The sequence below is a fragment of the Ciona robusta genome, chromosome 5 (assembly GCF_009617815.1).
Source record: "Ciona robusta chromosome 5, ASM961781v2".
Taxonomy (NCBI): domain Eukaryota; kingdom Metazoa; phylum Chordata; class Ascidiacea; order Phlebobranchia; family Cionidae; genus Ciona; species Ciona robusta.
In genome coordinates this window covers 755,765-1,203,209 of record NC_143239.1, presented here as the reverse complement: position 1 = coordinate 1,203,209, position 447,445 = coordinate 755,765, and the positions used below count along the sequence as shown (strand labels likewise).

Genomic DNA, 447,445 nt, shown 5'->3' with positions numbered 1-447,445 from the left:
ATAGTTCCTCCTTTACAAGGCCGTGTATATCTAGGTCCTAAGACATCACATACACCGGGGCGACAGTCAGTTCTGTTTTGTTTGCAACAGTGCTCATATAACGTTGGAGTCCGTGTTGCTCCTCGCTCGCTCCCCTGCTCTGGAAGGATTAGGTGTGTTTGGCGTCGACCTTTGTAAGTTAGGTGTGGAAGCGGAGAGTGGAAGACTCACTACTGATGAACGGATGGAACCAAAACCCGAATCACTTTCGCTAAAGAAAAGTATTTTAGATTATATATAGTAGGGTGGGGAAGATGGGACACATCTTCATTCTATTTGCTCGTCCCATTTGAGAAAGGTTTGTACAATCTTATCCTTACGACTCCCATAGACCGTTGTTAAATGTATAAAACACGGTCAGGATATTTAGATAATATGTGCCAAAGGTGTCCCATGTTCCCCAACCTACTAGCCTACTATATATAAACAAAAGAATGAACATAATTGTTTTAGAAGAAGTGTTTAAATAGAGAAAATGTGTTTAAATATAGAAAATTAAAGGCAGAATACGAAACATGGTTTTATTGACTTTTATCGTTCCATTTAGTAGTAAACAAAGAATATTTACAAAATAATAACCATATTTTTCCCACGACTCTAAAAGACTGTTGTTAATTGTTAAAAACACTATCAGAAAATATGGATTTGGTTCTAATGGTATTCCGTCTTACCCCACATAACTATATATCCATTTTTCTGAGCGCACGTATATTCTTTGAAGTGGTAAATTTACAAAAAGGTTTTAATAAATGAACATAGCTTACTCGGCTGTAACAAGGGTTATGGTCGGCCTTTCTTTGGTAGATTTTCCGTGTTTCTTCCGCGACATTTTGTTTCTGAAGGACTGTAAGTAACAAAAAGATAAAGTAAAACTTTGTATCAATTTGCTTACGATGATCACTAATTTATTCGGTGTCGTGACACAGGAAGCGTTCTTATCGCAACTAAATATATTGGACTCGATATTATAGGTTGGGTTGTGGATGGGCGTGACCTTGGGAAAGGTACTTATCGGCCATCGCACCATTCCAGGCTAGTTGGTTGCTCAAATTGTCGGTAAAGGCGACGATCCACAGGCCAATAAGCTGTATTTAGAGCGGGCACAGGGTGCGTATAAAATAGGAAATCGGGATTATACCGACTACTGTTGTTGCCCTCCAAGAGAAAAGATGTTATTTATTTGTTTGTCTGCTGAAAAGGCTTACAAAAGATGATTTCATGCAATAAAATTTAAATACGAACCCCAGACCGTCCTGGTCGATTTGGTTCATCAAGTTTTGAAACGTCTTCAGACGATCTGCTCATTAGCGCTCCTACAGACGTTAAGCCGCCACTAATAGCGCTGCTTAAGCGATTAGTTTTCCGAGAATCTGTTTCGTGAGGTCGCAAACCAGCAGCGAACCCTGCAGTAAAAGGTGGTATTGTAGAATGGGGGAAGATGAGACAGCTTTGGCACATAATATCCGAATATCCTGTTCGTGTTTTAAATAATTAACAACGGTATATGAGATTTTTGAGCATATAGTTTTACAATTCTTTGTATGTTCCTTGTTTACTACCACATAGGGCGAGAAAATAGAGTTAAAAGGTGTCCCAACTTCCCCCATCCTACTATACAACATGAACATGGAAGACAAACGTATTCTTTGACGTTTGCTTGAGCTATGCAAATTAGTAATTAACTGAAATCTGCCGCAGTACAACCAAAGACCTTTTTATCATAGTATTCTTTGGTACAACTTGCAAAACGCGGAGTTGCGAAGTGCTTAATAACACTCCAACCAAATTAAATATTAACATAGGATAATATAGGCTTATTAGTCTCGCCTGATCCGATTTTCAAAACTCATTCATCTTACTTATTAGGCTACCATTTAAACGAGTCATAAAATACCCAGTAAGCATATACAGTACGATGCGGGAAGATGGGACACTTTTAACTCTATTTTCTCATCCCATTTAGTAGTAACAAAGAACATTCAAAGAAATATGAAACTATGTCCTCATGACTCTCATAGGCCATTGTTAATTGTTCAAAACACGATCAGAATATCTGGGTATTATGTGCTAAATGTGTCCCGTTTTCCCCCACCCTACTATACAACACACAACTGTAAGTGAACCACTTTATTTATAAGCTAACCTTTCACGATCATTTGTTCAGATCCAAACAGCAACTCTGTAAAACAGAAACGAGCATTAAGTTAAATCTAAATAAAACACGTTGTTTTATCACGGTATAAAATACAGCATAAATTACCGTAATCCCCGTAGGCCTACTGAATTTAAACACATTTTCGCTGGATGTGGAATTGCTGGAGCAATGTTGGTTAGATTATTATTTTTGTGGTTAGTAAAGTGGCACAACCTTTCACCAAAATGCCAAAACTAAAACGCAGGCTACAAAAAAAAATAACATGGTCTTACCGCAGCGGGAATCAAACCCGTAATCTCAGCTGTTAGTTTGGCTTCACATGCAAACCTCCGAACATGCCGGCGACGAATCACTTTGATTCATAAAGAAGTGGGTACATACGGAGCAGTAGGCAGGGCAGAGCACACCAGAAAATGAAAAGCGCAAAATTTAGGCGTTGCCCGCACGATTGAAAATGACAAACCAAACATAAATAACTGCAACATGAACTGTTTTGATTGAATGCGGTGAAAACAAAGTGAATGCAAAAACATGTTGTACGTGACACTGAATATGTGCATTTGGTATGATACAAAAGGACAAAAAGAAAAACTATTTATAGACAAGAAAACACTAGCGTACCAACACATTATATCTCAGTTACTCTGTGATTCACACTGTGCATTGTAGAATGGCTATGAAAAAAACAAAGTACATGCTACGGTAACAATGCATCGTGCTCATGTTAATGCATGATGGTGATGTCATCAGTTATGACGTCTTATCTTACACTGATATAGTAAAAAATAAAACACTATACAAACAGTAATTATATGCAGCAAATAAAAAAGAATTTTTGCAAAATTAAAAGTTATGTTAGTGAGCCACCATGTTAAGATATTTGCAACAAAAATATCTTTTGATTGGAGCGCTATTGTCAGCCGCATTAAAGCAACCATTAATGCATAATCATAGGGTGAGAAAATTATAATATAGTTAGCAATTATAAGTGTTAGTTTTTAGGACCAGCAGGCTTCCACATCTTAGTATGATTTATGTAAGCTTTATTGGTGGGAAGAGGAACCACTTCCCCACTATTCCCATTATCGTGGCCGTTTTTACCGTGATCGTTTTTATCGTGCCCGTTTTTAGATTTTCTCATAGACGTTTTCCGTTTTCCCATACCAAAACTTGTTAAAACTGAATTTTTGCGCGAGAGTTTTGTCCCCTTGTGCGCCCCATTACCCGCGGACTCTTTTCTCTCGGTTGAGATGGGAGCGGGGGCATGGGTTCAAGGCAATCTGCCTCCTCACCCCTATCTGGCTCTTTCCACGCAATATCCTTTTGTGATAGCATATCCTGTGTGGCGTGTGACACAGTATGGCCATGACATGTGCCAGCAAATATGTGGCGCTTCCACCGAGCCACACCACCAGCACTTAACACAGCACGCGATGATACCACACCATGCTTAGATACATGTTGTGGGGTGGATAGAGGAGGCTTACTTTGAAGGGGGAGGGACATATCTAGCTTGAGGTAGTGTATGGGAAGTCGACCGCTGAAGTCTCTCATCTTTGGATTTGCATCTGAAGGAGAAAAATTTAAATAATATAGTATTGAATATTGATAAAAATAGAAATAAATAAGTTACTTTGGTAAGTTATGGACCGGGACATTTCAGTTAATTCATTTGCTGACTATAACAAGACTTGCTTAACCTATACTGCAGTTTCACAGAAAATCAACCTAATTTTGTTGTAAAGGGAATATTGCACACTTTTTATTACGTTATTTTTTCTGGTAAATACAATTTGCTTTACATTGTACCCACAGAAGGGGCATTAGTGTATTATATGATATGAAAACACAACTAATAAGGTATTTGATAGAGTAGTTTAATGTTTATCAATATAAACAATAAATCAAACCATGTTGAAGAAGTGAAATGATAATATCTTCGTGTCCATTCATGGCAGCCAGATGTAGTGGTGTATAACCCTGTAATGTGGAATATCTACTTTACACTATAAGCAAAATAAAGCAGTGTTTTCATTTTCATGCAGTGATGATTTGGTTATGGGATTGATTTATATTTGTAGTCATTTTTACCATAATAAATTATTAAAAATGAACTGCAGCTATTGGTACCAGGCATAATGCAATGCTTGAAATTTGCTTTTTTGCTTAAGACAGCAACTTTTTTAACCTGATAAAGTTTTACGGCCCACAACACTGGAGAAATAAAGTTAACTTTTTTATCAGAAGAGCAATTTTCAAGTATTAACAATGTGGCACAATTGCATTAAAAATAAACTTTAAAAACAGTATAACCACTTAAGTAGAATATCTTAAACATTTTAACCATAATGCAAATATTGTTTTTTAAAGCAAACCCGACTTACCCCGTTCTTTTCCATTTAACATGAAAGAAAAAGACAAAGTTAGTAATTTGAACATATTTTACAAAGCATGATATGTAGCAGAATGATGAAAGATGGGACACCTTTAGCAGATAATATCCAAATATTGTGATCGTGTTTTAAACAATTACCAATGTGAAGTCGTGATGATACAGTTTATAATTGTTCAAATGTTCTTTGTTTGCTACCAAAGAAAACAGAATGAAAATGTGTCTCATCTTCCCCCACCCTACTATATAACAAAAGTTTTTTTAATTATATGACTTACCGATTTAACGTTAACCTCAACTTTAAGATCAAGCAGCATATGCAGCATGTCCTTATTTCCCTTCTTGGCTGCCCAATGTAATGCAGTCTGTAAAATAAAGCAAGTATTAATAATAGGTAGCGATGCAACAACAGTTGCTATAAACATGGGTGTTCTGTTTCACACACCTCCACCCGTTGGCAAGGAATTGCCTATGTTATTGGGAATTTTTTGTATGGTTGACAATTTTGAAAAAAAGACAACCTATTAGGAACCACTGGGTTGGCGCAATAAAAGTAAATAAAATTTAAAGGAATAAAAACAATGAAAGTATTTCGCCAAAAGATATATACACGTTCACAATGGTGGATTTTATTTACTTAAATTTTGAAAGTTGTGTACACTAAAGAGTATGCGAGAAAGATGAAAAATAAATAAATAAAAACTTACATACTGTTGTCCCAACAAGATGCACACATTAGAGAAAACATGGAAAAAAGATAATAATTAATATTTAAAATTTAGACACAGAGCAAAATAACTTACGCCCTGTAGATGTTGATCGTGGAGAGATGAGAGAAGACATGGAAAAACAAGTAAATGCAAATAAATGGCTAATTAATTTTATACTTTCATTACCAATAATGGATTGGGTGTTGAAATTTAAAATTATACAAATATTTGGTAAATTATTGGATTTTGATTGAAAGTTTTAATAAGATGTTCTATATTATAATGGGGTCTAAACATAATAAATAACATTAAACTATAAAAAGTTAAGCACAATTATTACAGTTACAAATAAAGAAATGTCGTCCTTAGCCCAAAAGTTACCACATGTTTACTTACCGAGATGAAATCCTGCAAAACAGAAAAAAAATTGTTGTTGGAATTAGTACAGTAACACATTAAGTGAAACAAAATATGGTCTAAAATAAATAGAATATGGAAGTTTAGTATCTTAACCTTTCAAAACTGCCAGACTGGTAAAAACATCAAAAATTCTGTTATAGACCAGTAAATATCAAAGGCAAGATTAATTACGCAAGTGTGTAAAAAAGTTAAATTATGATGATAAAATTGAAATATTGTTTTTAATTCATTCATTACCTCTTGGTACACTGCTACAATATACAGGACAACATATAATTATGTCTACATAAGCAAACAGAGAAACAACTATGAAAAGGGCACCGGCACTGGTTTGATGATCATTAATTAAATAATCACTGGTTTAGTGAATTCTTATACCATGGGTTTAAACAATATGTAATTCTTGGGCGAAATATATCTATAAAATGAAAAGTTGTATGAATACAACATGGAAAAAGCTACTATGCAGAGCAAGCCTTGTAGCAAGGATTTTCAATTTTAAAAACCCTATTACAACAATTTAATCTATTTGCCAAACTTTGCATAACTCAAGTTTAATTGAATCATCAAGTATCATCAAATCCACAGCTTAATGAGCTTACCTTTTTTTCCAGCAATGTAGAATCATTGTCCAACAATTTCCTCATTTCCACCATATCTCCTTGACATGATTTTAACATCCACGCTTTTTCATTCGCGCTTAACTGGGAGGTGAATGTGGTTTAGGAAACATTCCTAGCTATCATCACAGCGTGCCTGCTATTCTGACGTGGCTTAGAACGTCACAGGCAACAGTGAAAGGCAAAAGCTATGTTTAGCACATCGAAGAATCATATTAGGTCACGGCAAAAAATGCATTGTGTTTTAATTTTAAGATTAAATGTTATACTTTAATTCTTAGAATCACATTACATTGATTACAATAAACACCTTTTTCTTTGAATTAAAGCACAAAAAAAACAAGCAAAAAAATGAAAACAAACAAAACAATGACAGTGCCATTTAATATATCAAATCTGTTTCAAAACTCAAACTTTAACAATGCACTTACAGATACAGAGACTGGATATCTGTCATATTCATCATCTTGCTCATTTTCACCCTGTATTAAAATATATCTATAAACGATGATATAAATAATTAGAACAATATATGAATGATTTTGTGTGTTTTATTTTCCCAAGTTTAAAATTCGAATATGGAAACTTGAAAAGCAAAAAAGAATTCCATATCTTATACATATATCATAACTATAAGTACAATTTATATACAAAGTAACTAATGTTATCATACGGAAAATGCAAAAAATGCTTGTACATCGTATTGCCTCAGTACACAAGATTTGATATTTGTGAAACAGACAGATACATGTACAGTGTATGTTGCATCTAAACCCACCCGACTGTCCATGGATTTCTCCGACACAGACGTTGTGTCTTCTCCATTTTTTGGTTTGCTCTGGAAATTCTGTCGGGCTCTTTCTACTGAACCCGTGTAACTCGTCTGCAATTAAATAGGAAATGAATTAACAAAATATAATTTTACTAGATACACACATTTCTATACCATATTTTATAAATCAATTAGTAATTACACGTCAATTTTAATTTGTCATTTTGATTGGCGCTACAACATAAAATAAAATTTTATTGGTTACATTTATTCCAAAAAAGGTAAATTTTTGTGCTGGTGCATAACATTCAACGTTTATAACATACCATTTACAAAAACACCATTTAATTTGATAATAAATTATGATATATACCCAACAGTGTCGGACACAAGTAAAGTTAAAAGCATTAGCAAAATGTAAAGACATCTATAGTCTTGCTGTTACAACTGGTTTTATTATAGGAATTGTTTTGGTATTTAATGGAGAGCTAAGTAAACACAGCCCCATCCCTCCACTTCAGACATTCTTTGTGAGTTTTAACTTTGTTTTTACCAAAACTGAATTCAGAACTTGATCGTAAAATCAACAACATTGAAGAAAACAACAAAATGGTCGCTTAAGGATTAAAAAAATCCTGATTTTTTTGCATTGAAGTAATGGAAAGTTACAAACCACACATGGGATATAAATCCTATTTTGTTTTCTAAAGCAAGTATTAAGATCATATTTCAAACAGGAAATAATTACGAAAGAACATCTGCTGTAACTTGGGTATAATTGATACTTTGGTGCATTGCTTTATATACAGATCATTATGCATGCTGTGTAAACCACCAAATGTGTAAAGACATGAAAGAAACTTTTAATAAAAATCCTTTATCCTACCATATTGTACTACATTCCATGCATAATGAGTTATAGCAGGTTTTATTCTCCGGAACATAAGATTAGTAGAAAAAGTAAAACAGTTATTCATAAATATAATCCGGCAGCTTTTACTTACTGAGCGTATTTGACTGCGAGGTCGCAAGAGCAATCTCTCGTCAGAGGAAAGTCTCATACGAGCACTGTTGCTCCTCATACGAACCCCTAACTCCACCCCCAACCCATTTCTATGAGCAGAGGGGTGTTCTACAACTAGGCTGTCCATTCTATTACATCTGGTCACAGGTAACTAGCAATTGGTGTGAGTGGCCTTCAGGCAAGTCATATAACTACACTGTCAAGTTGATTTCAGTATCATATCTGTACATAAAGCATGGTGTGTTTATAGAATAGTACAACTCATGTTACTAGCTGAGAATATACCTCCATCCACTCTTTCCACTTCAATTAACTTGAAAAATGCAAAAAAAAACATGCGTACAAGAACACGCATGACATTTAAAATACATTTAAAAAATGTCATGGCACAAATAAACTCAAAACACAAACACCACTAAAACATAACCAATCAAGTAAAACTTTTGGTCTAGAACTCGCATTAAAATTTCTATTCTAACCCACTCTGAAACGCATGTAACCGTGTCTGTAACACAGAACGCACGGGCGGAATTACCCTCCCACATGACTGCCAAGCCTACACAGCTGATCCATAAAAACAGTGACGAATAACTAGCAAGGCAGCGGTGCTTGCCTGACTACCACTTGAGTCAAGTGCAATAACGAAGCACTTTTAAGATCAAATTACAGACTTGCAAAAGGACGAATGCCTCTGGCAGCTTTTTCTGTTGCTGGCTTGTTTTGATTTCAGCATCAAGCGTGGGTATGGCAGAATAATCTGTTTAATCCTGTCATTTAATCCATACGAGAGAAAAAATTACCCAAAAATCATAGCTAAATCGATGATAATTTTATTAAAACTCCTGTGTAACATTCTAAATGAAGCTAAAGTAAGGTTCGACTGAATGATGCAATGTAGATATTATTTTATAATTTAGACAGAATATTTACATGAAAAAAGAATAGCGGCAGTTTCCCTATTGGCAGTAGCTTACGAAATAAAAACAATTCAAACTAATAAATCTCAGTTTTACTACATTTTCATTAACAACAGAAAGTAGCCAGTTAAAAGTAATTCATTACAATAATTAAACCTCGTAAACAAACAGTGCAACCTATCAACAAACAAAACCACACAAATGATAGTAAGACATTCTAACCACAAACCTCGCTAAAATAAACTAAGCATTCCAAAGGGGCACGCGTAGACATACATGGTTAAATTGACAACAATGACTCAAATAAACCAGGCTTTGTCACCTTGTCAGCATACAAAATTTTGATCATATTGCCAATATCAAAATTTGATAAATTTATACCAAGGAAAGAGAAGAGAATTTATCTTGTTCAAATTTACACATATGGCTATTGTTTACTTAGGATTTAAAATTAACGATTTTTAATAAATTTTCGGATTTTTGAAAATCTATCATACATTAATTACAAAAAATAAAATAAAAGCGACCTTGTTTTATCTACTCAGAACAAAAGAATAAATAGCTAAAAACAACATTTAATACAATTTACAAAACTGTCAAATTCACTTTCTGAGTTGACTCTGTATGGTTATTCTAATACCCTAAACAAGCTGCAGTCTAACATACCTCTAAGGCAGAACAACAGTTAAGCAGCAATGAAGCAACATGAATATTCACCAAATGAAAGGTCATGCTTTTATTGGTATGCCCTATAATGCTAAGTAACCGTTCCTGGTAGAAATCAAGTCGCGACTACACAGAACATAATGACATTAGGTTGGCAGGAAACAAGTGTTTCATTTCGCAAATTGTATCACGATTAATTATAAACTGCCAAACTGAGCTAACTGCTGCACATGATCAGTATGTGATGCAAACTTTTAGCAGTAAGCAGTACACATATTAACACAACATTTGATATTAAACTGGAAGTGATACTTAATAAAGCAGGCTTAAGGCAGATGAGATAATAATGTCAATCTTAATACAGTATCTACGCACAGCTGTTGCTCTAACTGTCAACCAGCGCTGACAAACGTTTATACGTTAGGTGAATTGCGTCTCTCCAGTTCTATGAAATAAACGCAAAAAACGGAGAGGTTTTATTAAAAAATACAAACACACGCTTTCTCTGGATTGTGACAACATGACTGACTGGATTTAAATCATTTGAAAATAACTGCACTAAAAACTAAACTGTATTGACTACTGCGACTGTTTAGCGTAGTACCACACAGGGTTTTAGCATTGCAATTTATAGCACTCCTACAGATTATATTAAAAGAATACAAATAGTGACTCATTGTGATTAAGAACAATGCTATTCACCATTTCCGAATCTATATTATGCCTAATTAAGATGGCAGCTCTGTGTACAAGAGTATGATGAATCACATCTAATTCAGTCCGTGGTGTGCAATAGTACAGCGTAGACAGCGTTAGATGAAAAAGTGCGAGATTGCTTGATTAGTTTACGATGTTTACAGCTTTTACTATCAATGTACTTAACCTAACATTGTCAATCATTAAATTATCTTTGTAGATAGGTTCAGGTGTGGGTGAATGTAATTGTGGTGAAGAAACAGTGTAGAAGGTAGAAAAAGTGTCAGAATGCAAAATATATGGGCAAGTAACAGCCATTGCTATGTTTCATTTTATATGAAAATCAGAACACAGCAATTTAAGTGACTCAGTGAAAGATTTTGTGCACTTATGAAACAGGTTGAACCTTGAGGAATATTTAGAATACCCTGTTATTCCTGTTATAAGTTTACTCAAGAAGCTGAGTTTATAGAGAATATTATATTTTATACTAGAAATTGCAGAAAAATTAGGTATGATATTGCACACTTTTGCACAATGTATATAACATTTTCCATGCAGGATGAATTGCCTAACCAGGTTTGGCTGTAGGTTGGCTACCCATGATCTAACACCTCATGATACAAAACTAACATATATGTGTAATAAGAAATAGTTGTACCTGCATAACACTTGCTGGTCTTGCACGACTTATCCTTCCTTGTTCACCAGAGTTTTGTAAAGCTGCTTTCACCCTTTCAATTGAATTTGGAGCACGCTGGAAACAAAGTTAGTTCACTTATTCTGGTGAGTTTACTAAAGAAGTTTATCATTGTTCCCAAATTAACAAACTCAATCCGTAGTATAGCTAAAAACATTTAAAAATTTACATGATACGCATTCCGGTGTCTACGAAACTTTTTGCCCTACAGTCTAAAACAAGATTAGGTTAAATTAATAGCGAAGCTTTGGCCACATTATTTCTAAAACTGAATATTATATTTGAAAATTACATTCATTGTCTCAAATACACCATAAAAAACATTTTACTCTGATGGTCGCGACCTGAATAGGAAATCAAAATACATTGCCATAAATCCCATAATAAACATATTGCCCCAAAAGGTGTTTCATAAATTATACAATTACACGACATACTATAATGTTATTTTTAAGTTAGTTAAATAACACATAGTTTTAAGAAAATAGAAGTAAATGTACACCAGAAACAGAAAATTATATTGTAGTCTAAATTTAGAACTAACTTAAAATCAATTTAAACCGGTAAGGAAAATAATTTAAGAAATATAAATGTATGAATATGATATACATACTACATAATATATCAAACAAATTATCTTTACGTGTTCCAAGCTTGGAGATGGTGGAACATTTTCCTTGCGTTCTTTTTTCTTTCTTCGAGGAGCGTTGGGCACAGCAAACTCACTGTCACCGGGGGGAGCTACAGAGACTGCTGAAGGCTTTACATTGGTATCTAAAAAATAAATATTTAAAGTTAGGAAACTATTACCAGTACCACTAATACCAAACTTACTATTTAAACAGACTTAATGCTACATCTTAGTTGATTTGGTAAACACACATTGTAAATTTAAAAAAAAAATATGGTTTAAAAATTATGGTAAATGACTGCTCCAAAATTATAATTTTTTCTATATGCAAAGTTCGTAGAACAAGAATTTGAAAATAACGCTAACAAAATCTCCCTATTTTTTTGTTGCAAAAGAACAGTTTCTTAAAAACATACAAAAAAATGGTGTAATAAACATAGAAATATTCAACTTCAAAGTTGTAAACAACAACACCAAGCTTACCCAAAGTATCCGCACTTTTATGCTTCTTCATATCAACAGGGTTTTCCACTTTTCCTTCTTCTTTATGCTTATGTTTTTCCTTATGTGGCGATCCATGATGAGAATCAACTGACGACTTTTTCTCCCTGGACTTGCGGCTTGAAGTACTTCCCTCACGGGGGATTAAACCGGTGCTCTTATGGTGTTCAGGCGTGGATCTGTTTGATTTGTGGTGTTTGTGTCTTGGGGAGTCGTGTGCTTTTTGTGGCGAACCATCAGCAAATGGTACGTCTTGTGTTGGATTGTAACTGTTGTTAAGATCACCTGAAAATAATTGTTTCATGAAAATTTAAACCCCCTTTATACGAAAGGTATATTACGTTTATGTTAATAAGCCTATTCTTTAAATTGAGTTCTTTAGTTGTTAAACATAATAGCTATAATTTGTTAGCAACCGATTGGCCTCTGTTTTATAAATAGCATCTGTTGATGATTTAAAATACTTTTACATCACGCTGTTAATTTAATATTATTATATATTAAAATTTATATATATTTATATATATATGTTTTTTACTGTACTTGTCTTAAAGAAACAAAACACCAGAATAAAAAGATGTAAACATTTTATTAAACAATAAGCAAAAATTTATGAAGCTAAAACTTTGGCATGTAGTAATACAACTCTATATTTAAAGGAAGTTTAAGAAACTCGGTATTCACCTTTTTCAGGAGATTCTGGATTATGATGAGCCTTTGAACCAGATTTCCATGCAATCTCTGGGGTTTTCTGTTGCCTAGCAACCTCAGATGAGTGTTGCTTAGCAACCCCTGCATCTTTTGCCTTGACAACTTCAGCAGCTGGCGCTGCTGGTTGCTTGGCAGCCTCAGGTGGGGGAACATTTGCATCACTCGCGACGGAGGACCTTGATGAGGAAGACGGAGATCGATATTTCTTCTTTAACTGAACGTATTTCTCTCCCTGGTGAGTTGAATACATAAAACAGATTAATCTAAATTTGATTGGTAAAGAATTGTTTAAAACACAAAGTAAGTGGCAATAATAGTATTATACAAGTTTTTTTCAGTTGCTACTGCTCAAATTATGGATGATTAAAAAATGCATTGCATTAATCTCCCTAAATTACATTATAATATTACTTGTCCCAAACCAAAAAATAAAATTATTCAGGTAAAGTTTTTAAACAAGACTATATATATATTTTACAAAATCTAGATCTTGTTATCATTGTCACACCACTCATACTGTTATACATACATGTACTTTTCAAACAAATAGTTCACATACATTTTCAGTTTTCACCACGGCTACTGTATTCACACATTCCTTGAATTGCTGACGAGCTGCATCTATAATATTAACATTATTAAATATTGTAACGTATATTCAAACTGATACAAAATAACAAACAACTTTTAACAATCCGGAATACAATTTAAATAAAAGGACATTTTCCTTCATTAATCAACATTGAAAAGTTTTGTGTGTTGGCGAATGTTAATGAAGTTTAAGAACCATGGTGAAACACACCGGATGAAAAAGTAATAGTAGCTGTGTAGAAAAAATATTATTTATGGAGATTTTGTCACGTTTATTTAGGCTTACTGTGACAGTAATAATACTCAATCACCTGTGTGCAAATATTATGTCTACAAACAACTGAAATTGTTCCACTTACACAACAAAACATAACTTTGTGTCCAGGATTTATACATTCTTTTTAAATGTATACTTAAAAAGAAATGAACCTGGCACTAAAGTCTAAAGACTGCTAGCTAATATTCCTTGTGGACCATGTTGTGGTAATCAAACCATTGATACATTAACCATAACAATATAATAACACAATACTGAGCAAAATACAAACTTCACCAACCTCTAGTTGCAGGATCATTTAAAAGCTTCTTAAAGTTTGACACAAGTGTGATGTTTTTTACTTTCCCACCATGAGATGTAATAAACTCACACACTGACTCCACACTTATCTCAGTCATAATGATGTCGCAACAAAATCCTCTAACAAAAGCTTGTGGTGGCCAAGACTGCAGTTAATACAACTTTGCAGGCTTTTAGGTTTTGTTTCACAGAAGTCAAAATTTAACACACAGAGGTTGTGCCAATATATAATTACTATAGGCCTATACCAAACTTCTGCTTGTACATAAATTGAGACACAAGCGAGATATATTACAGAATAATAGAATAGCTTATATACAGAGTGGTAATGAAAATACTAAACCCGAACTGAATTGCATTGCTCAATCTAGAATATAGATATTTTAAAGTCATACCAATTTAGACTGATATTAGAAAAAATGTACATGTGTTAAAAGACTGCTGTAAAGGCATTAAAACATAAACTATGGTATTTTATATTAATTTACCTCACAAATAAACTTGGTGCAAATTTCCAAAAGTTATTAATTTTGGGAGTAACCAAACAACGACGGGGATTTTTTATCAGCTGACATGACGTAATAAAGTTCAAAACGGATGAGACCTACTACACACCATGTAAAATTGCAAAACGTACACGCCTCGCGTTAATAGGTTTAAAATGTATATTTTACGTATTTAAAATACAAATCTACATCACCGAAAACTTTAGCAGAGTGTCCTACCGCTGTTGTACTTAGCCAGAAGTGCCACGCATTTTGCGGGAAAACCTTTAAACTTTTAATATTTGTATTGAATGAATGAATGTAACTTACTTCATCTTCGCGTGGCCGGAACACGACAGTCGTTACCACACGGGTTTATCACCTCGTGCTAGCTTACGAGTTACCATGTATGTTACTTTGTCATTATACCCGTTTTTAATACGTTTATTGGAACTAAGTTAAAAGTGGTGCAACAGCAGCAATACAGTTACAACCAAATGAAAAAATAAATATTTTCCAAATGTCATTTCGTTTTTAATCATTAATTCAGCCAAGGTTGGACGAAACCATCTGTCCAGCTTAGATGTGCATTGTCGTCTGTGTTTTGGTTGATTGCAGGTGGAGCACTTAAGCTGTACTTAGCAAGACGCTCGAGCAGTTCACTAACGACCTGTTAAAATTAAAATAAAGACAAATTTAGGACGAGAATATATTTAGTCCTTGGCATGCCACAGTTTGAATCTTAGCCTACAAAACATTCATTCATAATTGTTATATTTGTTAACATACGTACAGTCGGATGTTCGTTTGAAATTTCATTCTCTTCAAGGGGATCGACGCTCAGATCAAAAAGCTGTATATTTTTTGACCCTCTCGTACCGCTTTTGGTGAAAATATCTTTCGATTCTGGCGGAGCGTACCAATCGCCGTGCCCTGCAACATTGTTGTATTACCCGTTGTGAATCTCGCTACAAAAATCAAATGATGACCCGCGATTTGGTTGCGACAGGAGTTTAGAAAAATTAAATTATGGCTTTTAGAATGTATTTATTGCTGTACTGACGTGAATCAATTATTAAACCCTTCTGCTGTTTACACTTTAAAAAATCAATTTCTACCTGGATTTCCTGTAATGAGTTTCCATTTTCTTACACAGATGGCGGCTTTTACGTTGATGTTGAATCCAGATCTCATGTCTGGAATTTCCGAGGTACGATTCATGGGATCGATCGTATGAACGATTTCGGTTCTTTGTGAACCCCTCTCACCCCTGTATAAATATATAAAAGCAGTAACACAATGGTTTGCTGTATTTGTAGAAACAAGTATAAAACAAATAAAGTTTTGCGTTTAGGCTATATATTACCGTAATGCACCCCATTGGTTCAACCCGTACAACTTATTTCTTGAGTTCCCAGATACATAAGGGCAATCAGCTGCAGCCATTATAGTAGGGTACCAATCTGTTACATGAATCAGTTCACGGTTTACGCGCTGTGCAGGGGACAGATCGCCCAAAATTTTTCCATGTACGAAGCCCACGGCTTTCACCCCACCTTCGTATAAAGTGTTTTTCGTGCCACGGTACGGCCAGTTGTTACCACCGTGTTTGACTTCGCCTCCGTTATCTGCGGTTGGGAAACAATTATCTCACGTACAACCTCTGAATTAACCTTGCAACAAAAACGTCTCATACCGTTGTTTCGGCGGAAAACCTAAACCTCTTTAAAGGCTGTAGGCTATTAACCTGATGAAGGCTACTTAAATAGGACGTTTTAAACACCAGGTAAAAAAGAGCATAGGTCTTATGAACGGGCACGTACCATTATAAAAAGATTAATCACCATCACATTATACTATTTACCAGACAAAAAGAGAGCAAAGCTCTAATGAACGGCCACGTACCGTTATAAAACGATTGATAAAGAGTATCTATAAAAATGCATCGCAAAACTGCAAACCGCGCGTTGTATTATAAACGTTTCGAGAAACTATACCTGTAGAAAATATCAACAGCGTATCCTCCCACATTCCAGCGTCTTTTAAATAGTTTGTAACATTTCGCACAGTTTCATCCAACACTGACACCATGCTAAGATATTTCATTCTGAAATGCAAGTACATGGTTATCTTATATACCATAGTGTGTTGTATAGAGCTGTGCGTTGGACGCTTTTTAATTTAAAATCAACAACAAGGGCGAAAAACTAAGTAAAATAATAACCCAATATATTTTTCTTGTATATGTCGATCAAAGAAAGATGTGCCTTGAAGGTAGGCCACCAAGTTGTCTATAAGTAAGCTTTTAAGCTTTTTGTTAGATATCTCTTCTATACCCCACGAATGTAAACCCAATATTCGATTTCACCTGTCATCGTCTTCTATATCCTTAAATGGTTCGTAGTAATGACTTGGTGCACCAAGAGGCGTGTGGGGAGTTTGTAGCGGCAAGTACAGAAACAAAGGCTGAAAATCGTAAAGGATGAAAGATGATGGCAGTAGGCTTAAATTATACGAAACTTTAACTTAATGGGCATTTTACACTTAGATCTAAATATGTTTATTTACAAGTTAAGAAAGAAAAAACATTTAGTTATATCCTTCTACTATTGCTGCGTATATGTATTCTTGAACAAGAAACGCAATTGCTTTAACCGAGTGCTCACTTAGTGGCCGTGTATATATGTTATCAGCAAATATATTGAAAACATCCCTCAATCGTATGAAACAAAACATCCGTGTGATGACGAATTATCTCGTTACGCACAGGATAAATAAGATACATCCATTCAAGTTATAATACCTTATAGAATACTTAAGCCAGTGGCGATTGGCTTACAAATCAAGAAATCACGTGTTCAGACATTTAACTTAGACATATATTACTTTAGATTGGTCGTGATGCTGAATAACGTATCTTGCCCTGGAAGCGTACACATGCGCGCTGTATTGCCCCCATGTCTCGTTGGTTGGTCCAGTGGTAGAATCGGTGAAGTCGACTCCCCCTATGTTGGAGTGTCGAGCCATGGGCAACCACTTTGACCAGTAGTTCTCGGAGCCAGCGAGAAAACCTAGTACAAGTATAGTTGTTTGTTTATTCGATAAAAGATCCTCCAAACCATGAGTAACATACTAGTAAACAGAATGATATTGTTTTTCGATCCCTGTTGATTTAAATACCAAAAATGCAAAGTATAAACTTTGACAATGATACACCTCGTGCCCGATGGATAACACATTATATATATAGTTATGCATCGGGCATAATAAAAGCTATAACAATGCGCGTCTATAAAAGCATACATTACGTTTAAATTCGATGTTCCGTATCTATACAAAATATTATTTCGTCGCTTTAAACAGGATGTTCATACATGAGTAAGCATGATTTAAAGCATGTAAGCATGATTTAAAGCACATACTGTTTGTTTATTTAAAAGCAGGATATGTTTTCATGACGCATACAAAGAGAATTGGGGTAAAACATATGGGTGTATATATATATATATAGTGGGGTGGGGGAAGATGGGACACCTTTTCATTCTATTTTCTCATCACATTTGGTAGTAAACAAAGAACATTTAAAGAATTATTAAACAGTATGCTAATGACTCCTAAAGACCGTTGTTAATTGTTTAAAACACGATTAGGATATTTGGATATTACGTGCTAAAGGTGTCCCATCTTCCCCCACTCTACTATACATCTACGCTTTTCGTGTTTGTGTACATATTGCGTTCAAAGGGGCATATATACCAATCAAACATGGTTAGACATGCTCAAAACGGTTTATTCAAAACCTACCATAAAATCCATGAAACCCTCGGTTCCATGGGGCGTATTTAGAAGATGAGAATCCCAAATGCCATTTCCCTATCATCTGTGTGTTGTAACCACAGTTGGACAACTGTTCTGGTAATAAGACATTATCTAACGGAAGACCCTCGATTTGTGTCGTGTGGATGATACCATGTGCTAAACCAATGTCGATCTGTTAGAAGTAACATGAATTACTGCTGTGGGGTGAGACAGGATATCTTTGTAGCACCTAAAATGCATTTTTATACGTCTGAAGCTTTGAATTATGTTTTATTCTGGCAGTACTGATTGGCTCTTTGTTTTATTGGCATACTAATTAATTTGCGACTAAATTCGGTATATATAGTTCTATGGGGAAAGATGGGACACCTTTAACGCATAATATCCAATATCCTGATCGAATTTTAAGGAATTAACAACAGTCAACGAAAGTCGTAAAGATACGGTTTTATAATTCTTTGAATGTTCTTTTTTTGCTGCCAATTGGGTGAGAAAATAGAATGGAAAATATCCCCTTTTCTCCACCCTACTGTATAAGGTTGCTAAACACAACATATTTGCTGGAGAATACTAAACTAAGAATAAAGAACTAAAACCAAACCCGATCTTACTCTGTTTCTCCCAGTCATTAAGGCTCCCCTGGTCGGCGAACAAACAGAATGAGTATAATAGTTTTCTAATCGAACGCCGTTTTCTGTAATATAAATTAAAATCCTAATAAAAACATTTAAACACATGTACGGTATGCGCGGGGTAGGATGTACAATGTTTTATCTCTTTTTTTTCTGCTCCACATTTGATAGTAAATAAAAGGTGTCCACATAATTATAATACTATATTCCAACGACTCCAAAAAAGCGTTGTTAGTTGTTCAAATTATGTTCAGGATATATCTTTCCCCACAGCACTATAGCGAATACACGGGGTTGGTATATATAGACACAAAGTACTAAATAAACGACCTATGGTTTAAACTTAAACCGTTTAAATAACCTGCTAATGAGTCCAGGAACGGTGTTTTCGCAGCAGACCCGTGGTTTTGCCCCCAGTAACCGACATCATTATATCCGAGATCATCAGCTAAAATAAGAACTACATGCGGTTTCTTGGTTGCTTCTGCTACAGTACCGACTACACAAATCAGTAGGAATGACGAAATTGTAGATTTGGTTGTTCTAAAAGTCATTCTAATTGATTGTGAAAACCTACTTCGTACTCTAATAAGGCTAAATGCTGTATACTGAAACTGTAGTATGTTGTCTTTTTATATTAGAGAATAACATTTAACATAAAAACAGTCTAATTACCCATGTTCTTAAGCAAACTGGTGTACAACATTAAATAAATGACCTGTCACTTTACTGGATAATAACGAAAGCAACAGTATGCACACGTATCAAAAATAGTATAGTACATTGGGGGAAAATGGGACATCTTTCATTTTGTTTTCTGGTCCCATTTGGTAATAAACAAAAAACACTCACAGTATTATAAAATCGTATCCTCACGACTCCCATAAAACGTTGTTAATAGATTAAAACACAATCAGGATATTTGAATATTTTATGCGCTAAAGTTGTCCCAAATTCCCCCATCTACTACATATACTATATGTTAAAAACCACTGATCTAACTCTAACAGTAACTACGTTGTTATAGCATCATTCTATCGGCAACACAAGCCACATATGACCTACATTACAACGATGCAAATTTTCAACGAAAAAAGTAGTTTCAAAGTGTTACAAATAATAGATTCGCTACCCGCAAACGCAACCAGTCTGTTGATAAACAGTCAAATTTGCTCGGAGCGGAAAACAGAAGCAGTGCGTGTTGTGCTACTTTATTCTCTACATTTCAATGAAGTGTGGTTACAAATGGTAATGGCAAAGTTATAGTACTGTGAATATAAGATGATGTTCGCAATCAAAGCCAAAGTATTTTGTATATTTTGATGGGATAACTATTAGCAGTACAGAAAAAAAGGATTTGAGGTGTAGGGCTGTTAAAATGAATATACTTAATGAAATTCAGCACTTTCGAATCTTAAAGGCACAACATTAAATTCTTTCCAACAGTGGAGAAACATTAGTCCAATAAAACAAAAACAACATTTTAGATTTATGTATAAGCCAACATGATCTACGCAATAAACACACACAAAAATGATTACACACGCTACTTTTCAGCTTGACCGCACCTAAAATGTTCTATGTACACCCGTTGCCCTTCTTTCCCGGTCTAAGAGATAGCAGCGACAGCCAGAGGCACACCACGGTTCGGTTCATATGGACTCTTTCTCTCCACCATGGTAATACAATCCAGGATTGGGCAAACACTAAGACACAATGTACATCCAGTACAGGTGTCTTGCACCATCGGCAAATGAGTGACTGGGTCAAATGTAATGGCCTGGTAGCCGGAATCATTGCAAGCCATGTAGCATTTACCTGAAGCAAAATAAATATTAGCAATGCGGTACAATGTGCGTTTTATATTTATTTAAACTTGTATAGATCACCAGAAACTATACTCTGATTATGGCAGCCACGAAAAGTCAATTTCAACTAAATGAATGGTGGGGTGGGGGGAATGGGACACTTTTTTATCCCACTTGGTAGTAAACAAGGAACATTCAAAGAAATTTTAAAACCGTATACCCACGACTCCCATAAACCATTGTTTATTGTTTAAAACACAATCAGGATATTTAGTATGTGCTAAAGGTGTCCGTACCCCCCCCCCTCCCCCCACCCTACTATGTTATGCTTTCCTCAACACCACTGACTGTTGTGTAACTTGTGTTACTGAATGATATCCCAGCGTCGCAAAGAACTTACCACAATTAATACACATCTCTGGGTCGATGAGTGCTTGTACTTGTTGTTTATTATCAAGGTCGCCGTAGGTTCCTATTTGAGGCAATGCAGCACCAACTACGTCACGAACCTGAGAAAATGATCCAAATAAATACACAAATACGTAAAACTAATATGTTTACAATATAATGTAAAATTCCACACATTAGATGTTCGTGTTTTTAAATCTACATAAAAGCTGTACTTGTCTTTATAATTACAGCGGCGCTGTATGTTGTGTTTATATGGGTTTACTGCCAGAAGTATACCTCAATGTGCATTATAAATTTCAAGTTAACGAATAGCGACGAACGAGTGATTGACTGGTGTTATGCCGCTGTGGACGTGAGAAAGGGAACATAATACAAATAATGGGCTTCCGCTTTTCAGCCTACAATACCCAGCAATAATCACACGTATTATTGCCAACGATTGAAGGCCGTGAGAAAACATCGCAATGCGGCCAAATGACGTCATTGCTCTACCAGGCTTTGACGAACTGTCGAAACGAACGTTGGGTTTCAATGTATGAGACGCGCATCAAGTAAGTTTAGCACATTCGAAGCATTTTTATCAACAGACATACACCTAAAAACGCACATGACCAGAAAAATTAATAATTTTTATGAAATATTGTAATTTGAAACTGTAAATCTGTTTTCTAATTGTTTTTTTTAGCAATGAATCCCCGGAAATATTAAATTGTTAACATCTTCATGTAGCGGCCTACCGTGGGAATGGGTTTCGTAGGAACATAGATTGGCCTTTGTTTTGGTGGTGCAGCATCTTCAGCTACCAGGTTGGTTTCAATCTTAATCTTGGCAGCTATGGCAGCTCTTTCATTGCGGTATGGACCAAAGTTGGGAAGGTCCTGTAAAAAAACGTTCGGTAATTTGGTTTGCTGTTTACGGTTGATGTTCGCCTTTTCTTTTGTTTAAGGGACAGTTAAAAAGTACTTACTAGAAGCTTATTATTTGTAGGTTATGATACAGTGTATATATAGATTGTGTTGCACTAGCATGTTTGTTCATGTAGTTTGTAAAAGTTTTAAAATGATTTTAAATATTAAAACATTCAGTTTAAAATCGGTTATCCAAAACCAAAGCTGTCAGTTTTTCCTGTAAGCGCATCGTCAAATAATAGGCATTTTCAAGAAGGTATTGGTAGTGTAGTGGGATGGTGAACATTATATCTTACTTTTCCAATAACGTCGGCCAGCTTAATGACGCTTTTGCCAAGTTGGTGGCTTGGTGTTGGTTGACTTTGACCGTCCCAGTTTTTCACTTCGTTCAATGAACGCATGTAGAGAAGTGTCTTCAATCCGCTCAGATAATCATCAATCAGTGTGAAATCTTGGTTCTGAACCGCACTGCAAACCTAGTTGGAAAAATATGCAGCTCTTAAATCACTAGCAGTAACGATATAACATTAAAGCATAAACGCATGCTATAACTGGGCCTGTGTAATATAAAACTACTTTTAATTCCTGTAACATATATGCTACTAAGTGACAATACGGCCGACACTTGGAATTATAGGAAAGGTTATTTGGGCAAGGTTAAACATCTCATTCTGCTCACACCACACGCATCACTGAAAACCTTACCGTCACCAGATATATTAGCGTATATTGTATTGAAATATTTTTAGTAGGTGCACACGCTTTACATATTCATATAGGCTACCATGGAATCTATGTTTTGGTTTTATAAGAAGGTACCCCTAAAACCTCTTAACCACAATACGAGTTTTCAAATTAAAGAACCGTCCTCTCAAAATACACAAATAAACCCAAAATTGTTATATACCTGTAAGACTGACGCCCCTGCATGCAGATACTGTAAGCCAGCTTCCGCAGAATCAATTCCACCAGTTGCTAAGACAGGGAACCCAGGAAATGCTCTTGATATGGCAGAAACTGCTTTCAAAGCAATTGGTCGTATCGCATTACCTACAAACATTAGTACAAAATTGTCGGTATTGCAACAGCTCTAACAAAATGGTCGGCCTATACCGATTTTTTTGGCGAAAAACACAGTACAGTACATTAATAGTTCACAAAAGATTCTGAATTACCGGCCATTTTATCTTTTTGTTGAAAACAACCAGCATTGGGGCGTAATGTGACGGTCAAGTTCACGTTAAGTGAGTTGCATCAAGTTTATTATTGTTGTCGTGCTGTATCAATACTTCCGCATGTACCAAGTACAGCGTTTATATGGACTATTTACCATTGAAGGAATGCGTACAATACACACCGTTAAGCTTGAGCGCGCAAGAAGTTAAGCCTAAATCAAATGTTTGGGTTCGTTACGAAGCTTAACCGCTTCAGTTCCACAGCCGTACCAGGGATAAGCAAACTTTTGCGGCTTCCAGTACAAAGAACTCACCAGACACTCCACCGTATGTTGTTCTGTGTTGCTTTCCAATGGCGGGCCAAGCGGTGGAGTCTCCTCGCAAACCCATCAACCCAGACACTGTGTTCGTAGCAGTAACTCCGTCAGCACCACCTGTGATACAGAACGGTCGTATAACATAAAGTTTTGTATATCCACACTACCCATGCAAACTTATAAAGTAAAGGCAACCAGACTCGGTAACGTACAGGAGGTACAGTTTATAGTTTCCGTATTTTGTGAAACAGAATAGATGACATCATTAGTACATAGAATCATTGGCAGTGATGTTGTTCGATAGTCGACTGGTTTACAAAACACTAATCATTATTTCACAACCTTAAAACCAAACATATCACAATTAAACCATAAATCAAACAATTACTGAAAGATACGTTACACTGCCAAACTGTAAAACCTTTGGCATCGGTTACCCTCGTATATCTTTGCTAGTTCTTTTTACTGCAGTTAAGGACCAAAAACACGAATAAATAGATACAAAAACGTAATCCAAAGCGTTAATTGATCTTACCATCTTTAGCAGCCTCTGCGATGGTTACAATATTAGTAACATTCGGTGTCAACTTTGCAAAGAAAGGTATTTTGACAGCAGCACGAACCCACTTGCAAATCTCGACCACCAACTTAGGGTCTTGACCGCATGCGAGGCCCATGCCCCTTTCACCCATGCCATGAGGACAAGACAGGTTTAATTCAAGAGCATCTGCGCCTGCATCCTGTTGTTTAACGTGATATTATCGAGTTTAGTTAACTCATTTTACAACTGTTATTTCGTTATAACTTGTAAGTATGCTTTGTTTTCGAAAAAAGTAGTGTGGGGGAAGATGGAACACCTATTAATTTTATCTCGTCCCATTTAGTAGTAAACAAAGAATTATAAAACCGTATCCTCATGACTCCTATAGACAGATGTTAATTGTTTAAAACACGATCAGAATATTTGGATAGTATGTGCTGAAGGTGTTCCAGTTTCCCCCACCCTATACTATATATAAATTCAAAAATGCGTTCTTTGATGTAATGATGGAAGTAAAAAAGTGGGATGTTTATAACCATTACACTTGGTGTAATAAAGTTTTATACTTAGGTTTTGTACTTGTGGACGATCCAACGTTAAACTCGATAAACCATTGATCAGAGAGGTGGTTTTATTTTCACAACTTACAAAAAGGCGCCAAATATATTGGAAAAGCGGTTTCGATTTGGAAACAAAAGAGTTTTTTAAATCCCACTGATTAAAAGTAGTTGACTGATTGTTTCATTTATTGCATAGTTTCTTACACCACCTCCCACAGTAGCTTCATTTTTCTACTGATTAAAAACAGCAGTATTGATATTCACTATATATAGTACCTCTGACATTTTTGCGAGCTCCGTCCAGTCATTTCTGTTGAAGGCGCACATTATGCTGGCAATCACTATCTAAAATGGCGGTAGGTTAAAATATATTTACTTGTTACAAGGTTCTTAATAGGTGTCATGTATTAGTTTGTTTATTTATTCATAATTCACACCATCCTTTGTAAGTCTAGTACTCTCTATATAAAAGTTAGTACTTTAGACTATACTCGTATAAGATTTAAATAATAAAACATGTAGCTATAGTTTAGTTTAATAATCCGTCATGTTAACACACAACAAAATGCGAGGCCGCGATTAAACAAAACTGACATAAGTTATACACCGCGTAAAGCGTACAACGAAAATGTCAGATATTCGAAAACAAAGTCGTAAAACTTTATTGGCTGTTTTGGAACTATTTCGTGGAGTGTGCGTACGATGATCTTGCCTTTATTTTACAGCATTCAGTCAATACAACGCAGCACTTGAAGCTGTAAAGATGCAGGCGGATCCGCGCACGCCATATATAAAGCAGGCTTTCCTGTTTAAATACGACCCTGGATTCGAACTCGGTATTATCTAGTGTGTTTGACACAAAACACAATTTTCAGAGCGGAGTTAGACTGGTGATAGCGCCCGGTAGCGGCAAGCCTTTGTTCATCAGCATACATGAAGCAATGGTGAGAAACATGTTGCTGTTGGGCAAAGACTTTTCGCGTAAAACGAGCAGAAGAATTGTATACTCCGCTTCAATTTACTAGAATAGAGACCGAGTTGGGCGTATACCCTTTGAGTTTACATAATATATGCACAAAGGTGCAGCTCTAAACATACGGTATTAAAGGTTAACCGCAGCTTTTGCTTTCTTGTGCTTCTTAATCTAGCCCACCCAAACTTCACCTTTTCTGGGAAGTCCCGCTTCAATTCAGTGACGCTCCTACACCAGTATGTGCATGTCTTCTCACTGATAAGTTCGATGTTTAGAAATGATCCTTGTCCGGGACCAAACATGTGTCCGGATGTTGTGCCTCTTACTATCCTGGGTGACACGTTTGTAACTATATCCTGGAACGAAAAAGATGTCGGATTACATTCTGTGCGAAAAGATAATCTTTTTTTAGTAACATACATAGTGGTTTTAGGCGCTTTTCGTAATAATATTAATAATTAAGCATTCGGTCACTGAATGTGGCGCGTTAAATACAGTGCTTCATGCGCTGAATTAACCTTTACTTTGTAAACGCAGCAAACGTTCGACGAGTCAAGTTTAGCCACATCAGATATTCGTAAGTTTAATTTATTAATAAATTAGATTTGTTTTCTCAGTCGATACTCTCCGGTATCCAGCAGACAATATTTAACAACCATAACTTATGTTTTATTCTGTGTGGAAACGCTGCCATTAAATGCTTTACTGCCATGCAGGTGTTTGTAGGCGGAATCACATAGGTTTTCAACGCGTAGGTAAACCAATGGCAGTGAAAAATTGATTTTTAACCCAGACGACAGTGTTGATGTATGAGACATCGTGAACAGCTTAGACATGCTCACACTGCGGTTGTCAAATGTATTGATTTCTAATCACTGACTTTATTGCAGGCTTACAGAAAGATTACTGATTGAGTAATATGTTCGCAGAAGTCCTGTACGTATAGATCGACTATTTTCGTATATGTGACAACGATCTTGTTTCATATACCGAGCTTTTAAACGTTTTAAAAAATCTATCGCACTATGAACTTTCATGCGACTACATGTTGTTGGCGACCACACGTTGAGCAACACTGTTCAGAATCACAAGCATTTCGAGATTATGATGAGCTTAACCGGCCAAATGCCTTATCTGATTTATGATAGTGAAAACGACCACCATGAATAAAGGCGGTTTACTGTCGATTCAATTACGGCCAAGTTCAAATGCTTGTGGATTATACTTTCAACCACGAGGTCGTGACTTGTGTTGAACTCAACATACCTTCTGCAGGGAGTAAGTCTTGGTAAGTGCGAATCCCCAACCCGCTTCGAACGCGCGCCGTATCATCGCAGAAGTAGTGGTCGGTGGGGCACTGGCAAGCCCAAACGGGTTCGGGAACTTAAGACCGCAGACCTCTATGCTGACGTCGACCGCGTCAATCGGTGTGAAAAATTTTGGCAATGCAGGCTCGTGTGGCAAGGTAAGACCTCCGAGACTCTAGACAATAACAAATATATTTAAAGCTTCTGTTGTATTGATTACACATGAGAATACTTCAAGTTTCATATACATTCCACAGCTGAAGCTCAAGCTATTAAATTCTAGTCATTAAATGAAGTTTTAAACATTGATTACCTTTTCTTATAGGGGTGGTCCATGAATCCTTACAAGTGTCAACACGTGTATAACACATAACTCTTTTAGAGTATTACAATAACCTCACCTGAAGATAACGGTGCACGAACCACGACGCAGTTTTTCCATCGTTCACAGATTCGACAGTAGTGTTGGCCACCCCGGCTACGTCGCCCCCGAAAAACACCCAGGGTTCACTCGAGCCCCCGGTCGATGGGTCAACCTCGGGGAATCCCCACTTGTTGAACTTGACCGGTGACAAGGCAGACTTGACTGTGGAGAGATAAAGTCGCATTGAGCATAAACTGATTTGACCAAGACCTCCATTTTGTTTAGGGAAATAAAATCACTTTTTACACACAGACGCTCTAATTTTAACCAGAATATAGAAACACAATCGTCAGAGGTATCTGGACATAAAATATACAAAATGTAAGTTTCCTCAGCAAAAATAAACTACTTCGTTTCGACTTTGTCTATCTCGTCTATTCTCTCGTTTTCAAACATCAAGGCATTCTATTAGAACCCTGACAAAATACTTCATTAATATTTCACTGGGGTATGACACCTTGGCTGGCAAACTATAACTTGTCGTAAGGTACAGAGCGCCAAAACAGCTAATCTGTTATAAAGGCATGGGTCCAATTTCTCACGGAGAACTCACTGAAAGAGCGCATACGGTACCAGACACACTGTCTGAAACGATAGGTCTGCACACCGCCGAGTTTCAATAGACTGGGACAAAAGAAATAAGAAAACCGCCAAACTATTGATAGGATTTGCTGCTTCGAATTATACGCGGGTTGCGTAAACGGAAATTAGTTTCAAGGTTATACCTGCCTACGCAGTCTTTTGAATAAAATATGACAACATTTCATAATTGCTGTTTGGACAACTCATACACCGTCATGCGTTTCGGTAATTATAATTAGAGCACTCATTAACGATTCGTACAGTCATTTGGACCATTATCGGGCGTCGCGAGCGTAATTTTGAGCCCTGCTGTTTACGACGTTCGTGGAGCGATCGCGTGATAATGACGTCACACGCTACACATGTGGCTTTGACATAGCGAGAGTGAGAGGGGGTGAGAGGAGAGTGGGAGAAAGAGCAAGAGGAAAGGATTACTCACAAGTTGGCTTGGGGGTCAAATGGGGTCTTAAAACAACTCACTACGTATAATTCTAGAAGCTTCTGTGGTTTGTATATCCATACACCGAACACAGGTCGCATAATTGTGGCGGAGATGGGTATTTCCAGCGAAATATGTCACGCTCAGCCAACAAAACCTCTCGAGGAAACAGAAAAGCGAAATCAAATTATGAAAGTCAGGCTGTGATTCGTGGCTCCTGGCCCACGCAATCCCCATAACAACCATTACGTAATCAAATGGCTTGTGGATAATCAGTCTCACTTTTTGGATACGTTTTAAAACCCCCCAAAACACGATTTTTTTATGAATAAGAAACGATTTAAGGCGTCGTAAGGTTTATAGTAAATGGCGCGGTGTCGAGGACAATACAACCGGTATCTTTTAAGGTTACTTGATACTTTCAAAGGTGGAACAAGACTCTTTGGGTTAAAGTACATAATCTAAGCTTGCCGGTTGTACCATTGAAGCGGAATTTTAAAATGTTACGTTACTGACAACAAGCAATCAGTGGTCGTTTTGGGACAATGCGCGTAGTTAAGCACTGTTTAAATTAGCATATGTGACAGATCGACCGTGACAAGCCTCTAACAATCAGCTTGAAGCTTGCTGTGTTTGCTTATCCGAACGAGTAACGCCAAAATGCCGGAGCGATGTCGTCACACTTGTTTTCGCGGAGTAGAACGAAAAATAAACTACGTTAGCTGACCATTACGCTGGACATGTCTTGTGCCTATATATTATAGTTGGCTCGCTGCCAGCGATAAACGCGAGTTTCATGGATAAATCACATGCTATAGCTATAACTGATCTAAAAACATCTTTACTTACGCCACTATTTTAAAATATCTCTATTTAAAAACTACAGTAGTGGCCATTACGAACTAATGCCTAATTTTAGCCAGCCACTCCTGCCAGTAAACAAGCGAGTTACAGATAATCGGCCATGACCGTACCCGTTAAAGAATAGCGAGGCGCTTAAATTGGCTAGCATCACAATCTCGATCGTGTAGGCGAGGTTTTTATTTCAGGTAACAAGGTCTATTGTTTGACTGTCAAAGCAAGTTCAACCTGGTTCATATACATCCCAACACACAGGCAATCGACTCGACCGACTAAGCCCTATCTGCATGCATACTAAGGATCGATAAATGGCATTGAGCCGACCGTAGTGGCTCGGGTCACCCAGGGACAAGCGGTAATGAATAAGTAATATACGACTAGTACAATGTTTTCGCGGACTGCGACTGGGAAACGAGCAGGTGGTTTTTTAACAAGTCAAGCTTTGAGCGGTTTAAAAAACTCGTACTTTTAAAAAAACGTTTTGGGTTTCATTTTGTCGTACAAACATAAAACGATATCCTTCAAATTAATTCTAACTTGTATTTTCTCTGTTTATACTTAATACCTGTTTTACACTGTCCTCACGAATTCAGTATTCTGCATAAAATAACAAACTATTTCATTACATAGCTAACTCTACGCAATAACCTGTTTTAATGTTGGTACTGAACTGCTGTTCTGTCGACGGTAAAGCACTGACGAAAACCCTGTGAAAAATCGTTCGTACGTGAAGTGGCTCTGCGTCATTTGACGTCATCGACGAATGAAAAAGGGAAGCGACCTTGCCCGGATCAGTATAGGCTGCGGATTACTGGAGTGGATTTGAGCTGGCAGGTCGTCACAGCAGCCGCAGGTCAATGTGACAGAGGTACGGCTGGCACAGTAAACCGATCTGCTCGAACCGCATGCCCCACTATACGGTTACATAACAATAGAGTTATGACGTGTTACATAAGTCCCGGATCGCTACTGCGCACACCCTGGCCTACAGTGCGACCATCAACAGCGGTAAAAGTTGATACAATAACGGCAGTATTCGTTACGTCACGGCTAAATTTGAGGCTAACGCATTGCGCTTTGAAACAGAGACCCTTTCAATGGATCCTGGGGCTCTACTGCAGCGCGCGACAGTACAAATTGTGCCGTAAATACCAAACCAGGCCATGCACTATAATCGAGTATACATGGTTCTCGCATTACAATTATAGGATGTACTTTACGCTACCTCTTTTAACTTACCGACCCATTTTTATCGTGTACACCAAAGTATGTTTAAAATAGGCAACCACACAGCTAATTTGAGTCGAAATTAAACGATTTCAATAAAAAATACCTTTTTCGTCGGACAAAGTAGAACCAAACGCCGAAATGACGTAATCAGCTTTGAGACGAACGATTTGTTCCTTGTCCTCCGTCCAACTTCCGTCCTCCTCTTGCTCAGTGCGACAGAACCTCATCCCAGTTATCCTGCCTCCTGCTCCAACCTCCACTTCCAATGGGGAGTGGAAAGGCATAAGTTCGCATTTTTCCTCCCGAGCAAGGTCCATCTAAAAACAAGAGCACGTTAAAGTTTTCAATTTTAAAAATTCGAAATATATAATTTAGATAGCAAATACATATTTAATACAATTAAACATACGAGTTATACATGTTTCTGAAAACCAGACAATAATGAATTTTGATCAAACGATAGTTTCAAACCTAAAATCATTGTCGGTGCATATTTATAATTTCCACTTCAAAGTCGTATCAGGTCAATTATTATTTTTAATACAGCTCTTTAACGCGTGATTAGACAATGTTCACGTATCTATAGCATGTGAATTAACCCCAGTTACGTGAAAACATCGTTTCGGTTCCGCTGACGCGAGATTTTTTGTCTGGTTTATAGTATATACCGTTAAAAGCATTCGCTGGAACTGCTAATGGTTTTGGCCTTGTATACATCGGGAAATAAGTACAATTCTCCCGTTCGTATAAAGCCACGCAGAACAATTCAAGTTAAACGCAACCGCCAAGTCACGTTTTCTATTTTCAATAAACGAAGCTTGTACTGTATACCAGACATGACTTATGTCTACGACAATATAACTTAAAACCTATTATAGTCGGCCTATATTAATTATCTGAAACATTTAAAACTATAAGCGAATACGTTTACAAACTCAAGGCAAAATATTTAATATATTTAAGTTAATATTCACCATGTAACCATATAACTCACCGTAAAGCGGGGTTACAGAACCAGCCAATAAACATATTGCCACTAAACTAATATCTCGAAAACACTTTACTGTTATACAAAAACTTATACAGGACTACCACGCTAGTTGGTACCGTGGTCGCCGTTTCGTAGCTGATTAAACCGCTTCGGTCGCCCCGGCTTATAACCGCGCTGGTAGCGGAAAACGGAGCTGGCATAAGCGCAAAGTTCGCTCGTGGAAACGTCCGATCTTCGCCCTCGGCCGCTCCGCATAGACCGGTCATATATGTGACTGACAATACATATCATCTTTGCTGTTAAACGCTGTCTGTGTTTCTGGTAAATTTCCTGCGGCGGCCAATTCGAGCAATGGGAAATTATCTTTTCACGCATCCCACGGCGGTTATTTGGACAAAACGGACGCAAATAATTATGTACAGCATGTGTTGTCTATCCAAGGCATTACAGAGCTTATATACATCTCCTGCTGTCGCATGGAAAAACTACAAAGACAAAACAGGGAGGATATAATGTGCTATATGTATGGCTTAATTCGACATTGAAGTGTTTTATCATTTCGTTGTTTTACCACAGCAGGCGTTTGAACGCTCATATAGCAAATTGGTTAAATGCAGCTGGCAGCTATACCGATTACACAAACCTAAACGATTCTTTTGTTATTCATTTCATACGGGACTTCGGTCGCGCATATTTGTTCGATTGAGCTTCGCTGTGATGAATTGAAAATCAACAAATCCGTTTTTAATGCTTAGTTTAACTTTGGTCTCGCCGGTCCGGATGTAATGCATAGAAAATATAAAGGCAACTGAACAATCAGACTGTATAAGGCAATTTGAGCTTCGGCCAATTCCGCTGAACAAAGTCGAAGCTCATATATTGCACAAACACTAAAGTTCACAAAATCTACCAATTGTGTTTAAAAATTACGATTTAAACATTTTATGCACGAACTACAACGCGACGGATTAAATGAATGGCGTTTATACTTACCATCACGTGGCGGGACATCGACATTGGTTATAAGTAAACATGACTGTCTTTTTTCATATATCTTGCATCTTCCTGCGAGTTACCATGTATGCCACTTTCTGGGTGTTTTTTTATGTATATGGCTGACATTTTTGGGGGTATATTACCAAATAGACTGTTGGATATATATGACCTTTGAGCTTTCGTTGCTGTATCTTTTATTTGGAGCGCTCGGGTTTCGGGTTTATTATCTTAATACGTGTGTGTTAAAAGGTCCCTAAACAACACATTGCTATAATCTTGCCCTATTTTTTTAAGCGAAATTTTTAATCTTCAGCCCAAAGAGAAAGCCAACCGCGCAAAACATTACAGCTCAGGTCGAGTACATAACATCCCCTGCTCGCCCCAAAGTAAATATATGGTACCTACCTCTTCCGGTACTGCTCTCACGTGGTTAAAGCCTTTTCGGAAAACGACAAACACTCTCTTAGCACCACATCTTAGTGCTGAAGTAGCACAGTCGAACGCCGTGTCACCTGCGCCCAATACGATCACTTTGGCGTTTCTCATGTTGGGCAGAGTGCTTGTGGAACAGTTGCACATTCCTACGAAATAATATTATATAGTAGGGTGGGGGAAGATGGGACACCTTATGCACATAATATCCAAATATCCTAATCGTGTTTTAAACAGTTAACAACGGTCTATGGGAGTCGTGAGGATACGACGTTTATACCGTTGTTAATTGATTAAAAAACGATTAGGATTTCTGGATATTATGTGCTAAAGGTGTCCCGTCTTTCCCACCCCACTATACTTTGAAGCAGAAGTTATTAAACTACACCCGTCACATTAGATCCACTTTACAAAACGTACAAACCCACAATATAAATGTTTGTGATTAACATTTATTAGTTGTGAGATGTCCTCCAGTTTAAGAACCCTTGGCACTTAATGAATAGGCCGCATAATATACAGTTTAACCACAATAATCCATGCATTTAGAGAACACGCATTCAGCCCGAAAGTTAGACATTTATGAAACTATTAAAAGCACACTGACTTTGTTTTGAGGAAAATTCTTTTTCGAAAAACCATGCAGCAAGAAAACCTATGCGTATTCTTTTCGATAGTGAAGACCACAAGCTTCGATATATACACACCTGGTTTCGATGCTCTCGCAACAAGTGGTAAGAAACCCTTAGACGTGTAAAATCCCTGGTCTTGAGTCAATTCTTTAAAGGCAGGAATCCGCTTTGGTTCTGGATTCCCAATTCCGACGAAAACTGCGGCGAAACCGTCTTTTTTTAACGATTCCAAATCCATTCCATCGTCCCCCAATCCCTTGCCCAGCTTAACCTGTATATAATGCGGTTTGTGGTTAATATTAGTCTGGTAATAAAGAGGTTGTGGTCATTTGTGAGAAAGTATCATATCGATTATTCAATGTATTTCCAATAATAGATTAATAATTGGTAAATAACGATTCGTATAAATTGGGGAGCCATTTAATTAGAAAGAAACTGTTTTAAGTAATTTGTGTAAGCTTGGCGCTGTGAGAACTAATCTTCAAGGTAATATTTATGGTTGTTTTTTAAAGACCAGAGCTTCCAGAAGTGAAGGATAATTCAGCCTGTACAAAATTTGCTTTTCTACAATCTGATTTAAAATGTTTTGCAACAAAAACCTGAAATATTTAGTGAGGTTCCGTATTTCGCTGTAATTCGAGTGAAATGATGCGCTTCACATAATACAAACTACTTGGTAAATCTTATTGACCATATGCCTATACTTGCTCTATCGAATTTAAAATATGCCAGCAATGCTCCAAATAATAATAGTTATAACAGTAAAAAGTAATTTGCCAAACTAGGTATGCATATAGTACTATGGGGTAAGATGGGATACCGTCAGCAACCAAATCCCATATTTCCCGAACGTGTTTTTAACGTCGTGGAGTGAGTCGTGCAGCTACAGCTAATTTTATCAATATTTTTGTTTACTACCAAATGGGACGAAAAAAAACATAAAACCATGTCCCATATTTCCCGAACCTACCATATTTGAAGCTACGTCAGTATGTCCTCACCTTAACGCCAAGATCTTGCATAAGCTGAACCTCGAAGTGAACAACATCGTACGGAAGCCGAAACTGGGGGATTTCCGAAGTGCTGTCAACAGCATTGTGTAATTTACATTATGTTGTTTTGGTTAAGTTTCTATACAAAATATAACAGTGGTTGAAAGTTATATACAGCATCTCTCTATAGTCATTAGTTGGTATACCTGTCAAATACCGAAGAAAAAATAGCGTCTTGACAAATTAGGATAAAAAATTAAAATATAGTATAGGATGAGGGGGAGACGGGACACTTTTATAGCACATAATATCCAAATATCGTGTTTTAAACAATTAACAACGGTTAATGGTCCTTTGTTTACCACTAAATGGGACGAGAAAATAGAGTGAAAAGGTGTCCCATCTTCCCCACCCTACTGTCTGATTGGCTGTCAAAGCGATACATCCTTGTCAATTGCTTGTACGGAACAAAATGCTCTTTCCCCAATATAAAATATATAATACCTGGTCACTGAAGGTACTGTGGAAAATGAACACGTTCAGCTGTATAAAATAGCTCTCCTTACACTTGCACAGACACAAAACATTTTAAGACAAAAGTATGGGGACTGATTTCTTTCTATTTTTCTCGCGCATTCCTCTCTTAAAGACGTCAAGAAAAAAGCTGTTATTTTCACCAAACACCAATGTAGTGATTCATCAGGGAATTTCAAACTTACTGGTTAGATGAGTCACGTGTTTCGCTATATATGAAGTGTTTTCAGATGTCACACAAAGACAGGAATATTATTACATTGACGTTATTTTTTTAAACAACTTTTATACGCCCACGCGAAGTTTTGAACAAACCGCAATGTAAAATGCACAGAAAGAACAAATGGCATGAGATCAAATAGAGATACGAGTATGACTAAGCAACACGTGGCCAGGTCGTTTTATCATTCTTTAACGGAAGCGACCTTCCTTTGGCAAAGTATGGAGAAACGGTTTGCTGTGACGGCTATTCTCGTGACTAACTCAAGTCAAGCGTATCCGGAAACGCAATGTTTGAAATTCTTGCACCAGGCTATAATCCGCAACAATTTCATGACCGGTAAAACCTTAGACAAGAGGATTACGCGAGACATGGCCGGTGTTTAAAGAGCGAAGGGTGTTTTTAAGCTGAAATTCTTTTGCCAGATCCTACTCCAGGATTTGGCGACGTGTATTGGATGTTAACGGAAGGGCGCCAAGTTTTAAGTGACGAACGTGAGCTATCGAAGCTGAGATTGTCCTAACTGTGTGCTTAGCAAAACCACTCGGTAAACAAGCTTCGACAATACCCGGGGTCAAATGGATTCTAGCAGTCGGCGTGATCCATCAACATACGTTTCGGTAGGCAAGTCATTCATTTCCACACCTTGGCGTGTCGATTACCCTCGGAGATCAAACGGCAAGATGAAAATTCCTGCGGATTGCGCCGACCGTAGGTTAACACTCACAGCTTAACACTATATAGCTTCTTAATAAAGTTTGTCGTCATGCTATTTGCCTTGTGGTAATTTCTAAAATGCAAGACGTGTAGGGCCATACAATGCGAGACGTACAATGTGCAAAATACCACACTGTTTTTAAAATAAAACGAATAGAATACTAAGAATCTTCTCGACACTCAGATTTAGTGAAAACTACGAACGATATGACGTCATAAACTCATAATGAAACCAATGATGGCGTCTTCAGTGTTACTTCCATAAATACAACAATACAACTTTCACATAACGTGGGTTGGGGTAAATTAGGGCATATTTTTTAAAAATAGTAGCACACGATGATTATTTAGTAGAGTGGGGGAGATGGGACACCTTTCTTTCTATTTTCTCATCCCAAAAGACTTCCATAGACCGTTGCTGATTGTTTAAAACACGATGAGGATGTTCATATAATATGTGCTAAAGGTATCCCGTCTTCCCTGACCCTACTATGTATGTAATTTTATAACCGTATTTTCACGACTGTAAAATAGTGTTGATTAATGTAAAATTTAAGTAATAATGGATGTTATGCCGTGCTAAAGATATCCATTTGACTACCCCACAGTACTTTATAACTCAAACACCACTAACGGTTTTTGTAGGCATCGAAATTTAAACTATTTGGTTTCTAGGCATAAAAATACAAAACAAATCAACAAGATTGTAAACATATCATCTGTTTTGTTCGCACTTTACGAGAGTTTGTTCAGCAGATTTATAATATTCGCAATAAAGTATAACGCGTGCGCTCTTAAACCCAACACACACACCACACACCTTACGATTGAGCTCACCGCCTTTGAAATTACCTTTTTTCTAATGCGAAATTACGAACTAAGCAATCAGAACTTGAAGCTGTAGTCTTAAATTTTTACCTGTACTAGAAATGTCTTCCTAAACTCGATTTTACTGGTTTTTCTAAAACACGGAAGGACCAAGTAGTCTATCTGTGGCCTATACTCTATTGTTAAGCAAGAACAAAGACAAAAACATTTGTTTCTGAGCAACAATACAACATGCTTCTATAGAAACTTATGACGATGGTTTAGCTACATGGAAATATGGAGAATTTACAAAACCATATTTTCACATGAGCAAGTACTGAACCAAAGTTAATCTTCCCGCGACAGATATCTCCTTTGACGATATTTTCTTGGAACCGTGGACCAGGGTCACAATAACATCGTTACGTAGTGAGCGAGGAGAGCAGGGTTCGAAAATAGTTAAAATATGCGCAGATGTCTCACGGTGTCTGCGAGACAATCTCTTTCCTCGGATCAGCTCGTTATCTTTACTTATAGCAATTTTAGGATCTAAGTAATGTTTGCTCGCCCATTCCGTAAGTAAAGTACATTCTGATCGCTAGCCAAGGTTTACATGACACACGTACGTCATTCCCTTCGCTTCGCCCGGGCAACACAAGGCAAGCCGCAAATCAGACGATACGTCTGGACCGCGCCACTTCACCATGTCTGTCGATTCCCACACACCTCTGTGAACAGAGGCCCGCGTTCTATTCACTCGCTGTTCCTAAACTACCAAGTCTAGTATGTAAATCAATAAATCTTCCTTACATGCTCAAGTGCTAAGTCATTCACAAATAACCGTACAACGTTCAAGGGCCCTTCGCCGCACATCACTAAATGTGATGGAGCATCCTATGTTTAAAACACCATATATATACACCAGTTGTATGCGGTTTCGGGAATTAGCAGTTCCTGAAAATTACGGCACGAATGCGACTGATTCTCGCGGTTGCTTGTTCAAGAGATTACGATTAGCAGGAAGGGTTAGAATGTCGACCACTAACGGAATTACGTGATACACTTGGTATTGGTAGCAGGCGCCTTTTAAATACCACACGCCCGTTTGTAATTTCTTGTGGAACCAGTACAGTAGTATACTATGGATTACGCATTAATAACGTCTTGCGGGTAACAATGGGTTACTACATAGGTAAGCATATGGCATGGAATTTCTATAAAATATTTCAAACAACAACAACACCTGAGATGTTTATGGGAAGAAATGGAAATCCTGTTTTCGCAAATTAGATCAAGACCATTTGTTTAGGCGGAAAAATGTTATGAACAAAAACAAACGCACTACTATGTGTGTAAACAGAACTAACTGGAATCTTTAATCTAAGTTTAAGTTTAATATCGTCGCTAAGTAGAATTCATAGGGATTCAAATTACCGCGAAAAGAGTACATAGATTCATATAAAACTGTTCGGTGAAAATTGCTAAGTTAAATAACATTGTCCGAGATCTATGGAAACTATCTTATTTTTTTCTGCAACCACTAAACAAAAAATCTGGTTTACAAGACAGTGTAAACATGTATACGAAAAAACTATCTTTCGAAAAGTAACATACCTCAGCCCACCAACGTAATCCTTCTTTTCAAAGATAGTCAGATCATTGTAACCAAGCCTTGCCAGGAAAGTAGCGCAACTGATGCTGGCAGGACCGCAACCGAACAAAGCGATCTTGGAGCGATATGTAGAAGGAAGGTCCTCCAATGCTCCCATGCTTGGGTCTCGTATTTGGGGAATACCCATATTTTTAAAGACCTGCGAGATAATAGTGTTGCAGTTTATGGATGTTTACGAAACAATAACAAAATATAGAAGTAAATGGATTGACATCACTTATTTCGGTACAATCTAACGTTTATACTCTTCAAAACTGTAAATAAAATGAAATTAGACGTATCTGGAACGCATTATTTTAATACAGCAAAAATAGTTTTTCGGCGAAAAATAGTTTTTGACAATTCTTGCTTGAACCTATATACCCCAGCGTTAGTTTCTATTTTATATTGTGAACTCGGGGGCTATACGGTCATACAATTCTGTAAATGTTCTTTGTTTACTATCAAATGGGACGAGAAAAGAGAATAAAAACACGTCCCATTTTACCCCATTCTATTATATATTCGTTGTTATTTCGGGCTCTGATAAACGAACCCAAACTATACAGCAGCATAACGAATAATCATAGCAATTGCAAATATGGCAGTTGTACCACGAACCGTTCTGGTTGATTCGAAACGCAAAGATCGAGACAGGAAGTTCTTCCGCGGGAGAAAATGTCACCTTACGTCGGAAGAATATATTTCTGTCCCGGGCAAGTGAAACGGAATTTTAAACAAAGGTTTGGACGAGTCGTTTCATGGCGACGCGCGAATAAACCGCACCAGACGGGGGTAGGGACGTGACGGAACGACAAGCCTATTTAAGGTTGCAAAAGGGGATATGAAATGCCTTTAACTGTGGGCTAACTACAGAGACATTGAAATAGTCGTTATAATACATACCACCATGGTTGGACTGTTAAAAGGATTACAGACTATTTTGGAACGCTTAGGTCAAGGTCCACAGCGGTGAAATACGGCTAACGATTCTCGCAGATACAGCGGCTGTTTGAACTTGTTTGACACACGTGAAATGACGGAGCCATCAGTAAATGTTATTTCACCAACAAGAGGTTTGATGCAGCCGCTGTATTTTATCAGTGAAATCAGTGCTTTATTGGCAATGGAAGATCAGATGAAGAGGTTCGTTTGATATGATTAAACTATATGGTAGGGCGGGGAAAGATGCGACAACTTTTTATTCTCTACTTTTCTCAAACAGCAAACAATTAATTGTTTAAAACATGATTAGATTATTTGGATAGTATGTGCTAAAGATGTTCCGTCTTCCCCTATCCTACTATACCATTTGCTAGAAACAATATACGAATTGGCTATAATTAACTCGTAAAACCTGTTTTTCTTGGCAGAAATGTGAAATGCCATTCGGATAATTCTGTTTACAATTGAACAGCTGTAACCCAATAGCAAATATATATATTTTAATGCAGAATCAAGTCTGCATCGTTCACAAATAGTTCAAAGTTACGTATACACAGATCACGATTATATCAGTTTATCACAAAGCTGTAAGGTTTTCTAAAGTAGGCCTTGGTTGCCTATGGTAATTTAGCTTTGCTCTGCGGTGACACCTAACGAGATATTGTAAAGAGACAAACCAACGCACACTAGCGACAAAGGGTAGAGTTAGTGACTATATTAAACTGAATGGTGAACCATAAAAAACAAACGCACAACATATATTGCATTGATACAAGCATCGTTTTATGCACATTAGTACTTTTGAACATTCTAGACCCAGTTATAACTTTTATTTAAACATACCAGGCTCGAAAACCAATACATGTCGAAAATGTTTGCATTCACAGTCTCTGTAATGTTTAGTAGTATAAATAGAAATGTCTGATATGTGTGTAAAGTAATTAACCTGCAAATTTCAACACAAACTTCTCATGTACCCTCACAGCAATTACAAATATCACAGCAGCAATGAAACCAAGACAAACAGTCGCATTTCGTTTTGTTCTAACTTAACTAAAGGAGCTTGAGTGCTTATCTAAAATAACAAGCCGTGTATAATGTAATTGTAGATGAATGTATACGTGGTACGTTATTAGAGCTCATATGTGGGTGTAATACGTCGATCAATATAAAGTATTTAATTGGGTTTTCAGTTTAAAAACTATAAACAAAACAAATCAAATCGACCTTATTTTTTCGATAAAGACTTTTTACGTCATTGTGAAGCGGTTCTAATTCTTAATTCATTCTCTTACTATCTCCTGGCTATTTTTTTGTATAAAAAAGTATTTTTGTAATAACACGGTTCACGGAGAAGTTAATTTTGAGCGAACAACGTTTATTCCCAAAGAAGTCAAATTTAATCATTTAGTCTTTTAACCCATAGAAGCATTCAAATAAGTGTTTAGGCTTACAAAATAGCGCTTCACATTTTAACCTTTGCAGCACATACAGCTTAAGCAAAGTCAATACAAAATATCCTGAAGGGACGCTTAACAATAATCACTGTTTCTCACCAACCTCGGTTGCAAATTGCTGCAATCCACCAATATTAATAGGTCCCTCTTCTGTCCCGTACAAGTTGCAGCCACCTACACACAAGTCGCTGGTGGGACACACCATACCACAAGTTAAACCAAGGGGGTTGTCCGACAGAATAGCTTTCGCTGACCCGTAGAAGTTCTGGGAAATACAAAATAAAGACATTAAGTGCTACTACATACAATGCAAACAAAATCAGGTCCCATTGTAACGATGTAATAAAAATATATGCATTTCTATTTGGTAAACAACTAGTATCAATATAGTACCTTATTCTAGTAGAAGGGGTTTTGTCCTAGAATAAGTAATAAATCAACTTCCTAATCACGAAACATATAGTAGGGTGGGGGGCACACGGGGAACCTTTAGCAGGTAATATCCTGGTCGTGTATTAAACAAATACCATTGATCTATAAGAGTCGTGAGGATACGGTTTTATGTTGTTTGAATGTTCTTTATTTACTACCAAATGGGACGGAAAGTATACTGAAAAGGTGTTCCATCTTCCCCACTTACTATATTACAGTTCGAAGATGGGTTGATTTGCAAAACAGATTATGTGTACGAAAATTATGAAATAAATATCTTTATATGAATATGACTCTTCTTACATGAGTTAGAAACAAACATACGAAGGCGCTTACAAAATTACACAAAAATAAACAATCCATTTTGTATCGTTTTTTTTGTAAAACATAATTATGAAGCATAATGCATATAAACCAACCTTATTCGCAATGCTAGTTATAAACGATTTAATATCGAGCTGAGTGGGACAACTCTTCTGACAAGGAGCATCGGCGCATTTTAAACACCTGTGTGTAATGGTGAAAATCAATGTTTTAATGCTGGTTTAATATAATTCTTTATGCAATTAATACAATTGCAAAACGTTTATACGCTTGCATTTGGTCATTGAATGCATGTGATTTAAAACGTTTTAACTTTAGACACATACGTTAGGGTGTACACATTTAAAGGAGAAAAGGAGACTTTCTTTAAAATAATGCAAATGTGTTTCCAATAAAGGCGCAGTATACATACTCTATAAAAATAAAGAGTAAATAATTTTATGTAGTTTAACCTGGCAGCTTCTCTAAGAGCACCACGCTCGCTAAGAGTCGTGTGCTTGATGTCATCAAAGTTTTTCTCGAGCGGCTTGCATGACTGCAAAAAGTAAACACATGTGAAATGCGTTACATATAAGTACGCATGTCAAACTTTCGAAGAAGTTTGGCAGAATTTCTACAGAATGTGTCGGTGTTAAATAAATGAGATGACGTCATATAATCAAGCTGAGACATAAAGTGCTGACGAAGCTTTATTTGTCATGCTGTATTAAGGTGTTATTATGTTTTAATGACGCCATACACGAATCTTTACGATGTAGCGTTGAAATAATCACAAATTTAATGTGTTTTGCAACTACAGTATAGTATTTGTGGTCACATAATTATGTGAAGCTACAACACCTTAGGCAAAATTTTGAAGATGCTGGCAAAGGCCACGCGGGTCATGTATTAAACCCTTCGCAACATTATGTTCATTTAACATAGGCGGAACTCACCGAACAATCCTTGTCCGCATTTCGCTTCCAGTGCTTTTTATTCTTCTTGGTTACGGCTGTTGAGATAAGATTGGCATGAGGTTTGATCCTCGGATTCAGAGAGAGAATATTCTGAAAAAAGGAAATATTAGAATATATACCAATACACTATCCTTACTTGAGTTACACACTCATTAAATGATGCCTAATTGTGAGCGTAGAGTAATTCCCTTCAGCTCAGCTTGTGGTGTTTATGTTTTGATAGTTTAACATAACGTTTATAAATCGTGAGAATTGGTACTTTTTAATTTGACATTTTTTTAGTTTTATTACATTTTTCTAACATAGTTGTGTTCCGATGCAACTTCCCATTTTCAACAAACAAACAAATTTAAAGGGCATTGTTTCTTTATTTCATCGACGCGTTCACACCAATTTAAATATTCAATATCCTTTAAACGTTTTCAGTAAACAGCGAAGTGGAATGTATTTTATTGGAAATGCCTTACTAATTCCTCACGAGTCGTAAGCGCGAAAATACGTGTTATTTCAACGCCTCGTCATTTTAACCAATCGTATTCACAGACAAAGCATCTGTTATCTATATGTGGATTTATAGTAACTCGATGACGACATTCGTTCCACTCTGTCGGTTCGCGTCAAAAACCAATTAAGCAAACGACACGCGTTAATATAAAGTTCCAGAAAAACATTTTAGATTAACCAACGGGAATTCATCGAACACGTGTCCAAATTATTCAATTAAACCCGCGAGTAATTATGGACAACAAAACCTCTAGCCTGGGCGCCAGAGTTAATGATTCACCAAGGTGGTTGAATCCCTGGGCAAGTTCTGTAGAGTCTCGAACTAAGTCAACATCGTATCACTCAAACCATATGACAAAAATCTTACCGTGCGATGTTTTGTTTCTATGCTCACCCTTTAGATATATATGTTTAAATATTACCCTTAACTGTAGAATAATTTCTATAAGGCACATACCTCGATGTCCGGAAGGTCTTTGCTGAGGTCATGTAGAGGCATGGTTTATGCTGATCAAATATTCCACTGTTTACACAGATTATATATAAAGAACACCTAAAAGCAAGAAGAATAAGCAACCTAACAATAGTATAAAATCTGTAACACGCAGTAGTGAAAGACTTCCGCAACTGACGAGCATAACAAAGCGTTACAGACTTTAATGAAGTCCGCGTGCCCCATTGCACGCGTGGAGACGCAACCCTCTTGTTTGGCGACGAACGGTTTACGCGAAGTCACGTTTCCTTCCTTCTGACGTCATATGATGAATCATCATACGCTTGACTATTCATGCGTAGTCACCATGGAGACGTAGCTTGACGAAGGTACGCATCGTCGTCGAATATGAGTTTACAAGGAGCTTATGCGCTATATGGGCACAAAATATTCTAATTTAGCAGAAATGATTTGCACATCATTTGTATTCTATTTGTTTGTATAAAGGACGTTTTAAAGAAAAATGCTGCTACTAAAAACTGTAGGTATAACATTTTTAGATTATATCCAATGTATACATTTCTAGGTTGAGCGTTTTGTGGCTGATTTATAATGATATTGGATAGCTAGTGTTGCCTACACACTGATGCATTAGGTGCCTAAAGTATACGGCACCTGCGTACTTTTGTTTTTGAATTATACATTATACCAATAAATGCCATGGCAACCAAGTTATTCGAAGGATCACCATTTGGAACACAAACAGCAAGGTATAATTTCAATAAAACCACTACATTAGTTCCATATTGTATACACTTATGGGTGCTAGTGAAGAATCTTTCCCCACCTTATTTGCTAACCACTAACTCCTAGAACCACAAACTCCTAACCCCTATAAACCACCAACTATAACCATCAACACCTAACCCCCTAACCACCAACCACTAATACTTTCCACCAGCCTATTCTGCTATGTACCGGAAGATTCCTTACTAGTGCCCACTTATGAATATATTGTTTAAATTTATAAAACTATGTTAGTATAGATACTTCTGTACTGTTACTTAAAAAGTGTTTTGATTACTAAATTAAGCAATCATTAAGAAGTTCATTATTTTTATGAAGCAAAGATTTCATATTAAATGGTTATAGTTTTAAACATTTCAACTATTTTTAATGAAATATGTACAGTTGTTAGATGCAACTAGCAAAGAAGTTATAGTAGTTTCCTTTATTTGCTAAACTATGTTTCCTAATGCAGGTAAAGGAATGTAATCACTATTTTTTGTCAATTACAAACACATTACATACGCTTACATCTAAATCTTTTGTTTAAATTAAATCCTCCCTTTAATAGTATCGTATTACAATTAAATATGCCAGCATGCTTTCTTTGAATTTAAATTCACAAACTATGCTGGACACAATGAGATGTATAATGTTGCTTGAAACAGTAGAACATAAACGTTTGTTTTGTTTCATGTTTTTTTTCCTAGAAAACAATGCAGTGACATAGTATTATCCAATTTGTTGAGTCTTTTGTTTATTCATGGACCGTTGAAATAAATAGTTTAAATATTAAAAAATTGAATTAGCTTAAAATACGGATATATGGTTCAGTTATGTTTTTAGGAAAGTCTTATAATTTAGTTTATACACTACTACTAGCATTTGCTTTTTAAGACATATTATGCATATTTTCTTATTTGTGAATCAACCTTTTAAAAATGTGTCTAATTTAATTATGTCTTCTTTTAATCTAATATAGCCTAGTCATTCTAATTTATTTCTTGTGCAGATTTGATGTATCAGGTGTTCATCCACAGAGCAAAGTGCCTGGAACTTTCACTCAAGTTCCCTATTGTAAAAAATCTACCGATGAACTGAAGAGAAAGTAAGATAAATAAGACTGTGTTTATTGCATGAAGTATGACTGTAATTCCAATTTAGCAATTACAGATCAGTGTAATATTGCAGTATCCTGACAGCTGGCATGGCTACATAATTAGCCTAGAAATTAGCTGACAGATGCATTTGCATATGAAAACCTGGATAATATTACATGGAGTCTACATTTTTTGCAGGTCTAACTAATTTTATTTTTATGATAACACCAAACAAACTTTTAATTTTTAACTCAATTTAAAAGAAATAATATGATGAATATTTAATTAGACTTGCTCCTGGGACTTACTATGTGGATGTTGGAGGTTTCAATGAACAAGCTGTTGGAGAGCGAGCAGATGGTCCTGGATGGAAGAGATCATATGAGACGATGAGGATGGCTCAGATTCCTCATCTTCTGTATAGGTGACGACTGATAGGTTTTAGGTGTCCTGAATGGTCTGGCCTACATCCCAGATTTCCTTAATATAGTAAAAAGGTCTGTGTAAAAAATATTGGATTTGTATTTTTGTAAAACGTATGTGTGACTGACACTAATGGGTTGTCCAACCATACAAAAAAAGCACAAAACAAAATCAGACAATACAAAATACGTAATAATTGGTAAGCGGCAATAGGTGTATGATACAGAACACACATGTGTTATAACGAGTTACCGACTGTAACTGACCATGGGATAAATAATTGTCATCTCATTCAAATATGAGAATAGCCTAAGAGACAATTTATGTTCCCACAGGGAGCAATGGATGAAGAAAAAGGAGCAAAAAAGAAAGTTAGGACCTGGTAAATATAATGTGAATAAGTTGGACTTCATTGATGCTTTGGAGAAGAAACCTTCGAGCACGAGGGGCATCTGCTCGACCAGGGATCAGAGGTTTAGGAAGAAATTTTCTGTGAGTTTTATTTTTATATTATGTTTAACTTTGTGGGAACTAATTAGATAGCATAGGCTGTGCTGTGTACTTTGCACTATATGTGTTTGTTACATCGGTTTTATGTTGGAGTTATATTTATAATTGAAATTTAACAGCAAACTAGTGTTGTATGTACAGACATCTTACAATATATGATAAGTGAAAAACAAATTACATGTCATTGTTTTAACCCAGTGGTTATTAATGGGTTCTTGAAATAACAACAATAATCCATATAGTTACATATGTGGTAACTTGTAAGTACACACGGATTGTATAAAAAAATGTGTTATTAGCAAATTTAGTTGCCCTGCCATGCATAGATAAATAACTGTCAATCATTTAACTTGCTTATAAAGAAAAGTGTACAGAATATAAACTTACGCAGACTGACTTGCCTGGACCTGGAACTTATGGAAAGGGTGGTGTGCCAGCTGCTTTAAAAGAAGAGAGACAAGCTCAATCTGCTAGTATTGTAGGAATGCTTGATGCTGGTAAAATATTGTAAATTATATCCAGGAATGTTGTATTAGAAGTAATTACCAATTGGCAGGTATATTATTTAACTCATTTAATATATCAGCTCGGAATAATTTTTTCAAAAAATTCTAAATTGTTTTTATGTATATATAAACTGTAATTTTAAACAGCAATAGTAAATAAATGTATGGCTTACTTAGCTCTTAGCTGTAGCATATTTTTCACTCTAAGGTTTTTATGTTATTGATGAATGTATGTAATGAATGAATGTATGTAACTTACTTTATCCTCGCGTGGCTGGAAAACGACAGTCGTTATAACACGGGTTTAACACCTCGTGCCAGCTTACGAGTTACCAAGTATGTTACTTTGTGGGTGATTATTTTTTTTGGATTTTTTTTTTTTTCATTTTTATGTATGGCTGATAATTTGGACAACCCATTAGTGGCCACTGGGTTGGAGCAATTGCCGTTAAGTGTCTTGCCCAAGGACACATACGCCCACAATGGTAGCAGCGACGAGCCTTGAACCCATTACCTCTGGGTTAGAGGCAGGCGCGCTAATCACTATGCCACGGCGCCGGACAATGATATCTTTAATACTTTTACTAAAGTTTAATACTCATAGTAACAACATACAGTTTATAATAATTAAAATATGTACAGGTTCCTCCACCCCACGTTCACTTCCAATCGTTGGATGTGAGCTTGCTCCTGGAAGATATGAGAAGGCGAGCTTCACTGAACAGATTCTTAGTAAGGTTGTAAGCAAGAGAGGACCTTATGATTTGTTCACTGGGGAGAGAACCAAAGCTAAGAACACCGGACATTACGCTGTTGCTGTGAGATAAATAGAATATTGAATTTTGTTTATATATTGGTGTTTAATTATTGGTTATCATTGTTTAATATTTAGATAAGAAGCCAACTCTTCTTGGTATGTAGACTGTACAAGTCACTTACTAATTTATAATTTGTTTATGGATAAGTGAGCACAATGAGAACGATGACGAAAAGTTTTATGAGCGACATTAAACCATCTGATATACTTTGCCAATTGCTTTTACAGTTATATTGCTTTTACAGAAAGTAAGTGATTTGGGACCTGGTGAATACAATCTTTCTTCATTTCTGGATACTTGGACAAATGAACATAAAAAGAAACATGGGCAGTTTGGAAAGGTATTCTGACATTACAAAGATAAAACATGGGTTCCCATAAAAATCCAATAAAGCATTTCCTAAAAAAATACTTTGTGCACAAATGTTGTTACCCTAATGATCCAACCTAAATAGGCCATTGAAATGTCAATACAAACTTGAAAAAAAAAGCTTTATAAAATGATAAGCAGCAATTCTTTTATTAATGCATGCTTTCTAATGCCAACCTGTTGTATTTTCCTTACAAGGTCCAGCAATATCCTGGTCAACCCTCAGAGCGAGTCTACTGCTGCACATTGTCCCAATGCCCACGTCGGCCCAGCAGTCCTGCTCCAAACAGTTACTCTGCTGGTGCAGTGAGAAGCAAACAAAGAGACTTGCCTCCTTTTCTTTCTTCTGCTGAAAGATTCGACAAAAGAGCAAATCGTTTCTTTACAGGGAACATGGTATTATATACATGAAGTGTACCAAATAAGATTTTTTAATAAGAAGTATTGCACCTTGAAGATTACAGTTTCCTTAATTGTTATGCTTATTTGGTTTGGTTTATTTAGAACCATATGACACAAAATCGTTACTTCAATGCTATTCAAGAAAAGCAAATTTATGGTATAAAAATATGCTTTTATATAAAGTTGCTTTTGAACAATTGCTGTTAAGTGTCTTGCCCAAGACCACTAGGTTAAACTACAAACATAAAAACAGCTTGATTTGCAGCTGTCTTGTATCAAATTCTAATATCCAAGCATGTCCTTTAGCGTACAGTAAATATGAATCTATGTTAAAGAAGTTGGTACATAGTGTCACCTTTAACCTTTAATTGTGTTTTCAAACTTGTAGAATCCAGTTGGAGCCGGTCGTTATGACGACCAACGTTGGAGTGAGGCTCAACATAGATATGGAAGTGCTCATGTCTTTAATTCAACTCAACCAAGATTCTATTCAAGAGAAAGAGATTTTTATATGAAGTTAGTTGATTTTAAACAATGTGTTGATTAGTATATATTTTTAGTGTTCATATGAGGTATACCCATAACTCAAAACCTTCACATTATTGATTTTTAGAGTATATTTATAGGGGTGGCTTACACATATAAAAATTTATTACTAAATAGAATTAATACTTAACTATAATTAAAAATATTGAGGATTTGAAGTCTTAAGTTTTCAACCAGATATAAAATGTTTAAATTTTTTAAAAATATTAAACTTTGTATTTAAAGAGAACGTGTTCGTGCCAAAGATGTTCGAATTTCTGATCGTGTCTTCCTTGTACATCCGGATGAAGTCCGGAGGAATAAGAGCGCTCCTACATCCTCTTAACAATGCCACTGCCTGTGATGTCACAAGCCACATTGTTCACGTCACTGTTGTGTTTCTGAGATTATATCTTAAAATTCCTTGTGCACTTTTTCGTCTGTTTGCAATCTCATTAATTATTCGTGTTAGCCATAATATTTGTAATATGACAATCTTCCATATGTGTTACTGTCTATCCTTTTTTACCAGATATTTTTCTTCTGTGGCGTTACTGATAAATAAATTGAGATTCTAGGAATACTTTGAATATTTAACCAAAACTAATGTTTATTAGTAGAAACTTATACTCTTTCCTATAAGATTTCAATGGTATTACAAACTAGTAATAGATAAATACAGTCTGTCGCATGGGTAATGTTACCTTAACCTAAATTTCCAATCTTTATAACGAGCTCTTAACAGCACCGCTTTTGAAACCCTGTTTAATCATAGCTATAAAACAGTTTGATGTTTTGTACTTTAGAAATCTTATACATTCCACCCTGCTCTATAAGGCTAACCAAATTTGGGATGAAAAAAAGATCGGAGACTATTTGTAATCATCACTTACAAAGGTGCACCTCTCCTCGTGCATTGTTTTTTTTCTTGTTCAACAGTTGCACATTACCCAATCCTGCCAAGAATATCTTGTTGAGCTTGCCTTTATTTATAAGTTATATAGTTACGTACATTTGTTGATCATCGTGTTGTCTTGAAAGCAAAGCAAAAAGTGGAACATGGCTTACCAAACTATATTCAATGACAGTGGTGAGAGACTGACCTTTGTTTTATGGAAAGAAATATAGAAATGTATGAAGCAGACATAAGTGTCTTCTTGAATTTGGGTAGATAGATGAATCACATAAATAGAGACAAAAAAATAAAAAAATAATTGAAAATTTTAAATACCAGTAATTCTGAAAACCATTTTATTGACCTGTGCACACAGTAGAAAAAGGAACGGATATAACGAAATTGCAACAAAAATGAATTTTTGGAATATTTGAATTATTTTGTACATGTACTCTCCATGGCAGTGTTGACGCTTTAAACATGAGAGTCTGTTAAAAATATTTTATATGCTAAAATCAACCAGAAGTATACCAAATTTTTGACTTGAGCTGCTCAGCGCAACGTAACATTAAAACTATTAAATAACTCGGAAGTACAGAACACACACAAGTGTACCACTAGTGCGACCCCTTGAACGGGGTGAATTTATCGCTCTTCTAGAATACTGTAATAACACTGATGCTTAAGGCATTTGTCGCAAGAAATTGTCGAACTCCTGGTCGTAATCATCTTCTGCACAACCAGCGTCAAACTGGTCACCAGCCGACCAGGCAGCGTACGGTGCCACATTGTCATCAGCAGGGTTAAAAGAATACTGGTAAAAATGGAACGTTTATACTAAATTAACAAAATATATAAATGAAAGAATCATATATATTTTGTTTAAAAAAACGCTTTTTCTTTGATTTTGATGGTCTTTGTTGTAGAAATTTGTTGGGATAAATAAACTTTTATATATATATATATATATAAATATATATTAAATGCTTACCAAATAGTTCTGTTAGCAAGCATCATAATGCATGCTAAAGAAAAATGTCTATATTTTTAGAATAGATGTACGTACAGCACATCAAAGTTACAAATGCTAATGTATTTCTAATTTCACATTATCATACCTTACAGCTTATCATATACAAACCTATTTAGACCACACAGTTAAATTAACAATATTTACATTATATGATATGATAAGTTGTTTACATTATATGATAAGTTATACTACATAATACTCTGGTTTAAAGCTACCGTTTATTTAAATTATAAAATGAATTTAGGAAAATTATACAATGAGTTGTTGCACTTCATTAAAAATTATAAAAAAATGTAGTTTAAAACCATGTCAGCTTACGTCTTCATACAAGTATTGGTCATACACATCTGGTTCAAATGCTTGTAATTGGTGATGGGCAAGATGCTGCTGGTAGAATTCCGGATCAGCAGCATCTGCTGTTGTGTATTCAACTCCTTGTGGTGTGAAGAAGACTGGCTCATTCTGATATAAGTATATCGGTTAATTATATGGCCAGAAAATTTTGTTAATGGGTTTGGTAGTATTTGACAACATGTTTAAGATTCATTTTTGTTTTATTTATTTTTGTTTTTTTTTTCAGAAAGGACCAAATACCAGGAACTTAATTGTTGTTTAAACATCACATGTCACTGAAGGGTAACCTGGTGCAAAATGTACAAACAGCTTATTAACCTTATTTAATCTAATGTTTACATGAACTCAAGTCAATCATGTTAATAATTGATGTTTTGTTTGCTGTTCAACTGTCATAAGTATTGCTAAATCTTGCCAGGAACTACGAAAAGTACATAGAGTATTAAACCTTTACATATGGATATAATAACTAGTGTGTCTTGATGTATTTAAATTCGATAGAGTTTATTTTATACACACCTTTGACACCTAAATTATTAAAAAGAACCGGCATTTATCCAATGCACAACAGTTGGACAGAGTTTATGTTATTTAAATGTGACTTGTGGAATCTGATAGCTTAGACAACTTAAAACCAATTTCACAACAAGTCTCATATATTCCAATATCATTTTTGAAAACACTGACTAGTATTTAAAAAAATATTGAAATACTAAAGAAAACAAACTAAAACTGACCAGTATATAATTTTGGACAACTTAAAACCGATTTCAAGTCCCATATACAATTATCCTTTATGAAGAAACTGACCAGTATTAAAAAAATATTGAAATACTAAAGAAAACAAACTAAAACTGACCAGTATATAATTTGGATCCTGTCCAGGGGGTGTGGGGTAAAACAGCTGACCAGTTTGTGGTTCATCTTGTGGCTTATGGGGCTCGTCGGCTGGTGCACGGCCCCAGTTTTGCTCTCTTAGTTTAAGAAGTCCCTTGAGCAAGTTTTTACTCAAGTTGTTAAGTTTAGATGATGCATCATTGGATAAGCTTGTTAGTTGGTCCAATATGTTAGCAAGTTTTGTTGTAGAATCTTTGCCATCATTTTGCAAAGCATCTTCCAAAGAAATGATGGTCAACTGTAAAGTAAAATAGAAAAATTTATGTTTAATACTATAACAACCAGTATTTCTCATTTCGGTGTTTCAGACTATATGTTATATTTTCTTACTCCAGTTTATTGTAAAAGTGAAATCATGTTATGTATGCTGATGTTGTGAAACTTGGTTTCAGAAAGTTGACAATGCGATGCTATAAATTGAAGCTTACATTTATTACCACAAAACAAGGCTGAGAAACACTATGCTATTTAAAAGACATACATTCCAAAATATAACGACTAAGTATACCTTCAGCACACGCACTGCACATTGTATACAATCATCATTATCTGGATGTTTGATTAACTTTTCCACCACACCAAGAATGGCTCGACCTAAAACTGAAAATCGAACCATGGTACCATCTTGTTCAGCCATCGTGAGACTTAAGAAGAGTTCAGCAGTGTACTGGGTGAAACCTAAGGCCCTGTAATATGGTGGCAAACTTCAATCACAGAGACACCTACACTTTTAAACAAGACATTAAAACAATCTAAGACCCCTTACCTGGTCAGTTCTTCTTTCGTCCCATCAAGAGCCTTAGCCATACTCTCAAATTCTTTTTGTGCCTTCTTTAGCAGAGTTGTCCTGAAGCCAGGCAAACCCCCTGTGGAGCGAGACAGAATATCACAGAGTTGTCCACCAAGATATCGGAAGTTTTGCTCCAAGACACACTGTGGTAAAGAGCAGAAATAAAAACATAATGCTTAAACTATGTTTCTGTGAACTGACAAATAACTGAGTAGGTATAAGACAATTTGTAAAAATAATATGTTTATCAGTTGCAGAAAATATGATATCTAATATCTATTGTATTGTTTTCATTTAATATTACTAGTTCTTAATGTTTGTATTTATTTGAATATATAATCATGCTTCCTTAAGCTTAAGTATTAATTTAAATTCACTGATAAATCATTTAATGGAACACGGCTTCACAAAGCAGCTCATTGAAAACATTCTATATTGAAATATAAAGCTTTCACTAGAAAGTAGTAACAATAAATCATCTTTTAACTCTGTTGTGTTGCATGTAGGGATGCACATTACAGAATTTCGAATCCATGAGCTTCGAATCCTTTTGTATTCGAATCTAATTACGGGATTCGGTATTCTGTTTAATGACGTCATCACACGTCACCTCATATACTATATTAACAATTTTTGAAACTTACATCTTTTCATAGCTTGCTATACGTTTCATGACGCAAAAACTACCCACTGGTACAATTTTTGATCATTTTACAGCTTGTGATCCAACAAGCCTGCTATAATAGAGTCAATAAGCTGACTTTTGTGGGTAAAAATATTTTTTCCTATAAATATAAAAAGATTCGAAATTGTAGATTCGGAATTCTAGATTCGAAATAAGGTATTCTAGGATATCCTAGAATACCTAATTATTCTGTAATGTGCATCCCTAGTTTAACTCTGTTGTGTTGCATATAGATCAAGAAATGTAGCATTATTTACCATGAAAGTTCAGAAAACCCAAATACATAAAAATTAACCAATTAAAATATTTCTGAGGCAAATTCTCCCTTACAGCTTCATATATCAGATCCACAATTTTCTCAATGGAACTTTGGTTCAAATTAAATGCATTAAGCTTTGGAACAAGATCTTTAGGAACAGCTTCATCAAAGCTCGCTGGGTTGCAAGCAAGCTCATAGACACAGTCATTTACAAGTTTTAACGCAGCTTCTTCGTTTTCTTCTGGAATTTAAATTGGTACAACATATTTCGGGGCGCTAGTATAATGTACTGATGCTTCGGCAACCACAAATATTATGTTTTTAAAGAACTTATTTTAATTTTCTGGTAATTTTATTAACACCCAAGCATACACCTTAAAGCCTAGTACATGGCAGACATAATATTTGATTTTAATAAAATGTTTGAATTAATGTGCAAGAATATCAGTTTTCTAAACACTTTTTACCTTTTGGGGACAAGATATATTGATTTTAACAAATTTCCCATTTTTGACCGACTGTCACATTTTGCTCTCTAGCGACACAAGTGTTTGTGGCAGCCAAAAACAGATGGTCTTTTGATTTTTGTGATGATCAAATTTTAAATGACGTCATCAGAAATCTTGTATTTATGTGTAACTAAGGTTTTTAGGTAAAAAAATACATAAAGAATTTAGTGCCCTAGGGTCTAGTTTAAACAAAATGGTATTAGTATTACGTATAGATATTTGTAATACAATGTCTGCAAACAAGACCAGGTTTTGAGGTTAATACTTAAGGTGGTGGTTTAAAAACTTAGTCTTAATCAGGGATTACTTGAACATGAAACTTACCAGAAGATTTCTGGGAGAGTTGTGTAGGTTGGCCTCTCTGTAGTTTGATCTGTTTACAAACGTAAATGCCACATTTTAATACCAAATATATTGTTTATAACAAGTATAAAACTATTTAGTGTGCAAAATATGTTTCTAACTATAAACTAATGTACGTTGTTTCCCTTTTCATGTCTAAAATTTTCATCTTATCTATTGCAAACATTACCATAGCCTTTTTTGTCTATTCTATTTATGTCTTACTTTATGGAATTGGAAAATAGGACCTAATGTTAATAATAACACTCAAAGAAATCTCAAACCTTTTGTCTGACCATTTTCAACACCTCAGCTTCACTAGTGAAGCCTAATTCTTCAAGAGAATGTAAACCCAGCATTGGAAAGAACATTGTACCGTGTTTATTTGCCTGAAACCTTTGGTGCAAACTATCCATGCATGGATAGCGATATACAATGGGTTTTCTTTCACTAAGAGAGGCTTCAAAATCATGAGGACAATCATCTTCACTGTCAAACTTATTTGATTTTCCTTGCACTATACAGGATTTTGACAACATATCTTTTTTATTTGGACAGACTGCCTCATCATGAACCTCATTCCTTAACAATGGCCAACTCTCTCTTCTTGAGTTTATACCAGGAGCAGGACCATTTAATGGATTCCACAACACATCTCTCTTATATACTCCACTCCTATCTTCAACCACTGAGCTACATTCTGTAGATTCTGTTTGACTAGCTGTGTCATAACTCCTGTTAAGCAGTGGGAGACTTGGTGAGTATCTAGACTCGACTTTACTTGGCTTTAAGTAAGCACGTTCTGTGTCTGGACTGATCTGGAGATCAAGTTTAGGAATCTCCGCTGGTCGTTCTCCTCGGTTATGTTTGTTATTTGGGGTAGAAGTGACCAATAACTGCACACCAGTGTAATCTCGCCTCTGTGTTTTAATTACTGTTAGCAAATTATAGCAATAGTATGATAGAATGGAGGCAGTCTAATCAATCGTTAAATATAGATACAAAAATGAACAAACTCTGCCTTAAACCCCAGGTCTTTGGACATTGCTTGTCTTAGTACTTAACCCATCAGGAGTGAAATATGACCAATAAAATAATTGAGATTTTGGTTTGCCCTTATATATATAACTAAAAAGTATAATATTGGGTAGTCGTCTAGTCGATTTAATAAATAAAATGAACTGAGGATAAAAAAAGTTAATCTAACATGAGTTCCACCTTATTACGTATTGCCAAAAAGAAAATGTTTAAAAAGAATCAAACTTACTAAAAAAAAAAATCTCTATATATATAGCATCTAAAAACTTGACTTATAAAATAGATGGGGGCCTATACACTTAAAGCAATACTTTGTTTTGTTAATATTACAATAAAAAGTCTTGATACACTTACTGAAGGAGAAGGGATAAATTCTTTTGCCTCAGCTGAAAGTGCGGATACTAAAGGTGGAAGATTTACAAACTCAGTTTCTTCTTTCTTTTGAGCATCACCTTTTGGTAAAACAAAGTTAAATTGAAATTATTGTTGGTGTATTTTTTTTATCAATGTATATATTTTATTTCATTAGTTAGTTAGTTTTATTCCATTAGTTAGTACTTTTTCTAATGTAACTTTATTTATTACCTATTGTCTGTGTAATTTCCACATATAAAAGAATTTTATTCGTTTAATAGTTTTTTTAATCATACCTTTTCTTGTTAAATTCGCTAAATAAGGTAAATGGAGATAAACTGTTCCATTGAAAAATTACGACAGTAAATTGTCACATGTGGTAAAAGTAGCATCTTAATAAACGTAAGTTTGGTAGCGATTTCGTTACTGCTGATGCAGTGATAATAAATTACAACATTAAGTAAAACATTAAACTCCAGTCTTATGGTTAAAAACATATTTATTATATATAGTAGGGTGGGGGAAGATGGGACACCTTTAATACATAATATCCAAATAGCCTAATCGTGTTTTAAAGAATTAACAACGGTCTGTGGAAGTCGTGAGGATACGGTTTTATAATTCATTGAATGGTCTTTGTTTACTACCAAATGGAAAGAGAAAACTAAACGAAAAGGTGTCCGATCTTCCCCCACCCTACTATGAATATATTTACATTTAATTGGTAAAGGCCACTGAAAAATTAAATTTGTAAGTCCATGAACAACAAACACATTATACCTCCATAGCTTGTAGGTTCATTTGATAAGAGACCAAGTTGCTTTTCCCTGCACTGCTGCAAACTTTCCACAGTTTCAAATGGCTTTGCTGCATCTAACAGGTCTGTTGGAAAATGCAAGGTACAAGAATTAAAATGCAAACTCAAAAAATATCATGAAGAATATGAACAAGAAATGCTTTGAAAGGCATCAAACAACAAATTTGCCACCAACTTTAATCATGGTGAAGAGGGAAACACTAAAGTCCAGCAAGTAGCATAATTACTAGTTTAGAGGGAGTTTAAAGTAGACAATAAAGGTTTTAATATTACTATTACCAGGATTGTAAAAATACCCCTTTTTCAGTGATAATGTCACCGTCCGGATTGTCGAAAATCGTCCGGATTTTTTTAGTAGAAATAAATCCTATTTATATTAAAACCAACTTTCTTACGTTCGGCCGACAATATACTCTTTGGTTTCTTTGTTCTGTAATTATTGACGACATAAACGTGCGCTCTATTTTAACCGCATCGGTTACATTGCGAGAACACGGCGAATAGCTAAAATAACGAAACGGTTCGTGCAAACATTAAAAAAATGCATTTTCCTAACACCTACTATACTAATTTTGTCACAAATCATGTCTACGTCACTTGTCACACCTACTATACTAATTTTGTCACAAATCGTGTGTACGTCACTTGTCACGAGAATAAACTCACAACGATTGCTTCGTTTGTTAGGTGTAGAATGTATGCTACCGCATGCGTCTTACTTTATTTCCTACGCCCGCGCAGAGCGTAAAAATGTGACGCTCATACACGATGTTTCGATCTCGTGGTTCGTTGGGCAGTGGGCATTCCTTCCGATTGTTACGTAATGAAACGTCATATTTAATAGTTATGTTGCAATAAGACGTGTGACGTAACAATTAAGCGCAAAATGTCAAATTGCAGCACGGCAATGTTTGTTACTCGAGCGACTTCGTTAGCTGATTATTACGAACACGCGACAAACATAAAACATTAGATCGCAGCTTTAACAACGGTTTCTATCGCACAGGCGCCCGCACTAGACTGTGGTGTCGTGGTGGTAGTCAGTAATACGCTTTATAACAAGATTTGGTAGCTTGGGTGACAGACGCACGTAAAACATATTACGTCCGGATTTTCAATAAAATTAAACGATCACCGTCCGGATTTACAACTTTTACAATCCTGACTATTACAAGAAACACACTGAAGAAAAAATATCAAATAGCCTATACACATATATTAGTTAATCACTACAAAAATATGTTAACAAACATAAATAATATATATATAAATAATTTAAACTAAACATATAGTAATATATAGGCTACCTTTTTCTATCAAGGCTAAACCAGCTTTTGAAATAATATTTGGTTTTCTTTGTAATTCTTCTTTGACAGCTTTGGCATCGGCTGCTTTTTGCTTAAGCCGTTCCACAATGGCTTCTAAAAATAAACAAGTAGGCCCATGTATAATATATATAACTTTATTTTATAGAATAAACCATGAAGCATGTTCTACGCCCCTTCCATAAATCATTATATTTAAACAGTAATTGTACGATTAGTAAAAAATATGTGCAAATATGATAGCTGATAGTACCATACCACTATTAGTGCACAACTGACCTGGTCTTTCTTCATCTTCCTCTGCTTGATTTAAAGGATTTTGAAACGATTCCCAACTTTGGCCAACTGTAAATTGTGATCGCTGTTGTTGATACTGGACATCAGTTGCTGTTGGTGTGCTGTATGATAGATTAGATTGACTATATGTGTTATAAGTTGTTTGCGCTGGACTTCGCCAGTTACGCGAATCAGATGGTCTAGCTGGTTGGATTTCACTTTGGTATGAGGATATGTTAGGCAATGGTGGCATAGCTGGCTGTGATTGTTGCTGGTATCGTTGAGTTGGCTGCTGTTGGGAGGAGTAGTAGTACATGCTAGTGTCAGGTGATGACCTTGAAGGTTGTGAACCCAATGACAAGTTACTGGCTTGGTTAGCCAACTGATTCGAATACTGCTGACTGTCATAGCTGTTGTTGTAATTATGAGCGGGCTGTGAAGGTTGGGTCCAACTGTTGCTTGCAGCTGGTTGGTAATTGCTTGAAGATGAGCTGGATGACTTGTTGATCTCAGAAGGATCCCATGTCCCAATTTTCAAGCTTTCAGTGCCGGTGTCATTACCATAATTGTTGCCCATGTTGTTTCCATATGAATTGCTGGTGTTGTTGTCACGATAATTACTCCCCCATGGTAATCCACTTGTTAAGCGATCCGCCATATTGATTGTTTGATACAAAACAGTCAATACAATAGAAGGAACACAAAGAATATATTCTTTTATAAACCGTTATGTCGCTATATATATATCAGGTATCAATTGAGTTGTCTAAAAACACCACACGTTTAAAATTCCAGTATGCAAGTAAATATTAAAAGTTATTTAATTTGTTTCACGCATTTAACCAATTATGCATAAAACTTTAATAGAATTTGTAATGGAAGGTAATGCTAGATTTTAAACAATTAAAATGCTTTGTTTTAAAAGTTGGGCATTTGGTCCAAACCTAACATGTGCAAAAATGCGTGAAATATAGCAACAAAACAACAGTTGTTAAAACACGCTTACAGTTAAAAACATATTTACATTTAGTTGGAAGATGCATGTTTATGGTTTGCGAATCTTACTTCTGCCTAGATTCGTTGCCATATTAAGACTGCAAGCCTTCGATTTTATTCTTTTGCATTATATCACATAAAAAGGTTCAAAATGTGAGCTTGTATGATATTGTATAAGAATAAGATGTAACATATTGCACCCTCACATGTATAATAAATTGTTAACAAGGCAGGCGTATTACAGTGACAAAACATGTTTCCGAGCACATTCAAAGTTTATTTTCAACATCAACATTCGACTTTTTGCAAAAACTATAAAGTGGTTATCAGTAAGGTCTAGAGAACAACTTGCGACCAAAATGTTTCTTGGTCAGCACAAAGGATTACCCGGGGTGTGGTGTAGTTTTCGACAAAGTTACATTAGTAGCAACTGTATGAGGAGGCACTAGTTGTATAGATGGGGACGACATGATATACTGACTATTGGTACTGCGCTACGCACCCATACATACAAGTAATTGCATTCATTCATTCATACCATTAAAAATATAATAATACGGCACAGCACATTTTAAAGGAGTCCACAACCTGGACGGGTAACACTAAAAGAGGGAAAAGGGAAATTTTTTTTTACTAAGCAGCATTTCCCTGTTTTCCCTCTTTTCCTTTCCCCCTCTTTTAGAAATGCAAGTTTTTCCTTTTCCCCTCTTTTAGTGTCGATTTCCCTCTTTTCCCTCTTTTAGTGTTACCCCAACTGGACGGTTGTCATCGCGCTAACACTTCTTCTATAGTGGTAACGACACTGCAATTATAATATCACAAGGAACAAACGAACACAAAAACAATTTAGAACCGTTTTAGAATCTTTTTCTGACCACAAACAAACAAACAAACAAACCACCAACAATACAAAATAACAAAAACGTGAAATATTAAAGAGGATAGGAGATAGGTTTATAGTTGGTTAAGTTAAAAACATCAATCTTCCAATCTTGAATCAAGTGTTACGAAAGACATGGTGTTACAAATACAGTTAAAGGGTTTCTGATTTCCTTAAAATATCAAGAAATTCTATTAAGAACTTTATATTTTGAAAATAAAAAGAACTTGACATCTAACGTATGTAACGGTATACCTGAAATACTTTCATACTACAAAGGAGAAAATGGCCGTAAGTCCTGCTCACCATTTGTTAAAGTTTCGACATGGGTGCATGTTAACCGTCAAATGTTTTCGTTTTCCTTGTGTTAAACATTTAACAACCACTATCTTCCGAACAAGTAATTCAAAATCTAAGAATTTAAAAAAACAAGCAAGCGAGCTTTTGGAATACAGCCAGGAAGAAAATGTAAAATCCATTGCGGCTGAACATTTTTCCCTCTTTACAAATTTTATAACTAGTGAAGAGGAAACGTCTTTAATCACCGAAATTGACACGAAATGGAGACGTTTGAAGTATCAAAAGGGACACTGGGACAACGTGAGTACCAACACCTTGTTGAAATTACGATAAAACTATAGACAGTACCGAAACCTGTTTTAAACATAGTAACAACCTTTTGTGTTTGTGATTTACTTAGTTTCCAATATTTTTAGGCAATCCAAGACTACAGAGAACTCGAGATCAGAGATTGGAGGACACATAATGCTTCCATAATACAAAGAATACAAGAGGTTGCTTTTGATGATGGAGATGTCAAAAACAACTTGATTCACGTGTTGGATTTATCACCAATAGGTTTTATAAACCCACATGTAGATTCCACAAGGGTATGAATACCATTTTATAAAACAATTACATTATTGGTAAAAACAGAAGCTGCCTAATAGTCAAATGAATTAATATTAATATTCTACCTACAGGTCCAAATAAATAAAAGACGAAAACACACACATTTCATATCCAAAATATCTATCATTTTTCAAATTGAATATTTCACTTTTGATTGTATTTATTTCAGTTCTGTGGTCGAGTTATCGCCGGTTTGAGCCTTCTTTCTTCATGTGTGATGAAGTACACTCATAAAGGTGATGCCAGTATTTGGTTCCAGGCCTTACTGCCCCCCAAATCTCTTTATATAATGAAGGACAGGTCAGTTTGCTACCAATACAAGTTTCTTTGTTTTTTACTTATTATGAGTTTAAACTGGAGTTACATGTGTTAATGTTGAATAAATTCATCAGCTTTTAAACTGTGTGTATGGTGTTATGATGCAGTAGTTATATGGCTGTTCTATAGTGGTACCATTGTGGTTGTGTGTCTTAAGGCAAAATACTGAACCATCGTTGCTTTAGCTTCAGTGCGGTGGTCACTAATTCAGTGTTTAAATTGTCGGCATTTTTAAAGAAATTCACTCCAATAAACAATTACCCACAAAGGTAAACAAATGGTAGCTCAAAAGCAAACAAGAGCTGTATAAAATAGGGCACCTGGAAGTTAAAAGTTCTAACAACTGTGGTTGCCCCGTTACGCAAGGATAATAAAGCAACATTCGTTTAACTCTTTTCAATACCACAAATTAAAACCAAACAAAAAATAATTACTTTTCTGACAGTTTTTCGTATAGTTTTTAAAAATAACATATCCAAACTTAACAACCTAAATTTTCATGCATCGATAACTGGTCTGTCATTGTCAATTTTTTCTTGCAGTTAAAATGCGATATAAATTTTTTTACAAAAACTTTTAACAATCCGCAATTTTAATAATTTTTAGAGTTAGATATGAATTTGAACATGAAATTTTAAAGAATGAAGACTCAATGTTCAAAGGAGAAAAAGTCACAAAATCAAGACGCGTGTCATTGCTATGCAGAAGCAAACCACACATAGAACATGATGATAAACCTGGACATCTTTTTAAACCTATAACTTTGTTCGAAAATACATAATAGATGTAATTTGTCATTTATATATTACTTTAATGCATATAATGCAATATACAGCCAGCCTTTAAATAAAAACACAACTTCAAGTTGAAATGAACAAAAATGTCACTAGTAGGTTTTTTAAGGTACCATTTGTAATACAAATTGTTGTTACGATTATGTCATTTTTAATAAAAAAAATGTTTGCACCAAAAAGATTCTAACATTGATTAAAAGAAAAGTTGCAGTGCTTTGTTTCATTTATACTTGTTCTGTTCTATTTTCTATCAAGGATTTAAAATAAGATGCTAAAAAATTAATCAAACGTACTTGGTAATAATCACTTGCAGTGTTTCTAAAATAGCATCTTCAAGATGTTAATGTTCAGAGGCATATCCTTTCAATAAAATAAGAATAGGTAGGCTATATTTTATTGTACCATCAGGACTTTTTTAACATCCGATTAAAGTGTAGTTTGATAAGGATGTGAAATTTTGGTAATTGATGGTTTTCATGGTTCCAATTCGATGCAATATATTTCTAAGTCTTGTTAAAGATTCTTTGCCATCGTCCTGTAGAGCTTCCTCCAAGGGTATGATGGTCAACTACAAAAACACTTACATGTAATACGCTACTTTGTACTTCAATGGTTATACATTCTTTTTTATTTGTTACAAATTTCTTGTCTACAAGACATTTCAAAACACTAAAACTGAAACAAATACATAATTTGGTGTATATGTGAATTTTCTCAATATAAATTTACACACACGAACACACCACACCTTTATTCTGCTCTGGTACATTTAAGCATTCGTATTGAAGCTAAAGACCTACTAGCTGCTGGTTTGTTTTTGTCCTTGGCCGAAACATTTTACTCTTATTGATCCCATCCAGTGGTTACTAAAGATTCTTTAAATTGTCAGCTATACCAATGAAAAGAATTACCCACAAAGTTACACACATCATAACTAATAAGTAGATGCGAGAAACACACCTGTGGTTTTACAACTTTTAATGTTGGACGAATGTTTATACCCCAAGATAAATAAGTGTTATTAATTCATACATTGGAACCAACCTCTAACACACTTGCTGCACACTGTATGCAATCACTATTGCCTGAATATTTGATTAATTGCTCAACCACACCAAGAATGGCTCGACCCAAAACTGAAAATCGAACCAAGTTCCCGTCAGAATCTACCATGTTTAGGTTCAGAAAGAGTATTGCCATAAACTGGCTGAAATTCAAGGCCCTACAATAAAAGTTATTAAATAAAAATGTTCCTAATAGTTTAATGTATTTTTATTATGTTTCAGTTTTGGTCGTAATTTTACAATTTCTATTTTTACTCATGTGAGAAAGTTTTGATATCACAAACACTTGCCTGGTGATTTCTTTTTTTGTTCCGTTAAGAGCTTTATTTAATTTCCCAAATTCTTTCTGTGCCTTATTCAGAAATATGCTCCGGAAACCAAGCAAACCTCCTGTAGAATGAGAAAGAACACCACAGAGTTGCCCCAGAGAATAATGAGAATTAGGTTCCGAGACACACTGTAGATTTAGGAAATTTTCATTATAAAAATCCAGGGAGAAATTATCAACACACGTGTGTTTATGCTATTTTACGAATTAGTTAGGTCTAAAACATACTCAGTAATAACTTACACCTTCAAAGATAAGGTCAACAATTAGCTCTATAGAGCTTGGGCCCAATTGAAAGGATTTTAGTATTGAAACAATATCTGTTAGGACAGCTTCTTCAAAGCTAACTTGGTTGCAAACCATCTCATACATGCAGTCATTTATGACTTTCAGGGCAGACTCTTCTTTATTCCCTATAAATATTGGATGTTAGAATTTCTAAAACACATTACTCAATTTAACTCATTGTCCTTGCAGTGATGGGCAACAACAGTCATTATAACCTAAGTGTTTTGTTACCTGCGTCTCGCTGAAAACATAAAACATTGGGACCCATTTTTGCTACTTTAGCGGAATTACCTGTTTCAATGAATTCAGTAAAGTATTTAAACTCCTTTTGATTAGGTCGACCATTTAATTGACTTGCATTGTCGTCATGTCTGACATTATCAGATGCAGGGAACTTGAAGTTGATTGGATCTACGCTGCTACCTTCAATGTTCCTGTATGAGGTGGTAACAGTAGGGTACAGTTAATTGTATATCTCCGAGTCAAGTTTACTTTTTCCTTCCCCCAGAATTTCTTCACCTAAAGAACTTACCTATATATGTTGGCATGGTACCTCAAGTAAATCCCAAGTTTTTCTATATCCATTCGGTTTCGAATGTATAGAGCCATACATAGAGCCATACAACAGAAGTAAATCAAACACAAACATTTGAGAATTTTCTATTAGCATTTGCAAAGAGCAAACAAATGTGCAGCAATGAACAAACAAACGTTAGTTAATACCCAACATTATCTAGTTAATATTAAAGTAGGTTTAAATGAAACGAGCCGCACATTATTTTTAACTTGTGCCCTTAACATGTACAAAATTTTAACAGTTTTGAAGTCGTGTCTAAAAACTTTAGAATAGCAATAAAGGTATCACCTTCTTTATCCAAATAGATCCTATAACAACAAAAGCCCTTGGAAATTAGGCAAATGGCTTGAACAATAAAAATTCAATTTACGCTACTAATCTGTTCAGAATTAAGTGACAAGTTGTCAAACTCTTTGTTTATTGCACGATTGCATCCTATGCAGTCAGTGTATGTCCTATGTTAAACATAAAACTCTAGTCCATGCACCAATCAGAAAGTAAACATGTAGCCAGTAAAGGCAACTGCAGATTTTTAGTTTTCTCAATTAAAGAGCTTGGAAAGCAACTACCAAGGCAAGAAAGGCTCAGGAAAATTGCAAATCAAGTAATGTGGATGTTATTTGACACTTTGACCATAAAGTATAATGCAAGTGTTGAGAAATACATTGGAGCATACTGAGTATGAAATACCCTGTGGAACATGAACTAGTAACAAAAAAGGAACACTGTTAACCTAAACACATTCAGCTGGTTTAGTTGGGATACCATACACTGTATAGCAAAAGTGAGACCAAGTAACTAAGCAGTTACAAGAGAAGAAAAAAATCTGCTTTTTTGCAGCTTGAAAATTTGAGAATTAAAAATTTGCGTTGGAAAAAAGCAAGCTCCATAAACAGTTGTTGATAAAACTCCACTTAAACTTACAAACTGCATTTCAAGAGATTGAAACCAATGTTAAATTTAACTAATATTTAGAGCTATAATATACTCTCGTCGGGATTGAGTATAGTAATCCCATCGTCGGAGTCCGACATTTTAGCATAATCGTTCTTTTTATTAGTTCGTGCTGTGCGGTGTTTTGAAGAACAACCACTCACAGAGACAAGCGCATTCCCCTCATTTAGCTGTGAGTCACTGTCTTTGGTTGACACTTGGCGGTATGGATTTTGGATATTTCTTGGAATGAAGAAGGCAATTAACATTGCCATTATCACAGTGAAGGCTCCAAAGAGAAATGGAGGTCCTGGCAAAATTGTCTGCAGAAAAAGTTTTCATGTGTATTTAAGGTCTACACTAAAAAATTACACTAAAAAATTTACCAAACAAAATTTTGTAAAAATAGGTCTAAGGTTTGGTCTGAAATAAAAAAAAAATGTGAATAAATCTAGGGCTCTTCAAGCATTTAATTGTAATTCCACTCTACATTAAAATGCCTGTTTAACTCAAATGTGAAAAAAGAAAATTATTCAGTTAACTCCTTAGGGACGAGTAATGCAAATATGCATTTTGAAACAGGTGTTCACAAAAATGTTCATAGGTTAACTTATAGTTGGTAAAAGTTCTTCCAGTTGGTTTTGTTCGAAAGAGGAAGGAATTATCTACCAATATAACGTTTGAAAAAGGCATCATAGCATTTAAAAGTTTTTACCAAACTTGATTTAAAAACCCTAAAGTATTTTTTAAGAAGATGGTTTATATTCTGCCCAAAAAATCAAGGTTTTAACGTCATTTGTCCAATAAAAGCGATTTTTTTTATCTCTATGTTGCTCTGGGGCTTCCCCGTCTAAGTTACCGGTTAAAAATGTGGTTTTGCGTAAAAACAGCTATGTCAGCTGTTTCTACAAGTTTTTTTGGTATTATGAAACAATTTTTACATAAAATATGTTTTTGCGTGTATTATCTAACTTTATTTTGCTTCTACATGTTGTTTCTACCTTTAAATTCATAATAAAACGTTTTTGGCAAGTTTTGTTAGGATTTTAGTGAAAATGAACTTTCAAAAAATGGCGTCATCAGGTTATAAGTGACGTAATTGATCCCTTTGACATCACCAACTCAAACAATCATTTTAGTTGGGTAGTAAACAAACCAGGAATCAACTTTGCAATAGATTCATTATGTAATTTTTACCTAAAAACCCTAATTACACATAAATACAAGATTTCTGATGATGTCATTCAAAATTTGATGACGTCATCAAAAAAATCAAAATACAATCTTGTAGCAATTTTTCCAAAGAACAAAAGTCTAATTGGTCATTTTTCGCCAGCACAAACACCTGTGTCGCTAGAGAGCAATATGTGACAGTCGGTCGAAAATGGAAAATTTGTAAAAATATATCTCGTCCCCAAAGGGTTAAAATGATAAATAAACAAAATTATGCCCCCATTCCCTGAAACTCACAAGGTACATAATGATACTGAATAAAGCCTAAAGCATAAAACTATATAAGATTACAAATTTACACTTTTCTAAATAATCTTTATATAAATAAAATGTTATAGTTAAACATATGTACTGCCATTTTTATGAATGAAAAAAATAGTGTGGCGTGAAAAGAAAAAAGAAGATAAAATAATGTTTTACGAAAGCAAAGCAACCCGTTGCAGGACATGTGGGATCTACTTTATGAAACCAACAGACAAACAAAGAATTAAATAATATTCACATGCACCAAGTATAAATTACAGATTTCCCAAACCCATACAAATTACAAGTAAGAACACACACACCTTCACCGCTTTAAATAAATTTAAACTCAAGATTGGCACATGGCAAAGAAACTATAAGCCCATTAATAACACCTGCATACCAGTAGTTTGGCAGTTCCAGGACAAATTTGATTTTTAATCTAAATATAAAGGAATGTAAATCATGAAAGAGTAGAATAAAGTAAATGCGACGTTAACAAACTGCTCAACATACACAAAGAAATCCTTCGTGCACTGCTCTCATAGCAACAAAAACTCACCTCTGGGTTTGTAGGAAGAGGAAGACCAATTTCCGAATTGTTTCCTACAATCAGGTCCTGGTCCTCCGCTGATTGGCTTGGACCAGGATCAAGTTGGACATGAAATATGTGGAAGGCGAGACCAAACATGGCTGGTCCTAAACCATTGCATAGTCCACGAATACCGGTAACCATACCTTGCACAACACCTAGGGTGAATGGATTTTTAAAAATGATTCGTAACATGTTGTTTTATTGTAGGACAGTGGTTCTTAACCCTGTGATTCGATGGTCGATATTCTGGATCGGAAGTTTTAACTTTTTTTTCTCTAAATGTTGGGATTATAGATGTTTGAAAACATGAGCGGAAAAAATTAAAATTCATTTTAAATATGCTTGTAAAAGGTAAATTCATAATAACTGTTTTATGGGTTGAGTCTTTTAACATTTAAGTAAATCTAGGATCTATCTCAACCAAAATCACCTATAAAATTATCTCGAACCAACACACTATGATACCCAATAAATAACTCATTCATCAATTATAAATGAACCTACCTAAGACTACGTTCTGTTTGTGACTGGTACATACATTAACATGACATGTGATATTTATGGCTGGGCACACAATCGCAGCACAGCATGTGGACAACCATTAACACAGAAAAAAAAAGTATGACGTACTCACGTACGAGGCCATATTAGTTGCAAAATGATTTTAAATAACTTCATACTACAGTAGTGGGAATTGTGCGTATCGGAGAATATCTGTTTCAATTCCCACACATTTCTGTTACATATTTTTGTATGGTTTGTAATGTAATGTATAAGAGGTTCTACTACTACATTGTATAGGAGACATCCTGTAAGTCCGAACAAAACATTTTACCTTGTTGTTCACTACTGGATATAGTGGATACAAGTGAACTGAGTGAGGGATAGTTTATACTGGACAAAGCAGCCAAACATCCTGCTAACCACATCATCCTGTATTATAATAATAAGGTGAGGATTAGTTAGCTATCATGGCTCTTTACAGGAAGGAAGTTATTAGAGCCAAATAGAACTAGCCATCTTACCCAGAAGAAATATGCATAGAAGTACTAGTGCAATGTATCAAATGTAGATTTGGGGTTTTATTAGTTTTGTATGAGTTAAGCTGTTTCATTTTAAATATGAACATATTTCTGAGTTTAAATATTAAGATGTGAAAGGATGTCAGCCCTGATGTCTTTTAAAATTATAAATAAAGTTGTGATGATGTGCATGGGACCAATATTTTTAGCACATAAAGACATATAATACTATGTAAAATATGTTCATTGTTAACAATACAGCTTTTGCATTAAAGTTCACAAATTAAATAGTAAACAACACCTTTGTACCAACACTTGGGAAATAGTAATGAAAGTATCACAAAAAAACCTTCTTACCATTCAACTTTGCCAAATGCATAACATATTAATTGCCCAATTTGGAACGAGAGACCCATTATGATGGTGTTTCTGTTTCCAACAGTCTGAAACAGCAGTGTAAGGATAGCAGTCTGTGTGACTATGGATAATACACCAACTACTGCTATGTATGAAGCCACCTTCTCATCACTGAAGCCAATAACCTGAAAAATTGTTGGTGTAATTAAGTATTCCCAGTTATTTCAACTTTTATTTTTTATTCAGTTCCAGTTAAAACATTACTAGGTTCTGAAGTCCGCTGCTTCATGCATAGTATTTTGTGGTTAATGTAAAACATCAGTGGTTGGATTCAATCTATGGTTAGGCCATAGTTAAACCACCCACCATACAAAATTGAAAATACTACAGGTACGGAAGTTAATGTAAAACTCTAACAAATCCTCGCACAATGTGGAAAAGTTTTCCCACAAATACCTAATGTAAATTCTCACTTACAAATATGCCTTAAAGACCACTTTCATGCAGTGAGGAGAGTATTCAAGAACATGTCAGACCTTAGACTATATACGGCTAAAATCATTCCTATCTTTATTTTGTTAAGGAAGTTTAAGCTGTATAAACTGTTGAATGAATGTCACTTACTTTACCCTCGCGTGACAGAAAAACGACACATATCACAAGAGTTTAACACCTCGTGCCAGATTACGAGTTACCATGTATGTTACTTTGCAGGTGTTTTTTTTTGGGAGGGGGGATTTTTTTCATCTTTCTTACGTATGGCTTATAATTTGGACAACTCATTAGTGACCACAATTGCCGTTAAGTGTCTTGCCAAAGGACACATTCGCCCACAATGGTAGCAGCGTCGAACCTTGAACCCATTACCTTTGGGCTACAGGCAGGCGTGCTAACCACCATGCTACGGCGCCGGACCTGTTATACCCCATTGTACACTTACATGTCTCAGGTAGAGAACTATACATGAGTACTGTCCAGCTTCAGGAAGATAGGATAGAAAGACAGCTGTGCATGCCAACAGCAGGGTCTTGTCTTGGCCAATATTTTTTAATGCCTGCAGAGTTTAAATACACATTATTAAGTATTAAAATAATATTACAATTTAAAAAACAGAAGGTTTTAAAGGACAGCAAAAGAATCTAATTTTCTAAGGCCGGTAGTAGTTTTTAATTGTCAGGTTTTTATTTTGAAAATACACACGTACACCCCTCAGCCTTGCTGTTAAATTTATTAACATATGTTTTTCCCGCTTGTGTTTTGATTTTGTAATAAAAAAAATATATATCATTTTTATAGTTCCAACATAATATGTTTTACTTAATAGATTTTACACAAATGTTTTGAAAAGTGTTATATTCAACTAACGAACTTCAGAAGGTAGAGAAGTTATGTTGGTTTTACAATGCCTATGGCTACTACTGACAATAGCATTAACTGAATGATGCAATATTTACAGTGGCAGGTTTAGTTTTTGTGTTTGTTATCACATAAAAAGTTTTGTCAGTAAGGACAATCATTCAAAGCAAATCATAACAGGAACTGAAGTGAGTTGCACACAAGGGTATAACTGCTTTATACTTTAGTTTATGCTATGTAGAACTTTACTAATGGTGTTGTAAAACTAACAATGGCAATTTAACCTGGAAAAATAGCTGCAGTTGAGAGTACCGCAGGTATTCTTTAAAATTTAGTTTAAAAGTAAACAAGTGTGGGGCATTGGGGCAAGGGTAATTAACAAGAGGGATCACTCACCCCAAATGGATCAACTTGCTCCCACGAAACCTGAGACTCCCAAGATTTTGGCCGCAGTTTCTCTGGGAAGGATTCAGGTACAGCAACGAGGATGAAACACACATCGAAAGCTGCAATGGCAGTGGCTAATGCTACCACAGCTGCCTCACCATATGCTCTGCTAAGGTATGTTCCAATAGCTGGACTTGTGACAAGACTTGCTGCGAAAGTGGCCGATACCTGTACAAACATAAAAGGTTGCTTGTAGATAAGTTATTAGCACCACTGATAAACAAAATTAAACCAACCAACTGTTTTGGGGGTTTAGTAGTCACAGGGTATTTACACTTTAACAGATCACAAAACATAGATCATTTTTTAAATAACAGCAGCGTTAACATTTGTATGTTTGTAACTTTGATAGACAGAGCAAGATACTATTTTCGTTCTTCGATTATTTATGCAAAAGTATGATAGTTGGTATAAAATAACATGTTAAAGATAATACAGAGAAGGAAAGAAACATTAGTTAATGGCAGAATGTAATGGTATCTACTCATTCATTTAAGTTGGGATGATTGTATGGTAAATGACAACTGACAAATCATTAGAATTATATTGAAACAATTTAAATTTCCCTTTTCCTACTACACAAGTAAATGGAACTAGTGTCTGGTTTTATATTTAAACAATACAACTCACTAGTCCGTACGCTGTACTTCTATTCACTTCTTCAGTGATATCAGCTACATAGGCAAACACAATGGAGAAGGTAACAGCAAACATGCCTGATAATGAAGTCATTGCGAAAAACCACCTGAAAAGCATAACATTGGTGTTTCTATTGGATTTTGTCTGAGGGTATAAATGCATCAATCTTAATTTTTAGATGTAATTTGCTTAAGATGTTTGTTTCATGTTTGGGGCGAAAAAAAATGACAAAAACTATAAAGTTAAAACGAGAATTTCTTGGTAATTGGAACATTAATAAAACACCTAGACAGCTGCTATGACTTGTGGTTGGGATAAATTTCCAATTTTAGAGCATGTGGTTATTGATTAACTCAAGATGAGTTGGCACGGGGGAATTGTGTGTTGAAGTGTCAACATTAACTATGTGTTAAATATTGGTGCCAGCCTTATCCAGTTGACCTGTGTGAATCTGTTGAACATAATGTTCCACAACTTGTAGGGAGATAATGATACACACTATAGGCCACAGGTAAGTTTAAATTAAATTCACAAGCCAAATAAACACATTAGTATTGGGCCTATGGGGATATAACAATGGCATATGTCATAAGTTTTCCTTTGTAAACTATCCAACAATGAATATCAAATAAAGCATATATATAAATTAATATATAGGCTATATAATGTATATAGCCTACTGTATGTTACTACAATGTAAAATTTATCATTTTAAACTGAGAGGATATTCTATATATAGGTCAGGTCCTATGGAGAGGCTGAGTTTGCCCACTGTCCCACTTTTAGCAAAATACATGCAGTAGGCCCATACACCCTTTCATGACACAGCTGCTGAAACGCAATTTTAAAACATAGACTATGTCCTGCTAGACAAATTTTACAACATTTTCAGTTATAGCAACAAGCACAGTTACACTAACCAGCTTAAAGCTTACCATGGTGAAAGTTGCATGAGGGGTATTGGAGCACATGTGAAGAACACAGTAAGTAGGAGGAATGACTTGCGACCCCATACATCTGATAACGCACCAAGTAAAGGGGCACTCAGGAACGACAAGATACCCTGAATAAAAGGGGAATTTAAATATTGTTAAAGCATAATTTATATTCATTAATCAGTACTGGACACCCAGGTCTCGAGCAGGATTGTTCCCCCATTAAAAATATTCTTTCTAAGCACAATTGGTTTGGGTAAACTATAAAAATGTGAATGTTGTGATGAAAATTTCATTTGCATCCTTGTTATAGCGGGATTTATTCAAAGCTGCCACTGATTTGGCTGTGCATACTGGAGGTAATTAAGAATTAAATTAATTACATTATTCGCATCATCACAATATCTAAAACTACAAGAACTATCTCTCATTTTTCTTATTTCTGTTTGTTCATGCAAGCTTTAAACAATGATGGAAAATATACATCCTGTAATTGAACCATTTCCCATGAAACTAAACTAGGTTATTTATCTTGTACATTTTATTTGTGTAGAAGTAAAAAAAAATTCTGTGAAATTAAAAACACCACCAACAAACAAACCTTTATTCCTTGAATTAATCCATTTATTAACAGAGTGTGGTGCTCAAACGTGTCTCGCAACAGCTGTAATGTAACTAATTTAGTTTTGGAAATAGATAACCAACGCTATATTAAAAAAGTAGACTGGTGTTAATTACTATGTAATTTATGTTGTTAATTACTATATTATGATTATTGGTGGAAGTGAGTGGTCATAACACTGTCACGACCAGTGATCACTTAGAATAGATTATACAAATTGACTCATTTCATGTTACCATAATAAGTGTTAACTGATTTATTGTGCCGATGTAAAGTTGGCAATACTAATAGTAAGATTTTTGTAGTAAACTAGTGTGCTGCAAAACTGTTTTTGTCAACATCATAATTTAAAATAACGTTAACATTACTATACTATTACTGTTGTTCAGGATTGTAAAAATACCCCTTTTTCAGTGATAATGTCACCGTCCGGATCGTCGAAAAACGTCCGGAATTTTTTAGTAGAAATAAATATTATTTATATTAAGATCAACTTTCTTACGTTCGGCCAACAATATACTCTTTGGTTTCTTAGTTCAGTATTTATTGACGACATAAACGTGCGCTCTATTTTAACCGCATCGTTTACATTGCGAGAACACGGCGAATAGCTAAAATGACGAAACGGTTCGTGCAAACATTAAAAAAAATGTATTTTCCTAACACCTACTATACTAATTTTGTCACAAATCATGTCACATGGAACCTCTATGTGGTGAATTTAAATGATATTACATTTATTAAAACGACGTATCTAAATCGGTAGAAACAAATGAAAAGTTTTACGCACGTTCATCGTGGATTAAAAATGTAACGATGATTATGTCATAATACCTTTGATAAACTATTAAAATTTTAGATAACAATTGTGGTTTATGTGCTTCTATATTTCTTATAATTGTTTTAATCCCGATATAATTTTAAGCATAGTTTAACCTTTAATAAATGCAGGTAAATTGCGTTTATGTGAATTTTAATTGGTGCAAATATAAGAGCGAGGAGCGACGCTATCAGTAAGTTGGAACCAACGCAAATTGTAATATGATATTACAAAGTATCTTCCCGGCCGAGCTTGGACGTGGTTCGTTGGGCAGTGGGCATTCCTCCCGATTGTTACGTAATGAAACGTCATAGTTAATAGTTATGTTGCAATAAGACATGTGACGTAACAATTAAGCGCAAAATGTCAAATTGCAGCACGGCAATGTTTATTACTCGAGCGACTTCGTTAGCTGATTATTACGAACACGCGACGAACATAAAACATTAGATCGCAGCTTTAACAACGGTTTCTATCGCACAGGCGCCCGCACTAGACTGTGGTGTCGTGGTGATAGTCAGTAATACGCTTTATAACAAGATTTGGTAGCTTGGGTGACAGACGCACATAAAAAACATATTACATCCGGATTTTCAATAAAATTAAACGATCACCGTCCGGATTTACAACTTTTACAACCCTGCTGTTGTTTAAATAAATTTGCTAAATACACCATTGTGTAATAGAGAGGTACCAATCTATTGCATCGCTAAATAAGATTCCTAGCTATTGGACAATAAATTATTGATGATAGCAGATTAGCAGTAAGCTATAATATGTAATGCAAAAGCAGTTAGAATTTTGATATGTTTTTACAGTGTGTCAAAATTCAAACAAACATAATCCCTGATATACTAACAGATGCCTAATTTAACATAGGAACTTGGTTATTCCTAGATCATATAGCGGTGTTTATACAGTGGGACAAGAGAATATGGTCTCCTTTCCAATAACAAAATATTGACTTAAAAATACTCAACGACATAAGCACAAGTAGTGATATGATTTGGTTTTAAACTTTCAAACAATACTTTTAAATGTTTTCTTTGCTAAGCTTAAATGTACACAACTCACATCAATCATAGGAGTGGTTAACAGGCCCCATGCAAAGAATTCAAGGAAAATAACAATCACTGCATGATAAACACTTGGCTTTCCAATGCCTGGCACCTGCAACAGTTAATTGATGATAAGAAGACAAAATAGAATCGATTTAAACATGGTAAACTAGCATAAACCTGTGTTTCTACAAGTAATACATTAATGACAAAGGCAAGCAAATAAGCATGGTTAAAAAGCACACCTCCACAGTAGTATAATTTTTTTTCACTTAAAACTTTCAAACTAATCCTACAATCCAAATAATTCAGTTTAATTCAACTTACTGGGTCCTGCATCCTATACTTCGAAGAGCCTTTCTTCGTCATACACGAGGTTTTGTGCAATTCGAAAAAGAGAAAAAAATTCGTTCAAGCTATCTTGTCCTTCCAGGTTGATTCTTTGCCAAATCGCAAAATAAAATAGAAGCTGTACCTCTGTACGAGCTGTATATCCGGCACACACTGGTACCCACTGTGTTTTACAGAAATTTACACTTAAATTTTTATATGTTGTAGTTAACTGGTAGTTATCTAGGAACAATAAACTTATATAATTATATAAGTATTCGTATTACTAAACATAATGTGCGATACGTCATTTTTTTAAATACACAGAAACGCATAGAAACTTTGGGGTAAGCCATCGATTCATCGTAATAGAAAAATACAGCTTAATCCACAATATCTTACTGCTTTAGACAAAAGCTTGTTTTTCACAAACGGGATAAACAAAAACAGGTCTTCTGTAAAAGCTACTAACGAACATACAACAAACACCACCACAACTACTAAATACCTGTTTAATCATGCGTGGAGTGACGCGGTTTGACCTGGAGTAACCCCGGTAGAAGTATAAACTGCATAAACATCAAAAAACTTAGGGGTGTATATTGTATACTGTCGGTTATATTATACACAAACAAGATTAGATTGTAATTTTCCTAGCATGGTAATCCTGCAGCGCCATGGCTGATAGGTTAGGGTGCTTGCAATGTTTTAAAAATCATACTAGATTCGATGCTGCTTTTCCATCGTAGGCGTGTGACAGAGTAACTTGGGCAGTGACGTAATGGTCAATTCGCAAACAATGAGTTGTGAAATTTAAAGACATGCAGATTAAAAAGACAAAAAAATATCATCTACAACTTTACATACGTTATACCTCGCGAGCGTACCCGTGTTGTTTAAAATCGGTTTTGTTATAACGACAGTGGATGCTTCACCAGGCAAGGTTGAATGCAACGCAACTTGCTTATAAAACGATAGATTTTACAACATGTCTGATAATTTACTCGACTTCGACGAGCCTTGAATCCATTACCCCTGGTTCTGGGTTATTCGCATGCGCGCTAAGCAACTGTGCCACGGCGCCGGAGGTTAAATTGTGATTTACTTGGGATACAAAGAACTACAGTACCATCACTTCAGTATACTATGGTACAACAATACTATACCGCTCTATTAACTGTATTTTCCCGTTTTTGCTAAGTCTTAGGACCTCAAACTTGCAAGCCGCACTTTCGTATATTTTTTTTTCACAGCTGCAACATGTTTCAGACATGATCGAGAGATTACGACGTTCTGTTAGGGCTTGATTTATGCAACTTTACTACGGTTACTGCAAACTGTGTCAAATAAAGCATACTAACTTCTGGTTTAAAGGCAATCGAATACATTAACAATACTAAACAAGTTCGGTGATGCATTATTATCTTCGTTCTACCGCAAACAATAATAATGTGGTGTCTTAGCGAGCAAATCAGAACTGCAAAACGGTATCGACAGAGCGGAGTTTCGTAAGGTGTCTTCTACAAACAAGCGAATGATGCATGTTATAATGTGGCCATAATATAATGTGTCAGAAGTTTGGTAGGTTTTAAAATTTAGATTACAAAAGCGTTGAAGTGAGACACAAATTAGTCATACTGAATGTTTCAAAACTTTTTATAAGAAAAAATGCAAAATGACAAATAGCCTAATGGAACTTTCCAAGATTGTTCAAAATCGTTTCACCAGCGGTCTGGAACTGCGGTAACACTGCAAGCAGCGCTAAAATACTAAAATACTGGAGACCGAAAGGGTGGGTAACGATGTACGCAAACCTTACAGTACACAGTTGGTTTTACGACCTAAGCTGAAGTAAAAACTTAACAAAAAAGGAAAACGAAAAAAATAACACTTTCAGTGTAAAATCGAATTACAGCGGAAAGTAGAAACAAGTTGGTTTTAAATAACAGTAAGTGCCTCATGCGACTTCTAATACGCCTGCTGCTACTAGCTGTCGTGAAAGCCAGAGCAAACCTTCCTCGAGCCCAGCACCCGAGGACGCATCGCAAGGTATGGCACGCCATGATCTACCGCAGCACAACTTGTGTAAATTTAACCTAGCAGCAACCTCATCACAGCTTGCAGCTCCTGGAAGGTCCTGTACGAAGTTACCAATGTTATAATCTATTACCTTGAATTGCATGAGTCGTAGTTTAAAAAACAATGCAAGACCTATGAAGTTAAGTATACAGACGACACACTAACGGGCAAACGCCTCATTGGTTAATGCTTAACTTGAAGTAAGCTCATTGGCTATAAAGATCACATGATATATAGTTGGGTGGGAGAAGATGGGACGCGTTCAGTACATAATATGTAAATATCCTGATCATGTATTAAACAATTAACAGCGATCAATGGAAGTCGACAGAATGCAGTTTTATATTTCTTAGAATCGTCTTTGTTTACTATCAAACGGGACGAGAAAACAGAATGAAAAGTTGTCCCATCTTCCCCCACCCTACTATAAGTTTTGACACGAAACGTTATACCGTGTAAGGGTAAATAAAGACCGTTAATTTCTGCACATTTAAAGTTTGGTACAACCATAACTTTGTCATAAATAAATTGAATACTAACTTGTTTGTTTGCCAACACCAGCAGTGCCGCTTCACGTAAGTCTTTCTCACTCATCAGCTTCGCTAGCTCAGTGTGGGCTTCCTCAAACCGCTGGGTGTCGCATGAGTCAACCACGAAAAGCACGGCTGCAGGCGAACAAAAATGGTAAATATATCGAAAATTGCAGACAACGAAGTAAATAGCCGAAAGATTTACCAATTTAAAGTGAGTTTGAGTGCCATAAAACATGCTTGGTTATATATATATTAAATGAGTTACCTAAAAATATAAATATCTGATGTGACAAATATCTTACCTTGTGTGTTGAGATAGTAATGCTTCCACAGTGGTCTTAGTTTATGCTTACCGCCTACGTCCCACACAGTAAAACGTAGATTCCTGTAGTCGACCGTCTCCACGTTAAACCCTATTTTGAATCACAAGAAGTTTTATTACGTCACACACAGCGGAAATAACGTCACAGCATGGACAAAATTTGCTGCAAAAATTGTCGATAAGGGCATAAGACCAACGCGTTAAAAATAACAAAACTGTATTTAACCAAGAGGTCCAGTCGCCTAATCTAGCACAAACCACAAAAGACGAAACGATAAAATAATGAGAGCTTACCTATAGTGGGGATTGGCTGCATAAATTCGTCTTGTTTAAGTTTAAACAGCAGCGTGGTTTTCCCGGCACCATCAAGTCCCAAAGTCACTATTCTAATCTCCAGTTTACGACCGATGTGAATTCGATTATCCTGTCGATATAAAAGATATAAGAAACGGTGGTGGATTTTATTGAATTGTTTGGCGGATAAACTGATTGTGATATTTTAGTCTTTTTGGTTGTACAGTATTTACTTTTAAACATACATTGTGTATTATCAATATGATAGTAGGATGGGGGAAGATGGGACACCTTTTCATACTATTTTCTCGTCCCGCATGATAGTAAATAAAAAACATTCAAAGAAATATAAAACCGTATATCCTCACGACTCTAAAAGACCGTTACTATTTGATTAAAACATGGTCAGGATGTTTGGATATTATGTGCTAAAGGTGTCCCATCTTTCCCCACACCACTATATCATTCATATAGTTTTGCCACTTCTGATGATACACAGACGAAAACGTCAACAATTTTAAACTGCTTGAAGTATTGTGTAGATTAGGCAGATGGGGAACAGCGCGAAAATAAATGTAGGCGCATCAATTATTTAGGTTGAACTACCCCCCCCCCCCCCACACACACACCTTCGTAAACGTTACAGGTATAGAAGGATCTAGTGTCTCTGAAGCTGCGACAGTTTGTTCAGTGAATTGTCGTTGTTGTTGGTCCAGCATGTGATCCAGCGCATCAACCTCGGAACGGGAGGCGAGTATGCTGCAATCGTCCTACAAGTACGAGTGATATTTTATATCATCATTAGGGCTGTGGAAAAGTTAGTTAACGGTTAACCGAACCTATTCGGTTAACCGCTAACGGAAAGTTCAAGTCGTTAACCGAACTATGACGTCATAGGGCATTTAGTATTTTAACATCGGTCTTATTTACACAAAAGGCGCGTGTTCGCATTCGTTGATTGGTTCTTCGCGATAAAACAGAGTGCGCAGGGACGCTGTTGCTTTGATCGCGACCTACAACGGCGATTACGTCGTCAATCTTGATTGTTAATACCGCAGGGTAACTAGTTTTGCAACATTATATTGGCATAATACACAACTGAAATGTTTCCCTCAGCCAAGCAGCCTGTTAAAAGCAGGCATTCACACATGGATTCATTGCAACATAATAGCGATTGTTTGACCTGGCAATTGATTACGACCGGTTAAACAAAAAATGGGAAAATTCACAGCCCTAATGATCTTGCATACTGCGCAGTCAAAAGTATAAAAAAACGCCCATTACTTACACCCATTGTATATAAACAACAATGAAGTGCAAAAGCCAAACCATTTAGCTTATTTTGATGGTAAATGGTCTACATTTCCATTGGTTCTTGAAAATTCCTTCTTAATTAATCTGGCGATCAGACCTCCCAAGGTGTGTTTTCTACTTATAGTACACCCGTGGCCGTGGAACTAACATTACAGTGACTTTTCCCCACAGAGTACCAACCTGGTGCGACACATTGTTGCAATGGGAAAGCGCTGTAGAAATTTGTGAGCGCAGAGCTGTTGCATCGTCGTGGAGGCGTCGAAGTGCCGTGATGCGGTTGCGGACGTGTGTGTCCAATGTTGAGATGGCGACTTCTTCCTGAGAGGCAAGAGACTCCCGGAGACGACAGAAATAATCTCGAACACAGGTTCGTGCGCTCTCAGCACTTCCAGAATACTGAGATACAATATTTTTAGGCCCCGACTTGGGAGACTAAACTTTGTTATTTCGTGAATCGTTGTCCATATCTTATAAGATTTAAGACATTGTAAAGTAGCTGCATACGGTTCATCAAATAAACAAATTATACAGACATTTGAAGCAATTTGAGTTAACAATAACTACAAAATATCATCTATACTTTGCCGGCGTTGTTACGCATTCTAGAAACGCAATTCAGTAGGCACTTTAGATCTCAATCAAACCCATTACAAATTTGGCATAAGATTAAATTCCAATACTTCACCGGTTTTAAGGCACATGTGCGCGGTTCTGCTTTGTTATCCAAAGCTACTTCAACAAGAATGTGCGGCACAACCAAAAGTAATAAAAAAAACGTTACCTGTTGTCTTTCCACCACACCACTCTGGCTTGTAGAAAGCCTTGTTCCTCCCTCAATTCGATCCAAGGCAGCCTGGCTTCGCATAATATGCTCCACAACCTGTGCCAGAAAAGCGCTTGCTCGCTCAGATGCTTCGGCTGCCGTTGACCTCGCAGATCGTGCAACAACTTCGATAAGATTATGCTAAAAATAAACGACATCAGTTGTAGGTGTTTGGATTAGGGTGTGTAGTATAGTTATACCAACAATACCATATACTATCTAATCTATAATATTGTGGAAGTTTTGTACGAGTTCAGCTTACCTGGTGGCCTTTATGTTTCCCGTGTTCTTTGCAAAGATAACACATCGCGGGACTATATTGGCAGCCTTCTTCCAAGCAAGCGAATTCCAACGCATGTGTCTGGTGCAGTGGACACATGGCAGGTTGCTGGGGTTTATCTTCAAGACTAATCCGCCTTGAACAAATGATCGATTATGTAAAACGTGTCGCAGGTAATGCAGTTCTACGTTCAATAAATATATATTGTTAAACGTCCAGCAACAGCTGACGTTTCCTTGTGGCCTCTGTTACTAGTAAAGTTACCGGAACTGTTTACGTATTTACCATTTGCAGCTGCAATCATTTGCTAAGCTTTACATAAATCTCTGCGTTCGTATTTAATTAAACATACAACATACTATTAATTTTACATTGGCGTGGCTCGCGTCTGGTAGACAGCACAAACAAACGTCTTTAGTTGACATAACATGAATTATTAAAATGAAGATCAAGAACATTGCACAAGCAATGTGACCCTATGTCCCCACTTCCTATGGATTATGTGAGATTTATGGTTTAACCGTGACTTTGGCTGCAGGAAACCAAGCAAAGTGCCCTTCTAGGAATCTGCATGGTTTATTCTAAAATACAATTCCCTGAATTTGACCACAGACATACTTCTATTTATTAAACATACAAGGTTTCTTAAATAGTGTAAAGGTTTTAAACACTTCACATGATTAAACAGTTTATGTAACATCCAGTCTGGTATTGAGGCAAAGTGGTTATAACCTCTAGCACGGGATTTACGTGTTTAAGGCTTGTTGCTGCGTTGCTGCAACCAGTTTTGACCTATGTGTCATTGGGCAAGACACTTATCAGGCGCAGAAAAAACAAAACAAGTTACATGTGTGTGAAATAGATCAACTGTGTTATAACAACGATTTCCCACCACGCAAGGAAAATAACATTTAATTGATAATTCTACAAACATATTGATTAAATAGTCGCAGCTCGCCACACACACCTGTGCTTTGAAAGTGTTTTGGTAGAATGTGTTGAAGTAGAACATGCATTACACAGGTTTGTGCAGCAGACTAAACAATACAAGGTGGCTGCATGTTTCTCATCTTCATCACAGCACACAATCTGTGTGTTCATGTTTAATTGATTAGTAAAGTTATTAGGATTCTAGCCCGGAGGGATTCTCAATTGGGTCTAAATTTACTTACAAACAGGAATATTTTAGTATTAGTAAGCTTAAAAATTACTATTGACTCCATTGACAGCTTAACTTTGCGTTTGAAAAACCATATGGATATATATAGTAGGGTAGGGGAAGATGGGACACCATTTCATTGTATTGTTCGTCCTTATTGATAGTAAACAAAGAACACTAAAAGCACTATAAAACTTTATCACATTATGCGCTAAAGTTGTACCATCTTCTCCCACCCTACTATATATTTAAGCTTTTCTTCACTGGATTTTAGACAATTATAGTCAAATTTGTTACACTTTACATTGGATGATAAATTTAGTTTTAAAAGCTGTTAGATGGTAAATGTTTAAGCAAAATTAGGGTGTGCACTTATTATAGCTTATCCAACACTAACATATCAGCATAGTGTTTGTAATAGCACACAGGCAAGTACATTAAAACAAAAAGGATAGCCTATAAGTCCCAACCCTAATTTACGCCTATAGCTGCATTTGTGCCAAACAATCCTAAACTCATTAGGTGCATATATACAGAGCATTGTGCTAATTTGTTTACAATACTGGCGTACTAAGGTTTTTAAAGTTTTATTCAAAAAATTCTTACTTAATAAAAAAAAAGCTAACAGAAAATACACAGTAGCAAGGTACTTTGATGTGAAACAGGAATCTAAAAGATTTTGAAATGTGACAAATTCTCTGTATTAGTTAAAATATAAGTGAATTTTGATATGTGATTATAAGTTATAACTCACTTTTTTATCTTCATTATCTCTTGATTCAACCTTGCTATTAGAAGGAGTATCGCTTTTTGATAAATTGATTCTGGTCCCACCAAGTTGAAGTTTTTCCATTAACTCAATGAGTGCAAAGTTTTTCTTAAGTCCCCAAACTCCACCACTTCCAACATCAGTGATTTGTCTATCCATTGGACACACCAGTGTGTGAGCCTATGTAAATGTGCGGACACTGTTAGATATTTCAACAAAAACAGCAGGAGAAAACTTCTAAATATCAAGGTGTAGGAATGAAAACAAATATTTTCACTACTTTGGGTTTTAATAATTCATGTATTCTTAAATGCCTTATTGAAAAAAACGTTTTCCATAGAGGAGAACAACCACTTCTTACCACCTACCCTGTTAGCTATTTCCAAATAATGATTGTGGCAGTGGTTAAGTAATGCATAAACACATTCTGCTGGTTATGATTGAACAGTTAACAGTGAAGATAAAAGTGATGGACTCAAGACAATATTGTTTGCGCTATACAGATGTGTTGGTTAGATTCCAACAATTACAAAGGAATGAACCTTTCATCACACTGTCACTCAACCTACATATGAATATAAATTACTAATTAATCAGCACCTCAACTGTGTGACATTTTATAATTGAACTGCTTTTTAATATTGATGTTTACCCTCCTGTACACTGTCTACGACCTACGTATTATTGCTCAGTAGTAAAAGGTATGTAACAAATACATACTTAAAATAATGAATAATAATGGTTTTTAGATTAATTAAGGCAATACTGTTTGTTTGGCAATGTGAACAGTGAACACTATAAAGCAGTGACCAAAGCAGGAAATTTATTCTTTGGAAGCAAAGACTAAGTTATGCTTCTCTCATGCATGTCACTGTAGCACAATACATATTTGGTCTATTGTTGCCATTTCATCTACTGCCATGACAAGAAGAAAATACTGTTTGTTTGCGGTGTTAATTGCAGCTGACTATACTGGTTAATCTTCCTTCACATACCTGTACAGGTAACCTTGTAAGGCAATCATGACAGAATGAATGACCACACAGCAATAATCTTGGAACTTTCTCCCCAGACAAGGAAAACTGTTCTCCACAAACACCACATTCTAACACCTGCAAAACAAGTGGTTAAGTTACTTTGCTTTTATCTGATATGTTTTTAAGTTGCGAATACTCACGCTTGTGGCCCAATTGTCAGTGGATCGTTGGCGTTTTCTTGGCATAAGTTCAAGAAGGTTAGACGAACTGGTGCTCATTGTCATACAAACCAATATCAACTGTTAACTCAATACTGTGACATAAATATTCAACTAAGACATTAAGATTGTACTCGACTTCTATCTGCAATAAACGGTTGCATATACAGATTTAAACTATATAGTCATAGCAAGCAACTACCAGTATGTGGTGAATGGTGATATCATACTAACAAATCACTATGGTACGTACGTAACAGCTGTGTTATGAAGTGTAGCTGTCCAGGCGATAACCCGTTGGACAACGTTGTTGATATGCAGCGAAGCATATCGGTAAGAAAAAGGCAATTAAGGCAAGAAGAAGGAGTGCACTCAGTGCAGGGAAAAGGGACCCCTTTAAAACATAAAGTACCGCATGTACCGCTTGTACAACGTGTACCGCTTGTACCGCTTGTACAGCATGTACAGCATGTACCGCTTGTACCGCATGTACCGCATGTACCCGCTTGTACAGCATGTACCGCATGTACCCGCTTGTAAACAGCATGTACCCGCTTGTACCCGCTTGTACAGCATGGACCGCATGTACCCGCTTGTACAGCATGTACCGCTTGTACCGCATGTACCGCATGTACCCGCTTGTACAGCATGTACCGCATGTACCCGCTTGTACCGCATGTATCCGCTTGTACAGCTTGTACCGCATGTACCGCATGTACAGCATGTACCGCTTGTACCGCATGTACCCGCTTGTACCGCATGTACCCGCTTGTACCGCATGTACCGCTTGTACCGCATGTACCCGCATGTACAGCATGTACCGCTTGTACCGCATGTACCCGCTTGTACCGCATGTACCCGCTTGTACCGCATGTACCGCTTGTACAGCATGTACCGCATGTACCCGCTTGTACCGCATGTACCCGCTTGTACCGCATGTACCCGCTTGTACAGCATGTACCGCATGTACCCGCTTGTACAGCATGTACCGCTTGTACCGCATGTACCCGCTTGTACCGCATGTACCCGCTTGTACCGCATGTACCGCTTGTACCGCATGTACCCGCATGTACAGCATGTACCCGCTTGTACCGCATGTACCCGCTTGTACCGCATGTACCCGCTTGTACCGCATGTACCGCTTGTAGCCTACCCGCTTGTACCGCATGTACCCGCTTGTAAACAGCATGTACCCGCTTGTACCGCATGTACCGCTTGTAGCCTACCCGCTTGTACCGCATGTACCCGCTTGTACCGCATGTACCGCATGTACCCGCTTGTAAACAGCATGTACCCGCTTGTAAACAGCATGTACCGCATGCAGAGTCGTAGAAACACCTATGGCTCTGCCCGCATGTACCCGCAAAATCCCGCAGTACGTCATGCTGTGAATGTACTCCCGCGTGTACCCGCAGGTGTGGGGACAAGGGCATATCCGCAAATACATTTTACTTCCTAGGTTGATATAGATTGTTATTGTTAGTGCTTACTCGATTTTCACCAAGAACAAGAAACAAAACAGCATCAACTATCTAAATAAGTACGTTTTATAAATGTGTAGCCGTAAAGTCTGATGTTACAACATATTACATTGTTTGGTTAAAATAGCTGACTTTATTCGCACTAAATACACGTATTAAACATGTAAGAGTTACTTCATAGGCCTACAATATACTTTATTTGAAAAGTATGCTGATGGTGTTGCATTCATACATGATGATTAGTAGCCTTTCTTATCAAAATTTCTATAAGCAACTATTTAACAATTTTTATTTTGTAAAAGGAACGAAAATGGGACGCAAACCAAAGTGGCCATGTGGCAAATGTGACATTGCAGCTAAAAACAACACAATATATTGTGAAAACTGTAAACAATGGTTTCACTCAAAATGCGAAAATATGAGCACACAGAGTTTGTTGGAATGGCAAGATATGGAGGCAGAGTATATTTGTATCACATGTAGAACAGACAACCAGGGTGGCTACAATTTCCTGCTGGCTGCAAATCGTCTTCATGAAGTCAGTTATTGCAGTAGTTTGTGTTTAAAATAAATTTATAGCCTATAGACTAAGTACATGACTATATAGCAAAGATTTCTAGGCATTTATGACAGAAAAATTTAGTGTAAAAAATATTAATATCCAAAAAAAGAAATAACAAGATAATAATTTTTAGGTGGCAGATAAAGATAGAGAAGACATTAACATAGTTGCTAAAAGAGAAAGGCTGATGCTACAACAATTTCCTTTAACACAACCACAGGAGGTTAAAGAAAATAGCAGTATTGATTCATATGCAACTACCTTGCTGAGAGAAAATGGGCATTCTGACAAATTAGCCATAGCAGTGACAGGAAATGGAAACTGCCTTTTTAACACAGCATCAGTTTTTTTATGTGGGGATGAAAGATTAGCGATTGAAATAAAAGTAAGATGTGCATTAGAGCTGATAGAAAATGAACAAACATACATACATCACCCTGTTGCGAAAAAATGCTCCATTGCTTCACCAGATTATTGGGATTCATGCAGAGATTGCTTTAAAAGGGGCGGCTGGTCATCCATGTGGACCATGTTGGCACTGAGCAAGGTTCTAAATATCAATATAGAAAGTATTTATCCAAAATGCAATGGCCCATTGGATAAAGTTCCAGAAATATTTAATACCTCAATTTTCAATGAGAATGATGTTGGTGTCTCTCCAATGACTATCATGTGGACACGAATAGGAGAGCAGGGTTCCACATGGACACCAAACCATTTTGTTCTGGTAAAGTCAATATCCCACAACAACACATGTGAAACAGATAGCGCACAGGTTGAAAGCATGTGCATAGAAAGTGACTCCAACAACTTTAAAGAGCAACCTGACACACAAGTTGTACGGAGTTGGGAGTAGATGATGAACCTACATTTTCAACACCGTTAGTAGTTACAGAGCAACCTGATACAAGTTGTCTGGGGTTGGAAGTAGATGATGAACCTACATTTTCAACACCGTTAGTAGTTACAGAGCAACCTGACACAAGTTGTCTGGGGTTGGAAGTAGATGATGAACCTACATTTTCAACACCGTTAGTAGTTACAGAGCAACCTGACACAAGTTGTCCGGAGTTGGAAGTAGATGATGAACCTACATTTTCAACACCGATAGTAGATTATCACAAAGAACAGCAAAACACCAACCAAATCGCTAAAGAAGCACACCAGCTACCAAACAGAGATTTCCTTCCTGCTAAATGTGTGATTCTAAAGTTGAAATCCCAACCATCTGAACGCATACAGGTACTGGATGCAGTACCACCTGGAAACAAAGAAGACGTTTTTTTTTATATAGACAATACATTAAATAGATTAAAGAAAGAATATGGGCAGCTACGACAATTTAGGTTCCAGGATGACTGCGGAGCTTGGGCAAGGAGCACATACTTTCACACGTATTACTTGGACAAATCTGGGCAATTGGTATATTGGTACAATGGTAAATTTTGCAGAAGAGTGAAGTGCAGTGGAGTTTTAACATATAATCCACTAGATCCTCAACCAACCAATGTAGTCAAATTGTGTACCCACTACAGTAAAAATAAAATAAATACAACCTTAAGCCGAAAAATATGCTGGATAGAAAATGAAACAGTTGCAATATTTCAATACAAGGGAAAACTTGAAAAGCATGGAAGCCACGGCAATAGCAAAACAAACTTGCAATCATACATACGAACTAGCTCAAAAACAATGAAAAGAATGGCAGATTTAATTAAATTTATTCCCCCAAAAAAGGCATACATCCAATTGCTCAAAGAATCAACATTAGATGACATGACTACCGCACCAAAAAATATTCAACAAATTTATAATCTAAAACATAATGAAAAGAAAAACCATGGTATGGATAAAGCATCATCTACAAATGTAGCAGACAACTATCTTCAAATTATTAACATGGTTTCAACGCATCCATTTGTGCAAGCGGTGACTCATACCAAAAAAAATCCATTCACGTCAATTTTGTACAACAAAAATCAAATTCAGGACATTCAACGTTTTTGTGGTAATGGAAAAACAGTTTTAGGAATAGATAAAACGTACAACTTAGGCAATATATTTGCAACAGTTACAGTATTTAAAAATCTAAGTATAATACGTTACGATTCGAAAGACCATCCAATATTTTTTGGCCCAATATTTCTTCACCTTCACTCAGATCAAAGTGTTTATTCCATATTCTTTCAACATATTCGTAACGAGTTGGGAAAAACACTCAATTTAATGTTTGGTAGCGATGATGAAAAGGCAATCCATCAATCTTTTCAAGCTGCTTTTCCACAAGCAATGCACATTCTGTGCAACAATCATCTGAAACAAAATTTGAAAGACTATTTGATAAATAAAGTTGGTCTAAACTTAGCACAAAGAAAGAGTTTAATTAAATTGACTTTTGCTACTCTTGAAGCAAAGGATGAAGTGGAATTTCATCACAAGCAAGATGAAGCAATCTCATTCTGTAGAGAGCATGCAATAGATGCCTTATCATATTTACAAAACCGAATACTACACAATTTGCAACACAAAGTATGGCCTTACAAAATAAGAACTGGCAAAATTTGGACCAACAACAATTGCGAATCAGCCAATTTTATGTTAAAAGTTAGCACAGATTGGAAAAAAAAAACTTGGCAAGTTTAGTCACAATTATAGATGACCTAGTTTCAGCTGCCTATATAGATGTAAAAAGATCCTTTGTAGGCACAGGAATGTATATTCTACTGCCAGAATATGCAAATTTCAAAATGGACATAATGAATTGGACAAACCTTACACAGATGGAAAAAGAAAAGCATTTTGAAAAATTTCAAAAATTCATTCCTAAAAGTAAAACGCTGTTCGCAACATCCTGTGATAGAACATTTATTTCCAAAGTTCCTCCAAAACAAGCTGGTAAAAAACCAGGCCAAAAGAAACAACGTAAACCTCATTAAACCAGTGACTTTGTAAAAACAAAAACTTTACCAACTGTACCTTTTTCGTTTGTTGTTCCTCACTTCATTTTTTTCATTACAAAAACATTCAGTGAACTGTATGTTTTATAAGAAGCATGCACTCATAGCACTTTGATCTCACTTTTCATTGGATCTTTATAAAAACAAATTTGAAAACACAGATAATTACACTTTACACACACTCATCAAAAGTTGATTACCACATAAACATAGCTGTCCAAAAATCCTTCAGGTTATTGTTATGCTGTTTACAACCGGGTACATGCGGGTACATGCTGTTTACAAGCGGGTACATGCGGAACAAGCGGTACAAGCGGGTACATGCGGTACATGCTGTACAAGCGGGTACATGCGGTACATGCTGTACAAGCGGGTACATGCGGTACAAGCGGGTACATGCGGTACATGCTGTACAAGCGGGTACATGCGGTACATGCTGTACAAGCGGGTACATGCGGTACATGCTGTACAAGCGGGTACATGCGGTACATGCGGTACATGCGGTACATGCGGTACATGCGGTACATGCGGTACATGCGGTACATGCGGTACATGCGGTACATGCTGTACAAGCGGTACAAGCGGTACATGCTGTACAAGCGGTACATGCGGTACTTTATGTTTTAAAGGGGTCCGGGAAAAGAGCCTATTAATTCCAGATTACGTAAATTTGGGCATTTAACAAAGGTAATTTATACTGTATTGTGGATTTAGCTTTTATTTGCCGCTTGTACAAATAGTTTTTACCTGTAGCATGTTATTAACGATTATCCAGCGCCGTAGCACAGTTGGTCAGCGCGCCTGCCTCGAACCCAGAGGTAATTCGTTCAAGGCTCGTCGTTGCTACCATTGTGGGCGTATGCCTTGGGCAAGACACTTAACGGTAATTTCTCCAACCCAGTGGTCACAAATGGGTTGTCCCTCCAACCCAGTTGTTTGTCCAAATTATCTGCAACGCATAAAAAAAATCCACAAAAAAATAATTACCCACGAAGTAACATACATGGTAACTCGTAAGCAAGCACGAGGTGTATAAACATCTGTGTTTTAACGACTGTCGTTTTCCGGCCATGCGAAGATAAAGTTACATTCATTCATTGTCATTTTGCTGCTAGTTTGTATCTCCAGGCTGTTTTGGTTATTCTAACCTTCTACGATATCCAAAGAGTAAAACAAATTCATTTTACAAAACAATTTTGCAGTCCTTTTATATTTTTAAAATACAAAAACACAAAAGATTTGCGTTTGGTTGAAAAAAAAGGAGATATTACTTAGGGTTACATAAGCATGGCAGCATATGTGCAGTCTTACTTTAGCAAGAAGTAGATATGTGGTTCATGGAAACAATGAAACACATAGTATGTCGATAATTTTGCAAATCATGGTAAAATATCTTGATTGGCACAGAAACATAAAAATAAGTCTTGTCACGTAAGAGGCATTTTGCTTCCTTCAATACTTATTCCAACCGCTCTTTGCATCTTACTGTGCTTGCGACGGTCTGCAAAAGATTTCAAATGCTTCTCGAGTCTGTCATCTTTTTTACCCTGCTTGCCCTTGGATCGTCGGTGAAACCGTTGACTGTCTTCATCTTCCATTAAATCTACTTTCCATTTAGGTCGAATGACATAGTCCTTGTGTGAAGGAGCAGGCACTCTTGCCCGCATCACAAACCCTCGTTCACCAGGACGAAGTTGCTCAGCTTCTCCAGCACCTTCTTCTTCACCTTCCCTTCTCTCATTTTGACCAGCACTCAATCGCCGGCGCTTTGCTTGCGGCATATGCTCTAAATCTCTTTGTTCACGATCTGATAAAATAAATTAGGTCAAAGCATTGTAGTCTGATTCGGTTTTACAACTTGTAAGAAAAAAATTAGAAATACTTTTTTTTGACTGGGGCACTAACAGACAACGTAAACAAATATAACTTGGAAAATTGTACATATTAACTATTCATAAACGTAATACGCAATATTTACTAATTTTTCGTATTCCTTTTTATAAAAAATTAATAAAGAGCAGCAAAACTTGGTATGAAAAAAATGTTTCATTTATCGGAAAAAGATACATACCTCCTCTGGACATACTCTTAAAGTTGTCATTTAAACCAAAGATAGGACGTGACCACTTGTTAATTAATCTTCCTGCAGATTCGCGATTTTTTCTTGTCTCTCGTGGATGTTTAAAGAGTCGCATCACTGACTTTCCAATACCACTTGTTTTTAAGGTTTCCTGAAAGACATCAAATATATTTTATAACAAGTTCAACACATTTATTTTAAATATGAAACTGACCAGAAGTGCTGTTTAGAGCTGTTACAATTACAAATAATGTATAATTTTTGCTGGCACAATACTATAACCCAATAGTACCTACAACATCCATTCAAGTTGTATACAAGATAGAAGATACATATTGCCGCGTACTCGCGTTAATGATGCTGAATTTTTTTATCTTGTAGCTTGGCTGAATCTTACAAATTAGATGCAAGCAGGAATACCCAGTTAAGCGAATACTAATGTTACTTCAATTACTGCGTTTTTACAGGCGAATAAAATGACGTTTACAGTTCTTCTTCAAAACAAGAAAAGGTGCAATAATAACAACATAGATCCCAACAATGATTAAGACAACTGCAGCTGACAGCGTGATTGTGTCTTGGATTAAATTAGGGCACGTGATACATATATAATATCATTAAATATACAACCACTTACCGAACTTACACCTGGCAACTCATGAAGAATTTTCAGAAGTTCGGTTCGAATGCTAAGGTGAGGTAAGCTGCGGTCGGGTAGCAATGAGAGCCAGTCATCAACAGCCGCTATCATTCCCATGTCAACAAAAGATTCCTTCAAATCCTGAAAAGAAGAAAAGGTTAAAACATTACCCAAACTATGATAAACATTCTAAAAATGATCATTATTGCACGAAAATAGTCTTAGAGCCCTAAAAAGGTTGTGACAGAAAGGAACATAACTTACAACTGTACTTACTGAATTCAAAAGTAGAATTGAGTGTTATAAATAAAGCTCAATACCTGTTTTTTCAAGTGTCGTATCACAGTAGGCAACATCTTGAGTTTATTTAGAGCAGGTTTCCTATGTTTATTGGCTTCTCTATCTGCTTCTGCAGCTTCTCTCATCTTTGTAAGCATTGCATTAATGATATCATCGGCATCAGATATAAAGGTCCCACCATCCTTTTTACGACGTCCTTTCCTATAAACAAAATGATTTTAAGAATAGGTTGTAGTTACCTTCTTTATTCAATCAAGGTGCACCAAACAGTTTTGCTAATAAAACACTATCTACTCTGCTGTATTCACGTTTATTGGCAATAAACTTAAATATGAACATTTCAATTGCTTTTGTAATTAAATATATTCCACTATTCTAGGCTATTAGTTGAGAACATTTATAACCCATAGCTCATTTGGTTTCTTTAGTTTCTCTAATGATCTAATAAAATACACATATCACTAGCATATGAGTGCAGCAATTAGTTGCTATATACATATGTTTGCATCAGGATTAGATTCATTTCCTTTCTTCTAAAACCACTCACAACACAGAGTGTTCATGCCATTACCTTTCATTTTTCTTTCGTTCCAACATAAGGTCAAAGTCATATACGATTCCTCCTTCTTTCCGAACATCTTTGACACCTTCATCGGAATCATAATCACCTTCTGTACCTTCAGGTGTCTGCTGCTTACTTGCTTCTAGAAGAATATTCGAGCCTTGATTAAACACATGCTGTAATCATGTAATGTACCTCAGACTTTTAGTTATCACTTTTACCACACAGTATTCTAAATTGTAAATGGGTGAGTTTCTCTAAGAAAGCATGCCAGGAGATCTGGAAACTAGGCAAAAGTTTGCCAGTTAGCAACAAAATAATCCAAAAAAGGATATGTGGTTTTGTAGTAGTATGTAGTATACATGGAAATCTAATAAGAATCAATTTCACCAGTATAGGGTTTATATACCAAGTTTAAATAATCATTAAGTACAATAACAGCATGGTTGCCAAACGCTGACATGCAGCACTAGTATCTTGCCGTTATAGGACATCACAAAACCCTTTAATGCCCTTTATTACCTCCAGCTGGAGTTGGTTCAATGTCATCATCAGAATCTGAGCTGATTGCTCCGACAGCGCTCTTGCTTCTCTCATCTTTCTTCTTCACTTCCTCCACTCCGAAGCCAGTGAACTCCTCATCTTCATCATCACTCTTCCCGAAAATATCATTGATCAGATCTCCCTCTGCAAGAGGAAATACAGATATTGTAAAGTAATTTTCCTATATAACAGTACAAAAACACAAGCATTGTTTAAAAGGCACAGAACTGAATATAATCAAATGTCCAAATTATTTCACAAAATTAAGCAAAAAACAGTGAAGGGTCATTCTACAAAAAATAATTCTTATGTAGCGTAGGCCATGCATTTGTGCCATTCTAAAATTGTGTATTTATGTTATAACTTATACAATCACATTGTCCAAACTTACCATTTTCAGCAGCATCATCATCGCTATCCGAGTCGAACATTTTCGCAATCTGTGCTTGATTAACTGCAAAATAATACACCAGATTATAAACACATTACATAGTAAATACTTCTTTAAAAAAAAATATTTGTAATATACATTTCATATACATTTTTAAGTAACAAAAATGAAATTACCTGATTCATCTTGAGTTGCTTTAACTTGGGAGTTGCTTTCTTCAAAATCGGAACCTGATAATAATGAGTGAAAGTGTAATGCTATTTAAACAGGATGCTTTAGTCATTATCTAAATTCTAAATTACTTTTATCAGCATTGTAGCAATGGAATACCAATTCAGCAAGTAACAACTATTGAAACACACTGCTGAAGAAAAGCAAAATATAATTTCCGGAAGAATTTACAATATCAATTATCAACTGTATGAGCTGTATAAAGCATGCACAAACAAAATAACCAGGGTCCAGGTGACCAGGTATGCAATAATAACGTCAATTATGAATTGGTTTAAGCACAAATTATAGACCAAAATTGGTCGGGGTGTTTTACATACTAGGCCTACAACATTTCTTCCATCCTAAACAAGTTATGCTTAAAGTTATAGATAATCTCACCTCTTTCGTCATCATCTGACACATGGCTAAGTTTCACTCCATCACTTGCCGTGTCCTCTTGATCTTCATCACTATCACTTACATGCTCTGCAACATTTTCATCAACTTCATCCTCTTGCATCCCCTCCTCCACCTCCACTGCAGCTTCATACTCATTCTCATCTGCTCCAACCTCAGCAACAACATCCTCAGCAACATCTTCTGCATCAACTTGATCCACGTACCTGTACGTTAACAAGCAAGACATTATTTAATGTATATAACCATAGGCGTAAAGTTTTACTAAAAGTTAGGGTTGCAAAAACCAGAAAAAAAAGGAAGTCTTTGCAACCCTATGTTTTCGGTTTGCAACCGTTTAAATATGTGCTTTTTAAATGCTCATACAAACGTAAACGTATTCAGAAATACTTAGGGATGAGACAAATTAAAATATTGACATATTTTAACGAACGTAAACAAAGTTTGTTCGCAGTAATAATGACGTCTTCGTTTGGTCGAACGTAATTCCTTACGCATTATTAGTATGGAGAAAATCAAAGGGTTGCCAGGCAACCCTGCAACCCCGTAACTTTACACCAGTGTATATAACACTGCCACAGACAATGTAGGTTCTCTTCCTTGCATAGTCCATTATCAAAGCTAACTTATAATGTTAACCAATTCTAGATAGTAATTATTCTTTATTTAAACACAATCTAATAATTTACTCTTTGAGGCCAATGACCTTTTATAAAATCGAAGTGACCACACACAACAATAAAAACATTTTTGATGAAGATGATCTACTAAATGCATAATCATATCAATTCAACAAAAATTTAAACATTCGTTTAACCAGGATCATCACATTAGCAGCATAGCAACTTTCTTGACCGAATATTTAAAACCTTAATCCAATCAAACTGCATAGCACATCTAACATTAAGATTTAAATAAAATAATGAGGTATTTACATGTCATTTGTTGATGTAGGAACCTGATCAAATTCTGCATCATTCATTTCTTTCAGTTTTTCTTCAGCTTGTTCTTCGAAAGCTGCATCTTCCGTAACTTCGTTCCCAGCATCTAGATATCAATTTAAAATGAGCTTAAACAACTTTAAAAGCAAGTATTGGTGAAGTGTTCATTTTAACTACAAAAAATGTTTTGTTTTTTTTATTCCAACATTCTTAAAAATTTCTTTTTAAACTTACCATTAGTTGCCTCTTCATTGAAAGACACATTTTCGAAACCTTCCTCTCTAACCTCTGCAGAGCTATCATGGACTCCACCATCCTCATAAGATTCTACTTCTTCACCTTCTTCCTCAAGAACCTCCTCACCAATCACATCATGCTCTTCATTTATCACTTCCTCCTGTTGCTCACTAGGATCACCCTCCTCATGAACAAACTCTTGAACATTTTCCTCCAAGTGCTCCTCTCCCTCAACTTCTTCTTCCAAAATATCTTCCTCACCAGCGGGAAAAGCAACTTCTTCGCCTTCATCCCCCACCTCTTTCTCCACTTCACCAACTTCAACCGAATCATAGGAAACATTTTGCTCTCCTTCCATCAGTTCACCGCTGATGTTTCCTTCTTCTTGTTCATCATCACCATTTTCTTCTTCACCAACAACCTGCTCCAGTTGACCATACTCTGCATTCTGTTCAATTCCCAAACCTTGTTCCTGATCCTCATCTTCCTCGCCTCCATCCTCCACAGTTTCTTCAATTTGAGCAAACCCATTGTCTGTTTCGACATTTTCCGAGCTATTTAAATTGTGTTCCACATACTGCTCATCATTCTGTCCTTCCTCTAAAAAGCTTCCATCACCTTCCCCCTCTTCTAAATATCCAGATTGTGGAGAATGAGGTTCATTATTATCAACTGGATCCATATTTTTATGTTTGTGACTTGCAAAATTATATTTTCAATTTCAATTCTAATATCACAAACAATAAATAGATCTGAATAAATACAAACTATTGGTTAAAACAAATCCGGATTAGAATAAAAATAAGGTACTATTTCTTTACAGCAAACCATTGATTAACTAATTACCACCAGGATTTCGGTACATTTTGTGGTCCACTGTGTTGTGTCTCAGTGGTTTAGACGCCTGCATTGAAAACCAAAGTGTCCCCGGTTCGATGCTCAACGGTGGTACTAACACTGAGCAAGACACTTAACGAACTTTGCTCCAACCCAGCGGTCATTAATGGGTTAAACAAATTATAACCAAAAACAAAAATTATACACAAAGTTGAAAAGTGTGGTAACTCGTAAGCACGAGAGAATAAAAACGATGCAGTGGGGATGAAAACAGAGATCAGAGAAGTCGCGTGCTGAACTTAATAGTCACCACCAAGGTGATCCTAGAAAAATACAGATATTATAGTAAAAAGAAAATGACAAAATATTATACATAAATATTCGTGTAGAAACGTTGGCACTAGTGAAGAATCCTTGGTACCGTACATTACAGATTAGGCTGGTGGAAAGTGTTAGAGGTTAGTAGTGGTTGTTACTGTATTAGTTAGGGATTAGTGGTTATACTAGTTAGCAGCTTGGGGTTAGACGTTGTCGTTGTATAGGTTATAGTAGTTACGTTTAGCGGTCAGAAAACTTAGAGGTAAGAATCTTTACTAGCAACAAAGGCTATCTATAACGATAAAATGTTTTGACTTCTACTTCTTTCCACCCTTTTTTTTTATTTTACAAGGCTTTACAACTAAAACCACTGCGCACACTTTGGGAAATTCACAATGGAAAAATCTTCTATCTCTGTTCAATAAAGCGTAACGTTAACCTTTACATAGAAATCTGACTTAATTTTACCAGAGTATTTCTATGGTTCTAATTTTTACCACATAAACACATTTTCTATTTTATAGATTTATTGTTCAGGTAATACGCTTTGCTCCACTTTCATCTATATATCTAATATAAACATTGGTTTTACAAAGCGATAATTGGGACCAACAAAAAGGACTAGACTTGTAACTAGGTAAATTTCTTTGCTTATTCTTTTTTTTCCTTTTATGCATTCGATTTAAAGTGATTGATCCTAAATCTCTTTGTTGGATCTAAAATATTTAGAACCAGTCATTTGTTTTTAAAGCATTTAATTTCCACGCGCGATGTTCGTATTCGGATATGTACACGGCACTGTATAGTTCACGTAGGCTAAGCTGAATATGCGTTTAGTTCAAAACAAAGATCAAAAACAACTGAAGCGAGAGTAAAATAAACAGGGACAAATTGTCGCAAAGCTGCCGAAAGTAAAATTACACACGGTGTGCAGTCTCGAACAGAGGTTGAATAAAAAATAAAAAAATCAGCCATCAACTTATTTGCTTGCATGCAAGAGTGGCTCGATTTTCGGAACAAAAAAGGTAACAGTGGTGTAAAACCGCACTGAAATAGCAGTGTCTGTATTGAGTTCAAGCAGTATCCAGCTTAACTTTGAATGACAGTTGGTGTGCCTGAATTTACAAGACGCATGAGTCCTTCAGTAGCACTCTTTACTGCACTGTCGTTCAGATTTGGACTACAGTAGATTTCCATTGATTCATCGCTTTCACAATCAGTATTGGCAGCAAGTTTTCGGATGGGTCGCAAAACAGGAGAGAGCGACTGCTCCATTCGGAAGTCGATCGGCTCCGGACGGCAGCCAACCGGAGAGTTAGAAGTGAAAGCAGAATCGTTAGAAGAAGAGGTGCTGGACGTGCGCCGATGAAAAGAAATGTGGCTGGAGTGGCCAGATGATGAGCATGGACTCGTTTGGCTAGAAATGATAGACGATGAAGAATATAATCCTTCATCCTTAGAGGTATCACCGTATGACATTTCTTCCGCATCATCTTCGTAAAATGAGGAGTTCTCGGAATACATGCGCGTTTTCTCACTGTGGAAGGTAAAGATAGGGTTAAAATTCGATTGCCGAGCTGTATATGCCGTTCATATGCAAGAGCTTAAACTTACTGAGTAGCATTTTTTTCGTGGTGCTTGAGATGACGGTCTAAATTTGCCTGCTGACTGAACTCTCTTCCGCAAAAGTGGCATTCAAATGGTCTCTCCTAGGAAAATTAAGTTAAAAGCATGATTAGAGGATTGAAGTAATACACACTTGTACTATTAATAGGAATATATAATGGGGCGGGGGACGATGGGACACCTTTAGCACGTAACACTCGATTATCCTGGTCGTGTTTTAAACAATTAACAGCTGTCTATAGAAGTTGTGAAAATAAGGTTATATATTTCTTAAAATATTCTTTATTTACGACTGAACGGGACGAGAAAATAGAGAAAGGTGTCCCATCTTCCCCCACCTTACTATTACGTTTATTGTAAAAAAAACAGCAGCCTGTTTAAAGGACTTCTTTTTATCCTCATGAATTTTACTTTTAAGGGGACAAAAATATTTTAATAATGAATCAACTGAAGATAAATCATGTAACAAAAATAAATTTGATATAAAAGTATTGGAACCTACCTTATTATGAATGTTTCGTACATGACGTTGCAAGTTTGAAGATATGGAAAAGCTTCGGTCGCAGTATTGACAGGTGTACGGTTGCTCTCCGGTGTGCGTTCTCTCGTGTCGGATGAGGTTTGCACTTCGGGGAAAGTTTTTGAAGCAAAATTTGCAAGTATAGCGTTCCCGTGCAAACCCAAAGCATTGTTGATAGTAAGGAGTTATAGCGTTTGGTTGGAACTGGTATTTATGAGCAGCGGTATCTGTGAAACAGGTTGACTCTCTTAATGGGCGAGGTGCCCATGACGACTCTCTTGTTGGAAGAGAAAAGCCGGAGTACATTGTCGGTAGGTACGCTGGTACGCTTGTAGCTGTGGCAAATTGAGACGGGTTGAAGTTGCCGAACTTTGAAATCGATGAAGAGGACCCAAAGTGTTTTCCAGCCTCGTACAGAAAACTGAGGGATTGCTTCCACTTGTTGAGGTTTTCCACGCTTTGTTGATTTGTGTTGTTGGTGGTTTGATCGTTGTTTTTCTTCACGGTGGATGACATGCTCAGGTCAAGTGGTTGTTCTGGAGTAACTCGAGGTTGTTCAAGGGGAATGTCAAAACTAAAAGGTTTCGAGTAAGACTTGGAGAAGTTGGCAACTGAAAATGTGCTGTGGCGCTTCTCCTGGCTACTGGACAGCAGATAAGCTGCAGCTACAGCGGCGGCTGCGGGGTTCGGTTTTACCGCAGGGAAATTTGTCGGCGAGAAGCTGTCGAATGATGGTAAACGTTTTGGTGCGTTTGGAGATGGGGAGAGCAGTGGGTTCCAAATTTTCTCTTTTGGTCGGTCGATCGGCGATGTTGGAGAAGGTAGTTGATTGGTTGATCTCTTGAGACTTTCACAAGAATCAAACTGGACAGCGGCATGTCTGGATGTTGCGCTGAAGTTAGGGAGAGCATAAGAACGTAAGAATCGTGTAGAATTTGCCTTTAACACAATTGGGAACGTTGTTGTGCGTTGTGTGGTTGCCTCGATGGTGGAATCAACATTGGGCTTATTGCATTGAACTTGTGCGTCCGCAAAACCCCTTTTCGAGCGAACGAATGGTTCGCCGTTTTTTTCCGCATGGCAGAAGTAAGAATTTTTTCGGGTTTGGTTCATCCGCATTTCAGACCCAAGACCACGTGTGCTGGACTCTGCTGCCATGGCGTATAAGCGGCGAAGTCGTTCGGACCATTCGGCTTCGACAGCTTTCGAAATTTGACCTTTTGTTGTATCGTTCCATTCGCAAGCACGAGACTCTGTTGGTAAAATTAATTTTATTTGCATTTTTCCAAAAAAAAGAGTTTGCAACCATTATGCAAAACTATATTATTAATCTTAGTAAAGGTAATATAAAAATTTGAATTTTATTACATTTAAAAGGGTTTAGTTAGATTTCAGACTGAAAAATAGGTTGGCAAATAGAGTTTACATACCAACACTTTGTGGAGAAGATTGTCGACTTGAATTTGATTCAGTTTTGGGTGACGCTGCCATAGAAGCACCATTCCCAACTTTTGTGGGATTTCTATTGAAAAAATAAGACAAGTTATAAAATGTTCAGTCACGACAAAGGTAAAACAGAGTTATAACTATTAATAAAAAAAAGAGTTTTATATAATGCTTACTTGGTCGTGCTGCCGTTGGCCGTTCCAGTACAGAATCGCCGGTGTTTCGTTAGTGAGCTGATGTTCGGAAATAGGGAGTCGCAGTTTTGGCATCGCATATGAGCACGACAGTTCGCCTGCATGCGCTTATGTCGACAGAGATTGCTAAACTGTAAAGCAAATTAACATTTTCAAGGTAAATTTAGGATATTACTAAATTGAATAGACTTATGTTTATGTAAGTGTATTTTCTTAGCAAAAACTTACCTGTGTGTAGGATTTGTGGCACACTTCACACGTGAAAGGCTTCACACTACTATGTATATGCTGATGCTGTTTGAGTCCAGAAGATGTAGCGAACGTCTTCCCGCATTCTGGACATGGATGCGCTCTTGCGCCCACGTGTTGCTGGCGGATATGGCGTTGAAGGTTGCTAGGGTCGGCAAAACAACGGTCGCAGTTTTCGCAAAGATATCTAAAGAAAAATTATGTAAATTTACGGCTTAGGTATAAAATTTCAAACAAATTGTTTCAATAAAACTTTATACCTAAATTATAAACACGTATTATAGTTATCTCGGTATTATAGATATAAAGTATTATTCCGTACAAATGTGTTTTAAAGGAGCCGAGTATAGCTTTAAATACAGAAAAAAAACACTCTGTTAATCTTATTGTAGATAAAAAGAACTGCCTCTCATTTGTTCGGACATACTTACTTTTTTTCTCCTTTGCTTGACAATACCAGGCGTCCAGCAAATCCAGTTTTGGTGGGTGATGTCTTAATATTTCGCATATCATGTTCGTCTTTAGTTGCGAAGTTTAAACGTGGTAACCTTTCAGCTACTTGGTTTGCGAATCGACGAGCAAGTTCCCGATGGTCAGCAGCGGACATTCCTGTTTAAGTCAAAATTTGTTGCAATGTTGGTATAAAAGTCCTTTGGACAATGTCAGCGTTAACTCTAAGAATTTAAAAAGTGATCCAATTTAACCAATGCGCTACATATTTCAACAACAACTGACAGCACCATTAGTCACTTTTTTCAAATAGACTGTTTTTTAGATTTGCTGTAGCATTTATATTCTATCGGTTACGCCATATTTCAATTATCTCTAATATTGCATATAGTGGGGTGACAAACTTTTTACATCACTAACCTTCGACGTATGACCGGGGATCTTGTGTTTTTCCAGTTTGAAACGTTTTGTAATTCGTACACAATGTTTCGTTGTCGTTGGATGATGACTAAAAAATAAAATGATATTGTTGTAATTAAAGATCGTGTTGTATAAGAATGCGGTTGGGGTGAGAAGGGACAACTTTTTATTCTTTTTTCCTGTCTCATTCGTTAGTAAACAAAGAATATTTACAGAATTTTTAAACGTATAGCTCTGCGATTATGAAAGCGTTGTTAATTGTTTAAAAAGTGTTCAGAAAATAGGAGATTTGGGAGCTAACGGTATACGATCTTACCCTACAGTATCATATATTGTATATATTACCCTCTTATGAAAAGTGTATAGAATAGGTGTTAATATATTACAGGTGGTATATAATACAGGGTGGGGGAAAACGAGACACATTAAGCACATCTTATTTAAATATCCTAATCGTATTTTAAACAGTTAACAACGGTCTATAGGTGCCGTGATGATACGATTTTATAATTCTTTAAATGTTCTTCGTTTTTTTTTTACTAAATAGGACAAGAAAATGAAATGAAAAGGTGTTCCACCTTTCTCCACCTTACTAATACTCCAGGTGGTGTATAATATATATGTATATATAAACGCAACAGGTGGTGCTGATATAGTTAAAATGTCTACACCTAGTATTACGTGCGTTTTCTCACAGCAGCGGGGCTGTAGCAGTATATAGGTGTCATCATTTATAGATTTTTTAATAATAAAAATTTCGATTGCCTTAGCATACCAGTGGTACATGATTAATGACCGTGGTTGTTTCACATGGACAAGCTTTGTAATATGGTGGTAAGTATACTTACAGGTAATCCGCTGAAATATCTGTTTTTCGGGGGTGACCAACTTGGACAATATGGCGCGTATCGTCTTGCTGCTCGGAAATAATTTCCCCACGACGTTGGTTGGGCAGTGGGTCGAGAATCGAGTAATGAGCTACTCGTTCTGTTATCACGTTCATACGATGCGGCCTAAAAAAGGATTTCTGTTAATCTTGCATGCACATTCAGTTCTTTTATATTTTCGCGAAAGCCATGAAAAGGGATCAGAGTCTAGTCGCGACGTGCTTGCGTGACGCTGCTCCCATGATCACCAGAGCCGCAGTAAATTATCGTCTCGTTTTATCAGTTAACTATATTGACATAATTGTTTGCACTTGACGGGGAACAACGATTGCGTTTCGTTATCTAGCACGGCTGTGGCGAGGGTTCGCGGCAGTGTACTGACTCCCGGCACCTCGATGGCTTAATTGCGGTGAAGGGCACAGACGGAGTTTGCAAATGAGAGTTCATTATGCACAGACATCGGGACAACAAGCTCGTGTCGTATCAACGATTACGAGAATTTCACTGCAATCTGCGTAAACACGGCCTAATCTCCCATACAGCTGCGACGCTGGAAATTATTAACAGAAGTAATATATATTATCGACAGACGCGACGTCTGTATATTATTACAAGGCTAATATCAGTGTTTTGCACATGGCACTGCATTGTGATCTATTAAAACCAAGGCCAGTGACTTGCCAACAGTCGCTTCCCGGTGAAACGGCATTTAGTAAATCGTAAACGCGATAAAAACACGAAAGTGACCGATTTGGAACAAACAGAGGAAGTTCGGTTTACTTTCGAAGTGTGCAAGTGTGGCCGAGACATGCAAACATTTGGCGGTCGCCGGCTGTCAAGCTTAGGCCGCCACGTCTTTCACTGATTGCAAGTGCAACGGTGTTTGCCATGCAGCGCCGATTTGGCTATGTGGTTCATTGTCGTTCAAGTTTATCCTTTACCACCTTGGCTGTACAGCAGGTGTGTTATTAGGTTATAATGGTTGTTAAGCGTATATACGAGGAAACTTTACTCTCCCCAATTACCTCCAAATTCAAAGCTGAAATTACTAATAAGGCCGACATATCAAAGAGACCCAAAACATGCGAATATTTAGATTCCCAATCACTGTAAATCAACCAGAAATGCAACAATGTTGACAAGTTCTTACATAACTATACGTCAAGCACACGAAGCACCCATCGCTTTTGTTCATCACAATCAATTGGCGAGAAATTTCGCTTACAAAGTACCGCTTTGGGTACCGCGCGTGGCAACTGATGGGCGATAATTTTGTTTTAACTTATTGTTCTCAAAACATGTTTATTTTCGTGGGCCGCGCGAGGTTGACGATCACTTCCGTTAGCGGGTAAGGCGTATACACATTCAATAACCCCGACAACTTTGCGCACCTGGAATGTTGGTATATGGGTGAAAGTTCGGAGTGTGGACATTGAAAAACTATTAAGCAACCTCTCCAAGAAATCTGAAAAGCGTTTAACTATACTTGAATACGCAGGTCTAATATTAGGAACGCTGCGGTTTTATTCTGCCATAAAAGGCATAATTTTTGTTCTAGCGCATACGATAAAAAATGCAAACAAATATTGATATGCCAATATGCCATAGCAACAATATATTACGCTTGTGTTGGTATTTTAAACTATGTTGATTGTTGCATTAAACGTAAACGACCAACCGTAACGAAAACGAAAATCGTTTGATTTACATTTTGCATTATAAAAAAAGTCAACATTAAAATCAACAACTGATTCTTGTTCTTTAAGTTAGTTGAATACAGTGCTACATGTTACGTATAGACTGCACAGATATACATGTATTTAAAATCATCGATATGCAACAGTAGTTAAAAAAACTGACAAACTTTTGCTTACCTGGACAGTAGGGGCGCGTAAATCAAGATCAGCCATAAGAACCATACTAACTCAACTGATAGCTTCAAATGCTTGTCTTCTGAGACAGGAATAGCATGTACCAATCTGTTGAGCACGAGGCAAGAATAAAAATTAACGCCAACGAAACCGAAGAAATGCCCCTTTACCAATCGCAATAAAAAAAGGCGAACCAGCGTTTTTTTGCTCTCACTCCTTCGCTCGCTTCCTCTCTTCCTTTCTCTTTCAGATTACTCTCACGCCGCGCTCACTTATTTTCATTTTTCGTGTGGAATGCAGGCTGTGGAAAAGTTTACCTTTACAAATTACTGACACACCAAACCGAAATGGTATTTTTACACACATTGCTGGTATTTATTTTACAGTAAATACGTAAACCTTTGTTAACCGACTACAATATGTTTGTCGAACGCCAATATTGCAACAGTTCCAAATTATACATTCAAAATCCAAACAAACAATTTAGCCTATTAATTTCCGAATATTACATGATCCTGACAAACTTGTGTTTACATCTAATTTGGTATGTCGAGGCTTTAATTGAAAATTATTTGGAGTCGTGCGAACTTCAAACAAAGACTTTTGGTCAATACAAACTAATACTGAACAAAACAAACAATAACATCAACAGTGAGGATTGCAGTGAAATGCATTACTATAATTCCTTGACTATCTGTACCTGTGTTTACTGAATTGAATGCTCGTCTGAAGTCTACATATACGATATTTATGTCGAGTCCGTATAACTTGCGCATTAAAAATGACTTTTGCCTTTTCTATTTCACACTACTATAATTATTAGGTTTTCTATACGACCTTGACGAAGGAGCAGACTCCATGAGCATAAAAGGCTCATAACGAAAATTCAGTTAATATATATATGCTTGAAGAAAAATTTTAGTGAGAAATTTCGTTATAATATTTTTGTGTATTGTCTAAAAAAATTATAAATACTTACTTTTTACTAATATTATGTGGGATTATACATGGATGATATAATGTTCCAAAATTGAACAGCCGAGAGCCCACTCAAATGCAAGCAAAAGCTGCTGGTTACGCCCACGTAGCAATGCCCAAAGATGTCGTTTTTTTGTGTGTTTTTAGTGGGTGAGGGGTGGAAAAACAAGGCATGCAGCTTGCATTAATCAACAGAAAACTTTGGGAGATTACTTTTCCGTTTGTTAACCGCGGGACTGTGTCGTTTTAGCTGTTCATGTTACATTGATACTTAAGCCGGGTCCAAAACAGGAGGCGCAGGAGCAATATGGGAAGAGCGGTTTGCACCGGCTCGATTGCACACATTGCAGCACTTATTTGACTCTGTGATCGACATACAACCTTATGTGATATTTTGGCATGGATAGGGCACTCTGCAAATGCCTAAATCGGTCGCCTTGCAAAAGCAACGTAAGTCGGATACGTGGAAGTCGCAGCGCTTGGCTTGGGAAGCTGAGAACAGCCAAATTGATCCCGAAACTTAGCGACAGGTGGCCGATCCATGCTTAAGGAGATGGATGACACGATCAGGAGGTGGTCTATCAACGGGGGGAGATGGGGTATGTGTAGTGCGGTTTTACGCTGATGACCTGAATATGCGACCGTTATTGCAAAGCGGCGTAGACTCTGACGCAAATTCGAAACCGACATCACGTTTGGGTGATTTGTGTCGCTTTATTTGGCCAAGGGATTAAACTGTTCCGAGAGACAAAGATTATGATACGACCCGCGTCATGTGCTGTATATGGTGATATATAGTGCGAATATCCTGATTGTCGAATTTGTTAATAAATGTAAGTAGCAAGCGGCTCTGTACTTAATCGCCTCGTTACAATAGAATAACAGAAAATTCGTTTGTCGAGTTTCCTGGAGCGTAAAAGGGCATAGTAGCATTTGACCAATTTATCAAAACTATAGTTTGCATTTCATGCTCCAATGCAAAATAGCACCACAGGTCAAATAGTAAAATAGTTTTGTGTCGTGTATTTTTTCTCACTGTCACAGGGATACACAAAACTAAAAAATCATGACTTTTTAAAATCGCGAGCATCCAATACATATAATGTATTACCACCACTCCATACTTTCCTATTAATTTATCGCATCATTTTAAATAATACCCGATGCCTGGTTTAAATAGGCTTTAAGGTGTTTTCATAACTTTTGATTCGGCTAATGGCGCTTTTCGGCTAATCCGACATGACCAATATGTTCAAGTACATTTAATCCGTTCGCCAACTCAATCTGCGTGATCCTAACCGTGCAGTTTTACTTGCACCGAACAAACACAACGCAGATTTAATCGTGGAATGGCCTGGTCAAATGGGCTGCCGTGTCGAGGTGGCGACCTTCTACCGGATTAAGCAAGTACATTATGTCAATATTGCTAATCGAGAGCCAGATACGGAAAACCGATAACAAAATCTGGGAATGGGAAAGTTAAAGAACATGTACCAGTGTTAAAAGACTTTGCGCTCCGAATTTACCGTGGTTCCACAGCATATACTAACTATGTAGGTAATATTAAATAGGCTTTTAAATTATGGTATAGGAGAAATACACACACGCAGAATTCGCTTCAAATCATAAAGATAAACTAGATGGCCCCTAAAATATGTAGTGAAAAAGTCCGTAAGGTGCAATAGGTTTAAAACAGCACGTAAGGCGCGTGAGCGTATTTTAAAGATCAGCCACTGATGCAAACTCTTGGGAAAATATGCTACATAAGAAAACGAAAATCCATATCGGGCAGATAGTAACATGTTCTATTTATTTAATGAGCTGGTCTTGGACAAAAGGCCTGTGTCGAGCGACGAAATAACGCTGTTAATATCAAAGTCCTGAGGGGATACGTTAAAGCCTCTGATAAGCTTTGGATGTTCAGTACAGAAGTGCTGGACTTGGTAAGCGAGCAACTGGGCGTCTGTAACGGACAGTGCGTCGTCGAAAACTGGGCCAGACATTAGAACAATACCTGGGGTTGGTGATAAATGTAAAATTACACAAGTTAGATATTTTGCATTAGGGATTGGGTAAAGTTATATTAGAATGAAAAACAAAGCAAAAAGGAAACTTACCTTTTTCTGACTCCAGTTCAGTAAAATGGTTGAGTGTAAGTTGGCTGGGAGCATTTTCTTTGTGTCGTTGATAATTGATAAGTGATGTGAAGTATATGTCGTTGTTGGAAAACTGACCAACAAATATCTCGTACCCATCTTTGCGTGGAAGGGGGAAAACAAACTGACGCAAAATTGTGTTTCATTGGTAATTGGTAAAAATCAATTAAAACTCAGTTAAAGAACAAAAAGTGAGAATTTGGTAGACCACTTTAGCAACATATGTTATTATTAATTAATCAGTTCCATAAAAAAGATTAATAAAATAATTGTTACGGTGAAACAAATATAAAACATGCTACAAAACAATATTAAAAAACATTATTTTTCAATACTTTCTCCATAAGTTAATTCCCCACAACTATTATCTCACCACAGGATATTTCTCAAGTATGGTTCTTATAATGCAGTATGATTGGGAAGATATCACAGCGCACACAGCATCTTTATTGGCATATCTATCCACCCACAATTTCTGGATATCTTCTGCCTTTAACTTCATTACCATTTCCAATTTTAAAATATCATCCAGTGTTTTAGTCTGAATAAAAACAAAATCTTTGTAATTGAATCTTTGGAAAACTATAAAAATTACAGTTAATTACCCAAAAAAATTTAATTAACACTGGGAAAGGTGGAATATGGTAAGACAAAATGGGATAATGGTCATACAACAACAAATGCCAAACAGGTGTATAATAATTTGTTTTAAGAGTTAACAGGTGATTTGTAAAATAGGTTATTTACCTTTTTAGTCACAGGCAATTTTTTTTCGGTTGATTTTTGGCTTGTTTTGTTCTCGGTTTCCACTTTACCTTCTTCCTAAAAAATATTTTAAGAAGTTAGATTAAGTGAAAGTAATGGTGTATGGTAATAAGAGGTTTGCGTTTATTGCACAATGATAAACAATTACAGTCCGACAGAGATATAAAAAATAAAGAAACGCCAAAATGCCTCACTAATAAATGAATAAATAGAGTCTTTTAAAGATATGTCATTAGATAATCAGACAAAAATGTTTAAATTCTTTACAAAACAATAAACACCAACAAAATTACATACTCTTTTCGACTGTTTTAATGCTTTCAGTTGGTCCAATCTTTTTCGGTATTCTTCAGGATTGGACCTATCCAAAATACTAGTTAATAGAAGTTAAACGACATACTCAAATATAACTTCCCGATACCGCTTACTTTTGTAGGTGTTGTATTTTGTCTGCATACTTTTTAAAGAATGGATTTTCGGTGAGGTCTACTACATCGTTTTGAGACGAAGCTATAGATCGTGTGCAGTTTAGGGCGAAAGGTCTATTTGCAACACCTGGTCTGTTTGTTAATATAGTAATAATAAATATGACTTGAAGTTTTCTTTGTATTATAGTAAAGTGGCAGTATGTTTATTCTAGTTCATTTTTGTTACTGACTTTTAATTATTCATTAAATACACCCACCTTGATGTTCCTAACAGTATTGGGAACAGACGAACATATCTGTGCGTCATGTTGTCAATTACAGAGTTTGACCCTTGTAACTTTTGTAGGAACGATTTGCTACAATTTCCTTTGCTCATTCAGTCAAGCACAGAAGTGACATTTCTACCGAGAAAATGACATGAGTTATAACAAATATAAACAACTGTTTTATTATTAATTAGCCTAAAACAAACTTTTGTGCAAAATATCTACAAAACGAAGTATAAAGCCGACCACACATTGTATAAATATACAATACAAACGGTCCGCTGATATTTATGAATCAGCAAAAAGTATTCAACCGTTACGTCAAAAACATGACTAGGCTAAGTATATCCTACATATTTATGGGGAACAGCAATACATGAAAAAAGATGTACAACACTTGTTTAGTGGTTAATATGACATTACTGTATGCCGTGCATGAAATTAGATTATGTATTACGTACTAAAAGTGTTATTTCGTTCACCTGTGTTTTTAGTAGTTATCGCTACCAAGTTACCATGTCAATACAGCCGTGAGTTTACATTTAATAACCAAGATTAGGGAGATTATACAAGAGAATGAACAGTTAGTATAGGGAGAGGGTGTTGTGTTTGTTTTCACAGATTAATCTGTTTTAATCTCTTTTCAGTGACTCTGATTCCTTTGGATTAAATTAATAACCCGCTTTTGGAAGAGAAACAACTAAAACGGCGCTTGCCTGTTTTAAGTTCGACCTAACATCACGACATATTCTTGTAATAACTGGCAAAGTGTGGCAAATAACTTATCGTCTCTTAGCTGGTGTTTCATTAGTTTGGTAACTGTCACATACGGAGATTGCAAATTGCTGTTTTCCTCTTCATTTCGTCCCTGCAACTTACGTCAGTCAAACACAGGAGACGCATGGAGCGGCAAGCACACATACACATTGCACAACAGACTTAGGACAGAGTCTGGGGATTACGCAACATCGTGAGACAGTTGTGTAGAAAAACATCAGGATCACGCTATAGGCAAGCAGCTTTCTGTACAACTTTACGTTCCAAACTGCGGCGGCGCAAAAGCGTGCTCACTGTTAACGTATTCTCCAGTAATTTTTATATTTTATATATACTTAAACAAATAATATTTACAAAATTAACTACTATAATTCACGAATCGAAAAACTATTTTCATGGTATCCCATCTTACCCCAAAGTACTATAAATTTGTCACAAAAATATTTTGACGTGTTGTATACTCAATCAAAAAAATCATGGCCTTTAGTATGCCATTAAATAACATACAGCTATTGTGACAAAGGCAGTTTTTTATAAAATAAAGGCTATTAACCAATTAAAATGATTATGATTTTAGTTTTTTAAAATATGCGTATATAACCTATATACTAAACACCTCAAAACTAGGGCTTGGAATTAGGCTAGCAGAGTTTGTATGTGTGCAGCCACCACAGTGTTACCTCACATATATTTTGATTTTAAACTGAATAATAATTTTTTTATCGTGTATACTACAGCTATATATGACACAGTCTACTGCATTGCAATTTATTCGGTAAGTTTGTAAAACAACACGCACAATCAAGGTAGGAAAAACAACAGGACAACACGCTAACAAGCATTGATAGTACTCCAATCTCTACAGGTATGAATGCTAAATGTCACAGAGTTTAGGAACATTGAATGCGTTTACGCTAAAGTACGATGGGGTACTAAGCAGACCATGAGCTTATGCCAGCATTATTCGTAGGGTGACGTGTTTACTGACGAGCGATCTTCGGAAATTCTGCGGGCTTCGGGTTGTCGATGTCTCGCAGAAATTTCATCAAAAAACCTCTGTGGTTCTTGACGATTTTTTGCAATATTAACCAACGCGTCAGACGCACTCATGGTCTCGCCCTCCTTTTCTGGCTTTGTGTAAGTCATCTCAGGTTCATTGTCGCTTTGGTTGGATTGGTACGCCGACCAATATGTAGGACTCCGCTCACTGTTTCTTTGTGAATCTGTCGCATCGGGTGCGTCAAGACACGCGGTATCTGCACGAGGTGAAAATACGTCATCAGTGTTACCAGAAGCGAATCCAGCATTCGACCTTCCATCGCCTGGGAAGGAATCTGAAAACCACAATATTATTGTTATTTCGTGGTCGCAATGTAACAGCAATAAATTTTGATAAAATATCTCCTATTAAATCTACTAAACGTTTGTGCAGTTTTCATATACATAATAAACGTGGGGAAAGATGGGTCACCTTTTCATTCCATTTTTTTGATCCCATTTGTTAGTAAACAAAGAAAATTTAAAGAATTATATAGCCATGTCCTTACGACTCCAACAGACCGTTGTTTATTGTTTATAACACACGATCAGGATATTTAAATATGACGTGCTAAAGATGTCCTATCTTACCCCAAAGTACCATACTAAAATATTTTCCAAGCATTGGAAAAATACTGTTCCATAATTTCATATACGACGTATATGGTACCTGAACTTAAGCCGTGGTTATTCTTAGCCTCGTTGTACGAAGGCGAAGGTACATAGCAGTCATCAGATGTTTCGTCTTCTTGTTGAAGGGAAGTTTTTCCAGAGAAAATATCATCCGAGTTTCTGCAAACAGTACAGACATTTATAAATTACTGTTTACTAGAAGCAGCACAATCGAATATTGTCATCATATAATATCAGTCTCAACTGTGTATGATTATATTTGAGCATTTAAACCAACCGATTAAGAGTTCTTACCTGGAACGCTTGTCGTCGTGTTTTCTCAAATGCCTCTCTAAGTTGGTTTGTTGCCCAAATGCTCTCCCGCAAAGATTGCATGTGTAAGGTCGTTCCTGATAAAAAATAGAAGTATTCTTTAAGCTATTGCGCCACGTGAATGGTGTGTTACAGTTGGCTATATTAAGTATATATTTCAATTTAAAAACCGCGACCAAAAACGCTGTAAATAGTTCGTTCAAATCATTTGAACCAAATGTTCAAAATATATATAGTAGGATGGGGGAAAATGGGACACCTTTAGCACATAATATCCAAATATCCTGATCGTGTTTTAAACAATTAACAACGGTCTATGGGAGTCGTCAGGATATGGTTTTATAATTATTTTAATTTTCTTTGTTTACTACTAAATGGGACGAGAAAATAGAATGAAAAGGTGTCCCATCTTCCCCCACCTACTGTACGATATGCTACTTAAAAGGTGTCATGTTTACCTTGTTATGAATGTTGCGGACATGTCTTTGTAGGTTGGAGGAAATGGAAAAACTTCGATCACAGTATTTACATCGGTAAGGTTGCTCTCCGGTGTGTGTCCGCACGTGGCGAGTGAGGTTCGCACTACGAGGGAAGATTTTGCCACAAAACTTGCAGGTATACCTTTCTTTCCCAATGCGTGCGGACGGTGCTCGCAGGTACCGGTTTGGACCGGAATAAAGCGGATGGCTGTTGTGACGTAGATTGATAGAGGTTGGGCGCGAAGTTGGAAAAGGAGCGAACTTTCGTCGGAAAGAGGTATCGTCCATACTTGATTGGGCATGTTCACGAAAAGAATGCTGGGTGCCGCCATGTTGGAACGGATGCTTCTTGTTCAAGTTGAGCATACTGTTTCTTATGAAAGAATGGCTGCTATTGTTGTTTGAGTTCTGATACTGTGGGCTATGTTGCTGTTGTTGTTCTGCATATGCTTTCAACGGGTGTTCCATATGGGAATCATTGGGGCGACCCCCCGTTTGAAGAGGTGCAGACTGCCTTGACAAATGCTGAAACATTGCCTCGTATAAAATCGGCTTTGCTGACTGCGGTGGCATGTGTAGTGGATGTAGCGTCGGTTGGTTGCCTGCAGCTCGCACAAGATCGGGTCGCCACCGGTTCAAGAAGTTGACGCACGATAATGCCTTTTCCGTCATTTGCCAATTCGGTTCCCCAGTTCTTGGAAAATTGAACATGCCGTTTGGAGCAAAGGGGAAACCTTTGGGAGGTTCGAAAATTCGAGACGAGATAGGGAAATGGGAACTGTTCTCTTGGCCGAGTTTATCGTCCGATTCTTTGGACTGCACTGGAGTCAAACTCTTCCGCATTGTTAGGTCGAGTGGGGTAGTGTCCTTGTTTCGCCTTGTATCGTTTTTAAAATCTGCTGATGGCTTTGAACTGCCCATTGTATGAGACGGAGAATTTTCAGCTGATGTGTTGATAGGAGATTCAGGTTCAGTTGCTGATCTGTGACGTTGTAGGTAGGCCGTGGCTGCTGCTAAAGCCAGAGAGTAAGGGTAGAGTGGATTACAATTCAAGTAAGGCTGATAGGCAGCAGGATAGAATGGACGCTTGTTAATAGGCAGTGGTGATTTTGTTGGGCTAGGGGTAGGTAGTGGAGTTGGGATATTTTTCTGTTCTCCTGACTGTTCTCTTCGATTGTCACTGTTTGTACTACCACTGCTTGAATGAGGCGAGAGTATTGGATGCCAGATGCCTGCGCGTTTGCTTCGTGGAGGTTCCTGATCATCTATCTTCTGATCCGGAGGAGATGCAACATTTCTATGAAAGTTGAAGCTTCTTTCATCTGAGAGATCCTTGGAGCCGGAGTTACGCGGAAGATTAAAATGAGGACTCTCTCTAGGGGACAAATCATCGCTTTGGTGATGTGGAAAAGAAAATTCGGAGCGGTGACTGGCAGCCAATTTATGGGAATTCCTCTCGCTTGGCACAAATATTGGATACTGCTTTCTCTGCTTTGGTAACAAATGGCTGTTGAGATCAACCTGGATTGCAATGTTGTTTACCCCGTGTGAGATTGGTATCGGCAGCGATGGAAGGCCGATAAAGTTAGAGGCATTGGTGCGCAAAGCGTATGGAAAGTGGACGCCAGCACGCGTGGGTAGGTTGTCTACATTGTCAGTGTTTGGGTTACAGCATTGAATCTGCGCATGCGCCATGCTAGGTTTTCCCATTTTCATTTCATTGCTTCCGCTAGTAGGTGCTGGTGAGTCAAACCCGCGTGAGTCGAACGCAAGAGGTTTTTGAAGCCGTGAAGGGTGGTGGGGCAACATTGATGCCATTAGGGAATTTCCCAACGGTGTACCTGATGCAAATGGGTATGGGTGTAGTGGGTACATGGTACGAACTTGCTCAGCAGTGGGGTTCCAAATACCAGGACGAAGTCCTTCGACCCCGAAAGGATTGGAAAGCAGGGAAGGGTTTGCTGCTCCAAGCCCTAAAATAGTAGAAAATCAAAATGACATATTAATATGATCGTTTAATACATTGTTTTTTGTATTCATTTAATAATAAACTTGCTGCGGTCCAACAAGCCATGATATAATTTATATAAATATATAATTTATTTTTTTATAAGATATAATTTATGCTAAAATCCATCTATTATAAATGCAATATTAATTACCTGCTAGTGAATTGTAACGAACCATCTTCTCATAGTGAGATGTCCCGGCACCCCCACAGTCTTGGAGTCGATTTCTATTTTCATTATTGGCCGTCATGGCTTGTTGGACCGCAGCCGAGCACATATTTATGTTGGCACTGTAAAGTAAGAACGATTCCATGAACTGGGTGTGGGCACAGACGAAAATAGTTTAAAATATCCTGCCATTTTGGGTCACGCAATAACTTGCCATTTAAACTACATATTAAAAATATTTGTGTATTTTTTTGCTAGCTAGCAACTTTTATTTATATACAAATGGTATCTCGAGTATATTTTGATATCCAATATAAAAAAAATGGCTAAATGTTAGTTTTGTGTTACAAAACGAATGAAATGGTGTTTATACACATTTGAATTTTGTGTCACCTTTATGAGAATATTAAATTATTAAAAAAAATAATAATAAGATAACAATTTTTTTCCAAATAATTGAGTTTCATTAAACTTACCTCCCACGATAAAGGGCTTTACTTTCACAAAATCTACGATGTTTGTTCAATGAACTTGAATTTGGAAACAACTGGCTGCAGCTTCTACATTTGATCTGTGTTCTACAATCGGCCCTCATGCGCTTGTGTCGGCATAGGTTACTAAACTATAAAGAAATATACAGAATATTAGGATTTTACAGAAGGCTTTTCATTTCTTATGAGTTTTAGCTGCTGTTGTAACCAGACATAATATACTAAACGTCAAAATGTGTATATAGGAAATAAACTATATTGTATGGTAAGAATAAAGCTGTATGTTGATTTAGCTGTTGTGTTTAATTTTTCACCTTTTGGAATGATATTACACAAATTGTGTTGCTTTTTATTTTTTAACTGAGGAGAACTTCACAAGGAATACTGCAAATAAAGTCAAGTACTTGGTAGCCTATTGTATTTCTCAGCAAAAACTTACCTGTGTGTAGGATTTGTGGCACACTTCACACGTGAAAGGCTTCACACTACTATGTATATGCTGATGCTGTTTGAGTCCAGAAGATGTAGCGAACGTCTTCCCGCATTCTGGACATGGATGCGCTCTTGCGCCCACGTGTTGCTGCCGGATATGACGTTGAAGGTTGCTAGGGTCGGTGAAAGACTTCTCGCAGTGCTCACAGTTGAAACTAAGATAAATATAAAATTAAATTAAAACCAACATTAAATCGATTGGGTAAAATGGATGAGCAAATATATTTTAGAATTAAAGTAGTTTAGGCTTTACTAGCACCAAAATCCTTACTGTTTTTCCTCATGCGCACTCGCTTCTTCGTTACTTGAACTCCCATGCTCGCTGTCGAAGCCATTTTCACGGTTGCTCGTGCTAGATACCTCAGCGTTTGTTCTTGAGAAGAAATTATGGTTCTTGTCCAAGAACTGCGAATCGTCCTCTTTCCTGGCGTTGAGCCAAGGTAAAACTGCGAACCAAAACAAATATTATGGTTTGTTTCGCGCGGACGGTGTTAGGAATCTCCCTTTACAAAACATCCTTTTCAGCGGTCATGGAGATTTCCGTTTAACTTACCTTCGCGCATATTGCTACCGCGGTTCATGGCCGTGGATAACGCGTTGGGGAACATGCCGCCCGGGAAGCATTGGTTCTGCTCTATTTCGTCAGTCCCCGTTGTTCCGCTTCCGTGGAAGGCTTCGTCTTCTTCAAATGGCGAATCAGAGCTACTACGCCTACTGTCTGGTCGCTGAAACAAAGTAATATAGGTTTACATACAAGTTAGCTAAAGAACCGCATACACAAGCAGCAAAAAATGAAAAAAAATGACAAAACAGTAGACATATCACGCTTGTCTATGTTGTATGAAAACAATAACTTACGTCGTTTGTGTTGTTGCTTCTTCTAAAGGCTAAAGGGCTGATACGAGATGAAACATCTTCTCTACTGTTGTCTTCTTTATCCTCAGAAACTGAATCTAAAATAAAAAAACTATGTGTAAAAAATGGCGTCTGATAAAATCCAGCAACTTACTAAAAAAAACAAAGTCAAATGTATAGATTTTAAATTTTAAACGTTTAAATGCCAGCCAGGGCTTTTTAATGCGGATAACAAACATGTACAGCAGACGATTATCTGTGCTTTTGATACTTTTTTTTGACTTTTAAAAGGGTCGCCCGTCACGGTCACTTAAACGACGAATAACCTTCAAGTTCAGACACAATTAAGCTCAGAATACATTACCTTGAATTGTGAAATGGTCAACCGGACTGTGAACCATGCTCTTTGCTGGCGGTACCTTCATGAAAACAAAGTTTCAGTATTCCGCAGTACGCAATGCAGATAGTTAAGCTTTAGCAGATTTTGATTGGTGACATTTTTTCTTATTTTTAGTAAAATTCTACATTTATATACACTTAAACATGTTGTAAACTAATTTTCAAGTTTCTTACGTCGCCTGAGTTCTTGGGGTAAGGTGAATAACGTTTTGTGGACCGGGGTTCGACCCACGAACCCCCAGCTGACGATTTTCCTTCCGCCAGCATTAGTGACTGTTGGTCCAACGATGCGAATCTCTGAAACAAAGCAGTTGTTAAACTTAATGCAAAGTTCATTGGACGCTTGGGAAAAATATACTGATGTATCGGTAACAAAAAAACTATAGTTGATGTGGCAGTGTAATCCCTCAGTAATATAAATGTGTATTTTAACAATAATAAAAAAAATCAATTGCGTTTATCTCAAATAAAAAAAATCAGGCCGTCATTTAAACTGTTGTTAGAATTTATTTATCGGAAAAAGTTCGGCGTAATTTATAAGTATTTCCGGACGAAGCGCATCAGTTTTCAGAACGGTTACAAGAATTTTTAAACAGTGTGTATATAATCGTGAGAATTTAACATGACAGACTTCACTTACTACACGAATATTAGAATGTTAAGTGCCATTTTCGAAACGTGAAATGTTAGTTTATTAAGCGCGAGTTTTGATGGTATGTTTATGCGGTATACATTTTCAAATTTGTATAAGAACAGAGAAATTCTTTAAACCATTAATTGGCCCGTGTAGTTAATGTGATTATAGCGGTTAAAAAAAAGCATGTTAAGCCTAATGTCTTAGTTGGATGCGTTATTTTCAAACCAAGGATGCCAGGCGCACGTCCTGGGAAAATTTTAGTTACTATGCGCGACATTTTATTACTTGTGGTTAGAAGTTACCACAATATCGTGACCCATGCCATCAATTGTACGTTCGATCATCGCTATAGATACCCCGGGTATAAATGCATGGCGACCAGGAATCGAAGCGACGGGCATTCGATGCCAGTCAACCCTGTCGGCCATTTTGTCTATTAAAGAACAGCGCGGGCGGCGTTGCGATAGAATGAGAAGGTGAGAGAGTTTGGTTGCTACCGAGGCCATCCGCTGCTGACGTAATACAAAAGGTTCCCACACCAATTAGTCGATGAGCGATCCAAGTTATCACGAAGTAGTTATACACTTGGACTATAAAGTAAAGATTACGCATTGTGGAATTTCCCATGTTATTAGCGTAATACAACACCTATAACGCCGTTTGCGATTATTGTTGCAAATTTTATGTTATTGCAAATATACTAGCAAAATTCTAAAGTCATTCTACCCATAGAAAACCATTACGAAACTTTGTACGTTCAATTATACAATGAGATGCATCAGGTACGATACTGGTATACAGAACGAGCGGATATATTAAAGCATGCCTGTTTATTGTTGGCGCTATTCAATGCGACCTCGCTGTCGGAAACGCAGATGCAGCATAAGGCGGTCAACTGACAGCCAAATCAAAGGCCTTTGGTCACTTTTGAAAGGGTACGTTTTATAAAGTGTAAAAACCATCCCAGTAAATAAGAGGCGCTTGGTACCGTTTCCATATGGTTTGAAATATGACGCCTTTAAAATTAGAGTTCCCTTTACGCAGTCGAGCTAATTACGGCAAACGGGAAAGTTTGATCAACAAAAATATCCCGGTTTCTTGTTAAACATATAAAGTGAACATATAATTAGCAACATACGGTGGTTGTTAAGTATTAACATTACGCTAATGTCATCTTATAGAATTCTAAAATATAAACCCCCAAAATGGTCGCATTACCAAAAAGTTTTCGACCAAACATAGCAGACATAGCAGACAAGGAAAGTTTAAGTACATGTGTATCACGCAACATAGCTTTGTCATAAGTTTAAAATACGTTTTATTCGTTTATATTTAGAACATTAAAAAGTTTCAAACACAAACATTGCGTTCCAATTGCTTGTTCGATCTATTTTATTTAAACAGTTAGGTGTATTGGCAAAGCAAGTGCATTCTAAACTTTAAAAATAAGTTACATAAGTGTTGTTTACGTTTATACTCTTCGTTATACCAAATTAAAAATGAAACACGATTCTAGTTCAAATCAAAAAGCCTAATCTGCATATTTATTTTAAACCACACGCATCCTCGTTTAAATACATAGGAAACTTTGACTCACCTCTTGTCTTGAATTAAGCTTGAAGTCTTGATTCGATCCCACACAGGTTAACGCCGGCATTGGGACGGTGTTCGGGCCGCCAGGACTTGTCGTTCTGCAAGCGCGACACGGTCAACAGCAGTTTAGGCGTCAATGAATACACAATACGCGCAACCTTTGTATCGTAGTGAATAAAATAGTGACTGAATGTTGCGCTCTCTGATGCTTTTACCCACACAGCGAAAAAAGGGCGTTGGAATGAAAGAGGAGCGTTTTTCCCAACCTCGGCGGTTCTCTCTCGCCCTGGAATCGGCGACGTTGCGTATTGGCTTTATAGAAGCCATTGACGTATCAAAAAGTGGAAAACGCGACAGTAACAAAGGCATTGAAACAATGTACGCTGTTTACGTATATGTTCCAACCTGGTCTCAAATTCGTATGTAATACGTTCCCTCCTCACCGTAAATGCAACGGCGGAATGACGCAGTCCACTAATTTTAGAGCAATTTGTCAACAGTGCGCGACATTGTAAACATTATCTGGTGGTCGTACACGCTATCGAAATCGCCAGCAAATCGTAAAGTGTTTTCCAATTCAGGCTGTCGGCGCTTGCCTATCTGCGGGCGGGAATAGCGCGTTGTCCGTCACTACCTAGTTAGGGTGGGTCGGTGTCTCGACCGCTGGCACAGATAGCTCGGTAAAAACGATGAACTGCGAGTTTGTGGATATCTACTTCAGCAGATCCCCGTGACGGCTCTGGAGACGCGAGATTTGAGATTTATCAAGATTGAGCTCGATCGCTCTGTTATTGGATTGTTGAAACTAAGCAGAAGCGGCTGCTGTGGCAGGCAGACAATACACCGCATTCTGACGCCTTAGCGTCGGGTACTCGACGCTCCCAGCACTCGCAAGTTTAAACGGCATAGGTACACAGCCGGGGTGCGCGACGCTTCTTAAACAGATAACCTTGCCCTAGTGTCATGGGGTCGTCTGCACTGTGTACGGCAACTCAATCATCGGTTTGAGACATTGGCTTTTTGCGGGTACACAAAATGTATCTCTGTAACGAGAAGTCTACGATTTAACATTAAAATAAGGCACTCCAATAACTATTTATAGATTTCTCGTCACAACGAATGCTACAAGCAAACTTTTGCCCTGAAATGCGATCGGTATCGGTCATTTCCTACTCGTGATGCGTTATTTCGGTTCGCTCGACCCGGTGTTTCGACGCTTTTACGAAGCAGAACGGTTTCTGCTTCGTTACAATTGCGAATTGTACAAAAGTGTGCGGTATCGTCGCAACTTTTCGAGGGCCTTTGCAAATAATGCGCATTTATGTCAGCTATAAGCTCATCATTTTGGCCGTCACGGTGAATTGACGTCGAACTTGCAACTTTTGATTCGCGCATTCTTGTACGCGGTGCCTGCAAAGTATGTTGGTTGTAACATTGCACGATGTTTGGAAATGCGTGACCACAGGGAAGGGTTGAAGCCACAAAAACTCGTCGATTTCAGTCGCTGTGGTTACCAGTTGTCTGCCTTGGCGACCTTACAATTTCACCCGCGCTACTGAGATATGATTAGGCGCAGTGCCAAGTTTTATTTTTCGGACGCTGTCGCCGACTCGAGGACGGCACGTCTGACCCCGTGTCGTTCGTTGCTTGTGGGTAATGGAGTACATGGTAGCTCGCTGGCTCAAAGCCAGGTCGGCGCATCTTGAAAGGATATGGCTTAGGCACGAGAGCGGTGTTGTTGTGGAGGCGCTTCTAACGGAAAGTGTCAGTTCCGTACAGGGTGGTTTATATCAAGCTGTCTCCTTGTGGCATGCGCAGCCTTTGAGTTTCACCGGCAACTGGTTCTTCTATACAAACCAAGGTTACCACCGTTTGTTGTGGTATTATTTTTGCGTTGGAAAACACCCAGGGCGCTTTTGAGTGCCAACAATTGATCAGGGAAAGCACAGTTTACGAAAGTGGCATTTAATTGACCGTATGCTGGTTTGGAAGACGTGAAATGAGAACCGTCCCTTTCGCGCATTCAGTAACCTTGTCAAATATTTGAGAGTGGGGACACACGAGAAGACGGATTGTCGACCTATAAAGCGACCCGACCCTACAGTATTTGCGGGCACCTGACCGGGTAAATGAAGTTGTAACGATTCGTTCATGCTTCGTGCTCATTCCCGGGTCGCACCACTGTTGTAACAACTGCGATCTATCACGTCTCGCTTCTATTGTGCGATGCGCTTAGCGTCCCTTCCGTATCGGATGGATCATCTCTGCTTTAGAATCACAACCACCCTCTGACACCTGTTTCTATTGACGCCGAAGTGATATCTTTTCGAGTTTCAGTTGGGATGGTATATTTGGGAGAAAACGGCCGTTAGAAAATAGTTTTTTTATTTGAATTCCTCTGCCCAAGTTGATACAGGCAGCGTTGTGATGTAACTACGATTCCCGATAAGTTTTCGGCTTGTTACAAACTTAGCCGGGTAAACAGTCGTTATCGGCCAACATTGGATTAAGTCCGGGTCACTCGCCACTTGAGATATCATTATCTGATCACTTTTACCGTCCGTGAACAATCTGAACTCGTTACTTTTGCGCCGGTGAACTTTCAGTGAGCCCAACTGCAAATAGAGACGTGGCGACCGACGGGCAAAGGAAAAGACCATAAAACGACACATTCGGAAACGCGACGAGAAAGTGGCTGTTAGTCGCGGTGGCAAGTCGCGCTGACCTGAAGAGGCGAGTAATACAATCTTCAGCGACACTCGAGGACTCGCTTGTTTGTTCTGGGATGCGATTTCCCATCGGATGTACCGGTTATCATTCGCTACCGTGGGCGATCGGTCCGGTAGATTTTGCCAGGCCGCTACAAGATGCGTTTTCCCGACCAAGGCGGCGGGAACAAAGAAACGGTAAGAAAACATAGCACGGACGAGTGTGTCCTTCCATTTTCCCTGAAACGCTTATTAATCTCAGGATCCGGAACAGGAAAAACAATTGGACTGCCTGTCGCTGGACGTTCGTTGGAGTTGGACTCCTGGGGGAGTTGTACCGTGTACGAAACGTTCTTGGCGAGCGTGAGAATACTGGGATTAAATCAACAACATTTACGAGCATTGAGATGAGATAAGGGGATGCTCGGCCGTGAATTGAACCCAGTCCCGGCCGTAGTAATCAAAGAAAAATAAACAGACACCTCGGTAAGCGAGTTGTCACTTAACAAGCAAAGGGAGTGCGAACAAGTCAGGGCTTGTTGTGTTTTGTTATTTTTGCGCGCTGGAAAAGTCATAAAACGTACACGGCCCGTAAAACACAAGGAGGCGCGCGGAAGGAGCTGTTTAATCTTTATCGAGACATTCCGGTACATTATCGAATTTTTCAAGCACCGCTTGTCTGTTGTATCCGTCCCAGGTGCACGTCTTCGATTCATGTGAAAGAAAAACCTTAATACCTCAAAACGGGTCTGGTTTAACAATAAATCTTAAACGATTCCCGATTTCTGGTCACTGTTGTTCGATGGTAATTAAAATGTATCTGCGAGAACACAATCTTTAGTAAATTGTCGAAAATGGCTGGATAGCGTTAAACACCGGACATACAGTTATTAATTGTTGAAAAACAAACACTTCACCGGCTGTCGCTTGGCAATCTTATAGTTAGTTAAACCAGTCTCACCCCGCACGCTGTTTCGCTTTAACGGATTTCATAAATTGCAACACAAATAACAGTAGAGCAGATATTTCAAATACATGCTTACTTTTAATTACCATTAAGTGTTCTGCCGGTTAAGAAGCGTGTGTTATAGCCAAGATATTGCGTACATCGTAAACGGGTCATAATAATTCATTAGATTGCTAAGCGCTGTTGTGATGTTTCGGAAAGGTGTAATTTAAGCGAGAAATGTTTGAACAGCTTCAAGGAAGCTTCTTTATTACAATATTGGCAGAAGCATCACGTACCAACACCCTGTGATGTGCGTGCCTTGTCTAATGCTTTCAAGATTAAGTGTTAAAATGGGAAACATAATTGAACTGCGAAGGATATGGGTAACCCCTTGCAACGATTTAAGATTTAATATAAAACTTGTGTGTAATATAAAATTATACATACTTATGGTCAGTGCAAAATTAGAACGACATATTAAAATCTAGACAAAAACTTAAGTATTTTGCTGGTATCGGTTCTTAAATGCTTATAGCTTTGCTCATGCTTTTTACGTTGCTATAATCACGCGGAATTAGGTTAAACGGTGCGACGGGCGAGCATACAAAACTCGGGGGTGATTACAAGAATCGCGTGGGAGTTGCGTGTTACGAATCGAAACAGCGTTGCCCGAAAATCGCGTCTCAACCTTGTAATCGAATGGATTAGTTGTTCATTGATTACAAAGGCCTATATGCTGATAGTTTTTCCTTGTACACAACGATGACCACAGAATGTCAGATTATGACGGGTTAGGATTAGGCTTACTTTATACTGTTCTATACAGTCTTCGAGTCGCAAATTTTAGAGCTTATTTTATATCGACGTATTAATTCCATATATTCATTACACGTCGAACTTTCCTATATACGGCAACCAAGCACTGCACCACGGCAGGTTCTGCCATAGCATATGAAAGTTGATTTGGGTATTTCCTGTCTTTTTAAACGTGGGGAAACAAAAAGCTATTATATGACGTATTTAGTCGAAATGATTCCTCAGGTATGTTCATGTAACCATGCCCTTAACCATGCCTATCCATCATACATAAATAGCTGGTTAAAGAATCGCATTGCAGGTGAACGGTCGCGTTCGAATAATGAGCATATATAGTCTGGTTGTATAGAAATGGCAGGTGGTGACGCAGTGTTATGCAAGTATGTATATTTATATGTCAGCAGTGATGAAATCGTCAGCTTTCATATCCTGGTTATAAATATATATAGAAAGGCACCTGCCGTGGTGCGGAGGAAGAAGTGTATAGGAAAGCGGGAAAGGGTCATGCTTCCTGTGGTTGAGATGGCATGACGCTTGCGTAACTACAGTAAAAACACAACTTTCCCTTGCGGTTCCGATTGGGAAACATTCGATTGTGTGCCGCGTTGTGGCAGGCCCTGATTCTCGGAAAGGAGGATGTCAACTCGACTACCTTGATTGGCTTAACTGTACGCAATATACCTCGGAAGGAAAGTGGTGTTTTTGCAATATTTAAGCAATTCTTAATTCATTTTTATGACACCATACATTTTACAACTCGCAAGAAAATATTACGACATAACGAAACAGAAAAACATGTTGATTTCCTATAGGACGAATGGTAAATATTTTCGAAAGTTTGCCTCTGCTTAAGCGACGTAAAAACTTTACTTAGTCGCGAGAAAAAAACGACGTAAGAATGCAGTTTAAGGTCAGTTGTCATGCAGCGGGTTGTTTTTAGTGTTTGATTGAAATTCTAAACATAATCCATTGCGTTAAGGAGACATCGTTCGGAGATGGAATATTTCCGTAACGAAATTGCTTCCATTTATTTGTTAAGGCTGAAGTTAAGGCCAGGAGATGGTAACACAACGCTCTTACAACCGTCGTTTTTTACATAGCGCCAAAACACGTCATGATTTGTCACGTGGTCGGTTTAAAACAACCAATCAAATGTTCTGGTGCACATTTGGAACTTGCAAAGCACGACGAGAGTTACGCTGCGTATAACAAGTACGCCGTCGCTGCAAGCAACAAAGTCCATGCAATAAGCCATTGAGGTCTTGGCCATTATAACAGTACAAGTCAAGCACTTTACACATCGTTCTATATACAATAACAAAGAAAGTGCATATTTTAGTTGATACAATTGATCGAAACTGATGGTACTAATAAAACAAATCTAAAATGAGATTAAAAAATGTGTTAACAATTATATACAATCTGGTATTGTGTTAATTTCGGGAGATAAAAAATTGCAGACTAAAATCATTATCCGTATTACAATACAATATAGTAGGTTGGGGTAAGATGGGACATGCTTTTTATTTACTTGTCTCGGCCCATTTAAAGTAGTAAACAAAGAATATTTAAGGAATTTTTTAACTGTAGCCCCACCACTCTAAAGGAGTGGTTTCAGGTGTTTAAAACACGATCAAGAAATATGGGATTTAGGTGATAAAGGTATCCCACATGACCCCACAGTATGAAATATATGCGGCGCACACATGTACTCTAAGTTATTGCGTAATCTTCTCTTCGCGCTATGCCCTTGCCATGCTGGTGCACTCTCGTCTGTATACCCAGCATGCAGCCTCCTGTCGCTATTACGCCGACTTGACGCTAATCTGGCAATTTGGGTATATTTGTGTTCAGCGCAGATTAGCTGCGATCAGCGCCCGTCCGTAAATCGCAAAGGCATAAGTTGATATTGATATCGGTTGATATAATGGCCGAGGGAGGCGAGATGCAACACGGGTGTTTTATAAACAAAGAACTAACAAGTGCAACGCTTGTTGCTGGCCTGTTTCACGGCCGCAATGAGACTAAATAGGATAAAGAAGCGAGAGCGTGTTGGGAAAATAATGAAGTTATTCTGTACGCCCCAATTAGCTGATGTACATTTACACTGGCGATAATCCAGTATGCATTAGTTTAGATTTGCACAAAGAAAGTCAGTTAATTCAGTACATCTCTTAGCACCCATTAAACAAACACTCATATGACCAGTATAACACGGTGACTATTGTACCGTTCGTATAGAGAAACAAATAATCACATAATCCATATATCCCTACGTGTAGGCGTGCAGTAAAACAGACAGTAAACAGCATTTTCATTTTCACAATTCTGTTTTAGGAATTTTGTATACTGGCATTCCGCTGTCGCTGATACCAGCGCGTCTTGTTTTGAGAATTATTATCGCCATCTCTGCTTGTTGATGCGCCGGGCACACAGTTCTCAAAACAAGACGGGCAGACGAGGAGCGATTTCTGGAACCTGGAAAACGGAGATAGGTCGTCGCAATTTTCCATGACGTCACGTAGTCAGCGGTCACAAGCGCGGGCGTTTTTTTACGGATTCCAACACGGTATTCAATAATTAATCAATCACTGCTTTTCAATAAAGAATATGCACCTGGATACGCCATATCGTGCAGAGAATATAGAGCGCAGTTGGTCGTAGTTGGCAATTAAGGTCTCTAACACCTGAGGCATTGATTTCATATTTTTAATTCACACGTAACGAGAAATACTAACCTCGTTATAAAATAATAGGTCGTATATGCTTTTTTTTATAAAGTTATTGTGTTTCTAACTTAAACGTACTTCCGCGCGTCGCGGGTATAGCTTTTTAATCGCTCGATATGAACACAACATTAATGAGATTATTATCGAGCACTCGGCGAGCGGTCAATATCTAAAATCAGGCCAGAATACTTTTAAGCTCGTTCGCGTGATCGAACTGAAGCCTATTTCAATTTACGATTACACTCTCGGCTAATTGGTCGCGCACAAAATGGCCGCGGACTAATATGCGATCGGGGGAATTAGGCAGGTCGGTATTTGGATTGTAAGAACGAGACTTATCAAGAACAAAGCTAAGCAGGAGTTTATTTCTCGTTTTGCAGTAAATATGCATTCAAAGCTCTTGGGCGCCGTGCGTGGTGGATTTGCAAAGTGTTTTTGTGCGAACACGGCTTGACTAATTATTGACTCGAGAGCGAAGGGATGAGCCCAAATAGAAACAAGTAAACAGACGAAGCAATGTTTGGATTCGTCTCTCTATTTCAACCTGTTAGGACCTTGAGTGGGGACAGGTTACAAAATACTCTTAGAGCGCGGGTACAATGGCCCCGTCCCATGCAAACACTCCGGTGTTTCCGGGTCGTTCGTTTCGAGAGGCATTGCCGACTAATTGAGTGGGATTCCAGCAGAGACAATCGTCGAGGGCGAGAAAGTGGTCGCCCGTGTATTAGGGCAAAAATTAGTCCCGTGTCCTTTCGCAAAGAAAAACTTTAGAGACACTGGTCGAGTGGTTTACGTGCGGAGGGATGAGCCTCTTGTTAAGAATCGCCAAACTAGCAAAGCCCACCAAATGTTCCCACCCCCACTGCCACTTCATCGTAAAGGAGTGCACGGGAAGAGAAAGCCACCAATTAAGAGCCACCATCTGGAACCAAGCCAAGCCTGTTGCTGTGCAGATGTCCGGATGGCTAGCACGAGTGTCTTACGACATCTTTCTGCGGCTCTTCGGCCGCTCGAGGGCCGCGAAACAGCTCGACGGCGGCCAAGCGAAGGAAGTCGTTTGGACTTGACACTGAGGCTGATTAAACAGTTCGCTTAATTACTTTACGTTGCAGTTTCTTAGCGCCGCCTCTCGAAGCTCGTCGGCGGCGACCGCAGCTACCGGCGAACTCGTACTTGAAACTTCGGGTGGTGGCAGCCCCATCAATTTCAAACGACGGACGCCTTTTACGAATCCGAAAGTGTATCGGTCTGAACAGGTAACAGCACGCCTGCGCATAACGCCCGCGGAAAGATCATCGACTTGCTGTCGAGTGGCTGCTAGTCAAGTGTGTATCGCATTGCTCTCAAGCCAAGTTTGATTGAGTGGCGTTTGACTGGAAATATCTTCATGGCGAAATCATTTGTTCAAAAGCAAAGATCGCATGATACACAGTTAGAGATTAATATCATTGTAAACACTTAGACGGTGAAGTGCTAATTGAAACTTCGTGTCCGTGCTGTTTGTTACGAAAGGCAACCTTCTGCCGAGCGAACGGCAAGCACGTTTCGTAGTTTGCCAACGGTAGCTCAAACCAGCATAGGGTAAACGACGTACATCCAAACACACACTCGAGGCGGGACGTGACGACCGTGATACTTGCTGTGGATTTGGTAATGTTTACGCGTCGACTGACACTCGGCAAGATAAGGCAGCAAACATTCGACCAACCGTAAGGTAAAGCGATTGCACTTGATTATTGAGATACAGGACCCAGGCACGTTTCAGCGGCACTTTTGTCACTGATAAGGGATGTGTATGGGTAAGTGCGCCCAAAACACAACCACGGGATCTTTTATGCCATATTGTCAGTGTATATATACGAGATCCGGTCCTGTCACTAACCAACCGCAAGTTTATAAATAGAAAGAAACGCCAGCATCATTTACACTGAAGGCATTAGCTAGTTATCTATTGGGAGAAGCGAAGGCACAAACTTCCCACGAACGGTGGCGCGGCTGCGGTCGCAACATTTTGTTGGCCATAGCGGTTCGCATCGGTCACAGCAATCAATCGAAGCTACTTCGAGAAACAAAACGCGGCCTAGCGACCGGTCGTCCTGTGGGATCGCTCGCATCGTGACGTCAAAGGCAAGCAATGACAGGCTCAGGAACCAGCTCGGATCGTGCATTCCCACATCCAAATACGTCACAGACACTACTTCCGGCTGAGCTCACGTGCGACCGCCTTAATTTTGGGTTCACCCACGGACGATTGGTTGGGATCCACGCTGTGGACCCTGTTGAAATAAACCGACCCACGGACGAACCCGATTACGAAACGTTCCATAACCTTTTAGGAGTTAAAAATAAAGTCATGTAGCTCGACCGACCCCAAGAGGTTCTATAAAGACCAACACTGGCTTATCCAATTATAGAATTTTTGCCAAAAGTAAAGATTTTGTAATAAAATACCTGGTTGGGCGGAACAACCCAAATAGGTATTTTATAAATAGTGAACATGTGTTACATGGTTGTTCGATTTGATCGTGTTTAATTAACCAAATGAACGTTAATTGGAAAAGAATTCTAAGCGGTTGGGGTATCGATTTGGCAAATACTGCTGTGAAATCTGCCAAGCGAGCCAACGCTGTTTAAATAAGTTTAATTCAGCGAACAAGCGAAGTATCTTCCGCTTCGAGGTCGTTATATATAGAAGAAAGCCTTCATAATGTGCTGGATTGAGGAGGAGGCGAGCGGCGTGACGTGATAACGTCACACACCTTGCGTTTGCACGCGAGCTCGTAACATTCCCACGGCTGAAAACGGCCGATGATGCCAAAGGCAAGCCTGTAGCGAGCTGGCGCCGGAAAATGATTGAGATTAAAACGTCACCAGTTCTGACACTGAGATTTCTCTTCGCTTTTTGGGCTTAAGGCCCGAAGCGACCGCGGGGAACGATAGGATGCCATTCTCCAGTGCGTCTTCGCTGTTCGCGGTTTGCAGGACAGTGGGTCAGGCCAATCGCGGAAGTCTTTCCGCGTCCACCTCGCGCGCACTGACGTACGGGAAGTCGATTAGGCAGCGCGCGCGGCTCTCGGCCGCGGAAACGGTTCGAATCCGTCCTGGCGCTCGAGCAAAGGGGAGAAGCAATGGCTTCGGCAATTGGAAGTGATATGAGTCAAAAACTGACTCGCGGACATCGTCATTAAGTTGCAGATGGTACGAATGTCTCTGGAGCGGCTTACGCATCCTGAAAACTGGCAATTCGAACCTGGCGACCCCGACAACAAAGCTCAATCGAAACCAAAATAGGGAAAAAACAATTCTGTCAAACAGCTTTTAACATTTCATGCAAAAGTGATAAAAGTTATTGGAACGAATTACAATGGTTAGTCGTATCAAGCAATCTAAAACCCACGAATAGTGCTCAAAATATACTATGTATAGTTGGCACCCACATCAAAGGTGTGACGACACGAAACGATAGTAATCTGAATCAACAGCAGTTTAAATGTGGTCCAGGACACCTGAATACGGTGTTTGTCTTTGGGGCTAACTCCCACTTATACAATGTTGCCGATGCCCTAACCCCCAACCGCAGTGACGTGTGTTTTGGCTTGGCAAATACTTGGTTATTATTTCTCATTGATCGTTTGGCAAATCAAGGGAACAGTTCGTCAAAACCTTAAACCGCAACAAACGACTCCCTACACTGTGTCCACGGAGAAGAAGCACTTTTTCACGCCATGCAATCGTTTTATGTTTTTGTCTGCGAATTTCCAAAGATGGCATGAAATTCGTTAGGCAAGATTCGGGGTAACCTGGGCAAGGCTTTTTTAATATGGTTTGGTTATTACGTGTGGTCATATGGGAACAAATATACGTAATATTATTCATGATATATTGCGTCAATAAGTCCTTAACATAAACGCGTCTTGGGACTTTAAATCAGTACAATCACTTGAATGCGACAAATTAAAAAAAAAATCATCGTAAGTGTTCAGATACGACGACAAAGTATTCTTTACGATTTTTGTTAATTAAATCAAATATATGTTAATTGTTATAACAGGTGCGTGTCCATGGTCTAGAACCGAAGCGTGTACGCCTGTAATTTATGACCGAAGGAAAGCATGCGGTATTTTCACACTGTTTCACGCAACCGCCTGTGTCACTTACTGGACGAAGGAACCAGTTAACGTGTACCCTGCGGACCGCCCTAACTAATGTGTAATTAAAGATTAGCCAGTGGAACGTTCACGTTTGGAATCCCGTTGCGTTACCTTCAGGTGCTACTAGATCAAAGCGGCTCAATGAATAAGTCATTAATCAATCTTCAGTTATATATTTGTGCCCGATACCCACGTTAGCCGATGCCCATGAAGACCCTTAGTACGCGTGCTGCTTATTCTGTGGCGGAAACAAAGCGAGAAAATTGGACGAGGAACCTTTTGATGTGCCAATGTCAAACGACCAACCATTTAGTCGTCGTGCCGATAATTAAAAACAATTTACCGAAAGCGTAGCACACGTGTGACGCAGGCCTACGTAGACTTACTAATTACTTAATTGGGTGAAATAAAAATAATTTATATTTTCGGTGTAAGTTGGCTTTGTTCCTATATATGGCTGATATTTATTGCAAAACTAAATCACTTTAGTGCGAATAGTGCCTATTTGTTAATTTGTATTAATTTAATGTATCTTATGGAAATATAAATTATAGGTCTTGTACCTTACATTAAATGTTTCTTGGTATTTATTAGCAAAACGCTGCGCCCAAAAAGTCAAGTGGTGTAGATGGTAGTGTAAGAAATTTGCATTCTCTTTGTTAAACGTTACCAGCATGTCGGTTAGACGGTTCTCGTAAATTTCCGGAGATCGCAAAAACGATATAGTTTGTTAGCTGATGGGTGGTTGTAATAATCTGTAACGTGTTGTTTGTTCTCGCCCCTTGCAGAGCGCAAAGCGCGGATCCTTATCACGCCATGTTTGCCCAACAGCTCAACTCGCCAAGTCCACAGTTTGCCAGTCATCGTTGGGATACTGGCTTGTAATAAACTACCGCTCCCGAGCGCGTGCGATTATCCACGAGCAACCGTTAACGAGCGAACCTGGGGTGCGGGTAGTCGCTCTGCTGATTGCATAAGGAAAAGTCACGCTTAGCAGATTGCTTAATCGTCGTCAGCGACTAAAAAAGACACCAGACACAATATGGATGAACTTGGTTCAGTAAAGGTGACGTATAACGAACATTGTCCACAGTAGGCTCGGTCGTCTACAAACAGAAGCTGTGCACACAGATATCGTTTGGCTTGTAGCTTGCCGAGTAAAGACAACTCCTGTTGGGCCGATAATGAGTCGCGGTGTCACGGAGCAGGAGCGAATGTGTACAGAGACAGGGCCACGCCGCTTACTTGACACTTTGCCGCATAACAATGCACTTCGGTGGAGACTTGGTTTTCGAGCGGAGGAAAAACTTCAACAAGTCACGTCCGAGTTGTCCACGTAGCCAGGCAGGCCTTTACAATTCCGCGAAAAGTCCTTAATCATGACCCTCGCGCTGAGAATCCGTGTTGACAAGTCTCGGTCGGTCGGAGGCCGCTTTGTTATTGCAGTAAATTGACAACCGTTTGCCGTGCTATAAGAAATCAACAGCGGGTCGCACCCGGCTGAGCAAACTGGCAGACAAAGAATGGTCGGGAAGAAGAAGTTATATTTAAAATGTAACTATGGCCCAGTAGGTGCGAGGAAACTAATTAAATTTGACACACGACCACATGGAATGGTTGAGACCTGCCGCAGTAAAATTGAAAAAAAAAACGATTTATTTTAATGTGTCAATGTATTAATTAAGTTTCTTCAAAATAAACATTTAACTATAGATAAAAAGGAAAAAAATCACATTGCGAAAATGTTTCACCGATAAAGCATTTTTTTCTTTTTTTTAAGACTTTAAAGACGCCACACTTTACCCAAAGTAAACAGATTAATATAAAGCCTTGTATCAATTAGTCTGTAAAACAACCGTTAGTTTTGAATCAACTTCAGGCTGTTTCCGCTGAAACCGGTTTTACCCGGACTTTTAGGTTGATTGGTGCGCAGCCGCACAGACGCAATGTCTGCAAACTTACGCAAACACTTCACGATATAATGCCACTTTTTTGGCAAGCACGAAAATCCTTCCACCGAAGTGCAGCGACTGCCCTTCAGCGCCATTTTAACCTTTCTGTTTGATTGCTGATTTAAGAGCTGCTTGTGTGGGGAATTACATCTTGGTGTGATATATAAAGCATATATGTGGCGTATTAGGGTGGGGTGGGAGAAGACACCTTTAACGCATAATATTAAAATATCCTTATCGTGTTTTAAACAATCAACGGTCTATAGGAGTCGCGACGAAACGGATTTTTATTTCTTTGAATATTCTTTATTTATTACCAAATGGGTCAAGAAGATAAAGTAAAAAGGCATCCAAACTTTTCCCATCCTATACTTTATATATACCGAACGCAAAATTCGCGAAAAACCTTTAATTACATAAATCTGCACAAGATTTAGCATTTCGTGTATGAGTATAGGTTTATGTCTAGGAGATTAAAAGTAATCTTTTTACACATAGCTGATGTATAAGTTGGTGTGGAACTGCAAAGTTTCGAATCAAAGACGTCTAAGGAGAGGCGTTTCCATAAATAGTCTGACAACATACCATGCATGTACGGTTTTAATTCGAGTTTACAAGTTTGCATTCAGTTTGATCACCGAATCAAAGTCAACATTGATTGCAATAATGACATGAGTCACCTCGTTAATTAGTTGTTTACGAGGATTCGTTATCTGAACACGCAGCATTACGACACTTTAAGTGAGTATAAAGTATCGTACCAAATATAGGACTGTGGTTTTAAACGTTAAAAACAAGTATCAACTAAATATACTCTACAGTTCGTGGAAGTAGGGACTTAACGTCGATTATAACTTATATAGGTAAACATGACCATGGTTTAATAGAGTGGTTTACGAGGGATGCGTGCATGGAGCTGGGTGGGAGACTTTGCCTGCACGATAGTGGTGTCGTAAAACAGTTAAAACAAGCGGAACAGCGGAAGAAGCGCATGATAGTAGCTCGAACTTCGACCGGTTGTTGTTTGTGTCGACGACAGTACCGATGTTGCCGGAGATGACAGTGCAAACATTACTACACCGGTAATGTGGCAGCAGAGACAGAACAAACTTGGCAGGTACTGTTTACCGCAGGTCATGGCCGTGCCACCCAGTAAATTTGCTTTTCGTTCAGCGTTATCCTCTTCTCGGTAATAAAACGCGAAGTGATGCAACCCGGTGTTTGGTCAGGCATCCTCGACACAGTTTGTTTGTCAAGTGCACATTTTCTGCTCGTTTCTTATCAAATGTATAAATGTTTACCGGCTGGATTACATTGCTCGCTACTATACCCTGTACCTATATACGGGTCAACATTTTTGAAAGCGTTCACTACTTTGAGGTAAACTACCACCGTATATTAAAACGTAAACGTAGAATAAAATGGTATACCTCATATCCAAACGATAAAATGTCACATTGTAAAATGCTGACAACCGATATAATATAGGTCAAACGCTTTAGGAGCTTAAGTTTTTAAACACAATTAAGAATAAACACTCTACACAATTACAGAATAACAATTTATACAATCAAGAACACTGCGGCGCTTAACTTACAAAACACAAAAGGCTTCGGTAACTTGACGAAACAGTGTCCATGAGATGAACAGGTCAATTCAGTTCAAAACAACGAACAATTCAAAGATGGGTGTCTTCCTTTTTATTGTCGAAGATGGTAAACAAGGCATAGAGTTCGAATGATAGGTGGAAAGGACATGGCCGCGAAGCGTACAGTGTCTAGCCGCCAAAATAGGAATTGCTCAATTAGCGGCATTCATCCTTCTGTGTTTGAAATCGCGAGGCTAATGAGCGACGTAACCTATCCTTTTGGGGGAACGGTCGCAGTGACGTAATCTACTGAGTGAACAGCCGAGCTTACACGAGAAAGCAACATAATAAGAACAAAGAAATCACGTTCACCTCGCCCGCTCGTGTTGTGAAGACGCTATGTGGAATTCAGATGATTATCTGTATTGGGTAACCTGTCAATTGTGTACAGACAGTTCAAGCTGGGCTGCTCATCCATCATGTTTTGTTACCAGCGGCCGTGACAGCTCAAGATGATACCCAGCCGTATATAATCCAATTGTCCAAGCACGTCCGTAACGCGTTTTTTTAAGAACAAGCCGATTTTGTTCACCTATACCACCGACACAATGCAAAAACAAGGAAAGCGATATATCTACCATCGACGAATGTACGGAAATACTCGAATCCACGAATTCCGCGTTCACACAGTTCCGAAAATAGATAACGTTCTTATAACATAAGGCCTTAAAAACATGACTCTGTCTGTGTTCGACAACTGACACCAAGATCAAACCGCTTTGATCCGGTTACAACCGCATCTTGTACCCATCACTCCTTGACCCTAGAACGTGTAGTTTGTAAACAGCGTAAGGGAGATGGTACATTAGACGACGGTAATGCGATTTCGACTTTTGATTTTGGCGCCGAAGCAAACGCGGATGAACCGAGAGAAAGATACAACTGTCACCAATCCCTCTTTACCTGTTTACATAATACGACGTGATATAAAATGGTATTCCTTTGGGTGTCGTTTAGCGGCGACAAAGTAAATGCGGAATGCTTTGGTGCAAAGTAAAACCTATCGCAGTGTAGAAACAAGGTAATGGCTTTTGTGGCGCAGCGGTCAGGTCGGGTTTACCCGTGAGCAGGACCGTGACTGCAACAAAAACAGCCGGCGAAGACGTACACTGTCTAGTCTGTTGGGGGCCTTACAGGACCCGCAAAGCGTAAACCACACGTTGGCAAGTGAAAGAAGGGCAAGGTTAAAACGCACTTGGCATTTACTTTCTAGAGAGTGGATTCCAATGCTCCGTTAATTGGACACACTGTCCAGGCTACCACATATTGTGTTAGGCGTAGTGATAAAGATAAACGTTACGGGGTAAACAGGCATGATATAAAAGAATGAAAAAAAGTACAAATAAAATTAACGTTATGAAATACCTTTTTATTCCAAAGTCTCCGCCTTTTAACGATTCAAGATGTGCAGGTTCTGCTGGCCACGCAATCGACGAATAACTGCCACCAAGAAAGTAACAGGAATTTCCAGCGGCGTCTATTCTCAGATTAGGCAAACAAGTTAATTATCGGCATGTGCGTGGAACGTAACGAATTCTTGCGCCGCAACAATCACCCCAACACCACGACCTAGGTCTATGTCTGGCAATCCACACTTAGCGAAGAAATGGTTTGTTTACATCCCAGCCTTCGCTTTGTTTAGCGAGCTAATTTTACAAAGGAACTGTTTCTTGTTCCGTATTCCGCTTGTCTCAGGGCCAATTTCCGCCGAGCACTCCACTTAGGAAAAGTTTCAAAGTTTTGTTCTAATGGACTTGAACTTGATGACGGATATTTAGTTGGTATAGGGTAACTTCGATAGTTTGTTGTACAAGAAAGCAAAGTGTAGCTTGCACCGTCACGACGTTTGGTGTATTTTGCTTTATTCCATAGTTTTTTACTTCTAACATATAGTACTGTGGGGTAAGATGGGATAGCACCTATATTTAAAAATTGATTTTTTTCAATTAATAACAGCATATGTAATTCTATAAATATTCTTTGTTTACTACCAAATAAGACGAGTAAAGAGGATGAAAATATCGCCCATTTTTCCCCACCCTACTATATACAAAACGTAGTGGCTTGCTAATCGAAAGGCTCGATCGTAATATCTTTTACAAAAGTTACACATACCAAATTTGCAATGAGTAGTATTTAGCAAGACACCTAAAACAAGATTCGTGATCGGTTTTAAAACACCGATCAAACGGGCGTTAACTGTGTTAACAGATTTTACCGCACCACTATATTCACGCTGTCAACTATATGATAGTGGGAAGTCCCTTTATAAGTAATTGACGGTGCATTAGCGCCACCTCGCGTATGTAAAATCAAGGTTTAAAATATACGAGCGTTAGTTTGCCTTTTGTTAAAAAAAATGACCCAAAATGAATTCAAAAAATGACCCAAAAACAGCGTAACGTAAAAATGTACTTGTAATGTACCAAGCATGGTGATGGCAACGATTGTTGAACATTGGCCCGGGTTATTCACCTATATATGCTGATATGTTTCAAATTTTGATATTTTCTCTCTTTATGTTAATAATTTATACAAGAATCACAAAATATTTGAGACATTTGCAGGCTTTTAAAACCTTAATTCTACTGTTTAAAACGCTATTGTACGTGAATAACTCTTTCGTAATTGCGGTGATTAAATTATAGTAAATCATAATTTTCGTAATAACTTCAAAATTTCGCTCATTGATCATTTGATGTTTTTTAATCATTTGATGAAAATTTATTTTCTGTCCCATAAACTGTCATCATCCCACAAGGATTTCGATTCAGGCGAATGTCTTATCTTAGAGTGGCTTTTTCCTGTGAAACACAAATGAGCGAATGAATTATTTTTCAACCGGTAAAGAAATACTTGCATATATAACAAATACAACAACATATCAAACTAAGCGTTCAAAGCTCCGAGTAACATCTTTTTAACCCAATTAGGATAATCCGCCAAATAATGCAGATTCAATTTAATTGAACAGTTTTCTGATACGGTGAAGATAATGCAGAATATGCAACTTACCCACACCAGTTTCAAGGCATAGACTTTTTCGTTTTAAAAGTTTCCTAGGTGGTGGTTTTCTTGGAGATTTTTTCGGCGATGCAAAGAATATTTCATCCAATGTTGTTACGTTGCTTCTCGTCTCAACAATGCTAGTGGGTGGTGCCACGTCATGCGTGACGGTGGTAGTTTCGTCATGGTTAGTTGGTTTTACCACTGAAACGAAATCCACTTCATTGATTTCGTCACAATCGGTTGTGGTGTCGCTATCTCCAACCACTGGGTGTCGTGGCGGAGAAGCTTGTTTGTCGCTGCTATCGTTGTCTGTTAAGATTAGAATTGAGATACAGGTCTCCTATTTAAAATTCTTAAACTTGTTGTATAGTAGATCGGGGGGAGATGAGACACCTTCATTTCATTATCCTGTCCCATTTCGTAGTAAACACAGAACATTCGAAAAATTTTAAAACCTTATCCTCACGACTCCAGTACATCGTTGTTAATTGTTTAAAAAACGATCAGGATATTTGTTTATTAAGTGCCAAAAGTGTTCCGTCTTTCCTCATCCTACTATAGTGGGTTAGGGGAAGATAGGACTCATACAGCATATAATATACAAATATCCTGATCGTGTTTAAAAAAAACTAACAACGTTCTACGGGAGTTGCAGGGATACGGTTTTATATATCTTTGAATATTCTTTGTTTGAAATGTGAAAATAGTATGAAGGAGTGTCCCATCTTTCCCCACCCCACTATATAATTTGTATAAACAAATTGCAATTTTGTATTATATACGTCGTTTGCTTTACCACGCATTTAAATTTAAAGACTATTTTTTGTAATTTTTCTGCATACATGCTCTTCTGATTGCAATGTGGGCGTTCTAACAAATGTCCCGAAGTCCAGTTAGTTTTTCGATAAGGTTGCAACGATATAACATTATGCAATGAATCAAGGGTTGAAGTATATATGAGAAATGCAAAAAATATTTAGGTAGTTTATAAACAGTATAACGTGTAACATAAAATAGCATGAAGTAAATTTACCTTCAATATCTGGCGTATCCAGCAGGTATGAACCAGATTTCCGTTTCATGCTACTTATTTTTAAAGTCGATGAAGTAGAAAGTGGCGAAATTTCTTTTTCGTTGGATTTCGATGCAGATGATTTCGATTTGCGCTTGGGTCGCAAGGAGTAAACAGACACAACAGAATCCTCCCTTTCTAGAGGAGGAGGCGAGTCGTCATCAATAAAAAAGTCTTCTTTTTGCTTAGCAGTGCGCCTTGCAGCCTTTTTTCTACGACTTACAGGAATTTTGACCAATTTCTTTCGTTCCTTCACTCGCGAGTTGTCCATATCATCGTCAGCAATGTTTTTCTTAACATTCATATTATCGGGAAAACCAGTGTTTTGATTCGAAGAATTGACATTTAATGGTTGATCTTTCGACACAAGACGATTCCAGATTTGAAGTGCAGTCTCAAAGTCATCGCTTTCGTCGCTAAGACTATTTTGCTCCATAATTCTTGCTTCTGCTAGAACATCCGCCATCTTGGAAGAATTTTACACCTGAAAAAAAAAGAAAACGCTTTAAATAGATTACAGTTTCAGATTACAAGCAGAATCGACTAAGTAGGGCTAAAATAGAAGGAAAAATGAACATCTGCGTTTTCGCATGGCACGAATACTATAAGCATCGTGCTCATATTGTACGAACCTCGTCTACAAACAAACTCAATTGGAGAAGTTTTCAGCAACGTTTATTTTTAAGCTATGCAGGTTTACAGAGATTGTGTTGTTAGTGGCGAACGCATTATACTGCACGGTTGGGTAATTGACGTGGATTACTCACACAACATTATACGTATTGGTAACCGGAGAAATAAGTAACATAATGGATTATTAAATCGACGTTAAAAAAGTCAAATTGGCACAAGATGTTCAATCATCTCCCAAGAGAGGTTGCTCGTCCTCCCCTCCTCCTACATCATCCTCATCCATCTGTGGAGCATCATCAGCGTAGTCTTGACCATCATCTTTATCTAGAGGACAGTAGTCGCCATCCGCGACGTCCTCGTCGGAAGAGTGACTGATGTGAGATATATCCTCCCGGGAAACAGCGCCTCCAAAGTCTCCGAGTGAGGTCTCTTTCACAGCAGCATGGATCACGTTGTCGGCGTTAGGCTGGGGATCTGCGACTGCCTGGGGCACCTGAGCTGGTACTGGTGCTGGATCCGGCAACTGCGCAGTCGGGGGTGGATTCACTACGGCCGGGGTAAACTGCTGGGTCGGCGGGGGCTGAGCAATATTTTCGGGCGGTGGCTGAGCGATTTTCTCGGGCGGTGGTGCGGTGGGGTCAACTGCTACAAAACCTGTTTCATTCACTGTAGCGACACCAGTAGGTTTAGTCGGAGCAGGTGTCGGTTGATCGGCCACGTTCTGAAAGGCGTCTTGCTTTAACTCGACGGGTGGTTGCTTTACAATCTTGGTTTTTCCACCTCGGTTCATCAACATGGCGGTCATGGGAAGGGAAGGTCCGGTAGCGGCGGTTGGTTCCTTCGACTTTTTACTTGAAGATTTCTTCTCAGTTCCATTTTTCTCCTTTGGTGGTTGAACTGCAAGAACGAAACGAAATAATTATACTTGAAACGTTTTCTTTGATATTAAGAAAGTGTTTTTTAAATAAAAAATGTTGCGCTATTTTTTATTTTTTTTAATTACGTTTCCTTAAAAACACTGTCAACCAAAGCTTGCTATAGTTTTTAAAATATCCATGTATTTATAGCGCAAAATATCGGTTTCATTAATCATAACAGTACAGGTCGCATAACCGTCACGGCGAATAATTAGGTGGACAACCACTAATTGCAGTGAAAATCATGTATCATGGTCGCACATTCATAATTCAACCGTGGGCTGTATAATTGAGCCTTACCTTGCTTTCGCTTGAAGCCAAAGCTCTTAAGCTTCATGGCAGCATCACTGACCAGGTCGTTTATTTGTTGGCCTTCCTCAGCCAACCGAAGCTCTTTGTTAACGAACTTATGCAAGGGACTGTATATTGCTTTACCACGCTTGCTTCGTGTCACCTAAAACAATGGGTTAAAATATGATGTAAGTTGGCATAACCTTTATTGGTCAATTTATATATTGTACGAGAACAAAAATACAGGATCTATCGACAAAATCAGACAACGGTTATAAACACAATTTGAAGTTAAGATAAATCACATACAAGTATGTACAATGAGTCATCAAATGCAAGTTTGTTTGGACAAGCTGTCAATTACTAAGACAAATAGATCTAATTAAAGTGAGATTATAAAATTTTACATTTTGGAGAAAATATGAAGGGAACAAATAAACTAAATGCTCGAAATAAAGTATTTACAAAACACAGTTGTGCGACTTACCTTATCATTAATGACGGCGATCTGGTCCCATTCTAGCTTGGATCTTGGTTTAGAGAAGTAACCATCCACTATTCGTTTTGCTTGTTCGGCTGCTTTCTTATCCAATTCGTCCTCGAACTGCTGTATTTCACTCTGACGATATCTGTTAAACGAGTGATAGGTCAGTTGTTAAATGTGTCATCATGTACTGTAGTAGGGTGGGGAAAGATGGGACACATTTTCATTCAATTTTCTCAACCAATTTAGGACTAAACAAAGAACATTCAATAACTTATAAAACTGTATCCTTACGACTCTCATAGACCGGTGGTAATTATTTAAAACACGATCAGGTTATTTATATTGTGTGCTAGGTGTCCCGTCTTTCCCCACACTACAAGATATGAAAACTTGTACCACGTTATATTAAACTAATACTAAATGGAATAAATATAAATCTATTTAGAAAAGAATGGCCCAAGCGGTAATAAGTTCTCATTGTTTTACTCTACTACAAGATCTCTATATGAAAAGGAATAGGGAATAAATTTGTACATAAACCAATGATCGCTGACGAATGTAAGAGGAATACGTGTGCAGTTAGGGCGCTTAAAACTAGAGACAAAAAGCTTGAATGTGTATTGAAATTAAATATTTAAAAGCGCAAGAAATACAGTAAGGACGTATGTTCCCATTTCGCAATTTAAACTGACATACTAACCTATCAATGTAATTACTCTGCTCGTACGAATACTTGGACCGACAGCGAAATATCAACACCAGGACAATACCGATACTCATTCCAAAGCAAACGTAAAACCAACCGATGGTGTGGCTTTCTGCTCGTAGATTCCGTGCAATGATTTCTGCCTCTGAACCATCGAACTTGATTGGGTTGGGGCTGTGTGATGTGATGTATTAAGATTAGTTTTACAAATTCACACAATCAATGGTAGGTAGGGGTAGAATAATCTATGTTTTCACTCATTTTTAAACGTATCATTTGGCAGTAAAGAAAGAATATCCGAACAGTTGTATAACCGCATCTAACTGTGATCAAATAAGTTTTGTATCTGTTTGTTCTGTCGGCATCTTAAGGTAAGGTCCAGCATTGCATGTGCAGAAAAACATTCAGTGTTCGTGACTATCTCACACAATATGTAAAACACAATCCTTGTTCCAAATTTAATAATATATCGTTGTTTTTTTAATTAGATTCGCAGCGTGTTAGGGGAGACATTATAATATCGATGATTGACTATATAAAATCGGCTGGGTTCAATTTCACATCACTCAGTAAAATGTTAGGGATGTTGGCTTGGGGCTGCGTATATACGAAACACTTAGATAGAACAAGACTAAGATATCAGGGATTAAAACTCACCCACACAATATGAGCCGCTAAACTGTTCTTGCGTGGGCGTCACGTTTAGATCGCCCGGGTTTAAAATATTATTGACATATGCTTTGGTAGCCAAAAACATAATTTAAGGCCAGTTTAATTAATAGGCTTAAGTACTTTTAAGCAACCTAAACTCTCTTCTTTCCTTTATTTTTGTGTTAGATAATAAAATCTTGCTTCTGCCATAATTTCCAGGACTCTTGGCGTGCCTCGCAATGGGAGCCATCTATATAGAATATAAATAAATACACAGATGATGGTTAACTCACTTGAACATGCATGGTCGTGGTAGGCTGTCATTTGAAGCTTTCAGATGATGACGTGCTCTTGCTTGGTAGTCTTCCGGGTTCGGCCACCTTGCGCATGCGTAGTAGTCGCCCTAAGGCGGTAATATTAACTTGAGATATTTCTTAAAGATTTAAAATGCACTCTATATACGAAACGCTGGTTTATTTTAGATTGCAGAGATAATTCTGCCGTTTATAATGCACTCGACTGCCAAGAAGTTAAAAGGATTATTTACGCATTCCACGAATATTACAACACAGTAATTTCTATTGAGTAGATAGAGCTGAGCTTGTAACCGATACTATAATAATGGATTATATATTTTGAACACCAAAAGTTTTAGAGTAAACACTACAACAAAAATCAGGATTTTTTGATAAATTATCGACTTAAAAAAACTTTTAGGTGAGTTTATTTTTGGTAAGAGATTACACGACGACAAAAAATGGTTTATAATAATTTGCTATTTCGACTCTACAAAGCCTTCTACTTTCATGTTTTTACATATTTTTATTTACATTACTGATATACTGGTGTTGTACCTTTAGAAACGCAAGTATAAGCCACGTAGCAGGAGCTATAAAAGCCTTGACGAATATCTGGAAGAATATGAAAAGAAAATGGAAAATACGTTTCCCTCCTTTCCCCACTCCATTGGTTCGGTTGCACAAGCCTGTGGATTGGTTAATACGTCAGAAATAAATCGCACAACACACTGTTAAAAAATATATTTAGTTCTGTTTTGTAAAAGTAATTTGCTCCTCGTTTTTGAATTATATGAGATAAATAATTACAATACGTCTTGCCTTGTGGTTTTAAACTGACTTGGCTACTGCATAAGATCCAATCACAGTTTTACATAACCGCATTTAAAATGGACATACGACTCAATAGTAACAGTGAAGAACCGTAAACAGTGTGAGGACAGCCACCGTTGTATAAACAAACGTTTTGGGTGTAAACTTTAAAGCCCACATCGTAAAAAATTAGAAATCTCATTTCAAACATAGAGAAGCGTGTTTCATGCTACGCAGCGACATAATAAGAATATAGCGATGCAACAACTTGTTGATGGAAGTCTATTTTGTAATGTCTCGAACTAGGGGTTGGATAGCATTCTAAGCTACAGAATGACATGTAAACGATGCATAACTCGTATATCCTTTAACGATATACCTTTTTAGGTAGTCTCTACGTATTGAAAATGTGCACGGTCTAATGGTTTAGCAAATAAAGCGATGGTAGCTGCACTGTGGCGCGCAAATTCGCTTTGAAAGTTATTGGAGCGAGCAACAGTACCCTGATATTATTGGATATAGTTGAATCACCAGTTATACACTTACCTGTGGTGAGTCGCCAAGTACGACGGTTTACTAGAAAGCCTGCGAGGAGCAACACAAAGGCAGGACCCCATATAAACACAGAGCCGTAAATCTGTGTGAAAGCAGGATATCAACTTACTTTTATAGTACGCTACGTTTGAACCGACCTCGGTCTAGTTCTATACTGGCTTAAGTATTTTAATGAACTTTTGTGTCTTTATTTAGTGGGTAATAAACTTCAGAACGGTGAAAACAAAAATCTATTTCTATAAGCAAACTCTACCGTAATTATAAATTTTAGGTATACGGTTTAATAATGTGGCAGTCCAAACTTACTGTACAAACTAAACTTTGCAATAAATTCAGCGAATATAATTTAAAGCAAATATTTTAAACTTACCTTATTAGCTGGGTAGTCGCATGGGCAGTAGAAAAATATGAACTTGGCAATTTCTTCAGTGGCAATTGTTACACCAACTATCCCAAAGTTTTGTATTGAACCTTTGTTGTTGCCCACTGTCTTGCCTGCAGGGAAGAGTTGGTTACTTGGTTATTCACAACCACAAATGACATCTAAACGTCTTATCTGTGAGGATGATTACTGTACTTTGTCAAAAAGAAATATGGGGGTGAGAAATAGTGTTACAAGTTATTAATAATTACCGAAACCAATAATAACTTGTTAATTTAACTAAAATGTAGAAAATACAAAGATTAAGAACGCAGCGTTCGTCTGGTAACTAAAATTGATTATAAATTGTTCTGTTTTTCGACCAAACGCATCGCAAATTCCAGTGGTTTTGTGCAATGACTGTGAAATGTTAAAGTGGGTTTTGGTTTGCCATGCAGTTAACGATAAATCTGGCAGTGTACGCCCACGTAAATACATCTTGTCCGCCCGCTGGTGCGATTCACAGAGACTCGTATTGCCACGTCAAATTTAGAAAGGCGGAGCTTACCAAAGGCGGCGAAGATGGTCGCCATCTTTGCTCGAAGCTTGAAGCCAAAAACAACACAGTGGCTTTCCCGCTTCACCAAAACTTACGTTTTCCTGTAATACAAATTAATTTTAGGTTCGTAAGGTTGTGATTTAAATTGTACGACTGACTATATCTGTGTGCAAACCAATGTAAACTAAAACGTCGCACATAAAGATTCTGAATCCAAAACTTAACCTAAGTTTACTTTGAAATTGTACCTTGCTTTGTTGCTTATTTACCTTTATCCTATTAAACAATACACGCATTCCGATGCTGAACTGAGTTCTAGTAAAGTTTAAAGCTACAACTGAAAGTTAACCACTTATCTGAACTATACAACAAATATATTTATCCCAAGATATTTTCATAAGTATAAACACTATTAGGTTTTCTAATATATTCTAATCTTCGTTTGCTGCTAGTCACCAAAGTTCTTACGGTTTACACACACGCGAATGATACGCATAGAAGACTGTAAACACCTAATTCTATTCAATATTTCGGCAGTCAACAGTTTTCAAAAGCGGGAACAAACACGACTGGGGGGCGATGAGACGGATACGTAAACTTCTTTCCATGGCGGTATCGTATGTGTGAGAAAGTGGCCAACGAATTCTACTTTAGGATAACCTCGGGGCAGAACTGTTGTCGTTTTAAAAGTAGCGGTTTGAAATTCCAATAGTCTTGCTAAATAATCACCTTCGTGTTCGACTTTGCCCGTTTACTCAAAGCATAACCTGACAAGCTTTCTAAACGTCTCGCACTTTGAGAGCGATTCTAACTGTCTTGTCCGAACAATAAGAGAAGGTAACTCACCTGTGAAGTGTATTCGTTGAGGCGCGACCGGCCGTGGTGGAAGCCATGGCATTTGCTCCACACAGTACAGTACAAAGTGTGCGTCTCCTGTTTTTGAATCGGTGTGTTTTTTCATTAATTCAGAAAGACACTTGATAGTAGATACCATTCGTCGCTTCTTCACGGGCACAGTAATTGTTGAATATTGCAAATATTTAAACTGTTAGCATTGGCCGTATCCCCCGTATGTATAGCTTAAACTTTGTTGCACACTATTTTTGGCTGAGCTCGTAACTCCGTAGCTACACTTTCATGGCAATTCATTATCCACCCAGACACCAGAATGTGCACTTGTTATTATAAGACTATGCCGTGTGTATATTTTAGTGTCATAATTTATACTGCATTGCATATTAATTGCAAACGATAATGTAACAATGAGATAGCGAATAATTTAAAAGTGATAAACTTTCGTTGTACTGGCGGCTCACAACACCACCTTGCGGTAAACTAAACGGACGGTCAGACTGCACGTATAAATGTCCGTTTAACATAACGTGTCTCTGTCTACTGTCTGGTATACAGTAGACTAAAGCTTGAGAAATATTTTTTATAACACAGATTCGAAGTAAGCTAAAAACAACTTAATTAATTATACATATATACTTTAAAAAAATACTTTGTCAAGGACAAGTATGTTCATAAAGGGGTGGTGGAACTTTCGAACTATATAACTTCTAAAATTTTGTTTGGAGGTATGCGTTTTGGCCAATAAATCAGCGCATTGAATTTTAACACAAAGTTTATCATCCATAAACATGATTCTCACAAAAAAATGTCATCCAACGTTATAACAACATACCCATAAAAGTGGCTGTACACAGTATCCGGAATTTGTCCATTTTGTCCGGATTTCGCTGTTGCATGCGGAACTCGGTAATGGGTTTGCATACGACTTCGCAAATGAATTCGCATGCCGGATACTGTGTACAGCCATCTTAAGCCATAATAAAGGATTTTAAATGTGTATGGATGTAGATTCTTGAGCCTCATTGGGTGGTAAATTAATAACAGACGCTATAACATCAGTGTTTTACACACATCTTGCTCGCTTACATTCCACGTATGTATTTTTTTTGCAAGTAATTATCTTTTTTAAATTTGTTGAACGTATTACTGTATACACGTAGTATTTAAACACATACCTTGTTATCAGACATCTTCATTTTCACAGAATTTTTCTTTGTTGTTTTTCTGTGTGCTCAGGAAATGACTAAAATAGATCAAACTAAACTAGACCTAAAAAAATGAAAAAACATGGCCAGTTAAGTAAAACATAAAATTCAACATCACATGGTCAAGTTCATATGTTTAAGTACTAATAAACTAAATATCACTTTTAAATGAGAAGTCATAATAATATTATTAGATTCGGATTAAAGAAAAGATCTCCTTGTTTGATTTTTTAGCAAACAATACATAGAAAGGACAAAATTTGCTAAAACTCACATGCAAAATACAAACAAGAACTTAAAAGTGAAAAAAATGTGTTGTAGTCTCCAAATAGTACTGTAGATTCATCGTTATGTATTATACCCTAGTGATTTCTAGTCAAGTAGATAGAAAAGTAGATTTATAAAACCAAACAGATGACAGACTATTGGGGCAAAGTAGATTTAGCATATATATATATTTATATACTAAATGGCTTATAGGTATGATGTACTTATGCGTTTTAAAATCAGTATCAATGAGAAGCCAAAGCATACCATGAGATATATCATGACAAATATACTTTCAATAGCTTTTCATTGTGATTTTTTGAAGTTTTTGAATACTTGCTCTTTGTAACTTGCAACGGTATTGGTTTACCACTTAAATACAACTTGTTGACAATTTTGGTCTTGTTTTCCCTTGACAAATATTGAATTTCTGATGTGAATTTTTCTTTTTTATCGTTTTCCTTTTCTGTAGTTGAGTTTTCATTAAGGGGTGTTGGTGTATATTGTGAAGCTATAAAGGTGGCAAAAATGTATCCTGTCATAAAAGCATCCAAACTAGACCTATGACCCTGTGTGTTGGTTGAATTGTCAAAGACAGCCCTTTTAATGGGGTTTGCATTTTCTTCAGTTGGTTTAATTTCATCTTGTTCCATAAGTGTTTGCACGTCTTTGGTATCTGAACTGCTTTTTGTTCGTTTACGTTTACGTTTTTGCTTACTAGTCTTGTGAAACTGTACAATAGTGTCAATATCGTGTACCTTTTTACACAAAATTCCATTCCTACACCAACCATATGCAGCATATTTCTCACATATTTCAACTCCTTTGATATTTTTGTGACTAATTGCCTTATTACCACCCACATTTAGTGGCACAGTAACGGTCCACTCACTTTCCATTTTAAAGTGAACTTTTAAACAAATTTTTCCAGCAGCCGCTAGTGCCTCATTTTTCAACTGGTTTTCTTTGAACGCATAAAGCAGAAAGGATGCTGTTAAACGATCACAAAACTCTGCTATATATTTGCAGTCGTATATACCAGCAGGGAAAATCTCGCACACATCTGCCATGAATGAGTTTAAGGTCCCTGGCAACTCTGCATAGAGTGAGTTGTACAAAAACACCAAGTCCACAAGCCCATTGTGCAACACAAGCGGTTTTCTTAGTTTAATAATTTCCGCAAACAAAGATCGCATTGTAAGTTTGTCTTTCTCTTTCGGCCGATCATTGCCTTTGTAATAACTGATGCCGTTACAGAACTGTTTGTTAAAATTAAAGCCATGGTTAACAAGGAAACTTACTGCACCAGGGTCGATGGTGAATGGGTCAGAACATAATACGATAATATTGTACACAGTTACATTATAGGCCAGCGGTTCTTTTCCAGAATATGGCTCAAAACAAGCAAGTCCAAGAGAGATAATAGAACGGGAAGACGCTGCTGCAGAAATTCCTTGATACCTTTGCTCCAAGTCAGACTTCATTAGCTGGGCTTGGGGTCCTAATCCGCTCATTTCTGTATCTAGTGCAATAAAAATGGAGTTTTTCACATCTTTCACGATTTTACTCCATAATGGCTCAAGATTTCCTTTCGTTACTTCTATAACTTGTACCTCCATTACTTTTTCACTTAAATGTTAGAATGATTTTATCTGTAAAGCGAGAGTTTTATTTTTATGGGTAGCTTATAGGGGAATCCCCAATATATGTTGTAATATGGCGCCCTCTATAACGTCTTTGCATTGCAACCATAAAGAGGTAATCCTTTAGCTGGTGGCCCTTTAGCTGGTGAAATTTTGGTTTCAAAATGTTCCTTAGGCCTCACTGATACCCACTGTATAATTATTTTTTGAAAAAACTCGGGCGTTCGTGTTGACAATTAACTTTAAAAGTGCGCGAAATCGTGCTGCGTCACCGTATTTTTCACACCAGGCATTATGAATAAAACCAAAGTTAGTATAGACCAAGTTAGGAAACGGATTGTAAAACAAAGAGTCTTGTTATCCATTGTCTCGCGTCTATGACGTTATAGTCGCCACCATTACGGAGCCCACGGCATAGCATTTTATCATTGCTGGCTGCTGTTTTTCGTTTAAATATTAAACCAAGCACTTCTGCGCGTAAAAATGCCTTTCTACTAATGTTATATCTTATCACAATAATAAACCTCCCAAAAATAATCAACTCTTATTGAACACTTAATCGATTAAAGAGTAAAATAACAGAAAATATTAGGTTTACTAACCAAAAACATAAAAGAACATGTTTAAAATAAAAAAATACGAACAAAAACGCATAACATTACCATAAACTGTTGTATCTAGCTGCAGGTTTACATGTAAATTGCCGTGATTTTACTTTTTGGCTCACAAACTTAACACGTATACCCGGCAACGAAACTTAAGGTATCTTTGTAAAATTTGCCCAATGTCGAAGTGAAAACAATACTGAGTTACTATTTTTTGTCTTCTGCTTGAATTAGTAAGCTACCTTTTCTGCGTTCTGGGTCTTTATGAAATCGGAAAACGCGAACACCTTATCTGCTAGTACTTAAGCAGTTTGGAGCTGCATGTCCACTCATGTTGAATTATAAATGTAGTAAAGAATAGCTCTGTAGATTCGTAGGTATGATCATACACTATTATGTAAACTAAGCTGATTGCTGCTTGTCTTAATCGCCAACGTAAAGTACCCTGTTAAACCACACTGTACGCCGAAAACCAGTCAAAATATAAATTTACATCACATTAATTCCTAGATTTAATATTGTATAACAAGATTTATATTAGAAATTATATTTTAAATGTTAAAACAATCGCTATACGTGTTTTCTAGCTTTGTATCGCTTACAAGAACTAAATGAACACATGCCGACCATGCATTTGTATAGGCGATTCACGCTCTGTGGGCTCCGTAATGGCGGACACGAGCGCCGTTTCCTAACTTGGTCTATACTAACTTTGAATAAAACCAATGTTGGATTATTACGTCATAGAATGCGTATTTACGTTTGATTCCTACGTTAAAACAGTGGGGAAAAAATAAGGTTGTAACGTTGGTAATATAGCATCATTGTGACGTAACAGACCACGAGTGTGACGTAATAAATCGTTAACCTTACGCAAACCATAACCAGACGAATTACGGTGACACAGCATGTTTTCGCGCATTTTTAAGTTAATTTTTGACACGAACGCCCGAGTTTTTTGAAAAAATAATTAGACAGCAAGTATTAGTGAGGGCCATAGAACATTTTGAAACCAAAATTTCAGGTAGCTACCAGCTAAAAGATATCTCTAGTATAGGCCGTGGGTGGGGGAATATGGAACACCTTTTTTTATTCTTTTTTTTCGTCCCATTGGGAAAATCACAAAAAGGAATTATAAATCCTCATGACTCCATAGAATAGACCCTCGTTATTTGTTTAAACAACGAAATTGTTGAATTGCGTTCTAGTTTGCTCAGCACCGAACCCGCAGGTAAAAATAAGTGACTTTCATTCATCAAATTTTACTTCGTTAAACTTCTCGTATCGGTATTCGTCGCATCACAACACTGCGGATAACGGTCGATGAAGCGTTCTCCAGAATGCCTGCAAAATATTTGCAGGGAGGGAGAGGCGTGTAAATGTAATGAATGAAATTCAGTTTAATTGCTGACAGGGTGCTGAAAACCTGAGCAAAAGTATAAAGGTAGGGTGACAAATAAATATATACATATGTAATTGCTGCAGTTTGCCAATAATAAGTTAGAGTGGTATATTAGCCTCGTTTAAGAAAGAACCATCACTGCTTTTAATTAAAAGTACATGTCACTAAAATCTCGCGATTACTTTAGTACTGCCTTTTGTGAGTTAAAACCGCCCCAGTAAATCACCAAACAAATCAAACAATAAACAGCTGACAACTCATCGTCTGTTAAATCAAATAAAAATGTAATAAAAACTAAAATGCGACACTTCTTCTCATGTATATAATTCAAAAGTGTTACTAAGTTATGTAGCGAGGTATATGCAGTGAAAAATATCGACGAGCCAACATTGATATCGCTCAATAAGTGCTGCAGCATCTTGCTTTATTTATATAGAGTAGAGTTGTCCGTTAATATAACATGAGTTTAATGAGCAAATATACGTAAGCAAAATAACCAATTATTTTCTCACAATTAGTTTATTTACTTATATTTATATATATGTCTACAAATACAACCCCCGATGAATATTTTTATGGTTGAACCGCATCGTTAAATTAAACTATCTTTGCAATTTGCTTGAACCGCAAAGGAACAAATACAACACCACTCGACCCGTCTTCAACATCTGGAAGATCTGGTTCATTCGGATCCGGAAAAAACTCAAACTTCTGAACCATTGAAACTAAGTAGATGAAATATTCCATTCGAGCAAGTTGTTCTCCCAAGCAATGACGTGGACCAATCGAGAAAGGTATCACGTGTTTAGACTGAACAAAGTTTCCTTTGTCATCGAGGTGACGCTCAGGTTTAAACTTGCTTGGTTCGTCCCACACATCTGGATTGTTGTGCACCGCCCACAGGTTTGGTGATATCTAATTTAAACAGCTGTTTGGTAATTTTATGATTATGGTATCTTCAGGCTTACATTATTATCACTTTTCTTAAATGTTTTAGCGTAGTTAATGATAATTCTATTTGGACTATATATGTCGCAGTTGAGCACGGTATAAACTAGATAAACATCGTAGATGAGCACGTTGATAAATATATAATAAAACAACAATTAAATAATACAAAATTAAATGAAAATAAACGTTGTTAAAAAAGGATACGTACTGTTGTTCCTTTGGGTATTGTATAACCGTTCAGTACAACGTCTTGATTAGTCATATGCACTACGCTTAAGGGAACCAGAGTCCGGTATCTGAAAACTTCCTGCATGAACGCGCAAGTGTAAGGCATCTGAGCTTTGTCATTCATCGCTGGAACCCTATCCTGGCCTGAATTTTTTTTAAGTTTTAACTACATAACATCAATAATTGTTTATAAATTCTCACCAATGACATCACATATTTCTTTTCTTAATTTTTCTTGCTTTTCCGGATTATGAATCATGCAAAGTATTGACCACCTTAGTGTGCTGGTTGTCGTTTCGGTTCCAGCAACAAACAAGTCCCGAACATATTGCAACAGTTGTAGGTCCTAAATAGAAGGACGTATTGTAAGGTTTAAAAGAAGGTCGGCAAAGTATCGGAAGTTTTCTAAGGAGCATACCAACGAAAAATGAAAAATTGTATATGGATATATGCTTAAATGTGTTCTTAAAGTACCACTAGCATTTCCCAAAACAGAACAGCAGCTTCTGAAGAAATCGCGTAAAATAAACGCTTGAGTAAAAAAAGTTTTTCAGTTCGACAACGCATGCTGATGAGATCTCCCATTAAAAAAGTGTCATTCAACTTCGACTGTTTCTAGCTTCTAAACTAATGAAGAAAAATCAAATTTTATTTTGAAATTGGTATACTGAATATTTATTCTTTGAAAATGCATTAAATTAAAAGAAATGTATAAAATTTACTATGCTTTAATTTTACTATGCACTTAAAATTTACTATGCACAAACGACCGACACTTTTTAAATAGGAAAATGGTACAGCAGGTACCAGCAGTGAGACATAATTAACTCTTTAAGGTCTTTTCAGCAAAACGGTATATGCTTACTGTGTATGACGAGTGTTTGCTTTCTGAATTTTGCTCAGCGATGAAAGCATCGATAAAATCTCGGACGTCATCTTTGTTAAATGTCGACTTGTGCTCGGACAGTATTTCTCTTAACATTTCTGTATATAAAGTCATATGACACACATTTGCTAACGCATTCGGCGCAAAAACTTACGCAAAATTACTCTCACATCCGTCATTAGTTGATTGTTGATACGGCTAAACGGTGGTATCTTGACCAAAATCGGCATGAACATAACGACGTTTAAAGCAAAGTTTGCTGTTGGATCGTTGAAGCTACGAAGAGGCAGATGCTCAATTCGCTTAAAACCAGGTTACATATTCTAAACTAAAATCTAAACCACGCTTACCTTCTGGAAAGCCTTGCCATTATTTCCATAAATCTTTTATCGTCATAATCGAATCTTCTACCCATCACAACGCTGCATATGTTGTTTGAAACTGCGTTGCTCAGAATGCTCTGTAACATATAACTTTAAAAACATAAAAAGGCATGTAAAATAAGGCTTACCAGTATATCAAACGGTTTTTCATTATGTGAACGAATAGCGTCGTTTAAGTAAGCGACTTCTTCCACAATACGATCCTCCATGCTTCGCTTACCAACTCCAAACCTTTAAGGTACATTTGTAAGTCAAACGCTATATATATACACAAAATATTAAACAGCAGCACAGAAGAGAACTCATTAGGATGAGATAGTCGTTCCAGAAGGTGCGGTTGCCGGCTTGTACAAGATACAAACATCACTTACCCTCTTAGTGTTGTTATTCCAAAACGACGTTGAGTTTTCCAATCTTCATTATAGTCTACTGTAATCAAACCGTGACCGTTTGTTATTTGGTTTAAAACTGGAACGTCTGGTCGACCAGAAAAACATTGCCCTTGCTTTACTAAACTCTGTTTAAAAATGCCGGCGTTATTTTACGACAGAACAATGTGTTAAAATTGTTTACCTGCTGTATAGTTTCGTAATCACCAAGTACCACCCAGTCCTCTCGTCCCATACGTACAGACATCACAGGTCCATATTTCTTGCTCCATTTTCGCATTACACGTTCAGGGTAATTGCCAAGGAAAGGTATGACTCCCAGAAATGGAACACCTCTTGGTCCTGGTGGAAAGTTCTTTGGTCGTGTGTACCAGTAATACAAAGCGAGGAAGGCAGTGAAAAATATCACTAACGAGCTAACATTGATATCACTTAATAGTTGTAGAACCATCTTGCTAAATTAAAATTCTGTGAACAAAAACTTTTAGTTAGGTCTAACCTCCAACAAGTAAATACTAACCTACAGCGCTAATCCTTTTTACAGTACAAAGTACACCTTCCAGACTGCTTGCTCGTCATCTACAGCAACCAGTTTACTCATACGATTGCCTTTATACGCCTCAGTTGCGCAAGCCCTGGTCGCGGTGACGTCACTATCTTTCAGTGCGTTGCATCATTATGACCTGGCATTGACGTCACAGTATCCGATGACGCAATCTATGCAATAGTGTCTCACATCTATATGTAGCTGAAGCGATTCCGACGATTGTAAGCGTATGATTACTTTACAAACAAAGATTAGCAGCGAGCGTAAATATTTAAACTGTTTTTATATATATGCTACTTATGGTAAAGTAAACATTTCGCGCCTTAATTTACGCTTTACTTTCTGAATAACCTTTCGTACAACAAACAATGTCTGTTTAGGTACCTCCTTTCTTATCTATCTAGGTAAACGTTTACCTGTGCTGCAGCCTGTAGGCCGCTGTTTACTGAAGTGTGACGTTTCACGTGTATTTCTCGATATTGTTAAGTTCGCTTCTCTGTGTTCACTATTAAAACTTGCAGAATAAAACTGCAACGTTAAAATTTAACTTTTAAACTGTTTCTATTTTAGATTTGTGTGCAGTTGTTCTGTAGTTAGGACAAAAATAGGCGGTACGTCAAACTCATACTCAAAAGCAGCAATCGGGTTGAGTAATGTAGGAACATTGCATGTTATTTCTTAATACTGTACCAATATTTCACAATATTGCATCATGTCATGTACTCGTGACAAATTATCCATCATTTTAACAAGGCCAGCATTCAAAACTATAAGCTGCGCCGAAAGTATTTTATCAGAAATTGATGAACGAGCTATTCGCACACGATGGTGACGTAGGAGCATAAAATAGCGCATAAAATCACCCTTCTAAACGACAACGATGGCGCCCTCGGCCCGTACACTTATCGGACACTCTACTCCCTGGACGAACATTTGAGCTCTTACACAAAAGAGAAAGGAACGTAGATGACGAACCATGCTGTGACGAAAGCATGTGACGTCAGCTCCGAAACACTATAAAAGACTTGACGATTCAATCAGAAAACAGGTCAACCGGTCAACAAGTCACGGTCACTGCATGCAGCACGTGTAGTGCTATGCAGTGCACCGAAAGACGATGCAGACTCAACAAAGACCAACCAGAGTTCATCAGTCAAGGAGAACTTATATCCTAACCACTGCCTATACAAGTGGTTAGGCGTTCGAGTTTCTTATCGTGATTGTATATTGCATCAGTATCGCCCTTGCGTTAATAACCGTGGTAATAAATAATCAACAAACCAGTTATTGCTTGGTTAGTTAACCTTAATCAAGGAGCAAAATTAGACTTAGCGGCAAGTCTCAGAACACGCAGCCACGCTAGCCGATCTCACATCGCTAGTCGCTAAACGCCTGCAATCAACATCCGGCTTAAAGGACCTTTCTGACGTCACAGTCACAGCAAGGGACAGAGCCTCCGCCGCAAGTAATATTATGAGTGTGGTATAAGTTTGAATTAAAATTATCACCCTGGGAGCGATGCATTTGTTATGGAAGAATGCGATAGAACAAGTTACGTCACTAACTTTGAGATAATCTTTGTATTGTGAGATAGATTTTGTATGGTCAAATGAGTGCATTTTTACACGATCATCAGTTATTAACTTTTTCTTCAAATCTGGAACCATAGCTTGTTTAGCTGCTGCTAACATTCTATAGCTACTTATTAGTATAAAGCCAACTATTTATTATTACATTTGCTATAGGTTACGTATTTTATTATTACATTTGCTATAGGTTATTTATTATTACATTTGCTATAGGTCAAGTCGAGCTTTGTGTATAATTTCAAAACATAATATATGAATATATTTGTGAAGTTATTGATCACGTATCTACAAAATTAACCGAAAGCTACTTGGTTATAAGTAAGAGCTTGTTTTTACACAACCCTCGCTATTTGCTTAAAGGGCAGAGGAACGAATGCAGCTCCATTCGACCCTTTTTCAATATCTGGAAGGTTCGGTTCATTCGGATCCGGTAGAAACTCAAACTTCTGAACCATTGAAACTAAGTAGATGAAATATTCCATTCGAGCAAGTTGTTCTCCCAAGCAATGACGTGGACCCACCGAGAAAGCGACTACGTGTTTAGACTGAACAAAGTTTCCTTTGTCATCGAGGTGACGCTCAGGTTTAAACTTGCTTGGTTCGTCCCACACATCTGGATCGTTGTGCACCGCCCACAGATTAGGTGACACCTAATCCAAACATAACTTGGTAAAATATTCAGAGTCTTGTTTTAAGAAGGCCAGATGCTATGTAAATCTGTTTGGTTATACTACGCCTGCCTCTAACCCAAACGTATATGGTTTTATAGGCATGCTGGTACCGCATAAAGTGAGCGTATGTTATGTTCTTGGAAAGAACGCTTAACGGCAATTGCTTTTACCAGCTTTTACTAATGGAATATCCAAATTGTAAGCCTTGTAGAAAACACAATCACGCCCAAAGTTACATTAGCAGTTAGTCGTAGGCTGGTACGTGGTGTGTGAATCAAAACATTCGTTTTACAGCGACTGTCGTTTTTCGGTCACGCGAGGATAAAGCAAATTATACCCTTTTTGCATGGTAAAAAGTTAATGGGAATAACGATCCGCATTAACTCGTCATATGATAACTTGCTAACCGCGTTATTTTGCATGGTCAGTGGTTTATGCGCGTACCAACATTGAGTTAGCCTATTTTAGCGTAATATTGTTAAATCTAGTTTATAAAATAAGTTCTGATACTTTATGGTGCTATTACGAACTAAAAACTGTGAAACTATACTTCCACAATACTTTTCTTTACTCGCATAATGCGAGTAACAACCAACCTTCTACAGCAGATGACACGCTTATGACGTTATGCGTGTTAGCTTTGTTTTTGCGAGTAAAAATAAGAGTTCTTATGCGCATAAAAGTGACCATGCAAAAAGGGTATTAGTTACATTCATCCAGTTTGCGAATTAACAAACATAAAAGCAATGTCTACTTAATGATTAAATGCTCCTTTTTTTACATATAAGGTAAAGTTGCAAAGATAAAATGAACAAAATGTTATAGCCAGCATATACGACCAATCATTGGTGGTATTAGCGAAACATTTAATAAAGGTTTCCATACCGTTGTTCCCTTCGGAATATTGTAACCGTTAAGTACGACATCTTCATTGGTCATATGCATTAAGCTTAAGGGAACCAGAGTCCGGTATCTGAAAACTTCCTGCATGAACGCGCAAGTGTAAGGCATCTGAGCTTTGTCATTCATCGCTGGAACCCTATCCTGGCCTATGTAAAGTAAATTAAAGGTGAATCCATTTATTACAAAACACTTTTGCATTTTTTATCTTTTACCTACAACACTACAGATTTCTTTTCTTAGTTTTTCTTGCTTCTCCGGATTATGAATCATGCAAAGTATTGACCACATTAGTGTGCTGGTTGTCGTTTCGGTTCCAGCCTCGAATAAGTCAACCACATAGTGCAGCAGCTGTGAATCCTACATTCAAAGTATGATCATAAAACATCCCGTGAGCAGACCTTTTTTAAGAATAAGGCTTATTCTTACAGTAAATGACGAGTGTTTGTTTTGAGAGTTTTTCTCAGCAATAAAAGCATCGATAAAATCCCGGGCGTCATCTTTGTTAAATGTCGATTTGTGTTCAGAAACAATTTCATCCAAGTGATCTGCAATATCGTATTCGTAAAATCGTGGTGAGAATTTAGTAGAAAATGCAGCTTACCCAATATTACTTTGACGTCATCCATCATTTCTTTGTTAATGCGAGAGAACGGTGGGAAATTAACAAGAAACGGCACGAACATAAGAACGGTTATATAAAAGTTTGCTTCGGGGTCCTTGGTGCTGAAACATAATGTAATAAACTGTCTATGGTTACAAAACATGCTTGTTTATCCCAAACGTGTTGTCATTTATTTCTATTTCCCTTTCTTTCGTGCATTATTGTTGCATATATGCTTGTGTTTTGGGTGGTGCCTTTGATTGGTTGGTTGCGTGGGGGTATTTTCACAAATCGGATGCTTGTGGCTTGAGTACTGGATTACATTGTAGGTTAAGGTAAAGTGGGCCTTGGGGCAAAGTAGGACACCTTTTATTTACGATCCTCCATTTGATAATAAACAAAAAATGTTTACAGGATTATTAGACAGTATTCTCACGACTTTATAAAGCGAGTGCCTAATTGATTTTCATATTAACTTTTTACGTGTTTCTTTAAAAGAAATATTATGGTAACTCTTAAACAGACAAAATATAGATAGAGTTTGAATAAACATTGACTAACCTTCTGGAGAGTCTAAACATTATTTCTTTATATCTTTCATCGTCATAATCGAATCTCCTTCCCATCACAATGCTACATATGTTGTTTGAAACTGCGTTGCTTAGAACACCCTACAAAAAGAAATAAACTGAATGTTGATACGCAAGTATAAAACAATCCTCACCAGTATATCAAACGGTTTGTCGTTGTGTGAACGAATAGCGTCGTTTAAGTAGGCGACTTCTTCCACAATACGATCCTCCATGCTTCGCTTACCAACTCCAAACCTTTACAAAGATATTATTGCAAATTGCAACTGTCCGGCGTATATAATACGATTATATCGTGGAAATTAGGTCCCTGTATGGCGTATGCGGTAACAATCTTGATGACGGGACAATACATGTATATGAACATATAAGCGTGTACATATTCTTAATTTCATATTTATACTCACCCTCTAAGTGTAGTGATTCCAAATCGTCTTTGCATTTTCCAATGATCATTATAATCAACCGTAAGCAAACCCATTCCATTATTAATTTGCGTAAAAACAGGTATGTCTGGCCTTCCAGAAAAGCTGTGTCCTTGCTTTACTAAAGCCTATATGTAAAAGAAAAAATAGATTTTGCATGACTGTATATGTATTCTAAGTAAAAAATCGTTACCTTCTGTATATTTTCATAGTCATTGAGTATCACCCAGTCCTCTCGTCCCATACGTACAGACATCACAGGTCCATATTTCTTGCTCCATTTTCGCATTACACGTTCAGGGTAATTGCCAAGGAAAGGTATGACTCCCAGAAATGGAACACCTCTTGGTCCTGGTGGAAAGTTCTTTGGTCGTGTGTACCAGTAATACAAAGCGAGAAAAGCAGTGAAAAATATCACCAACGAGCTAACATTGATATCACCCAATAAGTGCTGCAGCATCTTGCTTTATTTATAAGTTTGGAATAATGAAAGTTGTCCGTTAATATAGCATGAGAAGTAAGCCAGTACTAGCGCGTATATACGTCAGTTTGTTTGCCAACGATTCTTATTTTTCTGAAAGAAACGTACCAAAATCAAATATAACAGAAAACGACACAGGGCCAGTTTTAATACACACAACGCAAGATCCTTACAAAAAATACCTGAGTGGCACATAATCCGCCCTTTTATACTGATCATGTCACATGTTTAAGGTCACAAGACAGAGTAGTTAAATAACTGTACTAACAGAGTTTAGCATCTGTATAACTGCTCTGTCTTGTGATCTTGAACACGTGCCAATAACAATAACTGTACTAACAGAGTTTCGCACCTACCGTGAGATTTAACCTATAGCGCGTTTCTCCATTATTACCGGCATACAAGCTAACCATTACTGCCAAAAGCAAAATCATCATTATATTGATAAGTCATGCTATAACTTGTTTAACTAGTTCTTTTAACTTATATTGACCGAGGCTTGGTATACAATAACACTATCATTGGGGCAGCAGGGCTTCGCACACAGACAAAAGCGTGAACAATAGGTATCCCGCGACATGAAAGAGAGCGAAAGAGAGAGAAAAGAGAGAAATCGAGAGAAATAGCGGCTGTGCGCATCTTGGTCATGTGTTCAGTTTTTAGTACCAGAAGTTTGTAGGTAAATAACGTTCTTGCAATAATGTTATCTAATAAAACTCTTGTAAAGTTGATTTTGTTTTGATGTACCATTAAACAAAGGCATTGGTGTTCTGCATTGAAATCCAACATTTTGGTAACGGTTTGTTACCATCTTGCATGTGTAGTACTTTTATATGTTTTAAACAAGTTTTTTTAATCGCTTATGTTAATATTACCTAAAAGGTAAATGGGTATTTTGAAGTTCCAGTCAACAAAAGTTAATTAAGTAAAACCCATTCTTTTGTTAATTTTAACTGTTTACACTTATCTCAGCAACTATTAAACTCGAGGAAAATGTTTAAATTCTAATTTACCCATTTGTTGCATAAGTTCTCGTCTTCTGACGTCACTGCCTTTCTGTGCGTTGCATCAGCAGAAATGACGTAATGGTACGAAGTGACGTAACGGACATTAAAGCTGTAAACTTCCTGCAGTTAATGTGAATCATATAAAGTAATATGAACGGAAAATATGTACTACAAGAAAACAAATAAGCTGCAATTACTTTGCAAACAAGTATAAGGAAATCGTATAGATTTTCTATTAAAAGATAGAAGTTTATGTACGGTTGTAGAAAAACACGTCGCCATAAGCCGCGTCACTACTTTTGACGTGGAAGCCAAAACTGGCTGGCGTGACATCACGCAAAGAGAAAGAAAGACAGAGAACATAATATAAGAGAATGAAAGCAAGTTGCACGAATATTGGAGCAGTGCGAAATGCTGCGAAGAAATCGAAGGAACCATATATAAAGGATTACCTATCAGAGTAGAGAGAATAGGATGTGTGGTATTACTTTGGGTGAACTGTTGCGATACTAAAATACTGCATTCCGTTAATAGTTGTGTCATACAAGTGAAACTATGTCAGTGTGTATATTAGCAGTAAGATTTGTTTTGCAGACATTAAAAGTAGTTTAACATGCTGACTAATTTAATTGCAAACCCTTCGATATCTCCTGTTCTCGCTATTCTGAGTTGTGTGATCGCATTTTACTATTGGTACAAACGACCAAAGAATATGCCACCTGGACCACGAGGAATCCCATTTCTAGGGATAATACCCTTTGTCGGAATGAACCCTGAACAAGCATTTATGCAGTGGAGCAAGAAGTATGGCCCTGTAATAACAGTGCGGATGGGAAGAAAAGACTGGGTAGTTCTCTGTGACCACGATACTATACACCAGGTAAAGTGTCCACACGTTTGCCGACAGTTTTGTTATTAGCACATTACGTTTAGTAAAGTGGGGAAAGATGGGACATCTTTGCATTCTATTTTTGTCCCATTTGGTAGTAAACAAAAAATATTTAATAAATTATAAAACCGTATTCCCACGACTCTCATAGACCGTTGTTACTTGCTTAAAACACAATCAGGGTATTCGGATATTACGCGTTAAATGCGTCCCATCTTCCCCCACCCTACCGTCACCAAAATTCGGCGTAAAATGTTATTTTTATTTTACCATTTGGCCAGACAAAATAATTCAGGAAACGTTCCAGGTGTTGGTGAAACAAAGTACAGTGTGCTCGGGTCGACCAAAAATCCCCATTGTATCCGAACTTTCGAAAGGACACGGAATCCTCTTTGCTGACTACTGTGAAAAGTGGAAATCACAACGAAAATTCGGAATGAAAACGTTGCGAGAGTAAGCGGTTTTCTACATTTCCTATACCGAAAATATAGAAACTCGCAACTGCAATATTTAAAATACGTATGTTACAGACAGATAATTTATAATTATATTCCAATATTATATAGGTTTGGAGTTGGCAAGAAATGCACAGAAGATCGTGTTCTGGAAGAAGTTGATTTCCTATGTAATGAAATCCGGTCCAAAAATGGGAAACCCTTTGATATACAAGTTCGGTTTGTCAATAAATTACCAAAAACCCACTTACTAATTAAACAATTGCATACAGGACATTATGTGCAATGCTGTTAGTAACATTATTATGAACATAGTAATCGGACGAAGATGCAACTACGACGAAACCTTTTTCACAGACGTCATCAGTCGTTTCACGAAATGGTTAGTAATTTTGACTCTGCGGAATTTCTTAGTTCTAATATAGAACAAAACTCTGCCTTTAAGCTCATTTTAGGGATTTTGATTGATACAAAAAAACAAAAGTGGACAGTTCTGTACTATTTGTCAAACATAACTCTACACATAGCGTATTAGAGTGGGGGAAGATGGGACACCTTTAACACATAATATCCAAATAGCCTGATCGTATTTTAAACAATTAACAACGGTATGTGAAAGTCGTGAAGATACGGTTTTATAATTCATTGAATGTTCTTTGTTTACTACCAAATGAAAAGAGAAAACTAAACGAAAAGGTGTCCCATCTTCCCCCACCTTACTATATACGTTTAGAGATAACAGAACAACGATAAGATTTATTTTCTATACCTGAACCCTTCATTAACGGCCCTGCTCGTTCGTCATTAGAAAGAGGTGCATTGACAAATTTTTCTTCGTTTATTTACAGGTTTAATGATCCAACCGCAGGCGCCATGTTCACCGGGATGATGTTTCTCCCACAGTTAAAATATGTTCCACCATTTTCCAAGTATTACAAGATCTTTCGGGATGACATCGGAGCTTTACATGGTACGTTTAGTGTGACGTGTTAGCTCTCACAGATTTAGCCAAGTTTAAATTCGTTATTTGAATAAAAAGGGTATTAAAAAGTATTTAATATTAAGTGTTGGAGGTTTAATTTTACTAATATTGTTGGCTTTTGTTTCCTTGACGCGATGCTTAGCGACGATTGCCTCAACACAGTGGTTACTAATGAATAGTCACATAAAAAAACATAAAATCGCTTACAAATTTACATTTGGTATAACTCGGAAGCGGGTACGAGATGGGTCAACTAAAACATATGGGTTGGGTTATATAGCGGCGTTCATTTACTTTTTTACATGCAGTTTGAAAGTTGTTTTATTAATTGCAAACTAGTTGTAAAGCAGAAAAATGTAAAAAGTTTTGAATCGTAAGACACTCTTTCTTTAACCAGTTTTATATTGCTTTTTTCGTAAAGAGGTGTTCGAAGAGGTGATAAAAGAACACGAGAAGAATTTTGATGGAAATAACCTACGAGACTTCATTGATGCCTTTCTCCTTGAAATGAAGAAAAACGAATCTGGATCAGAATTCACGGTATAAGTTAGAAAGGAGTAAAATACGTGTGTTCACGTATAATTTGTGCCGTAGCTCAGTTGTTACCTGCTTCTAACCCAGAAGTTATGGGTACAAACAATTACCCACAAAGTTACATATACATGGTAACTCGTAAGCTGGCACGAGGTGTATGAACACCCGTGTTATAACGACTGTCGTTTTCCAGTCACGCGAGGATAAAGCAGGTTACAAATTTTAATTTATAACAAAACCCAACAAAGGCATTTTCTACGTTCTTTTACAGTAAAATTGGTTTAAAAGTCACATTTTTAACTGACACCATTTCAACACTTTTTATTTGAATTTTTTTTTAACGACTGTCCAATGCTATTGATTTCCTTTTGTTCGTTGTTTCAATAATGTAATCTTCGCCATCAATTTTAAAAAGAAAATGAAAAAAAATACTTTTTTTTATAAAGCTGTGAACTTTTTGCAGTACATCCAACTGCTAAACTACATACGTGATCTGTTCGATGGCGGTACCGAGACCACTGTAAGCACCAGTCGTTGGGCAATACTATGTATGCTGCATTACCCGGAAACTCAGAAAAAACTACGCAACGAAATAATGACTATTATTGGTAAGCGTTTAAATTCCAATATAACCACTATCTATCTAATATTCCTGTTAAAGGGCCCAACACGCCAGCGAGTATGTCGCATAAGTCAGATATGCCTTACACCTGTGCTTTTATACAAGAAGTACTCAGGTTCCGGACTTTAGTCCCACTGAGTGTGCCCCACAAAGTAAACAAAGATGCAACGGTTAACGGATACACAATTCCAAAAGGCGTAACGGTAAGAGATTTCATACATTCATTTAATCGTCCGATTGAAATAAAAACCCTGAGCAGATGGTTTAATTCCCAAAAAATTGAACGACATTTTTAGCAGTACACTGTGATGTGTCGTGTTTCATGTCTATTTTTAATTAGGTGTCACCAAACCTGTGGGCGGTGCACAACGATCCAGATGTGTGGGACGAACCAAGCAAGTTTAAACCTGAGCGTCACCTCGATGACAAAGGAAACTTTGTTCAGTCGAATCACGTGATACCTTTCTCGGTGGGTCCACGTCATTGCTTGGGAGAACAACTTGCTCGAATGGAAATCTTCATCTTCCTGATTTCAATGGTTCAGAAGTTTGAGTTTCTTCCCGATCCGAACGAACCAGATCTTCCTGAAATCAACCACGGTACGAACGGAGCTGCATTCGTTCCTCTACCTTATAAAATAGTGGCGAACCAAATCTAAATGTAACCACTATTGACAATGTTATCAATACATAAAGACTTTATAACACGGGTATTGTATTTCTTACACATTGTGCCACAGTTGCCGCGTAGGTAACTTTGCGTTATTTTGTTACTGTATTTGTATATACCATCGTCGAACCAAGGCCGTTAGGGCAATTTAGCATAAAACACATATAGTAGCGCGGTGGAAGATGGACCACCTTTTTATTTGATTTTCTCTTTTCATTTGGTAGTAAACAAAGAACATTCAAAGAATTATAAAACCGTATCCTCACGACATCCACATACCGTTGTTAATTGTTTAAAACACAATCAGGGTATTTGGATATTATATGTTACAGGTGTCCCATTTCCCCCCATCCTACTATACGAATAAAATCGTGGCAACATTAACTTTTAAAAATAAATTTGTTTCAATATATCAATTAGTGGTTGCTAATGATCGCAATATTTTAGTAACATGTGACATTTAACAATTCGTTTACGATCTCAAAATTGTGCTCCCTTCTGCGTCCACTTGCTTAAATTAGAAATGATGTGTTAATACATCATACGCGTACACAGTTAGGTTAAAAAAAAAGTTTTCAAAATTGTCAAAGCATGATTTATACTTATAGTAAAATCGCTGACATGAAAACAACACGACATGCGTATCACGCATCAGTCACGTGATGTGTAGAACAGCAGATGGTCTCACAACGTTTTAAGACAATACATGATTTATAGCTCGTAGGGTTGCATAGCGCTATTTCCTTTGTAAGAGAAAGCGTTTTCGCGCAGCAAACACTAAAGCGGCATTACGTTTCAGGTTCGCTATACAAAGCAGCAGTTTTAGTGCTGTGCTCAACGTTTCAGAATGATAGAACTCGTGTTACCCGATTTGAGTATTGCCCCGACAATACTAACGCTCATTTGCTTATTATTGTTTTATACTTGGTATCGAAGACCCTCTCGATTTCCACCTGGACCTCGCGGTTTCCCAATCGTCGGAGTTTTGCCGTTCCTAGAAAAATACTCAGAGCGAACGATGCACAAATGGAGCAAGAAATATGGTCCGGTGATGTCGGTGAGAATGGGAAATGATGATTGGGTTGTCATGGGAAACTACGAAGCTGTTTATCAGGTAATGTAGTAGGGTGGGGAAGATAGGACACCGTTTCATTCTTTTTTCTTGACGCACTTGGTGGTAAACAAATGATTTCAAAGAATTATAAAACCGTATTCTGAAGACTCTAATTATTTAAAACACAATTAAGATATTTGGATATTATGTGCTAAGAGGGTCTCTCCCACCACACTAGATGTGTAAACTGCAATCGTTTTATAACACGCAACAACAATAAGAATTTCATAAACTCCAAGCATACCTAAAGAATAAAGAAGTATTATAAAACACTACAGTCTTACATCATATAGTCTTGTAATGATTAAATCTCACTTTTAGAGCTTTGTGAAGGCAGGCAGTGCATTCTCGGGCCGTCCGTACATGAAATTGGCGAATGAAATAACTGAGTGCAAAGGACTTGTTATGAGAGATTTTAACCCAACATGGAAGACACAGAGAAAGTTTGGACATCTTACCTTTCGAGGGTACATTCTTGTCTATTTTCCTCACACGTACCTATATATATATAGTTGGCATGTATAAATAACACATTTGGGCAATCGTGTTTTAATCATCAATAAATTTTTATCTTTGCTGTTTTTTTAAAATAGTTTTATAGTTAAGCCAATAGTAGTGGTTGTAGCTTATGCGTTTATACGGTTCAAAACCTTTGTTCAGGTTCGGGGTTGGTAAGAAGAGCTTAGAAGATCGAATCTATGAAGAGGTGGAGGTAATGAACAAAGAAATTCTTTCAAAAGGAGGAAAACCATTTGACATTTCTGTAAGTATCGGTGGCTATGTGTAAAAAAAACGGGATTATACAAGAATGTATTAAAAAACGATACTAAATATGTTATACACATTCGAGTTAGCCCTAGGATACCGACAAAATTACAAAGAAGACAAAAAATAATTTTATTTTAGGAAATCTTGACCAACGCAGTCATGAATGTAATCTGCAACATAACTGCCGACCAAAGGTTTGACTATGACGACAAGAACTTCCGGTTACTTCAGCATATTCTTACGAAATGGTATGTTGGCAAAAAGGTGTTTGCGTTTTTACTTTTGTTTAAACAATTGCGTAGTGAAACATGATTAATTAAACTAATTCATCTCTTGTGCGTTTGATCGGAGGTTCCTGGAACCTGAGAACACAGCTGCTTTCGCGAACATGATATTTGTTCCTTTGCTTTGCAATATACCCCCTTACCGAAGCAAGTATTTGGAAGTAAAGCGGGACATGATGCAAATGGCCGGTATGAAAGATCTTGCTAATGTAACTGTAGTCTGTGATATACGAACACAGCAGTATACCATGATACGAATGTGTACTGATAAACTTACTTTCTGCAGACGTTTTTCAAGAACTGGTAGACCAACACAGAATATCTTTCGACAAAAATAACATTCGAGACTTTATTGATGCTTTCATTTGCGAGGTTGACAATGGAAAAGACGACAGTTTTACAGTAATAATAACTTATACAAATGATAAGTAAAAGGTTCATTTAATATAGGCTATAGCAAAAACAGTGTATTGCGACACGAAGTGTAAGCTAACTCGAACCAAAATGTACAACTTTCGTTAATATATCTCTCAAATCAAAGGATCGACAGCTTGTACAGTACCTGCGGGAAATATTTGAAGCTGGAACGCAAACCACCACCGGTACACTTAATTGGGCAATACTATGTCTCATCCATTATCCACAAGCACAAAAGAAACTGAGAAATGAAATTCTTGACGTCATTGGTAAGTCACTGCGAAAAGGCACTTTATTTTAAGCACTTTATTGTAACCAGTTATAAAGCAACTAGCTGTTAGTTCTATATGGAGTATAGACTATATACGTATATAGCGGGTGCAACACGAGGGCGTGAACAAATAGCCTAAACATTTGTGTTTATTTATTTAGTAAATTTTTCATTTTTTCCAATCGTATTCCACAATCAGTGTTCTTGCTAAAGGAGATTTGACTTCTTTTAGGTAGGATCAACCGACCGAGCATAATTTAAATTAACTTCCTTTATGACGCTGAACGGGATGTTGCACATAACTACATGTGGTGACTTCCTTTAGGTAACAACAACCGCCCGAGCATAAGCGATCGCAAATCAATGCCATTCACCTCAGCATTTATACAAGAGGTGTTTCGATTTCGTACACGTGTCCGAACAGGCGTTCCGCATAAAACAACAGAAACTGTAAACTTCGCAAACTATGTAATTCCTAAGGGAACAACGGTAAGTTTTATAGCAATGTGGAGAAAGATGGGACACCCATTCATTCTATTTTCTCGTCCCATTTGGTAATAAACAAAGAACATTCAAAGAATTACAAAATCGTATACTCAAGACTTAAAATACGATCAGGTTATTTGTATATTATATGCTGACCTATATGCATTTATTCTTGTTCACTATTAAAATGTAAATACATACTTGTATATATTGCTGGAACAAAGTACTTATACTGACCATATGTGTGCCTTGTATTACGCTGTATGCGTTTAGATCGTAGCCAATCTATGGGCGGTGCACAACGATCCTGATGTGTGGGACGAACCAAGCAAGTTTAAACCTGAGCGTCACCTCGATGACAAAGGAAACTTTGTTCAGTCTAAACACGTGATACCTTTCTCGGTGGGTCCACGTCATTGCTTGGGAGAACAACTTGCTCGAATGAAAATCTTCATCTTCCTGGTTTCAATGGTTCAGAAGTTTGAGTTTTTTCCGGATCCGAACGAACCAGATCTTCCTGAGATTGATGACGGAGTTATCGGGAACGGTTTCTTTCCATATCCGTTTAACTTTGTTGCCAATGAGATTTAACACCAACACCTATGTCAGTAGCGCTTAATGCTTGATATATTTACTCTATACTTTTTGCTTTGCAAGTATATCTAGGGTTGTGACTTTCCATAAAATGATCGAAGATAATTTACAAAGTCTCAACAAATATAAAAAGTTATTTTTTATACGTATACCTAACTTCGGCATTATATCGTACATCCAGCATGCTTCATATCTCACTGTTCATATTTTAGGGTGGGGAAGATGGGACACCTTTTCAGTCTATTTTCCCGTCTTATTTTGTAGTAAACAAAGAACACTCAAAGAACTATAGATTCGTATCTTCACGGCTTCCATGGACCGGTGTTTATGGTTTAAAACACGAACAGGATATTTGGATATTATAGGTGCTAAAGATATCCCATCTTCCCCCATCCTACTATAATATATATTCCGGAAGTAAATCACATGCATATTTTTTCATATTTTTTCATTTTTGTACAATGTTCAAAGTCATATTTAATTATTCCTACATCAAAGAGATTGGAAATAACAAAAAAGCGAGAGTCGTTATAACATTTTATAAAAAGTGGTATTGTTGGTCGTAAAGCGTGGCTGTTTGATTATATAAGAAGCAACTTACAGTAGGTGCAGATGTTTAACTATACCGATCTCTAAATATTTGCAAGAAAATTTTTAAAGATATAGAAGACTCGTGGAAGTTGGGACACGTTTTGATTACATTTTCTCATCCAACTTAGTAGTAAACAAAGAACATACAAGGAATTATAAATCCGTATCTTTACGACTACCATATACCGGCTGTTAATTGTTTAAAACGCGGTCAGGATATTTGGATATTATGTGCTAAAGGTGTCCTATCTTCCCCACCCCACTATTTGAGTTTTGCAATTGAGAGAGTCTTCATTCAAAAGTTTAATTAAATTCACCAAAACGAAATATTTGATGGAGAGTATAGTTCATTGCTTAAGTACAGATAAGTTTCGTATTTATGTACAGTATTATCTAATAAAGTAAAAATATGGATATTTGCTACGGTATAGGCATATCATTCAGGAGGATATTCTGCAGATATGTCCACGCGGCTTCCACATAATATCGGGCCCCATCTTATGCCCAGCGTAGTAGGGTTTGCACGCATGCACAATCAAGGCCGGCCAAAATATAGGTGGAATGAACTTTGTTTAAAGCCGCAACCTCAAAATCTTTAAGATAAAAAAGTCGAAAGTTGTTCAAAATATGTTTCAACAATGATTATGGTAAGAAAACATTTACCAGTAACGTTTTAGTGCAATTATATTTGAAATCTAATTTAAATGGAATTTTGATAATCTGTGATTGTAATCCACAAACTGTATTACAGTAGGATTGATTCAACTGTGATTCCCCATTTTTTTATAAAGTATAAGTGATACTTCTTCATTACGTCATCGGTTATGACATTGTCTTTAAAAAGCAGAATTTCACCAATCGCCCTTTTTGAGTGACTGTTTTTACTTTTGAGTAACTGTCGAATCGATAAACTCTAAGCACAGTCTCAAGGTCTTTCTCCCCTTGTTTAGGTTTGGATCAAGATTGGTAATCAAGTTGTTGACAATTTTATCAAACACCAAAAACCTGTGACCGTTTTGTCTTTCTTGTGACAGACGTGGTTGCAAGTGAGTGTTGTTTTGTAATGCTGGTAACTTTGATAAACCTTGATCATGAACCTCTGATACTCTTGATGAAACCTTCACATCTGTGTCGTAGTCCACGCGGTATTGCACTGTCGCGGTTGAAGTTATGTAGTCTGGAAATATTGGTGTGAGAGCCAGAGCTGACGAATCACCAACCAGCATTAGGAAAGCAAGTCGCAAATATGCATAGCCTATATACTCCTAACTATTGTTAACTAACACGTTCATATAGTAAGGTGGGGGAAGATGGGACACCTTTTCGTTCTATTTTCTCTACCCATTTGGTAATAAACAAAGAACATTCAAAGAATTATAAAATCGTATCTTCACGACTACCATAGACCGTTGTCAATTGTTTAACACACGATCAGGATATTTATAATCATGCGCTAAAGTTGTCCCATTTTCCCCCACAGTACTCTATCACCTGAGATGTGGTAGGACGGTAGGTCGTCCACTGTGCAAATCAGAAGGCTTTTATAACAGACTTCGCACCAAAGAGGAAAATGGATAACTTACAACATTAACATTTTGAATTTATAGCTGTGTCGGGTTCAACGGTTTAAACATAACTTGTAACACGAACCACAAACGGCAAGTTTTAGTTTGTTTTCGCCGAGTATAAGCCAGTCAGTTGCAGTGCGGAGTTGGTTGGTAGCATTTCTAAAATGATTGAAGCGTTTTTGCGACAATGGACCGATACCACAACGGTGATAATTTTTCTTGTCACATTGCTGTTTTATTACTGGTATCGGAGACCTCTTCGGTTTCCCCCTGGGCCACGTGGATTACCTTTGGTTGGGGTTTTACCGTTTTTAGGAAAATACACAGCACGAACGATGCACAAATGGAGCAAGAAATATGGTCCGGTGATGTCGGTGCGAATGGGAAATGAGGACTGGGTTGTCATGGGAAACTACGAAGCTGTTCACCAGGTATTATTTGAGAATTTCAAAACCGCAGTATAGTAAACCAGTACACACAAACAAGTTGATTAGATAGGCACTGCGCTTCTGAATGTTACAATATTTCAGAGCTTTGTAAAAGCAGGCAACGTGTTCTCTGGACGTCCTGTGTTGAAGGTGGCGAATGAGATAGCTGAGGGCAAGGGAATTGTTATGAGAGATTTTAACACAACATGGAAAACACACAGAAAGTTTGGAAGCATTACTCTTCGGGGGTATATAGCATGATTTGTGTTAACGTTAACCGTTAGTGCGAAAACGATTAAATTTAAATAATATAGTACTAGCGATCTTTACGTTCAAACAAAATTCTAAATCTAACTTTATTTTGTTCAGGTTCGGGGTTGGTAAGAAGAGCTTAGAAGAGCGAATCTATGAAGAGGTGGAGGTAATGAACAATGAAATTCTTTCAAAAGGAGGAAAACCATTTGACATCACAGTACGTGCCTGTATATATTATGTATAAACGAGCATTAAACACTTTAACATGAATATGAGATTTTTCGCTTACTTTTGATATAGCTGTGTGGGGGAAGATGGGACACCTTTAGCACATAATATCCAAGCATCCTGACTATGTTTTAAATGAATAATAACAGTCTATTAGAGTCGTGGGGATACGGTTATATATTTCTTTGAAGGTAAAATAAATATTTTTTAACTTTGTTTAGGAAATCTTGACCAACGCAGTCATGAACGTCATCAGCATCATAACTACCGATCAAAGGTTTGAATATGATGACGAGCATTTCCGACTACTTCAGCAAATTTTCACGAAATGGTAAGATGCCATTTTGCGTATAATACTATGGTACAGAAATACATGCGAAGTTCACATGATGGATTTGAACTGTGCTGAGTGATTATCCTGAAATGTTTAACCTTCCGTTCGCAGGTTCCTGGAACCCGAGAACACGGCTGCTTTCGCACAGATAATTTATGTTCCTTTGCTTTGCAATATACCCCCTTACCGAAGCAAGTATTTGGAAGTAAAACGGGACATGAAAAGGGTTTCAGGTATGTAAAACACTTCTAAATATATATTTTAAAATAAAAATGTTATTTTTTACATTCTACAGCCGTTTTTCAACAAATGGTAGAGCAACATAGAAAAACCTTTGACAAAAATAACCTTCGCGATTTTATTGATGCTTTTATTTGTGAAGGGAAGAAGGGCACAGACGAAAGTTTTACGGTATGATATTTTGTAGTTAATTTAAGCCAATTCCCCTTTCTTTTAGCGTAATAATAGAATACGTGTAACTACGTTATCCTCGCGTAAATAGCAACGACAAACGTGATTTCTGTTTCGTATACACCTCCTACACGAAATTTCGCTGGGTTAGATCCGTAAAAGTATCTTACCTTAAAACAAATGCGCCGAACAAAGTGGTGGTGTTAAGTGCCGGACAATCTTTTTGTATAGAAGCGACCGCTTTACTACACAGTGGGTATCAGTAAGACATAAAAAAATGTTTTAAATAAAAAAAATGATAAAAATTAAATTTGAAAACTGCGCTAAAAGTTTTGCGTCAGCAGGTATTTCAAAAATTAATAAACGTTTACACAGCTTCGTTCAGTCGAAAAATTGAAATGTTTTTCCTGGCATTTACCCGATCTTTAAAAAGGCTGCTGCTTTTTTGAAACTTTGGGATACCTTAGATCACATTTGAGCATCTCTATCTATATAAAACATGTTTTCGTTCGGTGGCTCTTCTCAGGATGGGCAGCTTGTACAATATGTGCGTGAAATGTTCGAAGCTGGAACAGAAACAATGACAGGAACTGTCAGATGGGCGATGCTGTGTCTCATCCATTACCCAGATGCGCAAACAAAACTTCGGGAAGAAATATTTGCCGCAATAGGCAAGTTATAATATAGAGGGTTTATGGTCAGTTTATAATTAATAGTTTTATTTATTCTGCAAAACTTAGATGAAAACCCCCTTGTTTACAACCAGGATGTTATAAAGTATAACAGGCTGGGCAAAGATGGGACAATTTTCGTTCTATTTCCTCGTCCCATGTGGTAGTAAACAAATAAGAATGATTATTTTCAAAATTATTATAAAAATTATTATAAAACCGTATCGTCGCGACTCCCATATACAGGCCGCGTCGTTATTGTTTAAAACATCATGATAATGTTATTTGGATACTATGTGCTAAAGGTGTCCCATATTCTCCCGTAATTCTATATCATACCCTTTTACAGATATATCACTTTAATATTTTTATACGTGTAGTACTATTAGATTAGATGGGATACCGTTAGGCACGTGAATCACATATTTCGTGATCGTGGTTTAAACAATTAACAACGCTGTTTTAGAGTGTTGAAGATGCGGTTTTATAGTTCTGTAAATATACTTTGTTATATACCAAATGGGAAAAGAAAATCATGAAATAGTGGCATCTTACCCTGCGCTACTTCATATTAACCTACGCGGCTCTATTCTACAAAGGTTTAGGTCCGCCTCTAAGCTCGTTTATTTATATTAACATCCTTTTTGACGCTGAACGGGATGTTGCACATAACTAAATGTGGTGACTTATTTTAGGTAACAACAACCGCCCGAGCATAAGCGATCGCAAAGCAATGCCATTCACCTCAGCTTTTATACAAGAGGTGTTTCGATTTCGCACTCGCGTTCCTTTGGGCGTCCAGCACATGACAACAGAAACCGTAAACTTCGCAAACTATGTTATTCCAAAAGGAACCACGGTACTGTTATAGGGTATATTGTAATGTCGTTGTAATATAGTATATAGTATTTTGTATTTTTGTGAAATGTTGTTTCGATATTTTAGATTCTTGCCAATATGTGGGCGGTGCACAACGATCCTGATGTGTGGGACGAACCAAGCAAGTTTAAACCTGAGCGTCACCTCGATGACAAAGGAAACTTTGTTCAGTCTAAACACGTGATACCTTTCTCGGTGGGTCCACGTCATTGCTTGGGAGAACAACTTGCTCGAATGGAAATCTTCATCTTCCTGGTTTCAATGGTTCAGAAGTTTGAGTTTCTTCCGGATCCGAACGAACCAGATCTTCCTGAGATTAATGACGGAGTTAAGGGCAACGGTTTCTTTCCATACTCGTTCAACTTTGTTGCTAGTGAGATTTAATCTAATGATTTCAATCAACGTTTCTCAAATCATAAACAAAGTCACGAAAATTCAGAAACATATTATGGTATACAGGTTGTAGTTACAGACATTAGACAACCTGTTATCAATGTAAATAGTCGATGTTTAATATCATGTCGTATCATTACAGACCCCATTAGTATCTGATGGCTTTGCTTTAATAAAATTCACGAGATGCTACGTCTTTTTCCAGTTATCGAGACATGCTTATGAAGAATGTTAGTCGCAAGCACCCACAACAATGTGAAAGTGTGCTTTTAAAATATATAAACATCTATTTATTAAAGCATTGCTCTCTTGTTTTGCTGCAACCTTTGTTTTTTTCTATATACCATAGATATCATTTTTATATACTTATTATCCGGGAATCCCCATCAAGAAAAGTTCAGTTTCGCAAAAGAAAATTGTTAAATTTTCGGTTGTGGTTTTATTATTTAGTGTCTTGGCAAAAAGTTTCGAATTGATCTAATGTAATGGCTTCAAACAATGAAACTGTAATACAATACAAAAGCGACCACAAGGGCCGTGTACTTACAAAGTTAAACAGGTGAAATCTGTTTTAGTAAAAGCCTCTTTGTGTTTTTGTTTGTATATGTTTCTAGTTTTTAAAGTATTTGTGCAATGTGAATTTAAAGGTTTAAAATTGTATTAAATACTAAATAATATCCAGGTTACGAAAAAGAAAAGTGTTTACTGATGTTACATTCAAATTAAAAGATGGAGAAGTTTCAGCCCACAAAAATGTTCTTGCTGGATATTCTAAATATTATGAGATAATGTTCACATCTGGGGTAATGTATTGCAACCATAAATTCGTTATGATTATTTTAAAATCTTTTATAACAGTTTTTACTTTATTGTACATTTTTTTATTTTTTTATTGTTATTAGTAACAGTTATGTTACTTAATTTAGGTACTTTTATACCTAAATTAACTTGATTTGGGTATAAAAAATTTTAATCAATGATAATTAATAATGTTTTACAAATTGTGCAACCAGCAGCAATTTATATTGTTTCTTTTTGTGGTTTACTGTCTTCGTATAATTAAAATTATTTCGCTATCGTGAGTAAAAGGCTAATCTCGATTAATGTTAAATGTCATGATATGATGTCCAGCATGTTGTCTTGCATATGCCTCATGTCATGTGTTGTCTAACACTGTTGCACTATGTTAGACAGCAACTGCCTAAGTTGTGAAGTTTTGCTATTATACAAATGGTATTTGGTACTGCTTAATTTTAATTACTATGTTCGGCACCGTGGCAGAGTGGTTAGCGCGCCTGCATCTAACCCAGAGGTTAAGTGGTGAAGGCACGTCGCGGAGATAAATCCAGTTAAAATTATCAGGAATTGGAAGAGAAAATTTCACACTGACTTCAATAGCTTATGTTAAATAAATTGTTATATTTACTCGTGTATGTGTGGGAAATCCACTGTTCCATTTAATGTTGTGTTACTTTTCAGTGTAAGAAAGGTTTTAATAACACAATTGAAGTTAAAGGAATAAAAGCTTCAATTTTGGATTTGTTGATTACTTTTATTTATTTACAAGTGATCAACATAAGCGATAACATTGTTTTTCAACTTTATGAGGCTGCAGACTGTTTGCAATTTAAAGGCAGGTTTTATGTTACAAATTTTAAGTAGGATTGTTTTAAATATTTGTTTTTCAGATGTAAAAGGGTACTGTGTTAGATTCTTCAATGATGCACTTACTGTTGAAAACTTTTTATGTTTCCGTGCTTTTGCACAAAGATACAAACTTGTGGAGGTGTTAAGAAAATGTGACGAATTCATCGGTAAAAACTTAGAGCTAGTTGCAAAAGAAATAAAATTCTTGGAATTACCCATAAATAAAGCAAAACCTCTGATTGCATTAATGAAGCAACAGGTAAATAAAACTGTTTTTATTTACATTGATCACTGATCAGGGTATTGTTAAAAATTTAATTCATAATTTTAGTGAATGTCCCCACTACATAAAGCTTAACCGTTTGATTGCACACAAAGACCCCAATGAGTTAACTGTTAATTATCCAATTTGACGAATGACTAAATAATTGAAAGGAAAATCAAATATAGAAAATTAACAAGGCAACATAACTGAATGAATGAATGAATGTAACTTACTTTATCCTCGCGTGGCTGGAAAACGACAGTCGTTATCACCTGGGTTTAACACCTTGTGCCAGCTTACGAGTTACCATGTATGTTACTTTGTGGGTGATTATTTTTTGGATTTTTTCATTTTTTTATGTATGGCTGATAATTTGGACAACCCATTAGTGACCACTGGTTTGGAGCAAATTGTTGTTGAGTGTCTTGCCCAAGGACACATATGTCCACAATGGTAGCAGCGACGAGTCTTAAACCCATTACCTAATGGTTACAGGTAGGCGTGCTAACCACTACGCCACGGCGCCAGACAAACTATTGTAATAAATGTTTATTCTATCATTTCTTGGTGGATACTTAACTAATTAATCGATACTCAAAAGGTTAATTTTTAAGCAATTGTGGTAACAACAGGAAAAATAGTTTAAATGCAAATTGTTCGATTAGATATTTTTTTCTTTATGAATTCCAGGGTTCTTCTGAGGATTTGGTTTTAAGGATCATCTTAAATTGGGTTAAACATGACTACAAACAACGTCAACAATTCATTACTTATTTGTTTCAACTAATTCATGTCAAGAAATTATCAACCACACTCATTGAGGAAATTGTTAAAACTTCTGAGGTGTTAATTTGAAAACTTCACACATATTTGTTGCTAAAAATGTAATATAGTTATGAGTAATTCTTGATTTGTATTCGAACAACCCATATCAAGTAAATTGCCCACCACGTTGGAACAGTTAAAATAATTTTATTTCCAAAACTCCCTCTAAAGAAATGGTTATAATATCAAATAAATATAAGCTTTGTTTTAAACACTGACTGTGACACTTGTTGTTAGCATTGTAAAAGGAAGTTACCGAGTTCAAAGCCCTGTACAATAACCAATATATGTTTCTTAAACTCCTTAAGCAAGCTAATTACTGGTATTTGCTCCAACCTAGTTGTCACTAATGGGTTGTTCAATTTGCCACCTAAACTAAAAACCCTACAAAGGGACATACTTTATATCATGTAAGCAAGCACAAGTTGTAGAAAAATTTGTGTTATAATTTAACAAATAAAAAAAACAGTCTTTCACTAATGTTTGCTTTGTACTTGGCTAAGTAGCTACGTGCATGATTATTCACTGTTATGTTTGTTAGAATTGGATAAAAACATCAAAGTCTTATTTTGACGTTCTCACACTAGAATACATTTCCCGTCTGGAAAAAAATCAAATTGTCACAATAGTTGGCGCTAGAGCAGGTAATTAATAGTTTATATTTCTGTGACACAACTTTAGCAGTTCACTTTTTGAGTCACACAGGTTTTTAAACCAAAACAAATACTAGAGAAGTTTTATTCATAGCATTTTTAATAGTGTTTTGTGGCTAATTCCAGTCTAATTGGTATTTTATTTAATATTCACAGCTGTTTTCGATTAGATGAATAAAATAAAAATTTATGTTATGTATAATAAATTAGTAAACCTAAATTTTATTAAATCTACAGTGATATACATTTACTATAGGCGCACAATGGAACATATACTATATATGTGATAAAATTAAATTACATGAGATTTATTGGTATGCAATGACACTACCATTGTTTTAAAATCCTAGAAGCTGCATATGATTTCATGGTGGTGGGCGGTACTTATGAAGAGAATCTTGTTTATATTTATGACGTTGTTGGGAAACATTTTAGAGAAATAATGGTTCGTTAATAAAATGTTTATTATGTGTGTGGAACAAACTACATTGCTTGGTGACCTAGCTGCGATGGATATTATTATGAATTATCAAATTCATAAAACATAATGGACAAACCTTTTCATATAAATGTACATGAACTGTAGTCCTTTATTCAATATCATCTTATTAAACTTAATGTTTTCTTTAAGTCAAACTGGTGTTGATTTTTATATTTATCCTCAAGTGGGTAATAACAGTTACATACATTCAATTGTATTCACAGTCAACCTTGTATGAAAGATGGGGTTCAACCAGTGTGAAAATACGCAACCATGTTTATACGGCTGGTGGTGACGAAACCAACTCTGTCGAATGTTTGAATTTAAACCATTTTTATATTGGTTGGAATAAAGTGTCATCTATGATTGAACAACGTTGGTTTGCCGCATCCGCTGTGTTAAACGGTTGGTTCCTTATAACAATGTATTATGGATTTTTATTATTGAAACCTGACACTGAGCTTAATGATGTCACAACTGTGATATTCCAGATCAAATGTATGTGACTGGTGGGATGAATGCTAGATATGAGGCATTGTTATCAGTTGAGTTTTACAATCCAGTGATAAATAAATGGACATACACTGCTTTAATGAAAACTAAAAGATATGAACATGCTCTTGTTTCTTATAACGGTTGGTTCAACTGGGATTTATTAATATGGTTGCTTTACTATTCATTTTATAATGTATTTTTCATAAAAAACATACATTTTACTAACATCAGTGTTGGAAATATGATTAACTGCCCATGCTAGCAAATTAGGTGAATACTGTTCAAACAGGTTTAGCCAATTTCGCACAAAATATCTGTTTATTTTCTTTGATGTTATAGTGAACAATGAAACATAATAATGTTGCATAGACACTTAAGGCAAAATGTAAAATCCTCTTGGCAGTTTTCATGTAATATTAATATTAAGATATGACTTTGCAACATAATTCTGCACAAAGCTTTTGAAATAAACTAGTGGGGTGGTACCGAGTTTCAGAGTTATTTTTTTAAACAACATCTGTAACATATATATTGATTTCAGAAAAAGCCTATTTGCTACACTCATAATTTTTTACTATTAAGCATTAAACTCAAGTACATCATTTTCAAACTTTTTTTAAAACTTTTTTGTTTAACTATATATATTGTACAGGTAGTTTGTACGCCTTCGGTGGGTATGATGGTTTAATTCCTTTAAATTCTATGGAAAGTTTTGACCCCCAAAAAAAGAAATGGAATACATTAAAACCAATGAATGAAAGAAGACAAGGGTTGTGTGGGGTCGTTTACAATGATCAGATTTACGCTATTGGTGTGTTGTTTATTTTAACAATTGAAACTAAAAATAAACTTCTAGAATTAACAGTTTAGTTTGTTTAATATTTTTAAGGTGGAAATGAACTAAATAGCGTTGAGCGATTTAACATGCGAACCCACACATGGTCCAAAGTTAGCAGCATGAAATACAAGAGATGTGGTGCTTGTGCTTGTGTTGTAAATGGGAAGATATACGTCATTGGAGGGTAAATATTTTTTTTTTATTATATTTATATATATATATATATATTCTTTTTATGGAGCTTGTGATATAGTAGTATGGGGGAGTGGGGACAATGGAACACGTTGTCAGACGATACTTTTTAAAATTTTTTACGGACCCCATTTAATGATAATTATAAAAATAGTGTTACAGAATTATTCAACAGTATTATCACGACTTTGCAAAGCGCACGTCAAAACCGAATATTGTTGTTAACTATTAAAAAAGCATGTAAATTAGAAACAGTATTTTTAAACAAATAAAAAAATGCGAAATAGTAACGTGATAATTTTGAATGCTAGCTGAATAATAGTAAAGCCAATGAAATTTTGTAGTTTGCAAGTATGAACACATAACTGGTTTCATATTTTATAAAAAAACTTAGGTTTGCTTTTAATTTAATAATTTATACCTCGGACAGGGGTTATTCAACTAAAAGAAACTGATATAATAACAAGATAATATATAGAAAATATATTTGAAAATTCAAATTTATTTGCACTTAAAGATAATTTAAAAGTAGCTTGTACGAAAAACAGTATAGCAATACTCAATCTTTTTTAATAGATATTACTTTTTTTTTATTATTACAAATTTCTATGCTTTTGTAGAATACAATATTTATCAACTGATGTTTGAACATAAACCATTATCGTTAAAACAATACTCATTATCATACAATAATAGGTAACTTGTTAAAAACTATAGCAGTAGGGAAAGAAAAAGGATGTTTAAACTTGATTTTCAAACATACAGTATTATTTCGTGTTATTTATGTGTAGCCTATGCCTAATAATAAATTCACTTATAAATCAAAATTAACAATGATTTTAAACTGTCCCATCTTATACTGTGTGTGTTTTTCGAATTTGTAAAATTACACCTGTTGTGCAAATCGCTAAATAACTTCTCGTGTATTAATTGAGAAATATTTATACTGTTTAATATTTTTAGTTATGGTGACAAAGAATCTAAAATGACAATTGAGGTTTATGATGAAACAAGCAAAAAATGGAGGCTTGAATCCAACATGGAAACCTTGATATGTTTTGCATCAGTTGTAGCTTTGTAAAGAACCTTGCACTTTTAAATGTCTTCCTTATGTTTAGGTCAATTTATGATTTTCTTTATTAAATTGTTCCTTGATAATGCTGCAATTGACCAGTGCCACTGTTACCATAACAAAACACTGTGCATCTGTCTAATTTAGTGTTGTGTATTATAGATTTGTTTAAAGGGTTTGCCCGAAATTTCTCATTTCATTAAATAATCGTTTATTTGTTAATTTTCCTTACAAACAGTGTATTTGATTTTTAAAGTTAATTATTTTAGTTTTTGATAGAATTGATGCAGTTTTTTCGTAGATTTGTTTGACAATCAAAATATTAAAACATATTTCTTTAACTTGTTAAATATCGTGTATCCTATTACACTTAGGCTATGCAGTACTTTTGTCTGTAATTAAAGCTGAGTTGGTTTCCAAAACTTTCTGAATAGTGTTTTAAGCAAGCTCATGCCTGGACGAGAGTAAAAAAGGCCTTAAACCCAAATGAAAAGGCTTGAAACTGAACGCTGGTACCATTGTTGATTATTGTGGTTGGGCATTAAAAATCGGTGTTGAACAGACGTTACTTATTTTTAATGATTGCACAAATGAGTAAAATTCAAAACATTACAAAGCCGTATCCTCACGACTTTAATAAACCGTTGCAAACTGTTTAAAATCTGATCAGGATATTGGAATGTTCGCCGCTAAAAGTGTCCCGTCTTTCCCCACCCTATATGATAGTAGCCTATTAATTTATAGTATCCCTCAAAAGTCATTTATTTTGGTTTTAAATCATGTACTTCAATGTCTTATTGTAACCCACTCTAGATTATAACACAGTGTGGGCCACTTAAACATTTTTATTGGCAAATTCCATATATATAACGCTTTGGGGTAATACTATGGAGTTGTACCATTGCCCCTCATATATTAACACTATACTTAAAAATAATATAGCAAAACATACGAAGAGTAGTTTCGCGATTTGTGCTGCAGCTGCTATTTTAGCGATTCGCAAACATGCAGGGTTAAATGAGACAGTTTAAAAATAAACTTCCAAAGTTCGGCAATAAGTACCTGCAAAGCTTTATGTGAGGTAAAGTGGGACACCAAGTTTAAAATATTAATAGTATTCTGCAACTTGTGGGTAATCCAACAAATCAAATTGGCTGTTCTAGTTTTTTTGCAACATAACTTTATCTATTGTTCCTAGCCATAGTTTAAGGCAAATTGACCCCGCTTAGTTTTCTCATGTTCATAAACCATTTTCCCCCAAAAACTAAAACAAATTTTATCAAATAAAACTGTACGAATTTTGTTTTTTTTTTAAACTACGATACTTGATTGATGTTTGAAACTCGAGAACTACATGCACAATTTGGGCAGTTTTCTTAGCAAACATTTAAGACCAGCACCGTACTTTTTTCACCCATTGAAACAATACTGTTTTTATTTAACATTTTTAATAGTAAAACAGTAGTTGGCTTTGGCGCCCGCTATTGATAGTTGTGCGAATATAACTTTCGAATAAACCTGTAACATTTTTTGTTTTGTGTCCCACTTTACCCCACCCTACTATACATTTCGCCTTGGGTGACTGCACGCTACTTGTGATACAGAAATGTCCATGTGATAGATTTACCCCATATGAGCGTAGTTTTCATTTGGTGTTACTCTCAGAATGCTACAATTATAATATAGTTGATAATATGATATGACTTTAATATCCAGCAAACGTTTACCCTTGTTGACATTCCCATGTATTATCTTCAGTCGGTGACATTAGTAACATAACACCGAAAATCTTTCTTTGTCTCTTTCCGTTAAGCTCCTTTGAAGAAGCCGAGAATAAACCATGTTTATTTTGCGACGCGAGACTGCGGTAAAAACTACCTGTTTTGTCTCTGCTGATAAACAGTGGCCTGAGTAAACTATGTTTCAGTTTCGTTTGCCTGTTACTATAGACACACAGCGAAGGATAAATATATACTAAGCGTTCCGTTTGTTTACATTAAACAGAGAGTTAAAACAAGTACAAGTATCGGGTAACAGGTGCCAAGCCAAAAGACTTTAAAGATCTGAATAAAGGCTATATGTTCTGATTTCTTTGTGTTATAGTTTACCCAAAATATTTGGGCTTTGTAAGGCGTTATAAAAATTAACACATGACGTCACTGTGCTTGACGAAGGCCCATATCACCAAAAGTAGAGTGAAAGGACGGATTGGTGCAAGTAAAGACGATGAGCAGGTCACTGGTGGTCACAATATTGCTTACGTAGCCAACGTTGGTGAAACAGAGCATAAATTGAGAAGAAAGTCGCAGCAGCTTGACACCGCTGGAGCATCAACGAATGTGACCAAACCGAAAGAATTGAGCAGCATGAGTAGCAGTGTAGCTTACTTACCACGGGTAGAAAATAAACCGAAAGCATGTTATAGAAACCGGTACAGTACGTCAGTTCTTGATACAAAAGGTGATTTCTATCGAGTTCATAAGTGGCGGTTACGGAGTGGCTCTGGATGGCAAAATGACGTCACCGAAAGACAAAGATCACTCCAGCAAAGATTGGGCACTCGACAGTCAATTGACAATACAAAAGTTGCAAAGAACTTGCATTTAACACAGCTTAGTCAATCTTACATTACAAACAGGGTGGATAAGAATACGAAATACAAAGGAACCTTGCAAGAAAAGGAACAACAATTTTGCTCAAATATGAAAATGAAGCGCCAATATAAACTAGGACGAGTTCGTCCCACTCGTCAAACTTTACTTGGAAACCTACGTCATTCCATGCATGAACAACTGGCAGGATCTGACCACTTGGTCCATTTGAAAACTCGAGAAAAATACCTCGAAGACCAATCAACGTTTGAAAACGACGGCATTGAAAGCGCGCGTTACATGACAAATTTGCCAAGACGATATTCTAAACTTCCAGCGATTACTAGAATATCATCGCTTACTCATCATCCGAGGACTTTACAAAACAAATCTAAAATAACGACAGAACATGGCTTTTCGCCTTCTATACTAATTAGATACGATGATACTCAAAATATCGACGCGGGTAGAAGAAATACAATGACTAAAATGTCCGATAATTTTTCTGGTAAGATCACTTCAACTTAATAACGTACAACCCTCGGCCGCTTCGAAATATTTTTTTTCAACAATCGTCTATATGCAATCAAATGAAAACCGAAGTCAAACTTTTTAATTCCCTATGCGAGAAGCAACATTATAGGCCATGTTACTTTTTAATTATGTGTTGTATATGAGAACACGTGTTTATGTAGTCTTATCCCTTTTTTCTTATAGAGAATCAATCTGAACCAAAACCTCCAAACAAAAAATTGTCGATTTCGTTTTCGCGAGATTCGTTTCAACTCGATTCACAAGAAGGCGGGGTATTGGACACACCTGATAATCTATCTACCAGAAGGTACAGCTATGCTAAACAAAAGGCAAGAGCGTTAAGGACGAGAAGCAAAACGGAAAGCAACAGTCCTCAGTTTTACCCGCAAATCAAGCAAGTGCACCAGGTAATTAAAATATAACAAGTGAACAAAATACTTAATTTAAGACCACAAAATACTACAAGGTGACGATCAATCTCTGTTTTTTATTTATTTGTTAAAGTTTCATATTTTGGGAAAATATTAAAAGAAAACAATATTAGGGATTTGTAATGTTGTTACTTCAGCAGCATCTTTCCAATATCAGTAAATGGCGGACAGCAGCACGACTTTCTGTGTGGTTAGCCAGATTGTGCAAAGCCCACAGTGTAACTGTAGACGACAGCTACAATATACAACATGGGTTTTCAAATCATGAAGATACGTCATCACACGAAACAAAGAAAGATATACTTTTTGACGTAACAAATTATAAAATGAAAAATCAGGTATGACTGTTAGTTCGATTATTTTCGGCATCTCTTAAGAGTTGCTCGGCTAAAGAAACGTTAGTTGATAGGAGAAAAGGACGTGTCTCTGTGTTTATTATTTAACTATATATACCGATGTAAACATTTGAACTAACTTAAACAGTACCGTCTCTCTGATTCAACGCGAAAGATTTTAAACACCCCTTCACCAACAAGAACATCCAAAGATATTAACCAGGTATTTTACTATTCGCTATCCGGTTGCGATTGTCTGTTGGCCATCAATTTAATTTTAAATAATATAGTAAACGATGTTTACTACAACCCGATGAGTAGCGTTTGTTATAAATTGTCTTAGTTTTTTTTGTGATTTTGTACAAACTATAACTATAACATCATTTCAGGTTAAAACAGCATTACGAAACATTAAAGCAATTTCCGATTACTCGGAATCTGTGCAACACCAGATAGCTCGATGTGGGTATTTTGCCGGGTAGGTGTTGTATTAGTTGGACCAATGTTCATCATACCTAAACGAAACTAGGAGAAAATAGTTCGATAATTACAAAATTATTTTTTTAGTTTATTGCCATTGATTTTTTATTAGCTAAGATTTTAATCCCTTTGTGTCAACAACGACTCATTTTATAGGTTTATGGGAAAGCGTGTGGTAGTAAGAGAAGGCCGAAAACCTCTCAACTATTTCGTTCTTCTTGCTGGATCAGCCGTTGTGATCAAAACCGACGAATTTGGAAATACAAGCCCGGTGCTTTTCTTGCAAAAGGGAGATGTGTTTGGGGTAAATATTGTCTGGGAAAGGCGGTACACGCTACTTTAATTAATCTTACACCCCTAGATCATGTATTAGTTTTGTCGCCAACAAACACAAAATATGGGTTTATAGCCAATAGGTTATACTGATCATGGCATATATATGACATACAGTAGGGTGGGGGAAGATGGGACACCTTCTTGATCGTGTTTTAAACAATTAACAACGGTCTAGGGGAGTCGTGGGGATAAGCTTTTATAATTCTTTGCATTTTCTTTATTTACTTATCTCAAATTGGGCGAGAAAATAGAATGAAAAGGTGTCCCATTCCCCCCAACCCACTATATATAATAGGTATATTTTAAAGTTTTAGTTTTTTTGGCACTTTTTCGTAGACCTGTAAATATTCAATTCAACAACCTTTTCATATGTTGCTGTTTGTAATGACTGTTTCATAAAAACTGTTATATGGTAGGGTGGGAGGTAATGGAGCAACTTTTTTTCTATTTTCTCGTCCCACTTTGTAGTATAGGCAAAAAAACATTCAAAAAAATATTAAACCGTGTCCTCATGACTTCCATAGACGTTTGTTAATAGTTTAAAACACAATCAGTATATTCGGATATTATGTGCTAAAGATGTCCCGTCTTTCCCCACCCTGCTAAATATACAATTATTCTCCAGGAACACGAAATATTGGAAGGAATTAATTGGCGATGGAACGTAGCAACGGTTGGATATTGTGAGTTCCTTGTTCTTGGTAAAGATGATTATAAGAAGATATTTATTGAGGGAGGAGGTGGGGGGATACTTTCTGATCCTGACAGGGGAGAATTTCTACGGTAAAACTGTGTAAGCATATATTACCTATGAAGTGGTAAAATAAGATTACATAATAAAATGTTATTGGTCTATTTTAGACAAATTATATTTTGGGGGTATAGGAATTAACTTCGCTTCAGCTTGAATAAATTACTAAGGAAAAAATGCATAAAAATATACCTTACACGATGTATATGCATTCATTCGAAACCAGCTATTTATCGCTCCAGCAGATAGAGAAACGGTTAGATTAAAACAGTGGTTCTTAAACTTTTTTGTATGCTTTACCTTTTTAACAAAGATAGTTATCAGATTTAACCCCAAAATGTAATATGGCTCTCATTTATTATAAAGTGAAACACCAGTTATATTTAATGCGACGGACGCGCTTGCTTTTTGGCAACGAGTTGTTTAATGTCTGATAAAGTACTACAATTGGAACATTTTTTATGTTCCATCAACTGATGTGGATTTCCATTGGTAACTCATTCACTCTCTAAATACGAGGAATTTACCCCCAAAGGTAAATTTACCCCAGTTAAAGAAACGCTGCCTTAAAGTAACATAGCTATATATTATTTAATGCAACATTTCAACCAACCAATAACAATTCATAACCAGCATATGCTATAAGTGTTTTTGTCTCTATTGTATATTTAATCACAGGTCTATATCGCTCTTGAAAAAATGGCCAAAGGAGTTATTGAACGAAAACCCGAACCGTTGCTTGTTTCGATATTTTAAGCGGGGAGCTGTCTTATCAACGAACAGTTACACTTCGGAATGGATATATGTCGTTAAATCTGTGGGTTTGATTTGCTGCACAGAAATGTAATAAATACAAGCAACACACCAGCTTATAATGTACTACGCTTCTGTATGTCTTGGTTGTTCTGAGAACCTTATAATTGTAGGATAAATGTTCTATAAGTCAATAATAGATTAATAACCATTAGCTTTTAAAATCTTTACTCTTAAGTATTCCCCTGAACTGGAGATTTTAAGTGCAATAACGCCCGACCTAAAATAAGTCCCATAAGTGTTACTGCTGGTACAATCAAATATTAATTCAGGGAAGTTGTTCCGTTTTAAAAACAATCGAATCAGAGAGAATGAAACCATCCGAGGTTCTGAGAAGGACCAAGGAAGAACAAATGTTTAAACTTCCAGACGTACACAAATCACAACTGGTGGAAAAAATGAATGACAAAGATGACGGTGTGGTACTGTATGTTATTCTTATATACGTTCGTTAATATGTTTTTACAGATCACCTTAAAAAATTAAGCGAGAAAGAAGAAGAAAGTAAAAACCAAGCGAAGGATGTGAGCGTCTATCAACAACTTGAAATGAGTAAGTCTTGAGAATAGTAAATCATAAATGTCCTAAATCATAAATAGGTCGGAAATATTCTCGAAAAATGTATCAACCGTTTAAAATAACGTATTATAATGAGCACACATAGTGCGAAATAAAGTAAAAGTTTTATTTTTTACAAATATGACGTATTATAGAGCATAGATAGTCCCCTTTTCCGTTTACAATCTTAATTTTTCTTCGTATTAATTTTTTTCGTTACAGTAGGGTGGGGGAAGATGGGACACCTTTTCATTCTATTTTCTCGTCCCATTTAGTAGTAAACAAAAAAAATTAAAATGATTATAAAACCATATCCTGACAACTCCCATAGACCGTTGTTAATTGTTTAAAACACGATCAGGATATTTGAATATTATGTGCTAAAGGCGTCCCATCTTCCCCCATCCAACTATATATATTGTTATTCCGTGGCGTCACTGGTGCTTCTCTCTTGAACAGGTACCGGTCTATTACAATGGGAAACTGCTAGAAATGATTTTTTTGAGAATTTTTTGCCATTCTCTATGTTTAGTTATTTTTAGTATTTTGTTTTTTTAAATACAGATAATGTACGCATACTACCTTTACATAGGTAGCATTCTAAAACAACTGAACACCGATGTACTCGGAATGTCATTCACTCCGCGTGCTGATATGAATGAAACAGATCGTCAGTCAGATTTGATGACTCTGACCACAATCGCTCATCAGGAATCCGACAAAGATGAAGAGAAGTTGGGAGGGGGCGAGGAATTCTCTAGTCAAGTCAATTTTAGTTTAGAACGAAATTCGGATTTGCCAAGAACACCAAGTCCCATGAAGACTGCCTACCTAAGGACTGGACAATCTTCGAGGAGCAACAATTCTGAGAAAGGAGAAGATAATAAAGTCTCTGTCGTTGCGATGGATGGTGACGTCACACAGGTTGGGCAGTTACGTCAGGAACACGTTGTTGAGTTCACGGGGAAAGATGACGTATTTCATCTTGTTGTAAGTTGAAAATTTTTTATTAGATTTTTGCAACAAAAAAAACTAAATTAATTCACATAAACCTTGCATATATGTAGATAATCTCGCATCTATATATGTTTTTTGTCTACCAGGCGCAATTATTCTTTTAACAGAGTAGAACAACGACTGAGCAAGAGATGAACAAAGTTCAACCGCCTCCTGTGGTGCACTTGATCGTACGTAAACTCACCAAAGGCGGAAGTTTTGCTATGGAGTCAATATTATACACAGACCAGCCGCAGTTGTCACTCGTGAGCAACGGAGCGGAATGTCTGATGCTTAACAAGAAGTTATTCCTGGAAAACTCGTCTGAGTACTGCTTGGACTGGTTGCGCCAAAAGGTAGAAATTTGTAAATACTGGTCGAATGTTGCTTAGATATTTTAAACGTCATGTTACGCCTGTTATATACTACGCCTTACGACTGTTTCTTAACGTAGGAATACCCGTATCCGACAGACGAGGAGCTAAAAGGACAATATTGGAGACTTCGGGCATGGAAAGCTTACCAGACACGATTGCTTAAACAAATATGCAATGAAATGCAAGGGTAACCCGGATTATATAGTATTCAACTATTGCCATTTCTTTGTATTTATTTGCAGTTGTTATGTTTTACCTGTGTTAATTAAAATCAGATCCAACAAAGCTGGTATGCATATTGTTTGCTACGTGGAGTAAGGACAAACAAAACATTATCCTCACCTTAAATGAGCGCATGTTTCAGAAGGCTGTTGGTACTTGGTTTTAATCTCTTTGGTTTTATAATAGCTGGTGGCTCTCTTGTTTGGTTGGGCGCGCAAACATAAAACCGATTTTCGATCTATTTTAGTCATGACGCGAAATCGCGAATTTCGAACGTCAGTTATTTGTGAAAGAAAAATTAGTGTTTTGATGTTTCAAAACGTACCAAGCGCTTTGATACTAATTAGGAATGCTCCGTGACATTACAGTTAGGGATTAAGTTTAGGTTTACTGGTTGGTAATAAGTAGGAAAGGGCTGCTTCACCGGCATAAAAAGGGTCTTAAGTAAAAAGTTGTATTCAAAGGAATTGGCTTTGCAGTTTAACCCAAAAAAGTAAATAATTGATCGCATGCCTAGGAGTGCTGGGACCCTTAAAGTTCTAGTTTTCGCAGACAAAAACGTTTGTAAAAAATCAAGTGTGTTATCGTGTAAAACAAACAGCTTACCACACAATAAAAAAAAACATATTGAAATCACCATCTATAGCGAAAGTTGTGTACCTACTTCTTTCCATAGTGCCCTGCCCTGTATGGAAATAATTTTTAGAAATATTCACAGTTTCATTACTGTCCGAAGGTACCGAAATCTACCTAACTTAAACCGAAAAACTTGTTTGGAAGATAACCTTATGTATTACGTTTTTGCCCTACGCCATCGTCACCCTATGGCAAAATGGGCAGATACTTACATTTACCTAAGTAAGAACTAAGAAGTTTGGCAGCTGTCTGAAGTAAGAGCATTGCCTGTTAGAGTTACACTTACACCTACTACCTAATTACCTTACCTATGGCTATGCTATACGTATACCTATAGTCACAATTTTCATTATAAAAAACAGAAACTCAATTTGATATGGCAAATGAATTTAAGTTAAATAATTGTCCAACTGATGGAATATCATCAGTTAAGTTCAGTCCATCCACTTCTCAGTTCTTACTTGCCTCATCATGGGATATGTCTGTTCGTTTGTACGATGTGACAGAAAACAGCCAACGATTTAAGTACGAACATAAATCACCTGTACTGGATTGCTGTTTTTCAGTAAGTTATAAAAATTCAGTAGCCTAAACTAAATTTGAAAAAAATTGCAAAATTTTGCACTTTTAAGATTTATATATACTCTTTCTGTTCAGAGAATGATTCTATTAAGGTTTGTGAGCGCATTGAGGCAAGCACATTTGCTTGTAATGTGAAATAGCCTGCCTATTTATAAAAAGAAATCGCCTGAATATTTTTTCTCTATAAATCAACAATTCCGGTAATTTAAAAAAAAATTCTGTGACAATTAATATTGTTTTTATCAATCTTTGATAAATGTTTGTTAAAATCTGTGTCAATATGTAACATTCATGGGTGGCAAATCTAGGGTTGCAGGGGAAGCTGTAAAGAATTTTCCCTCACTCTGTTAACTAGTAAACAGGGAACCAAATTTGTTTTATAGAAGTACGTGTCAAAGTACCCATGCATTTTAAAGCATTCGGGGCCTATAGTGGTATTTGTTATAAAATATAATAATTCTCTTAGGATTCAGTTCATTCATGGAGTGGTGGGTTGGATGGAAGTGTTATGATGTACGATTTAAACACAGGAAGAGAAACAGTTGTAGGAAGACACAACAACTCAATCAGGTGGGTATATATATAGTTGGTTTTCCTTGATAACGCTGCACGGTACTACCGCATATCTTTTTATATACTAAAATGAGGATGGAATCCGACAATTAATTATAGAAGCTTGTGTATGAAAGCATATGAATCTATACCTAGGCTACCTAGCAATCATGCTTATTATTTTTATTTCTCCACCTTAAATTACAGAAAAGGTAATAGCAAGTATGTACATAAAATTTTGTCTTCTTTTAGATGTGTGGAATATTGTAGCGATACCAATGTTGTTGTAACTGGAAGTTGGGATCAGACAATTAAACTGTGGGATCCAAGATCACATAACAATATAGGATCATATTCACAACCAGGAAAGGTATTTAATTTTGTTATAGATTTCCAAGTTTTTACTATCAATTGCCATGAGTTTGCAGTTAAAATTGAATAACAGGGTTGTGCAGAGCTCAAAACCAATGCATGCTTTATCATTGTTTTTTTTCTCATAAGTTTCTGGTTGTCCTAATATTATAGAAAAAAATAAGAACTTGAGGTGTTTCAAAATCTTTACCTGTAGAGTTCCACTTTACGACCAAGCACTTCTGCACATTGGAATAAATTATTAACATTATTTTTGTTATATGACAATAATCAGCTTTTTGACATTGTACCAGGTGTTTACAATGTCGGTATGTGGAGACCATATAATTGTTGGTACTTGTGGTAAATCTGTGGTGGTATGGGATCTGAGGAACATGGGTTATGTTGAACAAAGAAGAGAATCAAGTCTGAAGTATCAGACACGGTGTATAAAAAGCTTCCCAAACAAACAGGTAACCTAAGTGTTTAATAATAATTTAAAGGAAATAACATACTAAACTATCCCAATTCCCGGGCTACCCTATATTTTAAAAGTTTTGATGCCTATTGTCAAACATATACACCGTTTTTTATATTTTAGGGTTATGTGCTGAGTTCAATTGAGGGCAGAGTTGCTGTGGAATATTTAGACCCCTCTGTGGAAGTACAAAAGAAAAAATATGCGTTTAAATGTCACCGGATTAAAGAGAATGGAATTGAACACATCTACTCTGTACATGCCATTGCCTTTCATCAAAGATACAGCACATTTGCTACAGGTTCTTATATTTACTGTATGCACTGTAGTTTTGGTATACAATGTACATTAAATCAAGTTAAAACTGAAAACAAACTGCTATATGAGCTATAGCCTATAACCAATGCTTTTTGTGCAAAAAGCCAGTGCTAGTAGTTTTTTTCTGGGAGAATTCCTATATAATGCACTGTTCAACATTCATGTATGATTAGTTTTTTCATTGTACATAGATGACAATGAAAAAACTGTCATCTATCCATTTTAGCATAATCAGTACAGTAACTTGACATACCACCCTTACAATCATAAAACAGGAGGTGCTGATGGTTATGTGAACATGTGGGATGGTTTCAACAAAAAGCGACTTTGTCAATTCCATCTTTTCCCTGCTGCTGTTTCATCTCTTGCATTCAGCAATGATGGTTCAATGTTAGCAGTTGCTTCATCTCCATTATACGGGGCTGAGTTGTCTCCTTCCAGTAATGGGGAAGATGCAATATATATCAGACATGTAACAGATGCAGAAACAAAACCAAAGTACGATATTTTTCTTTTTTTTATTATTTTGTTTTGTTTACAAGAGAGGTAAAATTTACTTTCATTTTTTAAAGAATAAAATAAATTAAAAAATATATATAGATATAATAGTTAACTAATTTTGATAGGTTATTGTTAGTTTCTTGTCCCTTCACTACTAGCCTAATTTTATTTACTTTTTTATAGGACATCATCTGGACTTGCTTGATTGCATTTGCAATGAAAAAGAAGCTTTTTTATCTTTGTATTAACTTACTTGTAAGGTGAATCAATTTTGGTTTGTTTAAAACCAGTATTAAGATGGAAACCAACAAAATAATGTTCTAAGTAAATTACTAAAAACAAGATTCATAAAATGCCGCTGTTTGAAGCAAGATTCATAAAATGCCGCTGTTTGATTTTACTTAATGCCTGAATGTATTTTTTTCTACATTATTATCTTGGTATCTCATGTAAGTTAATGCTGCATTACACTGCTACACTTCATCTAAAGTTGTAATAAATAGTTGAAATACTGGTTGCATTGTTTTTTTGTAACTTGTGTGACCTTGGTGAGAAGTTTAATGACTAACCAATAACCAAGGCATTTAAGAAATTTACTGTAGTGAGCAGATTCAGCAATTACGTAGTATAAATGAATAAAAAATATTTTTTCACATATGCCCACAATGGTAGAACCATCAAGTGTCAGACTCATAGTAGGTTCAGTACTCCGTGCAACAATATTGGTATTTAAAAATGATGTTATGTTAAACTTCCCACACCACCTTGCACATACCTAATTTACTGTCTAGATACTTTGATTAACTACTCAAGTTTGCATCTCACCAAAGTCTACGCTTTCATCATATATTATGAAAAAAAATCATTTTATTCATTTATGTATTTATAAAAAAATTGTTGTCGAACTTAACTAAATTGAGTAGTATAACTTAAACAGTATAGTGGTAACAACAAAAGTTATGAATCATGAAAATTGTGATTCTTCAGGAGGTTTATTCGACCATTTACCAAATCCAGCTTGCTGTAAAGCTTCAAACATTATTCGTTTAACTTTTTGATAATCTGAACAACTTTGTTTTGCTTCTCTGTAGTTAAGGTATTTCACACTACTGAGCTGTAGAAACATATAAATTTTTCCTTGTCTTTGGATAAATAAACCAGTTTTTTGTACAGTAGTTATGTTTTATGTGTTACCTGTTTAAACATTGCATATAATGCACACTTGCTAAGTCTTGACACTGAAGATTGACACCTGCCATTACTTCCATCAATAACTTCAAATTGTTCATCACCGATTGACCAATTCAAACTAAACTCACGAGTTTTCAGTTTCCCTGTTTGCCTCTGAAGCTCTTTTCCACTGACTTTTCCAATCTGTTTAAGGTATGCATACATATAATAAACTAAAACGCGGCAATTATATAATATCACAGTTAATATGGGTGTCTTATACAGTCAATATATACCAAGATTTTAGTCCAAAACACTTTTTTAAGCTTTATGTGTGTGGCCTAACAATTAAAAGCCATTTAAATATTCTTGCAGCACCTTAGGATGATTCACTTTAAACTTGATAGGAATCTTTGTTCCATTATAACAACGCAAGGCTTTGTCAACTCTGCAACACAGTGCTCGTGTCAAATGACCATGGTGGAAGTGGCGGCCAATTGTTATTGTCTCCAGGTAAATTGGTTCAATAAAAGTATTTAACAGAGCGCCCTGGAATAAAAGTTTGCCTATGATGTATATTTTATTTTTAAATGGGCACAACATTATAATAAGCATATATGACATAGCTGTCTACATACAATTTCATATCTAAATAAAAATCTAATATTATTCTGTACTTATATAGCGATATAAGTTGGTTTCTTACATCTTTCACAAACAATTTGATAAAAGTTTTTAGAGTTTCACATACTTGTAAGCCTGCAAAGTTCCATTTTGCTATTTTATCACAGCAAGACATTATTCTTAATCTTTCACTCCTAACCAAACCATCCCATGTTACAATATTATCGGAAGTAGGAATACATCCTTCCCCTGTATGTAATACACGATATGAATGTTTTCTATTTTCATAAAGTATGTTGATTATAAAAACTACATAACATAATATCAAAACATAATTTTGTTGACCGTTTTTTTTATACTAAAACGCTAGTGGATAAAAATTTTTCTAGTTAAAAGTCATGACTAATACACAGTAGTATAGAAGCTAATTAGCAGAAACCTTTTTCAACTTTTGTTCTTAAGATTCCTTGTTTTCTGTTTTCCATAATTGGGTAATGTTTAACATAATTTGATTGATTGGTTTCCACTGAAACATCACTTGTAGAAAATATTGAACCATCCCCACATGGTGTTGTACTGATATATAAGTGGATACCAATGCCGTGTTTCAGTTTTAATCTAGATATAAATAAGTAAACCCAAGGGCTATTACACATGAGATTTTTTAAATTTTATTTTTTATCTTGTGCATTAGGGTGGGGACGAAAGATGGGATACCTTTAGCACATAATATCCAAACACCCTGATCGTGTTTTAAACAATTACCATCAATCTATGAGAGTCATGAAAATATGGTTATGTAATTCTTTAAATGTTCTTTGTTTACTTCAAAATGGCTCGGGAAAATACAAAAAAGAGGTGTTTCATCTTTCCCCATTCTACTATATGTGTTGTTTGAAAAAGGTTCAATGCAAGATGTTAGCATTTGATAAAAAAACAGAAACGAATCAGTAACTCAAACAGCTTGTTTTATAATATGATAGAATGAACCTCACCTGTTGTACTCACCAACTTCAAATATTGTTTTAGTTTTATTCAAATCATTTTGAAAATCAAATATCTGTCTGTGAATATAAAAATATGTTTACAATGTTGATCATGTATTTAATTGGTTCTGCTTCCACATGAAAATTTGTTTGCGAATGTTTAAGTGTTGCATTGAAACAAGCATTGAGAAGAAATAAATACTTACTTATATAAATATCTTAAGAAACTTCTCCTTGCAATTATTTCTGCATGGCAATCATTTACTGTTTCACCGCACAAACTTAGTTGATCTCCAGGCACACATCGATTACCTTGAAACACCATACTATAATTTAAATAGCCTGATGCTCTTGTGATATTTATATTCAAATTAGAATAAATCACACAATATCGCACAAATGGGATGTTAATGTAGTTTAAATTATTTATATGTGGAGACCAACATACCTTATCCATTTCCACTAATGGATCTTTTGCTTTGCTGTCAATTTGAACAGCCTATTAGCAACCAGTTTTATTGATTTTCATTTTATAAACAAATTTAAACTGTCAGTTTACCAGATCCTAAACTGATGACTTCCCATTCCATATTTATACCAACAGTGCGAGTGAGAACAATTCCAGCAATAATTTTTCTTCCCATAATTAATGTTGTTGATCTTTTAAGAAGATCTAAGAATTGTTTGTTGACAAGAAGTCCAACTTGATCATGGATGTTTAAAGTAGAACCTGGCTAAAAACTTGAGTTTCTCGAATTGAACATGGTATGTTAAAATCCAATATCTTTTCTAATTAAACATACACACACTTTTGCCCAGGCAGGTCTTTAAAAGCGAATCCATGAGACATTAAAGGCTGCTTATATTTTAAGTTGCTTTAATTTCTATTACCTTTAACTATTCTACTTACAGATATACAGATGTCTACACAAACTTTGGACTTTAATTGATGCAATACTATTTCAGCAGCTTTTACTTTGGATTCTTTCTTATTACTTCCAATCCCTGCGGGAAATACATCATCTCCAATGCTAAATACTGTGCTAAACCTGCAATGAACTTTAAGTTTTTAACTAAATGAATGAAATTACCTCTTTTATCACATGACTGGGCAATTACAGAATTTAAAACACAGTCTCCTATTTTTCTTTCTGTTCGTATTCCAGTTTAATGTATGTGACTCTTAGGGTGATACTTTCTGCTTTATTTTTGTATGGGTAACAATTAGAACAATTTTTTAGTGATCACTGGGTTGAAAGAAAAGTAATGGATATAAAAGGTCTTGTCCAAAACTACAGAACTCCACATTGGTGGCATCATCAAACCTTAATCCTACAATCCTCTTGTTAAATGGGTGGTCTAATTAATCTGCCATATCGGTGATCAATCTGCTGGTTCCACTACCTTTTAGCATTTAACTACTACAGAAAGTGCCATCAAAACCTGAGGATAACTAGCTATAGTTTTATGTTTGGAGACAGAAATCTTTATGTTAAACTTTTAAGTTAATAAATATTACCTTAATTCCTTGTTACATATCCATATTCATTTACAACAATTGCAGCAACTTAATAAATCTTACATTTGTTTGTGTGAAGCACCTGAACTTGACACTTCACATTTCACCGACAATTGTTTCGATTGTGCATATTCATTTATTACAGATATTGGATTTCTAATATCTGTTTCTATTCTTGGTATAACATAATTCAACTTCATCAACTGTTGTCCTTTCAGTTTTTTTGAAGTAGCATCAGCTATTGTACGGTAAAGGAAAAATAAAGCGTAAATTATATAAAACCTGAATATGAAAAGTCATGCTATTTGCATTGCATTGAAGAACTCCTTCAAAATAATATTGTGTATTTGTGTTACCTTGTGGGTTGCACTTTTTGTGGGCAGAATGTGCGGAGTTGCAAGTAAGATTACATATCTTAGGTTTGTGCAATTTTTGCATGGTTGATGCAAAGAGATTTTAATCTCTTTAAAATTTTCTCTTTAGTTTTTATCTTTTTGGTTGAACTATAATTCACGTGGTTGAAGTTTTAGGTGGCAAATAAAAACTTAAATTCCTCCGTTTTATTAAAGTTCTTTAGTTTAAATTTGACAAATTCGCGCCAATCAAACAAGAGAGCTGAGTTAATTTTTATTGTTTTTTTTTTATTTTTTAGTTACAAATAGCATTGCAAATAGCAAAGTACAGTAGGGAGGGGGAAGATGGAACATATTTTCTCGTCTTATGTAGTATTAAACAAAGAACATTTAAAGTATTATAAAACTATATCCTCGCGACTCTTAGACCGTTTTTAATTGTTTAAAACACGATCCGTATATTTGGATATTATGAGCCAAAAATGTCCCAAACCCACTCTGCATTATAAACCCAACAGGTCGTGTTGTTTCAACGTTTTACCACAGACGTGTGCGTACGTGCTGATTTACACGACCCGTCAAGCATAAAGCGAGTAGCAACGAAGAGTGAAAGTCAGATAAAGGCGCCGATGTTAAAGAGCGTGGAAGTGCACGCCTGTGGTTATGAAACAGAGCGTAACATATAAACAATGAATGGTGGGCAGTGGCTCACGTTTGTTGTCGCCGCTCATTTCCTATAAATCGTTGCCTAGAAAGGTACATGGTGGGGCAGATTGTTTTGTAATACAACAATTAAAAGTGTTTTACGACACTAACACATTATCTGTATATAATAGCACTACGTTATGTTTTATGAATGTTTACTGTGGCGTTTTATTTTAATTTAGAATTTTAGACTTGTGTAGCAGCGAAGTTTTGCATAGAACATTTTATTCTGCTGACCCTGGGAAACATGTTCGTTGAAAAAGACAGTCTTTACCGCAGGTAAATTAAATTAACCTCTGAATGAATAAAAAACATATGTACTGTTCTTTAATACCGTCAGCTTATGAATAACATTTTATATATGCAGACTTACAAGATTCTGGCATGTGTTTGCTGCATTGGCACTGCTCAGTGTGGGTTACATACTGACTCAAAACGATAATGAAAAAGCTGAAATATTAAATCGACGCATTTTAGGAAATGAATTTTATCAAACTTTGGTTTTCCTTCTTTGTTTTGCAATCAATCTTGGTATAACGGTGTGGGTATCTTTCCCAGCAGGTAAAACATAGTCATTTTTGCTGTGCACGTTAATTGTTATGTATTATTAGTCAACAATCAAAATTAAAGTATTACAAAAGTGTATTTATAACCTATACAACAAGGATTTAAGGTTATTAATATGGGAGAAAAATATGGCAAAAAAAATATTTATAAGCGTTGCATAATGTCGTCGCTATCACCATTGTAAGCGAATGTGGCCTTCGGCCATACCTTCGACGACAATTGCTTTAACTTAGTGGTCAATAATGCTTTTATGTACATGGTAGAGCCACAAATTTACGTACATGGTAGAGCCACAAATTTACGTACATGGTAGCGCGGGCACGAGGTGTGGGAACAGAACACTCGTGTTATAAGTTTTATACCGACTGTTGTTTTTTGACCACACAAGTTACATTTATTTTCTTAATTGCTTAAACCCATAGTTGTATACTTGGTGCTGGTAAGGCAACTCCTAGGTTGGTATAGTGACAAGGTGTATGAAATTATCTATGGTATAATGATTATCCTAAATCATAAATACATGGCAATATTGCCATTCATTCATTGTATGTAAAACCTTAATAATTAAATGTTCCGTTTTTAGGTATTATTATGTTTAAAACACTTGATAGACACACTTTCACCAACGTCCAAAGTCGTCTCTTTCCGGTTTATTTCATTATTGTTGGCGTGACTGGATTCGTACAACTGGTTGTGGCGTTGAAACACAAAAGCTTCAGTTTAAGTTCATCAAATCCAGATTTGCTTCTGGTAATATTTTAGTTGTGTAATTAATATGTATTTATTCAGTATAGAAATGTAGAATTAACAAATATGATTTAGTATCAGTAGTAGGCACCGTTGTGTGAGAGTACACACAGTAAAATTATGCTACAACAGCTTAGCCCGTTGTTTCCTAATGAATGTATATTGTGGGGAGGCATAGTAATGTTTTCCAAATAATAAATCTATCAATATTAGTTGTTTTATAACATTTGAATAAATTTATACTTTCCTCAACATTTGCCCTAGTGTTAAGCGCATCTGCCTGTAACCCAGAGGACACAGGATTGAGTCTCAATGCCGCTATCATTGTTGGCTTATGTGTTTTGGGCAAGACGTTTAACGGCAATTGCTTCAACCCGGTGGTCCCTTACTTCCTTATATGTTGTGTAACTGTCAGTCAAAGTTACATAGGTGGTAACTTGTGAGCAGACATGGGGTATATAAAGCAAAACACCCATGCTATATAGCAACTAACATTCATTTTTTTGCAGCTTGCTTGTTTATGTGTGGAGGTGTTAAATGGATTTTTGAATGGTTGTATCTTTGGACCTTACATGTCTGGAATATTGCACAAAAAGATGAGCTTGGAAAGAGAAGAGGGAGTAATTCCACCAATGATTGGTTCCAAGTTGGGAGAAAATAAGGAATATAAAGCTATATGTAAACAGTTTGGAATGGTACATGGTTTGTCAACCATAGTTAATTTATTGGCATTTTCTGGCAGTATTTACGTGCTTTACTACATCTCATTGGAAGTGCATTTGCTAGCAGAGCACTGTAGTTAAAAAAGTTGACACAAAGTTTTAAGAGTATGTCCTGTTGTAATTGATATTGATAACAAAACATTTGTATGGTTTTGGCCAAGGAACATACATCATAAGAAAACTATCACTAGTGCAGTCTGTATTTATAAATCTACATCTGCACTGTGTGCAATACGCATGCATGTGAACAATCAAGTTATTGATGATTATCATTTTCCTAAATTTTGTTCTACAATTTTGTACATAGTGTTTTAAATTAACGAAACAGTTTGATTTTCAACCAAGTTTTCAATAAGTTTGTATCTCATTATATGCTGTGCATCAACTTCCAAATCTATTTTATCTTCATTTTGTACATCAGTTTCACAATCCACTATAATTCCTTCTTCTGCCTTATTTACTCGCAGAAATACGTAGTGATCCAGATTTGGAACTGTATAATAATGTAAATAAATCATAAAGACATCAAATGTCACTAAAAATCATGTCTCAAGTTGTAGAAATATATGTTTGTGAACTTATTTTATTTGTAAATAATGTTAAAAAATTACTTACCAGAATCTTCTAGATTTAAGGTTTGTAAATTCTTCGGCATGTGTTTTAGAGCACTTGCTGTTAAATGAGAAGTTACACCTGATGTTAACCTGTAACAATTTAAAAAGAAGTATAATTAAAATATATTTAAATAAATGTAACTTTTTTATTCTAGAATAACAGACCTTCAAAAGTTTCATACACATGCCTGAATACCAGTTGCCGTTTTAGGCTGTTTCTATTTTTATATGGCTGAGTGGCTGATTGATCAACCCAATGCTATTAGTTACAGGGTCGAGTTCATTCAGTTTCCAAGGACACACAAGGTAGCAGTGTTAAACCTACAAGACCGGTGCTCTATCCATGTACTATTATAAAACTAATATTTAGATGTCCAACTAGACTTGCAAATTAATACTTAAAGCAAACTACTTACTCTTTGGCAAACATAAATTCTTCAGGTGAAAGTCGTGAAACAGAAGGACCATCTGAGGACTCCTTTTTAATTAAGTAAGCTGCATGCTTTTCAATCTTCTCAAGTCGACATCGAAGGTAACTACTCAGTACATATCTAATTCTATCCAGTTCCAATTGGTGTAAGCTCACCTTAAAATGACCCAGTGGTTAGCCAACCTTCCTTTAGCCAACAGAATAAGGTCTTGAAACTTAATTTTGCCAAGACTGTGTGCATATTAAGCATTCTTGGGAAAGATATTTAACAGCAAATCCATTTCAGTCGACCCTAATGGTTTGTGTAAACAGTTAACCATAAACTCAAAAAATACAAAAATAATCACCATGTGCTTAAACCTTGGTACCCTACATAAATATCAGAAGAGCTTAAGCTCTAACTCATTTATAGTGGGCAAAAGTATATGATGCCTTTTATGTATGTATGGAAAATAAGCAAAAGATATACAAAATTGCAGTATCCAATTTTGGTAAAGTATAAATCTCTCATTCCACACCTTCAAATCAGTCTTCTTAGCTCGTGCAATATTTTCTTCCATTTCTTGCATTTGTTCCAAGATACACTCGGTAATATCCGTTCGACACAACATTAGGTTTGGAGATAGTCTTTCATTCACCCATATCTGAACATACCATTGTTCAGTTAAGCTGCCTTTGTTTAGTGCTAGTTTTATAAGGTAAAAATATGCAATCCACCTTTTTCCTTGAATCTTCAATATTAAAAGTTTGCTTTTAAATTTTTGTGTGGTTTTGCCCTAATTTATTAAGGGTTAATATAAATTCATTAGACAACAAGGGTTCAGTTTTGACGCTTTTTGCACACTGTACATGGGCACAAAATCTTTGGACTGTATTAAATTGCAAAGCATGATCTCTATTTTTTTAACAGCCAAAACATTTACTGCTCGTGAACAAAAACAAACAATGGACTTGTTAATATTATTATAAAATTTACTTATGCACAGAATCTGAAAACAAATTTGTATCAAAAATGCAGAAATAGATTTATAGTTGTTTGTTTCAATATCAGCCCAAACAATTGATTTCAGCAAAACCATGTCTGCTTGTGGCATATTGTAACAACTTGAGGATGAGTAATGCAAATGTGCATTGTTTGTTGACAAAAATGATCAGAAGTTTCCATATCGTTGATAAAAACTTTTACAGTTGATTTTATTTTAAGGGGGATATAATTATCTACTAATAGAATGTTTAAAAAGGGCACCATAACATAAAACTTATTTAATAAACTTTGTTTAAAAACCTTGATGATTTTTTTATAAATATTGTTTATTGGCTTGTATTCTTTCAAAGAAAAGTTATTTTGTTTGATCTTTATTTTGCTCTGGAGCTTCTGAAATGCCAGTTAAAAATGCAAAATTGAAAACCTTCTACGTTAATACAATTTTAAGGTAAATTTTACATAAATTATGCTTTTGTGTATATTATTCAATTTCCTTTTGGTGCTATATGTTGCTTTTACTGTTATAATAACTATAATCGACTCTTACATTCATAGGCGCCTAACGATACCAACTTGCGGCGATACACTACGTCACAAACGGCATTGTGATGCAATCCATTATCGTAACCTACGTATTGCCTAATCCCAACCTAGGATGTTACATTACCTCACAATCGCCATTGTGATAGAAACAAAGATCGTAGGATATTGCGTGTGCCTGCACCTGCAAGTTTGCCATCTTTCAATACTTTACAACCGCTACTACTGTGTGTATACGTTCAATGTGCTGCCTAACGAGTAATACGAAAGTTAAACCCTAAGTTCCTAACCAGTGCGTAATGTGGGAGTGTGCTAATTACCTTATTAGCTTACGTATGATGTAATAAGTAGTTGACATTTGTAAGTATGAGTTTGCCTAACCTAGACAATCAAAACTTAGGCGCCTATGCTTACATTCCATTCAATAATAATTAACACGTTCTTTGACTGCTTAGTCAACATAGCAAAAAACACTTTTCTACACCAAATTGATTTAATTCCCGTGTTTACCAACACTAAATTAATGCAAAACGTTTTGACACACCGAATAGACAATGTTTTAGTGAAAAATAAATAATACTTTATTTATTTCGTCCTCCTACATGCCAGAACTAAAAGCTTTACTCAGCCACAAACCAGGAATTCTGGACAAACGTAGAACATGAGCCTACTAGATTTGGCCGATCGTACTGTGTAGATTGTCCCGTATCCGAATTCTACATGTGGCACGAAAATGGATACTGTGTAAAGCCATCTTAAGAAAGTAATAATTCCAAACATAAAAACAATTAGTGATATATAGGCTTCAGTCTGTCTGTCCCACCTCTTCAAGTTGTTGAAAAACTTGTTCAGATGTTATTTGCTCTTCTCCCTCTTCAGATACTCCACTGATGTCTAACGTATCATCCATTATTTAAATACTAGGTAAGCTGTGATTAATTTAACAAATATAAAAAGGCTCCCGCTACTCCACTAGCATGTATAGGTAGAGCTGTGGAAACCAGGTCCCTTTAAACCTCTAATCTTTAACAAAGTGGCGCCTTGACAGTGGCTAGCGCGACTACGTCTAACCCAGAGCCATAGAAATACTGAGTAGACTAACCTATTGTTACGTAAAAGACAAATTTAACGGACATTCGTGTTATTAGTACCGTCGTTTACCTGCCACGCGCAGATAAAGCAAGTTACATTCATTTATTCATTCTAATAAACAAAAAGAATAAACAACATAACTTCGTTGGTGGGGAATTCCCCAAGATATTTGGCGCGAAACATAGAAGTCCAACAACATGAACAGTCCGAAATAATACGATTATTTTAACCACAAGTTAAATTGTAGTTTAAGCATTTTTATGATTTGTGATCTACTGTATTCGTTTTAAATGGAGGGGTACGAAAGTCACACCTATAACAATTTAATTTTTCTGTGGTTATGGTATAACAAATACACTTCAATGCAGGTCCCACGTTGATTCAACGCATATTTTTAATGTGCGCATTAAAAGATAACACTTAATGAAGGAACGCTCCGCTTACTTTGTGTTAAAAACAGTTTTCCTCGGTCTCTCTATCCATTGGGGTTAAGCAAGTGAAGTGTTGTTTCTTCCATTTCTACTTTAAGTGTTGTACCGCTTTAATCTTAAAACGCTTGAAATGTAAACAAATTCAACTCACGATTTGTGACGCACTTCCAGAGTGGTGTAGCGCAATCTTTCTCTGTTAGGGTTTGTATACCTTATAAAACTTAAAACCAAATTCGTTTTGATAAACGTCAGGTGATGTTTAGATATGGCTTTCAGCTATGCCCGAAGGCGATAAATAACACAGGCTACAAATATTTATCCTGAGGATTTTGCAAATAACTGGCATTTGACAATTGCTTGTTCATATTAAAGGTCTATAAGGTTTACGGTATTCTGCTGCAGTAAAATGAACGAATTGAAAGATAAAGTTGTTGTAATAACAGGCAAGTACATTAAATTATATTTAGCGATTTATACCAGTCGTTGTCAAAATAACATAATTATTTATTTTCTATTGTTTTTATATAAATATTTAAGTCCTATTGCGGTGGGCTCAGCACCCACGCTTTTATTGGCAGCGTGTGTATTAAAGATTGTCATTTTGTTGCTGATTTCTTTTTTTTCGTTGTATAAAATTATCACGATGTTTTCGACTGTTATCCAAAGAAAAAAATGATTTTTTTTAAAAGGGGCATCTAGTGGGATTGGTGAGGAAATAGCTTACACGTTTGCAAAACAAGGAGCCGCATTAGGTGTGTGTGGTCGAAACAAAGAAAAATTGGGAAAGGTTGCAGAACAGTGTAAAGCACATGGAGCAGGCAAGGTAGGTCATCCAAAAAATACATAGAAATAAGCACCTTTAAAGAACTCCTGTTCATATAGTGGGATGGGGTAAGATGGGACACCTTTTAGTTCTATTTGCTCGTCTCATTTGATAGTAAACAAAGAACATTCAAACAATTACAAAACCGTTTCCTCACGACTTACATAAACCATTGTTAATTGTTTAAAACACCATCAGTATATTTGGAAATATTGTGCTAAAGGTGCCCCGTCTTCCCAAGTGTTGTTGTCTCGCCACGCGTGGGTAATAAAGTTATAGTAAATTGGAAAGTGGGAGAAGCTGAGACATTTTTTCATTATTTTTTACTTGTCCCCATCGGTGTTAAACGAATACAACACTTTTCATTGGCTGAAAAAAACATAATGTTAAGATGCTTATTTTTAATGCTCGATAAACCTTTATAAAATAAAAGTTCCAAAATTTTGTATTTTGCTAATTTGACGCATCAATCAAGTATCGTGGTTTAATGAAAGGTGCAGAAGTACAATAATGGCATCATTCAGAAACCGTAATATTTTTTAATTTTGAAATTTTGGGCTGAAGTCTCCCATCTTTCCCCTCACTACTATATTGTATTTATAAACTTACACAACAAAAACAAAAGAGGCATCTATTCCCTATGGGTGGAGACCAAAAGCAAGGCATGACGAGGACCTCGAATTTATGAAAGAGTTGGCTCATTATTTTTATATAACAAATTGACTTTATATTTCATTTATATTGACAAATTAACTATTTCATGTTGTTATCAAAAAAACTTTAACAATCTTTATCATTCTTACCAAATATTTGCAGGTCATTGAAATTATTGGTGATTTGATGAAGTTGAATGATATAGATCAAATGGTTGAGGAGGTCGTATCAAAACTGGGTGACATTGATGTTCTTATCAATAACTGTGGTGCAATTGTGAACGGAGGAATTGAAACGGTGGGCATTAAATGTCATAATATACATTTTATTTATACAGTAGGGTGGGGAAGGATGGGACATCTTTTAACTTTATTTCCTTGTCCCTTAAGTAGTAAACGAAGAAAATTCAAAGAATTATAAAACTATCCCCACGACTTCCAAGGTCCGTTGTGAACTAAATAAATTGTTAATTCTTTAAAACAAGGTCAGGATATTTGAATATTATGTGCTAAAGGTGTCCCATCTTTCCCCACCCTACTATATTACCAATACGGGAACAAATAGCATATTCATGAGAAAATACGGGAATTGAACAACCGTTACATATATTGGATAAAATTCTACAATAAATAGGTAGTTATATACAATGGGCGATAGTTAAAGCAAACTTAGTGGATTCCAACCTTACGAATAATTATCCGTTAATTTTGTATAGCCAAATGTGGAGGACTTCGACAAAATATTTCATGTTAATGTTCGAGCACCGTTTTATCTCACTCAAAAATGCGTTCCACATCTTAAGAAAACGAAAGGTATATATATTACGTCATCCTACGTTTGTCACGAATATAGTGTTTAATATAAACATCATTTTGTTTCAAAGAACGGGCGTTGATTAGATACAAATAAATAAAATATGGTTATATGTTAATGCACGTTTTATGAAGGCTAACAATTTGACCATATATCTTTGACTTGAACACATTGCATAATCTCCCCCATATTGCAGGTTGCGTTGTGAATATATCAACTCTCCTAACAAAGATATGTGAAACAAACAACTTGCTTTACAGCATGGCAAAATGTTCGATTGATCACTTTACCAAGTCTACTGCTCTTGGTAAGCTAACATTTACATAATTATCAATTAATTTTAATGCACACTTCAATTTGTTTTTAGAGCTTGCAAAATATGACATACGTGTGAATAGCGTCAAGTAAGTATTGTCGTTAAAGTTTTCATTCATTTAAGTTACTCACACCCTTCACGTTAAGATAACCACACCTGTTTTACAGCCCAGCGGTAGTGCTGACTCCGATATTACAACAAATGTTTAGTCCGGAAAAGCTTTCTGAAGTCCTTGGTGAAGTTGGTCCAATGCATCCTCTTGGAAGCAAATGCTTGTCAACACAAGAGATTGCCGATACTGTAATCTTCCTCTCAACATCCGGAGCAAGATGCATCACCGGAACCTGCCTTCTTGCAGACAGAGGAAGGGGCGTGTTTGGTAAATAAGTTGCACTTCGAGCGTATAAGATCGCATCAAAAAATATACTAGACTTGCATATACAAACTGATTGAGTCGTGTCTGGCCTATATACACATCTGCAAAGACTCGCAAACAAACATAACGCCGCCCAACCGGCCATAAAGTCTAGTACTTGATTGTTTGGTTACGGCCACATACTGTCACAACATTTTAAAATGTCGTCCTTGTAGTCAGATTCATTTAGATGTCTATCTCGTTTTAAAATGCATTACTATAAGGCCTTAAATCTAACTAATTTTAGTATATTCATACCAAACAAACTCAGTCACGATTTTTTATTTTTTTTATTCACGCATTGTAATGGCGTGTCAAGTGATGCAGTTCTTCTTTTAATTGCTGCTTGTCTGTAATAAAATATTTCATAAATCTTGGAACTTCTTTGTGGTAACGTAACAAAACGAAACTTGCTTTGAAGTTATCCAATCAAAAACATCGCTATTGTGGTCAAAAACCGCTGTGGGTTCGTTTAACATTTTAATATTTGCAAGTAACACTGGTTATATATACGGACTCAGTGTCTACAATTTACTTGGCGGTGTTTGTTATTCTTGTGTAACTGGTTAAGAAATCGCTAATATATTGGAACCGGTAAAAGCACCAAGCAAAGTGACTTAATAAAGTTATCATCAAAACAACCAAAATAGTTACCCCGCATGGTGGCGCTACGTTAGCAGCCCAATCGCAGTAATTGTTTGCTGCATCAAAAACGAGGCCATCGTAACCACATGACCTGTGATAAGTCAGTGGGTTACCAGCAACACATTCATAGTACATGGAGCAATCATCTGGATCGGGATAAAGACCAGGTGATTTTCCAGCGCAATCAAATGGAGGAGCTGTGTATGGAATACGAAATTTTGTAAATTATTTTGATATGGCTCATGAAGGCACATGTAATAAACTATAAACGTTTACTTAAATTTTTTTTTCGGCGTGAATATAAACTCATTCACTTGCATATCTTTAAACAAGCATATTAAAACAGGTATCACACAATAGGGTAGGGGAAGACGGGACAGCTTTAGCACATAGTATCTAAATATGCAGCACATAATAAAAGTACGAAACAACTTACACTGGACAACCAATAGGACAGAAGACCTGTCTGTCTCCAATTCGACGTTAGAGGCGGTAGAGAGCGATACCTCGCACCAGTATCTGTTTATGGAAGAGAATTTTATTTCCAATTTTATTGTACTATTTTGAGATTCAAAACAATTCACTTAATAAACGTAATTCAGGTCATTACGCACCAATAGCTTACTCCTTCTACTAAGTAGGACATGACGATTTACATTTGAGAATAAAAATTGCATACCTTCCAGCGTTTTCCATATCGGTAGTGGGAATATGAAGTGAAAGGAAAAGGTCGATGTACATCTCAGTAAATCCGGCTTCCATTTCTACTTGTTGACTGTTTAAATCAAATGTTCCTATTTTCGAGTAAGTTCCAATCTGCAACAAACAAAACAAGTTGAAATATATTTTTTCGAGTACACTAAAATACTAATGAGTAAACGCTACCTACACTCACGTGAAGACTCAACGACAGTTTTGTGAGTATAATTATATACTTGTATTTTTTGCAGTGTTAAATATCCTACCTAAGAACACACACGCCCGTAATGGTATAGCATCGACCCGAACCCGTAAACTCTATATAGGCTCAAGACAACATCGCTTTATCAGCGGTTTTTAAAAAAGAGCCAGCACCTTAATTTGTAAAAACTTTTTAAAAAAATTGAAGTTGTGAAACATTGAATTATTTCAAACCTCGGTGTAGGTGAAGTTTTCGCTGTCTGGAAGATGGAAAGGTCCTTCGTACCACGTCACTGTATCAAATGTTGCGTCACCGACACACGTTAGAGTTGCGAAATCGCCCACACTGACAGTTACGCTCGCATCCGTTTTGAAAGAGGTCGCGTAATCTTTCTGTCCTGGTGTTAATAGTGTTGGTAACAAAGAACGTGCAGACTTTGATAAAACATTTATTTTTGTGGTAAGTATGCCCACTCTGGTGTCCCAATGAATTGTTATAGTTATTTCTAAATTAAAACCCATTTAGTTCGATAAAACCAGAAGGAGTATACACAGACCGTTACACTTACCATCAACCATGAGTGCCAAACCATCGGCGTCAGTTCCTTCTTGTTGCCTTCCTGACCATTCGGCAACCATGCACCAGTATCGTCCTTCATCTTGAGGTGTTACATAATTTAACTGAATGGAGGGTTCCTGAAAGCAAACAATACAGGTAATGCTAATAATTATCACTGTGTTCATCAAGGTTTAAATTTGGCTTTTTACAAAAACTGAAACCTTTCGCCAGATAAACGTGGCAGGTGTACGTGTACAAACACTATCGCCTTGTTTATTAGTGTTGAAGTAAAGAAATATGAGTCAATACTTGGATTTCTGTTTATTGTAAAACTGTTAAGGAATTTATATCGTACGTCCAAATATTCGTTATAGCTCACCTTTAAATCGGCCACTGATGCTCTTCCATAGTAGTTACCAAAGAACTGACGATATTCTCCCAAAGTTTCGTTCCAATAACGGAATCCCTTGAATATAACCTCCGCATTCGGGTCGTCCACACTTACACCCTGTTAGATAAATTGCCATGGCACACGTTACGCAGCTTTTCTAAATTCACATCGTGGTCGAGTAAAACAAAGTCTCAACGGATAGGTTGCTGTTTATGACACATATATATATATAGCCTACCCTGCAAATTGGTATCATGAAATCTGTTACAATAGTTTAACATTAAATGTGCTACTTTTCCTATTAGACTAAACGTTATTTGGCTTAATACCTTGATCCAGTAAATAATTGGAGGTTGGTCTTCATTAGGTTCCATTGTATACGAACATGGGAGGGTCACAGCATTGCCAGAACTAGCATATGTTGCGTAGCTGTTTACAGTGACTGTAGTCACGATTGTACCGTCTGTTGAAATTTATATTTAAAATATCAGCTGGTCATTTTAGTACTGTGGTGTAAGATGAGACAGCTTTAGCACCCAATATCTTAATATCCTGATTGTATTTAAATAACTAACAACGGTTCATGAGAGTCGTAAGAATACGGTTTTAAAATTCTTTTGAATGTTTACTACCAAATATTACGATAAAATAAAATGAAAATGTGTCCTATCTTGCCTCATGCCGGTGTATTTATACTGTTTAATATTTTTAGTTAAAAATTAAAGATTATTACAAATATATAGTAGGATAGGGGAATATGGGACACCTTTTTCATTTTATTTTCCCGTCCCATTCGGTATAGTAAACAAGGAACATTCAAAGAATTATTAAACCTTATGCTCACAACTTCGGTAGACCGTTGGTAACTGTTTAAAGCACGATCAAATTAATTGAATATTATGTGCTAAAGATGTCCCATCTTCCCGATCCTACTATATAATGATTATGACATTTAGCCCGACGTATAAAGGTATAACTTCAACATTTGATAATAATACTTACACGCGGCACCGACGAATAAAAGTAGAAGCAGAAGTTTCATGGTTGCTAATATCTGCATGAGAAATAAATTTAAACCTTGTTAAATAGTTAGGTATTAAATGTGAAGAAATTAGAACATAATTTTTTCAAAATTTCATCTCCTTGTATTTAATAAAAAATCCTGGTGCGGAATGGCGCATCAAGAGTTCTGGTATCACTTGCAGGTTGTCGCTTGAAGGCGATTCTTATTTATACTGATCCGTGTCGCACCTGTGACTTTCCCGCAGTCGGACATATGTGTCAGCAATATTTAACACACTCGGGTAATTAGGACGTTTCACACGAAAGATCGCCAAAGTAAACACTTGATGATCTATTCGGGAACGTTCTCAATTGCCTTGACGTCATTGCAGCAAGTGGTACAAATAACAGTTTTGTAATTGACGAGATAAGCCGTAGTTGCTCAATATATTTGACCTGTCTTCAAATCATCAAGACAACATTTGGTATGTTCATAGTTCATTTTTATAAAACAAGTGATATAAATTTGCAGCTTTCTTAATTCCCATGATTAAGACTTCCCATAAAATATTGTTTGTTTACCATCTAAGAAGGTTTGTATTTTTAAAAGAATAGTTGAAATAAATGCTCACTCTTTGTGAAAATATAGGAACAAATGTAAAATGTTGAATTTGTTGTATAGCTTTTTCTATTGAACGAAACTACATACCAGCAACGCTGTGGCAAATTGGTTAGCGCGCATATAGGTGCCTTTAGCCCAGAGTTTTCATGATCAAAACTCGATGGGGTGTGTGTGTCTTCGGGCAAAAAACTTAACGGCAATTGCCCAAACCTATTGGTTCAATATGGCTTTTCTAATTCTAAATTGTCTGCTAAACATTAACATGTAGAAACCGGGGTCGTGAAATATTCGCTCCGAATGATTATTTGTACCGGGCGCTAATGCGCATGCTTCGAGACGCTACTTCGCGAGATCGGAACCCATTACAATACGAGCTGTAATTAATACGTACCGACTGAAAAAAGTTGCGGGGGAAATGTAACTTTTTTTCTTTTTTTAGATAAGAATAACATGCCAGTGACCTACATAGATGCATGTGCAAGTTATATTTTCGCAAAAATATTTGAAAATGTAATGCTCATATGGTTCAAGTTATAACTATACTTTTTATATATATTTAACACCCATCCCCGCACTTTTTAAAGAAAATAGTGTTTTATTTTTTAAGTATTACGTATAGCGCTATAGCATATTTAAAGCTGGATCGGTAGACAATTTTATAAATATGTTTTTTATTACGAATATTAATATTTATATAGTAGAGTGGGGTAAGATGGGACACCTTGTTTTCTCGTCCGATTTGGTAGTAAACAAACAACCTTCAAAGAATTATAAAACTGTAATCTCGCGACTTTCATGGACGATTGGTAATTGTTTAAAAACACGATCCGAAAATTTGGACATTATGTGGTAAATATGTGTCCCGTCCACCTCGCCCTGCCATGTTTAATATTTTCGAATTATTAAAATTTATACTGCTGGGGTCTAGTTAGTGCAGTGCAAAAATTTTGTGTTAGTAGCACGAGTGGAAGGTTTCGAAAGTGGCCGCCATAATTTTTGTATTCTATATAAGATCATGGTCAACCAGCACCTTAAGTTATAAGTAAAATGTGCTTATTAAACTAGAACAAAATAGTATTGTTAGTGGTATTTATTTTTTTCTAGGCTACAAATAACATACCAACTCAGTTCTGCTGTAATCAAAAACTAAAGTAAACGTCGTGTATGGAACGTTTTCAAAGGAGGGTCGTATAAATTTGAACCGGGTGGTCACTGCATTTGTTCCGACATGCGCAGTAGCGTATCCACGCATGCGCAATAGCGCTCGGTACAAATATATCAATCGAATATATTACGACATCGACATCGGCACAGAGTTACATATGCTAACTCGAACCAAGAACTGGATGTATACGAGAGAGCTTAACTTTGAGAGAACGTGAGAAGAAAGCAATTGCCAGGCCACGACCACATAGCAATACTCGTGTTGCAAACCACACAAGATATGTGAAAATCGGATTGGGAAATTTAGGCTGTCGGAGTGCATTCATTTCATTCCGAATATATTTAATTAGTTGTAAACAATGATTCTTAAACATTTGAGGCAAAACATCATCAAGTATTCCAATGTACGTTATGTGAACAACAGCGCACCAATCGTTGCGATACGAAGAGAAGACAACGTGGTATGACTCAGTTATATTATTGCTGTAATGTGGTTCAACAGTGTAAGGTTGAATACAAATAAAAATACGTTTGTAACTGTGTATATACATGGTTTGTGTTTATTTTAGTCATTCATTTTTATATTGTATTCATATTTACATGTATACAGATTTTATTAATTGTTTAAAACACAATCAGGCTTTTTAAATATTATTTGCCAAAGATATCCGGCTTTCCCCACCCAACTGTTGAAACACCTAATGGGCTGTATTCATGTTTTTTCCATGTTAACCTTAGGTTTGGGAAAGACGAGCCCCACTAGCGCCCTCTCATGTTCGAAAACTTGTTCATGATGGGATCAAAGTTTTGGTTCAACCTGCGAACAAAAGAGCTTTTCCAGTTCAGGTGTAAATGTTGGTTTCTTTGCTTATTGTAACTCCTAAACTTTATTGTAACACATTGCTAAATTGTAGTAAATCCCAGGGCTTTTGCCACACGAAGGTTAAAATCAAAACATGATTTAAATAAACAGAAGGAAAGTGACATTTGTACTGTTTAAAAAAGCTATAAGATTGATATTTTGAACTCTCTTTGCAATAATATTGGCAGGTAATTGATTTAAAATATAGCCTACATGACATATTTATTCAAAGCATTTTCACGTTATATGTAAAATACAGGAATACGTCTCAGTTGGTGCAACCATTCAAGAAGATTTGAGCGAGGCTTCGGTAATACTTGGTGTCAAACAAGTTCCAGTTGACTGTTTACAAGCGGATAAGACTTATATATTCTTTTCACATACTATCAAAGCACAAGATGAAAACATGCCAATGTTGGATGCTATTCTTGAAAGGGTAAAATAAATAAATATTGTTTTGAAGATTTACTAAGTTAATGCGGAATGTATATGTTGCAAGTTGCAAAACACCACTTGCCTCGTACTTAGAGATAAGTGGTTTTAAAGCTGAATAATGCCACAGACCTACAGTGCTATAATTACAAACTTGTTTGTTATGGGGCAAAGAATTTAACACATTGGTCTATTTGTTGCTAATGGGTTGTTCAAAAGGTTAGCCCAGAAAAATGCAAAAATACACCCACAAAGTTACATACTTAATAAATAGGAAGACCATATCCTAACTTCTGATGTTACCCCACCATGTGAAGATACTAATGTGACAGCCATTCATATATGCTTGTAGTTTTGTACAAATGAACACTAATAAGATAGATAAATAAAAAATATGTTCTTATCTTTATTTACCCCACCATTTATTATAGAACATTCGTTTAATTGATTATGAAATGATGGCAGAAGCAAATGGAATGAGAGTGGTTGCATTTGGTCAATATGCTGGTTCAGCTGGTATGATCAACATATTGCATGGAATGGGCTTACGACTTCTTGCACTTGGACATCATACACCACTTATGGTTTGAATTTAAAGCTACCTTTATACAGTTAAATTAGCTTTCGTGGCTTTCATATTCACCGATGTTTTATAGGTATATATAAATCAAAACATCACTATTAAAAAGAAAATATTAAAATGTTTCCACGCATACATAGAGACTCGTAACTGTCAGTTGATTAAAAGGCTGACATTTAAATCCAGCCAAAGCTCTAATCAAATAAGTTCTCCATGACCTCGTACCTCAGCTATTTGACTAACCAATGTCTGGCTTATGTCTGTTGTACGATGTGTAGGTAGAATATTAGGTTTGTGTATGTATAATGTGATTTTACTTTATGTTATCATCACAGTACATGTGTATTGTATTTCTAATTTCATCACAGTACATGTGTATTGTATTTTAAGACTATATCATGAATGGTAAATTTAATTTATACATTAAGCATATGAAGTTTTAATTGTGATATTGATTACAGAATTAGCTAAAATATTCACATTTTAATTATTTGGATCATTACAAATTTTATGCAGCTACTTTTTAATGAGAGTGTTAATATATGAGTTAATTGTGCGTTTCTTTATTTACAACAATATGTAAGCGCAAAAAGAGAGAATTTAAAATGTGATTGCAATTGGGAGTGTTTATATTTTTCCTTTCTGACTTTTTTGATTTATTCCAGCACATTGGTATTGCACATAATTACCGAACATCTGGCCAAGCTATTCAAGCAGTGAGAGATGCTGGATATGAAATCTCACTGGGAAGGTTACCCGAGTCCATTGGACCACTCACCTTTGTTTTTACTGGCACAGGCAATGTTTCTCAAGTATGTATTGAAGTGTATTGTTCTCTTTTTTATTGTCTTGGTTAGTTAAGTTTCAAAGGTTTCTTTGTATAAACTTTATATTCAACTCACGTTTATTATCCCCTGCCTTCTTACTTCCATTTAATTAATGTTTGTTATTCACGGTTCGTCGCACACAGGTTGTCTTGAAAGAGACTTAACCTTAAACTATAAATAATACAATGGTTAGGGAATAGGACAGTGTTTCCAAACCATTATTAACACGCAGCCCACTGTTACAATAAAAGTTTGGAAACCAGCAAATGTCAATCTATATCCATTTTATCCTGTGTGTACACAGATTGTAATGTTTTAAGAAGGTTAAATACTCTCACAATGGAAATGAAAACATATTTGGTATTTGTTATAGAAGTTTAATATTGAAATTTTTCTATTGTAAAATGTCACCACATACGTCTATTTCATGGTAACTTGTTTGAACAGGGAGCACAAGAAGTGTTTAAAGAACTTCCTCATGTTTATGTTGAACCTCATGAACTGAAGAATGTTGCTCAGCATGGAGGTGAATGTCTCACTTCTTATTTTATCTGTGGTTGTTAAATACCTATGCAGGTTATAAATTTACCAATTAAAATTCTCAAACCATAATCTAAGAATAAAAGGTTACTGTGATACAGTTTCAGTAAATTGTTAATATCTGTAGGAGACTGTAGCTGCTTTTTGCATGGCTGCTTAATTTTAATCTTTTTTTGCAATTTTAATTGTTTTATACCGCCACTGACATTCCTAATTTAAGACTTACCGAATTGTATTAAAATATACAGATGCTAGCGTTGTGTATGGGTGTATTGTTGATATGCACGATCATTTAAGAAGGAAAAGTGATGGTGGGTTTGATATGCAAGAATATTTTAACAAACCTCAACTTTATGAATCTGTGTTTGCGAAGGAGGTAAGTTAAGTATGTGCTCTATTTGATCATCAGTATTTGAATATAGGTGGCTGTACACAGTATCCGGAATTCGTCCGTTTTGTCTGTTTTGTCCGGATTTCACTGCCACATGCGGAACTCGGTAATGGGTTTGCATACGACTTCATGCTCAATTCGCATGCCGGATACTGTGTACAGCCACCTTATCGTGGAAAAGCAAAGGAATTGATGTAAACATTTGTTTGATATACCCAGGATTGTAGAAATATCCCTTTATCAGTGCTAATGTTACTTTCCGGATCGTTTTTTTTTTCAACAGAAAAAAATTTTGTTTATATTAAAAATCAACTTTCTTACGTCGGTCGACAAACTATTTGGTTTCCTAGTTCCGAAATTAAAAATAAAATTCTCCCTACTTTTTATTCCTTTACGAAACTATTCAAATCTAATAATACCTCTAAATTTTGTTTAATAGATTGCACCTTATGCTTCCTGTATCATGAACGGTATATTTTGGAGACCTCAAGATCCCCGTTTACTCACCACACCAGATGCAGCTTTATTACAAGACACAACAACTTCACCCAAGGTCTCACCCCTTGTTCGAAGATCGAATGTCAGCTCCGAAGGTTGCCCTCGCTTGCCCCACAGGTAGGCAGGAGATGTTTAAAGTGATAAATTTATTTGTAAATATTTCAAATAACTTATAATTGAAATTAAATGTTCTAAAGAATTATATATATATATTATATATATGTTATTTTTTACTTACTTGCAGCTTAAAAATATTTGTGCAATATTATTTTTTTTATTAATGGTTTTCATAGTGTTCCTTTGTTAGATCATAAAGTGTTCTGCAATCTTATTTGGAGTTTTTCATAATCTACATATAATTTTATTGTTATGAATGCATGTTTTTCAACTATCAGCTAATATACAATTTTTAGTGTGTGTTGCCAGATATTGTATCATATTATTCGTGTGAAATAATTGGAATGTTAAATCTCAGGTTGATTGCGATTGGTGATGTGTCGGCTGATCCCGGTGGATCCGTTGAATTCATGAAGAACTGCACAAGTATTGACGCTCCTTTTGTTGTTTATGATGGAATTAATAATGAAACACAACAAGGGTAGGTTCTTGTTTTTTTACCCATATATCATCTATTCTGTGTGTAGTAACAGTCAGTGCTGTTCAGATTAAACTAGATATTGTTAATTAGCCAAGCATGATATAAAATATTGATATGGTATTTTGTAATTTAACAACCACGATACCGTTGTTAACAAAAAGATGTGGTATTAAGGTACAATCATTTAACATGGATGTATTACATTAGAATGCTTAAAGAAGTCGACCTGGAAGTCAAAACGACAAATTGCCAGAAGATCTTTGTTAGATTCACATTATGCTTAGTATTTAGCAGCAACAGTTTAGACATGGAATGTTATTAAATACCATGTTTTACATTTTAGAGTGAAAGGACCAGGTATTCTTATTTGTTCGGTTGATAATCTTCCCGCTCAACTTCCACGAGAGTCGACTCAATTCTTCGGTGATCAGTTGTTTCCTTACATGAAAGATATTGTGAGTATTATTGTGGTCAAAATTTTGTGTAAAATTAGCTTAAATGTTTTATGTTTGTAAAATATGTTATTTAAATTTGTTGTGTATGAAAAAAATTAGTAATATGCAGTATAATAAAGATAAATGTATAAGTGATTAGGTTGTACATTTACCTTTTGAAATAAAGGTAATATCACACGTTTTAGCATTGCTGCTTCATGGCTAAAGGAGCAGAGCAAAACTATTTACATCTGTCTCATTCTGTATTTTCATTCTTGCTTTGGTTTTAAAAAAAAGTAAAACTTGTTGCAGGCTCATAATGTTGCTACATCCAACTATGAAGATATCCATTCTATGTCTCCTGTTGTTAAAAACGTAAGTTAAAACAATTGACTTTAAGCAGAATGGTAAAGCTCATTTGAAATCATAATTGTTACATAAAAATGTTATGTTTAGGATATTTTTTTCCATTGGCATATTTATGTTAGTTGAATTGAAAACTATATTTTAGTTTTATTTAAATAAATATCAATGCAAAATAATTTTTTTTCGCAATCATTGAAAGTGTACAGTACTGTAGTGAGAATTTATTACTTGAAAAAATATGGACTAAATCAGGATATGCTTTGCTGTGAGACTTAAAAAAAGTATCTGCTTTACAATAACAATTTTATCAATTCCAGGCCATCATTGCTTCAAATGGGAAGTTGACGCCCAAGTTTGAATACATACAAGAACTAAGAAAGCAAAGGTTTGCAAGTTTTTTCTTAAATGACTTTAAGTAGATTAAAACTAACTTGGTAGGAATTTAAAATTCAATCAAACGATAATTACACCTTTGTGCTACAGAAATACACCTACTTATTTAAACTTAAAACTAATAATTTTTAAACTAATAATTAGAGATGATAATGCGATTTTTGATAATTAGTAATTACCTTAACTTCGAATTTCTCAAATTGTGACTCAGGAAATGGCTTAGCTTTGCCAAAAAAATTACTAAAACACTAACTTTTAAAAAATGATATTTTATGTGTGGTTTAACTGTATATCATTATGTTTGTTGTATTAGTTTTGTTTTTATAAATACTTATGTAGCAAACTGATCTATAGAGTCCAAATGTTCCTGGATAAGTCAACTCCACTTAATTGCACCACATCTTAACAAAGCCAAACTGATTTGAATATGATGGGTGAATACATTTTATCATATTCCGACTTCTAAAGACATTGATAAAGAAACACTTGCTTTATCTTTATAAATACTGGTACACGTGTTTGCACCCGATCATCGATAAAGTACCTCTAGTAAAAAACAGCGAAAAACAGTCCGATTAGGCGTGAGCCATTTGATCAGGGTTGACAAAAATTAAAACTTCTTGCTTTAAAAGTAAGTTAAGTAACTACTGTATATTTCTAAAGTAGAAGGTTTTTAACACAGGATGCAAGCTGGAGCAATGTATGCGACATCTTCACAAAATCATAAAGTTCTTGTGTTGGGAGCCGGGTTCGTTTCTGCTCCATTGATTGATTATTTGACAAAACATAACGACACTGCTGTAACTGTTGGTAAGTCGTAATTATGTTTGTTGGTTGTTTTTTTTTTAATATGGGATATGGGTGACACATGATACTGTGAATTCTTCTATATCATAATTTTGTTTAATTTTAAATCAGGAATGTAAAAAAAGGACAATAGAAGTGAAAAGGTAGTTTTGCTAACTGCTATTAACTAAGTACGATCTCTCGTACAGCGAAACTGCGAATGGCTCTTTTAACCAAGATATATAAGTTATAATATTGTTTATATTCCTTAGACAGTACATGAAGTAAAGTTCAAAAATCAATTACTTCATTAGAAGCATTTTGCTGTTCATATTACAAATTTATATAACATTTTTATTCAATATTTTGTGTAAGTTGTTTTAAATAGATGTTGGTACCAACCCTTAGGAGCCACAGTAGCAATAACAATGTTTTCTTTCTGTGATGGGTTTCACAATTTGGGTTTTATTATTTACTTGGGTGCGGTATTTAATCTTTACCTTTCCTGACTTTAACTTTAACACAGTCTTCTTAGTAGTTACAAGAACATTAAGCTTAAGTCATATATCAGATTTAGGTTTTGTCTATAATCTATATGAGAACAGATTGTTTTAAAACCTTAACACCTATTGAAAAACATTGCTTAGTTTCCAAAATATGGCTAAAATATCTCATTAAAATTGGGTTGGTGAGCACCCTAGTATGAACCCAATACTTGGTTTTAATCCTACAATTGCAACTGCATACTTGAACTAATGTGTTCAAACTAATTTCCCTAATTTCCAGTTTAATTTTGTTTTGGTTGTTTCAGCGTCCAATATTAAGCAAGAAGTGAAGAATATGAGTGGAAAGTTCAAACACGCGAGTCCAATTGTTCTCGATATTCTGAAGGAAACTGATCGACTTACTGAGCTTGTTAAAGGTCATGACCTCGTTATCAGGTGATTTATTATTATGTTAATTTGTCTTCGAAATTAAAGTATACCAGCATCACCCCTTGCCCTTACATAATTCCTTGAAATTATCTTATAAGTCATAGATCAAATACCAGCCTGCTTTCTGTTCATATACCACAACACATTAACCACCTAAAAGGGGGAGCTAGTTAGTTTGGCGGATTTAAAATAATTCGACGTTGTTATTAAAGTTAAATATTTTTATTATATGTTATTCATTCACCATGTTTTGAACTATTTATCTGGTTGGAGAATCATTTGCACAATGAAATAGTTTTTTATGTTTTTTTTTGCTATGTATTGAACTTAGACTAGCACAAATATAAATTCACATAAATCATGACATTCAGACAAAGTTGAGATCATTAAGGCCTTCTTGTTTGTTCTATTGTTCAAACAATTCTTATCTCAAATAACTCAACAAAAAGCAAACAACTGGTAGCCAGTTCAACTCATTTAATACAAGTTGTGTTGAGCACTCAGTCAGTTTAGGACTTTAAGTAATGTTGCAAAATATTGCTAACTGTATACAAGAATATTTATTTATCCAGGCTTGTTCACAAGGAATAGTTTTATTAATGAACATATCTTGGGAAGTAGTTAATTCATAAAGATGGTATATTAAGTAACTTTTCAGTAAGAACTGTTTAGAGTAGATATTTTGATTCATAAATGTTTTGTGTGACCATGGTAGTATACTAGTATGTATGGCTGTTCATAATAGTATGTTGTAGATGAATGCATTCACATTGGAAACTAGTTGAACATTTGAGTTAGTATTATTTTGTTCAGTAACTTACGGAAAGTTTTAAAATGGATGAAGTTGATTTTATAGAAGATGATGTTGACGAGAATGAGAAGATTCTTGTTGAAGAATTAAGGAAGTTGTGTGATGTTGGTGGGAAAGAACTTCATCCAAATAAATCAGCTCCAATATTTCATAAGCTTGCTAAGATTTATGAAAGAAAAAATAAAAATAAAAAGCTAAATGCTCTGCGCACTGCAGCTCTCTTAAATGCTGCTATTGTAAGAGATCCACAGAATAATCAAATTAAAAGTGATTTGCAAAGTTTTTGTTTCAACTTATTGGCAAATATAGCAAGTTACCCACAAGCCAAAATAAAGAAAAAAGGAGCAAACTTAATTTCTTTGTCTGCTTCCTTAAAAGTAAAGTTAAAAAAGATTCGGAAAGCTTTTGGTGAAGGTTTTTATCAAATTGAAATAATTCCATATAATGTAGAAAGTGATCTATTACTTGAAATGGAAAAGAAAAAGATTACAGATGTTCAAAATCTTCAGGATAAAATTACGAGAAGGTACACAGAGTTAATGAGATTCATATGTGATGAATGTATTTTGATCATGGGTAAACCACCTTGTAAATATGCTCTTGTTGGAATGGGTTCTTTGGCACGGGCAGAAATCACCCCGTATTCAGATTTCGAACACATCATTGTTCTTGAAAATGAAGTTTCTCAAAGGGAAGATCGGCTTATGATCATGAAGTACTTCAGATGGTTCACCACAATCTTCTGCATCATCTTAATCAACCTCGGAGAAACCATGATCAACTGCGTTGCAATTCCAAGTATAAACCCCAGGTATAGATACTGGTTTATGGATCACTTCACACCGAATGGGGTAACGTTTGACGGGATGGTAGCTCATGCTTGCAAACTTCCACTGGGTCGTCCACCAACTAAAAACAAACCATGGAAAACTGAACTTATTAAACCGGTAGATGAAATGATAAAGTACTTGGACAGTGATGAAGATCTGAAGCAGGGATATCACTTGGCTGATGTTTTATCAAAGACATGTTTTGTAGCTGGTGATGAGAATGTCTTTGTTGAATATCAAAACAAGGCACATTCTACTGTTCAACGAAATGACAAGCGTAGTGAGTTTTCTGCACTTTATGAACAAGTTAAACAAGATCTACAAAACTTAGATGTTTGGAATCAGCAACTCAAAGCGTTTGAAGACATGCAAAACTACAACATGAAGCGAGTGATATATAGAAGTGCAACCATCTTTGTTGCAGCTTTCGGTCGATTTTGTTCATTGAGAGAATCTTCTTGTTTTGATGTCATCAATAAATTAGAAGAAATAGGAGAATGCAGTGAAGAGGTGGCTCATCATCTGCGCTTCATGGTGGCAGTGGCTTGTGAGGTTCGTGCTAAAGTTTATCATTCAAAGAGACAACAAGATGATGTTTTTATGGAAGATTCTGTTCAAAGGGAAATCATTACTGGTTTGTTTGACATTGTTGGAAAGAGAAGTATTGTTTCTTTCATGGAAACAACATACAACTTGCATCAACTTTTGCAGGCTGTTTCTCCAAAAGATATCCCATCATTTGTAAACAACATGCAGAACAATGCATGGAAGTTGCGCATGCAGGTTGTCGTGTTATGCCATCTTTGCTTGGAGCAAGACTTGGAAGACAAGATGTTTCAGTTAACCTCCTATTTAAGCCAACTTGATGCTGCTGGAGTCGATACTTGGTTGGATGTTATTCGTACTTTGCTTCTTTATAAGAGATTTAACATTGCTTTGAAACTATGCCAGAAGATATTCCCATTTTGCAGCAAAGAACTTGACAAATTTGATGTTATAATGAAACAGCTGAGTTGTAAGGTTGAATTAGAACAAATGGATGAGAGTCGAAATGAAATTCATGTCTTGGATAGATTGATGAAGTCTCTAGAGAAGTCTCCCCAAGACTTGTGGCAGAAATATGCAGTTTTCAGGGATTATGCAAAGTGTCTGGAAGAATTAGATGAGCATGATCATGCTTGTTATGTTTATGAAAAGTGTCTTCGCTGTTGGGAGGAATATGAGCAAACTCCGGATGGTGAAGATGAGGATCCTCTGTTTAAAACTGACATCCTGATCAAGTTTGCTCGATGTTTGATTGAGGTTGAAAGGTTTGTTGAATCAACGCAACATCTGCGTGAAGCAATTTGTTTGATAAGTAGAACAACCCCAGAAACAAACTTTCATGTTTACATGTTTGATAACATTGCCGACTGTTATTTGAGTATGGATAAATATTTAGAAGCATTTATTTACAATTTCCAGTCACAAAGAATAGCTAAAATTATCAAAGAACCAGAAGATAGTCAAAGAATAAGTGAAATACGAAAAGTCTTTGAACTTCTGTTGTCTGAAAATTCTTAATGTCATGCTTAATTGTTTTTAGTTTAATAAATTATTTTATGGAACCTTTCATATGCTTAAATATTATCATACAATACAACAAGCGTCATTAATTTACTACAAATCTTAAATTATATTATATATTCATTGTTGCCCTTTTTCCTGCAATTTTCTTATCTTTAGAGGAACAAACCCCAATTATATTTTTTATACAAATATTTAAAAAAAATCTGGTATGTAATAATGGTTGTGAACCAATGCTACAGTTATATTTTGCAGTGTAATATCTTTTTTTGTCCATTAGATCATGGACAAAAACTGAGTTAGGCCTGTGTTCTAATAAACATGCGATTTCATGACATTCCTTCTTGTTTAGTTTACTCCCACACACAATCCATCCACCAATTGCAAAGTTATGCATTGAAAATAAGAAGAACTTCGTCACAGCAAGTTATGTCTCGCCTCAGATTAAAGAGCTTGAAAAAAGGTGGGGAATCAGTTAAAATATTTCTATTTTACGTTTAAAATATATATAAGACCCTTAAGCTTATACCTATATTGTGTTTAAGAAGTTAGCCTGTTTTGTAAGATATTCTCAACAGTCATAACTATAACGCTTTTCTAAACCTAACACTAACTTTTAGTTGTAAGTTGAACTGACATGGCTGAGAATGAGATCCCATCATGCTTCAGGCCACAAAACTAGGATTCTGGAAATCCTAACATTTCCATTTTCATATGACTTTGTTATGGGTACGGTTATAGAAAATAATATAAGCCAATATTTTAGTGCATTGGATGCTGGTATATCAATAGTAATGGAGGTTGGGGTGGATCCAGGTATTGATCACATGTTGGCCATGCAATGTTTCCATGACATCAAGGAAAGAGGGGGAAATGTGAGTTTTATTTATATTTAATATTAATTTAAATTGAGAGGATGGAATGTCAAACAAATCCTTAGAAACCTTTCCCATGATATTACTCCATCAAAACCATAATACTTTATCAATATGGTAGTTTCCGAAAAATTTGATAAAAAATATAAACAAGGGTGAATTTTCATTTTTTCTGTTCCAAATTAACTTTTTTTGTGGTTAATTTAATATATTGTCTTTATTATTTCCAAGGTGAGTTCATTCGTATCATGGTGTGGTGGTTTACCTTCACCTGAAGATTCGGAAAATCCATTGAAATATAAATTCAGGTTTGTTTGAATAAAATACATATTACTGTTAAGGACCGTGTTGTAGCTTGTAGGTAAACATGATGATATCATCAAAACATTTTTCCAAAAATTATATTCCTGTTTATTGGGCAATGGACCTACTTTGACCTATATCCCAGGTCAAATGAATTGTAATGTTGCATGATATCAGCCATATAGATTTGCTAATAAATTACAGAGTATATTATTTATAATTTGTAACTTTTTTGTTGTTTATAACTTGTATAATTTAACTTTTTTGTTATAATGTTCCCCCTAAAAATTTTGTTATTTTGTTTTTTTTTTAAATCACAAATTTTAGTAAACCTTTATTTTTGATTGTGTAGTATTATTTTAATAGGTCTACATACATTGAGTGTACATAGATAATCATTTTCAGTGTTTTAAATAAAGGACCAACTAATAAAGTGATTGTTTATTAAATCACTAGATTTTATTTTCCTAACCTAATTTTAAAAAATTGCTTTTCTATCCAACAGCTGGAGCCCTGCTGGTATGTTGCAGTCTGCAATGGCTGGTTCAAGATATTTGAAAGATGGAAAAGTTATTGAAATGGCTGAGGGTGGCGACAATTATAAATATGGCAGGCAAGATATTTCTTTCATGCCTGGATTCCATTTGGAAGGTTTTCCCAACCGTGATTCAATCAAATATAAAGATCAATATGAAATACAGGAAGCAGATACTGTGTTTCGTGGAACACTGAGATATGATGTGAGTTTTGAATGTTCTTACTTTAATGTGTGAAGTTGTTTCTATGGATTTCAATATGGTGTAGATGGCCTGTCTTCTCAAGTATCTCAGGACTAATGCTGTTACGTTGTCATTTTTTTAAGACATAATCTACTTAATGATGTTTAAAATTGATTTTGGATTAAAAAACAATATTTGTTTAAATTTTTTAATGATTTTTATCTGGAATTTTTGTTGTGTATAGATAAGTAGTTTATGTCATGTCTTAATGCCTTATGTTAGAACTTATAATGTTGGTATTTAGTTTTTGTTTCGTAAATTGATTCAAAAGAAATATTGTGATAAAACATTTTATCACCATGTACTAAAACATTTTTCTGAATAAGTTTTGAAATTTGTTTTTGCTTAAAGTCCAAGTTATGTGACTTAGAGCGATCACATTGCAAGAATAACATACTTTAAACTCTTGTGACAAATTCATGCTCACTACTAGATTGTAACAGTGCATTTTAAGGTGATTACTTTTTCATTCAGGCAATTTCTTAAGAACCATGATTGATGTTATAAAATATATGATTGTTTATTATTTATATTTTCCGTACATCTGCAGGGTTTTGTAGATTCTATCATTGGTTTACAACAACTTGGAATTGTATCGAGTGAAATGAACTCCATGCTTGATGAAGACTCACCTGATATATCTTGGGTAAGTTATTTTTAAGCTATGTAGTTTGGTTTTCTTACGCCTGTTGGGCAAAAGAGTATTTTAAACCAGTTTATTTCTGTATGCTGCACCTGGGCCTTTAACACAACATAAATTAATCAATTAAATAATAAAAATACAATATAAGTTAAGTTAAAAATATAAATTATAACATTTCCATATAGCATTACCATTACACCCACTTATTTTCAACAACCTTTTTTAAATTGTGTCACTTCAATTTAATACGTACAAAATTCTATGTTTATTGGCATAACATGTCGGGGGCTGAGTTGTACTCAAGCTAGCTAAAATTGTTCCTTTAACTAAACTAAAAAAATATGTTTTATAATTTATAAAAAGTGTAGGCTACTAAAAGGTTTATTTTTGTGTGTAAATCATTTTACTAGGTTTCTTTTTACTTTTCATTATCCCATAGAAACAATTTATCTCTCACATCCTTGGTGGTGGTTCGGATATTTCTGATGAAGATTTACAACAGTTGGTTTATAAATGTGTGGATGAGAATGATCACAGACTACAAACCATAATTGGGTTTGTTTCCGTTGTACTTTTAATTGTTTTAATTAGTTTAAGTATTGGTGTATTTTATACACCTCATGCCAGTGTGCCGGTTACCACGTGGTACCTTTGTTGTTGATTTTAAAACTGGTAACCCCCCTTTTAACCACTGTTGTGCAATTACATTAACACGTTTACTAAACTTCCACCAACTTTAAAAGAGGTGTTTTCTGGTTATAAAGCAAGTGCTTCCAACTTTTGTGTTGTAGCACCAATTTTCGTATCTTGGTGTAAATATTATTATATATTCTACTGGTCAATACTTCAATAGTTAACCGACCATTGCTTTTTTTAGGAAATTTCCAGTTTAATTCTTTCAATATCCTCCCTTTTTTGCTATGAAAGATTTTATTTAAGGTATTTTTATTCCACAGCCTTGGATTATTGAGTGAGAACATCGTTCCAAAGCTTAAATCTCCTTTACAATCCCTCGCTGCCCATCTCGCCACCAAACTTACTTACGGTAGTTTATTTGTGGTTTAGTATTTCTACTTTTTTAACATAATGCGTTGGAGGGTTTAAGCTGACACCCAACTTAAAAGTTAGTATGAAGTGACATGCACCCTTTGTGTCTGTATATAGGAACACATTTATGCTAGTACTTAACAGCAAGCATAAGGTGTCTACCTACAATATATGTTCCTTAAAAAAGTGTCTGAATATACCATTACTATATGTGTCATCTATATAATAACATTCCTATTGAACTTACTCTACTTGTTATCTGATGTACACGAAAGACATGTTATAGCTTAACAATGAGCATAGGGTGTGTCTGAACTCCAAATACACTACATGCTTGAATAAAAATAAGATGCCTACCAAAATTCTTCGACAGCGAGCATGATGTCTAACTATATGCAACCAACAGGTAACGATGAACGTGACATGATTGTTCTTCGTCATGAAGTTATTGGTCAGTTCAATAAAGGAAAAACTGAGCATCATAACATTGATCTGGTTGTTTATGGTGAACCAGCAGGCTACACTGCAATGGCAGCAACTGTGGGCTACCCGTGTGCCATTGCTGCACGTATGGTATTGCTGAGTAAGTCAAAAGTTACTGCTTTGGTTTATTTTACCATGTTTAGCCTATAAGGTCAATTGGCTTGTTTGTAAGAACTACCAATTGTATGTAGTAACAATGAATAAAATTATATTAATAAACAAGCTATCTTATGAAATATTAATTTATATACGATTTATTTTTAGATAAAATTGAAACAAAAGGTGTAGTAACTCCACTGAAAAAAGCTGTGTACAAACCTTTATTGAAAGAGCTGAAACGTCTCGGAATCAAACCAAAGATCAGCATTACCACTAACTGATGTTATGTCCTGACACAATGTTGATATTTACTTCAAACTATAAATTACACAATCTTCTATAACTGTGTTTGTTAGAACGTTGCACGATCACACCATATGCCTGATATTGCTTTACTATTATACACAATTTTAAGTTGAATCTTTTGCAAAAATTGTTTTATGCCATTTATTTACCTTGTGGCCTTCAATCGTGTTATTTGTAAATGAAATAAATCTATAGTGAGGAGGAGTAAAAATATGTTGTTTCATTGTAGTTGCTGTGGCTGTAAAAACAAAATGTTTTAGCTTGAAATAGCACTTTTTAAATATCTGGGATAAACAGCACTTTTTAAAAATATCTGTGATAAACAGAAAGTTAGGAGACAGAATCCTGTTTTTGATGAAACTTTTTAAATTTTAAACATAACTGATGAATCAAAATTGTTCATGGCAAATATAAATGTCGGTCTTAAATTACCACACTTTAAATATGTATTAACATTAAAAAAAAATGTGTGTCATGCAAAGTTTTCAAGATGAACAAAAAGGTCAAATTTTTGTTTGCACGTAAATGTCTGTTAAATGATATGTGGCGAACATAAACCAAGTGTAAGAAATCATAGCAATACGGATACCAGAAAAGCAGTAACAAGATAACTATGTGTATAACCAAAGCTTTTATTACAACCAAGATTTCCACATTTCTTAATACCTCCTGTGTATAATCTGTTTACCAACCATTTAAAAGTACTTAAGAAAAAAAAAGTTATTTAGGTAAGAAAATTTGGCACAAACTGGTAAACATGGAAACATGCAGCAGACAAAAGAAAAGCTGCACAACTGAAAATAGAAATAAGAACAGGAAAAATATCTGGATATTTCTCTGGTGGTTTCGTCAAGATTGAAATAATTCCCAACAGATAAGTGCAGATGATTGACATCCAGTACTAAAGTGAGAAGAGCAAGTTTACATTAGAACATTAGCGGGGATACATGAAACTTTAACCAATGAGTTACAGCAATTACTTTTAAATTAGATATTTAAGATGTGCTTGCAATCTAGCAAATGGACAGTGGAAAAATTTGAGTTTCGCTTCAACAGATGTAAGATTTTAGATTTACTGTAATGGTGTTCTGGGAGTTACTAATTGCTTAGATATCTGATGAACTATTAGTTACAGAAGCACTCCTCCTAGAAATGCCGCCTTGTCCACTTAGAGATATTTTTTGACTTTGTTATCGCATACTTACCAAACCATGAGCAACATTTTGAAATTTCCCTTGTTTGTTTAATCGGACATGATTGTGATGCCAGAAACACAGCATTGTAATGAATAAGAAGAGAACTGAAGATGTGTATTGTTGCATCATCAATCCATCTTTTGTTAAAAGCGGACTCATACTGAATGTCGTCATGTGCAAAAACCAAACGACCAAATATGGAGACAGTTTTTCACAGATCAAAATAGCAGATCTGTAAAAATATGTTGATTCAAAATTAATTTATTGGCCCCGTTGCATTGCTTGGAGCACTCGCCTCTTAAAACCGGGGAAAATGGGTTTAAGGTTTAACTGCCACCATTGTGGGCGCTTTGGTTCAGAGGCAAGATACTTATTGGTTGTACAAACTGTTATTTTTACTAAAACATGAATGATCGTAGCAGTCACAAAGCAGGCGCGAAGTGTATGAAGTGGCCACATCTATGCATAATTGCTACTTCATTCAAGAATAAAAAAGTTCTTTAACAATGAGGTATAAGTACTCACACGGCGGAAATTAAAATTGATTTTTCATGAACTTGATAAGAAAAGAGAAAGAACATCAATGAAACGTTCACCTGGTGTGTGTATAAAACATTATTAACATCAGCGAACCATCTAATCTTATTTTTGCATTCTCACTTTTTGAATAAAAACTAACTCGAATTTTAAACAATCTGAATTGGCAAGTTATACTCATTTAAAAGACAAAAATGTTTAATTTTAAAAATCGTTGAATTTAAACAAAAAATCCACTTCTCTGTTTAAACACAAACTTTCCTTTATTTTCAACCACTTTTATAGCTTTATTTAGTTTCTTTGGTTAAAATAACAAAAGTGAAAAAGGTATTCAAAGTGATGGTAAATGACACAAAAAAAAGTAAAACTTAATAATCCAAAAATTTAAAGGAAAATGAACTGCAAATTTTTTCACTGATTTATTGTACAGCTTGTTACATTTACTTATTACATACCAGAGATAATTTTAATGCTTTGACATTAGGATGAAACATGAGATGCAAACATGATGGCAAGGATAACAACAAAGTTGAACAACTACATAACCTCAATATGTTTGTTTGGTCAAACAACTTCTTAATCTTTATCACCTGGTTGTAAAGAAATTAACAGATATTCAAATATTGTAAACATGAATATATAACATGGTTTATTTATCTTTTGTACAGAATGGTACAAGATAACACATTTGGACTTCTATCGCTCATGTGGTGACTTCAAACATCTTATGCTCGCATATGAAAATGAGTGTGTAACTTTGTGGCAAGTATTTTATTTATAACGATATCGGTTACAATGTGCCTGACATAAAATTGTGGCAAAACAAAATGTTTTAATATAACGCCCGTCATTTTCCCTTCACCCAAAGCAAGTTAAATTCATTCATTCTTTTCAATCTCTTTGCACATTTTTTTTAAACCGAAACTCCGAAAAAAAATCAAAAAATTTCACTTACTGGGGAAATTGAACACCAAACATTTGCCACTTTATCTTCAAACAATCCTCGATTGAATGGAAATAAACGACCAACAACCTGCGTTATGCTTTCAAATGAACTCAAAAATGGAAGCCATAGAATCACAAATGATAAAATCACTGTTATTCCCAACTGCGCAAGCTTTAAAATGCTGTAAATTACAAATAGTAAAAATGCATTAACACATTACAGTTTCATTTAAAACTTAATATTAATTTATATGTCTATACACCTAATTCACGATATTGGGTTTTACAAATACTACATAACAAGCTTGTTGTCAGGTTTAAATTATTTTGTTAGCATAGAATAAATGATTTTTCATTTTAAAAAGCTTTGTGAACCACTAGTTGCCCAACACAATCCAATGGCAACCAACTTTGGCCCAGGGTTAAAATAACTGTCCTGGTATAATTACCCATAAAGTAACATACTTGGTAACTCGTAAGCTGGCACGAGGTATATGAAACAGAACACCCAGGTTATAACGACTGTCGTTTTCTGGCCATGCGAGAGTAATGTAAGTTATATATATATTAAAAGATATTCCTGTTTGTACTAAATAAAGAACTTACCATTTGTCCCATGGGCGAGATAATGCTTTTCCCAGAAGGAAGAAGAAAACAGGAAGTGCATGATATAATTCCATCTGTTTATAATTTAAAGCCAAACAAAAAGCAACCGAACCTAAAACATCTGAATCTCGTTCAAAACAAAATACCATCCATAACATGAAACCAAGACTAATGCAGTTGTATTGGAAGTGGCCGTGATCAATAAGAACTAACCCAGGATAGAAGACACCAAGTAATAATAATGCACGTCCGTTGTTTGTAGTTTTATCATCTCTTTTACAAATTCGTGAAATTGCAAACACAGCAGTGTAGAAAATAATGAAGTCAGCAACCAACACTGTTATCCTCATGAAGAGTTTATGTTGATTGCTTTCAATCCCACGAGAATCTCCCAATTTCACCCAATCCATGTCAATCTTAGATGCGCTGAAAAATAAATAAGTAAAAAATACACTGAAATATATTAAAACAAGCATGGTAAAATACTTGTGGGGATACTGAACAATATATATAGCCCACTTACTACAAATAAAACTTTAAAAATTAAAAATTAGTATTAGGTGGCAAACTTTCTTACCGGAGCAACATTTAAATTAAAACTTGAAAAAAAATAATTTAAATATCTATAAACAAAAACTTACAGCCAACCACACACATAACTATGGTAAGCTGTTAATGGTGGATAATCAAGTCCCCAATATTGAAGATCATTGAGTGAAGAATTAGTGTACCAATCTTGTATTGGAAGATTGAATGTAATTTCCTGCCAGTGTCGTTGTGCTTCATAATCTCCATACATTGGTGACTTTCCTTTTCCTACATGAATGAACTGTACTTATTCTCACATGGTGCCGTAATTCAGAGTTATAACTGGGTGTCTTATTTCACACAATTTTCTGTGGCTTCATATGCCTTGTGCCTACATTTACAAATTAATAAGTGGACATGTAGTCTGTCTATTATTTTTTTTAGTTTTCGCCCTTTTTTTCGTAGGCCTTCCAACTTGTAATTCTACCGATTAGTAACGGAAGTGAATAGCCCAAAGACACACACTGATCTGATGTACATTGTATGCTACAATACCTTGTTTATGCAACCTGCATTACAATGCTTTAACGATTAACTTTAACCCCAAAATCTAATATGTATACAACTGCAGTAATAACTTATTTACAAATAGACTCTACTGCTCATATGTTAAATATCTAAAACATATAATGTGTTTAAATATCTGGTATTTAAAAGTTAGAAGGTGCAGCTTTTATTACCTGAATATGGACCAAGAGAAACACACAATCGAAGAAGAATTGAAGCAAGTATATAAATCCATATCTCAGCAGAAGAAGACGATATTCCTAAAAGTTGCGGAACCATCTTAATTCTTGTACAAAAGTGTTTGTAAAAAATGTTATTACAAAATCAAAAACTTCAATCGGGGGAAACCCCAGGGATGAAAAAATAGCCACGCAGCGGAAAATCCAATAGAAATTACTTATATCTGCTTTGCGCAGTCTAAAATCGTTTGATAAAATAATTGGAAGGTAGAATTAAGCTTCAATGGAAGGACAAGTATAGATGACTTCTATAGAAAAGTTACAAGATCAAAGTATTTTATACACCGCAAATTTCGTTAAGCGCTCTTCCTTAAATAAAGTTCACCGGTACCGCATTTATGGCATCGTTACACCCAGAGTCCGTATATAAACACTCTGGTTACACCTAATGTATACACCCACATTAGACTGTGCCAACAAAAATTTTCAAAATTGCCACTCTTGTTTTCCGGCCATCCAAGGGTAAAGCAAATTTCAATCATTTATTTCCAACTTCTGTTTAACAACTCGGCATTTTAACTAATGTCTTTCTCATGTGGTAATACACATGTAACCTTGTATGGAACAGGCAGCATTATAGGCATCAACCCATGGTCTACTCAAAACATTCAGTTGACCACATATAATCATCAAGTTTGCAATGTTCTTTTATTAAAATATTATATTACAAAATAATTATCTTCCAGAAATAAAAATCTTTTTTAAAACACAAAACAAGGTAGACTGTTGTTAAGCGCTTGCTTTCTGTGGTGTTTTCAAGTTGAATCCACCACCAGTAAATCGAGCTGCATCTGTTCGTTGAGGTTGAATCGCTGATGCTCCTGCTTGTGCTAATGCACGCTCTCGCTCTCTGCAAGTTAAAAGGTTAACTTATTTACACACGACTGCTATAAGTTCACCCAGAGAACAAGGCAATCCAGCCTCCTATTTACACAGCTTTCTAACTATGGTTAATAAAAAGCATGCTTATTTATTTACAACAATGTTTGTCACCCCCTGAAACACTAGTAATTTTCGCTGGACTATTAGTTAAGACAGTGTTTTGCTTGTAGTTATAAAGTTAAATCTTAAAACATGCTTGCTGAGTGGCATTATAAAACTTACTTAAATCTAATACAAACAACAAAAGGTTAAAAATAATATAAAACATTTTTAAAAAAAATACTTTTGTTGTTGTTCCTTTTTCTTGTGGAGAAAATATTTCTTCTTAACATCCTGTAATTCGCGTGCCAGTCGCTCAATCTCATATTTGTACTCAGAAGATTGAGATTCATACATGTTCAACTCAGATGCCAATCTCTGTTAAGATGCATGTTGTGTTTAAAAGCTAATTTGATTTGATTTTCAACATTGTAAAATATTCATACTTGCATAATTGCCAACTGTAAGCAGGAATAAGGTTTGTTAAATAGGCTTTTATTGCTTAACCATTAGGAACCCATTTAAAATAAATAAGAACTTCACACCATTCTGCTCATCAACATAAAACGTTTAAAGCAAACATTCGTCTACCTTCATTTGCTTAGTTTTATCACGTAGTGTGTTCTTGTATATTCCCAGTTGTTCTGATACTTCAGGACCAGGTTGCCGAGCCAAGATATGTTTTAACTCCATATACAACTTCTCTTTCTCTTGTATCAACAGTTCCTTATCAACAACTTCCTCAGTTTTTTGGATCAAGCGCTTTTGCAAAGCCTGAAATACAAATTTTTAAATAAAAATTGTTAAATATAAAAATCATGAAATTAAACACACTAATAGAAAGGTTGGCAATATGAGTAGTTATTTTGTAGCAAACAGTGGCTTTGTAAACTATGCAAATAAAGGTTATGCACCAAAAAAATTAAAAATTAGTACCATAAAAATCTGAATATCCTTTTGTATTATAAGATCATCAATTACCTGATTGAGATTCACATCATGTCTATCACTGGTGTATATTCAGCAGATGAACTTAATTTATTTTGATAATGATAGTGTCAATAGCATTTGTTAATTGTTATAACTGCCTGTTTACAGCATATCTCTAATTCTGCCTAAATATTTAACATAAAACAACAAACACCTGAACTTTCTGTATCATCTCATAAGCACTTGGATCAGAACCTTCAAGTTTCCTCCATCTATGAATATTCATCGGGTTTTCTAATTCCTCCTCAAGTGCCTTGCAACGAGTTCGCTCACGTAGAAGCTCGCGTTGTGTGTGATAAACTTCGCGCCTAATAACAACATTTAATATCTTATTATTAGTATCATATATTGATAAAACAAGTGAGTTTTGTTTGATCATAGTGAACCGCTAAGAATGAAATCCCAAAAATCCATTGTAAAGTGGTAAATAAAATAACAGATGTAAAAACTAAAACCAATATTTGTTACAGAAGGCCGGGAGGTACATAAAGCTGGTGGTTAAGCATTTATAAAATGTAGTTACAAACTATGAAAGAATGAGCTGTTCTACCTCAAGAAGACAAGTATTAATAATAATTGTTTCAAAACTAATATTTTACCTCAAATCTTCCACACTTGCCACACTCTTGGTCAATGTAGTTTTCTCTCTTCGGAGTTTTTTGATCTCAAGTTTCAGGATCCGAATGTCATCTAATCTCTGTCTGTATTGAATCTCTCCTTTGTTGAGTGTGGATTGCTGAATTTTAATCTTCTCATATAGAAGAGCAAGTTCATCATTTCTGCGAACCAATTGCGTTCCCAAGATGTCTCTTTCACTGATGACCTGTATACGTACAATTAGTTAGATTTACAAAGTACTAATAACTTTACAGGTATGGATATAAACAATAATAGCTGGTGTTCTAACACATCAGCTTATACCTAACAGATATAACATATTGCTTAAACAACACAAACATACATAAAAATCTTTAATAAACTTTAATTAAAGGGACAAATACTTTTTAATAACTCAATTAAAAATAGCATTAGCATTTATTTCTATCAAGAAAATTAAGCAAACTCTGTTTTAATCACATTCATGATATCACGCTGAAGAACGTCACCCATATATGATAGAAATATCATATGAACCAACCTGATCCAGCTCCTTCATCTGTCTCTTCCTCTCTGCATCCGATTCACGGATGACTTGTTGTAACTTAGCAACCTCTTTCTCCATTTGTTCAAGTTGTGTCTTGCTCTCCGCAGCTTGTTGCTTCATTCGTTGTAGCTCGGCCTAACACACCAAACAAACATAGACATTCATTCACTGTATTTATATTATATTATATGCAAAGAAAGATAAAAAATTAATTTGTCAATTAATTTTAAATATTTGACATAATACAGTATTTTAAACAATGTTTTGGTTTACAATTATAAAATAAGCCACATGGAAAGTAAACAAAACAATATATTTATGCTGGTTTGAATGCGTAGCAGGTAAAGTGATAGTTAAATCACATTGCTTTGTGTTGGTTTGTCAGAAAATTTAAATATAGACACAAAGTTAAAGTAATAGTAATTATGGTTGCATTGTACGTTTTTACCAACATAGGCCTGTATCAAACCATACAGTGTTATTCTGTAAGGCATTTATTTCATAATAATTTTTTTTACATTAATGAAGTATAAGAAGAAAATTAACATTTTCAAAGTTGTTTTTACCTTCAGAGCTTCTTTCTCCTTTTCAACTCGTGTATGATCCAGATTAACTTTGACCAACGCGGCTTCTTTTGTCGTGATCTCCTCTTTCAGTTGATCAATTTGATGATTCATTATTTTGAGTTTTCGCTTCATTTCTGTGATTTCATCCTCAAAGAAGAAAAATATTTACTAAAAAATTGTGTATAAACTACTCAGTGATTGTGTGAAATAATTTATAAAAACGCATCAGGTCCAAACGTAATAACGCCTTCACTTTTGACAAAGAAAAATTTAAACCAGTGCAACTGTTTAGTAAAATAGTTGCTTTTACATTGGTATGTTCTATTAATTTGTAATTTACATTACATAAAAAGAAAACATAGAGATATCCAAAATATAGAGTAGTGCGTTATCTCAAAACAATAGAAAACTGCATACTTAAAATAGTAATTATAACTAATATATATATATATACAATAAAATGCAATATTCGATGTGAAACATATCAGTTGTACCTGAGCTTCAATAAGGTTCTTGCTGTACAAGTTTCTATCTGATCTCACAGCTTCGTACAGATTTTGCTGTTGTTTCAACTTTGTTTCTGCTTCAGCAATTTTCTTCTTGTAATCAAAGATTTGCATTTCTCGCACTTTTACATCTTCCATGTGTCCAAGGACCTGGAAATTTTTATAAATAGCATATATGTTTAGTGACAAACAATATTGTTGACCATAAGATAACAACTTTTACTGTAACTAACTTATTAATATCAGTGAAGAAAATTTAAAATGTTTCTACAAGTCTTTTTAAACTGGGACCCTTTCTTTGGGGTAAAATTAATAAAGAGGCACAAAGATGAAAATATTTAAAGAGTTATTATACAAGTACAAATGTTTGTTGGTAATATTAAGAAAGGTAAGCCACAACAAATGCGAGACCCATTCTACCGTGCAATAAAAAACATTAAAAAATTATAATTTTAACAAATATTGAATATCCTATATACCTTCTGTGTGAGATCTGATGCTTCATTGATGTAACGATCTCTCTCCTTCTCCAACTGATAAATAATCTTCCTCTGTTTCTGAGCTTCATCCTTGTAATTCTGAATCTCTTGCTCCAAATTCTTCTTACTTTGTTCATGAAGACGAACCAAGTTAAGTTGCTTCTGTGTTGCATTCGCTGCCTGTGGTAAATGTTATAGTTAGTATGTTTGCTGTGTTTACCACTGTTGATGGATACAATAAATATATATAAATAGATTCTTCATTTCCTAAATATCAGAAACATATTGTATTATTGTATGTTCATAATATTTGCACTTGAACTTTACTGAAGCTAAAGCATGAACTTTTTGCACAGTTTTATACAATAGAAATATACAGTAGGATGGGGGAAGATGGGACACATTTTAACTCTATTTTCTCATCCCATATAGTAGTAAACAAAGAACATTCAAAGAAATATGAAACTATGTCCTCATGAGTCTCATAGACCGTTGTTAGTTGTTTAAAACACGATCAGAATATCTGGATATTATGTGCTAAAGGTGTCCCATCTTCCCCCACCCTACTATTTAACTTAGGTATAATTCAGTTTATTTTTATTTGAAATATGATATAAACCTCTTATTTCAAGATAACGAAAAGCCAGAAATAAACGGCAAAACAACAACTAATATTTACAATGTCAATATTTTAAATGCAAAAAGTTAACGTATATCATTAACATTTTAATATTACTGTCTGATATAATGAAACACCCATAAATTACATTTATCCAAGTTATATTAATTATGTTATAGAACATAACAGATTGTTAAACTCACAAACCTTGAGACAGTTCTTGTTGAGAATATCTCTTTCTCTAACCAACTCATCCATAGTTTTACGATCAATTTCAGCTTGTTTCTTCATTGCATCAACCTCTGTGAAAATAATTTGCCATATATATAGTCCGGCGCCGTGGCGTAGTGGTTAGCGCGCCTGCCTGTAGCCATTAGGTAATAGGTTCAAGGCCTGTCGCTGCTACCATTGTGGGCGTATGTGTCCTTGGGCAAGACACTTAACGACAACTGCTCCAACCCAGTGGTTACTAATGGGTTGTCCAAATTATCAGCCATAAATAAAAAAATGAAAAAATCCAAAAAAAATAATCACCCACAAAGTAACATACATGGTAACTCGTAAGCTGAGGTGGTAAACCCGTTTGATAACGACTGTCGTTTGCCGGCCATGCGAGGATAAAAGTAAAAGTAAGTACATTCATATTATCAAAATTAACAAGAAATAAAAGTCTGAGGGATATCTGAAACTTTTGTGAAAATAATTTCATTTCCCAGATATTAAGGTTCATATCTCGCTACCACTGTGGGCATGAATATCCTTACGCTTAACTGCTTCAACCCAGGGGTCATTATTGATTTGTGTGAGTCAGCCAAATCATGAATGACCACTGGGTGAGACATATATCACCCAGGAGGTTAAATTCACTTAACACTAATTTCTGAAGTACAGCAACACAATGTGGGTTTTATTTTATTTTTGTGTGAAACCTCCCTTACCTCGTTCCAAACCACTAATTTGTCCACGGAGAGTTTCCTTCTGAGCTTCCACATCAGCTTTGCTCTCCTCCACAGCTTGCAATCTTCGTTGTATCGTTTCTCTCATCTTTGTGAGTCTTGTTGTGTCTTGTCTCATCTGGTTGATTTCATCTTCTCGTGCCTATGAAGAGATAACATTGTATTTAACAATGACAAGGCCATACAAAGTTGCCCTTTCTTTATATATAACATGTTGTATAGATAGCTTGTATAAGAACTCACAGAAACTTACATGTTTAAACGTTAAAAAGAAGCTAAATATTAAAAAGTTGCCATTGTTTAACTCTGACTCTAATATCTCCCAAAGAACTAGAATCAAAAGTATTGTTACATTTCAAACTGAAAATATTTTACCTTTAAATCCGCTGCTTTGTTTTGATTATCATTAGCAAGTGCATCTGCAGCATCAATCTGGTTCTGATAATCTTGTTGCAACTTTGTAAGACGAGCATTTAGAAGATCTGTATCTCGAACAGCTTTCTCATGAAGAATCTGAACAACAAATTTATAGTTTTAAAATATTTGATCAACAAAATTAAAAACCTTTTTATAACAAAACATACTGCTACAAATGGCATTAAACATTGCAATGATACATATGTAACATATCTGTGTATGGAAAGTATGAAAATTATTTTAAACTTTTGTAAACTGAAAAAACAATCTTGCGTTGTCAAATTTTAATTGTAAAAACAAACCACCAACGACTGGCACAGATTTGTAGAGGTATGGATGGAACTAAGACAAAACAAACATTACTAAACTCACTCTCTGTTCTTTAAGCTGTTGTTCCAACCTTGTATTATCGTCCTTGCATCTCTGGAGTTGATTTTGCAGAGTTTTGATCTCACCAACCCTCGACTCAAGATCCTTCTTCTCGTTTCCAAGCTCACGCTCCATCTTTTCCCTCTTCCTCGTCTCACGCTGGACCTCGTTATGTTTGAGTTGAATATCTTGTTGAAGTTCAGATATCTTCATCTCCGCTTGCTCCCGATCAGATTCCGCTTTCTGTTGCGCTCCGGATGCTGCAGCCAACTTCTCCCTCATGCTCACGATCTCTGTGAGCAACTCATCACGTTCATGAGTAACTTCTTCTTTAACTTTCAACAGCTCGTTCACGCTGTTGATAAGCATGATGTTATTATCTTGGTTATAACTTTATTACATAAAAAAGAAAATGTCATACATCTACTTACTGTGAATGTCAGTTATTTTATCCAAACATAGCAGCACAACAACTACAAGAGACATTATAAAATGGGCGGCCTATTTCAAATACTTTTTTTTGGACAAACAGTAGGCAACCACTTGGATGAAGCAATTCGTTTTGTGTATTGCACAAAGATACAAAAGCCCCATAATGGTTGCAGCAGTGAGCTGTGAACCGTGTATCCTCTGGTTGAAGAGCATATGCCCCAACCACTGTGGCGATGGATTACAAAACCAAACTTAGTTATGTTTTTTAGTTAAAATGCAAATTTAAATATTTTTTTACGATGTATCCGTCATACAAACCTGCTTCGTATCACTGATACAGCTATTGTAATTCATGAGTATTTAAAAACACTGTGGCCTACATTGTACACATCTTAAATTATTAACCAAACCACAGATAACCATAGCACTGATACAACTGCTGTCTATTTCGATAACACACATGTGTGGTGAAATGATCAATACAATTGCTATTTCATTTGTCTTGTTATAAATAATAAACCACCTGTGTTCTTGTCCCATTGAAAGTCCAGCACCTTGTTCAACAAGTTTAGTAAGGTTAGCAATCTCAAGTTTAAGACTTTGAATTGTTTCTCTTGCTCGTGTTTCCCTCTCAGTAGCAGCATCAACCATCTTCCACGCTTTCTCCAACTCTTGTTTAAGTTGTTGGATGGTTGCCTGGTTTGTCGGTGATTAATTATAAGTCATTTTCAATTTGGTTCAAATATAGTTTTATTACTTGAAACACAAATTTAGTTTATTGTTCATCCACAAAGTTTGAACATTTTTTATTTAGGTTGAACTTATTATATACCCAGTACAATTGCATGTTAGCCCATGTATTCACAGAACCCAATAGCCTATTCTGTACAATTTATAATTATGTTGTAGATAGTATAAACCGTTAACCAACAGGCGACAATTTTCTTTTTTTATCACAATGTGAAAACTAAGTTTACACAGAAGTATCTCTTGTTAACAATGTCACCTAACCGTTACGCATTGTATTGTTGATGTTGAACATTATTAGGTGACAACCTATTATATCAAGTTCAAAACCAAACATCATTTCTTCAATTAAACATAAACAGGTATATATGTTATGTCATGAGATATGAACCTGATCATCTTGTGATAACTTGAGTGCTTGTGAAACTTTTGATGAATTTGTCACAATTTCTGCGTTAAGTTCACGACATTTGCTCATCAACCTTTTTTCACTTTCATGAGATTTCTTCAGAGCTTTGTGCAACTTCTCATATTCAACTCGAAATCTGGGAAAAAGTTTAATCTAAATCATACTTATATGCATTGTTGCAAAGTAGCATCCAGTTTCTAGCCCGGTATCATTCTATTACAATGAAAGTGCCACAAAGACTGTGCTACATCATAAGCATAAATCTTTTTAATTTTTACTTTTTACCTGTACACCGATACATGGAACAGAATTTTAAAGGAATATAATTTTCTTAATAAATTAAACAACAGGTAAAAGTTTTGCATTATGATACATTGATTTAATGTTTTCTTTTTATTTATATTTTAAATTTTGACAGAATTAAACCTTTCCAATGTTTTATCTCCCATCAACTCTCCAACAACATCTTGAAAATCTTTTTCCAAAGCTTGAAAAGCATCTTCTTCAAATGCTGGCTTGTCTGCCATCTTGTTTTACAACTGAGTGTCTAATTCAATATTCTTAGCAAATCTGTTATTTATTTTTGTTAACAAATAAAAGTTACAGGTACTAGTGAGGAATCCTCCTCCCACCTTATTTGCTAACTACTAACCCCTATAATAACCACTAATCCCCTAACCATCAACCCCAAACCACCAACCTCTAACACTTTCCACCAGCCTATTCTGCTTTGTACCGAAAAACTCTTCACTAGTGCAAAATTACGAGTTGCACAACTAAAGAGAAATGGCAGAGCTGATAATACATCCTGTTTAAAATAAACATACACACCTTTTTTTTAAATGTTTAACGTAAACTTATGTTTCGGATGCTTGATTACGACATACGAAAAAACTTAAACAAGTTAGATGAACGAGCGTAGCGATTAAGACGACAACTTCACAAAACAGAATTCGTAAGCCTTACAAGGTAACCATAACAACAGTGTTGCCAGGTTTATAAAGTTATGTAAACATGGACATCTTTGATTTTAAAGCAGCCTTTGTCCACAACCAGACTCTGTCCACAACAACAAGAAAGTTGCTTTAATAAATTGGCACATAGCATTATAATTTTTTTTTTAAATATGTATAAAAACACATGGTCCAACTTGTATTGGCGGTTACGTAATAACAAGTAGAAACTTGAAAGGTTGTGTTAAATTGATATGACGACATACGTGATTTTACATTTTACTTTAGTAGAAAATGTAAATTTTCTTAAATAAAATTATAGAAGTAGGCTGAATATAAAACATGTTATAAATCCAAAGCTTATAAGTTATAAATCACGTTTTCGTTTTTCACGTTTTCTTTGTTATTTTTGATAAAGGACCATGGCCATTCAATACAACCATGCTCTTTCTAACATTTATCTTTAGTTCACCTTTAAATTAAAACCTTGTTATGAATAGCATTGATCAAATGAAGAATTCCCATAATCCTTTCAGAGAATATTTTCGAATTAGGGTTGTTCATTCATTTTTATTGGTACCAGATATAAATTTGTGGCTTATTCAAACAATTTGAAAAAGCCTAACATATTGTCTATTATATTTTTGCAAAAGGCAGAAATCCAGTTAAAAAATAAAGTATGCATAATGAAATTTTATTGGAACATTGCACAAAGAAAACTAACACGAATTGAATTTTTAATTATTTGGAGGTTTTATCAATAATTTTACTTTAAAACAGGTCTTCTAAATCTTTTTACCAAAGCAAGAGCCATTGCCATAACAATAGATATTATAATCATCACAACACACATGATGCCAAGAACCCATTTGTATGTTGTGTCCCAATCTGTGAAAATATGAGGCATGTTTAGGAAATCACTTCTATTAATTATGCATAACTAAAAGCATATCGTTAAAACTTTACAAAAGTACTGCAATATTATGTTACACATATACATAAAGTTTAGGCAGAAAGACCAGACCATTAAGGCGGGTTCACACTAACGCCGATGGCTGGCGATTTTCTGACATCACTTCCTCCATCGCTAGCGATACCAGTGACAGAAAATCAATTAGAAACAGTTTCTACTCTGCAGATGATCGCTAGCTATGAACTAGTTTGGAGTGAAAAGTAACAGTTTTTGCGTAAACTATTTCGATGTAAATTAAACGGTGGAGATAATTTTCGAGTAAATATGAATGTAAAAATGAATATATTTTGTTGCAGGAATAATATATTGTAAATTTAGCCTAATATTATTTTTAAAAACGTTTGTTAAGGTGTTTTGCGACTATTGTTAAGTACATTTTCAACAAAACATGATTAAAACAGTTTACTATTACACGGTTCACAATTACTTTGTAGAAAAATGATGGAATAAAACCAAACTATATGGAATATGGAGGCAGATATAACATTAGCCAATTTCGTGATAAATTCGGCATTTGGGTTAAAATTTTAAAAGGCCAATGCCTCTAAAACAAAATTATGTTTTTTCCTAAGTATTTTCTTTTATTTTAATCTTATATTTACGCTAAAACTATTAAATTTATTTTTTAACTTCCTGGGAAGAAAAAACAGGATACCAGGCGATTTTACATTTGTGTGTGAATGCTTTGTCGGCCGACACTCGCTCTCTCCCATCGGCTGCACTTTTACCGCCCATAGTGTGAACCCGCCTTTACTTTGTAGCTAAGCAAATATTCACAACTGATTGCAACAGTTGTTGTGAAACAGGTAATGTTTCACAATATGCGACAGGTATTCACACCACTTTAACTGATATTAATAGAAAAGATAAAACTTAAAATTATTTTACCTGTAACTTCAACTTTACTGATTAAAGGCAAACTTTCCAGGGCTGAAAAGTTTTTACTATCATACCGATCTAGGTTAAAGTTCAAGGAGGAAAAACCTTCCGAACCCATTACCACAAACAGTGGACCGGTAATCACGTGTTGTTGGTCGGACCAAATTTGTTTTTGAAGTAAAGAACGTTTTCCTCTTAAAGGAAGCCGACATCGTTGAGTAACAGAATCACCAGGGCATGCCTAGAAAAACAAATAGACAAAGAAAAGTCCCCGAAAATTAAGAAATGCTTTTTTTAATAAAACTTCCAAAATATGTTAAGGTTGTTAACTGCCAATGAGATAATATTTTATATAGGTAGATGTTTTTATATAGACGTCGTGCACAAAAGTATCAGTGGTTAAAAGTGCTTTAACCACTGAATACTAGGTTCAAAAATTTTAGATTATATCATTGTACATCCTGGGTATGAAATACAGAAATAGTATAACTATGAATTACCTGCCTCCCAAGAATAAATGAGTGACATTAATTCATTTAATGATTTTACTAAAAGGACCATGTGTCTGTTTCATCACATTACCTCTATAATTCCATATCTACATCGCTTGACAAGAGCATGAATGTAAATTGTTTTGCAAACTTTCATCATAGGAGCTCTAAATGATAAGCATACAGTACTGGGGTTGGTTTGTTGCAATCTAAAGTCAAGTAACTTGTCAGACTCCCCCGCTAAACAACCATTTAAAACCAAATTGATTTTTCCACTATTGAAGTTGGTTGGTGAACATGATAGAAATAATGTTTCAAGACTAAAGTGGTTCTGTGAAAATAAAATAGCGCTTTTTTATGGGCGCACTAAGATAAAGGTTTCTTGTTACATATATAAGCAAGTGCTGCCAAAATCATGAAATATCAGATTATTTTGTAGCTTTTAATGTGAAACTACTAATGGACTAGTTCTATTTTAACATAAGATAATGTAATACAAATCTACAAAGCATATAATGATACCGTATGGCGGATACAATTATGAAAACATATAAAAACCAAAGCAAACAACACTAAAAAAGGAAGCATGAATAAAAAAATGTTACAAAGTTTACACATAGAGCATTTAAAGCTTAAATGGTAACTTGAAACCAGCAATCTTTAATTGAATACCACATGTTTTATCATCACTTTGTCTAATGAAACTATGTGCTTATGTTGTACCTGCTGGATTGCTTCTGTGTGGTACATATGAACATAAATAAGTTCACCAGCGGTGTATACAGCTGTGTTATCCAGAAGATGAGATGTTGGACATGTGTTTGGACATATTGGCATCTTACACACAACCAAACGGGATGAAAAACTATTCAACTTTTTAGTTACTGGCCAAGGATTAGACACTCTGAAATACAAAACATAAATCAGTAATATTTAAAGCCGGACTAAAAGCATTTTATAAAAAATGTTAGATGTAAGCTTACATTGGAGATAAGGAAGTGATGACTTGATAGTCCTTTGAATATCTGCATTTAAATGTTCCAATTGGAACTGGCACATCGAAAGCTCTGTTCGGTTCTTCTTTATTCAACCAGATTGTGTTCGAGATAACTCGTTCACCATTTGGACTATCCGCAATCATGTTATTACAGTTAAGAAAAGGAATTGGAATTGTGATCTTGTATTTACCATTTGTAGCAACCTGGCCTAAAATATATAACAACACTAATTTTAAGCTGAACATCTTATTTTTACAAGCTTAACAAATGAACATTACTATGTCTGCATCAATTTTGAATAAATGAATAAATGTAACTTGCTTTATTTTAACAATTTGCAACTACCAGCAGCGAAAATATTAAACTTACTGAAACAAACGGGATCAGCATTTTGATGAGACAAACCAGCATCTCCAACAGCTATATAAACTTTTGTGCCCTTCAAATACTTTGTGGTCACAATTTCCTCAGGTACTTCTAAAGCAATCGTGCCAGCTGAGCATTCCAAACTAGGAGGATCTTGAAAATAAATCACCATTATAAACCTTCTTATATGTTATAACCAAAAGATGACCAAACTACTCTCTAATTGATTGTGAATTACAACTTGTGCATTATAGCGCACCAATGTTCTGTGGTAGATTAAGTGTTCTCCAAATCACAATGTATTAGCCATAGTAAATTTATTTTAGTGTTCTGCAAAAAATCAAACCAAAAGTTGTTTTATGAGTTGTGTTAACATCAGGTGCTTGAATAAATTTCTGTCAAAAAACAGCATTTTAAATGTGTGTACTACATAATCTTTGATACAATAAATCACAAGGACTACTGCTATGACCTCTATTTTTACCTTATAAAATGCTAAATTAACCAAATTGTGACAAAATCTCTTGCAGTCTAGGTTCATGCATTATAAATACAATAAAAACTGTAATAAATAAGTGTCACTTACTGATTTCACAATTCTTGCCAAGGTAACCAGCATCACCATGGCAATAATATCCCATAGAATGTTCTTCTGAAGGATTACAAGTGCATCCATTAATACAAGGACCACTTTTGCAGAACTCATTGCTGTATGGTGGCACGAAATCTTCATGAAATATATAAATTAGTATAAAACTTTTTACAAAAAATCTTAAACTTTTATCAGTCTTGAAAACACCTTTTAGAACAATAAGGTTAACAACTTTGTAAGTAATATTAACGAATTATACTACTACTGTAAGAATATAATGTTCCACAGTTAACACATACAATGATACACACTGGGGAACTACGATTAGGGCCAGATTTTACCAACAAAACCAACAACTATAGGTTTAGTTTTATTTTCCCTAATTTGTTTTTGCAAAAACAATATTCACCCAAAAATTGTAAAACAAAAGATTTACTTACTTTTACAATTTACTCCATGGTAGCCAGCTGTACATCGGCATTTTCTCTTTAAAGGATTCAACACAATGCACTGACCATCATTAAGACAAGGGTTTGGTGTACAAGGATCACATGATTCACAAGAAGGACAACCAGAAGCACATACACAACTGTAGCTACCATTGATTCTAGTATTGCAAGTGCTTGCATTGAGGCATGCAGAAGACATGCAATCTGGTGTACAAGTATTACAGTTAAGACCAGTACAACTGGATGAACAAATACATCTGTATCCATTAAAGCCTATGTTAACGCAAGAGCCTCCATTTTTACAAACCCCAGGATTTTCGCTGCAGTATTGGTTGCATTTCTGGCAGTGTCTACCGTAACATAATGAAGTACAATTGCACGAATATGAATCTCTTCCAAGGCTGTGGCAAACCCCACTGTTTTGACATGGATTTAAGTTATACTGGCAATAGTCAAGACAAGACTCACAATGTACACCACTACACCCTTCACGACATGAGCACATAAACTCATTGACCAAATCCACACACGTCCCATTATTTTGGCAAATACCAGGATTTCTGCGACAGGAATTGCACCATTGGCAAACCACACCATAACAACCGTTTATACAAGTGCAGTTGAAATTATAAAGATCTGTACTGCTGCAAACACCACCGTTTCGACAAACTTTTGGATATCGTTGACACAGAGTATCACATGTTGAACAATTCTGTCCTCGACACCCTGTTTTACAGATGCATTGATAACTATCCTTCACTGCCAAACATGTACCTTCATTGAGACAAACATGTTGATTCTTGGTACAAAAGTCCCAACACTCTGTACAGTTTTTACCACCACAGTTCTTGGAACATTTGCATTTGTAGTTGCTACCAGGTAAGTTTTCACAAATCCCCCCATTATAACAAACTGCTTGTTCACAGGCACAATTTTCGCATAATTGGCCCGTACAATTTGCTCTACACATGCAAGAAGTACTTCCATTTGTAGTTAAACATTTTCCTCCATTTCGACAAACACAATGTTGACAATGGTCACCAGAGTATGGGAAGACACAGCTGCAGTTATATTCCTTATCACTAACAATCCTACAAACTCCATCATGTTTGCAAGGGTTGGGAAAAATCATACAACGATGTTTACTTTCACATGCATTGCCATAATATCCATAACTACAACCACACAAAATATCAGAACCAGCTTTGCTTGCAAGACATTGAACACCAGTATGGTTGCAAGTTGGGCTAACCGGACAAGTAGTTGCCTTTCCAATTAAAATTGCTGGATTCAAACAAACACAACTTGAACTGTTTTGTTCAAACTTGTAATTTGAAGTACAGTTTCCTGTTAAAAAAAACGTAATTAATACTAGACCAAACGATTGTGAAAGGACCTGCATACAAACTTGCTACCATTGTGAGCGAATGCGTTCTTCGGCAAAATTTCCGACAAGACAAGGATAAAGCAAGATTTTTTTTGAGATTATATTACCTGATGACTGTAATTCACACAATGTGCCGTGCCAACCATTGTCACAAATACATACTTCACTCTTTGTGACAGAACATCCCAATAACTCACAAGTATTGTTGATGTGATGACTGCATCCCTGGAACCTTTTTAAAGTTATTAACTTTAACATTTTTAACAACAGTGGGCCAGTGACCATTATAGTAAAGGCAGATGTTTTAAAATAACTTGGTGACAAATTGTTCAAAAAATAAAAAAGCAATAGTTTTTAATATTTAACACTTTGGGGCCAAACAATTCTGTGTAATGGGTATTGGTCTCATTTCACAAAACTTACTCACTGTTGCATCAACGATTGTGTCAAGCCATCAAAGTTTACCAAATCTGAAGGCTTTGGAAGATGCTCAGTATGCCATAGTTTAGCATTCATGATAGGTGGAGAAACTTCCCCAACAGTTAATGTAAATGTGTGAATGCCATTCTTGGCGAAATCTTTATTTATTACAATGACATCATCAATGCGTAATGTTGGTGTAAACTTGATGATCAACAAAACCTGGAATTTAACTTATTAAATCTCAAATCAGTACTACGTTACATTGTAAATGCATCTATGTTATAATGTTTCTATTTTTGTCTAGTATAAAATTGTAGATCCATTTGTTATAATATTCTATGTTGACCAGTGCGTGTTATATACCAAATATACTATTCTATATATCATATATATGAATTGTGATGTGGTAGCCGTTAAAAATATATTTTAGGTAAATTGTGCATGGTGTACTGTCAATATTGAAGTGTAAAGCTAGTAGATAAAGATTCTATTGAGCATCAGTCTAGATTGTAATGAGAAAAAACACTTCCAATAGCAAAAAATAAATTGTATTGCAGACAAAAAAAGAATTTTAAACTTGGCCAAGATTACTGACAGTTTAAAGATAAGATGAGGAAACTAATAATAACAGAAAAAACAATAAGTGTGGGGACAATTTTTTGACAAAAAATATTGATAGGGCGCCTATATGTACTTAATTAGAATGCACCAGCCGCTAATTATTCAAAGGAACTTTTTGAATATAATTGAAAAAAAGAATCACGACTTACATTGGTTGCAACCTTTCTTGGCCAAGAATCCGCAGTGTTAAATATTGATTCATTTGCATAAAGCATAGCATCTGGTGTATGGAATTTGAGGCTGCTACCAATGTATTGCATCTTACTCACTACAGCTCTCACTTCAGCCAATGTGGATGTTGCATTAAAGGACAACAGCAGACTTGGTTGATCTATAATACGAGCCATGGCAATCTAGAAGTAATGCAGAAAGTCTGCCAACTCTTAAACGAATATAGAGCATTACCTTCTAACTATTGAGACATTGTTAGTTAAATTGAACGAGTATATGTGATGTTACACTTGTTTTATGTGATATAAAGTTGTCATACTAGATACTACTGGTAAAAAGGATCAACAATACCCTATTTCCATCTGGTCCAATGTTCAAGCAGCTGGCAAATCTTGAAAAGTAAGATTTCAAAATCTGTAAAGTCTCATTGCTGACTGTTTTGGCTGTATCCAGAACTATCGCGATGTTTAACTTTTGATTGTAAACAACACAACCTGGTGGGACAATATGAAATTCAGATTGGGTTTTATGTTGACATATACAAAAATACCCCAATCGTTTACCATTTACCGGTACTGTATCAGGATCAATTAATACATACCGTTTACGGCGGTTGCGGCCGCAATCAGCATGATGCATCGTAATCTATCATACAAAAAAACACAGTAAGTCACAATAAGTTTAGCCTATTAATTTATTTTCTTGTAGCAACAAACATATTTATTTATTACTGTCAGCAACAAACTACTGGGTTACCGGTCTTATTTTAGGTAAAGCATCATACCTTGTGTCATAGGAGCACATAGCGCATGTATTCTCTCGTCTGCAGTTTTTTGAACTGAACGAACGCGCGCGACTTCAGATTGAATGGAATTTTGTGGAAAACGTCTGGTGTTGATTACTTTTGCACCAGACGAGAACGCCATTTATCTCGCGGCATTCCAGAGCATTACTCCCGAAAGTCATTTCATCTTCTAAATGTTTGCTGCTTTTGATTAAAACGTTTACATAACTTTTGTTGGCGTCCTATTTCCAGGTTTGTACAACGGTTATTTATCGACAGGTATAATAGCGGGGTAATATGGAACATATTTTATTGTGTTTTCTCGTCCCATTTGGTACTAATCATAGTAAACTGAAAAGAATTTTATAACCGCATCTTTACGACTCCAAAGCAGCGTTGTTACTTGTTTAAACACAATCAAGTGATATCCCAACTTACCCCACAAAACAGTACTATATGATTAGTTTATTGAAAACTGCTTTCAATAACCTGGTACCCCAGCTGAAATGAGTGGCAAAGGTAATTACTGTTGTTAAATATTAAAGTTCGGTGTTGAACAAGTTTGCAGTTTGAGAGTTTGAATCATCAATCCAGTATCGTAGTTTTTTTAAAATATGATAAAATATATCAAACAGATTGTTTTTGTCTCACACAATTAGTTTTAGTTTTGTATGGAATGAATGTAACTTTATCCCCGCGTGACTGGAAAACGACAGCCGTTATCACACCGGTTTAGCACCTCGTGCCGGCTTACGAGTTACCATGTATGTTACTTTGTGGGTGATAATTTTTTTGGATTTTTTTTATTTTTTTTTATGTATTGTTGATAATTTGGACAACCCATTGGTGACCACTGGGTTGGAGCAATTGTCGTTAAGTGTCTTGCTCAAGGACACATACGCCCACAATGGTAGCAACGTCGAGCCTTGAACCAATTACCTCTGGGTTACAGGCAGGCGCGCTAACTACTATGCCATGGCGCCGACGAGGAAAAAACTGAGATAGAGTGCATGGGGAAGATGGGACACTTAAGCACATATTACCCTATATTTCCGAATTCAAAATACATGACGGTTTTGGGGTGACCACGAATTAGTACCATCATTCCTTTATTAAATGACAAAAATTAAAAAATATATATTAAAACACACAAGGTGTTATTTAGCGATTCGCACAACATCAGGTAGCATTTTACAAATTCGAAACACATAGGGTAAGACGGGACAGTTTAAATTCATTGTTAATTTTAAATATTTAGTGAATTTATTAATAGAAATTTCCAGAAAAAATAAATAACACGGCACGCTTTGAACATCTTGTTAATATTGTACGCTGCATCGATATTGCATCGCTATAAATTACTGGTGTATTTTAATATATAATTTTGAATTGTTATCAATAATAAAGATATGGCAGTACCAATCTAAAAAAATCATATATTTTGAGCTAGACGTACTTCGGCGCCCAGTCCCCCGTCTATACCATAACGATTATTGGGTTTAAAATTGGCGACTAATTAACAATTACTCACGACAGTTAAGAATGAAAGCGTTATTTTAAAATGCGTAATAAATCCTAAATGGTATGATTGCATTCGTGGCACTGTTTTCAATAAAACATGATTCTATAAATTTTCGCTTCTTAAAAAAAGGCTTTAACCTTCTTAAAGAAAGGGCTTTAACCTTCTTAAAGAAAGGCTTCATACAAACAAATTCAGTTTATGGTAACAGCGGCAATTATACTATAAACAGTTTATATTTTGAAATAGGTTTAGTGCTTATGGTTGCAATATAAATTCTATTACAGTATATAAGACAGTACGAACATAATAACTGGCCGTACAGTTCTATCGCTTAAAAAGTCATTGCCAAACCCCGCAATTTTTGGCACACAGCAATATAACCATTTATGAAGATCGTCCGTTATCTGTGTTAAGTAGCCGGCGGCTGTTTACTGACAACTACACGGAAAAACCGTTGGTGAGAAAGCCATATTTGAAGTAGCGGAATTCACTGAGTGCCATACATGCAACATAAACGTGAGAATTAAAACCGAAAAATAACGAAGCCTTCCTGCCAGTGTGGTAGGGCGTTGTGTATTATATATATATGATGATCCGCCCAGATCGACTTATCTGGAGGAAAGACGCATATACCGCTATATGTCAAATTGTTTATTAATGGAAAAAAAGACAGCTTTTATGACAGATTGCAATGAGTAAGGCAGCTCCAAGCTTCAAGTTGATTAAAAATTCGAAACCACGATTGTTTTTTACAGTTTTCATCTTTTAGTAAATCTACAATTGAGGGATTTTCTTTTAGGGGCAGAGAGTATATCTAAGAAATTACAAATTCGGAAGATGTATAGCGTCACCACCCAGTTGTTTTAATTTCGTTTAAAACGAGTTGTCGCGTATATTGGCTTCGACAAAACACGCAAGTTTAAAATCAACTCATGAACAATAATGCTTCGGAACAAAAATATGTATGCGAGAACTTGTTAAAGTGAGATTATTTTGAGCTAGAAAAAAATGGAATCACTTTAAAGCTGTAGTATTTTAAACGAGAAGCAATAATGATGTTGTCACATCAATAAACTGATTAATGGGTTCAAGGCTCGACGCTGCTACCATTGTGGGCGTATGTGTTCTTGGGTAAGACACTTAACGGCAATTGCTCCAACCCAGTGGTTACTAATGGGTTGTCAAAATTATCAGACATACATAAAAAAAGAAAAAAATCCCCAAAAAATAGTCACCCACAAAGTAACATACATGGTAACTCGTAAGCTGGCACGAGGTGTTAAACCCGTGTGATAACGACTGTCGTTTCCCGGTCATGCGAGGATAAAGTAAGTTACATTACATTACATTTAATTCTGTCATTACGTCTCTATAGACAAGCCACCATTATAACAAATACTTTCTAGCAAACCAGACATTTAACTTACATACCAGCTCTCGCAAAACTGCCAATGGCTCAGATCAGATGTTTCTATAAACCATATGTTAGATATTAATAGCGTTTATTTGTCTCTTCGATTATGATGCCGCACTTAATTCCCCCAACCTCCTATATATATACAGTGAGGGTGGAGGAAGACGAGACACCTAAACATTGTATTTTCTCGTACCGTTTAGTAGCAAACAAAGAACATTCAAAAAATTATAAAATGGTATCTTCACGGCTCCCATAGACTGTTGTTAATTGTTTAAAAGACGATCAGGGTATTTGGATATTGTGTGCTAAAGGTGTCCCGTCTTCTCCCGTCCTACTATAATATTTTTAAACTGATATTTGTACTGATTTCATTTATAATTAAAGCTAAAAAAATTAACCTTCGAAATTTCAACCTTTTTTTATTAAACTTCGATTCTGGATTATTCAATAAGCGAAATGAGCGCCATATACTATAGGTAGCCTAACCACCTTTGGTGCGCACTTTGTTGGGCAGTCAGAATACTGTCGAATAATATTGTAACATTTGTTTTCGTCCGTCATGAAATGCTGCCCCTAAAAAAAAGCTTTTAAAAAAGTGTTCTAGTTCCCCTGTGTCCCAACTTACCCCTGCACAGATTAACGCATTGCGTTACTGGAGCTATTGGATCCTGTGACGATGAAACCTAGTTTAGCATAGTAGGGTGGGGAAGACGGAACACTTTTTGACCATGCAAGTATGGTGTTATTTACACTACGCGACTTACATATAAGTGAAATACGCAAATGACGGTTTGTTTTCGCATACTAAAGTTTAAAACTAAAATCAAATGGCTTTTATAACAGAGTTCGCACCAAAGAGGGAAATGAATAATTTGCAACATCAGCATTTTGATTGAGATAAAGCTGTGTTTACGGCCTACTAGAGATATCTCTAGTGGACCGTGCTGTGTCTGATTCAACGGTTTGAAGATAATATTTTTCAACACGGTTCGCAACCACACACGTTAGTCGATAATCGCTTATCGTCAGCGCTTTTGTCCGTAGTGTGAACGTCAGCGCTTTTGTCCGTAGTCTCTAAACAAGTGCCTGTAAAAAAATATTGTTAGGTGAAAAGTCGAAATTCAAGATTAGCGAGCAATCGTCGTTGAACGTGTACTCAGTTTCAATGAAAACTCGTCTGAAAGATTGCTTCCGCCGACGTTAATTTCGTGTCATCAGTTCGTGCAATCAGTTCCACAGATTGTATATAAACAAAAGTGTATATATTTACATACGAATCACGACCTGGTAATTCTAGTCATCAGTTTGTGTCATCCCAGTTTGTGTTAAAACCGAATTAGCTAAATTTTTAAGTATCGAATAATACAATTTTTAGAGTGACGTAACAGCTTTGTAGCCAGCTGTTTAATCTTTAGTTCTTGGACAGAAAACGTGTCTAACGTTCTCTTTGGACAAAGCAAATTTAAGACGGATGAAACACTAATCAGTAAGAATTTTTTGATTTTCCTAAAACAGCAGATTCTGATATTGTTGAGCCATTGTAATTAGAACACAAATTATAACTTACTCTTTTTCAAAGCAAGCATGGATGGGAATAATAGTGATGAAGAACCCAGGCTGGGAATCGAACCTGAAACCTTTCGACATGCTGCTACCAACATGGTTGATTACATCATCAACTATCATCGTAACATTCACAAGCGACAAACATTTCCGGATGTTGAACCAGGTAAATTCATGAATTTGAACATATGAAGACAAATGGTCATTTCTGGCAATGATTAAAATACTGTTGAGATATTTTTATTATATATATATATATATACAATGTGTGTCCCTGTAGCCTACTAATATTTTAGGCTAGGCATGGTGACACTCATGTCAAATGTGGGACAGCTTAATCATCATTATTATCAACTTTTTATGGTCATGGAATATTTAAATCTTTGTGTGGCACATATGTTCTACATAAAGAAACATGGCAGTTGTAAATAATTTAAACCATCTCTTGACATTAGGTGGACTGAAACATATCTGCTAATTTATAATCTTATATATCTAGCACTAGATGCAATTTCATTATGTTTGACTTCATTTTGAATAAAATAACATATAGGTCACTTCCTTTAGCAACAGTACTTAACCTATTATCTGCAAAATGTGGATAATAAAGAACTAACATAATATTCACAGGTTTCATGCAAGCCAGGTTACCCAAGGAAGCTCCTGATTACCCAGAGTCGTGGCAGGAAGTCTTCAGTGACATTGAAAGGGTAGTTATGGATGGGATGACGCACTGGCAATCCCCAGGTTTCTTTTCCTATTATCCAGCAACTACAAGCTATCCATCAATGTTGGCTGATATGTTAGGCAATGGAATTTCATGTGTTAGGTTTTCCTGGGTGAGTATTGGGTTGTTTTGATTTAACATCTACAGACATCCAAGAAAAAATGTTACGATTAATTTTATGTTTGTTTGACATAATGTACTTTATCATGAATTAATGGGGCCACCTCAGCTCCAACCAAGCACTGACTATTCAGGCATCGTCGCCATCCGCTACTGAACTTGAGACGGTGATGATGGATTGGTTGGCGAAGGCGATTGGGTTACCGGAGTGTTTCATTCATGGTGGACATGGACCTGGTGGGGGAGTTATACAAGGTAAACATTGGGTTGAACTAGCAACAGAAATATCTTAAAGAGTTAGCTTTTTCTTGCCATAGATCAATTGTTACTCATACTATAAAAACATTATTTTTAGTTTAGATAAGCTAAATTAAATATTGCCAGCAAAGCCAATTGTAATGATAATAATTTGATTTCTGGCTTTGATTGTCATTCTAATTTATTGCACGGCTTGTGAAACAAGTTATAAAATTTGAGTTTTGGAGAGAACGCGATGTGTCCATATCCTACGACCCTTGCACACAAATTGCCTCTACAGGCTCAGCAAGCGAATCTACTCTGATGGCTCTTATGGCTGCAAGAAACAAAACTATTCGTCAAGAACTCTCACGTGATAAATCACTACGAACACATGACATAGTAGCACGTATGGTAGCATATTCATCACAATGCACTCACTCATGCATGGATCGTGCAGGTTTGTTTTAACTCAATACTTATACTTGATAATGACATTAATATGCATCTACCAGGAGTGTTTGCTTTGGTTCAAGTTCGTAAACTTCCTGTTGGTAAGGATGGTGTTATGAGGGGTTCTGTGTTGAAGGAGGCAGTGATGAAAGACAAGGAGGATGGAAGGATACCAATGTTTGTAGGTTATATTTACTGTGGTTAAACAGAGTTACCCCCAGAAAATTTGGATTAACATATGCTATATTCACACATCTATTTAACTTACATGATTGCCTGTTAAATCTTGAGTAAGGAAGTGTATATCTTAATCATGGCATAAGTTTTCTTACATCACAGGTATGTGCGTCTATTGGAACGACGCCATGTTGTACTTTTGATGATTTGGAAGAAATTGGAAAAATATGTGCGTTTGTATATACCTTATGAATAGCTTTGAAAACTAACAAAGAAATGGTATCATGGTGAACAAAGGAATGTAACTATAACAAAGAAATGGTCAAATTGTAAATGAATGAATGTAACTAATCTAACTATAACAAAGAGTTGGTCAAACTGTAAACAAAGGAATGTATATATAACAAAGAAATCGTCAAATTGTGAATGAATGACCTAACAATATCAAAGAAATGGTATTATTGTAAATTTATGATTGGTATGTGCGACCACTGTTAGTACTGTAGGCGCTCTTTGCCTCTTATGATTATATTTACTAGGGCTGGATTGCTAAAAACACAGCATTCTCTTATTTAATTCACAAAACAAAGCAATTAAATTTATGGCATTCTGGTTTAAAATGTATCACAAATATCTCAACAGTCAACACCATTCCAAACCCCTTAAAATACTTATTAAACTTATGGTTTGATAACTATTTCAAACTAAAGTCCAAATTCAGCCTGATTGGGACGTGTATGATAGGATTGTGGTTTCAGGTGAGGAACAAAAAATCTGGTGTCATGTGGATGCAGCCTATGCTGGAGCAGCTCTCATATGTCCAGAGTTTAGATATATTTGCAAAGGGGTCGAGGTGGGTGAGAGAGTTAAAGTAGAGTGTGGGTAAATCTGACATAATAAACTCATTCTATCTATTGGCACATCAAAATAGAAGGTGTTGAATAACAAACATACACTTTGTAGAGAGTGACATCCTTCAACTTTAACCCACATAAGTGGCTAATGGTGCAAATTGACTGCTCAGCTATGTGGTAACTATGTGTTCATGCAATTCATTTAGCCGTTGTTTCTATTTGTTGCTTTAACTGGGCGTTTAGTTGGCATTAAATTGACAGCTAACAATTAATTAAATAAATAAGTGAAATGAGGTTTTACCTCTCTGCCAGACGATTGACAGTTAACATTTAATTGACAGGGTAAGGAATAGTGATGACCTTATTAACTCTGCTGAAGTCAATCCACTTTTTCTACATCACAAAGCCCAGGATTCAGCTATTGATTACAGGGTGACGTATTAATGCTGTTGCAATGTTAGATGTGATTTAAGCAAAACATTTTTCTCAGATGGATTGTTCAGTTTTTAACTGCACAGCCTCATCCACATAGGAACTGCCCACTTTTTTATTAAACTTTAAACGTTGGTTTAGGGTTACACCAAACAAAAGGTGTACCAAACAAGAATGCATGTGGTTTTTAAATGACTTACAAACTCAGTTTATGACATATACTAACACAAAATTACAAAAAAATTAAAGTGGTCTTAAATATTAAGACTTTTGGTTGTTCTAATTTAACCATCATTCTGTTCACAGCATTGGCAGATACCTCTAGGACGCCCCTTTCGATCATTAAAACTATGGTTTGTCTTCCGCATGGTTGGGATTGAAGGTCTTAGATCTAACATACGTCGAGGAGTGCAGGAAGCAAAGCATCTGAAGCGACTTATTCAATCTGATGAAAGATTTGAGATTTTGTTTCCTGTCACGCTGGGGTTGGTTTGTTTCAAATTTAAACACCCGGGTCTCTTGTTAAAGGTAAGTTAGTCAAGAAGATATATATATTAACAACCCACTATGAGTTATTTATGTATGTAACTGTTAACCACAATGGCTTTAACAATTCAAATTTGAATATTATTTTAGTAACTATGTGCAAGTCATCTCACCACAATGCAATAATTTAAGTCAACAATTGTTTCAGGAGGAAAATTCTTTAAACGAGAGATTGTATCAGAAGATTCACAATGATAAAAGAATCCTTCTTGTGCCAGCGATGGTAAATGGGGTTTACTTTATTCGTGTGTGTACAGGCTCAACACACTGTAGCATTGCTCAAGTTAACAAATGCTGGAATGTTATCAAAGAAATGGCAGAACAGCTTTGATCACGTGCACCTCCTCATCTTCACATTGGTCAATTCAATGAAAAACATATTTCATGTAAAATTGCATATACATTTTCGTTATTGTAAAATATCATTCCCAAGTATACACATATTCACAATGGTAAGTGGTAGCAGCACAGTTTGCAACTCTTGCAGAAGATATAATAGTACTTACTACTTATACACATTTTTTGTAACATTTTTTGTTTTGTTTATAGTATTGTTACTGTTGTGCCTTACTGCTTAAAATAAATTTTGAACGATTAGAACTTGAAAGTCACCTTTACAGAAGACTTTTTTATTAATTCTTAAAGTTATATACCAGATAAATTCCATTTTCCTGTCAAACCATATAACTATTCATATAAGTTGATATAACTATATCTAAAACATACCAAGAGCAAGGACCTACTTATATAATATAGAAGTTATATGAAAATATCCTGGAACACTAACCACCAATACCGTATTCTTGATTTGCAATAATCTATATATATCGCATGATTTTACACACCTTTGTTACTGCACTTATACCTCCGCACTTACAACTTTAACTATCGGCTTTTATTCTTAGCAATAAATTGCCCCAATTAATAATTACGATCAATGTATATTTTACATATTGGTTAACGGAACAACATTCTGTGTTATTTTTCTTATGTTGTAGTGACTGAATTATGAAACATTTATACATTGTTGCAAATAAATTTGCCCTAAATAACAAGCAATTATCATAAAGCCCACAGCGCCACAGGGACGTAAGTCAAACATACTACCAGTACCACACATTGGGTTATTAATATAGCATGTAATACTTTTCTGGATTTCATTATGTCACAGTGAGAATATAAGTAACAAAACAGTAGAATGCAAATCTTCCTATTTATTAAAAAAAAAGTTTACCAGTCGGAAAGGCAAACGTTGGGTAACCACACCCCCAGAGAGATGTAGAACAGAAATATTACTATTTGTGAACTACATGAGATAGTAGTTTCTCTAGTCTTTTTTAAACTTTATAGTATGCGAAACAGGTTGAACCATATATAGTAGGATGGAAAAAACAGGGACAATTAAGGGATCATAAACTGGTTTTTGAGGGTTATTTACAGTATTCCAACAACTAGAATTTTTTTATGTAAAATAACATAATATTATTGCGATGTCATAACCCAATGACATTACAAAAATAATAACATTTTCATTATAATTTTAGTCCCTAAAAAATGATTATAATAAGAAGCCATACTTTTAGAAGCATAATAATTCTGTTCACAACATTTTATAGAAGAGCTAGAAAAGATAACTTTGTACTAATTAAGTTACATACACTGCAATCATGTTAGTAGTGCATGTGCTATAAGTTCATGTATTTGTATTTATTTATAACAATTCACTTTATTAAATCACATGTTGCAAAGTATGGTGACCATTATTCAGTTGTTTTGATAGGTGAATCAATACAGTGAGAGACAGTAGCAACAATTACTGTTCTAGTTTACAAAACACTTACGTTCCAATGCGTGGCTGTTACATTTCGTGAATGGTTGGTTGCAGTTGGTCCTGCAACTAATATGGATGGTACTATAAGATTTTAAAACCTTTTTTAACTTTGATAAGCTATGCTACATAACAAAAATAAGTGGCATCGCGAAAAATTGTGACCTCACAAAAAAATGTGAAGTTACGAAAATGTGACGTCACGAAAACTGTGACGTCACGAAAAGTGTGACGTCACGAAAAGTGTGACGTCACAACAGACATATGACGTCACGAAAAATGTGACGTCTCGAAAAGTGTGACGTCACAAAAAAGTGACGCCACGAAAAGTGTGACGTCACAAAAAAATGACGTCACGAAAAGTGTGTGACGTCACAAAAAATGTTACGTCACAAAAAATATGACGTCACGAAAAATGTGACGTCACGAAAAGTGTGTGACGTCACGAAAACTGTGACGTCACGAAAAGTGTGTGACGTCACGAAAACTGTGACGTCACAAAAAGAAAAGTGTGACGTCACGAAAACTGTGACGTCACGAAAAATGTGACGTCACGAAAACTGTGACGTCACGAAAAATGTGATGTCACTAAAAGTGTGACGTCACAACAAAAATGTGACGTCACGAAAACTGTGACGTAACAAAAGTGTGCCGTCACAAAAGACATAACAAAAATGTGACGTCACGAAAGAATGTGACGTCTCGAAAAATGTTGCGTCACAAAAAATATGACGTCACGAAAAATGTGACGTCACGAAAAGTGTGTGACGTCACGAAAAGTGTAACGTCACGAAAAGTGTGTGACGTCACGAAAAGTGTGTGACGTCACAAAAGTGTGTGACGTCACGAAAAGTGTGTGACGTCACGAAAAATGTGACGTCACAAAAACTGTGACGTCACAAAAAGAAAAATGTATGATGTCACGAAAATTGTGACGTCACCAAAAGGGTGAAATTTTTTCTTATGCGAAATCCCATGCATTGCATTGTCGAACCAGGTGAATTTTTTTTACTCCAGGGGTTATTTTTATGCGATTTTTTTAAAAGCCGTAATCGTTTTGGGAAACTTTTACCTTTAGGTTGCATTTGAGCACATCTATGTATCCACAAATTTTGATTTTTCCTTTGTATGCCCCTTTAAGAGAGCGATTGTCAAATACATAAACCGGGCGATATCCTAAATTTAATATCGTATTTATCAACTATGTATATGTTCATTGGTGACTGTGGTAACCTTGTCGTCGCTTAAAAACGTTTGTTTTCGTGAATTTGGCCAAACCGTAATCACGCAGTAAATATAAGTAATGTTAGAGGTTAATATTATTCATATTGTGACTGCTGCATAATGATTTTTGCTAGCGGTAAACTTCTTTTTATTCGGAATATAACGATATGAAAAATGCACACGCTAATTATGCGGTTTAAAATCTGATAATTTGGTCTAAAAGCTATAGATATATATTGTGATTTGATTTCAATCAAGAGATAAATGAAAAAATGCTAGAATTAAATGGGATAAGTGCGGAAAAAATCGCGCAAAAATAACAACAAGAACAACTGTTCGACGAAAAAAGATCTATATAACCACTAACGTGCTCAAAAATTAAGAGTGTGTTTGTGTGAGAGAGACACAGAAGGGAGAGCGACTGAACCATACAGGACAAAAAAGTTTGCTATTTATGCATGAGGAACTAAAGCGAGGAAGTTGACATGTGGCTTTGGTTTGCGTATACTTAGTTGGATTACGACTATTAGTAGTGTTATAGCATTGATTCTCTGTTCCTCGGTTATATGGCGAACAAATGAACAACATTATCACCCAACCTGTTTATCTACCAGGTGAATAGTTTCATTTTAAGTTTGTATTAAAATCTGGAAAACTGGATCACGAATATACCAAGTCATTTGAGGAGGATCGGGATGTGGATGTTGACAGTGATGTAGATGACAAAGACTCTGGAAATGGATTAAGTAAGAGGTCACATCACAATGCTCTGGAGAGAAAGAGGCGAGATCATATAAAGGAAAGTTTTAATGGCTTGCGAGATTCTGTTCCTTCACTGCAAGGTGAAAAAACTTCAAGGGCTCAGATTTTAAACAAAGCTACTGAATACATACAGGATGTATCACGGAAAAATAACGCCGATAGACAAGACATTGACGAATTAAAGAAACAAAACAATCAGCTTGAAATGCGCATAAGAGCGTTAGAACATGCAAAACAAGATGGTATATTTGCTTCCCGACAAAACAACAGCAATGACCAAGAACTTGACGTTGAAAATGATAGTTAAGTTATTTTGTTTAAAAACGTATTTTGTGAATATCTTGCCTGTAAAGTTTGTTTCATGATAGCTTGTAGTCGGTAAATGAATTGTAATGTAGCCTTTACCATCTATCAAGGATATTGTTTCTTATTTGTCATTATGAAACAAAAATCAATAATCAAAAAATTAAGAAATTTGAAAAGTAGTTTTTTCTTACAATGTATGTATCACATCTCATCTATATATCCAAGAATGTTATTTTACTGATGAATATCAGTTACGTGTTTAATTTTTTCATACAGCATGATGTGTAGGTTTAGTATCTTGGGTCTGAGTATTGTTATTTGTGTCATTTGCTGTAGTGCTTCCTCTGAATTGGTGTCAACACATTTATCAGATATTATAAAATCCTGGTAAGTTATCGCCATTGTTTCATTTTTATGTTTAGATTAGCACAGATTTTTACTTACACACATATTATATATAAGTTTTAATGGCAAAATAGTCTACCAGTATTTTATGGTCTGTGATATTTTCTATTATTAAAACATTCTTCATCAGTTCTGTACCAACTATTTCAGGAAAACAGATGAAACACCTTCAATGCAATGCTCACTTTTCTTTGATAAGATAAACTTTATGGAGCACATTTTACAACAGTGTCTTATTAAAAGGAAGTGAGTAATTCTATATAACTGTGTTTACATTTTTTGTATATAATATTGTTAGGTTATTTGCAACATTCTAAGTCCTATTATATCTGTAAGCTTTTTCTAAAATGTGTTGCATTGGCATATTATAAAACTAAATAAATAATTTCTTCCAAAAATATCACAAATGTTTGGATTTATGCACCTTGTTCCTGCTTACTAATTACCGTATGTAACTTAATGTGATTTTTGTTATTTGTTAGACAATCCATAAGAAACCACTGGTTTAAAGAAATTGCAGTAAAGAGTTTTTAGGTGTTGCAACTGGCTAGACCTCAATATCTGTGTGAAGGTTTCTTGACCTATTACATTTACACATGTTATGTTATGCTGCTAGAGCATAATCTTGATTTTAATATTTTCAAACTTTCAACATTTCGTAAAATGGTACTATATATGTGATTATTGTGTATTTTAAGATCCCATTCTTTAGTTTATAAATAACGTCTCCCTACAGATTATTTTCCACCACTCCCAACATAAATGTGGCAGTTGTTGCTTGTGGTGAGGATGACAGGGTAGAAGAAACATTGGTCAACATCAAAACCATTGCTTTATTTGCGAAAAGCAAAACAAATTTTCATATTTTTACCGAGCCTAACTTATTTAAAAAGTTCCACAGAGGGTGAGTTGCATATGACCAAGCTATGTGGAATATTTAGTTGTTGTTTTTAAAATCAAAAATTCAAATCTTTTCTATAAGCACCTTTTTTTGGTTAACATAAAATAAGGTGTTTTTAATAATTTCAAAAATGTTAAAGTTTTATAACAAGTAGGATAAGATATATATTATGCATAAAGCTTTTTTTTACAATTTCAAGTAAAATAAATCTTGTTTCGGCAGTTAATATAATATTTCAATGATTTTTTGTTTCTTTTAAATGTTTCGTTATTATTTTTATATTTCCAGAATCCAGCAATGGCCATCTTGCTTTCGGTCTCGTTTCACTCACAAACTTTATCCAATAACTTACCCTAATGATGGACAGAACTGGCGAAGTTTGTTCAAAATTTGTGCTTCCCAGAGACTTTTCCTTCCTAATATTTTAACAAATGTTGATTCCTTGTTATATGTGGACACTGATATCTTGTTTCTGTCCCCAGTGGATGATATATGGGCTAAGTTTAAGAAGTGAGGATAAGTTTGTGTTTTGTAAGCTCTCATACTTAAGCCCATCCAGTTTATCATCACTTAAATCCTAGTAGAACCTGGGCTTCTGTCACTTGAGTAGTTTAGTTGTTCAGTTTTTATCCGCAACCATTGTCATTACTAATTAGTAAACCAGATTTTAAAACCATATTATGGTGAACATCTAGGTTACGAGAAATGGCATTTTCTTGCCATCCAAAAAAAATTTAGGTTCCTTAAATCTAACCTTCAAACTCAAAGACAGAAATTAATTAAACACCAAAGTTGTGATGTGATGGTCATTTGTAACTGCTATAATTTACCAGATAAGTTTGTGTAACATAAATGTTACAGTCTCATGAAAGTGTTTGGCAGAACTTTTTTGAAACCTAGGAAAATACTTGACTTACAGATTCAACTCCACTCAACTATCGGCAATGAGTCCTGAACATGAGAATCCCAGAGTTGGCTGGTACAGTAGATTTGCAAGACATCCATACTATGGTGATACTGGAATAAACTCTGGGGTAAATTATTAATTTATTATTAAAATATTTAAGATAATATGGCAATGAAATAAACATAAAATGCTTGAAACTAATCTTCCAGCAACAAGTTCGAAATAAATGTTTAGCACTTTGAATCTGTTTTAATAATTATGTAAATTAATGATAAAATACCATTTGTTTTGGGTTGATTACCCTAGATTACTTTTTTAGGTTGATTAAATTATTTATATTCCAGGTTATGTTAATGAACATGACAAGGTTACGGTCAGCGGATTTCAAAAATGACATTCAAGAATCAAAATTGAAGTGGGATAATCTTTTGCTGCCATTATTTCGCAAATATTCGTCCAACCTTACATGGGGAGATCAAGATATACTGAACATTATATTTCATCATAATCCTGGTCAGTTTAAACTGTTTACTTTTTTGATATATATATAATACGTGGTTAAATGACATATGTAGAGTAAATCATTTACTATCATAATTGATTATAAGTTTATTACCAACACTTTTGAGAATATTTCAGTTTTTTTGGGGGGTTATCTATGTTTTGAAAATTGTAAAACACTTTAAGATTAGAGGTCGACCGATATATTGGTTCACCGATATTATCGGCCGATATTTACGTTCCACCGATAATCGGTATCGGTAAAAAAGCGCCGATATTTCACCGATATATTAATAGTTCGTGCGAAGCGACGTGCGTCCTACTTGACCTTTACGTGTGTTCGTAGTTTAACGTCCACGTGCCTCGTACTTTAGCCTTCACGTGCGTGCTAGTTTAACGTCCACGTGCGTCATAGTTTGACCTTTACGTGCGTCGTAGTTTGACCTTTACGTGCGTCGTAGTTTGACCTTTACGTGCGTCGTAGTTTGACCTTTACGTGCGTGGTAGTTTGACCTTTACGTGCGTTGGAGTTTGACCTTTACGTGCGTCGTAGTTTTGACCTTTACGTGCGTCGTAGTTTGACCTTTACGTGCGTCGTAGTTTAACGTCAACGTGTGTCATAGTTTAACGTCCACGTGCGTTGTAGTTTAGCGTTCATGTGCGTCCTAGTTTCGTACAAAAGCAACACCTTCCTAAGAACATGCATGTTTCCTAAAAACATGTAGACCAACCAATTTTTCTCTATAACTTGCAATATCTTGAATACAGGCATTACTTTTGATTAAAACTGATCATTTCATATGTTTCGCTATAGTGACAAATATCGGTAAAATATCGGTATCGGTATCGGTAAAAGCTAAAAATATCGGTATCGGTATCGGTGGAAAAAAGTGATATCGGTCGGTCTCTATTTAAGATTCTCAACTCACTTTGGTTGCATTTCCTACTCTGGTTTTATTTTAGTGCTGCATTACTGAACATCTAACACTAAGGGTTGTATTGTATAAATAAAATGAGAAGCTGTTTTTATTACAAGAAATTCAAAAATCTAAATTGGTCTATTTTCTAGAGATGCTTCACGTAATGTCTTGCTACCTAAACTACAGACCAGATCATTGTATGTACATGCAAATGTGTGGAAGTGCAGTTGAAAATGGTGTCAGTGTCATGCATGGATGCAGGCGGTCATTTCATAATGATAAGTGGCCCTCATTCAAGGCTGTGTATAAGGCATTTAAAGATTATAGTTTCTACAATCCACTGTCTTCATTATTACAGGTAATAGGTTTTATTTTGACCCAATTTTATTGTATTAGTATAGCTGACAAATTTGTCAACTCATTGGTGTCTACTAGTTTGGTGTAATGGGCGTTCCTCTTGTATAAGGACATTTCTCCTTTGATTACAATGTATCTATGCAAGTGCCCAACCACTGAGCCATAGCGTATACAGTATATATATATAAATATCAATGATATATAATATCATAATATAAGCATATATTATATATATATAACTTATATAAATATATATATTTTTTGTATTAAACAGTACTCTACTTATCTAATGTTATTACCAAAGACATAGCTGATAATACCACAACCTTACATGTGTCATGTGTGTATAGAATTAATTTATTGCAAAAACTAATTGTTTCACTTAAGTTTGTTGTATAGCAGATGTTTACCATATTCCTCATTTTTTATGAAGGAAATTAAAAAGAATCTGGACAAGTCACCTCACAGCCAGTGTAAGTTATCCTCAGAAGTTGTAATCATGGGATTGCAAAAAACTATTGAAGGAATCATATAATTGCCGCTCTGTCTTAATTGGTTGGTGCAATTCAATTAGTCAATATGGTGGCTCATGTATCCAAGTAGATGGCATGGATAGAAATAGGCATGTATTGATTTTAGAGTGTATGGTATGACTGTGTAGTGTAGGTGTTAGACAATTAAGGTATAACCAGGGCTGGATTTCCAAGAAGAGAGCTTCAAAAACATTAAGTAAATTTTGACATAATCCAGCCCTGAAAACTTTGTATTACTGGTTAAAGCAATTGAGGTATTTGTTTGTGCTATTTGCCAAGAATAACTACTGTATTTTTATTAATCAATCATTTCTATGTTACTGTTTCTACTTTATAAATCACTTCTTTTATGTATATTCTAAATCTTACATATTCCTGTCAATCTAACACAACTTGAATCATTTCAAGCCATGTTTAAGTATGATATCATAATATGCTTCCTCTTTTATAGTGTGGGTGTTGGCCGGTGTTTTATTGAACGCTTGATGTCTGTTATATAGTCTGTATAATTATATTGCATTCTAAATCTATCGTATAACAATATCCTTAAACACACTGGTGCACAGAATTTAATTTCAACAGTGAATTCCGTGTTTCTTAACTTTGTCTTTATAAAAATGAGAGCGTAAATCTTATTTTTAAGTAATTATTATGTTGATGGTATTATTAATATTATAATCTTTACTCAGTATTTGTTTAATGTAAATATTTTCAAAACATATTTTTAGTAATTTGAATTCTTAAAGTTTTACCTGAAAGTTTTAAATTTTAATTTAATTTTGGCACATTGGATTTCATTTTATACTTTTCAGCGTGTGATTTGATTTGCAACTGCCTTTTTTTGCGAAACCGAATTTTGTTTGTACACTGTCACAAAAGTTTAAATTTTACACATTGTGCCTTTTTTAACAGTTTCACTGTGGTGCTTATTTACTGCCAATTTTATTCAGCAATCAGCATCTCTAGACAATAAAAACACTAACTTTGTAATGTTTTTTTGCTGTTCAGGTGCCTAGGTTATATGTTCCATCATTTGTATGTTTTATTTGATTCTATGGAGAAAGTAATATGCCTTCAGTCTCACATTTACTATGCAGGTAATTTTGCAATGTACTTACAGTTCATATTTAATTATAATGTGTGATATTGAATGCATATTTAAGTGTAATGTGCTACTAAATAAGAAAAAAAATTATACCATAGTATTAGAGCAAGGGTTTTATGAACACTAACATGCCCAACTTGACCATGCTTCTAGAGTATTTAAGTTTTTTGTATTATAAACTATCAATATTATAAACTATATTTAATAACATAGGGTATATAATACACAATGTGTGTGATAGATTAGGATAAAATATATAACTTCATCCTGTATCAAAAAGTATTTTGTGTTTTACTACGGAATTATGATTCTTCAATACCTTTAATCCTTAGGTTCTCATCTGGAAGTTATCCCAAAATAATATATCTGGTAAGACAAAAACATACTTGTTACACTTGAAATATTAATTACAAGTATAATATTGCAGCAATCTGCTGCCATCAGCCTCAAATGCAAATTAAGTGACAACCACAAGGAAGTAGTTGGGTAAGTTTGTCATGACCACACCTATGCAAGCAGTTTGAAATATATAATGTTTAAAGCTGTTTCTTAACAGAACATTTGAGAAAAAAGAAAACTGTGATGCTTTAAATGAGCTATGCTTAAGATATTATAGTAAGTTTTGTTGTTTGTTCAATTGAATATCTTGGTTTACATTTTAGAAATATTTCTTTCTTACTTGGTAGTATAGTTTCTTACCCTTGCTAAATCTAAAAAAGCATAAATGTATTATTATATCTAGTATCATGCAACAATCACATTTTCTTTGCAACAACTTTCACAGGTTTATGTATCCTACAATAATAAAATATGTATAAATATTTTTCAGAAAAAGTTGCTTTGTCAAGAGCAAACTATATTAACCGTCAAATGATTTTTCAAAACATTAAAAAATACCTCAAGAAGACTTTTCATCCTTCATTAACATTAAAGTTATTTGGTTCATCTGTCAATGGGTTTGGTTCAAAAGATTCCGACGTTGATGTGTGTTTGTCTAATTTACCAAATACAAAGGTAAGCTTTTGTTATTGCGGCATATAATATAACATCGGTATTTTATTTTACAAATCTATTGCCAACTTACAAACTATCATGAATATAATTCTATGGGTTATTACTTTAATATTTTTTGCATGTCTAATGATACAGTCCTGTAAGTGCAATTATTATTGAGTGTTGATAGTGAGCAGACTAAAAACTTAGTTTTTATTTCAGCAAAATAAACAGAGGAAACATTTTGAACAAATTGTGAGATGTCTAAAAAAGTGTAAGCAGTTTAATGACGTTGAATACATTCATTCTCGCGTTCCAATCATAAAATGCATTCACAAGAAAAGCAGTTTACATTTCGAATTCTCATTGAACAATGAATGGGTAAGTAGGTGTAATATATTGATATGAGTGGCTCTTTAACTTTGTAAGGTTTATAATATTGTTAAGCATTGTTTTTCGCTCATCAAAAGTAGAAACATTTACAAACCACATTCGAAACTCTTTGAAATATTCTTACCTGAAAAAAAATTTCACCTGAAAACACCTGAAACAGTTGTACAGCACATTAACAGTTTAGGATGACTTTATTAAACTATATCAAAACAACTATTCCCAGCCGATCTACAATTCCAAATTACTTCATCGCTATTCAAAGATAGATGAAAGATGTCTGGTGCTTGTACATCTTATTAAGTACTTGGTGAAACAGTGTAATGTAGTTGGTCCATTCCATGGCTATATGTCTTCTTATGCTTACACAATAATGGTGCTGTTCTATCTTCAGCAAATAGACACACCAGTGCTCCCAGTTTTACAAGAAGTAAGTGCAAATTCGTTTCAATATATTACGAACTATTCTAACAGCCCTCTGATACAGTCAGGATCAACTTCTACAAAATGCATAACAGATAAATAGTATTTTTTCTCATATTTTATATAACTTATCTAAACAAACTAGTACCACAGGCTGGAAACTAATGGTATGGACTATATTTTTAGATAACTTTTTTTTAGTAATTATGCTTACCTGTTTACCACTTTTTTCAATGAGACAAACATAATTATTGAGCTGTATGAAGCATTGTTTAATAGTGATTAAAAGATTGCTTTGTGTCGTGTAATCATTGTATGTTGTTTTTTAAATTGTTACTTTTGTAATTCTTCCTCCAGCTTAAAGCAAATGATACAAAAGCACAAGTACAGATGGTAGATGGTTACAGCACTTATTATTTCAAGCAATCGAATCAGGAGTTGGTAAGTTGTAAACTGCTTTTAACCAGAAGGTGTGCTGAAATGCTAGTGTGTTTTTATCTTTTGTAAGTTTATCTTTGGTCTTGGTGTTCTGTATACTTTTTTTGTTCTCTCAAATAATTGTTGGTCTCTTAACATTGTGCCCAATGTCAGTGGTGAATCTTTTTATTGCTGTTTCCTTGTAAGATTAATTTTAGGTTTGTTTAAACTACAGTCATAAATAAACCTAAATGTTTACTAGAAATCCATTTGGCCAAAGTTCAACCAAAATAGGATGAGCTGTGGTGAACTATGGATGGGAATGCTTCATTTTTACACCAACACTGATGACTTTATCAACGGTAACCGTGTCATAACAATTCGCCAACATGGATTTTTATCGTCGAAAGAGAAAATATATCAACAGGTTCGGTTTGTTTTGTATTGTTTGTGGACATTTGGTCTATTCCACAGACCACATGTTTTGTCTTTTTATTCACTTCCTGTCAGTTTAAATTTAAATCTGCTGGTAAATTACAACAATAATAATATATCTTACTTTCTGAGACCAGCAGTGTTTTTTGCAATCTTGTTTAAATTCGCAATGCAACTAGTAAAGTCTTCCACAATGTTGGACCGTAGCTTTGTGGTGCATTGTAACAAAAAGGTACTGGGTGTGATGCTCAATGTTGCTGCTATTGTGTGCGGCAAGAACATTAACTAATATTTGCTCTAATGCGGCAAGAACATTAACTAATATTTGCTCTAATCGAGTTATAACTAATGTGTTGTTAAATTTGTCATTAATACAGGGCAAATGACAATTAAGGTACATACATAATAACTGTTTTTTGCCTCACTATGCAAAGATAAATAACTATCGTTCATTCCACAGTACCCAAGTTTATCTAGGCTGTGGCACAAAGGTCGTTTTCGGATTGAGGATCCATTTGAGCTACACAGGAACCTTGGTTCCAGTTTAAATTCAAAAACTTTGCCTTTAATTGTTAAAGTTTTTAAAGAATCATTGAAAAGGTGTCAATCTTTAACTCATGAAATATGTGAGGTACAAAACAAATATTTTATGATTAATCAACAATAAAAAACAATGTTTATTAAAATAGAACAACTTGTTTATTAAAATAGAACAACTTGTTTATTAAAATAGAATAACTTGTTTATTAAAATAGAATAATATCAAAAATGATTTTTGTTTTAACAGGAAGAAGATTGGAGTCCTACATTGTTATTGCCAACCAATAGAATATCTTCACTGTAACATTTTTTAATAAAATGAGAAAAAAAACTGTGTTCTGTTAATGCATTGGTGTTCTTGCAAACAGTAAGGTTTCCCTGGTGCAAAGCCTTGTTTACTTTTTATCAGATAGGCCACAATTTCATGAAACAGTATATTGTCTTAGTTGTGAACTATATTTCCAAACACTACCCCGAGTAGGAGAAATAAATCACTTAAAATAGTGAAATTCTCCTGACTTTATTTGTACACTTCTCAAATCTCAAGTAATCAAATACAAATACCTACTTATGTCACAAAATGCGACAATTCATTAAATAAGTTACTGACATAGCCTAACAACATCTTTCATTCAAGGTGAGTCTTAACTTACTTTTATAACTTAAGTTATAAACTTCTTTATTCTGTAGAAAAAAAGTGCTGTGTTTTAAACTCATGGACTGAATAGAAATTAATACCAATGATTTTATGATTATAACTTCGAAGAGGCAGTTGTGAAAAAAATTTAGTCTGTTATTATTTTTCTTCATTACACCTCTTTTCAATGCAGGATTAACACTGAACCAAAAGTATGTAATTATTTTAATAGCTAAACCAAATACCCCTAGAAGACATAAAGATAAAATAAGTATTGTATTCCAATAGTTCCATTTGAATTAGAAAATAAAAAAACTGAAGCGGCACTCAATCGTGCTTATCTAACTCGAAGAAAATTAAATTTTCAGACCACGATGTAAACGTTTTAAAACTTTATTTATGGTAGGTGAAACTCATTATTACTAACATTTTTATTATTAACATTTTTAAAGAAAACTGTGACAAAAAGTAATTGCCGTTAGGTTGACAAGTCAGTTAACCTTCATAATTTTTCAAAGTTAGTAGAGACATTTTTCTTTTCCATACATAGCATTTACGAAGAAACAAAATAAGCATTGCGAAAATTTATTAACAAATTAAACAATAACAACAATTATACTTTTTCGAGAATAACACACCAGTTACCATTGTCATGATAGGACTTTAACACAGAGCATTCAGTTATTTGAGAGCAAAGTGATTGCAGTTCATTTTCTTTAAACACATGATAATATCTTAAATAAGTTGAGCATGAGTTGTTACTTTTACTGTTAACATTTTTTGATTTCCACGGAACTAAAAGATCTTGCTGAACAAATGATGTCCTGTTAACATGAACCGCTAACTTTTGCTTTCCATCTTTTGGGCTTGATACATCAGACTCAATGTGTTCTTGGTTTGATGTGACCGCATTCTTTTTAAGATATTTTGATTTTACATTGTTACATGTTTGTTCAATGGCCCACGCATAAATGAGAATTTTCCCACCTATTCTTACTGCTCTTAGAAGTTCTTTAATAGCTTGAATTCTACGATTCTCTGTGGCATAATGGTGAATAACAGCAATGCATATACAAGCATCAAAACTTCCTTCTCGCACTGGAAGCTTTAAACCGTTGCATACAAAGGATGGAAAATTTTTCTGTTTACAGATATTAATAAGAGACACGCTGCGATCGCAGCCAAGCATAAAGTGTTGTTGACAAACACCAAGATATCTTCCACTTCCACAACCAACATCCAATACAACTGATGCACGAGGCAGACTTTGCAAGAATTCCACAACATGAGGCCATGGTTTTTCTCTAGTTGATGAGAAGTGATCGGCAATTTTATCATAGACAGAATGAACATGAGAACTTTCAAGGGAATTTGCATCGAACTCATTTTCTGGAATCAAAAACTCCTCTTTTTGTGTACACCCACTTTTTCCGGCATCTTTTACAACTGTTCGAAATGTCAAAGAATACCTAATGGTCCGAGTGGTTATTTTTTTCCCCTGATCTAAAATATCAAACTTTCTTTGCTGGATGCCATGTCTCCACTCATATCTTGATTCACCAGTAAATAAAAATAAAGTACGCGGCTCGACACACACATCTATTCTTTCAGCACCTTCTTTACTAAAGTTCATAACAGTATGTGAACCCAAGCTTACAGTGGATAACACACCATCAAAGGATCTTGTGTTATCAGTATGTGGGGGTATACCATCTCCAGGCTCATACATGTTAATGGTGAGTTGGTCTGGCCTTGATGGTAGATATCCTGTAGCCATAATTCGATCCAATAGATTTTCAATGTAGTTTGGAAGACCTTCACTAATAGGATTGTTAATATCAACATCGTTTGTACCATAACGGAATTTATACCCATAGTGCAACACAGTACGGTGTTTTAACTTTTCAGAAACATGATCATTGGATAAAATGCTAATGTCGTGTTGTATGCAGTTGATGAGGGCCTGTTCTTCTTCTTTGTTAAGAAAGTTTTCAATTTTAATCAAACCATTTGGAAGGTCACTTTTCTCTTCTGCGAATATCACATCTTCTTGTGGAATACTATTCGAGTAAAAACAATAAAACGTTGCAAACTCATTCTGAGTCTGTTTCACCATTTGATGACCTTCTAGTGATTCTGCAGCATATTTAGCTGATTCTGTGTTCTTGTATTGTACAACTGCATAAGATTTGCCGTCAAGTTTTAGCAACATGCAGTCCCCATATTGCGAAACCAAATGTGTAAGTTCAGTTGAACAAACCATATTACCAATTCCTGCATTGGCAATAACAACGGTTGAAGTTGGGTTACAGTCGATTTGTAAACCATATGCCTGCAGTTTTGCACATATTTTTCTTTTCTTTTTTTCCTGTCTTTTCTTTAATGCTTCACTCATAGTTGTCCTTAACTTTATCACCTTTGAATATATTTAATGTAATGCGTAAGTGATTAGCGAAATTCGAAGTATATATGGCCAATACACGGTCTCTTTAATTAGTGCATGTCCACTATGTAGTGAATATTGTGGACATTGCGGACATGCACTAATTAAAAAAACCCGCCAATACAGGTTACATAAATTTACAAATATATACATACTATAATATACATGCATACCATACAGTAGCAAACTCATGTATACATCCTAATATTGCATTTATTAATAAGTTCATTACAAACATAAACATGTACAAGTTAACAAGTACAATGAAGTTTAATAAGCTATATAGAATACCAGAAATGTAACAACTGTGTCAGCTATCGATAAATCTAAAAAGCGGTATATAATTCACGTCGATGCTGCCATTGTTCGGGCAAATACTTACCCACAGTTATAACGAATATCGTCTTCCCAACACGCGAGGATAAATCTGTTGCATTCATTCATTCACTATCAGTTTTTTTATCCACGCAGCGATAGGGAAACCCCCATAAAAGCAACCTCGGTCTAAAGTTAGTAATGCGCAACAATCAGTTGGTGAATTCAAATTCAGAAAATCAATGCAGTGTTATATAAATAAAATTTATTTGGTTTTAAAGTGAGTTTTATTTAGACTAAGCTTAATATAGCTTGCTGTATTTTCTGATCTAAAGTTAAATTAGAAAAATATTTTAAGCGTTGTTTAGCTTGGTAACACTTTTTTATGGTTACATTTCTGTCAAAATTCTACTTTAAAGTTCGTTCTGTTTTTGCAATTTTCTTTACGTGTAATGGCAAGTGCATTTTATACCACCGATAAGCCTGAACTTTTAGCTTCATATCCACAAATAAAACAGACTTTGAAAGCGGGAAGTTCTGAAAACATTAAGGAAAAATATGATGTGAATCAATGCGTTCAATTTATTAAGGTAACCGAGTTTAGAAGTTTACATTACTAAATTACTATCATGTTCAAGCCAGTAGGTATAACTTTGTATAAAGTGTAAATCTATTTTTTAAATATTTAAAATCTTACTTTTTGGGTATTTAATAGCACAGCAACCTAACCAAAGCTGGTGGGGTAAAATACGGTGTTTTGATGAGATTTGTTTCCACAGGATAATGGTGTCACTAAGGTGGCGTTGCAATTTCCTGATGAAATGTTAAATGATGCTGTTGCTGTCACTGAATATTTACAACTTCAAACTGATGCAAATATCTATCTGTTAGCTGATACTTCTTATGGAAAGTAGGGTAATGTTTTATGATAAATATTTACTGAGTGGTAATGCTTTTTTATTATTCCAAATAAAAGAAGAGCTTATAAATCAATAAATGGACATATATATAATGTACTTTATTTTTACCATAGTCAAATCAAAAGATGTTTACTAACATAAAACTAAAAATAATTCGGATTATAGTATTTTATTTCTTAAATAGTAAAAAATCATATATATATATATATATACATACATTTTTTGTTGAACCTTTTTAGTTTTTATCTCTAAATGTGTTTATCCCACGCAGTTATGATGTAGATGAAGTAGCAGCACAACATGTACAAGCAGATTTAATCATTCATTTTGGAAAAGCTTCACTCACATCAACTTCTAAAACAAAAACTCTTTTTGTTCTCGGCAAAATGAATTTGTCGATTGAAGAAGTTGTTGCTTCGTTTAAACAAGTTTTTCCAACTAGTGAAAGTCATGTCTTTATTTTTGCGGAATCTACTTATGTTCATGCTTTAGGTAATTTATTTTGCGGAAATGTATACTAGTACTACTTCATGTTATTATTTTAAATAACATTTTGCATATAAATGCATTTAAAATAATAATCAAAAGGTTTTAGAATCATTCGTCAGTAACCCAAGCATTCCTTAATATTTAAATTACTGACACACAGAACCGGCTGTTTCAAATATAAATGTCGAGATATGAACAATGTTTTCCACAAGTTTGTATGCTGTTTAGTGTTTTTAATTCTTGGTAATTGGTTTTATTCTGTTCAGAGTTTCACGTTTTATCATAAAGTACACAGCAATGGCAAGTATCTTTAAAAAAACAAGAAAAAATAGAAACTGAAAAGTCTGGAATATTTAAATTCTGGTACAACAACTTATCTCTATTTTTTGTCCCTCTAAAATAATGGTATTGTAAAAGTTAAAATATGTTTTCTTTAATTATAGATGAAATATACAAACAACTCTTACCAAGTTATCCCAACCTATCACTTGGTTTGTTGAAACCCAATGAAACAGAGAATGATCGCACAGCTTGTTCAAACCCATGCACAGAATGCTCATGTACACGTGACACTGAAGAACAACAAACAATATCAGGTCATTCTCCAAACCTCACAACAAGTGTCACTTTAAAATCAAATGAAAATTCAAATGTAAGATTTATAAAAATAATTCTGTAGGACATTAAGGTTGTTTTAGTTCCCAAGATCTTTAAATAACTTTTGCAATTATCATTTTATCAAATTGTAATAAGGGTTTTATGCTTAATTTGATTTACTATTACTTATACTTAAGTTTGAAAAAATTATGAGTATGTTACCTTATACCCAGACTCTTGAAAATTTGTATTTTTTAATAAATTTGATAAAAATGTTCGTAGAGTTTTATTTAGTTAAAGATTTAAAAGCATTTTATTCTTGCAGACATACACAACATCAAAATATTGCTTTCCATTAAACGAAAATAAGTCACCAAACGATTATTCCTTGTTTTTTATCGGTTCAAATGAAAGTGAAGATTTAAAAATGTTTTTGTTTCAACTTCCTACGATAACTGGTCACGTGTTTGATCCGGATACAAAAACTTGTAATTCAACCGTATCAAATATCAAAAGGTAAATCTAAATTCATAAATTCTAGGCAGTGTTATGCAACAGAGTAATGTCTACCATTGCAGCATGTTGGTATATAAGACATTGGGCAACACACTTTCATTCACTGCTCTAACCCAGTGGTCACTAATGGGTTGTCTAAATGCTTGTTCATACAAAAAATAAAATAAACAATCACTCACAAAATTGTATACTTGGTAGCTTCTATCATGCACAGCACAAATGTATGAAATAGAACACCTCTGGTATCGTATGCCTATAAAGATGGTCAAGTAACATTCATTTCAATTTTAAAGAAAAGTTTTAATTTTTTACTCAATTTATTATTTAAAAATAGAATTTCACTATATCTAACATGTTGTCTATTCTTTACAGACAACTTGCAAAGAAATATTACTTGGTGGAAAAACTGAAAGATGCAAAAACAATTGGAATCGTGGTCGGTACATTAGGAATGGCAGGATATTTAGAGATAATAGAACATCTCAAACATATTATTTCACTGACTAAAAGGAAGTCATATACCTTTGTTGTCGGCAAAATTAATCCTGCAAAACTTGCAAACTTTTCAGAGGTAAAATGACAGCCTTTACTTGCTATAATATATAATAAAAACTAAAAAGTGATAGCTTTTAAGCACTGTAAACATTTTCAAATATATATTTTATTTTTATATTAATTATTGGTTTAAAAGTAGTATGAGTTTTTAGTAAATTTTATTTATAAACAGTTTTAAATTTAGTACTTGTAAGTATCTAAATGCAAGTATTTGAATCACAATTAGTCGTCACAACAATTGCTGTTTGTTTGCAGATTGATGTGTTTGTTGTTGTGGCATGTCCGGAACAAACTAATTTAGATTCAAGTGAATATTTCAAACCCCTTGTCACACCATATGAAGTGGAAGTTGCATACAATGCTAATAGAGAGTGGGGTGAACCGTACGTTTTCAATTTCCGTGACCTATTACCAGGTAAGTTAAATTGTTTATTATATTTTGTACACTGGTTAAACCATTTTGAAATAAGACGTTTTGGTCACAATTTAGGTCATGAATGTAACTTGCTTTATCGTCGAATAGCCGAAAAACGACAGTCGTTAAAAGTGTCTTGTTCAAGGACACATAGGCCCCCCTGGTAGCACCGCCAGGCTTGAACCAATAACCACTAGGTTGGAAGCAGGCGCGCTAAACACTTGGCACCGATTTTTGACTGATAGTTTAAGTACTTAACAAAATTTGAACAGTTTTGTTAATGCACATGCTACATATTTCGATTGTTAAATATAATTGGATCATCAATTTATTGTAAGGTGGTTCCAGTTATGTGGAGTTTAGTCCTTCTACGGAAGAAACCATATCCTTAATTACCGGTGAAATTCGTAATAATTTAAATGAAAATATAAATGGAGACAATCAACTAGAAGTGAGAAGTAATGAAAATGCTCTTTCTGTTTTTCATCCAAATTCTTCAGGTAATAATGTATTTCATGAAATTCCACTATGTTTTACCTATTGTTCAATTTTTACAAAAATTCAGTTTGCTTTAGTGTTCTGTCTATTATCTTAATAATATTCATATTGTCAACATCAAATTTAAAAAAATTGCTTTACTTCTGATGCTAAAATTTAAAAAAAAAACTTGGGGTAAAAGGTCAAATAATAACATTTATAGTACAATGGGGGAAGATGGGACACTTAAGCACATAATGCCAAATATTTCCAAAATCAAAATAGATGACGGTTTTTGGATAATACGACGAAATAACACGAAATAATAATGTACGCTTTGAAAATTAAGCCTAAACATTCGTTTTCTTGCCCTACTGCTATAGTTTTTAACATGTTACCTATACATTATATTATTGCATAACAATTGGTATTGTTAGAACGACAATGGGTAATGTTTGAACATCAATGGATAAATATTGTATCCTACAAATGTATATGAACTTGTAATAACAGAAATTTAATAATAACTATTGATAAAGTTTTTATTTTTGCTACAAATTGGGTATTACTACTCTGTTTTTGGCACAAGCCACTTGTCATAAATTATCGTCATAAATTATTACCAAGTGCAAATGAGGTATAAATTACTAAATTAAAAGCAAACCTTTAAAAGTTTGGCAATGAAAACATACAAAACTACAATGTGGGGGAATGTGGGACTCTAAATTGAAATATATTTACATTAGCAGTATTCTGCAACTTGTTGTTAACCTACTGAATTTAAAAGGCCGTGCTAGTATCTTTGCCATGTAAACTTTATATATATACCGTGAAACCGATATTTTTTTGTTATTATCTAAAATTCCAGTCATGTTGACCCCTGCCTATTTTCTTCATGCTTATATCTTAGTGTTTTTTTACAAAAACTAGTTTTATGAGACAAAATCAAACTGTACGAAATATTCAAGGTTGTTTTATGAAGCTATGAAACTAGTTTAATCGTTCGCACACGCAAACTAAAAAAATTCATTGGCTTTACTATGATTTAGCGAGCATTAAAAAATGTCACCTTACTATTTCGCATTTTTTAACTTTTCAAAGTATACTGTTTCTATTTTACATATTTTTTTAATATTTAAAAACAGTAATCAGCTTTGTGCGTTTTAAAAAGTATATAGTTAATAATATAATTTTTTATAAAGCCAAGATATTATTGCAGTTTATCGTTACATTGGTTCAACATGGAAAGGCCTTGAACAGAAATTAGGGGAAACTGAAGTTACATTGGCTGAAGATGGAAGAAGTGGTTTGCCTGTTCATTATTCAAGTGAATGCACATGATATGTAGGTATTTATATCAACCATACAAGATGAAGCAAATACTGTTAATTACTTTCAGGTTTATTCACACATACACAGGTAGTATACTGTTTTGTGCACGGTTACTTTTTTATATTCAATTCAAAATATATATTATATTAGGGTGTGAAAATGCTGCTGGGCATCCTAATAATGTGTGCGTTTTGGTGTTGTGTTTTCAACTAAAATTGCTTCAATCCAGCTCATTAATAGGTTGCACAATTTGCAGAAATATAGAAACAAGCATAAGTTACATAAGGTACTCAACAATATTACATACAGTAGTCTGTAAGCGAGTATGAAGTGTATGTAAAGCTCAACTAAACATATGTGTTATAACTTTTAAGTTGCACATCCATGTAATAGTAAAATAAAGAGAACTTTAAATTTTGTTACAGATGTTTAAAGTGAGGGGAATCAAAATTGTGACATAATCGGGTTGTGGTTATCCTTTCAACATTTACTCAGGTGTTGACAACCATGATATGTAATTATTTCATGCAATCAGAAATACTGTGCGAATTTATGATAAAAATCAATCATATGCCAATATAGTTCAATGCATTTGAACTAAACCTAATATGTACTATTCAATTAATAATAGAATGAAGAGTGCTCGTATTTGCGTAATTGACTGCCTAACTCTTAGGAGTTATAAAGCCTTACGAGATGCTCTGCCACGATATTGAAGGTGGTTAATTTCGCAGTTTAAGTCGCTATATTGAAGCTGTTTTCTCTTGTTTGAACGAAATATGTGCACGCAGTACGTTTATGGAGATAATCATAGTGTAACCACACGTGTGACTAACGAGTTTACGGGTGAACTCTGTTATTGGTGGTATAACTCAGCCGTAAGGAAGGTCTAAATACGTTTTATCATCATTATATCGTAACCAGATTCTGTGAAAAAACGACTGTGTTTTTATAATGAAGGTTTGGTTCTCTATACGTTCCACGTTAAGCCTAACCCCTATTACACATCGGAAATGAGGCACCTTAACGGAGATGAACATAATACAGTCCACATTTAAAACAGAAGCACACAAATGATGTTTAGTTTTAGCAATGTTGATATTTATTGGATCAATTACTGCGGGTAGAAACACCACGGTATCCCATTTGTTGACGATTCCACCCAACAACAGCCTTTGCCTTCACAGCTACCCTCGTCAATTCCTACATATCCACAATCTTGTTTGGATGAATCCTGCGGAATATATGGTTTAAAACACTTAACTGTGAGTTTAAATGCATGGATGTTAATAAGCAGGCCAGGTATTCTTAACTTGTGTCACGGAAAAAATATGCTATTAATAGTTCTGTGGAGTAAGACGGGACACCTAGGACATAATATCCGGATATCGTGTTTTAAACAATTAGCAACGGTATATCGGAGTCGTAAGGATGCGCCTTTATAATTCTTTAATTTTCTTCGTTTACTGCCAGATGGGATAAAAAAATTGTTTATTAGCAAATGGGACGAGAAAATGAAAAGAAAAGGTGTCACAAATTCCTCATCCTACTATAAATTATGCGCTGTTTAAATACGTCAAAAACTGATTATAAACAAACCGAGATGCTGCACGATGATCCGCCCGTTCCACCAGAAGAACCAGTTGAGACAATACACCATGGATCGTTACCAGATGATGGACACCACAGGCAGCCACTGCCTTCACATTGTGTTTGATCGATACCGAGGTATCCACAATCTACTTTGCTATTGCAATTGCTACAACTCGTGCATTCACCTGATGTGTTGTAACTTAGAATTCATATCGTATAAAAAACGAAAATACAAAGTTTTAACATTTTGTGTTAACGTTTAAACTCCTATATTAAATTAGAAACAACAAAACCTGTTCAAAATTTATAAAACAGTATGCTGTATAGAAAAAAAAAACACACATGGAAAATATAGTTGTAACCCTGTAAATAAAACATTAAGTTTTAAAAGTTCGATACAGCCCTCTACATGTAAGCCATACACCGTGAACAATAAATGTTTGCTTAAAAGGTTGTTGAATATTCGATCAGACCAGATATGTTGATCTACATTCTTTATCATATTTACCCGTGATTGGAGGGTTGGTTGTTCCACCCCCACCCCCGGTGTTTCCACCACAGTTTCCACCTTCACAGTTGCAAGGAGCATTGACGTGAATGGCAACAACTGGGTCTTCAGTCGCACCGATGTTAATATACGCGTACCCGTCGGATCCAACAGAAATACATTCGCCAGTACCTTAGGTACAAACACGTATTTTGTAATATCTTTGTAATAACGCAATATTTGTATACAAGCTTAATACTGTATATATACTAGGGTGGGGTAAGATGGGACACCTTTATCGCATAATATCAAAATATCCCGATCATGTTTTAAAAAATTTACAACAATCGGCAGTCGTGGGAATACAGTTTTATAATTCATTGGATGTCTTTTGTTTACTACCGAATGAGACAAGAAAATAGAATAAAAAGTTGTCCCATTTTCCCCGCCCCACTATATGTCTAGTATTTATAGTTATTGGTAGGAGTTAATTATCGTTGTAACTTATTCATCCTTGTACGGTTAGTAAACTAATGGTTATATATAGCAACGCGAGTAGTTTATATTTAAACATACTATAGACATTTAGATATAAATAAATTGAGCATCGGTGACTTACATTGGTTGTTGGAATATTCACCAGAGTTAACGTTGCAGTAATCACCAGCAGGCATCCCAGTTTGCAGGTTTTCACTCAATGTATAACCATCATGATTAATTGCCAAAAATGCTCGATCTCCACGAGAAAATGCAATTTGTTGACCATTTGACCACCAGTTTGAAACACCCTGGCCTATTGCACACAAGGAGTCGAAATTAGTTTTAGTAAATCCAAATGAACTAATGAATAAATACTTATATATACAAAACGGAGAAATAAAAAAGACTTTTTACTGTAAGGAACTGTGTTTTTTTATACAAAACACAGTTTCCAGTCATTTATTTCCAATATAAACTATAAATACGTCACCTTGCGCCGCAACAGCGAAGCCCATCATGTTTTTAATCTGACGCCAACGATGTTCGCAAACCCAACCGTTTCCACAAGAACCATCCGCGTTGATGCTTCGCTGGTTTGATGGTGGACCTTCATCAGAATTGCTAAAAAACAAACAAATTGCTGCCAATATTACAATTAAAGTCTTTACACTGCGAAAGTTGGTATTATGCTGCAGTTATTATCCTTAAATAACACACACATATATATATATATATATATATAGTAGGGTGGGGGGAGACGGGACACCTTTCGCACTTAATATCTAAATATCCGGATAATGTTTTTAACAATTAACAACGGTCTATAAGAGTCCCGAGAATACGGTTTTACAATTCTTTAAATGTTTTTTGTTTATTACCAAATGTCACGAGAAAATAGAATGAAAAGATGTCCTATCTTCCCCCACACTACTATACCAAATGGTAGACATATAGCGAACACTACTTTTAGTAGTAAAATATTCAAACCTATTTTTACCTGAAATAATAACTTGACATTACTCGAGGGACTCCGTAAGGCCAAGCCATCATGTAAGCCGTGAATATTTTCAAATCTAGATAAGAAGCTAACTTAAAAAAACAAATATCGGTGTAATATAAGTAAAACAACTTCTTACTAAACGGGTCTTCAAACGTGATGATGTTCCCCCCACCACCATGTCCACGTTGGTTGTCGTGGTTGTTCAAGAAAACCAAAGCGTTTCCACCAGGCATCATTCCCCAAGATTCTCCGAAATTCTCTAAATACTATAACCAAACATCAAACATTAGATTCCAAATGTTCTTAATCAAATTATTTGTACAAAAATGTTTCAAATTGTTGCTGTTTTTATTTTGCACGCTACACTGTTTGTAAATTCTTAATACTTTGCCAGGTGACGTATCAGTACCTGAATTGAGTTTTTGTTATTGCCAAGATTGACTCCATATTTGAATTCTGTTACGGCCCCACAGCTGAAATACTGGTCGGCAGTAATAGGCTCACCTAATAATATAAAGTTATATGCATGTGTAGCATATTATAAAATGACGCTTAATTCTAATATGAAATATTCTTGCTTAAGAATAAAAAACAGAATTAGCGGTGACGTGAAAAAAGACGCCTACACGGATATCACCTAATGATGACGTCACGATGACGCTTTACCTCCTTGGTCAATAACTTCTTGATAAATGTAGGGTCGACTTCCTCCACTAAATCCCTTGGCCGTTGAAAGGTCGTTGAGGGATCCAAAAATTACTTCCAGATCTCCGGGCCACATGTGCTTGCATGCATCAACACGAAAACCAGCGACACCGAGGCTGAGCATGTCGTTCATGAATTCAATTATTCTACCTATATAAAAAAGGCTTTCAATTCTCTGCAAAGCGGTTTTAAAAATGTTGAAAAACAAAAATTCGCTGTTTATTGTAAATAAATGAATATATAACTTTTATATCTTCGTAACTTAAGTAATATAGAGACAGGTGTGCAAACCAGTTTGCCAGCACGTCGCCGGACAATTGTTTAGTTTTTTCAGGTGGCAGTTTTTCGATTTTACCTTTTTGGCATTAAAAAGACAGGTAGGTTATGCAATACATATTAGCTGTCACGTCGTGACGTTTTGTTACCTCTGACGTAATCCGTCCCTTGGTTGAGATCAAGCAGGCCTACCAGTTTACAGTTCCTCACCTATTCAATGGTCATAATTAAACATACGTTTTTTTTCCCTGACAATGTAGACATCCCATTAGAGATCGCTAAAGTATTTAATACACAAGGACTCGCACGACGGTGGTGGCATCGTGACCTATGGTTAATCCAACCACTAACCCGCATTTGTCAAATTTATTAAATGCACGCTTAAAGGTATTATCAGTGGAATTCGTAACTTCACTCAGCTAATAGCAGTATACTATGTTCACAAACCTGAGCGGCATCGCCGTAGTTCTCAATGTCCCCGGACGCTGTATTGCAGTTACCATCGTTGAAATCTAAACTAGAATACGGGACGGCCGGAAAACCTTCTGAGTCAGGGTAGCAGGTGCTGCCAGCAGTTCCTTGGGTGCCTATATATAAGATTAAGATACAAATACGCGTGAAAATGTATGTCCACATATTTGAATCTAAAGTTTTTAGTACTATTTTACTTTTTTATTGCTTAGTTGTTTTTACTTTATTATTAAACTGTTTTTATTTTTCTACTTATTTCTTATAATACTATGAGGTGATGGATTTCATATTTCTGTAAATATTGTTTGTTTACTACAAATTGGACGATAAAAGAGAATGAACACACTGGCCATCTTACCCCAACATATTATAAGTACAACTAGCCATTACTAACTTGATCCACCATCCCCGCCACACATATGGTTCACCACCGCATCCACGTATATTCTTACACCAACGCTGTTACATCTATCCACCATGTTTCTACACAGAACAGCAAACATTTACTTTCTATATATATTTTACTTTGTTCTAAATTTGAGCCATGTGTGTTTATGTGAGGAAGAGAGTAGTATGTTAATGTGAAATGATAGCGCGACCATGTAACTAATGTGTATAGTGGGAAGTCAGTTTAAGCACAAAATATCCAATTTGCTGATCCTATTTTAAACAATTAACAACGGTCTATGCTGAGAGTCATAAGAATACGACGTTATAGTTCTTTGAATGTTCTTTGTTTACCACCAAAGGAGACGAGAATATAGAATGAAAAGGTGTCTTATCTTTCTCCACCCTACTACATATAAAACATAGCAATCTTACTCGAATGCTGCCCTGTCTCCGGATCTGGTTCCGATCTTGTAAGAGACGGGTTGATATCTTTCCCACCAAGGTCTTCCACCAACAATGCGGTTCTCATTTGGGGGAGAAACCTTTAAAACATAGAATAATAAAGATAATGTTTACATATTTGTTTTTGCGTGGCGGGGTGACTTTTAGTTATACCGTGGGTGTTCTATAACTTACCATGTGGTTTCTACTTTTTGCGCGGACACTGACAATTTGGTAAACATTTTTTTTTGTGTGTAACAAGTTGTATACGCAACTTGTGTGTTTAAGCACCTCGAGTATACTGGCTATTTTTGCACCATTATCTTGAAATGGCCACGAACCTGAACACCTGCGTATAAGTTGGGAGCAAGAAAAGTTTCGCATTCATCAGCAATGGTGTCCCAGTGCCATTCAAATAGATGGACGATTCCAGCTCTTCCTGAAACAAAGTTTGGATCCCACTGCGCTGAAGCAGCGGCAACCAACGAAAAGATAAGCAACACCGTTTTCATGGTCACTCACTCAAAATGCAATGGGCAACTTACCGCCGCTTATAAAGTGTTGGGAAAAGCAATGCCATGTGAACACAACATGTGAGTAGGAAACGTGGGAAAGACACTGAATGTCGGGATCAAAATAGATTAACTGTTTGTACTTGCGAAGGTTTCGATAACGACTATATATATATATTGATATTTGCTGATGTAGTCAACATATTGCAAGGAGTATCTGTTTGTTGCTATATACGAAAACTGTTCCGTATGTAGCATTAGCAATAGAACTGATCCAAAACGGAAAAACTTTATTGCCACTTATAAGCAGCTGTAAGTTTTCTTTAAATAAGTAGCCCTTTGTATATTACGGCGGGGTAAAGTGAAACATGGGGTAAAGCAGGACATTTTTAAAAATTTTTTGCCACAGCAATTGATGACAAACAAAAATGTGTTAATTTCACATTATTCTCACGACTATATAAAGCACGCACAAAAGCCGTTTACTGTTTTAATTACAAAAAAAGCGATGTTAGTTTTTTCATAGTTGGAAAAAAAATAGAAGCTGTTATGTTTTATTACATTTGAGCATTTCTACCTAAATCATATTTTGATTTTTCGTAGGTATATGTCCATTTAAAAACTATAAAGCAAGACAAAGAATGTTTAAACCTGATTCCAATCGTACAATATTATTTCATTATATTTACGTGTATTGATTCATACATTTATCAAAATAATCAAGAACTTTAAAGTGCTCCAAATCATACGACTGTTCGTTTGCGAATCGCGAAAAGGTCGACGGTATATAGAATCGTATAGGGTTTAAACTTTAAACGATACCTTTTTATTTAATACTAGTGAAATTGAACGTTATTTATCTTTAAATACCATTAAGACCGAAAAAAATATATTTTAAAATAAACTTCCCCGAGCTCCGTCGCTTGAAGTGAGAGAATTATTAAACATCGCGTACCATTTTGTGACCGGACATTTTCTGGTAATCATTAACTACTTGTCGTCGCTTGTTAAGCGGTTGCATGCACCATCAATAAGCGTCAGTCATAGAACGTTTGCATGTAAAAACAGAATACAAAACAATCAAAAAATACATCTAAGGTATGAACGAAGAAGGCGATGTGAGCGGTAGAGAGACAGAAAACGGAATAGTTGCCGAAGATTTACCGAAACTATCGTTTCACTGCTATGACTATGATACCACAGACGACAGTCACCTGGCGGACACCGAAAACTCGGGTATACACGTTATTATAGTTTTTTAGTTTTATATATAGAGCAAACTTATGAACTCGCAAAAATACGAATGAGTTTTATGTAAACAGCACCTCCCTGAAATACAGGATACGTTGTAAAGCGGGGTAAGATGGGACATCCTTTCCCATAAACACAGAAAATTTACCGAATTAAATAACGTAGCTCCGCGATTCGAAAATAACTTTATTAATTGTTTAATACATGATTATGGAACTATGTGATTTAGATGCCAACGACTTTTCATCTTTACCCCAAAGTACCATATACGTCATTTATGCCGTTACATTTGATTTAAAGCTATACATAAAATTGCACAACACATATGTTTACATGCGATTTATTTATTTTCAGGATTTTTTTCGAAAGGAAGGGAATACGAAAGCGCTTTCGTAAATCACAAATATACAAACAAAGAAAGAGAAGAATTGCAAAAGTAGTTTGTTTACATTTATATTCATTTAATAAATCTATACAGTAGAGTGGGGGAAGATGGGACACCTATTCATTCTATTTTCTCGTCCTATTTGGTGGTAAACAAAGAACATTCAACGAATTATTAAACCGTATCTTCACGACTCCCACAGACCGCTGTTAATTGTTTAAAACACGATCAGGACATTTGGATATTATGTGCTAAAGGTGTCCCATATTTCCCCACCCTACTATATAATAACTGATCGACACGCAGTCATCCATTAAAAATGCTCCTGTAAAGGACAACTTATGCACCAGCAACTAACAACTTTCACTATATTAAAATAAACTATCAAATGTTAAATCGTCCCAAACGGTACTAACCTAATTGTTATTTCCAGATATGACAGTTTGGATTACTTACCTCCTTGGAGTACTTCCTACAAAAACTGGGTACGAGAACAACCGAGAAGGTAAACTCTTTTACATCACTCTTACAAATTTGCAAATTGTGCTCACTCTGTAACAACAATTGATGTATGCATCGAAATATCGCACTTCTTATATCAAGCATAGAAAGTATTTCTTATCACTCAAACATTATTAGCAATTATGCTTTATATTAACTCATATATATAATAGGGTGGGGGGAGATGGGACACCTTTAGCGTAAAAAAAACAAATATCCTGATCGTGTTTTAAACAATTAACAACGGTTTTCGGAACTAGCGTGGATACAGTTTTTAGAATTTTTTGAATGTTGTTTGGTTACTACCAAATAGGACGAGAAATTAAAATGCAAAGTTGTCCCATCTTCCCCCACCCTACTATACGTTACAGACTTGACTGGGATAGATGGGTTATGATGGGTCTAATAGGATTCTCAGTTGGAATCGTCGGATTTCTTCTTCACCAGCTGATCGATCTTATATCTGACACAAAGTGGTTCTATGCAACCCAGTATCTTCAAGTTAGTTGCAATACATAAGCTGCTAAACAATTGTGTTGTAATTTATATGATTGCAGGATAGTTTGGCAATCGCTTGGGTGTTCGCTGTGGGTTACAGTCTTATATTTCTCATTCCTGCTGCTGCTATAGTTGTGGTAAGTTGGTATACTACATCCAAACTTACTGTTTATTTTAAGGATAGGAATGTTTAGGTAAAAATACCAGTAGCGACGATAGTAAGGTAATCCTTATCATGGATAAAACGCGAATGATAGTAAACAGAGTAGAAGTATTTGCGTATATTTTCCTAAAAGGACAATATCTTGTAGTTGGGTATCAGCATGTATTCTATAGCCTAGGGCGTAAAGTATAAGATGAGATATGTTTTTATTCTCTTTTTTGGACCTATTAAGTAGTAAACAAAGAATATTTACAAAATTATATAACCATAACCTCGCGGTTACTATATATGCTTTGTAACTTGGGTAGTATTAGCAGCGTACGACTCATACTTTATCTTGATGATAAAAAATGAAACCCGGCTGGATAATATACTCTATGTTGTTTTCTTACGCTACATTTACTCGTGCACTTCAATACAGTGGCTGCGACCCTCGGCTGGTGGGTCAGGAATCCCGGAGTTGATTGGATTTTTAAACGGGACAATCATCCGGCATATCTTTAACATTAGAACCATGGTGGTGAAGTTTATATCTTGCGTGTTTGCTGTTGGTTCTGGTATGCCGGTGGGGCCTGAAGGACCAATGATTCACCTCGGGTAATATCTAACGTTGGTATAATAGGTTGGGGAAAGATGAGACACCTTTAGCAGACATCATCCAAGTATCTTTATCGTGTTTTAAACAATTAACAACCGCCTATGGGAGTTGTGAGGATACGGTTTTATAATACTTTGAATGTTCTTTGTTTGCCACCAAACTGTACGAGAAAGCAGAGTAAAAAGCGTCTCATTATTCCCCACCCTACTATACTTGTATTATGATGCGTTGATATATCTTAGCCGTATAGAAAAAGTTTACAATTGCTATAGAGGTGGACTTGGTTCAAAGGGTCGTGGTTGTATGACGAAGGCCTAAAATGAGGCATAAGACGCCTGTATGTTGCGTTTTAGCTTGTTGAAATTGAAATCTATTAGAAATCAGAAATAATACAAATTATAATATATTTTACTCGGAATTTTTTTGTTATGGATTTTTTTGTTATATCAACCAAATATAATTCAACAGAGGACTTATCGGTGCTGGACTAAGCCAATTTAAATCAGACTCTTTCGGAATTCGGCCAACTTATTTTCAAAGATTTCGAAATTCTGAAGACAGGTGTGTCACTACTCTGCAATCAAACTTTTATTTCTTTGCTTTTGTGCATTTGGTTACTTAGACAGTTTAGTTTTTCATATCGGATTCGTATTGGTTTATTACCACCAATAAAGGACTATACAGTGTAGTAACTAAACCATGGTATATAATCTCTTCAGTATACTATGATAATACAGTACTATATATGGATATAGTAGGGTCGAGAAAGACGGGACACCTTTAGCACATAATATATAAATGTCCCGATCGTGTTTTAACGGTCTATGGGAGCCGTTAGGATACGGTTTTTATTATAATTTTTTGAATGTTCTTTTTTTACCACCAAATACGACGAGAAACCCGAATGAAAATGCATCCCATCTTCCCCAATCCTACTATGTAATAGACAAATGTATTAAATGAATTAATTCAATTTTTCAACAGACGAAACTTCATATCCGCTGGCGCCGCTGCCGGTGTGTCTTCCGCTTTCGGTGCACCGGTAGGTGGCCTCTTGTTCTCCATGGAAGAAGTTTCATCTTTCTGGAACATGAAGTTATCATGGCAGACGTTTTTTTGCTGCATGATATCAACGTTTACAACCGACCTTTTCAACTCAGCGTTCAACGGCTTTACCTACACAGGAAGCTTCGGACTTTTCGCAACAGAAACAAACATAATGTTTCAAGTAATGATGTCAAACATTTATTTATCTTGTAAAATAGCTCAAGCAGTATTGTTATGAACTGTGGACAGACATGTAATTTTATTTTAGCAGTAGGCCTACAACTTTATACATTTTCACAACATATAACTGAAATGTGTTTTGTTGCGCTTGCAAAACATGCTGAAGTGACTACATGGTTATTTTACCGTCTTTCTGAGCGTGCTAATCTCTCAATTCTAACGTTTGTAGTTGACACTCGTACACGTTGTTGCCAAACATTGAAGCATTAGTTATTCTGGACCACTGCTTTCTAAACTCTTTAGTTCTAAATTTGAGGAAATTTAAAATACCTCAACATTTCATTCATAAAGGTAGATACCGACCTTGCGACAAACATCTTGGCTTTTATCCCATCTGCTATACTTGGTTGCATTGGTGGGATACTGGGTGCTCTGTTTACTTTTTTAAACGTAAAGATCGCTCGATTACGACGAAGATTGCTTAGTAAAATAAAATCCCAGCAAAATCAGAAAGTGGTTCGATTTCTCGAACCCTGCATCATAATGGTAAGAAATATTACATAAATAACTCATATAATAAGTTTGTATAATTTTTTTCTTAAGCTACTGCACGGCCTACCAGCGATATATCTCTGGTAGGCCGTGGTTATTACTGTTAATAAAGTTAAATGTATCTATGTCTAAAATGGGTACACTATGATAGTGCCTCTGTATTCTGTGTTAAGAACTGGATGGTTTTTAGTGGGATAGTAGATACACCAAGCTTGATTAATCTAATGTTAACATCTCAATTTAAATATTTGCAGATTTTAACAGCCACTGTTTCTGTTTTACTGCCTGTCGGATTTACTTGCACCAAATATGAATGCAATATTGAAGCAATTCAAAAAGACCCAAGGTAATAGTGAATTTTTTATTGTGTGTATAATTTGTATACGATTACTGCTGTGTAGCCACGACGGCCCACAGTGTCTCACTGTTGCGATGGAAGATTACCGTGCACCACGTACTGAACCTGACGTGGAACGATACGTTTGTCCTGTGGGTCTGTCGTTCATTGATGGCAATAAGACTTTAAATAATCAAAGCTACAATGAAGGTATGCAGAAGCCTATTTCAATATTTTGAACCTCATTACTTCAACACCTGCCTTGTTGTATATTTGCAGCTGCCACCTTACTTTTCGTCACTGGTGAGCAGGCGATTAAGCACCTGTTTTCCAACGGCACACACCGCCAGTTCCAGGTCGGCGTCTTAATTACGGTCCTTGTGATTTATTATGTGCTTGCATGTTGGGCAGCGGGAACATCAATATCCAGCGGATTGGTCGTTCCAATGCTGTGAGTGAAATTGTAGACCAAGAGTTCATAATGCATGTACATATATAGTAGGATGGGGAAGATGGGATGCCTTTTTGTTCTATTTTCTCGTCACATTTGGTAGTAAACAAAGAACATTCAAAGAACTAAAAAAACCACATCCTTTCTACTCCTATAGACCGTTGTTATTTTTAAAACACAATCAGGATATTTTGATATTATTCCTGTCCTCCCCCACCCTACTGTCCCGTCTTCCCCTACCCCACTTTATAATATGTATGTTGAACGACCAATAAGCCAAGCTTTAAAAGGAATCAAATTTTGGACATTTTAGCTAATTCTTTTTGTATATATCCATTGTGGGTTTGTGACGTCCCTGCACATTTATCTTAATGATTTTGTGCATATGCACGTTTAACAAATACAATTTCCATATGTTTTTAAATATTATTCCATCTTGTTCATTTGAGAACATGGGGCTCAAATAGTTCCAAGATTTTTATTTTAGGTATTTATACGTACAGTGCTGAACTATCTCTCATATTTGTTACTTAGTTTTATCGGGGCCTTATATGGTCGCATTGTTGGTCAACTTATGGTCACGTGGTTTGGTATCCACCCACCCGAGACGGATCCATATTACGCTTGGATGGATCCAGGAGCCATGGCCTTGATAGGGGCTGCTTCATTTTTCGGAGGAGTATCTAGACTTACTATGTCGTTAACTGTTATCATGGTGAGAATATACATTTACACTTACCCCCACATAGAATAGAAAGTTTTTATAGGGAAGCGTTGTCAATATTGCGGGAACCTAACTAGAAACACCGTTTTCGTAATGTTGTTTTCGTTTGGTAACAGTATATCATCCTACCCAGCATTTTTTAACCTTCAGTAGAAATAAAAAAATGTCTAATGTTTTTATTTTATCTAAAGGCAAAGTTCATAATTGTTAAAAGCACGTTTACGTAATATGGGATTTGGGTGCTAACAAGATTCCATCTTACCCCACACTACGATAGTCTTTTTTTCAACATGCATTTAGGTGGAAATAACAAATGACATCAGTTTTCTGCTCCCAATGATGTCAACTATAATGATATCCAAATGGGTGGGAGATTATTTCACACATCCACTATATCACTCACTCCTGGAATTCAAATGCATTCCGTTTCTTGACTCCGAACCTGTGGTGTATAGTAAAGAGAAAAAATTGTGAGTTTTTGTGAAAATTGCAATTATGTAATCGTGTACTGCCTGCTTTCTTTGGCTCTTTTTATTACCGAGACAAAATACAGCGTTAATGTTTTCTAGCGCACGCTGTGATTTAATCCTTTTACGCAGACTGCGAACAGGTGCCCATATTTTAGACCAAGAGCTACAATAAATTAACACATGCCTATGTCTCAATATTGATTCTGAAGTTCCATATCTTTATATTGCGTGAACCATAGAATTTTAATTACTTCATGATCATACTTGTGTTATTCCCAGACTGAATTTAGAACTTTACTGTGCCGGTGACGCAATGACCAAAAACACTGTTGTAGTTCACCCGGTTGAAAAAGTTGGTCGCCTTTGTAAATTGCTCCTATCAACAACGCATGGAGGATTTCCTGTAATTAAAGATACCTCTCAAGGACCTGTGCTATGTGGTTTAATTACCAGGTTAATAAACTATGTTTGTTTCTTTTAAAAATACATCACACTTGATTGGGCATGAAGATTGATTGGGCATGAAGTGCGTCACAAATGGTATATAGCACACAATTGCCACTATTTTATAACCGAGGACCGATTTTTTTTATGAAACTAACGCACCGAGCCTTTACGTGTTTTATTGTACATAGACTGGAGTTATGTATGTTGTTGCAACACAATGAAATTTTCGTCGACAGTCCTGATGGTTCAACCGCAGGACAGGCCCTTCATTATCAAACGGTGGGCTAACTTTTATAGTCATATATTGCCGATTATAAAAATCTTTCAACGATGTATGTAACTATGATATATTACAGATTCACGTTGATCGACTTCTTCGCAGTAAAGAAACTTATAAGAGAATCGAAAATATATTTAAACATGAAACAGAGCGTGAACAATACCTTGACTTGGTAAAGGTTATATAGTAGGGTGGGAAAAGATGGGACACCTTTTAATTCTATTTTTTCGACCCATTTTGTAGTAAATGGAAAACATTCAAAGAATTATAAAACCGAATATTTGCTGTTAATTGTGGACCGCTGTTAATTGTTTAAAAGATTAGGATATGTGGATATAATATGTGGTAAAGGTGTCCCAAGGGAAGATGGGACACCTTTTCAATCTATTTTCTTGTCCTATTTGGTAGTAAACAAAGAACATTCAAAGAATTTTAAAATTGAATCCTCACGACTACTATATACCGTTGTTAATTGTTAAAAACTCGGTCAGAATTATTGAATATTTTTTAGGTGATAAAGCGTCCCATCTTACCCCACTGTACTACATACTAAACACGGATCCAGCTGTAGTGACCTTACTAACTTTAACCCAATTAAAACTATCTTATTTCTACCTAATTTTTGCAAACTTTGTCTCAGAGTCCTTACTACAATCAATCTTGTGTAAGTTTACCCGAAACATTTTCCCTCCACCGTACTTACATCATATTCCGTACCCTTGGCTTGCGACACCTACCGGTTGTAGATGATCATAATCACGTGGTAGGAATAATAACAAGGTATGAAAATTCTGTTTATTTTCGCCTCGAATGGTACTGGCGATGGTTATAGTGTTCAATAAATCAAAACGGTTGAAAAAAAAACAACAATTGTACTGATTTGTTTATTAAAACTTCGTATATAAGTACGAGTTCGTGACTAGTTATGCAATGTGTTTAGGCATCCACCTAAGTTCAACATATTAAACGCAGGAAAGATTTAATGGGATTCAAATTAGAAGAAACTCTTCATACAAAGTTAACCGAGAACAGCAGCGATGTCTGATGACACATCAGAATTTCATTTATTCGTTTTTGTCAAATTCCGAACCTGATATGGTTTTCATGTGGTTGAAACTCATTAACCTGTTTTATAGCTTGTGTAGTCCATTTATTTTATTCAATAAAGTCATGTATTTTTGCAAGTAAATTTAAATAAAAAGAAAACGTTATACAAGCACTTCGTATATCTATTCTTCAGCTTAGTGGCCCGACCTAATTTACTTGTGTGGAACTCGAGGTTTTCAGATGGCGAATCTGCACTCTGCACCTTTTCCATTATTATTTAGAAATTTAAGCCGCTTACTGATCAATATAAACACAAATTTAAAACAGCACCTGCTACGTGATGACCGTGCCACATTGTTAAACATATAGATTTATCACGCGACTTATTCGTGTGACGTATTTCACCTGTTTTAATGCACCTGCTTGTACCGTCTTATGTGCATTGTCGTTTTCTGCAACCATTTCGACAAAAATCAATATGCTATATTCGATAAAAATTGTTTTTCGGTGGTGTTGCTATAAAAGATTTGACAAAGTGTTGCATTCAGACATTCATGTTTTGTAATAAACTGAATACAGGGCTGTGACGACATACAACTTACATTCGCTGGTGTTAAACAGTCGGTAGCAAATATATCTCTGAGGTAAGCCCACTAACTTATATGATTGACTACCATTAAATACCTGAACAGTAAGTGATAATGGTAATGTATTTGGCTAAATTTAGTTTATAGTTTTCATCGAATAAATTTTTCATTGCGTTATGCAAAGAGTCCCCAGAATGTCTAAGAGTCCCCAGAATCCCCCTAATAAAGAAAAAAAATAAAAGAAGTATATAATACTTTAAAACTGATTTTTATGTAAATTTCATCCTACCTTAATGGTAATTTTGTATCTGGTGTAAATTCCAGCTAGAGAGCTGCATGCTTTACAAATGCCTCGCGCTCTTTCTTTTGCAATCACATGTATAATAACTGTTATTGCTTTTGATTGCGCACGAGTTGCTTCGTACATCATCAAATGCTGGTTCATTGCATAATATTTAATCAGTATATTTTACCGCCTAACTTAAGAACATTAATAGAGATTTCACCGATGTCTCATTGGTTTTTGTTGTTCGGTATTGTAGGAATAGTCAGGATAACCGAATTCAACATATATAGTGGGGTGGGGGAAGATGGGACACCTTAAATACATAATATCCAAATAGCCTGATCGTGTTTTAAACATTTAACAATGGTCTGTGGGAGTCGTGAGGATACGGTTTTATAATTCATTGAATGTTCTTTGTTTACTACCGAATGAAAGAAGAAAACTAAACGAAAAGGTGTCCCATCTCCCCCCACCCTACTATATACGAAGGAAATGCTTTTCTTTTGTTCCAAGCACCCAAGATAGTATATGCAGAACAGGTATGATCCTCCACCAACTTTGTAAAAAAAAGGTAAAACAGCTTTATTGAACGCATGTGAACTTTTGATGCAGTTAATTAAATAAATAAAATGAAATGTGAACTCAATGCTGCAGTTTGATTTTGGAATTGGCAGTCGCACTGCAGATAAATGATGTTGTTTCCTGCAATTCGGAATTTGCTCTTTGCAAAGTATTTTGACTTGTTTGGATCTTCTCATTTCTTTGAGTTCTAGTTAACACCTCTGTAAGGAAATTTTTAGTTTTTCCTTTTTCTTCTTCAGTCGGTTTAAATGGATGTCTCATTTCGTCACTATCCATATTCATGCTTGAGTTTTGACCACTCAAGCGTAGCGACAAAGTTCGCCGCGATAGAGATCGGTCTCCTAATGTAATAAGAATATTTAAAAAAAGTTCGAAATGGAAACACTTTATGACGCTCGATGTTGATTCTGTTACCATTATTCACGCAAGAACAAATAAATGTCAACCATTCATTTAAATAACTTAGTACAATGAGTAAGGTGGGGTTTATGACTAAATGGGACAAGAAACTAGAATAAAAAGTGTCCCATCTCCCTCCACTCTACTATACGTACAAATTATCAATCCAGTATCGTTGTTTAATAAAAAAAAGGCTTAAATATTTCATTCAGTTTGATCCTGTCTCATAAAACTAGTTTTTGTTTTGAAAAACTGAGATACGAACATGAGGAAGCTGGACAGGGTAGGGCTTCAATTAGGGTTAAAAAAACAAAAAAACATCAACATCGTTTATATATAACGCATGGCAAGAAAACAATAGCACAACCATTTCGGTAGGTTAACTACAAGTTGCAGAATACTATTAGTGAAGTTTAAGTGTTCCACTTTACCCCGTCTGTTTGCGAATCGCTAAATAACTCCTCGTGCGTTTTATTATATATTTTGTGTTGTCCTTTAATAAAGGTTTGATAGTCTTAATTCTTGGCCTCCCTTAAAAATCATTATAAATTTTGATTTTTACCCATAATTCTATATACAGTAATAAAGATATAAGTTTACTTTCTTTTACCTATGCCAATGCCAAAGCATGGGAAGTTACCATGCGCTCTAAGTGTCTGAACCCTCCTCAACACAGCTTCCCTCATATGCGTGTTGCAGAAGCAATGGAAGAGGCAGATGAAGAAGCCCTATATAGCGATAGAGTTTATATCTTTAAGATAAGCAATTATTAAGTGTACATAATGTACTGGTGATTGGTTTCTAACATGCCATCTTTTTATGTATAATAGTAGAGGGGTTGTTACAATTTGTATTAAAATATTTACCTGAAAAGACTCCAGAATCACATTTGTATAAATGAAAATAATTTCTCCGGTTGAACTGTTACTCGGATTCACCATGAATATTAAGTACGTCAATCCCAGAAGAGAGAAGTAAAACACGAAAGCCTTAGAGACTGATCGTATTGTTGATGCTTCGTTTCTATGTTTGTAAGCTGCTTTGCGCCCACGACACTTTGCCAAGATACATACGAAGTTGCAAAATATGAAGCCATTTATCTGCACGTAAAACCCAACGTTTGATTCTGACATCCAAGAGAAAAAAATGTTAAAGTCCATTTAATTAGGTCTGATTAAAGAATGATACAGTCTCTTACCAGTAACACAATGCCAATGGGCACCAGATAAATGTAATCAACTTGTTTGGGAGAGTGGTTTAACCAACAGTCTTTGTTTTCAAATTTCGCCTTCAAGATTGCCCAAAACATCATAATGGGAATTGGAACACCTAAAAATTTATTCAAACGTTTTTTTGATATTCAAAAGCCTAACGGTCTGAATTTTAATATCTTAATAAATTTAGTAGAGTATATTACCCCATCCCAACAAGACACACCGACCCCAGAAGCTATCGGCCATCGACATGAACGGGCTTTCCAACTTCCTATGGATCATAATTCCCTCAACCATCATCCAACTGAATGTGACGATCAAAGCATAGTTGAACAGGATTGCAAAAACTCGACACCCGACCTGAAAGCAACATGTAATTAACAAAGTTGTTTGATGTTATATTGCCAACTTAGAAGACTAATGCAAACAAGTGTCTCGACAACGTCAATTAAGCCGCACACTTAAAATCAACAGCTTTAATTGCTGTGTTATGGGTAAAATTGACAAGTACTAACACGAATTTAGAGAGGATTTTTGCATAATGAAAGACACTTTGCAGATGAACTAAGTCAAGGTCATGCCGTATCTCAAACAAACATTGTGGTGTGCAAATAAAATACGAATACATTACTTATTGCAACTCTCTTGTTTGACAACGGCAATTGTAATGTAATGACACAATCACCAATTGCAGCTGATGTTTTAAAAGATACTCTATCGATCTATCTGGCGTGATTTTGTCTTGAAATAATCTTGTCATTATTTACCAAAAATCGAAGATAGCATATTGAACACGTGAAATGTCAGCTTGGGAACATCTTTAAAATCATAAAACACAAAAACCCACAGATGGGAATTTGATTGAAGGTTAAGGGGAATCAAGGTTTAAGTTTCGCATCTTTCTCATGATGTGCTGTCGTATATTTAAAGGACCCCATTGTTGTGTTTGACATTTTTACACCAAGTTACTATATATTTGTTGTAAATTGTTTTCTCGTTATATTTACTCATCGATTGCTGGCGGAAGAGATCGGTTTAAACAAACGATGATTTTAACATCTAAATTTCACGGCAGAAAAGAAAACCCCACTACTCCTATAAATCACGTTAAAGATCTCGAACTATATTTATGTGGCATTTAAATGACTTCATGAGAGTCGATTCCGACTTTTAAAGGACTTTTAAAGGAACTAATTTGCTTTTGTTGAAACTGTAGATAAATATTATAAAATGGTTGGTGACTGTTTAAAGTTGAGCGTAGCAATGGCCGATTGACGTATATATTATTACAAAACTAAGTGGCGTACCACGCGTATACTCACTCTACTATTTATAAAACTTTCTTCGGGGTAACTACGGTGCAAAAAATGTCACTGATAAAACCAAAAGTAAATTTTACATAACCCTTTATAATAAGCTCGCGTTGTCGCACTCAGGCATTTTAAGAGAAACCACACTTTCAAAAAGTAAGCCGTTACCAAACGCATGTGCACCAAAGTAGTCTAGCAGATTATATATACTATTTAATTCTGATTCTTTTTATAAAACGCAATCGTCAAAAACAGTATGACCGTATATCTACTGTATATAGTTGTCGACCTACGCGTCGTATCGTTCTTGTCCATTATATATGCTTGTTCTTTGCTGCCACAAGCGCTCACTCAAAACAAAAAGCGCCACTGACGTCACGGAGTGTAAAATCAATGACAATTTTATATTTTTTACAAAATCTTAATAAAGACTATTTGCAGACTTAATTAAAACAGTTACTTCAGTCCCCCCTTTGAAACTATGAAAACTATTATGAAGCCCCGCATCAACATAGACACGTTCTTACCATATTTACATTGCCTGAAAATCCAACCCCGAAAAGTAGAAACCACGTGACGTTTCTAATGATTAAAGACATGACAAAGTTCCAATGAATTATCATCTTTAAATTTCGGCGTCTGTAGAAACAAAGTAAAGTTACCTTGCAAAAGTACCTGTGTTGGTGCTTGAACACATTAGTTATCACCATACACATATATGCCCACAAGTTAAAGTGTCTTGCCCAAGGACACACACGCCTACAATGGTAGCAGCGGTAAGTTTTGATTCTTCCAGTTAAAAGGAAGCACCTTACCCGCTGGGCTACAACGGACCAAAAAATTTATACTGTTGCCGATGCTAGTAGGTATAATGTAGTAGGGTGAGATGAGCCACCTTTTTCATTCTATTTTCTCATAGACCGTTGTTAACTGTTTAAAACACGATCAGGATATTTGGATATTATCTGCTAAAGGTGTCCCGTATTTCCCCATCCTACTATGTATTTATGCAAATATACCTCGGCCGTTTCAAAATTAAGTTTTATATGTCTCATAACTCTTCCAAGTGCCATGGCCCCTCTTATATTATTGCACAAACAATTATAGCATGGTACACTCGCTACACCACAAAATTTCCCGTCGAGTTAAAACAACACAATAAAATCCGTTTGGTATTTACCGTAGTATGCAAAAGGAGGCAAAAGCAATGCAGAGAGCAAACAAAGAAATACTTCTTCCAACGATTGTCAACACAGTCCAAGAAACGAAGTGATATTTACAAATTTCCTTCTGAAAATAAACGCAAGTAAAATGATTTAGATTTAATAATTTATATTTTGTAAACGTACTTGACAGACGTATATAGAATTCCGGGAGGGTTTATGTTTGGTCCTTATCATTTTATAAGATTGTCCCTATTTGGGAACGACTGCTTTACACGATATACTTAGGTTAATGCTGTGTAATCCCGCTTTATGCGTTGCACCTTAAATATTAGTCTTTACATTAATAACGAAGTAGAAGTGTGGGTATGATCCAGTTTTCGAAACTTTCCATTTCAAATAAATTGTGTAAGCGTACAACAAAATATGTTTAACTTCACTAAAACAGTCAAAAAGATTATTGGACCTCTGTATACGGCCTTGTTGAATAAAATGGCGGCCGTATTTAATTTTCACGAACTTTTAGGTATTATATATGCTCCCCATTTGATTAATTCGAGTTGTGTGAATGCGATCACTGCAGACTTACCTCGTAACTCCAACCTGATGATGATGCTTGATGGTATGTACAAAAGCTTAGGTTTTGATGCTGCAGATTATAAACTAAGTTTTAATATCTCCCAAAAGAAAGTAATATAGTAGGGTGGTAGAATACGGACACCTTTAGCACACAATATCCAGATATTCTAATCGTGTTTTAAACAATTATCATTTAACGGCCTATGGAAGTCGTGAGAACACGATTTTATAATTCTTTGTTTTGCCAAATGCGACGAGAAAATAGAATGAAAAGGTGTCCCATCTTTCCCCACCCTACTATACCTTTATTAATTGACAACAATTTAAAAATTGGTTTGTGTGTTTTATTTCTTTGTGTTCTGAAACGTAGACGCGTTTGTGTATTCACCATGTCCCTTTGTTTATCAAAATCCGTGTATTATTAATGTGTATTTAATTTTTTGGTTTAGTCGTGTTATTATCGTTCATTCGTTAAATGTATTTAAATTATCAAATTGTTGTTATCACTGTTGACCTACATATGGGTGTTAATCACTATTAATTATTCCCGACTGTTGTGCCTATGTCGTGTTCGCCGCGTGCCCGGCGCTTTTTTAGTTTTCTGATACCAATTAAACGCGTCTGTTGGTAAAAGCAGTTGGTACTTTTTTCACTGTTACCCTGTTTAGTCGCAACACCGTTCTCTACTAACTTTTGGTCGCACCGATGATGCATTTCTTGTGAAAGATTGACGTACAAAAGTTAATGTGTAAGTTTAACATATATGTGTTTTTTATTGTGTGCATTTTCATTCCCGATTAACTTTATTACTGCTATTGTAGACCTTGCATAATTTTGCAAAAAAAACTCGGTTCTTGAAGTATATAAGTTATTTACATAACATGCACATAACCAAGTTATAACATGTGTTTGTGTATAGTGACATCTGACATGTGTGTGTACGTGTATAACAGACAACCGTTTTAGGTCTTGGCAAGGCAGAGGGCGCATGATTGAACTGTGATCTATATATGCGACTGGTTTTACGGTATAACTTGCAAAAGGTTCACAGACAGATGATGTTTAAAGGTACCCACCTGACTTAATCTATGAATACAACTGTCGTAGTTCGATTTTATCGCCCAAGTTCCATTCATGTAACACTCCTTGCTTGAATTACCTGCAGCAAATATTCAATTTATTTGGTCACGCAACATTTCACCCGTGTAAACCAAGCTATTCAGGCCAAGTATAAAATTCCTGCGGTTTCCATAAGGCCAGTTTGTATTGTACTCTGTGACGTCACACTTAGCTATTATTGTTAAGCGCCTAATGCTTGAATAATTCAGTTGATATAATTTCACTTATAGCACTTATCAGTTTCAATATTCTTAACTGTAAGGTTATTTACCAGTTTATTTTATAGTGGGTAAAGTTTATTTAATACATACATAATTTATATCTTAACTGTAAGAGCATTTGTCAGGTTTTAAAGATGTTTCAAACCGTGTCAAAGCAGTTCTTATTACATAATACGCTTACGAGTTTGTTTTGACTTTGAAACTTGTAACGACGTTATGCCCATGAATGCTAATGGTGATGTTAGAAGCCTACACGCTACATTTACTCGAACAAATGTCAACGTAACTTTCCCATGCAGTTCGACACATACTGATAAAGTAACACTCTCCCAAACTGTTCTATATACTTTCGTATTAATTATTTAAAGAGAAACCTATACGTATCTTAGTAACTTGATTGGACGTCATTATTTTCCACGCTATTGGTTTCAGCCTACGTACACAAGTGCTGTAACCATGGTTCCACGACGACAGCAAATGACAAAACAAAGTTTTAACCTGTGCGGTAAATTGCAGGAAATATCCTCATGCATTCCCATGCACTCACGATATCAAGAAATGGCCTCGTTCCGGCTTAAAAAAATCGCTAAACCAATCGAGACTTTCTCCCGGGTAATGAGATTTTAATGAAACCAAAAGGCAAGCATAGCTGTATGATCGGTGACGTAGATTTTAAAAATAGAATCCATGGTAACTGGAAAACCGTTTGCGCTTCATGAACTTAGCGGGTAACCAATTCACGGTAGAGTTGACTTGACAGAATAGATATTACAAAAATAACACACAACTTAACTCATAAACCAAAGACTTAACATTTACTTACCTATGTAATTGATCCCGTTTAAAATCGTAGGGCAGCCGCTGTAAGCCACTCGACCCGGTTTCGTTTGCGTGAAGCAGACACCCATGCTGTCCACAGTAGCTTGGCAAATCCCCCCTGCTGTATATATCCATGTGAATAGCTGTGATCATTTTTCACAGTAACGATAACCACACAAGAAATACGTTTAAGTTTAACGGGGCCATAAAACACCACAATGTATATATTGTGGAAATTTAATATTACATCTTTGTTCTTCTTAAACATAGAAAATGGAACAAAATTCCCGCTCTGGTGGACGAGCCGTCGAATAAAAAGATGCGTGTTCTTTTTTTTTAGTGTTTGGAATACGATACCGCATTGAGGGAAGTATAGGTAAATTGATAAACACGCAAATAAATACGTAATTCGCTGTGGTTCTAATCTGAGGGGAAGAAGCTAATCATAATTACCGAAGTTACAATGTCGTTTTTATCCATCCTGCAATCTAAGGTCAAAAAGTTCAAAAGTAATGTGTTGCCGTATAGTCAGCAGTTTATTTCAATGTACATTTACTTCCTGGTAGGGGAAATTCGTAATATTTACTGGGCTTTTATCTACGTTCATCATGCACCTTTTCAACAGAAGCAATTTATCGTGGACCGTTTATCATATTTATCTCGGCCTGCGGCATTAGCTATTTTATGATATCTTCTTGATATTGCGACAGGGTGAAACCAATATACGATGGGCATGGCTCTTTTATGACACCAATAACGTAAGGTTGTTTACCCGACATAACATGATTGACGTTAATGCGAAATTCGTTTACACAACATGCACGGAAATCAGATTAAACCGAGCAGACAATTAATGTCCGCACCAATGCTGTTGCCAGCAGATCGCTATGTATAGCATTCAACATTAAGATACTTTTGTGTTTTTCCAGCTGGCTGAAGTAAGCATATACCTCCTATAATAATAGCGCCACTTATAACATCTGCGGTCGGTGATAACCTATGACTAGAAATGCGATGACAGACATTTGAGAAAACAGGGTAACCGGTGATTGAAATTTACCGAGAAAACTTCGACACGAGCGTGCTGTTGTCATCACAGTGACATGTATTAAAGGAAAAGGGAACCGCAAACCTGAACTGGTTGCGAACTCGAAATATCTTAGCAATAATGTTATGTTTGTTTGCTTTAAAAATCCAGAAGACTTAAGTTTAAATTCGACAGTCTTGGGTGTGACGTCATTAAAAGCGCTTGACTTATCGCAAAGCCACACGAAAGACAGCTAACCAAATGTTCTGAAATTAAAACCCACCAAACGTAAAACCGCTTTTCTTGTGGTCGGAGCACTTCATTGGCTGGTTAAACAACAACTTTTCAATTGTAGAGTAAGTTTCTTTATACGCGTATAGATGCGAAGGGTTTGCTGTTAATCGACTCGCAATCTCGTTCGCGTAATAACCAAAGTGGGCGACCTTTTACGAAATTGCTCGAACGTATCAGGGGAAGGCATCAAGATGGTTTCGGCGCGTGGCCAAAATCATTCATTAGAACGCCCCCTAACCAACACTGGCTAGCCCATATATTGAAAATAATATATGGCCTTAAGGCCTAATACAAACACGTCCATTATGGTTGCGGTTGTCATTAGAGAATACCAATGTTTCCGTTGAATGATAGGGCAACTAGCATTATTTGTTTTCGCTTAAAGAGCTCGGTACACTGATCGCAACAGAAATTACCGCCGCAAGTATTTATAGGCAAGCTAACGGAGATAATTGCAATTTTCTACCTGGTTGGTCTTCGAGACGACAGTCACGGAATATCTGACACGCGATATGCCTCGGTAATTCATTTTCTAGTGCAAGTAATTTGTCAGCGACTTTTTCCAAATGATTTCTGAAACAACAAAAAAGTATGAACAATTTGTTAACAAATTCGTAAATTACTCATTTTTATAATCGGGCATAGTCGACGCGTTGGGCTGAACTTTTTAGCTTAGATTTAGAAATTGACTATTAAAACCAACTTACTTCACGACATTACAAGACACGTCGATTGTTGTGTTTCCAATTTTAATCGAAGATGTTAACGAAGTAGTATCCCGTGTCTGAGTTATAGTAGTTGTTTGTATGTCTGTAACTATTGTAGTTGTTTCCATGTCTGGTCCGGTATTGTTCTCCGTCCAGGATGCATCTGTATTTACTATTGGTCCCCCGCTGACACGCAATATGAACCAATATTGACAAAACAGCGTACATATTCCAAAACGCATTTTACACATTTACTTGACTGAAAACGTTATCTAGGCCAGTTTTAGTTCTTATATCTGCAAAAAACAGCAGTAAAACATGTATGTCCTCACGTAGCAATAACACGAACGCGTATGCCTTGTGCCGCAAGCTTAATCCTTCTAATACAACGCTTTTAATTTTCATCACATTTCTTCAATTACCCACAACGCACTTTGTATCTCTATATCTTGACCTGCCATCCTCATATCTCCGCCGTAGTTTATCGTGACCACGGAATCAATCCCTACAAGAACGAACCCCAAAAGTTCGAGCAAACACAAAGCACTGGCGCGTCAATTACACCGTGAAAAAACGAAGAAGGTTAAAATGGTTTACGAAATATGTCGAGATTTCGAGTAATAGGAAACGCGCATAGGGATCAACATATTTGTTGCCTTTTCATCTCGACTGTTATAACATTTTGTTTACAAATTTTTATCAATTACCCAATGCGCACTTGAAACTGTCAGTTAAACCTTCTACGAACCACACTATCTCATAATACGCTGCGGAATGTTTAATAGCAGAGTAAGAAACGCAGTTCAGTTTTATTATCGGTTAAACCTAACACCACATGGCGTCAGGCCTAAAAGAAAGATTAAAATGGTGGCGAAAATGTCGGTTGCTTTTTTATCTTTGCGGTTGTTTATAACTGTCTTAGATGACGGCTGAGGCTTCCCATTTCGAGCAGCACTAAATACACAATATATGTTATGATGTACTGGGTGACGGTGAGTATAGGGAAATTTAAAAACAAGACGCCATTAAAAACATGGTTCGCTCATATGGTTCATTATATATGTAAAAAACAATTAGTTTAATAGTTTATCTATATGTTTATTATTCAGAGAAGACCAACACGGTCTATCCATTAATTATAGTTATAGTTATAGTAGGGTGGGGGAAGATGGGACATCTTTTTAATCTATTTCTTCTCCAATTTGGTAGTAAACAAACATTCAACGATTTTTTTTCTAAAACTTTATCCTCACGGCTTTTATAGAGTATAGACCGCTGGTAATTGTTTAAAACACGATCAGGATATTTGGTTATTATGTGTGAAATGTGTCCCATCTCCCCCCTACTATATTATTTATTATGCTAATTGCTTTTTCATTAGACAGGAAAATACGTTTCGTAAAACTGTGATGGAAAGTTAAAAAAACCGCTGGGATAAAATAACTACATATTAAATTCAGGGTTTATTTTATGAAAGAAATCTATCTATATGCGTTTGCTTTTAAGTAGCTTATAGCAACGTTTGTCGTTTAGGGAACAGCTTGATATGAAACATAATGTGAGGCTGTCATAGGTTATCATTTTAGGTAACCGGTGGGTTTATTTACCAAGATGTTCGAACACGTTTGAATACATGCTCTCCTACCGTGTTAGTTACGCACAAGGATTTTCTTTATAGATATACGAGTTCACCGACCTTACGTTGAGTAAGAAACATCAGCGTAAAATGATGTCATTACATCTTCCATAAGCTTAATGTTCCTGGATCTATGTCGTACTATTCAGTAGGTAAGTTACGGGCGTGGCGTAAGCAGTCGAATTTAACTGTCGCATTTCGAATATAAACGACGAGAAAATGCGGTGGATTTGTATCGCGTTGCTTTTCATCTTTCAGTATAAGTTGGTCGAGTGCCAACTTCTTGCCAACACGACACTTGGTTTGGCACAAGGACAGGTAACAATTATAGATCAGCCTTTAATTGCGGTTAATCTTATATATTGTTTTGAATGGACATAAGTTGTGAAAGTTACCGAGAACTTGCTGTAGTTTGATAAAATTTATCGTATTTTCTTCTGCCTAACAATTTTACCGTTATTGTATTAACGTTATAAACTGAAGGATGTAATATGGTACATATTACCTTGTCCTAACAAATAGCTTGTTAGATTATAACGTATACAGCTTTTACGACAGTTTATTAAACACTCGGTGGTAATTTTACGATTGACGCGTTTATTTTATCCCAGTTAAGCAGTTATGGTCGGCCCGTCACCGAGTTCCTTGGCATTCCGTATGCAGAACCACCGATCGGCCCAAACAGGTTCGAACCCCCAGTTCCATCGTTGCCATGGAATTCTACAAAATACTTTTATCAATATGGTTCATCTTGTTATCAAGCAAGCCCCACAACTCAACAAAGAATTAAAGATCAAAAAACAACGGACGAAGGTATGGTGTTTCATATAATAATGCCATCATTTTTTACTGGCTTTCATATAAGTTGCGTTTAAATATCGAGTAAAGTATAGGATGGGCCGACTTCGGGATGGGCTATTGTTTTTGCGGAAAATATATAAAATACAAAGCTGCGATTACACAGCTGTGTGGACGCCACTGTACAATTGTTAACAGATGCAGACTTGATCCTATTTTATTAGGTTTGTTGTGTTGCGCATCGTCGCTGGCACGGAAGACACAAAATATTTTTGACAACAAAGCTATGATTTTTGTGTTTTGCGTTGTCCAATGCTTGACTGCGACCATGGTGACTTTAACTCCCAATAAATGCTTATATTTTTTTTCTTTAGTTCTTGTGTACTCTGACATGAGCGAGGACTGCTTGTTCTTGAACATATACACCCCATGGCGAGCAGGGGACATCGACAACCTTTTACCAGTGATGATATTCGTTCACGGAGGAAACTTTCAAAGCGGAACCGGTACTTTCAATTGCTATTATTGCAAAACAACAATTTTAATATCAAATAAAAAAATAGACATTACCTCTATACTACATAATTATGTTTTTATGTCTTAAATGAAATATTGCTCTAATAAAGCGATGTAAAACATATTTTACTTTTGCCACAGTTCCCATTTGGTAGTAAGAACACAGAAAATTTAAAGAATCCTAAAACGTACCCTCACGACTCCCGTATATACCGTTGTTGATTGTTTAAACTTTAAAACATGATCAGGATATTTAGATATTAGGTGCTAAAGGTTTCCATTTCTCCCTCACCTTAATATACTCTTTACACTACATTATCATGCAATTAACGTTTATTAAAAAAAAATTAAAAAAAGAATATATTTAAGCGAAAATGGGGTTGGCCAGTTTAAAACATACGAACCCGGAGTTTTACAGTGTGGATTTACACACATTCTTCATATTGAAATCATTAGAGCTGTGCTCTTTTGTGTATTTTCAGGTAAGGTTTACAAAGGAGCAAAGTTGGCGGGCGACAATAACGTAGTTGTCGTAACGTTCAACTACCGATTAGGAGTGTTGGGTTTTCTATGTGGTGAGGAGAATGGCATCAATGGAAACTATGGACTGCTGGACCAAGTTGAAGCTTTTAGATGGGTCAAGAACAATATTGAGGTAATTATATAGGTTAATTTTATGTACATACGCACAAGTCAGTAAATAGTCAATAAAAAGTCCTGAAAGGTATTACAAATTTTATTTAAAAACTTATATCTGTGTTTGTGGTCCTTAATAGGCTTACCTAAGAGTTGTATTTTTTTACAGGCTTTCGGCGGCGATCCAGCTAAAATTACTATATTTGGTGAAGAGGCCGGTGGCTCCTCGGTTCACATGCATGCCCTCTATCCAAAGAACGAAGTATTATTTTCGAATGTGATTATTCAAAGCGCTGCGTACGACGACAGTCTGTGGTCACGTCAACAAGCAAATGACGCATTTGAATGTAAGCCGAGGTGGTAATGATTGAACGGTGGTTACTAATATCAATTATCTGCTATGATTACACAAAGGCATCTTTGTTATGCTACTTTTATTTTATTTACAAAAGTGTTAACAATCATCAAATCTAAGCCTTTATAAGACGATGAATATAAACATGTCTAAATTCCTTAACAGTGTTTTTGAAGTCCGCTGGAGTGTCAGCGGATGAAAACCTTTCTGTGAATTTGCAAAATATCTCGGTACAAAACCTAATCAATTCATCTCAAGTTGTCTCGGTAAGTCGGCCACATTGTGACCTTGTATGTTCATTCATTGGACGTCGCATGATCGTAATTATAGACACTTAAACATTTTTAAACATATTAATTAACATATAGTCGGGTGGGGGAAGATGGGACACCTTTAGCACATAATATCTAAACATCCTTACCATGTTTTAAACAATCAATAGCCGTCTATGGGAGTCGTGAGGATACGGTTTGATATTTCTCTAAATATTCTTTGTTTGTGTACTACCAAATGCTACGATAAAATTGAAAGAAAAAGTGTCCCATCTTCCCCACCCTACTATACCTGATTTGTATCCATGTAACAACCCCTTTTCATGGAACAGTTGTACTTGTTACTCTTTGTGTTATTTGTTGCACATCAAAACTCACAAATGTGATCAAATTGTAAATTTATCGTTATATGTCAAAACACCGGTGATATAAATTGCTTGTGATTGCAGGATTGGCATCCATGTATCTCTTCCTCTTTCATCAACGAATTTCCAAGTGAAATTATGGCGGTCGGAAACTTCAGTTCAAGTAAAAAAAGTAATTTTGATAAAGGTTTAGCACCGTGGAAAGTAAACATTAACCATGTTGCAGATGTAAATATTATGTGTGGATCAAATTCCGGAGCAGGCCAGGAAAACAATGTTAACGTTAACGATGATGATTGGTTGATGGTATTGACGGAGTCAGTAGTGCAAGAAGCTTTTCCTCAGCAATATGGGTTGATTTCAAATGATGACATCACACGTATGAGCTCTGTAAGAATTTACAAATTTGTTTGTTTGGTTCAGCATTGTCACTAATATCTGTGACCCAAATAGGATGAAAGTTTATGCGTGTTTGATGTTACAAATATTACCCCCACGGTTCATGTTTGTCACGTATATGCGTTTACCATTTATACGTATACGATATTTGTAGGTATATCGTGTTTTCTGATTCCTCTGCTGACATGTCACGTCCATGTTTAAAAGTTGAATTATATAAATAATAGTTTCTCTGTGCCTAAAGTAATATAATTTATGAATACACATAACATGAATATATATTTCATTCATTTCAGAATTATTTCAAATATTACGCCGCATACCAAGATGATAATAACAGCACCATGAAGAAGTTCCAGATAAAAAATATCGTAGAAAACGTGGTTGGAGATCAAACCTACTTTACATGGGCACAAGAAGTAAGGATATGTATATACAAAAAAGTGTCACAAATTGTTACAAATTTAAAAAGAAAACTTATATATAGTATTGTGGGGTAAGTTGGGATACCGTTAGCACCCACATCCCACATTTCCCAATAATCGTGTTTTTAACAATTGCAAACGCAATTTTAAAGTCGTAAGGGAACGGTTATATAATTCTGTTATTGATTCTTTGTTTACTATCAAATAAGGCGAAAAAATAAAATAAAAACATATGTTCTATCTTACCCCACCCTGCTATGCATGAATGAATCTTATAAATACCGTAAGGTAACGCTTTTTATCGAAACTCGAAAAATTTTAGGTATCTCCAATGTGTATTCTGTTTTATTTCGTATGAAAGCATGCTGTAATTATCGATAATATGGTTGTATATATATATATATATATACAAACCTTCGCTCTCATACAAGTAGTTGTGCTTAATACTTATATTTATTAGAATTTAATACCACGAATTTTAGAAAGTGTGTTTTATGATGTTTTCCCAAATATCCGTATGTTACGTTAGAAAAGTTGTCACAAACAATACACAACTATTGTATTTTCAACAGATTTCAGGTGGAATGGAAAGTGAGGTTTCCTCAATCTTTCAATATCGGTTTTCGCTGGTTGATTCGTCAGGTATCGTTTCAAGTTCTGGAGCACCCATCTCAGAAGAACTGGTATATTTGTTTGGATACAATGTTTCTCCCGAATATGATACGATGTCTAAAGATATAATGAAGTATTGGACCAACTTTGCTAAATCAGGGTATGTGTCTATAGTGAATAATTAACTGCCAAATTACAACATGATTGTCCTGTTTTATTCGCCTCGTGCCCACTTTCGAGTTGTGAGTGAATGTTTTTTTAATATATATGTTTATTTGAATACGACTGTTTTTGTATTACCTATTGTGCAACAACAAAGCTCTGTAACCAGATTACAGTAAATAATCCTGACAAGAGTCAGGTGTGGAAAAGTGGTCAAAGACTCATTGAATTACAACCCTCCACGAAATTTTTTAGTAAAGGGCGAAAGAATCATGCGCTGAAGAGAAGTCAAAGTTGAATACGACTTCTCGCACAACTCATACTCTGCATACCCCATTGCCAATTGCCGTAATGTATTTTGTCTCAAACCCCTCCAATGGTGGCAGCAATGAGTCTAGAATCCAATCTTCTCTTTACACGTTGTATACTAAACAATATATCAGTCATCCAACCGATAATGCTATTTATGTTTTTATACTTGCAGTAACCCAAACTGGCCTGACAATACCTCAGCAACTTGGCCCGAATACAAGACATCTGAACAGCAACAATGTCGATCTCGTTTAACTTTAGATTCCTTGCCATACCTATCGACGCATTACATCTCGCACGACGAGGTGACGTCACGAAGCTGGGAGTTTTGGGGAGATTATTATAAAACCCTAGGTATTAATTTCCTTTTCCCAATTTACCATTACCTGTTTATCAGTATATATACAGCGGGCATACACTAGAATAAAATAACCTTCCTTTTCTGTCTTCGGGAACACTATAAACTATGGTCACATTAGTTTAAATGTAGTAAAAAAAATAGTTACTGCTAAAGTGAACTTATTCTTATTTTTAAACAGGTTTTGCCTGTAATGATACTTTGCCAGCGAATACAAGTACAACCGACCCTGGTGAACCGACCGGTCCGTGTGTATGCGAAGCATCTGTTGCTGAAATTTTTGGTGGGTTTAACCTACAAGCTTACAAACTTGTGTGGTTATATTTCAATAGTTGAATGAGTAAATAACCGCCATTTTTTTTATCTTTGCCCGGCGGACATTTTTATCATTTCTATCATGGGTGTCCGTATGTTATACAGTAGGGTGGGGGAAGACGGGACATCTTTTAACTCTATTTTCTCGCCCCATTTATTAGTAAACAAAGAACATTCAAAGAATTATAATACTATATACTCACGACTCCCATCGACCGTTGTTAATTGTTTAAAACACGATCAGGATATTTGGATATTATGTGCTAAAGGTGTCCCATCTTTCCCCACCCTACTATATCACGAAAAACAGGACAGCCGTGGTATAACGAGTGTCGCTGCCCCGCCCCATGAAAGTAAATAGGTTACATTTATTCCTAATTCATACCTCGTGTTATTTATGAGCATATCTGCATGCACACAGCTTTGTGAGTTTTTAATTTTGGGGACTGCCAATTCGTAATTCTCATAGTGAGTTAATATATTTAGCAACCTTTCAACACCGCGGATGTATATTTACTATTATTTTAAGGAATTGCTTTGTCCAATGAAGCAGCTGCTATTTTGATGTTCGTATTTATTTCCATTTCCGGAGTTTTCATTCTGAGTCTTCTAGTAGCATGTTGCTGCCTATGCAAACTCAAGTAAGCGTATTGTTATTTTTAGTTTTCAAACAATTTCTTCAATAAAACCTACACTTCGGGTGTCAGTATTAAGAAATTATATTTATAATGCTACCGAATATAGGTATACTGCCTATACTGTGTGTTATGTATCAAGAAACTTGTTATAAATAAAGTTCTTTAATAAATAGAGTAAGGGGGGAAGAAATGACACCTTTTCATTATATTTTCTCGTCCAATTTGGTAGTAAACAAAAAAACACTCAAAGAAATTATCAAACCGTATCCTCACGACCATCATTGATCGTTGTTGTTTGTGTAAAACGAGGTATTTGGATATTATGTAATAAAAGTGTCCCACTTTTCCCCACCCTACTATATATAGAAAAGGATAACAGAAGTAAATGTCGTGTTTTCTAATATAAACAATATCGTTGTACTTGTTTGAACAGGAGGGCATTGAAGAAAGAAATCAAGAAACACAAGCGGCCCAGTATTGACCGAAGTTACGACAACCCAACATGTTCCGCTTACAAACTATAAAGCTGCCATTTACGAATATGTCGAATGATAATTTACCAAGTTGACGGCGTATGTTGCAGATTGGTTAAATTGTATATTCAGTTTAAATTTAATAAACGTCCGTTTAATTAAAAAATGCATCGCATTAGTAACATATATAAACACTAAAAATATTATTAGTTTAATTTTGTTAAAAAAAATTTTAAAAAAATACTCCTATACCCGCCAAGTAGCCTAATTGATATAAACATGTTTAAGTATACATGGCCTATAAAATACATTCAGTAGAATGTTGTTTACAGCAGTGTTTGTTTACATGATGTCTTGAAATATGCGATCGACATTACTCTTGATTACCAAGTATTTATGTATTGTGTGCATATATACTTCCTATTGTAGTCCGTTATACGAGTGTCCGATTTGCAAGCGGATATCCATATTAAGTTTAATTGGACAGATCGAGGAGGACGTCTAGTAGATCCACATCAATTGCGGACTGTTAGAACATCTAGATTCTCGATAGTGTTTTCGCAGAGCGTGCTGTAAAGACGAAATTCGTTGTAGTGTTGGTCCAATGAAAACTGAACAACATCGGTATAATTAAAACGACAATCCAATTAAGCATTTGGCAAAGCATAAGCAGGTCAATTGAAAGAAACCGGAATTTAAGATTTGCAATTAACCTAATCAGCGCTGGCGTGCTTCGGAAGTGGAGGAAATCGGTTACTTTCTTTACGTCTGGTGTTGTTCGACCATAGTTAAGCGTGCCACGTTCGTAAGTAGTAAAGTTGTAGTAATATATTGGATATTACACTGTTTTATTACGTGACGTACATGGTATAGCATTATATATTGTTAACAACGCAGAATTGCATTGTTGTTGCGTATTTCTTGCAGTAATGCTGGCTTGCTGGTCCACAATGTGGAAGTAGGTATGATTGTAGAATAAAAAAGAGTCAGGTGTATTTTAACCAGACTAGTCCGCAATGCAGATTTCTTATTTTGTTTTAAAATTCGAAATAGAGTCATTTTTTAAGAACCGAGTCAGGTTTTTATTTTTCATTAAAATGATTTTATGTATCTCAGTTATTATACAGGTTTTAAAATCGGCGGTTAATTTTGATTTTTGTAAGAGTTAAATAAGCGATAATCGTATTCATAAACACACATGCCTTACCCGAGAGTGCCCGCCGGTTGCAATCACAGGAAAAAATGGCCAAATATTGGGATTATATTGACGTCAATATTTCTCTCCATTCGTGTGGCAAGAGCTTCGAACTACGCGAGCATGATTACCCAATTTTATTCTTGTAATGTTGCCAACGGTCTAGATCTAAATTTAACGACGTCAAGCGAAGTTTCTTTATACATCAGCAACAACCCCACAACTTACACACCAGACAAGACGTATTTAGGTAGGCTTACATGAAATTCAATAAACACACACTGCAATTAATAAAGTACCTATAAAATAAACCATATGTACAAATTATACCTACACAACTCTTTATTAATTTTTGCGTTTTCACGAAGGTTCACTGAGAAGTCAACATCCATTTAATTACGTTGTCATCACGGCCGTTGTTTCACCCAGCAGTTCCCTAGAATCAGATTCTCAGCATTGTAAGTTACATTTGTTAGCCATTTTGCTGTTTTTTTTTTACAAAAGTCATGTAATACAAAAATGGCATATAGCCCTATAAATAGATGGGCACGTAAATTAGAATATAAAGAAATTATTTCGAAATTACAGATTTTACAACTCGAAACCCTGCATGGCTTTAAACAATTTGCTGACAAAACTTTTTTTGTATAATATAAAAGTTAATATAAGTTTTCTGTTAGAATAACGTTTAATGTATGCCACAATATTTATCATCTGATCTAGATTTGAGCATCTTCATATTAACATAATAAAAAAAAATTATGTTCATATTTTAGTTTTTCGTTGGTATGCCTCTTTAAGTGTCCCAATTCCCCCCATCCCACGATATATTTACTTTAAATTGTGTTTTTTAGTCAAGAGAAGTAAGGTATTGAATTAACTAGTTACGAACTAGGATGTGCAAAAATAAATATATAGTAGGATGGGGGAAGATGGGACACTTTGTCAGACGCGACTTTTAATTTTTTACGGCCCCCATTAAATGACAATCAGAAAAATAATATTACAGGATTATTCGACAGTATTTCAACAACTTAATAAAGCGGGCGCCTAAGCCAATGAATAGGGGAATGATAACACTAATTCGTGGTGTCACATAAAAACCATCATGTGTTTTGAATTTGAAAATATTAGGCATTGTGTGCTTAAGTGTCCAATCTTCCCCAATCTATTATAACTAGGAACAAGAATAACTGTTCGATGAATAAAGATCCACACATAACTCCATTAACGTTTCCAGTTTCATGATGTTCGCTTCACAATTAAACATCCTCTCTATTTTATGTTCCGTTATATTTTCAACTAAAAGGAAGTTAAGAAAAAATACTGAAATTTGTGTTTCAGCTACATCAAGTCGCTGCATGCTTCTACACCAAGGAATCTCAATGCAAGCTATGAACACGACTACTTTTTATTGGGTAGCTCCACCTTCTGGAACTGGGTGCATAACCGTTATGTAAGTAACATTTGCGGATGTATGGGCGGCGTTTGAAATGAAGCACATCTTTGGACTAGTAAAGAATATTCATCTTATAAAACATTTGTTGACACAATTGTGGGTATTTAATTGCGAGTAGCACTATTGTATGTGTTCTGAGATCAATGACTCAAAATATTAGATTTCTATTGACACCAAAGAACACTCCACCTTTCTTTGGCGACACAAAGTACAAAAAAATACCCCACTGGAATTTCCCCTATGTTGAGAATGGAAGCAATTCTGTGTTAATAGTCCTTCGCAAACTCATCTGTGTTTTTTTGTGATCTATTATTAGCGTGAAAGCGTCCACTCCACAAGAAATCGTTCTTAACGATATTCCTGTTTTGCGGTTATGTGAAGATGGAATAAGTAACGAAGAAGAAAGTAAGTCTGTTATGTTTAACACTTGCTTAAAAGTATTGGCTTAACCAAAGATATTTTATTTAGCGGCCGTTTCAACTTCATTTATACTTCGTGAAAATTTCAATTTGGGATCTCTTTCGAATAACTGGTAAGCATAAATAATAAGTTAACGTCACAAACTGTTTTTATCACTATTACCTGTGACATAATAAACCTATAGGGCTACCATAAATCATCGGTGTATGAGAGGCCAGGTCTTATATAAAGAATTATATTCATCTACTTATGTTTGACACAAGGTTTAAAATACATGTTATACACAAAAAGGAATGTGTTTAATAATGTATGTGCAACCTGGATATATTATTTGTGTAATATGTAATCCGGCGCCGTGACAATGTGGTTAGCGCGCCTACCTGTAACCCAGAGGTAATGGGTTACAGGGCTCGTCACTGCCACCATTGTGGGCGTATGTGTCCTTTGGCAAGACACTTAGCGGCAATTGCTCCAACCCAGTGATCACTGATGGGTTGTCCAAATTGTTTGCCACACAAAAAAAAAAAATCTACAAAAAACAACATACTTGGGAACTCGTAAGTTGGCCTGAGGTGTATGAACAGCCGTGTTATAACGACTGTCGTTTTCCGGCTACGCGAGCATAAAGTTAGTTACATTCATTCATTCAATACCCAGAAGATGCAAGTTTAGAAGTTTGATGCTAAGACCATTGTATTGTGTGGGTGTCCTTTTGTAAACTGTTCAACAGCAAAATGGAAATTATAACAAGTCGCTTAAGTTATTAACATAAAAGAAAAAACAGAAAAAATCAAACACATATAAAACTGTATACGGCTGTCACTCAAGGATAAATAAGTAATAAATGTTTACTTTTCAACAGGAACACTGAACGTGTAGTTGACGTTACATTCAGCAACACATGTGGTGTTATATCAGATAATCCATCTGCTTTGTTTTGTAACAGTCATTCTAACACACTTGTTACTAAGCCATTGAATTTAACATCTGCTTCAACTCTAGAGTTCGCAGTGGGTGAGTAACTAAGATTTATTATTTAATTGCTGATTCAACCATATGATATATCTAATTTGGAAAAGCTGATCTTCTGTTTTATAATGATGTAGATTGTATTATAAATTATTGATTCATTTGCAATGCCATGAGATGCTGACAGGTTTATGACATGTCCATTCATGGGAACTTTTTATTTTTTATTAAAATATTAGTCAATAGATCTATGCCATCGATATTTACCTGTTAAACCTTAATGTTTTGGTCTCATAATGTTTTTGCTGTTAAACCTTAATGTTTTGGTCTCATAATGTTTTTGCTGTTAAACCCTAATGTTTTGGTGTCATATACTTATATATTTATTTCGAATCTTTTAGTTTAAACTACTGAAAACAAATTGATTTATGTCTGGTTATTTTTTACATTTAAAGTTTAAAGCCATACTACAAATAGCTAGGTATATTTTAACAAGTGTTATTTAATAATAATTATCATTCAGTTTGTAAAAGCTTTAGTATTGCAGTAAATTAACATTTTATTCGCATTTGTCAAGGAAGTGGAACATGTTCTCCAACACCAAACCAAATTATTGTATCATACAAAACACAATCCACTTCATCAAGATGGACAACTCTATACGTTGTTCTGTAAGTTACAAAACAATTCTGGAATAAATTGATACTATGTAAATCTTATTTCCTTTATTTGACCTAAATAGACGTTAAGTAAAACAAACATGGGTTGTATTAACTATCTACTTCTATAATTTTGTTAATGTGTGACCTTTTTTCACATGTAAGCAGTTGCTTTAATTTATGTCTAATCCATTAATTTACGAGTGCATTAATTTATATTCAGTTATAAATCTAATCCAACAGATCAGTTGAATCAAGTGGTCATGGTGTTGTACATGTGGCGATGATACCTACAGATGCAAAGCAGCCAAATGTAGAAATACAATTTTCAGAAGAAGTCACTTTTACAACTGATGAAAGTTGTTGGTGGTTGGATGATGTTGCGATCCTCAGTGAGCTGAATCGACCACAATATGTTCAAGATGACATGGATCCGGTTAATGACGATAACTGGTTGTTTTTACCTGGTGCAGACATCACTGTAAGTAAATTAAACTAAATGCTGCTTTTCACCCACAGCTACTGGGGCGCCTTGCATGAAATATTTTTTTATTGTCTATTATCTGAGTTAACATATAGTTCCAGAAAATGTGGTCTAAAAAATCCAATCCTGATTATAATGTTACATTCTTTTAGTTGCAGTTCTATTGATAAACACCTGTTTTAAAAAGTACAATATGTGGGGCTATGTTGACCTTTACAAATGAACTTGCCAGTAGGTGTAAGTTGTAAAATAATAGCTTTATAAACCACTGTTATAAAACCTTAAAATTTACTTTAAGTTTAGAAAAAAAGCTGGAAAGGAAATTATATATTCCCTTAACTCCCAGAATCTCTTTAACTAAGGATAATTATTTAAGTACAACTCCATATAAACAACCAACCATTATGATTTAGTCGAGATGTGGTCACAGTAACTCCATGATGTTTCCTGAACATGACTCCCCAACATCAGCAACAACAACAGATGTTGATTTATCTCACGGAGCCAACAAAGGGACTCCCATCATAAACATGATCCGAAGGTGATTCTTCATGCATTGATTTTAACCTCCAGCTATCACGGCACAATATTAAGACTTGTCTGGCACCATAGCACACTTGGTTAGCGCGCATGCCTCTAACTCTGAGGTAATGGGTCCAAGGTACGCCATTGCTACCATTGTGAGCATATGTGTTCTTGGGCAAGATACTAAATGGCAGTTGCTCCAAGCCAGTAGTCACTAATGGTTTGTCTAAGTTGTCAGCCATACAATATATAAAAACATCCACTCAGAAAGTTACACATGTGCTAACTCGTAAGTATAAAATAGAACACTCATGTTATAATGATTGTCATTTCCAACAACGCAAAACTAAAGCAAGCTACTTTTATTCATTGTATAAAAGAAAAATAAATTTGTGGTGAGGGCAGAGTTGGTTTTTAGCCCAAACCCACTAAAACACAGAAAGCACAACATATATTAAAGTTAGTTGTGAGACACTTTAAACCATGATTGTAATAAAATTATATATTAATTCATCATTGTTGAAGCTACGACCTTATAAACGTATCTCAATGTATTAGAAATTTCCTAAACACCCCCCAATCATCTGTTATATATAACCACTTAAAACAATGGAAATTGTTCATTACAGAGGTGGAACTATTATTAAGGGAGCTTGTGGTCACAACCCTAATGAGATGGTTCGTGTGTTTAATGGACCTGGTTCACGTAGTTACTGCACCAACACTGACGTTGATCTTACCTCAAAAGTTGCTGCAACGTTTTATCTTACTATAGGTATGTGTTTCGCTGCAGTTGGCTACAAGGCATAATAAAGCAATCTGTAATAGCTTGATGTCTCATGGGGTATGTGAAATATAATACTTGGTATAACTTTTAATGTTGCCCTGCCAATCGAAGATAAATAATTGACATTCATTCATTCTTACTTTATATTGAAATATAAATAAAGTATAATATAGGAGGAGGTAACTGCTCACGAAGTACTTCTCATTCCATGGATATCCAATATTTTTTTGTACAAAATGATGTAAGACACAACGTGAAACGTTTCCACTATGATGCATACCAGGTCAGTGGTTTATTTATAGCATAAAGCATATAGTATTATTTAAGCAGTGATAAAAAGTTATGGTTAAGCTTTCATAAAGTAGTTGTGATACAAAACTGAAAGCTCCTCCGCAAATTTACTTTTTGTCAAAATGTTGCGACGTTTCATTCAGGTCAACTTTATTAGAGAAACAGACCAACAAAACATTTCAAGGAGAGCAAAAATTTATGAAAATGCCTGACAGGAATTATTCATGCAGTTTTAATATATAGCTACCACTTTTTTTTATTGAACACTTTAACAAAATTTCAACAAATTTAGAATTTTAATGATTGAGTGAGCATCATGCGTTTGAAACTTTCCATGATTAGACACATTCTAGATAAAAATATTTTGCTAAAAATCACAGAAAACCAAATAAAACGGTATTTATTCAGAACTGTCGAAAAGTTGTTGTCCCGATTCCTCGTCGTGCTCGAACTCCAGGAACAAATATTTGTTTCAGTCAAGAGGATCATGGTGGGAGGGATGTTAATGTGTGGGGAGTGGACTCATTCACACTCGTTGATAAACAGATTGTTAATCATTACTTCATGCAGTTCTCTATTAACTTAGCTTGTGGTCATGCTCATACATCAAGGTATGGTGTTTAACGGTAATGCCTTGTTTTGTAAAAAAACACGAATGCATTTGATGTCTAAATGCATAAATTACACTGATGTCTTGCAAGATCAGTTTTGTATGTAAAAGTTTTGCATCCATGTTTCTTATAATTTTGACAGTTTTGGGGATTGAAATTGCCATTTAGTATAGGGTGCATTAGTTGCAAATAGTTGCAAACAAAAAGTTTTTTTTGCAAGGGTAGGTGATTTTGTACATTGTTTATTTATAGTCTGTCCATTTTGACCTGACACTTTACTTTTATTGGTCTTTTTTATTTTTTTATAAAACTTTAAAATACCATTAATTTTGTTTTGTTTACCAAGTTATAAAAAAAATGTGAATGAATGAATGAATGAATGTAACTTACTTTATCCTCGCGTGGCCGGAAAACGACAGTCGTTATAACACGGGTGTGCACCTCGCGCCAGCTTACGAGTTACCAAGTATGTTACTTTGTGGGTGATTATTTTTTTTTGGATTTTTTTTTTTCATTTTTATATGGCTGATAATTTGTACAACCCATTAGTGACCACTGGGTTGGAGCAATTGTCGTTAAGTGTCTTGCCCACGGACACATACGCCCACAATGGTAGCAGCGACGAGCCTTGAACCCATTACCTCTGGGTTAGAGGCAGGCGCGCTAACCACTACGCCACGGCGCCGGACGATGTAACAGCTCACTTGTTATAGGACGATGTAACAGCTCACTTGTTATAAGTAAAGTCTAAAATATATATATTTTATTTAAAAATAAAAACTTTAAAGCATATTTTATGGTTTGAGTAGTCGGTGTTTCTATGATTCTGGTGTTTACAATGTATCGTATTTACAGTGTTGAAGTCCAGTACTCTACAGACCATGGACGTACCTGGCTTTTGCTACAAAATGAATGCTTGCCTGGTTCTTGTCCTGGTCATTTTTGGTCGCAGAACACTGTGTATGATAGTGATGCATATTCAAGGTATTTGTTCCTACTATTCAATGTGATTATGTGATATTCTATTTCAAAATCCTTTTATATTATTCTTTTAAACAAATTACTTTGTATATGTAATTAAGAAAAGCTTGTCTAAATTTCTTTTTTTAACTTATATTGATTAGTTTTTAACTGCTTTATCAATAGTTAGTTGTTTACATTACATCAATGCTAGTAAATAGTAATACAAAGCAAACAAAAATTAAGTCAAACTAACGGTGTACCAATTTATAATTTGGCTGGATTCTCTGTGAGTTATGGACTGGTGATGTTGGGTATTGGCAAAATATCAATCAATTTGGCGCCACTGTAATTGGGTTTTCTTTCCTGCGTTTTACTTTATTACTTTTTTAAACTTCACTTTGTATACTCTGTAATGATGGAACAAGAATCATTTAACAATATAAGTGCTAGATCATGGCCAGATTTAAGTTACATATCATATTTATAGTTTGAACTACTAAATGTATAGAACAGTTATGGCTATAGTGCAAAATAAACCAATTATAAACCAAGACAAATGAAATATTAATAGCTGGAGAAGAGTTACAATCCCACTTCCTGAATCCGCATTGACTACTGCTACGAGGTTTCGATGGTTGGAACAAAGATCGAATGTGACATCACAATGGGCGATTGATGATGTTTATGTCGGATCTGATCGAACTTGTCCTTTATTATGCAGTAACAATGGCTTTTGTACTTTGAATGGATGCAGGTAAAGAATATAAACCTTGATTAATAAAATATCATCGTTTAAAACTTTATTTTCAACTTTTTTTCCTCCAAATTTTTAGCAGTCAGTATTAAGTGAAATTGTAAGGAGGAGTAACTAATATTATTTGTCCTTGTGTGAAGGGGCATTGACAGTCTTAACTTGTTTTTTTTTTATAAACTTTAATCTCGCTTAAGAGTTATCATGTATTCAATTTATTTGGTAATGGTATTTTTATTTTGGGCCCTGTACACAATGGTGGAAGCGATCAGCCTCGAACCTGGTTCATGTTGTTTATATCCAGGCACTTTAACCTCTGTGCTACTAAGTTGTAATATTTCAATATTTTCTTTATTCAGGTGTGATGAAGGATATACAGGTCATGCTTGTAGAATCCCTTTACGAAGGTTACCTCAATTCTTATCGGAAAACTTCAATTTGGGAATTTGGAATCATACTTTATTTGAACCAGTATGTTGTGTTAAAAATATTTGTTTAAAATATGATTTGCGCAAACGCCTACAACTATAATAGTAGCAAACATGATTAAAAGAATGTATCTTGCTTTATCCTTGTGTGGCTGGAAAACAACATTTGTTACAGTTTACATAAAGCAATGGTTCTATGCACTTACTGCCCGCACATGGATATTATCTGTGTGTTAATGTAGCACCCAGAGCATTTAGTTAAATATTTGACATCTATTGTTTAAAAAAAGTAAAGCAAAAATAGTGTTACTTCTGATTATGAAAACCTTATGCTGTAAAACTGGTCTGCTTTCCAAAATATAATGGTTTAATGTTTGAATGTTTATTTTAAAGGCTGATGGAGGTGAGGTTGGATTTCACTGTGGAATCATCAGCTCTGGAAAAGCTCTTGTGTTTGATGGCGAAGGAAAGAGAATGCTGATGACAAAACCTCTTAACACAACTAGTCTAAAGTAAGAAACATGACCTTTTGTATAATAAGTGTCGCATTTTTAGTTTTTTCTGTTACCACGTTGTTGGCAAATATTTCTATGTTAATAATTTTTTTTTTCAAGAAATATTGTAGCTCAGAAAACAAAATAATATGTCATTACTGTTACTATTCTTGCATAAACTTTATATTGTTAACAATTTCTTATATAAACCAGATACATGCAATTCACCATACTTCTTGGTCGCTATTCAACCACTGGAACTTGTCAACCACCAAGTAGAGAAGGAGAAGGAATCGTTGTTCAATATTCTGTGGATGGTGGTGTTATGTGGAAGCTGTTGGAACATATTTCACCCCAAAACATTGGAAGACCGAGGTAAAATGTTTTGTGAGATAGCACAACATATAGTCCGGCGCCGTGGTATAGTGGTTAGCGCATCTGCCTGTAACCCAGAGGTAATGGGTTCAAGGCTCGACGCTGCCATCGTTGTGGGTGTATGTGTCCTTGGGCAAGACACTTAACGGCAATTGCTCCAACCCAGTGGTCACTAAAGGGTTGTCTAAATTATCATCCATACAATCTGCAACTTAAGTATGTCTAGGTCTGATTTATTGATCAACATATATGTCTGCTCAGAAAATACCGAAAATAAAGCATTTATGTTATAAAAGTCGATTGTCATTATATTGTATCACCAATATAACTTATTTGCCCTCCTGTACAGGGTCAACTCAGACTTATAAAATGTGTGAACAATCAACCTGTTAATGACCTTTAGGTTGGAGCAATTACTGTTAAATGTCTTGCCCTAATACACTTACATACTTTAACAATAACACCAACTGGTATATATGTAATATTTTAAATTAAAAAATAATTGTATGAACAGAATCGTCAGCATCACTTTACCAGAAGATGCGAGAAACCACGGTGTGCAGTTTATGTGGTTGCAATCAGAGCAACCATCCAACACTGCAGTGTGGGCACTTGATGATATTCTCATTACATCTACTTTGTTTCGAACAGCCTACAGTACATCAGTCAATTTTCACATGGGCAAAATTCGTAACTTCTGTGGGAGAGAACATGTTTTAGTGTAAGTTGGTTTTTCATTCATTTTATGAAACATATATCACTGAACTTCTTTTTACTTGTCTGGCAAAGCAGCTCAGAATTATAACCATGGTGTCTAATTAAGTATTATATATGGTGACTTTATACATACCATGCTCACTTTTGAGGTACCAACTACAATTATGTATCTTTGTGAGTTATTTTTTGTCTAAAACAAGCCATTGGTGACCATTAGGTTAGTGTGATTGGGTGTATTCTGCATGCATATAAAAGCCTGCAATGCTAACAGCATTTAGTTTAAAATTATGTCCTATGGTCGCATGGGCACTGTAACCACTATGTTATGGTACCATTCAATACAAACTTGATTCAAAATTATACTGTGTAATTAAACAGCAATTAAATCTCTGACAAGTATGATAAATGATGCCACTGTTTTGTATCGAATGTTTCTTAATCCACAGATTTCCAAAGTTAGAAGAACCGCATGATGGTGAAATACGTTTTGCTGAAACACAAACTTTTCAAATCAGCCAAGGTTACATTTTACAAGCAGAGTTGGTCATGGGGTGTGGGTCTAATGTTTCCAGGAAAGCAAATGAGATAGATGATGATACGACTCACTTGGAACTTCAATATTCAACAAATCATGGAAGAACTTGGAACAGACTTGCTCAAGTTTGTTATTTTTATGTTTGTTTAAACGGCAAATGGAATTTGGTTCTGTTATATTTTACTTGCTTAATCGTATGAAAATTCAAAATTTAAGTTGGGCTTGGTGTTAGCTTCTGTTACCCTTTTGTACAAAAAAATATAAATTTTACTAGGTATAACTGTAGGTAACAATACTTTCGCAAAATATATAGTTTATTCATGTGTTGAATAACAATCCTCATATAAACCATAAACAATTTACTGCCACACTAAACAGTTTATTTGACTTATCCATGTATTTTGCAACTTTAGGCAAAATTTAAAAGTTTTTTGAAATTACTTTTTTTTAAACTTTGTTGTTTTCATACAGCTGTGTACACCTGGTGGAAAGTGTGGTCCTTATTTTCACCAAAACTCTGTACTATATGCAAGTGAATATAGAAAGTGGGTGAGGACCATTGGCCCATTACCACAACACACATGGTAAGTTGCTATAGAAAAATTAAAAATATATTTCATAATTGACTCCATCAGTGCATTTAACTCTTGTTTGCTCAACAACTTATATTGTCATTTTCTTTCTATGTTGCTAAAACCAGTACAGGAAATTCGTTTTAGTAGCGTTTTACTATTTTTTCCTAACAGTCAGTATTGCATAAATAAACATACAAAAGCCAAAATTTAAAAAATGCTGTGATTTCTCTGTTTATATTATGTTTGCTGGGTGTTGATGTTTTTAAAAATAAAAAGTGCGTAAAATTGCCAAAAAATTTTAAATAAATTTTTGGGAGGTTTACAGAGAAAAAAATAGCTTAATTTTTATTTAAATTTAATCCAGGTCAAATTCAACACGAATTCGTATTTTGCAATCTGACATGTTAAACAACAATAAAGAATGGGCGGTGGATAATGTTTATATGGGTCCAGGGTGTCCAAACTTCTGCCATAATCATGGTCTGTGTCGTAACGGTCAATGCATGTAAGTTATGTTTTTATTTATTCTGGTTATGTGTTATTTTATTAGGTATAGTATTACTTGCTATTGATTAGCACGACTGCCTGTAACCATTAGGTAATGGGTTCAAGGCTCGTCGCTGCTGTCATTCTGGGCTTATGTGTCCTTGGGCAAGACACTTAACAGCAATTGCTCCAACCCAGTGGTCACTAATGGGTTGTCCAAATTATCAGCCATACATAAAACAAATGGAAAAATCCCCAAAAAATCCCCCACAAAATAACATAACTTGTAAGCTGGCATGAGATGTATGAAACAGAACACCTATGTTTTAATGACTGTCATTTTCCGGCCACGCGAAGATGAAGTAAGTTACATTTACATCCATTCCTGTGGCAAATGTATAACAATCATTAGGTCATTTAAATATTTTTTTTTATAATATTTGATAAACAGAATAAAAACATTTTATTTATATTATTTGTTGCTGATATAAAAAGCATCTTTCTTGTGCAACTAAAGCTAAAACTATGTAAAATGCATGTCAACCTGAAGCTGTTTGTAGTATGTATATGGTGCACCACCTACTTGGGTTTCTGCTCTTAAGTTTCTAAAACTAAACATGGTAATATTTAATCATTCTCATATTATACCCAGTGCTACACTTGCTACACATGATTTATTGTTTATTTGTACTTTTTATTCTTTTTTTACAGTTGTGATCCAGGGTTTTCAGGAATGACGTGTTTACCAAATAATCCACTTCCTGACTTTGTTGAAACCTCGTTTGGCAACACTGGAAGTTTGGAAGGTTGGAAACAGGTTGGAGCTCGTGTTGTTGGCTTGTACAGCAATGTATCAGATGTTTGTGGGCCAATGGTATCAGCTGGGTTCTTACATTTATCTGGGGTAAGAGAAAAAATTTTACATAGCATAACTTTTTATAGGCCACATATGCACTTATAAAGATTACAGATTTGTTTAGAAAGAAAAGTAATGTATTAAAATTAAATAAAACTAATTAATTCAGTAATTAAACTATCTATATAGTCTTGTAAGTTAATTGAAACTCAATTCATATCAAAAATCAATTCATATCATAATATTCCAATTTAGCTGAAATTTTTAGAAAAGCTGTTAACTTTTTTTAAAAGTTAATACTGTGATGGTATAATATTCTTTGCATTTGAGAAAAAATAAATTTGTTTTGATTTGTTGTTAAAAATAAATTAATATTACATTTTAAAACTGTCTATGTATATTGTGTTTTTTTTGTAAAGAAGTAAAATTAATTTTGTTTTTATGGAATTTTTTTAATTTAAACAGAGAATTTAATTGATCATTGCAATAAAAAACTGTTTAGGGTAAAAATTTCATTCGGTTTTGTTCAGGGTAACAATTTCATTCGGTACAGATTTCATATTACACTACACAAACCAAAACAGTTTTTTCATTTTTTTCTTTCTTATGTTACTAGCCAACCTTAAGGAAACTTGAGTCACCAGATTTAAATGTTCAATCTGGTGGGCAGATCCAGTTTTATCTTCAAATAGGAGGTGGCAATTGTAATTATACATTATCTCGAACGAATGGTAACTATGATATATTATGCTTGATTTACTGATATACCTTTTTTCCATTAAATTAATGCAAAATATATTTTTTTTAACTAACACAATTAACATGTTATGCATTTATGCTGAATGACTAAAAAATAAAACACTAAACGACCGGGTAAAATAAAAAAAAATAAAATAATTTTAAGGTTTTATTAAGATTAACAATATATAAATACTTATTAATTTATTAAACAATACATCAAGTGTTCTAATATATAAGATACATCTTTGCTTGTAGGCCTATGTACCATTTTTACTATATTTTAACAAAGAAGCTGTAACAGATATATTTCATACCAGGTGTAATTCTTCAATATTCAACTAATGGTGGAGCAACCTGGAAGTTTATTCAGGAATTTTATTACAGTAGTTACCCTACACCAACTTATATCAATATTCCTATACCTACAACAGCAAGAACTCACCATACAAGGTTTAGGTGGTGGCAACCTGAAAATAAGGTGATCAGTAATAATATGTATCATATGTTTGTGAGTATTAATAGACATATTTGTTGGGTATGAAAGCGAGCCTATGTTTTACAGCGAGATTAGTTTTATAAACACAACATGTATGTTGGTATGAAGTGACTAAATACACTTGACAATAGGCATGGTTGTATGACAATTGCCCCAACCCAGTGGTGTATTATGATTTGTCTAAATTGTTATTTAAAAAATAACAAAAAAATACTTACTTACAAAGTAACATTTGTGAATCTTGTGTTAACTTGTAGGTGGGCACGAGGTGTATGAAGCAGAACAGCTTGTTATAACCGTGTTATAACGTCTGTCAGTACCGCACTACCTCGCGGTATAAAAGTAACACTTATTCATTAAAAATTGTATGTAAACGTCTACCCTCCCCAATGTATATCTATCTTGCATATACTTGTTTTATTTGACAAAGTTTTTGACCATACATTCATTTGTTGATTGTAGGGCAAAGGTGAAGACACGTGGTCGCTTGATAATATTTTTATTGGTGAAAGAATGCTGAATGATGATGCTAGATTGGATGAGTCAGCAGATTTTCAACAACCTCATGATAACCTTCAACTGCATGAAGTTCAACTAAAGGTTTGGATTAAATCAGATTTTCATTTTGTTATATGTGCTTTATTATTAGTAAAAAATATTTTTAAGAATAAAATTGTTTTTTTTGTTAAGTTTGTATAATATTTTCAAACTTTTACTAACAGTTTAGTTATAAGTGACTTTAATAGAGTTCATTTGTTTGGTTTAATTTTGTATTGTCATTTACTCTAGTTTTCTTGTTTCGATTGTTTTTGTTTTTTAAACACAGTGGTGTAACTGCTACGTACTGATCAATATTTTATGTAATAATTGGCAGGAAAATATTTTCACAACTTTTTCAAACATTGGAAATTGGGTTGATTTTTGTTCTCCTCGTAACGGGTCATTTGTTTTCAATAAATTGAAAGGAGATCGATTTGCAATGACCAAGGATATCTTCTTGAAAGCTGGTGATGTCATTCAATTTCAGGTTAGCAGAAAATAATTACAGATTTCATAAACATAAGGTGTATACAATTATAATTTGGATGAAGATTTATATTGTTCATTAATGAGCACAAAAATGTTTCTTTCTAACTAGAGACAATGATTTTAAAAAACTTTTTCAGCAATTTTTTTTAATTTTTTTATTGCATTTCAACACAAAAGTTGCATTCTTTCTTTTGCCCTAATAAAGTCAACCTAATTAAAATTAAGTTACAAAATGAATTTGCTGGATGATATGCTTTTGATTCATAGATGATATGTTTTTGATTTATGTGTAGTAACAATACTTTGCATAATAGATCAACATTGGTTGCTCCAAGAATTTTTCATTTGAGAATCCAGTTCGACTTGAGTATAGTCATGATGGTGGACACACGTGGGACTATGTTCGTCACTCATGTTATCCTAATGGAAGATCGCTAACGGAAGAAGATTTATCTTCTCATAGTCCAGAAGATTCTACATCTCATCTATGCACGGGAGCTTCACGTGAGCTGCGTGAATCAAGTCAATATCACGCTGGTGATTATGATGAGTGGAAAACTGTTGTGATACCTGTGCTTCCCATGATTGCTGAAGCGTAAGTTGTGTTTTGAAAAATTTTGAATGTTTTTATATCTATTGTTGATAAATACGCAGAAAACAGGAACTACCAATTAAAAAGCATGCACGATGTGCGTAATTTGCCTAACAAATTTTTTGAATCTTATTTCAACAGAAATTTTGGCAAATTATACTCACAAACAAAGCTATCTACTAAAACCTTTTGTCCTGTCTGGTCAATTGTCACTAAATCTTTTCATTAAAGCAACTTATACATTTCTACTACATAATTGTGAATAAACCAAAAAATGTGTAACTGTTTAACAGCAATAATCATGAACACATTATCTTTAAAAATATTTCTAATTATTGCTATACATTTCGAACTTTAATTTAGTTCGCAGGTTTAATCTTTCAGTACATCTCTATCAATTCCATATTAGTTGTTTTGCTTGTCTATTTATTCTTTAAGAAATCTTTCTTTTTCATTTATTTTTTCTATGTTTTTCTTTCCATTCAGACCATCTCGATTCCGCTGGACTCAACGCATTGAAAATGAACCACTGGACTGGGCAATCCATAATGTTTACATCGGACCAAATTGTGTGAAGCATTGCAGTGGACATGGTGTTTGTACTTATAATAGTTCCAACCAACCACAATGTATCTGTGATTCTGGATATGAAAGTAAGTTATGTAGATGATGATGTTATTTTAACGTTTAATAAAAAATGTTTTAAGGATTGACATTGTTTAAAATATTTTTGTACAAAATTATTATTAAATATCACAAGAAAAGATGGCACGTTCTTTTATAGTAATTTTCAAACTGCTAGTACCACACTATAAATTATTCTATTTAACACAATGATTTGCCGATAGCAAATAACTCTCTAATATAACCAGGCATGATTGAAATAAATCTTTTAAAGCAATTTCCTGTTTGGTACTGTTTTTTTATTGTTAGATTCAAGTTAACTTCAGAGTAAAAACAGATTTATCCTCAAACAGAACAAAAAAATCTAACTAGCTGTATTTCTTGAAAACGCTGGCAGTATCTAAAATTTATACCAGGTGACAGTTTTGGATCTTGTTCACCTTTAAGAAACAGTCTGGATGGATTTTCTGATAATTTTAATGAACTTTCCACTGATTACTTTCATTACATGCGTGGTGGGAAGCTTGGGAATGGCTGTGGAAACATAAAAAGCGGGAAGTCGATTTACCTTGGTGGAGAAGGAACAAGATTGTTACAAACCAATCCAATAAACACAACTAATATCAGGTAGAGGTAACAATTTATATAATCATGCAAACAACTTTTCCACCAACCATAGTTTTAAAATCGTTCGAAGTATTGGCACATAGAATAGGACCATTTTTTTCTTAGATTATACAGGTTCATGATACAAAACAACCATGTTATAACAACTGTTGTTACCCTCATGCATGGGTAAAAAGGTTACAGTCATTTATTAAATTCAAGCCATTTTCGATTTTTTTTCAGACTTGTCCAATTTTATCTAAAACTTGGAAATTCGTTAAATGATGAAGAATGTTTGGCTCCAACTATTCGTGATGAAGGAATTCTTTTCCAATATTCGAATGATAATGGGATTACATGGAAGTTAATTAAGGTGAATATAATGAAACCGAAGCTCATATTTTTAGATCGCTTAATATTAAGAGCTCTTGTGACATCACACATCATTGCTCCCATGTAGTCACTAATAAGTTAAATGTCATCTAAATTATCAGCCATAAAAAAACAGCAATCAACAACTAAGTTGCTAAACTCATTCACAAAATGGGGCACCTATGTTATAATGACCAGCATTACCACGCAAACATAAAAAATCTTGACCATTCAATTCATTTTACTAAATAACATATATTTTAAGGCAACCCAACAATTTTAAAGTTGCCGTCATTACTAGATAGAATGAGGAATTCTGTCAGGGATTTAATTTGATTTTATATCAGCCCTTTTCAGATCAATGTTATGCCTGTAAAAATCCATATGTGTTAAAAATTACTTCAGATGTTGATACCAATCTATCTGCCTAAAAGGAGTTGTTTAAAAAGGTTTATTTATTGAATATAACTATTAACTTGACATTGAAAAAAGGCTTAGTCATTGAATATAACTATTAACTTGACATTGATTATACAAGGAGCTTTACTTTGATGCATACCAAGAAAGTCCAACATTGATCAAGCTGCAGATTCCTCTCAGAGCAAAAACAGAATCAACAATATTTCGATGGTGGCAACCATTACCAACAAATGGTGAATGTGGTTTTAATATTAGAACTATATGTTTCTGTTTTGAAGATTTGTCCTATTTTTATTAGCCTTAAATTTGTTGAATATTTCGGCTATATATTGAATATTTCGGTTGAATATTTCGGTTGAATATTTCGGTTGAATATTTCGGCTAAACCAGTGCTTCTTAAACTGTAAATATGCAATGGGCTATCAAAATAGGAATTTACTAGAAATATTATTATTATTATTATATTTATTATTAGAACAATATGAAAGGATCTGGTTGCACGAAAATGTAACAATATGCAAGTCTAACCAGTATGTGTAGTGTTAAAACACCGGATCCTTACTATATTTCACTAAACAAGAATTTTATGAGCACCAGATCAGGGTTAAATTTGCAAACTTTTTTTACAAGTAAACAAATACGTAATTGCTTTAAAAAAGCATGTTGTGAAAATCAGTGAAACTTCCAACGGCAATACGTATTTATGTTATGAATAATAAACATTATTTTGTGTGGGACTTCTGGTATAGATCTCTAGTCTTTTATACCACATCAGCATAAGAATGTAAATTCAAGAATGTTATTCATTTGGTTTACAAAGAACTAAGGCATTTTATAACCACTGCAATAGCCTAAGAAATATAGTATATTTAAATATAATTTAACTTATTACCTCCTATTATTACTTTTTACATAGGGTTTAGAAGAGCACAGTGGGCATTAGACAATGTTGTATTTGGGAGACCAGACTTACTGCAAAATGCATTTTTTGAAAATTTTGATTTTGCAACTGGTAGTATTGTTGCTTATGATTCGTATTGGTACAGTTTAAATGGAGGAAGATTGGTTTCTTCAAGTGGTGATGGAAACTATCTTTTATTTGATGCATTACAAGGTGATTAATGTCTATTTATTATCTGTCTAGCGCTGTGAGATACTGGTTAGTGCACCTTCTTAAAGTATAATTGGACAAGACACTTAACAGTAATCATTTAAAACACACCAGGGTTCCAATATTTGAAAGAGTATTGTTTAAAATTTATTTATATTGTAGATTGTCAACTGTCCGTACAAATATCTGGCCTCCGCTTTATATCTATTAATGTTGTCTGTTAACCTGACTTTTCAGATGAACCATGTTACATTGAGACTTGGGATTTTTATCCTTTGCTGGGTTCTTTTATTCAATTTGATCTTCGCATTAATTGTGAAGAGGAAAGTTTATTTAATGTTGTTCTTCAATATTCTGTTGATGCAGGATACACATGGCAGCCTATTGTTCCTCAATGTCTACCTGGTAAATATTTATTGTCACACATAACGTTATTTAAATTATATTTCTACAATTATAATAATTAAAATCACAGTATTTAATAAAAACAAAGATATGAAAATCAAAATCAAAATGACATTTGTTAAAACACGATCTCAGAATGATCTAAACCAGTGGTTTCTAACCTAAACCTATAAGTGGTGTAGATACACACCACAAGTTTGGATGTTGTCTGCATAAGCTTAGCAGTCACATTAAGTATTAACAATATAATACTTATAATTTGTAAAATGTAAACAAATTAGCCAACAGTACTTAACCTTGCAAAAAAGGTTGCCAAAACAAAAAAAAAATCGAGAACCATTTAAAAGTATAAACCCATAGTAAAATTTAAACAAAAATTTAATTTTGTTTTAAGGTATTGAACATAAGATAACTTACAATTTTAGAAAAAAATAATTTAGAATTTAAAAGTTTTATTAAACTAACTAAAGGATCAAACATTGGTTGTGAATATGGCCTTGGATCTTATTTTTATTCAAGTTTGAATCAACAGTTGACAAGACAAACAATTCCACTCCCAGAGGCTTTAAGGTACTTTTATTCATTTGAGTGCCTAGTTTTACTTTAAAGTTTTTTGAACTGAAAAACTGAGTAATATAATGCTGTACATAAAACTAAAATATCTGTACAAAGTTTAAAAATGACTAACTACTTTACCATTAAGATTATTATTTTCCAATTTAATTTGTCCCTTTGATCATGTTAACAAAACTGTATAAGTTAAAACAAGAAAAAAAAATGCATTTCAAAAATACAGTATTTAAATTATTTGGGAAATGGCGTAAAACCAGTGGCAGATACAGAATTCAAAAAATCTATTTTGTTGTTTTTCTTTTAGACTCACAGAAGTAAGATTCAGGTGGGCTGAAGCTTCTGTTGATCCAACATGTCAGTGGAAACTTGATAATGTTTATTTGGGGAATGGTTGTCCATGGATGTGCAGTGGACATGGATATTGTGAACCAACTGCTTCGAATGTAGATGTTTGTAGGTAAGACATTACTTTATTTACAGCAGTATCAATTAGGAATATTCGTATTTATTCCTCTTTTTTTAGTGAATAACATGCATATATATCCGATCCCTCAGTTAAATGTCCTTGGAATGTTTAATCTAGCTAATACGAAACTAAAACATTATATATGTTTACTATCTGTGTAACATAGTACTTTATCAATACAAGGATACTTTAGTAAAGGTACTTGCCCACATATACGAATAAATCTGATTGTTTGGTTTAGGTGCGATCATGGTTATGACTTGTTACCCCACTGCCAACCAAGCACAAAACTTCCCTCTTATTTAAAAGATGATTTTAATCTACCATGGTCAGCTGAAGGTAATTGCTGTGTATTGTGTAGTCTAATTTAAATGCAATAAATATATTTTTAAAAGACAGCAGAATTCCTCCCTTCCCCCAACAACGTAGGTCAGAGGTTAAAGTGCAAACCTTGTAACTGGAGGTCACAAGCTTGAATTGTGATACTGCTGCTGTTGTGGGTGTATGTCGATTTAAAAATAAAACTACTGTAATTGCATTACATTAACAATCACCGATGGTTGAAAAAACAATCACCCACAAAGTGATGACCTAAGCCTAAGGTGCATGCAGTCCTGATGTAAAAAAATTCTTATATAAAAAAAAAGTTACCATGTCACTTAAGGATATATAAGTAATGTTGTAACTCAATTTTATCCAACCTTTAGGTAAATATTCCATGGTGATTGGAAATAAAGAAATGAACATTGATGACATCACATCTGTGGGAATTATCAGCCAAGGTGAAAATATTCAGTTTTCAAAACCTGGTATTCGTTTGCTACAAACTGTTCCAATGAACACAACAGAAGCAACGTTTTTGCAGTTCTACCTCACATATCAAGGTGATGGTGAGTCTATTTCAATGATTATGTAACTCATTATTTTATAGTTTTGTAATTATTAATAGTTGTTGAAAGTTTCAAGGTCACTCAGTTCAAAAGGATGTTGACACCAGTAGCACATAATTGTAATGAATCCAAAAACCCCACAAAGCTTAGGTTATATACTCATAAAATAAAACATGGAAAACATATATACAAAAAACAATGGGGACAAAGTTAAGGAGTTTAAAGGGGACACAAACATACAACTTAAAGGGGACAACATATATACAGCTTTTTAAAGGGGACAACAAAATGGTTTTAGAAGTAATGAGAGATTAACAGTTGTAGTACAGAAACATACATTTTTTACTACCAATATTCAAAAAGTATGTTTGAACACTTTAATTATAACAAGTGCAAATCACTGTTAGCAAATATTCTATAATGTAAATCCACTTAAGATTTCAAGTCAAAGCAGAATAAAGTTTACACTCAAACTATGCAACTTATACAATATGCAACCTGTTCAAGTTATTGACTCTTTCTTATTAAACCATAACACCCTGTTAATTTTATGCCTTACACAACTTACTTGTAGAAGTAAATACAGTAAAAGCACTTAATTACTAATAGCCTACCATTAATACACAAATGGCAGGGTCCACATGTTAATGCTTTCAATATCTGTATTGTTGCATAGGTTTAAGTATTAAATTTTTGCTTTCTATCAGGCTACCTGCATTATCTTTTTATACCATCTGTAAGACATTTTTTATCAGAGTAACAATTTTAACAAAGGTTTTATCAGTTATTACAACACCTATATGTAGTTTTTTAATGCAATAAACAAAACGTACACAAGCATATATAAACACAATACAACTCATAATGCTAAAACAAAATTCTTTAAATTATTATTACTATTAGCAGCAATTCAGCCAATAAATGATGTGATTGTACAAGCAAGTATAAACAATGGGATAACATGGACAACAATTCATCAAGTTGATGCTTTATTATTGCCTGATCGGAAATTTGTAAACGTTATGCTTCCTGTTCAATTTCAACATGAGGATACCATGTTCAAATTATGGAGTGGTGATATTACAATAGGTGGTTAATTTATTTATGACGTTTTATTAATAAGACTAACTGTTACCATATTTGTCATTATTTGTTGTCTTATTAAGTTTTATATACAGACCATTTGTTTACTACTAGTTATTTTTTCACTAATTTAGAGGATGTGATGCTGATTTCCATACCTTTTTGTTTTGTGGCAGAATTTATTGTATTCGTGTTATTTAAAAGTAGGCTTACTTTTGTTTGTTGAAAGAATATTCTTATGTTCTTTGGTTGTATTTGTTTATTTTGTTTACTTAACACACATTAATATTAAAACAAATCTTTTTCTAAAGTATATTGTACCAACTGTGGTCTGTATTTACATAAAAAAAAACATTTAAACACCAAAAAAAAAGGTTCTCAATGCGAGTTAAAATCAGTATCTTGTAAAGATTAAAATTTATGTAATCTTTTTTAGATGAGAATGAAAGTAGTTGGGCAATTGATAATTTAATAATTGGAGGTCAAATGGAAAGTTGCAACAACTATCTTCTCACCGATGACTTCAATATTTTAAATAACTCAAATTGGGCGTTTAACTCTGGTGGGAAGCTGGGATCCTATTGTACAAATATATTGTAAGTTTCTTGAACAGTGTGGTATTGGTTGCAAAGTATATACTTGTTTTAATTGTTTTGCAAATATAACTAACAGTATTAAATAAGTTTCTAGTTTTACCAATTATTTAAATTTTAAGCTTTATGGTAATTGGTAATTGCAACAAATATTTTACAAAATCAAACAATTCTAACCCCATTTACTTCAGTGAACCTTAAATATTGAATATCTACCGGCGCCGTGGTATAGTGGTTAGCGCGCCTGCCTGTAACCAATAGGTGATGGGTTCAAGGCTCGACGCTGCTACCATTGTTGGCGTATGTGTCCTTGGGCAAGACACTTAACGGCAATTGCTCCAACCCAGTGGTCACTAATGGGTTGTCTAAATTATTAGCCATACATAAAAAATAAAAAAAAATCCAAAAAAAATAATCACCTACAAAGTAACATACATGGTAACTCGTAAGCTGGCACGAGGTGTTAAACCCGTGTTATAACGACTGTCGTTTTCCAGCCACGCGAGGATAAAGTAAGTTACATTCATTCATTCATTCATTCTTACAAAACACCTAACTATTCATACCAAAATATATGTTTATACTTAGATCTCCAGATATTTCATCGTCTTCTTTGTTGTTCAATCAAACATTGGGTGAAACTTCAGTGACAACAAGAGATCTTTGTTTTACCTCGTCTGATTATCTTGTCATGTTTAAAGTAAATAAACATAATACTTATGTAGGTTTTGCTGAGGACATAGATGGTGCTACATCACAACAATTATATTTACATAAATTCAACCTCACAATGGTTGAACAGCTGTGAGTGTGTGTGTCTGTGGTAAAGAGACTTAATGCTAACTGCACTGGCCCATTTTTCATTTTGGGTTGTCCAAATTTTCTGTTATATACAAAACAAAGCAATGACCCACAAAGTGAAATATGTGGTCCATATACATACTATGCAAAAAGTAAACATGTGACAACCCATGATGACCATTGTCAATATTTAGATCGCGGTGGGATGTGACACTGAAGGGTCCTCTGAGCAGTTTGTTCGTTTTGAGTATTCAACAGATAATGGTCAAACGTGGGATCTTGTTCAACCATATTGTGATGGACGTGACATCAATGCTCATTATTCATTCAGTGATCATCCTTCATCTGTTTACTACACAGGATATCTCAATCATTATCGAAATATTATTATTTCTCTTAAGCATTTGCCAAACATATGCAGGTAAGGGTGGTGGGAAAACTATTGTTGATAGAAATGTCACATTCCACTGCTTGTACTTGGACTTCATTGAATGCATTGTCTACTATCATCAGATTTTTTAGTTTAATGTGTATTAGTAAAATACTAACATAGCATAATAGCTGGTATTGTTCTATATCCAAATTAAGGGATATTGTGACATTCGTTTACTGCTAAGATGGTTAGCTTTACATAAGGTATATGCAGGTTTATATTGTGCAATAAAAAATATATATTTGTTTGATTTTAAATCCTAAACATACATTTATTCAATATACGTTTGTATGTTTAGTCCGTGTTTCAACCCATTTAATTACACACTGTAGCCTCGATGCAGTGAGGTTCCGCTGGTTCCAAGGATTCCATAGCAGTCACCAGGAGGCGCTAGAAGCAACGCCCTGGTCGCTTGACGATGTTTACGTCGGACCTGGTGTTGGGGAAGCTTGTGGAAAGGAAACTTTTTGTAAAACAAACCAAAACCTTCACAGTTGTCATGATGGGAGTTTCTATGCATTTGCTTGCTGCAATGATAGTTATCCAACGTTTTTTTATGAGGATTTTGAATGGTCAGGTAGGTTTTAGAATGCAATTTTATTGTAGAATGAATAAATGTAATCTATTTAATAAATGAATGTAAGAGTTGGCAGTTACTATAATGGTAGCAGCGACTAGCCTTAAATCCATACCTTCTAGGTTACAGACAGGCGCGCTAACCACTTTGCCACAGCGCCGGTGCAGTGCTTGGTGGTTCAACTCATAGTTTTTATTTAGATAGAATTTATATTTTCAAATTACCTGCTTACAAGTTATCAAGAATTGAAGAAATTACTGGTAATGGTTTAACCAAGCATGAATATATTCACAAATATAACAACATTAGGCTTTAAACCTGGATTTGGCTAACTCTTTAGCGCTTTAACCAATGTGCCTCCAGTTCAGTCTTAGTCAGTCATTAGTTATATGCAGAACATCATATTCACAATCACCAGTAAACAAATCCTTAGATTCCTCATCAATTCCAAACAATTTGTGGTCAGCTGTATCTGGTGGTTCCCCTGCTCCTAACCCTGCGTCATGTGATTGGAGCGTTTTTGTTGGTAAAAGTTTTCTGATGAATCGAAGTGGTGACCGACAACTTATAACTGGTTACTTGGATACCAGGAAGTCTTCGTAAGTGGTTATGATCCACCACTGTAGTTATTAAACATTTAAGGCTTCGGCACTTATTTTTTTCATCTCTTTGTAGCAATTTTTAAGAAGCAGCCACACTTTTTCAAAAATAAATTTATATATTTTTTCAATACCTGTTCATTTTTTGTTTTCCTATTTTTTGTAATTTTTCGAATTACTTCTTCTTTATTTCTTTCCAGGCCCAGAAATATAATATATTTGCATAATGATAACTTTAATTATTTATTTTTATTTCTTATCAGGTTTATACAATTTTACCTGCGATTAAACTTACAACCAAGCTTTGCTGTAGAAGGTAACAAACCAAACACAAATTTTAAGAACTTAAAACTAAATACTTTAGTATTTACAGAACGAATTTCCTCACAATTTGTTCTCCTACAATATTCAATTGATGGCGGTTTAAGTTGGAAAAGTTTTGAAACTTTTTCATTTCAGTCAACATTTGCAGCAGAGGTAAAAGAACTGTGTTGAGCATTAGTGGTTTTTTACTTGAGTTAAATTTTGTGATTTTAATGAGAAATATCGATTCCATTTTTAGGCATTTTAATTGGTAGCTGTTTATAATTTTTTAAATGAGGCAACTCAAATTCTCTGTTTTGTTGCGATGCAATGATGTTAAAATTACAGGTAATAACACTTGCACTTGTAGGTGGTGTCTGGACCATGATGTAAAAAATACACTTACTTTTATACATAAATAATTCAAAATAAGCTTGAAATATATCTTGTCGAAATTAAAAGACAATTTTTAAACCAGTAGTCACCTATAGATAGACATTAATATTGAAAAGGGAACACTTTAATTTTAAAATGTTACCAGTTCTTAAAAAACATTAAAAGCGTTAGGGGTTGCGTTTTGGCTTTTTACCACTGGTCAGATTGTGTTTTATATGCACAGATAAAGTAACTGATTTATCTGAATATAATGTTTTATGAATAGACACAATATGTAGCCCTGATGATTCCAGAGGATGCCCAATCTAATGCAACCATGTTTAAATGGTGGCAACCAAGTGTTGATGGGAATCATATTTATGATTGGTCTATTGATCATATCATCATTGGTGAAACACTAAAGGAATTGGATGAAGATTTTAATCAGTAAGTTCAGTGTGTGCGTGTTGAGATTGGTTTCAACGCACAACTGGAAAGTATGAATGATGCAATAATGTATTAAGAAGATAGTAACATAACATTTTTCACTACTTTAGTCATTTAGTGTTTTAAATAAATATAAGTTTTGTTATTGTTACAAAAGAAAACAAGTTTATGATATGATAACATCCCAACAAAGAATAAATATGGCATTTTGAGCTGCTTTATATTGTTGCACATGTTGTGTAAGTCAAAACATATAGCTCTGAGGCCTAACCTATGTTTTATATTTAACATGCTACACAGCTTGGAACACCCATTTTTTATATGCACACCTGTCAACTTGTAAGCACAGATAAGTTATGAAGCCATTGTATATGGTGTATTATAAGGCCCTATTCTATTGCTTTGAGTTGTGTCATTATCATGCTGTTACTCTACCACTTACCAGACCAAATCCTCTCTATTGGTTGGAGATGGCATCTTCTGCAATTCAATTGGCCGATTGTTGCAATGAAAATTGTGTTTCTATTGGGGGAGATAGATACAGTAGAATAAATTGTGGCAAAAGCTGGATTGTTACTAATGGTGTGAAAGTTAACTCGGGTTCATTTATTCAGTTTTATTTGTCATCTGATTGCGGTAAACAGAATGCTGTTTGTCATGGTAAGTTGTTTGGATTTTAACTATTTGTATGCTTGAGTGTTTGTGTTGTTATATATCAGATATTTTAAACTGATGATGAGCATTCCTATTTGGAGAGTAAAGTATATTAAGGGTGTAAAAAATCATAAATTTTCCAATGAAATATAACTAAATCTAAGGTATTGTCAAGGAAATTCATTAAAAAGTGAAGAAATTTCTGTATAATATGTTAACTCAGTATAGTATGCATGTTGTTCGAGTTTAGTGATTTTAAATTTTAGTTAATGTTAGTGTATGTCTGTGACATACAATAATACTAATAGTAGTTTAATATTAAAATATTGACTGTTATTCGTTTCTTTAATTATAGTAGTAAAAACAAAGAAAATAGAAAATATTGGAATAAGCGGAATATAGCAACAAAACGGCAGTTGTAAAACATGGTTAAAACATCTTTACATTTACTGTTTCAAAAGGGCCTGGTCGCTTCTAGCAGACAAACAACGAGCTATTTATATTTAATTAGTTCCAAATTAGACTTTGAATAGGAAGAAAGTGCATAGAGACTTAACAGGGTTCTAAGACAGAATAAATTAACCTAAAGTATAATAATGCATGAGTGTTTATTAAAAGGTAAATATATTTAAACGCTTAATTCTTTAGTTGGAATATGTTTTATCCAGACCTGGTTTTTGAATATTCAAAAGATCTCGGCCACACGTGGCAACCTGTGGTCTCATCATGTAATTCCATCAACACACGATGCGTCTTTACTTATCCTGATTCACTTTTCTTGTCGGATGAATTTTCCAACAAAAACAACAATTCTCAACGTGTCATTATTCCTTTAAGAGGTTTTATAATATGATGTTTTGTTTAATTTTTTTATATTTATTTCCTTAGAAAAAGAAATAAATAAGTTTATCATATTTTTTTAGATTAAATAGACTTTAAAACTTCATTACATGCATTATACTCCAAACTATAAGCTGTTTTATACATATTAAAGCTTATTTATCAAAAACTGATGTTGAAACTGAATACATTGTTTTTTCAGAACATACTTGGTCACAATCAACAAGATTTCGTTGGATTCAACTCATAGATTCATCTTCTGTTAACAAATGGTCGATTGATGATGTTTATATTGGTAGTTCCTGCCCTGGAGCATGTAGTGGTCATGGAAGATGCCACCAACACAAATGCATGTAAGTTCGATTGGTGTGAAAAAAACAAGTAGTTTTAATACTAAGTTGTAAAGCTCTGTTGCATCGTTTAGATGTTCCGAAGGTTTTTTAAACAACTCTCAGTCTGAAGATAGTTAGTATAAAGCTCAGAAAACTGTTTCAAAGGTCCCAACAAAAACTTTTCAGAACCAGTATTGTATGACATTGTAGCTTAATGGTAATGAAGCTTTGCCTGACGAATGTGGTTTTTAATAAATGCCACCTTAGTGTGCTGCAACAACAGATTAATCTTTGAAAAAAATATTATCAGATTGAACATTTAGATTACATGTGATTTCTTGATATAGTTGTGATGATGAGTGGAAAGGCGATCGATGTGAAATTCTCACCACTTCCCTTCCAACTGAGGTGAAAGATATATTTGAAACATCTCATTGGGATGAGGATGACTCCATGTATGCTACAGTAGTGGGAGGGGTGATAGATGATGTGTGCGGCGATCTGGGATTCGAAACTGCTCTCCATTTTACAGGGGTAGCGTAAATGTTTTAAAACTATGCTCGTAATTTTTTATAAATAAGATTTGCTTCCTAAACATATTTTTATACTGGTATACCAGGAGTTCTTAAAATTGTGGGACTGTGTGGGATTTTAAATGAAATCATGTAACATCACAAGCTTCCTTTTAAGTTTTGACACATGCTTTTCTAAGTAAAAACGTGGGATGCAGGATTTCTTCAAAGAATTGGGTCTAAATAGGTTTAACCTTCCACTGCATAAAATGTTAAATGCGATATTTATGTTGTTTATTCTGCTTTATCTAATTAAGCAATGTTGATGATCAGGGTTGCTCCAGGAAGCTTACCACGGTTCCATTAGACACCACAGATGCCGACTTTGTTCAGTTCAACTTCCGCTTTTCATGCAATACGAATCCTGGGAATCCCGTGAATCGTGATACTGGTGTCATGATTGACTATTCACGAAATGGAGGAATCACCTGGAACGCGTTGTTTGAACTTTATAATGATGGAAACAATGAAGAATCAAGGTTTGGGATAACTGTTTTTTACCAATGTAATCTGCGCATAAATCTCAGGTTATGGCATGAACATAAGACCTCACTCATAAATATAGGATAAATTTCACTTTTAACTCTATGTATTTGTTTCTCCCATATGTTAATGTCTGTAGGTTTGTGATATGTGTTTTATAAACTTTGCATGTTCTATATGTATATTGTGCATATAAAATAAGATTCAATTTATTATAAATACTTAAGTGGGTATAAGGTGTATAATGAACATGGCACTTGCATACAACAACACATATGTTATACCTCACTGGTGATCATGAAGTGTATTAATTACATAAATGTGAATTCTTGATGTTTAAAAGAGCCATATCACATTTTAATACAAGTCATGATTCATAGCTACACAAAGTTATATAAGAAGACATCGATGTTATACTTACGATTTCTACATTTATAAACCACAGGTTTGTGAACATAATGTTACCGAGAGAATCTCGTGGAGTTGGAGTTCAAATTCGATGGTGGCAACCTTCGTTCACTGCATCCGGCGCTGATGATTGGGCCATCGATAATTTATTCATCGGTGGAAAACGTGAAGAGTAAGTGTAACTTTAGATTTGAAAGATAGATTTTTCTTGAACAATGCACTTGTTACATAGATGTGAGGCTTATTTCACTAAGCTTGGTTATACAAGCTACCATTTTTTGCCTTTAGAAAAGGCAAACTTAGAATTTTAGTAGCTGGCTACAAAATATAGATTATTTAGATATTGCCGAAATTGCTTGCCAAAAATGTAACCTTGTTTATGGCCATTTGTTTCTTTGACATAACATTTTTGTATTATTTTATCGTTGTATGCAGTAAACAACAACCGTTATAATATGGTTATTTCATTTTACACACCCCATGCCTGCTTATAAGTTGACAAGGAAATTGTAGATTGCTTTTGTCCGGCGTAGTGGTTAGCGCGCCTGCCTGTAACCATTAGGTAATGGGTTGAAGGCTCGTCGCTGCTACCATTGTGGGCGTATGTGTCCTTGAGCAAGACGCTTAACGACAATTGCTCCAACCCAGTGGTCACTAATGGGTTGTCCAAATTATCAGCCATACATAAAAAAAATGTAAAAAATCCAAAAAAAATAATTACCCACAAAGTAACATACATGGTAACTCGTAAGCTGGCACGAGATGTTAAACCCGTGTGATAACGACTGTCGTTTTCCGGCCACGCGAGGATAAAGTAAGTTACATTCACAATACATTCGCTTGGTTTGTGAGGTGACCAATGTATCCACTGTGCCACAGTACCGATAATCGTAATCAAATTGCATTAATCTAAGTCAATAACAGGTTATCCAAACTGGGTTTTATAAAAAATATTTACCCACACATTTACATATATTATGAATAAATTATTTGTTTCAGGAAAATGTTAAGCGATGCATTCACGATTCATAATTACAATGTCAGACCTGCAGGGCTCTACCGTAAGCAACCACATTCATGCTCTTTATAGCAAAAAATGTTTTAAAATCACCTTTTACGTAAGGTTTTTATTAAATTTTTAATTTAATGTTTGTAGTTGACAGAGATGACAAGGATATGTGGCAGTTTTATGACAACACATATCCATCTAACTTCTGTGGTAGAATGAATGTTATAAGAGCCGGTGACAATACTGGGTTGCCGGTGTCTGTTGGGACAAAAGATTTTGTGGCAGAAACTGGATACATTCTGCAGTATACAGTGCGTTGAGTATTTGTAATGTCTTTGTTTCATTCAGTACCAAGTATGTAGTTTATAGGAAATATGGTTTAAGATTGTAGTATGTGTGTTTGTGGATAAGTCTACTAAATTTGCCACACAGATTAATACAGATGTTATACTCTGGCATTACCATGAGATACATTTGTAAGCTCATATACCTTGTTGCTAACAGATTAAAAAATCTTAATATCAAATTCTAAAAGCTGTTTTGACAAAAACATTGGAACATATTGTGTTAAAATGTCAGTTTGCATGATAAAGTACTGCTTGTGAACCTCATATTTAAACTTTTTACTTTCTACCATTTAAAAAAGTATCCCTACACTACAAACAAATAATACTATTAAATAATAGTTACAACTTCAGTTGTCTCTCTGAATACGGTAGCAAAGATTTAGAGATACTTTAGACGAAAAGACATTTCATAATATTTCATACAGATTGTAGTCATGTGTGGAACTACCAAACAATCCCACCAACCTGTTCATGTTCAATATTCAACTGACTTTGGTGATAGTTGGCAGTACGTGACACCACAATGTCTTCCATCTGACATCGATTGCTTTGGAAAGGAAATGACTCAGCCAACTGTACATTTTGCGAGTCAAAACTGGAGACGGAAAACAATTTGGTTGAGCAGTAAATTATTGGCAAGGTTTGGTTTATATGTTTAAAACCTTCTTACTTTCTCTATTTAATCGCCTATCATCAAAATGAAATTGTTGGTAGAAGTAATGCAATTTAGTAAAATAATCTACACATAATCTTTTTTTGAATTTGTCTTTGATAACTATTTTATTACTCTTTGTTTTATTTTTACCAGGGTTACTTATAGCTTTGTTTTTATTTTCTCACTCTAAAAAAATATACATTTTTCCAAAATAATGTTTGTGTAGAATAAAACTCATTTGCAGACACAAGGTGTGGAAAATAACTTGAGTTAACTTTGTATTTTTTCAGGCCCATTCGTTTTCGATTGCATCAGTATGCATCAGACACACTTTGGGCTCTTGATAGATTGTACATTGGTTTAGCTTGCCCTGAAGCTTGTTCTGGCCATGGTGACTGTGTTAAAGAACTGAATGGAGAACCTTATTGTATCTGTGATGATGGCTACACTGGAACCAACTGCTACCTACAAGAACAGCTGCCAGTATGTACTAAAATAATAACAAAAAAGATTTTATATTTCATTGTGGGAGACAATAGGTAAAGGCAACATTGAGCATTGTGTGTAGAGTTATCAGCACAGTGTCATGACTTTTCATTCTAAAAAAGTTTTCTATAATTTTGTAAAATATTTTTTTTTTTGAGAAAAGATTTCAACCTAGCATTTTGTTGAGTTTCTAAATGTTTTCTTTTTTATTTCCAGACATATTTAAAAGATACTTTCGCATCTTCAAATGTAACATCTGATCAATGGCATATATTGGACAATGCTGCAGCATCAGTTAACTGTGGTAGGTTGATGGAGGGTGATGCACTTGTTTTTGATGGACCTGGACACAAACAAGCAGAAACTATAGATCTAGACCTTAGAGATGCAAGGTTTGGAGCTGAACTATAAAAATTGTTGAAATAAAATTATAGTGTATTTTTGCTGATCTTTGTCATAAAATGCAGTAAAATAGATATAGTTTTTGTTGTATACATATCTAGGTTTGTACAATACCATGCTGCAATTGGAGGAACAAATCAATCTTCACTATGTTTACCCGTCCATCAACGAAGTGATGGTTTGTTGCTACAATATTCAACCAACGCAGGTTCACTTTTGACTTATAAATATTGAATAAGAAACTAACTTTATTGGGCATCAGAATTAAGCAAGCTGGAAGGCAATTCACTACTGCATGTTTTAAAACAAAAGCTGTTCTAAGTAGTCACGCTCTGAGACTTTTGTGTAAAATAGTTTATAATAAAAAGAAATTTTTGTTTTAAACAGGTTATTACTGTATATGCAGTTTGAAATTTCGATTATTTACAGCTTGTCTGCCTTTGTTGCTGTTAAAGGCATCTGAAGAAACTTTTCAAATAAAAAGTTTTAGATATTATTCCTGTAAATGACACTCTGTGTTAAACTAAACTGTAAAATTTGATTTTATTTCAGGCAGTATTATGCCTAATGCCTTTTGATTACAATGTCAAAACTATGGTGTTAGTTTTAAACCCTTTTTTAAATAAAACACCATAAAATTAGGTATTTCATGGCATATGCTAAACGAATTGGACTATCTATCCTACAATACTTCAACCTATGACTACATCACCTTACCACTGAATGCTCGTACAAATTCAACCCGATTGTTGTGGTGGCAACCTTACATTATTGATCACAAAACAGGTTCATACACTTTTACTTTATGCAGTTGGCAACATAATATCTATTTGTAATAACTTATGCGTCTGTGTTACTTATTTGCTTTTCCAATTTAAAGATTTTGTGTAAATGCATTTCAACTCTTTGGACAATTTTTCTTATACACTGATGTTTTAACGAAATATTTAATTTTCCCTAATCATAATAATTGTCCCACAAAATAAACTTCCAGAAGATATATGATACTATTTTTATTATGCTTATTTTCATTAGGTAATATAATAATTTTTGTTGCTTTGTAAGGTATATGTTAGTAAGTAGTTTATGTGGGTAAAGTCCTTTTGCTGCTAATTTTAGTCTCTCTGTGTTTTAATTAATATACTCATTGTTATCATACTCAAAGAATTGTTATTTTACTTCAGGATTAGTGATGATGGGAACAGATAGAGCAGGTTGGGCGATTGAGAATGTTTATATTGGTGGGAATGAAGTCAATTCTCCAAAGTTGGAATATAACTTTGAATCAAACGTACTACCTGTTCATAATAAAGGTATGATTATTGTATTGATAAAGTTTATTAGCAATATTCAAAAGCACACTAGTGTATTTTGGGCTTATGTTGGTCATGTTCATTATCCACATCAAAACTTTGGTTCAAAGAAGTTTTTAAATATATCTTATCAAAATATTGTAGGGTTTTTATATTTTGCCGGATTAAAAAAAAATTAATAAAAACTGTATCTAAACATGTTAACACAAAATATTGTTTAAAATTGAAACTATTTTAAAAATTAGGTTTACTTTCTGATGAGAGTTTTAACTTTTATCCACACGGAACACGAGGTGACTTGTTATGTGGTTCAAACCCGGATTCAATGACTTGGAACTTAAATAATGAAATATCAGCCGAACATAGTCTTACTACACGTCAGTTGATTGTGGCACCTGGTTACATGATCCAGTTCAAGGTAGGGGATAACATAAGGATTTATGTCGTGTAATTTAAAGCAGTAATTTAAAATGGCCAACTGTTATTTAATTATGTTAAATCCGGCGCCGTGGCATAGTTGTTAGCACGCATGCCTGTAACCCAGAGGCAATGGGATTAAGGCTCGACGCTGCTACCATTGTGGGCGTATGTGTCCTTGGGCAAGATACTTAACGGCAATTGCTCCAACCCAGCGGTCACTAATGGGTTGTCCGAATTATCAGCCATACACAATAAAAAGTATGAAATAATCCTCCCAAAAAAAATCACCCACAAAGTAGCATACGTGGTAACTCATAAGCTGGCACGGGGTGTTACATCCGTGTGATAACGACTGTCGTTTTCTGGCCACATATTTCTTTGGTATTACCTTGTATTCAATTTTGGCTTGGTGCGTGTTTGACATGAGTTCTGTTATATTGAGAATAGTCAAACAACATGAGAGTTAGATCAGGCCAAATCTATGAAACATATCACAGTTAAAACCTAAAATTATATCTAGTCTTTGCAATTACACCAGTGTTTATTCTTTCAAAGACTCATTTAGTATAAAAACATTCTGTATTTCCGACATTTCATCCGCCATACAGCAAGACTTCATCATTCCCTGAAATTTACTATGTTTTTTCTACCAGATAAGCCGTTGAAAGATTATTTATGCCCGGTAGCAGAAGTAGTAACAGAATACACCAGTATTTTCAAGCACTAAATTTGTATTTTACTTGTATAACATTTCTTAATTTGTTAGATTAATGTTGGATGTGGTTCAGCAGTCAATGAATGCTCCAAAGAATTTCATGTTCGACTTGAATACAAGACCAACCCCATGTAACTAAACTGGTTCATTTTCTGTCATGATTATAATTACAAATATCTGTGTTAAAAACTACTTTTTTTAATATCAAAATTTGATATTTTTTATGTAAAAACCAGAGATATAGAATCTTAGACACTCTGCTGTTCTGCATTGGATTCATAGTCTTTCTTTTATTCTTGAAAAAATGATATGTTATGGTAATCGTTATAGCTTTGGAAGTAATCACTTAAAAAGTTGCCTAATTAATAACATGTAAGATGTTTTGAAGTCACTACATTTGTTTCACTATAAATTATTCCAGGTCAACGGCATGGCAACTGGTGCGAGAAGAATGTTTCCCAACAACTGTGTCACAACCAGACTGTACTTTATTCAGTTATAATGAAGCCAGCATTTATGAACCAATGCCCGGCAATGTGTGGAAGAGAGTAACCATACCTATTGACTTCATAGAAGCAGAGTAAAAATATTTACTTTCTTTAGAACATAATCCTACTTTATTGACCTTACTTATACAGTTCCCAGGTGTACGAATTATAAACCTTACAATTATAAAGCGTCAATTCCTAAACCCCATTAATAACTAACAGCAACAAGACACTAACTCATATACCCTTCAATCAACAATTCTTTTATTTTATCAGCTTTTAACTGTTGACTGTAATTTTTCATATTATATAATCATTACCCCATTTATTGAATGTAACTTTTCCTCGTGTGGCCGGAAAACGACAGTCGTTATCACACGGGTTTAACACCTCGAGCCAGCTTACGAGTTACCATGTATGTTACTTTGTGGGTGATTATTTTTTTTCTTGGATTTTTTCATTTTTTATGTATGACTGATAAATTAAACAACCCTTTAGTGACCACTGGGTTGGAGCAATTGCCGTTAAGTGTCTTGCCCAAGGACACATATGCCCACAATGGTAGCAGCGTCGAGCCTTGAACCCATTACCTCTGGGTTACATGCAAGCGCGCTAACCACTATACCACGGCGCCGGACAAACCATTATTATACTATCACTAGCACTGGTTACTGAAATTACATGAAAAATATTTATTCTAAAAATATTTTAAGTAAGCATATAGGATATACAGCAATAGTTAGTCAACATGGTTCATTAATTTTCATTGTTTTTTTATTAATTGTTAGAACCACCCAGTTCAGATGGTATCAACGCACTGTTTCCATCACACACAAACCCTGGGCATTAGATGATATTTATATTGGCGAGCAGTGCCCCGACATGTGCATGGGGCATGGCAAATGTGTTTCTGGTCCACTATGTGTCTGTGATCTCGGTTATAGAGGTAAGTATTAGTATAACAGCTTATGCAATGGACACAGTATACATATTTTCTTTAAAAGCTTGATAGTTTGACAATCTTTCAGTGTTTATATCTTAACTTTTTTTAATTAATTTGCTCTTCATTCTTATGACGGAACAGATAAATAACTTTATGGTTTGTTCATTATATTCTCATTAAGACTTTTTAGACTTGAATTGTCCATGTGTAACTTTTGGCAAAACACCTGATTAAACACAATTGTCACTAATGGTTTTTCGAAGATGACTGATCCAAAAAACAAAAATGTTAAAAACACACTGGTATGTCAGCACAAGGTTTATGAAGCCACCGCATATGTTATACAATATGATACCTGTGCTGTAACTCACAAAAATAAATTTGTGACATTCACATTCATCAAACGCATAATTAACGCAAAACTTGCTTTACAGGTTCTAACTGTGGTGAGCCAATTGATCCACACTACGTACAAGACTTCAAAGATTCATTTGAAGATTCCAGCTTTTCAATTCCAACCCATCTTAAATGGTCTCTCATATCAGGTGGAAGTATTGGTTATTGGAGATGCGGTTCACTTGCGCCTCATGGGTCGGGTAAAAGTGTTCATTTTGATCAGTGTGGAAAACGTATTTTACAAACAGTGGAAATGAACTTAATGAAGAAAAGGTGATTCCATCGTTGACTCTTTTGAAAAATGTGTTTTAAATTAGACTTAAATTATGGGTATATCTATTTTAAGAGTAAAAATTTAATTTAATACAGTAGTTAAAACGCTTAAATGAGTTTCAGACTGGATTTTTCCTGCATTATGTTTCAGTATGTGAAACTGTCATTGATCCAGCTTGAAAAACACAATCAGCCTCCAAGTTTCATATGTGGCACCTCATAAGCAGACATGATGTGTACTAAATAGAACATCCATGTTCTAAAACTTTCTTATTTTATCTTTTATTTTTTATACATTGACTGCAGCTTCTATCAGCTTAGTTAAACTGACGTTTAAACTGATACCTTCTTAGTTACGTACAATATGTTCTTCAAATTGGATCACTAAACCCATCATCTCAATGTGCGTCTAATCATTCAGCACCCCGGCCACATGGTGGTGCTGTTTTACTCCAGTATTCAATCAACAATGGGATAACATGGGACTTGCTGCGAGAACATGTTCCCTCACATTACATGAGGGGACGTAGGGTGTTTGTGAGGCTACCAACCAAGGTTGATGAAGTTTTATTTGCTGTTTGTTAGCTTAGTGATCACTTAGAACGCAGTGATATTCATTTTTACACATTCATTGCTTTTACTATATCATTGTGCATAAAATTATTGAACCCAATATCATTTACCTGTTGCAAACATGGGTTGCAAGTGTTTTATTTACTATGTATTGCACCCAATAAGACTCTTGTGTTATTTTTCAAACAAAATTGTTCATAACTCAAATAAGATTTTCAATATTTATCAATAATTCTTAGAGTCGAACTGGTCACACAGTATTGCGATGGTGGCAACCTACGCATGGTGGTCATGGTAGGAATCAATGGGGTGTGGATAATGTGGAAGTTATAATGTAAGTCATCTGTCTTTACATGTGTGTATTTGACTTCTCATGTTACTAACCATATTTTTATATTTTAAAAACATTTTGTAATGATAATTTGACGGAAATAATTTTTGTGTTTGAGTATACACTGAGTATTTCAAAGTTTAAGCATGTCTCTTATTCGGGAGGCTCATACAGGCGTTTGAAGTTATTGTCAAGCAGTGTGTCTAAGACCTATTGGTACCCTCATTATAAAAGCTTTTATATACAAAGTATAGTTAACCATATTTTGTATTATCTGTATTAATAGGAACCAAGTGGATCGGCATCTCCACAATTTACATTTGTCTTCAATCCTGAGGAAATTTAAACACACACGCCAACCAAGGAACAACGCAAGTTCACCATAAACATTCATATCTCATACTTAACATATGTTCACATTGGTTCAACCAAGAAAGCTAGTCGCATAACATCGTTTTATATTTAAGATGCTGCATTTGTTAAACCACTGGCTATGTAACCGTGCAATAACTAAATGTTCAATGAAAATAGAATAAAAGTTCTGTGATATTACTGAACAAGATGGGTGGATTGTAAAGATCAGGATATTTAGATATTATCTGCTAAAAGTGTCTCGTCGTCTTCCACAGTATATACAATTAAGAAAAGTATGTATGAGATCAAATTCATGGTAACGTGTTTTTAACATGTTATATTTTGCCCTTTACAAAATATTCAAGTTTGTATGTGGATAGAGATGCTTAAGTCTGATCTAAAGGTACTAGCATATTTCAAATAACTAAACAGCATTTAAAATTTCAAAACTGCCAACTCAACCCCTAGAGTAAAAAATCTGCCGCGGGGCAATGCATGGGATTTCTCACTAAAAAAAAATGTCACTCAACTTTGATCGTTTTTAGTTGCTAAACTAGTAAAGAAAATTCAAATCAATGTCGGATTTGGCATAATAAATGCTTTATGATTATTTGTGAGTATAGTAGGATGCGGGAAGTTGGGACACCTTTTAACTCTATTTTATCGTCCAATGTGGTAGTAAACAAGAAACTTTCAAAGAATTATAAAACTATATGCTCAAGACTCCCATAGACCGTTGTTAACTGTTTAAAACACGATCCGGATATTAGGATATTATGCGCCAAAAGTGTCCCATCTTCCCCCATCCTACTATATTTATATAAAAACATTTTAAAACATAGACTTTACGCAAATATAGTAACATATTTTCTCCAGGCTTAACAATCGAAGTCGGAGAATCTACACTCTACAACGATTGCAAATAAATATTTAGATAAAAAAGCGAAAGTTTATAAATGTGATTTTCTTATCGTGTGTGACAAATATAATAATGATTCCACAATTTAAAAATAATTATAAGCTTAAGAATTTAAAACAGCAAAATAATTTCCTATGAACTATTCAAGTTATCAGTTGAATGAATGAATGAATGAATGAATGAATGAATGAATGAATGAATGTAACTTACTTTATCCTCGCGTGGCCGGAAAACGACAGTCGTTATCACACGGGTTTAACACCTCGTGCCAGCTTACGAGTTCCCATGTATGTTACTTTGTGGGTGATTATTTTTTTTGGATTTTTTTATATTTTTTTATGTATGGCTGTTAATTTGGACAACCCATTAGTGACCACTGGGTTGGAGTTATATACCAGGAGTCCAAGAGACAATAAAATGTTAACTGCCCACAAAGTTACATACCTGGTAACTATATTAAGCGGCACTAGTGTGTATGAAACAGAGAAACAAACAAAAAAACACCGGTAGGAGCGACTGTTTTCTTTTCCGGCCACGCGAGGATAAGCAAGTTTACGACGTAGTTTTCGTGTCCATTCATTGAAGCTGTATTCTCTTGTATTTAAAACGCTACCTTGTGAACAAGTATATTAACTTATTATAAAGGTTTGCCAATGTACAATATATACATTTAATAGATCTATTTTTAGAAATTTGTTTCTGATATGATTCCTTGTTTTACTTACAGTAAATAAATGGACCAACTGAATGTTATACATGTCAAAAATATATTTACTGTATTTAAAAACCAAGTCACTTAACAAAAGCATTAATAAAATCTTTCTACTTTTCATTATGTCTCGATTTGACTTTTAAACACCATGTATATACATAGTCGAAAAATGATCCTTTTGTTCGTAGACGCGTGATTCATAGTAAATTGGAATCACTCGTCTGTAAACGAGCGTGCGCTGTGGCACGGATGGATTGAGTCTTTCTCTACTAAATCCAGGAGATTACAAATCTGTTTTATCGCCGCTGCCCATACAAATGCCACACTCAAGTATTTATACAACGTATAAAACACCAAACTGGTTTTCGGTTTAGTATTGTGAACTTTCTTTTATGTATTATGGGTGGTATGATTTTTAAATATTGGTCGGTTTGAGATGTACTTAGATCCATTGGATCGAGTTAAATAACCTGGGTATATTTGTTCAGAATAAACATTGCTGTAAAGTGACGTCAGTTTAAAACGTAGTTCTGCTTTGAATACCAAATCTTATGCTTGGTGGGTTAGAATGTTAGATTTTGAAGAGTTGTCGTTCTTTGACGTCATTAAGAACTTCCTTGACTGTTGCGGCGAGAAGTGACCGCATGAGTGATTTCGAACAGAGATATTTACCCTCAGCACCTTGCCTCGCTTACCATTTCCACCATTCATCGCTAACTTTGACTGAAATGACTGTAGGAGGTATTCTTGACTTTTTATTTGTAAATTTAGCGTTACTATGTCTAGCGACAGTTTGTTCTAGTGAAAATAGCTGTGCAAATCCATCAGGTGAGTACAAAGCTTTGATTTTTCTGTTTTGTTATAAACCTGTATTTATTTGACTTGCTTTTTTTTAACATTTAAAACCATTTGTGAAGTTACACAATGGTAATTGGCAAGTTTAAATGTTAAAACTAGAATACTAAAAATTCCGATTAATTAATTACAAGTTTACTCAAATAGTTCTAGTGACTTAGTATTCTATGTACATAGTAAATATGACGTAAAAAATGCATTTTTATTTCAGTTGAGCCGTGGAAGACGGCATGCTGCGGTGGTTTATTCCAGAACACAAACGCCGTGCATGATGTTGTTTTTTTGGATTATTTGCGTGCGAATAACTCAGCAGTATTATGTCTCTGGTCACTCCAGGTGGCCACCGATAAGGTAAAATGTGTGAACCGTATCGCGTACAACGCTTAAATACGGGGTCGATTTACACAAAAAAAAACTATGGAAACACGTTCCTTTATGGTGAGTGACCGGGGATTAAGTTTAAGTCACGTGAAGCAATTATCGAAAGGGGTATTGAGAACACTACATTGTGACCACAGTTTAATTTAAAATATTATACTTGGCTTGTAGATACATGTCAAACATTGGAACGTATTTATATTGGCAGGTAATTGAAGTTACATTCAATCAGTTTGATGTCGGTTTGGCCAACACATGCGAAGGTGTTGATGACATTAAAATCTACGACAAATCAATTTTGGTAAGCTTTCGGCATTTTACAAGATGATACTTGAAACACTGTAATCACGTCTCTTCCTACAGTATACTGGCAGAAGCTTCTGTGGAACTACAAGACCCAGGAATTTCGTCTCATCATCAAATCTTGTTGAAATTCTTTATTCTGCAACATTAGTCAACCATGCAAATTATTTTAATATAAGTTGGGTAGTGAAAGGTAAGACAATGTAAAGTGGATATTGTAAATTTAATGAAAACAAGACAGTAGAGCTCTAATGAGAAATGTTGAATAAATGAATGAATGTAACTTACTTTATCCTCGCGTGGCTCGGAAAACGAGTCGTTATAACATGGGTGTCCGTACACCTCGTGCCAGCTTACGAGTTACCATGTATGTTATTTGTTAAACTGGGTAACTATGATTATGTATAACACATTTATATATAGCGAAACCTGATACTTCGCATAACTCCAACATCCTGTATTATAATAACTTTATTTGTCTCTTCGATTACGGTACCGAAGATTTATAAATATTCAATGTGTTAGACGATTTGCAGACCCGCTGTTTATAAACATATATATGCTGCTCTGCAATTCGTCAATAGGAAGACGTTTTATTGATACAAGCATGTCACGTATTCTAAAATAATATTTATTAATTACACCTTTTTTGTCTTATTGTGTAGATCGTTGTCCAGAAGCGACATGTTGGAATGGAAATTGCATCAATCATTCGCAACGATGCGATGGAAACAAAGATTGTTTGGACGACAGCGATGAAATTGAATGTGGTAAGTTAACTACTACAACACAAGAATATATGTTTTGTTTTGCAAGACTTCATTAAGTATTTAAATTGCTTGCAAGACTTTATCAAGTATTTAAATGAATGATATCTCTTTTATTGATTTATTTTTCTGTATGATTATTATAGTAGGGTGGGGAAAGACGGGACACCTTTGGCACATAATATTCAAATATCCGTTCGTGTTTTAAACAATTAACAACGGTACATGTGAATCGTTAAGATATACGGTTTTATGACTTTTTTAATGTTCTTTTTTTACTACCAAATTGAATAAGAAAAGAGCAGGAAAAGGTGCCCCATCTTCCCTCAACCTACTATGGTAGAGTGGGGGAAGATGGGACACCAAATATCCTTATCGTATTTTAAACAATTAACAATGGTCTATTGGATTTGTGAGCATATGGTTTTCAATTCTTTATTTGTTCTTTGTTTACTACCAAATGGGACGAGGAAAGTAACTGAAAAGGTGTCCTATCTCCCCCACCCCACTGTATATATATATATATATTTTTTTTTTTTCGGGTACGCTGCAAAAGCTCATACGACTGTGCCAGGATGTTACTGTTTCTACTGTTCTATTTAATGAACAAACTATCTTTTTTAGAGCAAACAGTTGACTTGGATGGAACTACAGTTGTAGATACTTCAGAAGAATGTGGAAAAACTTTCGTTGCTCCTGGTTTTACTTGGGTAAATTATTACTTTAACTGGTTTAAATATTCATTCAGTCAGACTAGAGTCACAGCGCGGTTCATTATTTTTATAATGGGTTACGTTACACAACAATGCTTCTTAATTAACCGCTATATTTTGAGACCAACAAAAACACTGGCATTTACAGCAGCGACCGCAACTTTTCAATGAACAATCTTGTGTTGAACTTTAGAATCCTAGAATTGTCGGCGGCAACGAAGCAGTTCCAGGTTCGTGGCCCTGGCATGCTGGTCTTATCAAATATAATCAACAGTCTGCATATTGCGGGGGGAGTATTATTTCAGAGCGAGCTATTCTGACAGCTGGACATTGCGTCGACTTTCTAAGCAGGTTTGTCCTGGACTTACAGTAAAAATATACAACGCTTCAACTGTTTGCGTTTTATATAGGACTGTTACAAGAAAATGAGATTTGATTTGTTATACATGTTGCAGTGATTTATTATTATATATTTTCTGCTCTAATGCTTTTCCACATGTGTCGTTTCAAAGTTACATAAAATGATTTTGGCCACGTACTGTTTAGGAATTACTAAAATTTTTCTTTGCAGTCCATACGTGAAGGTTGTTGTTGGAAGACATTCTATAAATGGTAACAAGGGGGAACAGCTGGTAAACGTTGCGGAAATTATTTTTCATCCTGATTATCTACCAATGTGAGTTACAAAAAAACATTTCCCGTTTCGCTGTAAGTTTTATCACAGAGATAAAATTAAAACACCCATACGTAATGGGTTTACCATTAAAAATAATTTGACAAACAAGAATGCATTGAAGATAAAGCTTTTAGGAAAACGCCTTATGTTACTGTTATCAAAATATTAATAAAATAGAGGTTTAAATGTTGATGGCCAATATTTGCGGAAACAATGCTCATCACTTCACAGCCGTGTTTCAGTGTGCAATTCAACAGAATAAATTTGATATTTTAGTGTGGGGGAAGATGGGACACCTTTTTGTCTATTTTTAGTTCTATTTAGTGGCAAACAAAGAACATTCAAATAATTATAAAAACGTACCTTTACGACTATCATAGACGCCGTTGTTAATTGTTTAAAACACGATCCGAATATTTAGATATTAATTATGTACCAAAGGTATCCCGTCTTTTCCCACACAACCATATAGTGAATTAAAATAATTGTGTTTACCTCTAACGGTATTTTTCAGAACTCTTCGAAACGACATTGCTATTTTAATTCTAAACACTTCAATTACATATACATCAACCATTCGACCAATCTGTTACTCTGATTCAAACATAACAACTTCTGATATTGATAATGGGATCCAATGCATTGCTACTGGATGGGGAAGACTACGTAATATTTTTTTTATTTAAAACTATGAGTGTTTCTGTATCTTTACGCAGAACTTACTAGATTTTTAAGCAGAACTTACTTTGGCAAAATTTTATTCAATTCTCTTAAAACCAAGTAAATGAGTTTTCCATTGCAGAATCTGACGTAGCACTTCACCCAACGGGTCTGTTCCAAGTTCGCCTTCCTTTGGTCACCCATGACGATTGTGACGCAAGGTACCGAAGCACGCCAATATCCGCAGATACACAGATATGTGCAGGCTCAAGTAAAGGCGGTGTGGATACATGTCAGGTAAAGTTAGAAATGATGAGCAATTATTTATCCTCGCGTAGCGGGACAGCGTTATAACACGGTTGGCCTATTTTGCACCATACGTAATAACTTTATACACCCAACTTTTGAGTTACCAAGCATGCAACTTTGTGGAGAATCTTTATTTCAGCAGACACACATAGTTGGTTGCATCTAGGGACGTGGCAAAATTACAATTTTTCGTTTTTTTATTGACCATTTTAAATTTCCTAAAATGACCAGGGAGATTCTGGTGGACCATTAGTGTGCTTGATCGGTGAATCGACCTGGTTTCAAGTCGGAGTTACTTCGTTTGGAAAAGACTGTGGCAACAAACGTTACCCTGGTGTTTACACAAAAGTTTCCTATTATTATCAATGGATAAGATCAGGTATTGTATTTGCAGATTGTGTTCGTAACTGAAATACCTCTTATCAATGAAAAATCTTTATCAATGGATATTATTATTTTATCAATGGATAAATATCCATATATTCATAATGTTCACCGACACCATTATAAGTTGTATAAATGCACAAACGACTTGTTTGTTTATTTTCCAGCGTTATCTTCAAGAAGCCCCACAGTACCTCCTGCAAAATCTATTAGGAACGAATCAAGTAGGTTTTTCTTTAAATATTTACGCTTTCGTCACATCATCTACATTAGTAAATTGTTCAAGATTTTCTAAAAAATAAGCACTTGGTCCTTCTACAAATCTATTCGACGAAACATAGATACAGATCCATCATAGGCAATGTATGAATGAATGAATGTAACTTGCTCTAGAACAACAGTCTGTATATTAATATTGGTGTATGTTTTTTTCTGTATGGCGCACATTTTAGCTATCATGTTATACACCACTAGGGTGGCGCAATTCTCGTTAGGTGTCTTTCCTAAATACACATAAATTCACAATGTAGCAGCGATCAGATTTGATCCTAAACCACTATAGAACTAAATTATAGGCAGCCGTGCTAATCAGGGTGGCGGACTATTTTTTTAATTTTAGAATAAAAATATTAATATTTTTTTCTATTAGATTTGACTGAATGATTTTACTATAATCATAATTTATTATTAAGTCTAGTAGTCACAGTTCAATGGTTACCTAATAAGTATACTGTGTATTTCTGCTTGAATAGCTTGTAACTACCGCTGTGGGAACGTATTGATTTATAATGCAGTCAGTAGTGACGTGTGATTGTCTGGTTACAATACCTCGGGTTTAAATGAATAACACTTATAGAATTCCGTATAAGGGTAAACTAAAATTAGGTCGCGCCTGATTGAAGCCTTGAACCCCCCATGCGTCATCACTTTGTCTCGCCTAACATAATTAGCATCCGTGTAACTAACGCTAATTCCGGGAATCATAACAACAACTGGGTTGTTGTTCAGCAAAAGCGATGCAGGTTTATTGGATTAAATATGAATCACCGTGCATCGTTGTCTAGTTCGTGTTAAAGTCACGTTCATAGTTAAATATTGCTGATGCTAAAGTTCCGGCGCTATGGTTCAGTTAGTATAGGGCTCATATCGAAACCAGAAGATACCGGGTTCGATGTTCGTTGCTACCACCATTGTGTGCGAGTGTGTACTTGGATATCACACTAAACGGTCATTGTTTGTTGAATTAATGATGGTACTAGGGTAAGTATAGTGGCAATATAAATTGTTTCTTTAAACTAAAGTTCCTGTTATTTGTCACCTAATTTCGCCCATCTCGATTCTTTTCCATTTGCTGTTCGATGTTTTCTTCCAGTTTGTTACTTTACACAAAAAAGTAGTTCCAAAAAAGTTATTTTATGTTTAAATTTTCAGCAACGCGACATGAAGAAATAACTACGATGACGTATACTCAACAAGTAACCAGTGATGTCACTATGACGACAGCATTAGTCACATCAAACATAAGCCTCCCTTTATCCTCAACAGATATACCCGGTATTTCAAGTGACCAATCAACATCCGACGTACAAAACAGTTCGTTTGTTATTTACAATACTACGACTGCACTGCGTGAAATAGAAGGTATATAGATATTAAGTTATGTAAATCTTCTTGCTTAAAGGACTTGGTGTATATAATATGCCTTAACAGCAACAGTGTTTACATGGTATATACAGTAGGGTGGGGGGAAATGGGACACCTTTAGCACATAATATTAAAATGTCTTGATCGTGTTTTAAACAATTAACAACAGTCTAGGAGAGTCGTGAGGATACGCTTTTTTAATTCTTTGCATTTTCTTTGTTTACTACCAAATTGGGCGAGAAAATAGAATGAAAAGGTGTCCCATCTTCCCCCAACCTACTATATCTTATATAACTTTTCACCGTTGCAGATACGACGTCACACACGAGTAAACTACATCATGCGCCTTATATGCAAATCATATTTGTTCTTACACTTCTATTAATGTTCAATATCTTTATATAACATTGTCACACTAAAGTTGCAATTTTTTATTGATATTTTTATCGCACTTACTCTTCTACATTCTTCATGTATTTATTTGTATCCGCACGAAGTATTTCGTACTTCGTTTTCGTTCTTGTGTTTCGTGTATTTTGACTAAACAATGTTCGTGACGAACAAAAGTATGTCCGCAATCGACATAAACTTGTCTTTAAACGACAAAAATATCCTCGGCGAGAGGACATAAACGTTCGCGAAGAACGAAAATATATCAGCCATGAATAATAAAGATTAAACTAAAGACAAAAAACATCGTTTTCTCCCGTGTTTTTGATTCACATTCTCTCATACCCTGTTTACATGAAATTATTTTGGTCTTCAGTTGCAAGTTAGCAACTTGCGTAAATAAAGTTGGTTTGATTAGAATAATATTGCATTTCTGATGCTGGTTGAGCTTTTTGTGTGCTCAAAAGTTGTTCGTGGTTTGCTTTTGCACATTCTGCTGTGCTTTGATTTGTCGAGTTTAGCAGTTGTTGTTCGTATTTTTTGTTGGCCTTGTCTAGTTGTCGGTGGGTATTGGCAATTGTTGTATAACAATTACTATTCTTGTTTTCCAACCGGTATAGGTTGATTTTGTTTGCCTAGCTATTACAGACCAATCTGCTGGCGCTTGATGTTGGTTACAGTATTTTACTCTAACTTATAGTATGCGGGTATAGGGGTGATGCATCTTGATTTACAAAGTCCAGTTTGGCTTCGGCCGACGTTTTAAAGAACTTGGGATTATTCTCAAGCATATTTAGCATTACCGTTCAATAATAGCATTACCGTTTCGTAAGAACGTTTTGTTATTCGGGTTAACGTTTGCTTGTCCGTATAGCAGATTAAGCGACTGGCTATATCATATATGATGGCAATAAAGGGTTCGCATGTTTGGTGAAATATATTCTTATATATCCTATGGTCCTGCAGACGAATAGGGCGAAGGGGAGTGGTAGGGAAAAATCTTTAACATCACCAGTACGTTGCAAATTATAGTACTGGTAAACGGTATCGTAATTTTTTTACTTCAACGTTAAGACCATACGCAGTGAGTCTCGAGCGTGGGCCAACTATGTTGGTAAAATAGTTGCACTTCGTGTGTTGTAAGATCTTGGTCAATCGTGCGCGTCCCTTACGCTCGTATTTTTGTTGACTACCCGAAGAGGCTTAACATATAAAAACAAAATAATTTCACAGCGTTGCTGGACTAAGATAAGTAGTGTAGCTTCAAACCGAAACAAAATTAGTTTGCTAGTTGAATGGTTTTACCCACGCACAATCACATTAGGATTTAGCATTTCATTCCTTTCTCTCAATCTTCGCAAGCTTCCTTTTCTCAGTACAGCTAAATTTATTTAGTTGGATTTATTAGACTATGTTGTTAGCATGTGAGGTACAGTTAGTCTAGCAGCATTGAAAACACATTTACATAAAACACATTTACACACAAACAAATCAAAATTGGACACAAAACACACTCATTGCTAACTCGTCGGTATTTGTCTTGGTGCAGTGGCTTTCAAACTAAAACCGACGATTTTAGACATCGAGTATTAAACCAATAAACGAACATTATTTTCTCCGCAGACCCTGCAAAATGAAATAGCATAAGACAATCGTTAGTTGTATATCTCGATTTATATATTCATGATGTATCGAAATAAAACTAATGGTTGAATATTGTAAGTCTTTTTATAGTATTGTGCAAAAAGATTTGGTATATACGATTGGTCGTCGGTGAAACTCTAAGTATAAGAGTTTTTTGTGGCATATACATGCATCTTCCAGCTATTAAGCATTACCTATATGTAGATAAGGAAACTTCTTTGCTTTGCACTGTATTTGTACAGCGGAGGTGAACAGTTTTACTGCTATTTACAAAAGGCGACTGCCTACCAATCCGGAATAAAACAACATTGTTATTATTTTTGTCATAATGATCATACAAACACCTACTCCAATAAATGTTGTTTAAATTAGTTCCAGAATTCCTATTTGTAAATATCTTCAGCGCTGCCCGCAAGTTACAGAATGAAAGGATCTACAGAAGCGTATGATGTCACGATGACGAGTGCTGTTGATGACGTCATTCTACCGAAAACTAGACAAGTCAGTTTTATTATTCCGTTGACAATCGAATGCATTATAGTGACATGTTGTTCATGGTTAGCTGTAGCGTTGATCATTCATGGAGTCAAAACTAACAGATTCAAACGTCAAAGTGGAAACGATCTTAACGGTGGCATTGTCTACAACTTGACTGTTGTCTCTGCTCTAACTCTATTGGGACGATGCTGCTGTTCTATCATCGCTATTACACTCCCTCCTTATAGACCAGGGTTTGACGAAGAATGTGAAAGAGCCGTCGACGCTGTTGTTGTCTTTTATTTGATCGCTTCGGTACCAGTGTATTTGCTGCTGTGGTTCCGGCAAAGGTCAATATACGCCCATCCACTTATGTCAAGCTCTCACAACAAATTCATTATTTTGCTAAGTTGGTCAAGCATCGTGTTTTTGCTCGGGGCTGGCTTGTCGACAGTGTTAGCGTCTACTATTCCCAAATTTCAAAAATCGAAATATTTTGGTTGCGAAAACATTAATCAGGACTGGAAAAACACAGCTGGTGCAGTGATAGCAACATTCGGTCAGTTGATGCTCTTGTTTCTTTTTATTATTCCACTTAGACGTAATCTTCAAAACTGTTGGTCATTTTTTTTCTGTCATAAAGCTCAAATAAATTCGGAATCCAGGACTGGTAGTTCCTTGCAAGTAGTAAAAGTCAACGATAATAATTCAACACATGGGTTTATTGGCACCAGCAGCTGTACGATCATCTCAACTCATGTTGAAATAAAGTCTTCTACAAATGTTCCGATTAACAAAAAGATTCTTCGCATCATACAACGCTCGACAGTCCTGGCTACAATTTGCATCTTAACAGACATTACTGCGATGGTTCTTACCACCTACGCACTTCCAAACGACAGCACCCGAAACTACGCATATAGCATTTATGACGTCGCTCTTTTTTCCAACGTCATCTGCATTATCTTGTCCTTCGAAAATTATTACACAATGATATTCCCTTGCGCAATCAAAGACGCAACATCAAAAGAGCACTTTTCACCCAGCGTTAACATTACCACTGTTGTATGAAATAATTTAATACATTGGACTTACAGCATTAGGTATTCAGGTTTAACAAAGTGTTCAGGTTCCAAGTAAAACACAAAGTAAGACGTTCCAGTTTATTATTATTATCTATGAGCATTTACGTAAACATAAACTGTACAAGTAAAGCGTCCTTGCTCAAACATTCCCATACGTTACCCATAGTATAGCATAGCACAACTTAGTTATGCTGCTGCCTTGCATTTCTACGTTTGTGATTTCTTTGACAAAGTTATAAACCTTTTTTTTTTGATTTGCGATATTGGTTTAGTTTTTATAGTTTCAGTATTCCGTATAGACTTCCCACGAGTTAATCTACTGATTTGTTTAACCCGGCCAGGCAACGTCACCTGGGATTATAGTGGGGCAATTCTATATTTAACTGAAACAACAGGCAGAAACAAATTTCGCTTCGAGGGAATCTGACGATTTTCTGACGTCACTTTCTCTATCGCTAGCGATGAACGCGCGGCTTTGGCGCGAAAAGTAACAATTTTTGCGTAAACTGTTTCGCTGTAAATTAAACCGTGGAGAGAAATTTTGGATAAATATGAATGTAAAAATAACATATTTTATTGCAGGAAACTATATTGTAACTTTGTTTTTTTCCTTGGTATTTTACTCTATTTTTTTTATCGGATATTCACGTTAAGACAAATAAATCCAATTTCCAGCAGCTTCCCACCAAAAACAGATCAACCAGGCGATTTTACACTTGTGTGTAGACCCTTAGTTGGCCGATACATAAATTTCGGCCCACACTTTCTACATATTTGTTTAAAAAACGAGGTAAACAAGGCAAGTAACGTCTGTTTAGCAATGCTGAGTAGAAATTATCCATACAGTATAGTAGCAGTACCACCATCGTCGTTATATGAACGTAACTTTCGTGTTGGTGTGCGTAGCTCGTTTGGGATGCACTTTCTGTAACGAAATTTTGAAGACAATTATCAGTGGCGTATTAAATTATTGAACCAAAAGTTGTGTTTTGTTTACAGCATATTTTAGCGACTGTCGTTTTGTTAATATAGTAGGGTGGGGGAAGGTGGGACAACTTTAGCACATAATATCCAAATAACCTGATCGTGTTTCAAACAATTACCAACCGCCTATGGGAGTTGCAAGGATACGGTTTTATAATTCTTTGATTATTTTTTGTTTACTACCAAATGAGAAGAGACAATAGAATATATATGTGTCCCATCTTCTCCCAACCTATATACTACTTTATTTTCTAAAACATCCACTTATTTAAACAGTGTAAGTGTATTTGGGTTACAACAATATAGGCCACCAAAAGTCAAGCAAACTCGATATACGCCTTATCAATATTATTGAACACGACTTCAGCTTTTGTCACACAACAAAATAACAATTCAAAAATAAAACAAATCCAAATACCTTCACTGCAACCTATTTGTGTTTATTATATTTTCTCACCTCGTTCAGGCGATACATTCGTTGTATCGTTATCAATATAAGAGCTAGTTAAGTTCTCAAGTTGTGTAGAGGTTTTGGGCACGTCTGATGTTGGCTGATCACTTGAGACACTGGGGATATGTGTTGAGGATGCAGGAAGGCTTTTGGTTGATGTGACCGAGGTTGTCGACTTCGTTGTTGTTGGGTCAGTTGTTGTTGTTGAAGGAGACATTGTTGTTGTTTTAGTTGTTGTTGGTTCGGTTGTTGTAGTTGTTGTTGTAGAAGGAGACATTGTTGTCGTTTTAGTTTTTCCCACGACTTCCATAAACACTTTTTAATAGTTTAAAGTACGATTAGGATATACCCACCTTGCCCCACAGCACTCTATATCATTTTTTGCATAATCCACCTATTTCAATTAAATCAGTAACAGCATTATACAAAGTATGTAAACATCACTATATAACAATACACACCATTCAAATATATTTGTATATTTATTGGTTCATATGCCGATAAACACAACGAAATGTAGCCAATGATCCATAGTCTAACACTCTACATATATACAATGCTAACCTCATTTCACAGCACGATGTAATTTTATTTGCCCTGTGTTATCATAAACTGGATTTGTTTTTTTTTATAAATGTAAGTAACAGCAAAAATACAAAACTTTGACCTAAATTGCCCACACACAATAATGTAGAATTTGTAGATTGAAGATTATTCTAATAAAACCAAGTAAAAATAAAACAGCGGATAGTGAGGGGTAAGATGGTACATGTTTTTATTCTATTTCCTTCCAATTTAATGGTAAGCAAAGAATATTAAGATAATTATACACCAATAGCCCCTCGACTCTAAACCAAAGTTGTTAATTGTTCAAACCACGATCAGGTAATATGGGATTTAGGTGCTAACAGCATTTGTCTTACCCCGGAGTAATTTAGTATGTGAGGTAAAGAGGGGCATCATGTAGAGTAGGATATGTTGTTTAATTTCTATTTTATGTGTCTCCTATTTAATGATAAAAAAACATGTAAGAATTACGATTTACGTAAAAAAAATGCGTAAAAATAATAAGAAATACTGCTCGATTTTATGTGGCCACTTGGTGGCTAACGATAACAACCTTCACATAAGAAAACAAGGAAACGCTATGTTTGTTTTAAAATAGGCAACACAAATTATTCTTATAGTAGTAGTAATGTCAGTAGCAACATTACATGTACATGGCTTGCTCGGGATGTAGTTTCTGTAACAAAATTTATAAATATTTTTTTGCCCTAAGAGTGTATGTGGGAAAAATATATGTGGGAAAAATTAAATTGACATTTAGTTCATTTTTTTGACTTGTGATAACATAAAATTTAAGGAGGACATTGTTGTCGTTTGAGTTGTTGTTGGGTCGGTTGTTGTAGTTGTTGTTTTAGAAGGAGCCATTGTTTCGTTTTAGTTGTTGTTGGTTCGGTTGTTGTTGTAGAAGGAACCATTGTTGTCGTTTTAGCTGTTGTTGGGTCGGTTGTTGTTGCTGTTGTTGTAGAAGGAACAGTGGTGGTCTTTACAGAAAGGAAAACGTATTTATCATTGAAGTTTTAAATAGAAAGTACCCCTCGTTTCTTTTAATTTAAAATCACACGCTGACACAAACACATTCGAATGATCCAGTACATGCGTGGTAACTAAAAGCGGATACGTGGCGTGTCAAAAAAAATTGTCGTTGTCCTAACACGTGGAGAAAATAAGTGTCATTATCAATTGATCCAATCCACTTGTTTGATGGTGAATATGAGAAACACACTTTAATGCCTGGTTTTATTCATTGATAATAATATGAAACTTTTGTGTAAACACCAGAGTAACGTTTGTTACCACCGGATATTAAATAGATAACCGTGGATGTATATGCAAGGTGAACGATACCTTTTAATTGTCCTCTGGCGCTTACATGCAAATTCGGTAGTTTATTTCCGTCATAAATGGTATAAGCTTATGGTGTGCTTTCTCGCATGGTGGGCAAAGATGGAACATAAGCAGATTTAATTGTGCCATATTCAAAAAAAATAAAAATCTCCTTTGGAATGAAGAAGCTACTTTATTGATCAACCATATTCTTAACGCTAGCGGTGCCGACCTGAAATTGTGGTCGCGTTCAACACTAACTGCGTCTGTAAAGTCTCACGCAAGCAAACTGAAGCAGGAACTTACCAGTGACACCTTGCGAGTAACGCAAGCCATTTTAGCAGTTCACCAATCCACATCTAACATATCTTTTCGTTTTTGAGAGTTTGTTGTTAATCTTGTCTACTGGTGTATTGTTTTACTTGCGCCGTGGGCGGTGCCACATCGGGATCAGGGAATCTGTTTTTGAGTAAAAGGATATTGATGGATTCTAGGCGCTGTTATCTCCGTGAAGGTATTTATGTTCCTGGGCAAAATATTTTTATTGTTAAAAAATAAAAAAACGCGTGGCAACCACTGAGCTGTACGCACCCAGTGGCGGCAACACTTGGCCACCATAGAGGTCCCGTTTAGCCATTTCCAAATTCAATAAAATATAACTCTATACCCCAAAATTGATCTTTCGTATTGTGAGTCGCCGGCTGTATACAAATGTATCTATGGACATTATTTAGCATATTATGTAGTATATGTCCACATTACACTTTCCTTTGTACAGTTGAGCTATTTTTAAAAGTCAGCAATAGACGTATAGTAGGGTGGGGAAAGATGGGACACCTTTTCATTCTATTTACTGGTCACATTTGGTAGTAAACATAGAACATTCAAAGAAATATAAAACCTTAACTTTACGGATTCCATAGATCTTAAAAACAGGATCAGGATATTTAAATATTATGTGATAAAGGTGTCCCATCTTTTCCGGTCCTACTATATATATAAATACTTGCTTATGCAGGTTGAACAGCACACTGTTAGCACACTGTTAGCACACTGTTAGCTTGTGCGACGTGGTTAGTTGTCTTGTAATGAAATTACAAGCCATTAAAATGGCTCTAAATATGTAACAGCACTTTGCATTTGAATTACTCACGTTTTGTAAGCAGAAGTACAAGGTGTAGTTGTGGATGTAAGAATAAGGCGTTTTAAACATTTAAACAATTAACAACGGTCTATGAGCGTCGTCAGGATAGTTTTTTTTGTAATTCTTTGAACGTTCTTTGTTTAATAATAAATGGGACATGAAAATAGAAAGAAATAGGTCCCATGAAACTTTTGTGGTATATACTTTAAAATAACATTTAAGCATCTCAAGCATTTAATTTAAATTTTTTTAAGCATTTAAGCATTTAATTTAAATTTTTTTGGTATGCTTCTTTAAACAGTGATCGCCTTTGTCGTTCTCTTTGCTGGACTGTGGGAATAATGTCGAATAATACCGTAATTGTTTTGGTCTAAACTGAAATAGTAACCGTAAAAGCAGATTTATAAGTGACCTTGCCCAATATCCCAGCTTACATTAACCTAATTTATTTAATTTACATTTAGTATTTTATACTACCAAAAGTGTAAACACCCCAAACTAAGCTTTCAGAGCATCATGATATATAAAATGCAGAAATAAATACCATATTTTGTTATTACTGCAAATTAAAAACAGTCTATTCGTTTAACCCGATATGTGTAATTGCGCTGCTGGAAATTACAAATATTGAACTTTATGCGATCGCTTCATGCTGTGTGACCCGACGCAAAGGGGATTAGTGGCACAGAGAAGAGATATCCGAACTGCGAAGAGAAATGAATAAAAAACGAGGTTTCTCTCCCCCCGAATCCTGGAATCAGAAACATTTTACCAGCATATCAATGTTCGTTTGCATCAAAACAAGTTGCGCATTAGGCCAGTAAGAGTTTCAGAAAAAAATATTTAAAAAAACGAATAAATATTTTAACTTTTGGTATGATAAAGTAAAGGGTTAGACGGTTTTGTGTGTTTAACTGCAGCATACTTAATCGATTTAATATTAAATTACATGACATATTTTTCTTACATTTTTTATTATTTTAAATTATAATTTTTTCATATTTTTCCTATAAGGCTTTTCTATTTTGCTACTTGAAATATGAATATGTTTTTAAGCAACCCGTTTCTTCAAATGTGCTATCCGTCCGCAATTTCGGGACAGATAAAACCAGAGACACAAGTTCCACCAGGATTCATCAAAAACAACCAAACATCACCTCCATATTCTCTGCCGTATTTATTCCACTCTTCATCGACGGAAAGCGACAAAATGTCGTCATCAGCCACCGAGTGTCTGTCGCCTGTATTTACTCGGCGATCTACTGATGCTTCGTACAAAACGGTAAGTCGAGTTGACGGCCATTTTATACGAATCTTTGTTTAGAACTTAATATGCACCCAAGTACAACGTCCTCGGTACAAAAACAAAAAATATGGCTGCGGTGTAACAAAACAAATGATAATCGTAACGTCTAAAAACACTAAACTGTCAAACTTGCTGTATTGTAAGTTCAAACAGATTTATTATACCACACACCATGGAATGTTACACTTTCAGTAAAATTTAATTTCTTTACTTTCTCACATTAAGGAAATGACGTCAGATGCAAGTTTGTCGCATCAGTTACCTAGTGATTTATGGGCACGAAACTCATTTTTATCCCAATGTATTCTGCAAAACTCGAAAGAAGCAAATAGCACGGGTGAGAAATGTCTATTTATCATTATAGCAACGCAGATTTCATTATTCTATTTCAGTATTTGATATTTGGTGTAATAAAACCGCCGAACACCAAATTTAAATGATTTTATTTTAAACGATCTCGACAATAATATGCAGTATAATCACATTTTCAATAAAATTCAAGGCATTCGTAAACGAGGTAATAGTTCTAGTCGTCCTTAAAGTTCAGTGTCCAGGTGTTTCGTCGGTGATAAATTGAATTTGATGAATTTTAATATTAAAAAACATCTTAAGTTTCTTACTCACGCAGGCATTTATTTCAGCTATTTACGTTTATTTAGATATCCGATTCAAATTAAGTAAAAGTCAAAATTATTTCGCCGTCTTTGTTTGCTAATTTATTTTGTAGATTAAACCGCGTTGTAGCTTTATTATAATCGATCGTATTAAAACAATGCGTGAGTATAAGCAACCATCATTTACGCACAAGCGCACCGCCTAAAACAATCTCGTTTTGTCTCTGGAGATGACAGTAATTTACGATGTCGTGAAAATCCGTATATTTGCGTAACTAATACCCGGCTGTTCCCCGCCTACCAATGCTTAGGCCGCTGGAAAATTGGCCAATTAAGACACGATAATAGAATAATAAAAGACGTCTTCCCGCGTTGATGGTTTGGTTGGTTACGGTTCTGTTCCGCACCATACGCCGCACAATCAACTGCCATGAAAATTGAAACAAAGTCTCCCATCTATTCTGCTTTAGCATGTGTCGCTTCGTAATTAACCTAATCCCTATACGTTGGGTCGATTTCATTAAAATAAATTAAATACTAAATTCGCTTTCTTACACTGGGAATATAAAATCGTTTTGAGTTATGAATTACTGGAACGGTCCGCTCAAAACACTGCTTATCGAAATTACAGAAAACGTAACTATATTCGTCTAAACAATTGTTAGGTTGCACATATATATGTTTAATTATATGTTATTTAGTTAGTTATTACTAGTTTACGGTGAGCATTTTGTTTTGTAATTTTCAATTTCGATTTATTTAATTCGCCATTTATAACAAAGCACCGAATATATTTGAATAACATGTAAAACGTATTAACGGTTATATACCTATATATAGATGTATTGTATTGACGTAGTATTTTGAAATTCTGTGATTAAATTCACGTAATTGTGTTACAGTTACATAACAACCGTTTTGTAAGTCGTTATTTTGGTATATCCAACCACCAAATATATATATATACATATATGACTTGTGTTAAACAGATTTTTACGACGATGATTCGGCAGAAAACCAACAAAATAAACGACGACGTACAAGAACAAACTTCAGCACTTGGCAGTTAGAAGAGTTGGAAAAAGCTTTCGGTGATTCTCACTATCCAGATGTATACATGCGAGAGGCACTGGCACTTCGTCTTGATCTAGTGGAGTCACGTGTCCAGGTTACTTAATTAAATCTCTAATAAAATATGAAAGATGGGAGACGATGATAAACAACGATGTGCCGATTTATTAATTACGTTTGTCGGTTTCAACAGTGAGGATGGTTCTTTATAGTGCGATTCAGTAACCCCACGGCCTACAATACATAATACAAAGTTACTCTCTCGCCGCCCTAAAGATTTTTGTTGATACAATCATTTTAATTATAATTGTGTCTTCAAGAACAATATTTTGTATTTTATGTTTTTTGGGGGTCTTTTTTTATAAAAAGTATTGTCTGGGAAAAACATTGGCAAAATATGTCAAAAAATGAAATTGCTGCACAGTTATCCGAAAATTGGAAATCCGAAAGCGGAAAATTTGTTGAACGGGAATCGCGTGTAATTTACTCCGTTGTACGAAAGCCTATCATTACGACCAGCAGCTTGCGTGCGGTACTGGTAAGGATGAAACATACGAAGAAAATCCAGCCTAGGATTTGTCAAGTCACCACTTCTCTGATCTATTCTCTTGTTCAGTAAGCCCTCGACAAAATTTGATTTCGCCAAAGCTCGCTATTATTTACGCTGGCTCGGGGAAACTATAATTGAAACGTGGTAATTTGTCGTTCTTGCGTCGGTAGGCGTGGAAATAGGTTTTCTTTTGCTCGTTGGCATTTCGTTTTCACTTCAAAACCCCATGTTATCTGTTGTGTTCGACATCCAGTTATTGACAAGAAATAATGAAGTTTCCGTGTCGCTCTAATCGTTTCACGATTCTTCTATTCAGACAGATTATGGGTTAGTGATGTAGAGATTTCGAAAATGACCACGCTGTTTATACAACCTAATCCAAAGCTTTGTTATATTTTGGGTTCAAATTACACGTTCTGCATAAACTTTGTTATAATTTTCATTAATATGAACATGTATAAGAATTTTATGAGAGGTTTATTTTTTAGTTTTCATTAAAATTTTAAATTAAATTTGTTTTATTTTCTAGGTTTGGTTCCAAAACCGACGAGCAAAATGGAGGAAGCGCGAACACACGAAGAAAGGGCCGGGTCGTCCTCCACATAATGCTCAACTCACGTTATGTTCAGGTAAGTCTGATTTATGTCGTCATCTTATTTATGCATCAACAGACCTTAACAAAAAAGTCGTTGAGAAGTGTAAATGCCATTCTATGTTCATATGTGTTATAGTTTTTAATTTCGAGTTCAATCGTTTTCAGCCTTCCGTTAGATGTCTCCAAATGTAGGGATTAAAATGGTACTATTTTACATAAAGTAATATCGTTTCTTCTTTATTGCATCGGCCTTCGTATGTTTTCTGGTTTTAAATAAAGAAAATATTCAAAATAGGTGAGCCGATGGACCCAAGTGAAATCGAGCGACGAGAAAAAATGAAACAAGAAAGAAAAAAGCGAAAACAAGATTGCAATTGTAAAAGCAGCTTGAATGAGAAGCAAGGCAGAAAAACATCAAATAACCAAGATTCGATCTCACCTCACAACGATTCATGTAAAGATAGAAATATTATTCAAAAAACATGCTGCGACTCACTGAATGCAAAAAACAACATTTTGCTTCCGTGGTTGGTAAATCAACCTCCACAAAGTATCAATCATGAGTCGAAGATCAGTGAGAATGAAACCTTAGGTTCGCCCCTTTCAATCGAAAACGATAATCAGATGACCGACGGACGTAAAGAAACGTCTGATGCAAATCCCATGACGCCTGGTTCACGAAATTCCCACTCAATTGAAAATATTCTTTACAAAAACAAAATCGCAAAACCTCAATTCTTTAACCACGTGCCAGGTACGAGTGGTACCCTTACGTCACCAAGTAGCAGTTTCGGGAATTTACCCATGCAAAGCTCCCCTTTGTTCGCTGAGTTTATACGGAGAAGCAGCATATTCTCACTCTTCCCAAACATCCCGAAAGAGCTTCAGGAAAGCACAGCTGCAGATTTAAACAACTATACGCGACTCTACCAGCAATACCAACTACAATTACGTGTATTCTCTGACTCGTTTTCCAACGCGCTTAACAAAGGCAAGCAATGATATTATACGATTGATAGTTTCTTAATATTCAAGTTCATTTTTGTTGAAATGTTTGCAAAATTACTGCCAATATCGTAAGAAATGTAAACAATGATTGTTAATTGAAGTTATATATCTGTACATATAATAATAAATAGACTAACCGAATGTACAAACCGCGTAATGCAACAGGTTCGTAGACGTAAGCAATTGTAGTGATATTATTATATAACATTAAAATAATCTATAGTAGGGTGGGACGAGATGGGACACCTTTAGCACATAATTTCCGAATATACCAATTGCATTTTAAACAATAAACAACGGTTCCTTAGAGTAGCAAGGATAAGGTTTTATAATATAGTAGGATGGGGGAAGATGGGACACCTTTTCATTCTATTTTCTCGTACATTTTGGTAGCAAACAAAAAACATTCAAGGAATTATAAAACCTTGTCCTCGCGACTTTCATATAGACTATTGTTAATTGTTTAAAATACGATCAGGATATTTATATATTTCGTGCTAAAGGTGTCCCATCTTCCCCCACCCCACTATACTTTGAATGTTCTTTGTTTACTACCAAATGGGACGAGAAATAAAAAGTATTCCATCTTCCCCCATCCTTCTATAGTGTTTACCAGTCTCAAACCACAGTTGAAAAATTCAATAAACCAACGTTTACACATGAGTAATTAATATTGGCTTCAGTGCTGTCTTGACAACAAGCAATATCGTTGGGTGGTAAAACAAAGCCCTAATGACATTACTTTTATTTCATATTGATTTCTGTTTAACTAAGCAGCGTCTGGCTGCCCTTTGATGACGAAATTAAATACTGCTTTCGTTTAAATCTTAAATTTCCGTTGCTGCTATGAAATAACTAGAATGTAGGGCGGCTAAAAGTAATTAAAGCAAGTAAACACAGCCGTATGTGATGTGTATTCTGAACTAATAGTGGAACATCAATATTTTGGTGATAATGTATTTGATATATAGTAGGGTGGGGGGAGATGGTCTGTCATTGTACTCTCTCGTTTTGGTAGTACACAAAAAATAATCAAAGAATTAAAAAAAAACATATCTTCACGACTTCCGTCGACCGTTGTTTGATTAAAACATCAGGGTATTTTGATATTGTTTGCTAAATGCGTCCCATCTTAACCCGCAGTTCTATACATATATATGATAGCTTTCAAAATAAACTTAGTAAATTAATTAACGTTTTTTTACGAAAATGGTACTTCCTGGTACTTATTACCAATGTATATCGCCTCGCAACTATTAAAACAATACACAACTGTCGTATAGACGAATAAAGACATATAGTAGGGTGGGGGAAGATGGGACACTTTGTCAGACGAGACCTTTTTTTAATTTTCTTTTTACGGACCCCCATTTAATGATAATCAGGAAAATAAGGTTACAGAATTATTCGACAGTATTATTACGACTTTATAAAACGCCCGTCAAAGCTGATAACTGTTTTTAAATATTAAAAAAAAAAACATGTAAAATAGAAACAGTATATTTTGAACAGGTAAAAAATGCGAAATAGTAAGGTGCTATTTTTTAATGCCCGCTAAATCATAGTAAAGCCAATGAATTTTTTTAGTTTGCGTGTGCGAACGATTAAACTAGTTTCATAGCTTCGTAAAACAACCTTGAATATTTCGTACAGTTTGATTTTGTCTCATAAACTAGTTTTAGTTTCGTAAAAAAACACTGAGATATAAACATGAGAAAATAGGCAGGGGTCAACATGACTTTAATTTGAGATAAAAACAACAAAAATATCGGTTTCACGGTATATATGAAGTTTACATGGCAAGAAACTAGCACAGCCTGTTAAACTCGATAGGTTAACTACAAGTTGCAGAATACTGCTAATGTAAATATATTTTAATTTAGAGTCCCATCTTCCCCCACATTGTAGTTTTGTATGTTTTCATTGCCAAACTTTAAAAGATTTGCTTTTGATTTAGTAATTTATACCTCAGGGGGTTTTCAACTATAAGATACTAATATAATAAAAAGATGATATTTTGAAAATATATTCGAAATTTGGTCATTTGCACTTGGTGATAATTTATAAGAAGTGGCTTGTGCCAAAAACAGAGTAGTAATACTCAATTTGTAACAAAAATAAAAACTTTATCAATAGGTATTAACTTATTATCAATTTTCTGTTATTATAAGTTCATATATATTTGTATGATACAATATTTATCCATTGATGTTCGAACATTACCCATTGTCGTTCAAACAATACCAATTGTTATGCAATAATACAATGTATAGGTAACATGTTAAAAACTATAGCAGTGGGGCAAGAAAAAGAATGTTTGGACCTAATTTTCAAAGCGTAAAGTATTATTTCGTGTTATTTACGTATATTCCTATTTATAAGTACACCTAATAATCAAAATTAACAATGTTTTTAAACTGTCCCATCTTATCCTGTGTGTTTTCGAATTTGTAAAATTTCACTTGTTGTGCGGATCGGTAAATAACTCCTCGTGTGTTTTATTATATTTTATTAAACTGGTGCCATTTAATAAAGGAATGACAGTACTAATTCGTGGTATTACTCAAAAATCGTCATTTATTTTGATTTTGGAAATATTTGGCAATATGTGCTTAAGAGTCCCATCTTCCCCCACCCTACTATATGTAAGTAATTGAGAATCGACGTCGAATGTGAACTTTCTTCTACTGTCGCTAAAAACACAGGCATCGAGTAAAATCTATTTTATCAATTTCAATATTTCGATGTCATGACAGAGTGACGGAAAATAATTACTTTTTAAAGCATGAGTGAGTCTCATGAACTGATCGCTTCATGTTTGATTAGCGTATTTGGTCAGCGGTCGATATCATCAGCTGTTTCATCGATTTATATACGGATAAGCAAAACTTCTACAAATGTCGTATAAACAGTCAAAGCAAAGTTGTGTATTCTGCCCAAGTATATCTATTTGTAATCTCTGCTAAGAAGTACTGTCGAATTTTAAAATAGTATAGTAGGGTGGGGGAAGATGAGACACCTTTAATACATATCCAAACAGCCGGATCGTGTTTTAAACAATTAACAACGGTCTATGGGAGTCGTGAAGTTACAGTTTTATACTTCATTGAATGTTCTTTGTTTACTACCAAATGGAAAGAGAAAACTAAATGAAAAGGTGTCCCATCTTTCCCCACTCTACTATATGTTTTGCTTTAAATGATCACATACTTAATGACTATATAGTATATATGAATACTTATTGGTAAGGTGTTTTGTATGTGTCGTGCTACGTCACAAGTACCCCGTTCGAGCTGGCAACTATTTTTATCGTCATTTTTTGCTGTATCAGAGTCCAATTGTACTGCCGATTTGTATCAGTGAATATCATGTTAATTTCGTTTCCTCTTGAACTTTTCTGTCCCGAAAATTGTTCGAAAACCGCACCACCTCATTAAAAGTAAAAGATTGTGTCAACCACAACCAAAAATAAATTGCACTTTAATTAATCGTGCGCGTTTTAAACAACCACTAAACCCTCGGGTGGCGAATTATCGATCCAGGAAACGCCTGCAATAGACCCAGTGGCGTATCATCGACCCCGCGAACCCCGCAGCCGCAAGGGGGCCCACACGAATTAGGAGTCCACTATAATACCCGATAGAAAATTAACCACATATAAAATGTTGTTATGTCGCAAAATAAGCTTCGCCGTCGTAACCCAATAACATGACATCGTACGTGGTAATTTAAACATTTAAATAAGTTTGTAAAACGGGGGGGGTTTACAGTAGAAAGGGAGGGGTTTAAGCCAAAATTTTTTTCTTAAAACGCCACTGAATAGACCGTTGCAATGAATTCGAACGATTTATTTTAAAAGCGAACACGAGCGTAAACTAGCAGTTTAACACCAACCGCTATGCGGCGCCAGAGAATCACAAACAAAAATGGAATCGAGACGAAGCTGTCGCGGTAATTTTGTTTACATTTATAAAACCAAGAAATACAAGCCAAAATAGGGCAAATACGTCACTGCGGATATAGGCAGAACAATAAACGGTATTAACCCTGAACATTCAAAACCTGAAATTGTATTGAGTTAAAACTACCCTCGCATAGGTGTTTGAAAACATATACGTTGCTTCATTTGAATACAAGTACTTTTGTCATTCGTAGCGGAGCCGACATTGGTAAAGCGGAGAAGGTTGAATAACAGCCAGGTGTCTGGGAGACATGTTATATAAAGCGGTCGCTCTTTTCCGTGGGTGCTGGACAAAGCTAGAACGGGGTTGGAAAGTCCCGTGGAACATTCGAACGAAACCTTATCTTACGGGCGTCACTAGTCCATACACAGTCTGCAGACAACCTTGGTTGAGAACACGCATCAACAGTACAACCAGTTGATGAGGTTCTGTGATTTAGATGTTGTGAAAAGGTACTCGATCAAAATGTAAGTAGCTTAGAATTAGAGAACTCGATATTATGTTTAGTATTTTCCTCTATAATAGTTTTAGCCCTTGAATACGCATTTCTGTATATTTTGTTACTTTTCCTTTACCTTGTTAACAGGTTTTTAAAGTCAGTATGTTTTGTTGAAATTTATGTAGTTTCAGTAGTTTTAGTGAATGTAACGAATACGACAACGTTTAAGAAACTATTTTCCTTATGTTTTTACTATTTTAACCGACAGTCTGTGTATCGAAGAATTGTCCAGTGCGGGTCTAAGTGCTACTGAAAACAGCGACCTGTTTTGCGGCTTTTTAAATATTGAAGTACACTCCGTATTATGCACATGACTGTCTATATTTATTTTGTCGGTAGAATACATTGTTTGATAAGAATACATTATCTTTGCTGTGTTTACCAAAGTTGAAATACCGTGCGTGTGCTTTCTGGAAACTGTTTGTTAGATAAAATACCGAATTAACAAAAAAATATGTTTGTGTAAAACACTTCTAATCAAATTATTTCAAAGGTTTCATTGTAGATGTTGTTGGCCCTGATCGAATTTCAAACCAATCGTACGGCCAACGTTTCGTTGGGCGCGAAAGAGGAACTGTTCTCGAGAAACGATTCTCACTGACGTAATGATCACGCGACTTGGTCACGTGACATTCTTACACCATCATTCGTAATGCGCGTCATAGGGGAAATTCCCGCTTAACACAATGAGTGGTATAAAGAGAAAAGGTAAAGCGCGTGGCTTGTTTAGATGAGTTTTTAGCCTGCAAGTATGCCACGTGTCCTAGGTTATTAATTAAGGTGTTATGAATGAATTGTTTATTAAAATTACCCATGCATAACAATGTGATGATAAGGGCATGTATTTAGTATTTATTTTTTTATTAGCAGAGCTGTAAAGCCTGTAGGAGTTGTTGAGCGAGTTACAGAATATGTCTCACAAATTTGCAGTTGCAAAGGTTAATGTTTGCCACGAATGTAAAAAATATTCTCATAATGTGAATAATGTAAACAAGGATGTAGGTCGGATTGTGGCGTTGATTTCGTCAATGTGTCGCAACCTGCTATGAAATCACTTTCGTTTGGGAAATTGTTGCGCAACAAACTTAACAGTTCCGAGAACTAAGTGTTGTTTTGTAGAGTTTTGTAGTTGAATGAGAAACGTTCAGTTTAGTGCTTCACAACGTGTAAGTCGCGGGAGTTTCCTATCAAAATACTTTTTATAATTTTAGCATTTTGATGGCTACCTCCCAAGGTTTAGGCACGTACTAACTTCCGGGTTCAGACAAAAAATGACAATGAAGTATTTTCTGTGATGTCACTGTTTCGAATGTTATGCAGGCACGTGCACGTCATAGAGCTATGCACGCGTCACGTGACATCGAACCAGTGCGTCACGCAACAACATTGGAAACGAAACAAAAACGTCACATTTCTGCATGTTTATTCTGATAATTAGGATTTGTTCCCAGTTTTCCAGAAATAATGTGGAGACCTGTTCACCATTAACCGTTCGTCAGTTGGTTTGTACACAATGTTTACGCGGTAATACAATCACCAATAAGTACCCATTCATTGCGCGCACCAGATGGTTATTTGCATTTTATGTGCACTTGACTTTTCCGTCGTAATTTTCGTTTCCGTAATGCTGGAAAAGCCGATTCATGTCCAGATGTGGTGCAGGCATGCGAAAGTTGCATGCCTTTATCATGTCCGAAAATGCTTGAGCTTACAAACAACTTCACGACTGTGTCCACCCTCAAACGAAGTGTAAATACGATCCGCATTGATAATGCAGACTTCCAGTAAAAAAATATAACTAGTCCTAAACTGTAAGTTAAACCACCTTAAAACACACTCAGGTCAACACGCAGCAGTTAGCCTTCCTTTGACCTAGGAAGTAACCATGGAGAAATAATATGTTGCCCGTGATAGCGTTTATGCATCAAAGCATCAATGATGGAAATGTACAAAACGTTTCCGCCATCCAATTGTCATCGAAAAAGAATTTCAAAAACGTGGTTGCGCCAGTAGACGTAAAGTACCTCGGGCAATTTCGTTCTATTTTTAGTTGGCGTTCCTCGTTCTCTTGTTTGTTCGGTTCGTCTCTTTTAGTTTGTCGATCCTGGCGGTGGGCGTATCAACATAGCGCTGAAATTTAAACTTAATGAAGTGGAAAACAATAAGAACGTCTGAGCGACCTGTAGCGAAATACGGAGTTATTTGAATAGAGAAGCTACAAATTCTTTTACATTTCACCAAGCAGATTTTCATGGTGACCTGGGATCGCACGTTGTGCAGGCAAGCAGGAATAGAACAACCTGCTGTGTTGTCCAATTGTGAAACCATGTGACCACTTGCCAACCAATCAGATGCCAGTATAAAACACGGAACCAATTTTAGTTTCGGAAGTGGCTCATTTACATATAAGGCGAAATATTCACTAGTGTACACATATACGTATTTCGTGATTTGTAAATACTATGGAGAATCTATAAAGTATTTCATCTATTGTCCACGAAAGTATATGTTCTGTCACTAATACTGATGTAGAACAAGGCATGCGCAAACAACCGCGCGTCTTGTTCTACTCACCAACAGTGATTGGTTTCTATCAACTATAGGTTAAAACATATAGAACTGGGGAAGATGGGACACTCCTTTAGCACCTTTTATCCAAATATCCTGATTGTGGTTTAAGCAATTAACAACGGTCTATGGGAGCCGTGACTCGTGAGGATAAGATTTTAAAATTCTTTGTTTACCACCAAATGTGACGAGAAATATAATGGAAAGGTGTCCCATCTTCCCCCATCCTACTATATTTTGATTACAAATGTTGACATTGAAGATGCTTGAATTTAAGGTTATAGGCACCTATCAATTCGATGGCGAAGACGGATGTAACATAAGAGGTCACGATATCATTTGACAGAATAGGGGAAGATTGGACCTTTCATTCTAGTTTCACTTTTAGTTTTTGGTAGTAAACAGAAAACATTCGAAGAATTATAAAACCATACTATCACGACAACCATAGACCGTTGTTAATCGTTTAAAACACGATGAGGATATTTGGATATTATGTGTTAAAGGTGTCCCATCTTCCCCCACCATACTATATCGTAGCTAATAATTTGATGTGCTAATGTTCGAGTTGTTTGTTTAATCATTCCAGGTTTTATTTGTGTTTCTGTAATAGTGTAAGCTTAAAATTTTAACTTTTCCGTGACTTGGTTTGTACAGAAATAAATTTGATCACATCAAAACTGGTTCTTCCGCATTTGTTTCCTTTAAAGAAGATCACGAAATTACAGTGAGAAAGAAAGTAACATGCACAATGTGAAGAAAAGAAAATTATTATAAAATTACATTACAAACTGTAAAAAGGCAGTGAAATATAAAACATAAATTCTAACGTTTATTGCATTCAAGTATAAATACCCACCGATTCAGTCGGTTGATTGGGATTAGTCCGCCTATACTGCAATGGTTTGGAAATGTTGGTTGTTTTTTCAAAGTTCAATTATTTTGGTGAATGCTTTTTTTATAAAAGGTGTGTAAAATGGAATTTTAAAAATAAGATCTTTGATTTTAATTAACGCTTAACATTTGGAGAGCGCCAAGAAAAAGAAGCACATGTTTAATACACCGATGAGTATGAAAACACTGATTAGCCAACGTTATTTAAAGGTCAGTCTTAATGAATTAAAGCAAGATAATGAATACCAAAACACAAAGTCAACAACAAATGTTTTGCGTAGAATATTTTTAACATCGGATTGGGCACTTTAAGGGTTCCAATCTTCCACATTATGGCCGAATAAAAGTGCTTCCATAGGTTCTGGAAGACAAACTAATGTTAATTATAAGTTGAAGATGGGGTGTGCCAGAAACACTATATTCTATTTGGCGAAATTCCATCTACATAAACAAAGGTTTAGGTGTTCCATTGTTCCAATTTGAGATAAGTATAAAACGTAGTGACCTGTGAAATAAAACTACCAATTTGTTCTCTCCACAAACCTCCACTGAAACCTAATAACTGTAGCTGTACTTGAAATAAAGCTACATAAAACAAGTTGCGCTTCTATATTTACCGGGTGCAGCTTCACTTGACTCTGCAGCGCCATCCATCGGTTTGGTTGCGGTAATTCTGGAATCGCCAACAAGTTGAACCCACCCTGGTGCGCATGCGCACGCACAAGCGCAACACAACGAGCCACCATCTTGCATCTAAGTAATACGAATATAAGTTTTCATTATAAACCTTAAACAAGACAGTTGACACTGTAAAAATAAATATACGTGGTCGTGTGTAGTTACTGTTGTTCTAAACACAATCTAGCAGTCACTAGTCAAACTAGACAAAAAATCTTGCCGATTTTATTTCTGGTCGGTGTAGTGTCAGTACAGTATCGTCTGTAAGAAGATTTTTGCATTGAACGCAAAACACGCGTGAGGTTGGGTCGGTGAAACACTCGGCCGTCAGTGTTGGGGTGAGAAACCGTATCTGGGAACATGAGGAACATAAAAACAGTTAACAAAATATAGCACGACCCATTTAATGCATTAAGTGTGCACTACATGGCACTACAAGAAAAATACGGAAATAAGATGTGCTTAATAGTAAAATATGACTTCATGTTAACTAAATACGGTAATTTTACAAGGTTTTTTTTTCATCAGCGAATTCCCTCTGACAAAATAAACCGCTAGTTTGGTCATGTGCTACACGTAAGTGGCGTTTTTTTTTTTTATCAGTACAGGAAAATAACGGAAAATATACAAGACAGAAAAAGAATTCTTCAAAATTATGGGCGTGGTTTGACTTTAGACAAAATGGCTACTATGTCGTCATAGTTAATCACACATAGTTCAAATTTAAATTTTACCCAATGCAAGCGATAGAGAAAATTCGTCGTGGAAAGGTACGTAATCTTGGTAATTTAACCGTGTTTATTTATAAATTGAATTAAAATATGTCTACGACCAATGCAAAGTAATATATCGTAGATCGTAGATATTATATACGTTCCAGTTATTGGCCAAAAAATAAATTTACCGGATGCTGGAGTAGCGCCTGGTGTATGCAATGTGAGGATACCTTCTGTTAGGTACATGCAATATTGGGGGTTGTACTTACGTTAAACTGTTTTAACAAACTGCTCAACGTTGGCGACAGTATCAGCGATTTACGTGGCCGTGTAGCAGCTACGTATAATAAGTTCGCTTCTTCCTTCATTCCAGGCGAAAGATTGTTACCGACACCTACATGTATTGGTAGTCAGGTTATTAGCTTCGTATAAAAATATCAGAAGTAATTTATACCCAATATAAGGAACTAAAGCTTTCTAGTTTACTTCTTTTACAAAAAAAGTGATATATGATGTTTAAACAAATGAACAGTGATGTTTTAACCGTTTAATAATTAACTTGGTACCGACATACCGCACAAGTTTTTATTGTATGGAAAGTAAAATATGTTTTGACGAATGTTTGCTATAGCTACTCTGTATCACCATCTAGCGGTAAGCGAGAAACAAACATTTGTTTAAATGAATGAATGTCTTTGACAATTTATTCTCGTGTAGCGAAGTAACTTTGCAACATGGGTGTTTTATTTCATACACTATGTGTTCGCTGTCATTTAACACGTATGTAAATTTATGGCTGTTATACAAACAACTTTTTGTGTGCTCTAATATAACTACAAGTCTACAACATCTGTAACACTTACTTATGTGACGTAGAAGGTGTGATGCGAAATCGTCGCATAAGGAAATTGTATCGAATTCCAAACCTTTTGCTTTATGTACTGTGCTCACTACTATATCAGCGTCTTGTAAGTTTCGTGGAAGATTCTGAATAAAATACTTTGTAAGTGTTCATGTCTATAACAATCAATATAAGTTATGATTTACAGATTCTGGGGGAACTTGGTTAAAAGTAGCCATTTTTCTCGAGAACGGTTTGGGAAAGGGCTTAGCGTCAAAACATCCAAAATATAGTAATTAAAAAGTAAAACTCTTATTAATAATACTAGTATGATAGAAAAAATTTGGATTAAGCGTGTGAACTTGAAACAATAAATTAATCAGTTGTATACGTGGTAACCCGTAAGCGGGCATGAGGTTCATGAAATAGAACACCGGTGTTTCAGTTTATGAGGCTGCTCTCAACGTGGAAAAAATAAGTTACCTTTATTTATTCGTTCATATTAATAACACAATACACATAGATTGCAAAAACAACAAATGCAGTCACGCACCAAAAGCAAAGATGTTAGCAGCCTAACTTTTGTAAGAATCTACGTCATAAAATAGTAATGGCGTATCTGTGAAATAAGGCGTCCGTAATCTAGTGCGCATCGCTTTCGTGCATATTTATAATACAGAGACGGCTTAAACTATAGTTAATAAGAAAGGCTGTTCATTTTTACCGTCCTATGTATTTTGTTTCACGGACAATGAACAACAGAACGACAATGAATTTCGTTTGTTTTTAACCTCGTTGGCCCTAAAAGCGTAAAAGGTAAAATGTTTTGTCACAAACAGTATGTGCTTCATACGCAGTTATACGCAATTTATGTGCTTCATACGCAGTTAAAATGTATAGCATTACAATTTCGCATAAAAGACCTGTATTAACACAACAGTCAGAAGCCGACCGAGGTAGACAGTTACTCGACTAACAAAACATAATTTTACGCGCATCTTTTCACGCGCAGTTGACGTCGGTTCGTTTCACGGTCGCATTATTCTTGCTTCCAGATATTTTTGTTTTGCTGAAACACCAAGGTTACGGTTGTCTTTTGGTGCTTAGCATGTTGTATTTGGAAGTATGTTTTGTAAGTTCAAGTTAGTTTTAGACATCTAAAGTTATAATAGTCGATTAATGATTAATTTACTAAAAGAATTGCCGCAAGACGCGAGTTAATGATCCAATGGCAAGTTTAATGACGCATTAACGCTACAGCATTTAGGAAAAGTTATGTTAATTAAAAGTTAATGAACTTACGTTATAGTGCATTTTGGTATTTTTGCAATTTGCAATAAAGCTAAAAACGTCTTTGGGAATACGGGCTCATAAGGCTGCCGAATGAGAGTTTCTGGTGGTTGAAACAATATACTTGTTAAGTACGGCATATGATTGGCCGTGAGAACAACTCGTGTGTCGGGATGATACCGCTGACGCTAAGCAGAGTGCTTTATTGTTTTAAAGCATTAGGTAGAAGTGGCTTTATCGTGCGTTGAAAGCCCTCTTGTTTGTGAGTTAATATAAAAAGGTGATTCTTTGTTGTACTTTTGGATTTGGAGAAACCCGGAAACAATATTTAGGTTGTATTCGTGCAATTGCTCGACAATGACCTCGTTTAAAGTTCTGCGTGCAAGTGGCTTGGCGAATGCGCTGTTTTCACGAAACGTAGCACCTACGACGGTGGGCATAAGGACATTGGTGGGCAGCCGAAGTAACTGTGACGTCACGCTGACCAGGTAATTATGACGTAACAGTTTTATACGTCGAGATATTTCTGTGAAGTCAGGCTGTTGCAGACAACGATGATTCGTGATAAAGATACACACATGATGTATAAGTTCGTGTAAACAAAAGTTATTTTACGAATACGAGCAAGGATCAAGTATAGTCATTGTAATGGATTTCTATGGAAACTCAAGTAAAGTGGTTTATAATAAGTTGACACTGGTCGCAAGAGGTCACTGCGGTGCTATAATATTAATAACTACGTAATTTGACAAGGAGCGTAAATAGTATACACTGATCGGATCGCACTGACACATTAAACTTAATTAAAAACTGGCAAAGGATATATTAGGTTAACATTAAATTAGGAATGGTGTATGGTGGCAAAGATAACAACAGATTTTGCAACCGTTAGCTGCAAATTTTTTCGCAGCATATCCTGGTTTGCAAATGTTACACAGAACGAGAGAACTCAAGTGTCGGCGACAAGAAAAAGGCTCTCTCATATTCAATGCTACATGAACAGGCAACGTCGCTTAGTTTCCGGTGAAGTCGAATTGCAATGAATGAAGATAGATGCGATCGATAAAACGAAATTTAAATTGTTACAATTTACTAGGATTTTCGTTTAGTAAGCATTAAAACACCTGGTTCGACGTTGTGAAAGTTAAAGCGGTCCGTCAGTTACTATTAATCGAGCGATTTAAGATTTCAAAACGTGCGTTGAAACGTTTAGTCAGGCCATTGTTTGTTAATACAGCATTGTTATTTCACAATCGTAAGGTTCGTGTGCCTGTTTTTACAGATATTTCAGCAGCAAACCGAACATAATGGCGACATTGGACCAAGTGCAAGCTAAAGTACGAAGCAGGGATCCAAACCAAACTGAGTTTTTGCAGGTTAGTACCTTATTCAATTTTCAACTTGTTTGGGTTTTATTCGTGTTTACAATTCTGTAATATCAGTTACATTCGTTCAGTAACTCTTTTATTTTTTTGAGTGTCATCTTTTTAGTGGTTTTCTTGAATTAAGTGCAACTAACCATCTTGATTCAGGCGGTGGACGAGGTGCTCATTTCATTGAAACCGTTATTCGATCGCTACCCCAAGTACTTGTCAGTTTTGCCAGCAGTGTGCGAGCCAGAAAGGGTGGTACAATTCCGAGTACCATGGCAGGATGACAAGGCAAGTATATTGGCTCATTTGCTGTTCCAAGAAATGCAGTTACTCATTCAACTTCTTATCTCACAGGGTGACATACAAATAAACCGAGGCTTCAGAGTCCAGTTTAATCAGGCCATTGGCCCGTACAAGGGAGGCTTGGTAAGTAATGATCCCAGGAAACGTGCTAAATATGTTTGCAGCGTCAGCACGCATTTATACTGTTGGGTGGCAAACAAAATATTGGCGTGTGATTGGACGGTTGAATGTGGCGTGGCTGTTGACTTATCTACTTATTAACCGATAGTTAGCATAACCCGGATCAACTTTTGCCGTCGTGGTGAAATATGCAGTTACATTGTAACACTTATTATTGCGAAATATGACCTGACTCCATTTTCCTAGCGTTTCCACCCATCGGTCAATCTGTCAATCATCAAGTTTCTGGGCTTCGAGCAAATATTTAAGAACGCACTCACGACACTTCCAATGGGAGGCGGCAAAGGTGGGTGCGATTTTGATCCAAAGGGAAAAACTGACAGCGAAGTTCTCAGGTTTTGCCAGAGCTTCATGACGGAGTTGTTCAAACACATTGGCCCGGTAGGTTACGTTCTCACTTTGATGTTTTATACCCAAGCACGCTTGCACGAATGAACGTAATCGGTTAGGATTTCTCGAACACACATTGTAACATCAACTCTAAATGAGGATTGCATGAATAAAGCACGCGCTCATCACGCAAACCAGTTGCTTTCCATGCTGCCTCAGGGATTTAACGTTCACCGATATTGAAACCGCATACACCGTCTTAGTGTTTCTACAACAACAAATCTCTGTCTTTGACGGGTACATTCAATATTACCTAATAGTAATTTATCACACAGGATACCGACGTCCCCGCTGGAGATATTGGGGTCGGTGGTCGAGAAATTGGCTTCATGTTTGGACAGTACAAACGTATTACAAACTGCCACCAAGGAGTGCTGACCGGTAAAGGATGGGGTTGGGGAGGTTCGCTTATACGACCAGAAGCAACAGGTTAGCAGACAATTGATATTTATTAGGTCAAGAAGTCAACTGAGTGCATTGCAGGTTACGGATTGGTGTACGCGCTCGACTTTGCGATGAAAGATGTCGGGGAAAGCCTTGCCGGGAAAACGGTGACGTTATCTGGTTCTGGGAACGTGGCACAGTTCGCAGCAGAGAAATGTCTGGAACTTGGTGCAACTGTGCTTACTTTCAGCGACTCTGCTGGAACTATTTACGAGGTGGGAATTAAACAGCCACTGCATTCCGTATATTTCGCCAATCTTAAAAGAACGGTAACCGTTACATGATGTAGGCTATAGAAGTTGAAAACAACACAGCTACAGAAATCTATTAGCGCTCATTGAATTGAAATCCATTGACTGAAAATCTATACGAAACACGCAGCTTAGGTCGATCGTCATGAATAATTCATTGTTTTTATTTGTAGCCGAAAGGTTTTGACTCGGAAAAATTGAAGCAGCTTGTTGCTATCAAAGAAGCACGAGGCCGATGCAAAGAATACTTGGCTCACTCCAAAACCGCACAGTGAGTAGTGTTCATCTCTTTACATAGATTCGCGACTCAAGTACCTGAACAATGAACAAAACTAATAGCAAACACTGCCTGTACACCCACTCCAAATACATCCCTATTGCTTTATACTTTATTTACGTTCGTAGTCGTACTATGTACATGTATACGCAAAACCTGTCGTGTACCCCTCTATAAACGAATTACGTATATCTACTCATCAATATTTGTTAATGTGATAAATACAACATGAATAATGCATGTGCAGGTACTTTGAAGGGAAGCGACCATGGGGGGTAAAGTGTGACGTAGCGTTGCCGAGCGCGACGCAAAACGAGATCGAAAAGGCTGACGCCGACAGTTTGGTAAAGAATGGTTGTAAATATGTATTCGAAGGAGCTAACATGCCGTCCAACAACGACGCTATCGAAGTGTTTAAAAACAACAAAGTGGTTTACTTCCCAGCAAAGGTGAGTGTTGATATCAAGATGTTTGATAACTAGACTGTTGATGTATTGTGACGTCACAGTTAAAACTTCACTGTACTCTGTGACGTCACAACAAAAAGACACAGTAAGCTTGAATTAAAGATAGAACTACATGTGTATTACTATATACTGACATATTAAACATTCATATTCAAGGCCGCAAATGCTGGTGGTGTGGCAGTGTCTGGGTTGGAAATGGCTCAGAACTCTGGCAGAGTTCACTGGACAAGGGAAGAGGTTGATAATAAACTAAAAGGAATAATGGAGAACATATACACAACATGTCGGGACACTGCAGCTGATTTGGGACACCCAGGTGAGTTGTAATGTTTAATAAATAATACAGAGAAGAGCATATACTTTATTATACACATGTACAAGGTTGCTGTTGCAGGTAAATTATTCATAACACAGTTCTTACTACACACAATAAAGGTGACTTTGTACAAATCATTTTGACCACTTAAACGTTAACTGGAAAATCCATACCTTGTACCAATGCTTGTAGTCTACCGCTGTCACCCAACCACCATAGCTGACATAACATTGACTCGTCTCCCGAGACAATGGTGGTTAGGGCATTTGTGTCTTAGAAGATACAGATTTGATGCTACACACGCGGCAACAATGCTTAACAGCTATATATTAAACCTAGTGGTCACTCTTAAGCTTGTCTGTGGTGTATGACCTAACACACCTCTGATAGAAGTTCTAAAGTTACCTCGCTATGGTATTATAAATAGTTACATTTTCAACTTATGCACAGGTGACTTCCAGCTTGGAGCAAATGCTGCAGGGTTTAAGAAAGTAGCCGATGCAATGTTTGACCAAGGTCAAGTGTTCACAAACAGCAAATAAACAGGAGCTTCACTGTGGCTTATCATTCATGGCAAGATTTGTTGTGAACACCATATCCACTTGCCCACTAATTTTATATTCGGATTGCTGGAATGTTTTTAGCCGATTTCATATTTCAAAACAATGTTGAAACTTTTACAGGCCCTTTATAAGAAACTTGTGTTTCTAATTTAGTTTAATTTAGCTTTTAGTGATTTTTATGTAAAAATCTGTACAGATTGTAACATTGGTGTATGAAACAGCATCAAATATAACAAAGCTTCATATAACTTAAATTGTTCATTGCATTTTGATTAAGACTGCCCTCCATTTGGTAATATATTAGTGCAGATATTTAATTCTCTTCAGACTTTATACGAAAGATAATGATAGAAAAAGGGCACTTGTCTACGCTTCGGCGCACACACATGCTAATTGTGCGGTTTTAAATCTAAACATTGAGTCTAAATATTAAAAATATGTTTAACGCTTTGATTTCAAGCAAGAGATTAAAAAATAAATGCTAGCATTAAGAATTAAGTGCGGAAAAAAACTGTTCGAAGAAAAAGGATCTATATGACCACTACCGTGCTTAATAATTTTCTGCCAGAGAACCCAACATTCTAACACTGATATCAAAATGGAATACGATGACATATCACTCAAATAACATTACTTGTTTAAGAGTTTGGCCAAATCAAAGTAGCATAATCTTTTTGGAAACAAAGTAAATACATTGTTTTTTGTATTATAAAAACTGGTCAAATGAAAGATATTTTTTTGGGTTTTCTACATTATCAGTTCATAAAACTGCTTTTGCAGTAAACAGTGTATTAAATTACAGTTAGGCCAGGTATAGATAATCTAGAAAGTACAGTTAATGTAATGTACAAGGAACTTTAATGAAAACATCCTGTTTTACATTTTTACCTTAACAAACCATATGCAAATAAGTTACCATGGGACCAGTGAAAAACAAATCAAACAATTTTACCTTAAGTTGTTGCACAATCTTAGGAATTCGATTCCCATATAACTTGACAACTTCCACATTATTTATCATCGATGAATCCTCATGAAGAAGCGCATCTTCATGAACTTGTTTCAATGTTTGGAACTTTTTTACTGAAGCACTTTTAATGTAAATTCCAGCTTTCTGTCAAAATAAAAAGTTTTAATTTTTGTAATTAAATAGTTTATGTTTTCCATCATAGATGTTCCATGTTTATCTTCATAAAATGCTTGATTTAAATGGTTTTCAGATTTTTAAAACTGGATTTTTATTTTTACATTTGGTAATTACCAGCCTTTTTATTCTTTTGTCCTTTTAGTCTTTCCACATTACTTTCAACCGAGTTAATTTGGGAAAAACATTCTAAACCTAACCTATGAAGATTAATGTTATATTTAATTATCTTGTCATATCATAATCCATTATTGAAATACAAAAAATTTAACAAGATACACTTATTAACAGAGCACTATACCTGGTTTATGCATATATACTATCAATTTATACAACAAAGAACAAACTGTACATTATGTAATATATGTACCCCATATATATTTCCATCAACTCAACTTACCCTTCTTTGTTGCATTGGTATACTGAGTGCATAAAGATCAAGAATGACCCCAAGATTAAGTTTCTCGGCCCCACCAACCACCACAATCTGCTTTTCTTCGTTTTTCTTTTCACCCCACAATGAAACCACACTCTTAATAACACCCAAGTTTGTTCGACACAACACACAGTAAGGTTTCCCAACTGCTTCACCAGCAATAGTACCTGTGATGTTAATATCAGTACTGTTAAGATTAAGACTTAATAGTGCAAAAATTTAAAATACATCTATGTTACAAATTGATACAGAAATGTGTAAAATTAAGGCGATCTGAATGTCTGAAATTATTTAAAAATCGTGCGTATAACACATATGTTCTATTTCATACAACTTGGCATGGTTATAAATTACCAAGAGTTAAATTTTGTGGATTAAGGCTTTAAAATTTCTATTTTTCTGTATGACAATTCCTCTGGACAACTAATTAATAAGCATCGGTTAGAACCAATGAGCGTTGAGTGTTTTGCAAACACCACACAGCTGTGGTGGCATTAAACTTTGAACTTTGATATGCTCTTGGTACCAAACCAGCACTCCCAACAGATAATCTGTTCATGAATCCTCACAACTCACCATGGCAACCAACTCCAAGCAGAGTCTTCTCAGAGATTGATGAGTTGAGATTTACGTTTGGACTAAGCCTAGTTTTCGCAAAACCATTAAATTTAAAACCTCGTAAAATTGCATCAGCAACTTGGGCGATCTCAGGACCAAACCTAAAGCTCTGTAAAGCAAAGTAAAAACAGAAATTATAATAATCTTTAAGAGCATTCAATCAAAAAATCAAAAAATTGACACAATTCAAAGTCAAGGTTAACTATATAAAATTGGACTAAGGAACAAGGGTCAGATGTTTGTGGCCAAAATTAAAAAAAATGCAGGAGATTGGGAAATGTTGGTTCAGGAGTTGGTGAATTTTAAGAAATGTTGACTTTGTGTTTGCAAATGTAGAAGCAAAAACTATGTTGCCAAACACTACGGTTATAAAATATAAATAAAACTATTTTTTAAGTGTGTGTTAAACCAAAACAATCCTAAGTATATTTTTATGATAACGAGGTGTTTAAGATTTCTGTTAATCTAAAACATCTCTTCCAGCAAATATTTTTCTACAGAGGTTTTAATCTTGTTTCACGATCATCTGATCAAGGTAAATGGAAAAACTAAATCAGCTGGAAGAGCTGTTTTAGACCTATATTATGCCATAGCAACAGTTTGTAAGATGGGTGATGTAATAAATACACTATGCAGGTGTAAAGTACCTGTGTTAGGTAATAAGAGTGAGTGTGCCTCACAAGCGTGAGTGCATCACGTGCATGACGAAATCCATAGATTTGTTGATGTGAATCACCAACCAACACCAAGGCAGCATGTTTGGTTTGTTTAACAAGTATATCTCTCATACATTCCGAACAATCTTGTGCTTCGTCTAGAAGAATCACGTCGTATTGCGAAACAAGTGGATTTTTCATTTGCCACATTTTAAGATAACCTGGCAAAACACACAGTGTTAAACTGTTTAATCGGAATTAAAATATGAGATTGTTTAATAAAGCGTTGTCTGGAATCATTTATTTAAAATTAGGTCTCTAGTTTTATTCAAATTAACTTAAGTGAGCTGTAACCAAGTTAAGTAATGGTAAAAAATACTAAGTTAATTACTAAACCATATCAGATTCTCATATGGATAAAATGAGTTGACTATGATTGTATATGAAGGGTGTAATAACCAAGGGGTCAGGTTCCAGTTCATGAGGAACTCGGCTGGTAAGAAATACATCATGCAAGATGTTGTAGGATCTTTTATGCATAATTTATCACAAACAGAAGTTATTAAACATCAAAAATGAGTTACTTTGCCGATTAAAATTCCGCAAAATAATACATCCCCCCAGATCTAGACTATGCCTACAATGTAATAGTACAAAGTAATAACTTACAGTCATCAGATATGGAACATTCTTTTCCTTGAAAGTCAGTGATTTTCTTCCAGTACCTCACTGCCAAGTTTTGCAAAGACTATCAAATAAAATATTTTAACATTTTTGCAACAAACCAACAACGATCAGATATTGTTTACAAATACATGTTGGCAACCAATACAACAAGAACATTGCCAGAGTTGAGTTAGGTAACTTCTTGTATACTAATATCAAGCAACAAAAACTTGGACAAACTTTGCATTTTTAGATCTTGAACATATTATAGTAGACCAGGCTCCACATGTCTTTGCGTAATAATTTATAGGTTTTCAACTGTCCGTCGCTACAATTCTTTGCTGGCCACGGCGTTATAAACACTTTGTATATTTGCTAACCATTTTTATAAATACCACCAAATTTGAACCAACCACCCTTCAACTAGACTGCACAAATAAACTAGACTGCACAAAGAGTTATTGTATGGCTAATACAGGACTAACCTTGCGTAGGTCTTCTGAAAGATCTTCATGCACATATTTATCTCCTTCCTTCTTTATCCTATACCGAGGCACATGGCGTAACTTGATTTGTTTATCACTGCTTGACATGAACAAGATAAGCGTCTTTCTCACCAACAAGCCACAGAAAGCCATTTCCTTTTCCAGACCGAGCTTGTATATAATATCATGTGAAGACATAGAGTTTCTTCTATCGATCTTGTGACGATATCTAACCCAAATTATCAATAAAACACATATAGTGTTTTTAACATGTTTTTACAACATGTGTTAATAGTACATATCGGGGTGGATTAAACAACAAGTGAGAATGTATATGAGAGCCACATTTGTTTTTGTTACCAAAACCTAAACAAACCATTATACACCAAGTTGTACATAACTATGTGTGCGAGAAGTGCTAGTTTGGGCAAATCATTAGTGACCATTGAGTTGGTGCTTTGGACACATTGCTGTTAATTTCTTATACATGTAGAAATGTCTACAATGATAGCACTATGACAAACAATTCAGTAATAAAACAACAACACACCTGTTCATGTCCATTTCTCTGTATGCAAGACTGTGTAGTGTGGCACACCTTACATTAGGATGGTTGTAAAACACTTTCTTTCCCTCATCTACCACAGCTCTGTAAATAGTATTACTTTGATAAATTAGTGGTAGTATTGATTGTGTATGGTGGATTAATGTTCATCATTGTTATATAAACTAAAGCTTCCAAGAATAATATAAATTCTAACTAATTCTTCTTTTAATAATGAGAATATAAGTTTTTTCAGGGTAAAATAACAATAATGCGCGGTTTATTGAATTATAATGTGTTTCACATCATAAAACAGAACTCGCAATTATGTTTTAGCTTAGGAAATTATGTTTAGGCATAGCTGATATGACAATTTGCCATCCTTTGCACCTCAATTATAAACCTTAAGCTTTGAATATTTAATGTATTCAGTTTAGATCAGCCTTATCAGACTAATAATTGTTTATGGTTGCCTATTGTTAAAAACAGTAACAGAAATTATAACAGAAAAAAAAACTGAATCTTCCAGTAACAAGATTTATAGACATTGTAAAACAATCCTACTTGCAAAATGAGGTGTATAGGAATGTCTTGTTTGGCTTAGCTTTAACACAAGCGATCAACGTGCTTGTTTTTCCTGCACCAGCATAAGCCATTACTCGAATCAACTGACCAGTTTGAAAATCATGATTCACAACCCGTAGTTGCTCATGAGTAAGATTGTTCACAAGTTGGGATTGTATCTCAGTTTTGCTGCTAAAAATATTTCTCACAGTAGATTTTTCAATATAAAGGTTCATTTACAACAGGGTAATACATGCTGAACATGTTTAAAACGTAAAAGTAAAAAACCATTAATGTCCATGAAGATAATAACTTTTAACTAGCACATGGTGGTGCTAGAGCACGACAAAACATAACGCACCATCAAGGAATCAACAGTCAAACAACCCCCATATGTTAGGAACAATGTTACACAATCTAATGTATTCAATATAGCACTAAATCAGCATTAATGTAACAATAGGATATTTTTCGTAACAATCTCATAACTTGGTTTAACTGAGGAAATGCATGCCAAAATGCTATAAATGATTGAATTTACATAAAATTGGCTTTTTATATATACATATATTAAACTTATGTGTTAATTAAATCTCATGTTACCTATATTGTAGTGGAATTGGTGATGAAGCATTTTCAATGATTGAAATTGAAGCAATAACCTTGTAGTGGCTCCTAATAAAAATACAAACATACAAGGTTTTAACCAGTACATTTTATTCAAATGAGTATATCATTGCAAGGTACCACATACTTCATGAGCACATGATAAAGAATATGAGTTTATCGAACCTATATTATGTCACTTAAAAGTGGTTGGAAAAGTGGTTCCTCCCTCCTTAGGTTTCAGACTCCCATATTTAGATAAATCAAAATCATAACAACCAAGTTGCAAACATATACCATATTTGTCCAGTGACTTACACCAAATTAGATTCCTTTTATGCTAACAAGTATTGCATTAATTAAAACTTAAATAAATTATCACAAGTTTTAGGGTGCGCTGCATTTTATCGCCGAAACTGAAAAACATGTTTTGGTCTTTAAAACAGCAAATAAACCTAAAAATGAATAATTTAATGTTAATTTGTAAAAGTTTCTAGCACACCTGAGTTCAACAATTGGTCTGACATGCATTTTTACTATGTGCAGTTAGGATATAAGCACCTAACAAATGGATCACATGAAGTTTATAAACAAATAACTTACTGCTGACTTGTAAGCTGAAACAGGTGAAGCATCCAAAATAATGAAGCAATCACATAGAAGAAATCCATCACAAGAGGGAGTGGAAGAGCCCGAGATAAAACATGGTGGAAGTGAAGTGTTGATTTGACATCAGGGGATAATATTAAGATCAAGGAAGCCAACATCCAAATTTGTGGGGAGTTTGTTGCCTTGTAAAACATAGTGAAAGTTTTAATATTAATATTCAACTTCAATGCCTAATTATTTTACATTTTTTTCTGGTGACCCCAAATCGGGAAGTTGGCCCTTTAGTGACACAATGTTTGAACAATTTGAAAATTAAATTCAGAAAATTTGCTACAAAGCTTACTTAAGAAAAGAATAGCAAGTTTTTTAAGCTGTGGTGTTTATGCCACCTATTCAATAATCCCCATTGAAGAGTGTCTAATAAAACTATGACAATTTTAAACCCATTTTGTTGTGTACGCTTCGAAAGCTCATTTTACCAATAATTGTTTAGCAATCGCATCATCATTGGACAGAATCTTTTTCTCCAGCAGAGCATTAGCCAGTGGGAATAGTTGATGTCGTTCAATTTGTTCAACCATTTCACTCAGTTCTGTTGATTGAAGAAATTTGACTCCCCAGTTGCCCATGAACCTGAGTTAATTATTTAGTGTGATGTTTAAGCTGCTCAATTTATGTGAATTCATGGTAATAGAAGTTAGGGCTTAGACCTGAATTCAAGGTCACCTGGTCGGTCTTGACACATTATCCTGCCCATATAGATAAATTACATTGTGCAAATTTTTGGCTTTTCTCGCAGATTATTATGTAAATTTAGTCACAGTAATGTACAAAACATTCAACTCGGTTATATTGCACATTTGCCTACGTTAAGTATCACATACTTAGAGGATAAGGGGTAAACCTATTGCAAGTTCAGTGTAAAGCTTATTTTTTATACTAAACTAATGAATGACTGGAGTCACTGTGAAGTGAATGTTAGGTGAAGGAAACATAATTATACACAACACTTTACACAACAACTGTAAACATACTGAAAGTGGTTGGAACATCCTTGTGCAATATACCATGTGTCATTGAATGGTAAACCATTGTAATGTAATGTCTCCAATTCTAACGAAACCAACACGATACTAGTGGTAAAAAATAGGGCTATCTACAACACTCGTCTTATACTTACCGGACTAGGTTGACAATTACATATGGCTTTAACAAGTCACCCTGTTCCCTGCTGTGTCCGATGTTTGAATGCTCCATTAAACTTTCCAATTCCAAAAGTGAATCTTTGTCATTCATTCGGATTTTATGATACATTTTCTTCCATGATAAAAACTAAAAAAAATAAAATTTTACAACTTCCTCTTAACAAAATTAGAAAGAATTTACTGTAAAATCTGAGAAATAACCCACACAAAAATATCATGCAATAAGGCCTACACCATTCATTAGGCCTTAGTGTCCATGGGATATTTGTTGAAAAGATTAATTTGCAATAATATTTAAAATATTTGGGCACAGTAAGTGTTTAGAGGCAGTGTAAGAACACACAAAAACTTTGCAAACACATTAGCATTATTCATTCTGTTTTACAGTGCATACAAGTGTATTAATGACAGTTTGATTTAGGTTCATGAATAACACAATAACAAAGTTAAATTACACTGTTGCTCTTAATGATGTTGTTCCATCTTTTGCAAACAACAGGACAGGTTCCTATCAAGTCAGATATGGGTAAGCAGCTGAAGATATTCTCAAGCACGTGGTCAGGTAGTTTGTCAAGCTCAATTAGACGATCCTTAAAAAAAAGAAGAAACATAAGTTAACTATATAGTAGGGTGGGGGAAGATGGGAAACTTTGTCAGACGAGACTTTTTTTTAATTTTCTTTTTACGGACCCCCATTTAATGATAATGTTTTATTATATTTTATTAAATTGTTATTAATTGATAAAGAATGATAGTACTAATTCGTGGTATTACCCAAAAACCGTCATCCATTTTGATTTTGGAAATATTTGGCAATATGTGCTTAACTGTCCCATCTTCCCCCATAGTACTATATTTTGTCTTTTGGGATATAGTTAGATGCAATTAATATAACAACTTTTAGGAGACAGGAAGTTACAACAAAACAATAGACATGCCGAAGTGAAATAATAAAAAAATTATTAAATCACAATAGGCTACACGAAAAGTGGTGATATAAATCACTCTTGTACCATCTCTAACCAACAATAAAACTTTGAATATTTTGTTTACAAACCATAGAAGGCAGAGGTTGGCTCCCATCCATGACTTCATCAGGAAGATTAGCCACGTAATTATCAAACTCTTCATCATCATCATCAAATAAATCTATGCTAGAATCCAGATCAACTGTGAAGGTCATGCAAGTTAACTTAATTAGGCGTTCATACAGAGTTGTACCAGATTGGAAAGTTACTTTATGGGAAGAGGATATTAGATGAAATGAATTTTTGGTGCTAGTAAAGAATCCCCCCCCCCCACCTTATTTGCTAACCACTAACCCCTAACCACTAGGGGAGGGGTTAGGTGTTGATGATTAGGGGGTTAGTGGTTATAGTGGTTAGTAGTTATTGGTTATAGGGGTTGCGGGTTAGCAAATGAGGTGGGGGAAAGACTCTTCACTAGCACCGAATATTTGTGTGGAATTTCCTCTGAAATTTTTATTGATATTTTAGCAAGTAAGAATATTTGTAAAGGCTTAATTTATAAAAATATTGTTTGACAGAGGTCTATGTGTCACTTTATTTCTTTGCTTTTTGACATTGAATAATTTATAAAAATAAAAAATAATATGCTTCCATTTATAGGCTTAACCATTTACCTGTAGAGGCTTGACTGCTCATTCCAGGTTTTACCTGAACCTGGGTGACTTGTGAACTCTGAAAAAATGCATATTTATAACCACCACGTCTTTTCCAAACTCTAACTGAGGTATTACTTAAACTAAACAAGGCAAAACAGGAGGAACTCACAGAAAAAATGTGGGTCCCTCTAAAATGTGCTAGTTGTATGCACACAAACACAAAGTATTCAGATTACATGGAAAGATACAAATATTAGTTTAAAAAATAAATATGATGTACTTACACTGCATGGTTGACTATGGTCAAACAGAAGTCTTTTTCCAGGAGTTCCAGATAATAGAGAGGACGAACATTGTTTACGTTTAGAGGGTGATGGTGTTACATCCATTTGTTTTAGAACTTAAACAAACAAAGGTACATTTGCTGTAACTTAACCCTTACTCACTAGTTTCTCTTAAATATATTCAAAATTAAAACACAAGATATATCCAGTCTGCAGAGTATGGCAGTTCCTGACGAGATCTCGCGCTTGCAAGACGGTTATTTTTCGCGTGCGCACGTGCTATCATTAAAAATCTGCGTGAAAAGGATGCACATTTTCAAGCCACGTTAGGAAATCTTACTTAATTTAATACTTATTTTTTTCTTTGTTTAATTATTGGCGTGCGTGGGACTAATTGTGGCGTGCATCACCAAACGTCTGTAAAAAAAATCGCGCGTGCACCTGCCATGCATGCCCATACTATGCAGTCTGGAGATATATGGAATGGACAGAGAATTAGTGAATCGGGAAAAAACCGAAGAAGAAACTTCTTTTCATTTCTAACAGTCATAGAAATCTAAACACTGTCTTTTTTAAAGATTAGATACAATGAGTATAAAATAATTTATAATATATGTTGTGTAATTAAACCGCATACATTTTATTTTCTTAACAAAATATATGAAAACATATGAGGATACGGTTTCATTTCTTTAAATATTCTATGCTTACTACTTGGACGAGAAAATAGAATAAAAAGGTGTCCCATTTTTCCCCATCATACTATATTAGTATAGAAGGTTTTACCGTCGGTGTTATTACATAAAATTGCAAAGGAATCATCAGTAGTTTAAGTAATTATCTCTAAATCCTTGCCATCACTGATTCACTGGCTTATCATCGAGTTTCTCATAGCAGTGCCAACATCAAAAGTACTGAGAGTTCGTGTTAGAATCGTTGGGTCGTTTATCAACGAATTGTTATTAGGAAAAATCGCATGATGTATTAACAATATATCTTCGCACGTGCAATAACTTAATAACTTAATGATTGTCAGGTTAATTACCATGATAGAGTGTATGTATATATGTACTGTGATGAACTTCACGCTTATTTGTTAGAATTGAAACTACAAACAGAATGATGTGACAAGTCAGTTTTACATTTGCAGAAAATGAAAGAAATGTTTTATCGGTACAATCTAATTATCCAAATTACATCACCAATAACGGAGATTGTGTGAGAGTTGCACAAGTGTTAATGATGTACTTTCTGTGGTTAACTAGTGTAGCTTCCGGTGGCGTGGCAAAGAGATTAGCGCGCCTGCCTGTAACCAAGAGGTAATGGATTCAAGCCTCGTCGCTGCTTTCATTATGGACGTATCGCGTATGTGTCCTTGGGCAAAACGGCAACTGCTTCAACCCAGTGGTTACTAATGGGTTTTCCAAATTATCAGCCATACATAAAAAATTCACCTACAAAGTAACTTGGTGACGCACGAGGTGTATTAACACCGGTGTAATAATAACGACTGACGTTTTCCGGCCACGCGAGGCTAATGTAAGTTGCATTCATTCATTCAACTTTTTAATTTAACAAACGCTTAAAGAGTTGTGTACACATCTTCTTAAAAAATTATTTTATGATGTTACATGCTTTTCCACTAGCAATGTGCTTTCATGTATTGTATAATTTTTATTATTATATACATACCGAGCAACACTGCATGGATGACGTAATTATTTCTGGCATGAAATTTGGGTACGCACTTTATCCTCTGTCCTAGAACGTAATTCTCGCCGACATGCCCGAGTGGTTAAAAAGAGAAAAAGGGAATGCAGTATTACAAAGCGGAAATAGGTTTGAATTAACATCACATGTCAGTCGCAGAACTAGAAAACACGAGGTTTGCATAGTAAGCTGTATCCTTTATAACTGATGGAATTTATTTTAATGTATGTTAATGATTTATTCGATTTATATATGTTTTGTATGCAATATATCTACCCTAGAACGTAATTATTGTTTTATATTCAATAAATCTACCTTAGAACGTCAGTTATGTTTTATATTCAATATATCTACCCTAGAACGTAATTAATGTTTTGTATGCAATATATCTACCCTAGAACGTAATTATTGTTTTATATTCAATATATCCACCCTAGAACGTAATTATTGTTTTATATTCAATATATCCACCCTAGAACGTAATTATTGTTTTATATTCAATATATCCACCCTAGAACGTAATTAATGTTTTGTATTTAATAAATCTACCCTAGAACGTAATTATTGTTTTATATTCAATATATCCACCCTAGAACGTAATTATTGTTTTATATTCAATATATTCACCCTAGAACGTAATTATTGTTTTATATTCAATAAATCTACCCTAGAACGTCAGTTATGTTTTGTATGCAATATATCTACCCTAGAACGTAAGTTATGTTTTGTATTCAATATATCTACCCTAGAACGTAATTATTGTTTTATATTCAACATATCCACCCTAGAACGTAATTATTGTTTTATATTCAATATATCCACCCTAGAACGTAATTATTGTTTTGTATTCAATATATCTACCCTAGAACGTAAGTTATGTTTTATATTCAATTATATCCACCCTAGAACGTAATTATTGTTTTATATTCAACATATCTACCCTAGAACGTAATTATTGTTTTATATTCAATATATCTACCCTAGAACGTAATTATTGTTTTATATTCAATAAATCTACCTTAGAACGTCAGTTATGTTTTATATTCAATATATCTACCCTAGAACGTCAGTTATGTTTTGTATTCAATACATCCACCCAAGAACGTAATTATTGTTTTATATTCAATATATCTACCCTAGAACGTAATTATTGTTTTATATTCAATTATATCCACCCTAGAACGTAATTATTGTTTTATATTCAATATATCCACCCTAGAACGTAATTATTGTTTTATATTCAATATATCTACCCTAGAACGTAATTATTGTTTTATATTCAATTATATCCACCCTAGAACGTAAGTTATGTTTTGTATTGAATATATCTATTCTGGAACGTAATTATTGTTTTATATTCAATATATCTACCCTAGAACGTAATTATCGTTTTATATTCAATATATCTACCCTAGAACGTAAGTTATGTTTTGTATTCAATACATCTACCCTAGAACGTAATTATTGTTTTATATTCAATATATCCACCCTAGAACGTAATTATTGTTTTATATTCTATTTTGACATAACAGTAACATATTTTCTTTGTAGAAAATGGATAAATACATAAATATTGAAAATAGTTTTGGAGATTTCATGATTGGCATGCCTGCCAACTTAAAAAATAGTAAGTGATATGTCCTCTTTGTGCCTGGTATTTTTATTTAACTTATCTTAACCCAAAATAAATACCATATTATTTAATTTAATTAATAATATGATAAATCAGTATATGTATAACACGATTGCTACATCTGCAGCAATTGTATTATTTAATATGAATATATTTTATTAATTACAGATATAAACAAAACAAAAAGGACAAATGGGTAAGTGTTTAAAGTTAACAAATAAAAGAGAATTTCTCATGTAAATTATTCCACTGAGAAAGCAATTCTCAGTAAACTGTTTAGTACAAACTTGGATATTTTTATTTTTTTTATACTTCCAATAGAATAGTAATCAATAGCCTATAAATACATGGAAAGTTTAGCAGCGTTAATTCACTTTGATTAAACTTTCTACATACCGTTTAACTCGTTGTTATGCTGACTAGGAAACTTGATCAAAGTTGATTATACTTTCTGCATACAACCTAAGTATTTTATGCATATATTTCCTTTGTGGATAAGACCCTGTTTGGTGTGTAGTTGGTAAAAAATTGTTGGTGTAAATGTGCTTTTTATCATTGTATGTGTATTGTATTTTTATCTTTCTATAGATTGCAGTATAATTAAAATCAACATTAATTTTCAGATACATAGGGAAAAAAAAATTCAACAAATTAAAAAAGTAAGTGTTTTGTAAATGATAAAATGATTCGACTTGATCAAATATTTCCATTTACAGATTAGGAGTCATAAAAGAACACAAAAAGTAATTATTTTGAAATTCAGTTTACTTTTCATATCAAATCAAATGACTATTATATTTTATTTACAGATGGTTACCAATGAACGAAGTAAGATGACAAGTTTGCGGTCAATATAAACACTAACTAAAACACCATTGTTTTTTCGTTTTCAGTGGCTGAAAAGGTTCAACAAAAAAAAACAACTTTCGACACCTAGGCCATCTAAGGCACCTGGGTCTGCTGTGTCATCTGAGGCACCTGGGTCTGCTGTGCCATCTGAGGCACCTGGGTCTGCTGTGCCATCTGAGGCACCTGGGTCTGCTGTGCCATCTGAGGCACCTGGGTCTGCTGTGCCATCTGAAACACCTGGGCCTGCTGTGCCATCTGTGTAAAGGAAATAAATGTTTAAAAATTTATACATACGTTTTTTAATCTGGCTGTTCCACCACGCACCCAGGAGGCCGCCATTGTGCGTGATCGTTAGGTTTTTTACAGGACCTTCGCAATGAAACAGGGTACAACATTAATAACAATGTACAAACCCAAATCACTGCCGTATCATACCTGCTCAATTAGGATATCAACTATAAGTCATTAGTCAACATTACTACTCAATATAAGTATGAGTAGGCCTGGGAATCATTCGTTAGGCACTGACCAACATCCCACACACAAGGTGTGGGTACAGTAATTACTTACTGCATTATAAGTATGTTGCGTTGGTCAATTTTACATATGGAATGTAAGCAGCCCCTAATAGGGACAAAAAGCCTGGAATTATCCGTTAGGCATTGACCAATATCCCAATAACCCGCACACAAAGTGCAAGTTTGTAAACATGGGATTCAACTTTAAGATAACCAAAATTGAGTAATATCATAAATTTACATGGTAGCTTGTTGCTTTAATGGGCAAACAAATGATTTACTCAAGTTTGCTTGTTTAATGCTTAGCCCAACGCAGTTAACATGAAACCATTGGGGACACTTGGTGCATTGGACCCAATCGATAATATTGTCATCCTGGTTTCTACATGATCCACACATGTCAATATCCAGGGAGGACTCATGAGCAATTGTGCTCAAAATACGCTCACGGAATTCTCTTGGTCCCACATCGGGGTGTTGCAATGGTTTGCCTTCTGCAAGCCAACTCGCGTACATGCAAATAATTGCACCACAGCTCATGCAGTCTTTTTGAAATGTCCGGCTTGTTGACATTGTATCAACTGATGTGATGGTGAAACCAAATTTTGTTTCCAACACGTTGTTTAAAAACAATTTTGCTTTTTCCATGTATTCCAACATGTTTGATAGTGGTCTTCTTTGTGGATCTAAGTATAGCAATCGTTTGTTCTTTATATCAACAACAAGCAACACCCAATGCATTATACTTGGATTCCATGGAATAAAAATAAAATTCTTATTCTCCAATGTCTCGTTTGCCCATAATCGACGTAGTGACCCGCCTTGCTGCATACATTGGGCCACAGCTGAATCAGCAAACATGATGTGCTTGTTGTTTTGACATAAGCACCAAAGGTAGCTGTCGATTATTTGATCATACAGCCAACCAACACGGAACTGCCTGTCACGCTCCCATATTTCCTGTTTTTGCTGTAAACTTATGTTCATCTCCAGAGACAGCAGCTGAAGATATGTCACAGAATATGGACCACATTGTAAAGCTTTGTCAGTGAGATGTTTTTTAGCCACAGTGTGACATGGAAGAATTTTGACAAAATGCATAAATTTTTGGTTGTTGGCATTTTGAAGTTTTCCAATCTTAAAATTGACAGCCCCTTCAGTTAGTTTTGGTTGCAATCCAGTGACTGCATGTAATGAAGACATGCTGTTTGCCACCGACCCATGTCTGCCTTGATATTTGTTCGGCTTAGGGTGCTTGCGTGGTAATTCATCACATACAAATGATGGCGGCAACTTTCTCTTCTTTAACTTTAAGGAAAGATGAGGTTTCACTACCCTGATGCCTTCTTCATCTTTACAAAACTTATTTAAGTTTAGTTGTACAGAGTGTAGTACATCCTTTGCTTGCAATAAAGCCTGTTGTGAAGTTACATCGTACAAAGTATCTTTAATGCTGTTAACCATTTCAACCAGTTGATTAATGGTTTGTTTGGATGGCTTATCTGATGGCAATATTGGTTGATTTGTATCATCCGAAAGTTCAGAAACCTCCATTGGTTCAACCGCAGATAACTGAATGCATTCAGGGGTAGCAGTTTTCGTTGTACTATTGGTTTGGCCCTTGCTGGTACCTGAAACACTAAATGTCGTAATAACCTCTGTATCAAGGGTAATATATACAGAGTCAGTATACCATGTTGGTAAGGATGCCCATAAAACATCATTATACTTACTGAATATAGCAAACATGTGTTTGCAAGGAAGGAAATGAGATTTAAAATCTGGGCAAGTGCATTTAGGAAAATCAGACTCATTTCCCAAATAAACATCATACATTAGTTTACCACAACTGCTCCGTACAGTAAATGAAGAAGCGTTAACTCGGGTAATACCATCGGCAGAGATGTTTGTAGCAGAATACAATCTTTTCATACAATGTTGCATAACATTACGTGGCCGATTATGCAAATATGATGGGACATTTCCAAGAAATGTTCGATATGTATCGGATGCTTGGGTGTTTTCGAGTGTGTATCTGTTAAATGAAACATTTTAAAAGACACTTAACGACAATTGCTCTAACACAGTTGTCACTAATGGGTTGTCTAAATTGTTAGCCATAAATAAGAACATAAAAAAAAACAATTACCCACAAAGTTACATACGTGGTAACTCATAAGCTGTAACGAGGTGTATGAAACAGAACACCTGAGTTATAACGAATGGAGTTTTCCGGCCACATGGATAAAGCAAGTTTTATTCCTAGTTAAACTGTAAAAACATACTTTTTTATTGCTTGTGGTAAGAAGTCATGGTGAAGTACTTTTAACAGTCCAGATAAGGATTTGTCTGCATGGAATTTCATGTGACATTCCTTCAGCATTCTGTTTTGCCTTTCAACACCATTGTTTGTACCAATCAAAACACCCATTTTTTCTGTTCGGTAAAGTGAAACCCATCTCTGTATAAAAAAGAGACATAAACATTTTTTTAAATGTAATTTGCAATTTTGCATAGTGTACAATATTAAGCATTTAAAAAGTCAAATATTGTTTACTAATAACCTGCTTTTCAGGCCACCATTCATTTTGAAAATATTTTTGCAGCTTTGGGTTTTCTGTATACACTTCACTGTTCATAAGCGAATCTAAAGCACCCTCAAGCTCAGCATTGTTTTCTGCCTTTGCTATTGCTCGTAAACCAGATAAAACTGTTTCTTTTCTGTCTCCAACACCATTATCCGACTTTTTTACCCATCGTTCCCATGCTTGTTCACGGTGGAAGTTACACAGAAGCACTTTACAACCTGATAAAAATTACAATGAAATACTTTTAGATCTGCTAATAGTGTTGCTCACAAGCATGTATTACCTACATGTTAATTTTAATTTCATGTCTGTTTATTTTCGTCCTGTACTACTATTACCTATGAACCATTCTAAGTTTGAATTACATGCTTCCTATATAATAAGGATAACCTAATGTGACACATTCAAAATTAATAATTTAGCACTACAAAAAACCTAACCTTTGAATGTTTCTTCCACGGCATTAATTTCCGCCTTACAATTGTCAGTCATAAAGAACGAAGGATTCCATTCAGGTGCCCAAGTTTTTAACATTTTAAGAGCTTCTGTTATGTCTGCCTGACATTCATTTTGCAAAACAAAACATGCAACTACTTGATAGTTGACATTTGTTTTGACGCACAAAAAGAACAAAGGCAGTGCATACTTTGATGTTTTGTAAGTTGCATCAAGAAGACAAATATCTTGTCCATAACGCAGCAGAAGTCTTTTTTGCCAGGTAGTTTGGTAAACAAACAGCATTGTTTGTTTACAATCGATAGCAGGATTGCTTTTCATGGAATTCCCACCGGCAATGTATGGACGAAAGAAAATGTTACTTTCTGGAGAATTGGCTTTCCAATCATCAATTAGCAATGCCACATTTGATTGATCAATTTTCGAAAGTTTTCGTTTTGTAAATTCAACATAGTAGTGATTACGAATGTCTTTTATTGTTGGAAAGTATCTTCTATTTGTTACCAAAGGTGGTGTTTTGTTTTTAAACAACTCACATGTAACAAAAATTTGAAGGTGTCGCTTAAACTCCATTATGTTACGCACTCCTTCATCCAACAATTGCCCAATTTTTGCAATTAATCTTTTATCTACTCGTTGTAAGATTCCTGAATCCTGTTATAAAGAAAATGTCCAGTTAATTATTGCTCACTAAATGCGGTAGTAATAATGCAAACAATTCATGACTAACCTGACCAATCGAATGGCCAGAGTGATCTGAGGTAGCAGGAAACTTTACAACAACAACAGATTGAAAAGTTTTTGAGTGCAAACCAGTAGCACGTATTCGTTTGGAAATTTTCTCTCTCTCTGATCGCTTATCGGTGGTTAACTAGGAAAAAAGGGTACAAATGATAAAGTTGGTCGTTTTAAAGGGGCATACCAATGAAAAATCAAAATTTGTGTATCGATAGATATGCTCAAATGTCAAATATGACCTAAAGCTACCATCAAAGTTTTAAAATACGAAACAGCTTTTGAAAAAAATGAGTTTAAAAAACGCAAATGCAACCGCTGGAGTAAAAAAATTGGCCGTGACACAATGCATGGCATTTCCCATAAGAAAAAATTCACTCAACTTTGATCGTTTCTATTTTCTAAAATAATGAAGAAAATTCAAATTTTATTTCCGATTTGGCCTAATAAATGCTTCTTCTTTAAGAATATATATAAAAAATTGTAAAACATAGACGTTATTATGTTTTAATTTTCGATTGAACATAGCTGCATAATATGCAGACTCAGCACCTTTTTCCTTTTAATTAATTTTTAACATTTTTTTTATATTAAAATGTTCATTATGTCTTTTAATTACTGCTACCTGCTGTACCATTTTCTTTATAAAAAAATCAGTTGTTGGTGTTTACTTTTATGAAAAAAATTGAAAAATTGCTGAATCATCATAATCTGGTATGTAGCTAGTTCAATCAAAAAAATTAAAACAAAATAAAGTTTACATTTTTATCTTTTTTTTATATATTCACAAAGAAGAAGCATTCATTATACCAAATCCAAAATAAATTTGAAATTTCTTTAGTATTTTAGAAAATAGAAACAGTCAAAGATGAGTGAATTTTTTCTTATGGGAAATCACATGCATTGTCGAAACAGCCGATTTTTTTTTTCACGCGATTTTTTTCAGAAGCCGTATCGTTTTGGCAAACTTTGATAGTACCTTTAGGTCGCATATGAGCATATCTATCCATATACAAATTTTTATTTTTCGTTGGTATGCCCCTTTAAAATAAACTATTTTATCATAAAACAAGAAATGTGTGGAAAGCAACTTAAAAAATAACAATTTACCTTGTATTCAGGAAACTTTTGAATTTCCCTGATTATTAAACAAGCTGGGCAATTTTTTTTCTTTGTTCCTTGAACACACATATATTTTTTTTGTTGATATGTGTGATCACTTTGATGAACAGCTTTTTTTGGTTTCTTCAATTTTTCCTTGCCAAATTGACAAGTCTTTTTGATAAAAGATTTCACAATAAAAGGAGTGTTGTCTTTTTCATCAAATTGCACGCGACTTTTTTTTAAATCTACAAAATATTACTGTTCAGGCAAGGGATGTGCTTCCCATTTATAAAAAAAGCAGCAATAGTTTAATGTATTTATACAAATTACCAATTTACCATATATTGATTCATGCAATAGTTTCATTTGCAGTTTTTAAAAATAAACATTCTGGTGACATGAATATATAAAATTAACACAAAAACACTTACCATGATGCTTATTCGTGCATGCAACAAATTTTGAAACAGTTCGCGTTTCAAAGTCGTCTATTGCATTAAGAGCTTCTTTATTAGAGGAATACTGCACGGTTGCACCACTAAGTTCCGCTAAAGGGGATTGTTCGTTTTTCCCAATATTAATCTTTTTTGTATCAGCCATCTCAGGACAGAAAGGCTTCAATAAACTTTGTCTTTTCCTGAATTAATATTAATAAAAAACACATTATCATAATGTGCCCTCCTAATTCATCTTAACTTTACGCTAGTTGTGACACAACACTTTAGTGTCATGGTGCAACTCACGAAATTTAGATCAAAAGACGGCAGCTCGTAAAAGCTTCCGTAACCTTAAACTCAAGAAATTCGCGGACTGTGGTGTTATACAAATTATAAAGCTAAGTATAAGAATACTTAATACTTACATTGTATATATATTGAGTAAAATGATGGTATTAAAAATACTATCAATCTAAAAAGAAAATGTATATAACATGAATTACATTCTAGGGTAGATATATTAAATACAAAACATTAATTACGTTCTAGGGTGGATATATTGAATATAAAACAATAATTACGTTCTAGGGTAGATATATTAAATACAAAACATTAATTACGTTCTAGGGTGGATATATTGAATATAAAACAATAATTACGTTCTAGGGTGGATATATTGAATATAAAACAATAATTACGTTCTAGGGTAGATATATTGAATACAAAACATTAATTACGTTCTAGGGTGGATATGTTGAATATAAAACAATAATTACGTTCTAGGGTAGATATATTGAATACAAAACAATAATTACGTTCTAGGGTAGATATATTGAATATAAAACAATAAATACGTTCTAGGGTAGATATATTGAATACAAAACATTAATTACGTTCTAGGGTGGATATATTGAATACAAAACATAACTTACGTTCTAGGGTGGATATATTGAATATAAAACATTAATTACGTTCTAGGGTGGATATGTTGAATATAAAACAATAATTACGTTCTAGGGTGGATATGTTGAATACAAAACAATAAATACGTTCTAGGGTGGATATATTGAATATAAAACAATAATTACGTTCTAGGGTGGATATGTTGAATACAAAACAATAAATACGTTCTAGGGTAGATATATTGAATACAAAACATTAATTACGTTCTAGGGTGGATATGTTGAATACAAAACAATAAATACGTTCTAGGGTAGATATATTGAATACGAAACAATAATTACGTTCTAGGGTAGATTTATTGAATACAAAACAATAATTACGTTCTAGGGTAGATATGTTAAATACAAAACGATAATTACGTTCTAGGGTAGATATATTGAATATAAAACAATAATTACGTTCTAGGGTAGATATATTCAATACAAAACATTAATTACGTTCTAGGGTAGATATATTGAATATAAAACATAACTTACGTTCTAGGGTAGATATGTTAAATACAAAACGATAATTACGTTCTAGGGTAGATATATTGAATACAAAACATTAATTACGTTCTAGGGTAGATATATTGAATACAAAACAATAATTACGTTCTAGGGTGGATATATTGAATACAAAACAATAATTACGTTCTAGGGTGGATATATTGAATATAAAACAATAATTACGTTCTAGGGTAGATATGTTGAATATAAAACAATAATTACGTTCTAGGGTAGATATATTGAATATAAAACATTAATTACGTTCTAGGGTAGATATGTTGAATATAAAACAATAATTACGTTCTAGGGTAGATATATTAAATACAAAACATTAATTACGTTCTAGGGTGGATATATTGAATATAAAACAATAATTACGTTCTAGGGTGGATATATTGAATATAAAACAATAATTACGTTCTAGGGTAGATATATTGAATACAAAACATTAATTACGTTCTAGGGTGGATATATTGAATACAAAACATTAATTACGTTCTAGGGTGGATATGTTGAATATAAAACAATAATTACGTTCTAGGGTAGATATATTGAATACAAAACATTAATTACGTTCTAGGGTGGATATATTGAATACAAAACATTAATTACGTTCTAGGGTAGATATATTGAATACAAAACATAACTTACGTTCTAGGGTGGATATATTGAATATAAAACATTAATTACGTTCTAGGGTGGATATGTTGAATACAAAACAATAATTACGTTCTAGGGTAGATATATTGAATATAAAACAATAATTACGTTCTAGGGTGGATATGTTGAATACAAAACAATAAATACGTTCTAGGGTAGATATATTGAATACAAAACATTAATTACGTTCTAGGGTGGATATGTTGAATACAAAACAATAAATACGTTCTAGGGTAGATATATTGAATACGAAACAATAATTACGTTCTAGGGTAGATTTATTGAATACAAAACAATAATTACGTTCTAGGGTAGATATGTTAAATACAAAACGATAATTACGTTCTAGGGTAGATATATTGAATATAAAACAATAATTACGTTCTAGGGTAGATATATTCAATACAAAACATTAATTACGTTCTAGGGTAGATATATTGAATATAAAACATAACTTACGTTCTAGGGTAGATATGTTAAATACAAAACGATAATTACGTTCTAGGGTAGATATATTGAATACAAAACATTAATTACGTTCTAGGGTAGATATATTGAATACAAAACAATAATTACGTTCTAGGGTGGATATATTGAATACAAAACAATAATTACGTTCTAGGGTGGATATATTGAATATAAAACAATAATTACGTTCTAGGGTAGATATGTTGAATATAAAACAATAATTACGTTCTAGGGTAGATATATTGAATATAAAACATTAATTACGTTCTAGGGTAGATATGTTGAATATAAAACAATAATTACGTTCTAGGGTAGATATATTGAATATAAAACAATAATTACGTTCTAGGGTAGATATATTCAATACAAAACATTAATTACGTTCTAGGGTAGATATGTTAAATACAAAACGATAATTACGTTCTAGGGTAGATATATTGAATACAAAACATTAATTAAGTTCTAGGGTAGATATATTGAATACAAAACAATAATTACGTTCTAGGGTGGATATATTGAATACAAAACAATAATTACGTTCTAGGGTAGATATATTGAATACAAAACAATAATTACGTTCTAGGGTAGATATATTGAATACAAAACATAACTTACGTTCTAGGGTAGATATATTGAATATAAAACAATAATTACGTTCTAGGGTAGATATATTGAATATAAAACAATAATTACGTTCTAGGGTAGATATATTGAATATAAAACAATAATTACGTTCTAGGGTAGATATATTCAATACAAAACATTAATTACGTTCTAGGGTAGATATATTGAATACAAAACATTAATTACGTTCTAGGGTGGATATATTGAATACAAAACAATAATTACGTTCTAGGGTGGATATATTGAATACAAAACATTAATTACGTTCTAGGGTGGATATATTGAATATAAAACATAACTTACGTTCTAGGGTAGATATATTGAATATAAAACAATAATTACGTTCTAGGGTAGATATGTTGAATATAAAACAATAATTACGTTCTAGGGTAGATATATTGAATATAAAACAATAATTACGTTCTAGGGTAGATATATTGAATACAAAACAATAATTACGTTCTAGGGTAGATATGTTGAATATAAAACAATAATTACGTTCTAGGGTGGATATGTTGAATACAAAACATAACTTACGTTCTAGGGTAGATATATTGAATATAAAACAATAATTACGTTCTAGGGTAGATATGTTGAATATAAAACAATAATTACGTTCTAGGGTAGATATGTTGAATACAAAACATAACTTACGTTCTAGGGTAGATATATTGAATATAAAACAATAATTACGTTCTAGGGTAGATATGTTGAATACAAAACATAACTTACGTTCTAGGGTAGATATATTGAATATAAAACAATAATTACGTTCTAGGGTAGATATGTTGAATACAAAACATAACTTACGTTCTAGGGTAGATATATTGAATACAAAACAATAATTACGTTCTAGGGTGGATATATTGAATACAAAACATAACTTACGTTCTAGGGTAGATATATTGAATATAAAACAATAATTACGTTCTAGGGTAGATATGTTGAATACAAAACAATAATTACGTTCTAGGGTAGATATATTGAATATAAAACAATAATTACGTTCTAGGGTAGATATATTGAATACAAAACATAACTTACGTTCTAGGGTAGATATATTGAATATAAAACAATAATTACGTTCTAGGGTAGATATATTGAATACAAAACAATAATTACGTTCTAGGGTAGATATGTTGAATATAAAACAATAATTACGTTCTAGGGTAGATATATTGAATACAAAACATAACTTACGTTCTAGGGTAGATATATTGAATATAAAACAATAATTACGTTCTAGGGTGGATATATTGAATACAAAACAATAATTACGTTCTAGGGTGGATATATTGAATACAAAACATTAATTACGTTCTAGGGTGGATATATTGAATATAAAACAATAATTACGTTCTAGGGTAGATATATTGAATATAAAACAATAATTACGTTCTAGGGTAGATATATTGAATATAAAACATAACTGACGTTCTAGGGTAGATATGTTGAATACAAAACAATAATTACGTTCTAGGGTAGATATATTGAATACAAAACATAACTGACGTTCTAAGGTAGATTTATTGAATATAAAACAATAATTACGTTCTAGGGTAGATATATTGCATACAAAACATATATAAATCGAATAAATCATTAACATACATTAAAATAAATTCCATCAGTTATAAAGGATACAGCTTACTATGTAAACCTCGTGTTTTCTAGTTCTGCGACTGACATGTGATGTTACTTCAAACCTATTTCCGCTTTGTAATACTGCATTCCCTTTTTCTCTTTTTAACCACTCGGGCATGTCGGCGAGAATTACGTTCTAGGACAGAGGATAAAGTGCGTACCTGAAATTTGTCACATAAGCTGCCTGATTATATTGCATTGCTATGGAAGCTGTGTAGGCTAAGTACTCTTGTGAAGTGTTAGGAGTAGTATCAAAACTGTGGTTGGTGAAAGGTTTCTGAATGTATTTTAGATCAGCTTTAGTTTATAGTGAAAATGATCCCCACCAAACCTACTATAATGTGTTGCTTAACCTGTAACGTCGCCGTCGTCGCCCCACGGGGAATACCGGCTAACTGCCCTATAACTTCGGACAGTTACTTTCGTAACTTATCGTCCCCAAATATATCTTAAGCAATTTATTGTATTGTACCGTATGGTGTGTTAAGAATAATCTGCAAACCAGTTTTGGTATGAAATACTTAATTTTCTATGTCATTTTATTACCCATAATTGCTTTTTACCTACGTTTTTAATGATTTAGGCATTACTAGAAATCACACGTTAGTCTTAATCAGAGGATACTAGGTTTATTAGTCATATTGACAAATGACATAATATGTCTATTTATGTGGTAACTCTTAATCCGGCACAAGATGTTTAAAATAACACCAACCCACAAGTCTGCTTCAATTAAAATGTTGTTGTCAGCTATCTCATAATTGTTCACCTACATATTCATTATTTACCGTTTACCCACACAATGATGATGATTTTAAATGTATGTATCGCTTGAATGTTAGGCTGGTGCTATGGTTGCTATGATAGAATTACTAAATAAACATATGCTTTACTTAATAATTCATGGTTTATTTAGGTCAATAAGTTTTGAAACTCATGCTGTTGTCACCGCAGGTTGAATTCAAAATCGTGTGTGCCAAATAAAGACTGGTTCTTTATTAATAGTAGATGACATATTTGTATTGAATAAACAAAACATTGCGTAAGATGCCGTTCAGCAGTCTCTTTCGTAAAAAGAAAGACAAAGTGGTGGCAACCAAACCTCAACCTCAACCAGCACCAGCTGTAACCGCTTCTCTTGAAGATAATGCTGTGAAACAAAAACTGGTTTTCAATGCACAGGTTATTATATTAAACTTAACAGTGTATTGCTAATTGCTAGTATTATCTTTTACAAAATATAGACCACTTGAGTTGTATGAATTATATATTTATTATATTTATAGAGAGAGAGAGATACTTATCTCTTCTATTACTAAAATAGTTATCCAAAAATAAATGGAGGAAATTAACCGTATGAAAAAGTGTTAGTGATTGTTATTTGTTGAACCCAAACATAAACTTACAATGTTCTAGTTAATTCAACATTTTATAAGGAAGTTTAGTCTATCATTTAACTAAGGTACATCAGTTAAGGTGTAAAAATGACTTTATTAGTCTTTTCGACAAAAATGGGGTTTATTAAACAAAAAATAAAATTCTGTTTTAATGTATAACTTATCAACTGTATAATGCAGCTTGCTCAAGGAAGCCCAACAGCAAGTATTGAAGGTTTTTCAAACGTTAAAGAACTTTACAAGAAACTTTCTGAAGCTTTTAATATTCCTGTTTCAGAGGTAAAAGAAACCAATAAACTATTTAAAAAATATTAAACCTTAATGGAAAATGATTAAATTTGGTTCACCACTTTGCCAAGTCAATGTGCCATTAGCTGTCTGTTGATGATTAGTTTAACACCAGTACAGTACCCTGCAGCCTATTTTACTACATGCCAGTGATGCCACTAATTTAAAATTTGCATAAGAATGGATCTAAATGGCATATTTTAAAATAAATTAGTTAATTGTTGATAAATTTTATTTGAATCAAAGGTCGATTTTTTTTAGAAGAGGATGGTTAAATACATTTATTTATGTAAAAACAAAAACTCTCTTCATAAAACTAACTCCACTCTTCATATGAGAAGTGAAAGTCATGCTCATTTAGTCTTAAATAATAAATAAATATTGATATTATATGCCTTGCATAGGTTTACTGGGACTGATATTTATTTTAAGTTAACCAAAACACCATTCTGAAAAAATTTTAAAATAAAATTGTCATAAATTGTTTAGTTATCTGAACTAACATACATGGTTCCAAAATTTATGGTCTTAAAGTTCAGCCTGAATCCTAAAAATATTTTGTAACTAACAAGCAAATATAGATTAATATAGAGTTTAAGCACTTTGTCATGATTTGATGTTGAAAGATCTATTTTTAACATAGATAATCTTCTGTACATTGAACACTCACAAGTGTGATATGGAGAGATTGCTTGGGGCACAAATCGGTTTGGATGATTTCATATTTGTGCACACCAAAGGTTTGTTTACAGCCATTGTCATTGTGTAATGACATAATATTTATGTTTCAAAATGCATAATCAGAATATTAAAGTATATATAGGACTCATGTCTGTTTGATAAGAACACACATGTTTTTTTTACTTTGACAGGCAGCTTAAGAAGGTAAAATGTGTTTGATCTTTGGTGTATAAAAACAGCCATATCTAACCTGACATAGGTGTTTAGTGTGTAAGTAAAACATGTCTATTTTTTACCTTTGATTGGATATTGATTATGTGACTTAAAAACACAAGTGATATAAGCCTTGTTTATTGTAACTAGGTGAAAAGAAAGTTTTAACCCTAACCAAGTCTGAAGCAGCTCTTGGGTTGACAATTACCGATAATGGAGCTGGTTATCCATTTGTCAAACGAATTCGGGTGAGTTGTGACTTTACATCAGATTTCTTTAGTAGCTGCCATGTGTATAGCAGCTGGTGACAGGTGTCACTACTATGTAATCCCATTTATTAATACAGACACCTGTTGTTGTGAAATGTAGAATAAATAATAAAACGGTGTTTATTTTGGGATAATCAATTAGTAGGCTAATTAATTATAAATGCAGGTTCATATAAACTATTTTATTTTATACGAGTTCCTATCACAAATTGTGTCACATGTCCTGAAGTTAAGGCCGCAGTGAGTTAGTTTACTATATTAACTACTACACTTAATATATTCGAACAATTATTTTGAATTTATTCCCACGCAGCTATGGTACAACCAGTTTTGCATGGGGTATTAATAGCACACCAAACCCTGATATGAAAATTAGCCTAAAGATGTGATTAGATTGGTTTGAATGTGGGTTTGGTTTTCATGGCTCATTTATGATGCACTTACTTTAACAAAGGTCACTTAGCAACACTCGTCTAATAAAATAATCTTAGCAAAACAAATCAGCTTTGCTTTCCAGTCATGTGTGTCAGTATGAATGTAATCCATTCATGAGCAATATTATTACATTAAGAGTTTAAACTACTTGGTTTATCTTTTAAATTAAACTGTTACAGTAAGATGATCATTATAACTCGTGTATGCAGTGGACAAGTGGTTGGCTAGGAGTATTTAAAAGAATCTATTTATTTAATTTTATTTTAATTGGTTCATCAAACATTTTATATTAATATTTTTTGCTTAATTATTTCATGTTTATAATGTTAAATAAATAGCCTTGCCAACCGACACCAATAGGCATACTTATGAATTTATTATACCTATTATTCAAAATGTAATTTATTTTCACGTAAAGGAACTTGAGCCATGAGGTGTATGCGACAAGACACCAATGTTAAAACAACTCTTGTTGCCCCGCCACCTGAGGTAAATAAATTACATTCGTTCAATTACCCATTTTTTATCTTTCGTAGGCTGGTTCAGTTGTTGAAAAATATGAAACAGTTTGTGTTGGTGATCATATTGAATCAATAGACAATGTATCTACTGTTGGAACAAGACATTTCCAGGTAGCTAAACAACTCAAGGACATTCCACTCAACACAACATTTCTTCTCACACTGGTGGAACCTAAGAAAGGATTTGGTAAGATCACTAAGACGATATTGATGAATAATAATCATAGCGTAGCTTACAACCAAAGGTTTTAGGTTCAAGGCCCAATGTTGCCACCATTGGGAGTTCCTATGTTCTGAATGGTCACTGCTCTCAAATTGTTAGCTATTAAAAAATAAATTATGAAAAACAATCACCCGCAGTCTAACTGTTATAGTGTTATGTATCTGGTAACTAGTAAGTGGGCACTATGTTATAATTAGAACATCTGCATTATAAATTGTCTTACCATGTGTGGTCAAATCAGTGACGTTAATTTATTTAATAAATTTAAGTAGCTCATACATTTGTATGGTAGGGTGGGCGTCACATTTGATAGTAAACAAACAACATTCAAAGAATTATACATCCGTATTCTTACGACTCCCTTGGACCGTTTATAATTGCACGATCAGGATATTTAAATATTGTGTGCTAAAGGTGTCCCATCTTCCCCCACCCTACTTTATATAAATATACACCTTGTATAAGTTTGTATGTATATGTATTATGGAATAACTTTACCAAGTTGTTTTATATGTACAGACATGATTGCGCAACGTGGGGCAGGTAAGGCAACTCCAAGCAGTAACAACCTTGGGACAGGCAAGTCAACTGTACGTCTACGGTCTAAAGGTCCTGCCACATTGGAAGAAGCTGTAAGTATTAATGTTTGCTGATAATTTTACATTGAATATCTAAAACAATGGTAATGTTGGTCAACTTTTATGTTCGGTGTGGTTCTATTTTTAGATACATTTGGTATTTTATTAGCCATTATATAGCAATCTGTTTAAAACAAATGCCAACATTGGTCTGAAATTTATTTATATAAAAGTGTTATACTAATACCAGTATATCACATATATTTCTCTTATGTATTTTTAGCATTAAAAAAGACATGTTGCAACTTATTATACTTAATAACTTTAAAACATATTACTATAATGATTATTTAAATAAAAAAAACGTAAAAACTTATGTATATTCCAGCCTTCGGAAGATGATGGCAAAGCTGTTGCGAGGATCGAAGATTTATTAGAAAGTTTCATGGGAATACGGGATGCTGATTTATGTGAGTGTGCTTGCTTTCTTTAGTTATGTGCCGTGTCTGCAACATGGTAGGTTACTGTATTGTGAAATCAACTGCATAATATATATAATATGACTATAATTATTTAAACACCTTACCATGAGTTCACAAACTTTTTACAGCATAGCAAAACTTGGATTTTTTATAAAAAACTTATATTTTTAATAACATATGCCAACTTTTCTATTAATTAATAACTAGTAAATTTCATGGCACATAGTTTGACAACTAATGCACAGGACGCATGGTCCCTGGGGTAGATTTGACATTTGATGTAATAATGAGTCGTAGCGTTATCAGCGTATCATATTTTTTTTTTTTATTTACCATATTTTGCTCTGCAAGTGCAAGAAAGTTGCTTATTAAGTATTATTACAGCAAGTACAATATGGGAATGTGGGAAGAGCAAAAACAATCCAGATGAGTTTGTTTCTTCTTTAAATGATCAGCTTGGGGAATTTGGATTCCCGCAAGAATTTATCTTCGATGTGTGGGGCGTGGTGCTGGATATGAGGTCGAAAAACACATTTTAATTTTTCGCAATTGAGAACCATTTTAACACTGCAATTATTATCGTCATAAATCACATTTTATCATTGGTGCAATTTATAATTTTATCATCAAATGTTGAAAATTGTGAAGCATTAAGTCACTGTGGCTGGTTGCAATTTTAATTCTATCCAATCAGCAATTTAAATGTTTTATTATTCATTCCATTGGATGTTTTATAAGTGCTCCGATTTCTATTCGATTTTGTTGTGAAAAACCCTGTGTAGTTTCATATTAAAAGTTATCGTAAAATGACCTGATTGTGGTTGATTGTGTATATCTGTACAAAAAAGAATGTAAAGGCAAAAATACAAAGTTTAGTCAACTTAGCTATTCTGTATTCAGTCTTAATATAAACCAGTATTATTTCAAAACAGTGTACCTGTTAAAAAAGTTAAAAAAAGGTATTTTTACAAACGTATAGAACTTACTTGTCACGCGGGGGCAATGACCTATACCATATCACTTTCAACCAAATCATCAAACATTGGTCATATAAAATAGACTTCCTTATTTCACACATATTACCACTAAGTCACACACTCAGTAGTATTTATTAAACGTGAGACTTACCAAGCAACTTAACCTTATTTTTTCTATATGCAAATGTATAAATGGCCAGATTACAAAGCAAAGTAAAACTTTTTCCAGCTCTTGCCTGTAACTAACTCATTGGTGTAGGTCAAGAATTTCATCCTACAATACTCATTGATGCAGTTAAACACAATTTATTGGGAGAACGCAATGTACAAACAAATGGCAGTGGTAGAAAAAAAAATGGAACTGTTTTCAATCAGCATGAAAGAACTTTAAATCCTGGCTCACTGTAAAATAAAGCAGAATTAGTACAGGTGCTCACAAAATATATAAGCAATATTCATGTAGACCACCAGACCACTTGGTTCTGAAAACTGAAATTGAACTTCCTAAATAATGGTTGTGTTAATTCACCTACAGTCCTATTTCAGTGATTTTCACTTATTTTTAAACATTTTTTTTCAATTATTTTAAAACAACTTTTTATTTACAAAATTGTACTAAAGCCCAAGAGAACCTCTTTTCAAGACACAAACAACTAAAATACTAGACCTTTTCATTGCTTCCATTCGCAGTAACTTCCTTCACAGAATTGTGGTTTCCATTGCTTTGAATGACAGCAGTTGGTTCATTTTCTTGCTTCATTTTCTTGGTTGAAGCAGTTTCATTTGAAACTCCATTCGATTCATCATCGGGTGAGGAACGCTGTGGAAACAAATTTCTATTCATGTTTGCGGAAGTTCACAGTTAATCCAGTTTAATACGACTGCTTATCTCTTTCAAAATAACAGACATAAATGGCTAAAAACTTTAAATTACGCCAAGAATTAATTTTTTGCTAAACAGAATAGACTGGCGTTTTTTGTGCTAGAACATTAGTGTTTAAAAATAATTTATTATGATAAATAATTAGATATCAAGAACAAAATATATTTGTGTAATCAAGTGCAAGTTCTGAAATACAGCCTTTATAACCTTCATTATCATCTAAGTTTTATTCAATAAACTACCTTTCTACGAACAAGATGAGAAATATCATTGGTTGCTTGTTTCATCGGACTTTTCGGGATTTCTGTTGCAGCAGATTCCTTTAAAATAGAAATTATACAATTATTTGTACTGTAATGGTTTAGAATTATGAAGTTTAATTTTATTACCAATTATGTTTTTAAACATTAATTTTTATATCCTACACTACTACACACATGTTTGTTCACAGTTACTTGAATAAAAAACGCTGTACAGGCTCAGTGCATGCAGCAACCACGTCCGGCGCCGTGGCGTAGTGGTTAGCGCGCCTGCCTGTAACCATTAGGTAATGGGTTCAAGGCCTGTCGCTGCTACCATTGTGGGCGTATGTGTCCTTGGGCAAGACACTTTACGACAATTGCTCCAACCCAGTGGTCACTAATGGGTTGTCAAAATTATCAGCCATACAAAAAATAAATAAAAAAATCCCAAAAAAATAATCACCCACTAAGTAACATACATGGTAACTCGTAAGCTGGCACGAGGTGTTAAACCCGTGTGATAACGACCGTCGTTTTCCGGCCACGCGAGGATAAAGTAAGTTACATTCATACATTCAACCAATGACAATATTATTTGACTTAATTTCATATACATCCTACTTTTATTAATTAGTGAACTCACATTTTCAGCAGCAAATATATGTTTGCTTCCACTTCCACCTGCACCTGCACTTGAAGGAGTTCTGAATGGTGAGCCGTCCAATCTACCTTCCTGTCGCTTCATGATTATCACATCCTCAATCTGTAATGAAAATAATGAAATAATATATTCTACAATAAAAATCTAATATGCTTATCAGTACAATACCTATTATCCTGAAATGGTTTAGTAACCAAATCAATAATATAATTCTACACAAGTTCTTGATAATTAGACAGCATTATATACAAATCAAACCATCAAGAATAACATGTTTACTTTCCATAGCTGATTAAGTTTAGTGGTTTACTATCATGGATATCACAATTTTTTATTTCAAGATATTTTAAATCAATCCAACCTTTGAGTTAATGTCGGGCAGAAGATCTTTGATCTCTCCTATCTCAGCACATTCAGCCAATGTTTCACTTTGATTTTCCTTCTTGCGGTCGTTTTCATCAATTCGTTCATTTAGGTATTCTTATAAAATATGATATTGTTACTTTTTGGGTAAATAATTACCCAGCTAAAGATATACACAATATAAGGTGCGCAGGTCAGTTATTTTGTTATTACTTTGTATTACATATTTGCCGTCCGCAAAACAAACTCAGAATAAATACTTTTAATTCGTTTCAAACGAGAAATTGCAATCAACAACTTCCTCACCCATTCTTGCATCCAAGACATTCAATGAAGCTGTGTAATGTTCCAATGCGTTATCATATCGCTTATCGAATGTATATGCAAGACCTAGGTTATAATGTGTCTCTGCCAATCTACGATCGTGTTTTGCAAGAAGTTCCTGGAATTCAAATGAATGACTGTTAAATACAGATTTTTTCGTATAGCCGAAAATTGCTTGGCCCATCATATAAGACACTGGTCATATAGGATTTTATATACAGCATGCCCACCATTAAGTTACACCATGCGCAACTTTATTGGAAACAAAATGCAGATATGCATTATGAAACAGGTGTTCAGAAAAACGCAGTTTTGAAACCTTATCTAGTTTTGCATGTTGTTATTAGGGATGCACATTACAGAATAATTAGGTATTCTAGGATATCCTAGAACACTTTATTTCAAATCTAGAATTCCGAATCTAGAATTTCGAATCTTTTTATATTTATAGGAAAAAATAATTTAACCACATAAGTCAGTTTATTGACTCTTTCATAGTAGCCTTGTTGGATCATGAGCTGTAGAATGATCAAAAACTGTACTATTATTGAGTAGTTTTTGCGTCATGAAACGTATAGCATGCTATGAAAAGACGTCGCGAAACGTTTACTCTCGAAAGTCCCACAAACACAAAAATTTGACAATATAGTGCATGAAATGGCGTGTGATGATGTCATTAAACAGAACACCGAATCCCGTAATTAGATTGGAATACAAAAGGATTCGAATCTCACGGATTCGAAATTCTGTAATGTGCATCCCTAGTTGTTATTACAACTACATATATTGTGTATTGTTAAAACATATCACTTTTTAAATCTATTGAAAATTAATTTGATAATTAACCTTATGAATGACCAACGACTCAAGGAAGTCCCCGATGGATTGAGAATAATTTTCAACTTCAAGTCCCAACTCTCCTAATTTCGAATGACATTGCGCAACCAGAAGAGAATTATCTTCACTTTTCGGTTTTCTGGGCAAAAGAATGAAATTATGCTTTTGTTTTAAAGAAACTTAATATATAGGAACATTATAAAAACCTAATCATCTTGTTAAAACAACCATTAAACTGGTTGCAATGGCACAATGTTAAAGTTATTACTTTATAAGCAGAGGATACTACATACCAGCTACTAGTTTTGTAGCTATCCTTGGGAAAAATGCTTAAAATAGAATTGATCCAACCCTGTGGCAACTAATAGTTTACCCAAACTTGTAGCCTAAAAAAATGTTCTAACTCAGTTGCCCACCAATAACTTGTCTATCATCACATACACACACGGTAAGACAAAACAAAAACACAAACTTTTGGTAAAGAACTTTAGCAAGTTCCAACATCTCCCACGCGAGTTGCATGTTGGGAACATCATCAGGATCCTCAGTGTCTTCATCTTTTACATCTTCATCTTTAACTCCTCCACTTGTGCTTGGTTCATCAGCTTCCATGGGAACATCTGTATTTTAGATGAAATATATTTACAAATATACTATTTAATAAATGCAATACTACAATAAAAATGAAATAAATGAGCAATTTACTGCTTTAACACACCATGGGAAATGAAAGGTAAAATAATCAATAAAAAACTAAATATTGAGTAAAATGCGGATTACAATAAAATCAGTCTGTTTGTTTTATTAATATTATAATATCCATGCATGGGATATCTCATTTAATGAACAAATTCACATCTAGAACGAATGTTTTTTCTTAAATTTCTTTTTATGTTACGTATCATAACATGAACACACCTGAAGTATCTGCTGGTTTTTCTTCCTTCTTTGTGTCTTCACTCTTCTTTGTTGAATCATCTTTTGACTCTTCTTGCTTTGCATCAGGATCTAAAATGCATAGGGAACTGTTTAGTATATGATGTTGATGTTTACTTGTCTTTGTGGATTGTTAAATTGTATATTTTATATTGAAATGAAAAATTTTTTTAAACAACTACCCTCGTCCATCTATTCCTGTTAAAATTCTTCATCTAAACTTTTACCTTCTGTGGTTGGTTTATCTTCCGAGCATTCCATCTCTTCTTTCTCATTTTCATCTTTTTTCTCCTGGTTTTCATCTTTTTTCTCCTTGTTTTCATCTTTTTTCTCTTTGTTTTCATCTTTTTTCTCTTTGTTTTCATCTTTTTTCTCCTGGTTTTCATCTTTTTCCTTTTTCTCATCTTTGTCATCTTTTTCACTCTCATCTTGTGTGTCCTCATCTTCATTCTCTGTTGCCATGGCAGCCACCACTTCCTCTCTTAATTCTTTTCGTTTTTCAACTAAAAACCGCCCCAACATTTTTAGTTGATTATTTGTTTATGACACAACATATATAGCAACTAAACTGGCACATATATAAATATTTTTAGTTTTACATCTTGTAACTTTTGTAGTACATACGTCTCAACTATCAACTATTTCTGGTTCCTTGCCAAATTTTAAAACAGGTCATTTTTTTACTAAAGATATATATAACAGTTAGTTTTTTACTCAAGACATATATATACATTGGTATAAAGTGCTGTAAACATTAATTGTTAGTACTAGCCTAATGTAATTTTACTTTCTTAGCTTACGTGTACTTTTTAAATAAAAATACAACAAAAAGAATATATACAAAAACAGTAGGGGATCTAGAGGTTTTAACCGAGAGATCAAAAATCTCACTTGAAACCTACTACAATAAAATTCTACATAAACAGTGACTTTACTACACGTAGGACGTAGCATAGATTAATGTTGCTATCATGGGCAAGTAAAAGTGGTGAATTTTGTTGACTTGTACACACATTGCAAATATTAGTTATTTTTCTGCTGAACACCCTATCAGAACATTCCTAGATGTACATATATACATATATGTAATATGCCGGTTTATTTCCATTTCTAAAAATCACTGAAATTGCTGCCTAAATTTCTTAATGTTTATTTATTTGTGATGAATCCTTTAAAAATTGAAACAATACAACAAGGAGTGCTTGAATATTTTGAGAACACTGGGTAGGAGGCTAAAGGTTAGAAACATTATGGTTTATAACTTAGGATTTGTCTGCTTATAATTGACATGGGAAATTGATCTTCAGCATCAATGATCTTACCTGGTAAATTCTTTGTTTTTTCAAACTGGTTTCCTTCTCCTTCCGATTCTGATGAAGCTTCTTCAACTTGTGGAACTGAATATTCATCAAAATTATTTTAATTGTTTTATGGCGAGATGCAAAGGTTGAAAAAATGTTTTATGGCGAGATGCAAAGGTTGAAAAAGTTATGAAACTCCTGCTAAAACAAGTTAACAAACAGTTTTTATAAAACAAAATATTCCATTAGTAATGCTACTAAATAAGTTAAACTTTGTATATTTCTATGTTACCTCCTTTCAAAGCATTTCCGAGCACTCCATTTTCAACTCGTGCCAACTCCAGCAATGCCTTACCATAGAAATAAAATGACTCGGCACATTCATGCGATGTTTCACCAAATCTTTCCGATCTAAAGAACACAAATGATGTATTGCGTTGGTTTACACAATTCATTTACAAATTAATAGAGAATAGTATTTTCCACCTTAAGTGCAACCTATTTATGACAATTTTTAACCAGTTTTCCTCGACCAACCACAATATTTGTCATTTTAACCATATTATAAACAGTGAATCATTTTAATCTTTAAACGGTCTTTGCATTTTTATGTTTAGTAAATATTTAGTGACTTATTATTGATATATATATATATATATATATATTTAATTAATAAAACCTTAATTTTTGTTAGACTTGAAACATTTAACATATTATCACTGGTCGTTGCTAAACAGCATAAATCCACTTACAAATTACCAGCAAAGCATTATGAACTTAATGATTACATTATCAAATATTAGGCAACAGTTAACGGTGCTTATCATGTTTCATGATTTCATTGTCAATCATATTTTAAATAAAATAACATTACAACAAAATGTGATTTATTTAAATAAATTCAGGCGAATAATGCTTTTCTAACTTACTGAAGTGCCGATGTGGCTTGGAAACAAGCTACTGCCTCAGGAAAATCCCCACAGAGTAGATTTTTCTTTCCATTGGCAAGATTGATGGCATATTCATTCTCCAAGTCTTGTTCACTGGAAAAATATTCAGCATTATTTTACTTTAATATGAAATTATTGTTTTGTAGTTACTGAAAATATTTTCATGCTAATTTTAAACCATATGATGGAGAAACTTAAAAGGAAATTACTCCTGCCAAAGTTTTTACGTAACTTTTGGATAAACCATTTACACTCATTGTTTTAAACCAGTTAATTTTGACCGGTGCTTCACATTAAACAGTAATTTCAAGTAGAAAAAAACGGCGGATGGGAAACCCCACATTTATTACCTTCGCCGCCTGCGTATCATTCATGTTAACGTATACGTAAGTTATTTATTCGTGCAGTCCTGACAAAACAAACAGCTTTATATTATCATAAATCTGGATGGGAAGACAATGGCAATTGTGACCAACATAACTAGCTATGTGGTAATACATTTACGTTATTTGATTGCGCCATAATAGGGATTGTGACTAATGTAATACATAACAACACGAAACAATATTTAAACTCTCGTATGTTCGGAGAAATGTAGATCAGTGTATTACGGAATATAAAACACAGACAATCTTAAAGCACTATTAAATTCCTATGTGATTTTTAAAAAGGAAATTCGTTTCCCGTTTCGACGTGTAAGTTTTTTTTAACTATGGTAATCGCCGATTAGTTTAACAGTTTTATTAAACCAAAGAAAGGAAACCTAGTAAAGTATTCCTTGCATAACTAGCTTCTGTTAATAATTTTAAGGTTGACCGAACAAAGATTGTAGCATGTATTATAAATAACATTATGCCGTACTAAAAAGCTTTTAAGCAAAACTTTAGTTATATCCCCAAAATTTTAGTCCTGTAACACTTACGTGTGTGTTACCCATGACAATCACCGCGCAATCAAACCTTGATCAGGAAAAGATGACACATGATTGAGGCGTTTTAAATAAATTCATATGTTACGATAAGGGCCGTAGGAAAATCGTTGGCTTATATCCAAAAGCCTCGTTCGTGATAAAAGCGGCACACAAAGGTGCGGTTTTAGTTATAGAACAGCAACATATGATGTCAGATCCCACGCGTCACAGAAATCTGCCCGAAAAATATAACCGCAAACCTGTATCCACCGTTTTTGTTTTTTACGTGCCTGTTTATGGATTTTAAAGGAATTACACAGGCCAGGGTTTACAATCTAAGATACTTGTTGAAATTTGGCATCAGTGAAGATTTCTCCAGTTCATTAGTAGTTATGAATAACTTAGGATAAGTGGTACAGTAAGCAGATAACACAAATGGGCAGGATAGCACCTCACTCACTATTTAATCAACTCTATTCGTATAATTTAAATTTGGCTTCTATTATTTCCATGTAATTAAAATTATTACAAAGCACAGCCTATGTGACCATGATATTTTAATTGTTACTTTCAATATTTATGACTATAAATACCTATCACATATACTTTAATAAACATTACTTTTAACAAGTTTATAAACCCGTGTTTGCCAAAATACGCTACAGTTATAAAAACAAATACTTCGAAAACACGAAACCACCTTGTTTCAGTTTGTGTTGCTTCCTTTTCCGTAACCTTTGATGCGTCAACAACCATATTCTTTCGTAGTTGTACTGCAAATAAACAAAACTTAAAACGCGACAACCAAGTTTAATATTCGGAAAAGAAACGTGATGTTGGAGAAACGAAACAACCACAAAGAACAAATGTCGAAAGACGAAGGACAAATTATTTTTCGCCGCGCAAATTACGCGCGAGATAAATTTCCCACGTCGTCACAGATGAGTGCGGCAATAGACATGAAACATTTCAAAAAACAGGAAAATTTAAATATTTGTAAGTACTGTAAAAACATGCTGCCATTTACAGTAGGGAGAACAATTTTGGATTAAACATATTCGTCCAGTGCTGTGCCACAGTGACTAAAGCGACTGCATAGCCCAGAGGATCCCATTCAAGACTCGACGTTGCCATGCTGGCACCATGCTGGCACCATTGCATGTATGCCGTTGGGCAAGACCAGAGTCGTATAAACACCGAGTAGTCCAACTGCCGTGTTTGTGTGTCCAAAATAGAGCAAAAGTAGTGACTTTGGCAATGGGTTTAAACGAACTTGTTACGTTTTGTTTGTGTTCTCCTTTTGTGGCAAGGTGTAAAACAGCTTCTATTTACCTTACCAAACATTTTTTTGGAAAAAATATATAAATTTAGCCGCATTAAATGACTAAAATGTCGCAAATCAGCCGCTTCTAATTCTATTTTTTGACTTTTTTTGACACAGAAAACAAATAACACATGATTTTTACATTTTTCAACTTTTAAATTTATTTTTAGGCTAAGGTTTTTTCTTTAATTTACCGAAAAACAGACATTTTCCCTATACCTACTGTGTTATTTTGGACCCAAATTGCCGTTCAATTTGTGTTTTACGTAACAATGGGTTGGACTACTCGGTATTTCTATGGCTCTGGGCAAGACAGTACACTAAAGTTGGGACAACCCGGCGGTCTTTAACTGTCAAAAGTACATTTAAAAGACCCTCCTCAAAAAATAATCACAAGTTTACATATATATACTACATATTCCAAATATTCCAATTGTGTTTTAAAAAATTAACAACGGTTTATTCACTCTATTGGAATTGTGAGAATACGGTTTTAAAATTCTTTATAGTATTTTTTTGTTTAATACCAAATTGGACGGGTGAACAGGCGTCCCATCTACCCCCACCCCACTGTACGTATTACCCCGTAACGGGGCACCTATTATGTAAGTGACAGAACACCCACGTTTTGAAGACTGTCGTTGCGCTGCCATACGAAGATAAATGATTAACATTTGTTCATATATACACATATAGTTGGATGGGGTAAGATGGGACACCTTTAGCACAGAATATCTAAATATCCTGATTGTGTTTTAAACAATTAACAATGGTCTATGGGAGTCGTGAAGATACGGTTTCATAATTCTTTGAATGTTCTATATTTACTACTAAATAGGACGAGAAAATAGAATAAAAAGGTGTCCCATCTTCCCCCATCCTATAGCAGGGTAAAAGAAGGTGTGACACCTTTTCATTATATTTTTCATTATTAAAGTCACAAAAAATAAACACCCGTAAAGTAACATACAAGGTAACTCGTAAAGTGTATGAACACTCGTGTTATAACGACTGTCGTTTTCCGGCGACGCGAGGGTGAAGTAAGTTACAGTGATTCAATTGTCTTTGGTCTGTGTGTGAACTTTAGTTGTGCAGCAGAAGCAATAACCTATCACGTTGATTTATACATGCAAGCTTGGCATACAGATTAAATACCACAAAGATCGACATTTCACGTAATATCTATGATTCATCGCACAAATAGTTGTTGTTCAAAATTGGGCGTTTAAAGGAAAGTGTACGTTCAAAATGATACGAAGCTTGACTATCTTGTTTTACCACGAATCGTGGTTATGCTTTGCATTGCCGAAGCTAAAACAATTCAAGCTTTGGAAGTTAAATAGCCTATATTTAGTTTAAAAATATAAAGGAAATGTTGGTCCAGTAATACGTATAAAATAATATGTATTTATGAAGTAATAAATTCGTTAAATACTGACGTTTGACTTCGAGTGGTTTTGTGTCTGAACTCATCATAACTTCCGATAACTTAACTCGAAATACAAAACAGCTGTTTCGGTTGAAATTTGAAACAAACGTTTTAGTTTATAATTAACCGCAACCGTCGCATTGAATTACGAGTTAAATAGTCGGAAGTTTTTACGACATCAGCAGAGCATACAGTTTTTTTTAAATGCGTCAGTACAGGCTAGGTGTGGCATATTATCTCCATACCAATTTTTAAAAATATATATTTAAATATTAAACGCAGAAAACTTCATTAAAAGTTGGTCTATAATGGAGACTTACAAACTGCTGATCACGGTAAGACTAATAATAAAAGATCGTTTAAAACGTTAAATATAAAAAAGTAGAGTACATTCTATTGTAATGTTAACATTTTTACTCGGTATTCAACTTTAAATAAACGAATGACTGTTTAGTATAATAATATATTTATTAGGGTGAGGTAAGACGGAATTCAAGAAAAGATATAGGCCTATTTTTAAATATCCTTTTACGGGCACTTATTTAATAATATACAAAACAAATGTTAGATAAAGTAGGGTGGAAGAAGATGGGACACCTTTTCATTATATTTTCTTGTCCAATTAAGTAATATTTAAAAAAAAAATAAAAACTTATAAAACCGTTTCCTTACGACTCCCATAAACCGCATATTTATTGTTTAAAACACGACCAAGATATTTGTTTTTTATGTGCTAGAGTGTCCCATCTTTCCCTAATATATATTCGACAGTATTTTCACGGTCCAACAAAGTGTGCAAAAAGGCGGTTGCTACTGTTAGTATTTAAAATCGTTGTTGAATGAACAGAACATGTTTTTAACGGCAGAAAAAGCATAATAATAATAATAAGATGCTTATGCTGGATAAAAAATTGTCAATATGTCTTAAAAGCAAAAAATATTCTTTTAAAATTATATATATATAGAGAGAGACATAATGAGTTTACATGTCAAAGTAACTAGCACAGACTGTTAATTTAGGTACGTTAACTACAAGGCTCAGAATACTATTATAATACAAAAAAATCCCAACTTTAAAGTTGTGTAGGTTTTCATTGGCAAACTTTAAAGGGTTTGTTTTTATTTGAATAATATATATCTCAGGGGTTATTCAAATGTGTTATACCTATATGGTACTAGGATAACTTGTATGAAAAATATATATTTAAAGTAAATGCACAGCTCCCATGTTATAACGACTGTCATGCGAGGTAAAACAAGTTTATAAGTTATAATAATACTAGTTCGTGGCATCACCCGAAACCCGCCCATATTTTGAGTTTGGAAATATTGAGCAATATGTGCTTAAGAATCTCTTCTTCCCCCACTCTACTATATTTGTATATGTTGTATTCGTTTAAACTTTAAAACCTAATTTTCATAACTTGCCCTATGTCCCAATTTCCCCCACCCTACTATATAATGTATATGAGTGTAAAATACAAAGTACCTGAGTATATATTTTGTTTATTCATACGAAACCACTCAGTGTGATTTTGTACACGATTTTAACGCAGACGAACGCCAGATACTTGGGATCAGGTACGAACGCAACCGTGTGTGTAAAAATTACAGGAGTGACCGGCAACGCCACCAAATGGACAAAGTTGGATCATTTTTTCAGGAACGATTTTGAGAGGGATACAGCGGAACAATATATTGTGGAACATGATGGTGAACAAGTTGATGAACCTCTGATTGTACAATTAAGTATGTATTATTCTGGCTGGTGATGAATCTTCTTCCTAAGTTATCTGCTAACCCCTAACTACTAACTTATATAATCACCAACTCATATAACCATTAAACCCTAACTAACCCCCCATAACCCATAACCTCTAACACTTCCCATTAGACTAATCTGTAACGTAACGGGGGATTCCTTAGTCGTCCGACCACGTAGCGCAGTTGCTTGGTTAGTGCGCGTGCCTGTACTAAGGAGGTAATAGGTTCAACGCTTGTCGTTGCTACCATTGTGGGCGCATGTTTCTTTGGGCAAAACCGTTAACGGCAATTGCTCCAACCCAGTGGGCAGTTATGAGTTGTCCAAGTTATCAGCCACTCATAAAAAAAATAAAAAGACAAAAACAGTAATCACCCACAAAGTAACATACTTGGTTACCTAAGATGGCACGAGGTGTATAAACAGGCGTGTTATAACGACTGTCGTTTTCCAGCCACGTGAGGATAAAGACATTTTTATATATACAGCAAGTATATTTCCATGTCTGTTGTGGCCTAAACCTACACTTTTTACTAATTATCCTGGACTACTTTCTCATGCCACCGGTATGGCAAGTGGCAACCACTCTAAACTTTACGTTTAACCATTTTAGAACTGACAGGCTTGTTACAAAGTGACAGCTGGTTGTGTGATGATGTCATAGTTGAATACATTGGACAACGTTTCGAGTTCCCGGTGTTTGATTGGATAGAAGGAGATGAAGTATCTGTTACACGGGGAGATGGTATGATTGCTTAGGATTGTGTAACATAAGGGAGGTTGTGGAATATTGTTGAATTTAATGTAAAAAGAGAAAGCGTCATTGGGTCCCATATTTGATTAAAAGGGTCCCATTAAAAAAAAATGCTCGGAACTATTGTAAAAAATTGGCTGTGTGGTAATGCATGGGATTCCTAATGTTCAAAAAACACTTAACTTGTTTCTGCTTAATTTCTAATTCACTAAAAAAACTCTTTTTTTTGGATTTCTCATAATTAATGCTTTTTATTGGCGATCTTATAAAACATTTTTATAAAATAAAGAATTTTACTTTGGTTTAATACTTTAATTTACCCATTTGAAATAGATACATACAACCCTGCTCTAAGTCAACACGTTTTCTTGCAATAACAAAAGGAATTTTCAACCTTTTTTAAAACAAATTGTTCATTATGTTTCCGTGATAAGTTTTCTCAAAAGAGTTGGCTGTTCGTGTTGAAAATTGAGTTTGAAACTGAGTGTTTTCCTTACAATCTGCTTGGTTTTCTAAAACTTTGGTGGTAACTTTAGTTCACTTGAGCATCTCTACCATCTGATTTTGTTGTGTTTGTGTTATGCCTATTTAGCAAAATAAACTTGTATGTAGAGAGTTTACTCTGTAAGTATAAAATCTGAGCTTTGAACAAATTAAATTATAGTTTCTGTTTTCGTCATGTTTTTAATTAAAGTCTTTTCATCCTCAGCAACTCTGCCTCAAAATGTCACCAATGCTCAATGCCGAAAACTTCGTGCAGAAGAAATTGAGAAAAATTTAAAAAAGTTTGAATGGCAGCCTCACCCCAAGTCTGACAAGGAGCTGAGTTGGGGAGTGAACCGTTACATGAAAGCTTCCAACTACTTTGAGCTACCAAGCATCCTCAAGAGAACACAAGGACAACTTGAACTAGCTGCAGGATCGGGTCTCACTATAGCTCTGCACATGGGAACGAATTTGTTCAAAAGTAAATTCACTAATAAATGTACTTTGGAAAGCTCATAGCATTAGTTTATACAAGCATAATCCATGAAACATTTGCCTTTTTAAACTAGCATGGAGATGTTGAACTGGCAAACAGAGGCTTAAATCTAAGGTGTCCTGATATGCCTTGCCTTGTGATAGGGTTAAGATTGATAACACAAAAATAATAATACTGCAAATTCGTATCTGTATTAATCTTGCCATTTTACCAACAGCAGCATATCTTGCTCAATCAAATTTCAAATAAAAATTTAATTATAACTATAATATTTCCTTCAGACTTGTTCTGCAAACTGAAATATTTGAATGATTATAAGAAACTTTACAGCAAAACTGGCTTTAATGATCCAATGTTCATTGATGAGTAAGTATTTCTGTTTTGTAAGCATGGATAGGTGTTATATTAGGTTATGGATAAAACAATGTAGGGCTAAAAATATATATTATATTCAACTCAGTATTTAAATTTTGTAAATATCCTATTTTTGAATAGATTAGCGAAAAGCAACGGTTTTAATCGAGACATTTATGTTCAGATGGAAAACGGATAAAGAATTTGGACGTCAAGTTCTAACAGGAGTTTCTCCACTTGCATTTGAAAGATGCTGCAAAATTCCTGAATATTGTGGTGTAACAAATGAACATGTATCTGGTTTGTTAGCTGATGATAAAACATTGGAAAGTGAATTAAAGGTAACAACACTAAAATGATGCAATTCTTAATTCTCTTTTACTTTTGTACTAAATAATGCACAGAAACTTAGTCAGCCAGGTAAACTAAAAAGCAATAGTCATATTGTGTTTAAGCTGTTTTGAGTGATACTTTTTATGAAATTTGTTGATACTTTTATTTATAAACATTATATTTTTATAAAAACAATGAATTATGAAGGCTAAAAGATATATTAGTAATATACAGCAAATGAACATTGTTTATAATAATAAGGCCATTAACACGCTTTATCAATTTGTTGCTAAAATTTAAATAGTGAACGATTTTTCAGGCTGGAAAAATTTATATTGCTGACTATTCTGACACGTTGGATATTGAAAGAAATGACATTCCAGGGTCGGACAAAAAGTTTATTTGTGCTGACTGTGTGGCGTTATTTTACGTCAATCCCAATGGAGATTTTCTTCCCATAGCAATCCAACTTTGTCCGAATGAAGAAGAGACAATACACACACCTAAAGGAAATGAACATGACTGGCTTCTTGCAAAGATATATTTTAGAGCTTCTGTTAGAAGCACTCATGAGGTAAGTAATAGGCAGGGATTCAGATAAAACTAAGTTATTGCTACTTTCAATTGTAACTGATGGTTATGTTAAACCTGCCTAGCTCTTTATTAAGAACAATTTTACTGTTGGAAAGGGCTACCTTGCCATATTGTACACTATGCAGCATAACTAGGTTTTTTTCACCGACTTACCATTACCCTATATACTGTTCATAGTGGATATACCATTACCTACAAACACATGCTGTGTCTGAAACTTTTTGCATTGCTATGTTTCGCAACCTTCCACGAAACCACCCCATGTATAAACTGCTCCGACAACACCTACGCACAGCACCAGCTATTAACACTGATGGACGTCTCCTACTAGTTCCAACCGGATCACTAGCGAACAAGGCCAGTCACCTGAGTGAGTAAAATTTGGGGATTTTCAGCAGAAACTTAGCCTAACATGCTCTAAAAGCTGTGTAAATACTTTTAATAAATCAGAACAACCTTCCAGTAGTTGTGCAAAAGTTTAAAGCTTGAAAACCAGTTTATTTGCCAGTTTAAATGTTTGTTATCTCAACCAAATTATATATTTTGAATCTCATATATTTAGCCTGAACCATTTATAATATATATATATATATATGTGTGGTTGCTGAACTAAAACACAGCATTGTAGATGCTGCATCTTCAGTGAGGAAAAGATACAAAACATTCAAGTTACAACAAATCGATATCCCAAAGTGCCTCAAATATAAAGGTTGGATTATATTTCATTGTCTTGTTGTGTGCATAGCAGGGCAATAAGAGTCCCAATAACATTGGAGTCTTATTTCATACACATCTCAAGTCTGCTAAACGTATGTAGAAAACTTAAAATAGTGGAAAAAACAATTGGTAAACCATTGTATGAATAAATTGATTTGGAAACTGGAATAAATAAATGTAACTTACTTTATCCTCGCGTGGTCGAAAAACGACAGTCGTTATCATACGGGTTTAACACCTCGTGCCAGCTTACGAGTTACCTTGTATGTTACTTTGTAGGTGATTATTTTTTGGGCGGATTTTTTCATTTTTTTATGTATGGCTGATAATTTAGACAACCCATTAGTGACCATTGGGTTGGAGCATATTCCGTTTAGTGTCTTGCTCAAGGACACATACGCCCACAATGTTAGCAGCGTCGAGCCTTGAACCCATTACCTCTGGGTTACAGGCAGGTGCTCTAATCACTATGCCATGGCGCCGGAAACTTAACAATGCAGATGAATTTTAAAACCTTATTCTAATAATCAACTATTCTTTACTTAGTTAACATCTAGCCAGTAGCCACTTATACTTTAATTTATTTTGCAGGTTTGGACGATCCAAATCTTCTTCCTAACTTTCATTACAGAGATGATGCATTAGATGTTTGGAATGCAATCAAACAATATGTTGCAAATGTAGTTAATTATCATTATACATGTGACAAGGTGATTGGTTGAAAAAGAAGGCTCTGACTCGATATTAGGCATACGGTGTATGAGTGTTTGTGGTGTATGGGAATACATCTATATAATACTCATCATGAGGTTATGAACACTTCTTATGTCTGGTTTTTAAAAACACAAGAATGAGATGTTTAAGTATACTGCATAACTCCACAGTGAGCATAAGATTTAGGTATGAAACGGGACTTACATTGGGCTGCCTTACATTAATAGGGACTTACATTAATAGGACATAGTGGATGATTATGAACTTCAAAGCTTTATGTTCGACACTGCACATGAAGGCTTTGGTTGGCAAGACAATGACTTAAGAGGAGTCCCTGACAAACTCAACACCAGAGATGAACTGGTAAGCTTTATTTGGTGGGGGATATTTAATTAACGCTAACAATTACTAACAAGTGGTTTGTAATTGTTTCAGATTGACATGACCACCATCATTATATTTGCAAGCACTGCCCAACATGCTGCTGTTAACTTTGGACAAATGGAGACTTATTGTTTTATTCCAAATGCACCAGGAAGCATGATACTACCACCTCATAAAAGAGGAGAAGTGAGTTGTTATTGTGTGCACCAAATCAACAACCTTATATTGGCTATGATATTCTATATTTCCTTTATAATACCTCTTTCACAATGGTCAGAGTTTCCATTCCAGTGTGTCATGTATTTCTATGGGCAAAGATATCTAACATTAATTGCTTTAGCTCAATGGTCACTAATTGAAACCTAGGTCTTTACATCACTAATGTATTACAAACAAAATACCCCCCTACAAATAAAACACCTTATTTTAGTTTAACCCATCATGGTTGCTACGTTCCAGTTTACTTTTGTGAAAATGAAACCTGTTTGTTGCAGGCAGATGAGAAAAGAGTGATGGATTCTCTTCCAGGAGTTGTGGTTTCAAGCATTTTAATAAGTTTCTCATTTGCTCTATCAGAGTATGCAAAAGATGAAGTGAGTATTATACAGTATCAGCATCAGTAGAATGGCACTTGGTTTTAAGTTCATTTTTTATCAGAGACGCTTGCTCTAGTAGGTACAAGGTGTATAAAATATGGCAGTCACCTTGTGTTTCTTACATTGCCCCACTATGCAAGGATATATAAGTAACTTCATACATATTTCTTGAATTGTGTTAAAACCATTAGAACAACTGCACTAACAGAGAATAAGGAAATAAAAGAATATTTGCGTTTGTAGATATTTCTTGGCGATGTGCCGGATAGATTATTCACTGATCCAAAAGTTATTGAAATGCAAGTTGCTTTCAAAAAGGAACTCGTTAAACTTCAATCAAAATTTGAAGAACGAAACAAGAAATTGAAATACCCTTACACCTACCTTTTGCCTGATAAAATACCAATAAGTATTGCAATTTAATGTGCATGGATAAAAATGTATATAAATGCGCTTGTTTGCGTATAAGCTTGTAAAAGTTATGTATGGTCCTAATAATCTTGTACTCTTATTAACATTAATACACAGAGACCTAATATATAAAAAAAAATATAGGAATGTGCATATGTCGAACACAAAATTTAAATATTGCCACAAGTGGTGTTAGAGAGCGAGCAGGACAACATAATGTGTGCACAAGCTGCAAGAGGTAACCACATTTCAAATGTGATCATAAACAAAACCAAAAATTTACTTTGTACATGTTTTATTATATAAATTTTTCTTGATAAAGAGAATCGTTTAGTAAAGCAGGTTATTTACAGTATGTTCAAATCAGTTTAACATGTTCCAAATGTGAAATGGCATTGGTTCAAGATAAGAAAGTTATTTTTTGTGTGGAGTTAATAAGATCTTTAAACATATTCTGTCTTTGTCTCTTTTGTTACTTTGCTGAAAAATAAAAGTGAGGTTTAGACAGAAGGTACATAACATACTTGAGCAGTACAATATATTTTATACACCTCCTGCTCACAAGCTGTTTTCAATATAGACATGCACATGTTATGTTTACACAGCTTACTTACAAATTAGGTTACACAAGAAAACACCTTTTAGTACACATTCCGTAACATGCAGTCAATAAAATGTAACAATGTACAAGGATTAAACAAGTCATATATATTCAATTTTTTTATATGTTCAATAATTGAGTACACTTCAAATCCCTTTTATTAGTATTTGAATGAATGCATGTAACTGTCACGTGACGTGACAACACTAGTCGTTATAACACAGATGTTTTGTTTTTTATACACCCCATGCCCACTTACGAGTTACAACAAATATAACTTTTTCTGAATCACTGACAATTTAGAAAACCTATAAATGACCACTGAAGTAAAGATATTTCCGTTAGGTGTCTTGCCCAAGGACACAAATGCCCACAATGGTAGCAGCATCGAGCCTTGAACCTCTCTGGGTTAGAGACTTGTGCGCTTACTATTATGCCACATGATAGCAATGTTAGTATACGTGACATATATTTCATACCTTGGTTGATAAGTATATGGATATGAAGAATGTTTATCTTCATCTTCATTTTTCTTGCATGCTCCACATATTAATACAAGACCAGCTAGTAGAGCTGTTTGTAAATTTATTATGTTATTAAATATAACATCAACAGTATATTAATAATTATAACAAAGAAATTTATATCACAGTTACTCTATTTTATAATTTAAATAAATCTATTTTGTGGTTTCGTGACGAAACAATAAAACAGCGATTTATATGTTGTTTAGTTGTTACTGATATCACTGCAAAAATAGTTTATTAAATATAAGTTAAAGATAAACTAAATTTTGTAGTTTGTTTTCAAGAAAATAAAAAAAACTTGACAACTGTTAGTTCTTCGCGCCGACTTACTAATTGCTCCACAAATCCATCCAATATAAAGGCACGAGCCAAACTCATATTTAAAATTCGAATTTTTATACATAGGGTCATGAAACTGCTGTTGTACGCCCACAGCAAACCATATTGTGCTAATTAAGGTACAGGTTCCTGTAATATATGATGTTTGTGTTGTATTTTAACATAGGGGCAGTTTTTGTGTCAAACTGGTTTGATACACACTTTGTAATCTATATATTGAATTTGCCTATTTGGGTATTTTAACGAGATTTAGCTGACCAACAGTATGTGTCTTAATTTAAAAGTATTAACATAAATGTTGGTAAATTATGTTGTGTTGTTTATGAGTTTATATCCGATAAGCACAAATGTTTAATACAAATAAATTGTTTTGTGTAACAAGTGTGATTCATGCATAAAACAGTCAAAGTGATAAACAGTAAAGTAGGAACAAACAATTGATTGGTGTTGGTTGGTAAATGATTAATGGTGGTAATATAACACAAAGAATTGAACTTTTAACATTTAGCAAACATTAACAAAGAAGAACAAGCAAGCAAGCTAATTTATAACTGAAATTCAATTATTAACAGTGACCATATTTTTTATTCATAACTTGTACTTTGTCACCTTGCTTATTGTATACCATGTGGCAAACAACAACAATCTAAACTTTCTTTACTATAAAACATCAAATGAAAATGTTAATATGGAACTTTTCACAAATTTAGTGATAAAGCTTTAAATATTATTGCTTTCCTTTAATAATTTAGTGGAACATAGTTTCATATTCTAAGGAAGACACTTCAATCAATGATTTTTAACTTTGTTACACAGCTTATGCAAGTTATTTTCAACACTAGTTCATCAAGCTGTTCCCTTAAAAAATTGTCTGTATATGTTTCTCTGTGGAACACCAGTCAAATTTCCCTGGTTTAACACAAGAGACGTAAATAGCTTTCAAACAGCCAAGACAAAAACGCCAGGTGTCTTGATCATAAGCATTGGGTTGGGTAGGAAACCCCAACTTGCAAATAATAATGTTAACTGCAATTGGTATAAAACTAAGGCGTCCATTGCTACAATATCTTATAATCACTATTATAAGAAAATATATTGTGCCACTGCCCCTAGGCCGGCTGTTTTTGACAGTTTTTATAGAATGTTGCATCCGCTTGATCCGGTGAAAGTGTTGTAACAATTACCCTTAGCACACATGCTTTCTCTCAAACTTACAATACGATTTCATTTAATATCATTATACAAAAAATAGTTCGTATTTTCCGGATTACAAAATTTATCACCACAGAACGGTGTTTCGTCAATGGGGAAACCCCTATTTGGTCTTTCCTATAGAAGTTTTCATGTCAACAAGCTAGGATATGACTGCTACAAAACTATGCGACTCGCTTACGACAAAAAACTAACCGGAATAGACCATACAAACAAAAAAAAACCGCAACTTACCAATAGCGGAAGACACCCATCCAATATAAAGACAGGAACCAAACTCATAAACAAACTCCCTCTCTTGGTAGAAAGGACTGTAAAACTCATACGTCACTCTCCATGCGTACCACGACACAGCACCTCCACACATCAATCCTGTGTGTACATGCAAAAACAACATGCAAACAAAATTGAGATTAGGGAAATTACCAGTCGGTGAGTAACGTCGGAGTTACTTGAAATGTGCGACGCCATCTTAATTCTCTTTAAAAGAAACAAATATAATATAGCATTTATAGCTTTCATGGTGCCAAAGCCACTTTTGCAAATTTTGTTAAAAGTAAAATTGAAAAGTAGTTTCGTTTAAAGAGAATCCAAGAAATTTAACATGCATGAATTAGTTTTGTATACACGCACATCATTCGTGCTCATCTAACCGGACAAGAGAAAAAACACAGCAGATGCAACTCCAATGTAGGACTTCGTTTTTTCTTCATTTTTAATCATTGTGGTACATCTTAGACTGGCCATACCGACTATTGTGCCAAATAATGATGATATTACAGCTACCACCATCAGCGCTCTCTGTGCTTGTAATGTGGCTGCACGAGTTATAAAAACATAAAGGTCGATTTTGTTTTACAAACGTTCACTTTTTGAGAGCAATCACAGCACCAGTTTATACGTGACTCCGTTTCATATATAAAAATACAAAGACAAACCTGGTAGAATTTAAAGAAAGAACATATTCTATTGCTTTTCAAGCATTCTACCAGATTTGTTAAATGTATGCATAACTTAAACTAACCAGCTACTATATGGAAGACGCCGGACACCATAGTAATGATGTTTTTTGGTTTTGTGTTAGCTTCCAACGCAGTGGTGCAGTCAAGCGATAGCAGTGAACATACCATGGCAAGAAAAGATGCGATGGTGGCGATACACATCAATGCTCTCATCGCTTGGATGTCAGCTATATTACGTCACAATGCATTTTTATACGTCAGAAATACACGCTAGAGTTTGTTAACTATACGGTGGTTTTCTCGCGTTTTCGCCTAGTTCGAAATGACGTGTTTACCTGTTGCGGCTATATATAATATTATTTTTTGACTTACGCGTGGAATAGATTGCAACTTTGCCGTAATTATCACACAGAAATATTCCCCACTTGGGTGCGAAACATCGCCACCAAATTCCGCCGAAGTTTGCCAGCCGACCCAGCAATGGATCTGAAGCTTGCCACGCACTATGTTTCCAATCCGGGAACACAGTGACGAAGATTAACGTGATGTGGATTGGAATGTGCAAGCCAAAACATCCAGCGCCAAATTGGTGAAGCAAACCCATGTTTTAGTAGGTTATTATATACAATCTAACAAACTAAAAAGCTTTTTTTTGTAACGTTACTGTAGTGATTTAGTTTAAACAACCTGGATTCAGTTTTAAACCTAAGATCAGCACAGATTTGGTAAATTTAAAAGCGCCTTACTTAAATGGTAGCAAAATATTACTGCTCTAAAACTCAATTATTTTTATTTGATCCTTATAACAATTTGATTGCATTCTTCGACCAACTGCTTTTCGCAACATCTGGCTATATCATTAAACTCTTATGCTTTCATCTCGATCATAGAGCAACTACAGCAGGTTACAAATGAAACTAACAGAAGATAATCCGACATAGCAACGTTATGTTTCTACCGTTGTCCAGATGAATCTCAATAACGGATCGTTAAATATTGACTGACGTTACCCCCGTTTTTGATTATCATTTTTGCCGTAATTTGTTAAATCTATCTTTATTCGAATGTACATAATAAACAGCATTTTTAAGTTTACCGCGCATTTTAATAGACTTTGATCGACATTGTTGTGTACCTTTTATTTATAACATTTACGCTTTATACAATATATATAGTGATGTGGGGTAAGATGGGACACTTTTAGCACATAATATCCAAATAACCTGATCGTGTTTTAAACAATTTACAACGGTCCATGGGAGTTGTGAGGATACGGCTTTATATTGCTTTGAATGTTTTTTTGTTTACTACCAAATGAGACGAGTAAACAGAATGAAACTGTGTCCCATCATTCCCACCCTACTATACTTTAGTATACTTAGTTTCACATAAGATCACTAACAATAGAAATTACTTTTTTTCAAAGATTATTATTAAACCTCCTACCGGCTTGTTGCAGAAGTGGTTTTCCATAATTGTCACATTTAAAAGCCCCCTGTTTAGGGCTTATACATCGAAGGAAGATTCCATTAAATCTTTTAACCCTTCCCATTAAGTTTTCCTCTAACTGCCAAGCGCTGTGACACCAATCCGGAAAGATGAGGACGTAGAAGAGCAAATAAAAGAACATCCACATGATAACAAGGAAGCAAAGTGCGGATCCTTTACTTCCGTGATTCTTTTTAGAGTTTATTCCACCAAACGAAGCCATTATTTTACATTACCAACAACTCGTCTTCTATAGGTTATCATGTATAATATATTGACGATATTAATAATATTACAATTTTGTTTAAATGCGTTTTTTTGTAAGGTTTAAAGTGAGCCAAAATCGTGTGACAGACATGGCGGAAATACACATTATAGGCGTCAAATCAATCCTTCACTAATATCATTATTCTAGTTTCTTAAAAACTATTATACGTTCATTCTTCACGCTCACTGTTGGTTTTACATCTCTATAGGTAACTTAATTATACGTAATAATATTAATGTGCTGTAAATTCAGCATAGCGTATCTGACTCTTTATTTACGTTTTTCACAGTTGGATACCGCTGAGCTCAAACCTATGATCATTAGTTTTCGTAGACCAGCTTACGCGATTTGCGACGTGACGTAGCTACTACGCCAGCATGGTTACACGGTTTACTTGCGTTGCGCGGTTACTTCGTGAACCGGTAATGATTGCGCCACATGTAACATGGCGAGAAATCCACCGTATTAAGTATATAGTATGTAAAATCTTATGTTATACAAGTTTTGGTATGCTAAACATAAACTAGACAAAAAAGTAGCTTGGAAAAATAAACTGTATATAGTAGGGTGGGGGAAGATGGAACACCTTTTTATTCTATTTTCTCGACCCTTGTGGTAGTAAACAAAGAGCATTCAAAGAGTTAAAAAAACTTATTCTCACACCCCCGTGTTTCGTTGTTAATTGTTTAAAACACGATATGGATATTCGGATGGTGTGTGCTAAAGGTGTCCCGTTCTACCCCACTTTACTATATTTTATTTTTAGACATATAAGTGTATATAAGCTATTAAAGATGGTTGCTACGCAACAAGTTGCTGCCTACCTTATCTACTATTATTATACAACTGTCCCGAAAAAATACAATTTAGTTTTCCGGCCCTAAAAAGCATTCTCACATGGCAAACAAAATATAAGAAGTATTCATACCTGATAAAAAGATGCTTGGTTTGCCATAGTTACTGCAAGTAAAACCACCCGCTTTTAAAGTCATGCATTGCCACCACACACCGTCATAGGTTGGCATTCTGCCGTATAAGGCACTTGATGTCTATTGAACAAAGTGCTTATTTATCGAACGTTCATATATTTGATATTCAATTATAAATGTAACTTATTTACCCTCGCGTGGCGGGTCAAGAACAGTCGGTTGTTTTGTTTTATACTGCTTGGACCCGCCATTATAGTGACCCTTAAGCTGGGGCAATTGCCGTTAAGTGTCTTGTCCAAGAACACACATACCCGCAATGGTAGCAGCCACGAGCCTTAAACCTATAACCTCCGGGTTAGAAGCAGACTCGCTAACTAACTGTGCCATAGCTACGGACTAGATTGTAACACACCAGTGGACAAATACCAATTTTGATAAAGTAGTTGGAAACTGCTGTATATATTCGTGTTAATCTATCAACTTCGTGTTGAACCAAATTTCTGGTATTTTCAAACTCGAAAATGTGTAAACAGAAAGATAAAGGAATTAGGGGGCGCTAGTTTTGAACTTTAAATTGATCAGAAAACAGCACGGTAAACGTCTATCTAACGATTAAAACATTATTAAAGAAGAATCACAGGCTTTGAGTACAGTAGCATTAGCCTACTTATCTATGAGCTTGCGTACAATAGTTAAACATGACCTATACCTAATATTATTCCAGGTCAGAAGGGCAATAGGCCATGTGTTAATATTAATATCAGTTGTGCATTTTTGTGATAATGGTGTTTGTCTGAATAATAAGGCGCAGCTTGTTATGTTTGTTCCCGAATTAACGAAACCACGTTTGACGTCAAAATGTATATATTCTGCTACACCGCTAAGTTAATAATTCAAAGAACAATTAAACACATCAACGAATCTGCGCGCCATCAATTTTGCTGATGTCATTATACTTTAATTAAAAAAAATCCTTCATCGTTGAGTAATTCTTTAGCTGGTGACCAGGGTCAATGTTGGTTTCAAAATGTTGCTTAGGCCTCGGAAAATGTTTCTTACTGATACCCACTGTATATTTTCTGGGCGAAAAACGCGAGCGTCCTTATATAACTTAAAATACGCGAAAACATGCTTCGCCACCGTAATTTGCCAGACTTACGTAAAGATAACGGTTTATTACGCCACAACAACAATATGAATTACGTCAATAACGGTATGCGACGTAATATACCTTTCTGTATAGCTTACATTTTGCACATTTTTTGTTGATAAAATACAAAAACGTGCAGCATTTTTATGACGGCGAATTAAAGAAAATCAAAGATCCGTGATGCATGAACCTGCATATTAACATATTATTTTATATAGTAGGATTGGGGAAAATGGGACAACTTTTTATTCTATTTTCTCGTCGCATTTGGTAGTATAAGAAGAACATTAAAAGTATTATAGATCCGTATCCTTACGACTATCATATACCGTTGTTAATTGTTTGAAACACGATCATAATATTTAAATATTATGTGCTAAAGGTGTCCCGTCTTCCCCCACCCTACTATATGACGTAACGATCGTACTTTGTTTTAAATACAGCAGCGTAACTTTGGGTTTTGGTGTATTAATCTGAACTTTGTTCAATTCATTATGTCTAGCTTGGAAAACACGTGGGCACAGTTCTTTTTCACGCATAGACAAAGTTAGTTTTCCACACGGACCCCCACTTTTTACAAGGAAAATATAGATTGGGGTTGAGGGCAGAACATTTTGAAACCAAAATCGACTGGTCACCAACTAAAGGATTACCTTATCCTTATCGATCAAGATGGTTTGAAGAAACACTTTAAACTTGAACTATATACTTTTTAATACACAAGTAACCTTTAGGATTTTTTCTACAACTGTTTAAATTATTATTATTTTACTTCACCTGCCAACTGCTTATCTTCCAGTATGGTAAAACACATGTGGTAAACACGCCGACGAAGATGAGCATGCCAAGTCCAAAGAAAACTGTTCTTAAAGCAGGTTTAACTGCCATTATAAAACTTATGTCAAATTAACCTACAAAGTTACGACTAAGATTAGCAAACACCTTACAAATATGAGAGCCGGGGTTGTCTTCTCGTCTATATAGCGACTAAGCTGGTCGGCGACCAGATTAGATTTTGCATTTCTAATCGCTCGACTAAAACTTTCCTGGTAAATTTTGAACGACTAACTTTTTTAAGAGTGGTTCATATAAATTTAGTCGGCCGACTAAACATGAAGTTACACCGTCTAAAAATTAAAAAAAAACGCGGTAACCAATTTTAAAAAACGCGGTAACCAATTTTTTAAAAAACACAGTAACCAGTAGTGAGCGCCGACTACCCTTAGTCGGAGACTAAAGTATATTCCACCACGGTGAACCCATACAGACATGACACATGATGTCTGTTCAATACAGAAAAAAAAGGATTTAAATCGAATTTCGATTATTACGACACAACAAGCTCAAACACTTTCCCGTACGCTTTCCTCAAACAATAACCCAAAGGTATACTTTTATTGCGGATGCGACAACTAAAGCTTACTTACATATAAATAAAAAATAATATTTAATTAGTTTTCTTCACTAGCAAATTGAAACACAAAACGTCTAAAGTTAAAAGCAAACGTAAAAACGACATTATTTAACTTAAAAAAAAAATGTTTAACATAAATAATTTTTTATTAGTATTTTATTATTTGGTAACATATCCTATCGCAGTTATTGTAATAAAACCAAAATTAAGGTTGATCTGATATTTCTTCCTAAATCGTTTCATTGGCTACTAATTTACAAGCAGGTTGTTCTTATACTAAAGATATGTTAAATATTAGACATCTCTACTCGCGGTCAAACCGAAAGCAAACGTCAGTTAATATTAACCATTTGCAAGAAGATATTACACTTAAGTACCATACAAAATTCAAGGCGTGCAACGGGCCATATAGAGCGCCAGTTCTTTCGTAGCTTCTAGTGTTTCCGCAAATATCTCATCCTGGAATGCAAATAACCTTGCTTGCCTTTGGTTGTAACCAGACGCAAGTCAGTTTCAATCTGCTGTGTATTGTAAAGACATAAAGCTTGTTGTTAAACAGTGATTGTCGTTGGTACTTGAATCTGCTCTACGCAATGAGGTTACAAAGTATGTCAACCCTCGAAGAAATCTTTCAATAATGTAACAGACACCTGATCGCTACTCATGTCCTCATTTAACACCAAATGACTTAACATTTTTGAAAAATCGTTTGAATTTCTCGGCGTTTATGCATTTAAACAACGCTTTACCCGCCTACGCTTGGATATATAAACATATACAAACGTAACCTTATAGTTAAAAAACTTTTATATTAACACGAATTTTCATATTAATGTGTTTACCGACCACCATTTTGTTATTTTCTTCTCTTTATTGCTTTGGTTCATTTGGGATACAATTTTTGTTATGTATGGTTTGCTCGCGT

The 447,445-nt window shown here is 35.1% G+C and overlaps 55 protein-coding genes, 5 long non-coding RNA genes and 1 other non-coding gene across 112 annotated transcripts; 29 read left to right on the top strand and 32 right to left on the bottom strand.

Moving 5' to 3' along the window:
- Positions 1-2,667: 2,667 nt before the first annotated feature.
- Positions 2,668-14,748, bottom strand: LOC149735359 (uncharacterized). Of its 2 annotated transcripts, XM_089878951.1 has the most exons (15): positions 14,611-14,748; positions 14,103-14,268; positions 13,514-13,575; positions 12,928-13,186; positions 12,226-12,528; positions 11,755-11,885; positions 11,073-11,168; positions 7,115-7,219; positions 6,768-6,818; positions 6,319-6,420; positions 5,693-5,704; positions 5,294-5,392; positions 4,865-4,951; positions 4,105-4,584; positions 2,668-3,762 (listed from the first exon to the last, which is right to left on the bottom strand). In XM_089878951.1, exons 2-12 carry the CDS (start codon positions 14,218-14,220, stop codon positions 5,351-5,353), a joined length of 1,281 nt encoding a protein of 426 aa, XP_089735077.1. In that variant the 5' UTR covers positions 14,221-14,268; positions 14,611-14,748; the 3' UTR covers positions 2,668-3,762; positions 4,105-4,584; positions 4,865-4,951; positions 5,294-5,350. The 2 variants fall into 2 exon arrangements, with proteins under 2 accessions (XP_089735077.1, XP_089735078.1); XM_089878952.1 differs by lacking the exons at positions 11,073-11,168; positions 14,611-14,748 and having other exon boundaries at positions 14,103-14,576.
- LOC149735358 (uncharacterized) lies at positions 11,056-15,904 on the top strand. Its single transcript, XR_016385094.1, has 4 exons — positions 11,056-11,197; positions 11,765-12,489; positions 12,937-13,189; positions 15,764-15,904. It is a non-coding gene; the product is annotated as an uncharacterized LOC149735358 (long non-coding RNA).
- On the bottom strand, positions 15,036-20,113 carry LOC149735357 (arylsulfatase I-like). Its single transcript, XM_089878941.1, has 10 exons — positions 19,420-20,113; positions 19,038-19,120; positions 18,412-18,598; positions 17,494-17,678; positions 16,976-17,073; positions 16,605-16,714; positions 15,974-16,235; positions 15,726-15,877; positions 15,401-15,540; positions 15,036-15,277 (listed from the first exon to the last, which is right to left on the bottom strand). The coding sequence occupies exons 1-10, from the start codon at positions 19,610-19,612 to the stop codon at positions 15,149-15,151; spliced, it is 1,539 nt and encodes a 512-aa protein (XP_089735067.1). The 5' UTR covers positions 19,613-20,113; the 3' UTR covers positions 15,036-15,148.
- Positions 20,114-20,253: 140 nt separating this feature from the next.
- Positions 20,254-43,800, bottom strand: LOC149735356 (dihydropyrimidine dehydrogenase [NADP(+)]-like). Its single transcript, XM_089878889.1, has 21 exons — positions 43,642-43,800; positions 42,660-42,770; positions 42,177-42,259; positions 41,820-41,907; positions 41,072-41,233; positions 38,530-38,726; positions 34,647-34,728; positions 33,721-33,916; positions 32,987-33,162; positions 30,698-30,911; positions 27,460-27,644; positions 27,018-27,233; positions 25,943-26,107; positions 25,055-25,123; positions 24,213-24,417; positions 23,675-23,794; positions 23,093-23,235; positions 22,482-22,661; positions 22,015-22,155; positions 21,267-21,375; positions 20,254-20,876 (listed from the first exon to the last, which is right to left on the bottom strand). Exons 1-21 carry the CDS (start codon positions 43,681-43,683, stop codon positions 20,668-20,670), a joined length of 3,093 nt encoding a protein of 1,030 aa, XP_089735015.1. The 5' UTR covers positions 43,684-43,800; the 3' UTR covers positions 20,254-20,667.
- A 119-nt stretch (positions 43,801-43,919) lies between these two features.
- Positions 43,920-49,480, top strand: LOC149735355 (ciliary microtubule-associated protein 2-like). Its single transcript, XM_089878953.1, has 10 exons — positions 43,920-44,387; positions 45,416-45,511; positions 45,793-45,927; positions 46,262-46,418; positions 46,828-46,933; positions 47,585-47,760; positions 48,005-48,100; positions 48,328-48,525; positions 48,920-49,047; positions 49,303-49,480. Exons 1-10 carry the CDS (start codon positions 44,338-44,340, stop codon positions 49,400-49,402), a joined length of 1,242 nt encoding a protein of 413 aa, XP_089735079.1. The 5' UTR covers positions 43,920-44,337; the 3' UTR covers positions 49,403-49,480.
- LOC149735354 (uncharacterized) lies at positions 47,221-59,291 on the bottom strand. 4 transcript variants are annotated; one of them, XM_089878895.1, is made up of 12 exons: positions 58,634-59,291; positions 58,337-58,450; positions 56,993-57,094; positions 56,213-56,310; positions 55,105-55,740; positions 54,803-54,851; positions 54,041-54,210; positions 53,002-53,168; positions 52,744-52,921; positions 52,198-52,473; positions 51,303-51,446; positions 47,221-50,765 (listed from the first exon to the last, which is right to left on the bottom strand). In XM_089878895.1, exons 1-12 carry the CDS (start codon positions 59,286-59,288, stop codon positions 50,634-50,636), a joined length of 2,721 nt encoding a protein of 906 aa, XP_089735021.1. In that variant the 5' UTR covers positions 59,289-59,291; the 3' UTR covers positions 47,221-50,633. The 4 variants fall into 4 exon arrangements, with proteins under 4 accessions (XP_089735021.1, XP_089735022.1, XP_089735023.1 ...); XM_089878896.1 differs by having other exon boundaries at positions 54,041-54,207; XM_089878897.1 differs by lacking the exon at positions 55,105-55,740.
- Positions 59,292-59,392: 101 nt separating this feature from the next.
- LOC149735352 (polyadenylate-binding protein-interacting protein 1-like) lies at positions 59,393-64,861 on the bottom strand. 2 transcript variants are annotated; one of them, XM_089878965.1, is made up of 5 exons: positions 64,502-64,861; positions 64,166-64,335; positions 63,885-64,051; positions 63,575-63,752; positions 59,393-63,098 (listed from the first exon to the last, which is right to left on the bottom strand). In XM_089878965.1, the coding sequence occupies exons 2-5, from the start codon at positions 64,292-64,294 to the stop codon at positions 62,946-62,948; spliced, it is 627 nt and encodes a 208-aa protein (XP_089735091.1). In that variant the 5' UTR covers positions 64,295-64,335; positions 64,502-64,861; the 3' UTR covers positions 59,393-62,945. The 2 variants fall into 2 exon arrangements, with proteins under 2 accessions (XP_089735091.1, XP_089735090.1); XM_089878964.1 differs by having other exon boundaries at positions 64,442-64,559.
- LOC149735353 (RNA demethylase ALKBH7, mitochondrial-like) lies at positions 60,792-62,709 on the top strand. Its single transcript, XM_089878958.1, has 4 exons — positions 60,792-61,106; positions 61,223-61,396; positions 61,588-61,718; positions 62,343-62,709. The coding sequence occupies exons 1-4, from the start codon at positions 60,792-60,794 to the stop codon at positions 62,515-62,517; spliced, it is 795 nt and encodes a 264-aa protein (XP_089735084.1). The 3' UTR covers positions 62,518-62,709.
- A 327-nt stretch (positions 64,862-65,188) lies between the features above and the next one.
- On the bottom strand, positions 65,189-75,841 carry LOC149735351 (solute carrier family 71 member 1-like). 2 transcript variants are annotated; one of them, XM_089878938.1, is made up of 12 exons: positions 75,375-75,841; positions 75,064-75,159; positions 73,149-73,211; positions 72,548-72,675; positions 71,604-71,718; positions 70,923-71,141; positions 70,111-70,224; positions 69,171-69,355; positions 68,627-68,724; positions 67,759-67,946; positions 67,600-67,638; positions 65,189-66,043 (listed from the first exon to the last, which is right to left on the bottom strand). In XM_089878938.1, the coding sequence occupies exons 1-12, from the start codon at positions 75,414-75,416 to the stop codon at positions 65,765-65,767; spliced, it is 1,566 nt and encodes a 521-aa protein (XP_089735064.1). In that variant the 5' UTR covers positions 75,417-75,841; the 3' UTR covers positions 65,189-65,764. The 2 variants fall into 2 exon arrangements, with proteins under 2 accessions (XP_089735064.1, XP_089735066.1); XM_089878940.1 differs by lacking the exon at positions 67,600-67,638 and having other exon boundaries at positions 75,375-75,836.
- A 941-nt stretch (positions 75,842-76,782) lies between these two features.
- On the bottom strand, positions 76,783-84,403 carry LOC149735350 (E3 ubiquitin-protein ligase TRIM23-like). Its single transcript, XM_089878927.1, has 12 exons — positions 84,128-84,403; positions 83,946-84,062; positions 82,936-83,130; positions 81,990-82,111; positions 81,005-81,158; positions 80,701-80,883; positions 80,100-80,315; positions 79,235-79,375; positions 78,606-78,735; positions 78,292-78,402; positions 77,997-78,121; positions 76,783-77,514 (listed from the first exon to the last, which is right to left on the bottom strand). The coding sequence occupies exons 1-12, from the start codon at positions 84,209-84,211 to the stop codon at positions 77,335-77,337; spliced, it is 1,758 nt and encodes a 585-aa protein (XP_089735053.1). The 5' UTR covers positions 84,212-84,403; the 3' UTR covers positions 76,783-77,334.
- Positions 84,404-85,898: 1,495 nt separating this feature from the next.
- Positions 85,899-96,254, bottom strand: LOC149735349 (uncharacterized). Of its 16 annotated transcripts, none has more exons than XM_089878913.1 (17): positions 95,467-96,254; positions 95,227-95,338; positions 94,274-94,497; positions 93,838-93,891; positions 93,662-93,724; positions 93,250-93,414; positions 92,737-92,887; positions 92,186-92,366; positions 91,863-92,006; positions 91,217-91,376; positions 89,893-90,952; positions 89,165-89,278; positions 88,340-88,501; positions 87,283-87,449; positions 87,133-87,203; positions 86,813-87,053; positions 85,899-86,738 (listed from the first exon to the last, which is right to left on the bottom strand). In XM_089878913.1, the coding sequence occupies exons 1-11, from the start codon at positions 96,149-96,151 to the stop codon at positions 90,573-90,575; spliced, it is 2,319 nt and encodes a 772-aa protein (XP_089735039.1). In that variant the 5' UTR covers positions 96,152-96,254; the 3' UTR covers positions 85,899-86,738; positions 86,813-87,053; positions 87,133-87,203; positions 87,283-87,449; positions 88,340-88,501; positions 89,165-89,278; positions 89,893-90,572. The 16 variants fall into 16 exon arrangements, with proteins under 16 accessions (XP_089735039.1, XP_089735043.1, XP_089735042.1 ...); XM_089878917.1 differs by lacking the exon at positions 87,133-87,203 and adding an exon at positions 87,240-87,278 and having other exon boundaries at positions 86,813-87,012; positions 87,332-87,449; XM_089878916.1 differs by having other exon boundaries at positions 87,332-87,449.
- A 1,108-nt stretch (positions 96,255-97,362) lies between these two features.
- Positions 97,363-105,373, bottom strand: LOC149735348 (uncharacterized). Its single transcript, XM_089878894.1, has 11 exons — positions 105,267-105,373; positions 104,291-104,395; positions 102,378-102,542; positions 101,530-101,617; positions 101,091-101,268; positions 100,639-100,846; positions 100,393-100,541; positions 100,201-100,292; positions 98,753-100,023; positions 98,239-98,333; positions 97,363-98,161 (listed from the first exon to the last, which is right to left on the bottom strand). Exons 2-11 carry the CDS (start codon positions 104,333-104,335, stop codon positions 97,714-97,716), a joined length of 2,739 nt encoding a protein of 912 aa, XP_089735020.1. The 5' UTR covers positions 104,336-104,395; positions 105,267-105,373; the 3' UTR covers positions 97,363-97,713.
- A 1,685-nt stretch (positions 105,374-107,058) lies between these two features.
- LOC149735347 (ATP synthase mitochondrial F1 complex assembly factor 1-like) lies at positions 107,059-109,090 on the bottom strand. 2 transcript variants are annotated; one of them, XM_089878956.1, is made up of 7 exons: positions 108,872-109,066; positions 108,615-108,746; positions 108,484-108,547; positions 108,169-108,243; positions 107,795-107,962; positions 107,383-107,545; positions 107,059-107,279 (listed from the first exon to the last, which is right to left on the bottom strand). In XM_089878956.1, the coding sequence occupies exons 1-7, from the start codon at positions 108,988-108,990 to the stop codon at positions 107,071-107,073; spliced, it is 930 nt and encodes a 309-aa protein (XP_089735082.1). In that variant the 5' UTR covers positions 108,991-109,066; the 3' UTR covers positions 107,059-107,070. The 2 variants fall into 2 exon arrangements, with proteins under 2 accessions (XP_089735082.1, XP_089735083.1); XM_089878957.1 differs by lacking the exon at positions 108,615-108,746 and having other exon boundaries at positions 108,872-109,090.
- A 1,321-nt stretch (positions 109,091-110,411) lies between these two features.
- LOC149735345 (uncharacterized) lies at positions 110,412-136,437 on the bottom strand. 2 transcript variants are annotated; one of them, XM_089878882.1, is made up of 14 exons: positions 135,082-136,437; positions 118,768-118,861; positions 116,708-116,830; positions 116,499-116,553; positions 116,138-116,232; positions 115,833-116,004; positions 115,551-115,725; positions 115,227-115,434; positions 114,773-114,918; positions 114,282-114,418; positions 112,099-114,092; positions 111,623-111,717; positions 111,366-111,487; positions 110,412-110,991 (listed from the first exon to the last, which is right to left on the bottom strand). In XM_089878882.1, exons 2-14 carry the CDS (start codon positions 118,825-118,827, stop codon positions 110,618-110,620), a joined length of 3,756 nt encoding a protein of 1,251 aa, XP_089735008.1. In that variant the 5' UTR covers positions 118,828-118,861; positions 135,082-136,437; the 3' UTR covers positions 110,412-110,617. The 2 variants fall into 2 exon arrangements, with proteins under 2 accessions (XP_089735008.1, XP_089735007.1); XM_089878881.1 differs by lacking the exon at positions 135,082-136,437 and having other exon boundaries at positions 118,768-119,128.
- LOC149735346 (uncharacterized) lies at positions 120,409-122,806 on the top strand. The gene is made up of 2 exons (XR_016385092.1): positions 120,409-121,669; positions 121,734-122,806. It is a non-coding gene; the product is annotated as an uncharacterized LOC149735346 (long non-coding RNA).
- Positions 136,438-138,455: 2,018 nt separating the features above from the next.
- LOC149735344 (calcium homeostasis modulator protein 5-like) lies at positions 138,456-146,164 on the bottom strand. 2 transcript variants are annotated; one of them, XM_089878936.1, is made up of 11 exons: positions 146,097-146,164; positions 144,913-144,999; positions 144,076-144,167; positions 143,517-143,641; positions 143,138-143,228; positions 142,337-142,467; positions 141,776-141,885; positions 140,826-141,005; positions 140,126-140,267; positions 139,648-139,801; positions 138,456-139,327 (listed from the first exon to the last, which is right to left on the bottom strand). In XM_089878936.1, exons 3-11 carry the CDS (start codon positions 144,098-144,100, stop codon positions 138,654-138,656), a joined length of 1,632 nt encoding a protein of 543 aa, XP_089735062.1. In that variant the 5' UTR covers positions 144,101-144,167; positions 144,913-144,999; positions 146,097-146,164; the 3' UTR covers positions 138,456-138,653. The 2 variants fall into 2 exon arrangements, with proteins under 2 accessions (XP_089735062.1, XP_089735063.1); XM_089878937.1 differs by lacking the exons at positions 144,913-144,999; positions 146,097-146,164 and adding an exon at positions 144,336-144,572.
- A 26-nt stretch (positions 146,165-146,190) lies between these two features.
- LOC149735343 (target of EGR1 protein 1-like) lies at positions 146,191-148,107 on the bottom strand. The gene has a single exon (XM_089878950.1). It carries the CDS (start codon positions 148,010-148,012, stop codon positions 146,672-146,674), a length of 1,341 nt encoding a protein of 446 aa, XP_089735076.1. The 5' UTR covers positions 148,013-148,107; the 3' UTR covers positions 146,191-146,671.
- A 2,198-nt stretch (positions 148,108-150,305) lies between these two features.
- LOC149735342 (cytochrome P450 2U1-like) lies at positions 150,306-153,545 on the bottom strand. Its single transcript, XM_089878942.1, has 10 exons — positions 153,401-153,545; positions 153,065-153,348; positions 152,863-153,008; positions 152,620-152,722; positions 152,459-152,568; positions 152,263-152,384; positions 152,088-152,206; positions 151,424-151,568; positions 151,203-151,366; positions 150,306-150,958 (listed from the first exon to the last, which is right to left on the bottom strand). The coding sequence occupies exons 2-10, from the start codon at positions 153,329-153,331 to the stop codon at positions 150,641-150,643; spliced, it is 1,494 nt and encodes a 497-aa protein (XP_089735068.1). The 5' UTR covers positions 153,332-153,348; positions 153,401-153,545; the 3' UTR covers positions 150,306-150,640.
- Positions 153,546-154,987: 1,442 nt separating this feature from the next.
- On the bottom strand, positions 154,988-158,857 carry LOC149735341 (cytochrome P450 2U1-like). Its single transcript, XM_089878943.1, has 9 exons — positions 158,400-158,857; positions 158,189-158,334; positions 157,916-158,018; positions 157,753-157,862; positions 157,192-157,313; positions 157,017-157,135; positions 156,803-156,947; positions 156,573-156,736; positions 154,988-155,666 (listed from the first exon to the last, which is right to left on the bottom strand). The coding sequence occupies exons 1-9, from the start codon at positions 158,664-158,666 to the stop codon at positions 155,349-155,351; spliced, it is 1,494 nt and encodes a 497-aa protein (XP_089735069.1). The 5' UTR covers positions 158,667-158,857; the 3' UTR covers positions 154,988-155,348.
- A 1,359-nt stretch (positions 158,858-160,216) lies between these two features.
- Positions 160,217-164,257, top strand: LOC149735340 (cytochrome P450 2U1-like). Its single transcript, XM_089878944.1, has 9 exons — positions 160,217-160,574; positions 160,891-161,036; positions 161,150-161,252; positions 161,311-161,420; positions 161,887-162,008; positions 162,442-162,560; positions 163,018-163,162; positions 163,216-163,379; positions 163,517-164,257. The coding sequence occupies exons 1-9, from the start codon at positions 160,308-160,310 to the stop codon at positions 163,832-163,834; spliced, it is 1,494 nt and encodes a 497-aa protein (XP_089735070.1). The 5' UTR covers positions 160,217-160,307; the 3' UTR covers positions 163,835-164,257.
- A 207-nt stretch (positions 164,258-164,464) lies between these two features.
- On the top strand, positions 164,465-168,840 carry LOC149735339 (cytochrome P450 2C4-like). Its single transcript, XM_089878946.1, has 9 exons — positions 164,465-164,959; positions 165,281-165,426; positions 165,620-165,722; positions 165,866-165,975; positions 166,079-166,200; positions 166,298-166,413; positions 166,553-166,697; positions 167,025-167,188; positions 167,459-168,840. The coding sequence occupies exons 1-9, from the start codon at positions 164,693-164,695 to the stop codon at positions 167,774-167,776; spliced, it is 1,491 nt and encodes a 496-aa protein (XP_089735072.1). The 5' UTR covers positions 164,465-164,692; the 3' UTR covers positions 167,777-168,840.
- Positions 168,841-169,481: 641 nt separating this feature from the next.
- Positions 169,482-173,859, top strand: LOC149735338 (cytochrome P450 2C4-like). The gene is made up of 9 exons (XM_089878945.1): positions 169,482-170,369; positions 170,469-170,614; positions 170,736-170,838; positions 171,071-171,180; positions 171,295-171,416; positions 171,479-171,594; positions 172,121-172,265; positions 172,961-173,124; positions 173,211-173,859. The coding sequence occupies exons 1-9, from the start codon at positions 170,103-170,105 to the stop codon at positions 173,526-173,528; spliced, it is 1,491 nt and encodes a 496-aa protein (XP_089735071.1). The 5' UTR covers positions 169,482-170,102; the 3' UTR covers positions 173,529-173,859.
- Positions 173,860-173,883: 24 nt separating this feature from the next.
- LOC149735337 (kelch-like protein 12) lies at positions 173,884-180,330 on the top strand. Of its 7 annotated transcripts, XM_089878929.1 has the most exons (12): positions 173,884-174,096; positions 174,220-174,340; positions 175,017-175,170; positions 175,226-175,443; positions 176,140-176,292; positions 176,816-176,918; positions 177,278-177,372; positions 177,633-177,813; positions 177,900-178,043; positions 178,556-178,714; positions 178,793-178,925; positions 179,897-180,323. In XM_089878929.1, exons 1-12 carry the CDS (start codon positions 174,023-174,025, stop codon positions 180,012-180,014), a joined length of 1,653 nt encoding a protein of 550 aa, XP_089735055.1. In that variant the 5' UTR covers positions 173,884-174,022; the 3' UTR covers positions 180,015-180,323. The 7 variants fall into 7 exon arrangements, with proteins under 7 accessions (XP_089735055.1, XP_089735058.1, XP_089735056.1 ...); XM_089878932.1 differs by lacking the exon at positions 178,556-178,714 and having other exon boundaries at positions 179,897-180,329; XM_089878930.1 differs by lacking the exon at positions 177,900-178,043 and having other exon boundaries at positions 179,897-180,327.
- A 1,675-nt stretch (positions 180,331-182,005) lies between these two features.
- On the top strand, positions 182,006-189,259 carry LOC149735336 (uncharacterized). The gene is made up of 13 exons (XM_089878890.1): positions 182,006-183,104; positions 183,314-183,537; positions 183,699-183,899; positions 184,045-184,119; positions 184,286-184,374; positions 184,533-184,680; positions 185,338-185,495; positions 186,142-186,280; positions 186,549-186,693; positions 186,745-186,828; positions 187,427-187,824; positions 187,959-188,186; positions 188,285-189,259. The coding sequence occupies exons 1-13, from the start codon at positions 182,156-182,158 to the stop codon at positions 188,396-188,398; spliced, it is 2,952 nt and encodes a 983-aa protein (XP_089735016.1). The 5' UTR covers positions 182,006-182,155; the 3' UTR covers positions 188,399-189,259.
- Positions 189,260-189,408: 149 nt separating this feature from the next.
- On the top strand, positions 189,409-192,361 carry LOC149735335 (mitotic checkpoint protein BUB3-like). Its single transcript, XM_089878955.1, has 7 exons — positions 189,409-189,630; positions 190,114-190,217; positions 190,452-190,569; positions 190,865-191,023; positions 191,152-191,329; positions 191,622-191,844; positions 192,031-192,361. Exons 1-7 carry the CDS (start codon positions 189,442-189,444, stop codon positions 192,050-192,052), a joined length of 993 nt encoding a protein of 330 aa, XP_089735081.1. The 5' UTR covers positions 189,409-189,441; the 3' UTR covers positions 192,053-192,361.
- A 6-nt stretch (positions 192,362-192,367) lies between these two features.
- On the bottom strand, positions 192,368-197,046 carry LOC149735334 (double-stranded RNA-specific adenosine deaminase-like). Its single transcript, XM_089878970.1, has 11 exons — positions 196,503-197,046; positions 196,210-196,384; positions 195,538-195,676; positions 195,187-195,361; positions 194,834-194,939; positions 194,637-194,705; positions 194,081-194,259; positions 193,769-193,890; positions 193,396-193,566; positions 193,042-193,221; positions 192,368-192,961 (listed from the first exon to the last, which is right to left on the bottom strand). Exons 1-11 carry the CDS (start codon positions 196,582-196,584, stop codon positions 192,812-192,814), a joined length of 1,548 nt encoding a protein of 515 aa, XP_089735096.1. The 5' UTR covers positions 196,585-197,046; the 3' UTR covers positions 192,368-192,811.
- Positions 197,047-197,341: 295 nt separating this feature from the next.
- LOC149735333 (transmembrane protein 205-like) lies at positions 197,342-199,782 on the top strand. The gene is made up of 4 exons (XM_089878966.1): positions 197,342-197,483; positions 197,572-197,765; positions 198,355-198,521; positions 199,028-199,782. The coding sequence occupies exons 1-4, from the start codon at positions 197,452-197,454 to the stop codon at positions 199,319-199,321; spliced, it is 687 nt and encodes a 228-aa protein (XP_089735092.1). The 5' UTR covers positions 197,342-197,451; the 3' UTR covers positions 199,322-199,782.
- LOC149735332 (DNA replication complex GINS protein SLD5-like) lies at positions 199,205-202,934 on the bottom strand. Its single transcript, XM_089878967.1, has 5 exons — positions 202,633-202,934; positions 200,803-200,928; positions 200,271-200,440; positions 199,856-199,944; positions 199,205-199,733 (listed from the first exon to the last, which is right to left on the bottom strand). Exons 1-5 carry the CDS (start codon positions 202,717-202,719, stop codon positions 199,552-199,554), a joined length of 654 nt encoding a protein of 217 aa, XP_089735093.1. The 5' UTR covers positions 202,720-202,934; the 3' UTR covers positions 199,205-199,551.
- Positions 202,935-203,400: 466 nt separating this feature from the next.
- On the top strand, positions 203,401-206,733 carry LOC149735331 (uncharacterized). Its single transcript, XM_089878960.1, has 7 exons — positions 203,401-203,775; positions 204,022-204,155; positions 204,972-205,106; positions 205,525-205,621; positions 205,819-205,929; positions 205,990-206,026; positions 206,106-206,733. The coding sequence occupies exons 1-7, from the start codon at positions 203,739-203,741 to the stop codon at positions 206,323-206,325; spliced, it is 771 nt and encodes a 256-aa protein (XP_089735086.1). The 5' UTR covers positions 203,401-203,738; the 3' UTR covers positions 206,326-206,733.
- On the bottom strand, positions 206,625-210,045 carry LOC149735330 (uncharacterized). Its single transcript, XM_089878954.1, has 9 exons — positions 209,851-210,045; positions 209,178-209,311; positions 208,837-208,965; positions 208,468-208,594; positions 208,133-208,296; positions 207,678-207,814; positions 207,435-207,517; positions 207,008-207,195; positions 206,625-206,703 (listed from the first exon to the last, which is right to left on the bottom strand). The coding sequence occupies exons 1-9, from the start codon at positions 209,906-209,908 to the stop codon at positions 206,689-206,691; spliced, it is 1,035 nt and encodes a 344-aa protein (XP_089735080.1). The 5' UTR covers positions 209,909-210,045; the 3' UTR covers positions 206,625-206,688.
- Positions 210,046-211,824: 1,779 nt separating this feature from the next.
- On the top strand, positions 211,825-227,231 carry LOC149735329 (alpha-aminoadipic semialdehyde synthase, mitochondrial-like). 2 transcript variants are annotated; one of them, XM_089878887.1, is made up of 23 exons: positions 211,825-212,097; positions 212,375-212,482; positions 212,758-212,934; positions 213,362-213,514; positions 214,176-214,322; positions 214,785-214,863; positions 215,126-215,253; positions 215,708-215,883; positions 216,242-216,364; positions 216,708-216,819; positions 217,111-217,173; positions 217,482-217,549; positions 218,240-218,367; positions 219,155-219,284; positions 222,838-222,948; positions 223,252-223,360; positions 223,592-223,668; positions 224,169-224,403; positions 224,993-225,088; positions 225,525-225,640; positions 226,042-226,130; positions 226,539-226,715; positions 226,880-227,231. In XM_089878887.1, exons 1-23 carry the CDS (start codon positions 211,996-211,998, stop codon positions 226,993-226,995), a joined length of 2,820 nt encoding a protein of 939 aa, XP_089735013.1. In that variant the 5' UTR covers positions 211,825-211,995; the 3' UTR covers positions 226,996-227,231. The 2 variants fall into 2 exon arrangements, with proteins under 2 accessions (XP_089735013.1, XP_089735012.1); XM_089878886.1 differs by lacking the exons at positions 211,825-212,097; positions 212,375-212,482; positions 212,758-212,934; ... (9 more) ...; positions 218,240-218,367; positions 219,155-219,284 and adding an exon at positions 219,369-222,229.
- A 401-nt stretch (positions 227,232-227,632) lies between these two features.
- LOC149735328 (dolichyl pyrophosphate Man9GlcNAc2 alpha-1,3-glucosyltransferase-like) lies at positions 227,633-231,969 on the bottom strand. Its single transcript, XM_089878948.1, has 8 exons — positions 231,573-231,969; positions 230,946-231,120; positions 230,305-230,730; positions 229,709-229,880; positions 229,209-229,343; positions 228,742-228,812; positions 228,226-228,448; positions 227,633-227,921 (listed from the first exon to the last, which is right to left on the bottom strand). Exons 1-8 carry the CDS (start codon positions 231,676-231,678, stop codon positions 227,745-227,747), a joined length of 1,485 nt encoding a protein of 494 aa, XP_089735074.1. The 5' UTR covers positions 231,679-231,969; the 3' UTR covers positions 227,633-227,744.
- A 298-nt stretch (positions 231,970-232,267) lies between these two features.
- On the bottom strand, positions 232,268-241,091 carry LOC149735327 (cilia- and flagella-associated protein 58-like). The gene is made up of 16 exons (XM_089878899.1): positions 240,620-241,091; positions 240,176-240,329; positions 239,561-239,733; positions 238,609-238,960; positions 238,195-238,332; positions 237,802-237,961; positions 237,071-237,165; positions 236,245-236,424; positions 235,754-235,915; positions 235,260-235,406; positions 234,688-234,828; positions 234,149-234,372; positions 233,704-233,857; positions 233,151-233,333; positions 232,804-232,937; positions 232,268-232,488 (listed from the first exon to the last, which is right to left on the bottom strand). The coding sequence occupies exons 1-16, from the start codon at positions 240,718-240,720 to the stop codon at positions 232,368-232,370; spliced, it is 2,619 nt and encodes an 872-aa protein (XP_089735025.1). The 5' UTR covers positions 240,721-241,091; the 3' UTR covers positions 232,268-232,367.
- Positions 241,092-241,819: 728 nt separating this feature from the next.
- Positions 241,820-251,279, bottom strand: LOC149735326 (uncharacterized). Its single transcript, XM_089878885.1, has 14 exons — positions 249,281-251,279; positions 249,098-249,141; positions 248,848-248,990; positions 248,475-248,678; positions 247,709-247,923; positions 247,389-247,513; positions 245,886-247,241; positions 245,440-245,580; positions 244,857-245,006; positions 244,473-244,695; positions 244,213-244,393; positions 243,581-243,820; positions 243,008-243,239; positions 241,820-242,034 (listed from the first exon to the last, which is right to left on the bottom strand). The coding sequence occupies exons 1-14, from the start codon at positions 249,298-249,300 to the stop codon at positions 241,913-241,915; spliced, it is 3,396 nt and encodes a 1,131-aa protein (XP_089735011.1). The 5' UTR covers positions 249,301-251,279; the 3' UTR covers positions 241,820-241,912.
- Positions 251,280-253,803: 2,524 nt separating this feature from the next.
- LOC149735324 (aromatic-L-amino-acid decarboxylase-like) lies at positions 253,804-258,459 on the top strand. Its single transcript, XM_089878949.1, has 11 exons — positions 253,804-253,948; positions 254,413-254,621; positions 254,764-254,884; positions 255,168-255,326; positions 255,382-255,500; positions 255,659-255,725; positions 256,255-256,349; positions 256,460-256,527; positions 256,692-256,782; positions 257,089-257,310; positions 257,477-258,459. The coding sequence occupies exons 1-11, from the start codon at positions 253,804-253,806 to the stop codon at positions 257,657-257,659; spliced, it is 1,479 nt and encodes a 492-aa protein (XP_089735075.1). The 3' UTR covers positions 257,660-258,459.
- LOC149735325 (uncharacterized) lies at positions 253,850-255,724 on the bottom strand. The gene is made up of 3 exons (XR_016385093.1): positions 255,588-255,724; positions 254,400-254,863; positions 253,850-253,990 (listed from the first exon to the last, which is right to left on the bottom strand). It is a non-coding gene; the product is annotated as an uncharacterized LOC149735325 (long non-coding RNA).
- Positions 258,460-260,459: 2,000 nt separating the features above from the next.
- LOC149735323 (protein max-like) lies at positions 260,460-261,675 on the top strand. The gene is made up of 2 exons (XM_089878605.1): positions 260,460-260,468; positions 261,003-261,675. Exons 1-2 carry the CDS (start codon positions 260,460-260,462, stop codon positions 261,447-261,449), a joined length of 456 nt encoding a protein of 151 aa, XP_089734731.1. The 3' UTR covers positions 261,450-261,675.
- LOC149735322 (glucoside xylosyltransferase 2-like) lies at positions 261,577-266,980 on the top strand. The gene is made up of 8 exons (XM_089878987.1): positions 261,577-261,835; positions 262,004-262,099; positions 262,590-262,757; positions 263,043-263,264; positions 263,674-263,788; positions 264,006-264,174; positions 265,232-265,440; positions 265,873-266,980. Exons 1-8 carry the CDS (start codon positions 261,726-261,728, stop codon positions 265,972-265,974), a joined length of 1,191 nt encoding a protein of 396 aa, XP_089735113.1. The 5' UTR covers positions 261,577-261,725; the 3' UTR covers positions 265,975-266,980.
- On the top strand, positions 265,920-270,677 carry LOC149735321 (terminal uridylyltransferase 7-like). The gene is made up of 12 exons (XM_089878986.1): positions 265,920-266,061; positions 266,981-267,069; positions 267,410-267,446; positions 267,505-267,563; positions 267,634-267,692; positions 267,907-268,091; positions 268,293-268,451; positions 268,687-268,890; positions 269,241-269,324; positions 269,563-269,727; positions 270,196-270,366; positions 270,523-270,677. The coding sequence occupies exons 2-12, from the start codon at positions 267,041-267,043 to the stop codon at positions 270,577-270,579; spliced, it is 1,209 nt and encodes a 402-aa protein (XP_089735112.1). The 5' UTR covers positions 265,920-266,061; positions 266,981-267,040; the 3' UTR covers positions 270,580-270,677.
- Positions 270,678-271,289: 612 nt separating this feature from the next.
- On the bottom strand, positions 271,290-273,854 carry LOC149735320 (tRNA (carboxymethyluridine(34)-5-O)-methyltransferase alkbh8-like). Its single transcript, XM_089878982.1, has 2 exons — positions 273,738-273,854; positions 271,290-273,328 (listed from the first exon to the last, which is right to left on the bottom strand). Exon 2 carries the CDS (start codon positions 273,305-273,307, stop codon positions 271,526-271,528), a length of 1,782 nt encoding a protein of 593 aa, XP_089735108.1. The 5' UTR covers positions 273,308-273,328; positions 273,738-273,854; the 3' UTR covers positions 271,290-271,525.
- A 215-nt stretch (positions 273,855-274,069) lies between these two features.
- Positions 274,070-279,619, top strand: LOC149735319 (2-(3-amino-3-carboxypropyl)histidine synthase subunit 2-like). Of its 2 annotated transcripts, none has more exons than XM_089878983.1 (10): positions 274,070-274,260; positions 274,450-274,580; positions 274,862-275,082; positions 275,523-275,731; positions 276,002-276,192; positions 276,565-276,763; positions 277,003-277,162; positions 277,501-277,662; positions 278,859-278,987; positions 279,397-279,619. In XM_089878983.1, the coding sequence occupies exons 1-9, from the start codon at positions 274,123-274,125 to the stop codon at positions 278,978-278,980; spliced, it is 1,533 nt and encodes a 510-aa protein (XP_089735109.1). In that variant the 5' UTR covers positions 274,070-274,122; the 3' UTR covers positions 278,981-278,987; positions 279,397-279,619. The 2 variants fall into 2 exon arrangements, with proteins under 2 accessions (XP_089735109.1, XP_089735110.1); XM_089878984.1 differs by having other exon boundaries at positions 278,859-278,983; positions 279,397-279,578.
- Positions 279,620-280,050: 431 nt separating this feature from the next.
- LOC149735318 (alpha-amylase 2-like) lies at positions 280,051-285,448 on the bottom strand. The gene is made up of 14 exons (XM_089878988.1): positions 285,156-285,448; positions 284,806-284,915; positions 284,378-284,466; positions 283,960-284,099; positions 283,662-283,722; positions 283,198-283,386; positions 282,941-283,035; positions 282,668-282,797; positions 282,529-282,604; positions 282,022-282,152; positions 281,671-281,844; positions 281,073-281,243; positions 280,571-280,749; positions 280,051-280,205 (listed from the first exon to the last, which is right to left on the bottom strand). Exons 1-14 carry the CDS (start codon positions 285,324-285,326, stop codon positions 280,086-280,088), a joined length of 1,836 nt encoding a protein of 611 aa, XP_089735114.1. The 5' UTR covers positions 285,327-285,448; the 3' UTR covers positions 280,051-280,085.
- Positions 285,449-286,252: 804 nt separating this feature from the next.
- On the top strand, positions 286,253-296,316 carry LOC149735317 (chloride channel protein C-like). The gene is made up of 20 exons (XM_089878863.1): positions 286,253-286,562; positions 286,932-287,013; positions 287,396-287,467; positions 287,835-287,964; positions 288,021-288,098; positions 288,546-288,721; positions 289,191-289,283; positions 289,707-289,950; positions 290,301-290,495; positions 290,756-290,847; positions 290,903-291,048; positions 291,118-291,289; positions 291,824-292,004; positions 292,314-292,483; positions 292,763-292,936; positions 293,119-293,209; positions 293,287-293,382; positions 293,851-293,990; positions 294,183-294,901; positions 295,566-296,316. The coding sequence occupies exons 1-19, from the start codon at positions 286,427-286,429 to the stop codon at positions 294,253-294,255; spliced, it is 2,541 nt and encodes an 846-aa protein (XP_089734989.1). The 5' UTR covers positions 286,253-286,426; the 3' UTR covers positions 294,256-294,901; positions 295,566-296,316.
- Positions 295,584-304,815, bottom strand: LOC149735316 (corticotropin-releasing hormone receptor 2-like). Its single transcript, XM_089878869.1, has 12 exons — positions 304,565-304,815; positions 304,324-304,430; positions 302,541-302,657; positions 301,454-301,536; positions 300,388-300,447; positions 299,816-299,925; positions 299,163-299,274; positions 297,529-297,685; positions 297,310-297,440; positions 296,978-297,211; positions 296,722-296,839; positions 295,584-296,053 (listed from the first exon to the last, which is right to left on the bottom strand). The coding sequence occupies exons 1-12, from the start codon at positions 304,813-304,815 to the stop codon at positions 295,773-295,775; spliced, it is 1,761 nt and encodes a 586-aa protein (XP_089734995.1). The 3' UTR covers positions 295,584-295,772.
- Positions 300,493-313,002, top strand: LOC149735314 (cocaine esterase-like). Of its 3 annotated transcripts, none has more exons than XM_089878866.1 (14): positions 300,493-301,125; positions 306,812-307,013; positions 307,373-307,504; positions 307,997-308,169; positions 308,320-308,497; positions 308,671-308,771; positions 309,227-309,314; positions 309,369-309,532; positions 309,838-309,960; positions 310,539-310,738; positions 311,225-311,406; positions 311,592-311,693; positions 312,255-312,366; positions 312,797-313,002. In XM_089878866.1, exons 3-14 carry the CDS (start codon positions 307,390-307,392, stop codon positions 312,885-312,887), a joined length of 1,629 nt encoding a protein of 542 aa, XP_089734992.1. In that variant the 5' UTR covers positions 300,493-301,125; positions 306,812-307,013; positions 307,373-307,389; the 3' UTR covers positions 312,888-313,002. The 3 variants fall into 3 exon arrangements, with proteins under 3 accessions (XP_089734992.1, XP_089734991.1, XP_089734990.1); XM_089878865.1 differs by lacking the exon at positions 300,493-301,125 and adding an exon at positions 304,974-306,518 and having other exon boundaries at positions 309,227-309,305; XM_089878864.1 differs by lacking the exon at positions 300,493-301,125 and adding an exon at positions 304,974-306,518.
- On the bottom strand, positions 310,924-311,037 carry LOC149735315 (U5 spliceosomal RNA). The gene has a single exon (XR_016385130.1). It is a non-coding gene; the product is annotated as a U5 spliceosomal RNA (small nuclear RNA).
- Positions 313,003-313,924: 922 nt separating the features above from the next.
- Positions 313,925-352,152, top strand: LOC149735312 (reelin-like). 3 transcript variants are annotated; one of them, XM_089878862.1, is made up of 68 exons: positions 313,925-314,281; positions 314,400-314,489; positions 315,376-315,487; positions 315,807-315,895; positions 315,959-316,022; positions 316,773-316,924; positions 317,457-317,550; positions 317,782-318,019; positions 318,436-318,563; positions 319,177-319,322; positions 319,508-319,617; positions 320,034-320,236; positions 321,092-321,220; positions 321,771-321,953; positions 322,310-322,421; positions 322,772-322,890; positions 323,086-323,247; positions 323,762-323,968; positions 324,411-324,624; positions 324,971-325,083; positions 325,439-325,579; positions 326,272-326,464; positions 327,033-327,147; positions 327,475-327,635; positions 328,116-328,253; positions 328,528-328,680; positions 328,997-329,277; positions 329,761-329,927; positions 330,315-330,525; positions 330,748-330,877; positions 331,415-331,529; positions 332,213-332,410; positions 332,645-332,812; positions 333,283-333,382; positions 333,690-333,842; positions 334,093-334,190; positions 334,559-334,735; positions 335,648-335,830; positions 336,261-336,420; positions 337,006-337,117; positions 337,413-337,639; positions 337,984-338,228; positions 338,662-338,827; positions 339,091-339,143; positions 339,201-339,304; positions 339,792-339,952; positions 340,398-340,612; positions 341,275-341,445; positions 341,649-341,799; positions 342,126-342,312; positions 342,624-342,829; positions 343,279-343,413; positions 344,241-344,302; positions 344,398-344,561; positions 345,023-345,237; positions 345,543-345,735; positions 345,955-346,130; positions 346,242-346,348; positions 346,783-346,926; positions 347,325-347,453; positions 347,699-347,871; positions 348,640-348,719; positions 349,010-349,168; positions 349,865-350,022; positions 350,454-350,688; positions 351,042-351,243; positions 351,501-351,595; positions 351,879-352,152. In XM_089878862.1, the coding sequence occupies exons 1-68, from the start codon at positions 314,035-314,037 to the stop codon at positions 351,976-351,978; spliced, it is 10,479 nt and encodes a 3,492-aa protein (XP_089734988.1). In that variant the 5' UTR covers positions 313,925-314,034; the 3' UTR covers positions 351,979-352,152. The 3 variants fall into 3 exon arrangements, with proteins under 3 accessions (XP_089734988.1, XP_089734987.1, XP_089734986.1); XM_089878861.1 differs by having other exon boundaries at positions 334,559-334,741; XM_089878860.1 differs by having other exon boundaries at positions 334,559-334,741; positions 335,645-335,830.
- On the bottom strand, positions 350,325-351,175 carry LOC149735313 (uncharacterized). Its single transcript, XR_016385089.1, has 2 exons — positions 351,034-351,175; positions 350,325-350,706 (listed from the first exon to the last, which is right to left on the bottom strand). It is a non-coding gene; the product is annotated as an uncharacterized LOC149735313 (long non-coding RNA).
- A 2,054-nt stretch (positions 352,153-354,206) lies between the features above and the next one.
- Positions 354,207-362,052, top strand: LOC149735311 (enteropeptidase-like). Its single transcript, XM_089878867.1, has 14 exons — positions 354,207-354,405; positions 354,644-354,783; positions 355,019-355,111; positions 355,174-355,306; positions 355,779-355,883; positions 356,505-356,590; positions 356,787-356,944; positions 357,165-357,269; positions 357,784-357,935; positions 358,072-358,226; positions 358,470-358,617; positions 358,790-358,846; positions 360,054-360,263; positions 360,577-362,052. The coding sequence occupies exons 1-14, from the start codon at positions 354,222-354,224 to the stop codon at positions 360,669-360,671; spliced, it is 1,821 nt and encodes a 606-aa protein (XP_089734993.1). The 5' UTR covers positions 354,207-354,221; the 3' UTR covers positions 360,672-362,052.
- A 432-nt stretch (positions 362,053-362,484) lies between these two features.
- Positions 362,485-363,848, top strand: LOC149735310 (uncharacterized). Its single transcript, XM_089878604.1, has one exon. The coding sequence runs from the start codon at positions 362,724-362,726 to the stop codon at positions 363,846-363,848; it is 1,125 nt and encodes a 374-aa protein (XP_089734730.1). The 5' UTR covers positions 362,485-362,723.
- Positions 363,813-365,589, bottom strand: LOC149735309 (uncharacterized). The gene is made up of 2 exons (XM_089878870.1): positions 365,304-365,589; positions 363,813-364,787 (listed from the first exon to the last, which is right to left on the bottom strand). Exons 1-2 carry the CDS (start codon positions 365,572-365,574, stop codon positions 364,573-364,575), a joined length of 486 nt encoding a protein of 161 aa, XP_089734996.1. The 5' UTR covers positions 365,575-365,589; the 3' UTR covers positions 363,813-364,572.
- A 3,733-nt stretch (positions 365,590-369,322) lies between these two features.
- On the top strand, positions 369,323-373,620 carry LOC149735308 (uncharacterized). The gene is made up of 5 exons (XM_089877976.1): positions 369,323-369,613; positions 369,863-369,974; positions 371,241-371,419; positions 372,402-372,501; positions 372,763-373,620. Exons 1-5 carry the CDS (start codon positions 369,371-369,373, stop codon positions 373,467-373,469), a joined length of 1,341 nt encoding a protein of 446 aa, XP_089734102.1. The 5' UTR covers positions 369,323-369,370; the 3' UTR covers positions 373,470-373,620.
- Positions 373,621-377,667: 4,047 nt separating this feature from the next.
- Positions 377,668-381,184, top strand: LOC149735307 (uncharacterized). 2 transcript variants are annotated; one of them, XR_016385102.1, is made up of 3 exons: positions 377,668-377,904; positions 378,430-378,644; positions 378,807-379,104. It is a non-coding gene; the product is annotated as an uncharacterized LOC149735307 (long non-coding RNA). The 2 variants fall into 2 exon arrangements; XR_016385101.1 differs by lacking the exon at positions 378,807-379,104 and adding an exon at positions 380,182-381,184 and having other exon boundaries at positions 377,673-377,904.
- Positions 381,185-399,121, bottom strand: LOC149735305 (F-box DNA helicase 1-like). 5 transcript variants are annotated; one of them, XM_089879107.1, is made up of 21 exons: positions 398,929-399,121; positions 398,663-398,720; positions 398,078-398,190; positions 397,476-397,610; positions 396,996-397,147; positions 396,295-396,448; positions 395,810-395,997; positions 395,204-395,275; positions 394,601-394,792; positions 394,043-394,141; positions 393,493-393,721; positions 393,011-393,089; positions 392,333-392,562; positions 391,644-391,794; positions 391,032-391,234; positions 390,440-390,601; positions 383,656-383,779; positions 383,062-383,186; positions 382,297-382,428; positions 382,016-382,151; positions 381,185-381,771 (listed from the first exon to the last, which is right to left on the bottom strand). In XM_089879107.1, exons 1-21 carry the CDS (start codon positions 399,031-399,033, stop codon positions 381,707-381,709), a joined length of 2,904 nt encoding a protein of 967 aa, XP_089735233.1. In that variant the 5' UTR covers positions 399,034-399,121; the 3' UTR covers positions 381,185-381,706. The 5 variants fall into 5 exon arrangements, with proteins under 5 accessions (XP_089735233.1, XP_089735235.1, XP_089735234.1 ...); XM_089879109.1 differs by having other exon boundaries at positions 381,185-381,759; XM_089879108.1 differs by having other exon boundaries at positions 394,601-394,789.
- LOC149735306 (NADP-specific glutamate dehydrogenase-like) lies at positions 385,150-389,735 on the top strand. The gene is made up of 11 exons (XM_089879112.1): positions 385,150-385,411; positions 386,206-386,299; positions 386,456-386,584; positions 386,651-386,722; positions 386,966-387,160; positions 387,445-387,598; positions 387,653-387,828; positions 388,038-388,135; positions 388,389-388,590; positions 388,765-388,924; positions 389,375-389,735. Exons 1-11 carry the CDS (start codon positions 385,281-385,283, stop codon positions 389,464-389,466), a joined length of 1,503 nt encoding a protein of 500 aa, XP_089735238.1. The 5' UTR covers positions 385,150-385,280; the 3' UTR covers positions 389,467-389,735.
- Positions 399,122-400,664: 1,543 nt separating the features above from the next.
- On the top strand, positions 400,665-403,407 carry LOC149735304 (uncharacterized). Of its 4 annotated transcripts, none has more exons than XM_089877889.1 (7): positions 400,665-400,813; positions 402,190-402,265; positions 402,440-402,467; positions 402,895-402,930; positions 402,988-403,014; positions 403,081-403,099; positions 403,165-403,407. In XM_089877889.1, exons 1-7 carry the CDS (start codon positions 400,712-400,714, stop codon positions 403,381-403,383), a joined length of 507 nt encoding a protein of 168 aa, XP_089734015.1. In that variant the 5' UTR covers positions 400,665-400,711; the 3' UTR covers positions 403,384-403,407. The 4 variants fall into 4 exon arrangements, with proteins under 4 accessions (XP_089734015.1, XP_089734017.1, XP_089734016.1 ...); XM_089877892.1 differs by having other exon boundaries at positions 400,783-400,862; XM_089877891.1 differs by lacking the exon at positions 402,895-402,930.
- Positions 402,952-409,618, bottom strand: LOC149735303 (uncharacterized). The gene is made up of 8 exons (XM_089877893.1): positions 409,384-409,618; positions 408,953-409,158; positions 408,528-408,766; positions 407,413-407,553; positions 406,667-407,336; positions 406,203-406,444; positions 405,924-406,099; positions 402,952-405,673 (listed from the first exon to the last, which is right to left on the bottom strand). Coding segments are annotated over exons 1-8 (3,474 nt in total). The 5' UTR covers positions 409,386-409,618; the 3' UTR covers positions 402,952-403,875.
- A 5,104-nt stretch (positions 409,619-414,722) lies between these two features.
- Positions 414,723-419,702, top strand: LOC149735302 (PDZ domain-containing protein GIPC1-like). Its single transcript, XM_089878218.1, has 8 exons — positions 414,723-414,987; positions 415,383-415,481; positions 416,134-416,230; positions 416,535-416,632; positions 417,625-417,796; positions 418,352-418,464; positions 418,799-418,880; positions 419,277-419,702. Exons 1-8 carry the CDS (start codon positions 414,853-414,855, stop codon positions 419,429-419,431), a joined length of 951 nt encoding a protein of 316 aa, XP_089734344.1. The 5' UTR covers positions 414,723-414,852; the 3' UTR covers positions 419,432-419,702.
- A 457-nt stretch (positions 419,703-420,159) lies between these two features.
- LOC149735301 (protein HGV2-like) lies at positions 420,160-428,226 on the bottom strand. Of its 2 annotated transcripts, XM_089878205.1 has the most exons (14): positions 427,977-428,225; positions 426,346-426,459; positions 425,709-425,827; positions 425,438-425,512; positions 424,343-424,618; positions 424,098-424,187; positions 423,652-423,799; positions 423,189-423,318; positions 422,325-422,460; positions 422,017-422,135; positions 421,638-421,757; positions 420,995-421,072; positions 420,537-420,689; positions 420,160-420,271 (listed from the first exon to the last, which is right to left on the bottom strand). In XM_089878205.1, the coding sequence occupies exons 1-14, from the start codon at positions 428,030-428,032 to the stop codon at positions 420,269-420,271; spliced, it is 1,617 nt and encodes a 538-aa protein (XP_089734331.1). In that variant the 5' UTR covers positions 428,033-428,225; the 3' UTR covers positions 420,160-420,268. The 2 variants fall into 2 exon arrangements, with proteins under 2 accessions (XP_089734331.1, XP_089734333.1); XM_089878207.1 differs by lacking the exon at positions 424,343-424,618 and having other exon boundaries at positions 427,977-428,226.
- Positions 428,227-429,900: 1,674 nt separating this feature from the next.
- Positions 429,901-437,771, top strand: LOC149735300 (allene oxide synthase-lipoxygenase protein-like). The gene is made up of 14 exons (XM_089878200.1): positions 429,901-430,364; positions 431,586-431,778; positions 432,405-432,536; positions 433,255-433,512; positions 433,809-433,893; positions 434,066-434,222; positions 434,534-434,788; positions 434,986-435,178; positions 435,437-435,517; positions 436,117-436,235; positions 436,483-436,602; positions 436,675-436,809; positions 437,118-437,216; positions 437,463-437,771. The coding sequence occupies exons 1-14, from the start codon at positions 430,338-430,340 to the stop codon at positions 437,640-437,642; spliced, it is 2,034 nt and encodes a 677-aa protein (XP_089734326.1). The 5' UTR covers positions 429,901-430,337; the 3' UTR covers positions 437,643-437,771.
- Positions 437,772-437,908: 137 nt separating this feature from the next.
- Positions 437,909-446,040, bottom strand: LOC149735299 (claudin-7-like). 7 transcript variants are annotated; one of them, XM_089878211.1, is made up of 8 exons: positions 445,884-446,040; positions 443,956-444,076; positions 441,334-441,498; positions 440,963-441,127; positions 440,544-440,681; positions 439,089-439,226; positions 438,711-438,804; positions 437,909-438,110 (listed from the first exon to the last, which is right to left on the bottom strand). In XM_089878211.1, exons 1-8 carry the CDS (start codon positions 445,992-445,994, stop codon positions 438,074-438,076), a joined length of 969 nt encoding a protein of 322 aa, XP_089734337.1. In that variant the 5' UTR covers positions 445,995-446,040; the 3' UTR covers positions 437,909-438,073. The 7 variants fall into 7 exon arrangements, with proteins under 7 accessions (XP_089734337.1, XP_089734339.1, XP_089734340.1 ...); XM_089878213.1 differs by lacking the exon at positions 439,089-439,226; XM_089878214.1 differs by lacking the exon at positions 440,544-440,681.
- Between the last annotated feature and the right edge of the window lie 1,405 nt (positions 446,041-447,445).

Bases quoted from the DNA above. Each gene is read 5' to 3' on its own strand.
- LOC149735359 (XM_089878951.1), bottom strand. From the start codon at position 14,220: ATGACTGAGATAAGTGTGGAGTCAGTGTGTGAGTTTATTACATCTCAT. The intron at 12,529-12,927 runs GTGAATACCGAG...AATTATTTTCAG, and splicing joins TCCAGAATCTCCTGAAAAAG to GTGATCTTAACAACAGTTAC. The intron at 7,220-11,072 runs GTACAACTATTT...ATTTAATTGCAG, and splicing joins GACCAGCAAGTGTTATGCAG to ACGAGTTACACGGGTTCAGT.
- LOC149735357 (XM_089878941.1), bottom strand. From the start codon at position 19,612: ATGACTTTTAGAACAACCAAATCTACAATTTCGTCATTCCTACTGATT. The intron at 16,715-16,975 runs GTGAAATCGAAT...CTTGCATTTCAG, and splicing joins GATATAGAAGACGATGACAG to AATGAAATATCTTAGCATGG. The intron at 15,278-15,400 runs GTACGTATGTTA...TAATTTTAACAG, and splicing joins TTTCAAACGAACATCCGACT to GTCGTTAGTGAACTGCTCGA.
- LOC149735356 (XM_089878889.1), bottom strand. From the start codon at position 43,683: ATGCCTCTACATGACCTCAGCAAAGACCTTCCGGACATCGAG. The intron at 42,260-42,659 runs GTGAGTTCCGCC...TACTTTTTGCAG, and splicing joins ATGCGGACAAGGATTGTTCG to TCATGCAAGCCGCTCGAGAA. The intron at 27,645-30,697 runs GTATTTTTTATT...ATCTCTCCACAG, and splicing joins TACTTTGTCCGACGAAAAAG to TCAAGTCTGCCTTGTCACCG.
- LOC149735355 (XM_089878953.1), top strand. From the start codon at position 44,338: ATGGCAACCAAGTTATTCGAAGGATCACCATTTGGAACACAAACAGCA. The intron at 45,928-46,261 runs GTGACGACTGAT...ATGTTCCCACAG, and splicing joins ATTCCTCATCTTCTGTATAG to GGAGCAATGGATGAAGAAAA. The intron at 46,419-46,827 runs GTGAGTTTTATT...AAACTTACGCAG, and splicing joins GGTTTAGGAAGAAATTTTCT to ACTGACTTGCCTGGACCTGG.
- LOC149735354 (XM_089878895.1), bottom strand. From the start codon at position 59,288: ATGGCGGATCGCTTAACAAGTGGATTACCATGGGGGAGTAATTATCGT. The intron at 54,852-55,104 runs GTTTGAGATTTC...GTTTGTAAACAG, and splicing joins TGAAAATGGTCAGACAAAAG to ATCAAACTACAGAGAGGCCA. The intron at 51,447-52,197 runs GTCAGTTTTAGT...TACTTATATCAG, and splicing joins AGGATCCAAATTATATACTG to AATGAGCCAGTCTTCTTCAC.
- LOC149735353 (XM_089878958.1), top strand. From the start codon at position 60,792: ATGGCCGTAAGTCCTGCTCACCATTTGTTAAAGTTTCGACATGGGTGC. The intron at 61,107-61,222 runs GTGAGTACCAAC...CAATATTTTTAG, and splicing joins AAAAGGGACACTGGGACAAC to GCAATCCAAGACTACAGAGA. The intron at 61,719-62,342 runs GTCAGTTTGCTA...AATAATTTTTAG, and splicing joins CTTTATATAATGAAGGACAG to AGTTAGATATGAATTTGAAC.
- LOC149735352 (XM_089878964.1), bottom strand. From the start codon at position 64,478: ATGGGTCCCAATGTTTTATGTTTTCAGCGAGACGCAG. The intron at 64,336-64,441 runs GTAACAAAACAC...CAATATTTATAG, and splicing joins ATGTTTTCAGCGAGACGCAG to GGAATAAAGAAGAGTCTGCC. The intron at 63,753-63,884 runs GCAAGTGTTTGT...CTTTTATTGTAG, and splicing joins ACAAAAAAAGAAATCACCAG to GGCCTTGAATTTCAGCCAGT.
- LOC149735351 (XM_089878938.1), bottom strand. From the start codon at position 75,416: ATGACGAAGAAAGGCTCTTCGAAGTATAGGATGCAGGACCCA. The intron at 75,160-75,374 runs GTAAGTTGAATT...TAACTGTTGCAG, and splicing joins AGTATAGGATGCAGGACCCA to GTGCCAGGCATTGGAAAGCC. The intron at 66,044-67,599 runs GTATGCAGGTGT...CTTTTTCTGCAG, and splicing joins CTGGAACTGCCAAACTACTG to ACAATTTTGCCAGGACCTCC.
- LOC149735350 (XM_089878927.1), bottom strand. From the start codon at position 84,211: ATGACAATGAGCACCAGTTCGTCTAACCTTCTTGAACTTATGCCAAGA. The intron at 81,159-81,989 runs GTGTGTGTGGCG...CATTTGTTCAAG, and splicing joins AAAACACTTTCAAAGCACAG to GCGGATTAGTCTTGAAGATA. The intron at 78,122-78,291 runs GTAAGATATTTG...GTTCGCCTGCAG, and splicing joins TTACTATCTCAACACACAAG to CCGTGCTTTTCGTGGTTGAC.
- LOC149735349 (XM_089878904.1), bottom strand. From the start codon at position 96,151: ATGGATCCAGTTGATAATAATGAACCTCATTCTCCACAATCTGGATAT. The intron at 95,339-95,466 runs GTAAGTTTAAAA...ATTGATATCTAG, and splicing joins CAATGAAGAGGCAACTAATG to ATGCTGGGAACGAAGTTACG. The intron at 93,892-94,273 runs GTGAGATTATCT...CATTATTATCAG, and splicing joins GTCAGATGATGACGAAAGAG to GTTCCGATTTTGAAGAAAGC.
- LOC149735348 (XM_089878894.1), bottom strand. From the start codon at position 104,335: ATGGTTCTTATGGCTGATCTTGATTTACGCGCCCCTACTGTCCAG. The intron at 100,542-100,638 runs GTAAGTTTTTGC...TTTGCTTTACAG, and splicing joins GCCACAAATCCTACACACAG to TTTAGCAATCTCTGTCGACA. The intron at 100,024-100,200 runs GTATGTAAACTC...TTTTACCAACAG, and splicing joins ATCTTCTCCACAAAGTGTTG to AGTCTCGTGCTTGCGAATGG.
- LOC149735347 (XM_089878956.1), bottom strand. From the start codon at position 108,990: ATGAGCAAAGGAAATTGTAGCAAATCGTTCCTACAAAAGTTACAAGGG. The intron at 107,963-108,168 runs GTAAATAACCTA...GTTTTTATTCAG, and splicing joins AATTGCCTGTGACTAAAAAG to ACTAAAACACTGGATGATAT. The intron at 107,280-107,382 runs GTAAGTTTCCTT...CACCAACCCCAG, and splicing joins TGAACTGGAGTCAGAAAAAG to GTATTGTTCTAATGTCTGGC.
- LOC149735345 (XM_089878882.1), bottom strand. From the start codon at position 118,827: ATGCCGGCGTTAACCTGTGTGGGATCGAATCAAGACTTCAAGCTTAAT. The intron at 116,005-116,137 runs GTAAGTTATTGT...ACTTTGTTTCAG, and splicing joins GAAGCAACAACACAAACGAC to CGACCAGACAGTAGGCGTAG. The intron at 110,992-111,365 runs GTACCATATACG...TGTGGTTTTCAG, and splicing joins TAACCACGGCTTAAGTTCAG to ATTCCTTCCCAGGCGATGGA.
- LOC149735344 (XM_089878936.1), bottom strand. From the start codon at position 144,100: ATGGCGACCATCTTCGCCGCCTTTG. The intron at 142,468-143,137 runs GTAAGTGTATAA...ACCAATCCACAG, and splicing joins TACTTGGCGACTCACCACAG to GCTTGTGCAACCGAACCAAT. The intron at 139,802-140,125 runs GTAAGTCGCACA...CCATTGTTTTAG, and splicing joins TCGCCGTCATTAATGATAAG to GTGACACGAAGCAAGCGTGG.
- LOC149735343 (XM_089878950.1), bottom strand. From the start codon at position 148,012: ATGGAGGTACAAGTTATAGAAGTAACGAAAGGAAATCTTGAGCCATTA.
- LOC149735342 (XM_089878942.1), bottom strand. From the start codon at position 153,331: ATGGTTCTACAACTATTAAGTGATATCAATGTTAGCTCGTTAGTGATA. The intron at 152,569-152,619 runs GTAAGCCTTATT...TATATGTTACAG, and splicing joins AAAAACCGTTTGATATACTG to AGCATTCTGAGCAACGCAGT. The intron at 151,569-152,087 runs GTAAGCATATAC...CCTTCTATTTAG, and splicing joins GCAAACACTCGTCATACACA to GACCTACAACTGTTGCAATA.
- LOC149735341 (XM_089878943.1), bottom strand. From the start codon at position 158,666: ATGCTGCAGCACTTATTGGGTGATATCAATGTTAGCTCGTTGGTGATA. The intron at 158,335-158,399 runs GTAACGATTTTT...TTTTACATATAG, and splicing joins ACTATGAAAATATACAGAAG to GCTTTAGTAAAGCAAGGACA. The intron at 157,863-157,915 runs GTGAGGATTGTT...TTCTTTTTGTAG, and splicing joins ACAAACCGTTTGATATACTG to GGTGTTCTAAGCAACGCAGT.
- LOC149735340 (XM_089878944.1), top strand. From the start codon at position 160,308: ATGCTGACTAATTTAATTGCAAACCCTTCGATATCTCCTGTTCTCGCT. The intron at 160,575-160,890 runs GTAAAGTGTCCA...GAAACGTTCCAG, and splicing joins ACCACGATACTATACACCAG to GTGTTGGTGAAACAAAGTAC. The intron at 161,421-161,886 runs GTTAGTAATTTT...GTTTATTTACAG, and splicing joins ATCAGTCGTTTCACGAAATG to GTTTAATGATCCAACCGCAG.
- LOC149735339 (XM_089878946.1), top strand. From the start codon at position 164,693: ATGATAGAACTCGTGTTACCCGATTTGAGTATTGCCCCGACAATACTA. The intron at 166,698-167,024 runs GTAAGTCACTGC...GACTTCCTTTAG, and splicing joins TGAAATTCTTGACGTCATTG to GTAACAACAACCGCCCGAGC. The intron at 167,189-167,458 runs GTAAGTTTTATA...GTATGCGTTTAG, and splicing joins TAATTCCTAAGGGAACAACG to ATCGTAGCCAATCTATGGGC.
- LOC149735338 (XM_089878945.1), top strand. From the start codon at position 170,103: ATGATTGAAGCGTTTTTGCGACAATGGACCGATACCACAACGGTGATA. The intron at 170,370-170,468 runs GTATTATTTGAG...ACAATATTTCAG, and splicing joins ACTACGAAGCTGTTCACCAG to AGCTTTGTAAAAGCAGGCAA. The intron at 171,595-172,120 runs GTATGATATTTT...GGCTCTTCTCAG, and splicing joins GCACAGACGAAAGTTTTACG to GATGGGCAGCTTGTACAATA.
- LOC149735337 (XM_089878929.1), top strand. From the start codon at position 174,023: ATGGCTTCAAACAATGAAACTGTAATACAATACAAAAGCGACCACAAG. The intron at 174,097-174,219 runs GTGAAATCTGTT...AATAATATCCAG, and splicing joins GTACTTACAAAGTTAAACAG to GTTACGAAAAAGAAAAGTGT. The intron at 175,171-175,225 runs GCAGGTTTTATG...TTTGTTTTTCAG, and splicing joins AGACTGTTTGCAATTTAAAG to ATGTAAAAGGGTACTGTGTT.
- LOC149735336 (XM_089878890.1), top strand. From the start codon at position 182,156: ATGACGTCACTGTGCTTGACGAAGGCCCATATCACCAAAAGTAGAGTG. The intron at 184,681-185,337 runs GTAAATATTGTC...ATTATTCTCCAG, and splicing joins AAAAGGGAGATGTGTTTGGG to GAACACGAAATATTGGAAGG. The intron at 186,694-186,744 runs GTGTGGTACTGT...ATGTTTTTACAG, and splicing joins AATGAATGACAAAGATGACG to ATCACCTTAAAAAATTAAGC.
- LOC149735335 (XM_089878955.1), top strand. From the start codon at position 189,442: ATGGCAAATGAATTTAAGTTAAATAATTGTCCAACTGATGGAATATCA. The intron at 190,570-190,864 runs GTATTTAATTTT...ACATTGTACCAG, and splicing joins CATATTCACAACCAGGAAAG to GTGTTTACAATGTCGGTATG. The intron at 191,330-191,621 runs GTTCTTATATTT...ATCATAAAACAG, and splicing joins ATACAGCACATTTGCTACAG to GAGGTGCTGATGGTTATGTG.
- LOC149735334 (XM_089878970.1), bottom strand. From the start codon at position 196,584: ATGCAAAAATTGCACAAACCTAAGATATGTAATCTTACTTGCAACTCC. The intron at 194,940-195,186 runs GTAAACTGACAG...TGGTGTTTCAAG, and splicing joins AGTCATCAGTTTAGGATCTG to GTAATCGATGTGTGCCTGGA. The intron at 194,706-194,833 runs GTAAGTATTTAT...TTATATTCACAG, and splicing joins TTCTTAAGATATTTATATAA to ACAGATATTTGATTTTCAAA.
- LOC149735333 (XM_089878966.1), top strand. From the start codon at position 197,452: ATGTTCGTTGAAAAAGACAGTCTTTACCGCAG. The intron at 197,484-197,571 runs GTAAATTAAATT...TTATATATGCAG, and splicing joins AAAGACAGTCTTTACCGCAG to ACTTACAAGATTCTGGCATG. The intron at 197,766-198,354 runs GTAAAACATAGT...TTCCGTTTTTAG, and splicing joins GTGGGTATCTTTCCCAGCAG to GTATTATTATGTTTAAAACA.
- LOC149735332 (XM_089878967.1), bottom strand. From the start codon at position 202,719: ATGGATGATACGTTAGACATCAGTGGAGTATCTGAAGAGGGAGAAGAG. The intron at 200,929-202,632 runs GTGGGACAGACA...TGGTATGTTCAG, and splicing joins TTTTTCAACAACTTGAAGAG to ATATGGGTGAATGAAAGACT. The intron at 199,734-199,855 runs GTAAGTAATTTT...ATTATTATACAG, and splicing joins CTTAAATCTAGAAGATTCTG to TTCCAAATCTGGATCACTAC.
- LOC149735331 (XM_089878960.1), top strand. From the start codon at position 203,739: ATGAACGAATTGAAAGATAAAGTTGTTGTAATAACAG. The intron at 205,622-205,818 runs GTATATATATTA...CCCATATTGCAG, and splicing joins ACATCTTAAGAAAACGAAAG to GTTGCGTTGTGAATATATCA. The intron at 206,027-206,105 runs GTAAGTATTGTC...CCTGTTTTACAG, and splicing joins ATACGTGTGAATAGCGTCAA to CCCAGCGGTAGTGCTGACTC.
- LOC149735330 (XM_089878954.1), bottom strand. From the start codon at position 209,908: ATGCAGATATTAGCAACCATGAAACTTCTGCTTCTACTTTTATTCGTC. The intron at 208,966-209,177 runs GTATTAAGCCAA...TTTATCTAACAG, and splicing joins CAATTATTTACTGGATCAAG to GGTGTAAGTGTGGACGACCC. The intron at 208,297-208,467 runs GTAAGTGTAACG...TATTAACACCAG, and splicing joins TTTGGCACTCATGGTTGATG to GACAGAAAGATTACGCGACC.
- LOC149735329 (XM_089878886.1), top strand. From the start codon at position 220,113: ATGGATGAAGTTGATTTTATAGAAGATGATGTTGACGAGAATGAGAAG. The intron at 223,669-224,168 runs GTTTGTTTGAAT...TCTATCCAACAG, and splicing joins CCATTGAAATATAAATTCAG to CTGGAGCCCTGCTGGTATGT. The intron at 225,089-225,524 runs GTAAGTTATTTT...ATTATCCCATAG, and splicing joins ACTCACCTGATATATCTTGG to AAACAATTTATCTCTCACAT.
- LOC149735328 (XM_089878948.1), bottom strand. From the start codon at position 231,678: ATGGTTCCGCAACTTTTAGGAATATCGTCTTCTTCTGCTGAGATATGG. The intron at 231,121-231,572 runs GTAATAAAAGCT...TCATTCATGTAG, and splicing joins TTCTCTTGGTCCATATTCAG to GAAAAGGAAAGTCACCAATG. The intron at 227,922-228,225 runs GTAAGTATGCGA...TTCTCACTTTAG, and splicing joins AAAATGTTGCTCATGGTTTG to TACTGGATGTCAATCATCTG.
- LOC149735327 (XM_089878899.1), bottom strand. From the start codon at position 240,720: ATGGCAGACAAGCCAGCATTTGAAGAAGATGCTTTTCAAGCTTTGGAA. The intron at 239,734-240,175 runs GTTCATATCTCA...CCGACAAACCAG, and splicing joins AGTTATCACAAGATGATCAG to GCAACCATCCAACAACTTAA. The intron at 233,334-233,703 runs GTGTTTGTTGTT...TTTGTATTTCAG, and splicing joins AGATGATACAGAAAGTTCAG to GCTTTGCAAAAGCGCTTGAT.
- LOC149735326 (XM_089878885.1), bottom strand. From the start codon at position 249,300: ATGTGCTCCTATGACACAAG. The intron at 248,991-249,097 runs GTATGTATTAAT...TTGTCCCACCAG, and splicing joins GGCCGCAACCGCCGTAAACG to GTTGTGTTGTTTACAATCAA. The intron at 244,696-244,856 runs GTAAGTTTAATA...TATATATTTTAG, and splicing joins TGCTGATCCCGTTTGTTTCA to GCCAGGTTGCTACAAATGGT.
- LOC149735324 (XM_089878949.1), top strand. From the start codon at position 253,804: ATGGATGGGAATAATAGTGATGAAGAACCCAGGCTGGGAATCGAACCT. The intron at 253,949-254,412 runs GTAAATTCATGA...TAATATTCACAG, and splicing joins ATTTCCGGATGTTGAACCAG to GTTTCATGCAAGCCAGGTTA. The intron at 255,501-255,658 runs GTAGGTTATATT...CTTACATCACAG, and splicing joins ATGGAAGGATACCAATGTTT to GTATGTGCGTCTATTGGAAC.
- LOC149735322 (XM_089878987.1), top strand. From the start codon at position 261,726: ATGATGTGTAGGTTTAGTATCTTGGGTCTGAGTATTGTTATTTGTGTC. The intron at 264,175-265,231 runs GTCAGTTTAAAC...TCTATTTTCTAG, and splicing joins TATATTTCATCATAATCCTG to AGATGCTTCACGTAATGTCT. The intron at 265,441-265,872 runs GTAATAGGTTTT...TTTTTTATGAAG, and splicing joins CACTGTCTTCATTATTACAG to GAAATTAAAAAGAATCTGGA.
- LOC149735321 (XM_089878986.1), top strand. From the start codon at position 267,041: ATGCCTTCAGTCTCACATTTACTATGCAG. The intron at 268,891-269,240 runs GTAAGTGCAAAT...TTCTTCCTCCAG, and splicing joins TGCTCCCAGTTTTACAAGAA to CTTAAAGCAAATGATACAAA. The intron at 269,325-269,562 runs GTAAGTTGTAAA...AATGTTTACTAG, and splicing joins AGCAATCGAATCAGGAGTTG to AAATCCATTTGGCCAAAGTT.
- LOC149735320 (XM_089878982.1), bottom strand. From the start codon at position 273,307: ATGAGTGAAGCATTAAAGAAAAGACAGGAAAAAAAGAAAAGAAAAATA.
- LOC149735319 (XM_089878983.1), top strand. From the start codon at position 274,123: ATGGCAAGTGCATTTTATACCACCGATAAGCCTGAACTTTTAGCTTCA. The intron at 274,261-274,449 runs GTAACCGAGTTT...TTGTTTCCACAG, and splicing joins AATGCGTTCAATTTATTAAG to GATAATGGTGTCACTAAGGT. The intron at 276,193-276,564 runs GTAAATCTAAAT...TATTCTTTACAG, and splicing joins ACCGTATCAAATATCAAAAG to ACAACTTGCAAAGAAATATT.
- LOC149735318 (XM_089878988.1), bottom strand. From the start codon at position 285,326: ATGAAAACGGTGTTGCTTATCTTTTCGTTGGTTGCCGCTGCTTCAGCG. The intron at 284,100-284,377 runs GTTAGTAATGGC...TCTTATATATAG, and splicing joins TGGCGGGGATGGTGGATCAA to GCACCCAAGGAACTGCTGGC. The intron at 280,750-281,072 runs GTAAATATGATA...ACAACACATCAG, and splicing joins AACCAACCCTCCAATCACGG to GTGAATGCACGAGTTGTAGC.
- LOC149735317 (XM_089878863.1), top strand. From the start codon at position 286,427: ATGAACGAAGAAGGCGATGTGAGCGGTAGAGAGACAGAAAACGGAATA. The intron at 290,496-290,755 runs GTAAGAAATATT...AAATATTTGCAG, and splicing joins TCGAACCCTGCATCATAATG to ATTTTAACAGCCACTGTTTC. The intron at 293,991-294,182 runs GTATGAAAATTC...TATTAAACGCAG, and splicing joins GTGGTAGGAATAATAACAAG to GAAAGATTTAATGGGATTCA.
- LOC149735316 (XM_089878869.1), bottom strand. From the start codon at position 304,815: ATGTGTAAAATGCGTTTTGGAATATGTACGCTGTTTTGTCAATATTGG. The intron at 297,686-299,162 runs GTAAGAACGTGT...TGTTGCTTTCAG, and splicing joins TTTCAGGCAATGTAAATATG to GTCGGGTGTCGAGTTTTTGC. The intron at 296,840-296,977 runs GTAAATATTTTA...ATCGCTATATAG, and splicing joins TGATTCTGGAGTCTTTTCAG to GGCTTCTTCATCTGCCTCTT.
- LOC149735314 (XM_089878864.1), top strand. From the start codon at position 306,420: ATGCGGTGGATTTGTATCGCGTTGCTTTTCATCTTTCAGTATAAGTTG. The intron at 310,739-311,224 runs GTATGTGTCTAT...TTATACTTGCAG, and splicing joins ACCAACTTTGCTAAATCAGG to TAACCCAAACTGGCCTGACA. The intron at 311,407-311,591 runs GTATTAATTTCC...ATTTTTAAACAG, and splicing joins AGATTATTATAAAACCCTAG to GTTTTGCCTGTAATGATACT.
- LOC149735312 (XM_089878860.1), top strand. From the start codon at position 314,035: ATGCCTTACCCGAGAGTGCCCGCCGGTTGCAATCACAGGAAAAAATGG. The intron at 333,843-334,092 runs GTAAGACATTAC...TGTTTGGTTTAG, and splicing joins TCGAATGTAGATGTTTGTAG to GTGCGATCATGGTTATGACT. The intron at 338,229-338,661 runs GTAGGTTTTAGA...ACAAATCCTTAG, and splicing joins TGAGGATTTTGAATGGTCAG to ATTCCTCATCAATTCCAAAC.
- LOC149735311 (XM_089878867.1), top strand. From the start codon at position 354,222: ATGAGTGATTTCGAACAGAGATATTTACCCTCAGCACCTTGCCTCGCT. The intron at 354,406-354,643 runs GTGAGTACAAAG...TTTTTATTTCAG, and splicing joins TAGCTGTGCAAATCCATCAG to TTGAGCCGTGGAAGACGGCA. The intron at 358,227-358,469 runs GTAAAGTTAGAA...TAAAATGACCAG, and splicing joins GCGGTGTGGATACATGTCAG to GGAGATTCTGGTGGACCATT.
- LOC149735310 (XM_089878604.1), top strand. From the start codon at position 362,724: ATGAAAGGATCTACAGAAGCGTATGATGTCACGATGACGAGTGCTGTT.
- LOC149735309 (XM_089878870.1), bottom strand. From the start codon at position 365,574: ATGTCTCCTTCTACAACAACAACTACAACAACCGAACCAACAACAACT. The intron at 364,788-365,303 runs GTGAGAAAATAT...ATTTCGTTACAG, and splicing joins GAATGTATCGCCTGAACGAG to AAAGTGCATCCCAAACGAGC.
- LOC149735308 (XM_089877976.1), top strand. From the start codon at position 369,371: ATGAATATGTTTTTAAGCAACCCGTTTCTTCAAATGTGCTATCCGTCC. The intron at 369,975-371,240 runs GTGAGAAATGTC...TGTGTTAAACAG, and splicing joins GAAAGAAGCAAATAGCACGG to ATTTTTACGACGATGATTCG. The intron at 371,420-372,401 runs GTTACTTAATTA...TTTATTTTCTAG, and splicing joins TAGTGGAGTCACGTGTCCAG to GTTTGGTTCCAAAACCGACG.
- LOC149735306 (XM_089879112.1), top strand. From the start codon at position 385,281: ATGACCTCGTTTAAAGTTCTGCGTGCAAGTGGCTTGGCGAATGCGCTG. The intron at 388,136-388,388 runs GTGAGTAGTGTT...ATGCATGTGCAG, and splicing joins GCTCACTCCAAAACCGCACA to GTACTTTGAAGGGAAGCGAC. The intron at 388,925-389,374 runs GTGAGTTGTAAT...ACTTATGCACAG, and splicing joins AGCTGATTTGGGACACCCAG to GTGACTTCCAGCTTGGAGCA.
- LOC149735305 (XM_089879107.1), bottom strand. From the start codon at position 399,033: ATGGATGTAACACCATCACCCTCTAAACGTAAACAATGTTCGTCCTCT. The intron at 395,276-395,809 runs GTAAGTTATTTG...TATTTTTATTAG, and splicing joins TTTCAGCTTACAAGTCAGCA to GAGCCACTACAAGGTTATTG. The intron at 391,795-392,332 runs GTACTTTACACC...TTTGCTTTACAG, and splicing joins ACTCTTATTACCTAACACAG to AGCTTTAGGTTTGGTCCTGA.
- LOC149735304 (XM_089877889.1), top strand. From the start codon at position 400,712: ATGCCCGAGTGGTTAAAAAGAGAAAAAGGGAATGCAGTATTACAAAGC. The intron at 402,468-402,894 runs GTAAGTGTTTAA...ATTAATTTTCAG, and splicing joins AAAACAAAAAGGACAAATGG to ATACATAGGGAAAAAAAAAT. The intron at 402,931-402,987 runs GTAAGTGTTTTG...TTCCATTTACAG, and splicing joins AAATTCAACAAATTAAAAAA to ATTAGGAGTCATAAAAGAAC.
- LOC149735303 (XM_089877893.1), bottom strand. The intron at 407,554-408,527 runs GTAAATTGTTAT...CTTTTTTCCTAG, and splicing joins AAAAGTTTCCTGAATACAAG to TTAACCACCGATAAGCGATC. The intron at 405,674-405,923 runs GTATGTTTTTAC...TTCATTTAACAG, and splicing joins TTACCACAAGCAATAAAAAA to ATACACACTCGAAAACACCC.
- LOC149735302 (XM_089878218.1), top strand. From the start codon at position 414,853: ATGCCGTTCAGCAGTCTCTTTCGTAAAAAGAAAGACAAAGTGGTGGCA. The intron at 415,482-416,133 runs GTAAAAGAAACC...TTTTTAACATAG, and splicing joins TTAATATTCCTGTTTCAGAG to ATAATCTTCTGTACATTGAA. The intron at 418,465-418,798 runs GTAAGTATTAAT...TGTATATTCCAG, and splicing joins CTGCCACATTGGAAGAAGCT to CCTTCGGAAGATGATGGCAA.
- LOC149735301 (XM_089878205.1), bottom strand. From the start codon at position 428,032: ATGGTTGTTGACGCATCAAAGGTTACGGAAAAGGAAGCAACACAAACT. The intron at 425,828-426,345 runs GTAAGTTAGAAA...TGTGTTCTTTAG, and splicing joins CAAGCCACATCGGCACTTCA to ATCGGAAAGATTTGGTGAAA. The intron at 423,319-423,651 runs GTTTGTGTTTTT...TCTTTTGCCCAG, and splicing joins GCTAAAGTTCTTTACCAAAA to AAAACCGAAAAGTGAAGATA.
- LOC149735300 (XM_089878200.1), top strand. From the start codon at position 430,338: ATGGAGACTTACAAACTGCTGATCACG. The intron at 434,223-434,533 runs GTAACAACACTA...ACGATTTTTCAG, and splicing joins CATTGGAAAGTGAATTAAAG to GCTGGAAAAATTTATATTGC. The intron at 434,789-434,985 runs GTAAGTAATAGG...TACTGTTCATAG, and splicing joins CTGTTAGAAGCACTCATGAG to TGGATATACCATTACCTACA.
- LOC149735299 (XM_089878211.1), bottom strand. From the start codon at position 445,994: ATGGCAGTTAAACCTGCTTTAAGAACAGTTTTCTTTGGACTTGGCATG. The intron at 441,499-443,955 runs GTATGAATACTT...GACGTAATATAG, and splicing joins ACCAAGCATCTTTTTATCAG to CTGACATCCAAGCGATGAGA. The intron at 440,682-440,962 runs GTTAGATGAGCA...ATGTACACACAG, and splicing joins TGTGTTTTTTCTCTTGTCCG to GATTGATGTGTGGAGGTGCT.